General features: G+C 41.2%; 4 protein-coding genes and 4 long non-coding RNA genes across 13 annotated transcripts; 4 read left to right on the forward strand and 4 right to left on the reverse strand.

Moving 5' to 3' along the window:
- The first annotated feature begins 47,488 nt into the window (after nt 1–47,488).
- On the forward strand, nt 47,489–70,599 carry LOC144589424 (uncharacterized). 2 transcript variants are annotated; one of them, XR_013545516.1, is made up of 3 exons: nt 47,489–47,645; nt 48,074–48,148; nt 59,934–70,599. It is a non-coding gene; the product is annotated as an uncharacterized LOC144589424 (long non-coding RNA). The 2 variants fall into 2 exon arrangements; XR_013545515.1 differs by lacking the exon at nt 47,489–47,645 and having other exon boundaries at nt 48,036–48,148.
- Nucleotides 70,600–98,923: 28,324 nt separating this feature from the next.
- On the reverse strand, nt 98,924–191,969 carry LOC140707498 (uncharacterized). Its single transcript, XR_012087600.2, has 2 exons — nt 191,135–191,969; nt 98,924–102,286 (listed from the first exon to the last, which is right to left on the reverse strand). It is a non-coding gene; the product is annotated as an uncharacterized LOC140707498 (long non-coding RNA).
- DTHD1 (death domain containing 1) lies at nt 133,226–182,825 on the reverse strand. 3 transcript variants are annotated; one of them, XM_073001123.2, is made up of 11 exons: nt 182,677–182,825; nt 174,122–174,496; nt 167,647–168,418; nt 166,378–166,708; nt 164,060–164,239; nt 160,933–161,177; nt 159,258–159,422; nt 157,408–157,697; nt 156,198–156,442; nt 154,604–154,661; nt 133,226–134,742 (listed from the first exon to the last, which is right to left on the reverse strand). In XM_073001123.2, exons 1-11 carry the CDS (start codon nt 182,816–182,818, stop codon nt 134,726–134,728), a joined length of 2,820 nt encoding a protein of 939 aa, XP_072857224.2. In that variant the 5' UTR covers nt 182,819–182,825; the 3' UTR covers nt 133,226–134,725. The 3 variants fall into 3 exon arrangements, with proteins under 3 accessions (XP_072857224.2, XP_020641831.3, XP_072857225.2); XM_020786172.3 differs by lacking the exon at nt 133,226–134,742 and adding an exon at nt 147,666–153,804; XM_073001124.2 differs by lacking the exons at nt 133,226–134,742; nt 174,122–174,496 and adding an exon at nt 147,666–153,804.
- Nucleotides 187,598–377,301, forward strand: ARAP2 (ArfGAP with RhoGAP domain, ankyrin repeat and PH domain 2). 3 transcript variants are annotated; one of them, XM_073001120.2, is made up of 33 exons: nt 187,598–191,169; nt 197,951–198,926; nt 219,323–219,390; nt 226,038–226,114; nt 233,406–233,476; nt 238,554–238,913; nt 239,430–239,499; nt 245,346–245,466; nt 250,855–251,033; nt 265,590–265,705; nt 268,485–268,684; nt 270,518–270,603; nt 272,058–272,240; nt 273,966–274,140; nt 275,861–275,998; nt 291,351–291,495; nt 292,566–292,668; nt 297,454–297,652; nt 298,804–298,867; nt 303,978–304,141; nt 313,433–313,645; nt 316,370–316,475; nt 330,355–330,502; nt 333,658–333,726; nt 347,565–347,639; nt 350,102–350,219; nt 353,461–353,589; nt 357,467–357,606; nt 361,116–361,198; nt 364,399–364,434; nt 365,333–365,396; nt 368,116–368,250; nt 376,330–377,301. In XM_073001120.2, exons 2-33 carry the CDS (start codon nt 198,046–198,048, stop codon nt 376,657–376,659), a joined length of 5,046 nt encoding a protein of 1,681 aa, XP_072857221.2. In that variant the 5' UTR covers nt 187,598–191,169; nt 197,951–198,045; the 3' UTR covers nt 376,660–377,301. The 3 variants fall into 3 exon arrangements, 2 of the variants coding, with proteins under 2 accessions (XP_072857221.2, XP_072857223.2); XM_073001122.2 differs by having other exon boundaries at nt 376,339–377,301; XR_013545518.1 differs by lacking the exon at nt 361,116–361,198.
- On the forward strand, nt 276,106–286,690 carry LOC144589425 (uncharacterized). Its single transcript, XM_078394025.1, has 2 exons — nt 276,106–283,306; nt 285,926–286,690. The coding sequence occupies exons 1-2, from the start codon at nt 281,492–281,494 to the stop codon at nt 286,556–286,558; spliced, it is 2,448 nt and encodes an 815-aa protein (XP_078250151.1). The 5' UTR covers nt 276,106–281,491; the 3' UTR covers nt 286,559–286,690.
- Nucleotides 364,777–367,142, reverse strand: LOC144589426 (uncharacterized). Its single transcript, XR_013545519.1, has 3 exons — nt 367,046–367,142; nt 366,835–366,923; nt 364,777–364,926 (listed from the first exon to the last, which is right to left on the reverse strand). It is a non-coding gene; the product is annotated as an uncharacterized LOC144589426 (long non-coding RNA).
- Nucleotides 377,302–379,224: 1,923 nt separating the features above from the next.
- LOC144589427 (uncharacterized) lies at nt 379,225–390,991 on the reverse strand. Its single transcript, XR_013545520.1, has 2 exons — nt 390,906–390,991; nt 379,225–381,538 (listed from the first exon to the last, which is right to left on the reverse strand). It is a non-coding gene; the product is annotated as an uncharacterized LOC144589427 (long non-coding RNA).
- Nucleotides 390,992–460,760: 69,769 nt separating this feature from the next.
- On the forward strand, nt 460,761–472,410 carry LOC144589428 (uncharacterized). The gene is made up of 3 exons (XM_078394026.1): nt 460,761–462,344; nt 462,384–466,158; nt 466,194–472,410. The coding sequence occupies exon 2, from the start codon at nt 463,140–463,142 to the stop codon at nt 465,705–465,707; it is 2,568 nt and encodes an 855-aa protein (XP_078250152.1). The 5' UTR covers nt 460,761–462,344; nt 462,384–463,139; the 3' UTR covers nt 465,708–466,158; nt 466,194–472,410.
- The last annotated feature ends 104,306 nt before the right edge of the window (nt 472,411–576,716 follow it).

Here is a 576,716-nt window from a genome sequence, read left to right on the forward strand (position 1 = left end):
TTTGCCAGTGTCTGCATGGGGGTAGAGTTTTACTTAAAAAATAAATAAATCATAATTTGACAATTGGTTGTCCAAACATCCCCAAATTTGGCACAAAGCAAGACTACTTTATCTTTGCCAAAACTGGTGCTGATCGGAGGTCCAGTTTCAAAATTATAATTTTTTTGTTTGAGGTGCTCCAATTTTTTAATTGCCTTATGGAATGCTGATTTGCTGTGTTGCATAATATCTATGGCTTCACTTCTGTGCAGCAATAATGCAATATGAAGCCCTCCAGACAACCTAACATACTATACAATCATGAGTGCTATTGAGTACTGGTTTATTGTTGTTTTGTTTTTCCACTATTTTTAAATTTGTAAATGAATCCATCCCACTTTGTGTCACCTCACCTGCAGAATATTGAAACAAAGCTGAAATAAAGCCTGTAGTAGCTTGCACATATTCTTTTCATCAGAAGCCTTCTCATTTTTTAAAAAATACCTGTCCTTATATGAACGTCAAATGTAAGTATTTTTCTGTCACTCATCTTCCCCTCCCTTCCTGTCCTCTCCTTTTAGTAAATGCTACAAAAGAAAAGCCGGTCACTGCATTTTGCCTCAAACCTCTGTAACCCTCAAGGGCCAACTCTTGGATTGTCTCTCCCACTGATATTTAATTAGAAAATCTCTTATGACCACTGTTTGTATCTTGTGCAAAAATTAGCTTAAGTTCAAATTAGTTTTTCCTACACCACTTCAAACCCATTAGTTTAAACAATCGTGTAAGGTAGAATAAAGAGATCTTGGTGTATAGAGCCTATGAGAAGGGACAAACAGAATTTCTAGATTCCATTCAAAAAGGATTGGGAGAAAGTAGAATAAACTTATCTCATATTCGCCAAGCTCTGGAAATTTTGTCAAACACTGTGTATGGTCAAAGATATTTGAGATGAAGAAAGGACATGGCCATCATCACTACTCCCATGCAATTACAGTCTATCTGATTAGTCTTGCCACAGTGAGAAGGCACCTTTAGGCTCTGTCACACAATGTGTTCTGAAGCTTCTTCTAGGTGGAAATTGTGATATCACAGCCCATTGGAAATATTATTCAACTGCATTAGACCTCATATCCTTTTCTGTGGGATCTCCTGTGCACTAAATATGTGAAGAAATTCCTCATGGAATTCCTCATGGTGGAGGCTAGTGATTCTAATCTTCAGTCTTGCTGGTGAATGTATAGTAATCTCCAGTCTTCACTTTTGCAGCACAAGATGCTAAACCTATTTTGGGGATATGTTTCAGTACCTTGAATAGCTCCTCTAAGGTCTGGGCTAAAACTCTGAGTGAATTCATTGCTCCTATAAAATTTGAACCACTGGCTCCTGGTGCTTTTTTGTTGTGCTGATGGCTTCCAAACTTGGGAAGAACACAATCTGTGATCTGATGATGTTCTATCCTGTTACTCACATAATTCTGCAACAAGTCCAGGGAAGATTTTGGTTAACTGTGAAATTCTGTCCTTTCCTCTATTTGAACAAGAAGGAATAGACTCACTATCAAAGGACAATAGTGCTATTTTGATTTCTTTCCAATGACTGCTGTATGTGTAAGAGCTGTCAGCAATCAGAAACTAAGTATTTCAGAATAAATAATAATGCTTATGATATTATTCAAAACAAGGAGCTTTACTAATGTACAACAGACAGATTAAAATAATTTAATAGGGATTATTTGTTTGTTTGTTTGTTTCAAATATTTTACCTTGTCTTTCTCCTTAAAAATACCTAAGGTGGCTTACATTATTAAAAGACAATATTTAAAGCTAAAAACAGTAAGTATACACATACTAAAAAGGGTTTAAAAAACTATACTAGAAAACTATAAACAAATGCAACACCAAACCACATTCAAAGCAGTAAAGAACAACAATCCACTTATATCCCACTCAGGCAGATAAACTCTTCAGAGTTTATCTGAAGAGAAAGGTCTTTTTATTCTTGAAGGCTTTCATGGCTGGGATCTGATGGTTTTTATGGGTTTCCTGGGCTGTTTGGCTGTGTTCTTAAAGTTTTTCTTCCTAACGTTTCATCAGTCTCTGTGGCCGGCATCTTCAGAGGACAGGAGTCAGAACTCTCTCTGAGCATAGTAAATGTTTGGAAGAAAAACCTTAAGAACACGGCCAAACAGCCTGGAAAACCCACAACAACCATCAGATAGGTCTTTGCTTGTAGGACAACAAAGATGGGACCAGTCTGGTTTCCTGTGGGAGGGAGTTCCAAAGTCTGGGAGTAGTGACAGAGAAGGACCTCTCCTGTGTCCCCATCAGACATACCTGTGGAGATGGTGGGACCAAGAGAAAAGGCTCACCTGATGATCATAACACCTGAGCAGGCTCATAAAGGGAGATGTGGTTCTTGAAATAGCTTGAACCCAAGCTGTTTAGGGCTTTATACGTTAGAACCATCACTTTGAATTCTGCCTGGAAATGGATGGCAGCCAGTGGAGCTGCTGCAAATTTGAAATGTTCTCTAAAAATCAGTTTAAAAACCAGTCTTAAAAACCAAAGGCCTTTTTCAAAAGGTCAATCTTGATATATATTCTTCCCTTCCATTTTCCAGGAGTGATCGAACCCTACAAATTCCATAACTCACCAATAACGGGAAAGCCTGCTTGCAAAACATTGGGAACTTTGGGAAGCCCTTAACTTTCATAAGCTCCTGCATCAGACAGTTTTTGCAAGACCAGACCACCTCCTTCTTGTGTGCCTACCAGAATTTGAGATCCTTGACCGAGGTCATGTTGCATATCTTCACACTCCAAGAAAACAGCATTTCCTCTGCAGCAAGGCTTCCAACTACACAACTCCTTACCAAGGGAACCAAGGTTGATTCCATCCCTCTGGAGCTTCCAGGGAGAAACTAGGTTCTCTTGGATGAAAGTTTTAAGAATACACAGAAATCTTCATTGCAGAGTAAAGGCTTAGGAATAAGTTACATATAACTTGTTTGGACAAATAAATAGATAAATATAGCCCTTCCTGCAATTCAGGAGTCTAAACTAGAAATCCATAAAAAGTCATCTTACCCATGAGTCATGAGGCATAAATAAAACACACTTCACAGTGATTACTTTGGTAGGAACAGTTTAGAAGCAAGCTTTGCTGATAGCCATGGCAACTTTTCCCTTCTCTTCCCTATTTTAAAACTAGATGAAGTTTGTCAAATATGGGTTAGGAACAAGGATTAAGAAGGAGGGAGGCTGGCAAAGACCACAACAGCTCCTTCAGGACCGGAGGCAAAATTTGCAGAGGAGGTATTAGACTCGATCTGCAAGGGCTGTAGGATTCCCGAAGAGGAGTAGGTTGATTCCACTCTACCTTATTTCTCAAGCTCATCTCTCACTGCAGCCAACATTTTGAATGTCAAGGAATGCCTTTTTGTATTATATTTCAGATATATACTGAAATATAGTGGGGATGCTCTGGATTTTAGTCGAAACTTTACAGGTGCTAACCAAGGTGCTGAAACTTATCCCATAAGTCAGCTCAGATAACGTTCTTTAAAGTTTGGATTAAAACTCAGCCCTCATTTAGGCATCTGTAGGTTTGCTGTTTTGTTGTTTTTGTTGAATGCTGTATGCTGTTTTCTGATTTGGGCTCCTGCATGTTTAAATGCCTGATGTGAAACTGCAATTAGTTGTGTCCGATCTAAATTCTTCTCAAGTGTTGTAATGCCCACAGCAGTCATTTAAAGGATTGTTTTTCTGCAACACACTTCTTCAAAACAGCAGGGAACTTATTGATCTTGCCTACTGATGTTGGAAAACTAATGTTTTCTTCTGTTCACAAGACTACACCTCAAAATTAATAGGATATAAGTATTGCATTTCTCTGTTATACAAAATACCGATCTGGCATAGCGCTCAAGTCATCATCACTACAAACATATTGGATATATCCCACTTTAATTCTAATTACTTTTTTTTTAGAAAATTGTATGAACTTCAGCTTGCTGAGGTTGTTAACATTTGCTGAAGTAAACATTGCCAGTGAATGTATCTGAAACCTGGGGATATCTGAGGTCCCATTTTTAGCAACCATGGATAGCATCCATGTGTGTATTAAATATTTCCCAGAGGTCTTATGTGAACATTGCATAATCTTGTGTTTTATAAACTCCATAGATACATAATGCACTCAGTGGAATATCCTTTAAACTGAAGGTCTGTTTAGATGTTTAGCAATCTGCTTTATATGAACTAGATGGCACATTTGAATGGGACTCCAGATTGTTACTCTCCATGTACAGAGAATCTGAATAGAAGTGTCATTTTTATGTGTGGAGGCTCTCTGTATTATTATCTCCTTTTCAATACATGTGAAAAAAGTCATGAGGGAGGGGACAGGCCTAAGGTGCTTTTTCTCCTTATTTGTTTTCTTCAAGTAGATTATGAAATTTTTGCAGCCCCCTAGGCAACCCATTGACCCTCCTTTAAAAAATTGATGTTTTTGTCTAAAAATCTGTTTGTTTATTTATTTGTTTATTTTTGCATCAGTTACCTTGGGAGGTTTCTTAACATGCCCCAAACCCCCACCTTGAATCCTGGAATTGCTCTGTTTGCATTTTTAAAAAATGATCATTCTTGACATTTAGTTGTCCCTTCGCTCCTTGTTACTACACTCCTCACTTTCCCTCACAGGTCTGTCTGTGCCTCACCTGGCAATGTCGTGGATTTTTATGCTGTTCTAGGTGATGGAAGCCGGCTGGAGAGCTCAGTGGTGTAGGTATCTGGCTGCAGAACTAGAGGCTGGGCATTCAGTTCCCTCTTGAGAGAAGTGCTGTGTAGCCTTGAAGAAGATGAAGGTGCAGATGAAGGTACTAACCTTAGTAGTCCATTGCCTCCTGACCTTGCTGGTTAGTGAAGCTGCAGTAGTGAGATTCCTCTCTATTGGGGGAGGAATGTGTTTTCAAAAGAGGGAGCATGGTGGTAAAGGGGTATAGGGAGGGACCACTGTAACCACAGTAGGCAGGTAGAGATCTGAAGCAAAGAGACATGGGTGTAGTTACCAGGTAGGGGAAAGATATAATAAAGCTGGCTGCCCTCTTGTTGTCTCCCAGTTCAAATAGCCTGGATAGCCATGGTAACAGATCCCCAGGAGTTAAAAATGCTGTTGCTAAGCAGCAGGTTGTAAAGGCAAGAGAACATCCAACTTAATCCTGAAGCAATGTGTTAACTTGGCTTGTACTACAGAGACCTGGTTGGATGAAATGTATGTGTGCGTCTTGTGTATATATGTGTGTGTATATGTGTGTTTTTTTTCCAGTAGTGAAAACCACTTCTGGTTTTTCCTGTAGTGATGTATGGAAGTGAGAGCTGGACCATAAAGAAGGGTGACCACTGAAGAATTGATGCTTTTGAATTGGGGTGATGAAGGAGATGCTTGAGAGTCCCCTGGACTGCAAAGAGAACAAACCTATCCATTTTGAAGGAAATCAACCCTGAGTGCTCACTGGAAGGACAAATCCTGAAGCTGAGGCTCCAATACTTTGGCCATCTCATGAGAAGAGAAGACTCCCTGGAAAAGACCCTGATGTTGGGAAAGTGTGAAGGCAAGAGGAGAAGGGGACGACAGAGGACGGGATGGTTGGACAGTGTCACCAAAGCTACCAAGATGAATATGACCAAACCCCGGGAGGCAGTGGAAGACAGGAGGGCCTGGTGTGCTCTGATCCATGGGGTCATGAAGAGTCGGACATGACTTAATGACTAAACAACAACAAAAATGTGTGTGTGCATGCATATGTGTTGGTCTCTTCCACTTTTGCTCAGCTGGGTTCTCTGTGCAGCAACAAGCAATATATGGAGTGGGGAAGTGGAGCTGTGGTAGTCTGTAGAGATTCCATCACTTTCACCAGGAACCTTGTCCCACAATCTAAAGGGTTTAAGTGTATATACCCAAGAGTGAGTGGGTATATAGATTCTGCTGGTGTATCACCCACTACACTGAATGACAGTTATACTTCTTGAGCTAGCCATGTTGGTACTGTACTTGGGGTGATACCTTAGTCCCCTTGGCTTATTGTTCTGACAAAATTCAAAAGTCACATCAAGGCTGCCTTATCAGGAGTAGCTCAGGTCTTCATGTCCTCCATGGTGACCATGTCTGTCCCAAGTGGTACCTGGTCTCACTGATGCTGTAGGGCACACTCTGCATCTAGTTTTCCATGCTGAATAGGGTGATGATTTTCTGGGTTAGGAGGATCTTTCTGCAGTTTTGCTGTCATTGCTGCTGCCATTGCTGATGAGATTTAAACTCAGTGGGACTCTGTAGCAATGGTGGGGTCAATTACGATGGCCTGCTGAAAAAGGCATATGGAGTCTAATATCTTCCTGCTGGATTCTTAAAACTTTTCTGTAGGAATTATTACACTTTTATAATGTCTTTAAGAAGTTTTGACTGGGAGGGATTTTGGACTGGAGTGAATGTCAGTCAATCTAGTAGTAGCGAATTCTTTCCTCTTTGCCTCAGAATTTGAAGAGAGCCTTGCCTCTCTACTCAAGTCTTCTTTTCCTGCCTTTTTTTCTAGTCAAATAGTCTGTGGACTATTAGAATTAGTCATGTTGTTAGTCATGAAGCTAGTTAATCAGTTAAGCTCTGTTCATGTAAGCAGTTAATATTTTTCTACAGAATGCTGTTTTGTTTTGTTTTTTATCTATGAAGAACTGTGAAATGGAACTTTTTTTTCTCTTACCAGTGTCTCTGATGAATTACTGAGATAGTAAGTACCAGTTAAGGAAAACTATCAATAAGGGATGGTCTACTGCGGGGAGACATGAAGCTCAATCTGCTGTATAGGTCTCTGAATCTTTATCCACTGCTTAGTAAGAGGTTTGTAAGCCACTAAATTTCCACATTCTGGCAATATTTTCTGTACCACAGGCAATAATTCTGCTGAAGCCCAGGAAAATATCTAGAAAAGGGAAATTACCAGGCAGTGCACACAATCACTTATAAGTGGTTCCTCCCACTTACAAAATGGAGCTAAATTAGCTATTTGTTTTACAAGGGAGTTGGTAGTATTTAAATAGACAGGACAGTGGCTAGAGTAAAGATGGCAGAAAATGCAGCTAGTAAGAGCTAGAAGCAATTGGAAGGCATACTCTATTGTAGAGATAGGAGTAAAGAAGTCATTCTTCTCAGCTTTCACTGCTTCCAGACATAGCCATCCATCAAAGCTGTTTTGAATGGTCAAGGACTCACATGTTGCACACAAGAACAAGATGTAGACTACTCAATAGTTTACTGTGAAGAATATGCATATCACTTTGCAAACAGGGGCTCTCGGATGCACTATGATTTAGAAGCTATGGTTGACACAGATCTTGTGGTTTCAATTCTTCAAAAAGGGGTTCAGTTTGTGGGATATTTTGCTGGAAATTTCTCGGCAGTATTTTGCCTGCATTGCCAGCAGGAAAAAAAAAGATGCAAAACTTTACATAGCCCAGGACAGCTTAAACACTGATGACAGCAGTCAGTAGCCAAGATGGTATACAGAATGCCCTCTTGTGATCCCTATCATTAACAAAGAGACACCAAGCAGGGGGAAATCCCAGAACATGACTCCTTTTTTCATTAGTTAACTAGTCCTTACCCAAACATAAAGAAATTGTCAAGGCTGTGTTTTAAGTTCACTAGGTATCAATTGCCTGGAACCACAAAGTAAATGCCTTGAAAAAAATGCTCATTTCAGATTAACTGTGTGCATTCAAGTGCTTGTCTGTGCAGCTGGAAAGAACTGGATTGTTAATCCCCAAGGATTTTATAGGAATTTACAGTGTTTCTGCTTGATGCAAGCCAGCACACAATAAACTCAGCCATTTGTATTGGGAGTTACAGCCATGTTCCTTCATGGGCAATGTCCTTTGATGTTCATGAGTGGAACACAACACATCCAGATTTGAAATAAGGCAAAATAAAAGGTATAAATACTTGTTGCAAAATCTCATTTAAAATCTCATTTTTCCTCTGTTTTTACAATCATACAGAAAATCCCATTGCAAGCATGATTCTGATAAGCTGTTTGGCTAGGAAGGAGTTAAACATTAGCTAAGAGTCAGCTAATTGCATCCTGATCAACAGGGTCAAAAGTCCAGAGTGCTGCAGACACAGAACTGATTCCCCTTTTAAAACTTATGTGAAGAGATGGCTTGATCTCAGAAATCCTGAAAGAATGTTTACTGGAGATAGATGGCAAAATATTTCTCTTTCTGGAGGATTGTCATTCCATTATTTTCTCTAAAGCAAATCTGGTTGGTTGGTTTTTTTTTTTTTTTACTATTTCAGAAAACCTGTCTTTTCAGTTTGTTTCTGTGACCTTTCTCTCTAAATCTCTCTCCCCCCCCATTACAAATGTATATATTCTGTGAGGCTCCTTCTGGCTAGCCTGTACTATGCGTGCTCAGTCTTATAACAAAGCAGCTGTTTTTTCCCTTTTGAAAAGCTTTTTTTGAGGATTGATATTTCAGCCTCTACACCCTGGATTCTTTCCAAATTTAAAAAAGTGGATGGGGTCAGCCATTGTCTTTCAAGATAATCAAGACTGGTATTTTCAATTTATATGATCCATTTTAAATTTGGGGACATTTAGGGATGTGGTGGTGCTGTGGGCTAAACCGCAGAAGCCTGTGCTGCAGGGTCAGAAGACCAAGCAGTCGTAAGATCAAATCCACGCAATGGAGTGAGCTCCCGTTGCTTTGTCCCAGCTCCTGCCAACCTAGCAGTTCGAAAGCATGCAAATGCAAGTAGATAAATAGGGACTACTTCGGTGGGAAGGTAACAGCGTTCCGTGTCTAAGTTGCACTGGCCATGTGACCACGGAAGATTGCCTTCGGACAAAATGCTGGCTCTACGGCTTGGAAACGGGGATGAGCACCGCCCCCTAGAGTCGAACACAACTGGACAAAAATTGTCAAGGGGAACCTTTACCTTTACCTTTAGGGTCACATATTTCTAAATGAGGAAAAAGAGTTTTACTTTTTAAAAATCATAACTTGAAAACCATTTGCTCAAATTTCCCCAAATTTGGCACAGAGCAAGAACTACAAACTGTCTGCTATAACAGTGGCAATTTTGGTGCCGATATGAAGCCCCATTTCAAAGTTATAATTTTGTTTGGACTGCCCTCATTTTGTTAGAATTTCTCTATAGAATGTTGATTTGATTAGCCAACACAAACTAATGTAGCATTTCTCCTTCTTGCCTCCTGGGAAGATATAGATTTCAGCTTGCGCAGCCTGAAGACTTGGACAGGCTCTTTGGAGAGAGGAGAGCCATCATCTGAGTGCTAGACCCTTACTGGCTCACAAAAGCAACCAAAAGAGGACTAACTGTGTGGATGAAAGTAGCAAAGCAGGGTTCCAGCAAACCTAAGGGAGCCAGTAAAAAGGTTGCTCTTGAAAAAAAACTTACTTGACTGCCACTGATACCAAGGGTTGCCAGATGATAAGGATGATCTAGATCAGAGGTCTCCAAACTACATCCCACAGGCCACATCCGGCTTGCCTTGCCTTTTTATCTTGCCCAGTCTGGATTCTAGGACATTTCCCATCCAGCCCCCGCTCTGTCTCTCTGAGGAGAAGCTCCACCATGATATCCACTGCAGGTTGGGGAATCCCCCAGTGCAGACACCAGCCCCAGATCAAGACCGGCCTCACTGCCACTGCTCCCACCACCATTCATTTATTTCTCTAAACCCTAAAAACAGCCACCACAGGAAGAAGCATGGCTCATAAGGGAGAGAGAGATGTAGTGGAAATGTTTTTGCCTCCCCTCTCTCACCCAGAACTCACTGACAGCCAGCTCCAGGGAGGAATGACAACCCTGTCCAGTCGCACTGAGATATGATCTGGTTCCATTGAGGGGTGGGCACAGCAAAGAACTGGCAAGTGTTAGTTCACAGCATCACTTTCCGACCCTTCCACCCACTTCCCTTCTTTCATACAACCAGGCGCTTAGGGCTTCAGTGTCATAAAGGAGGGAGGCGAGGTGAGCAGCCAAAGTGGCTAATCATGTTAGTGATGCAAAGGAGAGGAAAATAGGTTTTCCACTGAGGAGCAAGACCGGGGCAGTCATGGGGGGTGAAGTGCTGTGACTTGACTCCAGAGAGCCATGTGTTTGTTTGTCCTTGAGAGGAGGTATATAAGAAGGGTCCTCTTTTGATCCATTGTGCCCATTACATAATTCTTCTGGAATAATAATGCTATGCGTGCTGGAAGTCCACTCAAGCAAATTCCACAGATGTAAGCCATACTGTCAGAAAGTGGGTTTTACTTCTCATTAACCATGCAGATCTGGCCTTAGAAATGCACCCCAATAAAAGGAAGAAAGCAAAATTTTGATCAGAGCAAGATTCTCTTGTGTGAGGCCCGAAGTGAGGCTATAGAAGCGCTCGCCGGAATGTCACCCTCCTTTAAGAGAGAAAAGGAGATCCAAATGGAATCTATGGCTACCTGTGTCGCGGTCAGGCACCAGGGTATAGACACCTGTGACTTGGAACAGGGTTTGATGAGATTGTCGGTGGGTAGAGGATCCCTGGACAGGGAGGTGCGAGAAAGTGAGTGCCTCGAGAGGAGGCTGATTACAGGCGTAGAAGGGGTTTTCCCTCTAAACCGTATTATTGGGGGGAATCCAAGGCCAGAGAGTGGCAGAGACGATTGAGGGAAGAAAAGGAAGTGGTTGAAAGAGAGGAGAGAGAGAGAAGAGCATGGCGTCTGGAGGAGGCTCACCGGAGGAGGTATTTACCGGACCCTGGGACCCCTATGCAGAGGGAAATGACCCCTATGACCAGGAGAAAGGAGATGAAGAGACACTACCCTTGATCGAGGTGGACATAGATACGAAGGACCAGGATGAGACTAACCCGTTCTCTAAAGGACCCTGGTATGACCCAAGTTATAATCCCTTTTTGCAAGATTTATGGACAACCTCGTTTGACCCGTTGGCGACGAGAGAAAAGAACAATGACAAGTTTAATGTTGACACTTCTTTATTTGATGTTCCAATAAACCCCAGTTCTGTTTTTCAAAAACTGAGCATCCTATATTTGTGTCCAACCAGCCTGAGGTTAATCTTGAACCTTCACATCTTAGTTTTGGAAGGAGCACAGTCCAAATCACAATGCAGATCGCATAAGACTCAGAGGGCTGGAGTATAACTGTTCAGCACATTTTGCACAACTATGGAATGCACATGTGCATGTTGTTACAGACTATCAAGTTATTTACAACTTAGGGTGACCCTGTCAATTAATGACTGTTACATACAGCACTGATGTTACCTGTCTGTCATGGGTTTGGAGGGAAAGTTCCATCCTATGGGGAGTGGAAGGCGGGACATCAGGAGGAGGGGCTGTACTGTATATATATGTGGAGTTTGTGTGGAGAAGTTAGAAGAAGCTGGAAAAAAGAGCTGAGAGAAGAAGCTTGAGTGGGAGTCTGTGTGTCAGACAGGGTACTACTGTGTGTCAGTCAGTACCAACCTGATAGGTTCAGGTGTCTGTATGGTTAGCCAGAACTGATAGGTTCAGGGTCTGTGCTTCAAGTTAAGTGTTCTGTGTGAACCAAACTGTGTGTATGTATGATTGAGACTAAGCCACGTTACTGTATCTTATTCACCTGATCATTTTATTTTCCCTGTGTGTTGTTTAAATAAACCTTATTCCTTTATTTGTTAAAAATCCATCCCTGGTCTGTGTGACTTCTTATAGGGAATGGTTGGTGGCAGCTTAGTGAAACTGTGGCATATCCCAGTAGGTCTGGGTTTGTCACATTGATTGGTGTCCAGCGTGTGGGATACGACTGGTCCAGTTGTCCAGTGGTACAGCAAAGCCTTGGCAAGTGTGCCCAGAGCAAGGGGGGTCTAGTCAGGGAAAATCTGAGAGCACGTAGGTAATCTTCTAGGTGTACCTCACGGGGGGGTGCGCTAGTAGAAGAACGTGTAACCTCAGATTGGGGACTAGATTAGGGAGCTCTGAGGCAACTTGTTTTGGCGGGAAAAAAAGCTGAGGCAAAACTGTGTAGTAGCAGTGATCTAGCCTGCCTGCTGAGAGGCCTAGCAGAGGGGGGTAGACTCTGGCTCGCAACTGTTGCAAGTTAGTGCTGAAGAACAGCAGCAATCTATAGAAAGCTGGTTCTGAGGCAAAAGAAAAAAAAAGTGGTCGCTTTATTTTGAGGCTTGACTTTTGAAAGCAGCCTGTTCTGGGGGGGGGGGGATTATGCCCTTGACTCGAAGCCAAATGGCAGAAATGGGTGAAGTGAGGGAACCCCAGGTGGACCAAGGTTCTGAGGATGAATTTGGCTCAGTGCAGGATGAGAGCACGGGAGAACAGAACCCAGAACTCAGGAAAATGCTCATAGCCCAACAGCATGAACTGAGGATGAGACGATTGGAAATGGAAAAGGAAGAGAAACAGGAAAGGGAAAGGGAGAGGCAAAGACAATTTGAATTGGAATTGCAGAGAGAGAAAATGGCGTTTGAGTTAAGAAAATTGGAACTGATGAATCAGAACAATAATAACAATAGGGATTCTGAGGGAGGCCAATTGTCTAAAGCTGACCTGAAGAAATTCCCTGTGTACCACAAGGGAGATTGTCCTGAAGTGTTCTTTTCCCTAGTGGAAAGAGCATTTGTGGACTTCTCAGTAAGGGAAACTGAGAAGATGACCATCATGCGATCTTTAATCAGTGGCAGCCTGGCAGAAGTCTATGCAGAGATGCCACAGGAACTGATGAAAGATTTTGCAGAGTTTAAAAAACTGGTGTTTGCCAGACATGGGATAAATGCGGAACAGCTGAGGCAAAGATTCAGGTCACTCACCAAGAAACCAGAGCAGACTTTTACCCAAGTGGGGGCCCAACTGGTGAGGCTGCTAGAGAAATGGCTATCTCAGGAGGGAACAGAGACCTTTCAGCAGCTCAAAGACTTGATAGCGCTGGAACAGTTCTATTCAGTCCTGCATGGGGAACTGAAATTCCAGGTGAGGGAAAGGAAACCGAAATCTGTGGCAGAAGCAGCCGAGATCGCAGATTTTATTTCCCAAATAAGAAAGCCCTTGGGTGAGGGGAAATCGATGGGAAAACCTAAAGAAACCTACAGCAAGTACTCTCAGGGACCAGGAAGAAACCAGCAAGGGGGAGGGACCCATGGTGAAGGGAAGCCCTCAGACATGAAACCAAGACCTCAGATTTTGGAGGGAAAACCAAAACAAGATGAGAAAGACTCAAAATATAGCAGAAGATGTTATTTCTGTCAGGGAAAGGGCCATCTAATCTCAGAGTGTGAGAAATTAAAGCAGCTAAAAGGAATTGTGCCTCAGGATTCGAGTGGAACCAAGCCAAAAGCTGTGTTCTGTGTCCAGAAAGAGCAAAGCTCCTTGTCACTGAGGGAGCCTGTTGCCATGGCTACTCAATCTGGAACAGTTACATCTGCTGATCAGGCTGAGGAAAATGGTCCTCTTGTGGAGGTCAAGCGCTGCTTGCTCGTGAGAACAGATTCCCAGTTGTTTGAAACCGCAGGGGTGGACGTAGGAATACTTGACCATCAGTATCGGGGGCTGAGGGACACTTGTTCCCAGGTGACCCTGTGCCATCCAGATATTATTCCTAGGGAATATATAATCCCAAATGAGAGCCTGAAGGTGGCAGGGATTGAGGGGCAGGTGATCTCACTGCCAGTAGCGGAGGTACCTGTGAACTTTCAAGGCTGGAGGGGAGTTTGGCGGCTAGCGATTTCATCGACTCTGCCAGCAGCCGTGCTCGTGGGAAATGACCTGGCTGAACATGTGAAACGGGTGCTAGTGATTACACGCTCACAAGCCACCACGGGGACAGTTCAGGGGGGTATTGAAGAGCCGAAGACGGAAGCAGAGGGGAGTTCCGAAGCTGTGGTGGAAACCTTAACCACAGACAGCAAATTTGGCCAAGAGCAAAAGGCAGACGCCACTCTCCAAAAGTGTTTTGAACAGGTGACAGACGCCCAGCTAACACCTGAAACCCCAGTGAGATTTCTAGAGAAAAAGGGGATTTTATATAGAGAGACCCTGAGGAATATCTCAAAAGGGGGAGATGGGATCCGAAGTCAGCTAGTGGTACCTGAAAAGTATCGCCCCATGATCTTACAAAGGGGGCACTCTGACATGTTTGCTGCGCACTTAGGGGTGAACAAAACACAGCAGAGAATCACACAGAATTTTTACTGGCCTGACATAGGGAAGCAGATCAGGGAGTTCTGTAAACAATGTGATGTGTGTCAAAGGCAGGGGAATAGCCGCGACAGGACCAAAGCAAAGTTGTGCCCTTTGCCTGTGATTGACACTCCGTTCAAATGCATAGGGGTGGATATTGTGGGACCTTTGCCCAAGGCCACAAAGAGGGGGAACAGGTTCATTCTCACCATTGTGGACCATGCCACGAGGTACCCTGAAGCCATACCCTTGACTAACATTGAAACTAACACAGTGGCAGATGCCTTGGTGGGGTATATGTCCAGGATGGGATTTGCCTCAGAAATAATCACAGATTTGGGAGCATCGTTCACATCGAAGCTCATGAAACGCTTATGGCAAATCTGTGGAATTAAGCACAAGGAAACCACTGCCTATCATCCTGAAAGTAATGGGTTAACTGAGAAGTTCAATGGGACTCTAATGCGCATGATTAGGGCTTACTTGGCAGAGAATCCAAACAATTGGGACCAGAAGCTGCAATCCCTTTTGTTTGCTTATCGATCAGTGCCACAAGCCAGTACCGGGTTCAGTCCGTTTGAACTTTTGTTTGAGAGAAGGGTGAAAGGGCCCCTTGATTTAATCAAACAAAATTGGGAGCAGATCACCCAGGATGACCCACAAGACGTTGTGACATATATAGACTCTTTAAGGAATGACCTAAAGAGAAACCTAGAGCTAGCAGCAGAGACCCTGCAAGCTCAAAAGGTCAGAAAGAAAGCTTGGGATGACCAGGAAGGCAGGGAGAGGCACTTTAACCCAGGGGAGGAAGTGCTTTGGCCTAGGCTCTGCAAACAGAACAAACTGCAGCTGGGTAGCCCAGAAATAAAAGACTTGGGTCACATAGTAGGGGGAGGAGTGATCAAACCCCTAGAGGCCAAAATAGAAACCGTTCATGATTGGCCTAGACCCAACACCAAGAAAAAAGTCAAATCATTTCTTGGGTTGGTGGGCTACTACAGAAAGTTCATCCCGAGGTTTAGTGAGATAGCGACTCCGCTGACCGATCTGACGAGGAAGAAGGCTGATGACCGCATCCCGTGGACCAGCGACTGTGAGGAGGCGTTCCAGAGGTTGAAGCAGGCGCTCATCAACTATCCAGTGCTGCGTGCTCCAGACTTCGACCGGGAGTTCATCATCTACACCGATGCATCTAACAGCGGGGTAGGAGCAGTTCTTTGCCAGGAGGATGAGAATGGTGACCAGCATCCAGTGTCCTACCTGAGTAGGAAACTCCAGAAAGGTGAGAGACATTTGGCAACCGTGGAGAAGGAGTGCCTGGCCATAGTCTACGCGATCCAGAAGGCCAAGCCTTACATCTGGGGAAGACATTTTATTCTGTGCACTGACCATTCACCACTGCAATGGTTAAAGACAATGAAAACCCACAATAGTAAACTTATGAGGTGGGCTTTAAACCTGCAAGACTATGACTTTGAAGTGAAGGTGGTCAGAGGGTCAGTGAACTGTGTTGCTGACGCCTTGTCAAGAAGACCCGAAGAATGAAGATGGCGAAGAAACATGGACTATGTATATATTCTGGTGACCAAAGGTTAAATGTACTTGTTTATTAAACATGTTGGTTTGTATGAATAAAGGTAACTTGATGTATTGTTAATGGTAAATGTTTAACTTAGAATGTAAGTATAAGTAAGTATATTGTCCTGAAGACTTGTCCTGAAGACTTGTCCTGAAGACTTGCTTGGGTCTTGCAAACCAAGGTCAGGCATTCAGGCTGTGATGAAGTCAGTCATTATGTCACCTATTTCTTTACACTTCAGAGCTTGCCAAAGGAGAACTTACATGCAAGATGGTTGAGAGTAGTCCATCAACATATAGTATTATAGATTATTCAAGTGTACTTGCTTGTTTACTCTGTTCCATCTGCATCTGTGTACTTAAAATTTATTCATTATAAAACTGCTTCCCCCCCCCCTTTGGCCCTCAAAAATGTGTAAAATATATGATGTGGCCCTCATACTGAAAAGTTTGGAGACCCCTAATCTAGATCATTGGTTCCCAACCTTTATTGAATCATGATGCCCTTTTATAATAGCTAAGTAACTTGCGACCCCCCTCCATATTTGCATAAAAGGCCTTTTAATTGGGTAAATTCATCCCTTCTCAGAAAATAGACGTTTCTTTCTCCCCAAAGAGTCTGTTTCTCATGCATACACATACACACTAACTTTAATATTCCACTCTGAAAGGTCAACAAAAAATATTTAACAAGGGCTACAACACATATAAAGCAATGTGCGATACCCCAGAAAATACTTTGCAGCCCCCTTGGGTGTCACAATCCCAAGTTGGAAAACATTGATTTCGATTAGAGAAGGTGATGAGCCTCAGTTCAGAGTTAGTATGGTTAGTATGCTCTGCACCACAGGTGCCACACTTTCTCTTTCCCAGCCAATGACCCACACACCAGTCGGAGTGCACTCCTCTTCTACTCCTCTTCAGCTGTTAAACCAGTCCCCCAGCAGGAGCATGGAATTGCCTATCCTGCCTCCTTGTCTGAATGGCCAACCAGCCAAGGAAGCAGGGCAGGGATGTCCATGCTCCTGCTAGAGACTTGTCAAAAAGCTGAAGAAGAGGGGGAGGAAGGGAGTGCATGCCGGCAGGTGAGTGGAGGATCCAGGCAGGGAGGTGGGGGAAGGAAGCATGTGGTATCATAAGTGCTGTGTGTTCGAATAAGCACAAACCTCTAAAATAAGGTTTGTGCCCATCTCCAGTCTCGATCCATTTCAATCAGAACTGGTCATGGAAAAGAGATGGCTATGGTCACATTTGTGAAGGACCAATTGCACAACCCCCTGCCCCTTTCAACAGGCAGTCTCTAATAACACTGGTTCACATGTTGGTAATTTCAAGGATTGACTACTGCAATGCTCTCCACATTGGGCTGCCCTTGAAGGTGGTTCAAAAGCTCTAGCAAGTACAAAATGTGGCAGCCAGTTTGGTTACTGACACATCAAAATGTGACCATATTTCACCCATCCTGTCTGCCTGTCCTGGCTGCCAGTATGCTTCTGGGCCAAATTTAAGGTCCTGATGTTAACTTATAAAGCCCTTTATGGTTTAGGACAGTGATGGTGAACCTTCACACACAACCCAGTGTGCAGCAGTGATAGTGGAGGTGGAAGGGAGAATCCCGGGCACGGAGGTGCCTCCAGACCCCACTCCAGATCCACCTCCAGTTGTGCCCAACCCCGCCACCGCCTATAGCTCAGCTGGCCTGCTGCTGCCATTGCCAGGTGCTCCGGATCCTGGCCCACTGCCTGTCATCCTCCTCCTCAGGTTTGGCTGCCAGGGGTAGCGATCCAGTGACTTATGGCTCATGTGCCCACAAAGAGAGCTCTGCGTGCCAACTGTGGTATGCATGCCATAGGTTCGCCATCACTGGTTTAGGCTCTCACTACCTATCAGAGCACCTCTCCCTTAGGTAATCTTCATATCTCGCCTGCACTTCCCAATCCTTGATACTGCAGGTGGCCACTTTGAGAGAGGCCCAGAAGTCATCAACCAGAGGCCGGGCCTTCTCAGTAGTGGCCACTCCACTCTGGAACTCCCTCCCTGTGGAGGTGCAATTGACCCCCACCCTCTTGAGCTTCCAAAAGTAAGTTAAAACCTGGCTTTTTACCTAGGTTCTTTCTAATATTATTTTTGTGGTGAGTTTATGCCAGCCCATGGTTCACTAATTTTGTTTTTATATGTTCATTTTTAAAATTTCTGTATATTTTTATTATTTCCTGGAAGTCATCCAAAGTAGTGGCTTGTCCACTAAATGGGTGGGGTAAAAGTTTAAAAATAACAAATGGACAGGGAGATTGTGGCCAGCTACTGAAGACAGCCGAAGGAAGATGTCCATCTTCTTTCTTCTTGACTTCTGTGGAGTTGGGAATGTTTCTTGCTCTGTGGTTTAGTATTGTGATGACCCCTAGTTTGTGTTGCAATAGGTGATGAGAGTCAAACCACAGCTGAAGACAGCCCTTAAGGCCCGTGGATATCCAAAATGGGCCCTTAACAAGGCAATGTCCCAACCTAGCAGGACAGTGAAACAGCCTGAGACCCAGAGCCGATGGAAGAATCTAGTCATTCCTTACATGGTGGGTGTGTCTGAAAAGTTCAAAATGATTTTTGGTAAACAACACATATCCATGCACTTCAAACCCACAAACACACTAAGGCAAAGACTTGTCCACCCAAAATACCAGACACCAAAACGCAACAGGAGAAATATACTGTAGTATATTCGGTCCAATGCAAAGAGGAGTGTTTGGAGCTCTACATTGGAGAAACCAAACAGCCACTAAACAGGAGAATGGCCCAGCACAAGAGGCAGTGTTCCTTCATTTGAAGGACCAAGGACACTCATTTGATGACCAAGATGTACTACTCATTTTGGACCGAGAACACAGGTGGTTTGAGAGAGGGGTCAGGGAGGCCATACACATGCAGATAGAAAATCCATCACCCACAGGGGTGGAGGCCCTCAGATACAATCTGTCTCCTATTTATCACACTCCCCTTCCACCCATCCTCAGAAAAATCAGGACCACATCCACCAGAAAGACACACTGTTAACGACCCATGACAATGGGTGGAGAAGAACTGCAGAAGTGGGATTTTCACTCACCCCTCCCCCATCCTCTGTCCATCTAAGGAGCCTATTCAGACCAGGGGGAAGTGAAACCAATGTGATCTATCAGGGATCTCCTACCAGCGCTCCTCAGACTGAAGAAACTACTTGGATGAGTAGCGAAATGTTTCAACCTAATAAGAAAGAAGTCCAGTTGTCATGACTCAACTTCCAGATACAGTGGACCCTCGACTTACAGACGGCTCGACTTACAGACTTTTCGAGTTAAAGACTTCTCTGGCTGCAAAATTTAGATTTGACTTGCAGCCAGAGAATCAACCTACAGACCAGAAAAAAACCAAAATGGAACAAAAATAGAATAAAAACTGCCAGTTGTGGGATTAATCAGTTTTCAATGCATTGTAGGTCAATGGAGATTCGACTTACAGACTTTTCGACTTGCAACCACCATTCCAATACGGATTAATTCCTTAAGTAGAGGGTCCACTGTAACCTCACATGGATAACTGAGACTCTTCACAGATATCCATGGAAGCTTCTTCAGTTCTAGACTAATGTCTGGTGTCAGTAATGGACTGGGTGAGCAAAAACAAATTGAGGCATAATCCAGACAAAACAGAGATGCTCCTGGTTAGTCAAAGACAGATCAGAAAGTTCAGCCTGTATTGGATGGTGTTACATGCCTCCTGAAAAATGTAAATGTCATATGGGCATGCTCTCAGCCATAGCTTGAATATCCAGGTTTCAACAGTGGCCAGAAGTGCATTTGCCAGTTAAAGCTGGTGTGCCAGCTGTACTTGTTCTTTAGGATGTCTTATCTGGCTATAGTGACACATGCCTTTATTAAATACGTGGCCCTTTAAAGACTGTTATATTTCAATTTAAGCTTTCGTAGACATGCTCACTTTGTCAGACATATGGAAAGAGAATGAAATGTTAAATGAAATATCAGTTCCACACTGAATATTGGTTGGCTCTAGAGGCCATCTGTCTGACAACTAAAGTGTGGCCGAAATTGGGTCATGCAACAGGACAATGATCCCAAGCACACCAGCAAATATACAATAGTATGACTGAAAAATAAAAGAATCACAAAGTCTAAACCTCAACCCAATTGAAATGTGTGGTAGAATCTTTAGAGAGCTGCGCATAAACAATTGCCCACAAACCTCAATGAACTGAAGCAACATTGTAAAGGACTGGACCAAAATTCCTCCACCATGATGTGAGTGACTGATAAAGTCATACAGAAAAAAATTACTTCACGTCATTGCTGCCAAAGGTGGTTCTACAAACTATTGAATCATAAGGTGTATCTAGTCTTTTTACACATGCCTTTTTCATTTTGGCTTTATTTTTGTTAAATTAATCATGACAGTGTAATATGTCAAGTGCTGCTCATCTGAGGTTGTAATTTTCAAACTTGCTAAGGACCAGAAGATTTTTTATTATGTTCTGATATGTAAAACCATAGAATACAAAGAGGATGTACTTTCTTTTTCACATGACCATATACTAGTATATACAGTATTTCAGGTGAAGTCACAGAGCCCAACTACACATGACAGATACCCTATGAATGATAGAATTTCCTATGTGCTGATTACATGTGATTATCACAATAGGAGCTTTTTTCACTTCCTATAACTTGCAGATTTTCTTGCTGAGTTTCATGATCTCTCTTCAGACCAAACACACTTCTGTCCTATGTAAATCTGATTTTTCAGACATGAAATACTGTCTCAATAATGCACCTCATAGACCAATGTGATTTCAGTTCTCATGGCAAAGAAGTTATATGTAGCAGGCAGCAATATTCCTTTCTGTGGCCAGTGCTGAAGTTGCTGCTAGATACTGAGATACTGCTAGATACTGAGAAACACAAGAAGTTACTTGGTGCTACCAGAGAAAGCATCAACTGCTGCAAACTGGCAGAAACCAGCTTCATTTGCCTGGGTGACCAGAGGTCACTTGAGAACTGTACAAATTGTTTACCTCAGATGTTTTCAGAAGTTTGAAAGCGATAAGAAGTACCCAAGCTAGACAGTTCTAGCAGGCGCTTATGTTTGATGTCTGATTTTGCTGTTCTTTGATGTCTGATTTTGTTATCATTTTGCTCGTTAATTAGATGCTCTACTATCATTGTACCAATTAGTGAAATGTAAACATCCAAGAAGATGGCTGCACTGATATGTGCTTAATGAACAGCTGTGTGCTGTAGAAAGGGATATAAGGGCCGTAGCTGATCTTCGGTGTAGACTTAAATCTCAGGAGGTCCTGTGCAGTAACTGCTTCCATGGGTCACCTGCCACCATACCTCAGGAGCTCCTGGAAAGCAGAAAGGTTAAAGTGCCTGTATACTTTATTATTTTATTGCTTATGCTTTCTGCTTTACTGTCTTTTTAATACAGTTTGGTACCTTTTTCTCTATTGATGTGTCCTTTGTGACCAAATCCAAAAAGCACTCATCAGCCTTGATAAAACAATGGGTTATCTCTCTACCATACAGTTTGGTCCATTTACTGTAATTGCTCATTGCTGTCCAAGGTGCTGATCATTTTAACTTTCTTCAGACAGAATTCTGAGAAATAGTCAGTTTTATTGCAGATTCTCTCATTTTATACTGCCATTTCAAACTTCACTGCAAATACAGGGAAGAAAGACTTTCTGGTGCTCCAAAAAGTTTTGTTATGGTTCACTCTTGGTTCATAATGTCTGAGTAGTTCTATCCATTCTCATTATCAGGAAGATTGTAGCCATAAATACTTTGTGTTAAGCCTTGCCTGACTTCTGAGTAACCTCTGGACCAGTCCTGTGTGATTGTAACAAGAAAAGAATCTGTGAAATAGATCAAGTCACTGATATTAAATGATGACCTATACAGTTCCACAGACTTCAAGTATGTTAGTAAGAAGCTGCTAGTGACTGACAGAATTCCAAGTCATCAAAACCATACACAGAGATAGGGTGGTGGAAAGAAAGAAAGAAAGAAAGAAAGAAAGAAAGAAAAAGAAAGAAAGAAAGAAAGAAAGAAAGAAAGAAAGAAAGAAAGAAAGAAAGAAAGAAAGAAAGAAAGAAAGAAAAAGAAAGCTCACAGCTAGGAAGAGGAAGTTTGGGCTGATTTCGGCCTAGCTAAGCCTCAAAGCCTTTTAATTTAGGCTTTTCTCCGGAGTGAGGTGTTTGTAAAACGTCTGCAATGTAGATAGAACTCACAGGACAATTATGTTATTTTTAGTTTTAAAAATCCAAAACATAATCCCTCAGGATTATTGACACGAACTAATCCCAGCAACCTGTAGGACAGAGCCATGACAGTTAAGGTGGTAATTGTATATTATACTAATTTTGTATACTAATTGTATATTATACAGAGCCATGACAGTTAAGGTGGCATTGAATTAGTGTAATTGTATATTGCTAATGCATTTACAGTGAATGTCTGCATTTCAGACTATTTGTACACTTCCTCAGTTATCTTGTGCTAATTATATGCCCCTACCTCACAGAGTGGTTATGTGGGCAAATTGGGTTGGTCCTATGTAACCTGCCTTGAGGCCCTAGGAAGAAGGGCATGATGCCAAAGTTATATGAATCAAGAAAACTAAAAACACTGCAGTCCTTTGGAATAGTCTCACACCTCAAGACCTGTCTGCTACAAATTTAACTCATGGCCTTCATAATTATTTGGAGGCTAAGTTACATTAGACAGTAGGGTCACGGTATGCTCCTTAATAGCACTGGGAATAACAGTCAAGTTATCTAACTGATCCAAGGCCTCCTCCCCTCCATACAGCCACTATTTAGGTACCTATCAGGATGTGTATAATTGGGCCTGGCTTTTCTTTATTTTCAAACTGGTGTGACCTCTAATTATGACAGTAGTTTGCCGCAAGAAGCATCTGCTTGTGAGCATTACCCTGTCATCAACCAGTCAGTGGTCCTGAATTGTCCTGTGGCTACCACCAGCAGCTATTGTGAAGTCACCCTAACTTGCAATGGGTAGCTGAAGCAAACTGTCCTCTAAAATTAAGTTTGTGTTCTACCCTGCAATGTTTTACTGGCTGTGTCATTCTGATGGTAAAATCTATTTTTTTCATTAGCTCTGCAGTAAAGTGTCTTTTGTCAAGGGCTGATAAGGTGTGAGAAATTACCTTTCAAATTACAGCAGCAGTGCTTCTGAATGCTGTTAACACTTCATCAGGCTTTAAAAAAAACTCTTCAGTAAAGGAAATGACACCAACCAATTCCACATTTTGGTTTCCTAGATGAGTTCTGCAAAACTTGGAATTTCAATTAATATTGGTCAATGACCTTTTAAAAAAAGAACTCGCATTTTGGATCCAAGATAAAACATTTTGGGCACAGTATATATCTTGTTTGCTCTGTGGGCATCTTAATAACTTCAGATGACTCTGCTGGAGATGCTGGATTAATTTATTTCAATATTATTTGCATTTATGCTGCTATCAGTAATGTACATTGCTTTAGGTTGCTACATTATGTTAATATTAGTTATATTAAAAACCTATGGCTAAAATCCACTCGTAAATTACAACCAAAGAAGGCCCACTGAATCTCAGTGGGAATTCGATTAGTGAGTTCTTCTATAAGTTCCACTAATTCAATGGTCCTACTTTAGTTGTCAGTTACTATTGTGTTTCAGCTTCTATCTCTTTTATATTTGTTCTGTAAATTATCCCAGATAATCCTGGGAACTATAGTTTGTTTACAATGACTAATTCTTTTTGTAATCTTTATAACCTGACATGGAACTTAAAAGCTGTGGCTGGAGAATCAGTATAAACACACAATTTAAATACCATTTCTGAGATTATTATTCCCAAATATTAGGGTCATGTGGTGCTGATTTGAAGTATTCTTTAAATATATGTAAAATTTGAAAGTATTCTGGGTGCTAAAGGTGCTAATCTAAAGAAGCAGCTAGAAATTGCTTTTGTCCTTTCACCACGCCTGGATTAGCACCTTAAAATAGACATAAATTCATAAAAGAAGTATGCAACTCCATATTTGTTCATTCTGACAATAGAAGGCTGTGAGTTGGACTTCAAACTGATTTTAAATGGCTGCTGTTTTTAATGTTTGTAATTGATATGTTTCATTGGTATTTGTTTGAAAAACATTTTAGTCAGCAGCTTGTTGAAGTGACACAGCCTAACACTCCACCCATGGAGCTTGCTGCATTCATTCATTCATTCATTCATTCATTCATTCATTCATTCATTCATTCATTCATTCATTCATTCATTCATTTCTATCCTGACTGTCACCCTAAAAGTACCCAAGGCAGCTTGCTGTTGCACAAGCTGGAGATTGCCGTTTTGAAAGAAACAGGGCTTATGCATGTGCAAGGAGGCCCTGGATACCTCATTGCACATGTACCAAAAGAGCCCAACTGATTATACAGCAGCTCATTGTATGGGTGAGGGGGATGAAGAGATTCTTGCCTTTCCTGTAGTTTTGATTAACTTTAGTGACGTACCTTAGAGGGGCTTTGTCCAGACAGGCAGCAAAGTCTTTAAACAGATGACCCAAACAGTCCAAGACTTTTCTCTGTTGCTCCCTCGCAGTTTAAAACTTCAATGCTTTTCAGAGTTATGTAGACCAGTGGTTCTCGAAATGGTGTTCCACTAATTGGTCCTGGTATAAAGGCTATCATTTGCCAGCCCATAGTGAATTGCAGGAAACAAAGAAGCATGCTAGCAGAAGCCTAACTTTGATATGCCATGGAGCCACAGTTCATGCATTCCAGTGCTCAGGCGACGTCATGCCATACAGGGTGAGGAAAGTATCTTATTTGCTCACATTTTTAAAATCAGGCTTACAAAACATAATATATATAGTAATGTTAGGTACTTTTGTAATTTTACTAAAATGCATTTAAAAAGTTTTAAAATATTCTAAAAACAATGCAATAAATAAGGCTTCCCCCCCTCCCCAAACATGTAGAATGTAGAAATTGTGAAGCAAGGCTTAATAGACAAGTTTCTGAAGAGGAGACATTTGGATGCGAAGTATAAAAGGTGTTTCGAATCTTCAGAGTCATCATCCATCTGCACTGATAATCATACACTTGTTCCTGCCACAACGGTTGGGAAAAAATCCCAGTCTGCTACAGTCTGAGGTTCTATTCTAGTGGTTTAGGGGTCTGACTGCAAAGCCAGAGGTTGGGAGTTCAGTTCCCCACTGTGCCTCCTTGACAGAGGCTGGACTCCTTGATCCATAAGGTCCCTTCCAATCCTGCAGTCCTATTTGGCCTGGATATTTTCAAAATCCAGCTGAGAGAGTGGAGTCATCCAAACAGCTTCTTGTTCCTCAAGGCAGAGCCTCTTGCCACCTAAAACACACCCTTGGCCTGACCAAGGTCAGAAAGAGAATTTCTGAGTCACAAATTGCATTATCTCCACTAGATTGCAGTAGCAATTGCCTTACAGCCCTGACATCAATAAGCATTACACAAACACACACACATACACACATTAAAATGGCCATGAGAAGAATAGCTGATGGAAGTTCTTTGGTGTGAGCCCTTTAAATTGAACCAGCCAGTACCTTAAACAGAGGGTGAAATGCTCTGCTTTGATACTTGAGCAAATTAAGAGACAAACAAGCCCTACATTTTTCTTGAATGGAATACACAAAAATGCCTCTGGGGTGTAATCATGAATCACGGTACCCTAGCCTTAAGTCACCAGCTCTGAGGATAATAAAAATCGGCAAGGAAAACCTGAACACACTGAGTAACATAAGAAGAAAGCCCTCCATGACATGATTACAAGTGACAGTTTCGTTCATGCTATCCACAAGCTGCAATTTCAACCTGTAGTGGTGCCACATCTCATTATGCAAAAGGAATATTAGAAAAAGTAAAAAATAGCATTCTAATAACACTGAGGAGAGCTGACTGAAACAGAAATGGATCACTATAGTTCAAGAGCTCATAGCAATATTATCCATAAATAGAACATTAAATCTAATTTGTTTAAAGGCTAACTCCATCTACACAAGCAGACAAACAACAATATAAACTTTCAGACCACTGAGGTAAGCAAGGAAGTGCTAGTTTCAAACATATCTTGGATATGGCCTCCTTTGGAATGTTTCAGTGTGGTGACAGATCCAAAACTTTTACAGAACTTCAGAAATATCTCATCATTCACCCCTTCTAATATTGAAATAATTCTCAAGGGCCTATCATTTTCAGAAACAAAACAAGGCCTATTAAATATGTGAGCAAATGGTGCAGAAAAACAATGAATATGCAAGATGTTCCTTCAGGGACATTATCTGGCATTAAACTCATTTGTTCGATCATTTGGGGAATAGGTTTCCTAGAATCACAGAGCAGTAGAGTTGTTGGAAGAGGCCCAAAAGATTATATCCTGCTAAAGTGTGGGAGTGCCCTCCCCAAGGTTGCTAAGCCACATTGTTGTTGTAGTGAGGGCATACCCTCCTAGCAAGATGCGGCTGCTTCTGAGAGGCATGGCTATCCATTCTTCCTCTTTCTCATAGTGATAGAGAGCTTACTTCAAACCCTTTCTTTGGGCCAATCCTAATAGCATTTTCATTGTCTTATATGAACACTGTCAACTATCAGTATACTGTCAATTATCTGTGAGCTTGTAAGGTTAATAAAACACAGTCCTCCTGGGGCAAGGCAGTCTTATTCGAGGTTTTCTTCTACTAGCCGCCCACCAGGAGCACTGCCGGCAGGCATCCCTGTGTGTGTGGCTGACTTCTTTAACTTCTCTCTCTAAGACTATTTGCTATCCTAATTATCTGGTGATCACCATAAACTTTCCTAACGATCTGCAAGAAATAGACGATGTGCGCAAGACAGCTCTCATTGACATGGAACTGAGTATACTGCAGATGGACACTGTTGCCCTGGAAGAGACAAGACTGCCAGACTCGGGATCTGTCAAAGAAAAAAACTTCTCATTCTTCTGGCAGGGAAAACCATCGAATGAGACCAGGGAGTATGGTGTTGGCTTTGCAGTCAGAAACACCCTTCTGAGATGCATTGTTCCACCCACTGTGGCGAGTGAAAGAATCCTGTCTCTGCAGCTCCACTCATCAGCAGGACCAGTAACCCTCATTAGTGCATATGCACCAACACTGTCATCCACTACAGAAGTGAAAGACAAATTCTACGACGGTCTGGCAGCTACTATCAAAAAAGTCCCTGAAAGAGAGTCACTGTTCATTCTTGGAGACTTTAATGCTAGAGTTGGTGCTGATCACAATTCTTGGCCCACTTGTCTAGGCCGTTTTGGCATTGGAAAGATGAACGAAAATGGCCAACGCTTACTGGAGTTTTGCTGTTATTATGGTCTCTGTGTCAGCAACACATTCTTTAATACGAAGCTGCAACACAGAGTTTCCTGGAGACATCCAAGATCCAAGCATTGGCATCAGCTCGATTTGATCCTCACTAGACGTTCTAGGCTTCCTAGTGTTACGATCACACGCAGCTACCAGAGACTTGATTGCGATATTTATTTTTATTTATTTATTTATTTTATTTATATCCCGCCTATCTAGTTGATAGACCACTCTAGGCGGCTTACAACATGGGATACCACAATAAAAACAACAGAATTACATAAAAGAAAACTTTCAACAATTGGGTTAAAACATTAGGAAAGAAAAGAGGAGGGGATCAGGAATTAACTAGGAGGGAAGGCCTGCCGAAACATCAATGTTTTTAATTGCTTTTTGAAAATACCCAGCGAGGGGGCCGCACGAATATCAGGGGGAAGGTTGTTCCAGAGGCGAGGAGCCACCGCCGAGAAGGCCCGATTTCTTGTCTTTTCCTTCCGGGCCTCCCTTGGCGTTAGGCTCCTCAGCCTCACCTCCTGGCTCGCGCGAGTGACACGGGTAGATCTTGGTGGTAGAAGGTGTTCCGCCAAGTATCGAGGCCCTAAACCGTTTAGGGCTTTGTACGTAAGCATCAACACTTTGAAGTCGATGCGGAATCTGATGGGCAGCCAATGCAATGCGGCCAGAGTGGGTGAAATATGTTGGAATTTTTTCACCCCACTGAGGAGTCTGGCCGCCACATTCTGCACCACCTGAAGTTTCCGCAACAGCCTCAAAGGCAGCCCCACGTAGAGCGCATTACAGTAGTCTAATCTTGAGATTACGAGCGCATGCACCAAAGTGGTGAGTGCCCCAACATCGAGATAGGGGCGCAGCTGGGCTACCCGCCTAAGATGGTAGAAGGTACTGATAAGATACTGATCACTCCCTGGTGTGTAGTAGAGTAAAACTGTGAACAAAGAAATTGTATCACACGAAAAAGGAAGAAAGACCACGTATTGACATCAACAAGACTCGCGATCAAAGAAAAGTGAAGGAATTTGCCCAAGCACTCGAGGAAACCCTTCCAGGTCCAGCTAATGTAAATGCACTTGAACGATGGGAACACTTCAAGAACACTGTCTACAACACCGCCTTGTCCACCTTTGGCAAAAAGACCAGAAAGATGGCTGACTGGTTCGAAGCCGATTCGGAGGAGTTAATGCCAGCCATTGAGGATAAGAGAAGAGCTCTAACAGCATACAAAACCTGTCCTAGCGAGTACAACCTGCAAGCTCTTCGAGCCACTCGTAGCCAAGTCCAACAGGCTGCCAGGAGATGCTCCAATGACTATTGGCTTCAGCTCTGCTCTCAGATACAGATAGCAGCGGACACAGGTAACATCAAAGGAATGTATGATGGTATCAAGCAGGCCTTAGGTCCATTACAGAAGAAATCTGCTCCCTTGAGGTCTGCTACAGGTGTGATCATCCAGGACCGAGCACAGCAGATGGAACGCTGGGTGCAGCACTACTCCAAGCTATATTCCAGAGAGAATGTAGTAACCGAAGAAGCATTAAATAACATTGAGTGCCTGCCTGTCTTGGAAGAGCTGGACAGTGAACCAACCCTAGCAGAAATAAATGCGGCCTTGGATGCCCTCACCTCCGGAAAGGCACCTGAAAGGGACAACATCCCTGTTGAAGTGCTGAAATGCGGTAAGGAGATCATCATCACCGAACTGTATGAAATCTTTTGTCTCTGCTGGAGGGAAGGTGGAGTACCACAGGACATGAAGGATGCAAACATTGTCACATTGTACAAGAACAAAGGTGACAGGGGTGACTGCAATAACTACCGTGGTATCTCTCTTCTTAGCGTTGTAGGGAAGCTGCTTGCCCGTGTTGTGCTGAAGAGGCTCCAGGTGCTTGCAGACAGAGTCTATCCAGAATCACAGTGTGGATTTCGAGCTAATAGATCCACCACTGACATGGTATTCTCCCTCCGACAGTTGCAGGAGAAATGCAGGGAACAACAACAGCCACTCTTAGTGGCCTTCATAGACCTTACAAAAGCATTTGACTTGGTTAGCAGGGATGGCCTTTTCAAAATACTTCCCAAGATTGGATGTCCACCTCGTCTCCTTAACATCATCAGGTCCTTCCACGATGGAATGAAAGGCACTGTAGTTTTTGACGGCTCAACATCAGATCCCTTTGACATCCGAAGCGGAGTGAAACAGGGCTGTATCCTCGCACCAACACTTTTTGGGATCTTTTTTGCTGTCATGCTGAAGCATGCCTTTGGAACTGCAACAGAAGGTGTCTATCTCCGGACTAGATCAGATGGAAAGCTCTTTAATCTCTCTAGATTGAGAGCGAAGACCAAAGTCCAACTGAAATGCATGCGGGACTTCCTCTTTGCAGACGATGCAGCCATTGTTGCCCACTCTGCTGAAGACCTCCAACAACTCATGAATCGTTTCAGCAAGGCCTGCCAAGACTTTGGACTAACAATCAGCCTGAAGAAAACACAAGTCATGGGCCAGGGTGTGGACTCACCTCCCTCTATTACCATCTCCACACAAGAATTGGAGGTTGTTCATGACTTTGTGTACCTTGGCTCAACCATCTCTGACACCCTCTCTCTAGATGTCGAGCTGGATAAACGCATTGGGAAAGCAGCTACCATGTTCTCAAGACTCACAAAGAGAGTATGGCTCAATAAGAAACTGACAACACATACTAAGATCCAGGTCTATAGAGCCTGTGTCCTGAGCACACTCCTGTACTGCAGTGAGTCCTGGACACTTTGTGCCCATCAGGAGAGGAAGCTGAACACCTTCCATATGCGTTGCCTCCGACGGATTTTTGGTATCACCTGGCAGGACAGAGTTCCAAATAGAGTAGTCCTAGAACGAGCTGGAATTTTCAGCATGCATACATTACTGAAACAGCGACGTCTACACTGGCTTGGGCACGTTGTGAGAATGGCTGATGGTCGGATTCCAAAGGATCTCCTATATGGAGAATTAGTGCAGGGAAATCGCCCCAGAGGGAGACCACAGCTGCGATACAAGGATATCTGCAAGCGGGATCTGAAGGCCTTAGGAATAGACCTCAACAGATGGGAAACTCTGACATCTGATCGTTCAGCCTGGAGGCAGGCGGTACATCACGGCCTCTCCCGATTTGAAGAGACCCTTGTCCAGCAGGCCGAGGCAAAGAGGAAGTCACAAAGGAAGCAAAACCAGGGAGCTGGACAGGGGACAGATTGGATTTGGCTTCAGTGTGGAAGAGATTGTAACTCTCGAATTGGCCTCCTCAGCCACACTAGACGCTGTTCCAAGTCCTCCATACAGAGCACACTACCATAGTCTTTCGAGACTGAAGGATGCCTACTACCATAAACTATCAGCCTTCTCATTTTGTGACCCTACACTAAAGTGTCCCTGACAAGCTTTCAAAATTTCAGCAAAGAACAATCCACCAGTGTCCGGGATAGCCTGCTCCAATGTCAATCAGCTCTTTCTGTAAAGGGCACTGTTGCCAAAGTTAGACAACATCTCCTTTCTTATAGTTTGAATCCATGGGTCTAGGTTCTACCCTTGGCGGCAGCAGAAAACAAAGTTGCTCCATCTTCCATGAATCCCTTCAGATGAGGGCTACCATGGAACTTTTAAATCATTTCCTCTCCTGGGGTTTCTAGATATCATAATTCTTTACATTACAATTATGCATATTGCATGTAATGTTGCCAGGAATCCCTTAAACCCAGTGCACCTACCAGTTCTGTGGGTCCTCACTAATGAAACAGAATGCTTGCTCTTCAGTGACTCAGGAGATACACAGCCCAATGCTGTGCATATTTACCATGAAGTGAACTAAGTATGTGGCTAGAACACTTATCTTGGTATGATCTTTCATGCCGATTATGAAATTGCTATGGATTGCCTTGGGCTAGTCACTATTTCTCAGCATGCAAAGTGGGAAGAATGTTGAATATCTTTGCTGCAAAGATGGATGAGCTAATGGTTGCAAAGCAGTGTATGCAGCTAAATGCTGCACAAATAATTCAAACCCAAATCACTCTAGAACTCTTAGGAGATATAAGAGTGGTTTTTAAGAAAGTGAATTTTGAATTATAAAGTGTGCGATTCCAGTGTTTACTGGGAATTTCAAGCTGGGGGAAGCAGTAAGTAGTGGATGAAGTTTGATTTGTTGTTCAGTCGCCATCATTCTACCGGCTCCAGTTCATCTGCTTTTAGCTGCAGCTTGGTACAGTAGCATTAGCACCGGTGTTCAGGATTTAAGCATGGGATCCCTCTGATTCCTCTGATTTTGCAAACATGGAATTCAGTCATATTTCTAAAGCACTGATATCTGCAGAAGAACTATATAACTATAATTTTGTCAGTGAAAAAAAATGAAATTATTAAAAAATTTATATTTTTTTTTAGTCACCAATAAAAATGGAGATTGCAGCCAAGAAATTAGAAGAAGACTGATACTCAGAAGAACAGCTATGAAGGAACTAGAAAAGTCCATCAAATGTAAGGATGTAAAATTGGAGACAAAGGCCAAGATCATTTGCACTGTTTTATTCTTGATTACTAGGGGGAGGATTTCTATGACATGTTATTTTTCCCCCCTGCAACATATGTTTGAGTTTACAGGTGGGTTTGAACATGTTTATGAGCAATCTGGTGGGAAAGGCTAGATTATTCATAAACATGTTGGAACTTGTTTATGGGTTCAAATGTAGGTTGCAGAGAAAATATGAAATGTCACAGAAATCTTCCCCTGTTTATTACTACAGAAGTATGTGAAAGTGGAACAGTGAAGACAGTTGACAAGAAAAAGATCAATTAATTCGAAATGTGATGCTGGAGGAGGTATTTGTGGGTACCATGGACCACCAGAAATGCAAACCAGTGGGTCCTAGATCAAATCAAATCTGAGCTCTCTCTAGAAGCAAAAATGACAAAATTGAAACTGATGCACTTTAGGCACATAATGAAAAGACAAGACTCAGTGGAAAAGATAATAATGCTAAGAAAAGTTGAATACAGCAGGAAAAGAGGAAAACCAAATATTAGTTGGGTTGACTCCCAGCTGAACCTTCTAAAGGTAGCATGTGATGTTTGCAAAAACTCCAATACTTTCACCAGTAATTACAGGCTACCTCTTAATGTTGTGAGCTACAGGAGAGTCAGACATGAGGCAGTGTAGTTTCCAAACTTAGATATCCAGTTTTTTCAAATTATAAGTTCCATCATCCCTGCCCACTGGCCATGGGGATCCAAGCTTGGGAACCACTCTGATAGAAAATTTCAGAATAAGTGTGGCTCTAGGAGAAAATAATATAGCCAAAGGAGAAGGAACTAAACAGGGCTCTAGCCTCAGTCCAGGAGCTAAATGGATGGATGGTACTTTGAAGGAAACCTCTTAGGTAAGGTTTCCAGCTTGCCCCAAACAATGATTGCAATATGTTTTAAGGGGAGGTTTGCAGTTTGGACCCAGAAACAGGGAAAAGGCTTTCCCCTTCTCCCACATCAGCAGACTAAGGAAACTTAGCAAAATAACAGCTATGAAGGACTGTTTAGTCATAAGGGAGAAGACAAAAATATTTTGCTCTATCCATGTTTCTGCCTTTAACTTCATCCCATTCTTAATATGGAATATTTTCACATATTACAGAAACAATGATAACCCTTTTCTTTTTCCTTCCCCAGACAGACTTACTATCTAATTGGTTCTATTGGAACCTTTTGTGTCTTTTCAAAATGGCAGTGATGCCACAGGACAGACTTGTACTGTTGGTGCAGCACTGGATCTTTCCATGTGGCAGTAATGGTAGGGATGAAGCCAGAGGTGGGATTCAGCCTATTCGCACCGGTTCTATAGAACCTATTCCCAAATCTACTATTGGTTCGTAGATCCGGTTGCTGGCCTGAGATGAATGAAGGAGGAGGGGCCAGGTGACCAGCAACAAGTGGGGGGGGCGCAATTAGCTGCCTCCAGTGAACCCTATAGAAACCGGTGGGGTGAAATGAAGCTTGGAAAGGCTCTGAAAGAGTTAAGTTCATAGAGGTGGAGGGGTTCCATGAGTGCCAGAGAGGAGCCAACTTTTTGGTGGGGCAGAGATCATGCCGCGGGTCTCGCTTCCTTCCCTGCTTAATGGTTGCAAAATCTAGAATAGCAGCAACCATTGCGCCGGGATGAGTGATTTGTTTGTTTGTTTGGTTTTTGCATGGCTGTGATGAAAAAAGCAGAGGTGAGAGTTGTTGTGGGGGATGTTTAAAATTCATAAAACTGTAAATATAATATCAAACAGGAGAGGCAGAAAACAGGTGGGAGGGAAAGGAAGGCAGGAAGCAAGAAAGAATGGAGCATGTTAGAAAGGTTTTAAAGAATTTTTTAAAGTGCATGCAATCTTCCTTCTTTTTTTCCAAATTTAATCACAACCAATTTAAGTGCTAGACCCTTTGAACCCTCTTTCTAGAAGGCAGATCTTAGAAGCATTTCACTCTCCCAGCCATTATCTTTTCTGCAAAAGGTTCCTCTTTTCCTTTTTCTAATTCCAGGAAACAAATATGTTTTTAAAAAACATGCGGCAAGCAGAAAGAAGAAAACAGATAAGATATATAGGTTGGGCGTGTTAAATTTCCTTTTATTGAGCTCTTGTGTACATGCACAGTAGGTGTTCTGTTAGAAAGTCACCCAACTTCTTGTGTCGACCTAAGACACCTTGCTGCCTGAAGCAAAAAATTAAATGGCTCCCCCTCCTGCTTCAGATGTAGAAGCATACAGGAGTGGCTGCTAGATCTTGTCAGATTGCACATGATTGGGGGGGAGGCGGTTTAAATAAACAATTGATTTTTTAAAGTTTTTTTTAATTAGACCAACTCTCTAAATTTCTCAGCTAGGGAAATTACAGCCCAAAAAAGTAACTTTTCCATGCTATGGTGTGATGGACTAGTGTCGTAGTTTAGGATGGCCGAGAATGTTTTATAATCTAAAAATGTTCTGTTCTATAACAGAGGGAAAGGAATGAGGTGGTCAAGAGATGCAATGGCCAAATATTTACAGCTACCCACCCCCCAAAATCTGCTACATGAGCCATTGTTGCCTTATTTATTTATTTCCATTTCTATACTGCACCGTTAGTGTTGCCACTGTCCAAATGGCTCAATTAAACCATGATGTACTCGTGTTTGTCGTCGTTTAGTCGTGTCCGACTCTTCGTGGCCCCATGGACCAGAGCACATCAGGCCATTCTATCTTCCACTGCCTCCCCGAATTGTGTCAGATTCATGTTGGTTGCTTCAATGACACTGTCCAACCATCTCATCCTCTGCACAAAATGTTCCTTTAATATCTCCAATTTTCCAGAACAGATTTCTGTTTTTTCCTTTTCTATTATTTTCCTCCATTTCTTTGCACTGTTCGTTTAAGAAGGCCCTCTTGTCTCTCTTTGCTATTCTTTGGAAGTCTGCATTCCATTTTCAGTAACTTTCCCTGTCTCCCTTGCATTTTGTTTCCCTTCTCTTCTCTGCTATTTCTAAGGCCTCGTTGGACAGTCACTTTTCTTTCTTGCATTTCGGTTTCTTTGGGATGGTTTTTGTTGCTGCCTCCTGTACAATGTTACGAGCCTCCATCCAAAGTTCTTCAGGCACTCTGTCCACCAAATCTAGTTCCTTAAATCTGTTCTTCACTTCCACTGTGTATTCGTAAGGGATTTGGTTTAGATTATACCTGAGTAGTCCAGTGGTTTTTCCTACTCTATTCAGTTTAAGCTTGAATTTTGCTATAAGAAGCTGATGATCAGAGCCACAATCAGCTCCAGGTCTTGTTTTTGCTGACTATATAGAGCTTCTCCATCTTTGGCTGCAGAGAACATAATCAATCTGATTTCAGCATTGCCCATCTGGTGATGTCCATGCGTAGAGTCACCATTGTGTTGTTGGAAAAGTGTGTTTGTGATGACCAGCTTGTTCTCTTGAAAAAATTCTACTAGCCTTTGCCCTGATTCGTTTTGAACTCCAAGGCCAAACTTTCCTGTTGTTCCTTTTATCTCTTGATTCCCTACTTTAGCATTCCAGTCCCCTAGAATGAGAATAACATCTTTCTTTCATGTCAGTTCTAGAAGGTGTTGTAAGTCTTCATAGAATTACCAAGGTTCATAGATCTTACATTCCAGGTTCCTATGCAGTATTTTTCTTTGCAGCATTGGGCTTTCCTTTCGGACGCGTCTGCAGCTGAATATCCTTTCGGCTTTGGCTGAATTTTGCTATAAATTCAGTACTTGTCCTCCGCTCTTCCTCAGTAGCATGTTGGATGCCTTCCAACCTGAGGGGCTCATCTTCCAGCGTCATATCTTTTAGCCTTTTGTTTCTGTCCATGGGGTATTCTTGGCAAAGATACTGGAGTGGCTTGCCAGTTCCTGCTCCAGGTGTGTCACGTTTAGTCGGAACTCCCCACTATGACCTGTCCGTCTTGGGTGTCTCTGCATGGCATAGCCCATAGCTTCTCTGAGTTACTCTAGCCCCTTTGCCACAACAAGACAGCAATCCATGAAGGGGGTACTCGTGTTAGGACCAATCTATGAATTCAACAGGCACGGTTTGCCCAAAACAAATCCCATTTTCAGTTTCTTGAATTTCTGTGAATCCTACTCCTACAGTGCAAAGATGGTTAAGGGTAAATCACACAGTTGATGATGCTCAGCGAAAAGCAAAGAAAATTGCAAGTTAGGACGCCAGTCAAACAGCAATATGGAAATATCTTCAGTAACTGTTTGTCAGGTATTTAATATTAAAAATCTTCCTTTAAATGTAATCTAGTTGTCTGTATCTCTTTTACTGTTCTTATTGCAGTATTTAATGCGTGAATTACCTTTCGGTATATCTTTTGGTATAGTTAAAATGGTCATTAGGACATAGAACCTGTTGTTAATTTATTTGAATCCCACCGCTGGATGAAGCCCCTGAGAAGTAGCTATTGTGTGACAGCTGGAAGAGCTAGAAACCACATGGATAAAGTATATTCTTGTTAGGGTTTTGGCAACAGTAGAAATACTGTTGCCAAAACTTTACTTTACCAGTTCTTCTTGTGTTGCAAGACAGTTGTATTTACACGTATTTACAGTTATATACAGGCAGTTATCTTAACAGCACAGCAGGAACTCTTTATACAAACGGACAGCATGCGTGGCAGCAAGTGATAGTGGAGGAAGAGAAAGAAGCAAACACACAGTCCACTTATATACATGTACATGGCATATTTTGTCCAATCAGAAAACAGATGACTTCATGCTTTGCACCTGGTCTTCTCCTGGTTTCAAGTCATTACATCATGTCCAGAGTGATTCAGCACTCTCACATCTGTGCACAATGGCAGCTCGTTAATGAAACACATATACAGGTTCAGGCTTATAAAATTTCTATACTCTGACAATTCTGGCTTTCCTACCTGCCCCATTAACCCTCTGAGCATGTTACTATACTTCTTATTTGATGGCAGAAATGAATATTTGGTGGCAAATACAGGATTTCTAACCCCATGTTTGCTTCAGTCATTAAAACGAGGGATTTTTCTGCCTACCAGTTTCTGTCTAGAGCTCCTCTCCTCCCCCACCTATATCTGTGAAGATTCTCAGTCATCCAGGCAATGATATCTGGAAGTTGAGTCATGGCAACTCGGCTTCTTTCCTAATCTTTCTGGGGACTGATGAGCAAATAATAAAATTCATCCCTCCGCAGAAAGATTAGGATCACACACACCAGAAAGACCACTGTTAATGACTGTTAATGACCTATGACAATTTATTATTTATTTATTTAATTAGATTTATACCCCACCCATCTAGACCAGTGGTCTACTCTGGGCGGCATTACAACATTTAAAAACAATAGAAGCAATAAACGTGCAAAAATACAAGATGTAAAAATGTAAATATTAAGATACAGCAGGAGGGAAAGCCTGCCTGAATAACCATGTCTTAAGTTTATTTCTAAAGACACCCAGAGAGGGAGCCAGGCAGATCTCTAGGGGCAAGTTGTTCAAGAGGTGGGGGGCCACTGCCGAGAAGGCCTGGTTCCTCGTTCTTCCCTTCCGGGCCTCCCTTGGTGTTAGGCCCCTCAGTTGCCTGGCCTGGCTAGAATGAGTGTCTCTGGCAGAACTGGCTGGGAGAAGGCACAGATATTGAGGTCCTAAACCATTTAGAGCTTTATAAGTACAGTAATCGTAAGAACTTTGAAATCAACATGGAAATGAATGGGCAACCAATGCAAGGTGGCCAGCGTGGGGGAAATATATTGGTGCCTCTTCACCCCAGTTAGAAGTCTGGCTGCTGCATTTTGTACCATCTGAAGTTTCTGTGTCAGTCTCAAAGGCAGCCCCACGTAGACCACATTACAGTAGTCTAATCTTGAGACTATGAGCGCATGGACCAAAGTGGTGAGCGCCCCCACATTAAGATAGGGATGAAGCTGGGCAATCCACTGAAGGTGGAAGTGTGCGGAACGGACCACTGACGACACTTGGGACACCTTGGTCTCCATGGTGAACGCCGGGTCCAGATCTACACCCAAGCTGCAAACCTCACTCTTGGTGGTAAGAATCACCCCCCCCAAAAAAGAGAAGGAGTTTCCCAGACCACTGAAGTCTGGAGCACCCACCCGAAGGACTTCCATCTTGCCCGGATTCAGCCTTAGTCCATTCTCCAGCATCTATTGCTGAACAGCCCCCAGGAAGTGCTCATCGTGAGCCTTCCCAGGAGAATACTGTTGCTGAAGGTATCAAAGGTGGCTGAGATATCGAGAAGGACCAGCAGAGACATTTTGCCCCTGTCAGCCTTCCTTAGCAGGTCATCAAACAGGGCAACCAATGCTGTTTCCATGCCATGACATGGTCTGAAGCCCGACATCCAGAAGAGCCTGTAGCTGATCGACCACCACCCTCTCAACTACCTTAATTATCTATCTATCTATCTATCTATCTATCTATCTATCTATCTATCTATCTATCTATCTATCTATCTATCTATCTATCTATCTATCTATCTATCTATCTATCTATCTATCTATCTATCTATCTATCTATCTATCTATCTATCTGTCTGTCTGTCTGTCTGTCTGTCTGTCTGTCTGTCTGTCTGTCTGTCTAAAAATATTTTAAACAAATGAATTCTGAATGGTGAAATCAGTCTGAAGTGGGAGAAGGGCCTGCAATCATGCCCAGCTTGGCCTATAATTGTATCATTCATCTCTACCATGAAAATCCAAGGCCAAATAAAATGACCTGAATCGAGTTGGCTTTCCCACTTTGAGTAGACCTACTGAATCAGTCATTTTTATATAAACATTGCCTCACTGTTCAAGGGGCCTACTCCAGTTGGAGCTAGCAAGTAGATTTTGATCAGGTTGTGTAGTATCATGTTTGTTACTGACACCTGGTTCAGTTTTAGGTTTTCTCAAATAATACATATAATACTGATTTTAAAGCATACATTTCATTTACAATACTTAGTATATAATTACTGAATAATTATCAGAACAGTGTTTTTCTCATTTGGAGAAAATATACCTGAGCTCTATACAGTTTTTGGGGCAAGTCTATCTCCACAACAATGGAGGACATATCTTTGTGCTGTTCATACTGATTATAATAAATTACCACATGTAATGCAAAATCCATTTTTAATAAAATGTATGATTGATGTTTGCAACAAGAGTATCTGATTAAAGGAGATCATGTTTAAAGTATTCATGTAAAAATCACTGCATTTTTATTGGAGACAGATTTTGCTCTACGATTGACAGAAATTTAATTTAATTTATAAATGGTTGTTGTAGTTTTTTGGGCTGTTTGGCCATGTTCTGAAGGTTGTTCTTCCTAATGTTTTGCCAGTCTCTGTGGTGAAACACAGAGACTGGCAAAACGTTAGGAAGAACAACCGTCAGAACACGGCCAAACAGCCCAAACAAACTACAACAATTGGATCCTGTCCGTGAATGCCTTTGATAATACATTAATTTATAAAGATTAATCCTTTTTTTAAGTTGGTCGCTTTTTGCTGGTGACTATGACCTTCTCTGTGAGTGGTAGACCTATGTTCAGACTGTACAACTTTACACTGCATATTTGAATATTTCTTAATGAGAAAAAGATAAAGAACTAGAATATTGAGAAAGCAACATTACCTCTCCTTAGCATTTACCATATTTTTCCGTGTGGAAGACTATACTTTAGACTAAAAATTGAGGGTCGTCTTATACATGGAAGTAAGGTGAGGAGAGAACAAAAACAAGTGGAAGGGAAAGCAGGGATCAAAGTGATCCTGCAGCGCTTTGATCCCTTTCCCCCTACACTTGCTAAGCCCCACTTAGATTTCTTAATTTTGGATTAGAAAAGTGGGGGTGTCTTATCCATGGAGTCGTCTTATACATGGAAAAATACGGTAGGTTTTTTTTAATGCATTGTTACATATCTGAAGAGGCATTCAATCATGTGAGCCTTTACCTTGACTCTAATGTGGTTCAGTCCAAACACAAGGTCATTAGCTTGGTGAGAACTAAGCCACCATTGATTATTTATCTTGTTAAAGCTGTTTTTATGCTATTTATTGAATTGTATTGTATCCCACTATGTATCTCACTGTATTTTATGGTACAGTATTTTGTTTGCACTTTTTAATTTATTGATATTTGTTACATTTCGTTATTCTAATGTTCTTCTTTAGTTGTTGTAAACTGCCCAGAGTGGCCTTGGCAGCCAGATGGGTGGTATATAAATCAAATTAACAACAACAACAACAACAACAACAACAACAACAACAACAACAACAACAACAACAACAACAACAACAACAACAACAACAACAACAACAACAACAACAACATCAACAAAGCTAATATTTTGGAACAGAGCTTCTGAAATATAAAGTTCAGTAGGTAAGTTCAATAAACAGAATGAGCAGTGCTAAGTCAGTCCTTTTGCTGCTTGATGGGGAAGACAAGATGGGAGCTCCCTTTTGTTTCATCCACAAACAGAAAACACAAATGGACCGGCGGCTGAATCTTTTGTCAACACTGTTGATGAGGTGACATTCTTCACTATTTCTGATAGTGGCAGGTTAGCTTAGAGAATGCAGCATAAGCTGTTTAACACACAGTTTCCTCCAGTACCTTGCTGCCTCCTCCTAGCATCTGCCACATGAAACATCGACATCACTATACAGTATTTAATGGTAGACTAAACCTGGTAGTAAAGTCTATGGGCAGCCTGATCCTACTGTTCACTGTGTTGATTGCTACTACAGCAGAGCTGGTGTCCATATTGAAGTCATATGCTTCCTCAGCAGCAAGGTCAACAGTATAGCAATTGCAACAGAAATGAAAGCTAACGCATTAATACTGGAAACTACTGTCAGTTCACCCCTGGCATCTCTGTCACCATTCATTAATTTGAATATTGTTCTCAGATAAATGTCACTACATTTTATCAAAGGTGTCAATGAACAAAGAGAACATGTTATAAGACCCACTTTAAATCCTCTCCTCTCCACCCAGCGCAAGTGGGCGAAAGGCCAAATTACATGTAACATGTAAAAGATAATCAGAAAGTGAAACCATGTTAATGTTCCATATCTGTGATTTTGGCACACTTTTATGTGCAGACATTCAGACTTGCAAATGAAGCCTGTACTCATCTTCCAATGACCAACTACAAAACCGAGCAAATCAATTTCCAAACTGCAGGAAGAGTGAAAAGATCCTCCTAACAGCTAAATACTTTCAGTAGAATTCCTTCTTTTAATTATGTGCTTTCTGTAATGTTTAGTGTTACCTAGATAATAAGAAAGGACAGCTGGAGTGGGGGACCTGTCTGGTCCATGGGTCCTATTCAACCACAACTTCTTTTGTTCAATTATCAGAGATACAAAGCAAAGTAAGTTGTTTAATAAGTCATTTTAAGCCTGGGAAGTGAGCATTCTGAATGTTAAGCTGTTGGTAAATTATTTGGTAAGAGATGGTTAAATGTCACCACTTTAATGAATGTTAAGAATCAGTGCCCATCAAAGCATGTGATCAATCTTACCTCTGCATCTTTGCTTCCTTTTAATCTCTGGGGCTGTGAGGTCCTCCTGGACTCCACCATGAAAAGTGTGAGGGTCTGCCCAAGCAGAGTGCCCTCCTTGGCCTCATCACAGTGGATTACAGTATGTCTGTTAACTTTGTAATACCACAGAATAACAAATAAATAGTGAGATCTATGTTATCCCAATGAAAATGGGAACAATCCATACACATAGAAAATTAACATGTAAAATGAAGGTTTAAGCTGGAATCCGTGCTTCTCCACATCAGATTCCTCCCTCACCATATGGGAAATATTATATGGAGGTGAATCAAGCAGTACCTTACCTACAGTCTGAGAGGCTGATCCAATAATAGTTTTATCATGTGATCACCTGACTGAAACAGTAAGATCGCTTCTCTTCTGAAGTATCCTGGAAGAAATGGTAGAAGAGGTTAATTGTATTATGGTAATAATTCTCAGGGTATGTGCTATATTTTCTCTGCTATTCATTAGTGGAAGCTCAAGTAATTAATTCCACGGTGTTGGGTTCAAAGCTTTTAGAGGCACTTGTCTGATGGGAGCAATCAGGGCTAGAAGTAATAATGAGCCCCTTTCACCCCTCCCTCCAATTCAGGACTCATTCTGTTGCTCTGTTTCACATGTGTCAAATATGTGACTCGACCTGATGAGTCTATTTCCCAATAGGAGATGAAAGAAGAATGAAGCATCTTTGGAGATATTATATCCAAATGAACTAAATCTGTATGAAAACGCAGAAATATGTAACTTGGGCAAAGGAAAATGTGCCCCTTCAAGAATGAGAAGAAAATAGAAATTAAAAGCTTGAAGGCTGATTCAAGTTGCAGCGGGGTGAGATGACTCTTATTTGAGTGGCACCTTTCTGTCACATCACATTAATTCAAGAGAGCAGCAGCAGTGAACATTGGATTCAGGTCAACCTGACATTTTCTTATAGCTAATGAAAGAAATGTAGCCAAGCACCTTTTCACATCATCTCTTGCTTTGAAGATTGGTTGATACATACCTCAGACATGTACCATCTCTCAGGGATAGGAGGACCATTCATCCTGTATGGGTGATAACAGCCTACAGGTGTTCCTTATCTGGCTTGCAGCTTCTACCAGTCAGTGATCAGTGACAAGAGGCTACTTTAAACCCAGGCAGTGAGCACTGCTTTGCAACCTTGGAACACGGAGCAGAATTCTGGTTTGGAGACTACAAAGCTGTTACACTGGGGCTTATTTCTCAGCAGTATTATCTTCTCTGGGCATGGGAGGAAAGTGCTTGCCTATCCTTTCTCACCACATATACAACTTGCAAAGAGAAGCCCGGGTTCTGTTTGCCAAGACCAACAATTGTCTGTTTCTATGGTTTTTGTACTTTGCATTAATTTTGGATATGTAGCACTTTTTTTCTCTTAAGATATAATAAAGTTTAGTTCTTTCTTAGAAATAATCCAGCCTGTCTATTGCCTTCTGCTTGATTCACACACCAGTTAAAGAAGAGGGGGGAAAGTCACTAGGCTTTGAATTCTTTCTGAAGTTTATTTTGTCTCCCAGATCCAGGGAAGGGGACAGACTTGACAACAGAATCCCCGTTGGAAAGGACAAGCTTGAATGAGTGAAAGAGGGTATGGTGGTGGCAGATATTCATTTCAGGTGAGACACCAGTAAGCTCCCCATTTGGCTTTTCACAGAGACTAGCCAGAAATAAGTTTTATGAGTAAATCCTGAAGTTCCCATTTTAGAGCTTTCTCTAAACAAGGAATCAGACTGCACATCTGACTAATGTTTTTTCTGTGCTGATCCAGTTCTTAATGCCCAGCTTGACCAAGAGATATGAAAAGTCAAAAACTATTCTCTCTGTATCAGATTTTAGTGGACTGATAAAGGTATCACCAACCCTGGTCTTCAGACTGCCTTTTGTGATTCCCAGCACAAGAATATGTATGTTCTTTGCAGGGAAGGCGCCCTCTCTTCTCTTAGTACGAGGAAACTGTCATTTGCTTTCCTCTGCATCCTAAATCCACTCTCCCTGTTTTCCTGTGATGTCTCAACCAGGCAGCAGGAAAGCCACAATAGATATGGGCTTTCTCAGGGTACCCTTCAAATACCGTATTTTTCGCTCCATAAGACGCACCTTTCCATAAGACGCACCAATTTTTTAGGAGAAGAAAACAGGAAAATATAATCTGTTTTCTTCGCTCCATAAGACGCACAGACTTTCCACCCCCTGTTTTGTGGGAAAAAAGTGCGTCTTATGGTGCGAAAAATACGGTATATGGCCTGAGCAGCTGTCCAGACTTTCCAAGTATTAGCACTCTCTACAATACATCCTTTATATCCGCAGTAATTGAGTGGCTTGTACAGGCGAGGCCTTAGTCTCACAAGCATTTGCCCCAGTCCTCATTAAATCTGGTGTTTCTGGTGAGTCAGGGCAAGGGACAAAAAAGAATGTTATTGGATTTGACACTTGACAAAGCAGTCTTTTCACAGCTCCTGAGGCTCACTGTGTGATGAAACATGACTTGCCTCAAGGACCTGCACATTTGCGGCTGGGCCATTTCAGAGACATGAAAAGTGCACTGAACGATATAACCATTTAAAAATGCAAATGACTAAAATGTTAATATCTAAGATACTCAACCATATTTATTTTGTGGAGCTGATACAAAACAAGAATGGGAGGAAAATGAAGGTGGGAGTCACACAAACAGGGTGAAGCCAAGAATGGGGGAATTTCACATTCCTAGATAGGATGCATAGGTATTCTCAAAGGCATAAGCTTAGGACTCATGCCTACACACAGAGGACACCTGTGAAAGGGCCCTTAATTGATAAATAGCGGTATATTGAACCTGGAAAAGCAAGACTGGCCCAAGCCATTTTGCTCCCTGAGGCAAAGCAGCTGAATACTTTCCCTTCACAGTGGCAAAGTAAATATAACCTTAGTCCACTTAAGCTAGTTTGGTTTCTGAGGCAAAAACTCCTACAAATGCTTCTCCTATCAAACAAAAATAGCATCACAGTATTTATTGAATATTTATTTATTTATTGAAATATTTATTTATTAAAAAAAATAAAAATGTATAACCAAAACTGTGCTGCTTGCAGCCATGGAATTCAAGGGAGAAGGATAACTAGTAATTTGCCATCCTTTTATAACACCTGACCCCTGCAGTCCAAGGTTGCTATTTCATTCTCTCCGATGGTAGGGCAAACACTGCATGCAATCCAAGTTCATTTCTTAACTCCCTATGTCCAGAATCCTTTTGGGGTACATGTAATGTTCCTGTGGTTAACTGATAAAGTGCTGAGGCACATCTCAGTCATGTCTCTGGTTGTGCAACCAATTATGCAATCTAGATCAGGGGTCTCAAACTCAATTTACCTGGGGGCCGCTGGAGGTAGAGTCTGGATGAGGCTGGGCTGCATCAGATTTTCCGCCAAGCAGAGCAAGAGCCTGAGGAAGCTGCCCAGTAGGCTGGGGCTCCGAGGAGGAGGAGGAGGGGCGCGCAAGCCCTCGTCACCAGCCATGACCCTCTCTGGCTCTTTTTTCACTACCACCAGCAGCAGCAGCAGGACGAAGAAGCGGAGAAGGGAGGGAGCGCCGGTGACCGCGTAGCGGGGGGAGGAGGGCATGGCATTATTTTTTAAAAAAAACCCTCACAGAATTGCCTTGCCAAAGAAGAAAAGCCCCCATTGGTACCTGTGAAATTAAACAGAATGGGGTGGGGCCCCCACAGATGTGCACACGCACACAAACACACTCTCTCACACACGGAGGTCTGGCAACCTTCTTCTGAAGGCCCCCCTCAAAAAAGGCGCACTCAGCAGCAGCAGCTACCCCCACCACGACAGGGGAGCAAACTTTGCAAGGCGAGTCCAGACAGCCTCCAGAGCTGAGGCGGCTGAAGCAGGATGAGGAGGAGGAGGAGGAAGCACCACTGGGCACTGAGGTGGCCAGCCACTGGCCGGGCTGGTGCTGGGGTTGCTGAGAGAGAAAGAGAGCCAGAGGGCTGCTTCCCTGGAATAGGTGGTGGCAGCAGCAGCTGCTGGCGGAGCTGTTGGAGACGCTCTTCGAGGACAGGCTGGGAGCGAGCTCCGCTCTCAGGCATCACTCGGTGGCAGCTCAGGCGCTCAGGGGAAAAGGGCCGGCAGCACGTCTTGCTCGCCGGCTCTCCCCCAAGACAGCACCTCTTGCACCCTCCATCCAGAACTGCAGCCTGCCAGCTGGCTGACAGACGGGCTGGCTGCCAGGCTGCAGTTCCGGATGGAGGGTGTAAGAGGCGCTTTCTTGGGAGAGTGCTGGTGAGCGAGACAAGGCTTTTTTTTGACTCTTGACAGTAGAGGACATGTGGGCGCTTCAGGGGCAGGCAAGGCAGGGGCCACAAACTATCATCCGGCGGGCTGCAAATGGTTCCCGGGCCACATGTTTGAGACCCCTGGTCTAGATGTTCCCCAGAGCCTCATCAATTAGCTGCAGAAAGTTAGGCAGACCTTACACAAACACCATGAGGACTCTGGACTATACGGAGAGAACCCATTGTTTGGCAAAATATATTTTGGAAATTAATGGAAATTGGTCTTAGTTGACTCACTTGGACAAACTAATAATATGATGCAAAATATATGGGAATGAGTCTTTAAGCTCCAATTCTAACTGTCCTTTCCTTGGAGTAGGCAATATATAATGTGACCTGTGTTCAGATAAATAGCAGCCCTATTAATCCATTGATTAGGGGAAGCAGGATCATTGGCACTCCTACTAGGTAAAGCATGGAAGTTGTCCCAGGCACCAGATTGGGGGGGGGGCAGCCTCCTGACTGCTGCTTCTGAACTCCCTAGCTGTTTCCTTTTGGTGGAGGTCATAGCCAAGATATACCATACCAGTTGTCTATATCCCCCTAAACAGGTCTGGTGTGTCAGTTGCTGTGGAGGACTTCCCCAATGGCCGGTAGCAGGCCATTTAGCTTTTGTACACTGACTGGGAAAAGGGGACATCTTATACTACACTTTGTGCAACAAAATGTTTTGAGCCAACCACAGCTGCGACTGGAATTAATACCAGGGGACTGGCCATTCTCTTTTGCCCTGCAGGGCAGTAGAACCTCCTACCCACCTCTTGCCTAAAGGGGCCTAGGTTGCATAATGCATGAGCTTGTTTTCTAGCAAGATGGCTACAGCCCCATGCTATTCCTAGATGCTGTGGATTCATATCAAACTGTTGAGTATTCAGACCTGAAAGCAAAGATTTAAAGGCTATACTCTTAAATTCTGTACAGATCTGGGGACCTAGCATATGTTCATGCATATCTGCTAGCAAGGCCCAGCTTTCCACAGCTTAAGATAAAACAACCAAGGGTGTAGGCAATCTACAATTAGACACCCTTTTGTGTTCTCTTATTAATTTTTTTCCCACTCTGGGCATATAGCAAAATCATAAAGATTTCTAGTAGGGAGCTGGTGATTCAGGACTAGCTTCCTAAGGCAGCAGCGAGGAACCTATAGCCCTTCAGATGAGTTTTTTTAACCAATTCGCATCAGTTGTCCTAAGGAGAACAGCTGATGGTCAGGCATGACAGGAATCACAAGTTCAACAACTTGTGACAGGTTGCAACTTTCCTGTTTCCTTATCTATAGTTTTGTTCCTCGTCACTATTTGCAGAAGAGCAGAACCTGGATGCCTGGTCGCTGAAGCTCTGCAATGCACGAAGATAGACAGATCAGCCTTGTAACTCTTGACCAACGCCAAGCCCTGCGGCTAGAGCTGCACTTGGGTTTGCCTTGTTCAAGGCACTTGCTGGTCCAGCTGCTGAACAAGGACTGGCCATCACAGTAAAAGAAGCAAGCAAACAAGTAAAACTGAGAAGCATCGAAATATAAATATTTCCGCACGCACCCCTTCATACGAAAATCTTCGCCGACTCGCATTTGGAACCAGCAGAAAGGATTTGATTCATTTTCTTAACAGGCAGAAAAGAACAAGATTAAAGTGCAACATGAAACAAATGCTCTTTTCCCCTTTGCTACCTGTTAATAGAACAAGAACATCAAGTTCTAAAACCAGAACAAAAAAAAGCAGTGCAACAACAAAGCCCTTCTGTCATCAACTAGCACGTTTAAAATACCATATGGCTCTTTTTCTGGCTGCAGTTCAGTCGAAACTGGCATACCTTAGAGGTGGGGGAAGGGGGAGATAGTGGTGTTTCTCGGAAAGCTGTGCAGGAGAGTGCCTAGCAAGTAGCATTTGTGGCAGAGAATTAGAACCAGCTATCATATATTTTCAGATGCTGAAATCAAACTGAAGGCCACTTGACAGGACCGCAAGAGAGTTGTGCTGGAAAATGTCTAAAGGTTTCTTTGCCAAAATTTGCCCGGGATCTGGGCAGAACAAATTTATCTAGATGCCAAAATTCAGTACAGCTGCATGCACCAGTCTGCTAGGATAGCAAAATGCTTTCATAACCAAAAGGAAGCTACTTGTTCCATTTTATCGAATTTGCTGTGGGCTGACCTGTACCCTTTCCAAACATGATGCTGGGAGGGGGGCGGGACAGCAGAATATGGGTGCTTCCCTCTTCAGTGTTTTTAAAACATACATACATGTACCATCTTAAATCTAGAGCTTGCATGATTTCAGCAATGCTCAAAATAATCTCAGTAATTTGGGGGACTTTTTAGAGCCAAAAAGCAAAACAGAAATGTCTGTGAATAAAATGAAAAGTTAATTACTCCTGGCAAGAATATTCATGTATATTGCCCTCATTTGATCTCTCTCGCAGGTGTCCTCATTTGACTTCTCATAGCCAAATTCGATCAGCTGTACAGAGTGGATGTCTTCGTATTCATTTTATTAGGTGAGTGAAATCCCATGTGTGACTTTCCTTTCTTCTGCAAAATGGAACATTCATGATTCTTATACAGGTGGTACCAAAGACATTGTGCTGCTTAAGGCAAATTGCATGATGCTCTCCCCACTACCCACATTCACTAAATATGCAAGTCACCTAGGTTGCTTGATACATTACTTCAGCCTTGATGAGAAGATAGAGTCTTCCACCATATCTGAGGATAGCAGTCTATTTTTGGGACCATGAAGTAAGCCATATGGCAAATAAAACATCTGTGCTGAAAGCAGCTATACAACTACCCTTTAGCATCTGTCATCCAAAGGGGTGACCACATAGACAAGTAATCTGGGAATGGAATGATCTGATTTGTATTATTTTCCAAACTAAAAGGTCAGTGTGAATCACCCTGGAGTTTTTTGCCCCTAATCCTCACTTTTTTCTCCACCGCTGGAGCTTATACTTCTTTTTTTCTTCCAAAATGAATGAATTGACATTGATTCAGGCAATTTGATTGTGTGATCAATACCTGAATCAAGCTGAATGGCAACCAGAAGCTGGTTCTCCCAGCTTCCTAGTTCAAGTTAGGCAGAAAAGAAACAAAAGGGCACTGGCAAGGTTGTCAGTTCCCGCCAGCCAAGCATCACTCGTCTGAAACCATTTTTAGAAAAGGGTTTAGTGCATGTGTTTGTGTGCTAGGGCAGCTGTAGACTGAAAGAAAAAAAATATGAGTGAAGCATCAGCAGAGGGTGGGGAAGAAATTGCTAATAGGCAGCTTGCTAAGGATGTTCTTTGCACCTTGTTAAGGTAGCTCTGATGGAGCCATACCTGATAGATAGATAGATAGATAGATAGATAGATAGATAGATAGATAGATAGATAGATAGATAGATAGATAGATAGATAGATAGATAGATAGATAGATAGATAGATAGATAGATAGATAGATAGATAGATAGATAGATAGATAGATAGATAGATAGATAGATAGATAGATAGATAGATAGATAGATAGATCGATGGATCGATCGATCGATCGATGGATCGATCGATCGATGGATGGATGGATGGATGGATGGATGGATGGATGGATGGATGGATGGATGGATAGACAGACAGACAGACAGATAGATACAGACAGACAGACAGACAGACAGATAGACAGACAGATAGATAGATAGATAGATAGATAGATAGATAGATAGATAGATAGATAGATAGATAGATAGATAGATAGATAGATAGATAGATAGATAGATAGATAGATAGATAGATAGATAGATAGATAGATAGAACTTTATTACAGTCAAAGACCAGCCACCATACCTCTTAGAAATCTGGATAGCCATTGCAGATTTACCTTAACAAGCTGCAAACATGGCAGACTGCCAATTTCCTCCCCTCTCTGCTGACTCATGCGTGGTTGGCTAAAGCAAATTCAATAGTGCAGATCAATTCACATTTTTCCTACTGTCTAGTTCCATCCTCAGGTGGACAGCTAACTATGATGATTGAGATGTCCATGTTTCCCTATATTTGAACCGCAAACATTAATCTCTCAGGAATGTAAATGTCAAATCTGAAAATGTGAAGTCCAGATTTCTTTCATCCATAATTCCTTAGATGTTCCCAGTGTAACTGCAGACTTCGGAGGTAGCTGTTTATGCATTTTCAGGAGGAAATAATGAAAGTGTGGATATTTATATGCACCTTTAAACCTGGATGCTCACATCTGAAGCTATAAAATTAGAATACTGCAGGGATCCCAAGAATGGGTTCATGGTTTTTATACACACATAGGAATGTCATCATCACTTTTCTTTGAGATGAGCAATCTTATTTTGTCTATGGGCCACTGGCAACAACAGATTTTTGGGTACCCATCTCACATACATCTATAGTCAAATAGGCAAACAACTACATCCACATGTGAACCTTCTGTAATTATCCTCTCAATTCCACAAACACACTCATGCATACATGTTTATATGCATAGGGAGGGCTATGCTTGGTCATGATTGCTAGCTGGAGCTTAATACTATCTGATCCACAGATTCTCATTAAGATCACTGTTTCCCACAATGCACTAGTCCCTCTCCTCTTCAGATTTTACTTTCAGTTCTGTTTTTAAGATAAAGTGAGGAGGCTCTGAGCCACAAACACTATCTTCCCTCTCTGGGGAAAGAGGGAGTATAAATATAATGAACAATAAATAAACAGCAGTAAATAAACACCCATCCAAATCATCAGTGGGTTTTTTCCTTTCATTCTGGTAAGGTGGTTTGTGCAATAATATCACATTCATTTAAACACCAGTAGAAAAGTAACATAACTGCATTTCAAATATCTGCATTTTAAAGTAAGGGTAGATCAAATTATATTATTTAGCTTAGTGATTAGCTTAGCTCTTTTCCACTAGCTTTCTCATTTCTGACAAAGTCCACTTTTTTCTTTTTCTTTTTGACTTTTTAAAATTAATAACTTGGGATAAGGTAAGGGGTACAGAAGGTAAAGGGGGATATGGGGGGAAGGAGGGGGAGGGGAAACACAAAATGTACTGGCATACAATCTATTCATGTTGCAATATCAAATCGACTTTCCACTTTTTTACAATTTGATTGCCCTTCAGGTTTTAACTTACATTTACATCCTAGTTTAAATCTATGTTATTCAAGCACTATCTGGTGACTAAGGCCATTTATATAATAAACCCCATAGTTCAGTTGCCTTTTTAATTGGACAGTCTTTCAACACTTCATTGGTGTTTCTGGCGTCATATTCTGTTTGAAAAAGAAATCCATGTCTTATTTTATTTGCTTAATAAATTCCTCATTTTTTAAATGTGAAGTATTGAGCTTCCAATGAAATTCTCTTGATTTGCTACCCAGTTGTAATGAAATTGGACTGTAGTCTGCAAATGTGTTAGGTAAAATGTCTATTTGCTCCAGTTCTTTCATTAGGCTTGTTGAGATCCAACATGCGTCAATTCTTGACCACGATTTATGTCTGTTGGAATAAAAAGTATAGTCTTTGGGTTACACGTCCTCCAAGCATCTATGATATTTACTTCTTCTGCCAGTTATAGAAATTTTCTTGGGATTATTCCTCTCTCTCTTTTTGGTTATTTTATCTGATTTTGTGTCTAGTTCTTTGTCAAAAACAGCATTAAAATTTCCTATCACACAACAGTAGTCATAATCTTTATTTCCTAGTTCTAGTTGTAGTTGTTTACATTTTTTTTCTTGATTTCCATTTGGTGTGTAAATAATAATTAGCATTTTCTTTAATTCTCTTTGGATTTCCACCATTAATAGCCTTCCACTGTCTGAGGAAACAATTAGTTTTGGTTTCAGTTCTTTCTATATATCCACAGCCACACCTTTCATCTTTTTACTTGTGTCTGAAGCTACAAACAATTTTCCTAGCTTTGAACATTCCAGCAGTTCCTGGTTTGCTCTTTTCATATGGGTTTCTTGAATGCAAATTACATCAGATTTCTGTTTCTGCAATTGTAGAAAGATCTTTTTCTGTTTCTGAGGTGAATTCAGGCCATTTATATTGACTGAAAAGATATTCATTTGTCTTCTAGTCATCTAGAAGGCCAACAATGAGAGAGTGAGAGAGAAAAAAAATCTGATCCTGGAAAAAAATCCCACGGTGAAATAAATAACAATGGACGGGACCTAAAACTTTTATGAGTACAAAAAACAGACTGAAAAAAAACACTGTGCTACTAGACTTCTCAACAGTATAGACAGAGCGCTACCCAAACTTGGGAACTATATAATATCCCTGGGATGGGGAAGCCTTGAGAGACCCCCCCCCCAAGAGGCTACGGCTGTAAAGGGCTATATTATAAACTGTAAGAAGATAACTGGGAGAGATAATGTCGTTGAGGGTGGACTGTGGAACTGGGAAAACCAGGACTGGATTATAAGGACACCTACTGGAGGAAAGCTAAGTGACAGTCTCAACACACCTGCTATATTATATCTGATTTGTTATGTGGGAAGCCTTTTGGGACTTTGGAACATCGCACTGAGACTGGAACTGTACAAATATTGAAGTAGGAAAGCCAGAGATTTTTCCTAGCTTCATTTTGATATGTGGAATGCTGTTTGGGATTCTGGAACATCGCATTGAGGCTGGAACTGTACAAATATTGAGGTTTGAAAGCTTGGGCTTTCTTCGTTGGATTGCCTGGGACTCTGGTAGTAGAGGTCATAACAACACTGCTAGGATTCTTGAGAAGAAGGAACATTTTTGCCACGGTTGTATTTTAAACTGCTGGGCTAAAAGCTGATTTACATACTATAATACCTGTGTAAAGATTGGAGGAAGATCCTAGGGGAGGTTTTTGGTTGTGGATTTTGTTTGTTGGTTAAATAGTGGAAATTTCTGAAAGAGCAAGTGGTGTATTTGAGGTTTGGACATTTTGGTGAAGGGTATGGTATAATTCACACAAACTCTATTCATAGATAGTAGGTGAAAATTGAGATATTGTTACTGAAAAGATTGAAATGGCTTCCAAAAAAGCAAAGGCCCAAATGCCTGGAACCTCTCCTGCTCAGTCTCAAAGGCTGGGAAAACTAGTGGCACAAAAAACCAGACAAAGAATGGCATATCATGCAAAATATACTAACAGCAGGATTTTAACAAGAAAATGAATGTCTCAGCCAAATAGTGGATCAGATGAAAGAGATGACAACAGAGATATCAGAAGCCAAACAATAGATAACTGAAGTGAAAACAAAAACACAAGATCTTGAGGAAAAAGTGAGAGGAATAGATGCTAGAGTGAACCAAATGAAGAAACACTAGAGGCAGTACAGAAGACTCAAAAACAAAAAAATGACAGATTAATAATGCTAGAGATAGAGAGACCATCGAAGATGCTTAGATTTCAAAATGTGCCAGAAAAGGAAGGGGAGGACCTAGAGATACTAATGAGTAAAGCCTTGGCTGCAGAAATAGGGATGGAAGCAGCTGACTTCTATCATTTTTTTGGAAGCAACTTTCAGGGTGAACACAGCAAACACAAGAAGAAGCAAGCTACCCAAAGAAATTCACGTGAGATTTATGAAGAAATCAATTTGAGACAAGGTTTTAAGAGCCTCACAAGATAAACAATTGATAATAGAAGACAAGAAAATTGATGTTCTGAAACAAATTCCCTGGCAAATGTGGCAGAAAAGGAAAGCAATATTCCTCCCTTGCATCGTTACTTCAACAAAATGGAATTTCATATAGATGGCTGACACCAGAAGGTTTATTTTTTCAAATTGACAGACAGAGATGTAACATAACATCACCAATGAAAGCACAACATTTTATGGGGGAAAATGAGAAGAATCTGAAAATACAGGGAGAAAGAAAAAGGAGGGGAAATCAAAAGAAAGACCTCAAGAGAAATCAAATCACCCATCACAATCAGAATCAGACACAGAACTAGGAGAACAGGAAGTACCTGAGCCAAGACATACCAGAGGCATGACCAGGAAAAAACAGAAAGGTAGTAACCAAAAAGTCCACTTTTTTCTATATTGCTGGCAGTGAATCAGAACAGTGATTTCTTTCCTACTGGTCATCATTCAGCTGAATGGGTAGGGTTTCCCAGTCCCCATGGCTAGGGTTGCCAGATACATGGGTACCAAAAGGAGGACACAGAAATACAAAAAGAGGGCAGAGGAGGACATATTGAATGTTTCATTTGAATTATTCTGGATTAAACCTGCAATCAGTACAATTTTATTACAATTTTGTTGTTGTTTAGTCATTAAGTCATGTCTGACTCTTCGCGACCCCATAGACCAGAGCACGCCAGGCCCTCCTGTCTTCCACTGCCTCCCAGAGTTGGGTCAGATTCATGTTGGTAGCTTCAATGACACTGTCCATCCATCTCATCCTCTGTCGTCCCCTTCTCCTCTTGCCTCCACACTTTCCCAACATCAGGGTCTTTTCCAGGGAGTCTTCTCATGAGATGGCTGAACCCACCCTGGCCCAACTGCGAGATCCCCCGGCCGCTTGCACTCCACACAGGCTCAGAGGCAACCTTGCTAATGTGGACACTCAAACAAGGCTCCAGTGCAGGCAGGGGGAAAGTGGTGCCAGGCAAAGCCAAACAAGGCAGCCAACCCTCCCCTGAGGGTCATAAGTTCAAGGGTGGGGAGTGCGGGAGCTGGAGTCCCCGAAAGGGACTTTGAACACACACAGTCAGGGCGCTCGCCTTCCCATTGATGTTCTCAGGTGCTGCTTGCTCCTACCTGGCTCGGTGGGCGGGGTTCCGCTTGCGCTGCCTTTCTGGGCTCCATGTGGGCTAGGCAGGCATGGTGTATCACCAAGCAGCCACTGCCACCGCAGAAGGTGGTGAGGGCTGCACTCCAGCTCTGGCGGCAGGTAATGGGGCAGGTGAGGGAAGACATGGGGAGGGGGGATCCTTCCATCTCTCCCCCTCCCATCCAAAATTATAACATAAAATATACTAAAGCCTGACATTTTTCTCCGCCTGCCTGATGGAGGACATTAGGCTAAAAAGGAGGACATGCCCTCCTTTTGCCTGACATCTGGCAACCCTACCCATGGCCTACAGTGCACCATAAGTAGGGCAATGATTGTCCACCAGTAGTTAATTTGCTTACTATGCAGTGTGAACTAAACAATAGGTTTACAACCTAACCTACTAGTCTTCTGTATTTCAGATTATGTTCTGACAACATAATTATTTAGAGTTAAGCTCTTTAGAGAATTCCTGAACCTTCTGTCTATTCTTTCCTGTGCAACAGAAAAGTTGTTGTAAATGAAGACACATCTAATGGATTCTTGTTAATAACCTTAAAAATACCCAAGTTCCAAGTCTAGGGAGAATGTATCTGACAACCCTACCAATATAAAGCAAGATCAAATAACTTCATTCAAAGTTCTTTTGATACCCCAGAACAGCAAGTGTGCGTTCTATGTGCCGTTATTATAATCAAGGAAATATAATTGCTCAGAATAAATTGCAACCCAATTTGTTTTCCTGCTCTGCAGGAATTCTTACCAGATTCATTAGCTGCTAGTTACAGAGCCCTCCAGAATTTGCTGAATATGTTTCTTTAATTACTCAGTAGCTAGCCCAAACAGGTTGATGTCTGATAAAATATGTTAGAAAAGGGGGAAAGTATTGATTTTTTTGGAAGCACAACTTATCACAACAGCATTCATTATCAGCATATAGAAACATTTGATGAAAGTACTATAATCAAACTATAATAAGAAAAGGCACTCAATAGGAACCTTATTGACTCCTAATGGATGTCAGTTTCATGACCAGTTTTGCCCTTCACAGCAAAAGGAATCTCTTTTTCAGCAATATTTTCACAGCTCAAAAATATACTTTTTGTTGGAATTACACCTTTGTATGCTGCCTTTAAGAGGTTTTGGATGGGAGGGAGCTACAGTGAATGTTAATCAAACCAGCAGCAACCAATTGTACTCTACCTCACATTTTGAAGAGAGCCATGCCTCTCTACTCATTTTTCCTTTCCTGCTCCTTTTTAGTCAATCAGTCAGTGGATAGTTAGAGCTATGTAGTTAGAGAGCTAGTTAGTTAGTTAGTTAGTTATGAAGCTAGTTGACCAATTAAGCTCAGTTCATGTAACCAGTTACTATTTTTCTACAGAATGCTGTTTGTTTTGCTCTATGAAGAACTGTGAGTAAAATGGAAACCTTTTAATTCTTTCTCATAGTAATGTCTCTGAGTGAATTATTGAGACTGAAAGTGCTGGCTGAAGAGAACTAAGCAATAAGAGGTGGTCTTCTGTGGGAGATCTGAAGCTAATTCTGAACTTTATTCTCTGCATAGCCAAAAAAATATCCAAGCTCTACCAATTCCTTTTTCGACTACAACTTCCAAAGTTCCCAGCATCATCATGACTGAGGATTATGAGAGCTGTAGTCCACAGGGGAAAATTTCCCAGCTCTTTATCACCTAGCTGCAAAAAGATATGAAAGTTTTTGCAAGTTCTCTCTCTCTCTCTCTCTCTCTCTCTCTCTCTCTCTCTCACACACACACACACACACACACACACACTACACTACACTACACTACACTACACTACACTACACTACACTACACTACACTACACACACAAATACTTCCATGCTCCTAATGCAACCAGGCTAATACTCTTAGCTCAATTCAGTCATGGTTAGTTGACTAGCTGGGGAAGACTGTGGGTAGGTCAGCCGATTCAAATATACTCAGAAATGGTTTATCATGCCCTTTTTCTGGGGGCACCATGAGATGTGCAGCTTACCTGTGGTCACAGGCTGGCTGTACTTGCAGAAGACACAGTGGGGAAGTGAACTCCCAGCCTTTGGCTCCACAACCAAATACCTAAACCACTGAACTATTAAACTGTGATAGAGTTAGAGCTCTTAAATTATATGATGAAATAAAACCCCTGTATGCCGTATCAATTTCTCCACTCTGGCAAATGGAGTCCAAAATCCTCATCTATTCCCATCTGCAATCTTGCTGCTAGTAGAAAACATTACTTTCCAGTGTGAGATAAACCTTTCCATCTCAGATGGAGCCCTCTTTGTGTGTTAGTCATGTGAATGGTGTTCTACATGGTTAGCTGGGAGTGGGGATGTACTGTTGGTCCCACCTACGCTGACTGTCATGTCACCTTTTGGATGTGCTGACCCTTATAGTCAGTTGCAATAAGTGCTGCCCTTCTTTGTTTCATTCTTAAAAAGCACAAATGCATATACAAATATAAGCAAACTGCATGTGCAAAGTAGAGAAATAGACTATGGGCTCTTCCAGATGGGGTGTTTGGTCCTCTAATTGCTGGTATTTTCTGCTTCCTCTGTTGCCATTAATTACAGGGATTTGCATCCTGACAAGGGTGATTAGCACTAAGCTTCTCTGCTTCAGCACTCCTGGAAACTAGGGGCATTTTTAGATACTTTTAAAAAGAAACTTAAAAGAGATTTTTAAACAGTCAGCCTGCAATTCATTTACTCTTATCTCCTTACTCTTGTGGATGCTTGTCAGCTTCCAAACCTTCCTGCTACCTGCATTGCCACTATAGCCCTCTGTTCTTAGTGTCAACTTTTTCAGGCTGCTTCCTTTTCTATTTAGCTTATGTCCATTCCCTGATGCATCCACATTACACATTCCTGATCTCCTGTCTCCCTAGATCTGTTCTAGACCACTTCTTTTTTATCTGGGAGGAGAGATAGTCCTTGCATCACTGCTTCCTCTGACACCTCTCCTCCATCCCAGGTTGCTCTCATCATTGACAATTTAAATGTTTAGCTTTTTAAAAGAAATGTCTTGTCCAGATTGAGGAAGGGCCATAATGTAAAATCACCCCACAGGTGATTTTGTAGGATGTAGGATGCAGATGGCGGGATTGTTTTTTATATAAAGGAGAAAAAAAGGAAAACAGTTTGGGGCTAGGAAGAGAAGATTTTTAAAAAAGTCAAGCAGGAAACATCAAGGGGGTGGAGAGAATCAAAATGCTCTGAGAAATCAATTTTAAATGACTCTACTAATTCTTGTATACATAGAGATAAGGGACAACATCTTTTGGTTAGAAACAAAAAAGTCCAGAAACATTAGGGAGTGATCAGGTACATTTTGGGGATTGAATTACTTGTCTAGAAGAGCCCTATGATGAAAGAAGAGCAACAGGGATGGCAGGGATAGCATATTACTCTGCAATATTGGTGTACTGTAAAGTGTAAGTGCCATAGCTGAACATTAATTTGGGCTGAAAATATGAACTTTTTAAGTACTGTAGCTGAGCCACAGGGAGAAATTTTGGGTAAGGGGCAATATTTCTCATTGACCTTTGACTAACCTTATAGATAGATTTAGAGGGGCAAACAGAAGAGTAAGGGAAACTCTTTTTTCAGTATTTGTCAGAGCTTGCAAATAGTTCATTATTACCCTTATTTGTTAAAATTTCCAGCAACAAATTCTCAATATATCATTTTACAGGTTAAAATTCCAAATGCCACTGTTCATTCTGTTGACTCATTATGGACATTTTAAGGCTGAGCTATTAAATGATGCAATTACTAAATCAAACCTCTTAACATTTAAAGATTAACAAATTGGCTTCCATGAAGGCTTTAACATTTACAAATTAGCATCACCACCACCAAGTATAGACGTTATCACTTTAGTCAGTGGTTCTTAACCTTTGTTACTCGGATGTTTTTGAACTGCAACTCCCAGAAACCCCAGCCAGCACAGTTGGTGGTGAAGGCTTCTGGGAGTTGCAGTCCAAAACTCCTGAGTAACCCAGGGTTAAGAACCAGTGACCTTAGTAGTCTCCATACCTTCTTCCAAAGATTTCAGGGTGATGACAATCCAGGTGTGATTGAGTTTGGCAAACAGTTTGAGCAGTTCCTCGTCTTCAGCAGGAATAAACAACGGAGTCTCTTCAAGTGTGTTTAACTTTTTATTAAGTTGAACATTGGGAGAGTCCACAATAAAATCAATAGAATCAACTGTGTCAACATTTAAAGGAGACGCAGTCCAAGATAACATTAACTCTTTGTTTGACTTCTCTTCACTTGCCAGGGGGGTGGTCCAAACCATTCCTGGTCAGTAGGCTTCCTCATAGGAGCACTCCAGACTGCACAAATTGTCCCGCAACATGGGTGACAGGCCCAGTTGCCTTCTGGCTTAGAATTTACATGCGAAGGTCCTGGACATACCACCTTCTTCCAGGGACCGTGGCCACGTGGCAAGACCACCACTGTCCATTCTAACGGGTCTGGCAACGACCCCTCAGTCTTTTTATTAGGTGGATCCAGTAACAGTCCCCCCACTTTGAAGTTGCGAAAGTCAGTCAACAATTCCCTAGTCTTTATATATGATTCTTCTCTCTCTTTCTCTGCTCCAGTACCAATTCCTTTCTCTATTTCCCGTTTTACCGGTATTCTATAGACTCGGGATCCTTCCCCATCTCCTTCATCTTCCTCTTCCCAAACTGACAACTGTTCCACCTTCTCTGTGCCATTTTAATCTTTGAGTAGAAAAACCTCTACTCTATTTTTCTCTCCTTTTAACCCCACCACCCTTTTTTCTTTGACAATTAGACCCTTCACCCCTTCTGTCATGCCCTTGGCTGTCTCCTCTTTCTCCTCAGTCTCTGCCGTATGAGGGGATGGCTCACTTACTCCTCTTTTGTCTACCTCTATCACTCCTTCACACGAGGTTTATTTCATTTTCTCCTCACAGCAACCATATAATATAGTAACTCTGTAAAGGCAGGGGATATTAACTGGCCCAAGTGAGCTTCATAGATGAATGAGGACACAGACGCAATCTCCCCAACCCATGCCAAAAGTCCTATTCACTACTGTGAAGGAAAGCAGGAGGCAAGTGAGCCGTCCTCACCGATAGAAACACCCAAAGAGGAAAAAGGAGCCTGCGGGGGTGAGACAGGAGAGATGACAGAAACCTTAGTAGAGGAGAAAAAAGGGATAGAGTGTCTGGTGGAGGAAGGAGAAGGAAGAAAGGGGTAGGAGCTGAAGCTCTCTATGTGGGAGGATGATATAAAAGAAGGGGGGGGAAAGGAGGTTCAGGAGCAGATTAAAGAAGGAGAGAAAGGAGAGCAATGCCAAGGCAGAGAAAGAAAAAAGCAAATTAGAATACGAGAAAGTGCAGGATCTTCTTAAAGATTTTCCTAATCTAAGAGTCGGAGGCTTACTACCAGAACTGTACACAAAAGGAGAAGGAACGACTGTCTTGGAAATGCAGGAATGGACAGCGATTGTCTTTTCTCAGGAGCAAGGATGTGGGAGGAAAGTGCTACATCCAGACCCAATCTACAACACCCCACCAAAGGAGGGCGACTGGGCGCGTCACCCATGCTGTGGAATGGTTTGCGCGATGTGGAGTGCTCCCCTTTGCAAGATTATGGATGATGAATGCTTTGGTCCAGCCCTGCAGTAAATCACCTTTGTTTACAAGAACAATCCATGTTGTCAAGTTATGGACAGTTACCTGATCTGTGATGTTTTGATCCTGTCGGTGTCACAGTTGAGACACCACCAATTAATAAAGTTGAACTTGAGAAAGATTTAAAAAGGTCTCTGTCCTTTCTTTCTGCCAAAACAGAGGAACTGCCATAAATTTCCAAAGAACCCAATCACAACTACATCACAGTAGATGCCAGGGATGGAGGTTTTGCACTACTAATTTAATCATTCTCACTTCTGGATGTTTTATCTGACTGACAGGCACTTCAATGTGACTCACCTGGGAGAAATACATCAACTGGAAGACTTAGGCTTTAAGGCCTACCTCTGCCCAAAATTCCTGTTCCAGCCCCATTGCTATCTCAAAGCTTTCTTCATGTATAGGAAACTAGGCAGAGCTAGGCCTAGCCAAGTCTGAAAGTCTTCTAGTCAAGGCCTTTCTCCAGGTGAGCCTCATTTAGATGTCTGTAAGGTATCAGTCAATGACACAAATCTTAGAAATAATATTAGAACTGCAGAGTTGGAAGAGATCAATGAGTTTGGCCCCTGCCAAGGAGGCACGGGCGGGGGGGGGGGGAACGGGACTGAACTCCCATCCTCTGGCTCTGCAGCCAGATACCTAAACCTCTGAGCTGCCAAGCAGTTGTACTAATAATCTTAGAACTGAAGAGCTGCAAGATTCTTGAGTCCAGTTCCTCTCAGGGAGGCACAATAGGCAACTGAACTCCCCAGAATTGAGAGTTATGGGATTTGTAGCCAAAAACAAACAAACAAACAAACAAAATAAGCCATCCCTAGTGGGTACAATTATTTCATCCTGAATATACCCTATTGAGTCTCAGTTCAGAAGCTAAGTAGATAATTGAAAACCACCAGAAAACATAAAGGGTTTTTAGGTAGTCTAGGAAGAATTCTAATTAAAAACCTGAAGAGCCTCTACAGTCAGAATAATACTGGGCTAGGTAGAACAATGGCTTGACTCAGGAGACCGATTCCCATCTTCCTATAATCTCATACAGAAACAAACTGTATACTTTTATCACTTTTCTGGGTCTTAGATATGTTGGAGTGGCTATGTTCTAGGTCTCCGCACTGAATGTCCTAAAATTTTGAAGTACCTAGACAGATTTTCCTTTGTGGTTACATGTCAGCTCTGCAATAAGCTGCCAGGGACTCCTCCTCAGTCTGAATATGGAGACTCAGAATACACAATGATGGGTTGTTGCACCATTCTTTCTCCTCATGGTGACAGAGTTTTAAAGGAATGGTGGTTGAGGTTGGGAACATAGCCAACTTGTACTCACCCTTCCATTTGTCTATTTAAAACAGACAGAAAAAAACATTGTTCACATTCCTCATTCTCATTGATTGTGCAGCTTGTACAATTTAGTTTGAACCAAAGGGGCCTTTTTGTGCAAAAAGTGTCATTCCTTAGGTGCATTTATATTTATTTCTTTATTTCATTTGTGTACAGTCCTATTCGTGCAAAAGCACGGTTGTGGATGGTGTTTAATTAAAAAATAACAACTGTGGAAATTTTATAAACAAGCCACTATGCAGCTTCCTGTACCAGGCAAATTCTGTTCTGTTTGAAGAAAATACAGATATGGTAGAAAAGGTAAGAAAATTTTCACCACAAAACTAATATTTACCACCCCCAGTTAAAGTTATACACAATATATTTCTCTTGCTGTCAGTGTGAGAATACACATACCAGAATATTCTTTGCCATCCACTCTGCTAAGAATAATAATTCTATAGTACCTTGTTCTTACCTGAGAGGATGAAATAAATGAGGGTTTATATCTCTCAGTTAAAAGGCTTCCCCGCTGCTTTGCTTCCCACCTTTGTTACCCTTTCCCTGATGGATAGAGAAGCAACATGAAGATGTGAGGATTTTGAACAGACAGTGAGGAAGGGGAAAGGATTCTTTTATGTGACTATGAACGTTATTATGCAGTGCACAAAGTGGGTTACTTTTGCTAAACCAGGATATAACTATATTGATATAGAAGTCACAATATATATAAAAAAGTTACGCAGCCTTTCCCTCTGATGATTCAGTCTCCCAGAACTGCTTTTCCTCAAGTAATGAAAATCTGCCACCATGCAAAATACAAATTCCAAAAAACCATGTTGGGAGGAAGACTAGCTAAACTGATAATTGCTTGCTATTCACTACAGGTTTTAGGGAAACCCCCTGGGGGGGGGAAATGTTCTTACTGTACCCCACTGCCTGCATGGTATTCTCTCATCTTCCCTAGTGTCACTGCTGCACATACACTGATAGCCTCATAGCTCTGGTTGAAGGGAGAAGGTGAGATGAGCAGAAACATGGGCTTCTGTTCCTCTCTGCAGTTCAAGTGAACAACCTATAACAGTGTGAATGTCAAGCAACAGGATCAGGTGGTGGACAAAAGTGAGTCTGCTGCTGGGGCAGGAGTTTCCACAGCCACCCTACCATGCTGAACCATGACACCAGCCCTGTTATCCCACAGATACTTTGGCTCTAACATATGGTGTGGAAACTTTGCTTGTGAAAGCAGTTTTGGCATCAGCAGGTAAGCCTCCTGGTTGCTTTCAGGTCCTTTCCCTCTTTTTATTGTTCTGTTGAGTCAGATTAATTTGAACAGATACTGTATGTTAGATGGAAAGGTAACAGATCACCGTTGGCAAGTGAACATATGAAAGAAATAAAAGCAGCCACTCCTGGCTCAGTGCTTGTGTATGTATCTGTGTGTGCCCATTTGGAGTGCCGTTTGGGAAAGGGATATTTCTGCTTCCACTGCTTCAGTGCTTATTGAAAGGCGTGGGGTGTGTAGCTGAGTTTATCACACTGGACTCCAATAGGAAAGCAGATGTGCAGCCACCCAAGAAATTACCATTTACAATAAGAGACAGAACAGCAAATGGATTTTCATGCATGGCAAAATAATGTAATAAACTGAGCAAGGCCTCTGACTTGATAAATTATGTGGTCAGAGGGAGGGAAAAAACAATTTGTTTAAATTCTTAAACCTTCAATAGAGCTATAAAACAAGGTTGTTGTATTCTCCAAGTACTTTTTGTGGCATCGTTTTTTAAAATTCCCCCTTCCACATTACATAATTCCTCTTGGTATACTTAGCTTGGGCTACAGTCTTATGCCTGCCTGCAGGGATCTGTCTCATTGAATTCAAGGTGGAGAGAGAGATACACTCAGTGAGTGGGCACACACAACTAGACAGTGGGAGAAAGGGAAACTGGCAATAAAATCCACAAGAGGTTTTTTTTGTGAGTAATGGAATGCCTTTTGTTTTGTTACCACAAGGCCTGTTGGAACCAATGGATCTGAATTGGTGTCAATGAGTTAGCACAGAACAAAAAGGACAGAAACTCTCATTGGAGAGAGACAAAGAATGAGGTTAAATATTCAGGACAAGAAGCTGAGTAAATTATGACTAAGGAGGGTGGGACTTCATTTCATATCATTTTTGATACAAATTTACTAACATTCCCACAGTTCTTCATATTTAGGATGAAAAGAGCTTGGGATTTTGAAAAATCAGATGTGGAACAAACCAAACCTGACAGATTCATCAGCACAATCTATGAATTTTGAGGTCTTCACTCTTGAAAACTCTGGGTACGAATCTCTGTGTATTCATACATGTTATAGGATTCAAATTAGAGTTGCCATCTCCCCCCCCAAAAAAAAAATTGTGTAGGAGGAAGATAACCATGGTCCTCTCCATATGATTAATTGCTCTACTTGTTGCATTTGGCCTCTGTCAATGGCAGAGAATCCTGTTTTAATTTGCATTCACATATTTACCCAGATTCACACATTTCCTTATGGTTATGGCAGAAATAACTTGAGATTATAATGAAAACATGGAGGAATTCAGATATTTTAAAATAACCAGTGAGATTACAGTCTTGCAATAAAATTCAAAATAGGGGTGGCCTGGAGCAGCTGTCCTTATGATGAAAATCCAGCGAAAAGTTAAAATTGACTTAGAAAAATGTATGGTATTATATATACTCATTTCCACTGAATGGCATGGAATTGTGGACTCTAGAACAGGCTCTTCTTGAAAAGACGGGTGCATTTGAATTGCTGATTTATTGCAAGATGCTGAGGAGTTCTTGGACTGAAAGGAGGAACCAGTTGAACAATACTAAAGCTATACTGTAGAACATAGGGTGTGAAATCATAACCACATAAAATGAAAAGAGTTGGAATAGTCCAGTCTGAATGAGAAATGAAGAGATTGCTGCAGTAGATCATTTTGAGTAAAATAAATAAACAATGTGCAGGAGGAAGGACATATGGACTAAAGTACTCTGGAGTGTCTGGTCTGGATGTAGCACAGCATCTCTGTTTAGACCTACTACATCAGAAATCAAACCCATCATTATGACATTCAGTCTCTAGTATGACAAAAACAAAAACAACAACAACAACAACAGGAAGGATGAGGACACATGCTTAAAATTGTGAGAATTACCATATTTTTCCATGTATAAGACTATACTTTCGTCTAAAATCTTTACACTAAAAATTGATGGTCATTTTATTCACGGAAGTAAGCTGAAGAGAGAGAAAAATAAGTGGAGGGGAAAGCAGGGATCAAAGTGATCCTGCAGGGCTTTGATCCCTTTCCCCCTACACTTACTAAGCCCCACTTAGATTTCTTAATTTTGGGTTAGAAAAGTGGGTGGTGTCTTATACATGGGGGCCTCTTATACATGAAAAAATATGATATATAAGACCTAATGGAAAGAAAATTGGAAGGAAGAAGGGTAAGATGGAAAGGCCTAAATACAATTGCAATAGAGAAAACTGTATTAACAAGAGAGAGGTATGCTGACCTTAAAATAATTTGTTATAGACAAAAACAAAGTTCAAAACATATTCAGTTGCCTTTGATGTCATAGTAGACTACTGTATTTGTAAGGGGTTTATTGTAATATTAATAACGGCAGCTTTGGATGTTACAGTGATGATACAGTGAGAAAGGAAGTTAAGTATAAGAAACGTTAATGTCTAACAGCCATTGGTAGAGCTTCTTCAGCTATACTTTAGTCTAACCCCTGTTTTACTCTAAGGCTACCTAGTGCTAAGTCCCATATCCTGTTGTGGTGAGTACCATAAGGTTGTAGTACTTCCTTATGTGTTACACTTCATTTTGCCCCTTCTAATTAATTTCATGGCATGACCTCAAGTTCCACCATTTTGAGAGCAGGAACATATTTGTCTGTTCTCATAAAATCATAGAATAATGGAGTTGGAAGGGGCCTATAAGGCCATCAACTCCAACCCCTTGCTCAATGCAGGAATCCAAATTCAGATCTCACAGATGTTTGTCCAATTTTCTCTTGAATCCTCCAGCATTGCCACGCTCTCCACATCCTGAGTTAATATTTTCTTCATAGCCTTCATAATTTGAGAAACATTTCTTCTTTCAATGTATTTTCATTTTGTCCTCCTGAATTAAAGAGTGGTGAGGGGAATGCATGATACACAATCCTGATGTACATTAATTAATCTGTCACACTAGTCTAATCTCGTATAGACATGATCTTGGATGCTTTCAGCCTTGAACAGCTGGGAAAAATTTCATCTTTTACCTGCTTTGAACTTGCTAACGACTAGCTTGTAAGAGATTCCACAACTCCAAACAAACAAACATCTGTTAAATTCAGATAAGTATAGTAACAAATTAAGAGCAGCCACATACACAGTTTAAAATAGTGGCGACGAAACCATCAAAAACAAGGCTATTTTTTTTTAAAAAAAACATAGCCAGGAGATGGAAATGCATTTAACACATTTAAGATTAACCTGGAAAACTAAAATTCAGAAATAGTCCATTAAAGGTACATATCACCTATTCCTGCATCTGGAAAACCAAATGTGTCACAGGTCAACAGGTCTTTTTATGAAGAATCCAGTTTGTTTTGCTTCATTCTACATTTGCTTCTCAGACACATCTAAATTACCAGAGTTTTGAAAAAAGAAAAATGAAGGTGTAGGAAAAAAGCTTTGTGATATATAGGAGTTTTAGCCTGAAGGGACTCAGGGTGACATGGTTTGAAGAGGTTGATCACTCTGCCATGCACTCTTGTTTGGAAGCTATCTATGGAAATTTAAATCAAGGGCAGGAAGACTGCAGTCCCATACTTATCTGCTCTGAAGTAAGCCACCGTGATAAATGGCACTTAAGTAAAGCTTGGGAAAAGATTTGGGCTACAACTCCCAGAATCCCTCAGTCAGCAATCCAAAAATATATCAAAAAGAACGTTTTCAAATTCTGTCCAGGTATGAGTGTATGGGATTGTGGCATAAAAGTATGGAAGGAAGGTCTGTTAACAGCCTTATACTCCTGTCCGTAGCAGCAAGGATAGTAAGTCTTACAGTATAACTGTGGTGAGGATGTAGATGGACAGGAGCTGAGTGCAAAACTATATGTTATAATGTGTCAATAGAATTAACGTCATATTTAGGATATGTGATTGAGCCAGCTTTGTGTATCTGAAAAATGAGACTTCTAAAGAAAGAACATGCTATGGCCTAGAAACTGATCACAAAATAAAAAAGCTAATTTGTTCCTTAAAAAGTGTTTATCATCTGTAATTATACCATGTTGGTGTTGATATGGAGGTCTTTTTTTAAAAGTATATCCACCAGAAATTCTTATAAGGTTTTACCCTATTTTGAAACAATTTAACTTTAAAAGTAGGTGAAAATAGCTTTTTCAAGAATTCGATCTGCAACATGTAACTTGCTCGGTTCCTCCTTATAGAAATGTGTGTAAAGCAGAGTCTCCATATTCAGATGCTTTGGCTAAATACAACATTTTAGTTACTTTTAAATGACAAAAGTGAAGGGTTAATTTTAGTTTTCAAATTACATTAACCAAAAATACTTTGGGGAGCCTTGGATCTGTAACTAACTCCTTTAAAAAAAAACTGATAAAGTTCTATTGATTGTTAATGTGTTTCCTTAATTCTTAATAGCAGCCATGCTCAGAATGGGTTACAACAGTCAACTTGTTGTTATTGTTGTTTAGTTAAGTCCTGTCCGACTCTTTGTGATCCTATGGACCAGAGCACGCCAGGCCCTCCTGTCTTCCACTGCCTCCCAGGATCAAATTCATGTTGGTAGCTTCAGTGATACTGTCCAACCATCTCGTCCTCTGTCATCCCCTTCTCCTCTTGCTTTTACTCTTTCCCAACATCAGGGTCTTTTCCAGGGAGTCTTTTCTTCTCATGAGATGGCCAAAGCCTCAGCTTCAAGATCTGTCCTTCCACTGAGAATTTCAGGGTTGATTTCCTTCAGAATGGATAGGTTTGATCTCAGGTAAATTGAGTTTGAGACCCCTGATTTAAAGGTAGGAACAATGAGACACCTTAGATTCTTAAAAGACAATATTAAACCCAAAAAAGAGAGAAGTATACAAATATTTAAAAGCAACAAAAATACCACTCTTTGAAATGGAAAACAGAAGTAGTAATAAAAACCCAGTTAAAGCAGTATTGCATAACAATCTATCTAAAACTGGGCATCTGGTTTCGGATGAATCCAGAGATGAATCCAGGAGTACCCCCAAGCTGTGCATGTGTGTTTTCAGGGAGAGTGTAACCCCATCCTGTACTGGTTGCATTTCTGTTCCTTGATCTGCCTTTCAACTGTCCACAAGCATCACTGTCTTGTCAGATGGGCAGCTCTGTCTGACACACTTGGAATTTATATGCCAATTATTGTATTACTAAGACATTTAGAAAAATGAATATTAGGCTGAAGTATCCATTTGATTATGGTATGCAATTTAAGTGCCAAAGCAATAATGGTAATGAAAGCTCAGACAAAGCCCTTAAAAAGTGTGTTTTGCTTACGTTAACTTCATGTAAGATGGGGACTGGGGACTGCAATGCCCTCATTTATGTTGTGCACTACATAAATGAAATGCAATGGAAAACCTTTTGAAAAGGCAACTGAAACATGGTCTGCCAACAGTAGGCAGATTTTGCAGTGGAAAGGGGGGGGGGGGAGAAGTGATTGAGAGCCATATGAGTCTAAGCATCACAGAGTGAAAAGAGGAGGTGGGGATAATCCATCAATGCAAGACTGAGTAGAAGTCAAGGCTGACACTGCCACCAAACTGAGAGGAAGCAGTTGCTTCAAGGGAAACAATGGTGTCAGAGGAGAGAGCTTGGTTCTCACCGGGTTTCCCAGAATCCCCTAATCTAGCTAGCCTGGTGTTATGCGGTGTGATGGAAGAAAGTGCCCCCATTAGCACTGTTGAAGAAAGATTCAAATGCCCATACAGTTGGCTTTTCTATGTGGAAGTGTAGGGGATGCCAGCCTGTTCATTGTTTCAGGTAGCAAAATGTTTTGGATTGTTTTCCTCCTGTATACAAGGCTTTGTGGCATGCCCTCTCAAGTTAGAAGCATGACTCTTAAACAAGAGTGTGCAGTCTTATTTCCTTTCTAAAGATAATTTCCTCATAATTTGCTTGTCTTTTCATTTCCTTAAAAGAATATTTAATTTCTCCATCTGTTGATAGTTTATTCTTAGTTCCCTCATTCATTTTATGCCTGCTGTGCTGTACTCAGAATCTTTATACTATTCTAGTATAATCTCTACTTCCTGCTGTGATAAAGATGCATGAATAATTTGCTTAGGTTGGTTAATATTTTTAAGGATTTATGAATCAGAATGATCATAATTAACAATTTGGGTTGAGAGGGTTTGTTTGTTTTTCTTTCTTTCACTCTTTCTGTCAATTTAATCGAGCTAATTCCTCCATAGGTGGAAAAGTTATTTGATTGTCATATTAGGATGTTTGCTTGTGGAGAGTCACATGTACTAGGAGTCCTGTAAAATAAAATGATGAGGAATGCGTGAAATAACTGAACAATTGTCAGACACCATATACCAGTGCTGGTGCTTTTTGGCTATGTAAAGTAGAGCTTAAATCTGCTGCTTGAGTGAAGTAGCCCCTCAGGCAGCAGTCTTGTGTATCTGGGAAGTATAGCAAATTGTTCCTTATTTTGTTATTGTTGTTTTGTTTGTTTTCTTGCTTGCTTTACTGTTATGGATCAAGAAAGATGAGTGGGATTTTACTGCATCATCTGCCAAAGCAACTTGGCTAGTTTTGAGGACTTTGCACCTTGACGTGTCATTATATGAAAATGTGTAAGTATAGAATGTTGAAATAATTAAGGAGGATGTGGAAAAATTAGCCCTGAAAATGAAAGTGCTTTTAAAATTGAGGCTTGATCAATAGTTTATAAAGTCATTGCAAAACAATTAGCTAGCCCCAGCTAAGCAAGGTCACTCTACTGTAATGTTCTCAACAATTGAACATATTTATATTGCAATGTGTAAATATAGAGGTCGTGCATATAATTTGTACTCTTTGTAGTTCCAGTATCCTGGTGTTATAATACTATGGTGTGACAGAGCCTTAGTCCTCCAAGCTTTGCAAAATTTTAATCAAAATGATGATTTTATTGTCATAATGGCAGCCTGCCAGATTCTGAGTTACAGACCATTGGCATTACAGTAGGTGCAACATCAAGAACCTTTCCGATTAATTTTTTTTCACTGGTGCTCCAGGTCCAGATGCCTGGAGAAAAGATTCTTTATAATTGGAAATGAAAGGAAAACAATGGGAAGAACACACGCACTGGATATCAACAATAATCATGTAGCAGCATAACAACAAATTTCATTTCTAAAAGCCAGCAACTAAAATCAACATGGATATTCCTCCATAGATTCAAACTGGTTTGGCTGGCTGAGCACTGAGAATAATCTTCATGTGTGTTTAAATATGCTAAGAGGCTGATTAATATTTCACTTTCATGGATTTTGAATTTTAACAGGCTTAGTATTTTAAGAGCTGTATTCTCTGTTTTTCAATGTGTATTATAGGCTATAAGCACTTGCATTTTTAGAATGTGAGTAAAACATTCTTTTCAGTATTTTTATTGCCTTTTTATGCCTTTGTATTTTGAACTGAATTCTGACTTATGTATTTCCCTGCAACTTAAGTTATTTATTTTATATATATAGGCTTTTGTACACGTAAGCTTATTTATATACAGTATAAGCTTTTGAGGTTACAGTTTTTTCCATAGTTGTTAGACTTTTTGGTATTTTAAATATGTGGGATTTTATTTTTGTGCTAATGGAATGTAGAAGTCATGTAGGTAAATAAAGCTTGTAGAACTAGACAAACTGCTGTTGCCTGGAATTATTGCAATAATTAAAAGACATATACCTTGATATCCAGATGATACCCTCCTTGAATTGTGCCTGAACAGGAAACCCTTCCTGTCTCGACGCCACCTGTTAAGCTGAGGTGGGTGAGAGAGGATGGGATGAGCGATGGAGCCATGCTTCTCATTCTTCCAGCCTAGAAAACCTGTTTTTGTGGCCTGCAATGTCTATAGTCCCTCAGCATGGGGAACTCATGTATTCCAATTCTAGGAAAAGGTAAAGGTAAAGGTTCCCCTTGACAATTTTTGTCCAGTTGTGTTCGACTCTAGGGGGCGGTGCTCATCCAATTCTAGGAACTGTAGTCCAAAAAAGAACATTTCTGAACTCTGGTCACTCTGGTTTTCCCTCACCACAGAATTACTTGCCAGGCTACCTCCAAAATGAGGAAGGTAAGCAGAGCTGTTCAGGCAAGTGCTTCAGGGATATTACGTTGGCAGTAAATATTATTATTATTATTATTATTTGTTATTCATTGTGCTTTTATGCTGTCTTTCTCCCAGTGAAGGGACACAGAATCATGAAAATGAATGAAAAATTAAAACAAGATGCCTGAATCATTAAAAAGCTATTAAACACTGAACTGTTAAAATAATAATCTGAAAACAGATTGAAAAGTGTAGCAGCATTTCAAAACTACATTAAAAAGGATATCGTGTCAGAAAGTGTAAGGCATCTAACTATGGTAAAATTAAATATTAAAAGCCTGTCTGGACAAAAATGTTTTCAATTATCAGAGCTTTATGGGGGAAGGCATAACCTGAGGACCGCCTCTCTCAGATCCTTGGCAAATTTCACTGTAAAGGTGACAGAAATGAGAGGAGGGCCTCCCTGGAAGATCTTAAGACCTGAAGTGGTGTGATATAAGGGTGAGATAGGGTCTGTCTGGCTTAGCCCGGACCTAAGCCGTATAGAGCTTTATAGGCCATGACCAACACTTGGAGAAACATTGTATCGGAAGGAATGGAGAAGGACCACATGCTTTATGTTCATGGAGTGAGATGGAGAATGGAACATATGTCATGTGGAGGTCTGAGAGCAGCAAGAGATAACAATGCTGCCCACAAAAATGATGCTACACCAGCTTATGGATATAACATAGCCATATGTTCTAACTGGCTAAGGCTTGGTAAGAATTTTTTTTTTTCTGTGTGTTAACATCATGCTTAGAGCTAAATAATACTTCTCATTCTGTATTTTCTTTTAATAAGCACTCTGATGTTCCTTCATGCACTTTTAAGAAAGCTTTTAAAGCTTTTGGAGTTACAGTGGGAATCCATATCCACTGGGGATTAGTTCCAAGCCCCCCTGTGGATACTAAAACCCATGGATACTGGCATGTGTGTGTATATACACACATGTATACTGTAAACCATGGATACTGTAATAGCGAACACATGTATATGTGTATTATATATACAGTATATTATATATATCATGGTAAAAGGGGAAAAACATTTTTTCACATGCATTATCAGAACGAGCCACTAGAGGGCATCAGAAACCATGCTATGTATTCTTCACAAACAAGTACTGTATTCATAGCATGGTCTCTGGTTCCCTCTAGTGGCCGGTTCTGGTGATACATGTGAAAATAGTTTCTTCTGGATTTTTTTCTTTGAATATTTTTAATATTTTCAGACTGTGGGTAAGTGAATCAGTGGATACTAGTCTTGTGGATAAGAGGGTCCTACTGTATATTGCTTTTTAAAATTTTAAATTAAATTTTATAGAGATGAATTTTCTGCCTTTATAAGCTAGAAGATCCTGTGTTTTAATGTTTTTGTATTTTTGATTCAAATATGGCTCAAACTTTGCCTATAACCTATGTTTCAATGCCTCCATCTTTTTGCTAGTTGTAAGGGTATATTTTAAGTAACTCTACAGTTTTTACATAACTGTATGACATTTGGATTTAAACATATGACCCTACATTTTTCCCCTCACAACTGTAAGATTGTCTTTGATATTTTTTGGGTTGTATGCATTTCATTTGGAACCTAGAAATGATGTAAATAAATAGAATTTGTACAGAATTAACAAGTTCTGGAATTGTCTGGAATTATTGCAATGATGAAAAGATGGGTTATCCAGGTAAGTTTGGAAAAGCTTGCTGCTAATTGATTTCCTTCTGGGATTAACCCTTTATTGGATGAATGTCAGCCATGATGAATCACAGAATCTGTTTTTTGCCAGGGAGGAGTCTACATTTCTGTAGGACCATTGGGAGAGACAAGTGTCCCATAGAAATATAATTATTAATGGTGCTGAAGGCCTCTGAGAAGTCCAGCAGAACCAATAAAGACACACTCCTTGGTCTAATTCCCAGCATTACCACCAAGGTGAGCAAAGCCATCTTCATCCCCTAACCAGGAGTTGAGACACCAATATGGTTGCAGCTGGTTTAGTAAAATTGTGCACCTGATTGTCAGTGCAGAATTAACAATTTCTCTCTGCTCCACCCGTGAAAAGTTGCTGCCATCTTTATCTAGAGGATGTTTGGGGAGTCTCATGGATGTGGGGCCTTTGAGGTTCAGGAATGACTTCTCTGGCTTCGAAAACAGATTCTTTCCACATAAGGGCAACCAAATGTGGAATTAATAGCAAGTAAGGGTTCTTCCAAAAATCTGCTAACTGTAGAGATTCATACTAAGCATCTTTCTTTAAACTAGACAGGTGACTCATTTTAAGGGGATTTCACCATTAAAATGAAAAGGTTTTGCAAGGGGGCCCTTGACATGGCCAGGCACGAATTAAGACCAGTCTCCTGAACTTTCAGCACTTGTGTAGAAGCCATTTCTACAGCTGTATTATTTTTAACAGGTGTGAAATCATTTGACAATTCTTAGAGTTCTGTACCTCATTAGATTTTCATCAATTTTTACCTGAAACATAACTTGCATAACTTGAATACAATGGTGTGTGTGTGTGTGTGTGTGTGTGTGTGTGTGTGTGTGTGTGTGTGTGTCCCTCATGCTTTGAAACATCTGGCACATTTAACAGGGAGCTGAAAGAACCAAAAGATTAATAACATTTCTCAGGAGGGTTCTGTAGCTCCTGAAAATTGTGCTAAATAAGCCCAGTGCCTCATTAGTGTCATACCACAGATATATTGAAACATATAACTCATCTATATTTGTGCAGGTAGCTTTGTAGAATCACCTAAAAAGGTCATAAAACTGATATGTGTGTTATTGCAACAGTTTCCCACACAATAATTGCAGGCGTTTTTTTCCATATCAAAAATAATGACAGAAGGCCACTGAGACAGCATAGCTTCAAGTCATGCAGTTTATTTCTTCTACATTCTCTCCTAAATAAAGATTTCCTGCTTTATGTTATTTAGCAACTGAATGAAGTTGGAAGATAAGGCATGAGACCTGCCGATAATCTATTACAGGAGACAGTAGCATGGTAGACATGGCTTTTAAGATAATCCAAATTGGTATGAATGTTTCCCCCCACCAAAAGCAGTGGTAAGGGTCCAGGTAAAATCTTCCTTCTGTTTCTAGATCCTTTTGGGTCAGCTGTTGTTAACTTAAAGCATGACAAGAGGTAACTTTTAGACAACAGAAAATTTCGTTAGGAATTTCTATATATATATCCTCTTCCTTCCTTCCTTCCTTCCTTCCTTCCTTCCTTCCTTCCTTCCTTCCTTCCTCTCTCTCTTAGAGAGAGTTATAATATATAATATATAGAAATATATATAACTTGCTTGTTACATTTGTATCCCAGCTTTTGAGGAAATATTTTTAGCTTGAAAATAGTTTAGTAAGCAGGATCATTAGATAGGAGATTGTAGCTACTTCAGAATCAGATCTGGGATGTCATAAAAAGATAGCAAGTAGCTAATAATTTGTATATCTTTATTCAGTAATTTATGTGACTACATTTTTATTGCCAGAGGTGGAAAAGAAGAATAATTGTGGAATTTTCCACACTTGGTTTTAGATACTATGCACCTTAAGTGGGATTACTTGGAAACACCATTTGTTTCTCTGTCACATGCAGCAAAGTATCTGGCCCCTGCCTTGCCTGTAAATCCAGTAACAGTATGAAATAAACACCCTTGATACCTGAAGGAAGTCATGTGAACAGGAACTTCTCCCCTTGAGATTCATCATTGTTCATTTGAGCAAAGTGATGGTGAAGGGGGTGGAGCCAACATTGGCTTCTCTCCATTTCCCAGTTTTCCAGTTATAAGATTGGTTGGTGTCACACTTTGAGATGTAAAGTTTGCATGAAAATTCATAAGGATTTGTGTGCATTTCTCCTAACATTTTATATGTGATTCTGCCTAGTATACACAATTTGTAAGCTATTTTTTTCCTTTTATCTTGGAATACTATTTTGTTTCACTAACTTATGCACTTCTATGTACTCCTTTTAGTAGCACACATTTTTGTATTCCCCCCCCCTTTAAAAAAACAACCACAGACAACTCCTTTGGAAATTTTGAAGGACAACGTCATTACAGTTCATATATTAATTTGAAAGTGCAGAATTGAGTATATGTGTGTGATGTTCCACCCAGTGTTCCCTGTTTGTTTTCCCCAAAATCAAGGTTCATTCTCTGGATACGCTTCGTCTTTCTTCCACTGCCACAGCGATGAATATCTCTCACCCACATTGCACCATATATACATCCAACACATGCTGCCAATATGACTTGTTTATTTCTCTTTTGGTATTTAAATCAAAGATGTTCATTTATCATTGTGTAGGATCACTCATTAAAACTTATTGTATTTGATTACACATTTGTTTATTCAGGTGTTGTAGTTACTTATTCACATTAACCAACTCATTAATAATCTCTGACTATCTCTTTGTCTTGACTATTCAATTTATCTCTTTCACAACTCTCCTTCTCATTCCCTCTCCACTCTCCAACTCTTCTATTCTCCTCTCTAACTCTCCATCAACTCCCTCTTATTTTTCTCTCTCTGCCTGTCTAATTGACTTCGCCCCTCCTGTCTTCTCATAGGCTCCTGCACTTGAGCTTCAGCTATGATAGACAGGAGTGATGTGGGCATTCCGCCACAATGTGTATCAAATTCAGGACAAAGACCATTTCTGCCTCCACATCATTATTCCCAAGGAAGTATATTTTGGAACTGCTGTCTTAAAAGATAACAAAATTTAATTGACACATTGTAGAAGTCACACTGTCAGTAGTGAATAGTGAGGTAATGGAATGTGTGTGCATAGGAAAGGAAAAAAAATTCTTGAAAGCTCTGTTCAAGAAGGCCACACTGATTTGGTCATATAGCTAACCAACCCACATCGCTAGATCTCCTAAAGAAACAGGCCAGCAGAATGTGCCTTGTGGAAACAGCTATCTTCTTATCTATCAGTGAAAGGTTACAGTATCAGTCTAAGAGTGAAGAGATATGGTTTAAAATTCTTGTTCAGCCACAGAACTCATGGAGGGCATGAGCACATAGAGGTTTGTTTGGACTGATGCAAACTTCTCTGTACCACACTCTGGTACAGTGGTGCCCTGCATAGCGATGATAATCCGTTCTGGAAAAATTGTCGCTATCCGGATTCGTCGCTATGCGAAATAAAAAAGCCCATAGGAATGCATTAAAACGTGTTTAATGCGTTCCTATGGGCTTAAAAACTCACCTTATGCGAAAATCCTCCATAGGGGCAGCCATTTTCGGTGCCTCTAAAGTGAGGCAACACAGCAGGTGGCCATTTGGAACAGCCGATCAGCTGTGCAAAAATGGGGCCTTTGGGAGGCCCCCACCAGCATTTTCGCCCAGCTGATCGGTGGGCTTCGGGATGATGGGGGAAAGCCCTTCCCCCCATCATCCCGAAGCCCCACCGATCAGCTGGGCGAAAATGCCGGCTGTGGCTTTGCGAGGACCGCGGGGAAGGGCTCTCCCGTGGTCCTCCCAAAGCCCCTGCCGGTATTTTTGTCCAGCTAATCGGCGGGGCTTCGGTCTGATGGGGAAAAGCGCTCTCCCCATCATCCCGAAGCCTGCATTTTCACCCAGCTGATCGGCGGGGCTTCAGGTTGATGGGGGGAAGCGCTTCCCCCCCATCATCCCAAAGCTCCGCCGATCAGCTGCGCGAAAATGGGGCGTATAGGGAACATCACGATGTGATCGCAAAAGCGATTGCAAAATCTTCATCGCTATGCAGATTCGTCGTTAAACGCGGCGCCCATTAAGCGAGGCACCACTGTATTTAAATTGGTGCTGCCCTTCACCCAGAAATGTTTATTTATCCAATGTAGATGTATTTCAAGTGTCCACACATAACTTTGCCCTCCTTCCCCCTTTTACTCACCCCTTTCATTGGCCTTTGAATCCTTTCTCTTGTGAAATAGTGTTGAATTGACAAGACAATGTAAGCATTTGAATTAATAGAACTATAAGACTAATTTTTAGCACCAAGCTAGGAGAAAAAAAAATACAATTTCAAATTGTAATCCTTAACAGTGGAAGCAGAAGACAGGCAAAATAAATATAGAAAGGAAGAATGAGAAACTCAGCAGAAACAGGAGGACAAATAGCTGGTTCCTTGTTCAGTGGCCTTGAGTCAGTTGTACAGTTTCATCCTAAGCTATCTTCTAAGAGTGTTGTAAGAAGGAAAGGAGGGTATAAGAATATCAACCATCCTGTTTTCCTTAGAGAAATGAAAAGATACCGAATTGTCAATTTAATTTTTTTTTAAAAAGAAAGAAAGTACAGTGGTGCCTCGCATAGCGAGGTTAATCCGCTCCGGATTAACCCTCGCTATGTGAAAACATTGCTAAACAGAATGTAAAAACCCATTGGAACGCATTAAACATCGTTTAATGCGTTCCAATGGGCCCTAAACTTACCGTTCAGCGAAGTTTCCTCCATAGCGGCAGCCATTTTCGCGCCCTCAGTAAGCAAGGGGAGGGCGCAAAAACTCTGCGCGCTGCCATTTCAGGCATCTGGCGGCCATTTTAGAACCGCCGAACAGCTGATCCGTGGCATTGCAAAGCAAGGATCGGTAAGCGAAACGTTTACCGATCGTCGCTATGCGAGTTTTGCCCATTGGAACGATCGGTATGCCTCCACATTAGCGATCCCGAAAAAGGGATCACTATGCAGATTCGTCATTATACGGTGCGCTCATTAAGCGAGGCACCACTGTATTTGAAAGATGCCCAACTTTTTGCATCTTGAAACATTCACCATTGCCTCTCCAACATCACAACTTTGAACCCTAGTTACTCTGTGGAACATTGTATAAATGAAGGTTTTACTAATTCCTGACATTCTGTCTGGCATAATCTGAAACTCTATTAAGATGGCATGCTTTTTATTCATTCCATTTCACAGTCCGCTGCCAATATGTCAATTGCAATCATTGTAGGGAGGAGACAAGAAGCAAATGATTCTGTTCTTTATGCTATTCTAATTATATAATTTCCCTCAAGGCAGCTCATTGCTAACAATAGAGTGCTTGAAAGGATCACATCATAACACACACAAAAAGAAAAGGAAAAAGATACTACTGCTCTAACTTCCTGGTTTGTGATTTTGCCTCTAGGTTGAGATAAAGTTGTGGCACCTAAAACAATTTATCAGGAAGTCTTTTTATGCTGCTGTCAATTATGGGGGGAAATTACACTTTCACATTTTTTGCACCTAAAATCACTGATCCAACATGGATACTTCCAGTATAGCAGAATCTATCCAGTGCTCCAATTTCAAAAAGAGATGTCAGGACTCAAATCTGCAAACTTCCATGGTTGCAAAGCCCCTTTTTGAAAATCTCTGAATTGAAAAGTGTCTGTAGTTCTTCAGTGGTAAGGGAAACTCCATATGTGCTCTGAGATGTTCCATGGTACAGTTTCGTCATTTGAGTCTCTGGCTGTAGTGATAGGAGGGCAAGGATCGTTTAAAAGTAATGGACAAAATCCTTTTGCACAGGTGTGCAAGAAGTGTAACATTTAGAGGTGAAGTTCCATAAGTTTAAAGGATGTCCATAGGCATTATCTGCTACATATTGGGTTGTATGACCCAGCAGGAACAGGTAATGCCTACAGAAATTTCTTAACTTATAGCAATTTTCTGCTGACAGATAGACCTTTTGTATAACTGCAATAGGGTCTCAGCCAAGGTGTATTACTGTATTTCTCTCTTGCTGTGCTGAGGGGTCCTCCTGCTTGATCTGCTGAGTAATACCCCAGACATTTGTCTCAAAGTCCCAGCATGGGTGCTCCACCAGAGGCACTTTAACTGATTTGCACTCATATGATAAAAACCTGACCTGTTAAAAACAGATGCCCATTCTTTTTACCAGCACTCTGTATTCCGTGATATTTCTTTTTGTTCAGGCCTGCACAACTTGTGATCCATCCCATACAGCTCCTCAGAGATGTGTTTTGGTCCTCCCAAGGTTTGTTAAGCCAGTGTCAACTTTATTTTAAAAAATAACAACAACTGGAAGTGAACTTCAGGCTTTGTGGAAGGGATTGAGGTGGTCAGTGAAGGGGTCAGGGGGCTGGAAAATGTCCTCCAAGTCATGTTTACCAAATAACTATGTATCATAAAAGCACAGGTAGAAGGAGTTATCCCCCACCCCCATTCCCTAGCCTAGAGCCATGTTTTCTTAAAAGCATGATGCTGGTTTATTTGAATCACCTCAGGTATTTTTTAAACAGTGGTAATAATACATTCCAGACTAGTTCCAGTTCATGATATTTCTTGTGTACACTTCCTTCTAAAAATCCTTACTGTATATTGAATATGCCTGAATGGATTGAACAACCAGTTTTTAAATGAATTTTAAATCAGACTTTTTTCTAAACCAAAGATACTTTGACAAAGGGGACCACAATGCATTTTAACACTTCTTTCATGCAACAGTCTGTTCCTAATTGGCACAAATTGATTTAATAAATCTTACAGCTGTATCTGAATAACGTTCCCAATGGCAATACGGCTTTTGTGACAAGTATGGCTTAATTCAGAGAATGCAACCAAAGGAGGATGGCATGGTCATTAAACAACAACATTGAACTAGGTATGCATATCAAAATCCTGTGTTTGGATCCATATGGTCCTTTTGTTAGTTGATGGGGACTCTGAATGTCCTAGGATGCCCTGCAGCATATTAATAAAGAATAACTGTGGGCAATTAAAAGATTAACTCGGCTTTCTGAAATTATCTAGTAATGGGTGAAGCTCTTTAGTCCGATAACTTTGTAGCAACATGTACTGCTTCCAATGAAGCACAGGGAAGGTGAAACTGGAAGTTGAGTCATGGCAACTGGACTTCTTTCATATTAGGTTGAAACGTTTCACTACTCATCCAAGGAACTTCTTTGGTCTGATGAGAGTTGGTAGGAGATCCCTGATATATCCTCCATGTTGGTTTCACTTCCCCCTGGTCTGAATAGGCTCCTTAGATGGACAAAGGATGGAAGGGTGAGTGAAATTCACATGATGGTCATGCAGCAAGGTAATTTTATCAGAAACTCAAAACTCTGCAATAGTTAGAGCACCAGGTTTCTTTTCTAGCTGTATGTGGAGATCCATGGTATTTCTTAATGGTCTCTCAGCCAAGTATTAACCAGGCCCAACACTGCTTAGCTTCTGAAATCAGACAGTGTTGGGTATGACCAGGAACAGGTGTGTTCAGCAAAAATAGTCTGGTAACGGAAAGCAGCAGAATAATTAAGGCCCTCATAAAATAATAGAAATGTAGAGCTGAAAGGGATCTCAAGGGTCATTGAGTCCAGCCCCCTGCCAAAGCAGGAAGCTCAGAGCTAAAGTTTCCCTAACAACTGGCCATCCAACCTCTGTCTCCAATGAAGGACAGTCGCTTCCCCTCCATGTCAATCCATTTCACCATGAAACAGTCAAGAAGTTCCTCCCAATGTTTAATTGAAATCTTGCTATTTGAATCCATTGCTTGGGATCCCAGCATCTGGAGCTGTAGAAAACAAGCTTTCTTTACCTTCCTCATGACACTGTCCACCAAAAACTTACAGGTGACTTTCAGATCATCACTCAGCCTTCTCTTTTCCAAGTTAGGCATACTCCATTCCCTCAAACATTCTTCATAAAGCTTCATTTCCACACTTTGTATCATTTTGGTATTTGTCCTATACAATATATACATTCTGGGTTGATTATATCCTTTGTAAATTGTGGTCACCCAGGACAAAGTATCCTAGATGTGATCTGACCAAAACAGAACAGAATGGTATTATTGCTTTCTTTTATCTGGACACTATAGTCCTGTTGATACAACACACAATTGCATCTATTTTTTTTAACTGCTGCTTCACACAGTTGACTCATATTTAGCTTGTGGTCTGCTAAGACGCCTAGATCTTTGTCACATGTACTGCTGTCAAGCCAGCTGTCACCCATCCTATATTTGTGTATCTGATTTTTCCATCCTAAATGTAAATGTTTACATTTTCCCATTCTGAAACTCATTTTGTTTGCTTTGACCCAGTTCTCCAATCTGTTTAGGTCATCTTGAAACCTGATTCTGTCTTGTGAAGTAGTTGCCTCATGATTAAATTATTATAACATGCTCCACGTAGGGCTGCCTTTGTGGAACACCTGAATGGGGAGGAAGGAGAAAGAGGGGAAGAGAGAGAACAGAACACCACAAAGACAGTAAGAGAAAACAGTCAGAAAAAGAGGAAGAAAAGGAGTTGGCTTACCTCATTTGGACTCTGGTCCTGTCCTCTAATTACTGGCTTCTGACTCACCACTACTAGAATGTGGTCCTCAACATAAAAAAATTAACTCACCCATGTACTCTAAGCAGGACATGTCTTACTGTAGTACTAGCACAGGAAAAACCCAATAATGTGGACAAAATTGAAATAAAGCAAAAAAATAATAATCTTGTATCCTACTTACTTTAGCTTCATTGATCAAGCATATACTTAGCTTTCCCATAGACTCTTGCTTCAAAATGCCTAACTTGACTGAATCACTCTGTTATTATATTTGAGATGTAAACTGGCAGCCTATTTAAAACAATAACTCAGCTGAAAAAATAGAGTCAAACATAGTTGTCTGACAACATCTCCAGATATATTTTTATTCCCTTCCAGGAAACTGAGTAATTCCAAATGCTCACAGAGATTTATGTTCCATTAATAAATAAAGATTAACAGCCATGAAGGAATGACATTGTTTTCAGGTAAGAACAGTACTGATAATACAGAAAGAGAATTCAATCCACTGGAAGAAAGAAATTAATCAGCTTTCATCCTACCACAAAGTCAATTGTGCTTACAATTTCTGTGGTGTTGTTGTTTTCCGGAAATGGATTACATCCTCCAACATTCTAGATTAATCTCACTAAGGACCTTTTGAAAGCCAACTGATAATCTTTGGGAATTTATAAGGCTTTCTAGGACAACTTCAAATTTAAAAGCTTCCATAATTAATTTGGTATATCATCCCACTGTACATCATTTCCTTTTACATGAGAATTAGCCCTAGACTGAAATATTTGGCCTAGAATTTTCTCTGATTGGTGATGGAGCAAAAAGGTCCTCTGAAGGCTGGGGTTGCTTGGGTCAAATTGGATTACAGTTTGCATGGCTGATAAATATTAAGAATTTTAACTTCTTACTTTCAAATAAAAGGTGATTTGAGTTTTGCTACCCCACCTCCCACTCCTTTTCTTTTTCTAACAAACAAAGCAAAACTGAACTAAAAACAAAAGCAAGCCTTACCACCCTTTCAAGCAGTATCATGGCTGCCCGTGTTTGCCCCATGCTCCTGGGATAAAATGCTGCTATGGGAAAAAGCTTCCTCCGTTGGCCAAAGACTTTATTATTATTATTACTGAATAGCCCTCATCCCCCATGATCTCACTAAAGTGGAGAACATATTCAGCCAGTCTTGGATCAGAATTTTCTGAAAGTTTTTATGGGCAATTCTTGTCTGGCCACATGATTGCTCATAGTACCCAAGTAACTTTGGCTGTAGCCCATAATAGTGTGTCGAGCCTTCACAATATAAAAAATAGTATGCTAATAGTTCACAATATAAAAAATAGTATGCTAATAGTTCATTGTTGCTAGGAAGTTCGCAAGTAGAGTAAGTTGCAGCCATTCTATGTTAATATCTAGAAACTATTTGAACTGAAAACTATGGGAATTGGGACCCAATCTAGTAGATAGTATGCTTACACCAATTGACTTAATGCTTACATCTGACAAAGACTAGATTGGCAAGGTTTATTGATAAACAGAACAATATCATTCTGTAAGTATCAGATGCTCATAATTTTGCCTTTGCTTGGTGCATTCATATTATGGATCTGGAAGGTCTAGATTCAGATAGCTGGCCAGTCCTCCATTAGGCAAACTGAGGGCACCAACCCAGGAAGCAGATACTGTGGGTCAATTCTCACTGCTGTTCTCTGTCTGCTCCTTTCTGATGGAGGACAGAGCAACCTATATACCAACCTTTCCTCAAACCCCTAAACTAAACTGGTGCTGCATCAAGTGAAAGATGCAGTCCTATTGTAAATATTGAAGTAAAATTCAACTTTCTGTCTAGAGTTTAGTTCATGGACAAAGCAGGAGACACCATCTTGTCCTTTGGCTCCCACAGCAATATGTCTTGGGATGGCCCTCTTCAGATATGTTTCCTGTGGGGGCACAATTAAGCTCAATGTCCACTCATTTCTTTTCTCCTGGACTCATAGGATAGAGCTCTACTTTGTCATCTACTCTGCCATCCAAGGTATTCATCCTCCAGGGCAGGATTTTTTGCAACTCCAGTTAGGTTTGCACTATCACTCAGTGGTCAGTTCCTTCTGCCTTAAGTACAGAGTTCCTCCCCTCAGACTGCAACATTTTCCTGAGAAAGGTCAGAAAACTGTTCTGCCTGGGGTCTCTGGGTGTTCCATAATCTGGTCTTTTTGAGGTGTCCTCTTTTCTTCCACCACCATTCCCTTTATGCTCCCACATCAGATAGCCATGGAACTATTTTAGATGTATTCTTGTTTCTGTCCACTCTATCCCTAAAGCAAGTAAGAACAATATAAAAAAATCCCCACTCTTGTCTCTGACATTGATCAGTGCTAACAAAACAGATACTATTAAATACATCTTGGACTGATTATTGTTTTTAAAGAACAACTGTCTGTTCTAACAAAGACCTTCTTTGTAAAGTTTCACATGGTGACTTCAGCTGTTCCAGAATTTTTGCCAACACAGTTATTTATTTGGTTCTTAACAATCTTGGTAAGTAAATAAAATTATTCTCATAGGGAAAATTAAATGGAAGAAGAGGGTTTTATGTTTTTGTTTCTAGTTTGTAGAACTAAGAGCTTTAGGTCCCTTGTTGGGAGAAATGCAGTGCATAAATACAGCAACAACAACAACGACAACTACTACTACTACTACTACTACTACTACTACTACTACTACTACTAATACTGTAATAAGAACAACAACAACAACAACAACAACAACAATAACACGACAACGAAATGACAATAATAATAATAATAATAATAATAATAATAATAATAATAATAATAATAATAATAATAATAATAATAATAATAATAATAATAATAATAATAATAATAATAATAATAATAATAATAATAATAATAATAATAGAGGGACGTGGTGGCGCTGCAGGCTAAACCGCAGAAGTCTGTGCTGCAGGGTCAGAAGACCAAGCAGTCGTAAGATCGAATCCACGCGATGGAGTGAGCGCCCGTCGCTTGTCCCAGCTCCCGCCAACCTAGCGGTTCGAAAGCATGCAAATGCAAGTAGATAAATAGGGACCACCTCAGTGGGAAGGTAACAGCGTTCCGTGTCTAAGTCACATTGGCCATGTGACCACGGAAGATTGTCTTCAGACAAACGCTGGCTCTATGGCTTGGAAACGGGGATGAGCACCGCCCCCTAGAGTCAAACACGACTGGACAAAAATTGTCAAGGGGAACCTTTACCTTTTTTAATAATAATAATAATAATAATAATAATAATAATAATAATAATAATAATAATAATAATAATAATAATAATAATAATAATAATAATAATAATAATAATAATAATAATAATAATAATAATAAAAACCCAAATAAACCAGTCTGAATAAATCTACCCACACTTGGAAGATGGATGGAGAAAGTTTAGCTTTAGCAATAGGATCAAGGGTGGTCATATCAAGCATGAAAATGAATGTCAGTTTTGACAAAAGTAGCATTTTTTAACTCCTGAGATTCGCTGCAAGAAGAAACACCACACATTGAGAACATGTACATTTGTAAGGCTGTTTTATCCTACTGCTTGGTCCACCCTGGGGGAGGGCTAGTTCACTCCTTTTGACAAAGGAGCCTTGAGACAAAAGGCTAGTTCACTCCTTGAGACAAAACAGCCTTAAAAATGTACATGTTCTCAATGTGTGATGTTATAGGCATTTTGGGGAAACAAAAATGAGAATGTGAACCATTAAAAGATATATATAATCAAAATGTATTCACAAACATGTTTTAGGGTTTGTCTAGATGGACAAATTGGACTCAGCTGGATCAGGCTAAATAAGGTCAGTTGAGGTCAGTTAAGGTAGCATAGAGGTGTGTGGTGCCATCATTGCATTCACATGCAAGGATCAGGTAGTTTTGGGTCAGGAAACCAGACTGCACCTTAGACCAGTGGTCCCCAACCTTGGGCCTCCAGATGCTCTTCAGCTCCCAGAAATCCTGGCCAGCAGAGGTGGTGGTGCAGGCTTCTGGGAGTTGTGGTCCAAGAACATCTGGAGGCCCAAGGTCAGGGACCACTGCCTTAAACAACCCTGGTTAGCACTATCAATATCTTCTTTCCCTTTAAAAGGAAAGATTGTTTCCCTTTAAAGTGAGAGATTTCTCAAGATCTCATTGGCTGCCCCCTTGGCAAAGAGAGTTAACAATAATAAGAAATGGTAATCTTTCACTCAGGAAGGGAAGAAGAGAAGCGCTGCATTTCTTTTTAAATGCTGCTGGCATATCATCAATGCTTTGAATGTTTTTCTAACAAATTCTTGTCAACGGATCTCTGGTGCACTGTATCAGCAACCATTAAAAATGCAAAATGTCCTCACCCTTGCCATCTAAAGCTGAGCTACAAGGAAGATTCAGTGGGAAAGGGTCTCATTTCTCAAGATTTTAAACAGGTTTGCCAAAGGGACGGCCAGGTAGCTGCTTAAGAACAAATCATTTATTGTAAAGAGAAACAATCTTTCTTTTTAAAAGGATCTCAGCAATCACATACACTCAAATTGATCCAAAACAGAGCAATCCTGCTTGCACCTTAAAAACAGCAGCCCCTGACAATAAACAAGAAGGTGCAGGTAGGAACACTTGGAGGCCAAGCTGATTCTTGCTGGCAGTTATGATGTTTCAGCACTGGCAAAAGGAGTGTACTAACCCACCCCCAGGGTGGACCAAACAGTAGGACAAATACTGTGTAGTCACTCCCTTGGTCAATGGGGTAAAATTGCATAAATAAGGAAAATGTGCAAATAAACCAGCACATTAGGGGAATGGTGCACAGATTTCAGACATCCCCCCCCCAATTCAACCCAACCCAATACAGAACAAACAGAGGAAGGATCTGCAGGTGGAATTTGGACAAAGGAAAAGCAACAAAACTGAAACTCATTTTCACATCTCCCAAGCTTACATGTATATTCTGCTTCTGTTTTCTGGCTTTTCCAGCTTTTCCCCCCCGAGCATTTACCCAGCCCATCTAGATTCAATGAAGTTTTCAGTTTCAGAGTGCATGCAACTCCTGCGCAATGGGTCATGTGCAGGAAGTCATGTGCATCCTAAAACTGAAAAAGGAACTCAGACTATATATAAAATATTTGTTATGGTTTACCAAGGTAATGGGGCCAATCTGACATCCTGTCATATCCAAAAACTTTTCTGATAAGGCAAAGCAGGAACTGAAGGAGACTAGTGTAGTGTTTGCCCCTAGTTACCCTGGTTATCTTCCAACCACTGAGCACATGAAGGCAAACCAAACTCCTCTTCACATGCTGCTACCAGTTGATCACTAAATCAACTTACTTTTCTAAAGAAAGATGAAGGTCCATTCATCACTGACTTTTTAAATAAAACAGGTTTTTTGATTACAGATGTTTTGATAATCATACATATTTTCTTCAGGTTTGTCAATCATCAATAACAATCTTCTATTTGATCTTACGGTTATTATACACTCTTCTGACTAGTCACACCTCAGATCTCCCAAATATCACTCTGTCTCTCACTCCACTCTGATCTGTCTCTCTGACTCTGCTCAGACTGATTCTCTCAGGCGCTGCGTTTTTTTTTTTTTTTTTACCTCTCTCTTGGCTCTGCCTCTCAACATTAGCCTACAACATGAATAATGCATGACTATTTAACATAATAAGGGTGAACACCACATCTAGCAAAGGGCCAGTCCCTATAAGTCTCATTCATAGAAGCCAAGGCATTATTAAAATGAAAGTATCTGAAACGGTCCTGTCTCCCCTGCTCAACACTCACCAAGTTCACATCCAGGACTTCCAAGATGGTGGCAGTGCATCTGGTTAGCAGTCCAGAGCTAGAAGTCCAGTGTTCATTTGAACCCCACCTTTTAGCCCTATTCATAGAGAGAACAAATGTTCTAGATTGGATCCTGAAAGAGAACCTGGGAAGGGCTGGAACAAGTAGCTTAGTTAGAGCCAAGGCCTTGTTAAAGCAACATCTCTGTTTAAGTCAGCCTCTTCCAAACAGCTGCCCTGTCAACAGTTACCCATAACCCACAGGAATGTTTCTGTTAAGGCAGGAGTTAAGCCTGGTGACAGGAATGGGACATGTATTAGGAAGAAATTTTTTTGATTTGGATGATGCCATAGGAAAATAAAATCTGTCCTGTGTCTTCACCACTCTAATCCTGTTTGGTGATAGGACATGTAACAGGATCCTTGAAGATCAGGCATTGTGGGTAAGGTTAATATGAGGAGAAATGGTCTTTCATCCATCCTGGTCATGGATCCTTTTGATGGGTATTGGAAACATCACAATTCACAGTTTCCATGAAAAATATGTTTTGGATAGGAGAGAAAGTAGAGCTTAAGAATGAAAAACAATGGCCCCCAAGCACTCTGTGGCCCTAATTATTCCCACTAGCGTGTTGTGTAGAACAATTGCAAAATAAAATAAATACAATTTAACCATTGCAAAACCCCTTGATTTCACTGCTATAAATGTAAAAAAAGAGTCTTGCCCATACTATGAAAAATATCACAAAGATCAGAAATATGTGTGAGATTAGTTTTATTGGAACAGCTAAAGGAATATTAAAAAACCTTCTGCGTTTTAAAATCCATCTTCAGCCCTGCAAAACTGTCAGAAAATTAGCACTCCGAAGTTCCACCACTGAGATGTAAAGTTCTGTTAACCTGAAGCACTCCTGTCTTATCTACATTAAACTTCAATTCGTTCATCCACATCCAGCACATCTGATTTCAGACTCCAGTTCTGAACCTCTATGACTTCCTCAGATTGATAAGGGAAAAGAGAGATAACAGGTATCACTGGGAGACTGATGGTGTTGAACTTCAAATCATTCTTCGCAGAATTTTTCCCAGGTGTTTCAAGTAGATCTGGCATTGGTGATTATAATGGTTTTTTTTGGGGGGGAATTCTTAGCCCCAGAGCCCACCATGAGCTCCATCCAGCCTCAAAATGGCCAGAAATTGCTTGATAATGCCATTGAAAAAGCCAAACAAAACAGAAAAACAACCTAATGTTTATTCCTTGGCTTTTACGATGTAGGGCATCTTGGAGAGTGCCTGAATTCCCCTAAGGAAACAGCTACCACATCTGGAGACAGGTATAGGGCTCTTTGGGCAAACATATACATGGCTGAAATCCTGTTGCAAGGCATTACACCATGCAACAAGGATGATCTTAACTGCCTTGGTCAGGCTGTCATTCTGGGGCAATAAAAAGCTTTCTACACTCCTTTCCCACTTTTAAAGATCATTAGAGATCTCTTTCATTCTGGGGCAGCCTTTGAGAGCTGTGGAATGGACAGGGAAGGATTTAATGGCAGAAAATCACTGTTATCAATTCTGAGTGACTGAGATTGATTTCCTAGCTTTAACTTGTTCCCCATCCCATTCCACAGTTCACAAAGGCTGCCCCAGGATGAAGGAAATATCTAGTGAACCTTGAGATTTGGGGTGTGTGGGTGTCTAGATAGGTTTTTATTGTCTCTAAACAGCCACAGCATGGCTGTGGTTGATGACATCAGCCTTGTTTTGAAGTGCAGCTTTTTCAACAGGATTTCAGCTTATATATCTGCTGCTTGTTTTTTTTTTTTCCAGTGGGGAGCTCTGAAGTGGCTTTAAGGGAAGTGAAATGCCTCTAGGGTCTGTATAGTGTTACAGGTTGTCTATTGTTCACTCCTGCTGTAGATGTTCAACAGCTCCATCACCACCTTCTGATAGCAACACTCTATGAGAGCCTGGGACTCTTTTGAATGGTTCCCCAAAGTCTGACCCAGCTGAGAGCTCAGCTAACCAACAGGAGCACACACCCTCTGCCTTTGTTATTAGATCTTCATACTTGGTGATCAAGGCTGTTTCTGTGCCCAAATTCAGCCTGAGGCTCAGAAGAAATGGATCTAGACCACTGACTTCATCCAATAGTTCTGGAGTTGGATGGCCCCCATCTGCATACAGATATTGCCTATGAAGTGTATAAAACTAGCATAAAATGGCTAAGATCTTCCTGCTCTAGGATGGATTCCTGACGAGGTGATCTTTCTCTCCTGTCTTTCAAATTGCTCAGGGACACTCCTGTAATTCCTGTAAGAATGTAATTCATTTTTACAATGAATCTGTTCCCCGTCTGCCTGTTTTAATCAAGTGGCTGCTCCCTTCATGCCATGCCAGTTTTAATAAGTGACGAAGGGCAAATATCTAAGATGGCTTGGGATCTCAGTAGCTGGAGTTGTGGATCTCCCTATTTACATCTGATCTGGAACAGCTTTACAAGATGGATCTGTAGAAATGTGATAGCAACAGGGACATAAGTTTTATTTGGCAGCACCACTGTTATGGAGAAGGAGCAAACTGTTTTATTTCTGTCTACTCAGAAATAAGTTCAGCTATGCACAATGGCACTTTACTGTCACATGTGAATATATAGAATGTCAGCTTAACACATCTCAATTGCACAACTGCTTATAAGGTTTTCTAATGGTAGGACACTGGAAAAACAAGTTGGTTTATAATGCAAAAAAAAAAGTAAAGCATTTCATACAAGCTAATTAAAACTGTAGTCTTATAGCCCTTGATTTTTGTGTGTGTGTGTGTGTGTGAGTGAAGACAAGCACTGGACAGATTTGAAACCTATAGCAGTAGCAGCAGCAGCAACAACAACAACAACTACAACTACAACAAAATAAAATCTAATAAATATAAGCAGAACACAGTATAACAATTTAGGAAGATGTGCCTAGCAGTGAAACTGGCCAAACAGTGTGTAGCATTTCTAATATTTTCTTCTCATTAGATTATCCAATTCTTTAAATAAACCTCTGGTTTATGATTGTAGGATATTTTGCTTCTGTACCTAAGATTCAAAAAGCCAGGAACCTGCCCAATATTGCTGCATAATATTTTGCTTGCACTGCCAGCAAGAAAAAGGATGCTAAGCTTTACATAGCAAAGAGTAGCCTGAATGCTGACAACACCAATGACAGAAGTCAACATGGTCTACAGGATACTCTCTTCTGCTCACTACCATTCACAAACTGACACCAGACAAAGGAAAATCCCAGAAGTTGATTCCTTTTCTTCATCAGTTAACCACTTCTCACCCAAACCCAAAGCAATTGTCAAGGCTGTTTTTCAACATTCTCTAGGTATCTATTGCTTGGAAAATATGGGTGATCATTAATTGCCATGATGAAATCTCTGCTGTGGGGGACTGGGCAACTTACATGGGCTTATATATCCAAATGATCAGTCACACTCCTGAGTGAACTGGTCCTTGAACTAACTGCAGATGTGTATAGAGAGAGTGACTGTGATTTCACATTTCAGATCTTGGATTTTTTTTCCCTGCTGTTCTTTTATTTGAATCTGGATACTGCCAATGTTTCAAACACAAGCTGATGATTTTTAAAGTCTGGCATTAAGGAGGAGCTTGAGAGAATAATTTACAATATTTGCTGCTTCATTCATCTTGATGTAGGGCAGCGAATCAGGAAACACAGAAAGCTGCTAGTGGTGTTAAACATATTTCTTCTAGGCATTTTGATTACTTTGTGGCTTCAAGCAATAAATACCTAGGGACTGAAAAACAACCCTGACCTTTGTGGTTGGGGTGTTGTTTAATTGTTAAATCATATCCGACTCTTCATGACCCCATGGACCAGAGCACGCCAGGCCCTCCTGTCTTCCACTGCCTCTCAGAGTTTGGTCAAATTCATATTGGCAGCTTCAATAACACTGTCCAACCATCTCATCCTCTGATGTCCCCTTCTCCTCTTGCCTTCACACTTTCCCAGTATCAGGGGCTTTTCCAGGGAGTCTTCTCTTCTCATGAAATGGCCAAAGTATTGGAACCTCAGCTTCAGAATCTGCCCTTCCAGTGAGCACTCAGGGTTGATTTCATTCAAAATGGATATGTTTGTTTTCTTTGCAGTCCAGGGGACTCTCAAGAGTCTCCTCCAGCACCATAATTCAAAAGCATCAATTCTTCAGCGGTCAGCCTTCTTTCTGGTCCAGCTCTCACTTCCATACATCACTACTGGAAAAACCATAGCTTTGACTTTGCGGACCTTTGTCAGCAAGGTGATGTCTCTGCTTTTTAAGATGCTGTCGAGGTTTGTCATAGCTTTCCTCCCAAGAAGCAGGCGTCTTTTAATTTCATGGCTGCTGTCACCATCTGCAGTGATCATGGAGCCCAAGATGGTAAAATCTGTCACTGCCTCCATATCTTCCCCTTCTATTTGCCAGGAGGTGATGGGACCACTAGCCATGATCTTAGTTTTTTTATGTTGAGCTTCAGACCATTTTTTGTGCTCTCCTCTTTCACCCTCATTAAGAGCTCCTTTAATTCCTCCTCACTTTCTGCCATCAGAGTGGTATCATCTGCATATCTGAGGTTGTTTCTTCTGGCAATCTTAATCCTGGTTTGGGATTCCTCCAGTCCTGCCTTTTGCATGATGTATTCTGCATGTAAGTTAAATAAGCCGGGGGACAATATACAGCCTTGTTGTACTCCTTTCCCAATTTTGATCCAATCAGTTGTTCCATATCCAGTTCTAACTGTTGCTTCCTATCCCACATATAGATTTCTCAGGAGATAGATAAGGTGGTCAGGCACTCCCATTTCTTTAAGAACTTGCCATAGTTTGCTGTGGTCCACACAGTCAAAGGCTTTTGCAATGAAGCAGTAGAAGATGTGTGTTTGGGTAAGAAGTGGTTAACTGATAAAAAACAGACTTAACTTCTGGGATTTCCCTTGCTTAGCTTCTCTTTGTGAATGGTAGTGAGGACAACACAGTACTTTGTCAATCATCTTGACTGCTGACATCAGTGTCATCAACGTTCAGGCTGCCATTTGCTGTGTTAAGTTTGTCATCTTTTTTCCTGCTGCCAATGTGGGTGTGATATTGTGCAGCAATATCGGGCTGTTTCCTGGCTTTTTGAATAGTGGGTATAGAAGGACAATATCCCATATCTATAAGCCAGAGGTTTTTTTAAAAGAATTGAATATATGCACACATATTAACTAATAATCATACAGGCCATGAATTGGAGAATCCATCTGTGAATTCACAATCCAATTTTGATTGTGAATTCCCTTTTCCCATAACTGTCCTGCTGCCTTTAGATGCAGTGGCCAGTATTCTTCCTTGTCAGCTGCTCGTACAGTTGTCTTCTGTATAAAGAATTAAGGAGAGGAGGATCTTGTCTTTTGCTTCAGGCAACAAGGACAATGGGGAGACATATTAGTAGTCAATTGTGTCCAGTGTATTAGTGACACCCATTTACTTCTTGTTTTATCTAAGGGCTCATTCTTGAAGTTCACCCCAATTAAAATGAATGTCACATTAAAAGTTCAGGAGCAAATTAATTACACCCTTCCACACTAATTGGAAATGTGATTTGTTGTAATGATCAAGGTGAAGTAATTTTGTCCACAGGTAACTCTATGATACAAATTAGCAAGAGAATTCAGTTAGAAGTTGTGTTCTGCAAAAGGTGCCTTTTCCAATTAACAATGCAATCGTAAGTATATTTATTCAGAAGTAAGTACTTGGAATTCAGTGAAAACTACTGCCTAGTAAATGAGTTTAGAAATGTACCCACAGAGATACTCATTTCAGCAATTCTCCACTCATCTTTGTACCCTTTGTTCTTTTTTGCATTGCTACTCTTGTTGCCCTGTTGGCCCCATACACAGGACCCTACAAGCCAAAGATTTGCACAAAGATTTTCCTTAGTGCTGGTCTCAATGGTTAGTTTCAGCTGCCAGACTCTAATAGTGTCGAGCTGCAATATTCTACTGTGAGCTACTATCTTTATGTGACTATAGAGATATGCTCAAGGAAGTGGGGGTGGTAGACCTCATTTACTCAATGTTGATTGAATCTTGGCAGACAGAGTTCTAAAAGCAAGTGTTGCAAATAGACAGAAGATACAAAAATAAATGAGAATGTGTCCTTTCAGGTGGGTTGGGCTCAGGAGACTGTCCCAGAAAACTAACAAGGAGAGGTTTACCAGAGAGACAGGTGCATTGGGTGAAGAACATCCAAAGCCAGAGTTGAAGCGAGTCCAATCGTCACCAAAACAAACAGGGAAAGTCAGCAGCAGGCGGGCAATTCAAGTGGGGACTTTATGCAGATGTTTATGGATTTGTGCCTTTCTCACAGTATTCTCAAGAACTGGGTCATGGACATGACTGTACAGGAGTGCAGGATTGCCATAGATGTATACCTCCCAAAATGAATAGAACAGTGATTTAATCTTGAATGCACATGATTATGCTAATGCGGATGGGATATGACGTGTGATTCTCTGATGAACTTACAGCTCCTTTGAATTAGATCTAATAAATGTGTTTTGTGGTTTTCTGAATTTTGAAAGTTGTGCTCTAAATAATATTAACAAGAGCACAATAGGATTTCCCCAAAGGTCATCACTCTGTGATGTTCCAACAGGCTCCCTGAACCCTGAAACCTGTCATGATATTCCATTTCCTTTCCTAAAGGAGCAATACAAAGAAATCTCATTAAATTTCTCATTTGTTAACATCCATGAGGGTTGATTTTCTGTCAAGATTTTGAAATTTGTACAAAGTGTCCCTGTGTGGAATTTTTTTTCTTTCTGAAGCGCGCGCGCACACACACACACACACACACACACACACACACACACACACACACACACACACACACACAGAGAGAGAGAGAGAGAGAGAGAGAGAGAGAGAGAGAGAGAGAGAGAGAGAGACCATAAAGACTGACTGACTAATAAAAAGCATACAGATACCCTATCTGATATTTCTACTTTTTAAACAGTCTACACAACATAGTAGCAATTGCACAATTTGTACAAAAATCACTTTTAACAATGCATAAACTCTTGCTTATATAAAAAGTAACTATCTCCCCATCTTGCTGCAGAGGAGTGTTTCACTGTTGATGGTGGTTTCACTATTTTTCATTCTTGGGCAGAAAAATGGAACAAGTGAGGACTCACGTCTCTCCTCTAAACTTATCTGGCAGCAGTGTGTCTCTCATTATCCCCATCCCTCCCTAATCACAAGCACCAATTTCATATGTTCCCAGGAGACTGTTGTTCTAATCTCTGGAGGGAAGGTTGAAACTAAAAAAAAAGAGGGAAAGAACGTACTCCTCTCTGTCCGACCATCTGGTAAGTCTTGAGAAACAGAAATATATGGGGAAAGGGAGAGGTTCTCCAGGGGAGATAACAAACTCCATGTCTGTAATGTCTTCCTTGGACTGAAAGTGAGCTGAGCATTATGAGATTCTGGAATGTGTGTTCCAGATTTTCAGGCAATGGATTTTGCCATCATCAGTGCTCTGAAGTGATGGGGACTTTGCCCACCCAATCACCCTTGTGGGTTCCCACGCCTTTCTTGACCAGGGTTGTGTCAAATGGGCCAATCAGGATGAATGCAGGGATACCGAATATAGGTTTTCAGGTCTGGACAGGTGTGGAGGTAGAAACCCTCTTTCTCCTGGTATGTTTCTGCTTGCCCCTTCTGAGCCCCTGACCCTCTAGTCCCCCAAGGTTTATCCCCCTAGGTGGTTCAAGTCACCTGCATGGAGGAAATCTGAGCTGCAGTCACAAACCATTCCTATATGTGAAATGCAACCAAACACCACTGTCTCTTAGTGAATATTTTACCATATAGTCTCTGCATTTCAACTCATATATCTGAGGAAGTGGGCCATATTCCACGGAAGATTACATTAAAATATAGCAGTTAGAATTTAAAGTGTGATCTCTGATTTTGCTCTTGTTTTGTTTTGTGTTTCTTGTTGAAATGCCAACACGTTTCTGCTACCCTTCAGCACAACCTCCCTGAAGCAACCATTTCACTTTAACTAATGGAAGGGCTAACCCTAATGCAAGTATATAGTAAAAAGAATAAAAAAGTGGGTATATGTCTGGGCTAAAAGTGAGATATCAATCTGATGTTAGAGATTATGTGGGAGGGAATACAAATATCTTCTTCCTCAATTGTCACTCACTCATCCTAAAAATTAAATAGAAGACTGAAAAAAACCACCTCTTTGAAATTTTAATTTACTCTCAGAGTGGCCTAAGATACTATGAACTTTAGAAGTTCTGGCCTTATTGCTCTCTTCCTCTAGATTGCCAGCTCTAATTAAAAGCAAGTTCAATCTTAGTTGGTACTCCATGAGCTTGCATACAGTCAGTCACATTAGCATCATCCTGTCAAAACGAATATTCAAACCTGCCTAATGACTGAATGAAGCAGTATATTCTCACCCTTTGTTCCAGTCACTTTTGTCTCCTAAATTAATTATTTGGGCTCTTTTTTAGTGTAGCTGGGAGTCTGGCAGGTAATATATTTTCTCTTTAATGAGTCTTTTCCCAAGTTGGATGTGTCATGTCCCCACTTTTCAAAGGTATGCTGTGCTTCCTGATTGGTTCATCTAATCTCTGGCTCAAAACATGATGGCATTAAAATATCATTGCACATAATCTATCGACTATTTGCAAATGCAAATTTAATGTAATATCTCCTGTAAATTCTATGAAATAATTCATATATCCTATAACTTCTGTAAAATTTTTGCAAGCCATGCCATCCTCCAAACATGAATGTGCATGGGGGCAGAAATTGTAAATTATTGGATGAAATCCTATTTCAGTTTGCATACGTTTTGTGTAACCTGCCACAGTTAATTATGGCTGGTTAGTGAGGTACTGAGGTGCATCTCAGTTGTATAATCAGATGCAATCAGTTACATAGCTGAGATGCATCCAAGCTCCTCACTCAGTTTGCTGTGGCAAGTTACTCAAGCCTTAGGCAAGCATCAGTAAGACTGTGGCAATTTTAACATACACAGAAAGACACACCATATTGTGGTGGCATGTACGAGCTGTGTGAGTTATGCTAACACACAAAATGAAGCAAATTTGTTTCCTCTTTGCAGATGCCCTTACATGGAAGATAATATAAAGTAGTAAAGATATCAGCAGAGCTTGGGGCAAAAAGTATATTTTTCAGCTATAGATCCTCTCATTCAGCATGATCAATGGTCAGAGTGGCTGGGGGTTACTAGAAGTAGTAGTAGTAAAAAAAAGAAAGTTTTCCAAACTATGGCTGTTAGCTTTGCAGAAACATTAGAAATGAAACTCTAAACAGAAGCTATTTTTTCCTTAAGATATTGTCTGTCTATTTGAAGCCCCAGATTTCTAATGCTGCATGGTACAAGATTCTGCTTCATCTCTGCTCTGTCACAACTAGTCTGGAGGGGGCCTGCGTTGGTTCAGGGTTGACCACATCTGATGTACTTTTCTATTAGATATTAAAATATTTTATGCCTATTAATGTTTTCCTAATTATTTCCTAATTGTGAAGCAAATGAGACTTGAAGACTGGTCGGCTTTGAAACTATAACCTATGAAATGCCATTATATGTAATCAAGTACCATAAATACTGTATACCATTTTATGCCAGTATCCCTGGATGCTGAATATAGGCATCAAATCATCAGAGAGTATGAATCACTGTTTTGACCATTCAGAGACATCTGGTGAATATTCAACCTCAGAATTTGTAGAGAACAATTCTAGAAATGAAATTAGTTTTCAACCTTATTAGGAGACAATGGGGATTGGTGGGTGGGATTAAAACGGCAAGTGTAGCCTACAGAAAATGCCCATATTGAGTATATACTTCAACAGCATAATATTTATGTTACTGACAAAATCTTAAAATGAAATTACTGCCTTATTAAATTGAAAACTTGGCAAGCATTGGCATAATTATATTTGTGAAATACAACAGTGCTTGTCTTCAACAGCACAAGACTCAAACAGATCACATTTATCTGTTCTCTCTCATTTTGTCTATGTCTTTCTTGTCACTGCAAGCCGATTCTTTTTTCCATTGAATGTTCTTCTCACTTCGTTGCCTGACTTTTCAAAGGTAGACACACACATAAAAGGCCATATCTAATACTTCCTCAGTTCCTTTCATGGAGCTTTTAGTTCATCATTTCCCCTGTTCCTAGAGGAGAACCAGTTCCATATTGATCTTAGAGAGAAAGGCTGCCCATTTGCCTTTCAGAACCAGCAAGTCCTGCTGCTCCATGTTTCCCTTCATGTCCATAATCTGGGGCCACTTACACTATTATCTAGCATTTTAACTAATCTGATTTACAAGAGTGGTATGAAATGATCCGAGCTATATGGAAGCAGAATGAGATACAAATATATGGAAATTGTGTCCTTGCAAAATGTAGTATTTGTGAATTCTCATAGAACTGACCTGATCTACACTGCTCAAAATGATGTGAAGTTTGGAACTTAATTATCCATGTCAATTCATATTTCCTAGAATTTTTGCAGTGCTTCACTTCAAATACCTATATATATTGAAGCAAAATAATTTAGAAATGTGTATCCTCAAGAACACATCTTCAAAAATATGCGTTTAGATATTAAGCATGATTTTTTCATAGTTTTGTTTAGAATGTAGATTAATAATGAAGTAAAATAATGACATTAATAAAATAATTTATCTTAAACAGACATGAACCAAAAGTATGCTGATCTATCCATACATGAAAGCACTAGCCAAACTCTAGATAGTTATACCTACAAGTATAACACTAACCGCTTATATTTGGCAGCAAATTGCTGCAAGTTAAGAAGTTGCTGTAAGGAATATGTGTTGTGCACTGAGTCACGTGATTCAGTGCACAAGGTGCCTATGTTGATGTCTCAAGTTGTGGCTGTTTGGTACCAAAGGTTACACTGTTCATATTATGCTAGCATAAAATGACAATAGCATTTGGGTTAACCAATGTTAAAAGAAGATGAATTGTAAACGAGATGGAGGGGAAAGAGAGAAAATGAGGAACGTTGAGGTGTGCATAATTGGGCATCAGAGCAGATCCAGAAAGTTTAAATTCTTTGATTCAAGTCAAACAGAGGTGTTTTAACACATAAAACATTTCCTGAACACATAGTTTATACAACCTAACAGAGAAAGCTGTCTCTGTTGTAGTTGCTGTTCAGTAGTTGTTTTTATTTATGCATTCCTGCACATGTTGAGTTGTTACTTTGGAACTTTCCATTTAGAGTTGTAAAAGAGTAAACTGTTTTATTACAGTGGTGCCTCAACTTACGAATGCCCCTACCTACAAACATTTTGACTTATGAAGCAAAATTTTGCTTCGACTTGCAACCAGAGATTCCACTTAGAAACACAAAAAGGCAGGGGGAAAGGGTGGGAAATTCAAATAGCTAACTGTAGGTGGCGATGAGGCTGCTTCTTTGTAGCTCTTTCACCCCGGCAGTTAGAAAGTGCAATCCGAGGAGGCTGTCTGCTAAGGTAAGGTGCTGCTTTATACTTTTTAAAAACTGTTCTGGGTATTTTTGGAGCATGGTTTTTAGCTGGGGGGATTATGTTTCTGTGCTGTGATGGGTCTTGGGGTGTTTGTTTGTTGGTTGGTTTCCCCCCATTTCTGATGGGGGTTGGTTGCTTTTTGGGGGTTCCCCCCATTTTTGATGTGTCTTGCATGCTTCCCGTGCTTTTTGCTTTGTTCTCTTTCCATTTCTGATCTGCTCCATTTGTTTTCTGTGCTTTTGAAATGGCTCCTGCATTCTTCTCTTGCTTTTTCCTTTGATTTCTGTGCATTTCTGACCTTGTCCCTTTGTTCTCTGTGCATTTCTGATCTACTCTGTTTGTTTTCTGTGCTTTTGCAATGGTTCCTGCATGCTTCCCTTGCTTTTTTGTTTTGTTCTCCATGCATTTCTGATTCTGTTTGTTTTCTGTACAGGGTTTTTGCAGATTGGGTTTGGGATTGTTTCTATGCGCTGATGCGTCTTACAGACCCTTTCTACAAGGGTCTGTGTTGGCTGATGGGCTCTAAAATGGAATTTAGTCTTTTGGTTTTAAAATCAGAAATGTTTTTGCAAAGCGCTGTGCTGGCTGGTGGGCTCTAAAATGGAGCTTAGTCTTTTGGTTTTAAAATCAGAAATGTTTTTGCAAAGGTCTGTGCTGGCTGGTGGGCCCTAAAATGTTGCTTGGTTTGGTTTAAAATGTGTTGCCATAAAATGTGTTGGTGTAAAATGTGTGGGTTTAGCATATGTGGGTTTAAAGTGTGTTTTAGACTCCAAACTCCCCCCCCTTGTCTTCTCTCTCTCTCTCTCTGTCTTCTCTCTTTTTGTGCTTAAAATCACAAACCTTTGTCTGAGGGGTCTGTGTGCCCGAGTGATGACCTTCTTTCTTTCTTCTTTTCCCCATTGTTCCCTCCCTTCCTCCTTTCCTGCCCTTTTTTTTAAAGTCATCTTAGGTTTTTTAAAAAAGAAATTCTCCCCCTATGGTAGAGGATGGATTAACTGGCTTTGCATTAGTTCCTATGGGAACTAATGCTTCAACTTACAGCTGGTGCCTCTACATACAAACAAAAAACAGCCAGAACGGATTAATCGGATTTCAGTGCATTTCACCAGGAAATGCTGATTCGACTTACAAACATCTTCTGGGATGGATTAAGTTCATAAGTCGAGGCACCACTGTATTTGGTGACACTATAGTCATACTGTGTGTGTGTGTGTGTGTCAGTGATTTTATGGCTTTCAAAAGCAATAAAGTTTATTGTATTTGTGAAGGCTTTCACGGCCGGGATCTAATGGTTATTGTGGGTTTTTCGGGCTCTTTGGCTGTGTTCTAAAGGTTGTTCTTCCTAAAGTTTTGCCAGTCTCTGCGGCCGGCATCTTCAGAGGACAGGAGTAGCACCCACAACAACCAATAAAGTTTACTGTTAGTACTATAACAGATTCGCTCTGTGGTCTGTTTTGTGTCCCCCAGCCAGAGAACAGGGACAAGTCTTCCCCCATCAAAATGAAGGAAGAGCAAAGCAACAGGACAGTATCAGATTGTGGTATAACTGACCATTTAGTTTATGCTTAATTTGTTGCTTATTTTATTTGCTTATGTATTGGCCTGCTTCCAATTCTACTAAAGTAGACCCACTGAATCAGTTACGGAACAGTGAGTAAATACTTATATAAATCACATTGATTTAACAAGATACTTTTAGGCTGCCTTTCAGGACTGGTTGCTTTTTATTTAATGCATTTCAAAATAAAACAACCACAATTTTAAACAAAACAAATAATCATTTGCCATATTGAAAAACAGCAATAGGAGCCAGTAACAAATACAATAAAAGTATAATAGCAATAAATAACAATAATCAATTCTGCCAAGTATGATTTTTTTAATAAATATAGTATTTTAGCACCAAATGAAATAGCAAGACAATGAAATACTTACAAGAGTGGAAAAAAACTTAAAACAAGTAGATATTTGATGTCCATATGCAGGCTTGCAATGTTCACGTCATTTGCATCTTGGTAGAAGCTGAGCCTTACAAACACGTGGTGACCGTAAAGAATGCCTATTCCTTTGTACCAGCATGCTAATTACTGGTGGGCATACAAGCAGTGTCTCTGAAGATAATTTCAATGTGTGAGTTAGTTCTCATAGGTCAATGTGGTCCTAAAAGTAACCTAGTGCAAAACTATTTACAACAAAGACAACCATAACAATAAAAAGTGGCAGGCCCAGAAATGTAGGAATAGACCATGAAGTTGGTATAATATTGGGATCATATACTTTGCTTGTCCTACCAACAACCTCTGGCTTGTATTTTCTGAACCACCTACAGAGACATGCCAATGTGGAGAATGTGCTCTAGTCTAACCTGGATATTAATGGCATGTTAAAAACCGGAGCCAGGTTTTTCAGCCTTTCCCAGACTGCATATGGCGAATCAGCATGACCCGAGATAAGCCCCTCGTGGTTACTGTGTCATGCATGGGGAAACCAGGTTTCTTCAATGGGTGTCCACATTTGTACTGAATAGGAAACATGGGAACATCCAGACATAATCTGCACTCTCTTCCCACCTTTATGAAAAACATTGGAAGTTTGACAACCCCTTCCTCCTTTTTTCTTTCTGTTTTTGTTCTCTCTCTCTCCCTTTCTTTTATTTTTCTTCTTTCTTTTTTGCAACCACAGGCTTCTCTGTTGTTGCTGCAATCAAATTGGTAACACTCATGCCTGGAAAAGTGTGGTTTCTTACCTTGCTGTTGTTTCCTTTAGTGTTGGGAGAGGAAATTGTGCCATGTTGCCCTGTCTTCTCCCAGGGTCAGAATTTGGCAGTTAATTTTTGCACTACAACTCCCAGGATCCCCCTACCTATACTGGGGGATACTGTACCATTATGCTACAGTAGGATGGTATTCTTCTGGCCAAAGAGCTGCCACAGTTTCCACCAGATTTCAGCAAAAACTGCAACAGTAACAATGATGGTGTCTTCAGGGAAAGGGTGGGCTGCCAAGGACCTGTAGGAAGTCAATGCAGCCCTCCAACACCACACAGTTGTCCACCCCTGTTCTAGGATCACAGAATCATAGAATAATTGAGTGTGAAGGGGCTTATACAGCCATTGAGTCCAAACCCCTGCTCAGTGCAGGAATCCAAATCAAAGCAGATCTGACAGATGGTTGTTCAATTTTGTCTTGAATGTCTCTGGCATTGGAGTGCTCACCATCACCTGATCTCCATTGTTGTACTGCTCTGTTAGGTTTTTCCTGATATACAGCCTAAATCCGATTTCCTGTAACTTGAACCCATTATTACCTGTCCTGCATTCTGGGATGATCAAGAACAGATATAATATAGTACTTGTTTAATGAATTTTTAAATATTTGTATACTTACTGGTTTAGCTTTTAAATACTGTTTTAGTGATTTAAGCCACCTTGGGTCCATTTGGAGACAAAGATGGCATAGCAATATTTAAAATAAATAAATAAATAAACAGATCCTGCCCCTCCTCTGTATGATTATCTTTCAAGTAGATATTTATGGAGTGGCTTCATCAGTTCCACTCCCCCAGTGAGTTCCATGGCCATTTGGGGATTCAAACTCTGTTCTCCAGAGTTACAGCCCATCAATCTATCCACTATATCACATTGGGTATCATGTCTAGTAGAATATCCTGTAATTACTATTTTCAAGAATACCAAACAGGATTTAGAAAGAAAGAAAGAAAGAAAGAAAGAAAGAAAGAAAGAAAGAAAGAAAGAAAGAAAGAAAGAAAGAAAGAAAGAACCTTTTATTAAAACAAACACAAATGAATAAGGTTCATTATTACAAGCCATTAAACTACCAAACAGCTAGAATCTCATTTACTTTACTGCTGTCTTTCTTAAAAAAAAAAAAAAAAACCAAAGCATGTTGCTTATATACTGCCCCATAGCACTAAAAGCAGTGGTCCCCAACCTTGGGCCTCCAAATATTCTTGGATTTCAACTCTCAGAAATCCTGGCTAGCAGAGGTGGTGGTGAAGGCTTCTGGGAGTTGCAGATCAAGAACATCTGGAGGCCAGGAGAGGTGGAGCTTCATCACGGTGCTGTCAGCAGCTCCTGGGAATAGCTCCCAGGAAAAGCTGGAACCACCCGGTCTGGGGTCCCTCTAGAAATGGAGGATCGAAGGGGAGACCAAGAGAGATCTCTCTGTAGCAGTTGGTGAGCAACAGAAGGAAGAAGATTGGGCAACAACCTGATATTTCTTCCCTCTGAAAATTCACCCGAGCACAGATCGGATGCATGAGCCATTTTGGCATGGAGCTGTGAGTAACTCCACCCCCACCCCCCAAGGAGAGGAGAACAAAAAATACGGTTGAAAATATACAATAACAAAGTAAGTCGAAGCCTTTGATTTATGAACAATCCCATTAAGATGAAAAAGAAATTTGAGTGAAAATACTTGGCCAAAAGAAGATAAGGAGCGGCGAGTCTTGCTTACCAGCCTGCTTCTTCAAAAACGAAACTGATTCTTAAACAGCAGGCTGGTTCAAGGCAGAAAGAGAGACAATAAGACGGAAAAATCTTGTGTTTCTGGAAAGAATCTGGAAAGATGGAAATGGCATCCGAAAAATTAAAATATCAAATGTTGGGGACTTTGTCAGATAAAGAATGGCAGGTCACCATGCAAATGATAATAACAGGATTTCAGCAGGTAAATGAGTGTCTCGGCCAGATGGAAGATTTGATGAAAGAGAAGTTATCAGATGTTAAATAACAGTTACATGAAACTGTACTAACTCCAGAACTGCTTTTATTGAGTGCAATGCCAGGTAACATAGATGGGATAAAGAGTTACCCAATGAGCTATTTAGCTACAACAGTCAGAAAATGTGATGTTAAAAATTGGATTACTGTCCTGGATTCATCCTTCTCTTCCAAAAACTGGAAGAAAACAGAGTCACGGAAACAAGAGAAGCATACTGAGAAAATATGGGAAATTACAGAAATGGATACTGTTTCAGGTGTGATGAATGTATGTCCAAGACAGAAGGAAATTGAAAGAGGGGAGGTATTTTACAAATAGTCTCAGTTTCCTGATAGTGTTGGAGTAACTTAGATTTAAACTAAAACATAAATGTAAATTGATAGCTAGAGGGTAATCAAATAGTTTAAAAAAGTAGAAAGTTGATTTTTTATTGAAAAATGAATAGATTGGATGCTTGTATACTTAATATGAATAGATTGGATGATTGTATACTCTGTGTTCTCCTATCCTTAAAATCTTTTGCCCCTTCCTTCCATTTCCTTTTACCTTTTGTATTCCCTACCCTATTCCCAGTAGTTTAAAATATATATATATAAAAAAGAACATCTGGAAGCCCAAGGTTGGGGACACTGACTTAAAGCACTCTCTGGGTGGTTTACAATTTAATTACGCAGGCTACACAATGCCCCCTTTCCCTCAGCAAGCTGGATACTCAATTTACTGACCTCAGAAAGATGGAAGGCTGAGTGAACTTCAAGCCAGGTACCTGTGATTGAATCTGGGTCACAAGCAGGAATTGGCTGTGATACTGCAATTTAACCCCTTCCCTGCAAGTTTAAACATACAAAGTCCTTTATATTTTTATATATGGATGCTTGCTTTTACACAACTACCAATGAGAACATACTACATTTCCACAACTTCTTTAAAAACTATCAGACCAGTCTTAACTTCTTTGTTTGTGTCAGAAGCAATCCAGTAGTGCTTCTGGAATGGAAAGATCAGCTGACAGGGTAATGTTGTTGTCCAGGGGATGCCCAAATATATTCACAGTTCTCATATTCTTTGGGAGGTTCCTTCTGTGTCACTCAATTCTTAATTAACATCCGACAGCTCTTCTAACTCTCTGGTTTAACAACCACTTCCGTAAATTTAAACCTTACTTAACTGCCTTGAAACCTGAGCTCTCATCTGCTTGACAGCTCTTTCTGCCTCAAATTCAGACTAAAACTCAGCTAAAACTTAATTGCTCTTAACTAACTCTCTACACTTTCTCCTCCTTAAACAAAAAAACTAAACTGTTCATTCTCTCACACAAAACCTTTATCTATAGCCAGGCAGCATATCAACTAATGAATTCACAGTTCCATTCAAACACCCTCTGTCCTCCCTCCCAACTGTTCTAACAGACTCTCCTGCCACAGACCCAACTTGCAAAACGCTTGTCAGTTGCTACGCATACCAATCTACACCTACTGTATGTGCAGATACATACATGATGTGGAATCACCATGTGCCTGTAGCTCATATTTTTGAAGTTCTGATCATATATGCATGGAACCGATGAAGAATGAAACTGTCTGAGCACAGAAAACTAATAAGATACATTGTCTTCAGGAATGGTCATCTTGAGCAGCCACTCAAATTCTATGGTACTTTAATTTGACTTATGTCATCCTTTCAAAAGCCTACAAATGTCATTTAGTCTAATTATGTTCTATTTCCTCTGTTGCAGTTTAATTGATGGAAGCTATTTCTTTCCATAAAATACTTGATTAATGTCCCTTCTTCAGAGCCTCAGTTTTCAGAGCTCTGGGGAAAGGCAGAGAGAAGTTGTGTCAAAGATGCGCTGGTAGCCTATTGTGCAACTGCAGTTCTAATTAGTTTGCCACTTCAGTCCTTTAAGTTGTTGTTTTTACTCTATAGAGACACTGATAAATGTGATGGTTAAGATTAGACAATTAAATTAGGAATAGTGACTTGGCAACAAAATGTTCTGCATCAATAGAAAATCAATGAGTCATAGTTTTTGACACTTCCTTTTTAAAAACCAGACAAAACCTAAGCCTGTCTGACAGATGGATCTATGCTGGTTGGCTTGTTTACATTGCAAATTGTATTTGTATTATTGGTGCATACTAAAAAAAAATACTGAGACACAGTATAGAGGCTCAAATGCTGATACTCTGACTAGGATTCAGCCGTAGATAAGAAAGCATGTTTATGACTTGCTTCTGGATGTATAAAACTGATTGTACTTACTTCTTATATAATCATCATCATTGGATTGCCAGTCATGACAGAGTACCCTACCAAGAGAAGGTCTGGTAAGAAAGTAAAGTTGTTTCATTCAACAGAGGAGTTTCAACTGTGTCTATGCATTTTTCTTGTTGCTACCAAACTGCCAAATTTCATCACCACAGCATCTCGCCCCCCCCCATATATTTGAAGGCCCGGAGCACTCATTCCACTGTCAGGGGTTTCCCCATCTCTGCTATTGCTTGACCTGAATTTATCCTACAGAGCAGGAGCATCAGGATTATTTCCTTGTATTTCAGCTGCACAGTTGGAGGCTCTTTTAATCCAGGTGGTTAAAAGATTTTAGAAATGATCACAGAAACATCCCTAGGGCATTTTGAAAATTGCAAGGTAGAATTTTCCCCACCCCGCCCCCTTTAGACTGAACTTTCCTTTACCTTTATCAAAGGCAGTTTGGTTGGATTTGTATTGCATGTTGTCAGTACTTATTGTAAAGTGGAACAAAACTTAGAATGGGTGAAACATCAGATAAAACCATCCCTAGGTGCTCTGTTGTTTCCCACTGCAGCAAGAATGGGGGAGCAATGTCATCTACATGGAAGTAATCCTTAAAATAATGATGCACACAGAATGTCAGTAACCCAGTTCATTTAGATTTTAGATTAAGCTTCATTTAGATTTTAGATTAAGCATCATTCAGTCTCGAGACTGTTAAGGATTACTTCCATGTAGATGACATTGCTCCCCCATTCTTGCTGGATCTTGGTATATGCCAGCAGCTTCTTATTGAGCCATACTCTGTTTGTGAGCCTAGAGATAATGGTAGCTGCTTTGCCAATGCATGCATTTCAGTTGGACTCAATCTAGAGAGATTAGAGAGATTTCCATCTGATCTAGTCCAGAGATAGACACCTTCTGTTACAGTTCCAAAGGTATGCTTCATCATGACAGCAAAAAAAGATCCCAAACAGGGTCAGTGAGAGGACATAGCCCTGTTTCACTCCACTTCAGATGTCAAAGGCATCTAATGTTGAGCCAACAAAAAATACAGTGCCCTTCATTAACTCATGAAAGTACCTGATGATGTTAAGGAGTCAAGGTGGACATCCAATCTTGGGAAGTATTTTTAAAAGGCCATCCCTGCTAACCAAATCAAAGGCCTTTGTGAGATCCATGAAGGCCACAAAGAGTGGCTGTCGTTGTTACCTACATTTCTCTTGCAACTATCTGAGGGAGAATACTATGTCAGTGGTGGATCCATTAGCTTGAAATCCACACTGTGATTCTGGATAGACTCTGTCTGCAAGCACCTGGAACACAACACGGGCAAGCAGCTTCCCTACAATACTGATAAGAGAGATGCCACGGTACTTATTGCAGTTGCCCCTGTTTCCTTTGTTCTTATACAATGTGACGATGTTTGCATCCTTCATGTCCTGTGGTACTCCGCCTTCCCTCCAGCAAAGATGAAAGACTTCATACAGTTTGGTCATGATGATCTCTTTACAGCACTTCAGCACTTCAACAGGGATGTTATCCTTCTCAGGTGCCTTGCCAGAGGTAAGGGAATCCAAGGCCGCTTTTATTTCTGCTAAAGTTGGTTCGCTGTCCAACTCTTCCAAGACAGGCAGGCACTCAATGTTGTTTAATGCTTCTTTGGTTACTACATTCTCTCTGGAATATAGTTCAGAGTAGTGCTGCACCCAGTGGTCCATCTGCTGTGCTCGGTCCTGGATGATCGCACCTGTAGCAGACTTCAAGGGAGTAGATTTCTTCTGCTTTGGACCTAAATACCATCATACATTCCTTTGATGTTACCTGTGTCCGCTGCTATCATTGGAACATCTCCTGGCAGCCTGTTGGACTTTGCTACAGGCAGCTCAAAGAGCCTGCAAGTTGTACTCACTAAGGCAGGTTTTGTATGATGCTAGAGTTCTCCTCTTATCCTCGATGGCTGGCATCAACTCCTCTGAATGGGCATTGAACCAGTCTGTCATCTTTTTGGTCTTCTTGCCAAATGTGGACAAGGTGGTATTATACACAGTGTTCTTGAAATGTTCCCATCGTTCAGGTACATTTGCATCATCTGGGCCTGGAAGGGTTTCCTCAAGTGTGTGGGCAAATTCCTCCACTTTTCTTTGATTGCGAGTCTTGCTGATGTCAATACGTGGTCTTCCTTCATTTTTCGTGAGATACAATCTCTTTGTTCACAGTTTTACTCTACTACACACCAGGGAGTGACCAGTATCACAATCAGCACTCTGGTAACTGTGTGTGATTGTGATACTAGGAAGGCTAGAACATCTAGTGGGGATCAAATTGATCTGATGTCAATGCTTGGATCTTGGATGTCTCCAGGAAACTCTGTGTTGAAGCTTCGTATTAAAGAACATGTTGCTGACACAAAGACCCTAAGAACAGCAAAACCCGAGCAAGCGTTGGCCATTTTTGTTCATCTTCCCAATGCCAAAACGGCCAAGACAAGTGGGTCAAGAATTGTGATCAGCACCAACTCTAGTGTTAAAGTCTCTGAGAATGAACAGTGGCTCTCTCTCAGGGACTTTTTTGATACTAACTGCCTGATTGTTGTAGAATTTGTCTTTCAGTTCTGTTGTGGATGACAGTGTGGGTGCATATGCACTAGTGAGGGTGACTGGTCCCGCTGATGAGTGGAGCTGCAGAGACAGGATTCTTTCATTCCCCTCAGTAGGTGGAACAATGGATCTCAGCAGAGTATTTCTGACTGCAAAGCCAACACCATATTCCCTGATCTTTTTCAATGGTTTTCCCTGCCAGAAGAATGAGAAGTTTTTTTTCTTTGACAGATCCCGAGTCTGTCAATCTCATCTCTTGCAGGGCAACAATGTCGATCTGCAGTCTACTCAGTGCCACGTCGATGACAGCTGTCTTGCACACATCATCTATTTCCTGCAGGTCATCAGAAAAGCCGTTGTCAGAAAAGCCAGGGGTCATTGTCTGAACATTCCAGGTGCTCAACTTTAGGGCAGAAGTTTACTTACTTCCTATTCCCCTCTGCCAGATTCTGGGGAATCCATAGAGATTTCCTTCATCCTAGGAAGCATTTGAGAGTGAGAGAATAGGGTGGGAAATGATTTAATACCAGAAAATCTCTACCATTGGTTTTGATCCTGTATACTGTAGTGGTGATTTTCTGGCTTTAAATCATTCCTTACATGTTCTGCAGGTCCCAAAGGCTTCCTAGGATGAAGGGGATCCCTAGGAGTCCCCAGAATCTGGTAAGGGAGGGAATAGGAAGTTCTGAATTTGCCAAAAATGGCTGTAGCATTACTCCGGTTGATAGGATCATCAAAGCACTAACACAGCATAGTTGCACCAACTTGATGCTGGCCAATGATTACAGGCATTTATGGAAACATATTTCCTTGTATCTATGGGTGTTCTCAGATTTACTGGTCTCAATGGTAAGCAGCATTAGAGTATATGAAGCCAAAAAGTCTAAGACAGCTGCCTCTGGCTGAGTCCCTCCTCCAAAACAGTTCTGGAAAAGCTGGATTTTGGGTGTGACATTTTTCTCTCCTTGACATCCAGTATGGTGTATTGGGCGGGGTGCCAAACTGGGACTCAGGAAATATAGGTTCAAACCACTGCTCAATCATAGAAACATACTGGGGGAGTCTGTGGTAAATCACTCTTTGAACATTTCATGCACCTTGAGAACCCTATTACAATCAAGTTAGAAGTGATTTGACAGCACATAACAACCACTACCGTGTTTCTCGGAAAATAAGACCCTAAGACGGGGTTTTATATTAATTTTTGCTCCAAAAACACATTAGGGCTTATTTTCAGGGGATGTTTTATTTTTTTTTCATGTACAACAATCTACATTTATTCAAATACAGTCATGCCATATTCTGGTTGCGGCGCAGTGGTGGAGGGCGGGGTATGACTTAACTGGGGTTTATTTTGGGGTAGGGCTTATATTACAAGCATCCTGAAAAATCATACGAGGGCTTATTTTCAGGTCAGGTCTTATTTTTCGGGAAACAGGATAGTGTCTTTAGTAATGGCCACATAGACCTTTCTTGGTGCCCTTCTAGCTAGGTTCTGTTGAAGAAAGGCAGCCATTTCCTGTCTTCCTTCCTTCCTTCTTGCACATACAAGAAGGACTGTAGTAGCAATGTTTCCATGCTTCACTAAGCAGAAAAATCTTGTGAAGCACTTGATAAACAATATCAATTGCAACAACAGAAGAAAAAGAGAAGAAAGGAAATTTCACGTGGTCATCACATCTGGATGGAATGCATCTGCTTTGGCAGCTTACAGGAGATTAAAGAGTGATTCAGGAAGCATTAACTAATTAGCTAGGAGAACAGCTGGCAAGAGGCAGTGAGAAGGGCAATGATTTGGATATGAGCTTATATTAAGCATGCCTGCAATCTACATGACTAGCACACAGATAAGGAAGTGAATGATGGAGTCATTAACAATTTTCTCATCTGAAAAGCAGAGCATCTGTATTTGCCACATCATTCACTTCTAAAGTGTGGCTTTACATTGAGGTCAAGTGGATATGTATACCATTACAAATGGTCCATATAAGTGATTACAGTATAGCTCCTGTATATTCTCAAAATGTTAACACAAGCAATTCTAACCATTAGGGCTATTAACAAAGAAATTGTGGGTGTTTGCATTGTTCTCAATGCAAAAGTCATTTTAAAAAAGGATGTAATTTGGCTCAGTTGCATGGCAGGAAATTCATCTTCTAGGAAGAAGATTAGAAGCAAGAGCAATTAACTGTCTCTTGGTACTATTGGTGCTCATAGGACTTCTAGGCCAAAACATCTGGAGGGCCAAAGGACTATATACACTATGGAACCTCTTAGGTATCTTCCCTCTCTACATTGCTGCTTTTCCATTATGAATGTATTTTTACATCAAACTGAAACTGCATAGCTGGAAGAAAGTAAACGTTTCATTAGCACTTATTCATTCCAATGATATTTATTTCTAAGCCACAACACTCCAGTTAGAAGGTGCTGTGGGAAGACTCATTCTCAATGCAAGTCTTCTTAAGGTGAACTTGATATTTGGCACTTGAGGAAATTACTGATATGGCCTCCATGTCAGACTCTTACGTAGTGCAGAAATGCGTACAGCCATTATGAAAAAGTACCTCAAAAATGGGATAGATCCTTTGGGAGGAAATGTCTATGTTGATAAAAAGTTGAAACAGATAAATACACACAAATAGGTTTTGACAGGGTGATTGATAACTCAGTGTTGGGCAGACTCAAAGGCTCATCCTTGCTTGTGCACCAAAAATTCTACCATGTTTTCTCCCTATGGAGTAATGGCTTCATTTGGCTTCAAATCCCAAAGCAGGAAGCTGAGGGGTGCTACTTACAGGAAGTGTATACTGAGAAATACCTTCCTTGATGCATGATCATTTTGTTTGGGAAACATAAATAAAACATAGCAGTAACTGCCCTTTGTATTCAACGTAGATATGCACTAATGGTGGAAAGTATATTAGAGAATTAAAATCCCAAGCAGTCCCTGGGCCCCTTTATCTCTCTTGGGTCAGAACATCCCTCAAAAACAAAACTCAATTCCTCAAGAGAGGCAGAATTTTAAAGGTCAGGGATCTGTTGTATCATTGCCTCTCAACTAATCCTTACTTTGTCTGTTGCCTGTTTTGGCCAACAGTGCATGATGGGGCCCAGTTCCTCAGTGGAATCTGTCTGAGAGAATCCCACTTCAGCAGTTCCTGGATCAAGGAGTTCTTGACACATTAGTTCCCCATGCTCAGCTCCCACAGCACATCAGAAATATCTGGAAATCTCATGGCTGCATGGAAGATATTTGTTCTGGCTGGAAGATATTAGTTCAGACACTATATTGGTGGCCCAAATGACTATCGGACACCATCTTGAAAATAAGCTGCATGATTTGATGTACAGTATGCAGATAATGGAATGTTCCTATATTTGTCAGTGCAATGTGGGGGCAGCCCCAAGTAGGTGACTTAACAAACACAACCAAACTATCCTGGTTAAATATGGAAGCTATCCTTCCCACCTGTCACCCAGTGGCCAAGCTATAAGGCTGAGGAAACTTGTACCTTAAGAACCTCTGCTTGGGAGTTTCCTTAAGAACCTCTGCTTGGGTGTTTTTATCTTCTTTCTTCACATACCCTTTTCCTTTTACAGTGTGTCTTTTTAGAGTGCAAGCCTCAGGGCAGAAGCTGTCCAAGCTTTTCTTTTGACAGATAAGCTGCTTTCAGAGCTTTTCCAGTTTGTGGTAAATATTGGAAATGAAGAAAGGAGCAATAGCATTTTTTTTCCTTTTTGAGGTGGCTCATCTATTAGTGCACATGGGAGGACTGCCACACTTGAGGTTCAAGCTATCTCCAGCCTACCCATCTCTGCCTCATTAACACCGATAGAAAGTCTGGACCCAACATCTGTTCACAGCCTCTTGTGCACATATGTGAATGCTTGTGTACCTGCCTGTTGCATGAATTTTTCTCTCTCTCTCTCTCCCTCTCCCCCTCCCCCCCTCTCTCTCTTTCTCCCTCTCTCTCTCTCTCTCCCTCTCCCCCTCCCCCCTCTCTCTCTTTCTCCCTCTCTCTCTCTCTGTGTAAACATTCAGTGTAAACATTCTGTGTGTAAACATTCAGTTTTGCCCTTGGTTGTTGGGTCCCACCCATCTATGTCATGCTTTCTACTCCACCAACCAGAATGTCCATCAACTGCCAGTGTGCAGCTTAAACAACCATCACACATCCAGGCATACCGTATGTTAAATTCTAATAGTGCTTCAAACTAACCCTTACTCCTAGTACCATGCCTGCTACACTAGCAAAAGATGTGACAAAGGTACCTGAGAATCTACGCCTTAGGTCCCAGATGTTTATATGGAGCTCATGCCAATAACCTATAATGGAGAATAACCCAGCAACCTCAGTAAGGAACTAGTTGCCCACACTCAGGTGGAGGTTAAACAGATTTAAGAATCGGATAGTGGTGTACAGCTAGGTTTCGGAAATAATTTTGTTCTGTTCAATGTTTGATTAAATTGTAAGCATTTTTTCATATAAGAAACTAGACAAATTCACAGATTTCTTATCCTGAAGTGGGTTATAACTAGAGATGGGCACAAATTGCCAGGTTGGCAGTTCATGCCAGTTTTTTTTTTTCAAACAGGTGTTTAGCACTTCCCAGCCCTTCCTCCTTGAGTGGCGTTCACTCAGAAGCAGTGCCAGATGGGACGCTACTTCTGAGTGGGCACTCACTGGAGGAGGCAGGGCTGGTTCATGCCCATCTCTCGTTATAATTTTACATTTCAGGAAAAAAAAATGGTTTTGATGTCTAGTTCACAATTACATATTGCAATGTGCATTAAATTGTGCAGTATGGACAGTTCCAGAAATTTAGATTCTCCTGAGTAGTGAAAGTAGATTGCGAAGTCTGACCTAACCCTTTGTTTTTAGTGCTACCTGCAAAAACATATTTAGAATATTCCTATTCTAAATAAGAAAATCTAATAGGAGTCTTGATGTCCACTTCCTGTAACAAAAAGTGATTGTGACTAGTAGAACTTATATTTTTGGATTACTCTAGATTGCAAAAATGCACTCCCCCCCCTTGACTTTGCATGCCTTAAAATGCATGGGAAATTGTGCGGTATATCACATATAGCATTTTTAAACATCAGCAAAATGTTCTCCTTTCAGAGTCTCCTTTCAAATTCTGTCCAATTCTGGGCAAAATGCCACATTATTTTACAATAAGTACTATTCTAGAATATTAATACATGCCAGCCTCAAACTATTAATTTCTGTTTTTTTTAAGTGTCAGATTGTTTGTGATGCTTTCTGTCAGGCTAAGTCTCCTGATAAGAGGATTTAAATAATGCATATTTAAGTATTCCTAAATGCCAAAAAGGGCAAATATAGATCATATTTGCAAAATAAGTACAATTACATTTTACAAAAAGCTTTTGAAGATGACTCTTAAAAAGCACTGATAAGTGTAGTAGCTACAGGGCTTAACTGGGAAATGGATTCAAGCATTATGCTAACAATGTTTAGACTGCAAGTTATCCTACTTAGATTTCAGGTCAAGTTGTTTGGGTGTTTTGATTGATTTTCAACTCCATTTTATAGACTCTGATCAGCTTATGGAAATATTTTAAAAATTTCACGCTAAAAAAGAAGGGGGGAGACCAAAGAATTGATGTTCTCTCTCTCCCTCCCTCTGTGTGTGTGTGGTGTGTGTGTGTGTGTGTGTGTGTGTGCGCACACATGTGCATAAAAGAGAAAGAGAGAGAGATTCAGAGATACGGGGGCGGGGATGGGGAGATCCTAGTAGACCACTTTCTCCTAGCAAGTTCTAGTACCAAGCACCAGGTTAGCTCAAAACAGTTTGCTGACTGAGGCAGAGTAATAAGCCACATGGTACTTTAGATCAGGTAAATTATGTGGGCAGCAGAGGTATTGAAATGTGAACAGGAAGTATGGGAAGTTGCTCGTAATTTTGGCTCAGTAACTTTGTCAGACCTTGGCTAACCATAGGTAAAGGTAAAGGTAAAGGTTCCCCTTGACAATTCTAAGGGGCGGTGCTCATCCCCGTTTCCAAGCCATTGAGCCAGCGTTTGTCTGAAGACAATCTTCCGTGATCACATGGCCAGTGTGACTTAGACACAGAACGCTGTTACCTTCCCACCGAAGTGGTCCCTATTTATCTACTTGCATTTGCATGCTTTCGAACCGCTAGGTTGGCGGGAGCTGGGACAAGCGACGGGCGCTCACTCCGTCGCGTGGATTCGATCTTATGACTGCTTGGTCTTCTGACCCTGCAGCACAGGCTTCTGCAGTTTAGCCCACAGCGCCACCACGTCCCATACAGAATTATTTTCAGGATAAGGTGGGGATAAAGTGTATGCTACCTTGAACTGATTAAGCTCTATTCTATTCTGTTCTGTTCTGTTGAAGAATTTGCTTCCTGCCCTTTTGCCAGAAAGGTTCCTTGGGCAATTTGCCTACAAGCAGCAGATGGTAGTCTGTACCCTGAATGTTAGAAAGGCACAGGGCAAAATCAAAACATGATAGGAAAATTCAAAAGGACAAATAACCTTTCAGCAAGGCTAGTAGAACTGATCTATCTCTCACTTCACCTCCCTCAAAAAGGGGGGGCTGCTGGTAGAGATAGCAATCGCAATAGTGATTTCCTATGGACTTTGGGTCATGTTTTGCAATGAAAACAAAACATTCATAAGACAAAATACAATATCAAATGGTAGGAAGATTTCCTCATATTGAATGACAAAGGGGCAGCTTTTTTTAGTTTTTTAGTTTTTAGTTTACTTTTTTTTGGGGGGGGAGCACATAGCTATGAGTACCAAATCATTCTGGCTAAAATGTCTCATCATTATGGGGCTACTACTCATATGTACTCCCCATGGATGACTTTGGCTCAAACTCCGTACACAGACGATATATGAAAGACATTGCTCTCAGTTGATCCCAGTGATAAAAAAAGGAAGATGGTGGACACTTGAAATATTGCACCCTTTATTTATTTATTCTCTTAATGTTACATTTAATACATATTTTATATTGTCTTTGTGAAGTCTTACACAATAATGCTGTACTCAAAATAATCCTTTTGTTGTAAATTATTCCATGGACATCCAGTAATGGCCATGTCATGGTCATTTTTGGAGGAGTTAAACACTTCTCATTCCTGACCCCCCCCCCCCCCGGTTCTCATGGTCCCTAGGGAAACCCTTCATTCCAGGAAGTCTTTGGAACTCATGATGGAGAATGATTTGAAGCTGGAAAATTGCCATCACTTGTTCTGGTCTTATTGTTGGGGCTGGCAATGGCAATGGAAAGCTTTAAATTATCCCAAAATGGCTGCAGTATGGCCATGGCTGATAACCTCACCAGAGTTCTGCAGCATAACTTATACCAACAGGATTCTGGACACTATTTTACAATAGTTACATAAGGGTTTGCGCCTGTGACAGCACAACGATTCACCCACTAGTCTTAGCTTTGGGCTCTAAAATCTCAAGGAATGAGAAGTTGCTTTTACTTGGCAACCCAAGTCACACATATTTAATTTTCCCTTCAAAGTAAGAGTGGGGTTGTGCTGCTTTTACTTGTGGTGGGTGTTGGCTAATGAGAGAGGGAAAGTCAGTGAGATAGCAGACAGGGAATCTGTCTGATTTTTGGTATTACATTTTGAAACGCAACTTCACAACAGGAACAGTCCTTCCAAAAGGAGCTAATGAGCATGACCATAAACCAGTCCTCTGATCAAATGTTGAGAAAGTAAGCAAACCTTATCTAGGGGAAACATGATGCATATATTCCTTACAACAACCAAAAGTAAAATAATATTCACCTCTTCCCCCTTCTCGCTCGCTCTCTATCACTCTCTCCCTCCCCCCACTCTGAAATAATACTGAAGTCACACATGTCATTCCACTTTTTTGGCAAGGCTTATCATTTGCTTGCAGCTTCGGTAAAAAAAATTCATTGGCAGCAAGAAAAAGATTAGATTATACTGCAATCTGCCTAAGGTTTTCTGAAATTGACTAACTGCTGTGGGTGATGCCTTTTAGTTTAATTTCCTGCACTGTGGCTAAGGCCCAACTTCTATAGAACAATATTAAGAGAACCCTATTTGGGGTACAACCCCATGTAATTAAAATTCTGGGAAGAAATCAGGGTTAAGATCATTGATCCACCCTTGCCATCATGTTTTTGCTGTTGTCTCCTTTATCTATATTTTTGGAGAAGATATATTTGTCTCATAATGATTCGGGGTGATTTTCAGTCACATATGTTTTTTCAAGACAGATCTAAATTATTAATGTTAATGTGCCACAAATTTCTATGTACAGTATTCAGTATATATGTTATATATGTATATGTGTATGTGTGTGTACATGTTTCTGGTCTCTCCCATTGATCATAATATCTGAACAGAACCTCCATATGCAGGGGTGGTATACTTTTGAAATGATTGCAAAGCACCAGTGGGGAAGAGCATTATTTCCATATCCTGCCTGTGAGCTTCCAAAGGCATCCATGTGACCCATGTTCAAAATAGAATCCTATATTGAACGTCTTTTGCTCTGATCCTACCATGGCCACTGTGACACCATGAACTGGATAGCCTCGAGAAAGCCTTAGTGACAAATGTTAATACTGGCTTTATTGATTGATTGATTGATTTTATTGCTTGCTGATTTGTATATGTACATTGTTTTATATGGATAATAATGATAAGAATCTTAGAACTGCAGAGCTGGAAGGGATGTTATAGACCAAGTCCAGTCCTGTCAAGGAGCCACAGTGGGGAATCAAACTCCCAAACTTTGTCTCTGTAGCCTCATACCTAAACTACTGAGCAATTGAGCACTTCTTATTCTTTCTTTTGTTGTATACTTTGCTGTAAACTGTCCAGAGAGCACATAGCACTATGGGACACTAAACAGGTTGAATGAATGAATGAATGAATGAATGAATGAATGAATGAATGAATGAAAATTAATCATAGGCTTTCCTCTTAGCATCTACTTTGATATATCAGGCAAAAACAAAATAAAACAGAAAAAATTAAAGAGGCAAAAGCATGTGACATCTTAAAGACTAATTGCTATATTTTAATGTGACTCTAGAATCTATCAGATTCTAAGGAATTTACTGTTTTTCTGAAATGGAATCCACAATAGGCTTATTTTGACCTATCTTGTCTTGTGCACTTCGATAATGCCTTTTATTTTAAAATCATTTAATAAGACATTTTTTGGATAATTAATATTTTAATGACTAGTTGTTATCTTTTTATATTGGTTTTATCTGCTCCGGTTAAGCTGTTTAATGGTATCACATTATTTTGTTTTTTAAAATGACAGCAGTCACGTTGGTGCTTGGGTGATAGAAGAGTAAGATCTTTGTTGCTTCTAAATTAATCAACCTATAAATAAATAAGTGTTATCTCCTGTGAGATTTGTGAACTTATGAAACTTAAAATTGTTTGATAATTTGTAAATAATGTTGTGTGACATCCGTAAGACTGTTAGGATTTTAAGGAAAATTGCATTGCCAAAACAAAACAAAACAAAACCCCACATCCTTGGACAATGCTTGAAAACAAAAGGCTCTGGATTGTTTGTGCATTGGCTAATCACATTTGTATGTTATTTCCAAGTTGATCAAGGCTTCTATAGTTCTAATATGGAATTTCCACCAAATGGCTGGGTTGCCTTATAGGATTATGCAGCATACTAGCAATGTCCCATAAACACATGACTGCATGAGGTGCAATGACATAGCCCACCATAGCTGTTCAGATGGAGGTTGTATGCGTTAACAGATGCAACTTGGATGCAACTATGGTTTTAGAAACCTAACAGCTAAGGCTTAGCCCTCAAGTAGGAAATCTAGTTTTTACAAGCTGAAAAGGAGAATTCTGTACAGACAGCATGAAAAATACCATTTATTTTCATGTGTGCATATTGCATTACAAGGCTTGATTTAATTTGTTCAGCTATATGTGTTAAAGTATATGAAAGGTATATTGATCTTATATGAGCTAACCACCAAATTGGTCAAAGAGAAGAAACTGTGTTTTCTGGAATGCAGCTGTTCACATTTTCCCCAGAACTCACAGCTTTCGTTCTCCTCTCTCCATCCCCATCCCAATCCCAAAGGGATGCTGAAAAGGCAACACCTGCTGTCGTTCCAGTGAAATGGCAAAAAAAGGGAAAGAGAATCATTCTAATTAGAACTCTTTCTAAAATATATTCTTTAGAACAGGAAGATGCTCTTGCGGGGAAATAGCTCCAAAAATTAGTGCTTTTTTTGGAATCCAATGATATGTTTGCAGATTTCAAAAATAAATGTTAACTGGCAAAATACGGCTTATAGTGCTATAAATAAAGCTGCATCTGTTAGAAGAAACCCCCCCACATCTGTTCATAAATCCATGAGCCACCTGATCAGTGGAAAATTTGACAGCCACCAGAGTTTGCTGCAGCAGTGGTGTGCAAAGCAAGAGGAGCAGGGCAAGGAACTGAGCTTTCCAAAAGCAAGATCAATGTTTATTGTCAAGTCAGTAGACTTATCAGAGCACTTGCGTCAAGAATACGTATCTTTAGATGTGCCAACCATGCAAAAGGATACAGAAAATACAAACATCTCTTCCTCTCCATCTTACACAAGGATATGCACTCTTTCCTTCAGCGACAGCAGCTTCTTGTGGGTGGCAACATGGCCTCTTCTAGGGAGGACAGTCCTCCATTTGAAAGGCTGCTAGAGAACAATACTTCTTTAGAAGGTGCCCTCCGTGGGCTATCCATTTAAAAGTCTGATTTAAACATAAAGAGCTGTGCAGAGAAGAATCAGGGACCTGGATGTTGTTGATTCATAGTGAGAACCTGAACAGCAACCTCATCAGGTACATATTGTATATGAGTTGGTTGCAATATTCCCCACTTGAGTGAGATGCATTATGATCATATTTACTACGCACAAAAACACACACACTTCTGATTTTGCATCTGTATATATAAATAAGCATATACAACTTCATAGAAATCAGTATTATCTTTTGTCCTTCTTGTTGATGACATGTGAGTAGCCACCCTAGTTCCCACTGAGAAATAATCATAAAGTTTCAACATTATATAGATTCAGTGTCGCTGTGATGTGAAAATCTGGTGCAAAAATACCAGGGTCCTTTGCAGGAATTGAGTAAATTGTAATTCTGAACAAAGGGCAGCACAAATGGAACTAGGCACAATGTAGAGGCAGATGTATTTTCTGCACACTCTTCAAATCTGGGGTAAATTGCCATTATTTGTAAACTGTCTTACAAATGTCCAATTATGACTTATGGTGACCCTTTTCAGGTTTTCCAGATAGAGAATACTTGGCAGTGGTTTACCATTCCCTTCTTCCAGGGGTGCTCTGAGACTGTGGATATCGCCGAAAAGCACACAGGCTGGCTCTACTTGCAGGAGACACCGTGGGGAATCAAAGACCCAAACTCTGGATCTACAGCCAGATACCTAAACTGAGCTATCCAACCAGCACAAATGTCCAAAACAGTATGTAGAATATTTATGTGTATCAATAACGAAGTATCATACAACACATTGCAAATATGTTCATCTTATTAGCCATCACTGGAATAATAAGAAATAATTTATTTTGTCCGTGCCATTTGCTAAATGCCACCTCATTCACATCCCTACCAATGCTGGATTGCATCCAGCTGTTTAAAATGAGGGGATTTGGCCTGATGGCTTCCATCAATTCAGAATTCCTCCAGTGAAGATCACTTCATTTAACACACAAGGGCAGCTCTGAATCTTTGCAAGTTTAGAAATAAAGAAATCACAGTATGTGCTTTTGCAAGTTCAAAAGCACTCCAACTGTTTAAGTAGAGAAGGCTCTCGTTGCACCACTGACATTTACCCAATTAAGGGCTGCTAGATAAAATATCACCCAAACTTCTTAGAATTCATGACATTCTGAATCTGTAGGGACATTGTGGCTCATAGCACTGACAACAGCACAGCAGAAGGCAAGCTAGTTATAGCTGGTCATAGATGGAGAATGTGTGCCCCTTTGGACAGTTTCAGATTGCAGATTTAAGATTTAAGATTTTGCTGTTGGCTATGCTGGCTGTGGGTGATGGGATGTGCAATCCAGAGTCAGAAGATGACAGGCGTCCGCTATCATTAGTATTTATATAGAATAGGGAATTTCACCAGTTCAGGCTGTCAAAGGCAAACCTAAATTGTCAGATAAATTATATATTAATTATACCTGCTCATATTCTTTATTTTCCAAAGTGATGAAAAGTGCTCTGTCCTCTTTTGTCTCTGACCACCTTGTGCTGAAGCTGTTGTTGGTCCTCACTATTGTGAACCTGAAATTTTCCATATTCCTTTCCTTTATCTTCACCTTGCCTATCCTTATACTGCCCCATATCCCTATTTCATTCATTCATTCATTCATTCATTCATTCATTCATTCATTCATTCATTCATTCATTCGTTCATTCATTCATTTTATTTAGTATATACCACCCAGTTAGTGAATTCAGGCTATTCTGGGCAGTATACAAATAAACAAAGTCCAAAACCCGCACCCACTTCATTCCCATAAAAACATAATCAAAGTGATGATATAACTGATTTGAGTGTGGTAATCTACAGAAATCTGAGGTTCAAACATTAAAATTGGCATCATTTGAAGACACGGTGTCTTTAAAACCTGCCTTATATAACTCTGTCTTCAATAATTTCTTGAATATTGGGAGGAACAGAGTCTGGCACAGCTAAACTGGCAGTTTATTCCACAAAGTGGAAGCTATTGCTGAGAGAGTAATTGTTGTTCTCCTTGTTTTTACCTTAGTGGCTTCCCTTGGCATTGCCACCTTTAGCATTATGGATTGAGAGCAGTGTGTGACACAGAAAGCTGATTTTGGGGAGATATGTTCCAACAAGTATTGAGGTCCTAAACCTTTTAGAACTTTAAATGTCATAACCAGAATCTTGAATTGAATGGAAATTAACAGGGAGCCAATGTAGGTGGGCCAAGACTAAGGATATACTGTATTATCAATTTTGCCATTTTATTTTTATTTTAACTACACCTGTTATCTGTGAAGATTCTCAGTCATCTAGGCGAGGTTATTTGGAACTTGAGTCATGGCAACTGGACTCCTTTCTTCTTAGGCAGAAACATTTCACTACTCATCTGAGTAGCTTCTTCAGTATGAGGAAGTAGCTTCCTTTCTTGCCATGACTCAACGTCCAGATAACTACACCTGATGTTTTGCTTTCTCCCACACGTCCAGTTTTTAAAAATCAGATTCTTTCCATCCTAATTAAGAAGTTTGCAAAGTTTGCTAAACTCTGATCAAAAACAGACTGGGGAAAAAATTGCCATCTGTTGCTAATTGGAGCTAAAGTATTTCCAACATGTTTATGGATCTGAAGGGAAGGTGACTTCTCCAGACTTCACAGTGTTAGATTAGTCATTGGATTGACAAAATAAGACTTAATGGAAGTCACAGTGCAGATGCACCAAAGTTGAAAACAAATTATTCATTGTAAACAAGCATGACAACTTTACTTGTTCTTCTTCCTCTAATGAGAGTATGCTCTAGGGAAGGAAGACGTAAATTATCTTTTCTTTTTCAACTGAGGCCAATAGGTATTTAATTTGCTCTTGTCTGTTCAGGTGATATCTTATTAACTGCAGTATAGGATGGATCTGATGTAAAAACTACCTGGCCAGAGATTCAATATATTCTACACATACTGTGTAAGAAAAACAGAAACTTTCTATACAGTAGAAAGTTACCTGTGATTTTGGGTTTTGGTGCCAGAGGACAGGATTAAAATTCAAATTGACCTTGACATATTAGAGTCCTGAATTTCAACAGGGAGAAATGTAAAGTCCTACACCTAGGCAGAAAAAATGATACTAAGACAAGGAGCAATGATTTCAAACTACATGAAAAGAAATTCCACCTGAATCTCAGGAAGAACTTACTGACATTCAGAGCTGGTCAGCGGTAGAATATGCTGCCTCTGAGTGTGGTGGAGTCTCCTTCTTTGGAGATTTTTAAGCAGAGGCTGGATGGCCATCTGTCGGGAGTGCTTTGATGCAGCTTCTGCATTGCAGGGGGTTGGACTCGATGGCCCCTGTAGTCTCTTCCAACTCTGTGATTCTATGATTCTAAGAAGTGCTACAGAATAAATAGATATGAGGCATCCAGGAGGGTCGTACATGAAATCCAACTTACATGCAATGCTGTTTGGTTCAGCCATCTAGCTAGTCAGGTGACTTTCAGAAGCTAGGAAAGACTACTGATGGCATTCAAATATGGAAGTAGATAAATTACTTAAGTTGTTTAATTACTTACACATTACTCTCTTTTCATTTCCATCCATTTCCTATTACTTAATATCTGGACACAGATTTTGCTTACAGAAGTTCTGAGTTTGAATTAGAGCAAACAAGACCAGTCTTACATAAGAGAACAGTTCAGCCCCACAGTTGTTAAACTGAAGCTTTCAGTCAGGGTAAAAGGAAATATAACTAGATTTCCATTCTGTGGCTCTTTGCTGCACAATTGAAAAATAAGAGCTTGAAAGTTTTAGGTGAAAAGAACCCTTGAGCAACCACCGCAATACAAATGAAATTCTGGAATAGGAAATCAATAATAGAACTGGACAGGGAATGTAAGAGGCATTTGAGTGTTGCAACCCTATCATACTGATAGATGAATATCTTTCAGTGTCATTAGAATGGGTGCATTATATTTATGAACTTTTCGAGACAGCATTTATAAAGGGTGAAGCTGTTGTCTAAGAGCTCACCCCAGTCCATTATGTTTATTTTAGTTATCTATTCCTTAAAAATTTGTCTCTCAAACTGCCAACACACAGTACTCTCTAAGAAGTAGAATGCAATAAAAAGAATCCCACACACCACAGTCAAATTATAATAGACTAGGTAAAGATAAAGGTTCCAGTTCAAATTTAGTCCAGTTGTATCCGACTCTAGGGCACAGTGTTCATCCCCATCTCCAAGCCATAGACCCAGCGTTTGTCTGTAAACAGTTTCCGTGGTCATATGGCCAGCGTGACCAGACACGGAACACTGTTACTTTCCCACTGAGGTGGTACCTATTTATCTTCTCACATTTACATGCTTTCGAACTGCTAGGTTGGCAGGAGCTGGGACAAGCGACGGGAGCTCACTCCGTCGCGTGGATTCGATCTTGCGATTGCTGGTCTTCTGACCTTGCAGCACAGAGCCTTCTGCGGTTTCGCTCGCAGCACCACCACATCCCAGTAATAGATTAGTTTTATACTAAACCTAGTTACTGCTTAAGTATGCTAACTGAGGACTTAAATAAGCTTGGAGACATTACCTGAGTATTGATGCAATTGCATTTAAAAATAAAATGGTAGAAGTCTTTCTTTTTAAAAGGGAACCCATGGTCATCCTTGGACACAGTGCAATTTAGCACCACTCTTATGTGGCCTTCTACATATCTACAAATATTCACAAGATACTGAGGCCAGATAAACAGGCATCAAAATTTCAGGGTGTTTCCCCCCCCCCTCCTGTATTTTTAAAGCTTCTGTCCAGCAAATGTCCTCAACACTGCTAAATGCTCCCTTTCACATGAGACAAATTGCCCTACATTATTACCCACAAGACCAATGGTGAGGGACCTTGGGACACACAGTCCAAGAAAGCCTAGAGGGATGTGAGCTGCCAAATTCCTGGCAGCTGGAGGGACTTCAGAGGATCTGTTCTTTGAGTCCAATGATGGTAGAATGACCACATCATCCAGCTGAGAAGGCACACTAAAAGTTACTGGGAGCTTCCCTCTGAGAGAAGTGGCCTGAATTAATATCCATATGAACCTGCCTCAACCAAGAGAGACCCCAGGGTCAGGGACCATGGTCAGAACTTGGAAAAGTTAGTTTGTAGACTAAACCTCTCACAATATCCTAGCCAGGCTGCCAGGGAGATTTTAAGAGAGTGGTTTTTTTATTTTAAATTAAAATTTATTTTTTAGCTATCTGTCTTTTGGAACTCATTTCAGATTGGCTGCTTTGTCAGATACATGGTTTTTCAAGCTTTGGATGGGATGTGCTGAAACATTGCCTGAAAATTCAGTCACCTCACTCTTGCATACAAATGCATTTCAGAATTGTGGATGGTTTTGACTCTGAATGGACAGAGAAGAACGATTTGACTAGGAACAAACAAGTGGATTAACGGTCTGAAACAGCAAAATCAGATACTTCAATCTGAACAGAGGAGCCAATGAGTGCTTTTATTGTGAGAAGGGAGACAGGTCCGATGGTGTCCCTGTCCAAATGCTGTGCCATTCCCAGTCCTGAGAGAGCTAAGATTGTCAGAAAGGTGACAACATCTTCTGGGGAACAGGTAGAAAAAGAGGAGTTGGAAAAGGCAGGAAACTCCTTGGAGGAGGTGACTGGTCTGTTAGAAAAGATGATAGTTAAGGAAAAGGAGAAAGTATATGAAGTATATAAGGAGAAGAAGGAAAAGAGAGGGATGGTGGATGCTGGAGGGGTGGATACAAAGGTGAAGCAAAAGATCCTTCCCCAGGGATGAGGATGGGTGTAATTAGAGAACTCCTGGAGAAATAAGTGGGAACAACTCATGGTCCCCCCAAGAGGAGGCAGAAAAAAGGTGAAGGGAAGTGGTACCAGTGAAACCTTCTTACGGGGGGGGGGGGCAGGCAGCCAGCAAAAGGGCAGGAAGATTAGAGAGGACAGAGCCAAGTTCACTCTTGGGATCAATGGTTGAGAGCCTCTGGGATGGAGAGATGCAGGAGCCTGAGCCATGGGACCTCTATGAGTTGGGGTTCATCTCAACTGGTCAACTGCACACTGTGGACATGAGGTGCCCATGGTGTCTATTTCATCAGACCCGCTGATGATAGACCTTTTTTCCTGTGGAGGATCATAAACCATTGGACATTATGGTTACATACCCATTTGTGGAGCAAGAGTCTAAGCCCTTCCTCATGCCGTTGCGTGAGGAGAAGTTGGTTACTGTTATAGACATTAACAGCTTTCTTGATTTACCAAAAATAAATGTTAAGAGTTTAAACCCAGACAAAGTGTCCTGTTTACTCGATCTCAAGGAACGGTCCATGAGGAATCCACAAGAGTTAGGCAGCAGACCCTAATATTTATCATGAAGCCTTCATGTGAAAAATCTTACCTGCACGAACATACAAATCACCCAGTTTTCTAGTTCATCTTGCCATTTCATGGCAGTCAATGAACCTTTTAATAAGAGTTCCATGAAAAATAAGAGACTATCATTAAATAAATCTTGTCCATACATCTATATAGTAAATTGGTCAGCCTAACCGTAGATGATCACCTGCCTCATTAGGCTTCATGGTAGGGTCAGCTCTGCTTTTCATTACACAGTCAATTAATGGTGTATTTACAAGGCAAAGATCAAAAAGCTGAGTGACCTGAGGAGGCATCACAGAATACTTTATAAAACTAAGTGGACTGGATTGCATCAAATGAGGAAGAGTTCTTTGACAAAGTAGCCTATCAGGAATGAGTTTCGAAACACAGAAGTGTAAAACGTGAAGAGCAAATTATAGTTGGACACCTGTATCGGGGGGGGGTATAGTTTTCAAGTCCCCTGTGGATGCTGAAAGTCCAGCTGAAATGCATGCAGGACTTCCTCTTCACCAATGATGCAGCTGTTGTTGCCCACTCTGCTGAAGACCACCAACAACACATGAATTGTTTTAGCAAGGGCTGCCAAGACTTTGGATTGACAATCAGCCTGAAGAAAACACAAGTCATGGGCCAGGGCGTGGACTCACCTACCTCAATTACCATCTTCACACAAGAATTGTTCATGGTTTTGTGTACCTTGGCTCAACCATCTCTGACACTCTCTCCCTAGATGTTCCATATACGTTGTCTCTGACACATTTTTGGTATCATCTGGCAGGACAAAGTTCCAAATAGAGTAATCCTCGAATGAGCTGGAATTTTTAGCATGTATATATTACTTAAACAGTGACATCTACATTGGCTTGGGCATGTTGTGAGAATGGCTGATGGTCACATTCCAAAAGATCTCCTATATGGAGAATTTGTGCAGAGAAATTGCCCCAGAAGGAGACCACAGCTGTGATACAAGTATATCTGCAAGTGGGATCTGAAGGCCTTAGGAATGGACCTCAACAGATGACATCTGAGTGTTCAGCCTGGAGGCAGGCGGTGCATCATGGCCTCTCCCAATTAGAATATACCTTTGTCCAGCAGGCCGAGGCAAAGAGGCAGTCCCGAGAGCAGCAAAATCAGGGAGCTGGACAGGGGACAGATGGTATTTGTCTTCAGTGTGGAAGGGATTGTCACTCATGAATCGGCCTCCTCAGTCACACTAGACGCTGTTCCAAGTCCTCCATATAGAGCACGTTACCATAGTCTCTCGAGACTGAAAGATGCCTGTACTATACATAGCATGGTCTCTCACTCCCTGTAGTGGCCAGTTCTGGTAACTTCATTGTTGCAAATATACTGTATTTAGGGATGGGTGGGTTTCTTTTAATGTTCTTAATGTTTTCAGACTGTAGAAAAGTGAATCAATGGATATTGATCCCATGGATAACGGGGTCCTACTGTAATAAATAGACAATACAATACAATACAATATTTATTTTGTAATCTCTGACCCATTAAAATACATAAATGTAATATTTAAAATAAGTGGAAGCAGTTAAAACATTTCAAGACCGTTAAAACAGTATAAAGTGATAAGATAGATTACCCAGATGTTGTTTTCTTATATTAATATTATATACTATCAATCAATCTTTATTTTGCGGTCTCCGACCCATTAAAATACATACATGTAATATTAAAAATAAATGCAAATGATTAAAACATTTCAAAACAGCTAAAACAGTATAAATTGGTGAAATAGATTACCCATACAAAGGTTTTTTTTTAATGACAGGGTTATGTAGAGGTCAATATTCTTTGGGCAGAGAGAAGGAATTTGGCCACTGATTCAGTGGTTATCTTGTTTGTGTCACTTAATAAATATTTTGTATGCCAAGTCAGAGGCCTACCTGGGAAGACATTCATTATGGCCTTAAGGAATGTAATACACTCATTTCTGTAAAAATTGCACTAAAAATGACATACTTCATAGTTTCTCTATCCTTACAAGGGCACAATTTTTTTTCATAAGGGGTGCCATCTAAGATTGCGGCTTGGAGATAGTTAAATCGGGCTCTTGAGAAAACGTGCCTGTATTTTGGGATAGTCAATTTCTCTAAATATCTAGCACTTTGGGAGAAATTGTAGTTCAAGCCAAGGTGCAAGATGGAGCATGTTTTGCGAGCCATTGAAATAGAATACTGGAAGTCAATGTCACTGATCTGCCTTTCTAAGATAGAGTTGTCTGCCTTGGGTTCGTGGACATAAAGAAAGTCCAAAGAGAGCCTTAATAGATGTAGTTTGGCTGGAAAAGCTTTAAGCCATGAGCTTTTATGGACATCTTTCTGTAGAAGGTTAAGACATCCCATGGAGGGATCGGCATGTATTACCTTGTTCCAATATCTAAAAGCAAAGAGCCAAGTGCTGCATTCTAGTGATGTTAGACCAGTCTCTAATCATAAGGCAGCTGCAGGGATGCATCTTGGCATTCCCAAAATGGATCTTAGAAAAACTGAAAGAACACTCTCTATACTTGTGTGAAATCCTGGGATCCACATTGGTATACCATATAACAATTGGGGCAGAATCTTGAGCTTAAAAACATGGATAACAGCTGGTTTAAATGCCCCCCTTAGTAAAGAAAAAATGCAAGATAGCTTTCTGCATGTTCTGGGCTGCTCGGATTATGGACCGTCTATGGGCAGCCCAGGAAAGTTTATGGTGGAATGTAATACCCAGATACTTTAGCTGTTTTACTTGCTCAGTGCAAGAACCATTAATTGTCCAATTTCTAGGTGTTACAGATTGAGCAAAAAACATAATTTGGGATTTAACAAAGTTTATAACCAATTGGTTGTTCTTACAATAGTCCATAAATAGCCCAATAGTCCATAAATCAGCCGTTTAAGTCCTATTTTCAATAGGGACAGAAGAACCGCATCATCTGCATAAAGCAGTAGGGGGCATTTGGTCTCTGCCAATTTAGGAGGATGGAAGTCTGTTCCAAGACACCACCCAAGCAGATCATTTAAAAATAACGTGGGGACTAATATACAGCCCTGTCAAAACCCTTTATTAGCCTGAATAGGTTTTGTCAGGTTTCCTTCTGTACCACATCTAACACAGAGTGTGGTGCCTTGATAGAATTTAATAAGATATAGGAGTCTCTTATCTATGGAGGTTTTGTATAATTTTGACCATAGAATATCTCTTGGGACAGAATCAAAGGCTGATTTTAAGTGTCATTTAAATTTATAGTCAGAGAGAAATTTGTTGAGATTTCTTTAATGTCCCCGAATAGAGTAGAGAAGTGCTCTTCCCAGATGTCTGCTGAAATGTTACAGCTGAGCTGGTTTGAGGACGAGCTCACGGCATCAGTGACAAGAGACCAGAAGAGTTTAGATTTTTTTAATTTAAAGTCCATTCTATTAATGCATTCATTCCATCCCTTTTGAATTTCTTGTCTCTTTTTATATGCTATTTATATTTCTTTTTTATATCATAATATTCTGCGGGTAATACATTTAGGTTTTCCTTTCTATAGTTGTTATATACCTCTCTCATTTGTTTTTTAACTACATAACATTCCCTGTCAAACCACTTAGGGCCGCTTATCTTTAATGAGGCTTGTGGAAGCAGTTGTTTGGAGGTTAGGGCCGTATTCAATGCCTTGATTAGGATTGAGTAGTTATTTATGGCAGTAGTGGCATTTGTGGCTCCTATGATTGAAATTTTTAGGGACCCCCCCTCAGCGGAGCCAAAGAAGCCTTCTAGCTTATTGTGGGTTTCCTCAGTCCAGTGTATTCTCTTTTGTTTGAAGCTTAGAAATTTCTCTTGGAGATGAGGTTTTGCACTCAGATGGACAGAATGTGAGAAAAGGAGGGTAGTATTAAGGGGGAGGTGGTCACTATCCAGCCTTAGACCTACAGAAAAATCCAGTGCCTCTCTAGATAAAGAGTGGGAAATGGGCACAAAGTCCACAGCACTGCTTCCATATCCTGATACATAGGTGAATTCAGGGAATTTGTCATGGTGGGGGTTCCCATTTAATATTATAAGCCCAAGGCGGGACACCATTTGGATCATACAGATGCCACCATAATTCACCTTAGCATCTTTGGACATTACATCATAGCTAGGGGCAAATATCTCATTGTCAACTGCCGCCCAAAGACTAGAAGAAAAGTGTGCGCTGTTATTTGAGACTAATCTTGTATTAAAGTCCCCCATTATAAGTAACTGGGTTCTAAGGAGTTTGCATTCTAGTCCTATTATATAGTTTTCCAGGTTTTCCCAAGCTTGTTTTGTGCTTTTCTGAGATGAGAAAGATGGGATATAAACACTGATCAGAAGAAGGGTCTTAGGCCCAAAGACTATATGCCCGGACATTGCTATTTTCCTACAAATGGAGAGCGAGTTGACAGATGCCTGGAGAGCAGTAGATATCATTATTGCTAAGCCTGCTTTAAGTCTACCTTTCTTTTTGGTGGTCTCAGTAGGCATATCATATACAGCATATCTATTTAGCTTGATTTGTTTGGTGAACCATGTTTCCTGAAGAAAAATTATATCGTGATCCCTCAGATGTTCCAGAAAGTTGGGATCATTTTGCTTCGAGGTCCACCCTGCTATGTTCCATGACATAACTTTGAGTTGATCATGTGATGTATTCAAGATCTCCCCTTTATCCTGTGAATAACTATCAGGTTGTGTGGGACAGATTCTAGCTATGGTATCATTATGCTGTAGGGTTTGTCAATTTATCTTAGTAATATCAGGAAAGTTTCTCATCTAGGGGCGCCTCGACTATCAAACACAGCTCAGGGTGGTTTGCAGGCACTGTCAAGTTAGAATTGAGTGTCCTTTTGTTTATTGTTATCATGGGCTTCAGAGGGGGTTTAACTCTATCCTTAGTTTGTGTGGCAATTGATGGTTGACTGGGTCTTCATTGGTATTTGGGGCTCAGACTTTCCAGTTGGTGTGCTATAGACATCTGCTCACAAATTGGCAGTCTGCTAAAGGAGGCGATAGGATGAGTCTCCGCCTCCTCTTCTGGCCAAGCAAGACCTGGGATGATCTTTTTTGTTGTATGGCTGACATTCTTGCATTTTTCTGTAGGATAACCATAATCATTTTGCCCATCAATTGAATGGTCTTCTAAAATTTGAATAAGATCTTCCTCAGTGTGCTTCTCCTGGACATAGATGGATTTTCCCTTTCCGTCTCCTTTGCATACTCACTTGGCAGGGGTAGTGGGTGTGTTAAGTTTTGGAAGTACCTAACGACTGTTATAAAGGACGTGGTGGTGCTGTGGGCTAAACCGCAGAAGCCTGTGCTGCAGGGTCAGAAGACCAGCAGTCGTAAGATCGAATCCACACGACGGAGTGAGCTCCCATCACTTCATCCCAGCTCCTCGCCAACCTAGCAGTTCGAAAGCATGTAAATGTGAGTAGATAAATAGGTACCATCTCGGTGGGAAGGTAAAACGGTGTTCCCTAGTCACGATGACCACGTGACAACGGAAACTGTCTTCGGACAGGCGCTGGCTCTATGGCTTGAAAAGCTGGATGAGCGCCGCCCCCTAAAGTTGGACACGACTGGACTGAAAATGTCAAGGGGAACCTTTACCTTTAACGACTGTTTTACTTCTCGTGGCGAGTTCATTTCTTCTGCCATAAATCCTATTGGTTATTATACTATCCTTAAATTTTACAATTGCCATGGATATAATTGGGGAACAAATATTCCACATTTAGAATTTGTGATGTGGAGAATTATGGGTTCTAAGATATTTACCAGATTACATTTGTGCTCATTCTGTGTAAGTAACCCCTTTGGTTTTGGGCATCCACAGAAAGCTAAAGTGTGAATCATTAGTCTCAGCTTCCATGTTGCATTGTTCTCAGGCTTTGTCGGCTGGATTATTGATTGAGTGTTCTTCTCTGTATTGCTCTTTAGCACATCACTCCAGGGGTCATTTCCCACTTCATCTATACCATCCTTACTAATACCCTGTATGGTAGAGTTGATTGCTGATTGATGTGCATTTGGCAAAGCTTCACCAGTACCTAACTTTTCAAAGTTTCTTTTAAGTCTGGAAGATTTTACCTCTTTATTTGAGTTCATCTCAAGATGTTTAAATAAGTTGTGGTATTCATTCTTTGGGATGGTTTTCCTGTTTATTTATTTGTGTTCTTAATATTCTTCGGCTTTTTAATTAATGATGATGTGGTCTTATTTTTTGCTAATTTTATTCTTTTTTTACTTGTGCGTCCATACAGAGATCTTTCTTGTGCCCTATTCTTGGTTTCCTGTTTGGAATTTTTAGCCTCTTTGGCAGAACTGCCCTGTAACAATGCATTGTCTTGGTCAGTTTGCTTGTTGTTGTGGTTAGGTACCTTTTTTTTACTCAGTTAGTTTGGTTAGAGTAGTTAATGGCTCATAAGATTCATAGAGGAATATTTTAATTAACTTCATCTCCTCTAGAATGTCTTTTACCCACTGGAACAGTGTATTAATGTCAGACTCTCCTCTTGCCTTAACTGGCTTTGGAAAGGGCTCTTTTTCTGTTTGGATGCATCCTAGTGCCAATTCATCTATTTGTTTTAACATAAGTTCATCTACTTCCTTTTCCCCCTTCTTTTCCACCCTGCTGGAGTCCAGAATGTTTTCTGCAACTGCTAACTCTGTCGCCAGGTCAGGAGCATAATCATCCTTATTTGTTTCTATTATTGAACATCAATACTCAACTGACCAGTCTAGATTTAGTGGTGGTGATGATATTCTTGTAATTTTGTTGGTATTTTTAGTGCCGCCCTCTTTGGGAGAGAAGAAATTTGTAATTTTCGTTTGTCTCCCTTTCCTCTCTGCTACTAAGTTTCCATGTATTGGAGAAACCCCATGTTCTTTATAACCCCGTCTAGTAAAAAACATTGTCCAACAAGAGCAGGTTATTCCTGTACTAGACCATAAGATATATACATATAGTAAAAATGTGTATTACTAGGAGTAAGCATATAGATAAACCCTACCAGTAATAATAATAATAATAATAATAATAATAATAATAATAATAATAATAATAATAATAATAATAATAATAATAATAATAATAATAATAATAATAATAATAATAATAATAATAATAATAATTTATTTTAAAAGGTCTTTAAAATTAGTTTGACTTAACAGGACTAGCAGTTCTTGGAGCAGAAAAATTCAAATACATATAATGGCAAGCATATATTGTAGAATGTACTAATATCGTGTGTCCTCTGGTAAGATAGTCCAGTCAGAAGGTCTGGCTTCTTAAGTCTTCTAGCAACTTTCTGGAGCAGGTTTAAAAGTTGGAGAAAGGGTTTTCCTCTCAGGAACAGATCTTTTGGTTTGATTATCCTGTTGCTGCTTGACTTAAATCCAAAGGTACGTGCGCAGATACAAGTGTAGAACTGGCGGGCCCTCAATTACTTTGGAGTGCTTAAAGATTCCACAATCAAGTGTCTGCTTTAGGCCCCATTCATCCCCTTTTGTCCAAGAATAAAAGCAATCTGTCTTAGTTTTAGTCTGCTTTAGACTTTTCAGCAATACTTTTAAAAAGTTGGGGGAAGGCAGAGCAGAAAATTGTTTACCGCGCCTGATGTTCTTGCACAGTGGAGTCGCTGCTTGATTGTAAGTATTTGCTTAGCAATGAGACCGTGAGGATATATGGCCTTCACCTAAAGTTGTAAGGTTGTAAAGGCAAATACACGTCTACTAGCTTATAAGGGCTTGGGAGATCACCAGAATGCAAGCTGTAAATCTCTGTCCACTTGCTCTAGTAAAAATGAGGAACCAGCATCTCCACCTCGCTTCCCTTACTGGTGGGCTTTTATCTCAAGGGAGAAGGTGATGGCCCCGACACAACCTCTGCCTGAATATAAATTCTTCAGAGCCATAAAGTTAAAGCAGCCATTCTCAATGAGAGCGATCCGGGGGGGAGGGGGCTTGGGACATCTGAAGGGGACCACAAGTTCATCTGTTTGTGTTGTATCCTTGTCTGCATACAGCCAAAGACTCTCCTTGTTTGACAGGAGGCCTGAGAAGAGCTCAAAAAAAAAAAACCCAAAAAAAAAAAAAGAAAAAAAGAAAGAAAAGAAAAGAGGTTGAGAATGGCTGGTTTAAAGATAAAACTGGAGCACCGGTATGATTCCTAGGGAGGGTTATATTTTGATCCAGGGCATGGAAAAGTTACCATTTGAAAACAGATCCCAGACCTCCCAAGCCAGCACAGCAACAGGGAGATTCTGGACATCATAGTTCAACCATTTGTTTTCCAAGCTCTGAATCAGTGAAGGGTTGTTAACTTGAATCCTTGAGAAAGTGGATTCCTCAAATGACTGAAGATAATCTACTGTGCTCAAGTCTTTTAGATATGTTCATCCTGTTTCATTTCAATAACACAGTTTGGACAATTTTGCTCATCAATTTGCTTCATTTATTTCAATTATAGATAAATGTATATTATTTTAGCACAAAGAAAAATCTCTGTGTACAGAGATACTGTGATTGATATAAGATACGTACAATCTCCTCCAATGTTCATGGTGAGTTTTAATTAGAAAACTGAATTTTGTACATTTCTTTTTCAAAGTGAAATTGGATTTTATACTTGATTTGTAAAATCTGCTTTACTCAGGCTGTAGACTAATTTTCCATGGCTTGAATAAAACATGGAAATTAAATTAAATTGAATGTTAACTGTTTCCTGACTTTCCCCCCATTTCTGTTATTTGAACAAAGGAAGGTTAATGCCCTTCTTTAATCAGCTCATTATTTTATTATTCCAACCTTCTCATTTTGATTCACTCCTAGGGTGGCTGCCTATATACCAGAAGATGAGACCTGACTCAGCTATGAAGGTTAAAAGAAATTACAAAATATGATGGCTATGTGAATTCCCTGGAAAAAGTACAAAAACTGATGAAATAAAGAATCTGTATTAGCTAAAATGTTACAACTGAAGAACTGCCATATGGAGGCAGACAAAAAGGACTCAGCTAGACATTTGGAAACATGGAACATAGCACCTTGACATGATACTACACTAAAGCATAGCAGTGTGGTGACCTGTGTAATAATGATCAGTTATTTACAAAGACTTATTCTGTCCTCTACCATCTCTTTTACTTTAGCTGTGCAAACTGGAGTGGAATGATCAGAATGCTGAATAGGAGGAGGGGCTGACTGTGAAACAAATATATTTTCATTCTCCCAGTTTAGTAGACTTCTTGTTGGTATACTGCAGCAAGGCCTGAACTGCTTAAATTTCTCCGTGTTCTTGCTCCTCTTCTAGTTGTGGCTGCACACTTTCAAGTTGTTAAGCAACATGGTGCCCATGTGGCTTTCTGATGCCAGTGGCAGGCAGGAATCTGGCTGCTTCCTTCAGTGGGGTAGTTGGTGAGCTGTCTCAACACTGTCTCAACACTGCAACAGAGAGATATGAAAGAAATATATGGAGTATCTTCTCCTTTCCCTGTTCTTCTCATTATGCTAGAATCTTGGGTTATCTATTGAAGCTGAATGATAGGAAATTCAGGACAGATTAAAGGACACATCTCCCCCATCCATTAAATTAAACAATGGAATTTTCTGCTTGAAGATGTTGTGACTTTTTAAAAGAGATTGGATAAAGTAGTGGCAGATGTGGCTACTGATGAGTGCTGGTCATGGTGTCTGTATACAGTGGACCCTCGACCTATGGAATTAATCCATATTAATCCGTATTATAAAACAAACAAACAAACAGTGTCCGTAGGTCAAAAAGTCCATAGGTCGAAAATGCATTTCCCAAAGGAATGCATTGAAAACCCTGTAATCTGTAACCCGCACAAGAACTCCCCCACAAAATTAATTTTTTAAAAATTAAACCTTACCTTTTCGAAGCCTTCCAGGGGTCCCCCGGTGCAGCCATCGCCGCTGCTGTAGGACTCTGAGGGCTTCAGTGCCACTGCCGGAGGCCTCTCGGAGGTCCCCTGCCCCCGCCAATGCAGGTTTTCCCAGGGTGGACTGGGCCTACCAGGGGAAGGCTTCCCCCGGTAGGCCTGGTCTACTCCCCAAGCTTTCTCAGGGAATAGACCGGGCCTACCGGGGGAAGCCCTCCCCTGGTAGGCCCGGTCCACCCTGGGAAAGCCTGCCTCAGGGGGAGCTCCGGAGGCCTTCCTCACCACCATCTGAAGCCTCTTGGAGGTCCCCTACTGCCACCAATAGTGCCTCCGAAGCACTATCGGCAGTGGGGGGTGACTTCTGAAAGGCCTCAGATGGTGGCAGGAAAGGCCTTCGGAGGTCCCCCGCCACCGCTGCCACTGCTGGGAGCTGAGCCACGCTGGGCAATCCTGGCCATGCTCAGACTCCTGGACTTCCCCCACTGCTGCCTCCGCTGCTGGAGGCTGAGCAATGGCGGCGGGGGGAAGTCCAGGAGTCCAAGCATGGCTGGGATCGCCCAGCGCGGTGCGGCTCCCAGCAGCAGTGGTGGCAGCAGGGGACCTCCGGTTGCCTTCCAGGGCTTCTCCACCACCATGGGAGGCCTCTCAGAGGTCCCCCCCCACCATCGATCGTGCTTCAGAGGCATGATCGGTGGCGGGGGGGACCTCCAAGATGCCTCCCATGGTGGCAGAGAAGCCCTGGAAAGCATCCGGAGGCAGATCGGCAGCCTACGGACTGGAAGGGGGAGGCGGGGAAAGCGGCAAATTTGAATTTGACACTTTCCCCGCCTCCCTCTTCTGGTCTGTAGGTTGATTTTCCAGTCAAAGTGAAACTTTGTGGCCTGAGAAGTACGGAGGTCGAAAAGTACGTAAGTGGAGCCTTATATAAGTCGAGACTCCACTGTATCGCTTCCAGGATGAGAAGCAGAGTGCTTTGAGGAACAGTTCCTGGAGAACACGAAAGAGAAGAGTGCAATCTGCTTGTTGTTCTGCTTGTGGGCTTCCTATGGGTCATCATATTGTGCACTGTAAGAAGCAATGTTGGATAAGCGAGGCATTTGATTTGACCTAGAAGGTTCTTCTTGTGTTCTTCAGGTTTAGTTTTGCCCAAAGCGACGTGAGAAACTGTTATAAAAGCTTCACATTCATACACAGTTTATTGTTTGATCAGAATGCAGAGAAATACATGCACTGTCATTTTTATCTGAATTATCATTTAAGCAACACACTGAGGAAAAGGGGTTGCATTGTCTTGATTTTATTCAGAGGGTTAGGAAGAGCCAGGCTTCTCACAAAACCTCTGTATCTGGTCTTTATGAAACCAGTGATGAAAGTAACGTTGTGCCTTGAAAGAGAGAATCAGCGATGAAGTCAGCAAAGCGAGGACAAATGCTTTGCTCCTCGCCGAACATATATAGAAGGCCAGATGGGTTGGATGCACATTCTTGTCATTTTCCACAAAGCTTTTTCTGCAAAGACAATGAATCACATATTTCCTTAACTCTCTGCTGATTTTTCAGGGCAAACAGGAAACTCTTGATGCTCACAAGGCTCGTGATGTGCACTGACAGAAGAGTTCAAAATAATGAAGCTATTCAATAAAGCAGAACGCAAAGGAGATTCGCATTTGATTCCAAGTGCATGAAGAGTGAACAAGAGATTCTGACAGTGGCTGATCCATGAAGGCTGAAATAAATGAATCCCTAAGTAGGAACACAATTATTCCATTGTTCATTGTGTTAGCTCTCCAGCTTTCTTTCAAGGTGCTCTGAGCAGCATGTTGGATATAGGAGGCCAAGATTCAAATGCCTATTCTCATGCGAAACCTACTGAAAAGCCTTGAGCAGTATACCAGATTCTGCTGTGAGTCTAGAATGAAACAACTGTCTTTGAAACAAAGGGCAGGATTTGCCCAAGATTCTTATGTCCCAGATCCTAAGCATTCTCACATTGTGGTTGTACATAAAGGAGGCTTTAACAGATGGGCATCATTGCCAACTGTGAACCACTATCTCCTTGCTAATCTAGACACCCAAAGAAGGCTCCGGCGCAAGCATGGTAGAAAGTGGCACCGGTCAAAACCGAATGAGGCAGCCTCCCCTCCCCTGAAAATCATAAGTTCAAAGCTATGGGAGTGTAGGAGTTGGAGTCCCTGAAAGGGACTTTGAACAGACACAATCTGGGCACTCACCTTCCCATCAATGTGCTCAGGCGCGGCTTGTTCCTGCCTGACTCGACGGGTGGCGCTCTGCTTGCGCTGCCTTTCTGTGCTCCACGTGGGCTGGGCAGGCATGGCGGATCACTGAGCAGCTGCGGTGGCAGCGGGAGGGGATAAGGGCTATGCTCTAGCACTGGCGGCAGGTAACGGGGGTGGGAGGTAGGTGGGGGTGGGGAAAGACAGGGGGAGGGGGTCCTTCCACCTCTCCCCTTCCCATCCAATATTATAAAATATACAAAAGCCTGACATTTTAAAGATTTTTATCTTTGCCTGCCTGACGGACGACACTAGGCTAAAAAGGAGGACATGTCCTCCTTTTGCCTAACCTCTGGCAACCCTATCCGAATGGGCTTCAAACCAGTCTGCTGTCTTTTTGGTCTTTTTGCCAAATGTGGACAAAGCTGTGTTATAAACAGTGTTCTTGAAATGTTCCCATCATTCAGAAGCATTTGCATCAGCTGGGCCTGGGAGGTTTCCTCAAGTGCTTGGGCAAATTCCTCCACTTTTCTTTGATTGCGCATCTTGCTGATGTCGATACCTGGTCTTCCTTCCTTTTTTGTGTGATACAATCTCTTTGTTCACTGTTTTACTCTACTACACACCATGGAGTGATCAGTATCGCAATTAGCACATGTGCTTGTAATACTAGGAAGGCTAGAACATCTGTTGAGGATTAAATCGAGCTGATGTCAATGTTTGGATCTTGGATGTCTCCAGGAGACTGTGTGTTGAAGCTTCATATTAAAGTTGCTGGCACAAAGACCATAATAACAGCAAAACTCCAGCAAGCATTGGACATTTTTGTTCTCTTCCCAATACCAAAATGGCCTAGACAAATGGGCCAAGAATTGTGATCAGTACCAACTCTAGCGTTAAAGTCTGTCAGAATGAACAATGGCTCTCTCTTGGGAAGTTTTTTGATAGTAGCTGCCAGATTGCACAGAATTTATCTTTGACTTCTATTGTGGACGACAGTGTTGGTGCATAGGCACTGATGAGGGTGACCAGTCCCGCTGATGAGTGAAGTTGCACGGACAGGATTCTTTCTCTCCCCATAGAAGGTGGAACAATGGATCTCAGAAGAGTATTTCTGACCACAAAACCAACACCATGTTTCCTGGTCTCATTCAATGGTTTTCCCTGTCAGAAGAATGAGAAAAATTTTTTCTTTGACAGATCCCAAGTCTGGCAATCTTGTCTCTTGCAGGACAACAATGTCAATTTGCAGCCTACTCAGTTCCATGTTGATGACAGCTGTCTTGCGCACGTCCTCTATTTCCTGCAGGTTGTCAGAAAAGCCATGGGTCATTATCCAAACATTCCAGGTGTCCAACTTTAGGGCAGAAGTTTTCTTATGATTGTTGCATGGTGCAGGGTTATCAATCTGCATGTCGGCTTTCACCCTAAACCTCACGCACCCCATGAGATTAACAGACCGTGGTGAGGTAGCACCTTATTGGCTGGTTTAAGATGGGAAGTAGCTACCTAGTGAGGTGCAATGACCTCTCCCACTATTGGAAGTAGCCCCTGGTGTCATGCTCGACCAAAGAGTTATAACCTGTAACTGCTACTTTCTGTGTTGTTTTGACGCTGTATGTGAAGCTGGAGTGTCCTCTCCAGAGCACGAATCCTGGGTAGAATAATATGGAGGACAGGCTGTTACCCAAGCAGCAAATCCCCCCTCTCCATGCTGGAGAAATAGTCCAATGGAAAGGCAAGAGCCAATACAATTGGTTCTAGCGATGCTACAGAAGTTGCCCAGAACGACACAAACTGCCTCCAGGACTCTAGCTCCGGATTTTGCCTCTAGGTTAACTCCTGAAGCCTTTTCCATCAGTGGATATAGCCACAAGACAGTGGAGGTTTGAAATCAGAGTTTTCCTTCTCCTAGATGGGCTGCCTTCCAAGACTGACAAGCCCCACCTACCCAGCTTGCTCCCTAATAGCACACAGATTAGAACACAGGCCTTCAGCTGCTGGACCTTGTCTTCCAAGAGGACCACCAACTAACACTTAGAGCATTTCTACCCAGGCACCTCATTGCCAAGAAAAAAAATGTCACAGTTATTACAAGTGCAACAGATCCTGCACCCTCCATCTTGACTGATTGATTAGTGAATTAAAAAAGAGAATTAAAAGTCTGATCTAAAACCTTTCTGCCCCCCAGGTGTATGCAATGCTATTCGGCTTTCCTATTTACCAGATTAGAGTCAAAAATAGAATCAGAGAATTTCTGCTCACACTCATTTAAAGCAAAAAAACCCCACTCCCCTGGGACCCTGTGGTCAGGGAGAACAAAGATCAGCCTAGAAGAAAATACCTCGCCAAATAAAATGTCCTCCCAAACACAGCTCACCTCCTGCCTCAGCTTCCTCTTCAGGAAAAGGCCATACTCTACAATAGTATGGGAAAACTACAGTTTTCCAGTTCTTGTTCCCATTAGCTCCCGGCTTTTTGGCTAATAGTAAAGTATGATAAGATTACGTAGTTGTTCATTAACATCCAAGCACCATTGCTCTGCAATACAAATGCCTTGTTAGCATATATGGATGAAGATAAAGAATCTAGAATGATGGACAAGCTAATTGAGCTAATTAATCAGGAATGTGGATCAAAGTGCAACAGTAAAGGCACAATTCATGGACCATCTCTGCCTGTCCTTTGACAATGATATTTGTGCAACATTACAATTCATTATATTTCCCCACCATTGCAAAGATGTGGATACAAAGGAACAGTATTGCTGAGGCCATCCCTTTTACATTCAACTGTCACTCTCTCATCTGGGCAATGCTGAAATAGATGGGGGACATGACTTTTGTCCCTCCCCCATGATTTCTTTGGTTTTTGCAGCAGTGTATTCCAGCTAGAGCTTGGAAATTTTACTTTCTTAGATTGATTCCCAGAATCCATCAGCCAGCATATTAGTGGCCATGTGATCTGGTAGATTATGGGAGCTATAGTGCTGGAGGAGACTCTTGAGAGTCCCCTGGACTGCAAGAACAAACCTATCCATTCTGAAGGAAATCAACCCTGAGATCCTGAAACTGAGGCTTCAATACTTTGGCCATCTCATGAAAAGAAAAATATCCCTGAAAAATACCCTGATATTGGGAAAGAGTGAAGGCAAGAGGAGAAGGGGATGACAGAGGATGAGATGGTTGGACAGTGTCATCAAAGCTACCAACATGAATTTGACCAAACCCCCAGAGACAGTGGAAGACAGGAGGGCCTGGCGTGCTCTGGTCCATGGGATCACAAAGAGTTGCACATGACTTAACGACTAAATAACAATAATAAATAGTTTAAAAAGACTACTTCTTGGAGTCCTGATTGGCCCACTGTGCTATATCACTGCAAATCTGAAGATTGTGGTATATCCATATCCACTTCTTTAACTGCCTTGGAAATGACGCTGCTGTCTCAGAGGGTTGTAGTTCTGTAATCTTCATTAAATAACTTGAGTTACCCTGCATTCCCCAACTTCATGCATAAAATTAATATGACAAGACTGCTTCAAAACATACACCCTGCTTAGTTTCTGGAGCATTCAACTAAAGACATATTTTCAGCTAGTCTCCACTTTAAATCCTGTGGTGTATCAGTTTAAAACATTGAGAATAGTTGTGTCTCAGAGAGAGATTTCGAGTGTATAACAGTTATTATTTGATTACATAATAAATATTTATGTTTTAATAAACCTAGTAATTAAAAAGTCCTCTAAACCAAGCATAATTTTTGTGAAAGTGCCACCACTGAGGTACCTCCATTGCATAACATTACATTCTGGATTATAATGAACTAAAACAATATGTCCCCTTCACGGACTGCTGCCTTGTTGTGATGAAGGGGCTTGATTAATTCAGAGAAGCTATGGGCTATGCCATGCAGGGACACCCAAGATGGACAGGTCATGGTGGAGACTTCTGACTAAACGCAATCCACCTGGAGTAGGAACTGGCAATGCCACTCCAGTATCTTTGCCAAGAAAACTTCATGAACAGAAACAAAAGGCTAAAATATATGATGCTGGAAGATGGGCCTCTCAGGTCGGAAGGCGTCCAACATGCTACTGAGGAAGAGCGAAGGACAAGTAGCTAATGAAGTGGTTGGGCTAAAGCCGAAAGGACGCTCAACTGTGGACATGCCTGGAAGTGAAAGGAAAGTCCAATGCTGCAAAGAAAAATACTGCATAAGGACCAGGAATGTAAGATCTATGAACCCTGATAACCTGGATGTGGTCAAACAGGAGATGGCAAGAATAAACATTGACATCCTGGGCATCAGTGAACTAAAATGGACAGGAATGGGTGAATTCAATTCAGATGATTTTCATATCTACTATTGTGGGCAAGAATCCAGTAGAAGAAATGGAGTAGCCCTCATAGTCAACAAAAGAGTGGCAAAAACTTTACTGGGATACAATCTCAAAAATGATAGAATGATTTCAATACCAATCCAAGGCAGAGCTTTCAACATCACAGTAATACATGTTTATGCACCAACTACCAATGCTGAAGAGGCTAAAATTGACCAATTCTATGAAGAATTATAACGCCTTTTAGAACCAACACCAGAGAAAGATGTTCTTCTCATTCTAGGGGATTGGAATGCTAAAGTAGGGAGTCAAGAGATAAAAGGAACAACAGAGAAGTTTGGCCTTGGAGTTCAAAGCGAAGCAGGAAAAAGGCTAATAGAGTTTTGTCAAGAGAACAAGCTGGTCATCATAAACACTCTTTTCCAACAAAACAAGAGGCAACTCTATACATGGAATTCACCAGATGGGCAATATTGAAATCAGATTGATTATATTCTCTGCAGCCAAAGATGGAGAAGCTCAATACAGTCAGCAAAAACATGACTTGGAGCTGATTGTGGCTGTGATCATCAGCTTCTCATAGCAAAATTCAAGCTTAAACTGGAGAGTAGGAAAAACCATTGGGTTACTCAGGTATAATCTAAACCAAATCCCTTATGAATACGCAGTGGAAGTGAAGAACAGATTTAAGGAACTAGAGTTGGTGGACAGAGTGCCTGAAGAACTTTGGATAGAGGCTCGTAACATTGCACAGGAGGCAGCAAGAAAAACCATCCCAAAGAAAAGGAAATGCAAAAAAGCAAAGTGGCTGTCCAAAGAGGCCTTAGAAATAGCAGAGAAGAGAAGGGAAACAAAATGTAAGAGAGATAGGGAAAGTTACAGAAAATTGAATGCAAAGAATAGCAAGGAGAGACAGGAGGGGCTTCTTAAATGAACAATGCAAAGAAAGAGAGGAAAATAATAGAAAAGGAAAAACCAGAAATCTGTTCAGGAAAATTGGAGACATTAGAGGAACATGTTGTGCAAAGATGGACATGATAAAGGACAAAAATGGGAGGGACCTAACAGAAGCAGAAGACATCAAGAATACACAGAGGAATTATACCAGAAAGATTTGGATATCCCAGACAACCCCAGACAACCCAGATAATGTAGTTGCTGACCTTGAGCCAGACATCCTGGAGAGTGAAGTCAAGTGGGCCTTAGAAAGCTTGGCTAACAACAAGGCCAGTGGAGGTGATGGCATTCCAGTAGAACTATTTGAAATCTTAAAAGATGATGCTGTTAAGGTGCTACATTCAATATGCTACCAAGTTTGGAAAACAGTGGCCAGAGGATTGGAAAAGATCAGTCTACATCCCAATCCCAAATAAGGTCAGTGCCAAAGAATGCTCCAACTACCGCACAATTGCACTCATTTCACACGCTAGCAAGGTTATGCTCAAAATCCTCCAAGGAAGGCTTCAGCAGTATGTGGACCGAGAACTCCCAGAAGTACAAGCTGGATTTCGAAGGGGCAGAGGAACTAGAGACCAAATTGCTAACATGCGCTGGATTATGGAGAAAGCCAGAGAGTTCCAGAAAAACATCTACTTCTGCTTCATTGACTATGCAGTAGCCTTTGACTGTGTGGACCACAGCAAACTATGGAAAGTAATTAAAGAAATGGGAGTGCCTGACCACCTTATCTATCTCCCGAGAAATTGTACGTGGGACAGGAAGCAATATTTAGAACTGGATATGGAAAAACTGATTGGTTCAAAATTGGGAAAGGAGTATGACAAGGCTGTATATTGTCCCCTTGCTTGTATAACTTATATGCAGAATACATTATGTGAAAGGCTGGACTGGAGGAATCCCAAGCCGGAATTAAGATTGCCGGAAGAAATATCAACAACCTCAGATATGCAGATGATACCACTTTGATGGCAGAAAGTGAGGAGGAATTAAAGGAGCTCTTAATGAGGGTGAAAGAGGAGACACAAAAAATGGTGTGAAGCTCAACATCAAAAAAACTAAGATCATGGCTAGTGGTCCCATCACCTCCTGGCAAATCGAAAGGGAGGACATGGAGGCAGTGACAGATTTTACTTTCTTGGGCTCCATGATCACTGCAGATGGTGATAGCAGCCACGAAATTAAAAGACACGTGCTTCTTGGGAGGAAAGCGATGACAAATCTCGACAGCATCTATAAAAGTAGAGACATCATCTTGGTGACAAAAGTCCGAACAGTCGAAGCTATGGTTTTTTCCAGTCGTGATGTATGGAAGCGAGAGCTGGACCATAAAGAAGGCTGACTGCCGAAGAATTGATGATTTGGAATTGTGGTGCTCGAGGAGGCTCTTGAGAGTCCCCTGGCCTGCGAGGAGAACAAACCTATCAATTCTAAAGGAAATCAACCCTGAGTTCTCACTGGAAGGACAGATCCTGAAGCCATCTCATGAGAAGAGAAGACTCCCTTGAAAAGCCCCTGATGTTGGGAAAGTGTGAGGACAAGAGGAGAAGGGGACAACAGAGGATGAGATGGTTGGACAGTGTCATCAAAGCGACCAACATGAATTTGACCCAACTCCAGGAGTCAGTGGAAGACAGGAGGGCCTGGCGTGCTCTGGTCCATGGGGTCATGAAGAGTGAGACACAACTAAACGACTAAATGTGAGGCCCCCAAAGTGGAGGCCCTAGTGGGAGTGCCATCGCTCTCAAAGAGAACCCTTCACACGCAGACATCCCCACATCTGTCCCCAACACGTCAGGAAGAGAAAGGCATGGAGACCCCAGACTGGGAACAAGAGGTCGCCGAACCCCTTACCTTGAATAAGGGGGTAGACACGCGAGATTTGGAGGTGACGGTGAAAGGGTTAACCCTTATCCTGGGACCCGGGGAATCTTTGGAGGGAAGAAGGAGGGAGGAGATTGAACCAGCGGCGGGAGATATAAGGGGGAAGACGGCAGAGATACTGGGGGGATGGGAGTGGATCTGGATGGAGGATCCCTGGACCCACAAGTGGGAACAGGTCCGAGTCCCCCATGAGGAGGCGGAGAAACGCCGCCAACTTGGGCTAAAACCTCGCCCTTCGTATTGGGATGAGACCGAGGCCAAAGAGTGGAGAAGAAAGCTCTGGGAAGAAAGGGAAGCCGTGGCCTGAGAACTGGAATGTAAGAAACAATGGCATATAGCCGAAATGAGGAAGCTGGGGGGTTACCCGGTCCCTGGGGGGGTCGAAGGAGGAGACGGGTCGTCCTGGGGTGAGTGGAGCGGAGACAAAGAGACTCTACCGTTAATATCCCTGGACGAAGAACTGGACCCTTGGCAGGGGACTGTGCCATTATTAACAGGACCTTGGAACCCAGAGACAACAAACCCCTTTATAAATGGTTTATGGACCCCGTTGAAACCTAGTAATATGTTGCAAGAATCTTTGAACCCCTTTTGGGGGGCGAACCCTGTTGGAGTTGATGTTGCAATAAATACTGAACCTTTTGATTTATCTCAACCGACTCATCCTTTATTTGAAGAACCGACAGCCCCAAAAACTGAACCCTCACACTAAACAACAATAAAGAACAACAAAACAATATGTACATTTTATAAAGTAAATACCATGAAGAGTATTATGGCACATTGTTATAGACATACAATGTTGTTACAGCATAGATATGCGGCATCCATCTAGAGAGAGATGTATTATCTCCAGAGATGATAGTCGAGTTAGATCAGGGTGGGAATTATGCAGGCTGTGGATTGCATATACCCCCCTGGTGCCTGTTCTTGTGAGCAGCTGCCAGGGCCTCTACCATTCTCACTGCCAGGATTGCTGCCTGTGAATAACCACTTTTTGACTTATCTATGGGTCATACAGCCCACATGTGCCCTTTTTGCACATAAATAGAGCTGCAAGGTGCCAACTGAAATCTCAGGGAATTGCTATGCATCTTCTCTTCTCTTATCTCTGGGTGAATGGCACAAGAGGAGGAACAGTTTTCATGTTTGCTTTTAAGGTGGCTCTGAAGCTTGCATGCCTGTCTCTACTGATCAACAGCTGGCACCAGAACTCACTAGCTTGACACAAAGGCGTTTTTATATGAATTGTGCTAGTGCATGATCCATTCACTAAAAAGCTAGGAGCAATGGGAGGACACTGAGGAGAAAGCTGGGATTGTGTCCCATTGTGTCATTTTTAGCAAGGTTGCTGCACACCTTTTGCCACTTGTCCAGAACCCAAAACATTTTTCTGTTACAGCTCTGGGTCAATTTACAAGCATCACAGCTCATAAGCCTTCTTGTTCCTCAGACCCTGGCATTCATAGCCTAAGCCCTAGGAAAAAATCCTCATGGGCTTGTAATGAAAGTCACAAGTCCCAGCAACAGTGCAGAGCCTAGATAAACTCTCCACATGTCATGTAGTATAAATAACACCATAGCAAAAATGATGGCACCTTTGTTAGTCACTGTGCATATTTTGTCACCTGTCTATTTTTTAAAAAGTCTTACTCAGGTGTTGTATTCAGATTCTGGGCACATTACTCTGGATTTTTCTCATGTCCATTTCCACAACTAGTTCTGGACCTCCTCTTGCTCTTTGTCCATCCCATCTTCATGATGTTTCAAGAGCCTGCCCCTTTGTTAGCACAGTGTCTCATCCACCATCTCAGAGCTCAAGGTTTGGCCCTGAATTTTGGAAGAGGGGGATGCTACTGAACTGGCAAACCTACAATGCGGGGATCTGTGACATCACAAGCAGCAATCCTTGCATTAGGTTCTACCTTTGAAATCTGAGAAAATGGGATGCTGCTGACTTGCAATGCTAGAAACAGGAGTGCAAAATGAAGCTGTACTTACCAGTCATCCAGCCTTATCGGTTGGAAAATGTAAATCAAATTAATAGTGTATTTTCACATACAAATTAACTCTGCTTTGTCCCAGTACAGTCTAGATAATGTGAGCTATGGAACCAGTGAGGAAACCATTGAGTATTTTGCTACTGCTACTTGCACAGTGGCAACTGGTATGGCATGCAGCTCCAGTGGGTTTGAGGAGGCAAAGTTTCAAGTCACCCGTCTGTAATTTAATGCACTGAACTGTTCCTGTGTTAGTACGTGTGTGTGTGTGTGTGTGTGTGTGTGTGTGTGTGTGTGTGTGTGTGTGTGTGTGTGTGTGTGTGTGTGTGTGTGTGTGTGTGTGTGTGTGTGTGTGTGTTTAGAAAGCTAGAAATAGTAAACACTGAAATCAAAAGGAACTGAAATGTGGAAAGTACAAACAACAAAAAAGTTTACTTTTTGTTGCCGTGATTTGGGCAAATTAATTATCTTGTTCAACCATGTATAACCTGTTCTAAGTGGAAGTGCCCACAGCTAATTTTTAGCCTTATCTTGCCAGGTTCGAGTTTCCATGTCAATGCTTTTAACAACTGCGGATCTCTTAGAACTAGATACAGTAAACAAGTTTTGTGATGTCCTTTGATGCTGTGAGATAAAAATTAGTAACCCATTTGCTGCAAAATGAAGCTGTGTTTACCAGTCATCCAGCCTTATCGGTTGGAAAGCATAAATCAAATTAATCAGTATATTTTCAGGTACAAATTAACTCTGCTTTTTTAAGACAATATGAGCTGCATGAGTTGAGAGAACTAGTGAGATTTGACTGTTAGAACTATGTTCATTTTTTCTTTCACAATTGTTTCAAGCCTGTGCTCTCAGTTTTTATATTACTGTTATGTAAATATAATTAACTGCATAAATAAACAATGGTTTAGCCCCCGTCTGTGTTATTAAAGGTACAAATCTTCATTTGCACTACAAAGATCAATAATGTTCAGAGGTACAACTGTATTCTTCAGATACGTAAGTATCATTATACAGATGGGATTTGTATCCAGCAATGGCAGTCTAAATCATTGTCTAATATAGAGGTATGGTGTATTTTAAATTTCTTTTCATGAAGAATAATTTTAGCCATGCTGGCTTCTGGGTAAAAGGTAAAATTGCAATTCATATATCTCACTGCTCGCTTATTAATTGACAGGGAAGAATACTAAAAAGCAAGACCCCTAATAGGTTCCAATTAGACTGGATAAATCATTATGGAGTCTGGACCAGGTTGTAATTGGATCCCTCCATGTCCAACAGTCCCACTAAACTGCATGCTATAAGTCTTCCTTCTACCTTCCTCCTATTCCCCCCCCCAAACAGTTGAGATCTTTTTTACTAGGGAGAAATCAAATCCAGCAAATCTCAGACTCCATCTCACTGCTGAGAGAATCTCTGCTTCAGATTGTACTGTCTTTAATTGACTGTAGTATCCTACTGACATTCCCCACTCCTACTACTATTTGCCCGAGAAAAACAAGGGAACTTTTTAATTTTGAAAAGAAGGTTGGGCACGGTCAGAGTTTTTCTCTCGGGCTGACATAGACACATAGTTATTACTGCCAAGTAATAATAAAAGACAATGTGTGGAAATTCTAAGATTGCTATCGTACCACTATGTTTTAATGTTTTAGTGCCATAGTGAAACTGTTGTCACTATGAATTGAGCTGCATTATATAAGTAGCTTGCCAAGTGAGGAGGCTGTTTTTCAAAGGCACCCTTTATTTTGCACGTAATTGGAAACAAGACAGACAGCTACAAAGACGCTAGGGACCAAGGTTACAACTGCAGCCTGTCTGGAATTCTCCGCTCAGACCTCCCCAGTATCTACTCCTCATGTTCCCATGCAACCTTTCCCCTTCTATATATATATATATAGCTTTCTTTCACTGGCAGTTATAAATTTCATCTTCTTTCTTCAGAATCCTTCCCGGTCTTTCTCTCTCTTTTTTGCTGTGGACAGTTCTCTTTTCCTTTCCTGGATAATTTACTTCTCAGTGTTTGCTACTTCCTCTTTTCCAAGGCCACTGCTTCCTAGGTCCACCCTTCTTTAAATCCACCTCCATTGGGGTTCTTTTCCTTCCATCTTTTAACCCTTCCTCTCTTCCCCCACCGTACTTATCACTTGCCTTATTCTCTTCCCTTGAAATCCCACCCCAACCTTGGGAACAACCTTTGCTGCTCAGTCTCCCTGAGTGCCATTGACACTGTTCATCCAGTCTTAGTCATGAGATGGCATTTTTGTTTTGTCTGGAATGAAATATAAAAATTCCATGACAAAGTGAGGCTAGTTTCAATTGGGCACTAATTTAATGGGGAATGCTAGGAAGGGGTTCTCATAATGACAACTGGCACCTCTTTATTGACATATGCTGCAGCCGCTGACGAGCCATGGCTTCGGGCAGCGCGGCTGGCTCTTTGCCTTCCACCCCTGGATATATGTGAGACTGAGAAGCCTCACAAGAGCTCTAAAGGATGAGGGGGGAAATGCCAGGTTATTTTAAGAGGCGTTTCTCCCTTGAACCACCTTCTTCTTTTGTGGGCACCCAACTGCCCACCCTAACTCTAGTGTGCATTTTTCTGGTTGCCTTTGGGGCTGGATAGGAATTTTTGACATTCATCCTGATTGACTGTTGGATGGGGGGATTTTTTGTTTGTTTGTTTTTTGCCTATCCCACACTGGAACAGGGCATTGGCACTTTTGGTGGAAATTCTTATCACACTGGCGGGTAGTGTGGAAAAAAACAGGTATTTTCCAGTGAGTCCCACTGTAAGATCAGGTACAGCGCATCGGACCTCCCAGCACTGTGGATCGTGCGATTGCAGTGATTGGGGGGGAAGAAATGCGTTGGGACACTTCTGAACCAACAGTCATCAACTAAAGATGGCTTGAGGTCTGGGGGTGTTTATTAGCGGCCAGCCAGGTTCCTGCTGTCTTTAAGACTGCTAGAACCTGGGGCCGGGGACTCACCCATCTGTTAATTAAGAGATATTTTGGATACCTCTGCCATTTATCTGTTTCCGCAGTACAGCAGCCCTCCCCCCTTTGCCATAGGATGGCAAATTTGAATTTTCAATCAATAAAGTGTGGCCCGTGTTTTAACTCATATTATTTGTCTCATGTCTTTATTCCGGTGTTGGCAGGGCAATGAGAAGATATATGACTCCCTGAGTATCACCTTCAAAACCAAAGTTTACACAATACAGTGTTGGGTGTGATGATAACATTGAAGATCTGTTTAACCCAGCATCTCATTTTCAGAAATGCCAGTCATATGCCTCAACAGGGCATGAAGACAGGGGATATCACCCAGCATTGGGACAGAATTCTAATATTTAGTGCCACTTAGAATAGATCAATGGGGTCTATATAAGAGTTGACCTCTTAAATCCTACTGATTCAGTGGACATGCTCTATGGACCTAATATTTGAATTTAGGCTCTGAAATGAAGAGATACACTACCTTTGAATGTGACATCAAGAGATATATTATTCTTCTAATTATGTTTTTCAGCACTACTACCAGCTGGCTGATCTATCCTTTACGTATTTTTTTGCCTTTGTCTCAAATAGAACAATGAGGAAAAAAACTTAATTAGGGAAGGAGACCTATTAATAAGGAAAGAGTTCAATTGCTCTGGTGAGTCCCACTGTAAGATCAGTTAACCTAACAGCACATCGGATTGTGCTTGACGATCTCCCATCCACCAGCTACTTATATTCCCCAATGTCAGGGCTGGCTGACATGGCAAAGTGAGGTAAGTGCCTCAGGCTGAGGCACTGGTAACTCCCCCAAACAGTCCACCTGAGAAGAAGACAAATATTTTCTGTTTGTCATACAGTTCGTCCTACTAATTTGGCTTTCTGCCCCCAGAAGCAACAAAAGACAGTATCCCAGCTCCAGTGGTGAAGTAGGATGCAGCTGTCAGTCTGCTTTGATTGTGTGTGTAGAATTTTGGGAGGGTACTGCTGGCTCAGGCAGCAAAATATCTTGGACAATTCCTTTGCATGTTAAAGTTATGAGATAAAATGCAGTGTTCCCAACCTATGTTTTTCCTGTAAATCTAGTTTTCCCCCCCCAGTCTCATCTACTTAAAAAACAGAACAAAACAAACCAAGCCCTTATGTTTGTTTCGTTATATCTCATCTTTCTCCTATGATGGAACTTGTGAGTGACTGACAGAATGCTCTCAATTAGTTATCCTTTCAGTTGCTCACTGGACTTTCCCTCAGGTTCACTTAGCTTTGAGCAAGGTTACCACATGCTGTGCTTTCAGATCAAGTCTGTTAGGTTAATTGCATCTGGTTGTGACATTAATTAGACACTTAGGCCCGTTATACATGCTGAGATGACAGGAAGGAGTATTGAGGGAAAATATCTTGAAAATCGCAGTGGTACAGGGTCATCTTTCTAATAATATAAATTCTCTTTTGATTTTGTGAAAAGCAACGCCTTTGTTTCATGTGGGAGAAACAGTTTGATATTAAGTTGTGGAGAACATGTTTGGCAAATAAACCTATCTGAGCTTAGGCAGCAAGAGAAGCCAACTCAAAGGTGATTTTTCTGAGAGGAAGGGCAGTCCTTTGAGTCATCAATTCCCCCCCCCCGGCCCCCTGCACCACAAGAACAGGATTTCACTGAATTTCTAACAGTATTTCGCAGCAAAGCTGGAATGCTGGATGAATTATCTGTCTGATGTGCTTGTGTGGAAACTTTCCCCGCAAGCAGCTGTGAATGATGTTGTGCCATTCTAAATTTGCATCAGAGCCCTGAAGAGAGCTTTGGGCAGAGTCTGTGATAGGGTAGAAGAGACAGGACACTCTCCTAGGCTCAGCCACAAGCCTGTGATGGATTCTTTCCTTTCCTGACTCCAGGCTTGCCATGTCCTTTCTGAGGAGCTGGCAGCAAGCATTAACCACTGGGTGCTTCAGCCCTTGCTGTCTCTGAGGTTTGACTAGCAATGGAGGGAGAAGTCTGCAATATTTATATTACTATATTTGGCCTTAAAGCTTTATAATCTGAGAGACAAAAAGAAATCCTTGTAGTAACTAGGTCTTTCTTTCTTTATTCATATCAGAGTGTTGCGCAATATATTGGTTGTTTCTAAATGGTAATGCTGCTGACAAAAAATCAGTGTGGAACATGCCCTGACAGATTTTGAATTGTAGGGGGAAGTGAAGGTATTCTTTATTTCCTCTAACCTGAAACAAAAGTACTGTAAATAGCATTTTTATTTGAAAAGCACACACTGAGGCCATCTTGTGGTTAAACGCAAGTACTTCTAAATCAACGTAAAAGCTGAAATATATTTTGTACTGAAGGTTTCATCTGAGATCATGTCCAGATGGGTATATAAGTTCTCAATTTGAATCACTTTTGGTGCTGTTCGGTTCAAATCAAATTATAGTGTCCACATGTGTTTTGTCTACATGGAATCAAAATGAATTTTGCAGGCTTGTAAAAATATGGCCCAACAAAACACTTCACTACAGTGTTATAGATATATTTTTGGACTACAGCTCCCATTATTCATGACCATAGTCCACACTGGCTTTGGCTGACAGGAGTTGGAATCCAAAAACCTCTGAGGTTCCCTAGTCTTGCTATAATAATGAAGTAAGGAGAAATGTAAAATATTTCATAGACAAGAGATCCGTTTTTGAGATCAGATTCATGACAAAAAGCCATCTTTCTTTTCCATGCTGATACAACCCATCATAAAAAACATGTAGTCTTTCTCTATACTGGGGATATATGGTAGAGATTGATCAGTGGCATGGGGAAAGCTCAATATGCCCTAGGAGGCAGCTAGTTCCTTTCGACCTGTCCAGAACATGGTTCCCCAGGTTGGGCAACTCTGGGTCTAGAGTTTATGAATATTGTTTTCTTACATCAGGGACAGGCAATATGTTGCTATCTAAATGTTTTGAACAAAACCCTAGTTATTATTCTTGTCTACTGGACATACAGACAAATTATATGGGATCCTTATTATGGGAAGGATATGGGATCTAGCTCCTCAGCAGTGTTCAAATATTTCCTCAGAATATGCAACTTTTTTTTCAGGTAAAATCCTTTATCTTTCTAAATCTGAGCACTTAATTTTTTTTTAATTTTTCTCCCCTCAATGAGGTAAGAAATAGGAACTATATGCCATCTTCAGGTGTTCTGGTCAATTAGTGAAGAGTCACTATGACGATTAACATTTTTACAATCACTTGGTTCTCCTTTAAAATATATGTGTCAAATGAGCTTAATTTAACATATATATGTCAAATGAGCTTAATTTAACATACATATGTCAAATGAGCTTTATTACAAATTATTTTGTAATAATTTTAAGGCTGCAGTTCTGTGTCCATTTATTTCAGAGTAAGCTCCATTGGAAAGTACTTCTGAGTAGATACTGCATGTTAGCACTGAAATAATTCAAATATGTTCAGAATAATTGCATCTGCAGGGTTTTGCTCTCACACTGTACCTTGTAATGGTTCACCCTGGGGTCTTTTGACTGTCATCTCCTTAACCTGATATATAATAATTATGGTCACAATCCTGGCAAAAAGAGATGCATTCATGGAGAACTGGGGAATTCTGATCTCAGTCAGTATGGTCAGGGGTAAGGATTTATGGGAACTATATCACAAACATCTGGTTATCCGAAAGCTCCCTTCTCCTGTACTGTTTGGCAAATGAAGAAAATTCAAATATTTTAAAATACACATTTTAAAAACAGTATTTAAGTCTGACAAAGAATGTCATTAAGGAAGTTTTTTTTTAAAGTTATTAAGCAGATGCTCCCCCCCCCCAGTAAAGAAATCAGTGTACATTATCAGGCCCCAATGAAGCATGTCTATCAACAGGTTCTCCTCTCAAATATTTTGTTTTCCCACTGGAATCGTAGTTCTTCTACGAGATCCCCTCTGCCTGTCTTGGAGAGATAGCGAGAGAGGAGTTGGAGCTTGTCAGCAGATCTTGGAAGATTTCGTTTCCAGAAGCACAGGAGCTCATAGATCTGTGCACTGAGATTATCAGGGCACTTCAGTTTAATAAGCTGGAGAGTACTTCGGTGGAGAGGCAGACAGAGAGCGAGGCATGAGGCTTCATCTTCTGACAGCTCTTGCGACAGCCAGGACAGTAAGTTGTCCCACAGGGCCTCTGTTAGTCAAAACATTATCTTATAAAGACATTTTTTTAAAAAAATAAATTTAACTATACTTTAAAGAATTCTAAAAATGATCCCTGCAAAGATGGGAAGGAAAATTTCTTTTATTCCTAAAATAAAGAACAGTCACTGTGCAGACACAAAATGGATATGATGATTCTCATGGAACTGGCTGTTACACAGATTGCTGTTTTTCACATAAATATCACCCAAGGGGAAGGTTTGAGCTCTCTCTCTCCTGTTGTGATCCTGTTCCAGACTCCCAGCCCATTTTTCAGTTATTCCATTTAACTCAACAAAACCAACCACATAGGGATATGGAGTGAATCATGAAAGGACAGGGAACATTTAGTTATTTACTTCATTATTATTGGACTTTGTCAATGTTGGGGAAGAGGTACTTGTGGAATTGTATGTCTCATTTACCAGAATAACTTGGCCTGTGTTGGGCTGTATATGCACCTTGACCAAGGTGGGTGCAGTGCCACTGTCTGCTCAGGCAGCGTAACATCTTAGGAAGGTCCTGGCAGATGACACCACATAGTCCACTAGCAGAGTGGAACTCGTGAGATTGCAGAGAAAGCACCACTTTCCTGTCTGCCATTTTTCCACTGAAAAAAACATACCCTTTGCAAAACATGTAGAGAAGCAACAACTGAGATTTGCAAACCTCAGTAAGGCTGCATAATAGCCTGGCTACTGGCACACCGCTTTCACTCACTTCCATTAACTCAGTAGGACTTTTGCGTAAACATGCGAGGATAACACTGTTTGCTGTGGGAGAAGCCTTACCTGAGAAATCAGCCGAGATTCTTTTTGTGCTTTGTGGGCGCTTAATAAGCTTCTCCTTCTATATGATAGAACATATTGAGACAGGGAAAACTGATTACTGGGAGAATCAGAGAACTGAAAAATGAAGTGAACAAAACCCGAGCTTTTTTCTGTTATAAACAATCAGTGCAGCAATGCCAAGTACCAAATTAAGCAACTATTTTCTTACATTTTAATCTTACCCTTTTCCCAGAATAGTTCTATGCAGTGTAACTCAGTCATTTGACATCTGTGTACATTTCATATTATCTTCACAGAAACTCTATGAGGTAAGTTAGCCAAAAGGATTGTGACTGGCACATGGTCACATAGTGTGAGTTCCTGATGGACCTAGGATTGGATCTCAGATTTCCCAATACTACAACTAGAGGAGGTTGTAGTAATGGAGGCCCTTAAGGGACAATTATATATCTATATTCACTTTTCCTATAGTTGTGGTCTGCAAATTTATGTTTTCATTACTTTGAGACAGGAAGGACCTCTGAGCTTCTCCAGCTTCAAATGATGCTGTGTGGCTCACTTCCTGTGAGGGAATCATGAGACATATAGTCCATGATTCCCAAAATGGAGACGAGACCAACCTGTGTGTCATCTCCTGCTTGCTAAATGCCCCTCTCACGGCTTCTGGCCTTTTCCTGATGCTTGATATATTCTCCCAGCATTCCCAAGGTACGTTGTTTGGGGAGAGGTATAATGCTTTAGGAAAGGGATAGCAGGGAGTGGTCACTGTATTTTCTCCTGCTGCCAGCTATTCTCAGCCCCTTCATTTCTAGTGAATCAAGTGGCAAGGGGAAATCAGTTCCTCTACCCAAGGGCTCAGTTCTTCTCTGCAAAGGACTGTCTGCAACTTCTAGCAACTCCTTCAGGTTCTAATCCAATCCAGGAAGAAACTGAACATTGTGTGTAAAGAGCATGCAGGCTTGTAAGAAGAGCAAAATGTGCTTTGCTTCATTCAGGTGGCAACATTTCTGATAGAGACCGGGTTCTTTATGAATGAAGTAGTATGATTCGTGACGGGTTCTTTATGCTGATATTTGGCATATTTTAATTATATAAATGTAATTACTTGCTGTGCATGTCTGTGTCTAGATATATCTTTGATCAATTTATTCTTCATCAGCATATACAAATTTACTCGTCTCCATAATAGAGTAAACCTAGATTTAGTCAGTCATCAATAAAAAGACTTAACTTACAAATCTCCCTACCTTTTTTTCCTGGAAAACAAAGGGTTGGATAGGTCTGGCTCTTCTATTAGGTCGAGAAAGACAACAACCTCAGGTAGTAGATACTACAAGATCAGTGACAGCCTCTCTTCCTCCATTCCTCCTCCTTTATTAGAAAACAGCTTGTCCTGCACCCTCTAAATTAGCCTTCTGACTTAGGTGTTGTCAGTGTTACAGTAAGGTTCAGCTGACAGTCCAGTTGGCTTTTCTATTGGGTGGGAATTGCATCTTGGTTTTTGCTTCATACAGCAAATACTCTAGAATAGGCCTTGGGCTAGCATACTTTGTTATATACCACAAGGTTAAAACTGGGTGACTAAACAACCAACCTTTGGTAAAGTGAGAACCAGCTTGCAGAGAGGGGGCTGATGCTGGAAGTCATCTAGGGAAAGAGGTTGTTCCAAGTTCTTGGCTATGGTTTCTTTGTTAACTATGTAACATAAGACAGTTCCTTTGTAATGAGGCGAACTGTAGTTGCCAAATTCATCTATCTCCTTGATTTTGAGGACCAGCCTTGGCTTTCTCTGAGCATGAAAAGTAAGCTTGTAGGTTTTTCCAAAATCAGTTCCATCATCTGCACAAGTGCAATGCAAAATAGAGAAGATGGCCCACATTAATACTACAGATCAATATTTCTTTGAAAAACTCTTAATCAAATAGATAGGCGGGATATAAATAGAATAAATAAATAAATAAATAAATTTAATATGCTATTTATTCATTCAAGTATTTTAAATACTATTATGACAACATCAAGGTGAAATCTGCATATCCATTTCCACTGCACTTTTTACTAAGCAGCTGGAATGATCTAATATATCCAATTATTCAGTCGTTTCCTGGTTGCTGTTTTGAGTCTCTTAGGATTATTGTGCTTCAGGGCTCAAACCAGTCATTGTGCAAGTGACAAAGTTCATACTGTAGATCAATGAATTGCACGTTATTGTTTTCATTTTTAATGAAAACTCAATGTTTAATGCTTTCATATACTTGTATTTTAGTCTATTAATGCCTGTTTTAAAAAATCATATGATGAATTTAACATTTATTAAACAAACATTGATATACTAAATAAATAAAGTTTATGTGAATAAAAATTATGATGATAGAAAATTAGGACTATCTATTACATAATTTGTTAAAAATCAAGGAAGAAAGGTGTGACATGCTGCACTTGTCCACACAGTGGTTCTTACACACACACACACACACACACACAGAGAGAGAGAGAGAGAGAGAGAGAGAGAGAGAGAGAGAGAGAGAGAGAGAGAGAGATACACACACACTATTCACCACTTGATTTTGCTTGTGTTACCAATTAATCTATGAATGGGACCTGAGTGCTGTGAGTTGTCAGAAAAGCTGTGGATATTACCAGAGGTGAGGAAAGAAATCTGATACACAACAAAGGGAAATGCATATTGTAGAAGGAATGAGAAGATGTAAAGCTCACATGAAAGGGGAAAATCAGCATTATCTGTACATTTTACAGAGGCACCAAGGTACAGAATGTATTTACACAACAGAAAATCAGTTTACCTGAAGCAAAAATATTTCCACTAAATCTAAAATGAACTTGCTCTCCCTCTCTCATTTTGAATGGTTGAGAGGGCTCGGGAGGGCCACAGTATCCCTCTTCATGCAGACTCTGAAGCTCCAAGTTCAGTTCTTTGGAGAGAAAGATTTCAATGAGTATTGTGTAGGGATCTTCTTTTTTATGATACAATACTACTTTCACCATAGCGTTATAGATGACCTCCTCCAGATTCTGAATAAATTCAACCAGATGTCTGTTGTCCATAGCAGAGGATAGGCGCAATATAATAAACCTGCAAGCCAAAAAAAAAAGGGGGGTATATTTCTTTAAAGCAACTGAAGAGCTCTGTATCCTCAAAAGCTACTGTCAAGCATTAAGGCCTATATATAATTGTTACTCCCAACTAGAATAGACCCATTGAATTAATAAAACTTGGCAAGTTAACAGTTATGTAGGTACTTTTGATTAATGGGTCTGTTGTAGTTGAGACTAACAGTTTGATTTGGGTCCAAGCAGTTATATATGGAAATTTGTGAGTGACAAAACAGGATACGATATAAAATTCTTTAACTGAATAATGTGACTTTCTTGGGGTGTGACTAAACAGTGAGAAAGATGTGAATTGAAGTTGCACCTGGGAAATTCAGTTTCTCTGCATAAATTGGAGTTAACTGGACATGTAGGGAGAGAGGAATTAAAGAGCAGGCTGGGTAGGTGGGGCTCGTCAGCCATGGAAGGCAGCCCATCTAGGAGAAGGAAAACTCTGATTTCAAACCTCCACTGCCTTGTGGCTATATCCACCCATGGAAAAGGCTTCAGGAGTTAACCTCGAGGCAAAATCTGGAGCTGGAGTCCCGAAGGCAGCATGTGTCGTTCTGCCAACTCCTGCGACATTGCTGAAACCAGTTGTATTGGCTCTTGCCTTTCCATTGGACCATTTCAGCAATGTGGAGAGGGGGATCTGCTGCTTGGGTAACAGCCTATCCTCCATATTACCTTACCCGGGCTTCATGCTCTGGAGAGGACACTCCTCAATTCAGAGCATGTTACCATAGTCTCTCGAGACTGAAGGATGCCTATGCTCCAGGGAGAGAGGAGGAAATTGACAAACACTCTTGTTTGCAGCTTGTTAACACAGCTCTCCTGTAGCTCTGCTGGAATATTCCTCTGGCATTACCTTTATGAACAGCACTGAGTTGTAACCCTTATATTTGCTCTTCACCAATACAGTATATCAATATTTGGTAGTGATACATAATGGCTAGAGATAAACTGATAGATAGATGATAGACAAATACCAACAATTAATTTTGATTCATTCCACATTATCTGGAAAATAATTTCTCAACGTTCAGCTACTTCATTACCGAAATATCCATATTCATCAATATATATATACAGTATTGCCTTTCTCCCTATCTGAGGGATGTGAACAGTGTACACCTTGAATTTAAGGAATCGTTCCTTATGATGAGCTTTTAATTATTCTTACTAAGAACCTCTGAAAAACTGCAGGTTAAGTAACATACCAACCAATACAAATTCAGAGATAATGCTTTCCAGACAGGGCCTTTCTGTCCGAATCATCATTAAACAATATGGCATTGCAACAAAAAGGGTTAAAAAAGGAGCAAAAGCCAGAGCAAAGCAGAGGAGATGACTGTGCTTCTTCTTTTCCCAGTCTTACTGAAATATCTGAAGTGGAATTAATTGATCTTATTTGGCCTGCAGTTGAAATATTTTGCAACTCACAAGTTCCTCTCTAGCCATTACAAATAATTACTGGACATTTTTTGCATTGCATAGTGACACAGTAATTTCACATTCTATTAACTACTTGATTTCATCTTACTTATCTAAGGGCTCATCCAGTTCAAAGGACACAAGGCCATTCTGTGCATTTCGCACTGTGATGTTATCCAATGAGGACCATTCCTCTTCTTTATTTCGGTAGCCCAATAATGTCAAGGATTCATTGAGATTCTCTCCATGTTTCCTTGGGGAGGCACTCATCACGCTGGAGAACCAAAACACAATCAAGATTTGCAATCTAAAAATAATAACAGCAATAACTTTTGGAAAATTAAACATTCAGCACTGAGCTAAATGTTAGCACTGAGCTAAACATTGAGCACTGAGAAATACATTCTGTCAGAAGTAATGAAGGACTGTCCTTTACAAAAGGCAACAGAAAGATGGGACTTATTTTAAAAGTGGACTAAATCAACAGGCAACATATGAATAGCATATATTGAAATGTAAACTTAAACCTAGAAGGCAGAAATAAGTAAATAGAGCAACTTGGAATTTTGATATAGCAATAGGTATAGAATGGATGTTAGCAGGTGATTGTTTCTCTTTTTCCCCTTTAACCTGAACTCCCCTTTTCCTTTCTGTCACCCCTCTTGTTAAAAAATAAAAAAAATAAAAAAAGAAATACATTCTGTTAAATGTTTTAAATTGTTCTAGACTGTGATAATTATGTTGAACTAGATGAAAAGATAACATCTTCTTTGCAGATTCTCAGATCTCTTACTAAATGCATCCTTAATTGACACTAAGGGCCTGTCCCAGGGATTGGCAGTACAGTGCCCTCCAAATGTTTTGGACTACAAATCCCATCACCCTTGCCTATTGACCAAGCAGTCTTTTAGCTGATGGAGTTCTGCCACTGAAAATATGAAGAGAACCACATTGTTTAAACCCTGGTCTGTCCACTGAGTACTGTATGTACCTAACCATCCCCCTGCCTATTCTAGAATATGCCTGTTGCCACATCTATTTGCTGAAAAGTTTTTTTTAATTGATTAGAGAGGAAGATAACAATCTGAAGTTGAAGACAAATTTACTGAAAGATTTTTTTTTTACTGACTTTCAGGCATTATGAACTAATGCTTCATAAGGGTTAGCAGTACCTAACTATTTCTACTTGTTTTTGCACCCGTTCAAATAAGCAAACTGAAAACAGTATTTACAAACACAATGTGTCTTTAACTATAAGAAGTGTAAATATGAACAACATGGTTTCACTGCCTTAACTGTGGAAATAGTTATTTGTACTTCAGGATGCAGTTAACATAAAGCTATAAAAGCAATGAATCTAAGAATTACAGAGTGGAAGGACAGAGTTCAAATGGAGACCAAGGGTGGGCAATTTCCAAGGTACGGGGGGAAACCAAACAAGCATGCCCACCACTTGCAATCTGTTGCTGCCGCCAATATTGCTATGACAACAAACAAAGAAACAAACAAACCAAGCAATTATGCTGGAATACACAGTATTCAGGGACTATAGATGTTACTTTTCAGCAAAAATTGTGATGGAACTTATGGTGGTAGGAAGTGAGGTGGCAGCAAAAATATGCCAGGGGGTGAGGTTCAAAGGTTGCCTGCTGGCAGCTTGCAGATGTAGATGCTGTATCAGGCATAAAAGGTAACCTGTCCTTCAGAGTGAGTGTCTGCAAAAAATGACTGGGAATTGAACATATACTTAATTTTCTAGTAGACAGTAATTAATTATTTCTCACCGAAAATGATGCATAGCTGTAACTCTGTGTAAAGAAGCACTGCTCACTCTCCCATGATCTGCCTCATCACCCTCTGTCTTCTTTTCTTGATTTGGAGGACAAGGGAGAATAACTGTGACAGATTTGTTGAAAGGCTTGGATGAAGGATGCTGCAGATGCACCAGAGGGCTTGTCGACACTACTGAATGATACATCTCATTCTTTGTTTTTAACAGAGAAATTGCAGATGGCTCAACAGGTTGCACCTGTGTGTAATTATTATTGTTATTGTCACTGTTGTCATTATCACTATTTATTATTCAGTCCAGCCAATCAGACCTGGTGTCAGGGGGTGGTTAATGTCGAGCAGTTGTCAATGACTCAAGCCTTCAAGGGGCTACGTATTATTCAAACTCCTGGCTACTGACAGCTGGACCTAGCATTTCTCTTGGTGAGGGAATTCAGATGGCTATGTTTGATACTCTACATTGAAATTTCCACACAGTGGAATTATTATTATTTTTTTTGGAAAAATTGATGTTGCTCTGCCTGCTATCACAATCAAGGAAAGAAGAGGGCAGTACTGTGGAACCCACTTTGGGGGAGAGGGATGAAGGTCTAGCCAAACATGGCAATCAGTGAACATAGGTACCGCAAAGCAAGACATTCATCATTATCATCATCTTGGAACTGCAGAGTTGGAAGGGACCCTATGGATCATCAAATCCAGCTCCTGTCAAGGAAGTACAGTGGGGAATGTGGCTCTGCCATCCAAATTCTTGTTATCTGAAGCCTATGACCAGATGTTTCCAAAGGACCACTTTCAGAAGAAAAAAGAAATAGCTAGAGCAGCAGCATCTCACTCTATAAATAGCTTTCTTCCAAATTCTTTCATTCCAATCATGTGTTCCCTGCTTTGGTCTTTTACATGGAACTGAGGTCAAACGAAACCAGAGAGAGAGAGAGAGAGAGAGAGAGAGATTTTATCAAGGATCATCACCCAGTAAACTATTATATTATATTTACTGTGGTCAGAACGTGGAAGAATTACTTTTTGGACCACAACTCCCAGACCTCTCCAGCCACCAGGGTCAGAACCTATGTTGGCTGGTGTGTGTGTATTTGTACAAATTATATGCCAAAAACTACTTTCAAGCTCTGATTTTGTATATACTGCTTTGATAAAAAAATGGGAGCCCATTAAGTTCTTACAGTTTTAACAAATTTGGTCTTTGCTGTGATATGAGACAGCAATCTTCTCAAAATAATTCATGCTGCATGAATTATGCATGATGAACCTCATTAGAAAAGAAGCTATTTGTGATCATTGACCATGTTGACCCACTGCTCTGAAGCTCAGGCAGGGGCTTCCCTTTTCTATAAGGAAGGAAATGCTCCATATGTGTACAAAAGGGAATCTCCCAGCTGAGCACAGAGCAGTTCCCTGCATCTTTATGGCAGATGGGACTAAGTTCCTGGGGGGATCTGCAGAACAGAATGAACAACAGCTTCTGCTCCCTGTCCACGGGTGACTGTAAAAGAAATTGTAAAACAGGCACAAAACCCTGAATACGCAACTCAGTTTATTTGAATAGAATGGTCTGTTACTGTTTTACAAATGAAATGCCCACCAAGAGGTGGGAATATTTACATAACAGCTGCATTAGCTATTGCTTACTGTTATACAGTGGTATTAAAAGTGCATGAGAAGTATTCATAGGTGTGAGATAAAATTGAGAAATGGGGTGCAATCAATGTAATACAGGGATAGAACTTCCAGAGACAAATTTGATCCTCTGCCTCAACCTGCTGCTAGTAAGCAGGAAGCATCAATTTTCAAAGTTTTTACCAATTTGCTCCCAAGTTTCAAAAGTGTGCCATAGAAAGCTGTATAAAATAAGCATTTTTTTAAACTTCACTTTTAAAAAAATTTGATGCCATGCTTTACTGCCCATTCCTTCTAAAATATACATTGAATAAGCATTAATGTTCCTGATTATTTTGCAAGGAATGTGTTGCTAACATTTTGTTTAAAATATATTTTAAAGTCTAAATAAATCAGACAAAAGGGGTAAAAAATTGTGACAACTTTTAGCCAATACAATGAACTTGTAAAAAATGGCCATCCCATCACCAAATTATATTCTCTCTCTCTCTCTCTCTCTCTCTCTCTCTCTCTCTCTCTCTCTCTCTCTCACACACACACACACACACACACACACACACACCGAAGTTTTAGAATCAAATAACAAATATTATATACATGAATACAGGAAGAAAGAATATATAAAGCCAATGGTAATGTGTTACACAGGACACCTTTCCTTGTTTTCCATTACTTCCACTCATTTATCCAGATACAGTTTATGAGAGTTGTCTTCCTCTCTGTTTTCTTCTGGTACCTTTCTCAAAGAAATGATTGAGACATACAGACAAACAGATCTATGAAACTGTTTCCACAGAAAACAGCAGCATTAATAAAGAATATATCTAGTTTTTTCTTCCTGGATAAATGCAATCACGCTAGAACTGGTCTGTGATTATCAGGCTTCTAAATATTCTTTCCTGGGCTTTTGCTGCCACCCAGAGACAAGATGACTGAGCACCTCTCTTTCTTAATATCAGGAATTCTTTAAAAAGGAGCCAGCAGTTTAGAATTTATGGACATTGTATTGTTACCACAGAGGGGGGAAAGTGTTTGTTGCATCAGGTGCCAAAATAATTTGTTTGATTTGGGTACCACGGAGCTGCTTAGTACACAAATTTGCTCAGATGCCTTGGGCAATGCTGACCGTGATGTTGTGGCGAGGGCCGTAACTTGTTGCTTCATCACAGACAGTAAAATATCTTTAGCTGGCCAGAAATAAGTTTCTGAATTTGATATATGAAAACAATGTTGGCTTGGGTTATACAAAAGCCATGTCTGTAGTGTCTGCTCTGGGATGGCCATTTCACACATGCAAGTCCTTACCTTGTATGGCAGTCACCAAATGGCTATCATATATATGAAAACCTGTCCTGAGTAAAATAATAATTCAGATGTCTGTTTCTCAGCAGATTAGTACACGAAACATCAAAGCAGCATGCATGTGATTTTTTTTCAATGAAGAATTTCCTACAATTTTCAATAATTACCTTTCAAACATACCTTTAGGTGCATGGTAACTCGAGAGTTGAACGTTGATGGGGGACAGGAAAACGAAATTCTGGGATCCATACTTAATTTCCGCAAAATACCTTTCTTTGGAATGGTGAATGTTTCCTTCTTTAAACATGAAACCACAGAAAAAATGCCAAGCTGGCAAGTTTTGACTTCAGCAAATGTCCCCTGCATGAAAGACAATAATGCAAGTTCTTACACTTAAGAACAGATTATAAATTCTAACCTGGAAAGTGACCCTAGATATGAGCAGAAATTAGTAGGAACATTACAACCAGTGAGACAGTCTGTTTTGCCTATTGGGGTTTAGGGGAGTTTTATCTGATAGCCACTCCACAGTTTACCACAAAGGCATGTACTGCTTTCTTGTGGAATCACTGGCAATATATCAGTGAAGATACTTACACCTGACAGGAGAAAAGGAGAAGAAAGCTACTCTCACTTCATGGGTTGTAAACAACTTATTCTGTCAAAAAATGTTACTTCTCACACAGTGCTATTTTCTCAAGGTTCATGATGACTCTGGTATGTTTTTAAAAGCTTCTGTGTTTTTGAAATGGTACTTCACCTGTCTGTTGAGGAAAAGGTCTTTCTGGCCTGGTGTGGAGGCCAGCAGCAGCTCTCATAGTTTATTAATAAGCCAACAGAACTGATGCAAGCAAGCAGCCTTGGAAGGGTGTCATCTCTTGCTACTTACTTTATCTGAAGTGGTCCCTGCATTGACCCCTCTGCATCACAGCTGGGTCTGCAGTCTTCCATTTTGATTTGCCAGTAATTAGAGTGACCCTTCATCAGGCACTGTAGGGCACTATAAGAAGTTACAGTGGCTGTCCTCATTCAGTCTTTCAATGTTACTGAAACCACTGTGAGAAAACCTGAGGAGAGCTGTTAAAGGAAAAAAAAGGCTCCAGCTGATTTTTCTCAGGAATCTCCCAAGACTGGAGTGATATTTGGTCTGTAAGATGGCCAAAAAGAAAGAAAGAACATAATTGAACTTGCCCATGTTCTTTTATCACTTCATGTCATTATGGGGTGAGAAGAAGCAATAGCAAACTGAACTCTTCTTTTTCCAGATGTTTTGGTAGACGTATGTAAGAAAAAGGTCTGTGTCATTCTGTAGAATGCATTGTCCTTTTTTTCTTTTTAAGTAGTGATCTAATATATGAATTAGAAAACAGGTGGAATTTGAAGCTTTATGTGCTTGTTTCTACCACTAATGAAAGGAAGTCTGCTGTGAGAATTAGTGTGTGTGTGGTGGGTGGGTGCAGTCTCAAAACAGGACATTTGTTGATTGACTGAAGATTAGAGGCCATTCTACACATTATATTACCCCGTTTCCCCGAAAATAAGACCTAACCTGAAAATAAAATCTAGTATGATTTTTCAGGATGCTCGTAATATAAGCCCTACCCCAAGAATAAGCCCTAGTTAAGTGAAACCCCGCCCTCCACCATTGTGCAGCAATCAGAAGATAACATGACTGTATTTAAATAAATGTAGATTGCTGTACATGAAAAAAATAAAACATCCTCTGAAAATAAGCCCTAATGCGTTTTTGGGAGCAAAAATTAATATCACTTGACCCGGAAAATATCATAGACATATAGCTACAGTGGTGCCTCACATTGCGATGTTAATTCGTTCAGCAAAAATTGCTGTTGAACGAAAACATCGCTATGCGATATTAAAAAGCCCATAGAAACGCATTAAAACCTGATTAATGCATTCCTAGGGGCTTAAAACTCACAGTTCAGTGAAGATCCTCCATAGCGCAGCCATTTTCGGTGCCTTTTAAGCGAGGAATCCATCCCAGAAAACAGCAGGTGGCCATTTTGTTTACCCGGTGGCCATTTTGAAACCACCGATCAGCTATGCGAAAATGGTCGCTTTGCGATGATCGGGAACTGATCATTGCAAAGTGAAATTCCCCCTTAGGGAACATCACAAAGCGATCGCTTTTGTGATTGCAAAAAGTTCGTCACAAAGCGATTTCGTCGATAAACGGAGCGCTCGCTAAGTGAGGCACCACTGTATTTGTTAGGCTGATTATGGGAGAGAGGTTTACCATTCTTGCAAAGTTCATCTGAAAAACTACATTTTTCAATCATCTCTTGATTTCCAGTTTTAATTGATAGAGGCATAAAGACTGAAATATCAGGATCAAAGTAGCAAATTGGGCCTAAGCATAATCAGGCAACCTCCAAATGGATTGAGTAAAAAAAAGGTTATTTTCTGAGTTCCAAATCAAAGTCTGAATCAAATTTCATGGTTGGTTCAAACTCTTAGCACCCACTTAGTACACTGACCTTGAAGTTTCCTTGGTGTCCTTCCAAAGATATGGGAGCTAAATAGCATGATTGAAAGTTTGTGTCAGTCACCTTCACCATAATATCTCTGTACATTCCTCTATAACGTGAAGTAAATGGGATTGCAATGATGATTGGAGAAACAATTGGTTGGCCATCTTGTGGAGGTTCAGCACTGACAACGTTGCTAACTAGCTCTTCAGAATCATCCACAACCAATGAACTTAAATCATTGACAATCTTGATTATTAGATTTTCTAGGACACTGCAAGGGGCTGTAACAGAACAGGCCACTTCAGGTTCACTCTCACCATTTACTTCCACAAGAAATCTGCAGGCAAAATACAACATTGTCCACATTTATGGTAAACAGCAGTGGAGAGACCAATGTGCAGCAGCTGGTTAAACATAAGGGCTGATCTGTAAATCACAAAGCCCCTGAATCTCACTGTTCCATGATCTTACTGGGTAAGCTGTTCTCTTGACCTCAGCTCTGCTCCCCACCCCTCATTTGAATATTATCTATATGCAGGATAAAAATATTGATTGGTCTGACAAGGTTGTAGGAGAGATAACTGTTATTCTAACACAAGCTTGTATCAAGCTGCATTTGGCAAATTAGCCTGCTTTTGTTTTGAAATAAGTCATTGACAGATTAACACAGTTTTGTATTAATATCTAATTTTTGGAGTAGGTAGCTATGAAAGATATGTGTGCCTTGACAGATAATGTCATAAAAGGGAAACAGACACACACCATGACATGAAATATGACCTTCAGTTACTGGACTTCTCTCTTCCATGACACGTCTAGCTTCACATATAATAATGGTTTGCTAGAGCCGTGGGCCTGAACTTTGGCGATTACTGCATCCCCTAAGAAGGAACTGACAGACCTACCTGCGCTTTTGGGCTTGGCAGAAATTCTTCTACTGTGCACTGACTCTAAAATTTCAAACACAGATATGGCTGTGCTTATCAATTTAATTGCATCTTGTCGTATATTTGGAGAAGCTAAATGTATAGTCAGACCATAGTCTGACAGGGAACTCATACTAACACTGGTGGGATGAGCCACCAATTCTTTGACCCATCACTTGCTAATTAGAACACAGTTCCATAAACCATTCATTCCATAAACCTGGATATAGGGAGTAATGCTACTCTTCCTGGAATGGAAGGAGAGAAAAAAGATCTTATGTAAAATCAAAACCAGTCTTTGTACCCTAATGCTGCAAAGAGGCTTTAAAGAAAGACCATATACTCTTACTCTTTGTATATCCAGTCATTTCCATGGTCTTCTTCCTTCAGGTTACTAGTGGGTAGATCAGTGGAAGTAGCTTGAGGTACATCTTTTAACATAGTGGAACATTCCTGGTCACATTGTGTGATTCCACTACTTTTATCCTGACTCAGATTACTGCACTTCTCTGGTTTTTCTATTAGCCAGTGATTGTCATTTTCTCCCTGCTCCTGAATTTCTTTTATCTTTGTCTGCTGTTCTTGATGAGGAAGTATCTGTAGACAGTTTATCCTGTGGGCTTCCAGCTGCCTAGATACAACTACATTGTTCCCATTATTTCCTGGAATATCTTCCAAACCAATATATTCTGAAGATTTTATTGAATTATCACTTTTTTCATTGTCCTTATTTGGTCCTCTACCCGCTTTATCTGGTGTATTTTTATTCCCATTTTTCACAAGCACTGAAGATCTCTGTTCTTCGCTAGATATTTCTTCATGTAAAGATATAATAGTTTCACTCTCTACCACTTCGTCTTCCATCAGCTGGGGCTGGCTTCCTTCCTTCATGGATAAAGGTTTGTAGAATGGCTGATTTACAGGTACATTTAACTGCATACTTCCTTTTACTTTTTCTTTGCTGGCATCAGATTTCCCAAATATACATGGGGCCTTCTCAACTGTATCTGCTTTTGTACAGCTCATTTCAAGCAACCCTTTCTGTGACTCTCCAAGGTATCCAACAGAATCTAGTATGTGCTTGCTTAATCCCAGAAGCCAGTCTGCAAGGCTGCCCTCCTCTGAAGAAGCAAACAAAGACATGTGTCATGTATAACAATTTTTAAAATTTAGATATAATACATGAGAGAGCAACATCTGAAGGCCCAAATATTACCTACTCTGATACCAGAGCTCAGCTTGCAAGGAATCACTCATACAACTCCCTTTAAAAAAATCTTTATGTATTTTATAGAAGGCTAGAGAAGAAATGTCTGTAAGAAATGTCTTTTTATGAATCCCTGCATCATTCCTTTCCAATCAACACAGCAGTTCTATAATTTTTAGGCATTGTACTCCTTTTTTTTAAGCCCTTCATCCTTCTTCTCCATTACTAACACCCAACCACTGCTTTTTGCTTAAAAATCGCTTTGTAAACTTTTGGCTCACTGATTGTTCAGTTTTCTTACTGATTGAAGCAGTATCTCATACATTGAAAAACATTTCATGATATAAAATTTGAATATGCTCTCTCTTTCTCTCTCTCCTGAAGAGGACACACACCCTTTTTAGTAGTCAATAAATTAAGAGAAAATAGTCAGACATGACTGTTCTGATCTGAGTAAACCTACCTGGACAGCCCAAAGACTTCTACTCAATTTTACCTGCATGCATTTTTCAGTTGTTTTTTTCCATTAAAGTAGGCATGGGAGTAGTTGGTCTTTCAATTGTTCTTGGAATACAATCTCCTTGAGTCTTAATGTTTGGAATCTTCTCTGTTGTTACTTGCCTATTTCCAAAGCTGACCAATGTCTATGTCACTGACTTGTCAAATTGCTTTTGCAGACTGTACTGGTGATATACGTTTTAATCCACCTAAAGATCCTCACTTAACATTCATTCAGCAAGTACCCTTTCGCTTCTCCTTTCTTTTCTCTGCTACTCCTCTCCTTGATGCACCGTTTTTTACCAGTGGTGCGCCTACCAGAGACGTGGCTACCTTTCAGCAACCTCCTGGAACTTGGAAACCCCTTTTTACTTCTATTCAGAGGTCTGCTCAGTGTTCAGAACTGGCTGCTGTCATCCTTGCCTTTCAAATGTTTCAAGATCAACCTTTACATCTCATTGTAGACACTCAATATGTATTTAACCTTCTCACTCATCTGTCACATGCCTATCTTTCTCCTGCTCTTGACTTTTCCTTATTTTCTGTTTTTGACTTCAAAAAACCTCCTTGCTGCCAGATCACAACATTTTTGCAGATCACACTCAATCTCATACTGGATTTCAAAATGCTATCTCAGAAGGAAATCATCATGCAGACTCTGCTCTTCATTCCTTGTGTCCCCTCTTTTCCAACCCTATTGACAGCCATTCCTTTTTTCACCAGAGTACTAAACAACTCCATAAGCAATTTTCTATTCCGCTTTTTCAAGCTTGAAACATTGTCTCCTCCTGCTCTTCCTGTTCCATGTCTCCCATTACCTTTCCTTTTGATGCTGTTAAGCCATGAGGAATGGATGTCAATCAGCTTTGGCAAATTAATGTCACTCATGTTCCTACCCTTGCTCCTCTTTCTTATGTTCATCTAACTATTGATACTTATTCAGGATACATCTGGGCTACCCTTCTTCGTGGCAAGACCTCTCGTCATGCCATACATTTGCAATTATGAGCCGGCCTCAAGCCTTAAAAACAGACAATGGCCCTGCCTATACCTCTCATGCCTTTACCACTTTCTGCAATGAATGTGACATTCGACTTTCCCACGGTATTCCTTATAAGTGCACAGGACAGGCTACTGTAGAACGAGCACACCGCACTTTTAAATTTATCCTTTCAAAACAAACAAAAAACAGAGGGATTAAGCCCCAAGGTGTTCCAGATGTAGTATCAATAGCATTGTTCACATTAAATCATTTAACTGTATCTGCAAGTCAGCATGAGTTTTTGCCAGTAGAGAAACACTTTCATAAAGAAATCCCCATGGAATGGCAGCTGGTGACTTTTAAGCAACCTCCTGACCCTCAGTGGGAGGGTCCAGCCCCTCTACTAAAATGGGGTTGTGGCTATGCTTCTGTGCTTACTCCCACAGGCCCTTTGTGGATCCCGGCTCAGTGTGTGAGGCCATATCGTGGGAAGAATGTGTTGGCATCACAACCTGCAGAACCTGATTCCAGAATTTACAGTAACCCTGCGATGGCTCTGGAGCGGGACCAGATTATTGCACATCGCCAGAAGCGCCTGGCCCGACCTGAAGGCACTCAGCCCAAAGTTATTTGGGGGATGATAAAGACACTGAGGGATGATGCAAAAAGAACTCTAAATAAGCAGCAGATCCTGGAAACTCCTGAAACTCTTCTAGCAGCCATTATCTCACAGCTGAATGAGAACTCCATGACGCTGTTGTGTTGTGTTCTCATTCTTGGAATTATGCTCCTCATACTCCTTATAAGTTTCTGTTGTTTTATTCAATGTATACCAGCCTTCTTTTCCATAACAACTACCAGTCTCAAAGCTTCACCCTCAGGCCTTCACAAAAAATATTTATATGTATTTTGCAAATATATAAAAGAATATATGCCTTTGCTTTAAAAAGCAAGAAAAAGGGGGAATGTGGGAAACATCTGCTTAAAGGTTGTAGCTGCATTCTGTTCTAGGGACGTGCATACACTCCTGGCAGGAAGCGGCACTGCCAGCAGGCAGGGTAACCCCTTATTCTGCCCTTTCGCTTAGAGGTAGAGCATAAGATCAAAGGGTTATTTCAGCCAACCCCGGTTAAAATTAGGTAACCAGTATCATCTGAATTTTAACAACACACTAGGTAATCATGCTAAGTAAATAAAAGAGCTTTCAGGGTATTGCCTGTAGGCTCTGCTGGCTCGGACATCCATTGTCGATTCCTTTGTTCTTTTTCTAAGGCAATTAGCTTTCCTTTGTTCCGTGATCACCCACACCCATCATAGGTAAGATATCATAAAAGTTAGACTAATAATGGAATTCAATCAACATTTGAAACTTTGTCTAACCACCTGATTTTAAAAATAAATGCTTATTTGGAATTGTGCCTTAAATAGCTACAGTATATTGTACTTCATCCTTGTACCTAAGTGCATGTACATTCTTGTATCTTACTGCACAGCAACTTCATGGAGACATCTGTCTGAGGCCTGTGCAGTCAGACCCTGGTTTGTAATTTTTAGATCCTCTCTAGCAAGACAGTATTAAAAACATTCAAGATATCATTACAGACTATAGAAAGCAAAACACTTTATTTCCCTCAGAATCCTATGGTATCATTTTTGTGGCCTTTTTTTGCTTGGACCTGCTGACTTTGATAGCCCAGTATTTAAATACAGTGGTAGACTATGTTCCCATCTCTTATCTCACTTTCTCTTGACAAATGTTTTAGATAAAGAGATGCAGAGAGAGAAGGAATCTGCTGAGAAACATCTTGGAAAAGGAAACTGAATACTAGTAATAACCCTAAAAGGAAATAATGCAAGATCAAACATGGACAATGAGATGGAGAAAATCCATTAATTTCTTACAGGAAAGCCTTTTTCATTAATCACAACAATTAAACAGGGCTGCAGTTATGGGAGTTAGTGTAAGTTTGCAAGAGCTGGCCGGCATTTTGTACTCCTGTTATGTCTTTGGAGCCATCTGCTGGCCTTTTGGAGAATGTCATATATGATCTGAGCCACCATAGTCCTTAGGGAAAGTGAGAGAAAATGAATAAAGGCCTAAAGCTGTAAGAGGATATTTTGGCTGACCAGATTCTTCATGCTGACTCATAACACTCTGTTACCTAAGCAGAGTACCAAATGCTCCTATTTCTTCTCACTCCCATCAAAATGCACAGTACCAAAAGCTTGCCAAGTCATTTGGGAAATAAGGGGGAAAAGTGGGATAATATACAGTACAGTGCAATGCAATCCTATAGGCACTTCTCCCCATCCTTGGCTGTACAATTATCAACCATACACGTATGAAACCCAAATTCTGCTGACTGAGAGAGGGCTACTTCATTCTGTCTAATAGTAATTCTGACCCACCAGACAATATCACTGGAGTTCAAAATACCCTAATTTATAAGCCACTGTAGAGCCAACAATATGTATAAAAGAAAAAAAAATTCTATATAATTCATTCTGTCCTTCATGGTCTTCTATGATTCAGATTCTGTAGATCTTTAAATGGGCAAACAGTGTATACGATAAGGCTCAAAACACTTTTTATAACAAGTACTGTAGTTCACAAGTTTTGTTTCTTAACAAACTCCTGTGAAAACAGGACCATAGCTGCAAGGGGAAGTTCCTTATAAATATGTAAAATTCTGGAAATATGCCTGCTTCATGGTTATCAGACACTGAGTTAATGTTTCTAGGGGACTATCCACCACAACCTTGAGATATATTTTCACACCAGTCACTACCATTTCACCCCCCTAGAAGTGTTTATGTGAAGCTGGGATTCTTTCCCTTTAACTGTACACTTGTTTCCCATTAATTAATTTGGTGTTCCACTACTCAGTTTTGTTGTTGTTACAGTCCACATTTTGTAATCCTGAATAATTTTCATCAAGTGGCAATGTCACTACTAATCTCTAATTCCTGTCCCTTTACAAAAAATATAAATAACACCAATCCCAATAAAGTTTGTTGGCTGAGCTCAATGCTTACTTTCTTCTGTTCAGAACACTATTCATAGGGATAAATCTAATTGTTCCTATGAACTAGAGTAGACATATTGAATCCATATAATTTGATAAGTCCATGTTTATATAAGTTTCACTGATTCAGTAGGTCTCTTCAAGCTAGGATTAATAGTTGGAATTTGGCCATTTAGCCTTTTCCTCTCCTTACTGATCTTCAAGCACAGAAGCCATCCATAAAACATCTCTCCTTTCATCCCAGCTGTTCACTTTTTAATCTTTGGTTAGGACTTCTTTTCCCAATAAATAATGCTTATCATATTAACCCGGATCAAAGTTACTTATGTGCTTGCTGATGATCAAAAATAATTCCAAAATAATAGAAGCAGGTAAAGATCTCATATCTGAATTTGCTTCCCCTAAAAACAGCTGTTGGCATTTGCATGCATGATATAAAGGGAAATCATTAATGGCAGTATTTTACTTGAATGGATCCCAGCTCAGTTCACAAGACTAGTGATCAGCATAGTACTGGGTGACTGGCAAAACAAGTTCTGTTAAGAATTGTCAGATGATCAGAGGGAGAAATCCTCTTATCCATTCCTTTTTGCTGATTGATAGGTATGGAATGATTTTCTTAAAGCCTGGAAGATATTAGTTGCCATGTCTGTAGAATGAATAGATCATAAAGGCAGGAGGGCAGGATCTGCATTCAAAACTGACAAGTCTAATTGGCCTTGTTATCAAATTTTTGAAATATTAACATATCCCTTAACTTGAATTCAGGTTTTTGCTGTTCCACATTTACTTACGAAACCATCTCCCTCTGTACATTTTAGTCCAACACACCCTACAAAATTTCTGGTTACAGGCATTGGTCCATCTGGACCTACAGTTTGCTTTGAATGGTGTGAGTTCACTGTCTTTTTTGAAACACTTTTCAAATAAATATGGGATCTTGAATGATTAAAATCTATGAAAGACTTGAGAAACAAATCATACCTACTTTACAAATACAAACATACACAGAGGCACTGAGAGATGGAATTTCCGTGTATTTGAAGGAGAAAATTGACTCCTAGGTATGGAGAATGTAGCCCTATTTTACAAATCTATCATTATTACTTGCCTGGACTTGAAACTTGCTTGCAGCCTTTACCATGAAGTGTAGTAAGTAGATGGCTGGTATTTTGAAGAATATTAGCTGTCTGTTCTAGTTGATATCTGAGGGTTTTCACAAGGTGCAAAAGGGGAGGAATCAGTTTTGGAATATATTCTGCGATGTTCTTATTCCCTTCACTGTTGAGAAAAGCATTTTCTAAACTTAAGTTATGCTGCCAGATCTGTTCCAAGATTTCTGCTGGGTGAACGATAGCCTCCGCAGCTTCCATTTCAGACCGATGTTCTTTCTTTTCAGATGAAGAACAATTTTTAAAATAGGTTTTCCCCCCGCTTCGGCTACTTATTGCAAAGGCTGAGAAACACTGCTTGAGGAATATTGGTCCTGTTGAAAAATAAGCACTTCACAATGAAACAGAGTTGCTGTTGACACTGAAAAGTTACTAGGTGACAAACAGGTGTGGCCTTCCCAGAATCAGTAGCGCTGAAGTACAAACAATACTTGAACTACAATAAGATAAATGATGATGATATAAAATTCTTTTGATCATTTAAACCTTAATTGCTTTCTGTAAACCACTTGATTCCATGTCCTGACAATTAAAGCAGCATGTACTGAAGTCTTGAATGCTTCTTGAAAAGCTTATTAAAAATTACTTTTGTGGATGACAACTTGCAGAATCCCCAGCCAAACAAGACACTGGTCATCCTGACAGGGTGGTCCTGGGAGTTACAGTCCAAAAAGGCCCCATTAGAAAGAAACCTAATTTGGCGGCAGACGAAAATGGGAATTATAGGCCCGTCACCAATATTTCTGTCATAAGTAAAGTGGTCGAGAGGGCGTGGCCAATCAGCTCCACGCCCTCCTGGAGGAAACTGATGTCCTCAATCCATTACAGTTGGGCTTCAGGCCGCAGCATGGTACAGAAACAGTACTGTTCACCCTGCAGGATGACCTCCTGAGGGAGGCCGACAGAGGCAATATGTTGGTCCTCCTTGATATCTCAGCAGCCTTTGATACCGTTGACCATGGTCTCCTCCTGGGGCAGCTCTTTGAGTTGGGAATCAGTGGTCTTGCTTTGGCATGATTCAGTTCCTTCTTAGAGGACTGTCCCCAGAGAGTGCAGCTTGGTGAGATTACTTCCACCCCATGGATCCTCAATTGTGGGGTCCCGCAGGGGTCGATCATCTTGCCAATAGTATTTAATATCTATATGAGGCCACTGGGTGAGGCTATCCAGAGTTCTGGGGACCAGTGTCATCAGTACACTGATGACACCCAGCTCTGCCTCTCATTTTTTCCTAGTGCAGTGGATGCTGTTCTGACCCTTGAATGCTGCATGGGGACCATTCTGGATTGGATGAAGGCAAATGGACTGAGGGTGAATCCAGACAAGATGGAAATCTTGCACATGGCTGGCCCTGGCATCAATGGGTTGGGAAACTCCCTCTCCTTTGGGGGAGTGACTTTTCCCATGAAGAATGAGGTTTGCAGCTTGGGCATCTGCCTGGACTCAGATCACACCATGGAAACCCAGGTGGCATCTGTGGTCCGGGCAGCCCATTTCCATCTTTGGAGGATTGCCCAGCTGCATCCCTATCTGGATGCAAGGGCACTCACAATGCTGATTCATGCCCTCGTAATCTCAAGAATAGACTACTGCAGTGTTGTCTATGTGGGGCTACCCTTGAGGCTGATGCGGAGACTTCAACTGGTCCAGTATTCGGTGGCCAGATTAATATCTGGGGTGAAGAAATTCCAGCACATCTCCCCCACTCTGGCCGTCCTTCATTGGTTACCGGTTCATTTCCACATCGACCTCAAGGTTATGATGATAACATTCAAAGCCCTAAACAGTTTAGTACTTAGGTACCTATCAGAATGCCTGCTCCCAGCTGGATCTGTCCATAATACCAGTTCTTCACAGGCAAGGCGGTTGAGGGCCTTGACCCCCGAAGGAGGCCCAGAGGGAAAGAACAACGGTGGTTGCCTCCCGCCTATGGAACCTGCCTATTGAGATCTGCCTGGCACCTTCGCTGGATGGGTTCAAAAGAGTACTGAATACCTGGCCCTTCCGCCAGGCTTTCCTGGAGCACTAAGATCTCACCCTCCCTATTTACCATACTTTTTGCCATCCTCTCCATCACCCTTTTTACCACCTTTATTGCCATTTGTTTTAATTTAATTTACCCTATTTGGTTATGTATTATTTTTATCATGTTTTAATATTGTTCCTGATACTGTTGTTAGCTGCCCAGGATGGCCTGGTTGCCAGATGGTGCGGTATATAAATTTAATAAATAAATAAATAAAAATGAACTTTTCCAAGTTCTACTTCTTGTTGAGCTTACTTCTTCTTTGGGCATGGTGCTCTAGCTTATTCATCTAATTCATGAGCAGCCAACTTGTGACCCTCACGGCACTTCTAGACTATAATTTTCATCATCCCTCACTATGAGCTTTGCTTCATAGTACTTTAGGGTGGCATGTTGCCACCCCAGTCAACCTAACCACTAAAGTGGAATGCAGCCATAAGCACATCAGATGAAGACAATAAAACAGAGCCTCATTTTAGCTTGCCTGACTCCCTAACAGCCAACAGTATCCTGGAGGGCATGTCTGGCTCACTGGAACCTCAGCCTATTAGCAGGTGAGGACACACAGCAACATTTTGTCAGTTCTACTTCTGTGATGAATAACAATCTTAACACACAGTGACACAATGTATTTTCAGAGAGAGAGCCTTAATAAGTCTTTTGCAGAAAAAAGCAACAAAGAGTCTTTATGGCAGCTTAAGACTAAAGCAGTTTATTTGATATAAGCTTTTGTGGACTGCATCCGAAGAAATAGATTACAACTCAAAAAAGCTTATGCCAAATAAAATTTGTTAGTCATTACGGTAGTTGTTAGTCTTTCAGCTGTATTTGACTAACAGCTTTTGGATAGTAAAACACGGGAAGCTGCCTTAATACAAAATCAGACCATTGGGCTGTCTAGCAGCTAGGTTCTAGTCAAATACCATATACACCGACATAGCTGGCTGGGTGGGAATTATAGGTGTTATAGTCTGGCACACCTGGGATACATCACATAGGAGAAGATAGATCTGCACTGATTAGGAGAGCCTTTCCCAATTTTCTAAACAGGAGTCTTTCTCTAACCCATGATAGAATCTAGATCTTGTGAATGCAAAGTATGTGCTATACCATGGATCTGTGGATAGCCATAACTTAACATCATATGCACACTTCAGAGGATGCTTTATTTACATTTAAATTGCCAATATGTAGGACTGATGTGCAAATGCAAACTACTGTGGGTGAAGCAGATGAAACCTGGATATTTGTAGACTGCTAACATAATTGTGCTCGAATTGTTTCATTTTTTCTGGCATGTAAAATTTGCAAATTGACAAAATGTTGAAGAAACTGCTCTGCAAAGGCATTTCAAGTGCCATTTCAAATCAATTTTTAAATGGGCAATTGTACTTCCCCGTGTTTTAAAAGAAAAGGAAATATTTTTTCAATGATGTTAACATAGAAACAGAGGGGGAAAAACAATATCATATAATAAAATCTATGGTGAGTTCAGAGCTGTCAGCTGATATTTGCAAGTTGAGAGCAGTCTGGGAAGATTGTTAGGTCTTAGAAGAATGTTTTCTTCTCCCACTTGCAATATCAGAATTACATCAGGTTCATGGAATGCAATTTCCTTTTTGATTTTTGTAAGATTCTTTTTGGCTCAGCCTGGCTGCAGTGTGAGTGAATTTACAGCTTTCATTCAGTTACAGTGAGGAAGGATGTCTTACGGAATCTGATAAACTGTGTTTTCTCATTTTTGTAAAATGGGGAAGAAAACATATGAACGTTTGTGAAGGGAGCCAAACCTTCCTCACTTTCTCTACAATATGTTAGGTTCAAAATATGTAACAGAAAATATGTGTTGTGGGAGCACAGGAAGTTGTTTCTTGAGTTGATGTCAGATTTAAAGGGAAGGAAACCTGTACAGAAGTCATTCAGATACACGGGTAGAAGGCACAACCGAAGCCTGCAACATTGCTAAAATAAATAAATAAATATGAGATACACTACTGTTTCTTCACGGATTGCTGCCTTGTCATGGCGAAGGGGCTTGAGTAATTCAGGGAAGCTATGGGCTATGCCGTGCAGGGCCACTCAAGACAGAGAGTTCTGACTAAACGCAATCTACCTGGAGTAGGAACTGGCAATGCCACTCCAGTATCTTTGCCAAGAAAACCCCATGAACAGAAACAAAAGGCTAAAAGATATGATGCTGGAAGATGGGTCCCTCAGGTCAGAAGGCGTCCAACATGCTACTGAGGAAGAGCGAAGGACAAGTAGCTCCAGAGCTAATGAAGTGGTTGGGCTAAAGCCGAAAGGATGCTCAATTGTGGACATGCCTGGAAGTGAAAGGAAAGTCCAATGCTGCAAAGAAAAATACTGCGTAAGAACCTGGAATGTAAGATCTATGAACGTTGGGAAGCTGGATGTGGTCAAACAGGAGATGGCAAGAATAAACATTGACATGCTGGGCATAAGTGAATTAAAATGGACAGGAATGGGCGAATTCAATTCAGATGATTATTGTATCTACTATTGTGGGCAAGAATCCCGTAGAAGGAATGGAGTAGCCCTCATAATCAAGAAAAGAGTGGGAAAAGCTGTAATGGGATATAATCTCAAAAATGATAGAATGATGTCAATACGAATCCAAGGCAGACCTTTCAACATCACAATAATCCATGCTTATGCACCAACCACCAATGCTGAGGATACTGAAACTGACCAGTTTTATGAAGATTTACAACACCTTTTAGAAATGACACCAGAGAAAGATGTTCTTCTCATTCTAGGGGATTGGAATGCTAAAGTAGGGAGTCAAGATATAAAAGGAACAAGAGGAAAGTTTGGCCTTGGAGTTCGAAATGAAGCAGGGTAACAGCTAATAGAGTTTTGTCAAGAGAACAAGCTAGACATCACAAACACTCTTTTCCAACAACACAAGAGGTGACTCTATACATGGACATAACCAGATGGGCAATACCGAAATCAGATTGATTATATTCTCTGCAGCCAAAGATGGAGAAGCTCTATACAGTCAGCAAAAACAAGACCTGGAGCTGATTGTGGCTCTGATTATCAGCTTCTCAAAGCAAAATTCAAGCTTAAACTGAAGAGAGTAGGTGCTGTCTTTTCACCTTCTTTGGTTTTACTATTTGAACTTGTACTTTGGCTTTGAACTAAAACATATTGTGAAGGACTGTTGACTTGATTTAATTTTCAGGTTCTTCTGATGTAATGGTCCTTGTGCATGAGACTCCACAGCTCTACAGTAATTCTCATACTACTTAGTTCAAAGGTTTTGTAGCAAGCACACTTTACAATAACCTTTGCATTTGTCTGCAGCAACTGGTGGTAGCCATGGAAGGAAGCCAGGATGAAGTTTGAAATCCAGCCACTGTATAGTGCTGTCCTCTTAGAAGCCATCTTCAAAATGTGGTTTCAGATACAGCCATACATAAAACCATCTGCCTGACACCAAGATGTTAGCAGATTTGTTTTCTGGCAAGTACTGTAGGAACTTTCCAAAGCTGGGAAAGTTTCACTTTCGGTTTCTGTTTCCAGAAATGCAATGAGCAGATCAGCAGCAAGAAAGGAGGCAGTGTTTAAATGCTTGCAGATCATTTCTGCAATGTAGAGAAACGGACAATACTGATTTTCAACATTTATTTATTTATTTATTTATTTATTTATTTATTTGTTTGTTTGTTTGTTTGTTTGTTTGTTTGTTTGTTTGTTTGTTTGTTTGTTTGTTTGTTTTATACATGGGAGAAGTCAGGAAAGAGGGTGAGAGAGCTGGTACTCTGTCAACTCCAGCAGGAACAAGCAACCACATTTGAAAAATTTACTTTGCATGGTGCAGAGTAGAAAGTGCTGGTTGATTGTGAAATCCAACAGCAGCAAAACTCATTTGCAGCTCTGTGCTGGGTTTAGCAGAAGACAAAATGTCCATTCTGTACATAAGCAAAACCCCAAAACATGGTTGCTGGGAGTGGAGCTGAGAAACAAGTGGAGCTGGAAAAGGGCATCATTAAGTTTTACTTGTATTCTGCTATTTCTCTATTCCAGTTGCCACAGGAACAGATCATGCTCTTGCAGCAGCAGGTCAAAAATCCACTGCTTGAATATATTTTAACCACCATTTCCCAGACTTCAGACCAATTTCCATGATTTTCCATGACCAATTTCCACTTTCCTGACTTTCCAGAAAGAGGGAACCGTGTAATTAAAGCTTCTTTCTGACAGAAATGGGGACATAGTTTGTGGGCCCAGTTTGAGCATGCTTCCTATTTCCTAGATTGTGCTTTATTGCTCTAATTAAATACATTCCCATGGCCAACCTTTGAACTGCCTCCTGCAGTTGTGACTGTAAAGGTAACTTGATTACAGCCATTAGTTGGTGGTAACTGCTTATCTCAAGGCTCTTGACATTACGTGACAATTTCTACAGATTAAACTATTGTTAGAAACACAATAGCGAACCAGCCATGGGGCTTTTCCCCCCTGACTGTTGGCAAACTTCTTTTCTTTAAGAAATGCTATATGTATGCTTTTGTTTTGGGTATATAAAGTTAAGCTGCTTGTGATTTATCTACAGAATATCAAAGTGAGCAAAGACAATAATAATATTCTTTCTTCATATCCAATGACAAATAAGTTGGTTTTTTATGGCCCTATATGTATGTCTTCTAGCTCTATCTTACTAAAGTACTGTATAAATAGAAGTTCCAATCAATTTAAGGGGAACATATCCATTGAAGTAAATATATATGAGATTCCACTGCAAGCTACACAGTATAATCTTGGATAAAGTTATAAGTGATTGGAAATTTCCATGTTATCTCCTCCATAGACATTAATGATGGGGCTTTTTTTGGGGTGGGGAAACTCATCAAATATATTAAGAATTTACTAATGTGATCTGTAGGTTCCATGTGACTTGTACAAGGGTAGAATCATAAAATCATGCAGTTGGAAGGGGGCTTAAAAGGTCATCCGGTCCAACCTTCTGATCAAATGTTGGAATCCCAATCAAAGTATTTTGACAGATGGTTGTCTAATTGTCTCTTGAGTGCCTCCAGCGTTCCAACATTCACTACCTCCCAACTAATTGGTTTAACTGTCCTACAATGTGTTCTTGTTTTTGGTTTTTTTTGCGGGGGGAGGGAAGATGAAATGTAGTACGTTCTTCATCTTTAGGAATATAGCTCCAATTGCATTGGATATTAAGGTCTGCTGGAAGATGGTTTCTTCCAATTCTAATGGCTTATGTACTAACGTTTCTAAATTTGGCAAGAAATAATTCTTTTTAAAACAAAAAACAGGCAGCAAACTCAAACTGGCCTGTCCTTGGAAAGTAAATCTGGATTTTGGCACATCTTGCATTTGTTGCTGCGGATTTTATCATTATCTGGAGTGAAAGCCTAAGAAATTTTGTTGCCTGGTGTTAAACAGGAAATGACTCTTCGACTCCATGTTAAAATGAACTGTATCCTATCTTAGCAATGATGTTAAGATGCACTGTATCCTATCTTAGCAATGATGTATGTACTATGGAAAATCCCATATGCACCTCAAATGAGGGGGAAAAAGGGGGAAAGATGATAATAGAAATTATTGGCAACACACTGCCCTTAAAATACACTTCTCATCTGCTGTCTGAAGCAGCCACCTCATTCTGCCAAATAGCCAGGCTGGCTCTGATGTACATCAGCAAAAACTGTCCAATTCCCAATTGTTTGACAATGACATGAAGAAGTGGGCCGCATTCCACAAGGGTTTATGCCAAATAAAACTTGTCAGTCTTTGTTGTTTTGCTGCTTTTAAAATGCTTGGGGTGTCCAGGACTAGTTGTGGGTGGGGAGGTAACCCCAGGGTCCATTCTGTTCTAGATTTCGAAACAACTTCCTGGATTATACATTATTTAATTCTAAATGCTCCTCTTTTGCATTTACCTTCCCTTGGTGGATCTCTGGGATTCTAGTTAAAGTTGCTTTGCGGATGGAGGGAAGTTCACAGAGAGATAGGGAGACAAGTGGGAATGGTCCTCTTGGCATCTCTTTTGAGTTTTGTTTACATGACAGGAAAAGTTACATGTTTCGACTACAACTTCCCTGCTAGCAGTCCAACCACTGGCCATGCTGGCAGGGATAGTTGAGAGTTTAGTTTTTAAAAGGAGTGAATGTCTGTAGTAAAGCCTGAATTCTGTCCACTTTTAGCATACAGGATTAAAGACGAATAAAATTAGCCCTTAATGCCTGCACAGAAAGAGGCACCACAACAGTCGAAAAGCCGGCCCCTTCATCTTCTTTTCTAGCAAGAGTGCCTAGTTAGAATTGTAGTATTTTTTTTTTTTTTAAAAAAACAAACTCAAGAGAAAAACAAAAGCCTTTGTCAGGGGACGCTCAACCTGCTGAATAGCAACCTGGCGGGCTGCTTTTAAGGGCACAGGAGCCGAGCGAACAACAAAATGAGGAGTCCTACCTGGGAAGAGACGAACACCTTGCCCTTGTCTAACTTGCAAAAGTCCCTCCCGCGCTTTCCCTGAGGGGACTTTCTCGGCCGTACCCTTTGCCCCCCCCCCCCAAGAGGCGTCCTGAGACGGCCTTCCCACCCTCCGCTCCATTTACGCGGCCGAGCGAGCGAGCGAGCACGCCCCATGGAGGAGCAGCCACCGCCTCTCCCAACCCACGCTCGGGCAGGAAGGCAGGGAGACGGCGCAGCCATCTCTCCGGCTCCGGCCGGGCTGTTCCAGGTGCCCCTTCCGCCCTTCTTCGGCGCAGCCTTGTTTGTCTGTCAGTCGCTCAAGCCCTTCCTGGAGCGAGTGTGAGTCGGACGGGAGTAAACGAGAGCGAAGGTGTGAAAGCGGGAACGAGGGAGGAACAAAACCAACTAAATAAAAGGGCGAGAACGAAGTTATCAGTTACTTCCTGCCTGTGAGACCGGCGGTTTTTTTTTTTTTTTTTTTTAAGTCTGGAGGTAAGTTTACAAAAGGGAGCGGGGAGGTTCACTTTCCGCAGAATCTCTCAAAAGTTCTTCTCAGCGCTGTCCCCTTGTTGACTCTTGGTGCCTGTTTGGGGATTTTCAGGAACTCAGACGCTCATCCCCTCCCTTCCACCCGGAAAGGTTCAGGCAATTTCACGAGGAAGAGGATCACGTTGTAGAGTAGAGCTTGCCCTCGCCCTCTCCTCTATAAAGTCTTTAACTTGTTTTTTTTAAAAAGGGTGTCTTCTGAGAAGTAACTCGGAGAGTAACGGCTAATGAGAACCAGGCAGTTAATTCACAGCCGGTTGCAGCGATTGGACAAGCCATAGAGCAAAACTGAACACCCGTGCATCTTAAGCTTTTTCATCAGATCTGGACGGCTTTCTTCCTAAGTATTCTACCAAAACAAAGTGTGGTATTAACGCTTAAAAGGTGGCCCACGATTCAGAGTGTTCTGCGTGTGCCTTTTGTGGGCAGTTATTTCCACCACCCTGTAAAAGGAGGTTTTGGGTTTTTTGCCTGAGCAGAATCTGAGATAGTAACGCCATCCTTGGGGGTGTCACTTGGAGAATTTGTTGCTGAGCCAAGGGATCAGAGGTGGTACAAGGACCAAATTGCCCACTTGGCTCAGCAACAATATACATTTAAGTGGCCAATATATATATTTGCATAAATAAGTTTTAAGGCAATCAGAAGGTCTCTGGTCAGATAATTCTATGGTTGTTAAGAGTTCTGTATTGCAAGTTATCGAATAGAGTTAGAGGAGCAGAAGGGCTCTCTGGGTTAGTAATCTCTGCTGTAGGTATTCGTTATTTAGCTGAGTTGGGAAAACAGAGAAGTGCAGGTTTGGGCCTGTCTGCTCAACCTTTCTGGCTGGTTGTTGTAACCATGACTAGATATGAAAGCTGAGAACAGGTCTTCTCTTACTGGTTAATGAAGGGTTATTGGCAGGATTTAATTTATCCATCCATGGTTTCCCTAAGGTGTAGTCTTGAATCTGCTTACATTGCAAGAACTCAGCCTTGAAACATGAAAGAATATATGGAGATGGATCCAGTCATTATGCTAGCAACCTTGCTTGTTGGGACTTACTGGGAGTTGTAGTTAAAAGCACACACAACCTTTTTCTATTTGCTGAATAACTAAGGCGTCCCCAAGCAGGTACACAGTGTATTTTGTCTGAGTCCTGGCAGAAAGGTGTTAAGCTGTGTTTTCAGGAAGTAGTGGTGGCTCTGTGTGATCTTGACACTGATACAGTTGCAGTGAACAGGTCCATACATGTGGAATTTTGGTCCTGGAGAGTTCAGGGTGTGAATTGGTGTAGACAGTGGACCTGTGGCAGCAGTTCAGCTGTTGTTTCATAGCCTTTACTTCATTTGTGGGAGGAGTTGTTGCTTAATCATAATGAGCAATTTCATTCACTGGCTATTTGTTCCTCTTTCTAGGATAGTTTCAGTGGTTTTTCCTTCCAACAGATAACCCAGTTTAAAGGCCACAGAATGTCACTCACCCGAGATGTTTCTTGAAAGTGAGAGGGAATCCTAAAATATGTGAGGGGTAGAAATGGTTGGATTCTCAGCATGTTGTTAGTTGATGGAATACCATCCATCTTGCAGCTGTCTTGCTAAATTATTTTTGAGTCTTTTTCAATTATTTGCCATGGGAACATGCCTTTCTTTGCCAAACTCCTTTTAACTTTGCATACCCAGTTTTGTGTAGTAGATAGTGATAGATTACACAACTCAGGAGACCTGGGTTTGAATCTCCACTTGGCCATGGGAACTCATGGAGGTGCTGGTGGTAGAACTGGTAAAATCACTCCTTAATTGTCTCACTTACCATTAAAGCAATATTGTATAATTCAATTACGACCTGATGGCACATAACAGGTGAGTTTTAGCTGAAGCAGGATGGGATTAAGATCTGGTCTCCATAGAACATTGGACAACCCATCATTTACTTTTCCTTTGTAGTAAGTGTTGTTTATCATATGTGGGACAGAGCAGCTGGCTCTGTTTTCATTTGCTATATATGGTTGTACTTACCGTTTCCTAGAAGTTTATATCTATCAGTCCTCAGCCCATGTGTCCCCCCAAATAATGCACAAGATAAAAACACTATTTAGAAAGTGAGAAAATGCAATTTAAAAAATGGAATTTTAAAAGTCAGTGTTCTTTAAAAACAGATTAAGAACACTCTAAAACATAGCTTTAAAGTCAGTCTGAAACACAAAAACAATGTAAACATATAAAATGACACAGTCTTCCATGCTGTGTTGAATTTAAGGGTTAAGCAGGGTAGTCAGTAACCTTGTGGTCCTCTCCCAGGATGCATATACAAGTTAGGTATTTTGTATGTGCAAAGGAATCCCCACTGCTATATCTGATTGACTGCAGATGGCAGGGGCTCCTCTTGAATTTAGGTGGCAGGGTGAGAATCTCTAGAGAGGGGCTCCATAGGGAGGTTGTGTTGTGTACAGACCGGAAGAGGACCATCTTCATTGATCAGGAGTAGTGCTAGTGTAGCCTTAGGGATTTTAGTCTCTGTGCAGCCCTTGGAATCATTCTCTGTATTGGAATAATTTCACAGCAGGAGACAGTAAAACATGAACTAAAATCTTAGTGGTTCCTGTTGTTGCTGATTTTATAAAGATCTGTTTTCTGATGGCCATGTTTTCCTCATATGTCAGAGTTCCTTTAGCAGTTGAGTTTTAGCACTTTAGAGCAAGCCTCAGCTTGCCGGTGTGAATAGATTTGGAAAGACGTGTTGTGGCTACTTCAGGTTTTCTGACTGTTGTTAAATCCAGCTTTCATCTGTGTTGGGGAAAAAATTCATTGTATAGCACTTTTACACTTCCTTTATTTTAATATGGCAGTTAGTGGCTGTTGTTGTGAGGTGATCTGTATGTTACAACATTAGTGAAATATCTGTGATTATGATGGGTGGAGTCCCTGTGCTGTGGAAGTTCATATATTGCAACATGCCCATCTCAGGAAACCTTGAGGCAGTGGTCTTGTGATCCCCCAGATCTAGTTGAACTGCAGCCCCCAAAAGCTCTGTTTGGAAGGCTGCATGTTACAAATTGTTTTGTCCACCTAATTTTCCTTTGAAACATTACATAATATATGACTGATCAGAAAATTGTCAACTGGTACTATGCATCTGGGCAACTTTGACTTCTATTTGACTTGATTATCAACAATATTCTTTTATGACTCTCTAAAATCTACTATAGAAAGTAATGGATAAAACGGCAGATACCGGTCTGTCAGGTTTGGAAATTGACATGTGAAATTAGCTTAGTACTCAGCTGCCTTGGGAGGGGCTGAAATGAAAAGGTGTAGGGAGGGGTTGAGATGAAATGGTTCCTGCTCAAATAGCTGATTATCCGAGCTGACACGTCCAATTAGCTTTAGGCAAATACAGTCTGTTAGCAATGTCCTAAACATTGTCCAGTGAATAAAAGACTATTCAGTTACATGTGTGTGCTTGTGTGAAATTGAATTTTGTCAGTTAGGCTGATAATGTCATTCTATGATTGCAGCACTGCTAGACATTTTAAAGGGGTGCATGAAAGAGATGGGTGAAAGAACAGTTTTATTAAGTTGCCTTAGAAATCTCCCCCCTCTGGAGACCTTTGCTCCTGATCTGTTTTGCAGCGAGTATACTTTTTGACCCAAGAAATGCAAGGCAGTGTACATGGCAGTCTCATCTCCATCTTACCCTTGGAACACTTCCGCAAGGTAGGCTAAGCTTGACAAATATTGCCCAAGAAGTGCCATGGCTCAGTGAAGATAGATTTGGATTCAGGTTTCTTCAATCCTAGTCCAACATACTGCTATATACTACTCTAGTTTAGAAGACAGCTAGGTGAAACCAAGGAAGTAGTCACTATGTCTGAGTAGAATTCTGGTTTGGACAAAATGGACTATACAGTGAGGTCTTGACTTGAGAACTTAATCCATATTGGAAGGCGGTTCTCAAGTCAAAAAGTCTGTAAGTCAAGTCTCCATTGACCTACAGTGCACTGAAAACCGATTAATCCCGTAGCAGGCCATTTTTGTTCCATTTTGGTTTTTTTCTGGTCTGTAAGTCAATTCTCAGGCTGCAAGTCAAACCTAAATTTTGCGGCCAGAGAAGTCTGTAACTCAAAAAGTCTGTAAGTCAAGCCGTCTGTAAGTCAAGGGTCCACTGTAGTAGTTAATTAGAAACCTTCCAATTTAATTGTGACTTCATATATGAACAAGGAGCTTGCTCATATCTTGGTTTATTAAGTCAAGGTTTGATTGTAGCCACTAAATTTGAAGTGTGGATAAGAACAGCAGAATAAAAGTAAACAGAAAAGCTAAGCCTTGTAGCACCTCTGAGAGATCTATTGCAACGATAGCTTTCCTGAATTACAATTGAAATCTTCATTTTATTTATTTATTTATTTATTTATTTATTTATTTATTTATTTATTTATTTATTTATTTATTTATTTATTTATTCATCCATCCATCCATCCATCCATCCATCCATCCATCCATCCATCCATCCATCCATACATACATACATACATACATACCCCGCCCATCTGGCCTATAAGGCCCTCTAGGCAACTTCCAATATACTATATTATAGTATATTGGAAATCTTCAGATACACAGAATACACTATATAGATTGTAGGTTTATATACCAGTGTACATGATTGTGAAAACCAAGTGAAATGGGATACAAAAGATGACTATAGCAATAATGATGTTTCCAGGTATTGATTATATAACCACCTTTAACACTCTCCACAGATAATTAGGACAATAACAAGTGTGTGTAATCATCCAAACAGACATCTTAGAAAAAGTGATCATTTTGATTCTAGCAAGCTGGCATTTAGATTATTTGCTAGAAAGATTAATGGGATATTTAGGATGAAACCTGAAAAATCACTGTTGTGAGGAGACTAGTTCTACATCACCGCAAGTGTCTTAGGAACTCTGACTATTCAATTAATGAGACAGGGGCCTATATAAATATAGAGACTTCCTTGTTGTGGTCTTTATTTTAAATATGTGTCAGGTGATTAAGTTAGTCAGGGGAGGCAGTGGAGGGGTGAGTTAACTCATTCCCACACACATTTCTAATCTCATGAAAGGAGTACAGGCCAGCGGCATCCTAGTTTGACCTCTGCTCATACATTTTTGTTGGCTCTGGCAGCCTTCCAATTTATGGAGCTCTCAAGACTGGCTCAAGGCATTTTGCTCTCTGAGGAATTATAGAATAATGGAGATGGAAGGTGCTTATACACCCATTCAGCCCAACCCTGTGCTAAGTGCAGGAACCCAAATCAAAGTATATATGACAGATGGTTGTCTAATTTTCTCTTGAATGCCTTCAGCATTGGAACACTCACCACTTTCCAAGGTACAGTGGTGCCTCGCTAGACGATGATAATCTGTTTCACTGAAATCGCTGTTTAGCAAAATCATTGTCTAGCGAAAAGCATTTCCCTATTGGAATGCATTGAAACCTGTTTAATGCGTTCCAATGTTGAACAGTCGTCATTGTCTAGCGAAGATCGGCCATAGGAAAGCCGCTTTGCGAACCGCCGATCAGCTGTTTAAATAGCTGTCTTGCGAAGCTTAGGTCCCAAAAACACCCATTTTGCGAGCGCAGAGGGAGCTGTCAAAATAATTGTCTAGCGAAAATTGGTTTGCAAAGCAGGGACCAAACATTGTCCAGTGAAATTCCCCCATAGGAATTGCATTTCGTTTCTTTTTCTTAGATCTTATTCCTTATTTCCTTGGACTTATTCCTGTTCAATGTCATTCTTTGTTTTCAGCCCAATGCTCTAGCCTATCAAGATCTTTTTGTATTTTGTTTCTGTCTTCCAGGGTAGCTATTCCACCCAATTGTGTGCCATTCAAACATTTGATAAGCATTTCCTGCACCACCTCATCCAAGTCATTAAAAATGTTGAAGAGCTTTGGGACCAACACTGAGCCTTGTGTTACTCCACTTATTACTTCCTCCTAGTTTGAGAAGGAGCTGTTGATAAGCACTCTCTGAGTATGATTTGTAACAAACTGTGTATCCACCTTACAGTTGTTCTATCCAGCTCTTACCTAGTTAGTTTACTAATCAGTATTCTGATTACTCAAATTAAAAGCACAGAATATAATACTGTATCAGCTTTTCTAATATGCTTACTATGCTTATTTTGTTATGTCAGTATCCATAAGTGTAATCAAAAATTTACAAAATATTACACATTTTGGATTTAAACTGAATTTGATATAATCTTTGACTCTTCATTTCTATCTAGTAGTAAAGAAGGACAAGGAAAACGAAAACAAAACAGAACAGCAACAGCAAGGAAAAGGTTAAAAATATACTAAATATTCACCCCAACCATTGTAACTTATGAAATTAGATTTTTAGTTCTCCATGTATTATGTTGTATTGGGCATCTTAATTACTGTATTTCCAAGGTGTAGACAATAGGCTTGCCTTTTTTTGCTGATATTCTTTGATGGTCTTTCATTTAGTTTGTTAACATCTTTTCCTGGATTGGGTGGTCATTAGTAACCTTCCACTACCACATTCTTTGGATTGTTTTACCGCAATTATATTATTAATCCAGATGCTCACAGTGGGACAATGAAGCTCATTCTTCTGTATTCCCATGCAGGAATATGTGTTTGTGACATATTGTAGATTGCTTCTGTACCTCACTTCCTATTCATTCTGTTCTTTTTGAACACTTTATATCATTCAAGGATATTTCCATCAAAATGCTTGTTTTAAAGCCAGTTAAGTTATTTGGGTAGATAAGGCAGAAAATTTCAGCCAGAGTCCAGTATGAGAATTCTCTGTATAAGCCTAATCACATGTAAGCCAAATCCATGTGTGAGATTCAGTCTTTATAAAGGATAGGTAGAAAGATGTGCTAGGTGAGCTGATATCGGATGTGGAACTGCTATCAAGTGTTTATAAGCGTGGTTGGTGCATTGGACATAACAGAGTGGTCGAAATGACTAGATAGGCGGGGTATAAATAAATAAATAAATAAATAAATAAATAAATAAATAAACTATACATTGATGGAAAAGTTGGTGCATTGGACATAACAACTATAGTTGCATTGGACATAACAACTATACATTTAATTTTGATGACCAAACCTGAGGCTGCATCTTATGCATATTGAAGACTACAGTGTTTGCCTTGGCTAGTACTGCTCCCATTAGATAGCTGCTTTATACTATGATTCCTGATTTCTGCTTCTGTGTGTTCCTTCTTGCCAGTGCTATCTGTATGTGGAGGCAAGCCACTTATTCTCAGTCTCCTTCCACCCCACCTCTGGTCCCCAGTCTGGGAAATACTGTACCTGGCTTTATTGGTTTGTTGTGTTCTGAGCATGACATTTGTACAATGCATACCGGCACTGTACAGATCTTTAATAAATGCTCTCTGCAACAGTTTGAACTCATTTTTAGTTGCCTCTCAGCCTTCTTCCTACTACCTTTCCCTAGATGGAAGGGAAAAGAAAAAGCCTTCCAGAACTTTTCCATCAACTCCTCCCTCCCTTTTTCCTCTGAAGGTTGGAGAACAAAAGAGCAGTTATTTTGTTGATCAAGGCAATTGCTTGCAGAGAAGAGGAGATAGCAGGCGGGGAAAAAAAATAAACAAAAAAGCAACAGTCTTGTGGAACGCTAAAGGCAAACACATTTATTACAGCCTAAACTTTACAAATGCAGGAGCAGGGATGCCTTCAATTGACCATTAAGAATATTTTGAAAGAAAGAAAGAAAGAGAGAGAGAAAGAAAGAAAGAGAAAGAAAGAGAAAGAAAGAAAGAAAGAAAGAAAGAAAGAAAGAAAGAAAGAAAGAAAGAAAGAAAGAAAGAAAGAAAGAAAGAAAGAAAGAAAGAAAGAAAGAAAGAAAGAAAGAGAACGAACGAATGAACGAACGAACATAGCAAGCTTTCAGTGATAAATCATCTTCTTCAGGTTTGAGCATCAAGTTCTAGTGGGCAGTTCCAAGTCTATGTGCTGTTTTTAATGTCACAAATTCACATGGCTGAGGGTGTAGAGAGGCCAGTTAAGCTTCTTAGATGGAAGCAGCAGCATGCATGCATATGGGTTTCAAGCTCTTCTTCAGCTAGCAATTTGGAATTTATGACCCATCTTTTAAAACAGAGAGTAGTCACAGGCAATGGGGGGGGGGCTCCTTCTCCCTTTCTGCCTTTGTGAAGCTCAAAGACTTTATCTTTAGCAGGGGTGGGGGTGGGGGTGGGGGTGGGGGTGGGAAGGAAGGCTGCCCAGTTAACATGGCCTGTCTGCGTCTAACAGAGTTGGGGTTAGGAATTCAGTTAAACCGCAACGAACAGTCAATTTAACCTTAATTAAAGTCAAATAAATAGTTTTACCTGGTGGATGCTCTCTTTAGCATGCAATACTGCTTGTTTGATGCCAAGAGTCTGTGAGAACTCACGCTGGTCTTCAGTTGCTGATCTCCCATTCGGTGCTATCTTACAATGATACCCATGCAGCCTTATCCCAACTCTGTTAGAGGCAGGCCTAGAGGTTGACACAAGTGGAGCCCTTTGTATAATTACTATGAAATAGGAATAGGGGAGGGGACAGGACCATTTTACGTTTTGTAGGTAAGAGTCTTAGGGAGAAATAATACCCTCTCTTCTTTAAGATCTTTGTCTTGGTTCTTTGGTTCTTTGGGGTCAGAGCGGTCAACAAAGTCCAGTGGAAAGGGAAAGACACTCTGTATATGCTCAGAGGCATTATAGGAGATTCCTAATTGGTAGGGAAAATGGTCAAGCACCAGTCCTGGCCACCATTTGTTTATCTTTGCTAAATTTCACTGAATAGCATGAATCACTTATAATGATATTATTTATTTATTTATTTATTTATTTATTTATTTATTTATTTATTTATTTATTTATTTATTTATTTATTTATTTATTTATTTATTTATTTACAATATTTTTCAGCCGCACCATTGCCAGTGGCTTCTGGGCGGCGTACAAAATCAAAACCTAAAAACATTAAAAACATTTTAAGAAACAGTATAAAATACCATATATTAAAATATTTCTTAAAACAATTAAAACATTAAAAGTAATTAATTAAAATGCTGGGTGAACAGAAAGGTCTTTGCCTGGCGCCGAAAGGCCAAGAGTGTCGGAGCCAGGCGGATCTCTCTAGGGAGGGTGTTCCAAAGTTGGGGGGCAACAACCGAGAAGGCCCTATTCCGACATGCCATCCCCTTCACCTCTTTCAGGGATGGCACCTTCAGAAGGGCCTCCTGGCCTGATCTTAGAGGACGGGCAGGCACATATGGAAGAAGGCGGTCCTTTAGGTAACCAGGTCCTAAGCCGTTTAGGGCTTTATATGTCAAAGTAAGCACTTTGAATTGGGCCCGAGCAGCAACCGGCAGCCAGTGTAAATTTTTCAGAACCGGCGTGATATGAGTCCGTGCGGCGGCACCACTTACCAGCCGCGCAGCCCGGTTCTGTGCCAGTTGCAGTCGTCGGACCGTCTTCAAAGGCTGCCCCACGTATAGCGCATTGCAGTAATCCAGTCTGGTTGTTACCAGTGCATGAGTGACTGCTGCCAGGCTCCGCTCATCCAGTTAAGGGCGAAGTTGATATATTCTCCGCAGCTGTAAGAAGGCACCCCTGGACACCGAGTCCACCTGGGCTTCCAAGGTCAGACTGGGGTCAAGGAGCACCCCCAAGCTGCGGACCCTATCCTTTAGGGGGAGTGTGATCCCGTCTAAGGTAGGGAGATGGCCCTTTAACCTATCTGGCGGGGCACCTACCAGCAGCACTTCAGACTTGTCTGGATTGAGCCTCAGTTTATTGACCCTCATCCAGACCATTATCGAGTCCAGGCACGAGTTCAGAACGGTGACTGCCACACCTGGATTGGTAGAAAATGAGAGGTAGAGCTGGGTGTCGTCAGCATATTGCTGATTCCTCAGCCCAAACCTCCTAACGACCTCCCCCAGCGGTTTCATGTAGATATTGAACAGCATGGGGGACAGTATAGAGCCCTGAGGAACCCCATGACGCAACCGCCATGGGTCAGAGCTACTGTCCCCCAGCACCACCTTCTGGACTCGATCAGCCAGGTAGGAACGGAACCACTGTAAAACAGTGCCTCCAATTCCCATCCCAGCCAGTCTGTCCAGAAGGACACCATGGTCGATGGTGTCGAAAGCCGCTGAGAGGTCCAGGAGAATCAACAGGGATGCATTGCCCCTGTCTTTCTCCCGGCAAAGGTCGTCATACAGGGCGACCAAGGCAGTTTCCGTCCCATAACCCGGCCTGAAACCCGATTGAAATGGATCTAGATAATCCGTTTCATCCAGGAGAGCCTGGAGCTGCTCAGCCACCACACGTTCCAACACCTTGCCCAGAAAAGGGAGGTTTGCTATTGGACGAAAGTTGTTCACTAGACCTGGATCCAGATTAGGTTTTTTTAGGAGCGGGCAAATCACTGCCTCCTTTAATGGGGCAGGAACCACTCCCTCTCTTAACGAGGAGTTGATGACCTCCAGGATCCAGGTGCAAACTCCCCTGGCAGATTTCTTTATTAGCCATGATGGGCAAGGGTCGAGTTGTGTAGTGGTGGCACGAACCGATTCAAGCACCCTGTCCACATCCTCAGGTCGCAACAACTGAAACTCATCCAATAAATTATGACATAAGTCCGGAGCACTGGACACAACCATGGGCTCTGCATCAACAGTGGAGTCCAAATCTTTGCGAATCTGAGCAATTTTTCCCTCAAAGTGCGTAACAAATTCGTTACAGCGAGCCACTGAGGAGTCCAGGACCTCCACCGAACCATTAGGTTGAAGAAGGTCCCGGACCACTCGAAATAGCTCTGCTGGACGACACACCGAGGAAGCGATACGGCTGGAGAAATACTGGCGTTTCGCCAGCCGTATTGCCACAGAGTAGGCCCGATAATGGGCTCTAAGCTGTGTTTGGTCATAGTCGCAGCGATATTTCCTCCATCTGCGTTCAAGCCGTCTCCCCAACCGTTTCATGGCCAAAAGCTCCTCTGTGTACCATGGAGCCTTATAGGCTCTGCGGGCAGGGAGAGGGCGCCTAGGTGCGATCATGTCAACCGCCCGGGCCATCTCCTTGTACCACAAGGCGACCTGGGCTTCGACAGGAGCGCCGACCATATCAGCTGGAAACTCCCCTAGAGCATTCAGGAATCCTTCAGGATCCATAAGTCTCCGGGGGCGGATCATTTTAATTGATCCCCCACCCCTGCAGAGGGTAGTAGTGGCTGAGAGTCTAAATTTTACCAGGAAATGGTCCGACCATGACAATGGAGTCAAAGATAAATCCACCACATCCGGACCAGCATCCCCCTGTCCCGCAGAGAATACTAGGTCAAGTGTATGGCCTTTCTCATGAGTCGGGCCGATGACATGTTGAGACAGCCCCATGGTTGTCATGGCAGCCATGAAGTCCTGAGCTGCCCCTGATAAAGTGGCCTCAGCGTGGAGATTGAGGTCCCCCAGTACCAAAAGTCTGGGGGTCCTCAACACCAGATCCGAGATCACCTCCGTCAGCTCAGGTAGGGAGACTGCTGGTAAGCAGCAGGGTGGGCGGTACACCAGCAGAATCCCTAGTCTGTCTCGCAAGCCCAACACACAATACAGGCCCTCTAGACCATTTCCCAAGGGGACAGGGAGCCCGGAAAAATGGAAGGAATCCTTGTAGACTATTGCCACACCTCCTCCCCGCCCCTCCGGGCGACCCTGGTGTTGGACCAAGTACCCAGGGGGACATAACTGAGATAGAGGAACTCCTCCTTCTTCTCCCACCCAGGTCTCAGTAATGCATGCCAGGTCGGCCCCCTCATCCAAAATTAAGTCATGGATGAGGGCAGTCTTGTTTTTTGCCGACCTGGCATTTACCAACAATACCATGTGGCCCGGGGGGTGGCTGATGTGGTCACCTGGTACCATTTGGCTAGGAGTAGAGCTAGAAAGGGGGATAGGTGTAAGGTATCTAACCTCCTTTCTCCTACTCGGGCATGCTCTACTCCCACCGCCATATCTTCCCCTGCCGTATATTGTCTCTATTGGTTGCCCCAGAGACCCCTCAGACCCCCCTGTTTCCCAGCTTGTTCCCCAACCGGTTCCTTCAGGGAATCTGGCAGCCAGCGAGAGCCCAGCCATAGTCCCACCGTCTCTCACTCGGTGAGCTGCGGAAGGCAGATGAAATTCGGCTCCCCCGAGTGCAGGAATGCTGGTCTGAAAGGGCCCCAGAAGCAGCTCCGGCTTAAAAGCCTTCTTTTCCCCTTGAGCCAGGTGGCTGATGTAGGGAAGGGGAGGAGGCAGCCAAGAAGCAACAGGGCTCAATTCTGCAGAGCAAGGGTGATTTAGCCAGTTCCCTCCGCAAAAGGCTGGCAGCCGGCCAACCACAAACCCACCGTCTCTCACTCGGTGAGCTGCGGAAGGCAGATGAAATTCGGCTCCCCCGAGTGCAGGAATGCTGGTCTGAAAGGGCCCCAGAAGCAGCTCCGGCTTAAAAGCCTTCTTTTCCCCTTGAGCCAGGTGGCTGATGTAGGGAGGGGAGGAGGCAGCCAAGAAGCAACAGGGCTCAATCCTGCAGAGCAAGGGTGACTTAGCCAGTTCCCTCCGCAAAAGGCTGGCAGCCGGCCAACCACAAACCCACCGTCTCTCACTCGGTGAGCTGCGGAAGGCAGATGAAATTCGGCTCCCCCGAGTGCAGGAATGCTGGTCTACCTGGATTTTTAAATTTTGCTTATGGACCAACTCTGTATTTCTTAAGTGTTAAACAATATATATTTTTAGAATTTTTTAAATAAAAAAAGATATGTAGGCAACTACTTGAGAAAGGAAATGATGATGATACTTTTGTTTTGCAATATGATCAAAGGCAATCCACTTTATATTTTAGTTGCCACATTTGTTATAGGGAAGCGGTATTGCAAGGGAGAGAGTTTGTGAGGATTCAAATTTACAGTATTTCAAACACTGAAATCATACCAGCTGAGCTCTGCTTAATCTAAGTCACAACAAGAACAATTGCCTTATCTACAGTCCCCAAGGTCTGCAGTGCTGGGCCTCAATTATTACCTTGCTTTTCTCTCTGTTACAACATTCACTCTCATGTACAATAAACTAATGGAAAAAGAATAAAAGTCCAAAGAAAGTATTTTAAAAACAGCTAATCAGATGTTTTGAACAACTCCCTTCAACATCAGCCTGAAGGATCAATAGCTGGGGATGATGGGAATTATAGCTCAAAAAGATAGTTACCTTAAGGCTGCTTTTAAACAAGCCAGAACAGTTTGAAAATCTATGTAGCCCCCAGTGAAATACTGTAGTTTTTCTTGCACATTTGAACCTTGGATGGAGAAACCCTCAGTCAGAGTGTTACTATAGAGAAAGATTTGTCTCATGCACCTATGTATCTGGACTTCCTTGATAGATACCGTGTTTCCCCAAAAATAAGATTGGGTTCTTATATTAATTTTTGCTCCAAAAATCACATTAGGGCTTATTTTCAGTGGATGGTATATTTTACAGTCATGCCATCTTCTGGTTGCTGCACAATGCTGCACAATGGTGAAGGCCAGGCTTTCACTTAACTAGGGCTTATTTTGGGGGTAGGGCTTATATTACAAGCATCTTGAAAAATCATACTAGGGCTTATTTTCAGGTTAGGTCTTATTTTGGGGGAAACAGGGTATCTGACAACTGCATATGTGATGAAGATTGCAGATTCTGTGGCCTTCTACAGAATGAGACAGACACACTGGCCTGAAATTGTTTAGAGTAGAGGAGGCCAATTTGTAACCATTCAGATATTGTCAGACTGCAACTTCTGCCAAAACCAGACCTAGGGCAACAGGATGAGAGTTACTGTCCAACAACAGCTGGAAAACCACAGGGTGCCCAGCCGAACCTAGTACCTTGCTAGTTATTATAGACAGTTGCCACTAGTCCTTTGCTATATGTCTTCTGCCATGAGTTGGCTTGAAACTGTGGTTAAGGTCTTCTGTCACTTGTCTGGGCTAGGGAGAATTTAAGACACAGTAGAAATCTCCACTGTTGCTCAAGTGGCCCTTGTTCCTTTCTTACTTAGAAACAGCAGGAAATGAGCATATTTTATTTTTATTGCCCTGAGTAACCATAAAGGTCCTTGCAGATTAACTGTTGTAGAGGAGAAATAATGCATATCAGACATCCACTTTGAAAATCTTCACAGGTAAAAGGCCAGATGCTTATGTTGCTTTAAGATGATACTTATCTTGGTAATGGAAGCTTCTAGAGATTCTCTCTTTGTGTCAGTGAAGATGCTGGTTTTGAAATATACAGTACTACCGTGTTTCCCCAAAAATAATACAGGGTCTTATATTAATTTTTGCTCCAAAAATGCATTACTGTAGGACTTATTTTCAGGGGATGTTTTATTTTTTTCATGTACAGCAATCTACATTTATTCAAATACAGTCATGTCATCTTCCGGTTGCTGCACAATGGTGGGGGGCAGGGTTTCACTTAACTTGGGCTTATTTTTGATGTAGGGCTTATATTATGAGCATCCTGAAAACTCATACTATGGCTTATTTTCAGGTTAGGTCTTATTTTCGGGGAAACAGGGTATTTCTATCATGTATTCAGTTTCCCCCCTTCTGTAATACACGATTTGAAGATGTATTGAATTTGTATGTACTGCTACCACTTATGGAAGGCATTTCATTCTACCCGCAGGGTGTAAAGAGTCTTCTCTGGATATTGAATAGCAGTATATAGCATTATGCTGCTTTGGAGCTCTGGAAGAAAAAGTGAAGAATGAAGGTGCCAGTATGTCATTCAGAGACATAAATATAAAAGAATTCTTAGGCAGCATAAATTTGAAGCAATACTTTCCAAACTTCCAAGACTTTGGTTATAACACTTTGCAAGATTGTGCTGGGATAAATGACCATTCACTTCAACAAATCGGAGTATCTCCTACTGGACACCGAAGAAGAATCCTCAAACAATTGGGGGCTGTGCTTGCAAAAATGCCAGCAGAATCTGCATTTGTTGAAAGCCAGAAAACAGAACATGTGGAAGATCAAGAAAATGGTTGTTCTCAGCCATTTTCCCACCGTTCCAATGCACATATTCTAAATCTGGAGGAAAGTGTCACACCTAGTTGCACATACAATGAATTGACAAATGCTGCTTCTGGCAAGCATAGCATCTATGAAGAAAATCAGGGGCTTGCTGACCATGAGTCATTGGGAGCAAAAAGCATCATGAAATCAGATCAGGACTGCTCCAACTCCTGTCCAAACTTGTGTTGCTCAGCAAATGCTTCCGATGTTCTAGGAAATGCACTCAGTAATATGATGTCTGAAGGGTTGCCTCCTATGGATTATCTCCTTGACAAGGGACAGCTAGAGACAAGTAACATTGGCCCCAAAGAAACAGTATCTCCTCCCTCCACTTTCTCTTCTTCTCAAATGAAATCTAGTGATGATGAATTTCCCATGCTTTCAGTACTGGAAAATTTGGCAGTTACTTGCCCACCAGACTGCCCATTTTTTGAATTTCAAGGTGAAATGGTAGAAAATGATCTGTATAACACTTCAAATCATAATCCTACAAAATTAGTTCCAAGACCTACACGGTCGTTCATGCTTAGGCATCGTCCTGTTCCAGAAATACCTGGTTCTTCCAAAGTTTCACCTTCAGTAAGGTAAATTTTAAATCCAAATGTATGCTAAGTATTACATAATGCTTTTAAAATGTTCAGAATGTGTAATGTGTTACTTTTTCACTAATCCTTATAGTCTTGTGTTATTATCAGTAGTATGAATAGTCAGTCAGTTTTACAGTCAGTAATATTACTTTTATGATAACGTTTTATTATAACAGGGTGTGTTAGTGGCTTGCCATATGGTGAATTCATCATACATTTAAGATTTGAAGCAGGAGCTTTGTGGTTCATGGCACTATGTCTTTTAGCCACTATGTCCACTAATTCTTAAGTAAAAGTAGCTTTCCAGCACCCATCCTTCCCAACCAGAATAATGAATATTAAAGCTTACTACATCTGGAAGACATATTGAGTTATCTGAGATATTTAAGGAATGGTTTACCATAGCCAGCTGGCTGCATAGTTCAGTGGTTTAGTTATTTGGCTACAGAACTAGAGATTAGGAGTTGGATTCCACAATGTGCCTCCTGAGAAGTAGAGCCAGTCTATGTGGCCTTGGGCAAGATGCACAGTCACAGGGCTCCCACAGAAGAAGTACATGGTAAACCACTTCTGAGTGTTTTCCACCTGGAAAACCTTGAAAAGTGTTGCCATAAGTCAGAATTTACATGATGGCAGTGGCTGCTGCTTAAAAATGCCAGGCACAGTCAAATCAAAATTATAAAAACATTGGCTTGTGTTACATAACAGATACAAGGGTTAACCCGAATCCTGATATAAAATATCGAGGTAGTATATATGCTGTTCCTAATACTGCCATTGTTTTGGTAGTTCTGATGATGATATTTCTGGAATCTGCAACTGCTTATAATGCTGTGTGAAATTTTTTGATATTGTTTCCAAAGCCCCAGTGACGATGGGGACCACTGAAGTATGTTTCATCCACGAGTGAGATATTTCAGTTGCCAGGTCTCTGAATTTTGTTAGTTTTTTTCCAGTTGTTTATCTTCAATTCTGACATCCCTTGGAATTCATTTTCTCAGATGAGTGCAAAGTGGTGTACATGGTTCTCTTCCCTCTCTGTTTCATCCTCATCTTGTAAGATATGTCAGGCTAAGAGAGCCTGAGTGGTTAAGGTCACCTATTGGGTTTCATGGCTCAGAGGGGTTAAAATCTGGATCTCTGTAGTCCTAGCAAATACTTTAATCATTCTACATCTTTGGCACCAGTTCTTGCAGAAGAGCGATGAATTCCAGCAGCCGTGTGTTGCCTGCCTGCCTACTGTAAACAATGATTTATGTAATGCATATCTAAGAAGGAGTAGAAATGATCAGCAGTAGGTTGCTGCTCAGTGTAACATATTTTGCTCTTGAATTTATCCAAATTGTATTTTATTTCCTGTTCAGTATGATTTGTATTCCATCACTCTCACAAAACCAGGATTCCAGCCATCTTTCAACAAGATTAAAAGATAAGTGCAGTAGTAAAACACCATTAAATGAAAGCATTTTAAAAAAATATATCATTAAGAACCTGTTCAACCCCCCTTCTTCAGCAGCTAAACTGGTGCTTAAACAGAAAAGCCTTTGCTAGGAGGGGTCCCATCTTTCAAATTGAATTCTTCAGCCTGGGAGCAGCCATTTTGTACCATTTGTTAAATGGTGAATTGAAGAAAATAGCTTGTGTTGAGTGTTAAAAGACAATAATGCTAGAAAAAGGTTGACAGCAGAAGAAAAAGCTGAAGACAATATGTGAAACAGATTCATAAAGGAAGCTACAGCAAGAGTTGAGCAGGACTGCTAAGGATGGACCTTTTGGAGGTAATTCATTCATAGGGCCACCATAAGATGGAGGCAGCTTGATGGAGGCAGCTTGATGGTATGTTATAGCAACAACACTAGCCCATTTAGTACCACATATTTCAGTACATCTTTATGGTTTGATATCAGTTCTTAGGTGTTTTCCTGGTCCTTCCGGCAATGACCAGTGGTATGGTGTAAGGGGCTGGAAAATGCACATGACACTAACTTTTGGTAGCTTTGTTATAACTAAAACAATTAATAAATAAATGTAGGATAGACAGAACCAGACATTCTGAAGGGGAAGCATTGAACTGGATTCAGGATGGCTCTATTTTGGCAATGTGTGAATCATACAGCTATGCTCACCCTTTCTCAATTCTTGTATCAAATGTAGTGTTGTTGAAGCCAAGGTCATTGTTGCTAACATTGTTGCTTGTCCATCAGTGCTTGGATATTTAAATCTTTCTTGAATAGCATTGTACCCTTATGTGATCCACTTATCCAGAATGGCTTCATGTATAGTTTTTAAAAGGTAGCTACATTTTGTGGCAAGTGCACCAAGTGACATTTTCTTTTGAAACCATTCTCTGACTTTTAAAATATGTTCTTACAAATGCAAAGAATTTTTGTGGATGTGGAAAAGCAGAAGGGTGTTACCAGCATGACTGAAAATTCTGTAGAGAGCTCAAATGATGGCACATTCTGTTTAAAGTGTATATGTGCACCTTCTGTTTAAAGTCTTCCATTGTTGAGGGATGTCAAAAAGTCACACATGCCCTAACTTTATATATGAAGGTGAAAAGCAACACAAGTAATTTTTATTGCAACCACAATTAGAACATAACTTCATTGGTCAGCTCTGTCCTCCTATCTCTTGGTAGCAATTTATAATACTGTGGGTGCACACAACACTGTGGCTGACAGCATGTGTCCCTACCTCCTAAGCAGGAGGATTTCTCATGGCTCAGACTTCAGCTTCCTACTTACAGAGGAACTGCAGTTGCCTCTGATGCTGCCCCCCTCCCGTGTTAGAGTTGAGTACTCGGGGGTAGCAGTGATTGCTTCTTGTGGTGGCATTGGGCCAGGATGTTTCTGGGCCAGTTGATGACCATTGCCTACAGGGCTTCAATTCAGTTCTCCTTTTCTTCATCGGCCTCAGCCTTCTGGATTTGGTAACAATCATGTTGTCTGCTTGTCCTCCTCCCCTGCTGTGACTGCTGCCCCTTTTATACTCTCTTGTCCTTCTCGTCTTACCCTGTTCACTGTCCTTCCTTACCGTGTGCACTCCCAGAGATGCATCACCTGAACCTGCTCTATCCAAATTCTTTGGCTTAGTTTCACAGTCTAGAACATTCATTTTCCTGATGGCCTCCTGACAGTCCTCTCAGGGGTTAGAGCTGCCTGATTCTATGGGGAGTGCCTAGGGGCATGCCTAGTTCACACATCACAAGGCCATCCACACCGTGGATAGGATGGTCCAGGTGAATGACCCCAGCGTCTTCTGACCCCTGCCACAGTGTGTTACAGTTTTATTATCATTATCATTATTATTTTCTCTTTAAGAAAACAGCATTGTTGTAATAAAATGTACTAAATCACACAAAACAGCCACACTGAACTGATAACTCTTTCCCCCCGCAATACCTCACCTTCTGATCAGCTTTCCTCAATCATATACCCTGCAGATTTTGGATTATGCTTCCCATCATTCCCCCGTCAGCTCACATTGGGCTTAAATTTGCTCGTCACCAATTTCTGTTGGCTTACAGCAAAATTAGAGAATGAGGCCTTAGACCAAAAAAAGTGTCTACCATTAAAAAATGACAGTTTTTCTGCCTCCGTTGGGGGTAGATGTAAAGTATTTTAATGTCTTCAGTTTCTTCAGTCACTGCAACTGAGGGCTATTAAAATGGAGCAGTGTGTCCAGTCACTGTTTAGTGAGGATGTAGCTGGTATTGAACAGCCTCAGGTGTTTTCGGACTGATAGGAGGAGGTGACCCCAAGCTCCTGTTTTCTGTGATGATCCTATATTTGTCCCAAGCTAGTTCCAAGCCCAACTGAGTTCAACAAGGTGTAGTTTACCATGGCACAGAATGATTATAGATTTAATTTGTGAGTTCATCTGAGAAACGTTGTTAGTTCTGAGAAATGTAAGGGTATAAATGATCCAACACGAGTGAATCTTTTGTTGATATTCTTGATTTTATGAAAGCATTCATTCTTATTTTTGCATCAACTTGTTTCTTGGTTTTGAATGAAAAGGCTGTCGGGAACTCTGAGTATTTTGAAAGAACAAATTGAGAGTAAGTTCTGACTACATTTCAAAATGTTATCAAGTTGTGTTAAATTACACAACAGATCATGAATAGTTTGATGCTATCTCTGTGGCGCTTTGTTTCCTAACAAGATTGAATGAAAAATGCTTTATTTTGAAATTGGAGTAATAACAATGAGGCACAGTTCATTCTTATGAGAAAATGTAAATGACTTTAAAAGGTTGACAATTTTTGTCCAGTCGTGTCCGACTCTAGGGGGCGGCGCTCATCCCGCTCTTCAAGCCATAGAGCCAGCGTTTTGCCCGAAGACAATCTTTCCGTGGTCACATGGCCAGTACGACTTAGGCAACATCAAAATGACATTTTACCTACATGAAAATATAAATTAATGTTGCAATGTTTGGAGCAGGATATTTCTTGGAGTTTTGAAATAGGCTTAGATTTAAAGCTGATATCCTTCTACACCGGAACAAACAGACTGTGTGAAAGTGTGGTTCTGCAGGTACCAGAAAGTATATTTCTGTGGTCACTACCAGGTTCCTTAGTTATTTCAGGTCTCAAGATTTGTTGTTGTTGTTTTAATTAAAGAAAAACAATAATGACAATACTAACATGAAAAGTATGTATAGTACGTATATACTGTACAAAAATTTCCCCCCTGTGCCACCATCGCCCTTGGGACCAGATAACAAAATATATTCTTTTAATCTCTTTTCACCCCATTCCACTTCAAAAATACATTGATTCTTCTGGTGGCTTATGACCTCTCCCTTTTACAAAAACGTAATTCTAATATGTATTTCATAACTCTTTAAAATCATTGTATTTTGTCACTCCCCTTCTTTTATTTCACATGTTGGCTTATAATTTATTACTAAACTCCACATTTCTTTATACCAATCTGCAACATTAATTTGTCGTTTTCTAATTTTTTTTTTACAAATATTAGTCTTGCTACTGTGACCATTATAACAATTAGTTCTTTCTGTTCTTTTTTGAGACGGCAATCCTTGATTATATTTAAAAGGGCAAAAGTTGGTGATATTTGAATATTATATCCAACAATTTCTCTAATTTCTTTGAAAACCAATGCCCATTGTTTGTTTCTTATTTTGCAAGTCCACCACATATGTAAATAACTTCCTTTTTCCTTTTTACATCTCCAGCATTGAGATGATACTTTTTTATTTATAATGTTTAATCTTGCTGGGGTAACGTACCATCTCCATGTGACCTTATAACAAATTTCTTTTGCCCTTATAGACATATTCTTCATTATTCTTTGTAACCATATTTTGTTCCAATCCTCACTGTTAACCTCTATCTCTAAATCCTCTTGCCATTGGTTGTTCTTCATAGCTTTTTCATATCCAACATTTATTAGAATCTTATAAATCACACTTACTGTGGCCTTTCTTTCTCTTGAACTTGTCTTTGCTCTACGATCTCCTCAAATATAGTCAGTTTGCTGATTTCTCCTACTTTTCTAGTCCGCTCCCTTGTCCAACTTTCCATTTGGAGTATATTCCACCGAAATAGCCCCTCTTCCTCTCCCAAGATTTCCTTTATATTATTTTTTATCTTTCATCTTTTTTATCCAAGCCCTTATTGTATTTAACTATTTCTCTACTAATACTTCTTTAAGTCTAGTTTTAAGGATTTGGGGGAAGCTGTGACCCTCCACTACTTCTTGTAGTGGTGAGATATGTGGACTCAATATATATCTGAATTATTTCCAACATTCTAACATATTCTTCAGAAAGGGATTAGTTATTCTTTTTACTTCTTTTGCAGTTTTTTCTTTAAAGTGGGTATTATCCAATCTTAAAATGTTCTGACAATTCCAGTTCCATCCATATTAAATTTCTATTATGTGCAATAGCATCTGGAATATGTCTAAGTTGGTTTGCAATATAATGTGCTTTACTTTTATTTAAAGACTGTAATTTTTTGATCAATCTTAGGAACTAGAGATGTTTCTGATTTAGACAACTTTCCAGTCTAGCTTGGCAGTGGTACACAGTATTGATAAGCTCCAAATTACTGGCTCTATGTAACTTATCCTTGGAGGTGTAAATAATGTTTAATCAAATGACAAGGTGGAGCAGGAATATTTCTGTAAGTAAAGTGAAACCCAGTTCCCTCTTGAGCAGTCATGTAACAAAAGGTTGTTTTGTAGTGTGGAGTGTTCCTGCTCAAGATATTAGCCCTGCCTTTTCCTAGGATACTTGATTCTGTTGCCATGTTTTCAATTTTTGTTTCTTGCAATAGCATACAAATGTCTACTTTCGTATCTATTTTTTTAACTAGGAGCAAACCCTTAAAAGCTGAGAAATGACACCAACAGGGCAAGATGCACTCTGTCCTCCTGCTCCTGAGTGATCCTCCCAGTTCCTCCATGTCTCCCTCCCTTTCTTTCATCTTTAAGTTTCATAAGCAATTCAGAAATGCTTTGGAGCGAAGCTGAAGTTGTGTCTGACATTTTGATTGCTTAAGTGCTTGTGGGTCAATATGGGAGAACCAAGAGGCCCTCATGCAAACTGAACATGCTGGACATGACTTAGCTGTGTGTCAGCTCCCTTTTTCATCTTGTCCTCCTTTTGGAGACTGGACACCATTGTGGCTACTTTGACTTCTGATGAACCAACTCTAAATTATGATCCATTGCTGCATGCAAGCCAGTGTGACACCTGTTCCCCGGGTCGCGAAGTGATGTTAGGAGTGCCGTCTCGCCCTAGAGCCTCCGTGGGCACCCAGACCGCACCCAAGCCTTTTCCACCACGGATGCTGCACCAGGCAGTGGATACCTTTGATCTAGATAAGGGCATGAAAGGGTTAAGCATAGCGACCCAGACTCCTCTAGTCTGGGCAGGGAGGGGAACGAAGGATCCAGAAGAGGGAGCCGTTGGGGAAGTCAGTCAGAGACAGGCAGGGAAAGAAGGCGAATGGGAATGGGTCTCAATCCAGGATCCCTGGTCGGGCAAGTGGGAACAGGTGTGTATGACCAAACAAGAAGCTGAGGAGAGAAGGAGGAATGAGGCTCGGGTCCGTCCCTCTTACTGGGGAGAAAGAGAGACCCGTGAGTGGAGGCGAAAGCTAGCTGAAGAAAAGAAGCAGGTAGAGAGGGAAAGAGAGGAAAAGACCCGATGGCATCTGGAGGAGCTGAGGAGGCTGGGGTATCATCCGGACCCTGGGAAACCCTCGGGTCAACAACAGCTTCACCCTGGGGATATGCAGGGCTCGAGGAGACGACCCCATTATTGACGATGGAGCGAGATGACTTCGATCCCGAAGAACCCTCCCAGGTTCAGGCCGGTCCATGGGCATCAAAGTCCAGTAACCCTTTTGACGAAGATTGGGTGCCCCTGTATGAACCGTTACTTCAACAGGAGAAGTTTATCCCCAACCTAATTGACGTTTCTATCCCGTTACCCCAGTTAAATAAAGAAGACAAGTTATTTGGTTTAAATGCGTCTGAAGCTTTATTTGGGAAGGGGGAGGCGAAGAATAACGGACCCTCACATACTGGCGCCCAGCACGTGGGGCCTCCCCCGCAACCCACAGACGCAGAAAAATGGATGCAACGTATAACAGAAGGGCAGGAGGTCTTGTTGAAACAACTAGCAGATCAGCAGCGGATGATAATCGAACAGTTAAAATCACCTCAGGGAAATCAGCCTTCAGAGAGCATAGGACTGAAACAACCCATAGCAACACGGCCCCCGGTTAAGTTACAGAAAATGGGCCCCCAGGATGACCCGGCAGCGTTCTTACACACGTTTGAGAGGATTGCCATCTCCGCGCAGTGGCCAAAGGATCAGTGGGCACTCATACTGACCCCATACCTCACTGGGTTACCTCAAGAAATAGTAGATACCCTAGACCCAGAAGACGCGGGAGATTACGACGTGGTAAGGACGGCCATTTTGAATACCCTCAACTTAAATGAGGAGGCCTACCGGAGGAAATTTCGGGGACTAAAGTTGAAGCCCGGGTTACACCCCAGGACACTAGCGCAAAAGTTGAGGGTAAACGCCACGAGATGGATACAACCAAAGGGGAAGACAGCAGAGCAGGTCTTAGAAATCGTGATTATGGAACAGTTAATATCAACGCTCAACAGCGGAGCTAGGAACTGGGTCATCAAGAACAAACCTTCCAGCCTAGAGGGCGCTGTGACGCTGCTGGAAGACTACTTAGAAGCAGAGGACACGTGGCAAACTAGAAGTACGCCACAAGGAGAAGGAGCCAAACTGAGAGAGAAAATGGCGGACGCTAACAAACAGGCGGATTTTCGCGGAGCAGCGCAGACGGGGACCAAAAAGAATAGACCCGACCGCATTGAATACGCAAACCCAGTCGGAACGAGGGTACCAAGGCCAACGGTGACAAACGACCCGGCAGCCTCCAAACAAGCGGCGACCTGGAACCTAGGGAAGGAGAAGATGACCGCTTGCTTCGGCTGCGGCCAGTTCGGACATATCCGGAAGTATTGCCCAATGACTGAGTGTGCGTGGGCAGAGGCTTGCACCGGGATGACCAAGGTGGGTGAGGAGAATCACCCGGGTTGGGTAGTAGAAGCGAGAGTAAATGGACATCCTAAGAAGGCCTTAGTGGACACAGGATGCAGCAAAACGCTGGTAAAAGAGCTAGAGGGAGAACTTTTACCTGAGATTACTGTAATCCGGTGTATCCATGGGGATGTGAAGGAATATGCGACTACCATGGCAGAGGTCGAGGTAGATGGCCTAAAAAGGGACATGGAAGTGGGAATAGTACCCGGTATGACCCGGGAAATGCTACTAGGGAGAGACTGGCCTGGACTGAGCAATTTGGCTAAGGAGCCCGGGGAAATAGGCTGGGCTCAGGAAGAAACAGAGGCCAGGGAGTTAGAAGTGATGAATTTGTCTAGAGACCAGATACGATGCCTCCAACAAGATGATGCGGGACTTAACAGCTGTTTACAGCAAGCGATGACTGAAGGGACTACCCCAGAAGGGGGGCAAGGCTTTGAATTGAGGGGAGGTTTGCTGTATCGCGTAACCAAGGCTGGCAACGAAGAAGAATCCCAACTGGTAACCCCAGAGGGCCTGCAGTTCTGGGTAATGCATTGGGCTCATGACTTACCGGTAGCAGGACACCTGGCCACCCAAAAGACTCTGGATAGAGTAAAACAGCGGTTCTGGTGGCCCAGGATGGCTCACGACGTAGAAGAGTTCTGTAGATCCTGTGCCAAGTGCCAGATAACTCAACCCAAGTCGGGACCAGGGGCAGAGCTCATACCTATGCCTCTGGTAGATAGGCCCTTTGACAGAATCGCTTTGGATATTGTAGGTCCGCTAACCAAATCAGCGGGGGGGCATCAGTACATCCTGGTTGTCATTGATTATGCCACTCGGTACCCGGAGGCAGTGGCCCTGAGATCCACTACAGCTAAGGTCTTAGCCAAAGAACTGTTAGAAATGTTCTCCCGGGTGGGTTTTCCAAAAGAGGTCTTAACAGATCAGGGTTCTAATTTTATGAGCCTGACCTTCAAGCAGATGTGGGATCTATTGGGGGTTAAGCCTTTACGAACCTCGGTGTATCATCCTCAAGCCAATGGGCTAGTCGAAAGATTTAACCGAACTTTGAAGGGCATGCTTAGGAAATTATCAATAGAAAAACCCAAGATGTGGCATACATTCCTCGCCCCGTTAATGTTTGCAGTTAGGGAGGCCCCCCAAGCTTCCACGGGTTTCTCCCCCTTTGAGATGTTATATGGTCGAAGACCCAGGGGGATAATAGATTTAATACGAGAGAAATGGGAAGAAGGGGAAGATCATTCCCAGGGGGCCCTCCAACAGATAGTTGAGATGAGGAATAGCTTACAATTGGCGTGGGAGATGGCTAAAGAGAACCTGGGGCAAACGCAGATTAAACAAAGGGGTTACTATAATAAAAAGATTCGTCCTAGGAAATTTGAACCTCAACAAAAGGTACTAGTGCTCTTACCCACAGAGGCTTCCAAGTTCTTGGCTAAGTGGCACGGGCCTTACAAAGTACTAAGAAAATTGAATGAAGTGGACTATGAAATAGAGACCCCTGATAGGAAAAAGAAAACCCAAGTGTTCCACGTAAATTTGTTGAAAGAGTGGATAGACAGAGAAGTGTTGTTTGGGACCGAGGTCGATGACGAGTTAGGCCCCGAAAGGGAAGATTTGACCTCCGGAGGAGATATAGTGGTAGGAGACCTCTTGTCCGAGGAACAAAAACTACAAGCAGGGCAGTTGAAGGAAGACTTTCCCCAAGTATTCTCCCCAGTACCCGGATGCACCCAGTTGGTGGAACACAGTATAGAAACACCCCCTGGCAATGTGGTAAGGGTGAGTGGTAGGTCTTGGCCCAGACACATAACTGGGGTAATTAACCAGGAAGTTGATGAGATGCTTAAACTGGGGGTCATAGAACCATCCAATGGGCCTTGGAGAAGCTTCCCTGTAATGGTTCCAAAGCCGGATGGGTCGCTTAGGTTCTGTATTGACTTTAGAAAGGTTAATGCCATATCCAGGTTCGATGCTTACCCCATGCCCAAAGTAGGGGACTTGTTAGATAAGCTGGGAGGGGCCAAATTTCTCAGTTCGATCGATTTAACAAAGGGATATTGGCAGATCCCCTTGAGACCCCAAGATAAGGAGAAAACGGCTTTCTGTACCCCTAAGGGTTTATTCCAGTTCAAGAAGATGCCGTTTGGGCTCCATGGGGCAGCTGCTACGTTCCAACGATTAATGGACCGGGTGTTAGAGCCCTTACAAGATTGTGCGGCCGCCTATATTGACGACATTATAATTTTTAGCAGTTCCTGGGAAGAACACCTAGCCCACCTTAGGAGGGTGCTAGAAAGGCTGCACGAAGCAGGTTTGACGGTTAATCCCAAGAAGTGCAAAATTGGGCTACCCAAAGTAGATTACCTGGGTTACAAAGTCGGACAAGGAGAAATCCAACCCCAGGAGGAAAAAGTAACTAAAATATCCAAGTGGTACCAACCCAGGACAAAGAAGGAAGTCCAGCAATTTTTAGGTTTAGTAGGTTATTACCGCCAGTTTGTGCCTAACTTTGCTTCTATAGCTGCGCCACTAACTGATTTAACAAGGAAAAAAGCCCCGGTAAAAGTAATATGGGGTCCTTCACAAAAGGAAGCATTCAAGAAGTTAAAAGAAATCATTTGTGAGTTACCGGTTAGGTTTGCACCCGATTTTGATATACCCTTCACCCTTTTTACTGATGCATCAGATCGGGGTATAGGGGCTGTCTTATCACAGGTCAAAGACTGGGTAGAATACCCGGTGTTGTATTTGAGTCGTAAGCTGTCACCCCGAGAACAAAGATATGCTGTCATCGAGAGAGAAGCTTTAGCTATCAAGTGGGCCACACATAGTCTTAAATACTATTTGCTAGGAGCTCCCTTTGACCTGGTCACCGATCATGCCCCTCTACAATGGTTGGAACGAATGAAAGAGACCAACCCACGCTTAACTCGGTGGTATTTAGCTCTGCAACCGTTCTCTTTTCAAGTAAGATATAGAAGGGGCAAAGAGCATACTAATGTCGACTATTTTTCTCGGCAGGGTCCGTGGGCGCGCAGCGAGGAAGAGCGGACGGCACTCTTGGAGGGGGGGATGTGTGACACCCGTTCCCCGGGTCGCGAAGTGATGTTAGGAGTGCCGTCTCGCCCTAGAGCCTCCGTGGGCACCCAGACCGCACCCAAGCCTTTTCCACCACGGATGCTGCACCAGGCAGTGGATACCTTTGATCTAGATAAGGGCATGAAAGGGTTAAGCATAGCGACCCAGACTCCTCTAGTCTGGGCAGGGAGGGGAACGAAGGATCCAGAAGAGGGAGCCGTTGGGGAAGTCAGTCAGAGACAGGCAGGGAAAGAAGGCGAATGGGAATGGGTCTCAATCCAGGATCCCTGGTCGGGCAAGTGGGAACAGGTGTGTATGACCAAACAAGAAGCTGAGGAGAGAAGGAGGAATGAGGCTCGGGTCCGTCCCTCTTACTGGGGAGAAAGAGAGACCCGTGAGTGGAGGCGAAAGCTAGCTGAAGAAAAGAAGCAGGTAGAGAGGGAAAGAGAGGAAAAGACCCGATGGCATCTGGAGGAGCTGAGGAGGCTGGGGTATCATCCGGACCCTGGGAAACCCTCGGGTCAACAACAGCTTCACCCTGGGGATATGCAGGGCTCGAGGAGACGACCCCATTATTGACGATGGAGCGAGATGACTTCGATCCCGAAGAACCCTCCCAGGTTCAGGCCGGTCCATGGGCATCGAAGTCCAGTAACCCTTTTGACGAAGATTGGGTGCCCCTGTATGAACCGTTACTTCAACAGGAGAAGTTTATCCCCAACCTAATTGACGTTTCTATCCCGTTACCCCAGTTAAATAAAGAAGACAAGTTATTTGGTTTAAATGCGTCTGAAGCTTTATTTGGGAAGGGGGAGGCGAAGAATAACGGACCCTCACAGCCAGCCTCAAAATTTCTTTCAGCTGATAATTTTCTCTTCTGCACTTCTTCTCCCATTCATTTTTTGTTTAATAACCAGGTGTAACAAACTGCTTTTAATTTGTCATTATGGCATAGGCTCCCAGATCTGCATCCATCAGTTTGTTCCTGGTGGTGCCACTGAAATTGATTATGACTGGTTGTTAGGTTCAGAAGCTTTTAATTACCGAAAATGGATGCTTTCTTTAAATAAATACCTTAAGTTTTCCTGTTCCTTTTATGCAACAGTTACAGTAACCGAAAGAGACCTGAGCAAACAACTTTTTCTCCTCCTCCTCCTCCTCCTCTTATTTTCTCTCCTACTGAAGGTTGAACAGTATTACATCTTTTCTGGCTTTGCATTTGGCAGCTCTGAAAATTATGTGCGGAATTGCTCCAACATGATAAGGTTGATAACGATCCTGATTGCAAGCAGGGGATACTTTGAATTGAAGAGGTGAATGTGTCACACAGATTGAATCTGGAACACTGCTAGTTCTATGGTGGCTTGTGAACAGCTGCTATTGTTCTAAAAACAAACAAGACAAAAGAAAAACAGACTTTCCTATTCTACAAGCACCCCTTTATTCTTCAGTCTGATTTGCTGAATCAGGTTCTGAACCAAAATTGTGACTATTCCTGCTCTGAAGTGTTTCCTGATTGAGATCTGCTTTTTACCTTTTGATAGCATCTGGTCTGCACTACTAGCAGACATTCTCCAGAAGTCAAAGAGGGAATTTTTCTGAAGATTCAGAGACTTGAATCTGGAACTGCTTCATGTCAAGCTTTCACTCTGTTACCGACTCTCAGGATGTTAAGATTACATTTATTGATTGCACTTTAAAAACTGCCCAGTGTGCTTTGGCCTAAGCAAACTGTGCAGAGGGGCAGTATACAGATTATCATCATTTTACATTCAGAAGACTGCTAAACAGTACATGATATAATTATATGAAACCACCTACATTATTGTTTTCATTATTGACAAAGAGAGCATTCAGATGACATTTTCTGAGCACATTTCCATAATATATGTAGCCATCATATTTAATACATACCAGTAATTTCTTACCATGTAGTGAAGGTCTCTTTTAGTCTCCTTCTCAGCTCCATTAAGAGCCTCGTGGCGCAGTGGTTAAAACGCTGTACTGCAGCTAAAACTGTGCTCACGACCTGGGGTTCAAATCCCAGGTAGCCGGCTCAAGGTTGACTCAGCCTTCCATCCTTCCGAGGTCGGTAAAATGAGTACCCAGCTTGCTGGGGGGGCAATGTGTAGCCTTTATAATTAAAATTGTAAACCGCCCGGAGAGTGCTTGTAGCACAATGGGGCGGTATATAAGTCCAATAAATAAATAAATAAATATTAAAATAGAATTAGATGGGAGGAAGGTCCAGTATTTATAATTGATACTGTATTGTAAGTGTTTTTCAGGATCATGGTGACTAGGCCAAAAGATGATTGCCTGAAGGATATAGGGAGAGTGTGTGCAAATGATTACATTGCTCGAGAAGAGGAACAACTTTTCATCCAGACCTGAAGGAGCCAGTGTCCCTCATCTCAGTATCCAGTCCATTTCTCTTTCCAGCAGAGCCATATCATCTATGTAGACAACATCTATTGTTGGAAAAATATAGATCTTTCAAAGAATGATTATGCTGCATAAAATGAATGAGGGGAGGAATTCTTGATCTTTTATATCTGATATTGCCCAGATGCTCATCTATACACACATTAAGGACCCTGGATGTTTTTTCGTATATAGAGCTTATTGCATGGGAATCTGATGGCATATATCACCCAACTAGTACTGAAGGTGGTAAATCTTCTCAAAGTATACTATTTGATATTGTGATCTGCAAACGTAGTCTTTGTACTGTATATGTATGTTGGCAGTAAATGGAATATCTACAAGGATGGTGGCCAACCAAGAATGTTGCTCTTGCTGTGTCAAAATGTATCGGTTTCCCTTCCCTTAAACTCATTCCTGTGTGTGTGTGTGTGTGTGTGTGTGTGTGTGTGTGTGTGTGTGTGTGTGTGTGTGTGTGTGTGTATGTATGTATGTATGTATGTATGTATGTATGTATGTATGTATGTATGTAACTTATATGCCACCCACTGTACCCAAAGGTCTCTGGGCGGCTTAACAACAATTAAAATACAATTAAAAAAGATAAAACAATTAAAATAGGTGATCCATAGTCTGGGGGCAGCTGCCGAAAAGGCCCTTTGTCTGCAAGCCGTTCCTCTTACCTCCTTGAGGGACGGCTCTTTCAAAAGGGCTCCCTGACTAGATCTTAACTGTTGGGTAGGTTCATTTGGAAGGAGGCGGTCCTTCAGGTATCCAGGGTCCATGCCGTTTAGGGCTTTATATGTCAAAACAAGCACTTTGAATTGGGCCCGGGCAGCAACTGGTAGCCAATATAATTTAAACAGAATCGGCTTGATGTGTTCCCTGGTGGCCCCACCACTCACCAGCCGCGCAGCTCAATTCTGGACCAGTTGCAATTCTGGACCAGAGAGGCAGCCCCACGTAGAGCTCATTGCAGTAATCTATACGAGATGTTACCAGTGCATGTGTAACTGTCATGAGACTCTGCTTGTCCAGGTAGAGCCATAGCTAGTATAATTTCTGCAGCTGAAGGAAGGTGCCCCTGGCCACCAAGTCCACCTGGGCTTCCAGTGTTAGACTGGGGTCCAGGAGCACCCCCTGTCCCTTAGGGGGAGTGTAACCCCATTCAGGGCAGGGAAATGGCCCTCCAATGTTTTGGCATCTATCTGTGCTTCTCAAAATATGCCTTGTAACCTTTTGGTTATAGGATCAAAAATGAAGCTGGCTCAGTTTTCAGGTTTTCTGTCATGTCTTTTAAAGAGTTCATTATGTGGAGAATGAGTAGCCTTGGCAAATCTGTTCTGTGTAAAGTATCTTGTGCAGACCTTATCTCTCAATTGGCTCCTTAGTAACCTTGATTCTTGTAAGGAATTCTCCTCTCTGTTGCTGATTCTCTTAATGGTTAAAAATGGACTGTATGGTGAATTACACCTCAGTGAATGATGAGAGGTATCAAATCTTAAGGTATATGTTACAATCTGGTGGTTTCTGTGAAGGGTCCTGTATAATTTTCAGCTATTTTTAAAAACAATTAAAGTGTAAAAATATTTCATTTTGGTGGTAATGTATATGAAACTGGATCTTGGTATTTATAGAGTATATTCACCTTAAAAATGTGGATCCTTTGCACTGTCGATCCATATTACACATTATCTATAAAGAATCACAATTCTCTCAAAGGACTTCATATAAAAATTTCCTGGTTTTTTTTTTTTTTTTTTTTTTGGCGCCATACCAAATCCCATGGTCACTTCCCTTTATCTCCCTTAATCTTAATCACTTTCTTAAATCTGTTGTCAAATTTAAATAATTCTTCTGCAGTGTGGGTTATGCTAATGAAAAATGTGCGTAGATATTAATCTATTTTCTTATGTAAAATATACTTTGTTATTAGTAGAGCCTCATCCTGTGATATGTTGATATATAAAGATGTAACTCCAGTTTTGTGTTCCTTCACCACAACAAATTCCAATTTATTTATGAAGCCTCTGGAATCCTGCATGTAAGATGGAATTTTTGGTATAAAAGAATTCAGAAAATAATGAACAAATTTTGATTAGGGTTCCAAACCCAACTTTGACTTGAGACAAAAGCTTCCCAACAATAGAGCTTGTCCCTTTATGAATTTTGGGTAAAGTATTTTGCAGTGGCCACATGGGTCCCCCTTTTATTTCAATGGAGCTATAAGGATGCCAAGAAAGAGCCCACCCCCCATGTGTCAACAAGAAGGCACATGGGCTCTCAACATAATCAGAGCAGAACTGCAACCACCAGGTAATATTCTTTTTATTTTAATCTGACCTCAGTTGTCTAGACCTAGTGGGTTTGCTAAATTATACCCTAATTCTCAGATGGAGGACATGGTCTTTCTGCATCACCCTTGCTTCTCTGGCCAAGCAGAAACATGCCTGTTTTGAAGAAGAGCTGAATGGCGAGCAGGTGTGTGTACGCATGCATGGCCTGTGGCCTTTTCTTTGAAGAACTGGAGTGTGAAATCCTACCCACAGCTGCCTCCGCCGCAACTTTAAAACAACCACCTTCCTGCTTCCTAACTCATCTAAGACATATGTACATTGTCAGGAATTTTGGGGTGTGGAAATGGATCCGAGACAAGGCAGTATTCCAGGTCAACAGTAAAGAGACTCTCAGACTAGATAGGCGGGATATAAATTAAATAAATAAATAAATAAATAAATAAATAAATAAATAAATAAATAAATAAATAAAGAGATTCCTTTCAGTCATGAATTTACAAAATATGTACAATGGAGTTATGTACAGCAGATTGAACATACACTTACCAGTAAAATAAATGGACAGCACTTTGTGCAGCAACTCTCCATACAAAGCTCCGTCTTCGACTATAGCGTACAGCACTTATATAGTGTGAACAACCAATCAGTGGCACATCGCATGTTGTCCTCTCCTAGACACTACATCATACCCAATACACATTTTGAGTATTTCATCAGCTACATGTGCTGACCTTGTAGCTGCACACCTGTTATAAAACATATTCTAATAGAGCACTCTGGTTCATGTACAAAGAGTACATTCTACATTATGAGCCACAATATCCTGAAAATGTGCCTGGTGAAATTCATGTTGCCAAGTAATTTACATCTAAGAGTAACCTCTTGGCAAACCCCATCTTGCCACAAATGTTTGGACTTTTAGTACTTACTTTGAAGAAGTGGGATTTATCCATGAAAACTTGCATATTGTATGATTTTTTATTATTTGTGGCCTATAAAGGTATCACCTATTCTTGCATTTGTATAAAAGACAGTTGGGGTTGGTATTCAGTAGATATTTGTATTCTTAATTGTTAATGCAATCCAGATTTAAGCCTCCTTCTCTGCTGCTGAATTATATATCTTCCTTCAAGTGTTGTGGTTGCTGTTTCCATGGCTTTGTTATAAAATGTTATAGATGAAGCTGGTTTGGAGGGTAGTAAAGTCAGCTGTGACTATTTCTCATTCTGTACTGGCTGCATTAAAGGTGAGAATAAAGAGGAAAACGAATAACCTAGGACAAATTGTGGCACTTAAAAGAGAAACAAATTTGTTTCTGTGTGAGCTTGAGTCGATCAAGATCCACTTTGGAAGTGTGCCTGAAGAAATGGATTTTGATCCATGAAGCTCACAATGAAACAAATTGGTAAACTTTAAAGTGCCACAATATTCTGTTTTTCTCCTTTCATTTTGACTCCTTCCATATTGCAGGGGTCCCCAACTCCCAGTCTGTGGCCCAGTGCCAGTCCATGGCCTTGGCAGGACTGGGCCGTGGAGACAGATCTCCTGCACACGTGCATATGCGTGCTCGCATGCCTCACTGATCCGCGCATGCGCACGAACGTGCCCTGCCCACCTGTGAGCCCACCCTGCACGTGCATGAGCGTGCACCCCAACCATCTGCAAGTGTGCCCTGCCCATCTGTGCATTTGTACAAGCATGCCCCGCCCATGCGCTGAGCATGCCCCACCCACCCACAAGTGTGGGGGGTGTCCTGCCCCCCAACTGGTATGCAGTTCGGAAAAGGTTAGGGACCACTGATCTAAGGTACACATTGTGAGGAGTTGGAGTTGGGAAATTAGTCCGCCTACTTCAGCCCCATTTTCATTGCCATCTCCACTTAAAGCCAAGGTGGTAGGATTGCAGCTCTTCCACAGGGAATTCATTGCTTCTGAAGATGGCTCAGATGACAATGTGGCTTGTGCTGTCTTGAGGGTGTAAACTCACCCATGCATACTATTTGAGAGAGTATGGCTTAATAAGAAGCATATACCAAGATCCAGGTCTATAGAGCCTATGTCCTAGGCACACTGTTGTACTGCAGTGAGTCCTGGACCCTTTGTGCATGGCAGGAGAAGAAGCTGAACACGTTCCATATGCGTTGCCTCCAACACATTTTTGGTATCACCTGACAGGACAAAGTTCCAAATAGAGTAGTCCTAGAACTAACTGGAATTTTTAGCATGTATACATTACTGAAACAGCCACATCTATGTTGACTTGGGCATGTCATGAGAATAGCTGACGGTCAGATTCCAAAAGATCTCCTGTATGGAGAATTAGTGCAGGGAAATCACCCCAGAGGGAGACCACAGCTGTGATACAAGGATATCTGCAAGTGGAATCTGAAGGCCTTAGGAATGGACCTCATCAGATGGGAAACCCTGACATCTGAGCGTTCATCCTGGAGGCAGGTGGTGCATCACGGCCTCTCCCAATTTGAAGAGGCAATTGTTCAGCAGGCCGAGGCAAAAAGGCAGTTCCGAAAGCAGCAAAATCAGGGAGCTGGACAGGGGACAGATTGTATTTGTCTTCAGTTTGGAAGGGATTGTCACTCTCAAATTGGCCTTCTCAGCCATGCTAGACACTGTTCCAAGTCCTTCATTCAGAGCACATTACCATAGTGTCTCGAGACTGAAGGATGCCTAATCTAAATTAAGGAATTGAGAAGAACGTACCTATACCTTCCTCTCCTTGCCTTTCTTTTTCTGAAGGATATGCTTTGGAGAATCAGCTATTTGGTGAAAGAAATATTTTGGTATGTGTCTGCATGCTAGTACAGATATTTTCCTCATTTTTAACACATTATTGCTCTGTCTGTGTAAACTCTGCCATTACCTTACAAAATACATGTGTCTAACTGAAAATTGGCATAACTTGCTAGGGGCATTTATCTGAAAAACAAAGTGAAAAATTACAATGTGGAAAAATCCTACATTTGTAAATATTTTTTTCTTCTTCAGATAAATGCCCTAAGTATGGTATGCCTTTTTTCATGTAGGATTTTTCCAAATTGTTGTTTTGTATCTGAACATAAGTATGCACTGTTTCCATTCAAAAAGTTCTGATCAGTTTACTATTGCTAAGCTGATGCTTAGAAATGTTGATGTTAAAATGTTGATTATCTTCCTATCTACAGTTGTAGCCTGTTTCCCAAAACATGACTCTTGTGTGTTGTATCCTGCTCTTTGTTTTGACATAAATTAGCAGCATATAGCACCCCTTTTCAGGCTCTGTGATATGTGTTTGGATATTTATTGTTTTGATCAGTACACTTTTCAATAGCTTTCCTATGGTGGTGGAGATTTTTCATTCTAGGTAGTTTTCCTCATTTTATTGTGCTGAGACTCCACATTGAGACTTTCCATTAGATCTCTGAGATTTCCCTGCTTCCTGGAAAAATGAGATGCTGATCTTATTCCTCCCACCTCACACTCATTTTGTGTAGGAAACTGCCAGATTCTGAATGTTTCATGCTCTTTCCTGCACAGGAATTGTAACAATACTTTGCAACTTGGTGCTTCTTACAGCATTTCCATATGAATCCTGCATAGGAAAGATATAATTCTGTGCAGGATTTATAATAATCCTGAGCAATTTAGCGTATATTCCAGAAGAAAAAGACCACTAAACATCTGACAAATCCCATCAGATTTTTTAGGAAAAAATATTATGCTGTAAGGAGGTCTGCAAAATTTACATCTGTACTTTGGTTTAGCTGGTGTAATAGTTAAAATGTTACTTATTAATATTGGTGGAACTTTAATTGTGATGGGAGCTGGAAAGTAGGACATGGTGTTACCACGAAGCTTTTGTGAAAGAATGCCACAGTTCCAAAAATGGTTTTTAACCTATACAATTTAACTCTGCATCTAAAAGAATAGGTAAATGCATGTTCTGCTTAATATTTATCTCTTTCTTTTGGTGTCTTTCCAGCTTCGTCCAGGAAAGAAGAAACGTGAATGATTTAAGTATCCATTGTTCAGACAATCGTATTACACAAAGTGAGTCAAATTTTGTAACCAGTTATAGATTATATTGAATTATCAGGCAGTGTTAAAAAAAACTGATAATGAATGTCTTACTTGGGAAATATAAAATGATAAGAAGAACGTTGAGAAAGTAGCATTAATAAACATATTATTGCTGATGAAAAACTTGCATATTTTTTAAGTTACAATGGGCTCATTTCAGCAAAGTACGTTAATGTTTTCACCTGACAATATTAAGATATTTAAATGATGAAGGAGAAACAGTTCTTGAGGATACTGTGAGTATCTTGTAGGGAGGCAGATCTTTTCTCAAGAAGAATGTACATAACTTACTGTTGTGATTATTGATACATTTCCTTGTGAAGATGGGCAACTTTTTTGCAACCTGTGGAAAAAGGACATGAGTCACTTGTACATTCACAGCTATTATTTTCACATCTGAGCCTCACAAAACCACTTACATTGTTACATTTCTTTCATTAATATTTAATCAGTAGCCTTTAATCACAGGTGTCTTTGAGTAATAATTTGTAACAAGTGCACACACACTGTAAGTCTCTATATACGATGGCAACTGGGCCATTGTTCAGGAGATGTGTGCCCCCAACAGAGATACAAAGTGGCATGAAATGATGGCAGTGGGAGGCAGTTTCATATATACATCCTGTGAGTTGGTTACCTGTGCTACATTTTCCTTCCTTGAGTTCCGATTGCTTTTCTTTTTTACCCTGGAGTTAGTTTCAGGACAAAATATATAGGGTGGAGTAAGAATTCAACACCTACCATTTTCTATTCCCCACTTTTTCAGCTGAAATCACCTCCCTCTTCATGCTCGTGCTGCATGACTGACCTTCTAGTGTGTGGTCATAGTTCTGTCATGTCTAATTAGGCTTTAAGCAAAGTTAAAATACAGGCTGGATAGCCTGAGGACATTTAAAAATCAAGTTGGTGCTTAAGAAAAGAAAAGAAAATAGTATGCACTTAAACTGATGTCTGTGTGAGTTTGAAGGAGGAAACTTGGGGCAAGAAAAAGAGAAAACACACTATTCCTAGATTTATTTCGTATGACAGAAAGGTACCTTAAATTTCTTCTAGTTCAATTCCTGGTGATCTAAGAAAGCCCTGCTGATAATTCACGGTTTATAGTCTCATATACCCCTCAATCCATCTATTTCTCAATTGATTGTATGCTGTCTCTTTATAGTATTTATCCTTTGCTTCTTCACAAAGTGTTCAATGCTCTGGGTGATCTTTAGGCAGTCATTCTGGTCTTCCTCACAGAACTGTGGTTAGGGTAACAACAGGGAGGCATTTATAACTGGAATAAATGTAGGATATAAGTCATAAATAAATGTCATGAAACCAAATTGAAATACTATCAGCAGTGATAGTGCTTTAATCTTGGGTCCTTTTGGAGAGAAAGGCGTCAAAAAAACAAACAAACAAAATCTGTAATCAAAATACCAATCACACTAGCTGGTAGAACCCATTTTGAGAAAAATATTTTCTTACCCAGTACATAGTGAGTGATGGACATGAATGGATCTCTTACATAACAGAGTTCTACCTTGTTAGATAATTTATTTGCATGTACATTATTCGCATATCCTTCAACTTAAACAGCAGCTTCCCTTTTCCTCATACCATGTGATGGACTTTTTACCAGACTCTGCTTGGATTCAGAACTGTTTTGCCATGGAACTTAGGGCAGAAAATACATTATCTGCCTGAATGTACATCACTAATCATATGATTCTTTGGATCCTGCTGGTGGTTATTAATACATACTGACTTAAATCCTGTTTCATAGTCCATTGAGTAATGTTAGAGTAGGCCCATTTGAATCAGTAGGCAGTTATTGAATCAATGCCTCTGTAAAGTTCCATGGAGTGAAACAGGCCTGCTCTAGTTGCAACTTAAAAGTTACAACTAGAGTAGACCCATATGAATCCATGGAACATATGAAGGAGTTGACTCATCATATCCCCACTTATTCAGTGGGCCTACTCTACAGCAATTTAGAATGCAGCCACATTGGCAAAGATGTAGGAAGTGCTGTGGGATTGGGATGACCTGACTCACATTTTTCCAGTGATCACATGATATAAAAGCAAATGTAAATAGTCTGGATTCTATTCCTCCCAACCAACATTCCCTCTAGGGCATGCAGGTGCATTGGGCACGCACAGCCAAGCAGGTGTGTTTTCACCCATTTGCTTTTGGTTGCAGCTGGAATCTTGCCTGCAGGGGGTGGAGCTTCCATGCAGTGCTCTGGAAAATTAGAGGGAACATTGCTTCCTACCCATAGTTTTTGCCTACACCGTTGAGGCTTCTACTTGTTTTACATTGGATCTCTTTGCATTGGTTTAGGCATTGTGTTTATTTGAACAGAGGCAGGATGTTCTTTCTTTGCCATTCCTAAAATAGTTTGATTTGTAGATTTGAAAAAGAAAGATTTCTTTACCCTGCAGTTTCCCACCATCCTTCCTTAAAAGACATCAGCCACTCCTTCTTAAAACTGGACACAGTTTTTCTCAGTTGTACTAAAAGAGAATTATTGAAATGTCCCCAAGGTTCCTTCAGTTTTTCTTTAAACTGAGCACAGGGCTCTGCTCAATCTGTGAAAGGAGGAAAGAAGAGGAGGAATTTGCCACTCTACCCTTGTTTACAGCTTATGACTTAGTTCTCCTGTACCTGTGTCTCCTGCAGGAGAGCTACATTAAGGACCTGTGAACAAGGCTGTTCAGCCAATTTCCTCCTTTCCCTCTGCAACCAATTAACCAGAACAGACACAGGGAAACCTTAATTCCCTAGTGTGACTTCAAAGTGACTAAATTAATGTTTCTTTTGACCACATTCTTACTAAGCTAAAGCAAAAGAACTTCACCCATAATATACATGAGGAAAAAGAATTTAAGGAGAGTGTTCTGCCCTTTTTTGCAAAGTTGCTTAACTACCTGAACATTTCCTTGCTTCAGTTTAAGACATACCTGCATACATATCTGGGCTCATTTTTTGCTCTACAATTGTCCTGCTGTCACCTTGAGGCATTTTAAAAATCATGAAACAGTGCTTTCCCCTACCCCTCTCCTTCTTTTGCACCTTGGAAACCACGAGAGTACTTTGAAGGCTGTGATTTTTTATTTTTGGTTCCCCTTTTGGTTTCTTTAGTGTTTAGATTTCAAAAGCTTTTTTTGTCTCAAAAAAGAATCACTACAAATTTCCACTATTCTTCAATGAATAATGAGTTTCAATTCTCATGATATGAAGATTGGACAGAAAAGATAAAACGTTGTAATGAAACTATTGATTAAAATAATCACAGCCACTGCTCATTTAAGTATGGTTATCGTTGGAACCACAAGTCAAAAGATGAAACTGAGGTGTCATTGAAAAGCCATTGCCGTGTTCCTGGTTCAGTGAGCCACTCACAGAGTGATACCTGAGAAGTATGGGTTAGAATTTATAAGCTCATTAAAAAGTCTCCTGTATTGTGGCTTTCATGAAGCCCTGTGTCCTTGGCTGCTTTCACAGTATGGTTCTGTGGATCATTCTACCATGCCTGCAAGATGTTGTGCATGTGAACTGTGAATGAAATGCCTTAATTTGCTGAATTAAATTAATAGCTTCAGAAGAAGGCTATGTTTGGTGAATGCCACAGAAAGAACCTAGAAGTTAACAGAGAAAATAGATCTGGAAAAAAAATATATATCTGCTGCTAGTTTTACTCTATGTGCACATAAATATGTACTATAAAAGTTGTCTCTGGTTTCCATTAAATTTCCAATGTGGTTTTCCTGCCATTCTTATGGGGGGGGCAGAGGGGGCTTGAGCAGAAATGAAGCCCGGTGCATTGTATTATTTGGAACGGAAGGGAATTGCTCACAAACCAGAGACCTCACTCTCCTTCTGTTCTCTTCCTGGCCCTCTTCAGTGTTTTGTTTTAAATTATCAGTGGCCATTTTGTAGTTCTAAGGTTTATGGCACCATTTAAAAAGAGAAATGCGTTTCTCTTAAAATGCTAAATTACAAAGTGTAAGAGACCTTTACTTTCCTCCTGATTTTATTGTATTTTAATTGTTTTAGTTTGAGCATTATTGAGAATCCTTCTCTGGGGGACCAAAAAACAGCATGACGTTAAAAAATAACAATGAAAATGATATTAATAAAGATCCTTGCAGAAGATGTTGCTAGAATGGAGATGATCATGGGGAAAAAGAAGCTCCATATGCAGGTTCCGGTGTTATTTGTTCACATATACACCATGCTAGCCCCACCCCCTCGGTCTCCAGTTTTGTCAACCTCTTACGTGTGGAGGGCAATGAATCTGAACAGGGGATGCTTCACTCTCTATGGGAACTCAGTACATGAGCCAGTTAACCTGATTTGTCAAAGTTCTGAGTCATTCTAGGGTAGCAGAGCTGTTCTGCCTTAGGCTGGTTGCCTTCCATGTGTAGAAGGGTGATGGAAGTGACAGTGGGGGAGGGGCTAGAGCACTCAGCTTTGTGTGTGATACGTGTACATCAGCAGATACTGCCTGAATGGACCTTGGCCTTTTATGTCAGTCTCTAGTTTTGCAAAGCCTGCTCTGATATGAAGTTTGATTGTCATTGGTCCTTGCTATCCAGTACATTTTTTTTTTGCGTATTAGTTGAGAGATAATTCCCATTTGGTTTGAAATGATTTTTTCCTCAGGTCTAACCACTGACAACTCCAAAGTCAGTAGTAGGAAAAGGTTATGCCTGTGAATCTCTAAATGTCAACTTTGTTCTCTTTCATTAGAACATGCGTGTGAAATGTGCATGCTGTGATGCTGAATTCTTCTGTATAATGGTCCACTCAGACAGTACACACAGAAATATTTCTGTCCTCGCTGAATTTACCAGTTTTCCCCTTCATCATTGTTTTGACCATTGAAACATGGTGTTCTCACTAGGATTTTTGGGAAGATTCCATTGCTAAAGCTTTCTTCTATTTTTTTAACTTCTTTTTTGTGTACATTTTTCAACAATGAGGTTTCTGCAAGCCTACAGATGCTTCCCTGTTTCTGCTGATGTTGTTGTTGTTATGTGCTGTCAAGTTGCCTGTGGTGACCCTATGAATGAGTGACCTCCTAAGTGTCCTGCCCTCAGCAGCCCTGCATATTCAAGGCTGTGGCTTCCTTACAAGCAACAATGTTAGCAATCAGGACCTTGGCTTCAACACCATCAGTTTGCCTCTGTTGAAAACATAAGCACTGCATTTGATGGAAGAATTGAGAAAGGGTGAACATAGCTGTGTGATTCACGCATTACAATGACCACAAACTTCTGACAGCCTATTTTCGGACAGAACCACAGTTATAAATGCACAGGCTTATTCCATCTTGTGTCTTTAACAAAGACCATCAGTGTGTCTTTTTCAAAATGTCTGGCTCAGTCTATCCTACATCCACAGGTTACTGCCATGTACATTTTCTAGCCCCTTACACCATATGACTGATAGTTGCTGGAAGGATCAGGAAAACATATAGGAACTGATATCAAACCATGAAGGTGTATTGAAATACATGGTACTAAATGGGCTAGCGGTGTTGCTGTTACATGCCATCAAGTCACCTCTGATTTACGGTGGCCCTATGAATGGGTTACCTCCAAAGGCCCTGTCCTCAGCTAGCTTGCTTTGCTCTTCCAAACTCAAGGCTATGGCTTCCCTAATAAAGCAAAAAACAAAGTGTGCTCCTTATATACCACCCCATAGTGCTTCAAGCACTCTCTGGGTTAATTATGCAGGCTATACATTGCCCCCCCCCCCCAGTGAGCTGGGTACTCATTTTTACCAACCTCGGGAGGACAGAAGGCTGAGTCAACCTTGAGCTGGCTACCTGCGATTGAACCCCCCGGGGTTGTGAGCACAGTTTTAGCTGTAGTACAGAGTTATTCCATCTCCTATTTGGTCGTCTTGTTTTTCTGCTGCCTTCAAACATACATACTTCTTATCCAGAAAACCATATTTGTAGATTCTGCTGATAGCGCTTCTCTCATCTGTATCAGCAGTGGCACCTGCAGTCCAAAAGCATAGGAAGGGTGTCCCTTTTCACGAGTTTGAGATGTTCTTTTTTGTAGTAGTGTCGAACTAGTGCATGCTTCACTACAGTGTAATAGAAAATGCAGTAAAAAGCAAAAATGGCTCTAGTTCCATGAAGATTGTGACACTGAGTATGAATATAAGCCACTGGGGTGGGGGGTAACTAGGCTATGTCATGAGGCTTAGGCATTTCTGTAAAATGGGAGTTAAATAAATAGAATTAGCATTGGATGTTCATCATTTCTGAAAGCATGAACTGGAATGAGGCTATATAAAAGGAGAAGAAGATTACAGGCTTCATTTTTGGTTTGGTTTAAAATTGGCTACTAGCTTTGCAATGCTGGTAACACTGGTACATTTGCTACTTGTTTAGTCAGCTGCAGCTGAGTGACAAAGCTGATAACTGAAAAAAATAGGAAGTCTGAATAGTTTTGTACGCTAATCCCAACCTTTTCCATGGGCTGCATGTTTTGCACATTCATCATTTATTATTACAGTCTACAGTGAGATTTTCATTGTAAAACTAAGCAGCAATATAAACAAACTGAATGATAAGTGTGCATATCTGAAACATCCCTTGTTTTCCTTTGCAGGAGATCCTGCTGAAGAAGAGCCACCTCCTATATCTCCATATGGGGAGACTTTCCTTATTAAGTGCTCAGACAGAGTGGTGAGTTATTTAATAGGAGAATTTCAGTCAGTACGATGTGTGTGTGTGTGTGTGTATGTGAGAAAGAGATTGAGAGAGAGAGAGGGAGAGAGAATTCTGTTCACTGAGATTTATTGTATATCTTGTAGACTCTCAGTTTGTGTGAACAGGACTACCCAGTGTCAGTATGGAGAACAGGTTCCATTTCATTCTGGTTTCTGGCATGGTTATGAGATGAAAACTGTTTTGGTCGCTTTAGTGGATGGCCTATACCAGGAACTGGAAAGAAAGAATGTGGCCCTGTTGGTTCTACTGGACCTTTCAGCAGCTTTTGATATCATTGACCACAGTATCTGTCTCTCTGGAATTGGACTTGAGGGTGCTATTCTAGGCCTTGGTCCTGCTTGGAGGGGAGAACTCAGAAGGTATTATTGCTGGGTGAGTCTTGTAGCATGTCCTAACTATTGGCCTGTGAAATCCTTCCAGGTTCTGTTTTGATCCCCATGCTATTTAACATCTGCATGAAATTGCTGGGAGAGTTTGTGCATAGTTTTGGGGTTCAGTGTCAACAGTATGCAAATGACACCAAATCTCCTTTCCATCTAACTCTGAGGAAGCCATTTTGGTTTTAAATTGTGGTTGATGTTATTAATGGACTGAATGAGGGTGAAGAAACTGATACTTAATCCAGACGAGGCAGAGGAACTCCTGGTAAGTCAAAAAAGGCAGATCAACGAATAAGGATTTAGCCTGTGTTGGATGGGGTTACACTCACCCTCATAACAAATGTGTGTAGCTTGGATGTGCTCCTCGATTCATCCCTAAGCCTGGATGCCCAGGTTTCAGGAGCGACCAGGAGTGCATTTACACCATTAAAGCTAGTGCTCTAGCTGTGCCTCTTCCTGGGGATGCCTGATCTGGCCCATGGTGGCACATGCCTGAGTTACAGCCTGCTTGGATTACTGCTTGGGACGTGGTGGCACTGCAGGCTAAACCTCAGAAGCCTCTGTGCTGCTGGGTCAGAAGACCAGCAGTCGTAAGATCGAATCCATGTGATGGAATGAGCTCCTGTTGCTTGTCCCAGCTCCTGCCAACCTAGAGGTTCGAAAGCATGCAAATGCAAGTAGATAAATAGGGACCACCTCGGTGGGAAGGTAACAGCGTTCCATGTCTAAGTCGCACTGGCCATGTGACCACGGAAGATTGTCTTTGGACAAAACGCTGGCTCTATGGCTTGGAAACGGGGATGAGCACCGCCTCCCAGATTCAAACACGACTGGACAAAAATTGTCAAGGGGAACCTTTACCTTTACCTGGATTACTGTAACATACTCTACATGGGGATACCTTTGAAAATAGTTCAAAAAGTTCATCAGGTTCAAAATGCAGCAGCAGCATTGTAAACTGGAGGTGGTTACGGGGCCATGTAACAGAAGAATTGCATCAGCTCAACTACTTTCTGGTCTATTTCTAGGCTGAGTTCAAAGTATTGGTTTTAGCTTATAAAGCTGAAAATGACTTGGATCCAAGTCATATATAAGACTGCATTTCTCTACATGAGCTTGCCTAGTCAGGCCTTTTTCTTCCACTACCCTCATAGGTACATTTGGTGAGGAAATGAGGGAGCGCCTGCTCTCTCACTGCTCCCAGATTCTGAGAACTCCCTCCCACCAGCTGCCAGGCTGGCTCCCTCTTTGCTGGTCTTTGGTGCAGGCAAAGACCTTTCTCTTCAGGCAGGCTTCTTCTCAGTAATTGGCTAAGAGATTTTTTTTTTAAAAGGGGGTTGTGAGTTTTGTATTTTATAAAATGTGTTTTTAAAACTGATTTAAATTATTTTCGGCTGCTAGCTTAATAGCATCCTTGTTTGATTATTTTTAGTACTGCAGTAGTTTATTGTTTTAAACGTTTAATGCCATTACAGTGGTGCCTCGACCTACAAACTTAATTGGTTCCGGAACTCCGGTTGTAACTCAAAATGGTTGTAAGTTGAAGCACCATTTCCTATAGGAATGCACTGAAATGCAATTAATCCATTCTGGCCTTCTTTTATCTATACTTTCCCATCCATATTTCGGATCCAGTCATAAAACTGTTTCCATTTTTGAGTCCTTTCTGAGATTATCTTTCATTTAATGCTTTTGTTAGTACATCCATCTCTGCCACTTCCAGTATCTTTTCTATCAGTTCCTCGAATTTCCTTCTTTCTTCCAATATTTTCCATATAATATCCTCACTGCCATAATTACATGTATTATCAAATATCTCATTTCTTTATCTGTAATTTCTGTCATAATATTACAGTGGGGTCTCTACTTAAGAACTTAATCTGTATTGGAAGGTGGTTCTCAAGTTGAAAAGTTCTTATGTTGAATCTGCATTTCCCATAGGAATGCATTGAAAACCATTTAATCCATATCTGCTCTTTTCCGTCCATAGAAACTACAGTGGAACCTCTACTTAAGAACTTAATCCATTTTGGAATGGTGTTCTTAAGTTGAAACGTTCTTACATTGAAGCAAAATTTCCCATAGGAATGGACTGAAAACCAATTAATCCGTTCTGGCTGTTTTTTTTGTTATGTAGAGGTGCGTTCGTACATTGAAGCATTAGTTCCCATAGGAACTAATGCAAAGCTGGTTAATACGTACTATACCATAGGAACTAATGCAAAGCTGGTTAATACGTACTCTACCACTAGGGGGAGAATTTTTTTTTAACCTAAGATGACCTAAGGTTAAAAAAAGAGCAGGAAAGGTTTTTTTATTCCCTGTTCTTATCTTGGATTTCTGTTCACAAGTAGAAGCAAAATTTAGCAAATGGAGCTGTTCTTAAGTTGGATTGTTCTTAAGTAGAGACGTTCTTAAGTAGAGGCCCCACTGTAAATAGAAACAATTTTGGTTTAAATGGTATCACATATTTTTTGTAACATTTCATGTTAAAGGTAAAGGTTCCCCTTGACATTTAGTCCGGTTGTGTCGGACTTTAGGGCGCGGTGCTCATCCCTGTTTCCAAGCCATAGAGCCAGCCTTTGTCCGAAGACAGTTTCCATGGTCACATGGCCAGCGCAACTAGACATGGAATGCCGTTACCTTCCCACCAAGGTGGTACCTATTTACTTACATTTTTACATGCTTTCGAACTTCTAGGTTGGCAGGAGCTGGGACAAGCGACGGGAGCTCACTCTGTCGCGTGCATGCAATCTTATGACTGCTGGTTTTCTGACCTTGCAGCACAAAGGTTTCTGTGATTTAACCGTCAGTGCCACCATGTCCCTTAACATTTCATGTATTGATCTCCAATAATTTTTTGCTTCCCTGCATGTCCACCAGATATGGTAAAAATGCATTTCACATTTCCAACATTTGTTGGAGGTATTTTTGTACATTTTAGACAATTTGGTTATAGTCACATGCCATCTATAAAACATCTTATATTTACTTTAAAGTTTACTGATTTTGTAAGTTTGATATTATTCTGCCAAATTTGTGCCCACTGTTCTAAGTCAATATTATGACTAAAATTCTGTGCCCATTTTATCATGGTCTTTCACCACTTCATCTTCCATTTCCATATTTAAAAGATATCCATGCATTCTTTTAATTATCATTTGCCTCTAACAGCAGTTTATCAAATGTCATTTGTTCTTCACAGAAACCTATTATTTTATCTTTTGCAAATCTAGAGTTTAATTGTAATCTCTTCCACCAAATAAAAAAAATTCTGCTCCTCTAAACCTTCTCTTGTCTTTAATGCCCCCTCTTTCTTAAGCAAGTCTCTCTACCTCACCAGTCTTACTGAGTCCATTAAAGTAGGCTGTGTAAATGCTTCTAATGGTGACACCTAGCCTGGAATTTTATTATATATTTGTTTTTGTATCTTATTCTAAGTCCATAACAAATACTTTCTTATCATATGACTTTATACTCTTTACCTTTTTGATACCATATAAAAGCATGCCATACTAGGTTAAGACTATGTCCCTCCAATTTAAGCAGTCTCTCATTATCCAGAGTAATCCATACCAGTACACAATCTGGAAGACCAAAGCCCACCCTTTGTTTAGAGTCTTGTAATGCCTTCATTTTGATCCTCAGTTTTTTCCCTTGCCAAACAAATTTCATTATTTTCCTATTGAACTGTAGAAGTGTTTGCTTTAACAGCATTGGTATTGTCTGAAAGAGAAAGATCAGCTTAGGTAACACATTCATTTTAATTACCGTTATTTTCCCCATCAATTAAAGTTGTAACTTATCCCACTTTTCCAAGCCTCTAAAAATCTCCTTTAATAGTTTCATATAATTATCATTTATCAGTGTACTTGTCTTATTTGTTATTTTAATTCCCAAATATTTGATTCTTTTTTCCTCTTGGAAGCCTGTTGTGACTGTCAATTTGTGAACCTCCTCTGTTTGGATATTCTTGCCTAAAATATTTGTTTTCTGTCAATTCACTTTTATTCCTGCCATTTCCCCAAAATGTATTAGTGTTTCCATCAGCTCATCAGCTGGGTTCTTTCAAAATAAAAACTAATTCATCAGCAAATGCCTGTAATTTATATTCTTTCCCCCTTATTTTTAGCCCTCTTAAAGAGCCTTGTGGTGCAGTGGTTAAACTGTACTGCAGCCAAAATTGTGCTCATGACCTGGGGTTCAATCCCAGGTAGCCGGCTCAAGGTTGACTCAGCATTCTATCCTTCCGAGGTCAGTAAAATGAGTACCCAGCTCGCTTGGGGGAGGGGCAACGTGTAGCCTGCATAATTAACTTGTAAACTGCCCAGAGAGTGCTTGAAGTACTATGGGGCGGTATATAAGTATAAATAATAATGGGGATAATGGGCAGCCCTGTCCTGTACCTTTCTGTATTTGAATATCTTTTGTAAAGTCTCCATTATTTTTAATTTTAGCTTTTTTTTAAAGTAAAGTCTTCATTATTTTAACTTTAGCTTTGTTTTTAGTATATATGGTCTTTATTTGACCTAATAAATATTTTCCCCCATTTCCATAACTTCTAGTTGCTGTATCATAAAATTCCAATTCAGGTTGTCAAACACCTTTTCCACATCCAGAAAGATCATGGCTATTTATTTCTCTGGATGTACTTCGTAGTGTTCCAGTATGTTTAAAATCCTTTTAAGATTATTTCTCTTTTGTTTTTTCAGAAGGAAGCCGGATTGATCCTCATGAATTACTTGTGAAACAACCTTTTTCGGTCTAGTTGCTAATATTGTAGCATAGATTTTATAATCCACATTTAGGAGTGACATTGATCTGTATTTTTTAATTTCCAGATGATCAGTTTCTTCTTTATGAATAGTAGTAATGCTTCTGTCCATGTTGGCATCATTCAGCCTTCTTCATCTATAACTTCTATTAGTTTCTTATATGGTTTAAGTAATATATCCAAAGTTTTATAATATTCTGCTGGGATCCCATCTCCTCCTGGGGATTTTCCATTCTTTTGCTTCCTAAATGCTTCTACTATTTCATTAAATGAAAATGGTTCATTCAAAATCTGTTTCCATCTGCTTGTTAACTTTATATTGTTGTATTTCCCAAGATACGTATTCTCTCTATTTCTCTTTGGAAATATCTTTTTCCTGATACAGATTTTGATAGAATCTCTCCACAATTTTCTTTATTTCATCTTGTCTATATTTTATCATTACTTCCTCATCTTTCAGGTTTGTGGATTATGGATTTTTCTCTTTCTTTTTGCAATTTATATGCCAGCCACCTTCCTGGTTTGTTTGCATTAAAAAAAGTGTTGCAAATTTTATCCTTTTTGCCATTTGTTCTGTCATCGAGACATTCAGTTGATGTTGTGTTAATTTTATCTTCATCCTCAATTTTGTCATATTTGGGTTTTGCTTTAACTTTTTTTCACATGAAGACAATATTTTTCCAGTTCTTTATATTTTGCCATTCTCTCTCTCTCTCTTATGTCTTGCTGCAATTCTTATTATTAAGCCTCAAAAAAAGACTTTACTTGTTTTCCATACTGTTACCATTGATGTTTCTGGGAGCATACGAAGTTTGAAGAATATATCCATGTCTTTTCTTGCTTGTTTTGTAAAAGTATCATTTGTAAAAGGGTTGTATTTAGTTTCCAGTATGACACTTTAGGTCCCATTTCCATTTGTACTAAGATGGGACTATGATCTGCAGATGTGTTAGGCAAAATGTCTATTTCCTTCATCCAGCCTAGAGATATCCAGAATGCATCAATTTTTGACTAGCTTTTATGTCTATCTGAGTAAAATGTAAAACTTCTATGAAGGGAGTGGAGTGGCTAGTGGGGTTATGCCTCGGTGTTGTTTAGGATGAAAGATAAAGAACAAAAGGGTGTTCTGTGTGCCTGTGTTGTCAATGAACTGAAGTGAAGCTAGCACTCTTGTGTAGGTTTACTTTAACAACTTTCTCCAATGCCTAAATTGGCCTTCAGCGAAATAAATAAATAAATGAAATGGTTAATTACTGTGGTGTTCTGTGAGCTAAGGCCAGCTGGAGAATAGTCCATTTTCTGTATTTTCTCTTTTGATTGACAAAGTATACACATTTTTATAGAGCTGGGTTTATAGATATTGGAGTTTTGTTTGCAACCTCACATGCTATCTGTAGTTTGTGACTGCAGGGGCGAGGGACTTTTCTGAGCTGAGGTGATTGTATATCTGTTCAGCACTAACTGATCATTCCTACCAGTCCTTGAATTCAACGAGAGCCCCACTTCTTTGCTGAGTGTTAGTTTCCCTCTCTTGTTTCTTTACTACAGTATTGATCTGTTCAATTGGTTGCTAAGTATGTTTGCATTACAGAAAGCAACATACCACATCTGTAATTTCAAGTAACTGTAAAGAAATATTTCTTTTTCTTTCTTCTACAAATGTCTCTGAGTGAGTTACTGAGACTTTCAGTTAACGAGAAAGGGACTCTGAGGAACTTGTAGCTGTTCCCCTCTGTGGATCTCTGTACTCCTATTATGTAACAAAACAAGAATTTTAGTAGAAATTCAAATGTGCAACTCTTGATTTCACCTGGGATACTGGGATAAATATTTCAGTCCTACCAGTGAATGCCTTGCTTTAATGTCTGCTGTTATCAGGTGTGACTTGAAGAGCAGAAACCTCTTTGTGATTATTTTGGTTGAGCCTGGGTCTCAAAATGTACTTCAGTGCTGCTTTGTAAATTTAAGATATAAAAATAAATAAAGCAATAATCTGAATAGATGCAACTTCGGGATTTTGATTTTTATGCATACTAACTCTTCTGAAATTAACCATTGTAATTATTTATTTTTTGGAATCTCTCTCTTCCAGGAAATCTGTGGTAAAGAACTTTCAGGCATCCAAGAAGAGAACAGATACACCAAATGCAATAGCAAAATATGGTACTGGATTTAAGCTCGTAATTGCATGGTGATAATGATTGATATTCAACAAGTGTTTTGATTTGAATATTGTGGACTAGAACATGTGTTTCAGAATAAAGATTTCATTTTTTTCCCATTGGCAAATTATCTTGTTTGCAAACTCTCCAACTTTAGTGTTATAGTGAATAACAGAATTAGTACAGATGGCTGCAGGAACCAATCTGTAGATCTAGAATGATGTGATAGTTACATACCTCTGTATTAGTCACTTCTTTTTGGGGGATTTTTCCCTATTATTTTTCTTAAAAACATATACCTGATTTTGAATGAGCAGCTTGCCATAGTTAAAGCACTTACCTGTATAGATCTACGTACTAATGTCAACTGATTTCACTCATACGTATGCTACTTCTTCTTCGTGGCCTCTGTTGTGTCGTTCTGCACCTGCGCTGAACCTCTTGGAAGTTTCTAGAGCTTAAAGATGCATGATTAGTGGGACGTTCCCCCATGGAGCGCATGCTCCGCCCATCACTGATCCCCTCAGTTCCTTTTTTCTGCTGTGTTGGCTATAGACCTGTTTCGGAGATAGCGCGATCTATTGAATTAATACTTCCTATTGAATCAGATGCTCTCTGGCCTTTTACAATGACAGGACCAAATTATTCAGAAAATGAGACTTTTCTTATGTTTTCACGGCCCTCATAAAGGAGCTAGATGGATTGTCCAAACTATCTCATTGGCATATGAGTTAACGGGCAAAACACCTCCTGAACATTTAAAGGCCCATTCTACCAGAGCATTGTCAGCATCTACTGCCTTCCAGTGTGGGATTGAACTCCCTCACATCTGCCGTGCAGAGACATTGTCTACTCCATCGACCTTTGTCAGACATTACCATCTTGATGTCAGGGTACGGAACGGTGCTGGTTTTCGCAGAGCTGTTTTGGCTTCCTTTCTCCCGTGACATCCCACCATCCAGTAAGTGAGCTTGCTAATCACTGAATTGTGTGCATTCACAGAGGCCATGAAGAGGAAAGAGAGATTACCTACCTGTAACCATGGTTCTTCTAGTGGTCCTCTGTGAATCCACACATCCCGCCCATCCTCCCCTCTGTCCGTCACGTTGTACTTTGAAATAGCTCTTTGACAACAGCAGATTTTTACATGAACTGAGGGGATCAGTGATGGATGGAGCATGTGCTCCATGGGGGAACGTCCCACTAATAATGTATCTTTAAGCTCTAGAAACTTCCGGGAGGCTTAGCACAGGCACAGAACAACCCAATTGTGTGGATTCACAGAGGACCACTCGAAGAACCATGGTTATAGGTAGGTAACCTCTCTTTTTCCATGCCAGGAAAATAGGCAGCAGGAGCATCTATCCCTGCTATGCTATGGGTGGACACTTTGGACTCAGAAGAGTTTTCATCCTAGCTCTAGTAAATCTTTATGGGTGCAGAAGTCACCATAGCTGTTGTCTTATTCAGATGAGGCCTGTCTGTGTAGATGTGAGAAGGTGTGTTTTGACAGAATATAAAGCTAATGCTAAGTAGGTTAGTTGTTTTACTGTGGAAAGTTAGTGCCACTACATCTCTCTGTCTGCCTGGTTTGCACGCACCATTAACATGAGCCATGCCCTTGGCAATATGAGACCATAACTCCATGTTAGGGTATATGCTTTGCTTAGAGAAGATTCTAGTTTCAGTCCTTGAAATCTCCAGTTAAAAGGGAGACAGGTCTTGGATAATCTGTATTTGATATTTTAAAGCAGGGGAGATAAACCAGTTTCCTCACAGATATTGATGAACTACTCTCCCATCTTCCCTCTTCATTAGCCAAGCTGATGGGAACTGGAGTCTAAGAAGAGGTAGAGGGTTGCAGGTTCTCCCAGGGACATGTTGGTGATTAAAGGAGATGAAACTGAGATACATAGATAAATGACCTGACTGAATTACAGATATCTTCATATGGTCAGGCAAGGATTAAGGTTGGCTTCAGTATTACTTTTGCTCTTTGCATCTTTTAGGTTGTGTCCAGTGGAACAGGAATAAAGTGATTCAAGATGCATATAATTAATAATGGGAATGCTTGAAAGAAATTGTGCAGGAAAAAAGACTGGCTCTGATGAACTTTGCTTGTTACTTGTTTCAGATGAATATATCCCCATTGCAATAAATATGGTCCTTGACTGCCCTCCCCCTTGCTTCCCGGTAAAATTTTCAGCCCTCTTGAACACACTTACAAAAAAGTTATTTTTACTGAGCACAGTGAGACTCACTGTTAGTGTAAATATGCATAATACCACAATGTTTACAAGATGAGTAGTGAGTAAAAGTAACATTTCATTTGGTCTTGGCTGTCACTTAAAATAATGCAGCACTTCTGGGTTGGAAACAAATTAGATCCATCCTTTCCCTAGTGTTCTAAAAAGTTCAAGAAGAGCTGCATGGCCTGTACAACATACAGTGCTGGATAGATGATACTTTTATTAGATCACCAAAAACGGCATACCATCTGCTAGCTTTTGTGGATGAGATGTCCACTTTGTCAGGCATGTACCATGTCTTTGAGTCTAAAAATTCTTGTCAGTAGGATCCTCTAGGCCTTCTTAGGCCTTCTTAGATGCAAGTTAGAGAGGGTACGGGCTCTATTGGAGTTGTGGTTTTAAAAGCTCTTTTTCCCTGTTCCAATATATTTTTTTCCTTGCTGGTCTTTCTCTCCCCCCCCCCTTCTGTCTTCACACTGTTCAGTCAGCTCAGTGCTCATGTTCACTTCTGGATTAAAAACCCATGATGGCTGTCTTCCCTTGCACTCCCTAACTCTTTCCACACCAGTCTATCTTCTCCCTGGTACCTTCAGCCTCTACAACTGGAACTGAAGAGTTGTGCAAATGCTGATGATTGGACACTAGTAAAAGCTGATTATCAGTAGACCCAGGAGATTCAACTAACACAGCTATTCAGCTTGGGAAATTTGTAGTACCTGTTTGTTTTCTAAGATCTCTGAGTACAAATAAAAGTGGTGTTGGGGGAACTGTTTCTGAGTTGCAACCAACGCAATTATGTTATTTATTTAAGTTAGGAAATCAGTAGTATCCATTCCAAATCATAAGTTTCCAGATCTTGTATTTAGAAGATCTTTCAGGATGAATAAACAGTCCAAAGCAGCACTGGCAAAGCTACTTCAGGACATAACAAATCCAGTTATTTTAATTAGTAAGTCATTTCTATCAATGTTAACTTTCATATTTTTAGCTGTTATTGGTTTGGTGCTCTTTCAGGACCAACAGATGGGGTTTGGGGAATTTCTTCCTTCTTTTTATTTTTATTTTTTTTATTATTATTTTTTTTTTGAGAGCCAAGATACTCAGTTGCTTAGGTTGGGACTTCCATAGTGTTTGCAAAAATACTATGTTTTGTAGCTCGCATATTTTGGAGAGCTTTCGGGGGGGGGAACCCCCTTTCAGATATACTGTATTTTAAAAATGTGTATGTACATATTTAAAAACAGATCATTATAGTTTTTAACATTTATAATCAGAAATACTTCAGTTCATTATCAGAATAGTGGGATAGGGAATTATGGTCTTCCAGAGGATTTTGGACTGTCACTGCTATAATCTTTATAATCTTATAATCACTAGACTGTACTAGCCAGTGACAATTGTATGAGAACTGCAGGCCACCGACGTCTGAAGAGTCGCTTTCTGGAAGTTGAGTTATGAGTTCCAGATAACCTCCCCTGATTGACTAAGAATCTTCACAGATATACTGAAGAGACACTATTCACCATTCTTGTCTTAATACTGTAAAACCAGTCAAAATGATGTTGTGTTTGTGTTTTTGGGAAACTACAGAGAGAGAGGCTAAGTGTATTCAGTGAATTCATGTCTGTGAAACCTGGAAAATCCTGTTGCTTATATCTATATTTACATATAAATCTGAAAAAATGTTATATTGAACACAGCTCTGCTTCTGTCTTGTATTAGTATGAACTCTGCCAGCTCTCTGAGGATTGGGGATGACCCCTCCTCCATTCTCTCATCAATGGAGTCAACGCCAGAGTCTGTAACAACACTAGAGTTAATTGAATCCAGGGAAAAGGGATCAACATTGAACAATCAACAAACACTTCACTTTTTGAGCTAGTAGACTCCACTAACTCCTGGTCAATGTCTCTGCCTTGGCTCCCCCCAAGTGAACACCACTGAGTGGGGATTACAGTCTAAGGTTAATGTTGGGTGCCAGGTAATTCTGAAACTTTAGGCCCAGAGCAGCGAGGGCGTGCATGCCCATAATGAAGGCAAAGCATACTGCAGAATTTTTGATTTTTGGTTAAATTTCTCTGGCTGCACAGCAGAAATGCAGGGACTTTTCCTTCTAACTTGTCCCCCACTTCATCCAACATGTTTCTTATATCTCCCAGTTCCCAACCCTCTCTGCTCCCTTCTTCTTCCTGTAGATTACATTCTCTTGGGATCGAGACCGCTGCAATCCCCAGAGTATGAGCGGGAAAGACAGTTTCTGTTGGCCCATCATGGAGTGTTAGGGTAGAGCTTTTTGCATTCTCCAGGGTTTTGGAGGGAGGATCATCTGTTAGAGTTGCACCAACCTTTGGGACATGCACGAACTTAATGGACTTCTCCTTTGCCTCTTGTGGGTCAGCCTCTAAAAGTAAACCCTTGGGGCCCTGAGCTGGAGCTACATAGATCGCCCGTGGAAGGCAGCTCCGCCAACTTCCTCACAATTAGTAAGGAAAAAAAATATAAATTATAACAAAGCTTCCAAGTTTTTATGTGAAACTTGGCACATAAAATGTATGTATCACACATCAGAAAAAGTAGGCTTTGTCCACAAAAGCTTATGCCAGATAAAACTTTTTAGTCTTAAATGTGCCACACGACTTCTTGTATATAAAAATGGGTGATGTCTTCCTTTTGGCAGGATAGATTGTTACTTTTTATGGTACTGTACTGCTAGAGGATATTTTGCTCTTTTATATGCCAGTTGTTTACAATTATATTTTAATATCCTCTAGCAAAATCATTTGGTTGATGAATTGAAGTAGCTTTACTTTGTATGCCTTTCCCTTTCAGTGCTCTTAATAATAATCAAACCCCAAAAACATCTGACAATGCAGTGAACAATGAATCGCTGCCCCAAGAAGGTAACCCTGCCTCACCGAACAGATTTATTGGTGGATTTGAATATTCTTCAGTGAAAGGATGCGCTCGATATGGACCAAAAGGAAAATATAAAACTTCAAAAGCCCCCAGAGAGTTCAAAACTGGGCATCTGGACCTTGGTGGTGAAGAGCAGATATTTTTCCCTCAGTCTAGTCCCATCGAAGAATCAGTGAGTGGCTCTGGAGATTCAATAACACCCTATGCTTGCTTTTATGGACCAGCAATGAAGAAGAGCAAAGAAGGCTGGCTGGATAAGTTATCTCCTCAGGGGTAGGTTATAGAAGAGTGTAATATTACTTAATAGGACTTTGTTATGTGGAAGTCAGGCATGAAAAAATCTTTGAACCTTCAGCTGTTGGGGTTCTGGCCCCATCTGACATGGCTAATGGTAAAAGATAATGGGAGTTACAGATTGAAACATCTGGAGAGACAGCAGTTTCTCTGCCCTGAGGTAAATTTTCAGTAGTTGTTTCTTCCTTTTTCTCATAAAAGAGTGATAGGCTGGAGACTTGAGGGACAGTAGATGTAGCAGACAGGCAGAGTAATCCTAAGCATGTTTGCTTTGAATTAAGCTCCCTGTGTTAAACAGGGCCTACTTGTTTAAAAAGATGCATAGGATTACTGCCAAATTGTCTACATGTTTTTATGCTTCTGAACTCTGGTTGGTGAGGAACATTAATGGGAGGGTGCTGTTGTATTCGTGCTCTGCATGGTCCAGTCTAGCAGTGAATTTCTGTATTATCTTCATTTTGAACAAACATAACTTTTTCCCCCCTTTGCATGCAGAAAACACGTGTTTCAGAAGCGCTGGGTAAAATTTGATGGTGACAGCATGTCCTATTACAATAATGACAAGGTAAGCTTGTACTATTCAAACGATAAGTGTTCAGCTCAGCTGTTAGTGGTTTGTTATCGTTTACTTAACTGCTGATTACTGGGTTTGAATACATTTCTGGGATAGGAACGTTGAGCATAATCTGTCCTGCTTTATTTCTACCAAAGGTCTAATAGCATAGGTTTTAGAAAACCCTTATATTGAACTTTGTTTGCTTTAAAATACGTATATCCATCAGATGGTTTATAATGTTAGCCTAGAATCACTAAATGAGGAACACATACAAAAGGAAAAGTAAACAGCACAGTCTCAGTTATAGTGCCTTTATGCTGAGTAGTGCTCCCAGCTGTGTGCTTTGTTCTGTTGGTATTCTGTAGAAGCTGGAACCTGACTTGCCTTTAAGATCAGCCCCAAGTAGAGTACATGGCAGTTGTCTTGGTTGATAGGAATGAGCTGAATCTCCAGCATGACTCAGCCATCATATTAGATTTCCACATATTTCCAAGAACATCTTCCTGAAAGTAAGGGCAAGAAACATTCATTTTTAAGAAGCAGAATTTTCTGTCTACACCACATTCTGAATAATTAATTTGAAATTGTATCCAACACACACTTTCAGTATTCCTTCAGGTGTTTAAAATGTGTATTAAAGGAAGAAGAAAGAAAATAACTTGTTTCTGTCATTGGTGAATATTACTCAGCATCATATCCAAATTAGTCATTTTGCCTAGAGGTCAGAAAAGCTACTTTTTGTCAGAACTGACAAACGTTATCTTTTAGCTGAGCAGCTGATTGGAAATAAAGGAAAATCTTATATGTGGAATAGAGATAGGCACAAATTGGGAGAAAAAGGCAATTTGTCATGATTTGTAAGTCATCAAGGTCGATGAATCACAAATTTATGACTTTCCCCCTACAAATCAATGAATTATTTGATTTGTCAGATTGTCTTGACTTTAACACCCTGTAAAATGGCTACTCAGGAGCTTAGAGTCACCAAATTTGCAAAGCCGTTTCCTCTGCTTCTCCTCTACAAGCCCTGCACGTTTGCTGATGTATGGGTTTCGGATGTCTGAGTTATACACTCACAAAGAGGCTCCCCCAGGAAGGTTACCCCAAGTACTTAGAGACACCAGAATAGCAGAGATGCTTCTTCTGACTCTCCTCTACAAGCCCTGCAAGTTTGGTGAAGATTGGGCTTTGGACATCCAAGTTATATACCCACAAAAATTGGTCCCCCCCAGGAAAGTTCCCTTCAGCAACTGGCTTGCAGCAGTGCTAGAATTTCCAAAGCCCAAACTCCACCAAAGTTCAGGGCTTGCAGAGGAGTGCCAGGGGAAGCTCCTCTGCATGTTTGGTGTTTCTAGGTGCAGGAAGTGGTGTGCATTTAATAGCCTGACAAATCAAAAATCACTAAAAACTCATTGGTTTTTATTTGTTCCAGAGAGTTTCATAGCTCTCTGGAATAGATTTGGAGGGCATATGGATGAGAGTGGGTTGCTTTTGGAAGCAGTTTTCTTGCTAGAATCTGTTTCATAAGCAAAACGACCACATTGGGTCTGAGAGTGTGACTACATGGTCAAACACCATGATAAAACTGTTGTTTTCAAAGTATTTTTTACTGTTCACATGACACAAATGCTGATTTGAATTGGTTGGGCTTTTTTTGCTCCCAAAATAGTTTTTTTTCCTCTGCTGCTGGCGGGGGGGGGGGGGGGCTTCTACTTTTCAATTTGGAACAATTCAAACATGCTGCTAGTTGTGATACATTCATGTAAAGATGGGGGGCATGTTTGTAGATGGTGTTTTGGTTATGTAGGCAGTAGGGGCATTTTGTTAATGCTCAGAGAGACATGCCCCTTTCTTCTCCTCTGATTGTCCTCTGGATTTTTTAAAAAATTCTCTCATATGTGAAATTAGTACTAGATTGCCTATCGTCTTTCCTCGGGGTTCTCATTATTATTATTTTCCGCATTATGCTACATAAAGAATTGGCGAAGGAAGGGAATGGAAAGGAAGGGAGGAAGGAAATGGGATGGAGTGTGAATCACATCACATCCAGTATGAATAGCGAACTCCTGAATCAATCTATAGCCCTTGTGTGAGCATTGACTGATTTAAAGATAATGCAGGCTGAAATTTCAATTGCTGTAAAGCTGAATCACTCCAGTTTGGCTTTCCAATGAGACAACATCTGCATGCATATCTTTGTGTTCAAACATGGTCTTTGCAACTGTAGGGCACTCCAGTTCATGCTTTCAGCCAGCACTAGTCTACCCTAAACCTAATCGACCAGGGACTTGGGGACTTATTTATGAGCAATGATGAGGCTTCTGGAATCCCACGGTCCCTGTCATCTATAGCAGAGGCTGTAGCTGGGAAACCTGATGCTTCCATTTTGCTTCTCTTGGGATGATGTCACTGCACATCAGTTTCCAAGTGGTGAGACAGGCATCCAAAATAATGGCTCATTTTTTCACAGCATTTCTTTTCCTTGCCTGTGACACATCAGTGTGCTCTAACATGCTTTGGGAATGACTGGAATAAAACAGTGTTGATCCATAATGGAAAGCAACTGTGTGTCCCCTGTCGGTATGGTAGATGCAATATGATGTAGCAGTTAAGAATGGTGTAGTTGGATTGAGAAGGCCCAGTTCAGATTCCAAGTTAACTGTCAAATTTATTGGGTTGATCTGAGCCATTCCATCTCTTCCTCTTATTGTGAGGGTAAAAGAGGAAAAGAACTTCATGATACCATGTGCTGCTTGAAAAAGGGAGGAGAATATAAAAGGTATAATAATAAATAATGATGATCCCTGATGGCCTTTACATTGAGATGGATTACAGTACACCATGAGCAGATTATTAAATCATAAGGACCTGGCAGTTCATTATAGAATTTTTATGTTTTTGTTATTGTTGCTATTGTTAACATTTCTATTCTGCCTTTCCAGGTTTTTTTTTTAAAAAATAGTACTGGAAGCTTGTGCCGTAATTAAAATGAGTGAAAATGATCTAAAAATATCAAAGACAAAAATAAAGCTATAAACTTCATCATAATAATTTAAACAATTAAATCCAACATTTCAGAGCAGCACATAAAAAATTCATCCATATGTTGTGTTTGTGGAAAATTTTCCTTACTGCTAACTTTAGACTTTTGGGACACATTTCTTCAAACTCTTTGTCCCTTTCTTTGAAAAGAGACTGTTAACATTTTCATTGATCTGGAACTGAATATGAAATCTTGTATCTTCTTTGCTTTAAAAAGTTTGAAAGCACTATACCTATTATCATCAAGATGCTGAAGTTATTGTTTTTTAAAATGCTATATGTTTCTTATTTTTGGTTAGTTGCATGTCTAAATTCAGAGGATTGAACAATGCAAAATTCTTTTTTCTGACCATCGTGCAGCTGCAGTACCAGATTTAGTCAGTAGATGCCTGTAGATGCCAGCACAACATTTATCGGAAAGCTCCCAGGAATTTTGTATCTCACTAGACCAATGTAATATAATATAGAAGAATTATGCTTCATGTATGGTAACCACAAAAAGAGGCGTAAGAATGTGTTTGAATGTATGTGCACATGCAACACAGAAAAAGATACACTCTTGCTGTATTTGCTAATATGAATTAGTGATTTTAAGCTGCTAAAGGCAAGGTTGTTTGTGCAACTTTGCAGACACCTTCACTGAAAGGAAATAAAGTATTTCACTCTGAATTTTTTCTAGTAGTCTTTTAGCTCACTTTGCTGTACAGACACTTTAATACAGATAGGATGAACCTATATTGAGGGGAAGAGAAAATGGAGAGTGTGAATTGGTGACAATTCTTCTTGTAACCAGGGCATGGCTGCTAAATTTGCATTATATGGAACCCAGTGCAGTTGTTTTGAAAGTGTGTTTCATTAACACATGATGAGAAGGAAGTGCTACCCTTGACACTTCTGTTGTTGCTTTTCTTACATGAAGGTGGTGGTAGGGAACTGTTCTGTCTCTATAGACTCTCCACATGAGCCAAAATTGTGTTCTGGCTCATGCGGGGAGCCTGGCCAGATAGAATAGCCAAGCTGATGATGGAGGGTACAGGGTTAGCACAATCCTCTCTTTGTACGTGCTTCAAGAACAAATGAATAAGGCCTTGGATGAACTAAAAAGTAGTCCCCCTATAGTGGAGAAATGAGGGCAGTTATTTCTGTGCCATTTTGGAGGTTATGATTTGAGCTTCACAGAGACTTGCCAATGGAATGCATGGGACTACTCCCTAGGGGTGTGCTCTTTCTTGTTGTTGGACTGAAAGTCTCAGAAGCACCCCCAAAGAAGCTCATAAACCCAAGTCAGCAGATTTGTAGGTTTTGCCCTTTCAGAGAAAGGCTTTGCATTGTTGTTGTTGTTGTTTTAATTCTGGCATCATCTGATCTCCTAGCCCTTACTTCCTGTCCTTTTTTTTTTAAGCTGCCCTAGTTGTTTCTAGTGGTCATAATTCTGAGAGCCTAAATGGGAGCCAAATTTCAACTTCCAGGAAGCACTAGAGCAAGCATCCATCCATCCATCCATCCATCCATCCATCCATCCATCCATCCATCCATCCATCCATCTTTCTTTCTTTCTTTCTTTCTTTCTTTCTTTCTTTCTTTCTTTCTTTCTTTCTTTCTTTCTTTCTTTCTTTCTTTCTTTCTTTCTTTCTTTCTTTCTTTCTTTCTTTCTTTCTTTCACCAACAGGAAGTAAAGGTGGTGAATGCTAATGGTTCAGGTAAATAATCCTGAAGCTCTTCTCCAGAATGGTGAAACTTACAGTTGTGCTGATTTGGGTTTATGGCCTGTAATTCTTGGAATTCTTGGAGAATTCTGGGATTTACAGTCCAAAACCATGAAAGAGTACACCTTTAAATCTTCCCTCTTTTCTGTTGTGAAACCATGGCTTCTTGTAAAAATGCTTTTTTAAAGAATTTGGATTCTTCAGGAGCAGCAAGAGCAATGGAGCTCTATTTGCTTCTGTCTTTTAAAATGTATTTTAAACCCATTCTTTCTATCAAAGCCCTAGTTCCTTTTTTTCTCTTGATTGCATTTCAGCCCCTTAACTTAAGTGAATAATCTACGAAATAAGATAGCAGTTCTCATACAGATAGGTAGAAAAGAATTACACAACCAACATTTTACTGCTAAAAGTGGAACGCAAAATGCCTCCTATCTCCACTCAGATACAACCATCAACATGAACATATACAAGACACTTAATCCTAGCCAAGTTATTTTGGACCATGAAACAGAAAATCCTGTTAGAGCTGAGAAGGGGGGGGGTCCCTGGCTGTCAACATTATAGCAATAATTATTACAGAACAGTGCTAAATACTGTGCTGTCCTTTCATGACACCCAAAATCTGCAGCTGCTTTACTTTGCTTAATAACAGGGCCACCTTTGGGCTGGGCCTGTTCATGTGACTGAGGGCCCTCCTTTTTGCCATATTGAATATTCTTTCACAAGCATGGTATGTCATTAACTTGGAGATGTATAGTTGCCTGAAGTGAATGGCATCTCGCCTAGATGCCTTTAAAAGAGGATTGGACAGATTTCTGGAGGAAAAGTCCATATAGATTACAAGCCATGACAGAGATGTATAATCTCCAGGCTTAAAAGGAAGGTGCCATATGCAGGGAACTGGTATCAGGAAACAGGTATCTAGTTGTCTCATGTGCTCCCAGGGGCATCTGGTGGGGCCACTGAGAGATACAGGAAGCTCTACTAGATGGGCCCTTGGCCTGATCCAGCAGGGCTCTTCTTATGTTCTTATGTTATGTTCTTATGAATACTTTGAATAAGACAATATGAGACTTCATAATCTCTTTTTGTTGTATTTGGCCACAGGAAGTGTACTCCAAGGGAATAATCTTCCTCTCTGCTATGTCTGCAGTAAGAGGGCATGGGGATAACAAATTCGAAGTCGTTACAGCCCATAGGATATTTGTCTTCCGGGCCGAAAAAGAAGGTAAGATGCATGTTTTATAGGCTTTGACTAGCTGCCATTGTTCAGTTACTTTTCAGTTTGAGGATATCAGGCAATGGTTTCCACGAGTCTTATTAAGGTGTCTCTCAATTAGTTCTAGATGTTGTGGGTTTTATTTTGTATGTAGCTTTTCTTCCAACTGAGAAAATCCCACTTGCTGATTTCAAAGCCATTGGTGAATAGTAATTCAGCAGTTGTGTAAGCACCACTGATTCGTGTGCTATACTTTAGATGGGACCGTCAATTGGATTTAGGTCACTGTGACAAAGGTTAGATTGAGAAACAGGGATTGGTACAAGGACACCCAGTCACATTCACAGCTGAGAAAGGATTTGAACCTGGGGTTGTCTAGTCCAAAATTAATGCTTGAGACACTGTATTATGCTGCTTCTTAAAAAAATAAATTCTTGTTGCCGAAGAGCTTGGAACTTCCGATCAAAACCCAGTCACTCACCCTGGTCACAAATGCATACCTATATGTAAGATATGTACAATGTGGAATCACCACAGCTATCTCCTTAGAATGGGACTTTTTTCCTTATTTTGCAATGGCTCTGCTCCTTTCTGGAGGGGTTTGCTCAGAACGTCAAAACCCTGGCTAAGAGAGGTTGTCTGGAGTTTGTAGCTTTGCAGTTCGGATTTCTGAATTCAGCCCTGCACCATGAATCCCCAGAATTCGTGGTAACTAAGACTGTGATTTCCCATTAAATCTAGTGTGCCAGTTATATTCATTCCTAGTGATGTCTTATGTGGCTATAGTGACATGAACCTTAGTTATATCCCTCCTAGAGTACTATAACTCTACACAAGACTTCTTCTGAAAGTGTTCAGAATCTTTAGTTGGCCCCAAATGCTGCAGATGGTCTGCTGACTGGAACTGGTTCAAGGGAGTATATAATTCCCCTTTAACTGGTCTATTTTACTGGTCTGGCTGCTGGTCTGTTTGGGGGCACAATTAAAAGTTCTGATTCTGACCTATGAAGTCCTAAATGACTTGGATCTAAGTTATTTCAAGGACTGTGTTTCTCTTTATGAGCTTCCTCAGGTGTAAAGATAATCAGGATCAGGCTTTCTTTCAGTCCCGCCATTTTCACAGGTGAGTTTGTTGGGTATATGGAAGAGGGCCTTCTCTGTTGTTGCTCTGAGACTTTGGGACGCCCTCCCACAGGGGGCCAGGCTCACCCCATTTTTGTTTCCTTCCTCAAGCAGGCGAAGATCTTTCTCTTCAGGCCAGCTTTTGCTTATGACTGGCTGCCTGAATGAGGTTTTTTTAATGGATAGATGTGCCATTTTGCTTTGAATGCGGTTTTGGTGTTGCTTTTGTTTACCATTTTTAGTATGGTATTTGTTTGATCCTTTTTAGTATATGTATACTTACTGTTTTTAGGTTTAAATATTGCCTTCTAATGAATAAGCTGCCTTTGATCCTTTTTAAGGAGAAAAGTGGGGTAAAATATTTTAAACAATTAAAGTTAAATAAATTTGGAGTCCTGGCCATGACCAATAAAGTCATGTATGACTTTGGTCCAATTTATCTTAAAAGCTGCATCTCCCCAACCGAGCCTCTCTAGCTATTAAGATCTTTAGAGAAGGCTCTGAGTCAAAACCCTGGCTAAGAGAGGTTGTCTGCTTTTGTGGACAGGGTTGTTGAGGATGGAAGAGAGATAATTTCTGTGGCTGCTTCCAGCTTTCACCCCACCTTGGTGTTATCAACCAGGAAGCAAAGATCTTCTTAGGAAGGCTCTTGATAGGTTTTATGGAGGAACATTGTATGTTCTCATTACTTACCTGCATGTATGTTTGTATCTAATTGTTTTTAAGTATTTTTAAACTACATAAATTGGAATCTGTTCTTTGCTTATACTTGTTATTTTATCATTTGTGAGTTGCCTTGGGTGCCTGACTAAAGGTGATATATAAATAAAAGAAATGTGTCATGTGGTGTGTCTGTGCTGCGAGCCAATCAAGCAGAGAAGCAATCATGCAGTAAATACTCAAATATATGAGTCTTTTTTGAAAAATTATTTGCCAGGTGGCTAGCAAAGCCTAAAGAGCTCATCCATAACTAAAAGCTAATCTGAACAGGATGTCAAAACCAACAATTTAAAGGGCACAATTGGTGAAGAAGTCAATAGTTGTCAATGGCCAAATTCATAAGCAGGATCAAAAAGCCTAATGATATTACCGTATTTTTCTGTTTATAAGACAACCCAATGTATAAGACGACCCCTCCCTTTTCTAACCCCCAAATTTGAAAATTTGCACAATCGCACCCCTTTGGTCCTGAAGCCTTTTCATGGCTGCTTCAGGATCAAAGGGGTGCGATCCTGCTGCCCTTTCACGGCTCCTGTACCCTGTGGCTTCACAAAAGGCAGGGAAAGTGACTGCCTGCTGTGTATAAAATGACCCTCAATTTTTTGTCTAAGTAAAAAGCGTCATTTTATACACAGAAAAATATGGTAATTAAGACTGAGAAAACTAATGGCAGTGAGGAAAAGCATGAGAGAACATAAGAATTTGTAAAACTTGTGAGGTACCATCATGAAACAAAGGAAAAAAAACATGGAACATTCTTCAGAATTTTAATGAAATGATAGAAAACATAGTTCCTTTGGACCTTTCTTAGCACTTCTTAGCTTTTTTGCCAGGTGTTGTAGTATTATTTTACATTCTAAAGACAGGTCTTAAACTCAGCAAAAGAGAGCATGGTGATTTTATTTCTGTTTATTAACCTTTTAGACTGTGGGGAACTGAATCAATGCAGAAGATGACTATACAACTTAAATTATTTATGGATGGGATAGGGTGGAGAAGAGAAACCAGACAGTCTGGGATTATTAGCAAGGGAAATAAGGTATGAAACACTTCAATTCACCTGTTAGGTGAAACAAGCTACTGACTCCTGTTAAGTTTATTGGCGGAGGTAAAGTTCACAGGACTATAGGGGAGCCATTTGCCCAAGAATCATTTGCAAGAAAATATATTCAGGGAAATTGCACACGAGGTCAGCTTGTCATAGAGCCATAATGGAGAAAGCCTTTTGTAGAATACTTCCCGTTGACTTGTTAGGTCAGGCTTGTATTTGATAAGTCAATAGATACTCACCCATTGCACAGATGCTGAATTTAGATTTAGATACTGTTTAAAAGGTAATGTCATTGAATTGAGAGGGCTTCCATTGTTTCATTTTAAGCAGTCAAGCCTAGTTGATTTGAGTATCATCAGCACATACCTTACTGCTGAAATATGGAATTTTGGCCCACTCTTTTTTACAATGTTGCTTCAGTTTATTGAGGTTTGTGGGCATTTATTTATCCACAGTTCTCTTAAGGTCCTGCTACAGAATTTCAGTCAGGATGAGGTGTGGACTTTGACTGAGCCATTGCAACACCTTGATTTTATGATGATGATGATGATGATGATGATGATGATGATGATGATGATGATGATGATGATGATGATGATGATGCAGCCATTCTGTTGTAGGTTTGCTGGTGTGCATGATATCATTGTCCTGTTGCATGACCCAATTTTGGCCAAGTTTTAGCTGTCAGACAGACTCTAGAATACTTTGATATACAGAGGAGTTCATCGTCAACTCAATGCCCAGGCCCTGGGGCTGCAAGAAGAAGCCAAAACTATCATCTCTCCACCACTGTGTTTGACAGTTGGTATGAGGTGTTTGTGCTGATATACTGTGTTTAGTTTTCACCAAACGTGATGGTATGCATTATGGCCAGACATCTCCACTTCGGTCTCATCGGTCCAAAGGATATTGTTCCAGAAGTCTTGTGGTTTGTTCAGATGCAACTTTGTGAAGTCGTGCTGCCATGTTGTTTTTAGACAGAAGAGACTTTCTCCTGTTCAGTCTTTTTCTAATGAATGTTAACATTTCACATGCTAACTGAGGCCCATAGAGTCCAAGATGTAGGTCTTGGTTTTTGTTTGTTTGTTTGTTTGTTTTTTGCAATTTCGTCTCACCTTGGGTTAAATTTTCTTGGACATCCACTCCAGGGAAGATTGGCAACTGTCTTGAATGCTTTCCACTTGTGAATAATTTTTCTCACTACAGAATGATGGAATTTAAATGGTTTGGAAATGGCCTTATAACCTTTCCCACATTGATAGCAAAGGTAAAGGTTCCCCTTGACAATTTTTGTTGAGTCGTGTTCGACTCTAAGGGGCGGTGCTCATAACCGTTTCCAAGCTATAGAGCCAGCGTTTTGTCTAAAGACAATCTTCCGTGGTCACATGGCCAGTGCGACTTAGACACGGAACGCTGTTACCTTCCCACCAAGGTGGTACCTATTTATCTACTTGCATTTCCATGCTTTCATACCGCTAGGTTGGTGGGAGCTGGGATAAGCGACGGGCATTCACTCCATCTCGTGGATTCGATCTTACGACTGCTTGGTCTTCTGACCCTGCAGCACAGGCTTCTGCGGTTTAGCCCACAGAGCCACCACGTCCCTTCTCACATTGATAGGCAGCAGCAATTGCTTGTCTACACTGCTGATGAGTTTCCTTCTTGGGATTATATTAACACATACCTGAATTCTCCAGACCAGCAAACTGCTAAAACTTTGGCTTTTACTGAGATAGTCATACTTGCTTGTGTTCAGTTACTCAAGGGCATTTGGTTAGCAGCAGCTGGCTTCTGTTGAGCCTCTAAATTCCTATGGAAGCAGTAAGGGTGTACACATGGCTTTTCCATTTTGGCTTTATGTTTGTAAATTAAATAATGACACAGTGTAATACCCTGCCTTCCCAAAAATAAGACCTAACCTGAAAATAAGCCCTAGTATGATTTTTCAGGATGCTCTTAATATAAACCCTACCCCCAAAATAAGCCCCGGTTCAGTGAAACCCTGCCCTCCACCATTGTGCAGCATTGTGCAGCAACCAGAAGATGACAGGATTGTAAAACATCCCTTGAAAATAAGCCCTAATGCGTTTTTGGAGCAAAAAAAATTAATATAAGACACTGTCTTATTTTCGGGAAAACACGGTATGTCATGTGTTGTTCTTCATCTGAGGTTGTGTTTACCTAATTTTCAGACCTTCTGAGGACCATAAGATTTTTCTTATGTCCTGATACATAAAACCATAGAATTCAAAGAGGGTATGCTTTCTTTTCACGTGACTGTACATATGTAATAGCTTCAAATGTCTCAAATTATTTGGTCTTGTTTATTTGCATGATTTTGAAATATATCATCCTGCCTTTTAGCTGAGTATCCAGGGCTTAAAATGATAAATGGAAAGGCATGAGCAGAACCATTGAGAATCCAACATTAAAATTACATTAAAATATTATGTGTCTATTGCTATAATTCCTTGTTTTGTGACACTTTGTTTTCTTATCTAAAGATGAAAGAGATGACTGGATCAGTACAATTCGTGGTGTTTTGCAGTTGCAGCCTAAAGTCTCTCGAGTGCAAACTACTGCTTTGCCTGAAAAAAGTGGATATCTGGAATTGAAAGGATATAAAGCCAAAATCTTTACCTTGCTGCAAGGAAACAATGTCTGGATTTGCAAAAGTGATCAGGTAAATGCTTAACCTTTTCTTGCTTACATTTTGCATGCGGAATTTTGTAGTTGTATTTGTTCTCCAAATGAAGGTGACATTACATATTTAGGAGTTGTACACTGCAGAGCACGTATGAAATGGATATAGTTATTTGGTTTTGAAGGCAAGACTTGTCTTAAAATCCAGGGTCGGTTGTGGGTTCTAATTTGAAGAAGCCTCACATAACTCCCCACCACCTTAGCTAAGGGACCTGCAAATACATTGTAGCTGGATGAAGTACATAAGAATTCATAAACAGTTGGCACATTAGGCATGGCTTGTATGTAGACCTTAATGTGTAGCTAGGGCCAGTTTTGTTTATAGAAGGTCCAGACTAGCATACACAGTAGGATAATTTTATGTGAGCTTTCCTAATTTGCACATCTGAAGCCAATACACAAACCAAAAATACAGCTATCCTTGGGCTTTCACATTTTTTGTGAAGCAGTTCTCCAGTGTTTTTTTTTTTAGTATACAAAAATGCATACCTTAGGGAACTTTAATGTAAATGCAGCATCACCATAACAATTCCCCCACTTCCTGATTCCCTGCAGCCCTTGATGCTGCCTGAAAATCTTTTCCAGTAGGCTTCTCACCTCTTTAGAACAATTTTAGGGCACATGAATGATGGCAATAGGAAGTGGGACATGTTCCCTCCCTTCTGTTAAAGGAAAAAGCTCTGCCAGTGGAATGTCACCACTGAATTCTACCCATTAAGTACAAAAATACATGTATTTATGAAAATACACAGGAATGCATTGTCTTAAATTGTCTGCAAAAAAAGAGCAGATATTAGGAGAAAAATGCAGGCCAATTTTTATGCTGACCTTTTATTCAAAAAATCAAAGTGGTGCAGAATCTAGAACAAACTTGTTCATCTCAAATTACTAATCTCTAGTTTGAAAATATATTGTACAGAAATACTGGGACAGACCTGTGTCTGAGACCCTGGAAAAATTACCGTCAGATAGCTTACAGAATAGTGGCTGAGGTAATCTAACAGTCTAATATAGGGTCGTCATTGTTTAGTCGTTTAGTTGTGTCCGACTCTTCGTGACCCCATGGACCAGAGCATGCCAGGCCCTCCTATCTTCCACTGCCTCCCGTAGTAGTGTCAAATTCATGTTGGTTGCTTTGATGACACTGTCCAACCATCTCATCCTCTGTCGTCCCCTTCTCCTCTTGCTGTCACACTTTCCTAACATCAAAGTCTTTTCCAAGGAATCTTCTCTTCTCATGAGATGGCCAAAGTATTGGAGCCTCAGCTTCAGGATCTGTCCTTCCAGTGAGCACTCAGGTTTGATTTCCTTTAGAATTGATAGGCTTGTTCTTTTTTGTAGTCCAGGGGACTCTCAAGAGCCTCCTCCAACACCACAATTCAAAAGCATCAATTCTTCAGCGGTCAGCTTTCTTTATGGTCCAGCTCTCACTTCCATACATCACTACAGGAAAAACCATAGCTTTGACTATGCGGACTTTTGTTGGCAAGGTGATGTCTCTGCTTTTTAGGGTAGTGTCCTGTGTAAAGTCTGGAGGCATATGGTAGCTTTAGATTTATGTAGTAATAGCATACAACTACGTTATGAAGTATGGATCTTCTTAAATGTTATTTCTGTGATATAGTGGTATCCCGGACCGCAACAATATTCTGTTCCCTTGAAATCGCTGTTAAGCAAAAACATCGTCCAGCGAAAAACAGTTCCCCTTTGGAATGCATTGAAACCCATTTAATGTGTTCCAATGGGGAAATTACCTCGTCGTTCAGTGAAGATTGCCCATAGGGGAAGACGTTTTCCGAAAAGTCATCATCATGCAATTCTGTCGTTCTGTGGGGTTGTCGTCATGCGGGGCACCACTGTATAAGTGAATACTTTCCTGTATGGAAAGCAAAATCCTAACTTTTACTGAGAGTTCTATTAGCTTGTTTTCTGTACTATGTTTGAAAGGGCTAAATTCAAAAGTAATTAATGATGAAGAAAGATGGCAATAGCCTTCTCTAGCTGGCTACATTTTTTAAAAAAAATGACAACCGTTCTTCATTTTAATTGGGGCTATGTGTATTCCATGTTGGATTTTTAAAAAAGTGAAATAGGTGGGTTTTCTCCCACAATTGACCAGATAGGCGGGGTATAAATGAAATAAACAAACAAACAAACAAGGAAACCGATATTCTGTGATAGGACTGTCTGGAGTCTGCAATCTGAATTACAGTCTTAAGTAAATTCATGTGGTCTTGCCATGTTATTTTGTCTGATGATGAAAGGATAGAACTCACCTGGCCTCCTTTTATTTTGAGATTTCTATTATTTAGATAAGTTTATTCAGAGTAGTCTCCTGCTTTGCCCGTAACTCAAAATAGTCAAGGACCAACCCTCTTCTTTTTGAGACTTCACTTATACTCGTATCTGCATGCTTCTTTGGCTGGACTTTCCCCCCTCCCCCATCTTCTCAGAATTGGCTGGACTTCTCCCCCACTTATAGAGTGGAAACACTCTATAAGCAAAGTTCTGCTATCCCACTGGATCATATACACATAGAATGGTGATAATCTCCTTTTTCAATAGTTTAACTATCTCCCCTTTGCCTTATATTTCTGATATTTTGTAATCGGAAAATTATTGATAGACTTGAAATATGTGCCTGATCAGATAGCATTTTAAAAAAATATGTGTACTTAAAAACTCCAGGTGGCAATGCCGTCTCAAAAAAGAGACCTCTGCAATGAGGAGATGCATAGTACTGGGTGTGGTACAGTATTTTGGTGTGGTTCACATGGAAATGTGTTTTTCCTTTATTCATATGCCAACTGAAACAATAGATGAATTGACTGTTCAGTCCTGTACATATTGACTTAGAAATATGACCCACTGAATACAAATGGGATATTCTGCTAATGACGTGTGTGTAGGACTGCAGAAAATCAGTTGCTCACATTATTTGACTTTTATCTGTTTGCTAGAACTGGGTCCAATTAAACTCAGTGAAACATATCTCTGAAGAGGTATGTATTAGATTGGAATGTAGAGTAACTGGTTCATAGTCATATGTTTGCTGTTTTGGATGTAGCTTAAATGCCAGTAGTGTGCTGTAGCATTTTGGCTTTATTTTCCTTCCAGAAAGGAGTAATATGTAGTGATGATTGATGACTGGGTAATATACTGAGCATCTTGAGAGTCAGAAATCCTTGTCTGTCCTGGAAAAATTCCCTTGGTGCCTTCTAGAGGTTTGCATTAAGACATCTATCTGATCTAATCACAGTGTTGAAGACAGAGCAGATCAAGAAGATATACTGATAACTATTAAATTTGATAGGTAGAAGTCCAATAATATATTACAGCATTTTTCAAAAAGTATAAATGTGATCCTGCATCCATCCTGAAGTTTTTTGATAGTGGAACTTCATGCTTGAAAATAATCTCAAGATTTGAAGTGTTTGATAAAGTAAGACCTTCTGGCAAAACTGAGTCCTAATCTGTGGATATTATTTATATTAGCAGCTTTTCAGCTTAAAACCCATCTCAAAGCAATTTACCCAGAGGGAAAAAAACACATTGAACATTGCTAAGAAAATAAATCAAAGCAAAATACTCTGTTAAAAGCAATGCAACAGCTGTTAAAATAAACATATTGTGGCTAAAGTAAACATGAGTTTTGTCAGAAGAAAGGCAGTCAGATCATGTGACACCCAAAATACAGTGGTTACCACTTAGAGTCTGTGCCTACTTTAAAGTGCTAGTTTTTAATTTTATACAGGGGTGGAGAATGTGCAGTCTTCCAGATGTAGTTCAACTGTATCTCCCTGTGATCTCTTACCATTGACTGTGCTGGCAAGGACTGATTTTGGAGTTTCAGTCCAACAGCCAGGAGAACCACAGATTCTGCATTCCTCCATTCTAGCCTTAATGGCTTAGGACAGTGTTACTTGAAGGACTGCCTACAGGCATATCAGCCTATATGCAGTTGTAAGATTAGCAGTAGCCTTTCTCACCTGGCCACATTGGTGAGCAGTTACGTTGACGTATGCAGGCTGAGGGGACATTTTCTGCAGGGGTTCAATTCCAAAGTCAGAATGGGATTCTCTGTATCTTTGGATTTCTAATCTACAAGTTCCCCTGTAGTTGTCTGCTGATTTTTATGTGAAAAATGCAAAGGTAAAGATTGGGACCTATGAGAACAGTGATGTTGGGGGACAGAGTCAGATGTATGCCTCACATTCCATATCCACATCAAGTCACATGTGTGCTAGCTCAGATGAAATAGCCAGGTGTGGTTTGCTGTATGCTGAGGTTGTAAATTTCTTATCTCAGTGTGAAAGGGGAAGAAATAAAATAAAGAAAGCTTATGCTCACTTAGTTTCCTTTCAGTACTAAGATATGGATTAGTGTTGCATCTGAATAGACCCTACAAATATTTTAGTATTATTAAAATTGTGCTTAGTATTTATATGGCATTTTAAAATGCCTAGTGTGCTTCACAACCATCATTTCAGTTGATCCATACAGTAGCCCAACAGAATGAGCCATTAAAATTGTCACATTAAAAACAAACACCTAAATGTAAGCTGTGCTCTAATTGTTGAGCATTCTGAAGCCTTCTTGGAAGACACGTAACCCGGAGCCACTGGCTGCTTTCCAGCTTTGCTTCTGAGGCAATTTTCCCACTGACTTTTGCTTTCCAGTATTGTTTCTGTGCCAGTCCCAGAACTTCATGGGTATTAGTCTTTTCATATTGGTAAAGGAAACAAGGACATTTAGCTGCTGAGAGACACCAGAAGAATGAAAAGAGAACTGTGGCCAGCAGCTGTATGACCCTGTTGACCCTGTTCTGCCTGCATCAACTTGAGAATTCTCAACAGTTAAAGCCTTGACCATGGGTACTTTTCACATGAAGGATCATATTATAATAGTTTTCAACTATGTTTGGGTATGTTTATGCCTTCCCTATGAGTTAGGATCATATGAAACTAAAGCCCCTGGAATATTGCAAACAAACCAGTATCTAGCATTCTTGGAACTAGTGTTTCTCTTCCGAGTTATATAGCACTTTCAGGGAAGTGGTGGTGTGAACCATATTCTGGTAAGACTCCCATGAATGAAAATGTTCTGAAGAACAGGGACAATCCTTGGGAAGCTCCCTTCCATCACATTTCAGGGCATCCCCTTTAGACATTCTCAATCAGAATAACTTGCTGCTGATAATATGCTTTGCTTGCACCCTCACCGTATGTTTATGCCCCCACGATTCTTAATCCTATCTATCAGTGAACTTTGTCTACATTGTAAAATGCCGTGATCCATACCAGCCTAATTAATAATTAGCATAATGATTTAAAGTGTAAATTCCATTAGCATTCATAATATTCTGCCTTTAAAGGCATATGGGGTAGCCATGCTAGTCTGTTTCTGAAAGGCAATAGAGTCTTGTGGCACGAAGAATTACATCCTTATTTCAGCACAAGTTTCTGTGACTCACAGTCCACTAATGTTACATAGTGTTGGCTTCTGTCTGTGGTACGGAGGCATTTGTCTCAAAGTTAGTTTCAGGTGTATTTACAGGAATGTTGGGGAAATTGCATGGTGATATGCAGCAGTGTGTGTCATTGCAACACAGTATGTCTCTATGTTAAAACAACAAACACATTTATTATATTCCCACAAAGACAAATGAGTATGTGTCAGATTTCCAAACTCTCTGTGAGCTAAGTTGTGTTGGCAGGTATGGTAACCATCTCTCTGACCTCAGTGGGTTTCCAGCAGAAGGGCTGTATTTCCCCCCCTACCTGATGCTGTAGCTGGGGATTTGGCTTTGCTTTTCCTACTTTCATGAGTAGAAGAAAACTTATGGAAATAGTTTTTCTATCTCTTCCTTTTCCTCCTCCCCCCAGGGAAGAAAGAAATGGAGTGGAGCCACAAAGTGGTCTCTCTGATCAGAGCTGGTGGGGGTTCCCTTCAAAGTTTCCTCCAGGGGCACAGATTGCCTCTAGACACCTACAGTCTGAAAGGGGGAATTTCTTAGGCCAGATTAGGAAAACCAGCCTGAGGCTCCCTCTTCTGTCTTAAAAGCAAGGGGAAGGAGAGATAGAAATAAGTACCATAATGAGATGACCTCTTACCCTGCTCCGCCCCCCTTGAGTTTCCATGGCCAAGCAGGCATTCAAACCCAGGTCTCCTAAGTCCCAGTCCATTACTCTATACACTATTTTTAAAATCACTGCTGTTATCAATGGACATTCCAGGAAGCTTCAAATAGCATATTTTCTTTTTTTTTCCCACCACATGGGGCTTACAAGAAATCATGTTAATGCCAGTAGTGGTTCAATTTTTAAACAACCAGCAAAATACCCAGGGCAGTGAATGTCTTGGGTTTTGTCAGAGTGACAACGCTGGATGGAATGACTCTTTCCATGGGCCATTGATTCTGTTATCTTTTCATTATTGCTAGCTTGTTAAGCAAATGTCAGTCACTGACATTGGCTCTTTAGACCTCTGAATATAAAGGAATGAGGTAGGGGCATGATGTGATCACAATTGCTGGAATCTATTAGTCATCAGAGTATGAAATTCCAAATAGGCACAATTTAATTATCCGGGTGTTTGGCTCCTGTACTAGAGAAGTTCAGTTGGGAGGAAATTGCATTTTCATTGTGCAAAAGTGGGTTGTTTGTTGTTGTGCAAGTGCATTGTCTATTGATGTGTGATGTCTCGTTCTGGTACTGTTACCCTCCAGGATCTCTCTAGTGCAGATTTCACCTTACTTGTTGCAACATGCCCTTGCGAGTACCATAACTGGAGATCAATCTAAAATAGTTGCTGTTAAAGAAACTGTAACTAGGTGTATGAATCTCAAATTAAATCTGTAAGTATGCAGATTAAAAAAACTGTACAGGCAGACAAATGTTGGCTTTTCAAATCTATCATCTGTCTTCACATTCTCCAAATGCTAGCAGTGATTCAGTATGTGACCTGAAGGATAGTAAATAATAGTGAGACCAAGATAAAGCTCACTGGTCACAGCAAAATGTTTAGTTTTGGAATGTGCCTCTGGGTTCAAATTTTGTGGCATGCCATGGTTCGGTACCATAGATTGTCCTATCACCAGGAGAAGTAATTCTGTAACAACAACCACCACAAAAATTGACCAATGACTCTCATCGGGCTTAGCCAGCCTTACCAATGGTGAAGAATAATGGAAGTTGCAGGGCAGCAGGATCTGGGGGCGGGGGTACCATTTTGTTGATTGAGCATTTTTACCTTAGCACTTACTAAATTCTCATATCTGTTTTCTTGTTCTTTAAAAATAGACTGTATAAATTCTTTTTTTCTTTTTTAGAAGTTGTGTCATTTTGACTGCTGAGGTCCTACTGAGTTTTTTTCTTCTGAACATCATCCTAACTCTGAGATAAGGGGCAGCTGTGTGTCAATGCTGCTGTCTTCCAGGGTTGTTTTTAACCCCTCACAACTACTCATGCTATGTAGCAAAGTAGGCATGCAGCTGTAAGCACATGTGCTTAGTTGTAGCATTGCATACATACATGGACATTTACAGTTAGGTGTGGGGAAGCTTAGGTCCTCCAGATGTTTGGGTCCATGGCTCTCACTATCCTTATCATTGGCCATGCAGAGCTGAACTGATGGGGAATGTATCTGAAAACATTTGGTGGGCAGAAAGTCCCCACTTAGGGTTGCCATACTTGAGTTCTCAAAACTTGGGCGGTCTAAGATATAGTGTATAGAGTAATGGACTGGGACTTGGGTTTGAATGCCTGCTTGGCCATGGAAACTCAAGGGGGGGCGGGGCGGGGTAAGACTGGCACAACAACTCCTTAAATGTCTCACTTGCCTTGAAAACCCTGTTAGGGTCATTGTACGTCAATTCCAATTCACCAATACAAAACGCAGACCTAACTGCATAATATGCAAATTGAGGCACACAAACTGATGCAGTGTTTTTTAACCTCTGTTCAGAATCACTTCAGTGTAATTGTTACTGTGTTCAACTTGGAAGGAGAACCGTTCAAATTTCAACTTCGTCAAAAAGAATACTTGGTCTATGTATGTGCTCTTTTGCTTCGGAGTGTTTCCAGCCTCCCGGTCTGTATGACTGTTTCCTCCACATTGAGGCATTCAGAGTTCTGACTCCTGTCCTGTGAAGATGCCAGCCACAGACACTGGCGAAGCGTTAGGAAGAAAAACCTTAAGAACACAGCCAAACAGCCCAGAAAACCCACATCAACCAATATTTGGTCTCCGTGGGCCAGTCCATATCTTTCTGCCAAATGTACTTTACAGAGTGCTTTTCAGGATAAAAGAAGGAAAGGGGAAGCTTGTAAAACAGCCATATACATTGTTAGTGCATATATAGAAATAACTGACATTTTGCCATACACATATGCTTCTGGTGGTATTCTTTTGAGATGGCCATCATTTTTTTTGTCATCCATTTTTGTTGATGGAAAAAAAAATTATAGCTCCATGAGAATGGCACAGAAGTGACACACTGCCATTTGCAGGATAAAATATAGGGAAAGTGATGGCAATTGCAGAAATCAGGGGGGAAATATGATTTGCTTCAGTTATATAGATGTAATACCTTGTTTTTACCAAAAAAATATTCCAGCTTAAATTTCCTTGCCATTTTCAATTTTGTCATTATATGAGCATACATATAATGCTGGTATACACAATTTTGTCCTTATATGTTCATATAATGTTGATATGTACATATGTGTGTTCATATAGACAGACAGACAGATATCAAAGCAAGTACCAATTCAATGTGGTAGCTCCCATACTTCTACTTGTCCTCATCATAATTCTTCCTAAACCACCCTCACCCCTAACTGCTCTTTTATTTTCATTCCTGTTGTCTGATTTAGTATGAAATTGCTAGATTCATAGCAGAGCTTATAAAGCTTACTTCTTCGACTACACCATCTAGAATCCCTTAGCAACAGTCATCACTGGCCATGTTAGCTGGGGATACTGAGAGTTAACATAATTTTGGCAATCTCTGCTCAGTCTAAATCTCAGTCTAAAGAGAAATATATCAACTTGCTATACTTTGTAGCACATGCTGTTCAGCTGAGTGTATAGTTAAGGCAGCCATGCCACGCTCCAATACAAATACACATACAGTATAATTAGTCCTTTAGGACAGCGTTCCCCAACCTTTTCCGGACCACAGACTGGTTTGGGGGGGGGCTCCCTGCGTGGACCGGTTGGGGGGGTGGGGGCACCCCTGTGCTCATGGGTGCCATGGCGAAGCTGCCTCCCCTCCTCTCAAGGCCAGGCTTGCTCAAGAGGTGGGTGTGTCATGCACGAGCATGAGGGGAGTGTCACGCTTGCACACATGCACACAAGCTCAACACGCCCCCAGCAAGCGTGACATGCCCCCCCATGTGGGCGGGGGGCGGTGATCCCTGCCCACGGCCCAGTTCAAGGAAGCCCACGGACTGGCACCGGGCTGCAGACCAGGGGTTGCTTTAGGAAGAACATAATTGTTTCCTGATCATTGTTTAAACTACTTTTCAAATGTTTGAGATTCATAGCATGTGTAATTTCAAGAATCTTAATCAAAACAATATTAACAATAGCAACAATACCAATAATAATAAGCAGAAGCTACAGATAGTTCATGCCCTCTCTTCTCAGGAATTGCAACAATAAGCACGTACTTCTAATAATTTCTTCTCCTCCACTTCCTCCTCTCCCACCTCAAGTCATTTTTCCTAACTTTTTTTTCCCTTTCTAAGCACTGTTTGCAACAACCCTGCATCAGATTTCATTTCTCTGCAAACCTGAACCTAATACTTGCTTTGTTTCGGTCTGGGAGAAGATGCCATCCCATTGCAACTGCTATATAACAGGCTTGGCCAATCTGGAAGCCTCAAATTACACGTTAAGCATAGGTTGGACTTTGCTCGTTTATTTACAGTATTTAGTTACATATTGATAATAACTTCTTGTGTCCCCAAAGAATATTTAGCAACTTGAGTACAAAGTAGCCTGAGAAAACTAAGTACATCAGTTCTCAGCAGAAGACCGTAAGATTCCAAATTCAAGTTCTTGATCTCTCATTAATTATTTTAGTGTACAGATACAGAACATTTCTACTTCATTTTTGCCTGAATTCATTTTTCTGGATTATTAATTCTTCTGCTTCCCTGTCTGGGCCAGTAGTCCTCACCCACATTTATGGTTCTAATAATTCTCTTATGTTGCCTTCAGACATGTCATATTTTTCTTCAGTTAATGGATTTCTTTCTGATATATCTGCTTTGCTTCAACACAGCAGTTTCTCTGGAGATGTCACAGTGACTTATTAATGCACCTCTATCATTGGGTGGGCGGGGAGTGGGCCCTGTAATCATCTTGTCAGCTAGGGCTTGGGAGCACATTATACACCAATGAAGTACATGTTAGGAGGCAGAGTAAATAGAAGTAATGCATATACCTAGTGAAACTATAAAGTATGAAGAAAGTTGTCAAGATAACCTGACTACATTTTAGGCCACTGGTTTGTGTGAGAAAGCTTCCAGTCCTCAAAGAAATGGAATCCTCACATGTGGGCTTGGGTACATCATGATTCATATTATCTGCTTTAGGCACCTTATAGTATGAATGATCATAGGGCTTTCTCCCTTTGGCCAGTATCTTGCTTAATATTTATGTGTACACAAAGCTCCAACTGGAGAAGCAGGCACAACAGTCTGATGAGGTGCCAATCACATGTGATGATGAGGTGCACTTCTGAGCCCATGTCAGATCATCAGAGCAACTTTTGCAGTTGGGGTTAATGCATAAATGTTGAACAGGATATTGGCCTGCATGTTTTATGACCAGAGCAGCCCCTACCATAAGGTAGATGTCAAAGGGCAGCAACAGCTGTCCTCTGGCTATTCTTCTTGAGCCCATTCTTGGAAAATAAAGCTAAGTGTATCAGATGGCCTGTTCTCGCCTCATAAACAGGCTAGTTCTTCAAGTGCTGTCTTAGCACCACTTCTGATTTAAATTTCAACAGGCCCTTCATTGTGGAATGAGGAACATGGTGCCATCTTGCCCTTCATTTTTGGGCGAATATCTTGGGCCGATCCTTTTTATGCCCTAAAGCAAAGTAAAAAAAGTCCCCAAACTGCAAAAGAATTCCAGAATGGCTCCAAAACCCGATGCAAAAACTGGTCCAACACCTCCATACTCAATGCCACATACTACCCACAGGCTCCAGCATGCATGAGAGTGGCACTATAAACCTCCCAGGTGCAATGTGTCCTGGAGAAACTTGCTTCATATTGCATTTTTTTTTTGTAAACAGGCATTTTTTTCAATGGATTGTCATTCGTAAACTGAAAATTACGTTATTTTCAGTAATTTTATCTGATCACCACATCAAATCTGAATTAAGTCTTGTAATCGAAGTCTGTCTACAATTGCTCCAGTTTGGAAAAGACCATCAACTGCCACATCAGTAGAAAGATGAACCATAGAAAGTTCAGCTAACTTAGCAGAAGTGGGGACCCAACACTACAGTATGGATAGCTCCAAGTGAGGATAGCTCCAAGTGATCTTCTTAATTAAAATAACATGAAATAAAAATTGAGCCTAGCTGTTGCCCTTATGTCTCTTGGCACTTACTTCTCCCAGGCTTCATCCTTTCTCTCAACATGTGATGCTTTAAAGGGAGAGGCTTTTGGTATGAAGCCTAGCACATCTCTGTCTCAATGTGAGCTTATCCTGGGGAATATTGCTAGCATTGGTGCCTTGGCTGCAGAGTACATGTTGGAGGAGGGTGTGCTGTACCAGTGTTTCAGCCGGGGATGGGTTTGCCAGTGTTGGTGTGGGTCTCGGGCATCTTAATTTCCCCAGTGGTGAATGTGTTTGATTTCTTCAGACGCCACCACTGGTTCTTCTACTTCTGAGTCGTGCAGTCCCCATGCTAAACTCCTGGATCAATAGGCTGGTTTAAGGGACCACTTTCTTCCTCCTCACTAGAGCATGGGTGGGGAAGTGTTGGCCCTCCATATGTTGTTGAACTATTACTCCCACCCTAGCCTGCAAAGCTAATTGGGAGGGGTGCTGGAAATCCAGGAGAACTTAGAGGGTTGCACATTGCTCATCTTTATCACAGATATGTCAACAGAAGTGAGTTATGCTGTTTCCTAGGACAGTTTGGTCACATAACAAAGGGTGGGTCTCTCCTTTAGTCAGCCTGCCAATCACTAGCTAAGGGGAAAATATACCACTTTCCCTTGTCTGGTGGCTAACAACATTGCACATTTCTAAGGTACACCTTTGATATGGTGTTTATAGCAGAATCCCTTTGCTTACCCCACAGCTGATTGAGCTCCTTCTACCTGTTAGTCATCCCCCCTTACATACAGAAAATAAACATTATTTTGATTTTACCATATCAGAGGTAGGGTCCAAATGTTGTTAAACTGTGACTTCCATGATCTTTAGTCGACATGGACAATGGCTAGGGATAGTATTTACCTCCCAGATTAAAAACATGTAAGTTGTGGCATTGTGTGAACTAAGGGAACTAAGTGTTCCACTGCAAAGAATTTTTTAAGAAAGGAGATAATACTGCAGTCAGCCCACTTTACTAGATTGATGCCTGTGTGGTCTTTTCCATATATGCCATCTTTTCACTTCCATTTGGAGCCAGTTGATGGGATACTTAAATTCTGATATTTTTAGTAGGGAATGAATGGCCAGTTCTTATTTTACCTTGGCAGTATGGTTGAGTTTTATGCATGGCTGCTTTTCCTGATGCGTCAGTAAGATGTGTGATGGGATATCATATTGGAAGGTAATTTCTCCCCGCCCACGCACACACACACAAGCGCACACATACACACACACCAGTTCTGTCTTTATTGCAAATGTGAGATTTGGAAATTAACTTTAATAAATGTGACTGTGAAAACCTATGGGTCAGAATAAATGTAACTCATTGCCTTATTCATTACAAAAAAGTTTAATTCTTTGCTGTTATTGGAAGGAAATTTAGTAACTGGTTGTTTTGCTTGTTGTGTTCCTTGTTTCATTACTTGTTAACTTGCCAGTTAAATGCCAGAGTCTAAAGTAACTTGTGGATGAGTTAGAGAGCCTCAAGCCACAATTTTTATTGCAGTGTCTACTGGGAACCTCAGGTCTCTCTCTCTCTCTCTCTCTCTCTCTCTCTCTCTCTCTCTCTCTCACACACACACACACACACACACACACACACACACACACACACACACACACACACACACACACACACACACACACACACACACACACACACACACACACACACACACACACACACACACACACACACACACACACACAAATACAGGCAAAAAGGAGAATAATTTGTCCTCCATCTCTTTTTCCTCTTCAGAGTCATTTATCTCCTCTTTCATCTCATAGAATATTGTCTAACATACGTAGGATAGAATGGGGAAAATATAAAGGTTTATTGGGAGAATGGCATAACATTTGAAAAATCCAGCTCGCATTGTCTCTTCTAAAAGTAGCAAAGAAACAATTGCTAAAATCTTATTTCTCAAAGCAGTAAATGATATTAGAGTAAGTCCATTGAATCAATGGGGATTTCATCAGCTGCTCCCTAAATTCTGTTGGTTCAAATGGGCCTACTTTAACTGACTTGCTTTAGGATGAGTCACTTTTAGGGTGGGCCATTTGAATCCATGGAGCTTATGGAGGAGTTGACTCACTAAATCAAAGTTGCTTCAGTGGGCTACTGAAGTGCAGTTTACTGCACTAAGCAACAGGTTTTGGCCAATATTTGTTACACTTACAATAATAATGTTAACACTCATCCTGTTAATGTTTGAAAAGTAACTACATTGTGCCTTTGTTACCGTAAAAAGTAGGCATTATAGAATCGTGGTTCTTAACCTTTGTTACTTGGGTGTTTTTGAACTGCAACTCCCAGAAACCCCAGCCAGCATAGCTGATGGTGAAGGCTTCTGGGAGTTGCAGTCCAAAAACATCTGAGTAACAAAGGTTAAGAACCAGTGTTATAGATGATGTCATTAATTGTAAAAACTTTTTAATTCCAAGCTCTGGTCAGTACTGTATTTGCTTATCCATAATAGTTAAAAGAGTAAGGGTGTGAACTCAGGGTTTCAAATCTCCAGTCCATCATGAACTTGCTGTGCCTATTCCTTAATCAAACTAGTGGTTCTGTTAACTTCTTTCCAATCCTCTGTGTCTGTAAAAATTATATAACAAGCCTATGTTGTAAGGTAAGAATTGCCTATGTAGTATAACGAAATACTTTAGGCTTTTGGGGAAAATGCATTGAATTAAAACTTTGTTCACTGATCTTCTAGGAAATGAACACCAATGTTTTGTAATCTATAATTTTAATTATTCTTTAATGCAGACATTAATATCATTTTTCCAGGCATGTCACCATCAGTAGATAAACAATGCTTGTAAATCACTATTTTTAAAAAGTCTTTATGTAAATGTTTTTCTTTAAATAATGATGCTGACGTGTTCTTTCCTCCCCCTCCTCTAGGATTTTAAGACGGGATACGGCATCACTATAATCCCCATGAATGTGGCTAATGTGAGACAGGTAGACCGGACAGCCAAACAATCATTTGAAATAATTACACCTTACAGAAGCTTTAGGCAAGTTACTTGAATCTTTGTTTTCAAAATGGAGAGATAAATAATTGTAGTGCCTATTTTGGAGATACAGTGGTGCCTCACTTAACGATGTTAATTGGTTCAAAAAACCCACATCGCTATGGGAAAACATCGCTAAGCGAAACACCATTTCCCATAGGAATCCCATAGGAATCCAATGGGAACAGATTACCGTCCCTAAGCGAAAATCGCCATAGGAAACATTGCTAAGCGAAACGCGGTTCCCCCATTGGAATGCATTGAATACGTTTCAGTGCATTTCAGTGGTTCTGACAGGTCCATTTTCGCTATTTTTAAAGTGTCAGCTATTTTTAGCTGTCAAACCTATAGTTCAATGCATTCCAATGGGGGGGGGGGAGAAATTCACCAAAAATTAATGAAGACTCAGAACAAAGCCAAATTAAGTTTGCAAAGGTTTTACACGGTGCACTAATGATTCCAAGCATTTTAAACAGTTTTTGAACGTTTTAAGACACACTTAAAATAGCGAAAACGGACATCGCTAAGCGAAACAGGGGGGACTAAACTGTCATTGCTAAGCGAAGCAAGGTCCCGAACATCGCTATGTGAAATTTCCCCATTGGAAACATCGCTAAACAGAGCGCAAGATTGCTCCAAAAACCATCGCTAAGTGAATACATCGTTAAACGAGGCAATCGCTAAGTGAGGCACCACTGTACCTTGAAACCACCTACACTATATAAATGCTTTTTCTGTGTAACAGAAATGCCTTTCCACTGAAGCTGACTGTGGCACCTCACTATCTTACCAAATGGATCTTCCCAAGCCTGTGTTTGCTGAGATAATATGTGTGCTGGGTGCAGGGGGGATGAGAGGGGGCACAAATACTTAACCTTGCTTTTCCAAGTCTTTCTTATATATTCCCCAGAGCATTTTTACACCAGACTAGATGAGGAGATGTCCACTCACTGATGTGCTAATGCTGCGGGGTCTGTGCTCCTATCCCTGCTCTGGAGATTGTGATTGCTGAGCCACTCCTGGCACGAGACAGGATGACAAGCCTCTCTGCCAGGTCGAAGAATGGCTTGGTGCGGACCCTGCGACATTAGTGCATTGGTGAGTGGATGATCCGGCCCCATGGGGACAGACCCTCATTATCTCCACCTGTGCAGGGGTATTTGTATGTGAATACAAATGCCCTCATCTCTACCCCAGACCCTTCGAGCAAAACTAGGGCTCCTTGGGAATCTTCTGAGCCCCTTTCCATTTTTCAAGTTACATTAAAATGAATTCTCTTTAATTTTGCAGAGTCATAAAGAAAATCATGCATGCCACATTCTGTGTAGCTGCTCACTGAGTAGTAAATTTACTCTCTTTATAATGAATGCAAAAGCACTGGCTTAATCAACAAATACTGGACTCTTATAATTAAATAAAATTCATAATAATTGGATCTATTTAAATATAAGACTGTCTGTTTTCATGGCCTGGCTGTTCTTCTTTGATTGCTTCCCCCTTAATTCACAAAGCCGTCCAAGCTCTTGTCTGCGACATCCAAATTGAAAACTAACTGTCAGACAATTTTCAAGAGAGATTTGGCAAAAATGAGAAGGAGTGAATTTTCAAATGCTAGTTTTTAGTATTACACCCAACTATCAATAGGTCAGTATTAGGGATGAATACCCAAATTTCCCTCAAATTTTGTCCAAATACATAGGTCTGATTTTTTCGGCTTCATCTTTTAAAGATTGGTGTATGCAGGCCTGGGGGGAAACAAACAGGGAATACTGGGTGGAACGTCACAACTACCAACTTTGTAAAAAGTTGAAGTGGGTGTCCACATTAAAACACACACACATATCTAGACTGAATAGACTAAACAGGGACAGTGGGGATGGATCTGTGCTACAGTGGTGCCCCGCATGACGACGATAATTCGTTCCGTGAAAATCGCTGTTTAGCGAAGTCATCATCATGCGAAATGCGATTCCCCATTGGAATGCATTGAAACCCGTTTAATGCGTTCCAATGGGGACAATACCTCATTGTCCAGTGAAGATCGCCCATAGGGAAGCCATTTTGCAAGCGCCGATCAGCTGTAAAAATGGCTGTCCTGCGAAACATGGGTCCAGAAAACACAGGGCAGCCATTTTGTGAAGCCGACGATCAGCTGTAGAAATTGTTGTCTTGCGAACAAATGGTCCACGAAGCACGGACCAAATCAACGTCCAGCGAAAATTGCCCATTGAAATCACTGTTTTGCGAATCACTATAGCAATCGCAAAACGTCATCGTTATGTGGATTCATCATTTAGCGGGGTCGTCTAGCGAGGTACCACTGTATTCTTATAAGTCTCAGTAAATAATGGGATTTTTGAGCTAATGTGCATAACTGTGCGATTCAGAACATGTGGCCCTTCAGATGCTTTTGGACTGCAACTCCCATCCTCATTCATATTTGGCTACGCTGATTAAGGTCCAATGCGAATTGTGAGCATGGAGGGCCTTGTTCTTCCATCCCTCATGTAACTGGATTGTCTGAGAAAGGAAACTAGGTGTGTATTTATTTATTTGATTGATTGACAAAGTAACAAATTTGGTGTTAGTTTCACTTTCTAGATTTCTGTGCACTTGGGCTTATCTTCGTTTTCTGGATTTCATCATCCAGTTTATCCAAATGTAGTTTGAAAAAGAATAATAATAAAATAATAATAAAATAAACCATTGACAATCAAACAAACTCCATGTTCTTTGTATTTAAAATTCATATGTTTTATTTGGGTATATCAATGATGTTCAGCTTTACAGCTGAGACGGAGAAAGAAAAACAGGAATGGATTGAAGCACTGCAGCAGTCCATAGCAGAGACTCTTTCTGACTATGAAGTGGCAGAGAAGATCTGGTACAATGAATCAAACAAGATATGTGCTGATTGCAAAGCCCTTGATCCTGACTGGGCATCCATCAATCTCTGTGTCGTCATTTGTAAGAAGTGTGCAGGTAATTATGAATGACCTCTGAGGGTTCTGTCAAACAGTCTTAATGTTTTAAAGAGCATTGCATCACTTATTTCTAATTTACTCTTTTTTAAAGAAAGTCCCATAACAAAGCCTATAAAATATGTGAACCTCTTCTTTCTGATCTGTGCCATTGTATACACAAATGTATATAATGTATTGTTGTATGTGAGGCAATTCATTTCTGTTATGTTTCTGTTGTCCCACCATTGTAAATATGTGTATGTGTGTTCGTGTGCACACATACACATGCATATCTTTGCTTTGGAGGGGTTCATTAAACTGCATCTAATATCAGTTAAATAACAGTTGAAGTACATGGAGGAGGGATTAAATGCTGCAGTAGCAGGGACAAAAATCCCACAGCTTTTCCAGTAAACAAGGCACATCCAAATCCTTGTAAACACACAAAAGTGTGTTGTATCAAAGTCTGAAGGAGGAGAGTATGCTAATATTGCCCCCTTTCATCCCTGGTTTTGTTGCCTTCTTTTCCTACATATGGAAGACAACAGTCTAAAATAGCCTCTGCTATTGGTAATTGTTCTCCATATGATTAGAAAATATGATATTCCATGTTCCCAACCCATGTGGAGAGCTCCCATGGGTACCAGAGGCTCTCCAGTTCAATCTGCTGCACTTCACATGGAGGGGAGTGATGGAAGTTATGATAGATAACTGGGGGTGGCTTCAGAGCTCAGCAAATCGGTTACCTGCTGCACATCCAGTGGTCAGGAGCTTGATTCCTCACTATGTCTCCTGAGAGATGAGCCAGCCTGTGTTGCCTTGGGCAAGCTGTACAGTCTCTAAGCAGCTCCAGAAGGAAGCACTGATAAATCACTTTGGAGTATTTCATGCCTAACACCTTTAGAAAGGTCACCATTAGGCTTAACAGCACATAATTATTAGCATGTATATTCTTTAAACATTTGAATGTTAACTTTCCCTTTTGGGAGGCTTCCAACAACACAATTCTACTTTCAGTCAAGGCTCCTGAGAAATGTGCATGGCTTGTTCTGAAAAGAAACTAGTGGTGGTTTTGTTTTGCTTAGATTAGATTTGATTTTGCTGCTGCTTCTGCTGTCACAATGAATTAGTCTTTAGTGGGGCAGTGAGAAGGATAGTAGAGACCCTTGGGGATGGCATACAGCTTGCAAGCCATGTGTTGCTCTCCCACTCTCAATAGATCCTAGCATGGTGAAAGCTTCTGTGAACAATGCAATATTTATCGAGTATTGATGCAACTTGGGAACTATGCCATCAATTGCTCAATCAACTCATGTAGTCTTTCTTGCCTGGGTTTCATGTCTGGCAAAGTTACATCTGCACCTAACTTTATATTATGTGGTGGCATACAGAATTGCCAGCTATTACCTTCTTTTGTATTGATCTGGTGTCTCTGTGACTAAGTGCTCTATTGCCAGTCAGTTTTCTTTGGCCCCTCAGTCCATATAACAAGGGTACCGTTGCAGAAAATAATAAAATACTGGAAACTCTATTGTCTCAGTATCTAGCCCTTTTTGGACATCACATAAATCCAGAGGAAGGAGAGCATGCCCATAGGGGCATCCTCATGGGGTATCTTCATGGGGTATGAAGAAACAGACACAGGTACATGTAGAGGGTTCTTTCAGATCTTCTAAAGAAAGCATGGAGGTAGGTCATCCATAAGCCTTGGTTCCCAGCAGCCCACACACCTTCATTAGCATCTAAAAGAGTGGAATGTAAATGTTTTCCTTTCACATTTATATACTAAGAGATGCTGCTTCATTTATTGTCAGTCCTAAAGATGTATATTTATCTTGCTGTTTTGATGCAGGACAGCACAGATCATTAGGTCCCAGAGATTCAAAGGTCCGAAGCCTCAAAATGGATGCTAGCATTTGGAGCAATGAACTCATTGAGGTAGGAAATAATGGAATGGAAGAAGAAAAGGCCTTATCACAAGGAAAAAAAAGTTTGAAAACATGCTTTTGTTTATTTTTGCCTTGCTTTACGGAATTCTAGCCAATGAGGCCAGAGAAGTAACCTTTCCCAACCTAAACAAGTGAGCAATGAGTATTTTGTGATGGCATGTTTGCGGAACTTGACATTAGTTTGAAGTTTTTAAAGGATTTGTAATTTTCAAAAGGTTTCTGTTTTTTGTTGAATGATACTTATGTCATGTTAGGTCATTCTGAGATTTCTTGAGATGAGATGTTTGAGGGGGAAAACAAAACATATGAGGACTTTTTTATGCAAGGAGAGTCTTTTGTCCTGTTTACAAGGCTGAGCTATCACTACACATTAATTAAAACATTTTGTACAATTTTCACAGTTGAAGTGAATCAAGTCGTTTCAGAGCTAAACACTTCATGGGAAGCTTTGAGGCCTTGTAGCTATGCTTGTGCATAATATGTTGAAAGATAACTTCATTTTTGTGCTTATGTATTTTAAGAGTGGTCACAAGACCAGATAGGCAGGATATAAATAGAATAAATAAATAAATAAAATTGTGTGTGTGTGTGTTTAGTCGTTTAGTCGTGTCCGACTCTTCGTGACCCCATGGACCAGAGCACGCCGGGCCCTCCTGTCTTCTACTGCCTCCCGGAGTTGTGTCAGGTTCATGTTGGTTGCTTCGCAGACACTGTCCAGCCATCTCATCCTCGGTCGTCCCTTTCTCCTCTTGCCTGGAGTAGGAAATGGCAAGCCACTCCAGTATCTTTGCCAAGAACGCCCCATGATCAGAAACAAAAGGCTAAAAAATAAAATTAATTAAGTTCAAAACTTTTGTGATTTTGTCTGAGTATGTAAGGAACATTCATATAGATAACTGATTTTATATGTATTTTATCACGTCTCCTATTTTTAAAAGTAACTTTCTAGCCCATAGGTTATGGAGATGTGCCTGATGGGGTATGGAACAGGGACATGATCATCATTAAGGCTCTTTGTAGCTCCTTTCCCATGATTGGATAGGGAAAAATATTTTTCATCTTATTGCTCTTTCCCATCTCTATGAGAAGGGAAAATAGAATAAACTGAGGTAGGAAATAACAGGGTAAATGAGGAGGTAAGTAAAAGTTGTATGAATCACCTATGAAGCAGACATGCAAATTCACTTCATATATATTACACAGTAGCTCATTGTTCCCGATTTTGAGTTTTGAGCATTGGATTTTACACACAAGCTATTCCTGTCAATATGCATTGCTTTTCCATCTCCCAGTTTTACTGTAAGCTTGCCTATCTCCTTCTAGTTTATTCCCTTTTTAGTCCTGTGTTACCAACATTGTTTATGTTGCTTATATAGCTTTTGCTTTTTAGCATTACCTATTTTTAGGAGATTAAAAGTAAAATCTGTTTTCCATCTCCTTCAGCTTTTTATTGTGATAGGTAACAAGAAGGCAAATGGTTTTTGGGAAGGAAATATTAAGCCAGAAGAGGAGTTGCCTGTGGATGCCCCAACAGACAAGAGGCTAATGTTCATCACCCAAAAATATAAAGAGGGAAGATTCAGAAAAACTACTCTTCTTTATAAAACTAAAGAAGAGTTAAATAAGGTAAAACCTAAAGAAATCGGGTGTGGGAATCTTTCTTTTTCATTACTGAAATTATGTTGTTTTGCATAGTAAGTGACAACTGGAGTTGGCTCACTGAATTAGCGGGGATCCGGTGAGTCGTCTCCTTCATACAGTCGGTTAACTCGGTGAACCTACTCTAGTTGCGCTAAGCAGTAGGCTCTCAGCTGTTTTCTCTATGTTGCCAAAATATTATGAATTCTGAGTGTAGTTGGCCAAAATTATTGTGTGTGATTTATGTTGACATAAGAGAGATGGCATCATCATGCATAGGGAGATTGCTGATAATTAAAGAGTTCCTGCCTCCATCCTGGGATTCACATGGCTCTTGTACAATGAGCCTGATCGTGTATGAGTCATGCGAATCCCTGGATCAAAGCAGGGACTCACATGACTTTAATTACCAGCAGTCCCTCCTTGCCAGTGACATCATCCTCGTATACTGATGTAATTTGCACTATAGGATTTTGGCCATTAGTTCTGTTCAGTAGACTAATTTAAATTAGTGGGCTGTAGGTTAGATGTGGCTAACTGGTCCCATTCCTTTCAGTAGCTCAACTCTGTATAACATTAATGGTTTAGCCTGATATACCCACCTCCTCTGCATTGTCGAAGTAGGGCTAGGATGTTAGTGTGCTAATTTTATAAGAACATAGGGAACTTATACTGAGTTAGGTCACTGCAACTTGTATCATAGTACTTTCACATCTGATCAGCAGTGGCTCCCCATGTTTTAGGGCAGTGGTCCCCAACCTTGGGCCTCCAGATGTTCTTGGACTTCACCTCCCAGAAATCCTGGCCAGCAGTGGTGGTGGTGAAGGCTTCTGGGAGCTGTAGTCCAAGAACATCTGGAGGCCCAAGGTTGGAGACCACTGTTTTAGGGACAATTCTTTTTAAGCCTGACTGTGATGTTCACCTCTATGAAGCACCAACTTTTTGTGCCCTCACAAAGGTTCCAGTCTTGGTTTCCCTCACTGCCACCAGTGGATTACCTCTATCCACACTATAAAAGACGTTTGTCCAAACACTTGTCTGGTAAATGCAAACAGAACTTATTTAATGAAGTGTAGCAAAATGATTAATAATCACAGATGTTCTTCAGATGTACAACATACTATTTTCTTGCCATATAATTATCACCTTCTCTATCTAATTATCTTAACCAGTCTCTAACTCAATCTCTATCTCTTCTGACTCTAACTCACTCCTGACTGACTCTTCTGACTGAATCCTCCTCTCAGGCTCCGCCTTTTAATCTCTTTCTCAGCTCCGCCTTTCCACCACATTTACCTAGTACATGAATAATACATGACTTATTTTGCATAACAAGGGGTGAGCACTACACTTACCTTGGGACATGTGGTATTATCTGATGGTCTCTCACCCAAATACTAACCTGGCCTAATGGTGCCTGGGTTCTGAAATCAGATAAGACTGTAGTGCTTAGAATTGGGTGGTTGTGTGACAACTTCAGTCATGTTGTCTGCTGTCTTGAATAATCACTATTGGTTTAGACCTGCCAGTTTTCCAGTATTGTTAATGCCTCATGACTGAATAAATTTATGGTTGTGGTTAGTGTACTCAGACTTTCCTGTATGAATTTCCCTTGATCAGCTACTAGTATAGTTGGCCATTAAATTAAGAGTCACTCATCATATCCTGTTTGGTATTCCACTTGAATTTCATTCTTTTCATGTTTGTGATCAGGCCCTGTGTGCTGCAGTAGTTAAGCAAGATGTACTGGAAACAATGATGTTGTTATTTAGTGGAGCAGATGTGATGTGTGCTACAGGAGATCCTATCTACAGTACCCCATACTTGTTAGCAAAGAAATCAGGACAAAGGCTTCAGATGGAATTCCTCCACCACAACAAGTTTTCAGGTAGAGAACTGCGCCAATGCTTTGGATTTTATAACTTCATATGAGATCAACGCAATCTATGTAGCTGACATCTATATAGATGTCAGAAGGTCAAATGCTCCTGTGATTTTTATTTTGCAAATATTTAAAATAATGAACTAAGTACAAGTGATTGGAGTCCTTCAACTTCCTTGGTTTTGGCATTTCAGAGCCTTATAGTGTGCGGGAGAGACAAAAATAGAGAGGGTAAATGGAAGAAGAGACGGTGATATACTACTGGCTCATCAAAATAATTATGATGAATCATGGCCAGATTCCCTCCCCACATAAATCATGGGTGGACTCTTTGTGGCTAACAGAGCACCCCAGAAGAAGGGAATGGCAAACCACTTTTGAGTACTCTGTATCTAGAAAAGTTTGGAAGGAGTTGCTGTAAGTCAGAATTGACTTGATGGCATGTAATTACTGTATGTTTGAAACAGTCACCATCACACCAGTTATTTATTTATTTGAAATATTTATATACTTTATCTAGCAGTAACAGAATAGCTTTTATAATAAAAAGTTTTTAACAACTTAGCTCAGCCACCAACGACTTAAGTCCTAATTGGACTGCTCTCTCATTGAATGCTCCTTTGATTTCTTAGGTACACAAAGCATTGGGAATGTTGGCCTTCCAGATGTTAGACTGTAACTTTCTTTCAACCTAGTCAACATAGCCAGTAGTTAGGGTCATAGTAACTGCAATACAATAGCATATGGAAAGCCATATGTTGCCCGTTCCTGAGACACCATCTTAAAATATAATGGCTGAAATCTGTTGACTGCGATTGTTCAGAAACAATGTTTCTGATTCCTGCTACCCTGGAGGTTCTGGTGTTCCAGTGAGGACCTTTTCCTCATAGGGAAGCAGTTTAAGAATGGAAGGCGGGGGAAGTTTTTAATTTCCCAAAATCACCACACAGATGAAGTGGCATCTATATCCTGGATTGTGTCATACCATATACTGTATGTGAAATTTGTTATGTAGCTTGGTGTGACAATTTACTGTTTTCTTTACATCAGTAATTTTGTGTAGCTTTTCAGTGCTGCAAATCCCTCTCAAAATCACTCCCAAGATATGATAAAAAGAATTTTAAATATAAACAGTGGGAAAATGTTATAACCAAAATAATAACATAACACTGAAACGTAGCAGAAAAGTCCTCAGAAAATTTCATAAAAAATAAAAACATTCACCCAATATCATGTGGATTAGAAGAAAAAGGTATGGACCAGTTAGAAACAATTAAAGGAAGTGGGTGCAAAAATACATCCCATGAAAGAGAATTTTATAAAATAGGAGACACCACTGAAAAGTTCTGTTTCTTATATACTGTATACTAGTCTGATTCACCTGTTCGGAAGGTCTTAGTAGCTATTCTTAGTTCTGGGAAGGCTGATAAGAGCTCACAGGATCCTTTAAATAACCTGACACCAAAGCTCTAAAACTGATACTTTAAAACAGGCATAGAAGTACACCAGCCATCCTAGTGGCTTGTATGTAATACAGGCCACACTCCTCATTTTCTTTGTCTCCAGAAGTAGTTGAGTACTTGTGTTCTTTCCTGGCTGAAGTTTCTAAGCCATATTTAAAGGAAACTGCACCTAGAATGCCTAATAATAATCTGATCTGGATGTAATTGTAGTTGATGGATCATGAGATGGGGCACTTGTTAACATTTTTTCCTTTCTTTCGCAGATTTTCCTAACTGTGATGCTTTTTCGGACAATGTTGCATGTCAAGATTCTTCTTTTTCCTCCATCTTCCTGTGTGATTATTTATACAAGCTTTCCTCCAGTGCTACAAAGCTGTTAACTGAGAGAAAACTAAAAGAAGGTACTTCTGGTCATCACCCCCACCCCTTGACCTTTTCTTTCTACAGTGCTGGTGAGATTCCTGACCTTTACCATTTTATTTTAGAGCTTTACAGGTAAGATTCTCTGATCACAAGTTGGTAAGAAAAAACAAAGAGATGATTTAGTACTCATTCCTTTAAAATGCTGCTTACCCTAACAAATTCTATATGGGCATTTTAATGTACCTGTTGGATGGAGTAGAGCTGTCAAGTAAAGTAATGCTCAAAAGGAGATTAAATCAATGAAAAGAATTTTAAGGTATACTTGCCAAAATGTTGACAAATGATTTTTCATGATCTTTAGCTTTTATATTCAAGCTTGCTCTCTGGTAGTTGATAGTGATGCGAATAGATCTTAGAATTAGAGGTACACTTTTTTTTGAGAAATAAAGTGTACATCTCTAAGAATTTAATAGTTCCAGGAACTGTATTTACTCATTGTATGGTTGCTGGAAAAGAGAAACAGAGCTGTACACTTTGTATAGGTACATTTTGTGAAAGACTGATGGCCTTAAATGGGGCACATTTTTGTTCAAATCAAAGTAGCATTAGGGTGCACATGAAATCCCATTCCTTTTTACAGCCTGAATTTAAAGTGTTGTTTAGTGCATACACAAATAAACTTTTATTTCTGGGACAGGAGTTCTTTGTGCTATGTGGTAGATTTAATTTTTTACAACAAAGAGAAGCATTGAAAACTGTCGCATCACACTGAGGCCTTGTTTTCCAGAGAAGAAGTTTAAAAACAATGTTACTACACAATGACTGAAATCCTGTTACTTAGCTTAGCAAATTGCACTAGAATATGCCTATTGAATCAATGGGGATTTGGCGAGTCATCTCCCTCTCTAAGTTCTATTGATTCAAATTGGGCCTACTATAATTGTGACTTATTTTATGATAAGGGGAATTTATGAAAGAACTGAGTCACTGATTCCCCATTGATTCAATGGACCCACTCTAGTTCAATTTACTGTGATAAGCGACAGAGTTTTGACCATTAGGGGAAATGCCATTTCTACATTACAATACAGTGGTGCCTCGCTTAACGAGCGCCCTGTTTAATGACAAATCTGGATAGCGATTAGGTTTTTGCGATCACAAAAGCGATCGCATAACGATGTTTTGCGATGATCGGTAAGTTGTTTCGCTTACCAATTTTCGCATAGCGATTTTTTCCAATAGCTGATTGGCGGTTCCAAAATGGCCACCGGAAAAAAGTGGCTGCCCGCTCTTTTTTGGGACGGATTCCTCACTTACCGGGCAGCGAAAATGGCTGCCGTATGGAGGATTTTCGCTTAAAGTTAAGTTTTTCCCCCATTGGAACACATTGAAGGGGTTTCAGTGGGTTTTTTAAAATCGCATAGCGATGTTTTCGGTTAGCGGCAATTTTTGCCGCACTGATTAACATTGCTATGCGAGGCACCACTGTATTAGAATTGGCTCTTGATACTTCAGGATAATGAGGATGCAAATTAAAATTTGTGATCACAGCAGAGCTGTGTAAATAGCAGGAGGGATCTACTGATAGAACTCTTTCTAGCAATGGAACTTGGAGAGTATGTTCCCCCACCCTCCCTTCAGCCCTTAATGTCTCTGCACAGTATTCGCTGAAGGGCTGGGAAAGCCTCTGGAACATTTTTTAGGGAGTGCTGAGGACTTTGTGTGTGGTGGGGAAGGTCTGTTCTGCTTGCAGACCTATATTGACATGGGGCAAGCAAATTCCTAGGGCTTTGGGACAATTTTGCCCTCTCCTAGATTTTGAAAGGTTGCACATACCTGCAGTACCCCAATTTTTGACCTCACAAATGCAAACAGCTCATGAACATTCAGTTTCACCCTCTCTAGAGCTTGCTTTTGGCCTTTAAAAGCATTTAAAAAAACCAGAAAGTGACCAACCAATCATTTCCAATTCTGACAGAAATCTTTAGATCTTTTAGGATCTAAAACTGCCAGGAAGGAGACATACATGCACTGGAGAAATTTAACCTCTATGAAAACTTCAGGAGGGTGCAGTTTGAATTATTGGGCAAAATATTTTGGAGATGGTTTGGTGGATTAGTTTCAGTTTGAGGATGCTTTGAAGACTGCATACAGCACACCTTGCCCACTTCTGTGCTAACACAGTATTAGATGGAAACTTGTATGTACTTTGTGTGTTTTAATCTTTCCATTGTGACTAGTGAACGTTTATTAATTTTGCACTGTCAGAGGCTTGGGCAGTTTGTTCCTAGGGTTGCAAAAAGGAAGGGCAAAGTTGGTTCAGAGGATGAGCAGAAGACTTGTAGTGTTTTGAAGAAATAAAAAGGAAAGATCTATAATTCTCTGCTTCTTGTAATATCTTTTCCTTCTGCTTAAGGTGACAGGGAATGTAACAGTTGTAAGTGATTATGGTGATGATGGTAATGGGTAAATGGTTTAGACAAGCCAATTTCAATGGCTGTTTCGTAGAATACAGTATTGGTCTACTATAAAATGATATCATATTTCATATATTCTTCTTGAATTTTTTACATTCTTGTTATCTATATACCTTACGGGAAAGACTTGATGTTTACATTTTTCTCAAAAATGGTTTTATTCCTGTGAAAGCAATGAGTAGTTTCCCTTAGTTCTGAAACATTGAAAGGGCTTTTGAGCACCACTTCCATCAGCATAAATGGGATTGAATCTGCCTTGGCCTCCATTTCTAGTATTTGTAGACAAAAAGCAATGCTTTTTAGTTATTATGTGCTATGATTCAACTGTTCCTTTTGCCATCAACTTTTATCAAGCTACATTTTTTCCTTGCAGCTTCCATTTTTTCTAAGATCAGAGTGTTTTTGGTTTTCTCCTTAGGTGTGTATATTTCATCCCTTTTTCACTTGAGTCTTTATGATTTCAATAAATTTGAATTTTTTAATTTCAATATTATGCTTTTGAAGGATCCCTTTAAAACCAAAAATAGCCCAATGAAATTGTGTGAGGTATTGAAAGGAAGCTATTTGAAGGAATATATTTTCTTCTACTTATTGATCCTTTATTTCTGATCTAATGAGCAAGCTCTATAAAACATTAATTTGTTTATCTGAAGTCTCATGTGAAGTAGACATTAGTCAGCTATTTTAGTGAGTCTGAAGATATTGTGTGTGTGTGTGTGTGTGTGTGAGAGAGAGAGAGAATTAGTTGTCAATCTGTAAATTTCTGATGGAGGTGGAAGATAGAAGCCATCTCTGCCTGTAGATAAGGTCCATAATTTTCCTGTCATTTTTGGCTATGTGAAAGCTGGCTGGGATAGCTCAATGGTTTAGGTATCTGGCTGCACAGCCAGAGGTTGGGAGTGTGATTCCTCACTGTGCCTTCTGTGAGTAGAGCCACTCCTCCATTGAATGTTATAATTCCCACTCCTACTTGAAATACAGGTCTTCTCAAGGAAAGTTGGACTTGCCAGTGTAGAGCAATAGAAACACATAGTTAACAGGGCCTCAGTGCATCCTGCTTAGAGTAATTTGACTGTGCCTCAACGGTGACTGTCCATTCTGAGATTGCCTTTGTTTTGTTCTCCCATGTTTTTCCTCGGATTCTTCCCATTCTGTTTGCTCTTGTACCCTTCCCTTTGTCTGCTTGCTCTTATGTCTTAATTTTTCTAGATGATCCTGGCTTGTCCCAGCCATGAGCAGTTTACCACTGGAGCAGAAGGTGCACCTGAAATTTCAGGGTGAGGTGCACCTTTGCTCAGTCCACAGGTCACCTCATTCCAGACCACAGCAGTATGCATTAATTTCTGCATCCATTTTCTTCACTGTGGGAGAAAACCACAGAACAGGCTCCATGCTAGATTTCTGAACTTTTGACCATTAAAGCACTTTTTTAAAAAAAAAATTACATCTGTTTATTATTTATCCAGAGTTTTTCCACAATATCATATAAGTCTGTTTTCCTCCGTGTGCCCACAGAAGATGCCTTTTGTGCTCACAGTCTGCTGAGTGCAGATGTGTTGCGTCTAGGCGATGCAGTGGTCATGGTTTCACTGACATTCTATAAGTACTGGTTGTATTTATGAGCTTGTCTTGAATGTCAGTAGGTGAATCTACCTGGGTTGGATGAGTTTTGTGGCAGTTTGAGAGACTGCAGCTTCTTAGAGCAACTTCTTGGTACAAACATTAATTCACATGAATTCTTAAAAATTGCAATTTTGCTACTTTAGTAATTGTTAAGAAATAATGTACATCAGAAAATGCTACCCAGTGAACTACAGGATTAGCTGACAGCTTTCTGTGCCAAAGAGAAAGAAGATCTTTCTGTGTAGTCACTAGGTTTATAAAAATAATACTGTATTAAGGGCTGAAATATATCTACCAATCAAGTTTGTACTCCTAGGTCTACTGAAATTATGATAGGGGGCATGTTATAGGGAAAAAATACATAATACAGCCCTTTGTGGAAATCAATGTAAAGTTATATTTGATAGGTTGGAGCTAGGCTGTTAGTTACATTTAGATACCACTAAAATCAATGTGAAGAATTAGCAGCGATTTAAGTTAAGCCCCGTTGATTTGAATGTGAATTAAATGCAATTAATTTTTTTAAATTTTTTTGCCACTGATTAAAGTGTATTTTATTTATTTATTTATTTGATTTGTATCCCGTCCATGTGGTCTATGCGACCACTCTAGGTGACTTCCAATATAGCGTAAACAACTAATAAAATAACACAAAAGTATTACATAAATCTTCCAATAACAATTTACAAAACAGAAAAATAGAGTAAAGAGTAAATAAAGAAAGAATAAAAAGAAAGAATCAAGTATTGACTGGAGGTAAGGCCTGAATAAACATCCATGTTTTTAATTGGCTTTTAAAGATACCCAGTGTGGGGGCTGCGCAAATCTCTGGAGGGAGATTGTTCCAGAGGCGAGGAGCCACTGCCGAGAAGGCCCGATTTCGTGTCTTTTCCTTCCGGGCCTCTCTCGGCGTCAACCTCCTCAGCCTCACCTCCTGGCTCGCACGGGTGATCCAGGTAGATCTTGGTGGGAGCAGGCGTTCCGCCAAATATCGAGGTCCTAAACTGTTTAGGGCCTTATAAGTAAGCATTACAACTTTGAAGTTTGTGAGCGAAGGAAGGAAAGTGAGCCGTCCTCACAGGCGTCAAAAGAAGAAGGAGGCGGAGAATGTGCTGTGGGAGAATTAATAAAGCTAGATGATGAAGAAGGGGGCGCTAATAAAGCTATAGAGGTGTTCCTAGCGGAAAGGACGAGAGACTGGGGGGAGGAGTCGGGAGATTGGAGATGGGATGAGGTTATAAAGGAGGAGAGAGGAGAGAGGGGGGTAGATGGAGAAAAAGAGGAGAAAGGCACTCAAACGAGAGAGACAGGAGCAGAGAGAGAAAGAATTGCGACTCTGGTTAAGAACTTCCCAAACCTGATGAGAGAAGACGGCTTGCTACCTCTGCCTAAAGAGTTGAGCCAAATGGGAGTTCGTGAGTCCAAAGAGGGATGGAAACCGGGAGGGGGTATGGCTTCTCGCCCTACGATGGACAAGGCAACCCCTGGTGGTGTCAGCCCTTTCCTCCCCAGATTGGAGGGGTCGACCGTGGTCCATCCCTGTTGCAGGACTACCTGCTCAGTTCTGACTGCGTCGGTTGCGAGCCCGAACGCAATCACTCGTTTTGGGGTGAGGAAACAGTGAAAAGCAAAGATGTTATGCCTGGGACAAAGCCCAAGAAGTACAACTTGTTAACTGATGAAGAGTTGCCGGACCCATTCGGTCCAGAGTTATCTGATGTTAAAGTTAATAAAACCAATCCGTTTTTGACTGTTACATCGACTCCTGCCATTATTCCCGCTGAATCCCTTGGTCCGCCCTCTACAGGAAAAGAACCCAATCACAGTGGCGCCCAACGTGGGGCGGACCAATGGGGAGGCAGAGAAGAGATGACGAGGATGCTGAAGACCATAGAGAGGCAGGAGAAGATGATCGAAAATTTGACGGAACAGCAAATGTTGGTTACCAGACACATGATGAGGCTGGGAATGGACGATGAAAAAATCCCAAAGAATAATGTCTTTATAAAGAATGGTCTAGTGGCCGGCCCTGCCCCCATCAGAATACAAAAGATGAGCGCTAGTGATGACCCGGAGGCGTATCTCCATACATTTGAGCGAGTAGCGGTAGCTGCAGGGTGGCCTAAAGAACAATGGACTCTAATATTGGTACCTTGCTTGACAGGACTACTACAAGAGGTGGTAGACACCCTGAGCCCCCAAGAAGCCGCGCAATACGAATCCGTAAAAACAGCGATTCTGAGGACTCTTAATTTGACGGAGGAAGCGTATAGGAAAAGATTCAGGGAAGTTAAGTGGAAACCTGGGGTACATCCGCGAACCTTGGTGCAGAGAATGAAAGCTAACATGACTAGATGGATTAAACCAGAGGACAAATCTAAAGAACAAGTCATGGAGGCGTTTGTGTTAGAGCATCTGGTGACGACTTTGAGCGGGAATCTGAAAGGGTGGGTGCAGAAGAATAACCCAAAGCAGTTGGAAGAAGCCATCAAGCTGATCGAAGACTATTGCTCATCAGAAGAAGCAATCAAAGAAGGTCCCGCCTTCTCAGGGGAATGCGGGAGACCCCGTGAGAAGGCGGGGACGCAGACACAAGGCGGTGGAGTAAAGAGAGGGATGGACGTGCCAGGAGGAGCTCGCCCTCGCGGACGCCCCTTCGAACCTATGGGGCCGAAGCCAGTGCGCCCGGTTACAGTGGATGACCGCGTGTTTGGGGGGCTTGTGTGTTTCGGCTGCGGGACCCCAGGCCACGTGCGTCGGGATTGCCCTGGGACAGACTGCTCTTGGGTAGGAGGATCGAATAATACCCAAGAGAAACCGGGGAAACAAGCAGGTTGGGAGGTGGTTGCATGGGTGAATGGGGAGAAGAAACAGGCGTTAATTGATACAGGATGTGGCAGAACCTTAGTGCGGGACATAAAATTAGAAGGGGTGGAAGAAGGGTTTACAGTGAAATGCATACATGGAGACTCTAAGACCTATAAGACGGCGTGGGCCGAAGTTAAAGTTGGAGATGAGAAACGGAAAATGAAAGTGGGGATTGTTCCAGGACTTTCGAGAGAAATGTTATTGGGAAGAGACTGGGTGGGAGATAGAACGTTAGCAGAATGTAAAGAAGTGATGCAAGGAGACTGCGTCAAAATTGAAGTGGGAGATGATTTCTTACAGGAGACAACACGCGACCACATGCGTATGTTACAACAAGATGACGCCACGCTGCAAGAACACCTGCGAGCCGCGCGTGAGGTGGGCGAAGTAGCATGGGGAGAAAAGGGGATGATTTTGGACAATGGGCTGTTGTATAATGTGACAGAGAAGGGAGAAAGGCGGTTGGTTGTTCCCCAGAAATGGCGTATGGCGATTTTACATTTGGCCCATGATATCCCTATGGCAGGACATTTAGCATATGATAAGATGAAACCCAGGATTGAACAACGGTTTTGGTGGCCAGGAATGGAGAAAGAAATAGAAAGCTATTGTCAGACGTGCCCAGAGTGTCAAAAAACTCAAGCCAAGCCCAGACCAGGAGCTCCCTTAATACCCATGCCCCTAGTGGATCAGCCCTTCCAGAGGATAGGGGTGGACATCGTGGGGCCCCTCCTCAAATCGGCGGGGGGCCACACCCACATTTTGGTTATTATAGATTATGCTACCAGGTACCCGGAAGCGGTGCCCTTGCGGTCCACGACATCTAAAGTGTTAGCTCGGGAGTTGTTACAAGTATTTACCCGGCTAGGTTTTCCGAAAGAAATCTTGACCGATCAAGGCACCAACTTCATGGGACAAACATTGAAGGAAATGTGGGGGTTATTAGGGGTAAAACCCCTCCATACAGCAGTCTATCATCCTCAGACTAACGGGTTAGTAGAGAGATTTAATAAAACCCTTAAAGGGATGCTAAGGAAATTAGTGATGGAAAAACCGAAAAGGTGGCACCTGCTAGTAGCGCCATTGATGTTTGCGGTGAGGGAGGTTCCACAGGCTTCCACAGGATTTACACCTTTTGAGATGATGTATGGCTGGAACCCCAGAGGTATACTAGATCTGGTCAAAGAAAAGTGGGAGAGTGGGAGAGATGAGGTGCAAACGAACGTTAAACATGTCATAGAAATGAGGGAACATTTAAAGTTAGTGGCCTCTTTGGCCAGAGAGAATTTAGTGAAGACCCAAGAAGGACAGAAACGGAGGTACGACGCCAAAGTTAAGACAAGGCAATTCGAACCTGGGCAGAAAGTTTTGTTATTGATGCCAGCGGCTTCATCAAAATTATTCGCCACTTGGCAAGGTCCCTACAAGGTGTTGAGGAAGATAGGAGAAGTAGATTATGAGATTTGGATGCCTGACAAAGTCAAGAAGAAAGGCATCTTTCATGTAAATTTGTTAAAGGAGTGGAGAGAGAGAGAAGCATTGTGGGGAGAAGTAAAAGATGAAGAATTTGGACCGGAAACAAAGGACTTTTTGCATCAAGGAGTAGAATTAGATTTGGGAGAGGAGTTAACCACAGAGCAAGAGAGGCAGATGAGAGAGATAGAACACCGATACAAGGAGGTTTTCTCAGGAAAACCTGGTAACACCACGCTGGTCGAACATGCAATTAACACGCAACCACAAGTCATAGTCAGATCTGGAAGTAGGAGTTGGCCTAGACACCTGAGAGAGACTATTAATAAAGAGATAGAAGAAATGCTTCAACTGGGCGTAATTGAGCCATCTTATAGCCCCTGGAGGAGTTATCCGGTAGTGGTGCCAAAACCAGATGGGAGTGTTAGGCTATGCATCGATTATCGCAGATTAAATGAGGTGTCCAAGTTCGATGCTTATCCGATGCCAAGAATTGATGACCTGCTAGAGCGATTGGGAGGGGCGGAGTACCTCACATTATTAGACCTGACCAAGGGATATTGGCAAATACCCTTGAGGTTAGAAGATAAAGAAAAGACAGCATTCGTGACCCCTAAGGGTCTTTACCAATTCTCGCGTATGCCCTTTGGGTTACATGGGGCAGCGGCGACGTTTCAACGACTAATGGATAAAGTGTTAGCCCCAGTTAAAGATTTTGCCGGAGCTTATATTGATGACATACTTATATATAGTAAAAGCTGGGAGGAGCATTTAGTGCACCTAGAGAAGGTGCTGCAGGTGTTGCAAGAAGCTCAACTGAAAGTCAATCCAACCAAGTGCAAAGTGGCACGTAAGGGGGTGAAATTCTTGGGGTTTCAAGTGAAACAAGGTAGAATACAGCCCGTATCAGACAAGATCGACCAAGTGACCGCATGGCCCGTACCCCGGACAAAAAAGGAAGTACAGAGATTTCTAGGGTTAGCAGGTTATTACAGGCAATTCGTTCCCAATTTTGCCCATATTGCGGCCCCCCTAAGTGATTTGACTAGAAAGAAGAAAGCAAAAATGGTTTGTTGGGGGGAAGAAGAGACCAAAGCTTTTGAGGAGCTGAAACAGATACTATCTGAGTTACCCAGTAGATATGCCCCAGATTTTTCCAGGCCTTTCATAGTCCAAACTGATGCCTCAGACCGGGGAGTGGGGGCCGTGTTATCACAAGAGAAGGATGATATAGAATTTCCGGTAATGTATTTAAGCAAGAAACTAACCCCTAGGGAGCAGAAGTATTCAACTATAGAAAAAGAGGCTTTTGCAGTTAAATGGGCTATACAAGCTTTAAGGTATTACCTGTTAGGGGCACCCTTTACGCTCATCACAGATCATGCCCCACTACAGTGGCTGAACAGGATGAAGGATGTGAATCCTAGGTTGACCAGGTGGTACCTGAGTTTGCAGCCATTTACCTTCACAGTGAAATATCGCAAGGGAAGTGCCCATGCTAATGCGGATTACTTTTCCCGACAGGGAGAGATGCTACCGCAAACCGAAGAGAGGACGGCCCACTCCTCAGGGGGGGCGTGTGAGCGAAGGAAGGAAAGTGAGCCGTCCTCACAGGCGTCAAAAGAAGAAGGAGGCGGAGAATGTGCTGTGGGAGAATTAATAAAGCTAGATGATGAAGAAGGGGGCGCTAATAAAGCTATAGAGGTGTTCCTAGCGGAAAGGACGAGAGACTGGGGGGAGGAGTCGGGAGATTGGAGATGGGATGAGGTTATAAAGGAGGAGAGAGGAGAGAGGGGGGTAGATGGAGAAAAAGAGGAGAAAGGCACTCAAACGAGAGAGACAGGAGCAGAGAGAGAAAGAATTGCGACTCTGGTTAAGAACTTCCCAAACCTGATGAGAGAAGACGGCTTGCTACCTCTGCCTAAAGAGTTGAGCCAAACGGGAGTTCGTGAGTCCAAAGAGGGATGGAAACCGGGAGGGGGTATGGCTTCTCGCCCTACGATGGACAAGGCAACCCCTGGTGGTGTCAGCCCTTTCCTCCCCAGATTGGAGGGGTCGACCGTGGTCCATCCCTGTTGCAGGACTACCTGCTCAGTTCTGACTGCGTCGGTCGCGAGCCCGAACGCAATCACTCGTTTTGGGGTGAGGAAACAGTGAAAAGCAAAGATGTTATGCCTGGGACAAAGCCCAAGAAGTACAACTTGTTAACTGATGAAGAGTTGCCGGACCCATTCGGTCCAGAGTTATCTGATGTTAAAGTTAATAAAACCAATCCGTTTTTGACTGTTACATCGACTCCTGCCATTATTCCCACCGAATCCCTTGGTCCGCCCTCTACAGGAAAAGAACCCAATCACAAAGTTGATGCGGAACCGAATGGGCAGCCAATGCAGTGCGGCTGGAATAGGAGAAATATGTTGGTATTTTCTCGCTCCACTAAGGATTCTGGCCAGTGCATTCTGCACCACCTGGAGTTTCCGCATCAGCCTCAAAGGCAGCCCCACGTAGAGTGTGTTACAGTGGTCTAATCTTGAGATTATGAGCGTATGCACCAAGGTAGTGAGCGCCCCGTGTCGAGATAGGGTCGCAGCCGGGTTATCCACCAGAGATGGGAAAAAGTGGTGCGGACTACTGACGCCACCTGCATTTCCATGGTGAGCATCAGGTCCAGATGTATCCCCAAGCTGTGAACCGCACTCTTTGTGGCAAGGGTCACGCCCCCGAACAAGAGTCAACCAAGCCACCAACCACGGGGGCCCCCACCCTCAGAACGTCTGTCTTGTCATTACAGTAGTTACATCAAAAACCACCATGTGTGTTACTCATATTCTTGTTTCCAAAAGAGTGCATAGTTGATTATGGAATTTGGCCTACTTGGATCATCACCTTACCCTGCATTTACCTTTTTTTCAATCAGGATAATTATCTGCATGTGGACAGGACAGATTTAAGACCTGTTTTTTTAAGCCTTCTACAAATTATGATAAGATCAGGGTGGAACCATCTGAAGTAATTACGCATGGGTCTTGTGGTCATATATCTGACCAGAGTATAAATCTCATATTTGAAATTGCTGAAAGAAGTGGCAGAAAAAGTGGACAATATTTTATTTTGAGCACTATATTGTGCTCTTTACCTATAATTGGAATGGGTTAGTAAAATCCTAAGTTGACTGAATGGGTAACACCATGGTAGACTAGTACCTAGGTAATGATCCTGGATATAAGATAAGGCTAGGCTGTCAATCGATTTGCTGTTCCTGATACCTGCCATGGCAATGCCAAGAAGAAGAAGAAGACAACACAACTACAAACAATGCCAACAAGGAAAAAAGGTTGTAGCTCAGAGAGGACCAGAAAATAAAAAAGGATACATATAGGAAGTCACAGGAGAGCCAGGCCGCAAAGGACAGGTAACAAAGAACAGGTGGCAAAGAATAGCAGAAATAGCATTAGGAAGCCAGAACCTGAGAATGAGCTGAGGTTAACAAGATATTCTGAAAGCAACAAAAATGTATTATTCCAGTTCATGTGTATCAAAAGACAGAGAAAAAGGATAGTAAGTCTGCTACTCAGAGGAAATGAAAAAATGATAGATGACAAAGAGAAGGCAGAAATGCTCATTTCTTACTTTAGCTCACTAATTCCTGAAAAGACAGTGTATGACACTCCAGACAAATGTGAAGTACAAGTGGAGGAGCAAAGATTGCAGCTTGAGATTGATACACAATAATCAAGGAATGCCCTATTACTTTGAATGACTTCAGATCTCTAGGGTCTGACTAACTGAACCCAGGAAGATTAAAGGAAATGGGCTGAACCACACTCTATTATTTTCTTGAAGTTGTGAAGGATAGGTGAAGTGTCAGGTGATTGGAGGAAAGCTAATATTGCCTCCGGCTTCAAAAAGGGCAAGTAAAAGGGAGGGGGAATCTGGGAACTATAGACCATTCAGTCTGACATCAGTCCCAGGCAAAATCTGGAGCATATTACAAGCACTTGAAAACAATACAGTTATAATCAGAAGCCAACATGGAATTTGTAAAGAACAAAGCGTGCCAGATTAATATTATCTCTTTTTGGGTGTGTGTGGGTATCTCCTGGTAGATGGTGGGAATGCTGTAGATGAAATATATCTTTACTTTAGCAAAGGGTTTGCAAAGTGCCCCATGATATCCTGATTAGCAAGCTAACTAGGTGCGGGCTAGATAGAACAACCGTCTGGTGAATACACCGTTGGTTACAGAATCTGAAAGACAGAAACATTACTAAAAACATAATACATTTTATTTTATTTTATTTTATTTATTGGATTTATACCCCGCCCCTCTAGACCATGTCTACTACAGAGTCAAGTGCAAAGTTCTACACTTAGGAAAAAGAAACCAAATGCAGAGTTACAAGAAGAACTCAGTAATACCACATGCAAGAACGGCCAGATAGGTGGGATATAAATAGAATAAATAAATAAATAAATACATACATAAGAAGAATATTGGATTTATTTTGGACTACAAGCTGAATATTAGCCAACAGTGCAATGCAGCTGCAAAAAAAAAAAAAAGCAGATGCTATTTTAGGCTATAATAGAAGAAGTGTAATCTCCAAATCCTGTGAAGTACTAGTTCCTCTCTATTTGGCATTGGTTAGGCCTCATCTTGAGTATTGTGTCTGGTTCTGGACATTGCACTGCAAGAAGGATGCTGACAAACTGGAACACATTCAGAGGAGGGCCACAAGGATGATCAGGGGACTGGAAACCAAGTCCTGTGAGGAAAGATAGAAAGAACTGGGCATTAATAGCCTTCAGAAAAAACTGAGGGGAAACATGAAAGGACTTTTCAAACACTTGAAAGATTGTCATACAGAGGAGAGGCATGATATGTTCTCTATCATCCCAAAGTGTAAGACTTGTAATAATGAATGAATGAATTTGTTTATTACGGTCAGGTGACCAGTTCATAAAACATATTTATGGCTAAAATATACAGAATGCAATTTAAAAATGTACAACCAGTTCATCAAACATATTATATAGTTAAAATATACAGAATGCATTTTAAAAAGTGTACAACAGATAATTAATTGTGTACTGGTTGTAAAATATACGGAGAATCAAATAAAGTGTTGCCTCGCTTAACGAGGATAATCTGTTTCAGCAAAATCGCTGTAGAACGAAATCCTTGTCAAGTGAAATGAAAAAGCCCATTGAAATGCATTGAAAACCTGTTCAATGCATTCCAATGGGCGAAATACCTCAGCATCCAGCGAAGATCCTCCATAGGGCGGCCATTTTCCGGTGCCTGTCTTGCGAGAAAGCCTTCCTAAACACAGCGGGGAGCCATTTTAAACAGCAGGCAGCCATTTTGAAACTCGGCGATCAGCTGTTTTCTGATCGTCATAAAGCGAAAAATTGGTTCCCGAAGCAGGGAACCGATCATCGTAAAGCGAATTTTCCCTATATAAACATCATTTTGCGATCGCAAAAGCGATCGCAAAAAACACGTTGTTAAGCAATTTCCTCATGTAACAAGGTAATCGTCAAGCGGGGCACCACTGTACAGCATTTTTCTAGCTGTCCTTTGAACCATTGGATCATGTAGGTCAGCGGTCCCCAAATTTTTTAGCCCTGCAGACTGGCTGGGGAAGGCGGGGCACCCCCTGCGCTCATGCGCATGTGCGGAGTGTGCGTGCTCATGCATATGTGCAAAGGAGCAGGGGGCACTCATGCAGGCGCACACGTGCACCAAGAGCAGTGCAGCGCTACTGTGGATGCTCTTGTGCTCATGCGCAAAGGGTGGCACGGCACTCAGGGGACACTCATGCACATGTGTGAAGTGTTGGGGTAGCACTCATGTGGGTGCAGATACACACACACATGTGCAAAAGGGCTGTGTGGGGGGAGTGCGGGCGAGGTTGGATGGGGAGGTCTGTCTCTGCGGCCTGGTCAGGCTCAGGCCATGGACCAGGGGGGTTGGGGACCTCTGGTCTAGCGCAAACTGGTTTGGACAGGATCTTTGGGTTATAGGGAGTACTTCCTACATACTTGTAAAGATTTGACATTTTCTCCTTTTGGTTGGGACCACAACATTTATCTGCGCTCGACAATAAACCATCGTCATGCTAAAACCAGTCAGCATGTGAACTCAGGAGACTATAAGGAAGGACTGTGCCATTGCTGCTGCAACAAAATTTTGCTGCAGAGCAACTTGTAATAATGGGCTCAAGTTACAGGAAGCCAGATTTTGGTTTAATATCAGGAGTAACTGTTGGAGCAATATGACAATGGAATCAAATACCTTGGGAGGTAGTGAGTGGTCCAATGTTGGAAGCATTTAAGAGGAACAGAGAGAGCCATCTGTCACATATACAGGATTCCCTCATTGAGAAAGAGGTTAGACTTGATTGCTGTATAAACCCCTTCCAACTCCATTATCCTATGATTCTGTGAAAAGGAGAGCAATCTCTATACATGGAGAATCTTCACATGAATATAATCCCTGATCTTTCAGAGATTTTAAACCTGTGCAGAGCCCAAGCTCATTTTTGCCCATATTTTTTCTAATTAACATTTATTCAGTGCATTAGCCGCCCCACAGTTAGACTAAAGTATTAAAAGTAAACTGTTTTCCAAATATAAATTTTAACCTGAAAATCAGTAGATGGGTTCTAGTCTTGTCAAATTCCTGTTGTGCTACTTGCATAAGACTTTTTATGAAGATCATTTAATGGAACTACAAAATCTCTTGGCAAAGAAAAATGGGAGATTTACATTTATTTATATTTTGCAAGACACTTTTGTATTCTGTTGATCTTGTGTGTTTCACTAGGTTAGGGGTTGGTTTTGTTATGTATTTTATTTGTTTTTTTTTGCGGATCACTGTGAGCTTTTGTTTTTTGTTTTTGGTCTATAAACTCATGCATCTTTCTTTCCATGAATCTAAATGCAGATTCTAATAAGAAATGGTGTACTCTGGAAAGTGGCTTTTTGAGCTACTATGAAAATGAGAAGACAGTTTCTCCACATGGGATGCTTGACCTCAATGAAGTCGTCTGTCTTGCCATTCATAAGGCTGATTCTTTCTTACACGTGGGGTAAGTTTTGGCTCATTCCAAATTTAAAGCATGTGGGATAGTTGTTTTAGAAAAGTAGCAATGTTGCTGGTCATGAAGAAACGAGAAATTGATAACTCTATGCCTATAGCCATTTTGAGAGTAGTAGGTTGGTTTTTTTAAAAAGTACAGTGGTGCCTCGCTAGACGATGTTAATCCGTTCCATTGAAATTGCTTTCCTGTGAAAACATTGTCTAGCGAAAAGCGTTTCCCCATTGGAATGCATTGAAACCCGTTCAATGCATTCCAATGGGGAAAATAGTCGTCGTCCAACGAAAATCGGCCATAGGGAAGCCATTTTGCAAAGCGCCGATCAGCTTTTAAATCTCTATCTCGCGAAGCATCGGTCCCGAAAACATCTGTTCCACAAAGATCGCCCATAGGGAAGCCATTTTGTGGAACGGCCGATCAGCTGTAAAAATCATCGTCTTGCAAAAAAAGGGTCTGCGAAGCACGGATCAAATCATCATCCAGCGAAATCCTTCATAGGAAAAACCATTTTGCAAATCGCTATAGCGATTGCAAAAAGTCAACATCTAGTGAAAAAGACGTTTTGCGGGGTAATCGTCTTGCGAGGTACCACTGTACCATCCAGGCTATGGAATTTCCCTGTGTGATGTTCACATATCTTTTTCAGCTATAATTTTGACCTTCGACCATTAGTGGAAGTTGTCAATAAATATTTTTAATATTGTAGATCTCTCCCTTCTTCTCTTCTTGCTTGGAACTATTAACCCTCACCTTGTATAGCTATGCCTTTTTCTTTCTTTTAGCTTACATCTCCTCCTATGATTCATCTCTCCTGCATTCCCTGCTCATTTGACTGTCAAATGCATAGTTACTTTCATATTGTTTTAAAAGCAATATAATGTAAGCAAACCATTTTGGTAGGCATAACTTTTACATTGTTTTTGTTTGGTTTCAAAGACTGGTCAAAATAGAAATGAATGCAGAGAATTTGAGGGAGAGGGAATTGAAATGCCTGTTGTGTGTGTGGATTTTTAAATGAAGCTTATACCAAATTGAATTGGTTCTTGTCCTTGGTGTTTTAGAGCTATGTTTACCTTTGAAATCTACTTACTGTCAGAACGTGTATTTCTCTTTGGTGCCGAAACTGCATATATTCAGAGAAAATGGACTCAGGCAATTGCCAAGGTAAATGCTGATAATTACTAGTTCAAGTTAAGCCAAGAGCCTTTGCATTAAATTTAATGTGGCAATGCTGTCTTATGATCTTCAGTCAAAGAGGGTTTTTTAATGACAGTGATGCAACAGTATGTTGCAGTTGCAGTGCGTTTTTGCTTCTTAAGGGAAAATGACTGTTGTTACAATTGTTTCTGAAGTGGGCATGCAGTGGAATATAAATAAAAATGCAAAGCTTTTTTATTTTAAAAGAATATTTTGTATTCTTCACTTTAAGAATATAATTTTCTATTCCAAAGTACTAGTAAAACACATGAGAGGAATTAGAGTTTTTTCTATAGCTAGAATCAATGCCTTAGCTTTCTCTTACATCAGTATTTCTTATCTGAAGAATAAAGCTGTTGTAAAACTACTGAGGTTTTTGAGCACAGAAGCATATGTGTCCCAGGCTTCCTGTCTCCCTTCCTGTGTCCCACAGGCCTCCTCCACATAGGACAGTAGTTTCCCTTGTGGAGACCTAATATTCTTACACAGTCTTGCCTTTCTCTGCTTGGGTCTCTGAAGACCATGAGATTAACAGTGTTTTGTACTACTACACTCCCATTTTAAAAAAGTTAAGTCGTTTACTCCATTGGTCAAACCAAAAGGATCCTGCTTATATACCACTCTATAACACTTAAAGCACTCTCTGGGTATTCAACAATTTAATTATGCAGGCTACACATTGTCCCCCTCCCTCCCCCAAGAAACTGGGTACTTAATTTACTGACCTTGGAATGATGGAAGGTTGAGTGAACCTCAAGCTGGCTACCTGGGATTGAAGAGTTTCAACTACTGCACCACAAGGCTCCTTGACTGCTCCATGAGGCTTCTAAATTCATTTCTGACTTTCCTTTATAACAGTCCTCTGTATATCATTGAACTTCATTCCCCATCAGCCTGAGCCAGCATAGCCTATGATAGGCAACAATGTGAGTTGCGGTCCAGGTCTATATAATGAATCATGAGATACCCATTTTTGGCTAATGACTCTTCCCCCTTCTTGCTTCCCTCTGCTTTTGGGTGATGGGAGATGTTGTGGACCAGAATGGAATATTGGACAAAGAGTTTTGATAAGTAAACCAGAATTTGTGTGTAAAAAATGTGTGTGCTGATATAAGCGAGCAAATGTACATTATATTGAAAGTAAAGCTAATATTAAAAGTAACCCAGAATCATAATTAATTCAAGTTATATTGCTTAATAGTGGCAGTTATCAAAACAGATATTTCTGGACACTTGTACTGATTTCATTAGATTTCCAAATAGGGAATTGGGAGTTGCGTTATCCTGGAGGACCATGTACACCAAAAGCTGAAAAAATGAAGTGTATTCCTACTGGCTCTGTTGAATTTCTGTTGGACAGTGTTGTTTTGTTGTTTAGTTGTTAAGTCATGTCTGACTCTTCGTGACCTCATGGACCAGAGTATGCCAGGCCCTCCTGTCTTCCACTGCCTCCCGGAGTTGGGTCAAATTCATGTTGGTAGCTTTGGTGACACTGTCCAGCTATCTCATCCTCTATCATCTCCTTCTGCCCTTACCTTCACACTTTCCCAACATCAGGGTCTATTCCAGGGAGTCTTCTCTTCTCATGAAATGGCCAAAGTACTGGAGCCTTAGCTTCAGGATCTGTCCTTCCAGTGAGCACTCAGGTTTGATTTCCTTCAGAATGGATAAGTTTGTTCTCCTTGCAGTCCAGGGGACTCTCAAGAGTCTTCTCCAGCACCACAATTCAAAAGCATCAATTCTTCGGTGGTCAGCTTTCTTTATGGTCCAGCTCTCACTTCCATATATCACTACTGGAAAAACCATAGGTTTGACTATGCGGACCTTTGTCAGCAAGGTGATGTCTCTGAATTTTAACATGCTGTCTAGGTTTCTCATAGCTTTTCTCCTAAGAAGCAGGCTTCTTTTAATTTTGTGGCTGCTTTCACCATCTGCAGTGATCATGGAGCCCAAAAAGATAAAATCTATTACTGCCTCCATATCTTCCCCTTCTATTTGCCAGGAGGTGATGGTACCAGTGGTCACGATCTTAGTTTTTCTGATGTTGAGCTTCAGATCATTTTTTGCACTTTCCTCTTTCACCGTCATTAAGAGGCTCCTTAATTCCTCTTCACTTTCTGCCATCAGAGTGGAAACTTCTGGATATCTGAGGTTGTTGATATTTCTTAATTCCGGCTTGGGATTCATCCAGTCCTGCCTTTGGCATGATGTATTCTGCATATAAGTTAAGTAACCCGGGTACAATATACAGCCTTGTTGTACTCCTTTCCCAATTTTGAACCAATCAGATGTTGCATGTCCAGTTCTATCTGTAGCTTCCTGTTCCACATACAGATTTCTCAGGAGATAGATAAGGTGGTCAGGCACTCCCATTTCTTTAAGAACTTGCCATAGTTTGTTGTGGTCGACACAGTCAAAGGCTTTCGCGTAGTCAATGAAGCAGAAGTAGATGTTTTTCTGGAACTCTCTGGCTTTCTCCATAATCCAGCGCATGTTAGCAATTTGGTCTCTAGTTCCTCTGCCTCTTTGAAATCCAGCTTGTACTTCTAGGAGTTCTTGGTCCACATACTGCTGAACCCTACCTTGTAGGATTTTGAGCATAATCTTGCTAGCGTATGAAATGAGTGCAATTGTACGGTAGTTGGAGCATTCTTTACCACTGCCCTTCTTTGGGATTGAGATGTAAACTGATCTTTTCCAGTCCTCTGGCCACTACTGAGTTTTCCAAACTTGCTGGCATATTGAGAGTCGGACCTTAACAGCATCATCTTTTAAGATTTTAAATAGTTTAACTGGAATGCCATCACCTCCTCTGGCCTTGTTGTTAGCCATGCTTTGTAAGGCCCTCTTGACATCACGCTCCAGGATTTCTGGCTCAAGGTCAGCAACCACACTATCTGGGTTGTCCGGGACATCCAGAACTTTCTGGTATAATTCGTCTGTGTATTCTTGCCACCTCTTCTTGATGTCTTTTGCTTCTGTTAGGTCCCTCCCATTTTTGTCCTTTATCGTGCCCATCTTTGCACACAATGTTCCTTTAATATCTCCAATTTTCTTGAACAGATCTCTGGTTTTTCCCTTTCTATTATTTTCCTCTATTTCTTTGCGCTGTTTGTTTAAGAAAGCCTTCTTGTCTCTTCTTGCTATTCTTTGGAATTCTGCATTCAGTTTTCTGTAATTTTCCCTATCTCCCTTGCATTTTGTTTCCCTTCTCTTCTCTGCTATTTCTAAGGCCTCGTTGGACAGCCATTTTGCTTTCTTGTCTTTCCTTTTCTTTGGGATGGTTTTTGTAGCTGCCTCCTGTACAATGTTACGGGCCTCCATCCATAGTTCTTCAGGCAGTCTCTCCACCAAGTCTAGTTCCTTAAATCTGTTCTTCACTTCCAGTGTGTATTCATAAAGGATTTGGTTTATACCTGACTAGCCCAGTGGGTTTAAGTTTGAGTTTTGCTATGAGAAGCTGATGATCAGAGCCACAGTCAGCTCCAGGTCTTGTTTTTGCAGACTATATAGAACTTCTTCATCTTTGGCTGCAGAAAACATAATCAATCTGATTTCGGTATTGCCCATCTGGTGATGTCCATGTGTAGAGTCGCCTCTTGTGTTGTTAGAAAAGAGCATTTGTGATGACCAGCTTGTTCTCTTGACAAAACTCTATTAGCCTTTGCCCTGCTTCGTTTTGAACTCCCAAGGCCAAACTTACCTGTTCTTCATTTTATCTGACTCCCTACTTTAGCATTCCAATCCCCTATAATGAGAAGAACATCTTTCTTTGGTGTCAGATCTAGAAGATGTTGTAAGTCTTCATAGAATTGGTCAATTTCCGCCTCTACAGCATGTTGGACACTTTCCGACCTGAGGGGCTCCTCCTATCAGCATCGTATCTTTTAGCCTTTTGTTTCTGTTCATGGAGTGTTCTTGGCAAAGATACTGGAGTGGCTTGCCAGTTCCTGCTCCAGTTTAGTCAGAACTCTCCACTATGACCTGTCCGTCTTGGGTATCCCTGCATGGCACAGCCCATAACTTCTCTGAATTACTCAAGCCCCTTTGCCATGACAAGGCAGCAACCCATGAAGGGGCAACAATCCATGAAGGGATTGGACAGTAGTATCAACCATATTCGTCTTTTGGAGCACCGTGATGGCATTATATGAGGGGCAATCAACTTTTGAAGGATCCAGTTCTTTCTATAGATTCCAGAATTTAAATGTTGGGCAGTGTTTTTCTATTGGATTAGATTGTCTCACAGAATTTCATCTCATTTCCCATGCTATTTAATGTGTACAAGAATCTATGGAGTGAAGTCACCCAGAAATTTGGGGTGTAGTATTGGTAAATATGGTCCAGTAAATTATTTTTCTCCATCTGTTTTTTTTACAATGCTTATTTAACTCCTTTATTTGTTCAGTTTTGCTGACCATGTTCAACCATGGAAAATCATGTAGATGTGATGGAAATACAACATATGGATACTTTAAATCAGTAATTTTCAATCTTTAGTCTTCCACATGTTTTGAACCTCCAGCTCCCAGGATCCCTGACTATTGGCTAACCTTAGTTGGGCTTCTGGAACTTGAAAACTGCTAGGGAGCCAAAGGTTGACAACCACTGTGTAAAATAGATAAGCCCCTTTTGAGAAAGAAGAAAAGTAATGTTGAATTTACTTAAAACTTTAAAAGTTACGTGGCATTTATTTTCAGATTGACTGATTGATTTCAAAATTCTTGTTTTCCTTGTTTCTGTTTGGAATAGCACTTTGTACCTGCAGCAGCCAAATTTGTTCTGGAGAGGGACTATGAGGCGATTGGTCAGCTGTACTACAAAGACTGCCATGATCTTGATACCTGGAAAAAGGGCTGGTTTTCTATTGAAAAGTCAAACCTGTATTTTTGCCTAGAATTGGAAAATTGTCATGAGGATTCAGTGCATTTAAGGAGGCTCCAGGAGTTAAGTAAGATTTTTAAACCACTGTGTGTTAGTGCTATTTCTTAAAGTTTATGGGTTTTTTTTTTTTGCACCTAAGACCAGTAATATACAAATAAAAATGTGGGCAAGGCCAATGACATGGTCTTTTGCCTCAAGTAGTATTGCCTCAGAAACTGTCACATGGGAAAGAAGTGCATACTATACCAGTTATACACACCACTTGATTGCCATGAGTCGCACACAAATGTTGCAAAGGATGAACTCATCCAAAAGCAGTCATTTGCAAGTATACCATCTGAGACAACTTCTGTTGTTGCCTCATGAATAGAGAAGGACATGAAGTTAAAAACAAATCAGAAAATTTGTCTTTCATATCTCTGTTCACCTTTTTTTTTCTCTCTCTCTCTGCTTTTCTCTTTCTCTCTCCCTTGGATATACTGAAAACTCCCCTTCTCTTCTGATCTTTTATATCCTCCTCCCACATTGGTAGAGTTAACTCCTCCTTCTCCTTCCCTTTTCATTCCTCCACTAAACAGACTTCTATTTGAGGGGACGGCTCATTCTCATCTTTCTCTCTCTTTCCAATTTCTCTTTCACAAGCTGTAATTTCCTGTCATTAGTACAAGTCTTATTTTAATATTATGATTTCAGTATCAGCAAAGTAGAAGATGTGTGGAGAATCTATTATTTATTTCTGTTTTTCAAACAAGTTTTGTAAAATAACATCGTTCATGTCCCAATTTGTCATTGTCTAGTGATATGCTGATCTGGGGTGGAATTGTGTCTGTGCATTAATGGACAGTTTTACTTTGAGAGTGTGTGTGTGTCACATACCACTCCTCTACTTTACCATCTCTGGTGCATTCCAAAATATCAAATGCTTGGCCTTTATATCTGAGCAAACTTTCAAATAGAAAGTAAAGAGAGCATAGCCAATTTAAGGCAGATTTATGTATAACTTAAGAGCTAAATTCTTCTGGTGACTTCACTGGAACTTCTGTAATGAAAAACATCCATTGTCTTATCTTGGTTACTTTTTTAAAAGAGGGTGACCTGTTCCATCTTTAAGTAGATTTCCATGTTGCCCTATAATTTTCAGTACAGTTGTTTTGTTTTGTAAAAGCCATGTGTCTATTACACATCACTTGGTAGACTGATGTTTTGTTCATCTTTCAGCTCTCAGCAGCATAGTCCAAAATGGAGAAAAATTAGATGTTCTCCTTCTGGTTGAGAAAGGAAGGTAAGGGATAATTTTGCGTAGATGATGTCTATTATTTTTTTTTGTTTTTGTTTTTGTTTTTCTAATCAAGTTGTTTGGAGGTACATTTTCAGCATCCAACCTACCTAGAATACCAATTTCTAAATTTATTTTGACTTCACAGCACTTCTAGGCTGCTTTCCTTTTTTAAAAAATCTGAAAGCAGTTTGAAATAAAACAAATACAGTGAATCCAATAGCTAAATAATAAAACAATGAAAGAATCAATACCATCCATAAAAACAATATGTTAACTACTGGGCTGACTTCTACTGTTAACAGGAAAATGATCAGAAATTTGTCTAGGTAAACAGGTAAAATGTCAGTCAAATTGAAACAAGTAAAATGTATAGACATTCCACATCTTCTGGATTGGTAGTCTTTTGAGATGCATCTTCACTTCCTAATATGTTACAAAATTAGGGAGGGATAGTTAAGTTGTCTTTAAAATTTAAATGTGAGACAGCATTTGATTGTAAAATGCTCTCATATGTGAGTCTCATCCGGTCAACTCTTAAGCCCTCTTCTAAGGTGGATTTGATTTATATTTTTTTTAAAAAATAAGGTTTTTGGTTTTTAAAATTTAAATAACAAATCTATTTTTAAATTTTAATTTGTAATTTAAAACAATTTCATTTAAAAATCATTGATTTTTATCCACCCTGCCCTTTTCACATAAATACATGAACAATAATCACCAGGAAGGGATAAGGATAAGAAATAGGGGAAATGTGTGCATGCATGTGAGGCTTGGAAAGTGTCACAGCCATGCTTTTTGGGGAATTTTGGAAAATGTAATTTAACAGAGTAATTGTCCTAAGCTTTCCATATGGGAGCACTCTGTTCAGTAGGTATTCCTACTCAAACAATGATCCTGACATTTGTGTATGTGCAATTGTAGCTGTTTGTTTACTCCTTTTTGCATACTATGCATAACAAGACAGTGTTGTATGGGACTCATGCAACACAATCTAGTTCTGTCTCTCCATCACACTTTTTGTTTACGTACTGCATGTATGTCTGAGTATAAACTGTATTCGTTGAACTTTATTCAGTGCCATTCAAAATTATAGTGATTATGACTCCACACTATTCACTTTGACAGGAAAGCTCCTATATGTTGTATACATTAAACTTTTTCTTGCAGGAGGTGCAGTTGAGTGCATCAACAGAACTAGAGTAATGTGGTTGTTCCCCCATTAAATAAATATGTGGGAAGTCTGCTTGAGCAGTCTCAGTTGCATGAGTGATTGACTGAATGGAACTCTGCTTCTTTACTTTCTTATTTTTTAACTTTCTAATATATTATTTATATAGAATTATCTGTGTGCCTGCACATCCTTGCCCAAGGACTTTGCAAGCTGTATTTTAACAACAAATGGAAGGCAGGGAAGCAGCAGAGGTTGAGTGAGGGAGTTTTTGCTTATGATGGTTGTTGATCAGGCTGTTTGCATTAACCAGCTGTATAAATGTGATAGAGCATAAAGAAGGAAAAATGCTTAGCAAATACTAAGCATGACTGGAAAAGACAATTGAGCAAAATAAATATTGCAGAATGTGGAATGTTCTCTTTCTTATACTTAGTTAAGCCATTGATCTAGCAACATGTTCTAGTCTAACTGAATCAGTGGCAGCACAGTTTAATATTTTGAGTCCTGTCTTAGTAGGCAAAAAAGGATGTTCTTTTCCAGTCCTTGAGGTCATTTTTACCAGGAGTGCTAAGGCACCTGTTGCATATCAAGCAGGTAATCTGCCAGTGAGCTTAGCTGTTTCCCTTTAAAGCAGGGACAAATAATTCCATATATATATGTATATATATATATATTGTAATGACAAGGGCACCATGTCCTCAGATGAAATCTCTTCAGGGTCCAGCTGTCAGGAGTGATGGGAGTTAATGGCAAAAACAGGGCAGGGCCAATGCTGGAGGTGGATCAGGCCTTTGTTTTCTCAGCATTCCCCTTGCTATATCCCCTGCTCCATCCCCTCCTTTTTCTCTCCCCTCTTTCTCTGCTACCCTTTTATTTTTTTTCTCCTTTCCTTTGGCATGGAAAAGAAGGCTCCACTTACCATAAGGAAGTACAGCATACAGGGTCAAAAGGGGTTGTTAGATAATATCCTGTTGCTTCATGTAAGGAAATTTGTAATTTTCAATCAGTTTCTGAATGGCAAGTAAACAGCCTTTACTGTGCTTCACCAAGCCTGCATGTGTGTGTGCCCTTGTGTATTTTCAGTGGGGACCCTTTTATGGAATGAGCCAAAAGTAACAAAAAGCATTTCAGCCTTTTTGTTAGTTAGGTTTGAGAATAACATATCTCCATGAATGAGACCTTTTTCTTGATCACATTTACTTTGATGGGTAAGGGACTCAGAGCCAAAGTAGGGAGGGAGTTAACCAGATGGAGAGGCAACAGGAACTGGTGATTGCCAACACTTGCTTTGAAGGTGAACTTTTCAGTTGTACTTTCTATTCTGCTGGCAGTGTAATAGCGATGTAATATTTATTTATTAGAGTTTTACCACGCCCCTCTAGACAATGTCTACTTGGGGTGGCTTACAAATAAAACACAGTAATATAACATATGTAAAATCATAAAAAAATTACAATTATAATTACAATTATAGCACTTGATTACAAATCAAGACATTGTCAAGATGGCATACCAGGAGAAGAAAGAAAAGAAAGAGCTAGGAGTGGAAATCACTTAATTGACTGGAGGGAAGGCCTGTTTAAATAGCCAAGTTTTTAGCTGGCTTTTGAAAACACCCAGCGAGGGTGCCAGCTGAATTTTGGTTGGAAGAGTGTTCCACAGCCGAGGGGCCACCGCCGAGAAGGCCCAGTTTCTTGTTTTTTTCCTTCCGGGCCTCCCTTGGCGTCAGGCCCCTCAGCCGTCCCTGCTGGCTGTGACGGGTGATTTGGATAGATCTAGGTGGAAGAAGACAATCTGCCAAATACTGAGGTCCCAAACCGTTTAGGGCTTTATAAGTAATCATAAGCACTTTAAAGTCAATGTGGAAACAGATGGGCAACCAGTGCAAGGCAGCCAGAGTGGGGGAGATATGCTGATATTTTCTCACCCCACTTAGAAGCCTGGCTGCCGCATTCTGGACCCCCTGAAGTTTCCGCGTCAACTTTAAAGGCAGCCCCACATAGAGTGCATTACAATGGCCTAATCTCGAGATTACGAGCGCATGGACTAGAGTAGTGAGGGGGCCCCCATCAAGATATGGTTGCAGCTGAGCAATCTGCCATAGATGGAAATAGGCGGAATGGACCATGGACGCCACCTGGATTTCCATGGGAAGCGCCGGGTCCAGATGTATCCCTAACCTGCGGACCTCACTCTTTGCGGCAAGGATTGTCCCCCCAAAAGAGAGGGAGTCACCTATGCCGCTAATGGAAGGGTCACCCACCCTCAAGACCTCCGTCTTGTCTGGTAATAGTAGGAACAGTGGTATTATTAATAACTCCCTTTAGTGCAGAGGAAAGAGACATTCAGAAATACTGCTCTGAGGAAGTCTTTTAGTTAGGATGTGTTTAGAACCTGCATTTTAGGTATACTTTTTGCTGTACGCATTGTAATACCTCTTTTATATTTATTTTATTTTATTTCGCAGTTTCTGTTCAGCCTTTCCTTAGCGCATAAGATAAAATCCTTTTTTTTAAAGAATGTCTGGAGCAAACAAAATCTACACAGTGTGCATTTGGTTTTGAAGAAGGGAAAGCTACAGAAAGGTTCTGCTGACACTTCAGTAACATTCTGAGTTGGCTAAGAGGGAGTGTTTGCAAAAGAGATGTGTTCTCTGTCTTTAGCAGCTGCCTCAGAAGCCTTGAATGTATTGTGGCTACAAAGCTTTTCCTCTCCCAGTGCCTGGTGTATGGCCAGATAGCTTAATAGTTTCTTATTTACTACGAAGGTGCAACCCTCAGAGCTGTTATCTGTTCAGGATATGATGATTTGTTGCCTCTGGAGGTTCATGTGATAGCTTGGTCCATATCTTTGTACTTTTTATCAGAATAACAAGCCTTTAGAAATAAATGCAATGACATCTAGAACAGAGTTTCTCCTTTCTTTTTTAGGAAAGTGTTTCTGGCAGGTTATACAGAGAAAACCGTTCTGAATGGAGTGATCTGGGGGGGGGATCTTAAAGGAGATGCAATGAGGGATAGGTTTGGAGGTTATAGAGGGATGTGAAAATCTTTCAGATTTATTTTTAATGTATTTCTGCTGGTATTTTTAAGCAATCTAACTTCCATATTGGATGGTGAAACTTTTTTTCTTCCCATGTGGAAATTTGTTTTTCATAAACATGCATTTTTACAGAAGGGTGAAATACTCTAGCAATCTGCATGTAAGGTATTCCAACTGGGGGCGGGGGAGACAAATACAGGAATAATGAGCTCTCGGCCCAAAACCTGAAGTGTTTCTTCCTCTTTTATTCTTGGGGCAAACATAAAGCTATTTCAAAGGAGGGATGAGGGCATTTTAGTCTTGTGGGATCTATTATTTGTATTTGTGCCTCTGTGTGCAGAATTTCATGATCTGCCAGCTGAATCTTGCTGCAAAAGCAAATGCTTAGAATGCAAACATTCTCAGCTGTGGAGTATCAGGACCATATGAAGCTCATTGTTCTTCCCACAAAAATCCACTCCATGTTATTCTCCCATTTGCATCTTGATTTCAGTAGAATAATTTGAGGAAGGAGACTCATTTTGTTACTGCTATATTGGAGACAAATTTCCTTCTGATCACCCAAAACGATACTATTAGATCCAAATTCAAAGATTGCCCTGGGGGGGGGGGAGTAAGAGAGGTTGTTTCGTTATGACAGGGATTTTTGTGTACAGCCAGTTTCCGTTTCAGATTTCTGCATCCCTCTTCCCCACCTCTAACCCCAATCAACCCTGAAAATAAAAGAGTGCTGCAAAAATGTTGTATATCTGTTCCCTTGTAAGTTGTTGTGTGCTTTTGAATTGCTTGGCTTTAATACATTTGTCTGCCACCACTCCAGAAACTAAAAACAGAAATTGTCTCTCCCACCCCTTGCTCTGATTGCTGTTTTCAAAACATCCCCCCTGAACTCTTTCACAGAACACTCTATATCCATGGCCACACCAAGCTGGATTTCACAGTCTGGCATAGTGCAATTGAAAAAGCAGCAGGTACAGATGGCAACGTGTTGGAAGATCAGCAGCTCAGCAAAAATGACGTCCCGATTATAGTGAACAGCTGTATTGCATTTGTTACACAGTATGGTAAGCGGAGAAAAGGATTTCTTCAAGTTCATGAAAATTGGAGATGCATCCAGATAGAGTAGTTAAGAAGCATCTATATCAGATTACATTATGTGGGCTTGAGCTGTGAACTGTAAAAAAGCAATGTTTTTGTTGTTACATTAGGTTGTTTCTGTGGCTGTATATTTTTTTAATATCAGTGTTGAGTGAGAAAGTGAAATGTGTGTTGTTATGAGGAAAGCAGGGTTGGAAGATGAAACCTGGAGTTTCTTGGAACAAGGAGCTGGCTTAATTTTGTTTGGTATAAGATGTAGTTAATTGCACAACGAAGTCTTCTGTTGTGAAAATATGTTTAGCACCTGTTACATAACAGCACTGATGTTACCTGTCTGTCATGGGTTTGGAGGGAAAGTTCCATCCTATGGGGAGTGGAAGGCGGGACATCAGGAGGAGGGGCTGTACTGTATAAATATGTGATGCCTGTGTGGTGAAGGGAGATGCTGAGACAGACTGTGAGACACTGGGTTGGGACGAAGCAGCAGCTGGGGAAGAAGAAGCTGTTGTGGGAGTCTGGGTGTCTGACAGGGTACTACTGTGTGTCAGAGTACCAACCTGATAAGTTCAGGTGTCTGTGGGTTAGCCAGACCTGATGGGTTCAGGGTCTGTGCTTTAAGTTAAAGGTTCTAGGTGAACCAAACTGTATGCTTGTGTGTGTGAGAATAAGCCACGTTACTTTATTTTATTCACCTGATTGTTTTATTTACCCTGTTTGTATTTAAAATAAACCTTATTCTTTTGTTGTTTAAAAATCCATCCCTGGTCTGTGTGACTTATTATAGGGAATGGTTGGTGGCAGCTTAGTAACTGTGTGATAGATCCCAGTAGGTCTGGGTTTGTCACATTGATTGGTGTCCAGCGTGTGGGATACGACTGGTCCAGTTGTCCAGCGGTCCAGCAAAGCCTTGGCAAGGGTGCCCAGAGCAAGGGGGGTCTAGTCAGGGACAGTCTGAGGCGCGTAGGTAATCTTCTAGGTGTACCTCACGGGGAGGTGCGCTAGTAGAAGAACGTGCCAACTGGGGAGACTTAGATTAAGGTGCTCTGAGGCAGCCTGATTTTGGCGGGAAAACGCTGAGGAAAAACTGCGTAGCAACAGCGAGCTAGCTTGCCAGCTGAGAGGCCCAGCAGAGGGGGGTAGGCTCTGACTCGATACTGTTGCAAGTTTAGTGCTGAAGAACAGCAGCAATCTCTAGGGAGAGCTGGTTCTGAGGCAAAAAGAAAAAAAAGTGGTCGTTTTATTTTGAGGCTTGACTTTTTAAAGCAGCCTGTTCTGAGGGGGGGTATGCCCTTGACTCGAAGCCAAGTAGCAGACATGAGTGAAGTGAAAGACCCCCAGATTGACCAAGGCTCTGAGGATGAATTTGGCTCAGTGCAGGGTGACAGCACGGGAGAACAGACCTTAGAACTCAGAAAAATGCTCCTAGCCCAACAGCATGAATTTAGAATGAGACAATTGGATAGGGAGGCCAGAGAAAGAGCTGAAATCAGTCAGGCAGAGGCAGATGCCAAGAAAAGGGGAATGGCCATGAGGATAGAAGAGATGGAACTGGAACACAGAGTCAGAATGGCACAATTAAAATTAACATTCCTAAATAAGAAAAATAACAACTTATCAGTTGAAGAAATTGCGGAAAGAGAAAAGTATGAGGCTCAGGTCAGACAAAGTGAGCAAGATCTTGAAAAATATAATCAGCAAAAAGACATTAAATTAAAAGAAATCAGAGATGAGACTGAAGAAAAAGTAAAAGAGATAAAAGCTAGGGCTGAGGAAGAAATTTTACAGATCAGGGCTGAGTTTGAGGCTAAGCGAAAGGAGCTGGATTTGAGAATAAAAGGGAAGAAATTGCAGCAAGGGGGAGGGGCCCATGGTGAAGGGAAGCCCTCAGATATGAAACCAAGACCTCAGATTTTGGAGGGAAAACCAAAACAAGATGAGAGAGAATCAAAATATACCAGAAAATGCTATTTCTGTCAGGGAAAGGGTCATCTAATCTCAGAGTGTGAGAAATTAAAGCAGCTAAAAGGAATGGTGCCTCAGAATTCTAGTGGGACCAAGCCAAAAGCTGTGTTCTGTGTCCAGAAAGAGCAAAGCTCATTGTCACAGAGGGAGCCTGTTGCCATAGCTACTCAGTCTGGAACAGCTACCTCTGCTGATCAGGCTGAGGAAAATGGTCCTCTGGTGGAGGTAAAGCGCTGCTTGCTGATAAAAACAGATTCTCAGTTGTTTGAGACAGCCGGGGTGGACGTAGGAATACTTGACCGTCAGTATAGGGGGCTGCGGGACACTTGTTCCCAGGTAACCCTGTGCCATCCCGATATCATTCCCCGGGAGTTTATAATCCCAAATGAGAGCATAAAGGTAGCAGGTATTGAGGGGCAGGTAATCTCTCTGCCAGTAGCAGAGGTACCTGTCAACTTTCAAGGCTGGAGGGGAGATTGGCGGATAGCGATTTCATCTACTCTGCCAGCAGCCGTGCTCGTGGGAAATGACCTGGCTGAACATGTGAAAAGGGTGCTAGTGATTACACGCTCACAAGCCACCACGGGGACAGTTCAGGGGGGTAATGATGAGCCAGAGGCGGAAGCAGAGGGGAGTTCAGAAGCTGTGGTGGAAACCTTAACCACAGACAGCAGATTTGGACAGGAGCAAAAGGCAGACGCCACTCTCCAAAAGTGTTTTGAACAGGTGACTGACGCCCAGCTAACACCTGAAACCCCAGTGAGATTTCTGGAGAAAAAGGGGATTTTATATAGAGAAACCCTGAGGAACATCTCAAAAGGGGGAGATGGGATCAGAAGTCAACTGGTGGTACCTGAAAAGTATCGCCCCATGATCTTACAAAGGGGGCACTCTGACATGTTTGCTGCACACTTAGGGGTCAACAAAACACAGCAGAGAATCACACAGAATTTCTACTGGCCTGACATAGGGAAGCAGATCAGGGAGTTCTGTAAACAATGCGATGTGTGTCAAAGGCAGGGGAATAACCGCGACAGGACCAAAGCAAAGCTGTGCCCTTTGCCTGTGATTGACACTCCGTTCAAATGCATAGGGGTGGATATTGTGGGACCTTTGCCCAAGGCCACAAAGAGGGGGAACAGGTTCATCCTAACAATTGTGGACCATGCCACAAGGTATCCTGAAGCCATACCCTTGACAAACATCGAAACTAACACAGTGGCCGATGCTTTGGTGGGGTACATGTCCAGGATGGGATTTGCCTCAGAGATAATCACAGATTTGGGCACATCGTTCACGTCAAAGCTCATGAAACGCTTATGGCAAATCTGTGGAATTAAGCTCAGGGAAGCCACTGCCTATCATCCTGAAAGTGATGGGGTAACTGAGAAGTTCAATGGGACTCTAATGCGCATGATTAGGGCTTTCTTGGCAGAGAATCCAAACAATTGGGACCAGAAGCTGCAATCCCTTTTGGTTGCTTATCGATCAGTGCCACAAGCCAGTAGCGGGTTCAGTCCATTTGAACTTTTATTTGGGAAAGGGGTGAAGGGGCCCCTTGATTTGATCGAGCAGGGTTGGGGGCAGATCGCCCAGGGTGACCCACAAGACGTTGTGACTTACATAGACACCTTGATGAATGACCTAAGGAGAAACCTAGAGCTAGCAGCAGAGACCCTGCCAGCTCAAAAGGTCAGAAAGAAAGCTTGGGATGACCAGGAAGGCAGGGAGAGGCGCTTTAACCCAGGGGAGGAAGTGCTTTGGCCTAGGCTCTGCAGAGAGAGCAAACTGCAGCTGGGTATCCCAGAAAGAAAATACTTGGGTCACAAGGTAGGGGGAGGAGTGATAAAACCCCTGGAGGCCAAAATAGAAGCTGTTCGTGATTGGCCCAGACCCAACACCAAGAAAAAAGTCAAATCATTTCTTGGGTTGGTGGGCTACTACAGAAAGTTCATCCCGAGGTTTAGCGAGATTGCGGCTCCGCTGACCGATCTGACGAGGAAGAAGGCTGATGACCGCATCCCGTGGACCAGCGACTGTGAGGCGGCGTTCCAGAGGTTGAAGGAGGCGTTGATCAACTATCCTGTCCTGCGTGCTCCAGACTTCGACCGGGAGTTCATCATCTACACCGATGCGTCTAACAGCGGGGTAGGAGCAGTTCTGTGCCAGGAGGATGAGAATGGTGACCAGCATCCAGTGTCCTACCTGAGTAGGAAACTTCAAAAAGGTGAGAGACATTTGGCAACCGTGGAGAAGGAGTGTTTGGCCATAGTCTACGCGATCCAGAAGGCCAAGCCTTACATCTGGGGAAGACATTTTATTCTGTGTACTGACCATTCACCATTGCAATGGTTAAAGACGATGAAAACCCACAATAGCAAACTTATGAGGTGGGCTTTGAACTTACAGGACTATGACTTTGAAGTGAAGGTGGTCAGAGGGTCAGTGAACTGTGTTGCTGACGCCTTATCAAGAAGACCTGAAGACTGAAGACGGCGAAAGAACATGGACTATATGTATATAATGAAAACAAAAAGTTAAAATGTACCTGGTTTTGAATTTGGTTGGTATTAATAAAGGTAAATTGATGTACTGTATATGGTAAAATGTTTAAATGCATATTTGCTATGGTTAACTTGGAGTGTAAGTATATGTAAGTATTATATGGTATGTATAAATGTTGTTGTGTATTTTATGCAGGTTGTTTTTTTGGTGAAAAGCACTTTTAGCTTTCCCCCTACAAAACAACTTATAAAGAGGGGAGGTGTTACATAACAGCACTGATGTTACCTGTCTGTCATGGGTTTGGAGGGAAAGTTCCATCCTATGGGGAGTGGAAGGCGGGACATCAGGAGGAGGGGCTGTACTGTATAAATATGTGATGCCTGTGTGGTGAAGGGAGATGCTGAGACAGACTGTGAGACACTGGGTTGGGACGAAGCAGCAGCTGGGGAAGAAGAAGCTGTTGTGGGAGTCTGGGTGTCTGACAGGGTACTACTGTGTGTCAGAGTACCAACCTGATAAGTTCAGGTGTCTGTGGGTTAGCCAGACCTGATGGGTTCAGGGTCTGTGCTTTAAGTTAAAGGTTCTAGGTGAACCAAACTGTATGCTTGTGTGTGTGAGAATAAGGTTTATTTTAAATACAAACAGGGTAAATAAAACAATCAGGTGAATAAAATAAAGTAACGTGGCTTATTCTCACACACACAAGCATACAGTTTGGTTCACCTAGAACCTTTAACTTAGAGCACAGACCCTGAACCCATCAGTTCTGGCTAACCAACAGACCCCTGAACCTTTCAGGTTGGTACTCTGACACACAGTAGTACCCTGTCAGACACCCAGACTCCCACAACAGCTTCTTCTTCCCCAGCTGCTGCTTCGTCCCAACCCAGTGTCTCACAGTCTGTCTCAGCATCTACTCTTCACCACACAGGCATCACATATTTATACAGTACAGCCCCTCCTCCTGATGTCCCGCCTTCCACTCCCCATAGGATGGAACTTTCCCTCCAAACCCATGACAGACAGGTAACATCAGTGCTGTTATGTAACACCTCCCCTCTTTATAAGTTGTTTTGTAGGGGGAAAGCTAAGGTGCTTTTTCCCAAAAAAAACAACCTGTATAAAACACACAACACCAATTATACCTACCATATTATACTTACTTACATTCTAAGTTAAACATTTCAAATAGGCATTTAAACATTTACCATATACATTACATCAATTTACCTTTATTAATACAAACCAATTTAAAACCAGGTACATTTTAACTTTTTGTTTTCATTATATACATATAGTCCATGTTCTTTCGCCGTCTTCAGGTCTTCTTGATAAGGCGTCAGCAACACAGTTCACTGACCCTCTGACCACCTTCACTTCAAAGTCATAGTCCTGTAAGTTCAAAGCCCACCTCATAAGTTTGCTATTGTGGGTTTTCATTGTCTTTAACCATTGCAATGGTGAATGGTCAGTACACAGAATAAAATGTCTTCCCCAGATGTAAGGCTTGGCCTTCTGGATCGCGTAGACTATGGCCAAACACTCCTTCTCCACGGTTGCCAAATGTCTCTCACCTTTTTGAAGTTTCCTACTCAGGTAGGACACTGGATGCTGGTCACCATTTTCATCCTCCTGGCACAGAACTGCTCCTACCCCGCTGTTAGACGCATCGGTGTAGATGATGAACTCCCGGTCGAAGTCTGGAGCACGCAGGACAGGATAGTTGATTAACGCCTCCTTCAACCTCTGGAACGCCGCCTCACAGTCGCTGGTCCACGGGATGCGGTCATCAGTCTTCTTCCTCGTCAGATCGGTCAGCGGAGCCGCAATCTCGCTAAACCTCGGGATGAACTTTCTGTAGTAGCCCACCAACCCAAGAAATGATTTGACTTTTCTCTTGGTGGTGGGTCTAGGCCAATCTCGAACAGCTTCTATTTTGGCCTCCAGGGGTTTTATCATTCCTCCCCCTACCATGTGACCTAAGTATTTTATTTCTGGGCTACCCAGCTGGCACTTGCTGGCCTTTACTGTTAGCCCTGCTGCACTTAACCTCTGCAGCACTAACTCCAGGTGTATCAGGTGATCTTCCCAGGTATTACTGAAGATCCCTATGTCGTCAATGTAGGCCACTGTAAAGTCACTGAGCCCTGCCAAGGTCTGGTCCATCAGCCTTTGGAATGTGGCTGGTGCATTTCTGAGACCAAAGCTCAGGACTCGAAACTCATAGAGACCAAAAGGGCTGCAAAAGGCAGTCTTTTCTTGATCCCTGGGATCAATTCTTAATTGCCAATATCCCTTTACCAGGTCCAATGATGAGATGAACCGACAACCCCCTATGGTTTCAATCAGGTTGTCTAGCCTGGGCATTGGGTAGGCATCAGGAGTGGTTACACGGTTTAATTTCCTGTAATCAACACAAAACCTAATGCTCCCATCAGGCTTGTCCACAAGGACTATCGGAGAGGACCAAGGACTAGAAGATGGGACGATTATGTTCTCCCTCAGCATTTCGTCCAACTCCTTCCGCACCTTGTCCCTATAGGGTCCCGTTACTCGGTATGGGGATACTGCCTGCGGGGGTGCATCCCCTGTGTGGATCCGATGCATCACTCCCTTCACTATCCCCGGCTTGTTGGAAAACACCTGTTGATATTTATTAAGCAGCATTTTTAGTTCTTGCTGCTGATCTTGGGTGAGTGCAGGACTGATCTTTACCTCCTCTGGGTTGTATTTTACTTCCCCTCTACCCTCCCAGAAGGGTAATTCCGCTTCCTCACTCTCAGCTGCTTTTATCGCGAATAAAACCCTCTGTTCCCCTCTGTAGTAGGGTTTTAGGGCATTCACATGAACCACCCTCCTTGCTTGGTTCTCCTCCTGCTCTATTAGGTAGTTCAGGTCTGACATCTTGGAAATGACCCTATATGGTCCTGCCCATTTGAGCTGCAGTTTATTCTCTCTGCAGGGCCTAAGCCAAAGCACTTCCTCCCCTGGGTCAAAGTGCCTCTCTCTAGCTTTGTGGTCATACCATGTTTTCTGTCTGACCTTCTGAGCTTGCAGGTTTTCTGCTGCCAGCTCTAGATTTCTCCTTAGGTCATTCATCAAGGTGTCTATGTAAGTCACAACGTCTTGTGGGTCATCCTGGGTGATCTGCTCCCAATTTTGTTTGATCAAATCAAGGGGCCCTTTCACCCGTCTCCCAAATAGAAGTTCAAATGGACTGAACCCGGTACTGGCTTGTGGCACTGATCGATAAGCAAACAAAAGGGATTGCAGCTTCTGGTCCCAATTGTTTGGATTCTCTGCCAAGTAAGCCCTAATCATGCGCATTAGAGTCCCATTGAACTTCTCAGTTAACCCATTACTTTCCGGATGATAGGCAGTGGTTTCCTTGTGCTTAATTCCACAGATTTGCCATAAGCGTTTCATGAGCTTTGATGTGAACGATGCTCCCAAATCTGTGATTATCTCTGAGGCAAATCCCATCCTGGACATATACCCCACCAAAGCATCGGCCACTGTGTTAGTTTCAATGTGATGTGTGTCAAAGGCAGGGGAATAACCGCGACAGGACCAAAGCAAAGTTGTGCCCTTTGCCTGTGATTGACACTCCGTTCAAATGCATAGGGGTGGATATAGTGGGACCTTTGCCCAAGGCCACAAAGAGGGGGAACAGGTTCATCCTAACAATTGTGGACCATGCCTATAAGGTTATGACTTTCAAAATGGGTTCCAAGGACTCTTGGATTCCACAGAATCCATGATTCATTTTTCAGATGAATATTCAAGAGGTTGGAAACTTACTTTTTAAAGGGAAATAGAGGTAAGCCCCCAGCAGTTAGTTACATCTACAGTTACATTTTTAAAGGCAACTCTATTGTTTTTCAAAAGAAATTCAATAGTCACTTTCAATAAGTATTTTCAAAGCTATAAAAAACCTGCAGGTCATTAACCTATGGTTCAAAGCATACCTGTTTCCCTTTTGTTACTATCTCTAGAATAGCAGCATGAGGCATACTATGAGCTGGTACTTGAACTAGACGACATTTTCCCTCTACTGCCTAGTAAGGCCACATCCCTGTGATGACAAAAGCAGTGCTGTAAAGTTACAGTGGCAGAAGAAAAATAGTTTAGTTATCCATCATTAGGTTATAATCAAAATAACGCAGTAATGCTTTTTTGTTGTTATTGTTATGGAAAGGAATAAATTACAAGTAACAGATTTTTTAAAATACCAACTTCTTCTAAAGCTCCGTGATAAGCAGTAGAAGACAGCTTTCCATCTTTTACTATCTTCCTTTGAAGTTTTCTGCTACAAGAGGAATAGCTGAAAATGGGGAGGACTGTCAGACCAGGGTTGGCATGACACATATGATTGCTTGAGGCAAAGGACCAGATGACACCCCTTATCCCCATTTAATGTACAGGAACTGATTGGACTGACAATTGAATGTTATTTCGGCATGAATCAGTAGAAATAGTCTGTTTCTCTGACCCTTTGGACGGTAGGGTAGTGTAGGGGATTGAGGCCAAGTCATGAGATCTGGAATGTTCTGTTTAGTTGCATGTGCATTAAAACAAGCTTCTGCAACCTGGAACTTCCAGAGGTTTGGGACTACAGCTTTAATACATCAGCCAGTATGTTGAATCATAGTGCTGCACAACTACTGGATGTGTTTGTGCTGGTTCAAACCACAATTAATTGGTGTGAGGATGGTGCCCCCTTCCCAACATTATATTATCTTATAATTGAAAATTTGGCAAGTATGTAATTTTGTGTTCCTTTGTTTAAGGTTTGGGTAGCAAACATATCTACCAGAAAGGTGGGGATCCATCTCGTATGAGGGAACTTCTTGAGAACTTCAAAAAAGATGCCAGAAGTGTTAAGTTGAGGGCTGGAACAAATCAACTTGAAGACGTTACTGATACGTTGAAGTGTTTTCTGTCTGAGATTGATGATGCACTTCTTACCAAAGAACTTTATCCATTTTGGATCTCTGCACTAGGTAATGAATGGTGTTATTGTTGTTAAGCCCTGAAGGCACAGCTTATATGATTGTTTATCCAGGTATAGAAAAGTTGGCTGCATATCTTTGTAGATGATGATGTGCGACTGTACAGTTCCCAGTCTGATTCTGACCACCAACAGAAGCACACTGTTCTACTTCATTATACGTGAAGGAGTAGCTGCAATGAGGTATGCAAAGAATATTTTTATTTAATCAGATCCATCTTCCACTGATACATACTGCCCATCATAGTACAAGTGGTTTGTTAGCTGTTGATAAACTGTAGTTGTAAAATCATAGGAAATCTAGAGCTAGATGGTACATCAGGGGTAATCTTCATTCCTTTTCCAGGGATGGAAATCCACAGCCAGAGCATTCCTGACAGATAGCAATCCAGCCTCTATGTAAAAATGTCAACCAAGCAGAATCCAGAATACTCCAAGACAGTTCTGCTGTCAAACATATTTTACCATCTGGAAATTCTTCCTCCTGTCTAATCAAAATGTCTTAAGTTTTGTTTGTTTGTTTGAATGAATGTATTGGTCTGGGACCTGCCCTCTGGAGCAACAGGAAGCAAGCTTACTCCATCCTCCATGCAATAACCATTATTCAGTTACCTAAAAGTTGCTATCCTATCATCATTCAGTCTGTTCTTTTAGGTAAGCATCCCCAAATTCCTCAACCCTTCCTCATAGTGCTTGAATTTAGACCCTCTGAACATGTTATTTATGTTCAGAGAGTCTAAATGTAAGCACTATGAGGAAGGATTGAGAAAATTGGATATTTTTACCTAAACATATCTTATCAATATCCTCTGGATATGTTTCAGCTTATCAATATTATTCTTGAACCATGGTGCTCTGAATTGTACAAACAGTGAAGGGACACTTTATATTTGGAGCATGTCATCTGTGAATTATTCCGATGAGCACCTAGTATGCCACTTCTCCTCATTCCAAGTGATCAGTCATGGAGTATCTGGCAAAAGAGACATTTTTTCTCTTTTCCTCCCAAGCATTTTTTCTCCTTCTGTTAAGTGAGTAATCTTAAACTGCTGACAGTTATCACAAGCTATGCATTATCATTGATTGGGCTTACAGCAGTACAGAATAGAAGCAAACACATTTCAATAGTAATGGTTCCTTCCACCATCAAGAAAAATTACTTTCTTCCCCCTTCCCTCAATTCATTCCTCACTTTAGAAGAAAAGCAAGCAGGTCATACCCATGTTGTGAGATATCCAAGATGCTGTGGGCTCTTTTCCTTTACTGATATTGTACCCAGGGCTTTATAGCTATATTGTAGGCAATCAAAGCACAGGAGGTACTCTGCTTCATTCCAGATTCTTCCATAGGCAAGAAAAGGGCTAAATATAATTCTGTGTAGGTGTGTTCTGTGCTTATATATATATAAGCAACAGCAAAACACATTCAGTAAGGTACAACAATCCATTTAAAAGAAATCACTCTGGGGAAGCTTGCCTGAGGAGAAAGGTCTTCACCTGCTTGCAGAAGGACAGCAGACCTTCCCAGAAATGCACCCACGAAGGTGGCGAGACTGAGAGAAAGGCCTCTCCTGATGATCTTAACACTCAAGCAGTGTCATAAAGGGAGATACATTCATTGAAAAAGAAAATTTCATGCGAAAAAGAAAGTACACCCTCTTTGAATTCTGTGGTTTTATGTATCAGGACATAATAAAAATCATCTGGTCCTTAGCAGGTCTGAAGATTAGGTAAATACAACCTCAAATGAACAACGACACATGACATATTGCACTGTGTCATGATTTATTTTATAAAAATAAAGTCAAAATATAGAAGCTGTGTATGAAAAACTGACTACACCTTATGATTCAGTAGCTTGTAGAACCACTTTTAGCAGCCATAACCTGAAGTAATCATTTTCTGTATGACTTTATTAGTCTCTCACATCATTGTGGAGGAATTTTTCCCCACTCTTCTTTACAATATTGCTTCAGTTCATTGAGGTTTGTAGGCATTTGTTTATGCACAGCTCTCTGAAGGTCCTGACACAACATTTCAACTGGGTTGAGGTCTGGACTTTGAGTGGGCCATTGCGACACCTTGACTCTTTTCTTTTTCAGCCATTCTGTTGTAGATTTGCTCTTCTCCTTCAGAGTACCCCTTAGACCAATGGGTTTTTGAAGGAAGTCCAAGAACCAAAAGAAAATATTATGCAGCGTATGAGAGAAGGGGAAAACAACTTCTTAAATTGTGAGAGAGTGCACTCCATTTTTAATGCAGTAGTTTAAGAGAGACATCTTCCAAAAATCAATACAGTGACCTCTCAGTAACCTGCTTTGAGCAATGAGAACTTCAGTTTTCCATTTCACCTATTTGTCTGTCTTGTTCATTTGTATTTTAATCAGCTCTGCTCATTAAGTGCATCCATGAGTGAACAGAGGAATCTGGCTTGTGCTTTATGGATAGTTACCTTGGGAGTCATTGCAACCAGCACATGAATATAGAAGTTGCATATCTTCTTTGTGCCTAAGAATCCCCTGAAACCCCTTCTAATGCAGGATCTAATAATCTGCATCAAAAGAGAATTATCCATATTGTGTCTGTGAAGGGAAGGTTGATTATTTGAATAGTCATGTGAAATGGCAAGATGCTGCTGAGATGGCTGGTCGATATCCTTCTCCTTTGGACTGCAATCTACTTAATATTGGGTAATTTAATTTCACTCCCTCCCTCAGATACCCTGGATGAGAAGGAGAGAGTGAGGAAATACAGCACTTTCATTCAAACGCTTCCACCAGTCAATAGAGCAACTTTGGCAGCCTTAATGGAGCACCTTTACAGGTGAGTATGCCAACAAATCTACAAAAATAATTTCAGGGGAATCCTCTGTATGTTCCATGGGCATAGATGGGTATTATTCCTATAGCTCAAATCTAGTAAGTTTGTTTTATATAGGATTGAATTCTCATCAAATGTTTCTCGTGCAGTAACTGAGATGTTCCCAAAATGTTATTTAGTCATTTCCTTCAGGATGAAATCAGATAGTGATGAAGTCATTCTTCTGGCTCCAAGGGCACTCCAGAGCATACCAGAGCATCCAGATGAAACTGAAAATGACCATTAAAAAAGAAGAAGAAGAAATTATTTCTTTCTAAAACAATGCGCAGAGAGGAGCACATTTTGTTTTAGAGAGAAATAATACCTCTTTGAGGTGTTATTTCCCAATATCTTTGAAAAATGGTCACTCTTAAATATATATTTTCAAATGGGGTTTATTTTACCCACTGCATGAGCCTGGAGAAGGATGTAAATCCTTGCTCATCTTGCCTTTGCAGGTGAGGGGAAGGAATTGCAAACTTCTTCTCATTGCCTGCAAGGAATTTCCTGGCACTCACAACAGTCTTTATGTTAGTGGAAACATTGTGTGTGTGTGTGCAAAATATCACCCATTTTTACATAGATTTGCCTTTTTTGTAAAGAACAGTGCACTTCAATCTCTTCTGTGAATTCTCAAAAATAGAACAATGGTGCTTCATTTCATGATTTCTAGTACTGAATGGGTTGTGTGCATCTTTCTTAACAATCAGCTGATCCTTCTGTATTTGCTTTTGTGTACTTTGCCTCGCAAAGGGAAAGGATATGGGACATTTTGCATAAACCACTGAACCCTGAGTGGGGGAAATAGCTCTTAGGTGGCCATCAGGAATTTGGGGGAGCTAAAATTTATCACAAAGGTGTCTTGTCTTGTGAAAATAACCTAAATTGGTGAGAATAAGGAATTTAGCTAGTATACTTTCTGTTGGTAGATCTAAAGCCATGAAGTGGCCTGGGAGAACATATGGTGCATGAGCCACACATTTTGCATTGTCTCTTAAAAGTGGCATTAAAACCCATGGGGGAAAAAACCACAGTAAACAGTATCAAAATCTACAGGTTGTCAGAGTCCTTCTCACAGGGCAGTTAGTGCTTGTCATTTAATAATATAGCCATCCCTGTAGTAATAGTGTACAGTGGCATTTCATAAAAGAGTGGCATAGCTAAAGGCATCTGTAGAATTAATGAGCAGGATTTGAACTGGTGAATTGCTGGTTCACTGTGGTACGCCATCATTAATTGTGCAATCTGAAGCATGAACAGAAATGATTTCTTGATGCTGATGCATTTAAGTGTATGGTGGATATTGACACAGAGTTGTGCTTAAAAATGACAGTATGTGCGAAGAAAAATCCAAATTTAATGACAAGAAGAGCAGGATCCTGGGATCAAATGTTCATTCACCTATGCTCTGTGATGAGCATCTTAGTTACTGAGTCGTAGAATAATGACCTTTAGTTGGTGGTGATGAGAAGGGCCCTCTCCATTGTGGCAAACCTCCCCCCCCCCCGCATACATATGTGAAAATATCTCCCTATTGAGATCAAGTGGGTTCCCACTATAGGGTGTTTCCACTGCCAGTTGAAGCCTTAATTTTCATCAGATGCTTTTCTGAACACCAGTGTGAGATGTTTGTGATCATAATGAAATGCTTTGTTGTTTCATCTCATTGCTACTTGATTTTATTGTTATTTGATTTTTGTTGTATTTTAATACTGTAATATTGTAAACTGTTTTCCAATTTTTGGAGTGAAAACGGATAGAGAAATATCTTAATCAATATTTGCTGAGGTTACATAATCCTGGGGCTTCCTGATGATCATAGGAAGGAGAAGGGGAAACTGTCTGACTGAAGTCTTATCTTACAATAACTTAAAATCCTCCCGAGCTCCACCTTGTCTTGCTCATCTGTTGAAGCGTATCTCGCAGTCAGATGGACTGGAAACTTGCTCTTCTTTAAAAAGCAGAAATAGAAAAACTGAGTTCTATTGCAAGTACTACATTGTATACATTCATGAGATCATGATTTTTTTTAGTTGCTATCATTCCCTGCTCATTTTATTTCATTCTTCATATACCTGTCCTTCAAACATATTACTGCAGGCCTCACACTGACTTCTAGGCAGAACCATTTGAACTACAGTTTATCAGAATAGTTGAGCAAGAGGACTCTCCTACATAGTTCCAACTAAGCTACAGGAGGGTGCTGGGTATACCATGGTGCTACCTTGGGCAAATGTAAGGGTGCCCAGTCCATCCATAGGTAAACGGACATTGAATAGACCAGTAAGAGTGCTTGTCATCGTAAGGAAAGTTACAATTAAAAAACCCTTTGTTGTTGTTGTTACATGCCGTCAAGTTGCCTCCAACTTACAGCAATCCTATGAATGAGAGATCTCCAGAATGTCCTATCTTTGACAGTCCTACTCAGCTCATATAAACTCAATCTTGTGGCTTCCCTTAAGGTGTCAATTCATCTTGCATTTGGTCTTCTTTTTCTGCTGCCTTCAATCTTTCTCAGAAACTTGCTTTCTCATGATGTGCCCAAAGGAGGACAGCATCAGTTTCATCATTTTTGTCTCGTTTATTTCAGAATTATTTATAAGGGTGTCACTGGAACCATGGACACTTCTCTCAACCTTTCTCCATCTTATAATCTTTGTCATTGCCAACCAGTTCTACATCATAGTGATGCTAAAACTCAAGTGCAAACAGAAAGAGAAATAGCTCACAGTATGTTCTTTCCTTCTTTCACATTTTTTGGTCTCTGACATCTCCACGTTTTAGGTTGGGTTGAGGTCAATGTATCCTTTATACCTGGGGTCTTGCTGAGTACTGCTGGCAAAACCTCCTGTGACTCCACTGTGGGCTCCTAAGCAAGCTTCAGACACCAAATCACTCAAGAACCAAAATCACTCAGAACCAAATCACTCAAGCATTGCTGCCTTAGGGAAGGTTCGATTCAGATATGGAAGGCTTCCTTGTGAAAGAGAGTCTGTCAAAAAAGGGCGTAGACTGGTAGAATGTTGGCCCCACTTGCCCACTCAGCCCATTCCTCGGCTTCACTATTCTATTCTTCAGTAGAACTCTCCATTGCTACCTCATTCCATCTCACCCCCCTCTTTATCCAGTTCATTCTCTGTCTTACTCGTAGGCTTCCCCTCCCCTCTATTGTAGTGTCTGCTGGGTGGGAAACTATGCACGAGTTTCTCTGTCCTTTTCATTTTGCACCTGTCTAGTACACTTCATCACCATGGCTGCAGCCATTGACACCCTCCTGGAGAGTGGCATGGGGAGGGAAGCTGTTCATAGCCTTCCATCAACTTTTGGCTGGGACCTTGGAATAATAGAGAAGATGCCATAGTTGACCCCAGCTGTGGGCTAGTGCTCAAGTTCTTCTTCGTGGCCTCTGTGAATCACACCCTGGGTGATCCGCACCTGCGCAGAGCCTCGTCAGAAGAGCTTCGGTGGTAGCAAAAATCACATTAGAATAGACCTCTTCCCCTCCGTGTAAGTACCTTGGCGCCAAGACTCTCCCTTCAGTTTCTTTCAACCGCTGCATTGAAGAGCCTCGTACTTCTAGCTTCTGTGGGTGTAAAAGTGAAAGAGAGTTTTTACTCCTGATTCTCCAATTATTTCTTCTGTTTATACAATAATATCCAGTATACGAACTGTTCCCTTTTTTCTTTCCTGTGCCTCGGTCTTCAGCCGTCACACACCTCGCTTTTATTTTTTTACTAATCAAATTTTTATTTCTCTTAACAATTGTTCGTGGCACCTTTGGGCCCATTTAAGCACTGCATTGTTTGTGATAACAAATTCCCTCTGTCTGACAGCCACACAAGTGCCTTTTTTGTCTGGGGAAGGCCCATCAAACCTCTTTGTGCCCTCATTGTAAAAATTTCAAGTGAGGAGTACTTAGTTCTCGTCTCTCCATATTTAAGCTCCATCTCTCGGAGCAATCTCTGCAGCCTGTGAAACTCATGGCTCACCCCCCATGCATGACTTCTTCGCAAGGTAGACCCATGGAGAAAGCGATTGCAGAATCCTCTAAGCAACACCATTCGGCCACACCATCCCACTCGGATGCCACTTCATCAAAACCTTCAAAGGAACACAAACCAAAACACTCAACTTTGAAAACTTCAACATTGAAGTCCTCCAAAAAATGGAAACTGCCCTCCAATTCCTCTTTGTTTCTGGACCCTCTTCCACCCAAGAGATCTAAACAAACTAAAACAAAGCTTCCATGACAATTCCACAACAGCGTCCTGAATCTTGTGATCTGATTTCGGTCGGTTATCCTTCTGACAATAAAGGGATCCCGTCTCACCAACCAGCTTTTCAGTCACCGGAATGGGATGAGCGAATAGAACACATTTCTTCCTGGCCTCCTATTCAACAATGTGTCTCTCCCAGCAACCCATCCATGGCCGCATCACCGGAGAGAGTGGAATTGGAGCCTTATCCAGATACTGTGCCCTATTCTGTACCATCGGGCATGCCACCATGGCCACCGGCATGCTATCATGGGCATCAAACCTATGAGGCAATTCTGCCAGTGCGTGCAAGTCACAGCCATGCTTAGCACCCTCATCGGGTAGCCATTTGCCCCAGTCAGTGCTCCATCGACCAATCTGTCAAACCCGTTCAACTGGCCATTTTGTCGGGTCCTATGGCGAGATTACATCACCATCTTGACAACCCTCAGTGTCTAAGTGTACGTCCCATCCAGGTCCAAATATTCATCAGACAGCTATCTACCAGCCACCTCAAAAGCTTAAGGCAGTCGAGAAACATGCCTCCAGTCGTGATGCATTTGCAGCTCCTGTTAGCCAATACTTTCCAGCTCCTCAGAACTATGGAGACCGTTCCTCCATATCAGCCTCCCTGGCCTTGATTTATTTTTTATTTATTTATTTATTTATTTATTTATTGCATTTATACCCCGCCTTTCTGGTCAAATGACCACTCTAGGCAGCTATCTACTCAACGAGCCTACCGACATACCCACCGAATAGGCAGCAGCCTCCTTTTCGACACCACAGAGATACCGACTCTGATATTGATGATTCTTGGCCACAAACGTCATCTGTACTTATTACTTCACCAGATTCTGACTTGGTGGATGTGAATCCTCCATCTCTGGCAGAGGATTTCCAGACACATGCCCAACTCATGGTCCACATGGCTAAATCTTTAGATCTGCAGATCCATCGCCCAACAACAGATCGTCTCTATGATCCCATTTAAAAAGCTACCACTACCCCAGTCCAGATTTCCATGTTCCCATCCCTACTCAGCACCACCCAAATGTCTTGAACTAAACAGGCCTCTTCGCATTCAGTATTGAAATGGATCGACAATCTCTACCAAATTCATGATTGCAGAGCATTATTTCTTCAAAAACAACCAGCTCCAACCTTGATATTCGTTGAGGCCTCCCAAATCTCAATCTCGACATCATCAAACTTTCATTCCACCCAATAAGGACAGCAGGAGAATCAATTCTATGGGGAGATGGCTCTACTTCTCAATGGCTTTCATAATGAGAGTAGCAAACTACCAAGGAGCTATGGGAGGTTAACAATGCTTCCTTTGGGACAATATGGCCACCTTCATTGACTCCTTACCAGAGGACAAGAAGGTACTTGCACAAACTTTTCAACAAGAACATCTTTCTGTTGCCATACAACAAATGTTTTCCGCCAAACACACTGTTGATGCCACAGCAAAATTGATGGCTACATTTCTTTTATTTCTTTTATTAGATTTATACTCCGTCCATATAGACAGATAGTTTACTCTGGGTGGCATTACAGAATTTAAAAATAATGAAACCAATGAACATGTAAAAATCTAAATATTAAAATACAGCAGGAGGGAAAGCCTGCCTAAATAGCCATGTTTTAAGTTTACTTCTAAAGACACCCAGAGGGCGCCAGGCAAGTTGTTCCAGAGGCGAGGGGCCACTGCCTAGAAGGCCCGGTTCCTTGTTATTTCCTTCTGGGCCTCCCTCGGCATTAGGCCCCTCAATCGCCTGGCTTGGCTAGAATGAGTGTCTCCGGTAGAACTGGGTGGGAGAAGGCGCTCTGTCAGATATCGAGGTTCTAAACCACTTAGGACTTTATAAGTAATCATAAGAACTTTGAAATCGATGTGGAAATGAATGGGCAACCACTGCAAGGCGGCCAGCATGGGGGAAATATGTTGGTGCCTCTTCACCCCAGTTAGAAGTCTGGCCGCAGCATTTTGTACCATCTGACGTTTCTGCATCAATCTCAAAGGCAGTCCCATGTAGAGCTCATTACAGTAGTCTAATCTTGAGACTATGAGCGCATGGACCAAAGTGGTGAGCACCCCCACATCAAGATAGGGATGCAGCTGGGCAATCCACCAAAGGTGGAAATGTGCGGAACGGACCACTGATGACACCTGGGTCTCCATGGTGAGTGCCGTGTCCACATGTACACCCAAGCTGCGAACCTCACTCTTGGTGGTAAGAGTCACCCCCCCCCCCCAAAAGAGAGGAAGTTTTCCAGACCACTGATGTCTGGGGCGCCCACACGAAGGTCCTCCGTCTTGCCTGGATTCAGCCTCAGTCCGTTCTCCTGCATCCATTGCTGAACAGCCCCTAGGCAGCACTCAAGGGATAAGACAACATCCACTGTTGTTGGAAAAAAGGAGATGTGGAGCTGAGTATCATCAGCGTACTGATGAGATGAAGGCCCACATCCCCTGATGACCCCTCCCAGCAGCCTCATATAGATGTTAAACAGCATTGGAGAGATAATTGAGCTCTGCGGGACCCCACAATCGAGGCTCCACGGGGCCAAGAAACTCTCTCCAATCTTCACTCTCTGGGGATGGTTCTCCAAGAAGGAACAGAGCCAGGCCACCAATTCCCAACTCAGAGAGCCTCCCCAGGAGGATACCATGGTCAACAGTATCAAAGGTGGCTGAGATTTTGAGAAGGACCAGCAGAGACATTTTGCCCCTCTCGGCCTCCCTCAGCAGGTCATCAAACAGGGTGACCAATGCTGTTTCATGCCATGTCACGGCCTGAAGCCTGACTGGAATCGATCCATCTTAATGCCACATCTGTAGAAGACAGGAATGCTTCTGTGGCATTAAGACGCTTTTCTTGGTTTCACATGGCTGGTGTTGCAGAAGATGCTCAGGCACGCATCAAAGACCTTCCTTTTAATGGCACTGGCCTTTTCAATGCTGAAACGGATGACATCTTAGAGAACATTCAAAAGAAGCATTTGGTGGCCAAATGTTGGGGCGTCTACCTGGCATATCAACAACGCCCTCAACGTAACCAATGGAAACATCCCTATAATTCTTACTAAAGGTTCCAACATGAGCCCCAGCGCCAAACACCTTACACGCCTTACTACAAATAACAACAGTACAAATCTAAATCTCATCAACAACTTATCCAAAGGTGTAATGACCACAAACCCAAACATCAGATCCTGAAGCTGAGGCTCCAATACTTTGGCCATCTCATGAGAAGAGAAGACTCCCTGGAACAGACCCTGATGTTGGGAAAGTGTGAAGGCAAGAGGAGAAGGGGACGACAGAGGACAAGATGGTTGGACAGTGACATAGAAGCTACCAACATGAATTTGACCCAACTCCAGGAGGCAGTGGAAGACAGGAGGGCCTGGCATGCTCTGGTCCATGGGGTCATGAAGAGTTGGATACAACTTAACAACTAAACAACAAGACCAAGATTGCAACTCACCATTCCCCATCTTTTCTGTGGAAGCACTTACCTCCCTGGGAGTCCGTCACCTGGGTTCTGTCCATTATCCGAAATGGATACCTCATCCATTTCCATCGGTGCCCTCCGCCACATTACATTGTTACACCACCGTCTCAAGCTCTGCAAGAAGAAATAAAAAATTTACTTCTCAAAGGCACCATAGAACTGACACAACAACACAGCACCGTTTTTCTCTCTCACTATTTTACCATCCCCCAAAAGGGTGGTGGTCTTTGTCCAATCCTAGACCTCAGAGAGCTCAATCATTACATTATCACCACCAAGTTTTGCATCGTAACCCTTGAGTCCATTCTACCCCTCCTCAGGAAAAAAGATTGTTTCACAGTCATAGATCTAAGAGATGCATACTTCCACATAGCCATCCATCTATCCCACAGGCAGTATCTTTGATTCCAACTAGGTTCTCGAGACTATCAATTCAAAAGACTTCCCTTCAGGCTTGCAACAGCTCCAAGAGTCTTCACAAAGTGTATGGCTCCAGTAGCCACTTACCTCCATCTACAAAACATCATCGTTTTCCCATACATAGACGACTGGCTCTTGGTAACCCACTCCCGTCGCAAAGCTTGCCGAGACACTTGTTTCACCTTATCCCTCCTCCATGATCTCGGTCTCATGGTCAACATGCAAAAATCCAAAATGAGCCCTATAAAGGTCATTCAATACATTGGAGTGTGCATAGACTCTATCCGAGCCCATGCATTACTTCCCCTTGACAAACAGCAGAGCCTCATCTCTTTGCTGCACAACTTCACCCACAGTGCTCTGGTATTGGCCTTGCTGGTGCAATGTGTCCTAGGCACCATGGCCTCTATGGCCTTGGTCGTACAACATGTATGTCTAAAAATGAGGTCCCCACAATCGTGGTTTCTCGCCCTCTGCGACCCACTAAGAGACTCTCCTCTCACTTTACAGAGAGTCACCTCCAAACTCGCCTCCCAGCTCCAATGGTGACATTTCATTTCAAACCTTTCAGTAGGACATCCATTCCAACAACCACATCCTCAAATACAAGTCACAACCAATGCCAGCCTCACAAGCTGGGGAGCACATTGAGGCTCTCTTAAAATCCATGCCAACTGGGCCCGCAGAGAATGTTCCCTCCACATAAACGAGCTGGAACTCCTGGCAGTCATAAAGGCATGCAAAGCATTCAGGAACATCTTCACTGGAAAATGGTACAAATTGCCACCGACAACACTACAGCCATGTACTACATCCTCAAACAAGGTAGCACCCATTCTCCAAGCTTTCTCTATTTGGCAATAGACCTCTGGAAATGGTGTCTCTCGCATCACATCTGCCTGACAGCTCTACATATTGCAGGCCAAGACAACAATCTGACCGCCTGCCTCAGTTGTATGAGCTCCCAACCTCACGAATTGGAATTATACCAAACAATCTTTCTCTGCAAAAAGTGGGGCACACCAATTCTCAACCTCTTCACCTCATGAAAGTGCAGACGGTATTTCTCCCGTGCCGGAATCAGCAAACACTCCCAGGGAGATGCATTCATTGGCCATTGGCCCAGGAGTCTCGCATAGCTCTTGCCACCGTTTCCACTCCTCCACAAAGTAGTCATCTATCTACTACAAGACAAACCCATCACCATTGTTATAGCCCTGTGGTGGCTGAGGCAACCCTGGTTCCTTGTCCTCCACAATCTATCATCAGAAAATTATCACCTTCCCCGTCTGCTGAACCTCCTAACAGAGAACAACTCCCAGATACCTCATCTACCTGCTCTCCACCTGGCAGCATGGAGAATTCTGCCTCCCTGATGGATATCCTCCATCAAGTGCAAAAACCTTCAACCAGGAAAGCATATCTATATAAATGTAAGAGATTTCAATCCTTTACTGCAGCAGCCTCCCTACCTCCCATCAACCCATCCCTTTTCACAGTTCTCCAATTTCTTTTACATCTGAAATCCACAGGCCTTTTCCTTTCTTCTCTGAAAGTTTACCTCTTGGCAATTGTCTCCTACCAATCACCAACCTCTCCAGTGGCTCATTTTTTTAGGCACTGCATGCTCAAGCACTTTCTCGAGGGTTTAATCACATGCTTACCTGGATGTTCATCCACCTTCTCCGCAATGATCTTTAACCCTTGTATTCTGTCAGCTAACTAGACCTCCTTTTGAGCCATTAGCTTCAATGGACCTCCACCTGCTTACCTTCAAAACAGTCTTCCTCATAACAATCACATTCACTCGAAGAGCAAGTGATTTGGCAGCTTTACGGCATGACTACCCTTATATTCAGTTTTTTCCCCAATAAAGTAAAACTATTTATCAATATTTCATTTCTCTCTAGTGTTGTATCTCAGTTTCATCTCTCTCAACCTTTGGTACTCTCCTCCTTCTTTCCATCACCATCCTCCACTCAAGACCATCTCCTTCATACTTTGGATGTCAAATGAGCCCTTGCTTTCTGCCTGGCTTGTATTCAACCCTTTCGGCTTTCACTACACCTGCTTGTCAGCCACCAACCTCCCAAGAGGGGCTTGCAAGTGACTTCACAAACTATTTCTAGATGGGTTGCTTCTACAATTCACCTTGCATTCCAGCTTGCATGTCAGCCAGTCCCTTGGGTGATTCGCCCTCATTCCACCAGGGCGCTTGCAACCTCTACTGCATTCCTCCAGGAGTACAACTTCCCGATGTCTGCGCTTCAGCTACGTGGGCACAACCGTCCACGTTTATCCGGCATTACAGACTCGATGTTCGACAGAAATCTGATGCAGCATTTGGACGTGCTGTTCTGGCTTCCACCTTGGCGTGACACCCTGCCTGTAAGACAGCTTGTTAGTCACCCAAGGTGTGATTCACAGAGGCTATGAAGAAGAATGACAGGTTACTCACCTGTAATTGTAGTTATTCGAGTGGACCTCTGTGATTCACACATCGCACCTAACCTCCCCACTGTCACGCCACGCGGATTCTCTTTCTTGTGGTGGTTGATGTAACTGAAGGGAGAGTCTTGGAGCCAAGGTACTTATACGGAGGGGGAGGGGTGTATTCTAATGTGGTTTTTTGCTACTACAGAAGCTCTATAATTTTCCGATGAGGCTCCGCGCAGGCATGGATCACCTAAGGTGTGAATCACAGAGGTCCACTTGAAGAACTACAGTTACCAGGTGAGTAACCCGTCGTTCTCACAGCAACTCTGCCTTTATGCAGCTGAGAATGATCATGAATAGCATGGACATAATCTCAAGAAAAATCCTCTTGTCAAGCCCTAGAGCGAGTTGTACCAGACTGAGGCAGCTACTTCAAGCTACAGATTGAGTGTGTCAAGGAAAGGACAGCAAAATGTTAGTTTCCTATCTTCTTATTGTCAAAAGCTTGGGAGAGAAGACTGGTTGGTATGGGATATCATAGCACAGCAGAAATGACAAGGACGTGAGCCATGTTCTCCTAACACTGCTTTCTGAAATTAGTCACTTATGTAAAAATGGTGGCTGCAGTTCCCAATACAGTCAGCCAGTCCAGAAGGGTATCATGGCTGAATATATCAGAAGCTACTGAGAAATATCAGCATCGTTGTACTCATCTTGTCTTCTGGTTTATGCCATCTTCTGTAACAGAACCAAGCCTCAAGCTTGACTGCGGCAGGTTCAGATAATCCACCTCGTCCAAGACAGCTTGGAGCTGTAGAGGGTAATCACATAAACTTTGATGTGGGTGTTAGCTATAGTTATGTAAACTTTCCAGCTAAAATGAGCATCTTCGGGAGGGGTAATCACTCCAGCTCTGTTGAGAGAGAAGGGATCACTCCTTGATCCAGCCAGTCGTCTCCCATGAAGAATATCAGTCCAGCATATGGGTGGTACTATGCACTCCTCCAACTGTTTTGTCAACATTCTTAGGCCTCCACAAATGAAATTCATCCACAGAGAGAGGCCCCTCCAGGTGGACTGTATAGAGTCACAGTGGGTACAAGCAAATGCGATGTGCCTTTAGAAGTTATTTTATGCTTCTAAATAGGCCAGATTGGAACAGGCCATAGTAAAAACAAACAACTCTGTGGGATGCTGCTACTAATATCAATAGTGGGAGAGGAGGGTTGCTCTCGCTCATCAGTCACTGGCTCTGAGTATAATGAGCTCCCACTGGGTTTGGTCAGAATGAGTTTTCTGTCACTGGTGAATTTCCTGGGGATTTTCACCATGCTTTCTTGGTAGACTGAATTTTGCACTAGACCAGCAATCAGAAAAAGGCACCCTCCTCTATTTTTTTTTAAGTCAAAGGAGGTAGAATACTGTTCCTGGAAGCCTCTGGCAGTGGCAATTTACCTTTTAACTTGTTTACAGGGGTCATTTTTTCAAGATGGCAAATGGGCTTCTCTCCATTTTTGAATTTCAGTTCATGCATTTTTGACAGTCTGTGCAGCTTCCAGAGGGTTCGTCCTTTGACCTATCAAAATAAACTACTCCTGAGCTACAATAGCATCAGTATTAATATTCTGATAGCCAGAGTTGTGCATGTGCATCTCTGTGTGTAGCAATACATGGGGATATTAGAAATCAGATAAATGGAGCTACAAAGTCCAGCTTACAAAAGTCCTTCGGTTGTGTGCATGTATTTAAATGACATTTCTATCACTTATGGTTGTGAATATGTACTTGAAAATGTGTATGCAGTTGTCAAGGAGAGCTCTTCTCCCTGATCCAACCCAGGATTGGACTAAGACAGACCTCCCCAAAGATAATTTACTTTTGCCTTATCAGTGGTCACCACCAAACCAGCATCCATACCTGGCAAAATTGTGGGGTGGGGCAGCAATTGGTCCTCCATCAGAGGTGAAACCTGAGTGATTATTGGATGTCATTGAGGTTCTCTGGGTACTTAATGCTTGAAATAAAGAAAAAAACAGTTACTGGGTGTCATTGAGACTGTCTGGGGGCTTAAAGCTTGAAGTCCCAAGTAAGCACTAGAATAATGTTTAGCTCAACCAAGTGGCAAAGATAGAGTTCCTCAAGATCACAAAAACACAATAATCTGTAGAAAATATTTTATTTTATTTTTTATTAAGAGAATAGGGAAAAATGAAACATTGGAACGGTCAGATTGTGCCAAATAATTTGCCATTGTTACATGCCATCAGTTCATTTTCTGACTTAAGGTGATACACCAGGTTTTTTGAGGTATGTGGTATGTTTAAAAAGTGGCTGATCATTGCTGTCCCCCCACCCCCAAATAAAAGCATGGCCAAATGCTGATTTGAAAACAGTTCTTAGTTCTAGTCCAGCATTCTGTCCAGTACATCTCTGACTCTGCTGAATTACATAAAGCCTATTAGAGAATAGAATTTTGGAAGTACAACAGGAAAAAATAAAAATACTATATATTGTCTGCGTATTCCACTCAGTTGCTTCTAACATATGCCAACCCTAAGAATGAATGACTTTCAAAAGACCCTGTCATTAATAGCCTTGCTCAGGTCTTACAAACCAAAAAAGTAAGACTTCCATTCATCAGAATGTGAAGATTCATGTCCTTTAAAAAAACCCCACTGTGTTTACTTGTGGAATGCCCTTGTGATTTTGCAAGGGCATTCCACAAGCCATGGCTTGGAACAATCCTATCTCAAGACCTTGGCAGACCCTTAATCTATTTCTTATTCTGAGAGAATTAGAAAAAATTGTCTGTGTAAAAGCAGGCTGCTTGAGTAACCGCAGTTAATGAGCTAAGAAACAGTGAGACATGTAATACCACTTTAAAGAAAATGACAAAGAATTCCAGACTAATAAGTTTTATCTGGCATAAGTGTTTGTGGATTGTAGCCCACTTCTTCAGAGAAAGGCACAGAAGTGGGCTGCAATCCATAAAATTTTCTGCCAAATAAAACTTATTAGGTTTGAAGTGCAACCACCTTCTTTGCTGCTTTTACTCAAACATGGTTGTACTCGAGGAAGTTTCATTTTAATGGAATCCATCTTCTGCATCAAGAGGTCTGTTCGAAATATATGCTGTGGCCTAGGAATCAGCATTTGAACAAACGGGTGCCTGCTGAAGCATTCTAAATAGATTTCTTAACTTTTAAACAGGGTACAAAAGTGTTCCGAAATCAATCACATGGATCCTCACAATCTAGCAATGGCGTTTTCGTCATGCTTATTTCAAACGAAAGGGCAAACCAGTGAAGAAGTCGATGTTATTGAAGACCTGATTATAAATTATGTACATCTCTTTGATGTAAGTAACCAGCATGTTTATCAGATGTCCACAGTAATATAATTTGGCAAAGGGATGAAAATGAAAATGTGATTGCAGGCAACATTTTAGCATTATTTAGTGATGGTTTCATTTTGTACTCTTCTCTAATACTTCTGCCTTTTTTACATTAGAAGCTGGAGCAATTAGGACAAGGTCACGCTGTGCTTTTGTTTTGCTATGAATATTTTCTATGCACCCAATGGCCTTTTCTTAAGAAAAAATCAATGGAGATTGTCCGAGTACGTAGTTACCTCTATTCAGACATCTATCGCAAGGCTGACATAGCTGTTGTACGTGGCTCTTAATCAATTATTATGAAGAAATAGGGTAGGGCCCTGCCAACAAGGAGTTTCCAGACTAATGAACATACAGGAGAAATAGTGGAGAGAAAGGATACGCAAATGGTTACAGTGGAGGCTGCCATGAAAGAAGGAAGATTAGTGGTTTGGGTTCTAAAAACCTTGCCTTTAGAACAAGGAGAGTAACTTGCAGCCCTGTTGGACTTCAGCTTTCCTCATCCCTAACTATTGGATGTGCTGCCTATGGTTGAAAGGAACTGCCATCCCCAAAACATCTGGAGGGCCACAAGCTGCTCATCCCTCTTTTAGTTCATGTGTAATCTTTATCCCCCTATACATTTTGTTAATGAAAATTATTATTGTTTATAAAATGTGTTAATCCCTTTCCTGCCTGCACAGCATTCAAAGTGATATACAATTCATAGAAGCCATAAACAACAATTAACATATTAGCAGCAGCCATCCACTGCATAAAAAACGTACAGCCCAAATGCCTTTATGTAGTTTGGAGAATAACTACCTTAGACTCGACTCCAAAATTCCATCAGTGAGATGTCCTGGTAGGCCATATTAATTTTTTTTAAAATTAAGCATTAGTTTGCACGAGGATAATAAAAGAGCAGCAACAGACATCAAATGCATAACACAAAGGTACTCAGAACTCACCATGAGGTTGGTGCCGTCGTCTTCCAGAGTTCCCATTTATTTTGGTGGGGTTTGTTTAGGAGAATATAAACAAAGGGATCTAACTCGGCCTACTCCTTTTGCACTTGTCTGTCTGCACTTTTTGGAGATTGACATGGAACCTTTTGCTTAGAAAATCCCCTAAGGGACATGGAGAGACAATTTCACCATGTTTTCAATCCTACTTCAGTATGATGGATGGCTGGCTGGCTGGATGGCTGGATGGATGGATTTTGGAGCTCAGTAGGTACATTAGTTCAGAGTCCAGGAATAGGCATGTGTGATCCCTGAATGTCTAGTACTTCTTACAAGAGTAAGAGGTTTTGTTTGCCTGTTTTTTGCTTTTTTAAATAAAAGCTCCACTCTACCATTTGTGGCAGATAAACACAGTCATAGAGAAGGAAGGACATAATAAAGCAGAGAGAGGATGCTCATTTCCTTTTGTTGAATAGGTTCCCACTTCATTCCAGCAGTTAGGTAGTAATGACTCATTGCAAAATGATTTTCATTTCCAAATTAAAATTAAAGGTTGATTTACAGCAGGCTTGAGTTCAGTGTGTAGAACAGTGTTTCCCAGCCTCCGGTAACCCTGGTGTTTCTGGACTGCAACTCTCAGAAACCTTTAATTTAATGGAACTTAGTTAGAAATAACTGCATAGAATTGCAATCGTGCCCCCCAAAAGTACCATAATTATGAATTTTTATTAGTGGTTTGTTTGTTTGGTATGTCATGATTTATGATGAAATGTTTAACCACGGGTTTTAGCTGCAGACGTGGTGGCTCTGCGGGTTAAACCGCAGAAGCTTTTGTGCTGCAAGGTCAGAAGACCTGCAGTCGTAAGATCGAATCCACGTGCCGGAGTGAGCCCACGTCGCTTGTCCCAGCTCCTGCCAACCTAGCGGTTCTAAAGCATGCAAAATGCGAGCAGATGAATAGGTACCACCACGGTGGGAAGGTAACGGCGTTTTGTCTAGTCGTCCTGGCTACATGACCACGGAAGATTGTCTTTGGACAAACGCTAGCTCCATGGGTTGGAAACGGCGATGAGCACCACCCCCTAGAGTCGGACATGACTGGACAAATTGTCAAGGGGAACCTTTACTTTTACCTTTAGCTGCAGACTCTTAACTTAAGAATGGAACAGTGCAAAAAGACCCAAGTTCAGGCTCCAAAAAGTGGCAGATGGAGTAGGCTGAGCTAGATCCATTCTTGTCATTGCCTTACTTTCAAAAAAACACTCAAAAATGCTACCAGGAGGGATAGAACAGCTCATATAGACTTGCTGCTATCTTCTACCCATCACTAACTAGAAAGTATAGTCCAGCAAAGAAAAGAAGTGCAGACTTTCCTCAAAATTATTTTGCAGCAGAGTTAAGAGACTAAACACTGCAGTTGGTTGTCCCTACAGCTAGTTGTGAAAAATAGTCTGTTTCAGAGCTTGTTTGTTACAGTGGTGCCTCGCTTAGCAATTGCTTCGTTTAACGATGAAGTGGCTTAGCGATGACTTTTTCGGAGCAATCTTGCGCTCCGTTTAACGATGGTTCCTATGGGCGATTTTCACAAAGCGATGTTTGGGACCATGCTTCGCATAGCGATGACAGTTTGGGTTCCCCTGTTTCGTTTAACAATGGTTTTGACAGCCTCATGTTGGCTGTTTTTTAAATGTTTAAAAATGTTTAGAATGCTTGAAATCATAAGTGCACTTAATAAACTCTTTGTTAAACTAATTTGACTTTGTCCTGACTCTTTTTAAGTTTGTTGTAATTTTTTTCCCCCATTGAGATGCATTGAATAGGTTTCAATGCATTTCAATTGGGGAACCGTGTTTCGCTTAGTGATGTTTCCTATGGTGATTTTCACTTAAGGACGGTAATCCGTTCCCATTGGAATGGATTATCTGGTTTTCAATGCATTTCTATGGGAAACCGTGTTTCACTTAGCAATGAAATCGCTTAGCAGTGATTTTTTTGGAACCAATTATCATCATTAAGCGAGGCACCACTGTATTTTTTCCCCATGTGTCTTACTCATTTGAAGTATTGGTGTGTCTTGCAGTGACCCAGCCACTGCTGCTTTTTTGTGAATGGTGCAAGTATTTAGAAATATGTTTGGGTACCTGTCTTAACAACATTGTTTGTTTTTGTGAGCAGGTGCATGAAGACCAAGTGAGACAAATGGATGTTGAGAATAGCTTTATTACCAAATGGAAGGATACTCAAGTGAGTAATGCAGATTCCTTCCTTCTATGAGAAGTAAATTTGGTAGATGTCCAGAGAGACTGCGGTGGGGAACTCCACTAAAAGTTTGTATATTTAGCTGGGGAAACAATGGTGTTAGACACAACCATAGGAACTGTGGATGTTGTGGTTTGAAGCTGCAACCCAGACCTGTGCATGCTTAAATGTCAGACATCTCCACAGATACAAAAGGATGCTTGGATATGTAAAATACTGACTCCTGTGATTAGAAAGGTAGTTCAGGTCTCTTATTAGCAAATTCTCCCCTTGCCTGCCTGCCTCAAGCAGTACCTGCTCTTTGCTTTTTAAGCTCATCTTGAACACTTGGGTTACTGAACACACACTTGTCCTCTAGATTTGATGTGATGTTTTAGCTACTAAAGTTGAGTTTGGCTTAGCCTTGTGATTGCTGCTCTTAACTTGCATTTCTCCTTTACTCATCACAACCTTTGTTAAATAAGCACAGTGTGGCTTAATATGTTTACATGAAAGAGCTTCAAATGTAATTCAGCTATCCATTATATTTCTCCAGATTGCAGGATGTTTTACACTAAGTAATACTATGCTAAATATTCAAATTCTTGGGGCAAATCTATCTTTTGATTCTTACACTCGTATAAAATATTTTCTGCACTCATCAATTTAGTGCAGAACTTCACTGTTCTTTGGAAATATCTTGCAGATGAGTCTAGGGACTGTTGTGTGAGCATGAGGGGTGTAGTTTGCCCTCTGGATTGCTGCAATCACTTCAAGTCTCATCATTCCTGGTTCACTTAGTGAATTGTGTGATATTTTCTGACCCCATTGAGAATTCCAGTGTATTGACAGTTAGCAGTGCAGATATATATCCCCCAACACAGTTCATAGCACAGGAAGGTGCCCAACCCAACCTGAGCTCTTTTGGTGGCACTCTAGCCTAATCCTTGTGTTGCCCTGGAACAGTACCTGTGTGTTTCCAGATTCCTGTGGGAAAAAAAAATATAGGAGCAAATGGGGAAAATGCAAAACAGTGTGACCTGAAATGTGGTTAGGAGAGGGGGCACTACACTGTGCCGTCAGTTTGAGGGGGTATGATAGACAGGATGATTTTACTTCTGCCCACAGGCACCCTTCCAGAAATTGCACAAAGGCCAGAAGGTAGTGGGATTTGCGTCACCACAGAAGGAAAAAAAAGGTGGAGAGAAGGACAGACAGACCCTAGTATACTAGTTCTGGTGTAAATATTCAGAGCTCATACGAGAGGAAGATAGAAATTCATCCATAGTCACACAAATTCAGTCCCCCTGCTTAATATACTAATCCAGCTAGATAAGAGAGAAAAAGATCTAGAATGTGGAAAAGATGTAAAATTGCTCTCTTATTTTCTCTGTTTTGCTTCTCTGTTTCATGGTTGACTGTAGAATGGAATGGGAAGTTTTTGTCTTAATACTTTATGTCTGCCGGGACAGAAAAGCACCCTAGTGACAAGAACCAATAGATTGGTTGGGATGTTTTATGTTTTCATTGCTTTGGTTCATTTGCTTTTGTTTGTTGCTCTTTTAAAAAAAATGCATGGTAGCTGGCTAAAATTCAGGGGCACTGTTTACAGCTCTTCAAGTGGTAATGCTGTAGAAACCCTACAATACAGAACTAGTGCTGTGACAAAAAGTAACTCTAAGGAGATTTAAATGTCTGATTTTGGAGCATGAGGGTTACAGAAGGTTTTTGCCTGTCCTTGCATCCTCTCGAAGCCAGAAGGCATGTTATTCACAGAAGACAGGCTGTTTCATAGATTGCATTTCTAACTGTAGCTGAGCTGTTGTCCAAGATACACTTACCTTCAAAAAGGAACGATTTTCTGTGCTTACAGCTCATCATTTTTTTTTTTTTTTAAAGATGGGAACTGCTTGTTATTTGCCATCAGGTCACCTCCAATTTATGGTAATCCTATGAATGAGAGAGCTTTGGGGGAATTCCTTTAGGGAATCCATACCTTATTCATCGTTCCTCAATCCTTACTTTATTCGGTGTTCCTCTTTTCCTGCTTTCTTTCACCTTTCCGAACATTAGTCTTTTCCCAGAGAATCTTACCTTCTCATGATGTGCCAAAAGCAAGACAGTCAGTTTCATCATGTTTGCCCCCGGAGATAATTCAGGCTGGCAGTCCAGGTTATTCACAAAGTTCTGCTCCTGCACCATATTTTAAATGAATAATTTTATTTCCTGTCAGATTTCTTTACTGTCCAGCTTTCACACCCATACATGGTGATTGGAAATACAATAGTATGGATGATCTTGATCTGAGTCTCCAGTGACGCATCCGTATAGTTGATAATCTTTTTTAATTTCTTCCTTGCTGCCCTTCTGAGTCTCAGTCTTCTGATTTTTTTGACTGCAGTCTCCATTTGGATTGCTGGTTTAACCAAGATAGACAAAATCTTTAACAATTTTAATTTCTTCATTGTCAATGTGAAAGTTGTGTAGTTCTGTATTCATGATTTTTGTTTTAAAGTTCAACTGCACTCCTGCTTTGGCACTTTCTTCTTTCCCTTTTGCTAAAAGTCACTGCCACTTTCTGCCAGTAAGACAATGTTATCTGCATATTTTAAATTAATTATGTTTCTTCCACCAATGTTCACTCCTCCTTCAACTGAATCTAGTCTGATTTACCATATAATATGTTTCTGTGAAGATTCTCAGTCATCCAGGTGAGGTTCTCCTTCGTGGCCTCTGTGAATACACACTAATGGGTTAATCTCTGTTCCAGCAGAGCATCTCGGAAGCTTCTATAGCTTTAAGCACCATAGGCCGAGGGACCTCCCACCTAGGTTATATCACCGCCCCTGCACTGAGTGCTCCAGTTCTGTAGAACTATCAGCTGATGTATAGTATACTTTTAAATAGTCGTGACGTACAGCGGGGCGGAGGGCGGGACGTATGAATTCACCACAGTTGCAAGCCTGACTGGTTGGGGTGCACATGTCCTGAATTTGACAGGCAATGGTCATTGGTCTCTAGAGGAAACTGCTCTTCACATCAGTGTCCTAGAGCTTCTAGCTGTCTTCAAGGCTCTTCAGGTGTTCGAGTGCCTCCTCACAGGGAAAGTAGTGCAGGTAGCATCCGACCACACCACAGCGGTGTACTATCTGAACAAGCAGGGAGGTACATGCTTTCAGCAACTTCTGTTTCTTAAAACCCAGATTTAGTAATGGTGCTACGATCACCACATCTTCCTCATTGCAGTGCATGTGGCTTCCACTGACAACCTCCTTGCAGATCATCTGAGCAGGTCCCAGAACTCTTCTCATGAGTGGGCTCTGGACAATGCAGTCTTCTACTCCCTCTGTGAGAGGTGGGGCACGCCATCCCTGGATGTGTTTGCCTCAGCCACAAACAGCAAATGCAGCAGGTACTGCTCCCAAGTGGGAGCCGTGATTCACTCAGAGGGGGATGCGTTCATGGTCCCTTGGACGGAAGGACTCCTGTACGCATTTCCTCCCATCCCCCTGATACAGAAAGCAGTCGTCATCACTCCCTGGTGGCCCCATCAGCCCTGGTTCGCTCTCCTACTGTAGATGGCTGTAGATCATTTTCAGCTCCCGAACCTTCCTCATCTACTCTCTCTCAACAATGGCAGGACACTTCATCTGGATCTAGATTCCCTGCACCTCACGGCCTGGAGGCTGGACCTTCTATAGAAGATGTCCTTAACAGGGTCCGTAGGCCCTCTACTTTGGCTATGTATGCACGAAAGTGGAAATCTTTCTGTGACTTTGCAGCAGAACATGACTTACCTGTGTGTCCCACATCATTGGACACCCTTCTGAGATTCCTTCTCCTCCTCTTTCACCATGGTTTGTCACACTCCACTCTGAAATTTTACAGCTCTGCGATAGTGGCATACCAGCCACCCCTTTCTGATGCAGCTAGGTTATTTCAGCATCCTGTGTTAAAGCAGTTCCTGAAGGGTCTCCACAGTATGCGCCCAGCCTACAAGCCACCCACTCCACAGTGGTCTCTTCAGCTTGTCTTGCGTAAGTTGATGTCCCCACTGTTTGAATCTTTGGCTTCCACATCTTTGCGGCTACTTACCTTCAAGACAGCTTTCCTTCTTGCTGTCACTTCAGTGAGGCGGCGAGTGAACTGACAGCGCTACGAGCAGACCCACCTTTTATACAATTTCATCCGGATAAGGTGACTCTCTTTCCAGATGTTTCTTTTCTTTCAAAGGTGGCCACCTCTTTCCACCTCAATCAGCCAGTGATCCTTCCTACTTTTTTCCAAACCCTACAACTAATGTGGAAAAAGCTTTGGCCTACTACATATCCAGAATGGCGCCTCTTCGTTCATCTCAGAGACTATTTGTTTCATTTTAAGAATACAGTGGTGCCTCGCACAACGGGTGCCTCACACAACGATGAATTCACACAGCGATGCCTTTTTCTGTTAAATTTGCCGCCTCACACAGCGATGTTTCCTATGGGGGATTTTCACACAACGATGTCTCTTTTTCGTTCCTGTAAAAGTGTCTTACAATGTTTGGAAGCCGTTTTAAATGCTTGCAATGGTTAGCCCACCTCCTGAAACCTATGCAAACTTAATTTGGTGTTGTTCTGACACTTTGTTAATTTATGGTAATTTTTTGTTTTCTCCATTGAAAACAATTGAATGGTCTGTCTAATGGTTTCCAATGGAGAAAACAAAAAATCATCATAAATTAACGAAGTGTCAGAACAACACCAAAATCAGTTTGCATAGGGTTCAGAAGGTGGGCTAACCATTGCAACCATTTAAAACAGCTTCCAAACATTGTAAGACACTTTTACAGGAGCGAAAAGGGAGATCGGGAAGAGCTTTAAAAGGCAAACGGAGATCAAAGAGCCCTTTCCCGATCTCCCTTTTCGCTCCTGTAAAAGTGTCTTCCAATGTTTGGAAACTGTTTTAAATGCTTGCAATGGTTAGCCCACCTCCTGAAATCTACACAAACTGATTTTGGTGTTGTTCTGACACTTCGTTAATTTATGGTAATTTTTTAAATTTTCTCCATTGGAAACCATTAGACAGACCATTCAATTGTTTTCAATGGAGAAAATTTAAACAATTACCATAAATTAACGAAGTGTCAGAACAACACCAAATTAAGTTTGCATAGGTTTCAGGAGGTGGGCTAACCATTGCAAGCATTTAAAACAGCTTCCAAACATTGTAAGACACTTTTACAGGAGCGAAAAAGGACTTCGCAAAGCCATTGAAATGTATTGAGTCGGCTTCAATACATTCCAATGGAGGAAACATTGTTTCACACAGCGATGTTTCCTATGGGGATTTTCACTCAGCGATGGCAATCCGTTCCAATTGGAATGGATTAACCGGTTTTCAATGCATTCCTATGGGAAATGGTGTTTCACAGAACGATATTTCACACAACGTTGAATTTTTTGGAACCAATTAACATCATTGTGTGAGGCACCACTGTACTCCAAAGGTTATCCGGTTTCATCTCAAACCTTTTCCAGATGGGTGGTTGCTACAATCAAACTTGCATATGAAATTTCTCACAAATCTCTGCCTGCCACCATTTGTGCCCACTCGACCAAAGCAATGGCTTCCTCCACAGCGTTCCTGCGTGGTGTCGACCTTACTGACATCTGCAAAGCTGCCTCGTGGTCTACACCCTTCACTTTTGCAGCCCACTATTGCCTCGATGTTTGGGCTAAGGTGGAGGCTGCTGTAGGTAGAGCTGTGCTGGCTTCTGTCCTGTCGTGACACCCACCTCCTGGTAAGTCAGCTTGCTAGTCACCCATTAGTGTGTATTCACAAGAGGCCACTCTGGTTCTTTGAGTGGTCCTCTGTAAATTCACACATCCCACCCTCCACCCCACTGTACGTCATGACTATTTAAAAGTATACTGTACATCAGCAGACAGTTCTACGGAACTGGAGCACTCAGTGGCGGGGCAGTGTTATGACCTAGGTGGGAGGTCCCTCGGCACATGGTGCTTAAAGCTTCCAAACTGCTCTGCTGGAATGCAGATTAATCCATTAGTGTGAATTCACAGAGGACCACTCGAAGAACCAGAGTTACAGGTAAGTAACCTCTTTTATCTGGAAGTTGAATCAAAGGACACTCATTTGATGATCAAGATGTACTCATTTTGGACCAAGGGAATAGGTGGTTTGAGAGAGGGGTCAGTGAAGCCATACATGTGCATACAGAAAATCCCTCACTCAGCAGGGGTGGAGGTCTTAGATACAACCTGTCTCCTATTTATCATGCTGCCCTTTCATCCATCCCCAGAAAGGTCAGGACCACACACACCAGAAAGACCACTGCTAACGACTGTTAACAACTCATGACAATAGGTGGAGAAGGACTACAGAAGTGGGATTTTCATTACCACCATCCCTGTCCTTTGTCCATCTAAGGAGTCTATTCAGACCAGGGGGAAGTGAAACCAATGTGATCTATCAGGCATTTCCTACCAACTCTCCTCAGACTGAAGAAGCTACTTGGATGAGTAGCAAAATATTTCAACCTAATAAGAAGTCCAGTTGCCATGACTCAGCTTCCACATATGATATGTTCTGCATACAGATTAAAAAAATAAGGTGATAAAATGCACCCCCTTTTTTTGCTGGTCAATGACCGTAATAAAGCATTTAGTTTAATTTAATGCACCCTTTTCAAATGATACCTTTGCCTACAGGAAACCATTCTGTCTCTCCATATAATGTCCTAATGGTAGCTTTTTATCCACAATACGTTACAGAACAGGCACATCCACTTCTTTCTGAACAACCCATAGTTTCTCACAATCCATATGCAGTCCAAGGCTTTGCTCTAGTATATAGAGCAAAGCACACAAGTGGCATATGAAAGCTGAAGAATTCCTTATGACCTGGTTGTTGCATGAGAGAATCTTTTCTCTAATAATGTTTCTGAAGACAAAAATTATATAACTTGTCCATTTTGCATAACGCCTACCTTTTCTAAACAGCAGTGAAAAGCAGTTGTTAACACAAAAATTAAACAAGCTGTTTAGTGAGGTAGAAGTTACGGAGCTGTCTTTTAAATTATTAAAAATAGAAAGATGATTCAAAATTAAAACTCACTCAGCCCAAATTTCTTTTGCAACTCAAAAGAAAAATCTCAGGCTTCTCATGTGCTTAGGATGACCTTGTTTTCCATTCGAGTTGGCACTCTGTTAACCATTCTTCATTTTCCCCCATCCATGAAACACTTTGCCAGCTGTTTTTGTTTGCTGCTGTAATTTGCAGCATACATTTCCCCCCTTCTCCAATGTGCAGTTGTTTACATACACCCAGTGGAAATCAAATGTCAACTCCATTCTTTCCTCCAATCTTTTTTCAATAATATCATCTAAACAGCAAATTTTACCGGGAAACAGGGTTTTTCTGAGTTGTTGCCAGTGTAATTAAGAAGCTTTCTTCAAAGTTGCTTTGTAATTTCCCCTCCAGTCACAAATGATTTCATTAGCTTCAATTCTCAAAGGCCACTGTGACCTTAAAGGCCTAATTTCTTCATTATGTGCTTCTTTTGAAACATAGTGGTATGGTGTGTTTTAGTTACAGAATATAGTGTATTTCTACAGAAAGTGACTTGGAATATTTCCCACATCTTTTTTACTCAGTATTGTTCTAAGTTATATTCCCAATAAATATGACTTCCCCAATATATATTGTATTTTGTATATAGCATGTAGTAAACTGGGGGAAAGTGAAACCACAGATACCAGTTCTGTGGATACGAGGGGCCTACTATATAACAAAATGATGAATGTGGCTGTTTAATATCAGGATTGTTATGGTGCCACATTGGTGGGGAGGGCAGATATATATATCAGCATAGAACCATATATATGGTACATATATCTGCGAATTTCAGGTGTCCATAGTAGATTGTGGAACAAATTTCCCACAGATATGGGGCTCCTACTGTATATATATCTTGTTGCTTTTTTTTGGGGGGGGGAGTATTTTTTAAGATGCTTTAGGTCTTTGGGGAATGCCAGGAAACACAAATGGGAAAACTGAAATGAATGAATCTGAAAGAAGCTTTTTTAATGTAAAAAAAGAAGGGGTGCACAAAAAATATGATAAAGAGGCACCTTCAAAAGAACCCAAACAAAAATAGGAAATTTGTTGCTGTGCATATTTGTACTGAAAATGTATAATGATTTTTTCCCTAGAACTAAAGCATAGCTACATTACCTTATGATTGCTGCTAAATGAGGGGCAACTTTCCATTTTTCAACCTTGGTTGGTAGTAGTAAGTTACAAATAGCAGTTACTTGTAATTAATTACTTTTTCCAAGGATAAAAACAATTAAATGACCAGATGGCTGTAACTGAACAGGGGATAATTTTGGTCATTTTCCAGTATGTTTTTAAGTTTTAGTTTTAGAGTTACAAAGGTAAATGTTAGTGGAGGAATGCCATGTGGTTCAATTGCTATGCCTTGACAGGCTGCTCCTCTAGTGGGTATTGAGCCAATGAGAAAGTGGAGAGTGTGTTTTGGATCTGATGTCAGCTTGTAACATTTTGATGGTGATGGCAAATCAGAGACTGATTTAGCTACCTTGGGATAATGGGAAATTAAGAAGTTACCAGTGATAAATTTAAGGGTGTCTAAAGGAGAGTCCCCAGGACTGCAAGGAGAACAAACATCCATTTTGCAGGAAATCAACCCTGAGTGCTCACTGGAAGGACAGATCCTGAAGCTGGGGCTCCAATACTTTGGCCATCTCATGGGAAGAGAAGACTCCCTAGAAAAGACCCTGATGTTGGGAAAGTGTGAAGACAAGAGGAGAAGGGGATAACAGAGGATGAGACGGTTGGACAATGTCACCGAAGCTACCTACATGAATTTGACCCAACTCCAGGAGGTGATGGGTCCAATGGCCATGATCTTAGTTTTTTTGATGTTGAGCTTCAGACCATTTCTGGTGCTCTCCTCTTTCACCCTCATTAAGAGGTTCTTTAATTCCTCCTCACTTTCTACCATCAGAGTGGTATCATCTGCGTATCTGAGGTTAATGATATTTCTTCCGGCAATCTTAATTCCAGCTTGGGATTCATCCAGTCCAGCCTTTCGCATGATGTATTCTGCATATAAGTTAAATAAGCAGGGAGACAATATACAGCTATATATTTGGCATTTCTGTCATTTATTTATTTATTATTTATTTATTTATTTATTCAATTTTTACCCCGCCCCCCTAGACAACGTCTACTTGGGGCGGCTTACAAAAATTAAAACACATTAAAACAATGTAGAGCAATAACTAACATAATGCAATTATTATAATTAATATTATCCAAGATGGCAACATTAAGAACCAGAAAAAAGGGGGAAAAGAACTTAGGTGACTGGGGGGGAAGGCCTGTCTGAATAACCATGTTTTTAGTTGGTTTTTGAACACACCCAGTGAGGGTGCCAGCCGGATTTCAGTGGGAAGTGTGTTCCACAGCTGAGGGGCAACTGCCGAGAAGGCCCAGTTTCTTGTTTTCTCCTTCCGGGCCTCCCTCGGCGTCAGTCCCCTCAGCCGTCCCTGCTGGCTATGTCGGGTGACTCGGGTAGATCTGGGTGGGAGGAGGCGATCTGCCAAATATTGAGGTCCCAAACCGTTTAGGGCTTTATATGTAATCATTAATACTTTGAAGTCAATGCGGAAACGAATAGGTAACCAGTGCAGCGCAGCCAGAGTGGGGGAGATGTGCTGATATTTTCTCACCCCACTAATAAGCCTGGCTGCCGCGTTCTGGACCATCTGGAGTTTCCGCATGAGCCTCAAAGGCAGCCCCACGTAGAGTGCATTACAATGGTCTAGTCTCGAGATTACGAGCGCGTGGACTAGAGTAGTGAGGGCCCCCCAATCAAGATATGGCCGCAGCTGGGCAATCCGCCATAGATGAAAATAGGCAGAACGGACCACGGACGCCACCTGGGTTTCCATGGTTAGCGCCGGGTCCAGATGTATCCCCAAGCTGCGGACCTGACTCTTTGTGGCAAGGGTCGTCCCTCCAAAAGAAAGGGAGTCACCTATGCCGCTGACGGGAGGGCCACCCACCCTCAAGACCTCCGTCTTGTCCGGGTTCAGCCTCAATCCATTTGACTGCATCCATTCCAGTACGGTGTCCAGGCAGCGCTGAAGGGACTGGACGGCATCCACTGAAGTTGGAGTAAAAGAGATGTAGAGCTGTGTGTCATCAGCGTACTGGTGACACGATGCCCCACACCCTCTGATGACCCCGCCCAGCGGCCTCATGAAGATGTTAAACAGCATTGGGGAGATGATCGACCCCTGTGGAACCCCACAATTGAGACTCCACGGGGCCGAGACATTCTCCCCAATCTGCACTCTCTGGGGGCGGTCCTCCAGGAAGGAGCGGAGCCAGGCAAGTGCCAGGCCGCCGACTCCCAGCTCGGAGAGCCTCCCCAGGAGGATACCGTGGTCGACGGTATCAAAGGCAGCTGAGATGTCGAGGAGGACCAACAAGGACACATTGCCCCTGTCGGCCTCCCTCAACAGGTCATCCAGCAGTGCGACCAGTGCCGTCTCTGTACCATAGCGTGGCCTGAAGCCCAACTGAAATGGGTCTAGAGCATTGGTTTCGTCTAAGAGCGCCTGAAGCTGGTCTGCCACCACCCTCTCAACCACTTTGCTGAGGAAGGACACACTGGCGACGGGCCTATAATTGCCAATTTCATCCGCCGCCAGATTAGGTTTCTTCCTGATGGGTCTAATGAGTGTCTCCTTGAGGGCAAGGGGTACCTTGCCCTCCTGGAGAGACCCATTAATTATTGCAGTGGCCCATTCAGTTGTTACCGGCCTGGCTGCTTTGATTAGCCAGGCCGGGCAAGGGTCGAGAGAAGAGGTGGTGGCCCGACAGTGATCAAGCGCCTTGTCTACCAGCTCTGATGTTACAGGCTGAAAAGAATCGAGAATTACCGGGCAGGACGGAGCGCTGGACATCTCTGCTCGATCCATTGTATTTAAAAAAGGCGAAAGGTCACGGCGGATGGCCTCCACTTTAGATTTAAAAAACGCTGCAAATTGGTCAGGTGAGATGATAGAAGGAGGCCCTTCACCCTGGCCAATTCCAGATAGATCGCGAACTATACGGAAAAGTTCCACCTGTCGGTTGGATGCTTCGCTTATCCGGTCAGCAACGTAAGCTCTTCTAGCAGCCTTTACCTTATCAAGGTAACGGTTAGTTGCGATCCTGACAGCAAGCTTATTGTAAACCGTCAGTTCCTTCCTCCAAATGCACTCTAGCCGTCTCCTTATTCGCTTCATCGCTCGCAGATCCTGGCTATACCAGGGTCCTGGCCGAGCTCTACTCCGGAGAGGGCGTTTGGGTGCGATCGTGTCAACAGCCCTAGTGGCGGCGGAGAACCAACCTTCAACCAGGACTTCAACAGGAGCGCCAGACAGTGCCGCTGGAATCCCTCTCATGGTATCCTGGAATCTCATGGGATCCAGTAACCTTCGAGGGCGGACCATCAAAATAGGTCCCTGCTCCCTGCGGGGGGGAAGCGCCATTGCGACGTTACATTTTATCAGGTAATGGTCTGACCATGACAAGGGGACTGACACAAGGTCAGTCACCATCAGACCACGCTCGCTACACTCGGTAGAAAAGACCAGATCAAGCATATGGCCACCCATGTGTGTGGGGCTGTTGACATGTTGGGACAAGTTCAAGAAAGCCATGGTTTCCAAGAACTCAAGAGCTGGCCCGGATACCTCCGCCTCTGCATGGATGTTGAAGTCACCCAGGACCAAAAGTCTCACGGACTCCAACAGTGCCGCGGAGACAAAGTCTGCCAGCTCCGGTAGGGAGGTGGCTGGGTTGCTGGGAGCGCGGTAACCCAGCAAGATCCCAATACCATCCCTGGCCCCAATCCACACATGGAGAGCCTCCAGACCCGGCCTCACAAGCGAGGAGCGCCTAGTAACCTCTAATGATTTTCTATAAACAATGGCAACTCCCCCCCCGCCCCTCCAGTATCACAGATCTTCCTCTGATGAAAGGAATTCTGGTGTATTACAGCTTGCCTTTAAAAATATCCATTATTAAGTAGTTTGTAGTTGTGAATAGAATTCTTGTAGCACAAAACGAAAATGTAAAAATGGTTCACCTTTGGTTAGCTTAGGTGTTCAAAGCAGCAAGATGTTTACAGTTGCATTAGAATGGATATTAATATTTCCATCTTAATTAGAAATAAATCATTTCTGTCTCTTCTCTATTCAGTAAATTTGCTACCTTTTCTTTCATATATTCAGCAATTGTTGCATTCACAGTTTTCCTCTGCAGCTCTCCTCCAGGATGACTGAAAGGAAGAGAGAGAAACTATTGCTTCTAATTTTACTTCTCTACAGTTTAGTTTTACATCTAAACTTTGTCTGATCACAGCTATAGGTAGGTCACATGTCTTCCAATATATTGGAAGATAATGTGATAGAAACTATTAATCGTACAAGATTCATAATTTATACATATCCACTCCACATGTAGAAAATGTTGGAAAGAGCTCTGTATACATATGGATCTGAGCACATAAATCAGCAGACAAATAGAGATTGCTGGCACCTCAGGATCCCTTCTCATGATAGACTTCTATGTGCATTTGATGTAGATGCCCTTAAGATGTATTCTCATGATGTGCTCACCTACTGTTGGGCATAGCAGTATGATATAAGACTAGGTTGTGTGGCCCTGCTAGCCTATTTACAGATTGTTTCATCACATGCGCAGATAAGCCAGTGTTAAAATGCACTGCCTTTTTGAGAGTGGGGTTTGAATGAATCTGTGTTTAACAAAAAGAAAGAAAAGGGGAAAAAAAGAGCTGAAGCTTCTAAGCATTGGTTTGCAGTGGTGCCAGAGGAGAACAGGAGTGAGTGCAATCTCTATGTTTTTTTTTCATTTCCTATAGATCATGGTTTATTGTGATGTCTGAACACAGCCAGTGTCAGCTGTTCCCATTCTTAACGAATCAGAGAACCTGCTACTAGATATATTACTGGGATTGGCCTTAATGTGTGTGTTTAGTCGTTTAGTCGTGTCCAACTCTTCGTGACCCCATGGACCAGAGTACGCCAGGCCCTCCTATCTTCCACTGCCTCCCAGAGTTGTGTCAAATTCATGTTGGTTGCTTCGCAGACACTGTCCAGCCATCTCATCCTCGGTCGTCCCCTTCTCTTGCCGGCACACCTTCCTAACATCAAGGTCTTTTCCAAGGACTCTTTTCTTCTCATAAGATGGCCAAAGTACTGGAGCCTCAGCTTCAGGATCTGTCCTTCCAGTGAGCACTCAGGGTTGATTTCCTTTAGAACTGATAGGTTTGTTCTCCTTGCAGTCCAGGGGCCTTAATTGTGTTACCCAAACAAGGCAGATTTTTCCTGTCTGAACCAAGCATGTGGCTTTTAGGGTTTGTTGTAGGCATCAGTTTTGATCTAAAAATTTCAAGTTTCATTGAATTTTGGAAATAAGCAAAAGTTAATATATGATTATATTCCAGCTGTTGTTAAACAAGATGTGATTATTTTGATGGCAGGAGAAAAGAGAAGTTATGAGCATATTTCAGTCTTTGCCTTGCCTGCTGCAAATCGTGTATGACATACAATGCATGCAAAACCATCAGATGTATCTGTAGATGAATGTACCTGATTGTGTGTTAACAGGTTCTTGTGCAGGTGGAGGTTTGTTTTGTGAGGATCACAAGCACAGAAGGCTTCAGTCAACAAAAGTAGGAAGTTACGGGGGAACAGACTTCTGTCCACTGTTTAATTTTTGTAATCTCTCTTTTACTGTAGGTTTCCCAAGCTGGAGACCTGTTAATTGAAGTGTATGTGGAAAGAAAAGAGCCAGACAGCAGCATTATAATAAGAGTTTGTATATCTTTTTACTGTATATTCACGTTTTTTTAAAAAAACAACTCTATTTTTTAAATCAGGTGTAATGTTTCGAGTTTAAAATGTATGTTTACTTAAGTGTGCTCTATCATACAAGCTTCTTTATACAAGATTCCCTCTGTATCCGTGGTGATATATTAAGACCTGCCACAGATGCCTGAAACTGCCACATATACATGCATGTGTACATGCACGCGCACGCACGCACGCACGCACGCACGCGCGCGCGCGCGCACGCACACACACACACACACACACACACACACACACACACACACACACACACACACACCATGCTAGAGTTATCAGGGGGGACAGGACAAAGGCATCCACATGATTCATAGCAGAAGCAAAAAGTCAGAGTAGCCAGTCTCCTGCCTAGCAGGCAAAGATCTTTCATGTGTGCTTAAGAAATGGCTCCCTTGGAAACTTTGTTCATTAAAACAGTGGCTTCCGACCTTGGGCCTCCAGATGTTCTTGGACTACACCTCCCAGAAGCCTTCACAACCACCTCTGCTGGCCAGGATTTCTGGGAGTTGAAGTCCTAGAACATCTGGAGGCCAAAGGTTGGGGACCACTGCATTAAAACACCATTGTTTCTCCTGGTTTTTTTCCTCACAGGTGTTAGTCATTTTTCATTTACATATATGTTGTTTAATTTCCATTTAATACTTGCAAATGATGGTAAACCACAGATAACTGAAACTCCTGAAACCCTTTCTGTGGACATGGGGGGGATTTCTACTGTATTTATTTAGGGGTGTGGGTGAGTGTTTTAAAACCATACTTATTCTCTCTTTCTCTTTCTCTCTTTCTCTCTCTCTCAACAGCATAATTACAGTTTGTAGATGATGATCCTAGTCCAGCCATAAAGTGCATGAGAGTAGACTTATATGTATATATGTATACAGTACTAAGAGGGACGTGGTGGCACTGCGGGCTAAACCGCAGAAGCCTGTGCTGCAGGGTCAGAAGACCAAGCAGTCGTAAGATCGAATCCATGCGACGGAGTGAGCTCCCGTTGCTTTGTCCCAGCTCCCGCCAACCTAGCGGTTCGAAAGCATGCAAATGCAAGTAGATAAATAGGGACCACCTCGGTGGGAAGGTAACGGCGTTCCGTGTCTAAGTCGCACTGGCCATGTGACCACGGAAGATTGTCTTCGGACAAAACGCTGGCTCTATGGCTTGGAAACGGGGATGAGCACCGCCCCCTAGAGTCGAACACGACTGGACAAAAATTGTCAAAGGGAACCTTTACCTTTTTATACAGTACTAAACAACAGACAAATATGCAGGGATGCAGGTTTCACTGCCAAGTTATGTTATTGTTTGGGGCAAATGAAAAGGGATAGAGCAAGTTAGACTGAATCCAGTCCTCTTCACTCTCTTTTTCCTCAGTAAGTGATGGGTGCAATTGCCAGTAATCTTGGTCTCTAGGTGATTTAGTAATTAATTATTTCTGTATTGCCCATAGCTTGAGCACTCTTAGGCAGCTTATAAAACAGAGCATTAGTGCAAGATCTAAGAAACAGTAACATAATACAGAGCCTCATCTACTACCAAGTGGGAACTCCATGCCCACTAGTCATTTCTTTGTAACTGTAGCAGCCGTGTGTTTCTGCTGAATTAAGCCATGTTGTTTTAAAATGACTTAAAATAAAAGTTGTGCCTTAATGATATTTTATGGAAGTATTGATTCTGAAAATGTAATTGCCTTTACTCTTACAATACACAGACATTAACAATTCCCTAGCAATTGCCGTGTCTACTTAATGATTCAAGGTCACAAAATGTCCTTGCTCCTGCCATTATTTGGAGCCAGCAGCGCTGTTGACTGTGGAAAAACCGAAATTCATTGCTCCTAATAATTGCAGTTTCCAGTGTTGGATGTAATGTGCAGTTTGGAAAGGTCTGGATTGACTGTGGAATCATTCTAGTTTTGATATGCAACAGTGGGTGGTGGAGGAGGAGAAAGAAAGTTAAAGCACCTACCTTAACAAAGTACAAAAGAACTTTGTAGTGCTCAGTTTTGTTATAATTTTAGACAGTGTGTAATCAGTCAGTAAAACCTGCCAAAAAAGAAAGAAAGAAAAAAGAAAAAGTCTGTCTCTTTTTGTGACATTATTTTTCTTTCAGACTTTCAGAAATATCAAATAAGCTTCTGGAAAAGAAGGCATGGGGCAAAATACTTTCAGTAGCATCCCTCTCTATTTTTCTAAAGTATTGTGAATCCTTTCCAGTCTCTTCTTGCAGTTAATGATGTCTTGGCAGTGAATGAGATAAAATAACGAATGGATTTCCAAAGTTGGCATTTTTGCAATTGCTCTTACAAAAGAAGTTGGGCAGTTTTCCTCCTATGATTGAGAGCATAAAACTCCAGCACAAATTAAAATCTTGCCACCTCTTTGAATGAATTCTTTTTGTGGTCTTTGAAACAGATATCGCCAGTGATGGAGGCAGAAGAATTGACTAATGATATACTGGGGTTAAAAAACATTACCCCCCACAAGGATGATGTATGGACTACATTTGAAGTGATTGAAAATGGAGAACTAGGTTAGTGACTATCCTCTTGGGGATGGAGAGGGAAGGGGAGTGTCTACATATTTAAGATTATCTGTTCCAGTGATGGGGAGCATTTGGCCTTCTGAATGTTTTTGCCTACAGTTCCTTTCAGCCCCATTCAGTGATTTTAAGATTTGAAGGATTTTTTTTGTGAAAAAGGTAATTTTGTGCAAGTTATTGAGAACATTAGGAGACTCCTTTCCATCTCGCAGGCAAGGCGAATAATATTTCAGTCCCCCATTGTGAGGATAAGGCAAGAGAGGATTTACATCCCTAGTGGGTTAACCACATTTAAACCCCTCCTTTTATTCTCAGATAGTATAACCTGGGTGAGCTGGTCTTCCAGATGAAATTAAGTTCATTATAGACATTATTGTCTGTTTTGCAGAAATAATTTAATTCTGAACAAACAAACACACAACTCTTGGCTCCAGCTGGAATTTGTTTAACTGGCTGAAACCACATTCTGAATGAGGACAAGTATATTAGCATCTTATGTTTTCAAGAATGCAATTTCCTTCTGATATTTATTGTGGGATTGGAACAAATAGCTCCCTCACTATTTACTGGCAAACACATAATGACCTTGGGAGCAGAATAATGGGATATGTAAGTCTGACAGCTAGATGTCTGAAATATTGAAACCAAATGATTTAAGATCAGCTAAATTATTTATATACAGAGCAGCAGAAATAATTGGCAAAATTATCTGCCCTTATACAGAGGGTTTGTAAAAAAATGAGATTTGTAAGTATATAATTTTTTTGTTGCAATTTCTATGTGATGGATAGTTTGCAAATGAGGTGTATTGCTAGTAAAATAACTAAAGTTTTTAAATAGAATGATTTATGTACTATAATTCATTATGACAGATGGTCTTCATCGTAACTATAAATAAAGCAGTAGGTGTTTGCTCTGGGAGCACTCACATTATTCCTAGATGTGCCTTGTTTTGCTCCCTTTTTCTCCAGAAGCTTTTGCTTTAAGGTGGAACTGAAGCTAGGGCATTAGCTTTCTTTGAAAAATAGAGTTCATTAAACTTCCCATACAACCATTGAAGGAAAACTGTGTTAATGTTTAAATAAAATTGTTTTAGCTGTCTCTCCATTTATTTAGAAAGGAACTTATCCTTGCCAGGTTAATACCTCCTTAAATGGAAATTATTCTGCTCCTGTTTTTAAAGCAGGCTTTCCCGATGTGTGGCTGGGTTGGGCTGGACTGGGTTATACTCCCAGTCAGTTCATGCTGTATGTACATGGAGTCAGGGGGGTGGTATTAAAAAGGGAGCCTGTTCTAATTGAATTTTCAAATATTCAAAAGACCTGTAGTAATGAGTGTGAGATATTGTGCTTCTCAACCCATGATTTTAAAAAGCCAGGAAATAGTCTGATATTGCTGAAAATATCATGACTGCATTGTCAGCAGCAGAAAGGAGGTCAAGTTTTAGATAGCAAAGGGCATCCTGAATGCTGACAACACCAATGGAAGCAATCAAGGTGGTCTACAGGATACCCTTTTGTGCTCAGTACCATTCATAAAGTGACGTCACTCAAGGGAAAATCCCTGAAGCTAACTTCTTTTTTTCATCTGTTAACCACTTCCCATCCAACTGCAAAGCGATTGCCAGGACTGTTTTTCCACAAGTGTGAATTGTGCTGATTTGTTGTCTTGCACAATATCTACTGCTACACGCCCATGCAGCAATAATTCTCCTAGGGGTTATAAAGCTCCGCTCAGAGTTATAAATCATGTAGAGAGCTTAAGCACATAAAGCAGGTATCTGTTCTCCAATGCTCTCCTCCAGCACTTAGCTGAAGATTGGGACATCTCTTTCAGTCCAAGATCCTAATTCAATTTTAAAGAAATTCCTTAGAGCCCCATCCAGAGGTACAGTAGGTGATAGAGGCGGAAAGGTAGAATCAGAACTACTAGAATATTCATTCATTCATTCATTCATTCATTCATTCATTCATTCATTCATTCATTCATTCATTCATTCATTTACCAACCACCCCATTACCTGATTGTTTTGATTACCAGTGATTAAGCTGTAGGATACACATTTATACTTTACAGCATTGGAGTGTGGCGGCACAAAACTGAAAAACGTTGATGATGTCATAGAAATGGGGCTTGGCGCCAGAGGAAGAAGAGCCCCAGAGGACTAGATTTGATAGCAGGGCCTGAGGGCCCATACACCTAACAAGGTCTCTATTCCAAACTGTGGTAGAGACATAATGTATGATGGGGTGAATATGGACTCACTCTGGCTCTCAAGGAACTGTAGTCATGCATAGGTTTGTCCGAAGACAGTTTCTGTGGTCATGTGGCCAGTGCAACTAGACACGGAATGCCGTTATCTTCCCACTGTGGTGGTAGCTATTTATCTACTCACATTTTCACATGCTTTTGAACTGCTAGGTTGGCAGGAGCTGGGACAAGCGACAGGAACTCGTTCCATCATGTGGATTCGATCTTACAACTGCTGGTCTTCTGACCTTGCAGCACAGAGGCTTCTGCGGTTTAACCCGCAACGCTACGACGTCCCTCAATAGTCATGCATACCATCTCACATAATGTTTATTTCTTTTCGGTTTCATATGATGGAGTCTAAATTCCTTTAAAAAATCAACCAAAGGAGATGCAAAATAAGCATTTTCAGTGGCCCCTTGTACACCTCAGTGTGCCCAAATCTAAGGAGCAAGCACCAGAGTATGGAGAAGTTACTTTTGTGGTGGTGGGGGGGGGGGAGTATCATTCTCAATATCATGATTGTCAAATACCTGGAAGTTATTATTCTGTTTGGTTCCATTGGCTCATGTGATTTGCTAAGTACACAATTGCTGCCTCATTGTTGTATATTAATTCAGTGTTGGCTACATGATACATTCTATCAGAAATGGTTGAAATAAATGCTATAAAGAGAGGAGTGATTTTTTCCTTTGTGCTGAATCATTTTTACACACTGCATTAATCTTCATGGTTTTGCACCCTACTGTAGATACTAATTATAAATAGAAAAGTTATCCATATGTTTCACGTATCAGCAGCAAACATAGTAATTGAGTTTAGAAATATCAAATAGTTATGATTTATATAGTTGTATTTGAGTGGAATGTGGAATTGAACATCCATGGATGTTTACAATGCACAACGTGGCTCATCAGAAATGAAAACGCTGTGTTAAGAAGTTCACAAATAGTTACCTTTTCTCCTGGTTTTCTTCCTCCAGAACGTCCTTTGCATTACACTGAGAATATTCTAGAACAAATTCTTCACTGGAGTTCTTTGTCTAATCCCAGCAGTGCATATCTTGTGATAAAGAAGTTTATGACAGCAGACGCAATGAGACAGTTCAGTGGTATGTAGAAAAACGGATTTTTATTTTTAAAGTATGCAATGCTCCATGTCATTATCAACAACAAAGACCTTCATTTGTTAATCTTGGTTGATAGTTCAGTTACCAAGATGTTCCAATGAGTTAAGTGGTGCATGTCACCAATGGAACCAAATTATCATTCTGCCCTTTGATCTCCCTAGACTTATAAATAACAGTGGAACACAACAAAAAATTGCTTAAAATACATTCTACCAGGCCATATAAAGACAAACCAGGATTTGCGGAGAACCCAGGCTTGTCATTCAGAAACACAATCCCAGTGCATACTGCCTAGTTGTTCTTCCTATAAAGCCAGAGCAGCTGAACAGACCAAAGTTCCATGTTCTATTTAGTGCACCAACTTAATGTGGCAGTAGTGAGCACTCCAGGTTTTTCCTTTCCTCCAGAGCTAAAGAAAGAACCCATTGTGTGTTTTGGAGTTCTTATATCTTATTAGAAGTAATGCAAATCAGAGGTTTGGCTCCTGCTCTATGGTTCATGTGACCTGTGGAAGTAGGTTTTCACTGGGTTATTTACAACATGTTAGGATGCTTTAGAATTGTGGTATCTTCTTATGTCCCTATGTATCCTGTATGTCTGTCTATCCCTGTCAATCAATCAAGTTTATTGTATTAGCTAAAAGCCATCACAATTGTTTAAAATACAAGTATGATCAAATAAAATCATGATAAAATCACAGACATATAAAATAATAAGAGACCCTTCATATCTGGGAGTCTCCCACACAATTGATTGTGATGGCTCTCAGGAAATTAGCACGAATGTTTCTGGCCACTTTTGCAAACAGTGCTGTTCTGTATATGATATATGGGTCATGATCCAAAAGTAACCTGACCATCTTTTGTCTGAGGGCTTTCCTCCTGTAGAGCAGCCAAAATGTTATCCAGGAATTTTTCTCTGGGGTTTTGATAGAAACCCATCAACCACAGTGACAGATAATCTCTTCTCCTTAGCACAACAATACACCCACAACAAGACACACTAAAAGCCTATCTCACAGCCATAAATATTGCACTCCCAAGCCAACTACAAAGAGCCTGAAAAACCCACAACAACCACTAGAGAGTTAGTTTCTGCTATTTTGTAGACAGTACTCAGCTAGGTAGGACAATAATAAAATAACTTCAAATGAACATGTGACCAAAACATGCTCAGCTTTGGTTAAATGCTATCTAATTCTAAGTAGATAGAAGGCAACTAGGTACCAAATGTGGTGAAGTGGATGGAGTGATGGACTAGGACTCTAGAGACCAGGACTCAAATCCCCACTTGGCCATGGAAAGTAGTTGGGGATCGGAACTGGTAAAACCACTCCTTAAATTTCTTAATTACCTTGAAAGTCCTACTAGAGTTGGTATAAATCAGTTCTAATTTAACCAGCACATAATTGACTAACTAACAAGGCAACTACATACATTCCTTGTGTGTAATACCTGGTATATTGTGAAATGGCAAGTCTATGAATTGGGGGATGGTGTCATACTTGTAAATGCTGGCCATAGCAGTTAAAATTTATTCAGAAATCTCAACAGGATTGGTTTGCTTTCCCCCCTATATCAGTATGTTGTAATGTGATGGCAGCTCTTTATATGTGTTAAGGGAAAGTACACAGAACAAAGTTAAATATAGAGAGGATGGGGGAGGAAAAGGCAAGGGTGACTGATACTTTCAGTAAACAAATTTTTTTTACAGATATAAGATAGCTTTCAACCCTGTGCAGGTCTTTATCAGGCTGTGTACCACAGAGCTGTGGATGATGCAAAAAAAAAAAAAGGTTCCAAAAATCATGGCCAGATGTGCTTATCAAGTTTCTTTGTTAAAAATAAGTTCCAAAATGTATCACTCACCCTTGCCTGTGGATTTTGTGCAAAAACCATACAGCTTTTTCTTCTTTTTTTCCCCTTTCTAATTGGGAAGAAAAAGATTCCTCAGGTCTGTGGTGTCCTTTCACCATAGCCAAACCAATTTGGGGCTGGAGAGGAATCCCAAAACATTTTGATGGTATGCAATGTCTTGTGACCATCTTTGATTACATATTTGGTGGCCACTCTTTAACATGAATATTAAATGTATGTGCATGCAAATGTGCATATTTCTATTATAGACTTATTATAAGCCTAACTGCAGTGGTCTTTTATATTATATTATCGCAGCATATGAGCACAATCTAGTCAAAGCTGAGAACATTCCAATGCAGTTAAAAGATGAAGGGATGAAAAGTTTTTGTTTGATTGATTGTTTGTTTTAAAGAAGCTTAAAAATGATGCATGTAATTAACTCTGTTTCACTGAAAGCTAAGGGAGTATTCTTTAGTGACACATTTCTTGATTTGCAGAAATATTGGAAAATTCCTTTTTTTTTTTTTTTTTTTTTGGACTGTAACTCCTAAAATAAGTAGCTTTCAACTCTATGCAGGGCTTTCAACCTTGTGCAGTTAGCATGCACATTGCTTAATCTGGGAATTGTAGTGCAAACAAGTAACTTTTCCTATCTCTCAATCTGAGACATATGTGTAGGTCTACTGCATCCCCTTGATTAAGCTGAGATTTGTCAAGTTACAATGTACCTGTCTTGTACAGGTACATTTGAATAGATTTGAAGGCACTTAGATATTCCATTCCCTTTGCCTATGTCTGAGCAAATCTTTTCTAAATCAATCACATTGACTCTCTGATTCCAGCATTATTGCTCAATCTATTACCACTGATACACCTCAAAACTTGGATCTAAAAGGGAAATAATGAAAGAAAATCAAATATGATTTCACTGACAGTTTATTGCAAGGAGAACTGCCATAATTTCAGAAGCTTTTAGCTGTTATTGACTGCTGAAAACACTGTTCAACTCTATGTGGGTATAGGTACGTAGAAGCAGATAAAGTGGCATGCAGATATGAATGTGTGGCCACTTGTTTATTTGTATCAGATGTCTGGACTGAAACTATAGCAAACTATAGTTAATGCTAATCACAGTTTGTCTGGGTTTAGACAGAATGACAAACTGTGGTTAGTTAAAAACTGAAGCAAATCTTTCCAATGTTTTCCTCAAGTCTGGGGAGGAAGAAGGGAGGGAAGGAAGAATGCATGAACCTTGAGGCTCATATGATTTAGCCAGAGTTTATAAAAGTGAGCTGCTTTTTTTTTTTTAAACTAACTCTAGAATCTCCCTCAGCCATCATGTAGTCTAGTAAAAAAGTGACTTCCCAAGCCTGGGGTTTAGCATTACTGTACATGTGAACATTGTAAATGCCATAGTTCAGATGGAATATTAGAGTATGCTTTTGTGTTAATGTGCTCAAACCTTAGGCTTACTAATCTGTTTCCCTCTAGTGCAGCCATGAGAAGGACATTGAAAGCTTCTCTTTTTCACATGATGTTTGGCTTATCATCATGTTTGAATCCTGAACTGTGATTTTTTTTCCTCATGGTTTAAGGAAACAAGCCAATTTTATACCACAGTTTGAAGCTGACTTATTACTGTAAATCATAGGTTGGACTCAGTGACCCTTGAAGTCCCTTCCAGCTGTACAGTTCTGATTTTGTGCTTCTCTAAGAGCTGTTAGGCATGGATAATTTATGTGATTTCATATTGTTGTTTCTGGCATAGACTTAACTGTGACTAAGGTATTTGATGGTGCAGTTAACTTAAAGAAACTGATTCATGCAGAATTATTGTGTTTACATAAGCCCATGAAGTTCAAAATAAATGACAGCAGTTAAAATCTTTTTTTTTTTCTGTTTGTGCAGATAAATGCACAGGCTGTATAAGTTCTGTACTAGTCTGTATGATTTTTTATAAAAATCCAGTGAACAAAGTGCTCTTTTTATCATCTTGACAGAGAAAAATACAAAAGGCACAGTAAAAGCCAGCTATCTGAAATACAAAGAAGAGCCATCTAAATTACTATCTGGAAATAAATTTCAAGAGCGTTATTTTGTTTTGCGGGAAGGAAATCTCCTCTTCTACAAAGATATGAAGGTATGGATGCCTATATCGAGCCCTTTTAAATCATGAACAGTTATGCTTAAGAACACTTTCCCTTTATGTTGGGTTTGGCATGTTGTTCTGCAAGCTTATTGTTCTGCTGGCCTGTGAGGAAAGTTGGGAAACAGCCTGATTTATGGCAGCAGGGTAAGTGAAAAAGTGACTGTTTGAAAAGGAGTTTATTCTGATTTGTGTTTGAATTTAATTCAAACACACTTGATGAGTGAATATAGAATGTATTGCCAACATTTTTAAGCAGGACCTTACTTATTTGTGGAGCTTGAAAAGCCTGTTTGCTTAAGTAGTTTGCTTTGCGGATGGCGAAGATCTATTTCTTTATTCCATATGTACTGCATATGTCACCATCAGTAAAGCTCTGGACTCAGAAAATTACAATGCTGAATCTAGACAATGGGAAAAGCAAAGGAGGGGGGAGAGTTTGGAAGGGGCAATACATCATGTATATGCAGTATATACTTAGGATAATCAAGAAGCAAGGAGCAGGAGGGGCAGTGCTTAAGACTCCCCAGTAACAGGCTTTAAGGTAGATTAGAAGTATCTACTTATTTAATACTATAATCGGAAATCAGCACATTTGTGAATATAAATTGGCACCTTTAAGACTTACACATCTGTAACTGAGAGCATTATTGAAGTCATAACACTTACTAAGTGTGCATTATAGGTTTTTAAGTTCATGATTTTTTACTTAAATGTTTTCATGATGATGTGTGTATGTACATAAGAGAAGACACTAGAAGGGTTTTTTTTTAAGTCATACAAGGTTTTTCAAAAAAGACAAACAAAAGATGTCCCACTTTCTAATATCTGACATTTAGTATTCACTACTATTTATGTCCTGATTCTTTATTTTAACAATACAGTGTTACAAAAACTTTGGCTTCCTTGCAGTAAGCTTCCCCTTCTTCTATATCTTTTGTGTTCGTGTACATGAGATGAGGAGCAAGAGTGCGAGAACAGTGCAGGAATGCTATGAAGCCCATGGAAATGAAAAGCTTTCCCATCTCTAGCTTATATTACACCATGCTTTGATATATTTCTGTTGCGAATTCCCAGGTCACACTCCGTATGAACTGGGTTTCCATGCATGTATTTGAAATGTCAAGATAACAAGCAGTCTGTTGCAAACTGGATGTTACAGGAGGACTAACTAAACTCTGTTTTGCTCACTTCCAATTTTTTTTAATGAGTGGGTCTGCTCCAAGAAGTGTTTATGAATTTGCATTTTTACATGTTCCTTGTATTAGCTTGCTCTTGTCCTATCCTGAAGGTTCGGAGTGGATTGCATTGTTTCCAGCCGTTACATATTATGAAATGCAAAGAAGCAAGGCTAAAAATCCCTTGCAGAAACCTTTTCTTTCTCCAAATATTGGTGTAAATTAATAGGGCAAACCATCCAAAACAGAAGACATCAGCAAAGATGTTTTGTTTCATTATGCAGAATATTACATTAATTGTTTGAAGATCCTGTATTATGCGTTTGAACTTACCATTCTAAAAAAATACTCATTTGTGCATTCCTAGATTAATTACATTTCTTTTGCATGAATGACCACTTTTATTACAATAATGGAGTTTGGTGAGGAACCTTATTTAAAAAATGTAAAACCAAGTAGAGACTGGCAGTAAGACAACTCTGAAGCAGTGAATGCTAGACACACATGCTGTCTTAAGCATGGGGATGTTATGGTGTCGTCTTTTAAAGGAGAGCAGGAGCTGCCATTAAATTGGAATCAGCTGTGTTGGGTTCACAGTTGATAAAATCCACTACCCTAAATGAAGCTGCATAATGATTGATGATGACAGTTTAACTTGTTCTTACTTTGTTATTATATTTTTCCATTATAGAGATTGGCCTTAGAGGAAACATTTGGCTCTTACAACATGTATCTAGAATGTGTAGAAATAGCAGTCACTGTAGATCCCCCGCCACTGCTTGCAAACCAGGCCTGTCTTTCTCCTCTCTTTGCCTTGAAAAAGACAGACAGAAACCTCATTCAGGTGTTCTTGCAGAAGTCTAGTAAAGCCATATGGGATTGGAAGGCTAGAACAGCAGCATACTTCTGCTGTCTACCACACATAGGGTCTACACAGAAAGAATATCTCAACAAAGCTATACATAACAGGCACATTTCAGTAACATACATAGTTTTTCAGATAATTCTAATGCTTAGTGATTTCAGATTTTTTCTTTCTTTCAATTTAGCATTTGTTCATTGATTAATTTTTAAAAAATGAAGAATGCATTATTATAAAACTATTCTGGGAATGTGAGGAGGAGGTTGGACCATTATATCATAGCGGTCAGTCAACCAGAGTTTTCCACAACTGGTTTTGTGGTAGAATTGGTATCTCATGAGCTCAACCATACAAGGAATTGATCATGTGTTACTAAAATGTAGTGACTACATACCCAGAGCACAACAGCTGCTTTTTCACTGTATGCTGTATATATCTTAAATGTTTTGCATGATTTTGAACACAGGTTGTGTGTTTGCTAGCTGTCCCTTACTTCTGGAAAGTCCTCTTAGTCTTTGCAAGTCTGTCTTCTATACAGCCCCTTCTGTTACTTTTCCTACTGTAACCACAACAATAATTCTGTTGTGCTCTGTGCCTGCAACTGCCCAGCCAGTTAGGAAGCATGCTAGACAAGGATGCAGTACTTCCGGGTGTCAAAAGGAAGGTCCACCAAGCCAGACCAGGGACAAACTAGGTGGCAGCAGGCAGTATTAAGGAACAGACCAAGAGAGAATCAGAAAACAAGCTGAGGCAAAGCCATGAATCAATCCTACCAAATTTCAGCCTGAACAGGGAGCATCCAGAAGATATAGTAAGTCAGCAGAGTATTAAACTCAGGTTGCCAAGTGGTAATAAGGTACAGACCAGGGTCATTCACAGAGAAGACAAGAGAGGAAAAGATTCAGGGGAAAAAAAGCTTGATTATTGGTGTTCCAGGTAATTGCAATGTTCCCAGTAGTTGCTTCAGTCTGCAGCTAAGCAGCTGAGTCAGCCTGTGCCCCACCCTAGACCCAGCTGCATGTTTCCCAGCATCAGATGTGCTCAGAAGGGCTTTCCTTGGGTGCTTTGCTTTGGCTTGAAGGAATTCTGCAATCCTGGGACATCAGAAGCTGCCAGGCTTTTGTTTGTTTGTTTGTTTGTTTGTTTGTTTGTTTGTTTGTTTTGCCATGTGGCTCAAGAGGTTCTTGGTCCTTGTCCACTTCTCCAGCAGAAGCATGACAAAGACTAATATAAGGCAACAATAGTAATTATGGCAGTCATAATAGTAGGTGTTAGCTACATAAGCCAGGACAAATTGTTGCCAATTGCACATTACAGTACCTGCAAAATAAATTATTTGGGATTAATTGCCTTGTAATGGTGAAGCAGGATGTTTAAAAGATAAGCAGATCTAGGTGATTTTATGCAACATTTCTGTTTCTACATATATATTCTATAAATTTAATCATTTCTGATCCCAACAGAGTAGTAAACCTGAGAAAGTACTGCCGGTCAATTCACTAAAACTTTATCTTGGAGTGAAGAGGAAACTGAAGCCACCAACAAAGTAAGAAAGAAGAAAAGTAAATAAAACTTGTGTTGGTTAAAACACTTTTTAACCAGAAGTATTGCTTTCCTGCTGACTGAGAGACATAAAACATTTCGCAGTCAATAAAACAGGAAAAGCAATCTGTATCCATTCTTTGTTGTTCTTTGGCCACATGTTGTCATTTGCTTTGCTTTAATGTTTCTGCATTAAGAAATTAACTGTATTGAATGGCCTTTTCTAATCTCATTGTGGTATCTCTTGTGGGCTGTCTTGATGTTCAAATTATCTCAGATAACTTAACCTGAATCCTAGTTCTAGGCAGATATTCAATGTGCGAGAAGGTCAGATGCACTTATTTGGTCAACCTCAGATCCAGGGATGAAAAAGATAGGGTTTGTCTGAGGCTCCTGTGCAGATATAATACTGCTTGCATGCTGAACCTGCAGCCTTGTGGACCCTACCCTTCTTGTGCAGAAATTTCTATCTTTAACTTGAAACTGCTAAAATTTTCTGTGCTTTGAAATGGATTTACAAAGTATAATCTGCTTTATTTTATTTGAATAGACATGGGTACATACACACATTACCAGAAAAACTTCAAATCCAAAATTTACAAATACAGAAGTAATATAACAAATCACTTAAAGAAGATTGAATAGATGCTAGCTTTATGTAGTTTCCTCTACCTCAAATGACTATTGATCTAAAACATATTCTGTTGCTACCCTAACATGTCCCCGCCTCCCTTCTTTTCATCTTACTGATATCTCAGCCCAAAGTAAAGCTTTTTCTGGAGCAGTTTTTCTCTGTTTTTAGTGTGGGTAGGCATGCTTCCTATTCTAGATGAAAGACACAAAAGGCCACAGCCTACCTTGAAATGCCAGAGGAGCAGTAGTATGTGGTCAGTTCCTAAAGTAGGGATGGAGGAACATGCGACCCCTCCAGATGTTGTTAGATTTCAGCTACCATCAGCCTAAGCTGAAATCCCAATCATGGGTTAGAGATGGATGGGAGTTCAGCAATAGCTGCAGGGCTATCTATTTCTCGTCCCTTCTCTAAAAACAATCCTGGTGATTCAGTTCTGTGCTGCTGTTGCTGCTGCAGTCTTAACTGATGAATGAAAATATAACTGAAACTGAAAGAGGGAGGAGTGGTTCAGAGGTATGTATTTAGGCCAGATGACAGTCCCTATTATAGTAGACCCATTGAATCAGTGGAAATAATGTGTCAGCAGCTGATTTCAATGGGTATACACTAGTTGAGACTAGCAGTTGAACTTAAGCCTATATTTATGTCCCACGCCCCCATCTTGCCTTAGGAAATTATTCCATATTTTAATTAATCCTTATCGCAACATTATACCCATAACAAAAAACATCCTGATCACCATAATCACCCAATCTCCTGAAAAGGACAAAAGCTGATTCCACAGCTACAAATACTCAACTATCCGACACACTACACCAGAACACAGACAGAGTTCTAGCTCCTGTCCTCTGAAGATGCCGGCCACAGAGACTGGCAAACCATTAGGAAGAAAAACTTCCAGAACGTGGCCAAACAGCCCGAAAAACCTACAACAACAATCTATATTTTATTACTCTGTTGCTACAGTTCCAGCTTTAGTTATATTACGTCTTCCTATTGTTTTCCCCAAAAAGCATGCAAATTGTGTGTTGGGTTAAAGCCAGACAAGGGTGGGCAACCCCCATGAACGTATGAGTTATGTCTCTCTCCATTATACCATAGCTCATTGGTTTAGGTATCTGGCTGCAGAGCCATAAGAACATAAGAAGAGCCCTGCTGGATCAGGCCAAGGGCCCATCTATTCCAGCGTCCTGTATCTCACAGTGGCCCCACCAGATGCCTCTGGGGGTATTGGGAAATAGGAGTACAACTCTGTATAGACAGGAGCACATGAGACAACTAGATACCTGTCTCCCGATGCCCCTTCCCTGCATCTGGCATTTTGAAGTACTTCCTTTTAAGCCTGGAGATTATACACGCCCATCATGGCTTGTAACCTGTGATGGACTTTGCCTCCAGGAATCTGTCCAATCCCCTTTTAAAGGCACCTAGGCCAGATGCCATCACCACATCCTGTGGCAAGAAGTTCCACAGACTAAGAACACGCTGGGTAAAGACATTTTTTCATTTGTCTCTTCTCAATCTCCCAACACTCAATTGGAGTAGATGTCCCCTGGTTCTAGTATTGCATGAGAGGGAAAAGAGCTTCCCTCTATCCCCTTTATTCATCCCCTGCATAATTTTATACATCTCAGCCATGTCCCCTCTCAGGTGCGTTTTCTCTAGACTAAAGAGCCCCAAACTCTGTAGCCTTTCCTCATAAGGGAGGTGTCCCAGTCATCATTTTAGTCCCTCTCTTCTGCACCTTTTCCAGTTCCACCATGTCTTTTTTGAGATATGGTGACCAGAACTGTATGCAATACTTCAGGTGCGACCTTGCCAGAGTTTTGTACAATGGCATTATAATGTTGGCTGTTTTATTTTCAGTCCTGTTTGGGGGTTCAGTTCCTCACTGTGCTTCTTTGACAGGGGCAGGACTTGATGATCCATAGTTTCCCTTCCAGCTCTGCAGTTCTCCTCCTCCTAAATATTATTAGTGTTCTTTGAAGGCACTTGGGAGCACTGATCAGCTTGTAAATAAAGGATGCACTCTCTGCATGCCTTGTGTTAAAGGTAGATTGTAGCTCCCCTCCTCATACCATGTAGTCGCAGCTCAGCAGCACAGAGATCCCCAAAGAAGTTGGTGTTTGTCTCTAAACAAAGGCACATGGGAGCAGGTACCTTTTCCCCAAAAGAATTAGTGCCTCCAGGAGGCTTCTGGAAATTGCAATCATCTTAAAAACAAAGTGCACACTCTCAACAGGCTTTGTTTTAATGTCAACTTTAATGCTTCTTTTGCAGTTGCTGCTGCTGATTGGAGACTGCATAACAAGTAGTTTTTAAGCACCCTGTATAACCCCTGGATTAGGCTCCCTATGTTATGAAAAGTAATAACACACCAATACAGAGCCTTACGTAACTTGACCATTTCTCATTATTCAATAGATTGGTCCAGAACAATTTAAGTAATGATTTGCCTTAGAGTTTTTAGCTAAACTCTTGAGTGTTGCTCTTGGTTTTGCTCCATGCATGTTTCTTGAGAACGTAATCATAGTCTTCACTGTTCAGTGTTCATTTTGTGTTTTTTGCAGTTGGGGTCTGACATTATCTTCTGAAAAGCACCACTGGTAAGTGATTAGAAATATCTCCTCTTGCTGCCAGCCCCTACAACTTTGTTATATTTAGACACTTGTGGCTATTTTTCATCTGCATATGATGATGTTAGCTAAATGAGGAACTGTCATATAATTATATTCTGTAATAGTTCCTCACTCTAAGATGGTATTGCAGGGCTTTGTATCAGTGACTGGACAGCGTGACTCATTATTCAGTCAAATCCACTGTTTTGTAAAAATAATTAGTTTGTTCTAATATAACCTGTGATTTACACACACACACACACACACACACACACACAGAGAGAGAGAGAGAGAGAGAGAGAGAGCTTTTGTGTGTTTAATTGAATAAAAAAATTCAAAAAATACAGCATACATATTGGTCTTCAATTTCAGCCTCTTAACAATCTAGCGACACAGGCAGCCTGTTCTCTAGGATGGTGTCTCATATGGAAGTGGTAGGAAGAGCACACACACATGCACTCACCCCAAGACTATGGGTGCCTGATGAGATAGAGTAAGTGAAAGACAGTGAATTTTCCAAAGAGAGTCAAAGATGAACAGATATCTCTAAACAGAAACTTACAATTCAGGTCTAAGAATTAACTGAAGTTTACTGGGCTTTTTTTTAAACTCCCCTCCTAAGAAATTCCAAAATTGAAAATTCATAGACTTTAACAGTACTAAGGTCTGTCTACTCAGCAGACTGAGTAGTGCATGGCCAGGTTAAATATGCATATATATCTACCCCACAGTGTTTGATTTTGCTTCTGTTTTTTTCCCTGCAAGTAAGAATGAGCTTGTGGTTGCTAAAAATTAGGATACCAGCAAACTAGTTGCAATCTGTTTGGCACTGCATGCGATATAATACATTGTCAGGACAAGATTTAAATTGCTATATGTTTTCTAGGCATTTATGTTGTGATGGACAGGATTCTCAGTTGGAATGGCTGAGCAGCATTTTCATTGCACAGGTATTACTTTTTTCTGTTATCATGACAAAATTGCTCTGGGCTATAAAAAATTAATTTAGATTTTAAAGTATGTGTAATATATGTTTACATGTTTCTCTGTCTGTTTGTGTGTAAATATCAGTTAGGCAAAAAATGTATCTGCCCATTCAAAATGCAGTATACACTACAATCTGCCCATTAAAAAATTCCTTCCTAAATAGGAGATAATATCTGATCCAACAAACCACGGTCAGCTGAGATATATTTCTTCATAACCTTGTTTTATGTAACACACTCCTTTTAATATGAGTCTTTTAATTTTTTTTTCCAAGTAGAATAGACTCCACTTCCATTTCCACAGATTGTGGATAAATACAGAATCTTGTGGGCATCTTAAAGATTTAACACATGTTTTCCTATTTGTTTTTTTCTGATCAAGCATTCTAACCCATGTGTTTGACCAATATTTATGTATTGTTGGAGCAACTGAAGCTCCTAGTTTTATAGCTAATGCAAAATGAATATAACACAACCTTGTTGTTTTAGGTTAGTAAAATTTTGGGAGTCATAATCAGTCTTAGTAACTTGGTGAACAAGAGAACTTGTGTGTGTCATATTTCAATCAAAAGCAGGTCTTCTCAGAACAATATCCTATGTGCTTCTTTAAACACAGCACCTGTTACAGTTTCTATGGAAACAGTCATCAAGTAAGATGGGGAAAAATCTCCAGATCTGCCACTACTTCGTTCCGAGTAGTGTAAGAATGAATAGGTTCACAAACTACGGGTAGTGGTAGTGCAAAAGTTGCTTAATGGCTCTGTTCAAGTACCATTGACACAAGAGAGAACCTGTTAAAACTCCAGAGGGAATTGTATGAAATGTAAGTCAGCTATCACACTAACAATCTGAAATATAGCTCTAGAATCTGTAAATTTTACATATTCCAAGAAGATGAAAAAGCATTTTTTCAAAGTATCCTTTTTCTTCTCATCTTGGTGCCACTTTAACTCTATCCTATGGAATCCTGGGATTTGTAGTTTGTTGTGGCATTGAGAAGTCTCTAAGAAGAGTGTAACACGCCTTTTAGCAGAGCATTCTAAGTACATTACCTATTTATAATTCTGTAATTTTATAAGATATACCCAGAAGTGTAAAGGGGGTATCAAACTGATATAACTGACTAGTGTAGATACATTCCTACATTTCCTAATTTGCAAATTAACAGTGCTGGCATCGTTTAAAACTCAGCTGTAACTTTCCTAATGTGCAAAATATCTTTTAGCTGAACTTCTACTGTGGTTTTTAATAACAGCTATATCATTCCTTTTTTATTCCTGTCCCCTATTTGTTTTGGGTTGTGAGTAGGAATGTGCCATTCATTTTTGTGGTGTTATGGACCCTATAATTCTCCATTCCCATTTGACAGACAGATACGTACAGACACCTAAATGTGACTCACCTGGGAGAAAGGCCTAAGCTGGAAAGCTTCATCACTAGAGATGGGGAGATGGGGTCTTGGTTTGTGAACCATGAACATCACCCTGTGAACTGACAAACCATGGATCAGTTCATTGGGGGTGGGGGTGGACAGCCAATGACTATCTAAGAAAATTGAAAAGCTGAGCCCTGATCCCTTTGCCGCCTTCTCACTGCCCCCGCCATCTCCTTACCTCAGCTGCCACTGCTGCCCACACTGTCACGGTCTCTGCGACCATGGCTGCAGCCACCGCCATCTTTGCAAACATGGCACTAAAACACATGCACATGTGTGCACACACACACACACACACACACACACACAGAGTCTAGTGAAAATTCCCAGTTTCCTCCATATCTCCCAAATCTATTTAGATAGATTAGGAACACTTTCACTCTTACCTCTTGGGAATGATTTATTCTGAACCAGATTCTCCTCAGCCCATCAACTACCTGCTCTGGTTAGTCATTTTGGGGAATATTTTGCCATGTTTTGAAGTTCTCTCCAGCACCTCTTAGACACCGTAGCTCCACTTTAAATATGTTGTAAATTTGTTAAGCTTCTCTGTAATTATTTTTCTATTAAGCATTGGTTGAAACGGGCCCTACATACATATGAATATACCAGATAGGAAGGGCACCCTCCGCTCAAAGGGGAATAGGAGCCAAATTAATTAGAGTTCCTGCCCTCATGAAGGAAACTCAGTGCATATGACTGATACCAGTCATACGTGGGAAGAGAGCATGGCAGATATCCACATCTTTATCTGGAGATGATGCCAATTGTCTTATACTCAATAACTGCTTCATGTGTGGCATTATCTGCTGCAGAATTTGCCCTTCCATAGAAGCTTGATTGGCACCAAAACTGGCTACCTTTTGGCAGTAAATTGAAAGTTGGCTCTTCATTACAGCTTTAGGGAACTAGTAACCATTAAAAGGTTTTGGTGTCTTTCTTAATGTAAGTGGTTTTAAAGCAGGTTAAGTTACTATGAATTAAATTAAATTAAACTTTTTACTGCTTAAATTGTTTCATTTTTTGTAACCCACTCAAAGCTATTTTGGTTTTGGGTGGGGGTATAAATATTTTAATAAATACAAATAAACTAAGTGATTCTTATTATCAAATGATGTATATTTCTGCCTGTTGTGTGTTTGAAAATTTAGCAATGCTCTAAAGTTGACTATTTTTAATTTCACATATGAAATTACTTGTGATTTGTAACAGTAATGTTTATGACATAAAACAAACCTTATTTTACAGCACAGTAATATCTGTCCGCCAGATGGAAAGATCAGAAAGCAATCTATTACAAAAAATCCCAAAATTGGTGGCTTGCCTTTAATACCAATTCAGCATGAAAGAAACATTCCAAAAGCTAAAGTCAACTCATCAGAGGTAGGCTGCTGACTAAATTTGGGTCCCAGCATTTATCAGGGCAATCCTGCCTGCTGCTATAGAAAGCACTGTTATTGAATCCTCCAAGATGTTGAAAGCCTTGCTGGTAGGAGCCCAGTGTAGCAACAGAGAGGTGTTGTTGTTTTTCATTTCTATGTTGATGTTTTGTTCTATTTCATTTTTGGTATAACAATGGAAGGGATTTTTTTTCTCATCCGCTTCTTCGGGAATGGCAGAATTTCCCATCCCATGTTTGGGCTCATTCGAAATACCAGGAGGGTTTTGGATCTTGTGGTTCTTTTTCGTGGCCTCTGTGAATCACACCCTGTGTGTTCTGCGCCTGCGCAGAGCCTTTTCAGAATATCCTAGAGCTTCTGCGGTAGCAAAAATACCTTGGCACCAAGACTCTCCCTTCAGTTTCTTTCAACCACTGCATTGAAGAGCCTCGTACTTCTAGCTTCTGTGAGTTAAAAGCGGAAGAGAGTTTTTTTACTCTTGATTTCTATTTTTTTTTCTTTTTATTACTGATACAAAAAATTAACATAATACAAACTGTTCTTCACCCCCCTCCCACCCTCTCCATTTTTACTTTTCCTTTCTTTAATTGTTCATGGCCCCTTTGGGCCCCTTCAAGCACTGCGTGGTTTGCAATAATAAAATATCACTGTCGGACAGCCACGCAAAGTGCCTTTTTTGTCTAGGCGGGGCACGTTAAACCTCCTCGTGTTCTCATTGTAAAAATTTCAAAGTCGAGAGTCCTCTGTTCTCACCTTTCCAGACTTAAACTCCTTCTTTGAGAACGGTCTTTACAACCTGTAAAACCCATGGCTCAGCCTCCCACAAGCTAAAACCATGGAAGAAGCCATTGCAGAATCATCTAAACTGTGCCCTTCAGCCACACCATCTCACTCTGATGCCCCTTCGACTTCGTCAAAGACTTCTAAGGGACACAGAACCAAGCATTTGACATCAAAAACTTTGACATCAAAGTCCTCTGGAAAGCTGTCTCCCAAGATCTCCTCGGTTCCAGATCCTCCTCAACCCAAGAGGTCTAAACAAACCAAAACTAAAGCCCCTGTGACCGCTCCGCAGCAGCTCCCTGAATCTGGCGATTTGATTTGTGTTGGCTCACCTCCTGATGACGAAGGAATCCCATCTCACCAGCTGACTTCTCAGTCGCCAGAATGGGATGAGCAAGCAGATCATCTTACTTCCTCGCCTGCTAGTCCCCAGCAGTCTATCTTTCCTAGTAACCCGTCCATGGATGCTTCACCGGTGAAAGTGGAATCGGAGCCTCAGCCGGACACGGTGCCCTATCCTGTACCTTCGGGCCTGCCATGATGGCCGCCAGCATGCTACCATGCACATCAAGCTTATGAGGCAATTCTGCCAGTGCACACAGGCCAAAGCCATGCTCAGCACTCTCATTGGGTAGCCATTTGCTCCAGTCAGTGCTTTACTAACCAATCTGCCAGAGGTGCTCAACCGGTTGTTTTTTCTGGTCCCACGGTAGTATTGCACCAGAAACCTCCATCTCGACAGCCTTCGGTGTCGAAGCGAGCTTACCAGCCAGATCCACATGGTCATCAGACAGCTTTCTACCAGCCACCTGAAAAGCTCAAGGCACTTGAGAGACATGCTTCCAGTTGTGAAGCATTTGCAGCCCCTGTCAGCCCGCTCCTCAAAATGATGGAGACCGTTCCTCCCACTCAGTGTCTCGGCCTTGATCTATTTGGCTATCCTGCCTACCAACAACGCCCCCAATGTAACCAGTGGAAGTGACCCTACAATTCTTACCAGAGGTTCTAACATGATCCCCAATGTCAGGCCCCCTACATGCCCAATTTCAAACAACAATACAAACCTAAACTCTGCCAACTACCTATCCAGAGGCGCAATGGTCGCAAACCCAAACATCATGTTTGACATCTTCCCGACCGAGATCACAAATCAGCACTCCTGCCCTTTTCTGTGGAAACACTTCTCTGGGAATCCATCACCATCAATGCCTGGGTTCTGTCCTTCATCCAAAATGGATACCACATTTGTTTCCATCAGCTCTTTCCGCCACATCACCTTGTTACACCGCCGTCTCAAACTCCTTACAAGAAGAAATAGAAAATTTACTTCTCAAAGATGCCATAGAACCGATATAGCAAAAAGGCTTTTTCTCACATTATTTCACTGTCCCCAAAAAGGATGACTGTTTTTGTCCTATCCTAGACCTCAGAGAGCTCAACCAATATGTCATAATCACCAAATTTCGTATGGTGACCCTCAAATCAGTTCTGACCCTCCTCAGAAAAAATGACTGGTTCACAGGCATAGATATACGAGACGCGTACTTCTACATCTCCATCCACTCCTTGCACAGACAGCTTCTTTGATTCCAACTCAGATCCTGGGCCTATCAAAAGACTTCCCTTTGAGCTTGCAACAGCTCCCAGAGTCTTCATCAAGTGTATGGCCCCGGTGGCTGCTTTCATCAGATTTCAAAACATCCTCATCTTCCCGTACATAGATGATTGGCTCCTGATGGCTCGTTCCTGTCACAGGGCTCACCAAGACACCCCATTTTACCTTATTCCTCCTTCACGATCTTGGTCTCACAGTCAACATGCAAAAATCCAAAGTGAGCCATACAAAGGTCGTTCATTATATCGGGGCTCACATAGACTCTATCCAACCCTGTGTATTCCTCCCCCCAGACAAGCAACAGAGCCTTATCTCTTTGCTGCACGACTTCACTCCCCATGCCCTGGTACCTTCCCTCCTGGTCCAATGCGTGTTGGTCACCACGGCTTCTGTGACCTCAGTTGTACAACATGTACATCTGAAGATGAGGTCCCTACAGTTGTGGTTTCTTGCCCTCTTAGATCCACTGATGGACCCTCCTTACACTGTTGAGAGTCACCCCGAACTTGCCTCCCAATTTCAATGGTGTTTCATCCCAAACCTTTCAGTAGGACCTACTTTCCGGCAACCACACCATCAAATATAGGTCACAACCGACACCAGCCTTATGGGCTGGGGAGCGCATTGTGGCTCTCTCAAAATCCATGCCAATCGGTCCTGCAGAGAATGTTCCCGACACATACATGAGTTGGAACTACTGGCAGTAATAAAGGCATGCAAAGCCTTCAGGAACATCCTGGCTGGCAAAATGGTGCATATGTGTACTACATCCTCAAACAAGGTGGCACCCACTCCCCAAGCCTCTTCTATTTAGCGGTCAACCTATGGTAATGGTGTCTTTCACATCACATCTGCCTGACAGCTCTACACATTGCAGGCCAAGACAATGACCTGGCAGACCTCCTTAGCCATACAAACTCCTAACCTCACGAGTGTGAATTGGACCAGGCAGTTTTCCTCCGCCTTTGCAAAAAATGGGGCAAACCAACACTGGACCTCTTTGCCTCATGAGACAATCGGAAGTGCAGGCACTATTGCTCCCATGCTGGAGTTGGCAGACACTCCCAGGGAGATGCATTCATTGGCTGCTGGCCCAGGACTCTTACGTACCTTTTCCCACTTTTTCCACTTCTTCACAAGACAGCCTTGGTTCCCAGTCCTACACAACCTATCATCAGACATTTGTCACCTCCCCCTTCCGCCACACCTCCTAACACAGAACAACTTTTGGATACTTCATCCAGACTTACCTACTCTGCATCTGGCAGTGTAGAGGATTCTACCTCCTTGAGGGATGTCCTCCGTCAAGCTAAGAAGCCCGCAACCAGAAAGGCCTACCTATATAAATGGAAAAAAAATTCAATCCTTCACTGCAGCAGCCTCCCTACCTGCTATCAACCCATCTCTCTCCACTGTCGTCCGATTCCTGTTACATCTTAAATCTACCGTCCTTTCTCTTTCCTCTCTTAGAGTTTACCTCTCATCAATTGTCTCTTGCCAACCACTGACTTCTCCGGTGGCTCATTTTTTCAGGCATGCCACACTCAAACATTTTCTCAAGGGTTTATCACATGCCTACCCAGATGTTCATCCACCTTCTCTCTGGTTTCTCTTCAGATCGTATAAATCTCCACAATGATCTTTGACCCTTGTCTTACGACAACTTACTAAACCTCTTTTTGAACCATTAGCTTGAACGTACCTTCACCTGCTTATCTTCAAAACAGTCTTCCTTGTAGCAGTCGCATCAGCTCGTCGAGCAAGTGATTTAGCGGCTTTGCACCATGACTATTCTTATATAAAGTTTTTTCTCAATAAAGTAAAACTATTTATCGATATTTCATTTCTCTCTAGTGTTGTATCTCAGTTTCATCTCTCTCAACCTTTGGTACTCTCCTCCTTCTTTCCATCACCATCCTCCACTCAAGACCGTCTCCTTCATACTTTGGATGTCAAATGAGCCCTTGCTTTCTGCCTGGCTTGTATTCAACCCTTTCGGCTTTCACTACACTTGCTTGTCATCCGCCAACCTCCCAAGAAGGACTTGCAAGTGACTTCACAAACTATTTCTAGATGGGTTGCTTCTACAATTCACCTTGCATTCCAGCTTGCACGTCAGCCAGTCCCTCGGGTGATTCGCCTTCATTCCACCAGGGCACTTGCAACCTCTACTGCGTTCCTCCAGGAGTACCCCTTCCCAATGTCTGCGCTTCAGCTACGTGGGCACAGCCATCCACGTGTATCTGGCATTACAGACTCGATGTTCGACAGAAATCTGATGCAGCATTTGGATGTGCTGTTCTGGCTTCCACCTTGGCGTGACACCCTGCCTGTAAGACAGCTCATTAGTCACCCAGGGTGTGATTCACAGAGGCCATGAAGAAAAACGACAGATTACTCACCTGCAATTGTAGTTCTTCGAGTGATCCTCTGTGATTCACACATCGCACCTAACCCCCCCACTGTCACGCCATGCGGATTTCTTTCCTGCAGCAGTTGATGTGAATGAAGGGAGAGTCTTGGTGCCAAGGTACTTATATGGTGGGGGATGTGAGTCACAGAGGTCCACTTGAAGAACTACAATTACAGGTGAGTAACCTATCGATCCCAACCTTATCCCTACTTATCCATGCTATGCCTGTGATTAGCCCCTTTTCTTCTTTTCAGAGCTCCAGGAGATAAGGACGGTGGCTATTTCTGCAGAGACTGGAAGGAGGGGTTCTAGGTCAGACCTCCCCTTCAAGGGTATTTCTCTCTGCCCATCTTCATGCAGGAAGAGCCTGTGAGCCCTGGGATTCCCTCTCAGTAATCATAGAATTGCAGACATTGCTGGGGTTTTTTCCTCATTGTAACAGATAAAAATATCTGATTTGTATACTGATCAATTCAGTATATAATATGCATGGAGCTATAGTGTATGATATCAGTTCATAAAATAATATATTGATTTAAGTTCATGAAATACAGTATGTTGCACAAGAAATAATAATTTATGCTGGGGATTTTTTGGTCACAATTTGATTTTTTATTAAATAAAAGCTTTATCTAGAGAAAATCATCCGTTAGAACTAAATAAAAATTATTGTACTTCAAAGATTGCAATAAATACAACAGAGAAAAGTTTTATTTTTCATATATATACTGGTGCTTTCCCAAAAAGCAGGATAGTTTTGAAATGTTTATCCTAAAATTATATGAAATAGTTGCAATGGTAAATTAAGCCTCATCTGGAACTTTGCCTGCTATACAGTACCATTATCATTTTGTTTGACTGGAAGGGGGAGTTTATTGCCACCATAGCAAAAAAGGCCTACTCGTATTCCCGCAGAACATTTAGATTTTAAAGGGAATTTTCTCTTCAATTTACATGATCTCTTAAGATTAATCATAAGCTCACACAAGGAGTAGGAGTTGTGTCTTTTGAGTGTATTTAATTCTGTTTCTGGGTGAGATAAGAAAAGATGATGTATATCTCTAACTTCACCATCTACTCAACTAGAAATCACTGAAAACATACGGAGACACAGCAGATGGTTTGTCTATGTAGATATGAGTCATTTTTGAGTTACCAGTTTGGACATATGGAAGAAGTTTTCATACATGATTATATAAACTTCTCTTGACTTTTAAATGTCTTTCTTTTGTTCTGGTTTCTTTGTCTGCTTTTCTTCTTTCTCCTCTAGTCCTTGACCTAAATTTAACTGCTGGATCAGTGGGACTTGCAAAGTGTTATTGTTCAGCAGTTGGTTCAGTGTGTTCATTCTAGTTGAGATTAGCCATTTAGTCCATAATGTATCCTTATTTATCCATTCATCCATCCATCCATCCATCCATTCATTCATTGCCCATCTGGCTCCCAAGGCCACTTTGAACGATTTATAAAAAAATAAAACAGCAATGTCAACATAAAATAATATGCACACAAGCATCACAATAATATAAAAATGAAAATAGACATATACTAACCGTTTAAACTTAAAAAGAAAGAAAAGAAAATGCATAGGCAGCAGGTAATTAAAAACATGCAAGATGGTGGAATTGATAGTTCAAGGACTGGAAAGAGCTCTTCATTCTATTGATGTAATATCTGGAAAAGCCTGCTTAAACAGCCAAGTTTTCAAAAGTCACTTAAAAGACCTCAGTGAAGGGACCAGACAAATATTGAGTGGGAGTTTGTTCCGGCCATGAAGTGTGTGACGGCCATGAAGGCCCAGTTTCTGGTTTTCTCTTTCTAAGCCTCTCTTGGAGTTAATGTCCTCAACCATCCAGCCTGGGACAAATGAGTAGGTTGGGCAGATCTCATTGGAAGACATTCTGCCAGGTCCCAAGGTCCCAAACCATTTAGGGCCTTGTGCATTAACGTCATCACCTTGAAGCTGGCATGGAAATGAACAGGTAGCCAATGCAAGGCAGACAGGATGAACCAGCCTGCTAGGAGAGATTATGGTATTTGTTTACTCTCCACAATAATTTGGCCACCATATTTTGGGCCTGCTGAAGTTTCTGTAGTGACCTCATACACGGCCCAATGATGCTTGCACATATCCCAAATTTATGTTTTCCTAACTGCAGCATTATTCCTTTTTGGTTCCTTGCATCAGTACCAATGTTCCCTCTAATTTTCTGTCAATGCTGGCCAGGGCCCTGTCCCATGTTCCCGAAGTTATAGCTGTGATTGGAACCAACAATGGCTATGGGTGCATGGCACCAATGCAGCGCTACACAGCCACATGCCCACACAGATTAGAGGGAATGTTGGTTGGTACCCTTCACTTCAGGGGTGATGAACTACAATTGGATTATCCTCCCAAACAATAGTAGCAGGAGCTCTCTGTGGGCCTGATGGCATCAGATGATGTAGCCTTGCCCCCCAGTGCCATTGTGTTGGAGCTCTTCTACCGGCACTTTCTCCAGGGACTAAGCAGAGGAGGAGGAGAAGGTACAGAGTTGCTTTGGCCAGTGTTTGCTCATGCCAGCTGACAGCATGTTTGGCTTCATTCCTCCTGCCACCTTGTTTTATGCAAAAAAGGGGAAAAGAAGCAAAGCCTGAAAAGGAATCAATGGTATCTCTATACAGTGATCTGAGAGCATAGGCTCCCTCTAGGTAGCCTCCAGATATGGGGCCTGTGGGGAAGAGGATTGCCTAAGGGCTTCTGTGGGCTGAATGAGGAACTTGCATGATTTGGTTAGGCCCTTGAACTGAGTTTTCCATGTTCTTCTAGCTCTTTCTTTTATAATGTCCTGAATAAATGTAATAGCTTTTCACTATGGCTCATTAAGGCTGATTTGCTTCTCTGTGTGCTCAGTCAGTCATTGTGGAAACCTGCTGGGAGAAGGGTCTGTGTTTTTCTATACATCATCTAGTTCCTGGTGGCACTTTGAAAATCTATACTATGGATAGTATAATGGTCTCATTCCTTGCTTCACATCAGAAGCATGGAATTAGGACTTGGGGGTAGGCGTACAGTGCTGCTCATCTTAGTATTGAAATTATTGAGGAAGAAAGTATTGCTTGTGACAGAGTCTGATCAATCTTAGATCTCATGTACAGCTAATGACCCCTATATCAATGGCTACTTTTGCTTTAAAACTAATGAGCAATAGACAATTCTTCTGGGTCAATTTATTATATGTGCAATTCTACTTGTGCTCCTTTTTCTTCAGAATTCAAAGCTTGAATCTGAAAGTGACCTAACTGAGGACAAGAGGACTTTAAAGGAAAGAGTATCACGGGTAGCTCAGTGCTTAGAACGGAAGGAGGAAAAAGCCCGAAGCCGTACAAGAAAGCACCGAAGCTTGATCTGCTTGGATGACATGGGTCAAGATGTTGTTGACTTGCACCAAAAACCCTACAAGGAATCAAAGGCACTGAAGAAAAGTGAGAACAAAACCAGTCAGACTCACCTGGAGTCTGAGAAGCAGCTTCCAGCAAATGTTATTCAAGAACTCCACACTGTCTTGCAGAGGCACAAAGCTTTTCATGAAATGACATAGAAATAATTTTTCAGGTTTATACATCAATTACCTGATTATTCTTGGAAGTGAAATTCATTGTCTATGTACAGGTCATCAAATGTATTTATATGTAAATGTTGGTCTTAAAGAAAAACAGGTGCTATATATTAATCTGAGAGTTTTTATAGTACTGTGTAAGTGTGGTGGCAATACTTGCAACATTTATATATTGCACCAGTCCCATCCTTTGTGTGTCCCAGAACAAAGTTTCCCAGTTTCATTAGCCCAGAAGGAGAGGTTGCTGAAGCAAAACTGCTCAGAGGTTGGGCATCATTGGCTATTAGCTTGAAGTTCAAGATAAGATGACATCAAGGTGAAAAAAGCAACAACTGTTTTCTAACCCTAAGAGGTGGCTATGCTTCCGCCTTCTATTCCTTGTGGCTCTTACATACCTTCTGAGGAGAAAACAAGACCAGAAGAAGCTGCATAGCCAACATGTCTTCCTTACATTTCTGATCCAGGTGGGACATTGAAATAGGATTATCTTTTGAAGGGCCACAGCTAGCTACCTTTTCTCTAGCATACATACAGTGATCTTGTCCAATTATGTATAGAACTAGGTGTGGAATATCTAATCTGAAAAATAAACTGGCTGCTGTTTAATAGGCTAAAATTCAACAACATTTACAGTGTTTCTGCTTCCATATTTAGGTTTCGTGTTGTTTCTTATTACAGGAGTGTGATTCACACCTCGCCTGTTATGGTCAGTGCTATACATTTTGTGGTAACAGAACTGGTGCATGTTTGCTGGAAAGAACACTAGTGTGGCAGCCATAGTCTTGTTTGGACTGATAAATACACCAGAGCTCTGCCATGTTCAGTGGTTAAGCTTGGCACGCTGTTGGTGTTAGGCTCAGGTGCCACTGATGCTGCACTAGCTCATGGATCTAAACACTGGCAGGGGCTCTGGAGTTTCAGATTCAGTGGTCTTCAATGTCCTAAGTGAGGGCGTGTCTCTCTACTTTCTAATGATGCTTGGGCCTGGCATTTCCTCTGCTAGCACCACCTTTTCCTCAGCCTTTAAATACAGGTGACTGACAGACTCCTGCATCTTGACAGGTTTCTTATATCTACCAACATGTACATGAATTTAAATCAGTATGGATGTACTCATTATTTTGAAGACAGGAAGGCCTTGCGTGCTGTGGTCCATGGGGGTCACGAAAAGTCGGACACGACTAAAGGACTAAACAAGAACAACTCATTACTTTAAAGATTTTTCTGTAGTTTACGATAAAGTTGGGATCAATGGGGCCAGATTAATTATTTGTATTTATTTACTTAAATATATGTATATATTTAATACATTTACACTGTAAAATCAAGTCCAGTTTATGGCGACCCTCCCAGGATTTTCAAGGCATTAAGTACTTAGTAGTGGTTTAGCAATGCCTCCTTCTGTGGCTCTCTAGGAGTCTGTAGCTTGCCCAAGGCAGCACAAGTGGGAACATCTGCAACTTGCCCAAAGCAGCAGGACAATAATCCCATCAGTTACATGTTCTCTCGATGGTCTCTGCTCGCCTCTCTCCTAGCAGGCCCAATGGGAATTGAAACCTCTGGTCCAGCAGCTAGCTGCTCCAATCTACTGAGGTATACTAGCTCATATATAGATACCACTTCCCACAGAAATCCCAGAACAGTTCCCAGCAACTCTATAAAACAACCCAGTAAAATAGAATTGGTTGGGAACAACAGGAAATGGTTGGGGAAGGAAGGGTTCATTGGCCAAGGAGAGAATTTTGAATGGTGAAAGCAGAAAGTTAGGTTTTCAACCACAATATAAATTGCATCAGGTTTGGAACATTCTGACATTCTACAGAGTAGAGATTCCACCTGGTAGGTCACATACTAGATGACAGCTTGCTCTCTGCCACTGTGAGGTATGGCAGTAATAGTGGCCTTCTCTGAAAATTATAATGGGTTAGTGTAAGTGATAAATTGAGAAAGGTGTTCTTTGGCTATGGAAAGACAGCTGCTGCAAAGAAGGGGTAGGGACTTTGGGATATTTCCACGCAAAGCCCTTGTTCTGAAAACCTGAATAAGTCTTAGCAATTGCACCAAGGGCCAATATACTAGAATCGTTAACAGATGGTGGATGAAATCTAAAGTGACACTACATGGTGGGACGTGGTGGCGCTGCAGGCTAAACCGCAGAAGCCTGTGCTGCAGGGTCAGAAGACCAAGCAGTCGTAAGATCGAATCCACGCAACGGAGTGAGCTCCCATTGCTTGTCCCAGCTCCCGCCAACCTAGCGGTTCGAAAGCATGCAAATGCAAGTAGATAAATAGGGACCACTTTGGTGGGAAGGTAACAGCGTTCCGTGTCTAAGTCACACTAGCCATGTGACCACGGAAGATTGTCTTAGGACAAACGCTGGCTCTATGGCTTGGAAACGGGGATGAGCACCGCCCCCTAGAGTCGGACACGACTGAACAAAAAAATTGTCAAGGGGAACCTTTACCTTTACCTTACATGTATCCAAGCATTGGGGCATTTTCAGTAGAATTGTCAGCCTTTGTTTTTTTTTTTTTAAAAAATGAAACATTTTATATGAAAAGTTTGAAGCCCCCTTGGAGGTGCATAACTTTGTCATGCACGGCTTTGGAGCCAAACCATTGTTGTTTCTCTTTAAAAAGGCAAACCTTTTTTAAACAAAAGAACTACTGTTCTTAATTATTGCAATTTGAATTCTGAACTGAGATTATTTTATTTTATGTTAATACCATATGTTTTTCCTTACAATTATGCCATGCTAACATAGCCAATAACCCTGTTTGTCTTTTGAATCTCAACATTAACTCACCCAGAACTGCGAACAATTTTACATCTAGCCATTATGAGTAAATTGAGGTTGGTTTGTTCCAGATATGAATAGGTTTAATAGCTTGTTTTCTTTCCAGAGTTGATTTCCAATATGTGCCAATTAAGAGCTAATCATGTTAGTGTTTGAATAGTTTTGCCATTCACATTTACATAGCTCCCTTATTATTGGGGGAAAAACATGTTCCAGAATTGTTAATTCAAGTCTGCCATTATTTTCCTTGACTTAATATTAGCAACAGTCTGTAATCCTAAACACACAATAACCCTCTTTACGTGTTAAGCTTCTTGGTTTGTTAAACATATACAAGGAGGAGAAGCGAACTATTTCTGTCCCCTAGTATTTTTTGACATCCTGTAAGCAGGAAATGTCCTCTTTAGAATGCTACCTTCCACATGTAGAGGATAATGGAGGAGGCAAGCTTAGAGCTCTCTTCATTTTCATTTGTTTAGTTACCACAGAATTGAACAGCTGGAAGTTTCATTAAGAAGTAAATCTTGCTAACTTCTGAGAATTCAAACAAATCTTGCAACATATGTACTACCCCTTCTCCCGGGGAGGGGGGAGGATTCTAAGTGAGCACAGCAGAGCCTTGTTCTCCGCTCATCCTCCCCCATATTATTGTCCCAAGCAATAGTGAGAAACCACTTTCAGGCTGTGGACCAAATTCCATCGGACCAACCTCCAACAGTGGGCAGTACCAAAAGCAAAAATACTGGCTGTTGTAGCTTAAAGCTCCTACTGCCAATAACCAAGTATGAGGAGAGAGAGGCATTTTATGCTGCTGATTTGCAACTACATAGAATGTGTGTTTTGTGGGGGGGACTGTACAAAAACTATGATACATTGGGGGGATTCCAGAGGGACACTTCTGGGTCCAGAGCCTGAGGTTATCCTCCTCTGCAATAGGCTATTGTAACAAGCAGAAAGCATCCTCTATATTCCCTGTGCCCTTCTTTCTCCACTTAGTCATAGCCCATGCCTTAATTGAGTCAGGAAGAAAAAAAGAGCAGACAGGAAAATGGAAAGTTGTACTTCTGTTTTTAATAATCACCTGGTGTAGTTTGGAATGGTGGGTGACTCTTTGCCCTGGGCTTTGTTTATTGAAGTTACCTGATGGAGGTCTCTATTTTTAATAGGGGGGAAAAGGTGATATTTCCAGTAGCAATGAAATAAAACCTTACTCCACGTTCAGTAGTGACACTGAATCTATCCCTTTTTTTAAAAAATCCCTGTGCCCATTAACTGGCAGTAGTGGAGGAAGAGGGCATCTCTACTACTTTTCTCAGTTTCCTAACACCTAGAATTCTGTAAGGGACATGGTTCCAGTGGAAAAAATCATGGGGACTGTTAACAAAAGAGTGTTGAGTTAAAGAAGAATATTGAGAAGTTGGAGTGTTTCCAGAGGAGTGTGAAAGGTTTTGCAAGCCAAGCCTTGAGAAAAACAGTTGAGGTAGCAGAGGTATGTTGAGTCTGGCAAAGAGAAGGCAGTGAGGCAATATGATAGCCTTCTTCAAATACTTGAAGGCCTGTCCAATGGAAGATGGAGTGGGCTTGCTTCGTGCAGCTCCAGAGGGTGGTTCTCAAATTTATGCATTTAAATTCCGGGATATTTAAACTCAACGTTAGGGAAAACTTCATACAATGAGAACTGTTCAACAATGAAATGGGCAGTCTGGTAGAGTGGTGGAGTCTCCAACACTGGAGTTGGTTAAACAGAGGCTGGATGACCACCTGTCAGGGATATATTAGTGGTATCAGGCTGGACTTGATGATCCTTGCAGTTTCTTTCAATCCTAATCTATGATTCTATGACCTGATTTAAGAATAGAAAGGTAAGTACAAAAAGGTTCTTCTTTGTGGCCTCGTTCTCTGGGTTATCCGCTCCTGCGCAGAGCTTCATCAGAAGATTCTAGAGTTTCTGCGGTAGCAATAAACATATTAGAATAAGCCCCTCCCCCATATAAGTACCTTGGAGCCAAGCCTTTCCTTTCAGTTTCTTTCAACCGCTGCGTTGAGAGCCTCATGTTCTTTCTGCTGTGAGTAAAAGAGAAAGAGTTTAATCTTGATTCCTTTTTATTTTATTTTTAATCATTTATCTTTGTTATAATAGATCAAATTCAATAGTACTATTAGTTTTCTTTCCCCCCTCGCTCGGCATTTCAGCCGCAGCATTCCTCCCCCACCCTTCTTTCTTTCTTAAATCGATTTTTCCCACTTTTCATGGCCCCTTTGGGCCCTTTTAAGTACTGTGTGGTCTGCAGTAACAAAATACCACTTTTGGACGGCCACGCTAAGTGCCTCTTTTGTTTGGGAGAAGCATACCAAACCTCCTCCTGCACCCATTGTAAGAACTTCAAGCGCGGAGTCCTCTGATCTCATCGGTCTAGGCTTAATCTCCACCTTTGGGAGCAATCCCTTCAACCAACTAAAATGGCCCAAACTCCATGTAAGGAATTTCTCAAACCAAAGCGATGGAAAAGGCTGTTTCCGAATCTTCAAAACAACATCCATCAGCCACACCATCTCACTCTGATGCTCCACCCACATCGTCAAAGACCTCTAAAATGCACAAGTCGAAACCCTCCATACCAAGATCCTCGGCATCACTAAGCGCCAGAGGTCTACCGAAGCCTCTTCAGCTCCGGAGCCTTCTCCACCTAAAAGAAGCAAACACCATAAACCCAAACCTACAGTCATACCTCAACAACCATCTGAGTCAGTTTCAGTTGGTTCTCCTTCTAATGATGATGGACTCCTGTCTCACCAACCTTGTTCTCAGTCACCGGAATGGGATGACAGAGTCTAACATCCTCTCCCCCCAGCCCGCAACACTCTATTCGAGCAACCTCTCTGTTGTTGCTTTGTCCAATGGAGTCCCTCCCGAACAACTCGACACCATCCCCTATTCAGTGCAATCAGATCGCCCACCGATCCTATGCAGAGACATTAACAACAATCTCACAAGCCACCTGCTACATCATGACTCCATCAGTACTACTTACCTCACCAGAGTCTGACACTGATGCCAACCCACTGTCACCGGCAGAGGATTTTCAGACTTATGCCCAACTTATTATCCGTATGGCTAAGTCCCTTGACCTCCAAATTCACCGTCCATTGACGGAACCAGCCAATCATCTCCATGATCCAATCTCTAAAGACGCATCTACTCCGGTACACATATCAATGTTACCATCCTTGCTCAGTACTGCACAGTGATCCTGGATGAAACCAGCCTCCTCATATACATCGACAATCTCTATAGAGTCAGGAGCCATTTCCCTCAAGAAACAACCAGCTCCAAACTATATTTGTCGAAGCCTCGCAATCGAGATATCTACACCAACAAACACATATACCACCAAATAAGGATAGTTGGAGAATAGATTCCATGGGCAGATAGATGGCTTTACTCCTCTGCAGCCTTCACTATGCGAGTTGATAATTATCAGGGAGCCATGGGAACTTAGCACTTTCTTTGGGACAAGATGTCCACCTTTGTTGAATCTCTACCATAGGATAAGAAAATACTTGCCCAAACCTTCCAACAGGAAGGCTTTTCCATTGCTAAACAACAGATGCTCTCTGCTCAACGCACAGTAGATGCCACAGCTAAGTCTATGGCCACTTCCAGTAGCCCTACGCCGCTACTCTTGGCTCAGAACAGCTGGCCTGGCTGAGGATGCCCGCGCATGCATCGTAGACCTTCCCTTCGATGGGGCAGGCCTCTTTAACGCTAAAACCGATGACATCTTAGAAAATGTACAAAAGAAAAAAAGATCAGCAGCTAGACGTTGGGGAGTTTACCCTTCCTACCAACAACGCCCTCAACAAAATCAATGAAGGCGACCTTATAACTCCTACCAAAATTTCCAACATGACCCTCCAAGACAAACATTTTACACACCTTATTTTTTTAAAAAAAAAAAAAATCAAAGAACCAAACCTCGGCAAAAGCCCATTACTAGGCAAAATGACTGCAAACCCAAACATCACATTTGATGCTCCTTTCACCGAGATCGCAACCCCGCCCATCCACCCTGCCCTCTGGAAACAATTACCTGCCTGGGAATCCTTTACTACGGATACCTAGGTACTATCCATTATCCAAAATGGCTACCACATCCATTTCTTCGAACTCCCTCCAACAAGTCACATCATCACTCCACCTTCACAAACTCTGCAAGAGAATTTACTTCTCAAAGACGCCATACAACCAGTCTCTCAACACAATGGTTTCTCTCTCGCGCTATTTCACCATCCCCCCAAAAGATGGAGAACTTCGCCCAATCTTAGATGTAAGAGAATTGAACAAATACATCATCACCACAAAATTCTGTATGGTTACTCTAGAATCAGTTCTTCCTGTACTTCCAAAAATTGACTGGTTTACGGTCATAGACCTCAGGGTCTATACTTCCATATTTCAATACATCCTGCACACAGAAAATTCCTTCGTTTTCAACTAGGATTACAAGTCTACCAGTTCAAAAGGCTCCACTTTGGCCTTACAACAGCTCCAAGAGTGTTCACCAAATGCATGGCACTGGTAGCCAGCTAACTCAGACTTCAAAACTTTCTCATCTTTCCATATATCGACGACTGGCTCCTCGTAGCACACTTCCGTTGCAAAGCTCAACTAGACCAATTTTGCCCTCACCCTCCTTTGCGATCTCGGTCTTGCAGGCAATGAACAAAAATCAAATTTAAAATTTGCAAAGATTGGCCATTATATAGACGCACTTACAGATTCCATATAGGCCCGCACCTTTTTCCCTACAGACAAGAGACAAAATCTGATCACCTTGCATCAAGGTTTCAGTCCTCATGCCATGATACCCACCTTAACAGTACAACGTGTTCTAGGCACCATGGCCTCTATGACGTCAGTTGTATAACATGCGTCTAAGAATGAGATCCCTCCAATCTTAGTTTCTTGTCCTTTTCGATCCATTGACAGACCCTCCTCACACTCTCTTAAGGGCCACTCCAGAACTTCCCACACAGCTTCAATGGTGGTGTTTTCCTCTCAACCTTTCTTTTGGATGGCCTTTCCAACTATGTCCACAAATAATGTGACAAACCCAGACCTACTGGGATCTATCACACAGTTACTAAGCTGCCACCAACCATTCCCTATAATAAGTCACACAGACCAGGGATGGATTTTTAAACAACAAAAAGAATAAAGTTTATTTTAAATACACACAGGGAAAAATAAGCAATCAGGTGAATAAAATAAAGTAACGTGGCTTATTTTCACACACACCAGCATACAGTTTGGTTCACCTAGAACCTTTAACTTAAAGCACAGACCCTGAACCCATCAGTTCTGGCTAACCAACAGACCCCTGAACCTTTCAGGTTGGTACTCTGACACACAGTAGTACCCTGTCAGACACACAGACTCCCACAACAGCTTCTTCTTCCCCAGCTGCTGCTTCGTCCCTCCCAGTGTCTCACAGTCTGTCTCAGCATCTACTCTTCACCACACAGGCATCACATATTTATACAGTACAGCCCCTCCTCCTGATGTCCCGCCTTCCACTCCCCATAGGATGGAACTTTCCCTCCAAACCCATGACAGACAGGTAACATCAGTGCTGTTATGTAACACCTCCCCTCTTTATAAGTTGTTTTGTAGGGGGAAAGCTAAGGTGCTTTTCACCAAAAAAACAACCTGTATAAAACATACAACAACAGTTATACATACCCTATAATACTTACATATACTTACACTCCAAGTTAAACATAGCAAATAGGCATTTCAAACATTTACCATATGCATTACATCAATTTTACCTTTATTAATACAAACCAATTTAAAACCAGGTACATTTTAACTTTTTGTCTTCATTATATACATATAGTCCATGTTCTTTCGCCGTCTTCAGTCTTCAGGTCTTCTTGATAAGGCGTCAGCAACACAGTTCACTGACCCTCTGACCACCTTCACCTCAAAGTCATAGTCCTGTAAGTTCAAAGCCCACCTCATAAGTTTGCTACTGTGGGTCTTCATCGTCTTTAACCATTGCAATGGTGAATGGTCAGTGCACAGAATAAAATGTCTTCCCCAGATGTAAGGCTTGGCCTTCTGGATCGCGTAGACTATGGCCAAACACTCCTTCTCCACGGTTGCCAAATGTCTCTCACCTTTTTGAAGTTTCCTACTCAGGTAGGACACCGGATGTTGGTCACCATTCTCATCCTCCTGGCACAGAACTGCTCCTACCCCGCTGTTAGACGCGTCGGTGTAGATGATAAACTCCCGGTCGAAGTCTGGAGCACGCAGGACAGGATAGTTGATTAACGCCTCCTTCAACCTCTGGAACGCCGCCTCACAGTCGCTGGTCCACGGGATGCGGTCATCAGCCTTCTTCCTCGTCAGATCGGTCAGCGGAGCCGCAATCTCGCTAAACCTCGGGATGAACTTTCTGTAGTAGCCCACCAACCCAAGAAATGATTTGACTTTTCTCTTGGTGGTGGGTCTAGGCCAATCTCGAACAGCTTCTATTTTGGCCTCCAGGGGTTTTATCATTCCTCCCCCTACCATGTGACCTAAGTATTTTATTTCTGGGCTACCCAGCTGACACTTGCTGGCCTTTACTGTTAGCCCTGCTGCACTTAACCTCTGCAGCACTAACTCCAGGTGTATCAGGTGATCTTCCCAGGTATTACTGAAGATCCCTATGTCGTCAATGTAGGCCACTGTAAAGTCACTGAGCCCTGCCAAGGTCTGGTCCATCAGCCTTTGGAATGTGGCTGGTGCATTTCTGAGACCAAAGCTCAGGACTCGAAACTCATAGAGACCAAAAGGGCTGCAAAAGGCAGTTTTTTCTTGATCCCTGGGATCAATTCTTAATTGCCAATATCCCTTTACCAGGTCCAATGATGAGATGAACCGACAACCCCCTATGGTTTCAATCAGGTTGTCTAGCCTGGGCATTGGGTAGGCATCAGGAGTGGTTACACGGTTTAATTTCCTGTAATCGACACAAAACCTAATGCTCCCATCAGGCTTGTCCACAAGGACTATCGGAGAGGACCAAGGACTAGAAGAGGGGACGATTATGTTCTCCCTCAGCATCTCGTCCAGCTCCTTCCGCACCTTGTCCCTATAGGGTCCCGTTACTCGGTATGGGGATACTGCCTGCGGGGGTGCATCCCCTGTATGGATCCGATGCATCACTCCCTTCACTATCCCCGGCTTGTTAGAAAACACCTGTTGATATTTTCTAAGCAGCATTTTTAGTTCTTGCTGCTGGTCTTGGGTGAGTGCAGGACTAATCTTTACCTCCTCTGGGTTGTATTTTACTTCCCCTCTACCCTCCCAGAAGGGTAATTCCGCTTCCTCACTCTCAGCTGCTTTTATCGCGAATAAAACCCTCTGTTCCCCTCTGTAGTAGGGTTTTAGGGCATTCACATGAACCACCCTCCTTGCTTGGTTCTCCTCCTGCTCTATTAGGTAGTTCAGGTCTGACATCTTGGAAATGACCCTATATGGTCCTGCCCATTTGAGCTGCAGTTTATTCTCTCTGCAGGGCCTAAGCCAAAGCACTTCCTCCCCTGGGTCAAAGTGCCTCTCTCTAGCTTTGTGGTCATACCATGTTTTCTGTCTGACCTTCTGAGCTTGCAGGTTTTCTGCTGCCAGCTCTAGATTTCTCCTTAGGTCATTCATCAAGGTGTCTATGTAAGTCACAACGTCTTGTGGGTCATCCTGGGTGATCTGCTCCCAATTTTGTTTGATCAAATCAAGGGGCCCTTTCACCCCTAAGTGTGCAGCAGACATGTCAGAGTGACCCCTTTGTAAGATCATGGGGCGATACTTTTCAGGTACCACCAGCTGACTTCTGATCCCATCTCCCCCTTTTGAGATATTCCTCAGGGTTTCTCTATATAAAATCCCCTTTTTCTCCAGCAATCTCACTGGGGTTTCAGGTGTTAGCTGGGCGTCAGTCACCTGTTCAAAACACTTTTGGAGAGTGGCGTCTGCCTTTTGCTCCTGTCCAAATCTGCTGTCTGTGGTTAAGGTTTCCACCACAGCTTCTGAACTCCCCTCTGCTTCCGCCTCTGGCTCATCATTACCCCCCTGAACTGTCCCCGTGGTGGCTTGTGAGCGTGTAATCACTAGCACCCTTTTCACATGTTCAGCCAGGTCATTTCCCACGAGCACGGCTGCTGGCAGAGTAGATGAAATCGCTATCCGCCAATCTCCCCTCCAGCCTTGAAAGTTGACAGGTACCTCTGCTACTGGCAGAGAGATTACCTGCCCCTCAATACCTGCTACCTTTATGCTCTCATTTGGGATTATAAACTCCCGGGGAATGATATCGGGATGGCACAGGGTTACCTGGGAACAAGTGTCCCGCAGCCCCCTATACTGACGGTCAAGTATTCCTACGTCCACCCCGGCTGTCTCAAACAACTGAGAATCTGTTTTTATCAGCAAGCAGCGCTTTACCTCCACAAGAGGACCATTTTCCTCAGCCTGCTCAGCATAGGTAGCTGTTCCAGACTGAGTGGCCATGGCAACAGGCTCCCTCTGTGACACTGAGCCTTGCTCTTGCTGGACACAGAACACAGCTTTTGGCTTGGTCCCACTAGAATTCTGAGGCACCATTCCTTTTAGCTGCTTCAATTTCTCACACTCTGAGATCAGATGACCCTTTCCCTGACAGAAATAGCATTTTCTGGTGTATTTTGATTCTCTCTCCTCTTGTTTGGGTTTTCCCTCCAAATTCTGAGGGCTTGGTTTCATGCCTGAGGGCTTCCCTTCACCATGGGCCCCTCCCCCTTGCTGGCTTTTCCCTGGTCCCTGAGAGTACTTGCTGTAGGTTTCTTTGGGTTTACCTACAGATTTCCCCTCACCCAAGGGCTTTCTTATTTGGGAGATAAAATCCGCGATTTCTGCGGCTGCTGCCACAGATTTCGGTTTCCTTTCCCTCACCTGGAATTTCAATTCCCCATGCAGAACTGAATAGAACTGTTCCAGGGCTATCAAGTCTTTAAGCTGTTCATAGGTCTCTGTTCCCTCCTGCGACAGCCATTTCTCAAGCAGCCTCACCAATTGGGCCCCCACTTGGGTAAAAGTCTGTTCTGGCTTCTTGGTGAGGGACCTGAACCTTTGTCTCAGCTGCTCTGCATTTATCCCATGTCTTGCAAACACCAGTTTTTTAAACTCTGCGAAATCTTTCATCCGTTCCTCAGGCATCTCGGCATAAACCTCAGCCAGGCTACCACTGATTAAAGACCGCATGATGGTCATCTTCTCAGTTTCCCTCACTGAGAAGTCCACAAACGCTCTTTCCACTAAGGAAAAGAACACCTCGGGACAATCTCCCTTGTGGTACACAGGGAATTTCTTCAGGTCAGCCTTAGACAGTTGGCCCCCCTCAGAATCCCTATTATTATTATTGTTCTGGTTCATCAGTTCCAATCTCTTTAATTCAAACGCCATTCTCTCTCTCTCTAATTCAAATTGCCGCTGTTTCTCTCTTTCCCTTTCCTCCATTTCCCTCACCCTCAGTTCATGCTGTTGGGCTATGAGTATTTTTCTGAGTTCTGGGTCTTGCTCTCCTGTGCTGTCACCTTGCACTGAGCCAAATTCATCCTCAGAACCTTGGTCAATCTGGGGGTCTTTCACTTCACTCATGTCTGCTATCTTGCTTCGAGTCAAGGGCATAATCCCCCCTCAGAACAGGCTGCTTTAAAAAGTCAAGCCTCAAAATAAAACGACCACTTTTTTCCTTTTCGCCTCAGAACCAGCTCTCCCTAGAGATTGCTGCTGTTCTTCAGCACTACTTGCAACAGTATCGAGTCAGAGCCTACCCCCCTCTGCTGGGCCTCTCAGCTGGCAAGCTAGCTCGCTGTTGCTACGCAGTTTTGCCTCAGCGTTTTCCCGCCAAAATCAGGCTGCCTCAGAGCACCTTAATCTAAGTCTCCCCAGTTGGCACGTTCTTCTACTAGCGCACCTCCCCGTGAGGTACACCTAGAAGATTACCTACGCGCCTCAGACTGTCCCTGACTAGACCCCCCTTGCTCTGGGCACACTTGCCAAGGCTTTGCTGGACCGCTGGACAACTGGACCAGTCGTATCCCACACGCTGGACACCAATCAATGTGACAAACCCAGACCTACTGGGATCTATCACACAGTTACTAAGCTGCCACCAACCATTCCCTATAATAAGTCACACAGACCAGGGATGGATTTTTAAACAACAAAAAGAATAAAGTTTATTTTAAATACACACAGGGAAAAATAAGCAATCAGGTGAATAAAATAAAGTAACGTGGCTTATTTTCACACACACCAGCATACAGTTTGGTTCACCTAGAACCTTTAACTTAAAGCACAGACCCTGAACCCATCAGTTCTGGCTAACCAACAGACCCCTGAACCTTTCAGGTTGGTACTCTGACACACAGTAGTACCCTGTCAGACACACAGACTCCCACAACAGCTTCTTCTTCCCCAGCTGCTGCTTCGTCCCTCCCAGTGTCTCACAGTCTGTCTCAGCATCTACTCTTCACCACACAGGCATCACATATTTATACAGTACAGCCCCTCCTCCTGATGTCCCGCCTTCCACTCCCCATAGGATGGAACTTTCCCTCCAAACCCATGACAGACAGGTAACATCAGTGCTGTTATGTAACAATAGTCACCACCGACGCCAGCCTCACTGGCTGGGGAGCACACTGCAGATCCTTCCAAAGTCATGTCAAAAGGTCTCACAGAGAGAAATTGCTCCATGTAAATAAATTTGAGCTACTGGCGGTTATAAAGGCCTGCAAAGCCTTCAGGAATCTTCTTGTTGGCAAAATGGTACAGATTGCCAACAACACCAATGTACTATATCTTCAAACAAGGCGGCACCCACTCTCCAAGTCTCCTCTACTTAGCGGTCTACTTATGGGAGTGGTCTGTCACATCACATCTGTCTCACAGCCCTACACATAGCTGGCCATGACAACGACCTCGCAGACTTGCTCAGCTGCACGAATTCCCAAGCTCACAAATGGAAACTAGACCAGTCAGTTTTTTGCCATCTTTGCAAGAAATGGGGCACACCAACTCTTTGCCTCCCATGCAGATTGGAAATGCAAATGATACTGCTCCAAGGCCAGTGAGCACTCCCAAGCGAGCACTCCTAAGGGGACACGTTTGTTGGCCATTAGCCAAAAACCCTCACTTACCTTTTTCCGCCATTCCCACTCCTCCACAAGGTTGTGGTTTGCCTTCAACAAAACAAAACCAATGCCATCATGATAGTTCCTTGGTGACCAAGACAGCCATGGTTCCCAGTCCTCCACAATCTATCATCAGACATCCACCATCTCCCCCACCTGCCACACCTCCTCACAAAGAACAACTCCCAAGTCCGCCACCTGGACTTACCTGTTCTGCAGCTGGCAGCATGGAGGATTCTCCCTAATGAATGTTCTCCAGCAAGCTAAAAAACCTTCCACCAGGAAAGCCTACCTATATAAATGGAAAAAATTTAAATCATTCACTGAATCGTCCTCATTACCTTCTTTCAATCCATCACTCGCCACTGTTCTCCGTTTCTTACTCCATCTCAAGTCCAATGGCTTTTCCATCTCATCCCTAAGAATGTACCTTTCTGCAATAGTTTCTTATTAACCTCCACATTCTAGAACAGCTAATTTCTTCAGACAGCCAACACTAAAACGTTTTCTTAAAGGTCTTTCTCATATGTACCCAGATACTCTACCACCTTCTCCACAATGGTCACTAACCCTGGTTCTGAAACAACTTACCAAAGCTCCTTTCAAGTCTTTAGCTACAACTGATCTACAACTCCTCATCTTTAAAACAGCTTTCCTTGTAGCTATCACTTCAGCTTGCCGAGCCAGCAACTTAGCAGCTCTGCATTCCAACTAACCTTACTTACAGTTTTCCCCCGATAAGTTCCTTCTTCCCAAAGTTGTCTCTCAATTTCATCTCTCCCAACTGATTGTTCTTCCTTCATTCTTCCCATCACCTTCTTCATATCAAGAAAGACTTCTATGTATGTTGGACATCAGACGACCCCTTGCCTTCTATCTCCAATGTAGACTATCACCTTATCTTTTCATAAGTCATCAGCTACCTACTAAAGGTTGTCAGGTACCTTCCTAGATGATATCTAGATGGGTCGCCTCAACCATTCACTTGGCATACCAACTTGCTCAACAACCAGTCCCTAGAGTGATTCGCCCTCACTCCACTAGGGCAGTGACAGCTTCTACAGCTTTTCTTCGTGGTGTACCACTTCCAGACACCTGCGCTTCTGCCACTAGGGCACAGCTATCCACTTTTATCCATCATTATAGATTTGACTTCTGGCAGAAGTCTGATGCGGCCTTTGGACATGCTGGTCTAGCCTCTACCTTGGTGTGGCATCCTGCCTCTGGCTAATTGTTATAAGCCACCCAGAGACTTTTGGGTAGAGTGGGCAGCATTTAAGTTAAATAAAATAAACAAACAAATCAATAAGTCAGCTTACTAGTCACCCAGGGTGTGATTCACAGAGGTCATGAAGAATAATGACAGGTTACCCACCTGTAATTGTAGTTCCTTGAGTGGACCTCTGTGATTCACACATCCTGCCCAACCTCCCCTCTGTCATGCCACTCTGCTTACTACTAAGCAGCGGTTGATACAACTGAAGGGAGAGGCTTGGCACCAAGATATTTATATGGGGGAGGGGCTTACTCTAATGTGTTTATTGCTACCGCGAAGTTCTAGAATCTTCTGATGAGGCTCCGCACAGGCGCAGATAAGCTAAGATGTGAATCACAGAGGTCTACTCGAAGAACTACAATAGCAGGTGGGTAACCTGTCATTCTTTAAAAATCCAGATAGGAGAGAACCTTGGGCATGTTCCAGTGACAACTTTATGTGTGCCAGGCAGCCACAGCAAGGGGCCAAAAATATGGTCAAGAAGGCACTTTTCTCCCAAAGAGCCTATGTGTCAGAGAAGGACAAGGATGGCATCAGCAGTTAGGCCGACAGTGTCAGCCTGGGGAGAAGCTGCTGCTTTTGTGGTTTGGAAAGATATTGATGAAGAACACCAGACATTGCCTTTCATATACATACCATGCAGCTCTGTCATATTCAAGCAAAGGTCTAACCCCAGCCCCTATTCCCAGAAAATCTCTCCTGCGCAAAGCAGCATGACAGTTGGTGGAAACATCCCTTCAAGTGTCTATCTGTCTTATAGGCCACCTTTCTCCTGATAAGGGAACTCAAGGCTCAGAGTATGAAAAAGAACAGAATTTAAAACATAATAAGTTATACATTTTAAAAAATCCATAAAACTGATTAAAATACATTTAATGTTTTCAAATATGTAAAACGTTAAAAATATCTTTTTACTCTCATGCACATCTGACATAAGTGAGGAAGAGACTGAGGAGACTCAGGTGGGTACTGTTTCAGAAGAATTTGACACTGAAATCATCCCTGCCCCTCCAGCTGCATTTTCCTAACACCAGAACTAGTGGTGATGACACATTATTAGTAGACTTGCTGAACCATGAATTGCCCCCCCCCGTGACCCGATGAACAACTAATCAATTCGTCATTGGTTGGGCCTTTTTAATTTTTCCAAAATTTTTGGTGTTTTTCTTCCTCTTGCTATGCTATGCTGCAGGATGGGTGTAGCAAAAAGAGGGAAAGCAGGGATCAAAGCGATCGTGCAGCCACAGCTATGGGTTTGCTTTGATCCCTTTCCCCTCCTCTTGCTATGCCCTGTGGAGCTTAGCAAGAGGAAGGAAAGCAGGGATCAAAGGGCTGCATGATCACTTTGATCCCTGCTTTCCTGCAGGGCTTAGCCAAAGGAGGGGGAAAAGGATAAAAACAATCAAGCAGCTTTGACAGTACAATTGCTTTGATCCCTGCTTTTTTCCCCTAAACCACAGGGCTTAGCAAGAAGAGGGAAAGCAGGAATCAAAGCTACCACACAGCTGCAACTTCTGGATTGCTTTGATCCCTTTTCCCCTCCTCTTGTTAAGACCCACAGGATTTAGCAAGATGAGGGAAGCAGGGATCAAAGCAATCCTACAGCACTTTGATCCCTTTCCCCCTCTTATTAAGCCCCCAAAGGGAAAACCCCTCTCTGCCTATGCCCCCGAAGAACAGCTGATCCACAGGGGCATAAGGAAATAGAGAACAAATGGACAAATATATTCATTGCTCTATATTCATTGGGGTCTCTGGACCGCAAAAATATGAAGCAATGGATATCTGGTGAATCAGGGATATTTAACGAATATCCTGATTAATTTTTATATTCATCCCTATGGCTAATTATTAGCAATCTGGTGGAGTGATGGATTCTCCAACATTGGAGACGTTTGAACAGAGATTAGCAATCTCTGTTAAGAACAGGAACAAGGATAGAGATTAGCAATTCATGTTAGGAACATACAGTCAGAAACTGGAGCTCCCAAGAAGTTAATAATCTGGAAGTATTTTCAACACTGTACAACAGATGCTGGCATGGCTGAGTGCATGCACTGCAAGAAGGTGCTCAAGTGTGAGTAGGTCCTGGGCCACCTGTTATGTCAGACCCACCTCTCAATAAGTTCCAGGCCACCCTGAAAATGCTTGAAGAGTGCAGGAAAAGGCCTTCTTGGAGAGAGGAGAGCCCTGACTGACCAGCCATTCTCTCTGGTGGACAACACTGGTTTCTATTGGTTTGTGGCACTGGCATCTCATTACCAATTGCCATCGCAAATGCCCGTTAGCTGCAGGATGCTGCCAAATTTATATTGAGAAGTCAGGTGACTGCTACAGCAGCAGTTGGCCAGTGCATAGGTGCTACATTTTACAAGTGATATTTAGAGTAGCCTAGATGCAAAACATACTTGTGTCATCTTGAGAGGACAATAGTATGAAGTGGGGGCATAAGGCATAAGACATTACCCAAGGCAGGATAGAGGTGGGGCCTGTTGAATGTGGCTGTGATGAAGAGCAGCCATACATCTCTGAGGGAAATGCTGCATATCTCATATAAATGAATGGGCCAGAAAAGTGGCAGGGCATTTTCCCCATGGTATCCGGGATTTGTGGGAGAACTGGTAATGTATTATTGCAACAGAGGCAAGAAAAATGGGCATAGCCATTGCACCACCTAATCCAGAATGTGGCAGTTTGATGGAATTCCAATTTCTACCTGCTTGAAAGTGTGGAGCAGCAAAGGGCACTGGAAACTTCCATTGCTGTAGCTGCTCCTCTGGGCAGAGAAGAATGGGACTATGACTGTGACATTATAAGTCAAGTGGCTTATGCCCTCCAACTTTGAGTGTGTAGCACAGTTCCTTAGGGAGGAGCCAGCCATCTTTGGCCAATGTTTCAGGGCTTGAAGGGCATAATGAGGGGGCAGTCTAGGTGGCGGGTGGGGAGGATTCCATAGAGGGAGAACACCTTTTTTTTGCTTAAAGTGGTGGCCGTGGCCTCAAGCTAAAGAACCTCCATGTGGCATTCATCCTTGTGCCCCTTGCCTGACCCTCCAAACACAGAGCACATGAAGGCAAACTACTACTGTACTCCTTTTTACCTCACTGCCACCAGTTGATCACTAAATCAACATTACTTCTGGAAGGATGAAGATGCAGGTCCAACCTTCACTGTCTTTTAAATAAAATGTTTTTATTGATTACAGATGTTATTATTAATCATAGGTAACTTCTATTATCATCAGTCACAACCTTCTATTTGTTATTACAGTTCTTATTCACTTTTCACCCTAATCAGACATCAGATATCCCAAAATACCACACCCTTATCTCTTTCTCCACTCTCTCATCTCTCCTCTCTGACTCTTACTGATGTCTTTCACTCTCTGACTCCGCCTCTTTATTACATATTTCTCGGCTCTGCCTCTCAGCAACATTAGCCTACAACATGAATATTCATAACTACTTAACATAATATGGGTGAACGCTACACTCCACTACAGGTTTGCCTCCTTGTGGAAGGAGGAGGAGTATGTTCAACAACCCTCTTGGACCAACCCCTGTCTCCTTGTAATGTGAAATTGTGAAACTCTCTTTTTGTTGCATTCCTGTGTTTGCCTAAGTACAAACAGTGACCTTGTTATTTGGGTGATATGAGCTTTCTTTCCCCCTCCTCCTCACCCATATCCTGAGGAGTATGTGTCGGTGTCGTATATGCACAATGAATGCTCATGTCTGCTATGTGGCTATGATGGCTTCTTTTGCATGGTGGCTCTTATATATGGTACTGAAAGGTACCAGAATTAATTTCTTGACATTAACCTGTCTTTGATATAATTTCAATTAACCAGGGACAAAGAGATCCAATATATTTTTGTTTTATTTTTAGTTGAAAAGAAGCAAAAGTAAATGGATGCAGCTCCGTCCGCCAGAATAAATGGAGGAGAGGCGTAAGGTGCCTATACAGATTTTATAAGTTCAGATGAAAAGGAGAGAGCAGAGGAGGGGTCACTGGTGCCTAGACTCTTGGCCGTAATTCTTCTCTGCACACTAGACGTGGGCTATTTGTATTAGTATCCCTGTGGATACGAATATGAATAGTGGCACCGCATGTACCACAGAGGCCCATTCACTCCCCTCAGAACTGTCTTGTTCACTCACTGTTCACAAAATGGGGCTCAGCTCTGTTCTTGTGCTAATCATGGAAGGAGCCCAGCCACCTCTTCCTCACCTCCCCATGCAGCTTGCACTCATCAGCTGAGAGGGGAGACTCTCTGTCCCACCTCCGCACTGCAGTGGTCAGCTGCATGGGGAGGTAGAGGAAGAGCCAATTGGGCTCCTTTTGCGACACGCAACAATGGAGCCAAGTGCTGCTCTGCGAATGGTGAGTGAATGTGTCATTTCTGGGGGATGGAATGGGCCTCCGTGGCACCTGTGGTACTGCTATTTGTATTTGTATCCCCAGGGATATGACTATGAATAACCCATGTCTACTGCACATTCCTGGCACATCTGTGTGGCTCAAAATCTCATATGTGCTGGTGCAATGAATTGACAAACTATGTCACTACAACTGAGGACACATACAGTCCTGTCAAGTTCACAGTGCCTTCGTCTGAGGACAAGAGTCACTCTCCTTTGTACTATGAAATTTATGGGGTCATTCTCATTTACCAAGGGGCAAATTTAAATCTGGGCTATGCAGTTACAGACTGCAGGTGAGAGCTCACATGACTGAATTGACACAGAAAATTTCCTCTACATAGAAAATAAGCATGTGAGAAAAAAGCACTGTAGCCAGCCTATGACCTGGCATATCAACCAAGACATGTGTGAAGGATTCTTTTTTGGGAGGAAACCTTCCTCCACATGAGCCCCTCCTCCAAATCTAAAATAGAACAGCCCAGGTACTGATTTCATTGTCTTACTAAGAACTATCTCTGCCCCTATAGGTAAAGGTTCCCCTTGACAATTTTTCCAGTTGTGTCCAATTCTAGGCGGTGGTGCTCATCTCCGTTTCCAACCCATTGAGCTAGCGTTTTGTCCACAGACAATCCTCCATGGTCTCGTGGCCAGTGTGACTAGACATGGAACGCTGTTTACCTTCCCACACAGGTGGTACCTATTTATCTACTTGCATTTTTTGCATTTTGCATGCTTCCGAACTGCTAGGTTGGCGGGAGCTGGTACAGGTAGATTAAACAGTGGGAAATGCAAAGGCAGATAAAGGGCTGAATGGATGAGACAGAAGAAAGAGATTTGGTTCCAGCTGTGTCTGCTTTTGTTCACAAGCAGGAAACAAGCAAGGTAATTTGGTTTGGTCTAGACTTATGTTCCAGCCCCTGAAGGTTATGATGTAGCACATCAAGCATGTTATAATTGAACTGTAGGGAAACAAATTAAAATTGTAATGAACTCTGTTCCTTTTGGAAGTAAAATTAGGTACATCATTACCAGCACTGGTAGAGTTCTTGATATTATGGTCTAATCAGCACTTAATAGCCCACTCTCTGCTGCTCTAATTTCATGTAATTAATGTGCATGAAAAATGAACCATGTAAGAGCTTTTCATTTCTATACTGTGTGTCGGATAAGGTAAGGACACTAATTCACATGATAGACTCTTCTCCCTTCTAGGTCCTTCACTCCAAGATATGGACATAGAATAACAAAAAAAAAATCCCATTTTAGACTAGGTTTGATTAAATTCATGCAACAATAGCTCTGCAGAGTGAACAGGAATTCAGTCATAATAACACATTCAGCTCCTGATTTTATCAATACAGTTTAATAAACCTATTACCAAATATTGTTTTGAATATTGACTTGCATTCCCTTCTTTCCCAAGTATTATTTACTTATTTCTTTGGGATCACTGATATAAATAGCAGCCTGCAGAGTTACAGATCCCAGCCAGTTTGAAATCACATAGCCAGCCTGGATGGCTGGCAGGAATTAAAATTGACCTCATTTACAATGGATACCTGGATGGCATCATCATCATCATCTTTAAAAAATAGTGGTGCTCCCTTCAGTGGTGAAAAAGTGATTTCTGTCACTTGTCTACCTTGTACTGAACATGATTTGTATTGTGATTGGTCAATGAAAGGTAAACACCATCTTAATTTACAATTCTGAATTCTAAGACATGTACCTTTGAGAAAATCACCTGTTGGGGGACAGAAAACAAAGATTAATTGTAGGGTATACACATTGCTTTTAATATCTAGTTTGCCCCAGATGTCTGTGTTTGTAACTCAGCTCACTCCTCATTTCAAGCACAGTCAATGCTTCCTGAACTTACTCTGTTTTGGCCTTACAAAATCACCATATTGGCTGTGTGATACTACAGGAAGATAGAGTGCTCTTTTATGATTAAAATTATTGTGAACATTTTCATCCTATATTCCATACTGGTTCAGCTTTTCTATGGCCTTAATTCAGAGAAAGTTAATTACACCTAAGTCTGATTAGCCTTGGGTGTATTTGATCAATGGTCCCTATTTAGCTCTGTCTGAATTTCTTATTTCCTAACGTTGCCCTCCTTTCTCTTTCTTCCCCCCGCCACACACAGCCTCTGATTCCCACTTCTATTATCTTCATTATATACAGTGGTGCCCCGTATAGCGAGGTTAATCCGTTCCGGATTAACCCTCGCTATACGGAATCATCGATACCTTTGTTACTTACTCGTTCACCGAGGATTCCAGGTGCCGGCAGCCATTTTCGCGCCTTCGCTAAGCGAGGGCAGGGCGCGAAAACGGCTGCCAGCAGCCATTTCCGGGCTTCCGGCGGCCATTTTGGAACCGCCGATCAGCTGTTTGGCGGCTCCAAAATGGCTGCCGCAATACCCGATCTTCGCAATGCGGGTTTTCCCCATTGCGAAGATCGGGTATGCTTCCGTATAGCGATCCCGAAAAAGGGATCGCTATACGGAAACATCGCTATACAGTGCACTCGTTAAGCGAGGCACCACTGTATACTGTATCCCTTTCTCCCCCTTGCTTCCACCTCCTCTCTCCTTCCAACAACCCTGCTTTGACAGATGACATCCAAGTGAGTGACCTGCAGCACCTCACAATCCCCCCACCCCCGTGGACGGATCCACTTCTATCATCAATAGAGCGAGGCAATGTAAATCATAGAATCATAGAAAAGTGAAGTTGGAAGGGGCCTACAAGGCCATCAAGGCCAACCCCCTGCTCAGTGCAGGAATACAATTAAAGCATATCTGCCAAGTTTTTCTCACCAACTCTTGAGGCAACTGGTTCCACTGTCGTACTGCTCTAACGATTAGGAAGTTTTTCCTGATATGAGGCATTTCATATTCAGCTAAAATCTGGCTTCCCTTAAATTGAGCCCATTGTTACATGTCCTGCACTTTGAGATGATCAAGAACAGATCTTGCCCCTCCTCTGTATGACAGCCTTTCAAGTATTTGAAAAGTGCTATCACATCACCTCTCAGTCGTCTTTTCTCAAGACTAAACATGCCCAAGTCTTTCAGCCTTTCCTCATAAGACTTGGTTTCCAGCCCCCTGATAATCCTTGTCACAATCCTCTGAATTCGTTCCAAATTGTTAGCATTCTTCTTGAAGCGTGGTGTCCAGAACTGGACACAATACTCAAGGTGAGGCCTAACCAGTGCTGAATAGAGGGGCTCATGGGATTTGGAAACTATACTTCTATTAATGCATCCTAAAATAGCATTAGCCTTTTGTGTAGCCACACCACACTGTTGGCTCATATTTAGCTTGTGATCTACGACAATTCCAAGATCCTTCTCGCTTGTAGTTTTGCTGAGCCTGGTATCCCCCATCTTGTAACATAGGCCAGAGGTTTGCAGTAGAAAGATATTTTAGTAACAAAAACTAACTATTTAAGTTAGTTCTTTTAAATACAAATGCTACTCTCTCTTTTCTTCAGAAACCTTTATTGGCATTACTACAAATGCTACTCTTTAAAATATAATGGCAATGGATTATTTATTTAAAATATTTTTATCCCACCTTTCCCTTTGAAAAGGCAGCTTACAACAATGAAAGACAATATTTGCAGTTGAAAACAACGAGTAGACAACATAAATTAATGCAATTAAGAGACAATATTTAAAATTATATAGCATAATTAATATTTTTCTCTTTTTTTGAATGTAGCCTGCAAGTCAGAAGTATCAAGGCTATGTTAATTTTCTTTATACATAGCATCCCACCCTCTTGGAAATAGTATTATGATGCTCCATTATTGGATTTTCTGCTTGGCGTGCTAACAAGGATGACTCATCAGTCATTCCACTCGAGATTTAGAAGCCAGCAGCATAGATAATTTTATAGTCAAATGGAGAATTAGTACATCTGAGCATTGGTCTTTTGGTGCACTTAACATTTCCGAGCACTCTAGGGGTTGTTAGGTGTTTTCTCTGGCAGAAATTAAAGAGGGGGGGGGGGAATGAAATTGTAGATGCCCACTTTTGACTGCTGTTAATGACAAGCAAGGAGAAGTACTGTAAGCAAGACTATTGACAAGCAGAGATAAGTGTCTCACCATATGGATTGTAATGTTTTAATTATATTCTTATCTTTCTTTTTCTGTGTAGCAACTTTTAATGGCAATAATTTTTCAACTAATTAAAGACCAGCTGCTACTTAGCAAGCTCAACAACCCAATTAGAGAGTCCAAAACCTGGTAAACAACCTTTACCGCCAGCCAGCTAGCTGAATCATCTCCTGTCACTGGCATGGAAGTCATATTTTTGTAACTGTTTTGTAAATTTGTGTTATTATTGTAACCGCCGCCGCTTTTCTGAGTTCTGGCAAATGCTTTGGAACCATTTAAAACAAGCTGACATAATCATACTGGCATCGTATGTTAAGTAATATTTCTAATGGTTTCTAGTGGCCTTCTCTTCTTTCAGGGCTTTGACCCAGTTCTCATATTGTGGCTGCCATATTATGGCAATGTTTGTGCCCAAGTCTTTGTTGGTCTCTGAACCAGAGGCATGGTGGTTGCTTAAGAACCCTTTGCTGTATGTTATTTGCTGATGGAAAGCTATGGTGTTTGAATGAGAGATCCACAGCTTTAAAGGTCCCCATGCACAATAAATTAGAATAATTACTGACTGTAATATGCCAGTGTGAAATTGAATGAAATGGCTTGTTGTATAGTCTCTCTCTCTCTCTCCTTAAAAAACAACACCTAAAATCATCCTGTCTGCATGGTAGCTTAATTAAAGTGGTAAGTGATCTGTGAAAGGCAGATGACAATAAGAAGGCACAACTGGAATCAATTTTGCAGAAGACTCTGAACCAGCATGGACCAGGGGGCAGGTAGCTCATGATATTCAGCAGTAATAAATAGCCTGTGATTCATACTGGCAAATAGTATCTGTCACTGAGCTTGAAAAGACACTTGCTATGATCAGCTTATTGCGGTTTATTGAAGTTTGTAAAAACTGGGAGATGAGAAAAACACAACAATGTGCACACTGCTAGTTTCTGAACCCAGAGCAGAGTTTGAGACAGTCATTGACGCAACTCCCAGAATAACCCAGCCAAAAGACCTTGGAATTGTACTGGCTGGGAGATTCTGGGAATTGTAGTCCAAAAAGGTAATTTTCCCAAGCTCTGACAAGGAATCTCTTAGGGCTTGTCTAGATCAGTGGTTCTTAACCTTTTTGAAAGAAACGCCCCCTTGAGCCATTGAGGAAGTTATCATCGCCCCCCTCTTATTTCTTATTATATCTTATTTGTTTGTTTGTTTGTTTGTTTGTTTGTTTGTTTGTTTAAGACACTTAAATCCAATGACCCCTGAAAACAAAATTCAATTCCAAGAAAATGAAATGCCCTCAAAAAGTAACATTTAATGATTTAGTTGCAAGCGAATTTTAAGACTCAAAAAGAAATATAAAAAGGGCATAAAATGCAGGAACTAAAAATTTCAAGACGAAAACATTGAAACTAAATTAAGATAGGAGGAAATATATATATTCATGCACATTGTAAAAAGGCTGCAGCCATCTTCACAGGTTTGGCTTGCTCCAGCGCCCCCTACCGCCCCCCTTCTGCTCCAGCGCCCCCACGCCGCCCCTTTTCGTTCTACCGCCCCCCTGAAAAATGAAATCGCCCCCTGGGGGGCATTATCGCCCAGGTTAAGAACCACTGGTCTAGATGGGTATATAGTTCATTATCTGGATTGCTTTTAATGCATCTTGGTTCAAATGCTTTTCCTGCAGAGGAAGCAGAGAAAGGGGAAGCAGAAGGTGAGCTGTGTCTGGGAGGACATTTTATTTGGTGTGGTTGTTTTTTTTTCACTAGGCTTGTGGATTTGTAGGCTTGCAAGGGTGTGCTTGCTCTGACCTTTGTTCTCCCTGACCACATGATCTGAGAGGGCGGGGTTTTAGCTTTGAATAAGGGCTACCAGAAATGCGCGCCTAACAGCACGTGAAATTTTCTGATTTAAATTTTTTAGACTCTAACTTGGTAAATAGAAAAGAAATTAGGAGTGCATACACCTGGGACAGCAGGAATGTTTTAGGGGGAGGATCAGACCTCCTCTCTTTTTAATTCACTGACTGATCAATTGAGATGGAGAGCACAGGATCTGTTGCACTTGTAACACCTGTGGCATGTTTGTTTTCTTGCCAAATAGGTGCCTGAGTACAAATGCTATAAATGAAAGTTGATGGTTCTCTTGGAAGACAACATCCAGCAGCTGGAGGTCTGTGTTTTTAATCTTCACACTATTAGGTAGCTGCCCAGGTAGGTGGGGCTCGTCAGCTTTGGAAGGCAGCCCATCTAGGAGAAGGAAAACTCTGATTTTTTTCAGTGGAGATCTTTACTTTTATCAGGGTATGTAAAAGTATGACACACACTGGATGGGATACAAAGACAAAAAGTAGAACGGAGGGCAGCTTCCTCCAGCTGGTATCCTCCAGATATTTTGGGGGTACAATTCCCACAGTTTTTAGCTGGACTGAACATTGAAATCCCTTGTTGCAACATTGACTGTCATATGTTACCTTTTTGAGATAACAAGGGCATAATCAGTCAGTTTTCATTTATTGCAAAATGGTGTACCAACAGGTAACTTTTCTTCTGTGTAATAAGTAATCCTTCTGTTTTTATACATGCTATTACTTTGGAGGGACACAACGGTTGGGGACCATGCTGAGAGACTTCCTGACTTTTTAAGACGAATTTTTAAATGCAAACTGAAAAGTAATGCAACAGACTATTGTTAGGAAAAGTATCTATTTGAAAAATACCTCGCTGGGATGTGCAGCATTTTGCAAAAAATTACATGCTGAATTAGCTTTAAGAGTCACTGTGCAAGGTTTGCCTGCAGGGCTGAAAGTTGAAGAATGGCTTTTCTCTGCTGTTATTATTATGTGTTGTTTATTACTGTATTTTACGATTACTTTTCAAATCTGTGTTGTCATCTCCTCTGACTATTTCGGAAGGGGCTGCAGAAGATATTTTGTTGCTGCTGTTCAAACTAACAAATTATTGCAACATTCCAGAGATCTTTCAAAAATACAAACTAGGGACAAGAAGAGACGAAAAACTTAAATGGGGGTTATCCACTACAAATCGGGAAACTGAATTACAGGGAAATTAATTCCTGATATACCGTTATTTTACGGCAACAGTTTTCTGCAGATGCCTTCTGATTAGTTTTAATGTAATGGCAGTAGTGGGTTTCCCTATATGCAGTCAGAGTCTAAAACCAGAAACAGATGCTCAAGATAGCCCAGGACTAGAAAAGGGAAGTTCTTAACACCCAGTCTTGAGTGTCACCAGAAGAGCTTCTCTCACCTCTGGAGGATCTCTCTCAATGTCTGTTTCTGGACTGATTCTGCATTTGTTGGATGTTGAAAACTGGTGGCCATGGATATAGAGTAAGCCTCTTTCCAATGGTCAAAAACAAAACAAAACAAAACAAAAAACACTTGGGCATTTCCCAGAACTCTTCACAGAAGAAAAAGAGATTTTTTTTCTCTCTACCACCATTAAGCTATTTCTGTTGATTGCCAACAAGTGTGTGGGAACGGGTATTGATTGCCTGCCCTTTTAAGAATAAAAAGGAAAAAAAGCAAAAACACAGCACAGCATATAATTTGACCAAATTAAACTGTGAATGTCTTTTATTTCCTGTGAAAGCTGTGTAAGTGGAATGGGTGAAACACACATAATTTGACAATCTGGATAAAGAGCAGTGCTCTTTACCAAAGATTTTGCTTTACCGGAGTTACACAACAGCATTTTCATAGGGATTAGGTATATTTATGCTCCATCTCTCTTTCCCTTTCTCAGAGACATTTTACCACCTGTTGCAGATTCATCTGTGTCGTTATGCAGCAACATATGTATAAATTCCCAGTGTTCACACTACAGGTTTTCAACATGTAAACCTGTAAATATTTGAAATGTTAATACCTTGAGAACGGAATCAGCTGATGCCTCACAGGAATCAGCCAGTTGGATTCATTGAGGGGAATTTTAATTACTAGCATAAGCTTCCTTCTCCTCCCGCTTCGGTGGGCCATTGTAGGAGAATGTGGGATGACAAGCAGCTAGATTGCTGTGAGTGGAAGCAAAACTGTAATGGGCTAGTTTGTATTAGGGATAGAGATGGGCATTGACCAGAAAACTAGCAGTTCATGGTGGTTCGTGATTAACCACAAACCACCATGAACCCCTGGCAAAATGAACCAGTTTGCAGTTCAGAGGCAGCAGGCCCAACGTACTTATACCAGGAGTGTATCAGCTGGGCAGCAAGTGCCTGGGCAGAGGCCTGCTGCCCCTGAGGATGGCACCCTTTGCAGCAGCGAAGGCAGGAGCAGGTGGGGGGAGGCCATGGGGGCAGTGGGAAAGGGGCAGGTGGGCATGTCCTTTTGACATTTTGTTTTGCAAAATGGGATCCCTGAATTACATTGTGAAATGAACCACAAACCAGCCCAGTTTGTTGAGGGTTTTGGTTTGTGGTTCATTTCATTCCCATCCCTAATCAGGGATTATGATTCTGCTTGGCTGAGCAAGTCATCCAGATATGCCTGCATGTGTTTTCCTGGTTTTTTGCTCCATTTTGTTAAGTTTTGTATCCAGATCCTCATCACTGTGTTTTTAATATCTTGACTAATTTTTTTGCTTTGAATACCTCCTAACTCTTTTCCTTAAGAGGTAAAAAGAAGTTCCTCCTTAGATATCCTCCATCCTCTCCATGGCCCATCTGCTTGGTTCACATATCAGAGGTTTTCTCAAGTACAGTGGTGCCTCGCTAGACAGTTACCCCACATGACAGTTTTTTCGCTAGCCATTGATTTTTTGCGATCACTATAGTGATTCACAAAACACTGATCCCTATGGGGGAATTTTGCTGGACAATGTTTGGTCCCTGCTTCACAAATCGATTTTCGCTAGACGACGATTTTGACAGCTCCCTCTGTGCTTGCAAAAAGGGTGTTTTCGGGACCTAAGCTTCGCAAAACAGCTATTTAAACAGCTGATCGGCGGTTCGCAAAGCGGCTTTCCTATGGCCAATCTTCGCTAGACAACGACGATTCTTCCCCATTGGAACGCATTTAACAGGTTTCAAAGCATTCCAATGGGGAAATGCTTTTCACTAGACAATGATTTTACTAAACAGCTATTTCAGTGGAATGGATTAACATCATCTAGTGAGGCACCACTGTAAAGAGAAAGCAAGCTCTGAGGCTTGGAGTTCTTTTTTCTTTTTGTTCTCCTTTGTTAATGTCAAAGTCGCATTAACTTCATATTAACTTGTTAGGTAAACTGGGTTTTCCTTCATTGTGAATAGGTTACCAGGGTGGCGGCAGTGGTGGCGGTGGCAGATACTAGATCAAGATAATATAAAAGTAAGCTCCCCTTTGGCTTTTCATAGAAGCTGGCTAGATAATAAGCTTTACAGTGTCTGTGAGTCCTCAGGCTCTCCATAGACACGGCAACATCTATAGCTTCCATTTCCCTTCCTAAAGGTTCTCCCACTTTCTCAGAGTTGCCTAGAGTCTGTGCAACCACTGAACTAATATCTGCTAGGGCCTCATAGTGTCTTGGGTAGTGCCCAGATGAGGGGTGTCAGACATATCCTTCTAGAAAGCTGGCATTGAAAGGGGTTGTTGATGGCACTGATGTTGCCTCAGGCTCTTTGGCCTGCCACTCACAGGCATCATTAAGACTAACAGGTAAGATGCTGTCTAAGGTGGCATTCAAAGCAACCTGTGTGGTTTTATCTTTAGGTAAAACACTGGAGACATTTTGAAGGAAACTGAATTTTTTTTTTTTTGTGATAAGCCTAGCAAACTCTCCTACAGTTTTCTCAAATCTTTAACAATATGAATCTCTGGCTGCAGTCCAAGACACACATCCCTGGGAGACACTTCCATTGAACTCAGCGGGGTTCACTTCTGAGCAGATGTGTACAGAATTGCACTAACAGTGCTTCAACCTTTGGGAATCTATATGTGAACCCAGGCCGTTGAAAATGGTTGTGCTTGCTAGGGATGAGAATTGATGTGAAATTTCTACTGCCAGTATTTGCCCGGCTATGTATTTCTCTATGTTGTCATCACCAGCAGAGAAACATGCAATATTTTAGATTGCTCCAGCTTTTTAAGAGCTTCAAGTACAGTTGCTATCTTCTACAACCAACTGCCTCGATTGGGGTTGGATGCTATGTGTCTTCTGTATTCATTGGATGCTGTGTGTCTTCTGCATTCAGTGATGTATATTGTGTATTTGTTCAGGTGCTGTATGTCTGTGCTATGTTCTGTAAAATCAGTTCTGATTTGTGGTCACCCTAGTTTGTAAAGTAAGTGAGTTATTTAAATTGTGGTTTTACCACTGCCAGCTACCAATGAGCCTCCATGGCTGAGAAGGGACTTGAACCCAGAAGAGTGGAGATAAAGCTAGTGCATAGGCCTTCCTCATGTTTTAAAAGCACATTTACAAGCCAGCTGAATAGGGTTTGGTTTTTACAAATGTATCGCATGAATGCTGTTGGGACCTAATGGCAACAGCATGACTCCACAGGGTCTGACCTTCTAGAACATAGGTACTCTTCTGTATGCAAATCTGTATCCAGTTGTTTTTTCTTTTTTTGCACTGGATTTTACAGATACTCTGCAGTTTCAGGCAGTACAGGACCACTCCTTCATTCATGCCAGTTGCCTGCCCACCCCTTCCCCATCTCCCCCATTCACCATCTCCTTGTGCATATCTGCTGAGGGAGCTAATTTTTGCTTTTAACATTACTTAAGAAGGATCTTTACTTAAAATAAATTAGAAGGAGGCCCTTGCGATTCAGGGGCAACCTGCAGAGCCTCCAGAGAGCTCAAGGTCTAAGACTGTGGATTCCTTTCTGCCTTCCCTTTCTCCATCTACATGTTCCCCACCCCTTGTTTTTTTCTAATCATTGTTATATCTTTATTGCTTTTCATCACCTATGTGGATGTGAAATTCCTTTTTTTTTTTGAACATATTAAATTGCACATCTGCATGTACACAGAAAAATAGTTTTACAAAACAGGAGGCAAGATAAGAGCAAAACATTCCATTCCCATCATGTGACCTCACATTCAGGCCCCAGCATGCCCAGAGCAATAATGGGTTAACACAAAGAAGAAAATGTTCTGTATCTTTGGTGTGTGTCCCAACTGGTCTGAGGCGTGCAGAGTGATTATTGGAAATGTATAGTTCTACCCATAGACATTCAGGGTGGAGATAATGTTCAGAAGAAAGTGCTTCCAAATTGAATTGGGACCCATTTAAACAACAACAAATACAAAACAGAAGAGAACAAAATGGTCTGTGGATCAGCCAGAAGAATTCCATTTGGCTAGCTCTGATTTATTTGTTGTACATGGTTGCCAATTGCTACATTTATGCATGCATGGGTTTGCATTTGCTCTTATATGCTTATTTTTCTTCCAGAATAGCACTTTCTGTCCTGAATTCCCATGAGCACTGCATCCCACCCTTCTAATACAGTGTTTTTGTTTTAAATACCACCTGTTTTTGATGGAATAATCCATCACCCTGCTAGGTTACTATTAAGTGGGTACACAAGTGAATACCACTGATCCATATTGCTTGCTTTTAAGAAACGTGAACTGTAAAACAGTTAAAGAATATAGTATGAAAAGTTATTGTCTTGAAAGCAAATGGAACAATTTCATAATAGAAATGCATTGTATGTAATGCTACGTGTTACAGGGAGATACCAAGTGTGCATGTTTGCGCATGCACATGTCTGTGTGTTTTAAAATCAAAATAGCATTCAAGTCATACCTATGTTTTGCAAGTGATCAAGCTGCAGTTTTCTAAACTAACAGTGTTAAAGGAATACAGAATATTTATGCATCAAGAATCTCTGCTGGTGTACTAGAGTTATATTCTCATACATCTTACAAATTCTGTTCTCTTGTGAGTTAAGGTAATAATAGAAGCAAATTTTCTTTCCGTTCACCTGCTGGAGATGCAGAAAAGATTTCAGGAAATGTAGGATTTCTTCTGCATTCAGAGGTTTTTAGAAAGAATTATCTATTTTTCATTCCTCCATCTATTTACTAAGTGTAAAATTGTCAGTACCTGAATTCTGCTTTTCCCCCAGTCATCAGAATGGCAAAGCATCCATCTCATTTCAAAGGTCAGAACCAAGAGCAACAGATGCAAATGATTTCCTCAGTTACTTGTCAAATCAGAAACCTTGTTGTTAGTACTGTGGACAGAATGTCTGCCTAAGGCTCAGAAGACCTCGCTAAAATTCCTACTTGCCCATGGAAACCAATGGGGGTGGGAAGAGGTGGCAGCTGGAATTTTGGGCAATGGACTTCACAGGAGACCTTTTAGGCACACAAAATTTGCTCTTCTCCTCCTGCCACTCCATGTTCTACAACTGATTCTACATTCAAGAAGGACTTTCAAGCTAAGTGAGATATTTAAGGAGTGGTTTTATCGGTCCCACTTCCCCAATGAGCTTCCATGGCTGAGCAGGGATTTGAACCAAAACCTCGTGAGTCCTGGTCTATCACTCTGTTTGCTACACCACACAGAGTTCCTCCCTATTAGGGACTTTGAATAAAAAAACACAGATAAAACACAAAACATACACATACCTCTTTTCCAGTTGCTGTCTAACATGTGGATGATATACCACAGGAAATGACTTGGCAAATCATGTTGAACACAATGTGAAACTCAGGGAAAATTAAAGGCCTAAAGTAATGAAGAGCCACAATAAGCATATTGATTCCCATTGAATGTTTCATCAGAGAAAAATGCACCACTGAAATAAAATTCCGGCCTTTTAATTACATTTCCAGGCACTCTGGTTTCATTTTCTTTTTTTAAAAGCAAAGTATAACTTGCTGTAGCATTTAAATTTGAATTTACATTACAATGAGAAGTGTTTTTAAAGCAACTGCCAGCAAGATGTATTTTTCCCCTAGAATTGAACAATACCCCTGAGTTCGCCACCCAAATAATATGAGTTTTACAAGCTCTTCCTGTGAGCAAAGTAAAAAAAAAAAGATGGCAGTTTTAAAAACAAAAAGTTAATTCTATTATGAAATATAACCCTAGCAGAAAAAACAGGATGCGAACATCCCACTTTGAGGACATCAGAAGTGAAGATACAGTTGGGTCTCTACATTTCAAGGTCTGAAAAATACATTTGGGGTATGAGTGGGCCATGCTTGACTTTAAAGATTATATACTCAGAATTTCACATGATGAAACAGAGGACTAAGCCTCAAGGATTCTTTATTGATATATGTAGTAATCTTTGCAGATATATGAAAAGAAAAGCCTGATTACTTGTGAATTGATTGAAGGGAAGAGGAGTACAAACCATCTATAATGGGGGTGGGAAGAATAGCCAGTCTTGTTAGGAGACCACTCCTACCAGCTTCCACAGAAATAGATGAACATTTCAGTCTACTGAAGGCTGAGGACTTCAGATTCATGGAGGTGATAAATTCATTCCAGGTTTTAATGTGAAATTTTGAGGAACTATCCAAGATGCTGAACCCATTGGGAGGATATTGCAAATTTCAGAGTAAAACTCAGAACTGATTTGCCACACTGATGAAACTGGAGTATAGATTGCAAGAGTGTTTTGCTGCATCGAAATCCGTATACTTAAAAAAAATTCTTGTAATTTATACATTTATTTATGCATGTTATTTAATTTATGCATTTTCCATGTTGACTGTACCATACTTGTACATATTTTCCCCACTCTATACATTTAGTCATTCTCTTTTTAAATGTTACATATTATTTTGTGTGTGCTTTATATCTTTGGAATTTCCTGTAAGCCTCAAAACAAAATAGAACACACACAGAGAGAATTCTTGAGGCCAAGTGGATTTCTTCTCTCAATGAATATCAACTAGCCCCCAGATTAATTTTCATCAGTAATTCAATGGGTTGCTCCCCAATACCTACATCTAGGCTTCTGGAAATGCAGACAAACATTTCCTACATAGATTTTATGGAACTGATGTTTTATTATGCACCGAACATTTTGTTGGGGAATTTTCAAAAACTTACTATATCTCAAATTTTTATTTTAGTATTATTCAAAAACACTGTAAGTGCATTTTTTTCCTTTTGGTTTTATCCCCCCCCCCCGCCAGATCTGAGAGACATTTCATTGCTAGAAAATAAACATAGTTTTTAATGTAGAATTTAAAATGCTAGTGGTGGCATTTAACAATGTTTCAGGGCCATTGTCTATTTTCTAGCACTTGACTCTGATAAATCAGTGTCTTTTTCACATAGATTTGGGGAATTTATATAGTGTACTTAGATTAGAGGTGAACTAATTTGTGAGTCTGAGGGCTGAATTCTCTGCCCCTAATTTACCAGGAGCCATACAAATTTCACCTAAAATTAACAACAGAATTTTCTGCAGCACAAAAAAAATCACCTTGTTTTCCATCCATACAGGACACATGTGGTGTATGCACCTTGTTTTCTAGTCTAAAAGTACTTCTGGAATTACTATTAACCTTGTAAACAATCATTCTGCACTACATACACAGAGGTACCTAAGCAAGTGTAATACTTTTATTTTTTTCATAATAAAAATATTAATAACTAAAAATGATTTGTGTGCAGAGGCAGCCCCGGCAGTCCTACTGTCAGCTAGGAAGAAAACGGCTGCCACTACTTCAGTTATTGCTACCTCTAAACAAATAACCATCCTGTATAAAGCAGGTTACACAGCTGCCCTAAACTCTGGGTTGGGCTATACTTGCGCAATTGCTGCAGCTCAAGCAAAATTGATGAATTAATTTTTTTTCAAGCATATTCAGCCCTAATGTTCAGCCACAAGAGGTTACCACAGGACAGACAAAGTTTGGTGACAGGAGAGTCCCCACTATTCTGGAATCTAAAGGAGATGTTAAAAATGTGAATGGAGTGGAGAGAGAAGAGGGAGAAAGCAAGCAGTGCCCCAAGTCCAGTTGTTTGTCCCAACTCCAGCTGGCCCACTGAATCTCCAGTAATTTGGCAAAGTAACACTTAGACTGAGCCTAGAATAGCTTGAACTAACAAGTGGACGTGGTGGCGATGCGGGCTAAACCGCAGAAGCCTATGCTGCAGGGTCAGAAGACCAGCAGTCGTAAGATCGAATCCACATGATGGAGTGAGTTCCCATCGCTTTGTCCCAGCTCCTCGCCAACCTAGAAGTTTGAAAGCATGAAAATGTGAGTAGATAAATAGGTACCACCTCAGTGGGAACGTAAAACGGCATTCCCTAGTTATCCAGCCACATGACAACAGAAACTGTCTTCGGACAAGCGCTGGCTCTACAACTTGAAAAATGGGATGAGCACCGCCCCCTAGAGTCGGACACGACTGGACTAAAAAAATGTCAAGGGGAACCTTTACCTTTACTAAAAGCACGGGAGTGTGGGATACTCCAAAATGGGCTAGTCCAAAATATTTTCCAGCTTCAAATGAAGGATGCAGAAAAATACGTTTCATTCTCCTAGCCCACATGTAGAAACCTACCAGAGCAATAAATGAATCTTATCCTGGTGTTATCAATGGGCAGACTTTCACCACACTTCAGGCTAGAAGCTGCTGATAGTGGGGAGGATGCAGGATATTCTAAAGAACACTATGGATCTGTTTTCTAACACCCCAGTAGTGCCCTATTTGTAGCTGCCAAATTCTGAGTAAAGTATTTCAATCTGCCTCCAGCTGATTTTGGCTAAAATGATTGGTAGGGAAATGTGGTGACATATTTGGTGATGCACATGAATAGACACATTGAAAGATATTAAGGTTCTTGGGGTAATATAAATAAAGCAGACTGAACATTTGGAACAAATCCTTGTTGCCCCCACAGTATCCAGTCTATGTTCTTTTTTTTTGAAGAAATTCAGGATGATGACTTGCCTTCCATTATTGCTTGTGACATGATTTTGGGGAAAATTAATTGAATCCTTATTCCAGTACTCAAGTGTGAGATGGGGCAACGGGGGTGCTCTTGTTTTTAAACTGCACCATAATCTTAAATACAAAAGAGCTGCACTCGCTCATAACATCAAAAGAATATAGCCTACAAGAGCAAGCCTTTTCCATTGCACTGAAGGGCAGTATGGCAAGGCATGTGAAATTAGTAATGGGCTTTCTGAAAATAATTCCTTTTTCTCTCTATTCAAAACATGTTAATTTAAATCCAAAGGAGTCTTAAAGAGGTAACTTCCCAGGTTTATCATGTGAAGATGTTGTTTTAGACTATGGACTAAGAGTAAAGGCTCCTTAAACTCAGAAAATTCTACAGAAGAGGCTGCTATATCATCAAAAGAAAGGACATGGTTGTGGTAATACTTGCTAATTTTTATCTATCGCTGCTAATTTAGAAAAAAAATTACTCTTGGTGAATTAGAGGTATAAAACATTTTATCATCACGAAAGATGATAAAGCGAACTGTTGCTGCTAACTGTTGTGTCATTGAGCAACTCCAAGGCCCCTGCTCTCCTGACTTAGCAGCTTTTTCATTTTCATTCTTTCAAAGGGAGTCCTCTGATGGCCCTTCAAACAGAGGACCTACAGTAGGCGAACCATGTGGCTCTGCTATCCAGAGAGGTGCCATCTCAGAGAAGTGGTGAATCGGGGCAAGGCTCAAATGCCCATTCTGGGATATATTCTAGGTCACAAGAGTATTTGTTGTGGCTATTTTTAAGCAGTAGAGGTATAGTCATAAATTTTGGAGTGCAGGAGCTCTATGAGAAGTAGCCATGCGTGCAAGGAGAGTAGAAAAAATACAGGCAGCTGAACTGACACACAGAGAGAGTGTGTGTGTGAAAGCATAATATGTAATTTATTAAAATAGAACAGCACATTGGCAAAAGGTAGTAAACGGTTAGCATGTTGGCCTTGGGCATCCATGCCTGACTATGCGTTTCTACAATACAATCACCAAAGATATGAATGTTTCTGAGAACTAACCACGTAAGATATGAAACCCATGGTTCATGATGCCCCTTTAGCTAATCATGCAGCCTTCATTTTGGCAGGCAGATTAGGTACTCTAATCTTGGGGAAAAAATTCTCATTTGGATTGCAAGTGGCCATACTGGCTGGTGGAAGGGATTGTCACTCTCGAATTGGCCTTCTCAGCCACACTAGACGCTGTTCCAAGTCCTCCATGCAGAGCACAGTCTCTCGAGACTGAAGGATGCCTATGATGATACTGGCTGGGAATTTGGGGCACTGTCACATTTCCAAGCTGCATGGGTACCCCATCATCTATGGAAAGAGTTCAAGGTATTGTTTTTGCACAAGCCTTGCAGAGGCTGGGAAAGGCACAGTTATGTTTTGCAAAACCTTTTGACTGTTTTCTAGGACAGTTGTTCCTAACCTTAGGCCCCCAGATGATCTTGGACTAAAACTCCCAGAAGCTTTGCCACTAGCTGTGCTGGCCAGGATTTCTGGGAGTAGTACGTCTGGGGACCCAAGGCAGGGAAGCACTGTTCTAGAGCCATCTGTTCTCTCTACGTATCCATGTATGTATCCATCTGTCCGTCTATCTGTGGGAAATATTTATACCTTATAGACAAGGGTCGTACACATTTCCTTCTCTGTTGCTTCATCTCTTCAAGTAGTTACATAGCTTTTTGGTCAGTGGAAGATCCCACAGGTCTACTTTAAGTATAGCTGACATTTCTCACAATTTTGGACCCTGGTGGGATTGGGAACTGTTTGTTACAAATATCTATGCTCATTAAACCCAGATAAAACCAAGACTATTATACATATTAATCAGATAATGTTTGTCCCTGCTCAAAATTCATTCCTTCAGAGTAGGCAGAATAGTGCCCGGGACATGCAGCTTGAGGTTTTGAAATTACTCTCCTTTTTTTGCCATCCAAAAATTTAATGTCCATGTATTTTATCAGGCTTTTGATTATTAAAAATTATGGAATTCAGCAATAATGTATTATGTTGATAATGATCACTTAACCTGTGGTTTCAAGCCCCTGTGGGTACTGAAAACCATGGATAATAGCAAACCAGAGAGAGAGAGAGAGAGAGAGCATGGTAAAAGGGGAAAAAAACAGAACAAAATTATTTTCACATGCATTACCAGAACTTACCGAAAAGGTCATACATGAAGGCACCAGAGACCATGTTATATATTTTTCATTAACAAGTATTAATAGTATGGTCCATCGTTCCCTCTAGTGGCCGGTTCTGGTAATACACATGAAAATAGTTCCTTCTGAATTTTTTCATTTTAATATTTTTTTATATTTTCAGACTGTGGATAAGTGAACCAGTGTATATTGAGCCTGTGGATAAGAAGGTTATACTTCTCACACATCTCATATTTTTAGATTTATACTTTTTTCTAAGAGTTCATTGTGTGTATGATTCCTTACAATCTGTGTTTTTTGTTTTTTGTTTTTTTTTACATTTTACTAATCCTAGCAGTCATAACTAGCAAATTCTTGTTTTAAACTTGATAGGGTTAGGGGAGGAGGTGGAGATGCTGTTCCATGTCTTTGTCAGTGTACAGTATGTTGAACTACACAGACGTGTCATTTCTTTAGTTCCTTCCAAATAGCAAATGTTTTGGAAGGTGTTTATATGTTTCTTATTTGAAGTTACTTCTAAAATATAGTAGTTACAAGCAGAGTCATTGTGATATTAGATGTTTATATACACACCCACATCCATGCCCATACCTACACCTATATTTTAAAAGGTAAATGTCATATGTGAAATGTTCATAGCTGTGTTAGAAGCTACATTAGCAGAGAGTATTGTCTAGAAAGTTAGTCCATCATATGAAAAGCAGAAAGAAGCCCTGAGCAATATGTGATACTTCAGTTGGCGTGGGGGAGACATTCATTTGGTTTCCATTTTAGTGTGAACTTAACAAATTTGCACTTCTGAAACCTACACATGAATTGGCAGGCAGTTAAACAGTGATATTTGTACATCTCTTAAAGCTGTCATGTAGTCTGTAAATTTAGAAAAGGCATTTAACTGAAAAAAGCATAAGAGAACCTGTTACATTAGTGGAAACTTCCTTCCCCAAAACTCCAGATTTGCTAATATGTGGTCTTGCTCGTCCTTGCTGGCTATAGGCCATATTACTCGCTGCCTTGCATTCACTTGGCAGGAGCTGGGCCTGACAGCTGTGAAGGTTCAGCAGGCCCAGAGGTCCTACTTTCGGCCAACGCTGAACTCATGATATCATTACAGCATGCAAAGAGCTGGAAGGCATATCAAGCTTGGAATAGCAAACGGATGTATGGGTTCCAGTAAGTCCAAAGTATTACCAAACTCTAATGGATACTGTTTTCCTATCCTCTTTTAAAATATCACATTTGTTAAAATCTGTTGCTGGCATCTGCTTGGTGCCTGGAACAGAACCCAATGGGAGAACAGACAGCCTGCAAACCTCAATTAAATGGATAATCCATCTGACAATGAGGTCTTAATTAGCATTTGTGGGTAACTCTGGAGCCATCCATAGTGATGTACAATAGGATAAAGAAAGGCTCTGTGCATAAGGTTGATGCCTTCAAGCTGCTTTACTCAGGTAAGCAAAGAAATGTCACCAAGCAAGTGATCCATATTTCACAGTAGTTCCTGGCCCGATTACTTTCTTCAGAAACAGTTGAGCTTTCAGAATATAAAGACTTCACATCTGGAAAGAAAAGACCCTCGGGATTAGTCTGAAGGTCTCATGTAAACCCCAAAATTACTTATCTCTGTTCTAAAGTTTAATAGAATTGCATGACAGTAAATAATGTCTTGCTTATGAAATCCTCCAGATATAGTGGCAGAGAATTTCATTACAGAATTTATCTGAAGACTCCGATTTCCAAGGGCTCCAGGATTATGATGGCTCCTGGCAAAGTACACTCTGGTGGATTCAGTCCTTGTTGTGTCCTAGAGGGCTATTCTGGCCATGATGACTGTACTGTGAACAGTGTTGAGCAGTTGAATCTATGAAACCTTTTCCTACATTTTTTTTTCTCAGCAACTTAATTCAGAGACTAAAATCATGGCTAGACACAGATATTTAATTTTTTTTTCTTTTAATGGCAAACCAGTGGGAGAAGGGTAGGCATAAAGTTTTGACAGAGCACTGGGATCTTGATAGTTGTCCCAAGATCCTAGAGACTGATGCCATCCTTGTGAGCCCTGGTTCATTCATCTGGCAGGGGTGATGCTAAATTAGTCTAATGGAAAAGTGGTAAGGATTGGTAATGCTAAACCGACAAATAGCCTTCAATCTGATATACCCATGTTTATCTGGTTTGCACCTTATTTTCAATCTAAGATTGAAGCCATCCAACAGGACCTTGACTCCCTTAGCAGTTCAAGTAGTGCAACCTGATATGTCCAAGGCATCATCTTCTCTGGGTTGACTGGATGAATTTCAGCTGGTAAGGCCTGAGGATGTAGACAAGGCACTTGCATGCTGTAAAGCCACTACCTCCCCAGCAGACCCTTGCCCATCTTGGCTATTGAAATCTACCAAGGACTTCACTATAGAATAGGCCACTCATGTGATTAATGCATCTTTCCAAGAGGTTTTTATGCCTTCCTGTTTGAAAGAAATCATAGTTCAGCCCATTCTAAAGAAAACAAATGTAACAATGGATGATGGTCTGGGGTTAACATTTCATTTATGGACTACTTAATTGAGAGTGTTGTGGCTGATCAGTTGCAGGTGTTCTTGGAAGATACCAATAGTACGGATCCACTTCAGTCAGGGTTTAGGTTGTGCCTTGGTTTCGAGATGCCACTGGTCACTTTGCATAATGACTTCCTAAGGGAGGCTGATGGGGAGGAGTATCACCCTGTTCTCCTTGCTCTCAGTGGCTTTTGAATCTGTCAACCACTGTTTCCTTTTGGATAGATTATCAGGTCTAGGGATCAGTGGCTTTGCTTTTAGCTGGTACGCAGAAACAAGCAACCCCAAACATTCCCAAATTTAAAACAAATAAAATAAATTGAAAATATGTATCTTGCTTATCATGAAAGAGAATGTTTGGCTCCACCTGCTTTTAATTTTTTTTTTTTTGAAAGAATGCAGGCTGCAAAGGCTGAAATACTGATCCTCAAAATGGCCTTTTAAAAGAGTAAAACTGTGACTTTGTTATAAACTGAGCATGTATGGAACAGACATACTAGCAATAGCATTCTGAAGTAGATATATAGTTATAGCTTTGTGGCCCAGAAAGGGAGATGTTTGGAGGGCAATAAAAGGTCACAGAAACAGTCAAAAGACAGTTTTTCTTTAAAGAAAGTAATGCAGTGACAGTCCTCCAGAAAGGGACATTTTGCCATGAATTGCCAGGGAATTAGCATACAGTTTTGTAAGGCATATTCAAAGTATTTCTATATTACAAAAGCACAGGACTATTGTATTTGTCCCTGTCCTATGTGCTTTTGTGAATATTCTCTTGGGATTTTTGAGACTAGGCTCCTGACACAATTCTTCAAAAGGGAAATCAACTCCAGGTCTGGGGCAAGATCATCTACAAGTTACCCTCTTGTGCTCACTACTATTCACATTTGTCAAAGAAAGCCCTGACAATTGGTTGTTGTAGGTTTTTAGGGCTTGTTGGCCATGGTTCTGGTGTAGTGTGTGGGATACTACACCAGAACACAGAGTTCTAACTCCTGTCCTAAGAAGATGTCAGCCACAGAGACTGGCGAAACGTTAGGAAGAAAAACCTCCAGAACATGGCCAAACAGCCTGAAAAACCGACAACAGCCATCAGGGCCCAGCTGTGAAAGCCTTTGAGAATACAGCTCTGACAATTGCTTTGTGTTAGAATGAATAGTGGTTAACTGATGAAAAAATGAGTCAGCTTCTGGGGATATTTGTTTACTTATTTGCCACCTTTTCCCTCATGTGGGAACCCAAAATGGCTCACAAACAGGTAAAATAAGAAATGTTAAAGCTCTATATAAATCTCACAATTTAAAAACGATTAAGCAAATATTACGATTAAAACAATCAAGTATAAAAACAATTCAGAACCAAGCATTCCTGAGATAACTGACTGCTTATTTTTCTTTGCTTTGTGTCACTTTGTGAATAATTGTGAGCTAAAGAAGGTATCATATAGACCATCTTGACTGCTGCCATTGGTATTTTCAACCTTCAGGCTGTCCTTTGCTACATAAAGCTTGGTATCCTTTTTCCTGCTGGCAATGCACACACAATAGTGTGCAGCAATGTCAGGCCATTTCCTGTCAGGCCAATTTGAATTGTGGAAACAGAAACACAATGTCCGACACTCATAAACCAGAGAGGGCTTTAAAAAAAAAAAAAAACTTGAATTAAATTGCATTGATGCTGATTTAAGGTTACTGCTTCTTCCCACACACCCCCAAAACTCATCATCTTTATCAGCTAAATTATAAGCAATGACATGGTTCTTTCTGGGTTGGGCATAGCTGATATAGTGATTGAGTCAGAAACTGGAAATCCACCAACAAAGGATAAAGGACAACAATGAAGCCGTTGGAAGGAAAGACTCATGGTTTCAAATATCTTTGGAAGAACATTGGATATAAACAAGAGAAACTTAAATCCTTAGCACAGAAAGGCAAATATGATTTAAGAGACAATACTGAATGGTAATGCATATTAAATGAGAGTTATGACTGGAATATACTGATTGAAGGATATAACGTATTCAAATAGGAGCAGACAAAACAGGAGGAGAGGAAGAATAGTTTAATTGGATGCCAATAAATGGGTGCCAGTCACTCATAAGCATAAGTGTAGTGCGAGATATGGGGCGTGATCCTGAACTGATCAGCTCCACTGGCCCTGTCACAGATGCCCATAAGAAAACATAAAATTAAAGTAGAGTTAGCCTCAGGCTGGGGTCTTAGTGTGGAGGACACTGATAATTCTGGTCCAACTCGACCCATCAAATCTGCAATATGCACTGTTGAACAGTAATCTACCACAAAATTGCTTGGTCCGTTTTTTACATGCTGTCTGCTTTGTCCCATATTTGTTACCTTTATATGGAGCTTTATATCAGTGGTTCTTAACCTTTGTTACTCGGATGTTTTTGAACTGCAACTCCCAGAAACCCCAGCCAGCACAGATGGTGGTGAAGGCTTCTGGGAGTTGCAGTCCAAAACTCCTGAGTAACCCAAGGTTAAGAACCAGTGCTTTATATGATGGTAATTGCATGAAGCCAGCAGTAGGAGTGCCAGCTGTGTGCAATTGTTCTCCTTTACAAATTGTGAAGAATAAATAACTGCCAGCTGACTTCCATTCAACCCAGTAGCAGCTCATGGACTAATCAGGGGAAAGGGAACCTGGCAATTGTAGAGGGGACCCCCTTGCTTGGGGCATGAGCTGACCGTCTGGGAGACAGTGGCTTCTTAGGCAGTACTTCATTTGTGAAAATGCTGAAATCTTTGCAAATAGTTTCCAAAGGTATAGCAGCAGGGACTTCCTATAAATATACCAACTCAAGCCCAGATTTTAGGAATCAAACAAAAATCAAACAACAACAACAAAAAAATAGGTGTCTTTCCCCAGAGGGTCAGTTTTCATTTCTCAAGTCATTGTTTTTGTTGTTGGATATAGTCACATTTATTTTGGAGGATGCCAGGAACACATCTTTAGTGAGCATTTAGCAAATGTATCCTAAGCATTTGTACATTTGCAATAGAGATTATGAGGCAATTTATTTGCTGTCATCAGTTTGACTTTGCAATAAGAGAACAGCAGAATGTTTTTACATTATTGTAGGCAACTGTTCAGAACCAATAAATAATATATTATTTCTTAATTATTTAATATTATTTATTAAACATTTCTGTACATGCTGGAATATTAATGTGCCATAAACAAATGCAAACAGCCCCATTTTAATTAAAATGCTTCAGCAAAAGTTGCAAGTGAAAGTTTTACTGCATACAGAGTAGTGACAAGCGGAAAAGCTATCTGTTAAGCTCATAATACATGCAAACAAAATACTGATATGGTAGAACATTAAACTTAGTATTATCTCCATGAATTTTAGAGTTCTTCCAATAACGGAGTGAAGAAACAAGGACAATTTTAATTCTATGTATTTTTAATAGTCAATGTTCATTTTTTTTGTCTGTTTGGAGACACTTCATTATTAAAAATGGAATCAAATTTCACACTCACTGCAACAGAATACTGATGAAATCATCTGGGAAATTTAGATTTCATTTTAAATTACAGTCCTGTATTCCAAAGGTAGGCAGCTCACATTAGGATTACCCATCAGAGTTGGTCTCCATTAATTCATGATGACACCTCCTGGTACACACAATTTGCTGCTTCTGACAAAACTGACAGACAGAACTAAAGTGCTTAATTTCATTTTAACCCAAGAAACGATATTACGTTAAGGCACTGATGGCATCAAATAACGCTGACTTATTGCTTAAAATTCTTGCAATATTCAATGAATTTCTTGCAGCAATACAATGTCTAACTGAACCCCTGTAAACTATTTGATTCAGCCTAGTGGGTGGGGAAATATTAGGAAGGAAATCTGCCTAAAAATATCAGTTTATAAGAGAGGGGGAGAAAGAGAGAGAGAGAGAGAGAGAGAACCCAAGATGGCAGCAGCATCTACGTCCCGAGAAGATTATATAGACCCTTATCACCTGGTTTAGGGCTTTAAAGACTGTACATCAAGAGCTGATTTATTTATATTGGTGATCTTCTGCCTTGGGCAATAAAGATATCTGGGACTTTGGTCTTGAGCCATTTGCTTGAAAGATACATTTCCATACTTCATTGTTTACCCTCATCCCACACTATCCTGAGGAAAACTTGTGACTGAGTTAGCAACTGCTGCGCTTCAGAAGTGGGTTGGTTGATCTGGGAAGGGAAGAGAAAACTGGAAATCAGATCCAGCTGTGCAAGAAGGTGGGGGTGAGCCAGAATAGTCAGCTGGGTGAAAGATGGAGACAGAAGGAGGAGCTGTTAGAGAGAAAGAAAGATAATCACTTGTGGTGGAGGAAGCAGAGGCCAATGACTTAGGGACCCAAAAAGGGATTTTGGGCGACATGCTGGATATGCTAGAGTCAGAGCTGAGTGTGGAGGAAGTTGTGAAGTATGCCTATATGGAGGAACACTCAATGAGTGTTCTTAATCAGATTTGGATACCTCATGAGATGGGTCATGGCAGGCAGGTCTTTGAACTGAAATTTTGCCATCCAATTCCATGCCCAACTGCCCACTGGAGATCCCAGTGACTTGGGGGTGGGCAACTGGGCCTCACTGCTACCCAGAGAAGATGTTGGAGATGCAAGGGACAAAAGGAGTTTTGTAGCACTTAGAGTGCTCATGCATCTTACTTTACAGATGATAGTCATCTACTTCATGCATGAGAAAATGTGATCCTTCAGATATTCTTGAATTTCAACTGTCTTACCTATAGGTGGCCTTTGACTGAGTTGGAGAGGGGGCACCAGAGACCAAGCCACCACTGGCTATTAACAGCCTAGTCAGACATGAAGAATATTGGGAGTTGTTTTCAGTAAATTTTGGGGAGCCATACTTCAGCCCTCCCCTATTTGGGCATCTGTTATTTCAATGTCTGCCAAATGCAAGATGTGTTTCAAGATGATCTCTCTCTCTCTCTCATAGTGTAGAGTCTTTTCACCTCAAAGTAAAGCTGGGTTTAGTTGTTTCATTTTTAGTTGTAAAATTAATGGCAGTAAAAACTGGAAATGGGAAAAGAAACATATTCTAATTTTTACTGGTGGAGGAAGTCCATTTTTGTAGTTAGCAGCCAACCAACCCTTAAATTGTTGAAAAAAAGTGTATGCCTTACTTAACCTAATTCCTTACAAACCGTACATTCAACCCCCCCCCAAAAAAACAGGCCCATGGAGAACATTATCTACTTTAACTTGCCATTTAAAAGCTATTTTGCCTCCCCCTTACCTGTTTCAGGTAAAAAGAGAACTTTTTCAAGAAACCAGAAAGAATCATCCAGTTACTTCTTGCTTCTAAAATATCTTCTTGAGCAATGATGTCTGGATGCAATACACAAAGATTGAAATGCAAATATCCACTGGGTTGTCTGGGGTTCAATATGCTGTTTGAGAGCATTGTTCTTCCCCCCTGGTTCAGGGGAGCGAATGATGCCACCAGACCCTCTAATGTTTTCCAACCTTGCTCTAGTGACTTGAGCAGATATGTTCTGAATTGAAAATGAAGTTTTCCAGCCAGTTAGTCTTGATTTCTACACATGGAAGAGCACATTAGCAAAGGGGTGAGGCATTTTTAAGTGGTCAAAAGTGCAGATAATCATAATCCCCAATATTAAATCTAAGGTAAATGGATCTACTCTGATATATAAATGACACAATTTAGAAAGTCAGAGATAATCATACTTTGCAAATATTATGTAAAGTCAAATGACATGTTGAAATGTGATTTCTGAGGTAAATATTTCTGAAAAATGCATTTGTGGGTGAGATGAATGGCTTAATCACAGCAAATGCATGCTAATAATGTCTAATTAATTATGTCTAATAATTTTGCCTTACACAAGGCAAAAAATGATAGGATGATTCTTATGAAAGATGCACACAACCTACTTAGTGCTCCAGTGCTTTTTTTAAAACACGATCATCTTAATTTGAGGTGCTTCATGGAAATTGTGCAGTTTTGTGCCTGAAATGGGCAGTGCAGTGCAAAACATCATCCTCACCCATGCAAGAACTCTACCAAGGAAGTTTTTTTTTAACCATCCATGCCAATGAGTTCAATGGCGTGACATTTTGTTAACCTCCTGTGCCAGGATGAGTCACATGAGGGTCTACATCCCTACGATTTAAAGATCTCATAGAAATTTCCTGCCTACTTGCTGTACAGATACACAAACAGATTTGACCCCCGTCCGTAGCATTGCAGTTTAATCTGCTCATGTTTAAAAGGGAGGCAAAGAATGTCTGAAGCTGCCCAGAGATGATAGCATTAGTTATTCTTCCTTGTATTCCTGCAGAAGATAAGCTAGTCCTTAACTGTTTAGATCATCAGGAAAGTGTGTTTGTGTTTGAACAGATAAAAGGTTGTCAATGACTGTTAAAAGATTAGGCACTCTGGCAGCAAAAAGACTCAAACATGTGCAGGAATCCTGACTTCACAGATGAAAAGACAAACTATTTGATATTGGTAGCCCTTGGGATATATTTTATGGGCAAAGTAGTCTCTCTGCTATCCTTGTGAGTGTATGCAGGAATATTCCTGAAGGTCACAGCTGAATTTAGCTCCTTTTTCACTTCAGCACATGAAAAACATTTGATTTTTCTCCCCCATTTTTGCCTTTGGGTTGCTGTTGAAGATAGAAAAAGATACGACTTTGACTTGAACTTGAAAGTTATCAAAATCACTCTTTAGATTTGTATTCCCTAAACAAGTAGTCATTTTGTAGCCTTTTAGAAAGAAGAATTGACAAGAGTCCTCCAATTTGCCCTTGATTTCGGGAATATTTTTCATGGGCTGAATATGTATGTATTTAATGAGATGAGCTGAAGTCAGAAAGTCTTGGCTGTTTTTCAGAAAGTTGGAGTGCTTTAAACACCATAGTCCCAATACAGTTAGATCCTATTGAAATGAATGGGATCAGTTAGTTCCAGCTAATTTAGGTCCATGAATTGTAAAAGGATATTGTAATTGACCTATTAGCTAAAATAGCATAAGATTACCTTTCACTGAAGTGGGACCTCTTCTGGTGAATACTCCAATACTCCTTGTACAGTTGCAGAAGCTATAACTCTGATGTCAACATCAAGTTCCTGTTGTTTTTTTTTAATGTGAAACTGGGGGAGCAGTTTTTGGGATCAGGGATTTGAACCCATGGTCGGCCACACCCTTACCATTGCCACCACGGCTGTCAAGGGGGCAGAAGAAGAACATATTTCCTAGAATTGTAAATGTATGTTAAGGCTTACATAGTCATACACAGCCCTGGCTATGCAGCAAGAGATTTTGAACGATCTCTGGGAGCACACCGACTTAAGGTCTGGCTGTTGGACTCAGATTATCACGCAAGAGAGCCTCACTGAGACACCAGGTAGCTGAGGTGAGTATCGCTTCTTCTGATCTTGCAATGCTGAAAAATTTTGATCTGAGTGCCTAAATTACACAAACACAGTCCACAGAAACAAAATCTTAGGACTGATGTGACTTTAATAAGAACAGGCCTTCTTGTAATAAACTGCAGATGGCCCTTCATTTTGTATACAGTGAACCCTCGACTTACAAACGGCTCTAGTTACAAACCTTTCGACTTACAAACCGCTCTGATAGAAAAATATTGACTCGACTTGCAAACTTAGATTCGAGTTACGAACTGAAAAAAACCATGTGGGAAAGGGAAAGCATTAAATTTGAACTTTCAGTTAACCAAGGTCTACTCGTATCACCTGCGTGAATCAGAAGGTGAGGCTGAGGAACCTGACACCAAGAGAGGCCCGGAAGGAAAGAACTAGAAACCGGGCCTTCTTGGCAGTGGCTCCTCGTCTCTGGAACAATCTCCCTCCGATGATTCATGCGGCCCCTTCGTTGGGTATCTTAAAAAACCAACTGAAAACATGGATGAACCGAAAAGGGGGGAAAAAGCGGGAGAGGCATTCTGGCTTGCAAAGCCTGGGTCAATCAGCACAACATGCTTTAAAACATGCTTTAAAATTGGCTTCATTGAAAAAAAAAAAGATTTCAAAAGTGCTTTTAAAGCTGTTCCCTGCCTCCCCACTCCTTTCCTGAACTTTTCTTGACCTAAGAAAAAAAGAAAAAATATTCCCCTCTAGTGGCAGAAGGTGGAATAGCAGCTTCCCATTAGTTTCTATGGACAGAAAAGAGCAGATACGGATTAAATGGTTTTCAATGCATTCCAATGGGAAATGCAGATTCGACCTACAAACTTTTCGACTTACAAACTGCCTTCCAATACGGATTAAGTTTGTAAGTTGAGACCCCACTGTATTTCTTCTTCCTGTAAGGAGAGAGTCCCTTTAAGAAGTGAGGGGAACCAGGGGAAGAACTGAGGTATCAGCTGTGAGTAGAAATGTGAAAAAAAATGCTAACTATGTTCTTAAGTGCTATGATTGTTTATCTGGTGTTTCCCACTTCGTTTTATAGTTTTGTTTCAATGCCCCCACATTACGTTCTACTGGAGTTCACGGCAACCTATTCTGTTCTGCATAACTGCTGTTGGATTCCAAGTTCTTATCTTCCCACTGTTTTATTTGCTTCCAGATGTCAGTGAACTGTGGTGCTAAAGATCAAAATACATGCATATAGGTGCAAAGAAAATGCAAAGATATATCACAGTAACACTATCCTCAGATAGTGCTACGTATTTTTACTGTGTCTATGCAGTGATTTCTCATCATGGATGAGCTCATGCTACTGCTGCTCCTCTTGCTGGATAAACAATTATCTCACTTGATGAGATCCCTTTCCTTCTTTCTTTTTTTTAAAACTTTGCTGACCTGATATGTATTTTTTTTCCTTTGGGAGGAGAAGGAAATGTCCCTCAAAGCAGAAACAAATTCCTCCCTAGTATATCTACTAATAAGAGCCAGCCAGGTTCTAGAGAACTGCATAGGGATCTCTCCCCATCACTGGTAAAAAATACAATTGAAATAAAGTTAGTGAAGTTAATATTTGGCAGTTTGCTGTGCTTTCATTATTGGATTCCTTTTAATTCTGTGCTACACTCCGATTTCCCTCCACAGGCAGTTGAATTATTCTGACTGTTGGATTGCGATGGAAAGACCTCTAAAACACACAACACATCATTACAAACCAAACAAAAAGAAGTTGAACTCAAAATACCTTCTTAATTATCAGTGGGATAGGGGGGCCTTTGCAAAAGGACTGAGAAGAACATTCATGAACTTACTTTTATAAAAAACTAGAAATTTTAGAGGATTATTCATTAATGTATTCGCAAAGGCTTTCACAGCCAGGATCTAATGGTTGTTGTGGGTTTTTCGGGCTCTTTGGCCATGTTCTGAATGTTGTTCTTTCTGACATTTCACCAGTCTCTGTGGCCGGCATCTTCAGAGGACAGCACTCTGTGCTCTGGTGTAGTTGGCTTGGGAGTGGAGTATTTATGGCTATGAGATAGGCTTTTGTCTTTTTCTGTAAATAGGTGATTAGTGTGTCTTGTGGGTGTATTGTTGTGATAAGGAGGAGAGATTATCTGTCACTGTGACTGATGGGTGTCATTAACTGGTTTTTGTGTGTGTAGTGATTCCCGGTCCTTGTGGCTGGGTAGAGTTCATTGACCTTTTGCACTCTGTATTTTTGAGAGCTGGGAGCCACGTTTTGTTGAGTTTCAAACTTTCCTCTTTTTTGTTGAAGTTCTGCTGGTGCTTGTGGATTTCAATGGCTTCCCTACGCAGTCTAATGTAATGATTGCTGGTGTTGCCCAGTATTTCAGCATTTTGAAATAGAATTTCATGTCCAGTTTGTTTTAGGGCATGTTCAAGCTACTGCAGATTTTTCTGGTTGTTTTAGTCTGCAGTGTCTCTCATGTTCTTTGATTCTGGTGAGGATGCTTCATTTTGTGGTTCCAATATATACTTGGCCACAACTGCAAGGTATCCGGTATACTTAGCCGCCCAGAGTGGTCGACCAGACCAGATGGGCGGGATATAAATCAAATAAATAAATAAATAAATAAATAAATAAATAAATAAATAAATAAATAAATACATACATACATACATACATACATACATACATACATACATACATACATACATACATACTCCTGCAGTGGTGAGGGGGTCCCTTCTGTCCTTTGCTGACCGTAACATTTGTTCTATTTTTGTGGTGGGCTTGAATACTGTTTGTAGGTTGTGTTTTTTCAAAAGCTTCCCCATGCGGTCCGTGACCCCTTTGATGTATGGCAGAAATACTTTATTTGTGGGTGGTTGTTTTTCTTCTTCAGTTCCGTGTTGTTTTCTTGGTTTGATGGCTCTTGTGATTTCATTTTTGGAGTAGTCATTTGCCTGTAGGGCCCAATTCAGATGGTTGAGTTCAGTGCTGAGAAACTGAGCTTCACAGTTCCGATTTGCATGGTCTACCAGTGTTTTGATTATGCCTCTTTTTTGCTGTGGGTGGTGGTTGGAGTTTTTGTGTAGGTACTGGTCTGTGTGGGTGGGTTTTCTGTAGACCCTGTGTCCTAGTTGGAGGTCAGTTTTGCGTAGGACCATGACATCTAGGAACGGGAGTAGGCCCTCTATTTCTTTTTCCATGGTGAATTGTATAATTGGGTGGATGCTGTTGAGATGGTTGAGAAACCATCTTCATTAGTCAAACAATATGAAAACCAAAACCATTTTGTTACATTTTGCTTTGAGATGAAGCATTATTTGTGGAAAGCACAAGTACAAGTTATTAACAACCACATTCTGGGAAGCTTAGAAAATGTTCAAAATATGGCAATTGAGCAGTCCCTGAGGTTATCAAAAGCACCCCAAGAAATTAAAGTGTTTCTTGGGACCCTTGCAGATAGAGTATTTGTTCTCCAAGATGCAACTGATCAGTCAATGACAATATCAGTATTTCCCCCATCATCTATTTGACATAAGACTTGCTTCAGATCAAACAAATCCATGATTTTCTTTGAGCATTTTTGTTCTTTCATGAAGGCATGGGGTGTTTGGTTGTTTTGGTTTGTTCTGGTCTGCTAATGGCTTGACACACAATGCATACTGACCTCTGGCATTTGGCAAAGGACTGGCTTAGATACCACAACTATGGCACTTGCTGACTAGCATACAACTCAGTGCAGGTACAAACGTAGCCCCCCCCCCACTCTCATGACCAACTAAAAACAGCTGTTGCAGGGGAAGTGTAACATCTAGAGCACCCATTGTTAGTAGACAATTCTATGTTTTGTACTTCTAAGAAATGTTTACTGCTAACCTTCATTCACATGAATAAAAAGTAATGTGCATAGAGTGAGGTTAGGGCTATTTTTGACCCAATGGAAATTTCAAGTCTAAGGATTAAAAACACGGTTAAGTATGGGACTGGCTTTGCATTTACATGTCTTGTATTTCCTGAAACCACTGACAACTGTAATTCCCCACTCTCCTCCCTACCAGACCAAACTACTTGTACATATCTTCTGCTTCTCAACATCATAGTACACAGAAATACAGCATGAGATGTTGCTGTTGTTCCAGTGCCATGTTATTGGAAAGGGACCTCAAAAGAACCAAAACCAAAATAGAATTGTGGGAACAATTTTTGACCCAAATATTTCTCATCTTAAAAAAAAAAAAGCCAAACACACACACACACACACACCCCCGAATGGCTGACACTTGGCCTGTTATTTACCAATTTTTGGGTTATGGTGTCATCAAATTCCTACCTTGTAGCTCTGGTTCTGTATGAATTGTTAAAAAAAACATAGCTCTGGAAACGAAAGTGCCCTCTCAAGTTAAATGAGGGTTAAAGAGTCTAAAGACCATTCATTGGGTAATACCTTGTTGTCATTATATCAGAAATTCATTTGGAGTACTCTTGGACTTCCCTCCCTCTATGGAGATGAAATCTGATGTGGCAAGAGTGCTTTTCCTCAGCTTTGGTTGAGTACCTCTTCCTGGATAAGAAAAGCCTAGCAACAATTATTCATGTGTTTGTAATCTGTAAAATAGAATACTGTAACACTCTCTACATCAGGCTGTCCTTGAAGTCTATGTGGAAACTAGAGCAAGTCCCACATGCAGCTGACAGATTGATCACTGGTACCAGCAGATATGAACACATATCCAGTCTCCATCGGCTCCCAGTTAGTTTTCATGCACCATACTAGGAGCTTGTCATGATCTCTAGTGATATAGGACCTCAATACTTGTCAGAATATCTCTCCCACGAAACAGCTACCCATCCCACCCACTCCTCACAGTCCCTGATGTCAAAAATGATGACACCTAATGAAGCCAAAAGAGCTAGCACCAAGAACTGCAATTTCTCGTTTGTAGCTCCTAATGGGGGCAGTATAGAAGATGAAATAATAAAAATGATAAACAAACAAACCAACAAACAGAAATTTGCTTAAATATTAGGATGATAAACCATGATTCTGTTCTGATGCCAAACCTTCAGATAGAGACCTATCTGGTCCCACTCATTTTTTCCTGTGCCCGGGACATTATCAGAATTGGGATTTCAGTAATTAGTGACAGATTGTCCCCTTAGCATTAATTTTGTAATGTTATATTAGGTCCTGAATTTGCCTGTATTATTTATATATCAGACTAGCTGTACATTTTCACTGTCATGTCTCGGTGAAATACCATGCTGCATTCCAAGTGTGAAATGTATGAAATGTTACATGCATTTCACTGTGCTTTGTGCTCTCTTGTGTAATTTCTGTGAGTGAAAGAGGTTGCAGTGTGCAATGATGATATAAGCAGATTTTATCATTTAGTCAAACATTTCTCTCACACTTCTTTCGGAATATGTTCTCCTTCTAATTAATTATGCTGTGACTTGATCTTGTACTAAAAGTGTCCTTAAAAAATAAAAGTTCCCCTTGACATTTAGTCCAGTCGTATCCAACTCTAGGGGGTGGTGCTCGTTCCCATTTCCAAGCCATAGAGCCAGCATTTGTCTGAAACAGTTTCCGTGGTCATGTGGCCAGTGCAACTAGACACGGAATGCCATTACCTTCCCACCATGGTGGTACCTATTTATCTACTTGCATTTACATGCTTTTGAACTGCTAGGTTGGCAGGAGCTGGGACAAGTGACGGGAGCTCACTCTGTTGCATGGATTCGATCTTATGACTGCTGGTCTTCCGACCTTGCAGCACAGAGGCTTCTGCAGTTTAACCTGCAGCGCCACCATGGCCCTAAAAGTGTTCTTAGATATCTGCAAAAAAAAAAAAAATCCTTTGTTTTTAGCCAGATTCTGGGGAAATAACACTAAAATGGCCCAGATATGCAGATGTCAGGTCTCAGGTTCATTGCAGGCCTTGAAATGATTCAGTTAGGGATTTAGTGTATGTGTCACCAGCCAGCTCTGGCCAAAGAAACAAATGTGGCTATCCATATCCACCACAAAAGGTCAGGTGATACACTTTGGTCCACATAAAGGTTTCTATTTCAGGCTTGTTTTCTGATTTGAATATTTGGAAGCCACCATCTGGCTCCACAGAGGCTGTCTTCACCTTCCTTTCTTTTCCCTTTTTTCCTCATACTTATCTCAGTCTCAACTGCTTTGGAAATGGGTGTGACAGTCCTGCTGTGCTAGCTAGCTTCCTGATGCTACTCTCACCTCTTGTACTGAATTCCGTTCCTTATCTCTATTAAAGGTGGAAGTCATTTTTTTTTCAGACATAAATGTTCTATACTGGTGATTTTTCTTAAAATAATTGAAGGAGTACACAGTTGCTTATCAGTAACATAATGTTTCTTTTCATAAGGACTTTTCTTGTGAGCTTCCCACAAAAATATTTTGAGAGCCACCATGGTGTAGGGGTTAGAGCCAGTTTTGACTGGAAGAGATCCGGGTTGAAATCTACAGTTGATCACAAAACATATCAAGTGATGATAAACCAGTTGCACTCTCACACTCCGAATACCCTACAAGGTTATTCAGAAGATAAAGCGGGGAGAAGAAGAACCATGTATGACACCTTCAGGAAAAGTGGGACTTAAATATAACAAATTATTTTTAAAAAATCCTGGTAGAAAGTCCCCGCTTAAGGGAGGTAACTTGTTATCTGACAGTTTGTATTGTCAAAAAAGAAGACTGAAAAGTGGCCTTTGGCCAGATGGGTAGTGTAGAAATGAAACAACCAAACAAATAAAGAGAAGATGATTTTGTGTAAAATGTATATAGGTAAAGGTAAAGGTTCCCCTTGACAATTTTTGTCCAGTTGTGTTCGACTCTAGGGGGCAGTGCTCATCCCTGTTTCCAAGCCGTAGAGTCAGCGTTTTGTCCGAAGACAATCTTCCGTGGTCACATGGCCAGTGTGACTTAGACATGGAACGCTGTTACCTTCCCACCGAAGTGGTCCCTATTTATCTACTTGCATTTGCATGCTTTCGAACTGCTTGGTTGGCGGGAGCTGGGACAAGCGACGGGCACTCAGTCCATCGCGTGGATTCGATCTTACAACTGCTTGGTCTTCTGACCTTGCAGCACAGGCTTCTGCAGTTTAGCTTGCAGCGCCACCATGTCCCTTAAAATGTATATATGCTGACATTAACTATGTGTTTTAAAGTCAATTCTAACTGATAGTAACCTTTGCCAGGATTTTCTAGGCATAGAGTACCCAGAAGTGATTTACTCTTCCCTTCTGTGAGAGTTCTGGGACTGTGCAGTTGGTCCAAGACCACACAAGCTGGCTGTTCTCCCAAGAGTCACAGGGGAGAATTAAATTCCTGATGTCTGGCTCGACATCCAGGTACCCAACTCACATAGCTGTCCGGCCAGCTATACTAACACTACTAGAAAAATAAAGAACTGAAACAGAAAGCCAACTCATCAGAGTGAGGAAGAGTGTGAAGAGATGACCTGCTGTCCGCTGGTCATATTCTATGGGTTGCTGGGCAACTTCAAGGCCTCACTTTCTTTTCTTGTGGTTCTTTATTGTTTAAAACAGGCTTGGATTGAATAGTCATTCAAATGTTTTCAAATAGAGGACAGACCACAGTAAGCAGGACACATGGCCACACAACTCGATGAAAACTACGACTTACATTCTCAGGAAGTAAAGAGCTGTTTTCTTTTTATCTTAAAAGCAGTATCTGAGCAGAGTCTCATGACAGTTACACACACACTGGTAACATCTCGTATAGATTATTGCAATGAGCTCTATGTGGAGCTGCCTTTGAAGACGGTCCGGCGACTGCAACTGGTCCAGAATTGAGGTGCACTGCTGGTGAGTGGTGGGGCCGCTAGGGGACACATCAAGCCGATTCTGTTCAAGTTACATTGGCTAACAGTTGCTGCCTGGGCCCAATTCAAAGTGCTTGTTTTGACATATAAAGCCCTAAACGGCTTGGGCCCTGGATACCTGAAGGACCGCCTCCTTCCATATGAGCCTACCTGGCAGTTAAGATCTAACCGGGGGCCCTTTTGAAAGAGCCATCCCTCAAGGAGGTAAGAGGGACGGCTTGTAGACAAAGGGCCTTTTCGGCAGCTGCCCCCAGACTATGGAACGCCCTTCCGACTGAAATTCGTCTGGCGCCGACTTTGATGACATTTTGGCACCAGGTCAAAACTTCCTGTTCCAGAAGGCTTTTAATTAAAATAACATCAACTGTGGGTCCTGATGGCAATTTTAATTGTATTTTAATTGAATTTTAATCATTTTATTTTTTATTGAATTTTAATTGAATTTTAATTGTTGCAAGCCGCCCAGAAACCTTTGGGTAGAGTGGGCAGCATATAAGTTAAATAAATAAATAAATAAATAAATAAATAAATAAATAAATAAATAAATAAATAAATAAATAAATAAATAAATAAATACTTAAGCTAGTTAAATGCAGTGGAGTGGGTGGGTGTGTTTTAGAACTTGCTATTCAAATTTAACTCCTAAAGTTACTAGTGTTTCCATTGTGTAATTAAGGGAATTATATCTATTCCTCTCTGCTGTTACTACAAAGTTCGTCACTCAGGAGAAAAGGAAGCCTAAGTAAAATAAGGTGCAGTTGAAGGGCTTCAGGAAAGTCTTGATATTGTTTAGACCAGGCATCCAGTCTGACTCAAATGTGTTGCAGGTTTTATGTCATATTATCATGTGACTAAGAGAGAAAAAAACCTTGTCTTTTTTACCATGTATATGTGCACTTCAGAAATACGTAAGTATTTCCCAACAACACACAAGGAGACTGTAGTGAAACCAATTAAAACATATCTATAAAGTTATGTTTGTTGTTTAAATTTGTCCCTCAGATTAACCACATTCTGTCAGTATGCCATGGTTAAGCAAATCTAGTTTCCAAAAACATTAAATGATATTTAATATTAGCTTTGAGATTTCTGCTGCCGCCATACATGGGAAGTAATTAAGCATGCCAAATGAGTGGTGACAAAGACAAGGGAAGTAGAAATTGAGAAATGGTTTATTGAGAGTTCAGCATAATAGCTGACACCCCTCAGAAGGTCAGCTTTTGCATATTGTAGACGGATGAGCTGTGGCGTGTGTCTCTTGTGCTATTGAGAGTGGGTTGTTTCGCATTTAATGGAAGCTGCCAAAGAATGAAAGATATAATTGTCTGGGGGATTTGACAGAAGCTGTGGTTATAGTTCAACCTCTCCAAGGGAAGAAGATGGGAAGCAGGCAAATAAATAGTGGCTGTGCCTTCTTCCTCTATGGGACTGAGGAAAACTTTGTAGCAACTATAACTGTGCCTAGGACGGTCATTGTAATAAACACATTTCTGCAAAAATTAGGCTTGGGCCTAGTTTTTGTGTGTGTGTGTGTGTGTGTGTGTGTGTGTTTATATTATTGGTGCATGGGAGTGCCCCAATGTAGTATGTGACAGCCAAATTCAGCATTCCACATACTTATTAAAAACAGTCCTGAAAATTGTGTTGTGCTTGGGTGAAAAGTGTTTAACTGATGGAAAAAAGGAGTCTGTTTCTGGGATTTTCCCTTGTGTGGTATCACTTTGAGAATTTTGCTTATCTCATGACTGCATTTGTTTTTACTTGTTTCATTATGGTACTGATGCTAACACTAGGGCTAGAACAGAGCTTGAAACTAATATATTACAAGTAATTTTGTTATCTATAATTAATTACTTTTTGGCAAATAAATGTTCAACTGTCACATTTCAAAAATAATGCAAGGTGAAGGAATAATGTTATTTCACTTGCCAAACAAGTAAGACTAGGATTTTTTTAAGTTAACCTGAATGGTGAAAATATGACAGAGGTTCTTACTTTCATTTTCAGAATATTTTGTTCCATACTGAAAGAGACCCTCTTAACCCACATGCTTTGTTTTAACAAAAGAGAGAGGCATGGAAGCTTGTGATTCTTTTATGTTTCCATCTTTTGTTTGCCATTTCCTTCACCTCTTATCTGTCACATTGCCTGGGGGAATGTTTAATGTTTAATCAAATAGCATAACTGCTGCCAGCAGCCAATCAGAACATCCAGGAGGGATAAATAGGGAATTCTGAGTTGTAGAAGGATCTGGATTGGCTGTGAAGAATGTTAATTTGCCTCAGCCTTCCTTATGGGCGGGATCTGTGTGCTGCTTAGCTCCATGGTGCCCTCTATCTTGTCCATGACAGCCAAAAAGGATTTTCTGACTTTCCTGAATAGAATTCTCTTCTCTCTCCCATCCCCAAATCTATTACTTTCTCTATGGCTTTACAAACATAAAATACAATCCAGAAGGTTTTTTTTGCGGAACATAAATAAGAGCAATTAGCTTTTAAAAACACTTAATGATTTGAATGTCTGTCACCATGACAGTATGATAACTTGTCCAATCTAACGAGGATAGCTAGTCAATTTTCAAAAGTTCAAAATGAGTATCCTGGAGTATGTTTACGAAAAGTGGCTTCTATAGACAGAATGGGACTTTCTAAGAGCTGGAAGTCACTAATGTCAAAAAAACAGTGCTCAGTATCAGCTGTCATGCTCTTTCCCTGAGGTATTGTGTACATGTACGTAGAACAGGAAAATCAACCCACCTATTGCTTTCACCAAGTATATGTTTTCTGATGGGAAAAAAACTTTGAAATCGACTGTAACTGAGGGTGCAGTTCCAGTGGCAATCTGAATTGATTCCTGTTCTGTCTTTTTTTAAAAATCTTTGGTTCAAGTCATGCAATATATAAATTGGTAGCTGCATTCAACTTTTGATTGAAATTACATTGATTTGTTTCTGGTAATTAAAACTGGTTTTGTGGGAGCTACACTGAAATTGACTAATTTTCTTTATGCTTTAGGAGCATGTTGTTCTTAAAGATTTTGATTTTATTATTTTTTTTTCCAAAAAAATAAGTGAAAATTCTCAGAATTGAGTGTGAATGAGGTGCCACCTGTTATCATAATGGTCATTTGAAACCAGAGGAGAAATGCTGGAGAGGTGACCCCAGCTGATTAATGATGAAAAAATGGGAATGAGGGGACAGGTCTTCCAGAAAGCTCAGCAGGAAGTGAGCTGACACTGAAACCTCAGCCCCTGCACCACTCTCTTGGATGCTGCTTCTTGGGGGGTGGGGAGGAATGGCCTGCAGGTCATGTTTGCGCCCCCACTAGCTCTGCCACTACTGGTGTTCTGCTGCTCCTTCATCAGCCAAATGGAATGAATGGGGCAGGTGGTTGTAACATTGAATGTACTGATGAAGTGATGCAATGATAAACATTTTAGGAAAGAATTTTTTTAAAAAAATTAAAGGAAAAATGAGACCCAAAATTCACATAGGCATAAATTAACATGGCAGCAGTCATTACATCCACAAAACTGATTGAATTGATATAGAAGCGAGGTACAGTATGTTAAAAAGTACCTATTGTTGAGTAGGGGGAAAAACACCCTCACTCTACAGCCCATATAAATCTATTTAACCCATGTGTTGTGTGTCTGGAACTTTATAAATTATAAATAATGCTTAAAGTGATTTAGCTGTGCTTCTTGTTGCCAGTGGAATCGTACCCTGGAATTTACATCATATTTTTAGAATTTCTTTGTATGGAATTGTTTCCAGACTGGAACTGGGATATAATAGAATTGATGTCCTGCATTCTCCACCCCTAGGAAATGTTACATTTAGATATGCAGTTTTCTCAAGACCAATATTTGAAAGGAAAGGGTTAAATTTTCTCTTCATGCCTGATTTGATCCCATTAATTGTCATCCCTCTCCCTTCCGCTCACCACCACACAGAGCCTGAAAAACCACTGATAAAGACATTCTGGGGCTCTAAATTATGTCATGTTTTAGAGTCCCCACAGCACTAACTCCATAATCTCACTTCAGAATCATTACTCTTCCAAAGTAGAATCATGTACAATTCAGTAATAAACTATTTTCTTTTTCAATTGAAAGGCCTCTAATCTGGAGAAGGATTCCTAGACAGCTTGTGTTTTAATCCAGCACGGGTGTAGAAAAATGCTGTGGCAGATTGGATTTCAAAACTGGGAAAAGGAAAAGTGGCGTTCTTCTAAGAATGTGGAAGTATCTGTCTTGACTTTGTTTTGTTTCCCTGTATTCCACCTATATTTCCTTTGAAACAATTTTTGATTTTGTTTTGGATTGTGGCAATTAGCATTTTCTTCCTGCATTGAAATTGGCACACATATTTTACAAATATTTTATAATGTGCACATTTGTTTAGACATTTCATCTAACATGAACATTTCCTCCTGCATTTTGGTTAATGAGGGCATTTTCTCCATTTGCTAAAATGTGTCTGTATGTGTTTTTTATTGTATGTGTTTTTAGCTGCATTTAAAACATGTGCACAGTTTTGTAAGCAATTTGTTTCTCTGAAATGCCCCATAATCCTTGCAGATGAATAAATTCTCAATGCCATGTGTGCTCCTTCTTCGAATGAGTCTGAGGAAGGAGGCAAAAATGTTACCAAACACATATTTTATGATAGCAGTTTTTTTAAGGTGTGCATAGCTAGATAAAATGCATTGACAAATTGGGGGGGGCATGCATTCAAATTATTATGTAGTTATAGATAATGTTTTATTTACTTTTTTAAAAAAAATTACATTAATGCAGAAACAGACTCATAAACACAAGTGAAATGAACATAGACCAAACATACACAGCTCTGCTTGTCCCTTGTTTTGTTTGGTCCCTTTTTGTTTCTTTCTGGGTCAAAAAAACAAGGTTTAAAAAAGGAAAAGAAAAATAAATATATTGGATTGAGATTCGACGGACATCTTGGGCTCATAGGCTCCTTGCTTTTCCAAGCAACAATTTCTTTCTCATATTTTTCTATTATTTGTGGAAAGCTAACCGTAATACTAAATGGCAGACTGGCTTTGAAGCTCTTCTTCATTTCAAAAGCACTTTGCTGTACTCATTTAAAAAAAAAAGGTTGGGGGCGGAGGAAAGCATAAAGGCCGATTGGGCTCATAGGACCAGTTTCATGGTCTTTGGGTCTTGTACAGCCATATCTGACAGACAGATGGTTGTCTAATTTTCTTTTGAATGCCTCGAGCATTGGAGTATCAATCCATCAATTAATTAAACCAATTAATTAAGCATTAATTTTTTCAAAAAATTCTTATGATCCGTTTGCAGGCAAGCTATGATTTAGAAGACAGTACAGAACAGTTTATTGCAGGGAAAATTAATAGTCTGTAAGCAGTGTCTTTACAATGTGGGAGCTCAAATGAGTAGTATCTTTTGTGAGAGAAATTGGGAGGCATTTGGGGGTTTTAAGATGTAGGAATGTTCCGATATATGCAAAATTTTGGCGCATATACATACATTGGATCTGGGACAGAACATCTGCTCAGCAATTTGTTACATTTTTTAGATAATTTTGCTGTTAAAAATAGTTGTTGCGCTAACATATAGCATCAAATCCTCTTCCAGTTTTATGACCTCCATTATTCAGGAGAACACACTCTCATAAAATGGCAATAGGGAGATGCTAATATTAAATGATTGAAGTAGACCAGAGAACTCTCCCTTTCAGGCCGCAAACATAACAGATAGGTGAAACATGAAGAAATGCAGCCCTACTAAATCTGTTTCTATGATAAATTGAGTCTCCACTGGATGCCACTGTTGGCTTACAAAGTCTTGCTGTGAGTACAGTTTCTTTGGCAGTAGAACCGTTTCTCCTGAAAAACAGTAGATATTTTCTTGACTCAAAATTCCTGCAGGGAAAATGTCTGATTGTGATAGAAAGCACTTCAAAAGGTGAACACTTATTCTTTTAACTAACCTCGCATACGAATCTCACTCACAAGGCAGCAATTTTTGTTTTACAAAAAAAGCTATGCTTAGTCTTAATATTTTTTAGATGGCAGAGAACACATCTTTCGGTAATCATAATTTTGTGTGCATGCTTGTGTTAATATGTTCATGTATTTAAAGGGAAATAATGTAAGAAAATGGAAAAGGTTTTGCACCATTCTTTGTTTCATAGAAATATTGTATTTCCATTAGACTCATGTATGTCAGTTTACATTTATATTCAATTATTTCTATTTATTTGTGTAGTTAGTTTTCTTAACTGTGAGATCCATGACTGCTGGTTTGATAGTCTGGAGAGTAAAGCAAGCTACTGCTTTTAAAAAAGCTTTTAAGTCAGATAATTGGGGGGAAAACCCACATTATATTAAATGAACAAGAATAGATTTTATGGCACCAGAGATTCTCAGTACCCTTAGATACAGATATGAGTGCATGAACCTCAGAGTATGGCTTAGAACCCAGATCCACCATCTGCACAGCACATTGCCTCCTGTGTATCTAGTCATCCCTCTCTTCCCCAGCCTCTTGTATATACATTAGCAACAATTAGTGCAAGATCAGTCTCAAGGGGCAACCATAGAAGGGAAGGGAAGGGGAGTGATGTGCGGAATCTTTTATATGTATGCAGTGGTGCTTGGGGTTTTTGTATAATGTGCATATTTGGTTTTTTTAAAGATATATTTCTGAAAAGCAATGTGATGCATTTATTTAAAACAGGAGAGTGTGTGTATACACTATGTAGCAGTATACAAACTGAAACAAGCAAATAACAAAGCTGTGTGGTCCTTATGTACAATTGAAACACAAGGATGAAACTCTCCTTTTTTCTTGGATATATCCATTCCAATTCAAAGACTAGCTCCTCTAAATGATCCTATGGTATCCACTCAGAAGACATACTCCTCTGCCAAGACTCAATGACCAGGAGGTATATTAATTCAGTTTTCAGCTTCAAAAAGAGATACTGTTTCTTGCTTACAGCGATTTGTAAGTTCAGAAACAGGTCAAACTGGTGTATGATTTAACTCCTTGAATATTTGTGCGACTGGCCCTATGATGAACCAGGGTAAAGACCTGATTCAGGCAGCCCAATGGGACGTAATTTATGATTTAGTGAATTCTGGGTAACTGCGCATTCTCATAAGCAGCAACATGAATATTAAGAATGAGTATTCCAGTTTTCAAGATAGTATATATAAGAAAGCAGGAAGTAGTTTTATACTGGTAATCAGAGCCTTGGTCTATCTAGACCACAGGTTCCCAACCTGGGGGTTAGGACCCTCAAGGGGGCTGCAAAGTATTTTCTGGGGGGGGGTCACCACAGTTACTTTTAGTTGCAATTATTTTTGTATTTATTATATTAAATATGGTATACACAATGCTGTTGTATTTTAATCTTGGCCCATAGATAGATAATTTAATCTGGACTGGAATTGCAGGCAATCTAGAGTTCTCAGTTCTTTCTGTATCCTTTTGGACAGATTTTCCTTTTATGCATGCATGCCACTCCTGCCCCCTCGGAGAGAACCACTCTCACTTGTTTCTCTTTGCTCCTCCATATCCACCTTTGGAGGATTGATGCCAGCCTTTTGAACCGGGGTGTTAGCTTGGCTTAAACAGGCATGAATGAGGTGAACCTGCGGTGCATGCTGAGAATACTGACATCAAAGATGGTGGCAGGATTGAAAGGTTGTTGCCATCGCAGCAGTGGTGCTTTTCATTCTCCTGGCCATTCTCTGATTCTTCCGGGTGTGGCGATGGCAGAGCAATGAAAGGAGAGGGGACCTGGCCAGAGAGATCCCTCTGGGCCCTGCTTGAGTCATGGAAGAGGAAAATAAGAGGGCAAAAAGGTGAGGGAGTAGAACCAGGGAGGGAATGGGACACAAGTTATGGGTCATGGGGCACAAGTCACCTTCCCCATAGGGAAGGTACTCATTTGGGCTTGAGGGAGAGAGGCTCTTCACTGGAAAGGGGACATGAAGGGAAAGTCATTTCCACACCGAAAAAAGTAAATTAAACTCAAAGTGCACTGACCCTTTTTAACTTCTCAAATTCTATCTGGTAGAGGCAGATTTACAGTCCCCCATAATTATGTATTAACACATTAATATTAATATATTAGGGTAGAATTATATTCTGCAACATCTATTTTTATGTGTTTTCTTTATTCCATTAAAATACCTTTTCATGCAAATGTGCTGGGGGTCACAGGTTGCTTGGCTATTATAAAAGGAGGTCATGACTCGAAAAAATTTGGGAAACAATGATCTAGATTCTTGATCTATCAGTCCTTTGGTTTTAAGTAGGATTCATCCCTGGTATAACCTGGGGGTTTCTGCTATTGCCTATCAATTCCTTGCTCCATTTCAGCAGAAACCAGGGACAGCCTTACTTAGTTTCTGAGATCTGATGAAATCTTTACAGCACTACATCTGTGAAGGAGCTCATGTTGAGACAGAATGATTCAGTGAGTTTCATGGCGCACATTAGACTGAAATCTGATTTTCTCAAGTCCTAATTATTGGAAGCATACACGTGTAGATGGTGAAGATGAGCTATGAAAGAAATCAGCTATAACAAAATTTTCAACATACTACTTTTTAAATGGACCTGAGCATGTGAATCCTGATTTTCAAGGTTGTGTATGTGTGTGGAATCTGAAAAAGCTGATAAGAGGTGAGTTCAGCCCTGTTGGAGATCAATGTCATCTTGACCCCACTGTTGAGATATCTAGAATAAAGAGCCAGGCCTGCAACTCAGATTTCATGGAACCAGATGATGCACTGTTGGTTCTTTGTGTTATCTGGCAACTGCTGAGCTGGTAGCTACTTTCTGGCTAGGCACAGTGTTGGTGGTACCTAAGCACAGCAAAGAGGAGATCTATAGTCCCCTCTTCCAGTAATCTACTAGGATGACAGACAGATATACCTTCCTGGGATATGTTGCCAGAATCCCAAGGGCCTCACATAGCATCCCCTTGGCCGAGATAACATTTTTGGTAACCAAAACCATTGTGTTCTAGATCTTATAGATATCACTGTATGCTGGGAAAAAAAATCATTAATTACATCTGCTCAGTGAATCCTCTCTGTTGTAACAAAGTGCTGGAAAAAAATTCTTTGGCATAGTTAATATTTGCCTCTATTCCCTGAGCATTGTGTTCTTGAACAGTTTATTTACTTTTCCACTTACTGCTGTAAACAAAGATAGTAAAGACAATACTTGGCAATAAAGGGACACCTGGAGGGAGGGAGATTGCTTTTAATTTGCTTAGGGGTTTGGATCATCTCACTCAGATATTTCCATCACCATACTTTCTCTTCTAAACAAAATGGTTTTCATCCCCACTGCTCAGAGCTGAAAATCCAGAATTCCCTACACAGAAAGATAGTGTTACATCATTCAGCTGTATTTCCCTTTGAAGAAGTTCTCTCTCTCTCTCTCTCTCTCTCTCTCTCTCTCTGTCTGAGAATGGTGCTTTGTGCACCGGACAGCTTCATACAACCCCGGGCCAGCTGGGCCACTCACTGTTCTTTGCACATCACTGGGGTCTTTCTGCTCTGGTGGTGCACCAATCTGGGCAGGAGCTTGGGCTGCCTGTCCCTGTCTCCTCAGACAGCTGACCACTCATCAACTGCACAGGGAGAATCCCATCCCACCTCCTCGACAGAATGGTTGGCTGCCTGAGGAGATGGTGGGGGTGGGCAATCTGAGCAACTGCCCAGATTGGTGTGCTGCCAGAACATAAAGATCCCTGTGATATGTGAAGAACAGTGAGTGACCAAGCCAGCCCAAGGGGTGCAGAAAAGGTCCACGCGGCAGCAGTGATGCCATGCTGACAGCTTCATACGAAGCTGTCAGGCACATGAAGCTTGCATATATTCTTCTGATTCCATATATATGCAATTTTCATGTGCCTGACAGCTCTAAATGAATTCCATATATATGGAATCAGAAGCAGATACTCTAACTAGGTCTACTTTAGCAGACATTGAACATTCCAGTTATTGGAGGTGGGAAGACTATCCTAGACATCTTTGTTAAGAGACAGAAAGATGCTGTGAAATGTGAATAATAATTATAGTTACGTCTTGATTCTATAAGCCCAGGGAAAAATGAAATCTATTAATTTCAGTCTCTTTAATTTTCTTGTTTTTTCAGCTGTAACTCTGTTCCACATAGTTTCCACATCAATTCACATATTTAAAAAAAAAAACCATAATCTCATGCAGTAATTCATACTCATTTATGTTTTCTTCTTATATCCAGACATTTGTTGGTATTTTGTCCCGGTATTGATTTTTTCCCCCAGTTTCCCTAACATAATACATTTTCATATGCTATTGTCACAAAACATATTCATTCTTTGAAAACCCCCCCCCCCGGTTTATGAATGTGAGATATTGTGCTTCTGTACCCACAATTCAAAAAGCCAGACATTGCCCAAATATTACTGCACAGTATCTTCCCTGGGTTGCCAGCAGGAAAAAGGATGCCAAGCATTACATAGCAAAGGACAGCCTGAATGTTAACAACACCAATGTCAGCACTTAAAATGATCTAGAGATTACCCTCTTTTGCTCACTACCATTCACAAGGCAACACTGTGCAAAGGGAAATCCCAGAAGCTGACTCATTTTTCCATCAGCTAACTACTTCTCGCCCAAACACCAAGTAATTCTCAAGGCTCTTTTGCAACAAAAATTCCTTCAAGATTCCTTCAAGAAAAAGTGAGGCTGGGACTAAGCATTGTCTTTCAAGGTAAGTATGTTTGGTCTTTTCAGTGTATTTGACAAGTTTTAAATCTGCAGACAGAAAAGAAAGCGGGTGTCTGCACTGTGGGATGGTAAAACAGTTTTACTTTTAAAAACTCAACTGCCCAAATGTCCCTAAATTTGACACAGACCAAGAGCAGACTGTCTGCTAAATTTGTGCCAAATTTGAGGCTGGCATGATGTGTGTAGCCATATGCTTACAGAAGGTCCAACACATGCAGTCTCTCTCGCTCTCTCTCTCTTCCCTCAGGTAGACATACAACAATGCACTTCAGAATACAAAAAATACAAACAGCTGAAATCTAGCAGTTCAGTTCCTTCAGTCTTAATGGCCTCACACAGAACGGTGAAGCTTGCATACAGTATCACCAAAGCAAACTCTGAGAAGGACTGTGCATGACAGAAGTTGGGTAGACGCTATAACAGAGCAGCCACTGCATTGCTCTTATAATGTAGGAATCTTTCCTGGGGATTTTGAGTGCACACATCACTCTGTCAGTTCTCCTTGTTAAAACGGGATGCCTAAGATCAGAGCTTAAAAGTGCTTATGTTCAGTTGCTAATCTCCAACTGGCTAGTATGTAGATCCAAACCTGTATTTGCCTATTAAGGTTATCATGGATGTATAACATGTATAATTCAGCCTGATACAATAAAAACTCCTTTTTAATAGCAAGTAGTAGTATTGTTGGAATTTCACTTGTCATTATGGATTTAAGGAATATTGTTCTTCCAAAGCAAGTATTGTATAAATAGAAGAATATGAGATGGTTATATATGGACACGTTAAATGGGTCTTTTCACGTGTCTTCTGATTTTTTAAGCCTATTAGCTAGACAATGTTGGTCCTACTTGTAGACTGCTGGCTTGCTCAAATACACCCACACCCACATACAAGTCCTTTTAATCCACCCAAAATTTCAAGCCACATCATAAATATTGTGAATGTAGACAATGTAGTTGCTGAGATTATGAGCTGGGTGTACTGAAAATTAGTTTTAATTCCCTTATTCCATGAGGAAGGCTCAGTTACTCTACTGCCTGTCTTTTTCTAGAAAAAAGAAAATACAACCACCACCATGTCAGTGTTCCCCTCCCCCATGCAAAATTTAAAGCTTATTTTCATGAAAAGCATCAAGGATCTTCCTGAGTGACAAGAAAAACTCTGCTTGCCTCCATAAACCTGTCTTTAAATTGCTAATTCAGATTATCATCCTATATCATACATAATGTGGGTTTAATTCCCAACTCTCTTGACTGCCATGCATGGTTTTCCAAATGCCACCTCCTATGAACTGCTGAACAGCTCAGTGATTTAGGTATCTGGTTGCAAAGCCAGAGGTTAGGAGTTCAATTCCCTACTGTGCTTCCTTGACAGGGGCTGGACTTGATGACCTGTATGGCCCCCTTCAAGCTCTACAGTTCTAAGATGATAATGATGATGACTGGCCAGTATCCCAAATGCAACACCAGTTGTGGAAGCAGCTGTGGACGTCCAACAAGGCGCTTATCATGCATGACTAGAATCCTAATTGATCACTGAAGTAGCTTCTGAAGTTGGAGCACCGTGCAAATGTAAATATTGAACAGGATACCTTTAATTTGCTTCTTTGTCTCTTAAGGTCCTCTTTATGGTCAGTGAAGGAAGACTCCTTGCTTCACCAAGGGAAGGACTAACCAGCCTCCATTATGCAACCAAAATTGTCTGCTTCTTTCCCTTGAAGGCTCGTAATATTACTACATAGTCTTTCTTTAACATTTTACTATTTAAAACTCTGTGCGGCTTTGTGGCACTGTACTCTGTGAAAAGTGGTACTGAAATCTGAAAATAATTTAAAATGTGCTAAGGTTCTTTGCCTCCTTGCAAGATACATATTTACATATACAATATACTTAAAAGTGAAATCCTTTATCATTACTCAGGGGTAAGCCCTATTAAAGCAAGTGTGTGATTTACTTCTGAGGAGAGATGATTCATAGTAATCAATAAAAAGCAAGCAGCCCAAGAAATGCAGTTAACAATCCAAAATGAAAGTGTGGAGCATGTTGACAAATATATGTACCCTGGATTTTAATTAAATGAACAGTGGGATTATAACAATGTAATAAAAGTCAGAACGGAGATATCCCAGAGCAGCTTCCTTAAGATAAAGAATATAACATACAACAGACACTTAAAATTGGATCTGAGAATGCCACTGGTAGGTATTCTCGGCTCTACTGTATTGACTGAAAACAGAGACTACAGTAAATATACTTTACTCTGAAAAACAGGACTTTGAACTGTGGATTTATGAGAGGATGGCTCAGAAGTTATTTGATCAAGACAGTGACTGCTTTTGATTTGACTGTGAAAGTGGAGTAACATGGCAAAATGAAATATTGCAATGAAATAGTTTCTCTCTCTCTCTGTTTGTGTGTGTGTGGTATCTTGATCCTCGATAAAGCTTCTACAATTGTTTTCTTCCAAAGTCAAGTTTGAAATGGGGTGGCTAATCTCATTTCCCCTCTTCCTAAATATTTAATTCAAAATTATGGAATTCAGCCCTGCTTTCTCAGAGCAAAAAGCATGCTTTTGGGCAGTTCACAAGTTAATTATGTAGGTGACACATTGCCCCCCCCCCCCAGCTAGCTGGGTACTCATTGTACCGACCTCGGAAGGATAGAAGGCCGAGTCAGCCTTGAGCCAGCTACCTGGGACTGAACCCTGGGCCACAAGCACAATTTTGGTTGCCGTACAGCACTTTAACCACTGCGCCATAAGGCTCCTTCTCAGTGATTCAACGTTTCTTCTCTGGAGAATAACAAATAATACCATTTGCCCTTTGAGTACAAAGGGAAGTTTAGAGGTCCAGAAACATCTTGAAATAAAACATTTTGTCATGAGTTACTGCAGCAGTTTGTTTAAAATTTAATGATTTTTTTAATGTAAGGGTTATATTTTTTGCCATTGCAGCAAAGGTATACATAATTTATATCTTGTTTATGCACCCAACAAATGTGTTTTCCTGAGATAAGGGGGTCTCTTTCTAATACCTGTTATTATTCACATAGCAGAAATTGCTTAAAAATGGTTTATGAACATTACTTATTATGACTGATTTGCTAATGTTTTAATGCTCTTTCTTTACCTGGAGGCCAAGACCTTGCATTGCATGCCAAATCCAAATGCTTACACAGTTCATTTGATGATCAGCAAAGATCAGCGTGGCTTCAGATAACACACAACCCCAGTAGGGAATGCAACATATTAGCATTGGGTTATAGATTTAAACTCCATTAAGCAAGAGCGTCCATTTCTTGTTTATGGATGTTCAGGCACTGTGGGAAGTCAAGCATGGAGATTTCTGGATACAAGTCTAATCTGCCTCATTGTCAGCTTCCTTCTTATATATTTAGGGCATAGTCTGATGTAGAAAGAAAAATAAACTTACTGCTTCAACCGAGCACTCTACTGGTTCCAACTAACACAGCACTTCTGAAAATAATGTAATGCTCTGGCCTGAAAGCTAATCAACAGGGTGCTGGTTGTCTGGGTTTCCATATGGGGAGAGAAATCTCAGAGTGAGAAGAGACAGTTTTGTATGGGTGGTGATTTCAAATCCTGCACATTCATCTCTACTCATTCCCAGATGGTTCTCACTTTGAATGCATATTGTGCTTGTAGGAAGACTGGTCCACGTTCCAGCTCTTCTACCGGTTACCAGGTACAAGGTAACCTGCTCAGCCAGCCCTCCATTCTGGCCCCATATCTGCCATAAATCCTAATGTATCCAGGATTCAATCCTGGATGAAGGCGCAGATTTGGCCTGCATTACTGAAAATTGGGTGGGCGCTGAGGGCAGTGTGGCCCTTTTGCTTATCTGCCCACCCGGTTATTCCATCTAACCTCAAGGTAGGGATGGGGGAAAGGGTGAAAAGAGAGATAGAGTTGGGTGTCATCAATGGACTGCTTACACAAAACTCCAGAACTCCTGCACCCCAAACTCCAAAATCACCAATCTTCTAATTTCCCTATCTCCTCCTCCTGCAGAGACTCCCATATCTCCTGACTCCGCCTCTCCAGCACTCTCATTGGTACATGCAGATGGCACACTAATATTCATGACCTGGGCGGATGCCACAGATGGTATCCCACACATTGCATCTTGGAAGCCTATTGGATCCAATGTCATGCAGGTGTGGATCATCTTAATGGATTCCATCTCCCCATAGGAAGGAAGCACCACTGAGAGGTTGCATTTGATCAAGTGGTGGTCCGACCATGACAGAAGGACTGACACAAGGTCAGTCACTCTCAGACTATTTTCTCTCTGTCCCGTTGAAAAAAAAAGACAGGTCCAGCATATGTGGGTGGGGCCATTGACAAATTGGGACTTGTCCAAGGAAGCTGTGGTTTCCAGGAACTCAAGAGCTGACCCAGTGACCTCAGCCTCGACGTAGATGATGAAGTTGCCCAGAACAAGTAGTCTGGGGAACTTCAACAGCGCCACCAAGATTAAGCCCACCAGCTCTGGAAAGGAAAGTCTTGGGTCGTGAGGAGCACAGTAAACCAGCACAATCTTAAATTCAACCCTAGTCCCCAATGACCTGTGGAGGGCCTTCGGACCTGGGATCACCAGGACAGAGGGCCTGACAGGCTGCTGTCCCATTTCTTGAGTGCTGCCTGGGGGCCTACTGCAGTGGGTGAGAGACAATAGACTGGGCCAATCCAGACAAGATGGAGGTCCTGTGGGTGGATGTCCCTGGTGTTTGTGGTTTGGGTGCCTTCTTTTCTTTGGGGGGGGGGCTATTCTTTCTGCTAAGGATGAGGTTCACAGTCTGGGCATACTGCTGGGCTCAGTGCTATCAATGGACACTCGGACAACATCTGTGTTCCGCTCCACCGACTTCCATTTCAGGCAGATCACCCAACTTACTCCCAACTAGTTCTACCCGTGTCACCCATGCGAGCCAAGAGGTGAGGCTGAGGAGCCTGACGCCAAGGAAGGCCCGGAAAGAAAGAACTAGAAACCGGGCTTTCTCGGCGGTGGCTCCTCGTCTCTGGAATAACCTACCTCCGGAGATTCGCGCTGCACCCTCGCTGGGTACTTTTAAGAACCAACTAAAAACATGGATGTTTAGGCAGGCCTTCCCTTCCAGTTAATTCCTGTCCTCTTTCCTTTTTTTCTCTCTCTTTATTTGATTTATTTTTATTTTTCCCATCTTATAGAATCATCTAATTAATTAATTGTTATAAATTTTTGAGAACTTGTTATCATTTGTTGTAAGCCGCCTAGAGTGGTCGAAATGACTAGATAGGCGGGGTATAAACAAACAAACAAACAAACAAACAAACAAACAAACAAACAAACAAACAAACAAACAAACAAACTGCATTCATACCTTGACGCTGGGATATGGGGCTGCCAATAAGGCTGATATGGAAACTCCCACAGGTCCAGAATATGGAGACCAGATTACTGAGTGGAGTAAATAGATACTAACATATCTCTCCCACTCTGGCCACATAACACTGGTTACCTGTGTATTTCCATATCAGTTTCAAAGTGATGATGTTAACATACAAAGCCCTAAATGGTATGAGACCTTGACATCTAGCAGAGTCTCTTCTTCCAATGGGATCTGCCCACCAATTTGTTCATCCCAGGCTGGGTGGCTGAGGACATTAATCCTGAGAGAGGCCCAGAAGGAGAAAACTAGTAACTGGGCCTTCTTGGCAGTTGCCTCTGGAACCAAGTCACCCAATATTCGCTTGGTCCCTTCACTGCAGAACTTTAAGGAACTTTTAAAAACCCGGTTATTTAGACAATCCTTCCAGATTATTCCACCAGCAGAATTCATGGAATTTACCAGCCTTTAAGATATCTGATCCCCACCATCTTGAATGCTTTTATTAAATGTTTACTGTTTTGTATTTTAAGTTAAAAAAAATTTTGTATATATCTATTTCTTTGTATTATTTGATGTTCACATTGATTTAACAATGTTGTTTATTTACAACACTTGATTGTTGTTTTATTTTGTTGTAAACCACCTGGAGTGGCCTTCAAAGCCAGATGGGGAGTATATGAATAAAATAAAATAAATTGCACAATGATGGTGCTGCACAAAGATTCAAGTGAAGGGGAGTTGCAGCAAGAGCCAATGGGTGCATGTTATTGGGCCCATAATGCCATCTGGTGAAAGGTAAGAGGCAGAATGCCGGTGAACTGAGGCTCGGGAACTCTTGTTTTATGAGGGCTTAGGAAAATTGCTCACATTGCCCCTCTCCAGGGCAGTTCTGCAGCTTTGTAGTATTAAAAAAAGTTGAATGACTTGCAAAACAGCATTGTAACAGATCCTGGATTTTCCCCAGCAAGAAAGGGCCAAGAACAAGGTACCACTTATTTGGTGCTTTGAGTGTACTCTGGTTTATTTATTTATTTAACTTATATGCCGCCCACTCTACCCAAAGGTCTCTGGGCGGCTTACAACAATTCCAGTTCTAGGATCCTAAAGACGTCATAGTCATGTGGAACATGGTGGCTCTCAAAAGATGCTTATCCATGGGGAACAACATCACCCAGATCTTGATTGGTCAGGCATTGTGCTACAGTTGTTTTTGTTTTGTTGTAGCATCTATCTTTCCATAGCGTACCAGAGACAATTCATTGACAAACAGCGGGTGAACTTAGTTTGCACCTTCCCCAGCTCATATTGGGATTCCTTTGGCTCAACACCCTGGGCAGCTGTCCAACTCCCAAGACCTGCCCTGGATTCAGAGTAAGAAGCAGCATGCTTTTGAATGGCAATAGCCAAAGTTCAAGGGTGCAAGTGGTCTACTGAGTTCCCCTCCTGCTTGTCAGCTTCTAGTAAGCCTCTGGCTTGCCACTGTGAGAAACAGGATACCAAGCTAAATGGGCCTTCATAAAGGGATCTTCTTGAGTTCTTAAGTAGATGCATTATCTAATTAAAAAACATTGGTTTTCTATCTTCCATCAGCCTGAGTAGTTTCACACTTTGGAATATCCTCAGGCTCTTCTTTGCCATCAGAGGCACTGCTCTGCAGCATGTATTCTTCAACATGATTATGCCTAAAATGTTTTTCTGCAGAATGACAGAAAATCTCCATTTATTTTGCCAAATGACAGTCTTCCACTTCATTAATTCTTTCATCCTGCCATGGACTTCTCCTTTTTTCCAAAGTACTTAACCCTTTCCAGGCTCCATCCTACCATCATCCCAAAGTTTCTGCAAGCTATGAATTAGTTGTCACTCACTATTTAGGCTTTATTTTGTAAAAGAAGATTTCCCTTATGCTAGGATTTGAGAAACTACCATCCCTGGGCTCACAAATTATAAGACTGACAGCAGATTTCCATTTTTTCTTTAAAAAATTGACTTCCAAAGGAGTCCAGATTTTTCTGTGCTCATATAATTGCTCTGCTGCTTATACAGTCTTCAGTAATGGGGAGTGGTGGAATTGCAGATCTCTCAAATATAAATTAATAACATTTACTGAACACACAAAGTGCTCTAAACATGTCTGGGAAATGTGGCAGTGTTGAGAAAGACATTATTTTTGTTAAATGTCATATATTTGGAAGGTTTGTTTGTTGGTGCGGAAACTTACGAAGTGCATTCCTAATAGAATATTAAGATAATTCAGAAATATTGTCCATCTTTGTAGCTTCATCAAGACGTATGACACAGAGATGAAAAAGCTACAGCAGTGGACATGAGTTGGGCAAGTCACAGGGAGTGACTTGTCCACATTCCCCAGCTTCTACTTGCCTATTACTGTTCTGTCTCTCTACAAAAAAAGAGGAAGCTATGAGATTGAGTAAATAGTGAATAACCCTTGAAGAAGGCTGAAAAGGCCAAGCAGAAACACATTGGGCTTTTTATTTGGAATAAAGTGCACACTATAGTTTTTAGATCCTGGGACTAAAGTCTCATTTAGCATAACAGCTTTGGTGGATGTACCAGTTCCTTTTTGCTTTGAATGGAAACTGTAGTCCAGCAACATCTAGAGAGCCGTATCACAGAATCATAGAAAAGTGAAGGTGGAAGGGGGCTACAAAGTCATCAAGTATAACCCCCCTCCCATGTCTCTCCTCTGTTTGATCAGAATCAAATGAAAGCCACAATGTGAAGCATGGACGTTCACCAGAACTTTCCTTCAAGTGTGATGTCAGGACTCTGAGGAAAAGAAACAAATCCCTGGGCTATGGAAACCCCTGTCTATAGGTTGTAAGAAACACAGCCCAATCCCATACACAGATGTAAAACTCCTTGGCCAAAATCTTATTGAAGAATCCTGCACGTATATGGGCCATTGCACTAGCAGTTCCACCCACTCTCCTTTCACTGTCCATTGTGCAGTGGGGTTCATGATTGCTTTCCCAAATGAAAAGTGTGGGAGACTATGACATACACCCAGCTGTAGAGGTAGAAGTGCCTGTGCATTTGTCTATTTAGGATGCACAGATCCTGGTCCCTGCATTCGCAAGGCTTAATCTCAGGGAAATATATGTAGCACAGCAGAACCACCCTATCCATGGGGATTGGTTCCAAGGCCCCATGCAGACGCTGAAAAACATGGATTAGGAAACATTTTAATAGTGAATACTATTAAATATCTATTATTTATATATTTTGCATAATATATAATGTCTGCAGCAGCCCTTTTGGGTTATATATATCTGCCTTTTGGTGATGTGTAAGTGGCCTTCCTAAAGCAGACAAGTGGATGTGAAAGTACTTCCTGAAAGTAGAGTGTTTAAACACCACTATCTAGAATAATCCACAGTACTTTTAAGCCAAAGTGCTAAGACGTGAGTGGTAATAGTCTTATTGATTTCACTGCTGAACACCACATGCCAGCAATTACATTTTCCATTTGCAATAAGATGCAAAGCTTCATTATATTTGTCTTGCTTTGCTCTTTGTGAATGAAAACAACACTCCTCTTAAAAGAGGAGGACCAGGATAATATCAGAGTTCAATAACAAGGACAATTGTTTTGTTTTTTATTTCTGTAGGATCAAACACAATAATAACAGAGGGCAGAAAATCCCTTTCCGTGTCATGTGCCCATTTTTCTGCACTCTGTTAAGTTACTGTGCATGGGTAAGAAGTGTGAGAATGTAAGAAGATTAGAAATAGCAAAAGAATCTTTTGTCTGGGGTCCTCCACTCTTCTCCAGCTTTAATGTTCATGCATGCACATAATGTAACTCACCCAACGTCCTTTAAACCAGGAAAAAGAGCCCTATGACCTGCTGGATATTGGTAGAATGCAACTTCCATCATGCCTAGTCCTTGACAAGGCGGGTGAAGCAGGTGAAAGTTGTGGACAAACAACTTCTGGAGGACCGTATATTCCCTGCTCCTATGGACAGCTGTGCATGACAACCCACCCTTCTGAGTAGCCAGCCCACCACTGAGTCTGGCTGAAGGTCACCGTAAAAAGACAAATTTCTCATTGTTATCCAGGGATGTTCTCCAGTACAGAGAGAGCTAGTAAGCAAAGTAAATCCAGTTGCTAGTGCTGAGTGGAGTAGACTGAATCAATGGGGTGTAACAGTGGCCCTTTTTACAAGTCTCACTCACCCGGTGAGTCTCCCTGAGCTGAGACTAATGCTATAGCCCAATGTTTAATGGGGGGGGGGGAGTGAAAAGCCATTTTGCAGCTATTATAAAAAATATGGAACGGAAGCTAAATCCAGCAACCATGTGTTGAGTTCTGTCTTCCCCCTTTGTAATGTCTACTTGTGGGGAAATTATTAAACTGTGGAGCTCCTGGACATGTGTTCAGTTTAACTAGAAGTTATGGAATGAAAAAAGGGGGCACAATATGAAGTTGTTGGTTTTGCTCTTTATTCTCCCCCTTTCCTCTTTTTTGTAATGTCTAGTTCTGTTAAAATCAATACATTCAGAGTTTTGGAAAATGTACAGCACTTCATATCCTTTGGTTACACAAATGACGTCTGGGGGGCTGGGAAGCTGAGCTTATGCTGTGGCTGCATTGTTCATTGCTTCTCAAACAGGCCCGATTTTCAATTAAGTCTAAAGCTTTCAGTCAACAACTATGATGCGTGCACCTGGGGAATGCCACCAGGCCTCAATAATCAATATTCAAGTTATGATGGACTGACAGCTTCATGGCTCAGTGCATGTCCCTTGATTTTTACTTCTCTTCTTGCTGCTGAACAAGGAAGAGAATCTATAGCATGAAGAAACAAACTTAATTAAGCTGAGAGATAGGGCTGAGGAATACAACCAAGCGCAAAGAGGCATGCAATACTTATACTTTATAAGACTCCCCAAACTGAGTAACTTTTCCACACACACACAATAATAATAATAACCAGAGCAGAATTTTAAAATACGATAATATATGATGTTGCTATAGATTTATGGGAGCAGACGTAGTTTGGGACAGATGTGGTTTTATTTTTATTGTACTTTTCTTTGAGGGTTGCAATTATTCCTGACAGATTTAAACCATATTTATCATCACATCCTCTTCACTTGTAATCCTGGGAACCATAGCTTTCGCTAGGGATCAGCAGCACCCAGAACGAACTGCAGCTGCTTAAATTCATAGAATGGAAGAATAGCCAGAATCAGAATTGCTCCTGCTTTGTTGGGGAAGGTTCCTTCTGGGGATGCACATCCATAACAACAGGGCCTCATCTAGTGGGTTTCAGATGGTCTCGTCGTTTAATCTGTGTGGACAAAGAGGTCAGTAAGAAATCTCTCCCCCCAATTCCTCAAGCCTTTCTGCACCTTTCATCTAGGACCCACTTGCTCATTTTCCTGACAGCCCAGGGTATCTGCAAAATGCTTCTCCAGCTATTTATTTTTTTGATTTCTATACTGCCCAACTTAGTGAAAACCACTACCCTGGGAGGTTTACACAAGAACAGTAAATACAGAAGAATAGTAGTTCCACCAACCCACCAGCTCCTACCCTGAACAAACAGAATAAAAAACATAACCAAATCCCAATCAACAAACTGTATGGCAACATATAACGCACAAATGGTGGATCATGAATTCATCTCAGGGGAGTATATTGTTAAAAGACTCTCTATACAGCTCTGCCTTCACTAGTTTTCTGGGAATTTGGAGGGAGTGGGCCTGGTGTACTTCCAGTAGAAGTCCATTCCACAGGGATGGGACCCCTACCAAAAAGTGCCCTCTTCCTAGTAGACATTCTTCTCACCTCTCTCGATTTGGCTACCCTCAGTAGTGAGGCCTTGGAGGACTGGATGAAATGGGTAGGTGTTCTTTGAGGGGTATGGTCTGACAGGGATCAAGGTCCAAAACTATTAAGGACTTTGTATGTCAAAACCAACACTGAAATAAAGGGGAACCATGTGGTCAATCCAAAAAAGAAACAAACAACTAAATGCACACTCGTATAGCCTGATGAAGTGGTCTTTAATCCACAAAAGCTCGCATATTGTATGATGATTTTTAAAGTGGTCTATAAAGGTATCACCTATTTTCCCAAAACCAACACTTTGAATCTGGCATGGAAGGTAATAAGGAGCCAGTGCAAGTGAGTCAGGATTGAGGAGATATGGTCACCTGGCTGCAAGAGATTAGCCTGGCTGCTGCATTTTTTCCCCTGTCAGCTTTCTTTACTGTTCAGCTTTCACAACTATACAGGGTTATAAGGAATACAAGAGTGAGAATGAACTTGGTCTCATTCTCTAGTGGCACACCCTTGCATGTGGCAATCTTTTCTAATCCCTTCATTGCTACCCTTCCTAGTCTCAGTTTTCTTCTGATTTCTTAGCTGCTGTCTATATTTAGATTGCTGATTGAACCAAAGTATACAAAATGCCACTGCTACCCAGTAGCTGCTTTGGAAAGGGTGGATGCATCTTAGTCTTGTGTCTCTTGTGATGATTCTGGTTTGGGGGACCTACAAGGGTCCAGGGAACCTGGTCTTCAGAGGGCATTGCTCACAGCTTCACTGTCACTCTCAAAGCCTTTCACTATGTTAAGGTGAGCTTCCATGAAAAAGCAGATATCATTAGCAGTACCCATGGCAGTATATCAAAAGCTGTGCTGTTCTTCTCATATTATTCTCATATAGTTGACTCATACAGTGCTTGATTGTAGAATGCCCAAAGATTCTTCACTTTGAATTCAAGGCCCTCCCAGAACTTGGAAAAGTTAATTTTGGGGGATTGGCGGACTTCATTACCAATTCCCAAAAGTGACTTTTCCAAATTCCGGGAAAGTGTTGAATTCAAAGTGAGGAGTCTCAAACCCAAAGTGGGTTTTCTGCAGTCAAGTGCTGTGTAAGGAAAGCATATGGGGACAGCATGAGAACAACACCGCTTTTGATAAATTGCCATGGAAGCAACAGATTTGTGCTTGTTACCAGTTCATGGACACATGAGACAGATTTTCTTGTGCTTTTTTGGTGGCTGAATGATCAGTGATAGCTTTCTTGCACAAGTCATCAGAAAGCTGCACTCTGGACACTTGTCTTTAATTGCATTTGGTTGCCACCAACTTCTGTCAACTGTTCTCTTTGCTACAGCCAAAGGAGTATGGTTGGTTGGAGACACCTCCATCCATAAATATACATGCTAAAGAACAGGAAAAGAGGTCCAACCCACCCCCACGCTCCAGTGACTTTTAGACAACATTCAACTGGTTTTTTTGTGCCTTCCAGTCTGTCTTTTTATTATGCATATCAAATAACCTCTTGGTTTTTGATGACATTTGTTAATTCTTTTCCAGCAGATAAAAAATGCTGCACTGATTGACTTTAGTATTTCTGACCCCAATGGAACGTTGATGTATTGTTGAGTATGAACATGCTGTGTGTCCACAGGAGTATTTGCAGATGCAGAAGGAACAAACATTGGGAATGCCAAACAGCCAAACAAAGCCAAAAGTATATGTTCATATGTTTTGGAATATACAACAAGCTAGCCGTGGGGTTCTTCACAGAAGCATTTTCCCCCATTTTCATTTGCTGCTTATTTGAGTGAGTCTATGCATTAAGTACTTTTATCAGATGACAGCATCTCCTTGATCTACTGTCACTGACATCCCACTTGATTTTTAGGTTATATTTTCTTGCAATGTTCTCAGTGTGTTTGTTCTGTCTTTATAGAGTAGGCCTTTGTGCACAAATGATGGTCAAAACCATAATGCATAAAAGCAGCAAATATAGTCATAAACTTTAAGCAGATGACAACAAAAACTATTATTATTATTATTATTATTATTATTATTATTATTATTATTATTATTATTATTATTATTATTATTATTATTATTATTATTATTATTATTATTATTATTATTATTATCCCACCCATCTGGTATAATTATACCACTCTGAGCGGCTGACAACAGAACTTCTTTCTATCTCTCTGTCTGTCTCTCTGTCTCTGTCTCTCTGTCTGTCTGTCTGTCCGTCTGTCAAAAATAAACTCAGAAGGGACTAAAATGTCCCCAGTTACATAGAAAGGGACAATTTTAGAGGAAACTTTAGAAGAATCTAAAATACACCCCTACCAATAAGACAGTTTTAAAGAAAGTTATAGTGCTTTGATTTTCATGCATATCTATAAAAGAGACCAAAAAATCAAGGATTTTATTTTCCCAAAGAAAATCAGTGAGAGATGCGAAGATTTGGATCTCTGGGGTTTGAAGCAAATTCAGGTCCAAATGTGATCAAATCTATGTGAACCACATCAGGCTTGAATTTGCATTTCAGAATCAAATCTCAATTGCATCAGAGAATCCTTGTACAGCCCTGTTACAAACATACGCTTACTGTTGATGGAGAACCATGGATTAATTCTTCAGGTAATTCTGACTCTTTGAGAAACTCCTAACGATCTCGCTAGAAGTAATGGGTGGCATATTTTCACTTTCTCAAACAGAACACTTCACGACTTTAGTAGACAGCAAGCTATGTAGGCGGTAGGGTTTCAGATTGCAATGGTCTTCCACTTACCCTTTGTTTGGCAGTGAGACAAGTTGGGTTTCATCTCAGGACTCGTAGCAACTTCTCTGCATTATATTTCCATGATAAAACATTATAAGATATTTTCTATCCTTGTATATTATGTTGCATAGGACAAAATGGTACTCCAATAAGAAAAATATAAATTTAATGAGATAATTTTGTCCCATTGTTTTTTGTCAATAAAATAAATTTGTACATGGCAGGCAGCTGATGTCATCATTCAAAACTCTTCCAATGACAATGTCATAAAATAATTACTTGGACTGGTTCTTCAAAAACAAACAAACAAAAACATGAAATTTGGGGCTCTAAAATGTCCTATCTATCTGAGTGAGAATTAATGTGTATCGTATATGGCATTCCAATTTTCTATGGCCTATATTTTACTTCTTAAGATGAACATAACGGGTTTCATGTATTCAAAACATATGTGGACATACCTAAAAAACACTATATAAATGTCACTTTTAATGGAGTTAGCTCAGAAGTGAAGTGCCCTTAGGGAAACACATATACTTGTCATCTATTGTGAAATTCCATCAAACTTGAAATTCCATTTAGAAAAAAAAATCACAGTTGGTTTAATCATCTCAAAGAGATCTTAATAAAAAAAATAACAAAAGCATTTTTATTTTTTTATTTTCTTGAAAGAACATTCACTTAACAGTCTGGGAGAAATGTGTCACTGAGAATTAAGCATTTAGTTCAGTCATTTCCGACTCTAGGGCATGGTGCTCATCCCTGTTTCCAAGCCATAGAGCCAGTGTTTGTCCAAAGACAGTGTCCATGATCACAACCAGCGCGACTAGACACAGAACGCCGTTACCTTCTCACCGAGGTGGTACCTATTTATCTACTTGTATTTTTACATACTTTTGAACTGCTAGGTTGACAGGAGCTGGGACAAGCGATGGGAGCTTACTCCGTTGCATGGATTCGATCTTACGACAATTGGTCTTCTGACCTTGCAGCACAGAGGCTTCTGCAGTTTAATCCGCAGCACCACCATGTCCCTAAAGATTTTAGGAACACATAATCGAGAACATTTTGGATGTCCTTCAGCTTAATAAGTGCAAAATGTACTTTAAGCTTTTAACATATTCCCAAAGCACAATTATTTTACCTTTTCAGTAGCAATGTTAGACAGATGTAAGCCAGACTAAGATCTAATACTCTGTAGGGATGAAATTTTGCTATTTTAATCTGTTATATTTTAAGAACAGAATAGGCTTCCTTGTGTATTTTAATAGCAGGTTTTTGAGATCCCAAATGTGTAGAGGATTTCATTATATTGTTTGGTCCTTCGATGACACCCAACTTGATTATATATGGTGGGAGACTGGAGTTTCCTCTGCACCTGACATTGGCAGGAATGCTATTAGTGGTCTCTCTCTCTCTTTCTCTCTCTCTCTCTCTCTCTTTTTTTTTTTTTGCAATATATCCTGGTTGCAGAATCAAGACCATCACTAGATATGTTGCTGAGAACTCCTCACTGCCCCAGTACCTCCTCAGTGAGCCTCAACTGGCTGGAGCAAGTTACATAAACCTTAAACAACAATGGGATTCTGTCCATGTATTATTGTTGGTTTTCAGGATAATGATTACTGTTGTCCTCCCACCTCCCCCATATTGTTTCTCTGAGTCTTGTATTTGAGGCTTTTGTTCATTTTTACATTTTAAAGTGTATCTTTTTTAAAATAAAAAATAAAAAAGTAAAACACATTTGCAACATGTTATATGTTTATGAATGTGGGATATTATGTGGTCCCCAATTCAATATGTCTTTCTTCACTGTCTGTCTTTTACGTAAAATGGCTAATTTGACCTTGGCTGAGCACAAGGTCTGCACAACCTTTCTGTTGTGGTATCTCTAAGGCTCTCTTACAACACCACATTTCAAATGAGTTGATTCCCCCGCCCCCAAATTTTCTTTACTGTCTTTCATATAGTATGGAAGATTTTGACGGTTTCCAGCGACAATCTTTGCTAACTCCAAGCCCCTGCTCCTCCCTTTCTTCCTCAGTTTGCCTACTCCAAGGAAAGGGTTTGGCTCACATCTTTGCTTCATGATTTCATCAAGTCCAAATCCACCCTTCAAAATATTTTCTCACAGAAAAACTGCAACCATATTCTAGTTATTCTTGGTTCTACCACCTTATAGCAAACTTAGATCATATGACTACCTTCTGTGATCTTCTTGAACTCATCCAAACAAAAAGCAATTAGGAGGGGTGTTTTTCAACCAGTTCTCTACCAAGATGTTGGCTGCGTTTTTCTCCAAAGGATTTCCACTCATCTTTTGAAATAGAAAAGGGAACCTGGGAGTTAGCAAAGATTGCCGTATGAAAAATGAGTAAATTGGAGCTATTCTCCCTTGCACATATAATGAGAATGCAGAACTGATTGAAAAAGACAAAATTGTTAGAGAAAGTGATGTAGGGGGAGGGGGAAAAGAGAAAGACCTATCATGAGGTGGATTGACTCAAGAAATGAATCCACTGTTGTTAGTCTGCAAAACCTGAGCAGAACTTATTGGACAAGACAATACAGTACTGCTAAGAAGAGGGAGGTGGTAGAAAGATAAAACACAACAGGATATGTTATTGATTTTTAAGATCTGAGCAGAGCCATTAGTGATAGGACATTCTGGAGGTTATTAATTTATGGAGTCACCACATGTCAGAAATGACTTGAGGGCACAGAACATCTTTGGAGATTTTTTTTATATTGCCAATTGATTGTATAGTGACAAGAGGGGTGAAATGAAGAGTGTGACAGGATATTGGCACCAAAGGTCCACTAACAGGAAGTAAGACTATCCTCAGCCACAAAGCAAAAATGGTAATTTCACAGCCTAAACAAGTTAGGTTCTGAATATTTGTTCTATACTCTTTTTATAATAATTTTTAAAATATATTTTAAATATCTGATAGTAATAATTCTTGAACTGCAGAGCTGGAAGGGACCCTACAGGTCACTGAGGCCAGGTGCTTGTCAAGGAGGCACAGTGGGGAATTGAACTGCCAACCTCGGGCTCCAATACCTGAACCACTGAGCTATCCAGAAGTTCTGTATTTTAATTATTTTTAATATTATTTTTGTGTTTCAATTTTTACAACTAGACAGAGAATCCCTTTGCAAGCATGATATTGATAAGCTTGTTTGCCCAGGAAGGAGTTAAAAGATAAAACATTTGTTCTAAGAGTCAGATAATTAGGTCCTGATTGAAAGGGTCAAAAGTTCACATTGCTCCAGATGTGTAGCTGATTTCCCCTTTGAAAACTTGTGTGAGGAGACTCTTTGATTTCAAAATTTCTCACATTATATTTACTAAAGATACATGGCAAAATATCCCTATTTCTGGAAGACTGTTACTCCATTACTTTCTTTGAAGCAAACCTGTTTTCCCTCTTTAAAGAAAACCTAATTTTTCAATCTGTTTCAGCGACCTTCCCTCCAGATATCTCCCTCCCTGCCTATCAATTAATACAATGCTTCATTCTGCAAAGCTCCCCTTAGCTAGCTTGTACCATGCTCAGTCTTATGACAAAATGCCTGTTTTTCCCTTTTAAAAGGCCTTTTTGAGGATCAATCTTTCAGCCCCTGCAGTTTGGATTCTTTCCAAATAAAAAAACAGATGCATTCAACCATTCTCTTTCAAGATAAGAAAGATTTGTCTTTTCAGTTTATGTGATTTGTTTTAAATGTGGGGTCATTTGGGTCTGCCTCTGGGGGAGACAAAACAGTTTTATTTTTTGGAAAATTATAAATCATTGTTCAAACCCCCCAAAATTTGGCACAGAGCAAGAGCGGATTGTCTGCTACAATTTTGCCAAATTTGGTGCTGATCTGAAACCCAGTTTCAAAGTTATAATTTTTATTTTGTTCTGCCTCAATTTTTATAACTGCCTTGTGGAATGTTGATCTTCTCTGCTGCCCAATAACATAGTGTTACATACAGCACTGATGGTACCTGTCTGTCATGGGTTTGGAGGGAAAGTTCCATCCTATGGGGAGTGGAAGGCAGGACATCAGGGGGAGGAGCTGTACCGTATATATATTTGGAGCTTGTGTGGAGAGTGAGGAGTGGGAGTCTGTGTGTCAGACTGAGTACAACTGTGTGTCAGTTAGTACATACCTGATAGGTTCAGGTTTCTTTATAGGTAGCCAGAACTGATAGGTTCAGGGTCTGTGCTTTACTTTAAAGGGTTCTGTGGGAACCAAACTGTTATATGTATATGTTTGGGACTTTGCCACATTACAGTATCTTATTTACTTGATCTTTTTATTTACCCTGTTTGTTATTTAAATAAACCTTGTTCTTTTGTTTGTTAAAAATCCATTCCTGGTCTGTGTGACTTCTTATAGGGAATAGTTGGTGGCAGCATAATTAAAGGGTGATATACTCCAGTAGGTCTGGGGTTGTCACATTGATTGGTGTCCAGCGTGTGGGATACGACTAGTCCGGTTGTCCAGTGGTCCAGCAAAGCCTTGGCAAGTGTGCCCAGAGCAAGGGGGGTCTAGTCAGGGAAAATCTGAGAGCGCGTAGGTAATCTTCTAGGCTTACCTCACGGGGAGGTAGGCTAGTGGAAGAACGTGCACACTCAGATTGGGGACTAGATTAGGGAGCTCTGAGGCAACCCGTTTTGGCGGGAAAGAGCTGAGGCAAAGCTGTGTGAAGTAACAGTGATCTAGCCTGTCTGCTGAGAGGCCTAGCAGAGGGGGTGGATTCTGCCTGGCAACAGTTGCAAGTTAGTGCTGAAGGAACAGCAGCAATCTATAGAAGGCTGTTTCTGAGGCAAAAGGGAAAAAGTCGTCGCTTTATTTTGAGGCTTGACTTTTGAAGGCAGCCTGTTCTGGGGGTGGGGATTATGCCCTTGACTCGAAGCCAAATGGCAGAAATGGGTGAAGTGAGAGAACCACAGGTAGACCAAGGTTCTGAGGAGGAATTTGGCTCAGTGCAGGATGAGAGCACGGGAGAACAGAACCCAGAACTCAGAAAAATGCTCCTAGCCCAACAGCATGAACTGAGGGTGAGGGAAATGGAGGAAAGATTAGAGAGAGAAAGAATGGCGTTTGAAAGGGAAAAGGAAGAGAAACAGGAAAGGGAAAGAGAGAAACAAAGGCAATTTGAAATGAAGGAAAGGGAAAGAGAGAAACAAAGACAATTTGAATTAGAGAGAGAGAGAATGGAAAGAGAAGAAAGATTGGAGAGAGAGAGAATGGCGTTTGAGTTAAGAAAATTGGAAATGATGAATCAGAATAATAATAACAATAGAGATTCTGAGGTGGGCCAATTGTCTAAAACTGACCTGAAGAAATTCCCTGTGTACAACAAGGGAGATTGCCCTGAGGTGTTCTTTTCCCTCGTGGAAAGAGCGTTTGTGGACTTCTCAGTAAGGGAAACTGAGAAGATGACCATTATGCGATCTTTGATCAGTGGCAGCCTGGCAGAAGTCTATGCAGGGATGCCAGTGGAACTGCTGAAAGATTTCGCTGAGTTTAAAAAACTGGTGTTTGCCAGACATGGGATAACTGCTGAACAGCTGAGGCAAAAATTCAGGTCACTCACAAAGAAACCAGAGCAGACTTTTACCCAAGTGGGGGCCCAACTGGTGAGGTTGCTAGAGAAATGGCTGTCTCAGGAGGGGACAGAGACCTTCCAGCAGCTCAAAGACCTGATAGCGCTGGAACAGTTTTATTCAGTCCTGCATGAGGAACTGAAGTTCCAGGTGAGGGAGAGGAAACCGAAATCTGTGACAGAGGCGGCAGAGATCGCAGATTTTATTTACCAAATAAGAAAGCCCTTAGGTGCTGAGGGGAAATCTGTAGGTAAACCCAAAGAAACCTACAGCAAGTACTCTCAGGGACCAGGGAAAAACCAGCAAGGGGGGGGCATGTTGAAGGGAAGCCCTCAGACATGAAACCACCAAGACCTCAGATTTTGGAGGGAAAACCAAAACCAGATGAGAAAGACTCAAAATGCAGCAGAAAATGTTATTTCTGTCAAGGAAAGGGCCATCTAATCTCAGAGTGTGAGAAATTAAAGCAGCTAAAGGGAAATTTGCCTCATGATTTGAGAGGAACCAAGCCAAAAGCTGTGTTCTTTGTCCAGACAGAGCAAAGCTCCTTGCCATTGAGGGAGCCTGTTACCATGGCTACTCAATCTGGAACAGTTACATCTGCTGATCAGGCTGGGGAAAATGGTCCTCTTGTGGAGGTCAAGCGCTGCTTACTAGTGAGAACAGATTCACAATTGTTTGAGACCGCAGGGGTGGACGTAGGAATACTTGACCATCAGTATAGGGGGCTGAGGGATACTTGGTCCCAGGTGACCCTGTGCCATCCAGACATTATTCCTAGGGAGTATATAATCCCAAATAAGAGCCTAAAGGTGGCAGGGATTGAGGGACAGGTGATCTCACTGCCAGTAGCTGATGTACCTGTGAGCTTTCAAGGCTGGAGGGGAGTTTGGCGGCTAGCGATTTCATCGACTCTGCCAGTAGCCGTGCTCGTGGGAAATGACCTGGCTGAACATGTGAAACGGGTGCTAGTGATTACACGTTCACAAGCTACCACGGGGACAGTTCAGGGGGGTACTGGAGAGCCCGAGACGGAAGCAGGTGAGGGTAGCTCCGAAGCTGTGGTGGAAACCTTAACCACAGACAGCAAATTTGGCCAAGAGCAAAAGGCAGACGCCACTCTCCAAAAGTGTTTTGAACAGGTGACAGACGCCCAGCTAACACCTGAAACCCCAGCGAGATTTCGTGAGAAAAAGGGAATTTTATATAGAGAGACCCTAATGAATATCTCAAAAGGGGGAGATGGGATCAGAAGTCAGCTAGTGGTACCTAAAAAGTATCGCCCCATGATCTTACAAAGGGGGCACTCTGACATGTTTGCTGCGCACTTAGGAGTGAACAAAACACAGCAGAGAATCACACAAAATTTTTACTGGCCTGAAATAGGGAAGCAGATCAAGGAGTTCTGTAAACAACGTGATGTGTGTCAGAGGCAGGGGAAAAACCGTGACAGGACCAAAGCGAAGTTGTGCCCTTTGCCTGTGATTGACACCCCGTTCAAATGTATAGGAGTGGATATTGTGGGACCTTTGCCCAAGGCCACAAAGAGGGGGAACCGGTTCATCCTCACCATTGTGGACCATGCCACGAGGTACCCCGAAGCCATTCCCTTGACTAACATTGAAACTAACACAGTGGCAGATGCCTTGGTGGGGTATATGTCCAGGATGGGATTTGCCTCAGAAATAATCACAGATTTGGGCACATCGTTTACATCGAAGCTCATGAAACGGTTATGGCAAATCTGTGGAATTAAACACAAGGAAACCACTGCCTATCACCCCGAAAGTAATGGGTTAACGGAGAAGTTCAATGGGACTCTGATGCGCATGATTAGGGCTTACTTGGCAGAGAATCCAAACAATTGGGACCAGAAGCTGCAATCCCTTTTGTTTGCTTGTCGATCAGTGCCCCAAGCCAGTACCGGGTTCAGTCCGTTTGAACTTTTGTTTGGGAGAAGGGTGAAAGGTCCACTTGATTTAATCAAGCAGAATTGGGAGCAGATCACCCAGGATGACCCACAAGACATTGTGACATATATAGACTCTTTAATGAATGACCTAAAGAGAAACCTAGAGCTAGCAGCAGAAAACCTGCAAGCTCAGAAGGTCAGACAGAAAACCTGGTATGACCAGAAAGCCAGGGAGAGGCACTTTAACCCAGGGGAGGAAGTGCTTTGGCCTAGGCCCTGCAAAGAGAACAAACTGCAGCTGGGTAGCCCAGAAATAAAATACTTGGGTCACATAGTAGGGGGAGGAGTGATCAAACCCCTAGAGGCCAAGATAGAAGCCGTTCGTGATTGGCTCAGACCCAACACCAAGAAAAAAGTCAAATCATTTCTTGGGTTGGTGGGCTACTACAGAAAGTTCATCCCGAGGTTTAGCGAGATAGCGACTCCGCTGACCGATCTGACGCGGAAGAAGACTGATGACTGCATCCCGTGGACCAGCGACTGTGAGGAAGCGTTCTGGAGGTTGAAGGAGGCGCTCATCAATTATCCAGTGCTGCGTGCTCCAGACTTCGACCGGGAGTTCATCATCTACACCGATGCGTCTAACAGCGGGGTAGGAGCAGTTCTTTGCCAGGAGGATGAAAATGGTGACCAGCATCCAGTGTCCTACCTGAGTAGGAAACTCCAGAAAGGTGAGAGACATTTGGCAACCGTGGAAAAGGAGTGCCTGGCCATAGTATACGCGATTCAGAAGGCCAAACTTTACATCTGGGGAAGACATTTTGTTCTGTGCACTGACCACTCACCACTGCAGTGGTTAAAGACAATGAAAACCCACAATAGTAAACTTATGAGGTGGGCTTTAAACCTGCAAGATTATGACTTTGAAGTGAAGGTGGTCAGAGGGTCAATGAACTGTGTTGCTGACGCATTGCCAAGAAGAACCGAAGAATGAAGACGGCGAAGAAACCATGGACTATGTATATTTTGGTGACCAAAAGTTAAATGTACCTGTTTTTTTTTTTGAACATGCTTGGTTTGTATTAATAAAGGTGACTTAATGTATTGTAAATGTTAATGTTTAAATGCCTAATTGATATGTTTAACCTAGAGTGTAAGTATGGGATTGTATGTTATTGTATAACTGTTTTTGTGTGTTTTGATCCTGGTTGTTTTTTTGTAGAAAAGCACTTTAGCTTTCCCCCCGCAAAACAACTTATAAAGAGGGGAGGTGTTACATACAGCACTGATGGTACCTGTCTGTCATGGGTTTGGAGGGAAAGTTCCATCCTATGGGGAGTGGAAGGCGGGACATCAGGGGGAGGAGCTGTACTGTATATATATTTGGAGCTTGTGTGGAGAGTGAGGAGTGGGAGTCTGTGTGTCAGTTAGTACATACCTGATAGGTTCAGGTTTCTTTATAGGTAGCCAGAACTGATAGGTTCAGGTTTCTTTATAGGTAGCCAGAACTGATAGGTTCAGGGTCTGTGCTTTATTTTAAAGGGTTCTGTGGGAACCAAACTGTTATATGTATATGTTTGGGACTTTGCCACATTACAGTATCTTATTTACTTGATCTTTTTATTTACCCTGTTTGTTATTTAAATAAACCTTGTTCTTTTGTTTGTTAAAAATCCATTCCTGGTCTGTGTGACTTCTTATAGGGAATGGTTGGTGGCAGCATAATTAAAGGGTGATATACTCCAGTAGGTCTGGGGTTGTCACACATAGCTACAGTCTTGCGCAGCTATAATATAACTCCAATGTATAAATTTTATGGGAAAATGAAAAGTGACTTTGACGCAGTACTTGCTCACCTGTTGGGCTTCTCCTCCTCCATTAGCTGAACTTTCTCAGGAAACTCTCCCAATTTTGGGGCATTCCTTTGCTCTTCCCTTGAGACTATTAGATAGAGCCAGATAAAGAATTTTCACTTCTGAAGTAATTTCTGTCATTGGCATCCTTATGATTCTTCACATTTGTAACATGTAGTGGTTTAGTGGGATAAATGAGGCAATTTAGAAATCTGAAAGAATCCTGGAGTGAAAGTTGATTGCCTTTTCTTACCTCATTTTATTCCACTGAGACAGCAACTGTACGGTATCTGACTATGCTATAGATTCTTGCCTCCTTGAATTTGCCTTGTATCATGATGCTTTTGCAAACACCAAAAATGAGTGTGACACCCCCCTGCAAGTGCAGGGGTACCTCCGTCCCCTCGCACATGGAGCCCGCACCCCCCAACCGGTCTGCAGTCCAAAACAGTTGGGGACCGCTCAGCAGTGTTTAAAGGGCACACCCATGCTTTAGGGCCACTTTTCCCAACTGGTACTTTCTAGATGTATTAGATTGCAAATCTACCATCTCCAGCCAACAGTGGGATTGTGGGATTGGTACACATATGGAATAGGACAGGTCAGGGAAGTTTTAGGAGAGACAGCCATGTTAGTCTATGCTAGCAAGTCAGGCAAAAACAAAACAAAAATAAATAATAAAGAAGACAAAAATGTTGTGGCACCTTAAAGATTACCTACTATATTTTAATGTGAGTTTTTGTGGGCAAGTCTGAAGAACACAGTTTTGTTTTGTTTTTGCCTGACAGGTTAGGGAAGTCTACTTAAACTCTACAAGGACCTTTTGAAGTGGCTTGCAACAAAATATATCAATGGTATCAACCATTCCCTATCAATCTTATGTTTCTAAGCTCAGAACAGAACAGAACAAGCTTTATTGTTTAAAGCCATAGGTCACCACAATATCAACAGCAACACAAAACTGCACTGACACAATATATCTATACTGAAATACAAGATGATACTTGGTACCTGTGGTACCTGTGAGGACAATGAATTTGTTAGCTTTTTCAAATAGGTTTGTTTTCTTTCTTTCTTTTCTTTTTCTTTTTTCTTTTTTGGTTTTGCATCCAGATTAGATTTTTGGCCATATTAATGGTTAACATAATATGTTAAGGCTCTTTTGTTTTCAAGCTAATATTGTAATCTCTGGATGAAAGGTAAGAAATGAAAAATCAGTTTCGTGAGTCTCACAAAAGCAATGTTAGAGCCAAACTAGATTACCAGCCAAATATTCTGACACATCTATTTCCAGACTTACTTTAAGGACTGTAGTTACGGGAACCAAATGGCAAAAGCCAAATCAAATAATGCTGTTTTGTTTGCCTTTTAGTTGGAAAGGTACCTATGCTTGTTTTGACCAGAAGTGTCCATCAGTGTAAGCAACCACATCCATCAGCAAAGAACAACTACAAACCCTTAAACATGATTATAGAAATGTTTGTATTGGCTACTTTGGTTGGCTCCCCTCCCAATGAAATTTGCAGCAGGAAACTTATCGGAGGAATACATTTTTATTGGGTAGTTTTGCTCAGTAACCTTGGTGGCACCATGGTCATGAATGAAGAAATGCTCCAGTGGTGACAGGAGCTATTACAATGAACTTGCACTTGAAAAGATTCTGTTAGACAGCAGTTGAGCATTAGTGCCTTGATCTCGTGCTGTGGTAACTAGCAAAGTTGGTTGTTTAGAGTTTTGAAATTCAACCAAGCATAGAAAAGGAGAAAACTACAGAAGCAGAAAGTACATCACAGCTGAGACTTCTAGTGAAATGAAAAGAACTCTTGGAGTGTTATGAAGCTTAGACAGGAAGAACGCAGATCTTTAGTAAAGCTATAGCTTTGACATGAACTCATCAGTAGCAGGCATTTTCAGTTTCTCTGCAGAGTGGTCCTATGGATTTAATATCAAGAAGCTAGCAAGCCTATTTTTGTGCTGCTCAATTTTCTTCACTGTTCTAGTTGGCTTTTTGCACAATATTGGAAGTGTCTCTCTCCTAGTTATTTCTGCTGAATTCTAGAAAAGGTTAAGGAAATTAATTTCACTCTAGGCCAAGGCACTAGACAGGTTTGCCCTCTTTCTCCAGTTCTGTTTTGTTTGATTATTGAAATGCTTGCAAATGCAATAAGGAATGATGATTTGATTGAAGGTATGGGTGAAAAACCACTGCGTTAGTCAGGTATGATCTAAACAAAATGCCTTATGAATACACAGTGGAAGTGAAGAACAGACTTAAGGAACTAGATTTAGTGGACAGAGTGCCTGAAGAACTATGGATGGAGGCTCGTAACATTGTACAGGAGACAGCAGCAAAAACCATCCCAAAGAAAAGGAAATGCAAGAAAGCAAAGTGGCTGTCCAATGAGGCCTTACAAATTGCAGAGAAGAGAAGGGAAACAAAATGCAAGGGAGATAGGGAAAGTTACAGAAAATTAAATGCTGACTTCCAAAGAACAGCAAGGAGAGACAAGAGGGCCTCCTTAAATGAACAGTACAAAGAAATAGAGAAAAATAATAGAAAGGAAAAAAACAGAGATCTGTTCAAGAAAATTGGAGATATTAAAGGAGCAATGTATTCTCGATGACTTTCACGGCTGGGATCTGATGGTTGTTGTGGATTTTTTGGGCTCTTTGGCCGTGTTCTGAAGGTTATTCAGAACAACATTCAGAACATGGTCAAAGAGCCTGAAAAACCTACAACAACAATTAAAAGAACATTTTGTGCAAAGATGGACATGATAAAGAACAAAAATGGCAGGGACCTGACAGAAGCAGAAGACATCAAAAAGAGGTGGGAAGAATACAAAGAGGAACTATACCAGAAAGATCTGGATGTCCCGGACAACCCAGATAGTGTGAGAGTGAAATCAAGTGGGCCTTAGAAAGCATGGCTAACAACAAGGCCAGTGGAGGTGATGGCATTCCAGTAGAACTATTTAAAATCTTAAAAGATGATGCTGTTGAAGTGCTACATTCAATATGCCAGCAAGTTTGGAAAACTCAGCGGTGGCCAGTGGATTGGAAAAGATCAGTCTACATCCCAGTCCCAAAGAAGGGCAGTGCCAAAGAATGCTCCAACTACCATACAATTGCACTCATTTCACACACTAGCAAGGTTGTGGTCAAAATCCTACAAGGTAGGCTTCAGCGGTATGTGGACTGAGAACTCCCAGAATTACAAGCTGGATTTCAAAGGGGCAGAAGAACTCGAGACCAAATTACTAACATGCGCTGGATTATGGAGAAAGCCAGAAAGTTTCAGAAAAACATCTACTTCTTCTTCATTGACTATGCAAAAGTCTTTGACTGTGTGGACCACAGCAAACTATGGTGAATTTTTAAAGAAATGGGAGTGCCTGACCACCTTATCTATATGTAGGACAGGAAGCAACAGTTGGAACTGGATATGGAACAACTGATTGGTTCAAAATTGGGAAAGGATCACGACAAGACTGTATATTGTCTCTCTGTTTATTTAACTTGTATGCAGAATACATCATGCGAAAGGCAGAACTGGATGAATCCCAAGCCAGAATTAAGATAGCTGGAAGAAATATCAACAACCTCCGATATGCAGAAGATACCACTCTGATGGCAGGAAGTGAGGAGGAATTAAAGGAGCTCTTAATGAGGGTGAAAGAGGAGAGCACCAAAAATGGTCTGAAGCTCTGTGGTGCCAAGAACAAAACAAAACAGATCAATCCAGCCTGCAATAAAAAAAACAGTAGCTCCTCCCAGGCGTGGGTATGTATGGATGAGGGATGGGCTGATTCTTGATTTCATATATGTCATGGAGGTGCTGGATAGAGAAGTGAACCATCTCATTCTCAAAGTGGACTAAATAGCAGAACAAAGCTCCACCTGATCATACCTTGAAACCAGGTAGCTGAAGAAAGGCTTTTACAAGATTTTGCATTGTGGATTGCTTTTTCATCTGTCTTTTAAAAGTGTTTTTAAACTGTCCTTAAATCATGTGTCTTCTAAAGAGGAATCTGCCCAGGAGAAAAGTGGTGCAGAAATGAAAGAAATAAAATGAATGCAGAGCAGATACTACCTATCCCTCTTACATTCTTTATTGAAAAGCATTCTGGGGTCTAAGCATGTAGAATTGATCATATGATTAAAAAGAGAAAGGCGGATGCTTCAGGAAGCAGGTTTAAGGTGTTACGAATGGACAGCCACTTGTTAGTTGATGAATTTGTCACCCTAATCAAAAACAATAGCAACCATGAGAGCAGGAATTAATTAATTATTAATTATAATGGCAGAGAAGGTGAAGAGACACTTGTGAGAAGTTTTCCCTTGTGAGCCAAAATAGCATGACTGGATTGACCACTACATATAGTGAGGGAGTGAGGACATTTGCTCCTTGGTTAATTTTTGCCTGGCCACCCCAGTAGACCTCAGACCAGACGTATTTCTGAAACCTTTGCAAAGGCAGTTTGTTTCTGGAATCTGGGGATTTTAGTCTGGTGGCATTTTTTTGCTGTCTCAACTCTGCATTTTCTGTTATTGAAACTCGAGTTGAGGGAAACATGATTCAATATGTTTCACTGGACTTCTTCCCTGATCAGTGGACCTCAGAGGAAGCATTGGAAGGTTCAAAACTCTGAAAGAAGTAAATGCAATTTTTGCAAGATACAATGGTGATAATAAAAAGTAACTGCATACAAGGCAAGTTGTATTGAAATAGATGAGAAGCAAAACTTCAAGCTTTTTAAAAATCAATAAACTGAAGCTTATCTACTAGAAACCATGACTTTCTATTTTTGACTAGGAGGGGAAAAACAAACTTTTAAATGCCCAGCAAGACAAGCCTCTACACAGAACTGAGGAAATAAAAGTTTCCACAAGAAGAAACAAGTTCTGCTTCTTGGAAGTCAAAACGCAATTGGGGGCATTGCAGCAGAGAAGTAGGAAAGAGTTCATAATAATTTGGGGGACAAATTGCTTTGAGATTCTGAAATCTCTCAGGGAAACCAGAAGAAATGCTTGTTCCTCCAAAATTGATGTGGAGAGTTAAACTCCAGGAAAAAAAATCAGAGCCGCTTAAAAATAGATCAAGGGCAGAGCTTAGAATCGAGTTAAACTGGAGGATAATGATTTTCAAATGGCTTTTGGGGAAAAAAGGGAAATGAATTGTAGCAGATCCATGGTGTATGCTACCAAAAAAAGAGAGTCATAAACAATGAAAATGCTTTCTCTGTGGACATGGATTTTGGCCATATATTTGAAGAACTTTTTTTTTTCTCTTAAGGCTGTTAAATATAGTGTAAGAACTTTGGGAATCATTACAACAAACAGCAATATAATAGATTTTGGCATGTTAGGGGATTGGATGGGTGATCTATTGAACTCCACATCCTGCAGCAACTTCCCGTGGTAGAAATGTGCACAATTTATCTGAAGCTTTCTTTTCTATAAATACAACTGTGCAGGTGAGGATATTCTAGCTACAGTCATTTAGAATGTGGTACATGGTACCTTAAGAGCTCCATCGCCGGTTGCTTGTAGTAAAGTACAATCTTGTAAAGTAAGGTAGGATTTATTCCATTGATTTTCACTGCAAAAAAAGAGCGTGTTGTGACAGGATATTTCATGAAGGCCTGGTTCTCACAAACTACAGATACAATAGTAAATCTGTCTGCAAATTCTACAACTTCAGCTGCAGACTTATGTGAACTGAATATATATGTGCATTAGTGATGTTCAGCAGCCCCCTACCTGAATAAAGGCCCACAGATATGTGCTGGCACTGCCTTGTGCCCTTTTGCTGACACTCTGACCAGATCCTTGTCTGCACCCATGATGGGATTTATGCATTTCTTGATTTTTATGAGAAAACCATTTCTCATGAAATGGCTGATGACCTGAGGGTGATGCAGCATCATCAGTTTCAGGTGCCAGGCTGACAGGAAGATTTTACTTCTGCCCATCGTCACTTGTCTAGCAAGTGTACAAAAGCCTATCAGGCAGTGTGATTTGCACCATCAAAAAGAAGAAAAAAAGACAGGGATGGTGAGAGGAAGGAGAGGCACCAACACACTCAAAGCTCATACAAGAGGAAGATAGGAGGTGCTCATCAGTATGCTGATGATGCACAAGTCTATCTCTTCTTTACCACCTCTGCAGTGGAGGCCTTCAAGACATTTCAGCAATGCCTGGCTTTGATACTCGAATGGACCAGGGCGAACAGGCTCAAACTGAATCCAGACAAGATGGAGATTCTGTTCTGGGGGAGGGGGCTCTGCAAGGTTGTGGGGGGAATTATCCCTACACTGGATGGCACTGCTCTGCCATTTAGAGATCAAGTTCATAATGTGGGTGTTCTTCTTAACCCAGTTCTTTCTTGGGATTCCCAGATTGCAGTGGTTTCCAGATTAGCTTTTAATCAGCTCAGGCTTATGCCCAACTCTGCACCTATCTAGATGAGGGCTCATTCAGGGTGTGGGTGCAGGCACTGGCCATCTCCTGGATTGACTACTGTAACACTCTCTTCCCTTGAGACTGCCCAAGAGACTACAGTGGGTCTAGAATGTGGCGGCCAGACTGGTGGCTGGTGTGAGCAAATTTGATCACATCACCCCAGTGCTTCTCAGTCTTCACTAGTTGTCTGTTGTGTCTTGGATCAGGTTCAAGGTTCTGACACTCACGTTTGGGGGTTTGGGGCCACTCACATTCATGGTTTGGGACCACATTACCTGTTGGAGTGTCTTTCCCCAATGACATCTGCCTGACCCACCAGATCCTCTCAGGTCAATCTCCTCTGTATAGTCACTCTGAGAGAGGCCTGAAAGTTATCTACTAGAGGTAGGGCCTTCTCATGGCAGCACTCACATTATGGAATCAACTCCCAGAGGAACTCTGCCTGGACATCTCCCTGTATTCATTTAGGAGGCAGTTAAAAACACTACTATTCAGGGAGGCCTTCATTCATTCATTCATTCATTCATTCATTCATTCATTCAGTTTATACCCTGCCCATCTAGACCAAAGTATATTCTGGGCTGCTAACAATAAAACATAAAAATAAAAACAATATAATAAAATAGAGGCAAGATTAATAATATAAATCAAGATGGCAAAGTAATTAAGTGATGGCAGGAGGGAAAGCCTGCCTAAACAGTCAGGTCTTAAGTTTGCTCTTAAAAACACCCGGAGAGGAAGCCAGGCAAATCTCTATGGGCAGATTGTTCCAAAAGCAGGGAGCCACTGCCAAGAAAGCCCGGTTTCTTCTTCTTTCTCTCCAGGCCTCCCTCAGCGTTAGGCCCCTCAGCCATCCATCCTGGCTAGAACGAGTGATTCAGGTAGATCTAGGTGGGAGGAGGCATTTAGCTAGACATTGAGGTCCTAAACCATTTAGGGTTTTATATGTCATCATTAACACTTTGAAATCAATGCAGAAGTGAACGGGCAGGCAATAAAGGGCAGCTAAAGTGGGAAAAATATGTTGATATTTTCTCTCCCTGGTGAGAAGTCTGGCTGTCGCATTCTGCACCATCTGAAGCTTCCACATCAATCTCAAAGGTAGCCCCATGTAGAGAGCGTTACAGTAGTCTAATCTCAAGACTACAAGTGCATGGACCAGGGCAATCAGCCTAAGATGGAATAGGTGGAACAGACCACTGATGCCACCTGGGTTTCCATGGTAAGCACCAGATCCAGATGGACCCCCAAGCTGTGAACCTCACTCTTCGTGGTGAGAGTCACTCCCCCAAAAGAGAGGGAGTTTCTCAAACCACTGATGGCGGGGCCACCCACTCTCAGGACCTCAGTCTTATCTGGGTTCAGCCTCAGTCCATTCTCTTGCATCCATTGCAGAACAGACTCCAGGCATTGGACCTGGTTGAATGTCTCACCTCCAATCTTGCCTTTCTTCAAAAATTGGTTGCACCATTAAGTTTTTAGACCAAGTTTTTGTTATTTATGTTATATTAATTTTTATAGGTTTTTAACCGTATGTAAACCACCCAGAATACTGTTTTGGCACTAATAGGGTGGTATACAAATCAAAGGAATGAATGAATGAATGAATGAATGAATGAATGAATGAATGAATGAATGAATGAATGAATGAGTGAGTGAGTGACTTGTTCTAAGCCTCCTCCACACTGCAGCTCCCTAGCTGAGTAGGACAGTAAGCTGTCTGGGGCCTACTTCCTGGGAAGCTTAGGGTATTGTTGGAAGTGTAGTTTTGCTACCCATTGGGCTATCTATAGGAAACCAACAAAGAATTGCACTTCCCACAGTACCCTAAGCCTCCCAAGAAGCACTGGGGCAGGATGTAGACTCCATACAGCCTACTGACCTATTCAGCTGCATGGTATAGCGGGGGGGGGGGGAGGAAGAGGGCTGTAGCAAGTAAGGTAGGTGCTGGCACCCATGAAGGGGAATCACAGGGTGGGGAAGCCATGAAGGGGAACTTTCTGCATAGCTGAGCTTTACAGAAAGCCTCCCTCATTTAGAGATAGACCCAAACTGAACAAAGCAAAAATTGTTCGTTTTTAAAAAAAACCTTTGGCATGATTTATCATTTCTGGATTGTGGACACAGAGGAACCAGGAACCACCATTGTGTCCATTTGTGCCCATCTCTAATCAAGAGTGTAAAAAGTGTCCAGTGGCAGCTTCTCCTGGGATGTCCATCCACCTGAGATGTCTACCCAGTCCTCTTCCTCCATTTCCTTGTCTGCTGCATCATTTGGTTCTCCCTGGTGGTTGTGGCAACCATGGTGGCTACATTATTGGCTGCTCCCCTATTTATCCCCTGGGCCTTGCACTTGCATGCACCCAGGTGCTTTTACTTACTGGTTGATACACATCTGTGGGTCATGGATGGAGCAGGGCCCTCCCCAGGAAACAGTCAAACCCTTCTCTCCAGCCAGCAACCAAATATCAATAACTGGGTGGTAGGACTCATTAATGGGGCACTGTGGAAGGTGTGTGGGGCACCCAGCACTGTGTCCTCCTTGGCTCTGTCCTTTTTGTTTCAGAGGATCATGAAAGCTGGACAATTGTGTGCCAGCTGTCATGTTGATTCAGCAAACACATTTTTGATATGCTTGTATTAAAATACAAATACAGTGGTGCCTCGCTAGACAGTTACCCCACATGACAGGGTTTTTTTTGTATACATTGATTTTTTGCGATCGCTATAGTGATTTGCAAAACAGTGATTCCTATGGGGGAATTTCACTGGACAATGTTTGGTCCCTGCTTCGCAGGCTGATTTTTGCTAGACGACGGTTTTGACAGCTCCCTCCGCGCTTGCAAAACAGGTGTTTTCAGGAGCTAAATTTCGCAAGACAGTGATCTAAACAGTTGATCGATGGTTTGCAAGGCAGTTTTCCTATGGCCAATCTTCGCTAGACAATGATGATTCTTCCCCATTGGAATGCATTAAACAGGTTACAATGCATTCCAGTGGGGAAATGCTTTTTGCTAGACAATGATTTTGCTAAACAGCGATTTCAGTGGAATGGATTATTGTTGTCTAGCGAGGCACCACTGTAAAATGAAATTGTCTTCCATGCCTACTAGTATAATCTTTCCCCTGACATGCTGGCAGAGTGTATGTGACCATCCTACACTGTGGCCATCCAGTGATGTTGGTACATGTGGGTGAAAAACCAGCCCTGAGCAAACTGAACAATATTTAAAAATGTTTTTTGGTCATAAATGATGAATGAAAAATATGGCAATTCTACTATTAGTTTTGTGATGTGAGTCTTCTGTTAAATTCATTTTGTGACATCTCTCCCTGCTGAAGTGCTGCAATGTGCTCAAATCATCTTACTATGAGGGTGAGAAGTTGTCTCCTGTGATAGTAATAAATAACATTGTTCAATGCTGGTGGAGACCAGATGGCTTCCTTGGTATTTCGAGTGACAGTACTGATGTCGTGAACAGAAACTGTAATGCAAACAAAATGCAAAAGTGAGGGCTTCCTTGGAACTGATTGAAATGTCAAACAACCGGATATTAAATATGAAATTTAATGCACCTTGATGAAACTAGTTGGGCATGTGAGCAGAATGCCTGTGTAGTTGCCGAATGGTGAAAACAAAAAAAAAAGATTGGAAACTTTGGTTTCAAAGTACCAGAGGGATGTGGTTCGTGGCTTATGGGAGTTTTCTTTATTATCTTTATAAAAAGCCCTCTTGATTCCCAGTGTGGTATAGTGGATAGAGTGACAGACTAGGACTCTGGAGAATAGAGTTCAAATCCCCACATGGAAACTGACTGGGAGAGGGGAAATGGTAAAAGCACTTCTTAAGTATCTCACCTTGAAAGGGCTGTTAGCATTGCTGTTAAGTCTATTCGGACCTGGAGGCACAGAACCCCCACAAAAACCCCACAAATACCAGCAATCTCATCCCATGTAGTATTAATACACAGATTTGGGGGGAAAAAAGTTCAATTGTCCTTCCAAGAAGAGGGCACAGAGGAAACTGCAACTCACAAGGCCCCGTTCACACAGTTCTTTGGCTCCTGGGGTTAATCTTTATTTTGTGTGTGCATGTGAATATTTTCTTTACTATATATAAAATTTGCAATGCATCTCTCTCTCTCTCTCACACACACACACACACACACACACACACAGAGAGAGAGAGAGAGAGAGAGAGAGAGAGAGAGAGGGAGGGAGGGAGGGAGATGTATAAATCATCTATAAATCATCTATAAATCATCTTAGAATTGCAGACCTGGAAGGAAACCTATGGATCATCATTTCCTACTGTGCCCCGTCAAAGAGGCACAGTAGGGAATTGAACTCCCAACCTCTGGTTCCACAGCCAAATGCCTAAACCACTGAGATATCCAGCAGAGGTGTGTGTGTGTGTGTGTGTGTGTGTGTGTGTGTGTGTGTGTGTGTGTGTGTGTGTGTGTGTGTGTGTGTGTGTGTGAGAGAGAGAGAGAGAGAGAGAGAGAGAGAGAGAGAGAGAAAAAGCGTAAGTGTGTGTGATGTATCACAAATTTGAACTTTGGAAGTTCATTGCTTTAATTGTTTTGTGGGTGATATAAGCTGCCTCAAGCAGGCACACAGCTGTGTTTGGCTCCAAGCCAGAAGCTGAGGGAACTCACTATCAGATGTTCCCACTCTATCATGTTGCATGGTGACTGAAAGTACAGGTGCTCCTGGGATGAGGAACAAAAATATTTCTGTACTAGAAGACACTCCATAGGTCTTGTTGAACAGCTGTGCCTCCTGTGGTACTGTTTTAGAACACATTTGGCTGCTTACTTGTGATTTAGCTTCCTTTAGTTAGCATATGCATCTTTTTTCGTATTCAACTATGCATTTCATCGATCACTGTAGGAAGAATGGCATGCTGTTCCACTTGTTTGTGTTGGTGAAGAGTCCCTAAGATGGAGGATTGTGTTCTCAATGAAGTTCTCCATTGGGGGCTCCATATACTGGCTATCTGTGGGGACCCTTCAAAGAACTGAGAAACTGCTTAAGTTCCTAATCTTCTATTCTTGGCTCTCCTGCTCTTTAACGTTCAGCATTTCAGCTTTGAATGTTGAAAAGAAGTCTTGTGAAGGGAAGGAGACAGACGGTGTATGGGGAGAGAAGTGGAACACTCAAGTAGACAGAGAATTTAACAGCAGGAAACTTCATGACACACACCAGCGACTCAGGACACCAGGAAACAAAATGAGCTTGGAAATTGTCTTGGTGTTTTATAAATTGCAAGTGTGTTTGGCATTTGGCATTATATTTTATTAACATCTGCAAAATCTGATCATTTGTTGTCATATACAGCAAGGAAAAACAGAGGGCAGATGGGATGAGGTGATGCTGAGGTGATCTTCAGTAGAGCAGCAAGTGTTTATCATTTTCAGTTATTCAACACTTCCATCAACACAAAGACTCCTGCTACACAAACCTTAAACCTGAAATTAGGTTGCGAAAATGAGACAAGCTGGGAGACAGTGGAGTGAGGAGTAAATACATGTGTGTGCAAAAAAAGGACTCTGTGTTTCTCTCCCCAACTTCCACCTTGGCTAATTTGTATATCAAGTTGATGCATCTTGGTGTTCTAGTAACCCTCGTCCAAGGAAGCTTCCCAATCCCTGAAGTCTTCCTATCACTAGGATATAGTTCATGATATCCACAGATTCAGCCTTTCTTTTGTTAATCTACAGGTAATTTGATGGTTGTGAGACCTGCTGCCCCTCTCCCTGGTGGAACCCGTGGCCTTGGGGTCTCCCACCAATAACTCCGTTGGCTCCAGGTTGCTGATATGAGTGGGATGATTGATTGATTGATAAGGCAGGCTTTCTTTTACCAGCAGTTACTTGTTACTGCCTTCCTGCACCCCAGGAGGCTGTGTTTCCTGCACTAGTCCCCTGGAAGTACAGTGGTGCCTCGTTTAACAATTTTAATTGATTCCAAAAAATTCATTGCTATGGGAAAACATCGCTAAGCGAAACACGTTTCCCCATAGAGATGCATTGAAAACTGGATAATCCGTTCCAATGGGAACGGATTGCCATCCTTAAGTGAAAATCGCCATAGGAAACATCGCAAAGCGAAATGCGGTTCCCCCATTGGAATGCATTGAAACCTTTTCAATGCATTTCAATGGGGGAGGAAAAAAAACGACCAAAAATTCAAAAAGAGTCAGAACGAAGCCAAATTTGGTTAACAAATGGTTTATTAAGTGTACTAACAATTTCAAGCACTCTAAACCCTTTTAAAACAATTTAACACCTTTTAAAAATAGCGAAAACGGAGCTGTCAAAAACATCGCTAAGCGAAACAGGGGACCTAAACTGTCATTGCTAAGCGAAGCAAGGTCCCGAACATCACTATGTGAAATTCCCCCATTGGAAACATCGCTAAACAGAGCGCAAGATCGCTCCAAAAACCTCATCGCTAAGAGAATACATCATTAAACGAGGCAATCGCTAAGCAAGGCACCACTGTAGTCAGTTCAGTGCTGGTCTCAGTTCCCATCACTCAAGGCCTGTGAAGTCCTAATAATAAATAAACCCAGTCTGGGCTGGGCTTGAAGTCCTTCAGTGAGGGTTGATGGGTGACTGGTGAGCATTGGCTGTCCTCCTGTTCCTCAAAGGGCCTCCTCCTCCTCTTCTCATGCTTCTGTTTGTGCTGCCAGCACCTTCACTGCTTGGGTATGGGTGCTGCAGGACTCGTCATGCATCTTGACCACAACAAAGTTATTGGGGCTGGAGCCTTCTTTGGCGCTGGGGTGGTAGAAGTCCCCGGCACCAAAGTCGTGCAGAGGACAGGCTCCATCTACCCTGCCACAGCCTCCCAGGTCTCTTTTATCCTTGGTCAATCCCTTGCTGGGTGTTCCAGGCCTAAAGAGAATCCCAAGCCTTTCTTCGACACCCTCCTTTAACCTTCTTGATGGAACTGCCTCCCAATCTGTCAGCTGTTCCTTATCTGCTGGCTCACTGGAGATACCTGGGCTTCCTTTCTCTCAGCCTTTCTGAGAGGCACGAGTAGCTACTCCATTCAGGCTCCCAGTGTGTTTGTAGGGGATTGAGGGCAGATGGCTTGCTGGGGGCAGTCTCCTCACAATGGTGCAAATAAATTTCAGTTATTCTTGTTGCTGTCAGCAGAATCGTTAATAGCAGTAATGGTAACAGTACTATCAAAAGAAGAAGAAGAAGAGGCAGTGGTAACAATAGTAATAAATAGCATTAGGTAATAAGAGGCATACCATCTTTAAATGAGGAGATTCCATATAACTGTTATGGCTAATGTCCAAAGAAAGTGAGTGATTAAGACTGAGCTGTAGCACATTGATGGAGCTGCTGGTAACTAAGTAGTCCAACATGTGCCTGGCAGATATGGAACCAATGGGGGCAGACAAGCTGTTGAGATATTTCATCCTTGCTTTCTTATTTTGCTCTTTCTTTGTGTATCCTTGATTCATTTTATTTTGAATTGTTTAGCCCCTTTTTTGATGGTATTTTTGCCAGACATTTCAGTCTTGAGTGAGAGCTTCCCTATTGACATACTGTAGTCAAAATTAAATTTCTTCAGTATTGTCTTCCATGTATTCGCAAACAATTTCTTTTGTTCGCCACACAATTGAGTATCTACAACAAGCTCTTTATAGAAAATAAGTTTTGGGAGACAGTCATCTGACATCCTGATGACATGGCCAGCCTAGTTGAAGTTGTCATTTACAAGACTGTAAACATACTTATCATCTGCGCTTGCTCCAAGATTTTGGTATCTGGGACTTCATCCTGCCATTTGATATTGAGAATTCTCTGAAAGCAGGTAAGATAAAAATGATTGAGCTTTCTTGCATGGCAATAATAGATAGTCCACGTCTGTGCTACATAAAGTAAAGAGGATAGAAGAACAGCTTTGTACATCTTCAGCTTAACAGAAAGATTGATTCCATATCAATTCCACACAGATGATCAAAGTCTTCCAAAGGCAGTTGCTGGCTTTGGAGATTTATGAAGTTACTTCATCATCAATGAGAAGGCAGCAGGAGACAGTGCTGCCAAGATACCTATGTGAATTATCCATTGCTGAAAGAGGGTGTCTGTATACTTTCAGAAATGGTTCCTCCTAAAGTACATCCAGAGCAGTTTCATACATCATCACTATCTTATCAGTATTGCTTTTCAGACCAAAATTGTTACCAAATTCTTACAAGACTTTTTCATATAACTAGACATGTGGTTACATTAAGAGTACAATCATCAACAAATAAAAGTTCATGCATTGGGCATAATGAGACTTTAGTTACATCCTGCAGACAATTGAGACTGAACAGTTTCCTGTCAGTGTGATATTGAAGATCAGCACCTGAGTTCTCTTCTCTCTAAGTGTCCCAAAGTGTTGCAGAAAACATAAGACTGAAAAGAGTGGGAACCCATTCTATTTTCTCCATATTCTGTCCTAACAGCAGCTTTGAAACAAAATCCAGTGACAGCCTGACAGCTCAATGCAGGGAAGCCCATTGTGAAATCACCTTTTTTTGAACGGGGAAGCATCTTTTATTGTTCAGCTAGGAATGGTGGTTTAAAGTTGTTCAGATCAGCTTGACTTCGCTCTTGCCCATTTTCTCTCCAGTGTGACTACCTGATCAAGTGTAAAAGAGTCAGTTCCCCTCAAATGAGCACTCCTATTCTCCAAATAATTGTTTTTTTTTTTTTTAAAAATGGTTTAAACTCAGCCCTGGAACACAGTGTTGCCCTGGCACTTATGCAAACTCAATAAACAAAAAGAGAGCTGGAAATTGCCATGTAGTGTCTTGTTAGCACTTTATGGCAGCTTCTGCTGTTGGAGCCCCATCCAAACCGAGCTCTCTATGTCTGCCATGCTGACTCTTGCAAATTGTCATCTGAATGGCTATAACAGTTTCACCTGGAGAAGCCTAATTTGAGAACTTGTGAATACACAGTGGATCAAACTTGCATTTTCTCTCCTATGTAATTGTACTCTTAATGGGGCTTTATCTTAGGACCAATGGGGTTGAGCCTTCAAGTCAGCAGAAGTCTCTGTAGGGCTTTTGTATGCTTTTGAACAAAGTTTTGATGAGCTCCTGAACCTGCCGCCTCAAGAGCTAGTCTCATCGGCATTGAGAGGACTTATTTATATTAATTATTTACAGTGTGCCACCAATTCACATTGGTTATTCATGAGCAGGCAGAATAAGGATTATACCCTTTATACCTTGTTCTACTTTTAAAAAAAATCTTGAGGAGTTAATTAAAAATGCCTCACATCTCCAGTCAAGAGGCAAGGATATTGAATAATATTTACGGTGAATGACAGAAAGTGCATTAAAGAAGCACTAAGCCAAAGCTAGACAAAATCCACTTTTAAAGTTGTGTCCGTAACTCATACAGCTAGGTCAGCTGTAGGTGACCTGGAACCATTTTAAAAAAATATATCTGCGCAGAACCATTTCCGTGCGCAAGTCACATCCAAATCTCTCTTGAATTAAAGGGTCAGTGGTGGAGCTGACATCTCTTCAATTAGGAAGGAGAACACGTCTGGCTTAAGCAGCACATCCCGCCCTCCGCTTTAACAAAAGATCCTTCTGCTGCTTCAAATCACGGTCAAAATCCATGTCCTCTGTGAGGCGTTGTGTGCAATTATAAATGGAACTCCTCCTTCCTCCAAAAAAAGCTACTGCTGGCAGTGTGGGCACAATATTGTGCAGCAAAATTGGGCGGTTTCCTGGCCTTTTGAATCATGGATAGAGAAGCACAGTATCCCATTTTCAAAAACCAGTTTTTTTGTTTTTTGTTTTTGGAAGAATAACCTCTATGATCCCATCTAACTCTAAAGTTCTATGTTTGTGTAAATTAGAGGGTGGAAAACTGAAATGTGTCAGTGACAGCCTCTCACAATAATGGAATTGGTAAGGGGGAGGGAACAAATTCCTCATTTCCTTCAAAAGCAACCATAAAGACACTAACAATATACTAGTGACTGCCTCTGGTAAACTGGGATAATATCAGAGCACAGAAAAAGTAGATCAGAATATCCAGAAAGCAGTTGATGTCATCTTTGTAACTTTTTATTAGAGAATTATTTTATTAGGTAAAAAGCCAGATGCTTATGTTGCTTTAAGATGATACTTATCTTGGTAATGGAAGCACTAGAAGGGCTTCTACAGATTTGCTCTTTCTGTCAGTGAAAATGCTGGTTTTGAAATATACAGTACGACTGTGTTTCCCCAAATATAATACAGGGTCTTATATTAATTTTTGCTCCAAAAATACATTATGGCTTATTTTCAGGGGATGTTTTATTTTACAGTCACGTCATCTTCTGGTTGTTGCACAATGCTGCACAATGGTGGAGGGCGGGGTTTCACTTAACTAGGGCTTATTTGGGGGGTAGGTCTTATTTTCGGGGAAACAGGGTCTAACCAGGAAGAGATTAAACAATCTCTGATAATTGCATTCATAATTTCTAAAATATTTAATAATGTTGCATCCAATGCTTAATATCAATTTACTCCTTTCTTTTAGCTTTCCTGTTTATTAATGGAACTAATATGGTAATTTTGGACTGGGGATAATATTAAAATAGAAGCAAAGCTCAGTCACCACCCCCAGCAACAAACTGTTATTATTTTCTATGAATCAATGAACTACAAATAGTCCTGTCATTAACAGTCCTGTGGTATCCTTTGCAAACTGAAGACTTCATTTATTGAGTCAATCAATCTCATATTAGGCTTCCTCTTTCCATCCTGTCTTTCATTTTTACTAGCATTATTGTCCTTTCCAGTGAATGTTGTATTTGCATGATATATGAAAAGTACAGCTGCTCCAGTTTAGTCATTTTAGTGAGAATTCAGGCATGATTTGATCTAGAATGCAATTATATATATAGTGGTCCTTGGTACTATAAACCACTCCTTCAACACCAGAGTTCAAGTAAGTCTGTTGCTTTCTTGTCAGCATTCTTCATTATCCCACTTTCATATCCATCTGTCGCAGCTGTGGATACCATTATATGGATGATGTTGGCCTTGATCTCCAGGGACACAAAATACACCCAGAGATTTCTTCTAGTTCCTTCATAGCTGCCCTTCCAAATCTTGGCCTTATTTTGGCTTTTAGCAAGACTAGTTAAATGAATGAATGGATGGATGGATGGATGGATGGATGGATGGATGGATGGATGGATGGATGGATGGATGGATGGATGGATGGATGGATGGATGGATCGATCGATCGATCGATCAATCAATCAATCAATCAATCAATCAATCAATCAATCAATCAATCAATCCTCATCCCATCCTTAGTATCTATTTGGACTGAAGAATTTCAAGAATTTTCGTTCCTTCATTGTCAACAGTGAAGTTATACGGTATAATTCTACTATAGTCATGATTTTCTGTTTTTGAAAAGTTCAAATGCAGTCCTGGATTTGCACTCTTATTTCACCTTCATCATAGTCATTTCCAGTTAACGCTATCTTCTGCCACTAATGTGCTGTTGTCTAAGTATAATTGGTCTTGGTATTTCTTCTACCAATTATTTTATCATATATTATTTTTATTAATTTTCCATAATATAACATGGAATACAACTAAGATGGCCACCTGCAAATGATAAAAAATTTATTATCTTCTGCCAATTTTTACTTCTACTTCATTGGAAATTAATCTGACTTTATGATGTGTTCTGCATATAGATTGAGGAAGTAGGGAGATAAAATGCACCCTTTTCTGACACTTTTGCTATTGATAAACCAGTCAGTTTCTCCATATTATGTTCTAATAGCCTCTTGTTCAGGTCATAGATTACACGTTATGGAAATCAAATATTGTGACAATCTGTCTCTTTTAGAACATTCCACACTTTTCTCTGATGTACACAGTTGGAGGCCTTGCTGTAAGGAACAGACTTATTTTTCTCTGTAATTCTTCAATACATTTCTGAAACTGTTGTGCATTTGGAACTGGCTCTCCAGTGCTCCACTTTCTGAATCTGACATTTCTTACCCCATATTGTGTGAAAGTCTTTGTTATAAAATCTTCAGTATCTATTTGCTTGTATGGGAGATTATTATGATGGTCCAGTGGTTACTGTACTATTTGGTATTTGTTTTCTTTTGGATTGGAATGCATATTGAACATTTCAAATCTGAGGACCATTTTATTTTCTATAGCTGGTTTTTATTTACAATCCTTCCTATTTGCCATCAGTTGAGTGTAGTAATGCAAATCTGTTCTTTATATGGTTCTTAAATCCACTAGGAATGCTATTTAAATTATATTTTAGTATTCTCCTTCAGCTTTACTCTCATTTTTGCCCATTATATTTCATAGTGGGCAAAATCTGGTTGTACAACTTTGTGCCTTTTGCAGCTTGGATTGGAATCTGGAAACATTGAATTTATACCAATTAAAAACTTCCTATTCCTTGTTTTAGTTTCCAAAGAGCTTTTGGGAATGTTTTTAAGAGCTCTAGTGTGGGAAGAAAGCTCTTAAAACTGAAAAATCTCCTCCAGATTAGCAGTGCACACTGGTGGTGATTTTTATTTTTTTATAAAAGACTCCCATAGTCTTCCACAGAGCAAAAGGGAGCCCTTGGGAGCATCAGAACATAATATGGGGTGGTGGTGGTGGTGGTTGAAGATTTTAATTGACATAAATTAAATTGACATAAATTAAATGTCAATCTGAGTTGCGCCAGGTACAAAGTTTTTCAATAGGATTTTGGCCAGTCTCCACCACATTCCACTATCTGACATGTCTTTGCAGGGAGAATAGAACTTCTCAATCATCTTCTTCCAATTCTACAGTCTATTGGGTATCTGTATTTGCCATCCAGTGATGGCCAATTGTCTGATTACTTGTAGCAGGTATGTGCAATGAACAAATTGCTGGCTACACAGCACTATAAGAGTTGCTCTTCCTCTTTGTTTCTAACTCCCAGACCTACTAATTATGTTTCCTTTTGCTTTGCTTCTTATTTTTGTGGTCCAGTGACCTTAGATCACCTTAACATCTTGTTTTGGTGTGTGATCAGTTTCCCCTGGGCACATCTATAGTGGATCCCTTCCCTCCTTTCCTTCTTCTAGCATGTGAAAACATATCACTTTAGAGAGACTTTTAGAGAGCTAGGAGGCAACTGAGACAGGGTAGTCTTTTAAATGTTATAGTTTTTTTAAAAAATTAGTGTTTTAAATATGTATACAGATTATCATTTTTAATCTTAATTAATTGTGTTAAATTGTTAAATAAGACCAGTATTGTGAAGTATGGGACATTGCATTAAATGATAAATTGACTATGGAACTTAAAATAAAAAGAGGGGAAATAAGTTGTAACAATTTCTATGATATTTGGGGTAAATTTGTGGAATTTGTGTTAGTGAAAGGAAGGGGGAAAGCCTCTAAAGAATACTCAATACAATTTTGGAGAGGTAATCTGTAAAAAAAAATTATTATAGTAATAGAGTCCCGTGGGTATGGGGTGCACGTCAGAATTTAGTTCATAATAAGCACTATTACTTGTTTTTTTTTGTATTTTTGTTGTTATGTATGTGTTTTTTTGTGTATTTTTTGTATAAAATAAAATTTAAAAAAAAGAGTAATGTACAAACTACAAAGCAATTATTTTAAAAAAAACCCACAACAATTAAAAGAGCAGAGTGAGGATTAATCTACGACTTGTTCAAACCTGACTTGTTTTATGTGGAGATTTGTCAGTTATTTGAAGAGGGTGCCTCATTGGCTAAAAAATCTGGTTCACTGAATAGGTAAATATGTCCTCCTTTTAATGCTCTGTGTGAACCATACGGGCATTTGGTCTCCTGACATGCATTGTATAATTGTTGTATTTTTAAACTAAAGGAGGTTTCTACACAATTGTAGGCTAATACTGCTGGCAGTTAGATGGCATTCTTCAAACAGGTGGTTAATCTGATTCACTGTCTGTTCCTTTGATTCATCTTCATAGCATTACCTTCCACTCTGAGACCTAACTCACCTTTGGAGGTTGAGGCTTCACCTTTTGCTTGCTCCACCAATGATTGGAATAACACCAACCGTTCCTGACCCCTACTCTAAATGTCTCCATTCTGCCTGTCACATGGACCACCTTGCAGAATGGTGGTCCCCCTTTGCCAGGCCCCTAAAGTCCTTCAGACTCCCCTCCTCATTTCTCCGCTGTCCATCCCTTAACTGATTAATCTCAACTTCCAGTCTCTGGGTGAGATCAGATGTTTGCTTTGTCTCACTGTTTGATCCATTTTGGGAACAGGCTAGTTTTTTCCAGTGACCACATAACATACAAGTAATCATGAACTGCCCCAACCCTTACCCTTACCTAGCTGTGTCTTTTGGATCTGTGTGAGGGACTACTGTTTTTCTTTCTTTCTTTCTTTCTTTCTTTCTTTCTTTCTTTCTTTCTTTCTTTCTTTCTTTCTTTCTTTCTTTCTTTCTTTCTTTCTTTCTTTCTTTCTTTCTTTCTTTCTTTCTTTCTTTCTTTTGTTCATTATTGTTTTAGTTTGGGCAGCATTGCACTGTTTTTGGTTTGGTTCCAGCATGTATGATCACCAGAATCAAACCAAAGTAGATGAATGGCTGTTACTTTGCTTAAGCTTCTTCAAGAACTAACCAGTTACAGTAGAACCCCTGTATCTTCTGGATCAACAACTGCTGATTCATTTATCTGCTAACTGGAAAGGCATACTAATATATTAAATGAAATTATTGTACTGTACCTACAAATACAAATGCAAGGTGTAATTATCAGACTGGCCACTAGGGTGAACCACCATCATTTCTCCAGAGCAGTGTCATAGTTCTCAAACTCAGAGTTGGACTGGTTGGTGAGGTGGGAGGAGGACTGCAAGCCTTAAAACAATTTGCCTCCTGGGAGAAATTTCTCACCATCTGCCCCTTCTTGCCTTCCAGCTAGTGCTTTCCTCAAGATTCCTAAGCAAACTAGGAAATGGATCCTTAATTGTATTTGAACAAAACCCACAGAGCCATTGAGACTGCGTATGTGTCAGAGAGAGAACAGTCCTTTTCAGTCTTTAGCACAGGAAGGAGAGAAGATTTCAACTTGGCTCTTACTCATAGCGGTCCCATTGAGATAAACTTACAGGGGAATTCTGGGTCAAACAGACTGTGTTAGCTATAATCCACACTTTTCACCATCTGTGATGGGGGCAAGGATTTGGAACTGATCCCCTGATTATATGGGGTGCGTGTGTGTCCTACTGTATTAAGAAATGTAAAGCTTCGGAACAGAAAAGGATGCAACTGTTTTTAAAAAAATCTCTTGCAATCCAGCAATGATTTGGTTGTTTGGCAAGCCAATTCAGTGCCATGCCACTTAGAAGTATGTATTTTTAAAAAATGACAGCTTCCCCCTGTTCCCCCTTTTCCTTTAGAGGGAGGAACATGCTAGGCTTGCTTGAGGTGCGCTGTGGTTTCCTGCCCTGAAACCACCCAATCCTTGTGTGTGGATGGCAAGGATTGTTCCAAGCGACATACTGCACCCCAAAACCACCCTGTTTAGCCCCATCCAGCCTGATCCAAGTCTTCCAGATTCTCAGTCTTCTCTTATGTTGTCATTATACAAAAAGTTTCCTGATATTACTCTGAACCTATCTATACATTCTCCCCATTGACTGACCCTGTACTATTCCAGTCAGAATCAATAGGCTATTAATCTAAGCCTCCACTATTAATCACAAATCCTTCATCCTCCACCAAATAATAAAACAAACTCCATCTGCAAACAGGATGTGTTTCATTAGAAGCAAAAGACCTTTGCCACAGACCTTTGCCAGCTTATATTAGAGAGTTGTATTTTATTCCAAATAAAAAAATAAACCCAAACCATCCAGAAATTAGAATGGAAAAAGAACTGATAGCCAACTCAGACAATGCTGGAATGCAATCGGCTGGCAGGATTGCTTGTAACACATGAATCATGAAAGATAAAACAAGAAATTGAAGTTCTAAAGAGAGGCCGGGGGGGGGGGGGGAAGCCATGCCAGCCAACACTGGCTATTCAAAACTTGCTACCTGTGTTTTTTTAAAAAATCTATTTGTGCCAGTAAATAATTCTTTTTGTTTATAACTATATTTAGGTAACAGGGTTAGGCACAGTAGAGAACAAGAAGGAAGGAAGAGAATCTGAGCCTAATCACACCTGCCAAAAGAACCTCATACAGATTCTTTCCATATCTCTGTTGTACCGATACATCTATTTTCGCAGTCATGTGGCATATATAACCACAGGAGCGTACCCATTGGTTTTGATTCATGGTTTCCGATTTGAAATGCTACTGCCAGTTACACTGATTTTTCTCTGATCTTTCCTGGGGCAGTGCTGCCCCTACTTTTATTGTATTTTATTCTTCAAAATCCTAACTGATACATCGATATGGCAGAAAGGGATTCCTGTTTGGGAATGTTTGATCTGTGGTGCTTGTGACTCTGGAAGCATTGCCCACCATGGTTCTCCCCCCCCCACCCATACTGCTTGGCAGACAGTAGGCTGAAGCATCAAGCAGTAAACAAGACAAGAGGTCAATCCACACTGAGATTGTCTCTGTAAAGCTGTAGACTTCAGTTTATCAATATATCAATATAGTGGCTACCAAATGAATGAATGAATGAATGAATGAATGAATGAATGAATGAATGAATGAAGCAGGGCAGCTGAGCAGCAATCATGGCAGTCACCTTCCCCAGGGACCAAGGATGGGAAAAATTGATAGGAACATAACACATACTATACCAAAAAGGAATGAATCGCTACATCATCAGCACAATTTAAAACCATCCTCTCACTGAGGGGAAAATAAACCAGAAATAAAATACTAGCCGAGAAAATGAGTGGATCTTGGCCATGCATTGTGTGCTCAGAAATTTATGAAACGATCTAAAACACAGCCATATTGGTATAACTGGGTTTCTTTTGCCAGGTGTGATCAGGCCCCAAATGGCTCTACTTCTATAGTTCCATTTTCCCAGCATTATGTCAGGAGCATGGAAATGCAATCCGGTAGCTTTAAAGACAATACAAAACATTTCTCGCTAGGAAGAATTGGTTATTTATGGTGTTCTAAATTGTTCTGACTAGAGATGGGGGCGGACCACCAAAATGGTTCACAAACTCATGAACCAAATCAATTTGTCGGTTCATTGGGGCTTTTTTTTTAAAGACAACCTGTGGAGCTATCTAGAAGAAGAAGCTGAGCTTCTAGAGATGTATGTAAGAACAAGAGCTATAGGCTAGACCAGTGGTCCCCAACCTTGGGCCTCCAGATGTTCGTGGACTTCAACTCCCAGAAATCCTGGCCAATAGAGGTGGTGGTGAAGGTTTCTGGGAGTTGTAGTCCAAGAACATCTGGGGGCCCAAGGTTGGGGACCACTGGGCTAGACAACATAGCCCTAGAGGGTTAGGCTTGTCTCTGAATTTTGATAAAATGGATAGAAGTCATAGTGGATTTTTTTTTTTAAAAAAAAAACTGGAATAACAATGGAAAAAATGCTTCCAAGTATGCATACCTTTCAGTGAGCAATGAGTGAGAAAGTAGTAACTGACATATGGCTATTTAATCAAACCCATCCTCTTGTCCTGTCACTGAGATTTCAATCATAATTTAAGCTCAGTTTCATTTTCTCCATCATTTGTATAATGTGGTGGCAAAAGGCCATGTCATAGTATTATACTTGACAATGTATCTTGCAGTGTATCTATAATTTCTCTTTCCTTCTCTCTCTCTATCTCTCTCTCTCACACACACACATACACACACATACTGATCTCAGTTAATCAGAAACAACTAAAGGTGTTGATGAGGTCAAATTATGCATGCAGATTACCTTGGTGAGTTTGAACTATATAAGTGAAAATATGGCATTTATCTGCAGTTCATAATTACAGTAATTAAGCTTCTCCCTGCAGTTGAAAACTGATTTAGAAACCTGATAATCCTCTGATATTAAAGGCTTACAAATATTCAAGCAAATTTGCATCATTTCTTTTTTAATGTTCATATTGTAGACAGAGTTATTTATAGCAAATACAACAGACAACACTCATCACCATGCAGATTTCCATTTGCATTAGGTTATATCTACCTTAACTCAAAATATTTATACTCTGCATATCATTTTGTTATCTTAGTACCTTTGGGATAATCTTTTCATTTCCAGAGCATAAGTGGGTTGCAATTTTGCAAAGGTAAATCCCTTCAGGATTCAGTCCCTGTGGCACAGTCTCTTCTCTTGAATCAATAGATTTATTTTACTAACTCCATACCCTGTGGCCCCTCTGGCAGAAGTCCTCCATATTGGATTCACTTTCCTTCATTCTAAATTATGTGAACTAGTTTGTGGATTGAAGGGCTTTCCAGATACTTGTAGAAAGCTTTTTGTATTACCAATAGAAAAACGATGGAGAACTCTTCTGCCTTTTTCTGCTCAATAGGTTTTTAATAGAGATGGGGATATTCATATACAGATACGAATATCCCTGCACAGCTGAACCTAATGAGAATCTGGCCTCTGGGGCCGAACCATCCAGTCACACATCCTGCTGCAGTGCCGGTCCCACTTGTCCTGCCAATGGTGCCCGGAGCTCCACTTTCTTCCCACTCAGCTGGCCACTCAGCAGCTGTGTGGGGAGACTTATCTTCCTGCCCCCTGCCTGGAGTGACCAGCCAAGCAGGAAGAGAGTAGTGCTCCAGGTGAGTAGAACTGGCACTGCAGCAGGATGTGTGAGTGGTCGATCCGGTCCCAGGGGCCAGACCCTCATTCAGTCCAGCTGCATGGGGATATGAATATCTCCATCTTAATTTTTTAATACAGAAAAATAATGGGACAAACACTGGGAGGCAAGGGAAGATGAGAGTATCTGGAACCTCATAAATGAGGCAAAGTGACTACATAACAGAAGACTTGCCTGTATTTAATGAGGGAAGAATCTTCTTCAAAGCCAAGAATTGTACAGTAGTTAAATTTCACAGTTTTAGGGAACAAAATCGAACACTAGGATGTCCCACCAATAATTGCTATGATATAATCAGATTCTTAGAGTTTTGGAATAAACCCAGTAGTTGCTCTTTAATGTTTATTTATTTATTATGTATTTATTATATTTCTATACTGCATCATCTAGCGCCATGCTACTACTCCAGGTGGTTTCCAATAAAAGGATAAACATAAACATAACAAAAACTACCGTTTCCCTCACAATAATATTAAAAAGTGATGCATAGAAAGCACAGTATGGTGGCTATTGGTGAAACAATAAGCAGAAAAAAAAAAAATAAGTCATAAAAATAACAATTACAAAGGAAGGATGTCCTGGAAGAAAATCTGGTGGTAGTTGCCCCAAATGCTCCTGACGTTACCCATTATTTAGTGTTAATTATTTGACATACTTATGTAAGCTTTACAACAGATTGCATCCTATTAATTGTATAGTGGTGCTTCTTACCCAAAGAAAGAAAGAGATCTCATCTGCCTTGCCATTATTGATGGGATTTGGAGTGTGATTCTTTACTTTTGGTCCAGAGAGCTCAGTCTCACCCCCTTGCCAGGTTCCTTTGTTGAAAGCAAGTTTCAAAATGGGTACTGCAGATACAAGTCTGAGGAGTAAGTTTCAGAGTTCCCCTCTGATGGTGTGGATTGGAATGTTTCTCTCAAACCTGTTGGACAAAGTATTGCCAGTTGTTCTGCAACCTCCCTCTGTCACCTGATGAAGACTTGTAGGGAGTTGAAAGCTAGTTTATGTTTGTAATTTTACAGTGATTAAATAAAGATACAGGAAGCTAGGTTTTGGCTGAATATCAGGAAAGACTTCCTGTTAGAGTAGTATGGCAATGGAATCAATTACCTCGAGAGGTGGCGAGTACTCCAACACTGGAGGCATTCAAGAAAAATTTAGACAACCACCTGGTAGATATCCTTTCATTTGTATTCTTGCACTGAGCAGGGGGTTGGACTTGATGGCCTTATAGGCCCCATTCCAATATCATTATTCTATGATTCTATGAAATATATTATTCATCAATGCCTTTGGGCTGTTTACAAGGATCATGCAGCATTTTTCTTTTTTGTTTGTACACTTGTAAGGATGCTCTGAAAATTGCTGTAGTGTATGCCTATGTGGAGAACAGTGATCTCTAAAAGATATTGGATGTTTCATGAGAAGCCATGGCTATTGGTATAAAACTGATATGCTTACAATTTAGACATTGTGTCTTCTTTTGTTCAGAGGATAGCAGGTTACAAATGCTATATAATGTTGTTCCATACCTTCTGTCCATAATGGAGCCTCATTGAATTCAATATAAGTATCTTTCTGTACATTCATTTCCTAGGACAGTGTTGTTGAAATCCTCTTTGTCTTTGCATAACATAATGTTATGCCTTTGTAAACCTGTTGGCAGTCAGCAGTCAAAATAGATTGCACAATTGACCATGCAATTCCCTTTTAGCCTGCTGCATGGCATGCATGTGGAAGTGCTTTCTGAATATCACTTCTTCCCTGCTGCAATGTTCAGCAGGGAATCTTTGCCATATTTTCACATTATGCATACAGAAGTGTGCAACAGGATTTCAGCCAGTTGGTTCTAAACAAATGAATACTATTTATTTTGCTGTATTATTTATGTCTCTTGTGTCTTAAATTTTAAGCCCTATTCAAGTGTTATTACAGAAAGCAGGTAAAGGTAAAAGTTCCCCTTGACAATTTGTCCGGTTGTGTCTGACTCTAGGGCTCAAAGCAAGTAGGGCTCAAATTTTATGCGGATGGGGTGGACTCGGATAAGCCTGTTCTTCATGTTCCCCTTTGCCTGTCAAAGCTAGGAAGAACTAAGTGTGTTCAGCATAAAGGCCTACATAGATGTTATAGATAAAATCCTGTTGCAAAACTTTACATCACACAATGATGATGATGTCATCAGCCACAGCCATATTGTAGCTGCTTTAGGGCACTACAAAATTTCCTACAGCCCGCCAGGTTTCAGGGACCCCCCCCCCCCTTCATGGGAATGAGAAGGAAAACAATTTAAGGCTGGAAGCTAGCCACCACTGGTATCAGCAGCAAGGTTGGGAAGCAACGGCAGCAATTTTCCCTCTCCTGTTCTGCAGCTCCCAAAGGTTGCCTTAGGACAGGGGTGGCAATTAATTTCTATAGGGGGCCACATGAAAAATCTGAACTGTGTTCAGAGGCCAAACCAACTTTACTTAAAAATAAAAGATAAGCAACTGATCAACTTTAGACAAAAAGCTATAAATGGTTTTGATGTTCAACTTGTTCAGTGAGAGAAATCCAGTCTGTCTTGGGCTTGAACAAGTGCTTGAACACGGATTGGAGCGACGACTGGTGGGCCGGACAGGAGCGGCTCACGGGCTGTATGTGGCCCTCGGGCCGCACTTTGCCCAGGTCTGCCCTAGAATGAGATTACTAGGGATTCCCAGAACTGGGTGGGGTGGGGGGCTCTAAGAAGCTTTCCATTGCCCTCAAACAGTCATGGCTATGGCTGATGATGTCCTTCTCTCTGGACAGACTAAAGTTGTAGGATATTAGCCAGTAAGGCCGTTCAGCTGTATAAGCTTATAGTGTTTCCATGATTGATGCTGGAATGAATGTGCTTACAGTTTCTATAGAGACCGCCATAATGCATACACAAGGGTCCATGTGACTTCCTGGTGTGGCAGGAGCATTGGAGTAGGCTTATTTGTATCCTCCAACTCATGGTTTGAACTTCACCTTCTTTCAGATGTAACACCTGAATTTGTACCAGTTTAGTCATGGACCGCATAGCTCTTTCAGAGAGGGTACTTAGAGAGCTAAACCTCCTTAATATAGGAGTGTAAGGGGCAATTTATTCATTTATTTATTTGATTTCTATCCTGCCTTCTAATCAGGAAGGCTTCCTGAGGTAAGCTTATCTAAAATAATACATAAGGTGACATTAGTGATAGATTGCGCTTGCACACTTCCCTCAGCCTAAATTTATTACTGTTCAGCATGTTTTGAGCATATTTATGTGGTAATATAAATGTAAATGCTGTAAGTGCTGTTTTTGAAACAAATTAATGGTTTTGTGCTTTTCCATAATGCTGTTTGCGAAAGCAAACATTTTGAATATTGCTAGAAATAATAATAATACTCATACAGCATTTATACATTGCTTTTTAGATAAGCATCTGTGAAGGCATTTCCAGAGTGCCTTGCATTTTTGTTCATCATCAAAGATTTAAGACAACATATTGTTGGCCTTCACAATTTTTTTCTGTTAACTTCGTATGGTGTGTGTGTTTTGACAGGAATAGAGTGTTGCCCAAGAATAGCGTTTGTTTCTTTTGGGAAAAAAAAAATTATTTAGACAGATGATAATAACTAACTTTCCCCATCTAAAGGAGTTTATCAGCACTTGCTAACAATGTAAAAGGAATAAACTCTCTCTCTTTTTTAAATTAAACTATGGGCAGACCTTTCTGGGGCACATAAGCTTGTCTCAAAATTCAATCAACTATTGCAAGCTGGGTTATTTTACTGAGCTTTTGAAATTTCTTGCCGAAAATAACTAGACCACTGAATGGTCTAAAATCTGTTTTACCATGACAAAGCTAGTGGGCTGTTATTGCTGGATTTTAAAAATGTACCTTTTTCTTCTCATATTTCTATAAAGGAAGTAAAGGAAATAGAAATGAAAGCTATTATTTTAAACAGCTAAAGGCAAAGTATTACTTCTATGTTACTTTTTTTCAAAAGACGTCTAAATACTCAAGCTGCATTCAGACAAACTCTCCTCCCACACAGCTCATCTTCAACTCAGCACCAAAAACTGAGCAGCAGAAAGTACAGAATGAGCCAGCAACTGATGTTGCTGATAGTTTTCATTCACCATGCAGTAAAATCTTGTCACCATAGGTAGATGACTAACTAAATATTACAATTACAAACAGATTGACATTATCTCTTAACCTACAATCGTAACACAATTCAGTTATACCCATAAATACTAATGTTGAAACTAGTTATTTCAGAATTTTCTTAAATGCCCCCACCATCACTGATGTTTCTACTTACAGGTGTGAAGGAGAAACTGTTAGAATCTTGGAATTCCTGAGGTCACTAGAGAGTGAGGTCTTTAGTATTTCATAGAATCATATAGTGTACCACCAATGGTTCTCAACCTTGGCTTCCCAGATGTTCTTGAACTAATACTTCCAGAAGCCTTTGCTGCTAGCTGTACTGGCCAGAATTTCTGGGAGCTGTAGTCCAAGAACACCTGGGGACCCTAAGTTGAGAAGCACTTGATCTATACCACATGGTTACAGCTGTTTGATTCCATCCTAACTGCCATGGTTCCATCCTAGGGAATCCTGGGATCTATTGTTTGCTGAAGTATGGATTATTTTGTGCCAGAGTGGTTTCACATCCTCTAGCAGAGAAGCTACAGCAGAGATGTTTAAATAATTTATCAAAGTACAGTCTAAGGTACAGCCATGGCAGTCAAAGCAGAATCAACTTGCTATAACGATATGTTGTTAATAAACCCAAAGAAGGGAACTTTCCAGGTGATCTAGTTCAACTTCTTGCTAAATGAAAAAAATCTGTTGACTTTAAGTGAAAACCAATGAGGCGGGGTGTAGATAGACGGCCAGAATAGAGGCAAAATTCAGCTAACCAGATCAGGTGGCAGAGCTGGGGGTGGTGGTACCCAAAATACAATGATTTGATAGTTAGCCAGGGGGAAAAATGTCTACTAGGAGTTGGCCTTGTTGATAGCATGCAAGAGATATGTAATGTTTTTCTGGGTCTTATGCTGCTGCTCTGGCTTGTAGACACCTCACCACCAGCCTAGAGGAAGCATCTAGAAATGGCTGCGCACATACAAAAATCAAACTCCCTCTTTCTTTTCATTCACCCTGAGATTGATCTCACCACCTGGAAACCTGGAAAAAACGTGATTTGCTGAGACTCCAGCTAGCCCTGAGACATGGCAACTGTACCCAGGTCCCCTCAAAGTAATTTCTTCCATTGATAAATTGCTCTTACTATCAGGATGCTCCCCCAACATACAACAAAATCTACAATCCACTAACTTCAGCAGATTAACTTCTGAAAAGAGGAACCTTTCAGATAATCATCAAAAGCAAAGCAAAATATGTTGCTTATATACTGGATTGAACCCCAGATATGACCAGTTTTGGCTGCAGAACTGCAGTTTAATCACTGTGCCATGATGATGGTGGTGGTAGTGGTGGTGATGACAATTATCATCATCACATCAGCATCTTAGAACTGAAGAGCTGGAAGGGACTCTATGGATCATCAAGCCCAGCCCCTGTTAAGAAAGCATAGTAAGGAGTTGAACTCTTAACCTCTGACTCCATAGCCAGATAACCAAACCACTATCAAGCACTTCTTCCAAAGGAGGAGTATGTTAGAAATATGATTATTTCAGTAAGATGATCCAGTAATAAATATGAGGCTAGAATACATAGCAAAACAACAAGGCTCCTTTCGCAGTCACTTTTGCGTCTGTGGGAGCTTTTTGACCACCTGCTTGGGCAAGGCAGGCACAGGAGAGTGTGCAGAGTGGCACGATGGGGCAGGGGCTAAGGTGAGCCTTTAAGGGGCTGCTTGCCCCTGCCATCTTACCTTTCACCAGAAGTCATTGGCGAAGGCTGTGACATGGCCTTGGGTGACAAGGTGAAGAGGAGCTCTTTTTTGGGGGGGTGTAACACAGTGGCCGCTCCTCCCAATGGTTTGAAGTCTTGGATGGTGGAAGACTGAGAAATCACCCCCATGTGTTTTTGTTTGTTTGTTTTTTAAAGGCACAGGGAAAGATTATAGACTTGGTCATTCAGCAGTGCACAGAGATGCCTTTTAAGATAGTTGTGCACCTAGGTGGGAACAATTTGGCTATGTGAAAGGCAAGTCCCTTATATTGCGGGTGATCATGGATCTGCTGGCCTTAGCGGCCTAGTTCCCTGCACTGCATATTGTGTGGTCAGCAATGCTACGATGGCGAGTATGGAGGTTGTGACCTGAGGCGCATTGACAGAGTGTGGTGTGGTGTCAACTGTGAGGTTGCTAGAGTGGTCACTGGTCACAGCTGGCCTCGGGTTCATGGTGGTACACCTGGACATTTGTATGCAGTGCCTTGAGTTATATCAGACTGATAGTATCCATTTATCCGACATGGGCCTGGAATTATTTGTGTAATATTCAAAGGGGCTTTAGGTCCAAAATTTCAATGATGGTGGGGGCACGGGACATACTGTGTAGCCCCTATGCAGTGGTGGGTAGTGGCAGAAGTCATGAGTTTGAAGATGAGTTCCCACCTCACAGCGTTGAATGCCTACTGGTTTCAGCCCTGGGACAGGGAAGAGGTGGGGTCCCCTGGAGCATGGATTATCTTGAGTCCCAAGGCTCACTTGGGCTGTGTCTTTGGGGGGCTTCAATATTTTACCAAAACTTAGCAGTTAAAGCCTATGTCTGGGGCAAAGCCCCCTTTTGAAAGAGGAATTTTGTCTTGATGTGTTAATATTCAATAAAGTGTGGCCCATGTTTAATTCATCTTCTGTGTCAAGCCTCACCACTCTGGACTGGGCGGGCAAAGATAAATTGAGAGGCAGGACCTGATAAAGTGATTTTAGAGACTCACAGACATACATTTTATTGGAATGAGGTGACCAAGGAGAACATGAGATGGCCCATACTTTAAAAAGAAACAATATTTCTCTCTGTGTTGTTCTCCACCCCTCTTCCCCTCACCTAAGGAAGAGGAAACCACAGGTTTTCCTAAACATAAATCAGCAGTCTTCTTTTTTCAGACTTTCATTCTGTTCTGGCCAAGAGTGCTGGGCTTCAGCATACTTCCCTCTTCTTATCACTGAGGACTGCAGACCTTTTTCTTGGTAGCCAAAGGAGTAGGGGGCTTTACGAAAGTAACACTCAACATGAACTATCTGTGTTTAGTTCCTCCAAAGCAGTTGATCCAAAATGCTTTTCCAATTTTATCCAAAGCCAAATAAAAGTTATTTCTCTCCCTGTGTCCCAAATATATCTAAGTCTACTGTTTAAACGTTCCAATAAATATGAAGAATTGGACTGCTTTCTCCCAAAAGATCAACAGACAGCGAAACCCTCTTAGACCAAGGAATGTGTGTCTCAAAGAGATTGCCAGGAAAGATTAAGTGAGGCAGGTAGTGCAGCTGCAATTTTGATCTTTTTATATCTTGTACTCATTCTGCTTCCACATGGAATTGGCCCGCTTGTCATGGCAAGTGGCAGGCAGCACAGCTGCTGATTCAAAGGAGTCTCTTCTTTTTATATTGCCTGTGTATTGTTTCTACACAACAGTGGCCCAGTTGTTTTGGAGAGCCCCAAGGAATCCATTTTACAAAATAGCTGCCTAACCTTTTCAAGAAATTAAATATGGCCTCTTTCTTTCTTTCATCTTTTATGGTCAAAAATAACAAATAAGGAGTCTTCCTTAAATGCACCGTTTACAGTAGCTTCTTTGCTAAGAGAGAAGGGGTTTAAGAAACTGGGATTAGAAAATTTGTAAATATATATTTGAAAAATCTTTTATGTTTCTTTATTGCTTTGGAGAACTTCAAATTATTTGCTTGGCTTGCATGCCCATTGCACTATTTCTCTTGCAGTGAATGTTCAAGATAAACAGTATTATAGCTTCTTGAAAGTACAACTACGTTATTGTGCAGCAAAGCAACCCAACATTCTACAAGGTAATTGTAAAAATGGGAGCAGCCCAAACAAAAAATTATAACCTTGAAACTGGGTTTTAGATCAGCACCAAATGTGGCACATGTGTAGCATACAGTCCTCCAGAAAGGGATATTTTAGCATGTAACTTTGGGGGCTTAGCACTCAGTTTTGTAAGGCATATCCAAAGTATTGTTGCTGCTGTTGTTTTGACCTATATCTGTTGTTTTGACCTATATACTACCCATTGTACTAGAATACTCACTTTGCAATTTACAACATAATTATGCAAGGAACACTTTACTCCCACTTCCCCCCCCCCGCCATGAGCAGAGGCTTGACAGCAATACTACAGTTTAAACACTGTGCCACAGGGCTCACTGAGAGTGCAGTATTGCTGCATGAGAGTGAAATAATGATATTGTACTGGCAGAGCAAATCAACATTCTAAAACAAAAATTTGTAATTTTATAATTGGACTTTTGATCAGCACAGGAGTAGCAAATTGTCTGCTCTTGCTCAATGACAAATTTAGGGACGTTTGGACAAACAGTTTTTGAGTTATGATTTTTAGAAAGTTAAACTATGGGCGATCTTCACTGGACAACGAGGTATTTTCCCCATTGGAATGCATTAAACGGGTTTCAGTGCATTCCAGTGGGGAAACTGATTTCGCATGAATTAAATTTCACTAAACAGTGATTTTCCCGGAATGGATTATCGTCGTCATGTGGGGCACCACTGTACATTACTTCCAACCTCTCCTTAAACATGTGCTTAAATCTCGCTCTCACAGGTTTCAAATAAGAGAACAGATTATCAGTAGATGACATCTATTCAAAAGTCATACCATCAAGTTTAGTAGGCCTTCCTCCTATGGAAGTTCAAAATCCAAAATCATGGGATGCTTTTATTCGATGAAGCAAAGGTATTTGTAAAGGTAAGCTTTGCAATAAGGAAATAATAGCACAGACAAAATTATTCAAATTTGTTTCAGATGCTTTTAATTGAGACAGTTCTTTATCAGAATCTACAACAGATATATGAGTAACGGGAGTTAGAAAGAATATGGAAAGATACTACACAAATATGTTCAATTTTAGAATTTTTCTTATTGCCACCATGGCTATTACTACTGTTCCCTTGCAGCCAAAGTGTGTCACTTTGACGAGACTGTGCCCTATATAGTCTTGACTTCTAAGTTTTTTCTATATTGAAGTATCCACTGTGAAGTCCTATAAAGTATACTAGTAATCTATTAATAAGTATGTTAATTCAATTAGGGCCTCTATGATTACACTTCTCATGAACTCACATTGTGTTCAATTATGCAGAAAAACAACAGCAGTAAAAGAAAACGAAGTAAATTTATGCTTGAACAAAGTGTGAAATGATGGCATGATTTTGACTCAAATAGGTTCAAAAGAGAAACTAAGAGAGAACCCAGAATTTAAACAAATCTTTGTAATCCAGGTCCAGAAATGAGAGAACTTCATTCCATTTTTAAGAAAAAAAATGGTGGTGCATCTTTTAAAAATGAACAGTATTACTAATGGTAAGTGAACAGAACTTTCATAGTAAGAAATACTGAGAATGCTGACTGAATCATCTCAATACCATAGCATGGTAGAGGAAATGTGGGAAAAGAGCACAGACGCTTCAAACAGAACTCATTTCCCAATGTATTTTAACTACTATCTTTGCCAAACAAACCAATTTTTTATTTATTTTTTAACTTCCTCCAATGTGTTCCACATTTTTTTAAAAAAACAAACGGCTGGCATTAGTAAATGTCAGTGCATTGTCTTCAAGTCACATCAGAATGGAACTTGTCTGGAGATAAATGTCAGCAGTGCAGAGAGAAACCTGTGGAGTCTGTAACAACCCAAATGAACTGAGCAGTTAGTTGTATAGCGGATCTCTTTTGCCACTCAGTAGGTTTTTACTGTAAGTAAAATTAAAAAAGAAGGTACACAGTCTGTGTACTGAAATCAAAATGAAGGTGATAGAGGGGAAAATTCACTTCCTGTAGCTAAATACAATTTGCTAGGGATGAACTTTTGGTTTTTGATTTTATTCAGAAAACAAAGCAGTGGGGGTATTTGTCTATTTCTGAACCAATCCAAAGTGAAGCAACAAAAGCCCCAAATGATTTCTGAAGCACCGAATTTTGCTTCAGCACTTCAAAGGTTAAAAATGCTGAAGTGAATATTTGAAAACAAAGCTGACACCAAGAAGTTTCACTGGGAAAAGCAAAGTAATACTGTAACAGAGGAAGGAAGCCCAAAGGAGAAAAAAATTGACAGCTCAAGCACCAATGAAAAACTGAAGGGCCCCGGATGACCAAATCATAAAGGACTAGAGAAGTCCAGATCAACACCCCTGCCTGGGGGATTCTATGAGCTGGAGGTTGGATATGTGTGATTCCAATCCATTGTAAGAGACCTTGAAGATCTTGAAGTCAGAAGGTGGATTATAAATAAATAATAAACAAACCAAAGGAGCCATCCCATTGTTTGTTGTATTTTGACACCGGGCAAAATCCTGTTGTTGTGACTTTGTGCCACATAACCTAGATCAGACACTGGAAGCTTTTCACTTAAGAGACTTAAAAGCTTCCTATCAACCTCCTTTTACGTTCTGGGCCTTGCTAGGGTTCCCTTTTGCCCTGCTGAAGCTTTGGGGAGCCTAGGGATTCGGAGAGGGGAAAGAGCCTTTATTAGTTAAAAAAAAAAAGTCACCAGATCACTGCCACTGGGATCGGGACCCAATGTAGACATTTTGGAACTAAAAGGGGGGGAAAACAACGTATTGTTTCTGAATATCTTCTCCCAGTGGAGATTCACAATACCAATCCACCACTGATTCCATGCTAAATTGGTGGGAAGGGCTAACATCCATTCCAGTTATTTGTAGTTCACATAGTACGTTGGCGTAAACCATCTTTGCATTTGATCCATCATACTATTTTTTTTTTTAAAAAATTCTTTCAGACTCTTCAGTGGTAGTGGTAGTCTAACTAAACATGAAACCTGTGGTGTAACATTGCATGAGATTAAACAATTAAATATTAATGTTAAATAATAATGTGCTTTGCACCCGAAAAAAAAATCTTAATCAACTACTGTATCTATGGCTGCCCTCATACAAGAGTCCCTTGTGGGCAGGTTGAGCAAAACAGGGACAATTTGACAGGGTGGTTAGTAGAGGAGTTGCAGAGGAGTTTGAGAGAGAGGCCAGGAATGCTGTGCCACCATCTGAATAGGATGTGGACACATGGATGATGAGAGAGCTGCTTCAGTGACCAGAAAGATCTGCACCTTGTTCAACTTCCTGTCTGTGAATGTGGTAATCTAAATGCAAGCATATGGCCCAGCCTAGTAGCTTGAGGTCTGTCTATTCACGTGCCCTTCATCAGCAAGATAGATTGAGTAGAGCAGACTGTCACGCTTCCACATGGCTCCTGATTGTTTCACCAAACTAAGAGCTCACGCTACGTGAGCTCCTTCAGCTCCCACCAGTTGATTACATCAACTGTTTAATATTAATATTAATATTAATTAATATTAATTAATATTAATTAATATTAATTAATTAATTAATTAATATTGTTTAATATTAATAATAGAGGTCCAGGCAATGTGTCATTTTTAAAAGAACCAAATAGAAATTGGTTATAGTTACAGATGTTAAGAGGACAAGCAATGTTATTAACTCTTAAACAAACATCCTCCTTCATCCCCTCTCCACCACCACTCTTGAGCCCAAACTCTCAATCCTGCTAAAACTCTTGATCTCCCTCATTAACCCTTTTAGAACTCCCTATCTAAAACTCCCCCTACTCCTGCTAGAGTCTCTTATATCTTGTGATTCCACCCCTCCAGCACTCCCATTGGTCTATTGCAGATACCACATTGATATTCATGACCTGGGCGGATGCCACACAGACTATGCTGGAAGAGAAACAGACAGGAAGATTGGTCCGTACAGGAAGAAGAATACCAAGTGCAGAAATCAAGAACTTGGGAGGAGGTGACATGGAGAAACAGAGCAATCAGAATGCATGCTGTGCCCTTGGGACTACAAATCATGATCAGGCTTTCTCTGCTGATATAGATTCTGACCTGCTAGAACAGGGCAGTAGTTGCAGATCTTACTCATGGACAGGGATTTTGAGCCTCTGAGAGAGACTGTAGAGAATATGAAGGTGTTTTTGTGACTGGAAAGATTCTTGCCACTCCCTGAAAGAAGATAAGTCTGGTGGTAATAGGTAACTCCCTTCCAAGGGAAACAGAGGCAGCGGCTTGCAGACCTGATTGGTATGTCTCCTGAGGAGCATGGTCTTCTTGGTAGGAAGATCCATAACATGACAGACAGTTTGCCCAAAGTCATTAAGTCCACTGACCATTATTCCTTCTTTCTGATCCATATGAGAACACATGATACTGCTAGGTATGGCTTTCAACATATTGAAGGTGACTATGAAAATCTGTGCAGAAAGCTGAAGGACCTTGAGGCACAGGTTGTTTTTAATCACTTCTTCCATTTGGAAGGCATGGCCCAGGAAGAAAGACAAGAATAATGGGAATGAAAAACTGGTGGCATAGATGGTACCAATGGAAAAGTTTTGGTTTCCTGGATCACGCTGTATGCTTTTCTGAAGAAGAGGTCTTGGAAAGATATGGCTTACACCTCACAAGAGGAATCTGGCAAATCCAGTCAGGGGAGCTGTAAGTGAAGGTGAAAGTCATATGCAGGGCCAAACTACTCAGAAGGTATGATCAGAGCAGAAATACTTTGTTTAGAACCTCCTGTCCCTATCTCCAGTATGCACATGGATACCACCTCTGGAGAAGGATTTTCATATTTTATTTTGGGGTGGTGGTGTTGAGAGAAAAACAGAAAAGAGAAAGCTGAATTAAATAAATGGAACACAAAGCCAATTCAGAGACACAACAAAATGGGCAAGCTTCCAAAGTTACATTTGTTTAAGCATTTTCCTCATAAAGCAGAATGGTCAGGACCTAGAGAAAAATATCTAGCATTGTAATAAGATACCATAAAGAAAGTGAGGAAATTAAAGACATTGTCTTTATACTAATGCACAGAGTTTTTATATACTTGGCCTCTAGTGACAGAAGCTGGCTCGATGACTAGGTATGGTTGGAAGTTTAATTCCCCAGTGTGCCTCCTGTGAGTAGAGCCAGCCTGTGTGGCCTAGGGCCAGCTGCACAGTCCCAGGGCATCTCTAGAGGTAGGGAATGATAAACCACTTCTGAGTATTCTCTCCTTCAAAAACCCTGAAAAGGGGGTTGCTGTAAGTCAGAATTGATTTGATGGCAAACAATTATTATAGTGACAGAGCTGGATTTCAGCAGCCTATCAGAACTCACAAAACCTTTCCAACAATGTATCAGAACTCACAAAAGCCAACTGCTGCATTTTTCATAATTAACAGCCCTTGCCGGATGACAAAGCCACAAAAATATGTAAGTAGATGTGATCACTTGAGAACTTATATCCTAAACTGTTATGAAGATTCAGCTAAGACATACAGTTTAGGCCTATTGACAAAGCTTAGCTTCTTCACAACAAGAAACTAAGACCATTGTACTGAAACCTCCCAATGTATGGGAAAAGACAGGGAAGCAGGCAGAGGAAATGAATCTCATTGGTTTCAGATGTCTTTATACCAGTGCACAGAGCACGAGGCCCCAAAGAGATGAGCTTGAACCCTTAGTACAGAAAGGCAAGCATGATTTCATAAGCAGCACTGAAACCTCATGGGATCAGTAGAAAGTGGTAATTGAAAAGTATAATTTTAGAAGAGGGAACATGCAAAATATGAAAGAAGAGGAAGTGGCATTATTGTTTAAAAAATGTGTGTACCTGCAAAGAGAACTATGACTTGGAACATGAAGTTCTGGTTGAGAATGTCTGTGCACAGAACAAACAAATAAACAAACAAACAAAAAAGGAAGCAAAAGTGATGTCACTGTGGAATCTGCTATTGACCTCCAAGGCAAACTAAACCAGCCTCTTCAATCAGATTATCCAATATTCAAATATGCAGTAGGAATGAGAAAGACAAGTTACCCTCATACCTTTTGGAAGTCCAAATTTACCAACAATGTAACATCAAACAAATTCTTCACTTCTCTTGCTGACCACTTCCTCTTCCAGAAGATGGAAGAAGTTACAAGTGGATGAGCTACCATGGACATGGTCATCACCAACAAATATGAAATGGTGAATGAAGTGGAAATGGAGGGAATCATGAGTGCTAGTGACCACATCCTCTAGAAATTTGTTATACTGAGGAAGGGGGAAGCTGAAAGGGGTGGGGTGCTGTGGCAATTGGCCCTGTCACTCCTGACACTCACACTCAAGAGCTTATTTGCATGAGCCTATGAAAGAGCTGGAGAGGCTGAGTGAATTGATATATGAGGCTTTGCTGAAGGAGGAGCAATCAGATAGGGATGGGATAGGGATGAGTTAGGGACTGGTTAGACTGATGAGGAGATAAAAAGAACTGGCTAGAAAGAGATAGGTTGGTAATGTGTTTATGAAACTGTAAACAAAGAGAAAAAAGGAATGAGGGAACTGATACACTAAGGCCAATGAACTTTGATTACCCGAAAGATTCCTAATACTGTATTCTCAAAGGCTTTCACGGCCGGGGTCTGATAGTTGTTCCAAACTCAACCCTACAGGCTAATGGCTATTCCAAGAATGAAATCAAAAGAGCCATCAAACCAAGAAAACAACACCAAACTGAAGAGGAAAAAAAACCACCTACAAATAATATATTTCTGCCATACATCAAAAGGGTCATGGACCACATGGGAAACTTTTGAAAAAACACAACCTACAAAGATTATTTAGACCCACCACAAAAGTACAACAAATGTTACGGTCAGCAAAAGACAAAAGGGACCCCCTCACCACTGCAGGAGTACACCAGATACCTTGCAGTTGTGGCCAGGTATATATTGGAACCACAAAATGCAGCATTCACACCAGAATCAAAGAACACGAGAGACACCGCAAACTAAAACAACCGGGGAAATCAGCAGTATCGGAACATGCTGTAAAACAAGCTGGACATGAAATTATATTTCAAAATACTGAAGTACTAGACAACTCCAACAATCGCTATGTTAGACTGCACAGGGAAGCCATTGAAATCCATAAACATGAACAGAACTTCAACAAAAAAGAAGATGGCCTAAAACTAAACACGGCCTGGCTCACAATACTGAAAAATACAGCCTGCAAAAGGTCAACAAACTCTACCCAGCCACAAGGATCATTGCAGAAAAAAAGACCAGCTAATGATACCCATCAATCACATTAACAGATAATCTCTCCCCCTTATCACAACAAAAACACGCTGCTCACCCTATCTCCTGAAAAAGACAGAAGTTGTTCCCACAGCTATAAATACTCAACAAACAGCAGCAGAGCATGGACAGAGTTCCTACTCCAGTCCTCTGAAGATGCCGGCCATAGACTGGCGAAATGTCAGGAAGAACAACCTTCAGAACATGGCCAAAGAGCCCGAAAAACCCACAACAGCCATTCCTAATGCTGTTTGAAACACAGTTTCACTTCAATAAATACATTTTGTTTGTTCACAAGACAAGTGTCCAGTCATACGTTAATGGTATTGTGGATTCAGATAATCCACTGGTGGCAGCATAAAGGGAACGCGCCTGTGGGCCTTTGTGAGGGAATAATAAACAAGGGACATGAGGTTCACTATAGGTACACACTGTGAACAAGAAAAGTGATTTACAGTAAGTAAGCTTAAAGAAACACTGCATGAGATTCTGATGCAGAGTTTTTGAGTTTCTGACTAAATTTTTCTAACTGTGCAGCAGAGGTGCAGAGATTCACAGAGAAGAATAGCTTCAGGTTCCCCAGATTAGGACACCCTTTGTTTCTCATCAGCTGGTATTTACAATCGCAACTCACCCTGGGGCATTAGTAGAATATTATTACTTACAACAGAATAGTTCAAACAGCAAGCTGACAAATGTGACTGCTTTGAAAAATAAACTTTGACAGACACACTGCTTCCAACAGACAAAGGAGAGGGAAAAACCCACAAAGCAGAGAGGCGGGACTCTTTTTGAATTCAAAGACAGGAAAAGAACAATTGGTTAGTGCTGGATAGATTGACAGTCACTCTAGCCCAGGAAGATCCCTCCCAGCCAAATCTGCTAAAGGCAGCATGCAAGGTTGCAAAAAGTCCAACAGATTCCAGGGTCAAAAAGACTCAGAGATGGGGGATCATGGTTGATGGTAGGTTCTTAAAAATGATATATTGAAGGAACATTTTTAAACAATTCCTATGAAAAAGAAAATTTGACTTGACATTAAAAATAAAATAAAATAAGGTAGCTCTATAGAGAACTTCCAGGCAACCTGAAATGTAAAAGGTGCATATATAATAAATAAAAAGGAGCTATCGGCACAAGAATAGTGTCCAGATCAACATAAGCAAATGATCAAGCTTGCTTTCTGTGGCTCTGGAGGGTCAGGCCTAAACTAATTGACTCAATTACAACCAAAGGAATGTTGACTAAACATCAGAGAAAATGTTAAAAGGAGTGCTTTAGCTATGGTTTTCCTGTATCAGCAGTGAGTTTCTGAAACTTGTAGAGGGGCATCTATATCTGGAGGTCTGTTATTAGAACCTGATTCCCTTTAGGCTAGTGTCAATTTTGACACACACCAAGGCAAGCCCAGGAGAAGAGCTAGTCACTGCAGCCTTCAACAATGTGCATAGTCCCAGAAGAAGTCAATGGTAAAGCACTTCTGTGTATTTTATACCTAGAAAACACTGGAAGGGGTTACCATAAGTATGAGTCAATAGTATGTAGTTACTATTTTTGTTTAAGCCTACAACTAGAGATGGGGATGAATATAAAAACACATCACTGTTTTCAACAAATATAGTTGATTTGCCATAAATTCGCTATATGGCAAATATATGTCTATATTCATTACCTTTTTTGGGGCCTCTCTATGCCATCTCTGAGCTTGCTGGATGGTGCCAATCAGAAGCTCTGGCCAATCAGGAGATCCTGGATTAGCATGTCAGGCAGCCAATAGCGCTGCTGAAAAGGCTGTGGAGGTGTAACTTTAACAGAGGCTTTATAAGCTTTTCCCTTGCAGCCATTTCCCACTTCTGTTCTGATTCTCTCCAGAGTCCTCCTGAAAAAAAAAAGACCTACCTACTTGCCTGCTGGCCTGTAAACCTGCCCCTCAGCCAGCTGCCATTTCCAGTAGCCTCATCAAGCCAATTTCTGAAGAAGTCCTGGCTGCTGTTGATTCCAGTTGCCTCCTTGGGCCAAGTCCTGCCTGCTGAGTCCATTCGCCTCATCGAGCCATGTTCTGACCAAGTCCTGCCTGCTGCCAAGGAGGTCCATGGCCACACTAGACAACTCTGGCCATATGACCAGTTTCGTAGTCCAGTAGCCCCTTCCATCCTCTTCAGGCTATATTTTAAAGTTCTGGCTGCTGATTCCAGCCTGCTCGGGCCACATTCTGTACCAGTGACAGAGATGTACCCTGAATGCCAACATGGCAGGTCGCTACTCAACCTGGGAACCCAAAAGATGCCTCATTGGTAGGGGTCTACTCGATGGGCTGCCTACAACAAGTCCTGCCTGCTGCTGATTCCAGCCTCCTCTGGCTGTGTTCTCAAGTCCTGCAGCCGCTTCCAGCTTCCTAGGGCTACATTCCAAAGGCCTGCCTGCTGATTTCAGCTTCCTCGGGCTTGATTCTCAAATGCTGCTTGCTGAAACCAGCATCCTACCCTCCCTGGGTGCCCCTATGCAAACGTGGCAGGTGTAACCCTTCCCTACCCTCAGGGCATCACCGATGCCAACGTGGCGGGGTGACCCTAGCCCTTCCTGGCAGACGAAAACAGCACGTTTTAGGGTTGTTGTTTTTTTTTGGAGGCTTGTATTTGTGGCACTATCCTCTGAAGCCCCTATTCCCCCAGGCCTTCACGAGGTTCTTGCTCTTCTTCCTTCTTCACTGCCACCAGGTATTGCTGTCTCAATACCATTCACTCAAGGAGACATGTGTACTTTTGAAACTTAACTTATTTATTTGATTAGGGAGGTTAACATCTGATTAATATACTGTAGGTAAATCACAGGTTGCTAATCACTTGAAACTGAATCAGTACTACTTTAACTTTAAAGCTCTATCCACTCTCGGTACCATTCAGCGTTCTCACAGATCTCTCGAACACCCTTAGTTCACTCTTAAGTTTCACACAGTCTGTCACTACCAGAATCTCACTCACTCACTCACTGAAACTCTCTCACTCACTGAATCTCTCTCATACTCCATACACCAACCTTTATATCCAAACCCCTCCCCCCCTTGGCACCGCCTTCCGTCCACTCATTGGCTCCTTCTCCACTGCTCAGCTGTGATGGACAGGTGAGGGCAGGGCTGTTCACTACAGTATTTATCCCACATTGATGGCAAAACACCTCCCTCTTGCTCATCCATGTGGCAGATTTCTGCCACTACACCACCAGTGCCTTCCCCAATGCCACCCTATCCACTAAGAATCATGTTGGTACCTGGAATGTCCAAATCCCAGATCCGTGATCCTGCATAGGAAGAGAGTGCCTGATGGGGCCACACAGTCTGCTTTGCTGCCATGTCTGCACCTCAGTGCCTGATGGGCCAATAGTCTACTTTGCTGCCAGCTACCTCAATGCCTGATGGGACCACAGTCTACTTCATGTTTGTTGATTCATTAACCTTGATGAGTCATGAATCACAGCGAATCACCATTTTTTCATTCATCCCTAGCTCTACCTACAACATTCACAGCTGCGTGTAGATCTTCAATAAAGATTATTGGATCAGGTTCATGTTTGACAGACTGATTCCACACAGTACGATTTTGCATAGTATTGAATTTGAATAATGTTGGAAAAATGCTTTTGAAGTTCTAATTTATGTTTCAGAAAGCCATTTTGTTGTGGCTTGTAGTGAATTTGGTCGTTATTTTTTAAAATACCTACCACAGTCTGAAAAGGAAATGATTCCTGCTATGTGCTTTTAAAATAATTTGAACTTGATCCATCCTGTCATTTTGAAAACACAGAACCTTAAAGATACTTATTGAACTACCGTATTTTTTGCTCCATAAGACGCACTTTTCCCCCTCCAAAAGGGGGGTAAAGTCTGTGCGTCTTATGGAGTGAAGGTGGTGACTTCATCCCCACTGGCCCCATTTGGGGGGAGTGTCGCAAGGGTCCGAGGGAGCCTTCCAGGACCCTTGCGATGCTCCCCCACCCCCACGGGGCCAGCGCAGGTGAAATCGCCAGCTCCCAGGACCTTTTGAGAGGCTTGAAAACCTCTCAAAAGGTCCTGGAAGGTCGCTATTTCGCCCGCGCTCGCCCCGTGGGGGGTGGTGGTAGTGTGGCAAGGGTCTGGAAGGCCCCCTCGGACCCTTGCCATGCTACCCCCACCCCCCACGGGGCCAGCCCAGGTGAAATTGCCAGCTCCCAGGACCTTTTGAGAGGCTTGAAAACCTCCCAAAAGGTCCTGGAAGGTCGCTATTTCGCCTGCGCTCGCCCTGTGGGGGGTGGGGGTAGCGTGGCAAGGGTCTAGAAAGCTCCTTTGGACCCTTGCCACGCTACCCCCACCCCCACGGGGCCAGCGTGGGTGAAATCACCACCTTCTGGGGCTTTTTTGAAGCTTCCCAAGCCTTAAAAGAGCCCCAGAAGGTGGCGATTTTGCCCCCTCTGACCCCTGGGGGGCAGGGTGAGTCTCTAAAGGGTCCTGGAACACACTCTAGGACCCTTTGGAGGCTCACCCTGCCCCCCCACCGGGCTAGAAGGGGTGAAATTGCAACCTTCTGGGGCTCTTCTGAAGCTTTCCAAGCCTCAAAAGAGCCCCAGAAGGTGGTGATTTTGCCCCCTCTGGCCTTAGGGGAGGCTGGGTGAGCCTCCAAAGGGTCCTAGGATGCGTTCCATAAGACGGATCTCTCCATAAGGCTCACCAATTTTTAGGAAAAGAAAACAGATTTGTTCCTGTTTTCTTCTCCTAAAAATTTGGTGTGTCTTATGGAGAGGTGCGTCTTATGGAGCGAAAAATATGGTATCCTACAGCCCCTGCCCAAATGAATCTCATTGAGATGAATTAGACTTACTTCTGGGCATGTTGGTAGTCCAAGATGCCACAGTCCTAAGTACCATTGAACACACACTAAAGCAGTGGGGGGAGGGGGGAGGAAAGAGGGAGAGGACCCGTGGACAGAGAGAAAACAGAATCATGTACAGGGAGTAGAGCATGAAAAATAAATGGAGAGAGATTGGATAGAGAGGAAGAGGAAGAGAGAGAGAGAGAGATTGAAAGAGAGAAGAGCTATGGGGAGAGTGAGAAGGCATGTGTACACACACATATGCACATGCGCACATATGCACACAGAGACATTTGGATTGCTTTGTATCACAAGCAGTAAATAACTAGATAATTTGTTGAACAACAGGCATGAGAAACTAAAATTTTTTTTTTGAATGGGGTAAGAAGTTAATGGATTAAAAAAAAGAGTCTGTTTCTGGGATTTTCCCTTGCTTGGTGTCCTTTGTGAATGGCAGTGAGCACAAGAGAGGATCCTGTAAATAATACTGACTGCTCATATTAGTTAGGCATCCTTCAGTCTTGAGAGACTATGGTAATGTGCTTTGTATAGAGGACTTGGAACAGCATTTAGTGTGGCTGAGAAGGCCAATTATTAACCATAATTAATAAGAATTAATTAATTAATGCTGTCAACATTTAGGCTGGCCTTTTCTGAATAAGGGCTGACATTCTTTTTCCTGCTGGCAACACAGACATGATGTTGCAAGGCAATATTGGACTGTTTTCCAGCATTTTGAATCATGGGCATGAAAGTAATAACCCACATTCATAAACCAGACTTATTTTTTTTTTAAAGGAATGAATCTTTGTAGTAGCTTACTGAAAATGCATGAGACTTGACTTTGGTTCTGGGACATAGTGATTAGTGGGAAGCTACTCTGCAGTCAAACTGCGAATGCTGTTATTACCTTGTAGATCGTCAGCAGATTAATTATGCATAACAAAGAGAAAGTGCACCTTATAAATAAAATATTGATAAACAAAATACTGCAGTACTTTATTGATAGAAACAACTAGGGAAATTTCATCATTTAGGTTCTAGCAGTAATCAAGCCCATCAAAGATTAACTGTATTGTATTGAATTAAAATATTAAAAGGCTGATAAATATAAATGTGTTTTGCTCCTGAAAGAATGATGTCTTGACTTTCCTTGAAATATAACAGACGTTATAGAACATAAACCTGCTTAGACATTTGTCTTTTTAGAATGGAGATGGATAATGAATCTCAAATTATGGTTTGAAAGGGGAAACGATTTCAGGTTTCTTTTCAGACAAAAACCTTATGAGGTTGGCACCACTTGAAAGCCAGAAGCATAGAACAATTCTATGCATCTACTCAGAAAGAAGTTCCATGTAGTTTACTAAGCTTTACTGCCATGTAGATGTATAAGGAATGCAACCCTAGGACAACTGTAATAGACCCAGATGAAATAAATGACCTTCAGAAAGAAGCAAGGGCAAGGTGAAGAAGAACGTGAAAGAGAGCATTGGAAAGAGACAGGGGGTGCAGAAGACAGAGGGAGCAAGCTAGAGGCAGTCTAGTGGCAAGAGCAATGAAATATATGGTTGGAGAAATAAGACGATAAATATAAGAGGTAAGAATGAAGAGTTCCAGATGAGCTCTGAAGGGGGAATGAGGGCAGCTGAGGAGTCAATGGGAAGAAGAAGGGAAGAAATCACTGGGGATGCAGAGAGTGAGGACATCTATCAGCCCTATGTAGAACTTTTTTAACAAGCAACTGACAGATAATCGGTTGCCTGTAAACAGTCAGACTTTGGTTGAGTTTCCTTGGCCAGATTAACCCAATACAGCCAACAGCTCCTAGTATTTTCTAGAGTCATCCTAAATGAGAAATGGCAGCAGAGATAACATGTTCCATTGGGTAAAGATACTTCCATATGACGTTTCCTCTAATTTTCATTCCTGCTGCATGGGAGCCTCACCCCATGTGTAATTGACAGGCATAGTTTCCTTTGTGGCCTTTTTTTTATACTTCCCATTTGTTTGAATGAGTGATTTATAGCTTGGAAAAACAAGCAACTGAGAAGAGCTACACACTCACCCATCCGAAGCCTTTGGAATCATACTACTTACTGCAGCTTCTGCAATGAACACAAGCACAAAAACATTCAGAGCCTTGAAGCTGTGGTTTTCATTGCCCTCCCAGCCTGGAAATAACGAGGCGAGACACCGGTTGTTGGATTAAAACTTGGGACACAACTTTATTAACTATTTAAATTGTATCCCACAAAATACAAGGGGGCCTACCACAGTGCAAGTTCCTTTTATGTCCGGATAATCCTAGTTCTCTGGACGCTTCCTAGAGCAAGGTGAGCTCCTATTACTGAATTGTGCTGTCTACTGTGCTGTCTATGAAATAGTACCCCCCAACCGGCTCCTCCCATCAAGCCTTGTGACACTAAATGGGCAGCTGGCAGGGAGGTCCTTCCATATAAGACACCTCTCACCTGCTAGTCAATAGGCTCAAACTGCCAGCGAGATGTCCTAATTTTTGGCAATCCCGTGCCAACATGAACTCACCCCGACTTTTTCCATCGCACTACCCGCCATGGCTAGAAGCTATTTATATGCCCCAAGCCCACCACCCAAGCTGAAAATTTTGGCTTTAAGGCCCTCTTGTAGGTCCTTAAGAAAGAGGTCCATACCCAATTTTGATAAGTGCACACCATCGCTCCTATACAATTCAGGCCGGCGACTCACAATCTCAGGATGTGAGATCACAGACCCCCAACTCTGCTCTCATTGCAGGGCAAACTTCTTGATTCACAGCACACCGTGCCCTGTCTATCCTACCAGGCTTGCAGTCAGCTCGCAAAGCCCTCTGTGGGATCATAGAGGACCAAATCAGGTTCATTGAAGGAAACGTATCCTTCAATACCTGGAGGTCCTGGATGACTTGCAAAATCAAAGACTTGCCTGTTCATTTCATCAGATTGTTACTGCCCAAATGAACAACAAAAATATTGGGTGTGCAACCCTGAAGCTTGGCATTGAAAGCTCCAAGAGCTCATGCCACAGCATACCCCTTTTGCCCTTTCATTCGAGAACAGCTGAAGCCCCCAAACCTAAATTATGCCCCCATCCAGACTGCACGGCATGTTTCACTGCACAGTGAATATAGATGTGACCATAAACAACCACTCGCAGCCACAAAGAAGCAGCCCTGGGTTCTGAAAAAGAAAAAACAGCATCACTTCTATTGAGGGAGGGAACAAACATACATCTTAAACCTATAAGATGACCACCTCCCCAATTTCTTTACTTAAATACCATAACCCAAAACCGTTGCCGTGGAAGCTGCATCTATACAAAAGGAATGTGTGCCAAATTTCCATCCTAAAATGCCTGCTTTCTTAAGCCCTTGGGAAGTTAAAGTACGAAATTGGTATTGTGTAAGAAGTAAACTGTCCTTGTGGCAAAATAAGTCTCCTCCAACACCCCCTCTCAACTGAGCAAAATCAGATAGGGCTTTTACTGGGCAGAGTTCCTTTATAGAACAAGGCCCTAAGCTTATAACCTATCCCCTCCCAAACTGATCCATTTTATAACTGCAGAGATGAAACAAAACTCTTGTTTTCGGAGACAAAAATGTCGTCCATCTGCAACGCTGTCCAAGAATCATCACTTTTGGATGCTCTCACCAGTTCAATAATATGGAAAGCCCTGAAAAAAGCATATAGTGTTGTTGTTGTTTAGTCATTATGTCTGACTCTACGTGACCCCATGGACCAGAGCATGCCAGGCCCTCCAGTCTTCCACTGCCTCCCAGAGTTTGGTCAAATTCATGTTGGTAGCTTCGATGACACTGTCCAACCATCTCGTCCTCTGTCGTCCCCTCCTCCTCTTGCCTTCACACTTTCCCAACATCAGGGTCTTTTCCAGGGAGTCTTCTCTTCTCATGAGATGGCCAAAGTATTTCAAACTGCAGAGATAAAACAAACCCTAGTGCACATAGTGTAGCTGCCCTAAATAACTTACCTCATACTGATCAATACAGACAGTTTCCCAAACTTGACTCAACCGAGCTAGAAACCTGGGGGCTATAGGGGTATGCATATCTAATTGCTTACCCCTTTCTTTGCTCCAACCCTTGATAATTTATTTGACTCAGAAGTCGCTGGCCAGATCCGGGCATCTGTGGGCCTTAGCAAAGAATGCCAACATTGACAATCTACCTTGAATGCTGCGGGGGCCCAAACGTTTAAAATGAAGGTAAACTGCAACTTGCTGCAAATGGTCCACCGTTATAAGCCATGGCTTACCCATGCCTTTGCATTTGCAGAATGCAAAAAAAAATTCTTCGCATGCCACTGCATAGTTGCACCTGCTTCTAGGAGCAAGTGTCAAACTTATCACTCTGTTGGCTTCAATCTTCCAAGCCTCCTGAGGCAATATGTCTGAATGAACTAGAGCTTCAGGGGCCAACTCCCTTAACCTGTTAATCTGTTGGCAGGACAGGGCGGCAGCCAGCTCATTCTTTATACCAGGAATATGACAAGCCTGGAACACAGGCTAGAGTGAAGGCTCTTATGAGTCTCATAACCTACATAAATTTAGATGTGAGGTTATTCACTACATGGACCACAGCCATGTTGTCACACCCAAAGATCACCGCTGAGTTGGTACAATTGTCTGCCCACAGCCATAATGTCCCAAGGATGAGGAAAAATTCCAAAAACGTGAGATCTTGGGTGACTTCAGAGTCACACCAAGCTGCCCGCCATCGACCAGCACACCAACGGCCTATGAAATAAATACCCTATCCAGATGACCCTGCTGCACCAGAGTGCACCTGAAACTCACCTTCGAGATGCTGCTCAACTCTCCAAAATGAAATACCATTGAATCCATCCAGGAATTGCAGGTATGCAAATCATCTTTCATGTCTGCTGACATTTTTCTCCGATATTGTGGCTTCTTTAAACCACTCATGGCTCTGCAAAGCCTTCTCAGAAAAGCTCTGCCTGGGGCAATGACTTTACATGCAAAATTGAGGTGACCCACCACCTCCTGGAGCTCTATTAATATAATGTGTTGCCACTGCAACAGGTTCTGGATTCAGATCTGCAGATCAGAAAGCTTGCTATCCGATAACCTACTGGATTGCTGAATGTTATCCAGTTCAATCCCCAGAAAAATGAGAGATATGGATGGGCCTTCGGATTTTTCTTCCACCAAAGGAACACCTAGGTCCCTCGTGAGGGTTTGGAATGTTCTAATGATGAACTGACACTGTCCAGATCCGGGTTTCCCGCAAAATAAAAAATCATTCAAATAATGGACAACATGGGAAAGCCCCGCCCTGCGCTTTAGTGCCCACTCCAAAAATGCGCTAAAGTGCTCAAAGGCCACACAGGACACTGAGAACCCCATGGGCATTACCTTGTCCATACAGAAACAGCCTTCAAATTGAAAACCCAACAGTTCAAAATCATTTGGTTGAACTGGCAGCAAATGGAAAGTTGACAATGTCAGCCTTCGCCAGCTCAGCCCCAGTGCCGCAGGAACTTACCATCTGTATTGCGGCATCAAAAGATGTGTACTTAACTGTACACAGCTCTTGGGGAATCATGTCCTTTACAGATTCACCAGCAGGGTAAGATAGATGGTGTATAAGCCAAAATTCCCCTGGTGACATTTTGAGGACCACTCCCAAAGGAGAAATGTGCAAAGTTGGCACAGGAGGTTCTGTAAAAGGTCCAGCTATTCTTCCTTCAGCTACTTCCTTCTGAATCCTAACTACCTCTTCCATACCCTTGACAGATTTTAAATTGGATGTCATGAGCTGCAGCTACAACATGGGATGATGAACATCCCATCACATCTGGGGGTTTATTGCTGCCCTCATACGGAACCCCTGGTCATAAAATAACCATGAGCGTCCCGGAAAGTCGACATAGGCCCTATAAATGAGATCAATGTATTGCAATAACGCAAGGGCCCTTGACGGGTAAGCCTTTACCACTGTACCCGTATAAATCAAAACACCTGGTAACTAATTTGTCCAACACCTCTTGGCCTTCTTCTCCCGAAATTTATTCTTCCCCTTCTCTTCTTCCATGCTGCTCTTCTTTTCCTCAATTTTCCTGTTTAGCAGGTCAAAAACGTCCCTCCTATTGGGACACAAGGGCTACAGAAAAACCCTCCCACACAGACCGGTATCTACACAAAAACTCCAACCACCATCCACGACAAAAAAAGAGACATAATCAAAACACTGGTAGGCCGTGCAAATCGGAACTGTGTTCAATTTCTCAGCACCAAACTCAACCATCTGAATTGGGCCCTACAGGCAAATGGCTATTCCAAGAATGAAATCAGAAGAGCCATCAAACCAAGAAAACAACACCAAACTGAAGAAGAAAAAACAGCCACCAACAAATAAAATATTTCTGCCATACATCTAAGGGGTCACAGACCGCATGGGGAAACTTTTGAAAAAAACATCACCTACAAACAGTATTCAGGTCCACCACAAAAATACAACAAATGTTTCAGTCAGCAAAGGACAAAAGGGACCCCCCTCACCACTGCAGGAGTATACCAGATACCTTGCAGTTGTGGCCAGGTACATATTGGAACCACAAAATGCAGCATTCACACCAGAATCAAAGAACATGGGAGACACTGCAGACTAAAACAACCAGAAAAATCGGTAGTAGCTGAACATACCATAAAACAAGCTGGACATGAAATTTGATTTCAAAATACTGAACAACACCAACAATCATTATGTTAGACTGCAAGGGAAGCCGTTGAAATCCACAAGCATCAACAGAGATTCAACAAAAAAGATGCAAGTTTAAAACTCAACAAAGCCTGGCTCCCAGCACTGAAACATACAGCCTACAAAAGATCAACGAACTCTACACAGCCACAAGGAACAGTGATGACTGCACACAAAAGTCTAGCTAATGACACCCATCAATCACATTGACCGATCATCTCACCATAATCATCCAATCTCCTGAAAAGAACAAAAGCTGATCCCACAGCTATAAATACTCAACTATCCCACAAACTGCAACAGAACACACACCGAGTTCTGACTCCTGTCCTCTGAAGATGCCAGCTACAGAGACTGGTGAAACATTAGGAATAAAAACCTTCAGAAGACAGCCAAACAGCCCAGAAAACCTACAACTGTCCGTATATTTGCCTCACCATTTTTTTTTATTGTGGGCGACAGCAGGTGGTCCCCTAATGGTAACGATGGATCATCCCATGGTAGTTCACTGCTAAAAACCAAATTGTAACCTGTGTTCAGAATTGCGGGATAACCCCTCGTCTGCCAGCTCTCAGCAAGACTGGGGATCTGACACATAGGAGACCACTGTGGGTACAGTGCTGTCCATGGCTTTGAAGCTGAAGGAGGGCCACCCAAAGTGGAAGGACTGGGACCTGGACTAATAGGCAACAAACTAGGATCAATTGGGAAACAACCCGGGGGATTGACCTCACCCCAAAGCCAAACCCCTCCCTCTCCTCTCTCTTTTTTTAAAAATTGTAATACCCCTGAAATGACCACCACATGGTGCTGGCATTCAATTAAAATAATTAATGGCCCTCAGAGGCAATGAAAAGGGAAGGAAACAATAAATTCAAAAAATGCACCAGCCCAATTTAAAATTTATAGGGGAGAGTAAAGGGGCTGGGATTCGATGGGGCGGGGGGTGCAGAGTTAACACACCAACCACAGCCCATGAAACCATGATTAATCAATTCTCAATATGGAAATCACTCCCCACCACATTTCTTAAATCACCCTTTAAAAAACTATGTATAACTTAAATTTATAAACCTGCAACAAACCCAAAGAAAACACAGAAAAAACCACAATACAAGGAATTAAAAGCCTGTGGGCCCAAGCGTCTGAACCGTGCCAAACTGCACTAAGTAGCCATATCTAATAACAATATAATAACTGTGTGCCGTCAAGTCAACTCTGACTTATAGCCCCCCTCGCCTTTTTCAGGAGTGCTATACCATTCCCCTTCTTCTAGGAATATCCTGGGACTGTCAGGCTTGTCCAAGGCCACACAAGCTGCCTCTTCTGGAATGCACAACATTGAACTGAACTCCTAATCTCTAGCGAAACTCACTGAGCTATCTCACCAGTTCATCAAAGACTAAACCCCACTGAATTCAATAGGGATTACTTTTGAGTAGACTAGTAAAGTGCTCTCCACTTTCTTTGAGTAGCATTTTTTAATAAACATAATGAACAAATAAAAACTGCATCTCTGTTCATGGCTAATACAAAAGATCTTTTCATTAGAGAAGAATAAACACAGAGATGGAAAGACGTTATGAAGACAGAACACATATTAAGGCAACAATAGCTTCATCTTTGATGTCTCGGTAACTATTGAAATACAAGCCATCATGAATTGGATTTTTCAGAATGATTCACTTAATGCCTTATTTTCATATTATCACAAATATAGTAGCCAAATCTACTGTGGAGTGTCTTAAATATTCATTTTTGTGTTGTGTTTTGTTCCAGCACATTAAAAAAGTAATTTATTTTCTCAGTTAGAAAAATGAAACAAAATCATTTTTAATCTCCCTTTGTTTTAATGATTTACCGAGATCTTCATTGCTAATAACCAGATGGGTTTTAAGTTCAATATTTAAATACCTCCATTTAAATTTTTTAAAGCCAGAACCCTCAGGGATGCTTAGATCTATTACCACAGCATGCTGATATTGTACATTTGGCTAACTTGATTATTATTAATTGGTCTGCTACTATGGTTTTGTATAACCTGGCACCAGGTAGTAGGCAGAGAGTTTAAAGGATGTTAAGGGATGGATATTTCCCCTATGGAGTGGTATGGTGTATAACTAAGGAGCGGGATAAGTAGAAAAGAAAATGTTGCAGTCTATATCAGAGCAGTGTTCAGAGAGATAGCTGTGTTAGTCCACTTTAGCAAAAAACAAACAAACAAAAAAACCCCAAACCAAACAAAAACAAAATAATAATAACAATATAGCATTTTTACTTCTACTATTTTTAATGTAATTTTTTGTAGGTTACCATTACTTTCATCAGACATATGAAGCACTGGAGCAGACAGAGAAGAGAATCAGACTGAGAGACAGGAATGCAGTTGGTGCTAGCTAAGCTGAGATACAGCCAGCAGGTAGGGAGGCTGTTAAGTTACACACTGCTACATTTTAATGATCAAATGAAGGATTAGCAGTTTTGCTGCTTTTCCAATTTAAGTGTTTGCTTGATTCTGACATCCTTTGTTTGTATTTTTGTAGATAAACAATTGTGACAAAGTCATCATATATTTATAATGTGTTCTCCCGTTTGTAGCGAGAAAATGCTGTACTGTAAAAGGTGAACCTTGCATCCTACAACCATTTGAGCAGTGAGCTGAGCCATTTGTAACAATATATATATATATATATACTAGACTCAACGTGAGGCTGCATTAGAGAGCTGAACTGGGATGATACAGTTTTCCTGCTATTTTATTCACAGCTTGTATTACATCTGAAACCACAAACAGTGCCCACACAGGAGCTGTGGATTGATTCAGAAATCCCCATCCATGCAGGTTGTGATGCAAGTTGCATTCCAGCCCCTCCTTCTGTTCCTTTCTTCTTTCTTGGTCCCGTCTCTGCTGATCATTTAATGATTTGAAGCCCAGAGGAGTCCTGTACCCCAGAGGAAGGGTGAAAGGAGGGAGGAGGAGGTGCAGCTGACAGCCTGCAGAGCAGTAAGACTTTCCCCAAGGATCGGGGTGAAGTAGCTAAAACCTAAACTGAACTGTTTCAGAAATCTGTAGGATTCTTGTATGGGCAGCCAGGAAAAAGCCATGGGGGTGGTGATTGGTGGATGTGTTGGCTGGAGTTGGGGGGAAAGCGTTGCCAGTGTCCTCTGATATGGTTGAGGAAGAGCCAGAGAAGGGGTATGTGGTAGCACAAATGTACCAGGCATTGTTTGCAAACAGGTCAGGTAGAACTTCCCTGGCTTTCAGCTAAGTATCCTCTTTGGGGACCCTCCCAAATCAAACTTCATGCTACTACATTTCTGAAAAACACTTTTATAGTAATAGAAAAATAATGTGGATTAAATAAGATTCATAGTCTCAGAATATAGAACATCAAAAGTGTGAACAGTAATTTTGCAAAATACATCATGATTCACAAATCAAAATGATTCCATTAGAGATCACCTCCTTCCCACCACTCATCAGTTACTGTCTTCCCATACTTTCAAGTAATGTATGCAGGAATTACTGATCTCTGGTGGCATAAACTAATTTACTAGCTTAAAATTATGTCATGTTTATCTTGAAAAATAAAAAAAATATGTTGACCATACTTGCTTTTTCATTTGGAGACAATTCATGCTGTAGGGGCTGAAAGACTGATCCTCTAAAAAGGCCTTTCAAAAGGGAAAAGCAGCAACTTTGTTATGAGACTGAGCATGCAAGCCTATATTGTATCATAGTCCCCTTGTCCATTTCATCCATCAAAAAACAGCCCTAGAAATTGCTTTGTGTTTGAGTGAGACATGATTAACTAATAAAAAAGGAGTCAGCTTCAGGGATTTTCTCTTGCTTGGTGTCACTTTGTGAATGGCGGTGAGCACAAGAGGGTGTCCTGTATAACATTTTGACTTCTGCCCTTGGTGTTGTCAACATTCAGGTTGTCCTTTGCTAGGTGAACTTTGGTATCCTTTTTCCTGCTGGCATTGAGTCCTTTTGGTCCTAGGAGAGGGATGTAGAAATTCTAAACCATGATGCCACGAGGCTTGAGACCACAACCTCAGAGGGCTGACACCAAAAAGGTATCACCCAATGTTACATCTGTGCAATTTTGGGATCACATAGCCTTCTACTTGTTCTTTCTATTTTTTGAATGTAAGGTGTTTTTATCAAAACAAACAGGCCTTAGATTAGAATAGAATCATGTTTTCCAGAAGTTTCATAGATCAAAAATGCTCTCTAACATTGGAGGGAAAGGGGGGAGGGCTTGCAGCCATGCTGCTCAAATTCAAACGTGTGTGCATGGAGGAGTGAGGGTGTCAGTGCTAGTGAGAAACAAGAGTTTCCACAGCCCCTCCCAAAAAGTCACTCTGCGTATTTTGTTCATCTCAAAACAAACAACATTGCATTTTTCCAAACTGTATATAGGTAATTTTTGATTTAGATTATTATTTTTATTAAAGTTATTATTTTTCTTAAATATAATATAAAACAAGAAGTACAGCCATGATCTGAGGCAACCTCTGCCAGCAGATATATCTGCCACATTCTGCCTCACAGAATATGGTTCTGGCCAATAAGGAGAACTAGACATTTTTCCCAACCACATTGATAAGGCTCTCTGGTAGTTTCAGTCTGTGTCTTGTAATGTCTAGAATGAATGGAAAGGGCCCCTTGGTGCCCCTCAGAGCCCCTCTTTATTTCCAATTTCTAGCAGCTTCTAAACTGAAGACAGACCCATAGTACAGGGTTGTTTGCCAGTTGACTTTTACTTTCTGCGTGATGGGGAAAGGAACACACTTCATGCTTGGGTGCCTGGGAACCCCAAAGGGTGAATAGGCTGGTAGCCGATCTAGCATCCTTTACAGAGGAGATGAACTTTCTTTGTACCTCTGTTAGCCCCCAGTCCTTAGCTAACCTTCCAACAGCCCCTCAGATTTTGCCACCCCCCATGAAAATAGAAACCACCAGATCTCCATGAAAATAGAAACAATCCTCCTTCCTGTGCAGCTCCTGCCACTCTTCCAATGGCCCCTTCTGTCCTTTCTTCTCCCCCTCCTCCCCCTCCTCCTTCGGCAGTGCGGCAGATGTTATCTGATGTTATGGCCCAAAGAAGCCCAGAGGATGTTGCTGTCACCCTCCCCCTTATGTCTGTTTGTCCTCTGGTTCATAACAATCAGGGACACCATGTTCATGAAAGTCTTCCTGTTGCCATGTTTAAAGAGGTGGGGGGGGGAAAGTGTAGTTGAAAATGGTCTCCATAGCAGTTTCACCCTTGGGTTGATTGCTGGGTTATGAGGAAATGGAAACCTCTTTCCAGCTGATTGGAAAGTCTTGGTTAAAACAATGTTCTCTCCTGCACAATTCATACTATACATGCAGGAATGGAAAGACGCTGCTGCCATTTTGGCAATGGATAATTTACAAAACAATATTGCTGTCTCTGAAGATATGCTAAATGCAGATGGACTCTTTGTCACCAGGGCAAAGCAGATTACCATCCCTAGCAGGGGATTGGCACAAGTGGCTGACAAAATCCCAGACAAAGGTACCCCCTTTGGCAAAGGTCTTTTGCCAATTTGCGTCAGGGTCCTACAGAGGACTATATGTCTTTCATTAACAAATTGCAGAGAGTGATTGAATGGCAGGTGGAGAATACTGAGGCTGCTGATATTTTGATGAAACAGCTGGTGTTTGAAAATGCTAACATGGATTGTAAAATGGCCCTTCAGGCTATTTACAATAAACCAGAGACTGACATTGCTGCCATGTGAAAATTATGTCAGAATATTGGGACAGAAACTCATAAGACACAGCTTTTGGCCACAGCCATGGCTACCTCCTTGAACCCTGCCCGAGATCGTAAATGTTTTTCTTGTGGCAAAGAAGGGCAGTTCAGACGGGAATGTAGATCAACCCCCCAAAATAATAAATGACCTTCTTAAAAATGCCCCCGGTGCCAGAAAAGTTATCACTGGGCCAATCAATGCCCGTCTGTTCCAATGCCAGGAAACTTCAAGTTGGGTGATCCTCCAGCCCTGGGTCAAGTGAGGGGAACTCAGTGAATACTACCCCAGTTCTAGAAATCCAACCTGCTACTATTAATGTTGGTCATGATTTGATCACAGCCAAAGAGGTCAACTATCAATTCCCTCTAGCTGTCTACAAAGTCAAAATAGCACATCATGGACCAATACCCAAAGTCACTGTGGGTCTCATTGTCCCCTGCTCTAGCATTTCTGCACAGAGTTTATTTGTTGTACCAGGCGTAATTGATGGGGATTATGAAGGAGCCCTAAATATTCAAACCTGGTCTAATATACCACAAGTCTTTCCTGCAGGTGAATCTATAGTTCAATTGTTGTTGCTTCCATTAACACAGATGGGTCCTTCTACCAACCCTCGTAGTGGGGGGTTTGGTTCTACTCGAGTTGCTACCTTAACTACCATCAAGCACTCACAACCCCGACTCCCTCTTAAAATGGGATTGCTTGGCCTTAATGGCCGGATTGATATGGGAGCTGACGTTAGTGTCATTGCAAAGGAAGACTGGCCAGAAAGGTATCGCACCCAGTTGGTGCATGACATTTGGGGAGTTGGAGCCTATGAGCAAGCCCAGAAAAGCCTTCAGCCCATTTTTCTGGAAAGTCTAGGTGACTCTCCTAGACAAATCACAATCACTCCTTACATTTTGCCTATTCCCTTTTCCATCTGGGGTTGGGATCTCTTGAAAAAAGTCAATGCAAAATTACAGACAAATTTATAATACAGGCATCTACACAATCTGACACAGCCTTGCCATTAACGTGGCTCCCTGGACCACCTGTCTGGGTTGATAAGTGGCCATTGTCTAAAGAAAAGCTCCATGCAGTGGAGGCCTTAGTTAGGGCGCAATTAGATCAAGGATATATAGAGTATTCCACTAGTCGGTGGAATGCCCCCATTTTCATCATCAAAAAGAAATCTGGGAAGTGGCGTTTGCTACACGACCTTCTGGAAGTTAACAAGCGCATTCAACCTATGGGCCCTTTACAATGCGGCTTACCTAATCCAAATTTGATACTCCAACACTATCAGTTAATGATAGTGGATCTCAAGGAGTGTTTTTTTCACCATTCCTTTGGCACCACAAGACAGGGGAAATTTAGATATCAGTGGAAAGTCTTCCTCGGGGAATGTTGAATTCCCCGACTTTATGTCAACATTTTGTGAATCTAGCCCTACAGCAATTTTGCTTGGAGCATCCTGAATTGCTTGTATATCATTACATGGATCACATATTGTTGGCTGGGCAATCCCTCCCCACTACTGTCTATGATTCTCTAGCTCATTGGTTCTTAACCTTGGGTTACTCAGGTGTTTTTCGACTGCAACTTCCAGAAACCTTCACCACCAGCTGTACTGGCTGGGGTTTCTCGGAGTTGCAGTTCAAAAACACCTGAGTAACCAAGGTTAAGAACCACTGCTCTAGCTAACTGCTTAGAGAAAAAAGGCCTCCACATAGCTCCAGAAAAGATACAAACCACACCTCTGTTTCTTTATCTAGGGCACAAACTGTTGCAAGCTACATCTTCTCCATTCTTACCAGAACTAAAAACTCCATCTCAGTTTCCATTAGTGCAGTTTCAACAGTTCCTCGGGCACTTAAATTGGGCTCGTCCATTTTTGTGCCTTCCTACTCATGAATTGCAGCCTTTGTTTAATGCACTCCGGGGACATCAGTCTCCTGCTGACTCCATACCCATCACCAAGGCTATGAAACATGCCATACATCAAATTAATGCAGCCTTACAACATACCATGGTCGATTGCATTCCTTCTTTTGGTCCCTTGCAGCTGGTTATCTTGAACACTCCCCAACTGCCTATTGGGTTGTTGTGTAGCCCAAAGTCTGACAAGGCCACTTGTGTAGCAGAATGGCTTTATTTATTTAACACTCCTCCCCAAAATGTTTACTCTACTTTAAATGTGATTACAGACCTTGTAATCAAAGGACACCATTGTGCCAAACAACTCACAGGTTGGGATCTTCTGTGTTGTTACTTACCTATTTCCAAAGCTGATCATGATCATTTAATGTCTACATCACTAACTTGTCAAATTGCTTTTTCAGACTATATTGGCGACATACGTTTTAATCCACCTAAAGACCCTCACTTAACATTCATTCAGCAAATACCTTTTCGCTTTTCCTCTCTTTCCTTTGCTACTCCTCTCCCTGATGCACCAACTGTTTTTACCAATGGTGCGCCTACCAGAAACGTGGTTACCTTTCAGCAACCTCCCAGAACCTCGAAAACAGTTTTTACTTCTATTCAAACCACTTCTCAGCATTCAGAATTGGCAGGTATCATCCTTGCCTTTCAAATGTTTCAAGATCAACCTTTAAATCTCATTATAGAAACTCAATATGTATTTAACCCCCTCACTCATCTGTCACATGCCTATCTTTCTCCTGCTCTTGACTTTTCTTTACTTTCCCTGTTTTTGGCTTTAAAAAACCTCCTTGCTGCCAGATCACAACCTTTTTTTTTTTTTTTTTTTTGCAGCTCACATCTGATCTCATACTAGATTTCAAGATGCTATCTCGGAGGGAAATCATCATGCAGACTCTCCTCTTCGTTCTTTGTGTTCCCTCTTTTCCAATCCTATTGACAGCTATTCCTTTTTTCATCAGAGTGCTAAACAACTCCATAAGCAATTTTCTATTCCACTTTCTCAAGCGTGAGACACTGTCTCCTCCTGCTCTTCCTGTTCCATGTCTCTCATTTCCTTTCCTTTTGATGGTGTTAACCCATGAGGAACGGATGTCAATCAGCTTTGGCAAATTAATGTCACTCATGTTCCTACCCTTACTCCTCTTTCTTATGTTCATCTAACTATTGATACTTATTCAGGATACATCTGGGCTACCCCTCTTGGTGGCAAGACCTCTCACCATGTCATGCATTTGCAATTGTGGGCTGGCCTCAAGCCTTAAAAACAGACAATGGCCCTGCCTATACTTCACACACCTTTACCACTTTCTGCAATGAATGGGACATTTGACTTTCCCATGGTATTATAAATGCACAGGATAGGCTATAGTAGAATGAGTAAATTTTAAATTTCTCCTTTCAAAATAAACAAAAAACAGAGGGATCAACCCCCAAGATGTTCCAGATGTAGTATCAATAGCATTGTTCACATTAAATCATTTAACTGGATCTGCAGGTCAGTATAAGTTGTCACCAGTAAAGAAACACTTTCATAAAGAAATCCCCATGGAACGGCCGCTGGTGACTTATAGGCAACCTCCTGACGCTCAGTGGGAGAGTCCAGCCCCTCTATTAACATGGGATCACAGCTATGCTGCTGCGCTTACTCCCACAGGTCCTTTGTGGATCCTGGCTCGGTGTGTGAGGCCATATTGTGGGAAGAATGAGCTGGCATCGCAACCTGCAGAACCCAATTCTGGAATTCAACCTAGTGATGGCTCTGGAGTGGGACCAGATGACTGCAGGTCACCGGAAGTGCCTGGCCCAACCTGAAGGCACTCAGCCCAAAATTACTTGGGGGATGATAAAGACGCTGAGGGCTGATGCGAAAAGAACTCTAAAGCAGCAGCAGATCTTGGAAACTCATGAAAATTTTCTAGGAGCCATTATCTTGCAGCTGAATGCCAAGTCCGTGACGGTGTTGTGTTGTGTTCTCATTCATGAAATTATGCTCCTTATACTCCTTATAAGTTGCTGCTGTGTTATTCAATGTATAGGAACCTTCTTTTCCATAATATCTACCTGTTTCAAAGCTTTGCCCTCAGGCCTTTGCCGAAAAGATTTATATGTAGTTGGCAAATATATGAAAGAATATATGCCTTTCCTCAAAAAAAGAGAAAAAGATGGAATGTGGGAAACTTCTGCTTAAAGTTGTAGCTGCATTCTGTTCCAGTGATGTGCATAATCTCCTGGCAGGAAGCAGCAGCTGCCAGTAGGCGGGGTAACCCCTTATTCTGCCCCTTCACTTAGAGGTAGAGCATAAGATCAAAGAGTTATTTCAGCCAATCCTAGTTGCAATTAGGTAACTAATATCCTATCTGAATTCTAACAACATACTATATAACTCATGCTAAGTCAATAAAAAGAGCTCTCAGGGCATTGCCTGTAGGCTCCGCTGGCTCAGACATCTGCTGTCGACTTTTTTGTTCTTTCTCTAAGGCAATTAGCCTTCCTTTGTTCTGTGATCACCCACAGCCCTGAATCATTAACTGGTTTATAGACAGTAAGAAGGGAGAGGCAGCCTAAGAGTTCGGCTTTTCCAGTCCCTATTGCATGCTGTTACATTTTGTTCTTCAAGCAAGTGAATGTTTACATGCTACAAACTGTCTTTTTGTAAGAACTCTCAGCAGATGGCATATGTAAATGTGTACCTTTACAGTATACTCTGCTGATATAATTTTGTGTTCTTGTTGTTTTTAACCCATTCATAGTGTGCATCAGTTACCATGGCTGTGGAAAGAGAATTTTGGCAGCAATGTTACAGATGTTATAGTGAAACTGTAGATTCAATTCACTCTTTGAAGTCTGTTTAATAGACTCTTATTTTTACATCATTCACATTCCAATATATGGGTCTTGTGTTCCAAAATACAAGCATATATGATATTTAGGTTACCTTCCTTTGATCTCCAGTGTCTAGGCTCCTTCTGTTGGTCACTCCTCATATTTTTATTTATTTTTAAAAATGTTTTTATCACATTTTCATTCACATTGGCCTCACTAATGTCTTATTTCTGGTCTAGCTCTAGTCACCTTATTTCTGGTCAAGCACATCAGCCCCCACTGGAGCTTCTGCCTCCAGCATAAGCAGAGGACAAGAATAATTTTTTGGTCTTCATTTTGCAAAAAGTGCAGTAGTGCAAAATCACATACAGTATTCTAAACACATAAAAAAGTCAAAGCTACTATGTTTTCTAGTTCATATTAGAAAATAGTAATGACCCCTTTTTATATACAAAATTATATATTTTGTATATAAAATTATTTATATACAAAAATGTATATTACAAAAATTACAACTGTAGAAAATTGCTATGAAATGGACATCAGTAATTTTTGTCTTGTGGCAAGGAGAATATTTCTTTCAGGGGCTTTGTTGTTTACCATATGAGGATGAACCAGATCAGGATCCCTATCATAAGCAAGACTGGCTTCAATAGCATTATTTGCTAACTAACCTGCTTTCTTTGGATTTATTACTATCAAAGCTATTATTTTCATTTCTGAACAGCAAGGATACTGGTAGACAAAGTCTAATCTTCTTTGTCACTGCTTTCAGTATGACAGGAAATAGTTATGAAGAGGAGGACATAGTTGACTCTGTCATGAGAATCACTTTTGCTCTTATGTACTTTCAAGATGTCTGCATCTTGACCATTGACTCTCTGAGATGTTAAGTGAGACTTTAAATGTCCCGAATCCTTGCTGAATGATGGGCCAGGAATATTTCAGCTGCAACCAATAAAGTTATGACTTAAAATTTTTTTCCAATTAGCCTCTTTTATTCCTCATAGAATGCCCTAGTCCTCCTAACACAAAAATAAGCTTGAACCAAAGTCATTTTTATTTTTTATTTTATTTTATTTATTTGATTTGTATCCCGCCCATCTGTTAACTCGGTACCACTCTGAGCGGCTAACATAAAAATATACATTTATAATAACATAAATCCAAAATATCAAAATATCAATTAACAAAACATAATAAGTCATAAATAATAAATAGAAAAAGAAGAAAAAAGTAATTTAAATTAAATTAAATGCTGGCAGGAGGGAAGGCCTTGACATAAAGCCATGTTTTTAATTGAGTTTTGAATGTACCCAGCGAAGGGGCCGCGCGAATCTCAGGAGGGAGATTGTTCCAAAGGCGAGGGGCCACCGCCGAGAAGGCCCGGTTTCTTGTCTTCTCTCTCCGGGCCTCCCTCGGCGTCAGGCCCCTCAGCCTCACCTCCTGGCTCGCGCGGGTGGTTTGGGTAGAACTTGGTGGGTGAAGGCGTTCCGCCAAGTATCGAGGTCCCAAACCGTTTAGGGCCTTATAAGTGAGCATTAAGACTTTGAAGTCGATACGGAAACAAATGGGCAGCCAGTGCAGTCTAGCCAGGGTGGGAGAGATGTGATGATATTTCCTCCCTCCGGTGAGGAGTCTGGCTGCTGCGTTCTGCACCATCTGAAGTTTCCGTATCAGCCTCAAAGGTAGCCCCACGTAGAGCGCGTTGCAGTGATCTAATCTTGAGATTACGAGTGCATGTACTAAGGTAGTGAGGGCCCCCGTGTCGAGATAGGGCCGCAGCCGGGCAATCCGCCAGAGGTGGAAATAGGCGGAGCGGACGACCGACGTCACCTGTGTTTCCATGGTGAGCGTCGGGTCCAAGTGTATGCCCAAGCTGCGGACCCCGCTCACTGGGGCCAAGGTCGCCCCCCCAAAGGAGAGAGGGCGAACCAGGCCACCAACTATGGGGGGCCCCACCCTCAGGACTTCCGTCTTGTCCAGGTTCAGCCGGAGGCCATTTTCCTGCATCCATTCCAGTATAGTCTTCAGGCAGCGCTGGAGGGTCAGGACGGCATCACCTGCAGTTGGCAAAAAGGAGATGTAGAGCTGAGTGTCATCAGCGTACTGGTGACACATCGCTCCACACCTCCTGATGACGCCCGCTAGCGGCCTCATATAGATATTAAATAGCATTGGGGAGATAATCGATCCCTGTGGAACCCCACAATTGGAGCTCCACGGGGCCGAGACATTCTCCCCAAGCTGAACTCTCTGGGGGCGGTCCTCCAAGAAGGAGCGGAGCCAGGCTAACGCCAGGCCACCGATTCCCAACTCGGAGAGCCTCCCCAGGAGGATACCGTGGTCGACGGTATCAAAGGCCGCCGAAATATCGAGGAGGACCAACAGAGACATTTTGCCCCTGTCGGCCTCCCTCAGCAGGTCATCATACAGGGCGACCAATGCCGTCTCTGTCCCGTGGCGCGGCCTGAAGCCCGACTGGAACGGATCCAGTGCATCTGTTTCATCCAAGAGTGCCTGAAGCTGGTCTGCCACCACCCTCTCCACCACTTTGCTCATGAAAGAAATATTGGCGACGGGCCTGTAATTGCCAATTTCGTCCGCCGCCAAACTAGGTTTCTTTCGTATGGGCCTAATGAGTGTCTCCTTGAGGGCAGATGGGAATCTGCCCTCAAGGAAAGACCCATTTATTATAGCTGTGGCCCATTCAGTTGTTTTCGGCCTGGCTGCTTTGATTAGCCAGGCCGGGCAAGGGTCCAAGGAGGAGGTGGTGGCCCGACAGCGATCAAGCACTCTGGTCACAGAATCAGGGGTAACTGGCTGAAAAGAATCAAAATTAACCGGGCAAGACGGAGCGCTGGACATCTCAGCTCGATTCACTGTATTCAAAAAGGGAGAGAGCTCCCGGCGGATGGCCTCCACTTTAGATTTTAAAAATGCCGCAAATTGGTCCGGTGAAAAACTAGGGGGAGGCCGATCTCCCGGGCCAACTCTGGATAGGTCGCGCACTATACGGAAAAGTTCCGCCTGCTGGTTGGATGCTTCGCTTATCCGGTTAGCGAAGAATGATCTACTGGCAGCCTTCACCTTATTCAGGTAAAGGTTAGTTGCGACCTTAACGGCTATCCAGTTATTGTCCGTCGGATTCTTCCTCCATCTACGCTCTAGCCTTCTCCTTATTCGCTTCATCATCCGGAGCTCCTGGGAGAACCAGGGCGCCGGACGAGTTCTGCGTCGGAGAGGGCGTTTGGGCGCGATCGTGTCCACTGCCCGGGTGGCAGCGGTGGACCAGCTATCCACCAGGACGTCGACAGGAGCGCTAGCCAGGTCAGCGGTAATCCCTCTCATGGCATCTTGGAAACCAATCGGATCCAGTAGTCTTCGAGGGCGGGCCATAACAATAGGCCCCTGCTCCCTGCGTGGGGGGAGAGCCACTGTGAGGTTACATTTAATCAGGTGGTGATCTGACCATGACAAGGGGACTGACACCAGGTCCGCCACCATCAGACCACTCTCACCCCAATTGGAGGAAAAGACCAGGTCCAGTGTGTGACCACCCACGTGGGTGGGGCCGTTGACATGTTGGGACATGTTCAAGGAAGCCATGGTTTCCAAGAACTCAGAAGCTGGCCCAGTAACCTCTGCCTCCGCATGCACGTTGAAATCACCCAAAACCAAAAGCCTCGGGGATCCCAACAATGCCGCGGAGACAAAGTCAGCCAGCTCCGGAAGGGAAGTGGCTGGGCCGCAGGGAGCACGGTAGCCCAGCAAAATCCCAATTCCATCCCTGGCCCCAATCGTCACGTGAAGGGCCTCTAGACCCGGCCTTACCGCTGAGGAGCGCCTGGTAACCTCCAAGGTGGATTTATATACAATGGCTACTCCCCCCCGCCCTTCCAGTCTACCCTGGTGCTGGACATCATAACCGGGCGGGCAGATGAAAGCCAGAGGAGGTCCACCCTCCCCATTAAGCCACGTCTCGGTTATGCATGCCAGGTCTGCATCCTCCTCCAGAATAAGATCTTGAATTAGCTGGGGCTTGTTGGATACAGACCTGGCATTCAACAGCAGCAGGGTTAGAGTGGAAGGCTGGCTGAACTGGTTACCTCGATTCTGGGGGTTGGTCACAGCCTCAGAACAGTGAACAGCCTTCAGACATCTGTTCAGCGTTCTACTAACACGAGTGGGGGCTGCGCCAACGCCATATCGCCCTCTACCCATAACCACCGGAATGTTGAAAGGCCCCTCGCTGGTCAGGCAAGCCTCCCATTCCATACCAGACAGAGTAAGAAAAGAAAAGAAAAGAAGAGAAAAAGAGAGGGAGGAAAAAAAAAACACTTAGCTAGTAACACAAACGTTCTAATACAGATTTATAAACAAATACAAAGTAAATTAATTTAAATTAAATATATATAATGATGTATAAACATAATAAAATAAAAGAGGTGTTACCCCCCCACCCCCCAACTAGATCTAGTCCATCCTTTACTGGCTCGCAGCCTTACCCTTTGAGCTTTACTGATCTTAATGATGTTGTTGATGGTAGTAGATTTTTCCAAGGCTGTTTGGGGTAATGTTAAGTCCAGAGAAAGTGCCGAAGTGAAGATGTTACTCACTGAGTTGTTCAATTTAAAAGCAACAGGCAGCATCGGGGTCAGCAGAAGCCAAATGCAATGATGAATAGTCACTGTTTTCCCCTTTACCCTTCCTTGAAAGAATAGCAAGATGTTTCTGCAGGTAGTCCAGGGAAGGCAGGGAAAGCAGTCTGAGGTTAGAAGCGAAGCAAGAGCTGCCCACAGGGAGCCCAACATGGCGGCTGTCCAGCAAGCTGGGATCAGTCGGTGAGGGTCCTCCTTCCACCGCCCTGCCCCAGGAACCTCGCCTTCTTGCTCCAGCAGCAGGGACCCCAGATCACAAAAACAACGCGAGCCCCCACCGCTCGCCCCGGAAGATCTCCAATCAAGGCTCCAGGCTCCAGACTCCGAGCTCAAAAATGTTCGGGGGGGGGTAAGCGTTCAGCCACCAGCCACCAGCGGTCGATTTTCCACCTCAGGAAGGCTCCCGTCACGGGCCTGGCCGGCAAACCCGTTCTCTGGCAGGCGACCCCCAGGCGATCCCAGAGCGATCCCAGAATCTGGGTCTCGGATGGTGCAGGAACGCCTCAAACGCCAAGCACCACAAACAGCAAATGGCCGCCTTCTTCGGACCGCAAGGCACCCGAGCGTCCGAGCTCCACTGAAGCCGGGAAGCCCAGATCGGAACTCAGCCACGGCTCCGCGGTTATGCTCCGGCTCCAGCCCGCGGTCCCGCACTCAATCCGGCAGCGAGCGCTTGCAAAAAAAGTGAGGATAGGGTCCAGCAAGTCGGGGGGAGGGGAGGGGAGGGAAAGAAAAAAAAAATGAAAGCGAAGAAAGAAAGGGGGGAAAAAAGGTGATAAAGATCGCAAGAGGCAAGCCGGCGCGGCGGAGGAGAACGCTAGCCGCCCGCTACCGGCGCCATCTTGCAAAATCATGTTCTACGCATGTATATTAGGACTGGTTAACTTTGGCAGGTGTAGGGGGCTAGTTCACCCCCCAAAAGTCTTCAAATATGCAACACAATGCAATGCAACAAAACACAATACAAACGGCTCCAGAAGTGACTAGAAGGCCACGTTCCATTTTGAAAATGGGCATTTAGGGGTGATAAATGGTACAGGGGTGTGACACAACATTTAATATTCTCCTTCCAGAAGATGTAATTTATGTTTTTTGTGAGGAAAAATGAAGGGCTTAGGAGATACTAATTTTTTTTTAAAAAAAGAATTAAATATATATATTTTAAAATTAGCCAGGGTAGCACTTTGTCCATTCCTGACTTCCATAATTTCATGCTGCCATTTTGATATAGGAAATACATTCCTAGGAACAATGTATTCACTTGATGTATGCAAAAAGCTACACAAATCACTAGCCTGAACCAAATAATTGTGGTCCTTGGCAATTTGACTAGTCATGGCTAGTGGACGGTATTCAGTTTGGCATTCAGAGATCTGAATCCTGAATTTTGATATTGTCTTAAATTACTTCTCACAGGCAGAAGCCTAGACAATTTCTGAGCTTCAGTCTTATCCTAGCAGAAGGCAACTTCAGAAGTCGGTCCTGAGAAAAACCTTTGTGCAGAAGCTCCATTAACTTCAATGGGGGTAGTGCTATTAGAATCCTTTAGTCAGCTGTAGCTAGCATTTGCATGGAATATTAGGAGTGTGATGTTTGTTATGAAAACCTTTGCAATCTCTTTCAACAAGGTTCCAGCGTGCATCTGCATGCATCAATATGCATGAGCAAGAATCATTTCACTCTTTGTAAATGTGATGAATATTTGCACGGTTATTAGAAAATGAGTTTCAGGCCATTCACTGAAACAATTACCATTTGACAAAAGCAGGCTTCTGATTCTTTCTTGACTCTTATTTTAGGAAATCCCACAGTTCAAGATCCTACATGGTCTCATGTTTAATAGAGGCCGGGAGGTTCACATCTGATGATCTTAAGTTCTATTCATTCCTGTCTCTCTCACAGACATTGAGACAGCTTTGCTGCTTAGGATGGGAAACAGGAGCTAGGTTGAAACCCTAATAAACAAAAGATAGGATACTACTCAGAAGATCTGAGTGGGGCCATACATATATAGAACTGGAAAATTCAAAAAACAAAAACAAAATTCTTTATTCATTTATACTTACCATTCATCTGTGAAATTGATTGTATATTTAAAATATTTTTACCCACCTCTTCATTTTTGCATATACTAGGGCTATTCAAATAAGTATAGGTTTGCTACAATGTGTATAAAATGGAACTGTCATTTCTGGCTATAGGGCTGAAATCCATGGACATATAAGACACAAAGAATATTTGCTAAATTCCTTGATCTGGTCGATATAGGCTTTCTTGTCCTAATAATAGACCACAATATTTTTCTCCAAGTCCTGTGGTACTCCTTTGTATCCAGGCAAGAGGAAGACAGGGTATTATTTCTTCTCATCATAATCCCTGTAAATTGTGAAATTGATTCTGCACAAAACCAGTACATTCCCTGTGAAAAGTATACACACATACACACACACACACACACACACACACACACACACACACACAAAGAGAGAGAGAGAGAGAGAGAGAGAGAAAGTACAGAATGACCAGCAATGTGACAATGTTTTTCAAAAGGTGCTCCCAAATATATTCTTTGAAAAACAAAAAAGGATTTACAAAAACAGTACATGAAGTAATAGTAAAAGGTCATTTAAAATAATAATGATTACCTTCTTCCCACGTAATACTACTAATAAAACTAAATATGTTTTGTAAGTATGCTGCTATGAGTTCAAGCTAATCTGGGATTGTGAAATTATTAAAGTTTGAAGATGTGAAATTATTTTTTCTCTCTCTCAAATTATAATATGTGAGATCAAACTCTTTTCTGGGGCTATGTCACTGTTGGCTTATGCTACAAAATTCTCAGTAATTTACCTTGTGAAGGCACTGACCTTGACAAAATGACTAGAAACAACTTGTCAAAAAGGTTGTCCCTCCATTGAAGAGTTTAACTCATGTGAATCCAAGCATGCTTGCATAAAAGGCATCTGACATCCATGCCTTCTTGATCTCACCCTAGGGAACAATGAAAGTCCTCCTATCCACATTGGAGTCCTCATCTCTGCAGCTGTAGCGCTGTAGCTCAGAATCTGATTGTACCTTGTGTGTATGTCATAGCTTCTGAATTGTTTTGTCTGAACAACTCTAGAACCAGGGTTTTCACTGCTGGGTTGCAATGAAAATCCCTCAGAGGAGGAGGAGGAGGAGAAAGGAATAGAAGTCCTGTTAAGAAAAAGGAAGTGGTTCAACTTCAGAGAAGAGGATTTCCCCCCCTTCCATTAACATTATCAGTGGAGAGAGATTTCTTGTACCAGATCTGTGTTGAGTGTAAATTGTGCCTGTTGTAGGGGTATGGTTGTCTACTGAGAGAGGACAGCATACAGAGTAAGGATATACCTTTCCCTACGCTGTGTATGTGCTATCTGTGGCTCCACCTTGTTTCAGCCATTCTGCTGGTGTCTCTTTGTTGCTGGAATATGTTTGCCGGTGGAAAGCTCTTCTGATGCATTGACGTTTTCTATCAGTGTTTTTTTCATGGCAGTCAATTATGTGTCTTCTAGCAGCATAGAAGGGCTCCCATCAGATCCATCAATGAGGCATCCCACCTTCTCTCAACATACGGACTTCCATCAAATGTAAAGACTCTTAGACAAGAAGCTTGAGTACAGGATTGCTATCTTAACTTCCAACCCCTTGACTACTGTTAAATTACAACAACAATGAAGAGTGCTAGTCCAGGGATTCTCCACAAGTGATATATTAAAGGAAAACACTATGTGCCTTAATTAAGTGAAATTTATTGTTGTTTCAATTGTTATGGTCATATCTACTCATTACCCTGACCAGTATGTAATGTTTATATGAATGTTCCTTTTATTTTAAGCCTACCAATAGCAACATGGTTGCAATGTTATACAGGCCATATTCCCCTCCTGTCTTCCGCCCTCAGTACAGACAGGAAACTTGTTCTGAACGGTTTCTCAGCCTTACAGAATATTTCCCACCCTGCTGTAGAAATGGCTGCAGTAAGCAAGAAGATTGTGTCCTTCCCTCTCCTACTGCTGGAAGCGTTTGAATGAACAGGATCCTCACTGGATCCTGGCCTTAGAGACCTCTGAACATTTGAACCAGGTCATAAATAGTTTCCCATTTCTTTGAATCTGTGGGTTTCATGGTGTGCTGCATACATAGCACACATAAGTACATCATGGTTTTATATACAGTGAACAGCTAAATGGCTTTATGTTTCATTTTTACAATAAAGTTGGATCCTAGACTGTGGATACACTATACTTTTTATCAAGAATCTGTAAATACTGATCTCCCCCAAAGAATGCCAAGACTCTGAGAATACTATTCTATCCCTAGGGCAAACTATATGAATTTTATTGCACCCCATTTACTTCTGTAAAATATTTATAGTCAACCAGACAGCTATAAAAAGGAAATTCAGAAGACTTCTGTTTAAATAATTGTAAAAAAAATTGTCTAAAACTAGTAAAACTGAGGGTTGAGAAACTATTACATATTTAAATGCCATTATACTGTCTTCTTTTTATCGTCTTTCAGTGAATGTAAATAATAAGGTGAGTGGAAACGTTACATTTCAAGTGGATTTTATATGACCAGCTTTGGTCCTTAGGACTGTTTTATTATTTTTAATTAATACAAGCAGTACTTTTATGGTTCATATTAGACAGAAATGAATGGATGCTACTCAGAAAAAAAAATGAAGATAGCATTTTCAAAAAAAGTGTGCCACAAGTATATCTTTATTAAAGTAAGTTCCAGTCCATGAGGGCATGGAATGGGTCCTCATTGCCCCCTTCAGAGGTACCACCAGGCACAGAAGGTAGGTGTGGATAGTCTAATCTGTGCAATGCAGCCCGCAGCTTTTGCAAGAGCCATGAATACTCCCATACATGTGTAGAATGTCCAGAGCTGCCTTTGGCATTAGAACTACAGTCCTTACAGTGAACAGAATGAAGTACATAAGGAGTGGAATACTCAAGGCCTCTGCAAAGATGCTAGCTTTCACAACCTTGATGTGAAAGCCAGGAGTGCCTTTACAGAGGGTGGCCCTCTCTTTGAAGGAGTGCTTTTTAAAGCTATCGACATTTGAGGGATTTTGTGGTCCAAGATCAATCATTAGCAGTCCATGTCTGGTTTAAAAATGAAGAACCATAAGGAGGGAAATAGAGACTTTGCCATATTTGGCATGCAAAACAACTGCCTCAGCAGACACACATGTTACTTGCTCAGTCTTTCCAGATCAAATGAAATATATTGTAATTCTATACAAATTATTTTTAAAAAATAATGTCTAATTTTGCATCTGTACATAAACATTAACACAGACATGTTTATGCAAACTGATATCCCCTTTTCTCTCCTTATTTTGATGTAGGTCTTTCAGGTGGTCCTGTTGATGATGAGCAAGTGGCCATGCTAAAGCAGCGACTGTGCACTGTTCAGTAGAAGTCTCTCGGTGCTCAGTTGTGATGAGGATGACATCATCAGCTTTCAGGAATTATTGTCCAGACTGTTTCAAAAACATGGAGTATGATATTCAGGACACAGGTTTACATATATGTTACAAATGGATGTGGGAGGGATCAGGTTAAATTAGGGCAATGTCCATATTCAGATGATACTGCAGACCATATCCTGGACAGACATCACCCAATGGTTTCTTGAAGCCTTTGGATGAATTGTATCCTAGGTGAGGAGTGCCTTTGACATTTCCCATGGTCAGCTCTATAGTACTATCCCAGAGGTTTTATGAGGCCTGGGGCAAGTGTAATGTTCAGAGACTTGTCCATTCAAAGATCCATTTGCATGTTTACAAAACTGGACAACAAGCAAGTATCTTTGCTTACTCTTTTCCTTGCCCTGATAAAAAGCAGAATGAAAGACGTGCTACATTTTTCTTACATGAGGATAAAAGGGCTAGAGATTGGCTTGTGTTTCTGTTGAAGAATTCCTACAAATTCCAAATCATTTCTGCCACAACTTTTTTCTCTTTCCTGTAGTTTGTTCCCACAGCTCCTCTCTTTGGGGCCTGCTAATGGCCTTCTCTACTATTTCATTTGCCAGAGAAAATTGTTGTCCCATGATACCTCATATTAAAAAATCAGATTGCATTCCTTCTTTGTCAAAGATAATTTCCAGGCCTGAGCAGAACAAGGTGTGTTGATGAGCAGCCACTATGAACAGGTGTGTAATAATGCTGAGTCATGATGACTCATGAATGCTGACTCATGCATGATGCAATATCCAATGTGATTGGCCACAGGCAGATGTATATATGTATATATGTGTGAAACTGTACAGTAGATGTATCTTCCTGCTCTGTGATGAATGCTATCCTGTTATGCTGCCAGACTGCACTTCTGTATATATCCTGTAAATACACGATTGTTGTTGGGAGAAGCTGCCTGCGTATGTGTGATTTATTTGGACCGCCTGGACTGGACATTGCTGATTCTACTGATTTCCACAATTTTGTGCTAACATTCTTTTTAGGTAAAGGTAAAGGTTCCCCTTGACAATTTTTGTCCAGTTGTGTTCAACTCTAGGGGGCGGTGCTCATCCCCGTTTCCAAGCCATAGAGCCAGCGTTTGTCCAAAGACAATCTTCCGTGGTCACATGGCCAGTGCGACTTAGACACGGAATGCTGTTACCTTCCCACCGAGGTGGTCCCTATTGATCTACTTGCATTTGCATGCTTTTGAACTGCTAGGTTGGCAGGAGCTGGGATAAACGACAGGAGCTCACTCCGTCGTGTGGATTCGATCTTACGACTGCTTGGTCTTCTGACCTTGCAGGACAGGTTTCTGCGGTTTAGCCCACAGCGCCACCATGTCGGCAACATTCTTTTTACCCACCCATTAATTGAAAACTGTTTGAATGGGTCAGCCTGTTTCTGCGGCGACAACAGGCTATTTCCACAGAAGTCTTTCTTTGAACATTCCCTGTTTTTTCTCTCCTTAAACCAAAATCTGTAACTGAAGCTATTTGGACCAATCATAAGTCTGCTGACCCATGTTGCCTCTGTTGCTGCCCAAATATAAAGGAAACTGTTACCTTATTATGATTAGTTTAGATTTCCTAAATATTGGGCTCCAGCTTGTAGGTACCACCATGGTGGGAAGGTAAAGGGCATTCCGTGTCTAGTAGCATTGGTCATGTGGCCATGGAAGACTGTTTTTGGACAAACGCTAGCTCTATGGGTTGGAAACGGAGATGAGCACTGTCCCCTAGAGTCGGACACAACTGGACAAATTGTCAAAGGGAACCTTTACCTTTACCTTACCTTCCTTCCAGTCCTCTAAGAATACATTTTAATATACATTTTGCTTAAGTTGAAGCAAAGGAGCAAACATGGCTCATTTGACTTGTTCTTTACCAGGCTGAATGCACAACAGTTCTTTAAACAACCACTTAAGCTTTGAATTAGCATGTATTTGTTTTGCATCTAACAGTGTAAAACACTTATTTCATTATGGTGTGTGAGATCACAAAGACCTATTATTCTCCTGAAAAACACAACAATGGAATGAAACTTGGCATTCCCAGTCTTTCCTGAAAATGTTATTTTATTATTACTTATGCAGTGCTTATAAATAATAAGCTGGACAGTGAAGAAATATGACAGAAAAAATATTGATTTGTTTGAAATGTGGTGGTGGATGAGAATTCTGTGAATACCAGAGCAATGAGTAAATAGGTCCTAGACTGAATAAAGCTTGAACTTTCTTCGGAAGCAAAAAAGACAAAGCTGAGGCTTTCATATTTGGGGCATGTCATGACAAGACTTGCTTGAAAAGATAATAATGCTAGGAAAACTTGAAGGCATCAGGAAATGAGGAAGACCAAATAAAAATGGACTGACTCCTTAAAGGAAATCACAAGAGTATACAGTGGTGCCTTGCAAGATGAATTTAATTCGTTCTGCAGTTAATGTTATCTTGCGAAATATTCATCTTGCGAAACGCGTTTTCCCATAGGAATGCATTGAAATCTAATTAAAGCATTCCTATGGGCAAAAAAAGTCAGAACAAAGTCAAATTTGGTTTACAAAGGGTTTATTAAGTGCTCTTTAAAGCAATACACATTGTGCAGATGATTTTTAAAAATTCAATAAAAAAACTTTAACATTTTAAACATCATAGAAAAAACATTTAAAAAATCAGCAAACATGAGGCAGGAACAAAAAACGGAAAACATTCTTCTTGCAAAACACAGCCATATAGGAACATTCGTCTTGCGAGTTTTTTGACCTGCGAGGCATTTGTCTTGCGAGGCACCACTGTATTTACATAAGCTGAGCAGGGCTGTTGAGGACAGAATATTTCGGAGATCTCATTCATAGGGTTGCCATAAATTGGAGGCGATTTGATGGCACACACCAGCATCAACAACACAGTGCTTTTACTGTTCAGAGTATTTGGAGTACACATTCAGTAACATTGTCTGAGAGTGCAGTTGTGTTTCACTGATTTCTGTGAATGATAGCAAACAGGAAATGGAAAAGCTAATTGAAGAAAGAATTTTTGTTGATGTTAGTTCCCAAGTAATTTGTACAACCTTTGGGGGAATATGTTGCAGACATTTGCTTTTTTCAACACCTTAGCTTACTGCAAACAGTACATTCAAAAGCACAGCCACTGAACTCATTTTGAGCCACTGAGCTCAGTCCAGTTATGCTGATGGTGCTCCCCACTGCATGCATCACTGAGGCCATTCCTAGTTTCCTGCACATAGCAAACAGCACAAGAAATATGATGGTGCCTTTTGGTTCCCCACAAACCAAAGGCCACAGGGTGGAACAAGAGTTCCCTAGCTCTGTCTTCCAGCACCTACCCTCCAGAAAATCCCTTTTCACTGGGTCACCATTATAAGGAAGTGAGCCCATGCAGAGTAAATGAAGCTTCTGGGTAAAACCTACCACTTAACTGCCAATTTCTTATATACCTTTTGGAAGAAAAGTAACACAAGAGTAAAGTTCAATCTCTTTCTAGCACAAATCTCAGTAGCTAAATGGCAAGCCTGAGTAGCTAAATTGCAATCATTTGCAATAACTATCTGGTACTTCCTCTGTGTTCTAAAAGACATTCTGCCTTTTACACTTTTGCTCAAGCGCTGCTTTCTACAGACACACTATAACAAGGTAATGAAGCTGTGGTAACCTGTGGCATCAATAATTTAAGATCATGACTGTAAACCCAGCAGGTGTCTATTATTTTGCAATATTTAGATGAACACACTTTGCTGTGGCTCAGAATTGCCGACCTTGCTTCGATTATTTTTCTCCCAAGAGGTCATGGCCTCATTATTTTTTTTCAGGTACAGCTAATAAAATTAGTGCTGTACCACTTTGATGGAAGACCAACCAATTCCCAGTCAATCAGCACATTACAAGTTAATTTTGTCTATGCAAAGTCTTGAGAGGAAAAGCTATTTCCATCATTATATCTCCCTCCTTCTGCATTTTTTCACTTCTGATGACTCTAAAGGTGACATGTGTTTTATGCATGATGGATGAAAAGAGACAGTAAAAGGCAAGGCAAGCTAATATCTCTATAGTTTGTACTGAATCAGAAACAGATTGGGATATGGCAAGAAATCGAGAGGCGTGCTTCAAACATTAGGGCTTGTCATGAGTAAGATTTGTTGGCTGATGTGCTGTCAGAGTTCTGAAAGCAAAAAAGATTTTAGAACAAACAATGGGATTTTGCAGGGAGGAAAAAGAGGTTAGGGCTGTAGTGCCTTGCTATAAAGTGAGGGAGAACAATGAAGTTTGCATCAAAGGAAGTGAAAAAGTCGATCAAGCCTTTTGAAAAGACATGACATTCAGAGAGGCACAGATCCATTTCCCTTTCAAATACAGTGGAAGTTCAGTTACACTGACTGGTTGGTATATTTTTCTGTTACAGTGATTTGCCAACTTCTCTTTTATTGCTTTTGGCAAAGGTGCAATGTGGCGAATCCAAAATATAGCATAATAGTTTTTCTGGGGTACACTAAAGCATACATGCAGCCTCTAGTACTCTTTTTGTCTAGCCTTCGCCAGCCAAGTTCTCGCTGTAGCCATGGTGGTTGGTGATAGTGGGAGTTGTAGTCAGCACCGCTGAAGGGCACAGGATTAGCTGTTCTAATCTATCACTATGGGAAGTAAATGGAATGTATATGAAGCTGCTTTTTGCAGAGTTGCATTGTACACTGATGGAAAGTCAGGCAGCATAGACTACAGTCTATTTAATATACAAGGTAGACACCAAGGTGGTGTTCTAAGAAGGAGCCTAGAATTCTGAGTTTGCCCCTCCAGGAAGATTTGGAACTACTAAAACGTATTGCCTCCAAGTCCCATCCTAGTGAGGTGACCTAGAATGACATCATGGTCGATGGTGATACCGTTAATCGACCAGTAAGAATACTGTATAAAAGAAAACAAAAACAAAAAATAGTGAGCTTTCAATGGTAAATCTTCTTCAAGGCCATGCATCAAGTTATTGTGGGCAGCTCCAAAATTAGGTGCTGTTTTTAATGTCACAAATTCACATGGCTGAGGGTGTAGAGGCCAGGTAAGCTTCTTAGATGGAAGCAGCAGCAGCATGCATATGGATTTCAAGCTCTTCTTTAGCTAGCAATTTGGAAGTTATGACCCACCTCTTAAAACTGAGGACAATCACAGGCAATCTGCCCCTCCTCCTTTTCCCTTTCTATCTTTTTGAAACTTGAAGAGTTTCTCTTTACCTGGAGGAGGGAAGATTCTGGGATGAGGAATTTAGTGAACCCACCAGCAACAGTCAATTTAAGACAAATTAAAGCCAAATAAATTGTTTTATGTGGTGGATCCTCTCTTTAGCATGCAATACTGCTTTTCTGATGTCAAGAATCTATGATATCCAACAACTCATGTTGGCCTTGAGTTGATGCCCTGATCGGACATTCTATGGCATCTTACAGTTCAGGAAAAATCAGGAAAAGACCACATGGTCATGGAAACAATACAGATGCAGGAGCAGGTGATACCTTTCACCCACAAAACAAAACAAATAGTTTTCAATGATAAATCTTCTTCTTCAAAGCTATGCATCAAGTTCTTGTGCGCAGTTCCAAACCTATGTGCTGTTTGTTTCTTATGTTCTTTCAAGTCACATGACTCATGGCAGATGTAGGATTTTCAAGGAACGTGAATTTTCAAGGAATGTGGGATTTCAAGTTGAATCTGACTCCTGGTAAGGAGTACTTTTACCAGAATCCCTCCCACTGAGTTTCTACAGCTGAGTGGGGTTTGAATCACGTCTCCTGAGTCCTAGTCCATTGCTCTGTCCACTTCATCCCACTGACAGCCAATCAGCTGATATACTCATATGTAATGATCTAGGTGCATGTACACCAGGGTTCATCTCAGAGATGTTGCTGCCTGAAATAAGATCAGAAGATATCATATCCCACATTTTTGTGTATAAATGCCATCCAGGCTGCCAACTGAATCTAAATCTTTCTTTGCCATTCATGATAGAATCCCATTATTCACAATACCCGATGGCAGTGGGACTGGCTCAGGTGATGTAAAGTAGTCTATATGACACTAATAGCTGCATCTACAGCCTAAGTCAGACACCCGAGTCTCTCTAATGGGATAGCCAAACCGCTCCCACATAAAAGTGCTTGAAAGGTTAGGTAAAAGGTAAAGGTTCCCCTTGGCATTTAGTTCAGTTGTGTCCGAATCTAGGGCGTGGTGTTCATCCCTATTTCCAAGCCATAGAGCCAGCATTTGTCCGAAGACAGTTTCCATGGTCATGTGGCCAGCGCGACTAGACACGGAATGCTGTTACCTTCCCACTGAGGTTCCGTGTCTACTCACTTGAAAGGTTAGCTAGTTACAAATAGATGGTTTAGCATGAAATTGATTTCTTTCTCCAATACTAGAGGTACAGCAAAATTAAATTCAGATTGTAATTTAATAAAAGTAACTTCAATCGTTTTGTGGTGTTTCTGTAACTATGTTACCTTTACATTTGTATAGGTCCAACCTCACGAACCAGTAGAGGAGGAGTATCATATGGTTCAAGGGTTCCTCATACTGCTGATCTGTTAGGGGTATTGAAATGGGAGTAACATAGGTTAGGGGAGGGTGTGTTGTACACCATGAGCTATATATATTTATAGCATTCAGAGTTTTTAAAAAATAAAGTAAATAAAAATAACTCCTGCAGTTATTTTGAGAAAATGGAATGCACTAATGTCTAAGAAATGCAATTCTAAAAGTAATTAACTTTTTTGAGCCTTGGAGAGAACTTTTTAAACTAACTTTCTAGTCAGTGACACAGCTTTTGGTCAACATTCCTGAAAGATTCCTCAGAACTTGTACAAGTTTAAGTACAGAAGGTGTCTCTTTAGGTTCAGAAGGCTCATGAAGTGCAAATGATCTGGGCATGTAGATTCACGCAATAAAACTCTATGGTAATCCTTCTGTGCAGAGTTCCTTGATTATTCTCTTTGATTCTTAATCTCATATTCTCTTTTCTCACTAACAGAGGCCAAACAACTGATTTACCTGAATAATGGTCTCTTTTCACCATCTTCAATAGATCCTAGTCTCCACCATCAGAGCTTCAATCAATTGGTTTATACCCTGCAGTTTGTGATCAATTCAATTGATGTATTTGGGCTTCCCATTTCCAGCAGTGAGGAACTCTATCTCTCACATCTTTGATATCTTCTGAAACTTTAAGAAACACCCTGGGGAAAAAGGGAATGGATATGCATGGAACTTCTAAAGCTAAGTGCGAGTTCCTTAATCCCTTTGGTATAATGCAATGTGGAGGCATACATACTACTAAATCTTAAACATGCTAGAACAGGAAACATCAAACTGTGTGTACCATAGCATGCAAAACAAAGTTAATTAAAAGCTACTGTGAACCCAAATAATATTAATCTGCCTACATGATTCACTGTTCCTACCCTGGTCTCCTGCCTCAGATTCTGATAATGTGTGTTTGTGTGTGTGTGTGTGTGCATTCGTGCATGTATGTGTGGGTGTGTCAGTGAGTGGAGGGCAATCTGGACTGAGCAAGGAACCAGAAGCCATGGATGTTGACTGAAATCTGAATGAAAGAACAAGAGACTGAAGAATAAACCAGAACTCAGAACTGAGAAGTCAGTAAAAGAGAAAGAACATGGCAACAACTACATTTTCAGGAAGGGCTTCACGGCGGCCTTGTTTTCGTATGATCCAAGCCCTGGTGTGGTTTTAAAAAGTGCACACTGTTGCCACTTTTAAACTGCACCAGGGCTTCTGATCCAGCTGGCCACTGCTGGGAGGCTTCCCAGCTGCTGACAGCACAGGTTTGAGGCTTGACATGTGGCAAAACCAGAGTTACTGGAGCTGCTCCTCAAGCAAAAACTATGTAACTGAGAGGTTTCCCAGCCACCCCAGCACCGGCTGGCAGGCCACATTGTTTTTGCTTGGTGGTGGTGGGGAGCTCCTTTTTCCCTGCACGACAAGCAGGAAAGGTTGCCCTGATGCTGGCATTGTCACTAGCAGTGGGAAGGCTCCCAATACTGGCCAACCTGTGGCCAGAGACTGTTCCACATCTCATTCATCCCCACATTAAAGCAGAACATGTGAAACAGATCTTTTCAATAAACTGTGAATTATCAGAAATATGTATTTCCTACTCATGTTGGTTAAGCAAAGCTCAGGTGGAACCAGAATCCCTTTTATGTAATTTTATCTAATGATAGAGTTGATTGAAGTTCCAAAGATACATCAATGAGAAGAGCCCATGTACAGCTTAATGCCACCACATGGGGGAGTGGAATGCATATCAAACAGCTGATGGTGGGAGGTCATTTTTTTGCGTCTTGGCACTATCATTGGATCACTCAGTTACTTCTCGTGCAAAGATACAGCACTGTCATTTCCCCTCAAATGGCATTGCATATTATTTATTTATTTATTTACTTACTTATTTATTTATTTATTTATTTATTTATTTATTTATTTATTTATTTATTTATTTATTTAATTTATATCCTGCCTATCTAGTCGCGGTGGACTACTCTAGGCGGCCAACAACAGAGATAAAATTCAATAACATAAAACAGCATAATTACAACAACAATTAAAAGTAGGGAAACAATAAAGGAAAGAAGAAAATCAAAAGTAATCTGGAGAGAAGGCCTGCCGAAACATCCAAGTCTTTAATAGGTTCTTAAAGGTGCCCAGCGAGGGAGCTCCGCGAATACCAGGAGGTAAGTTATTCCAAAGGCGAGGAGCCACCGCCGAGAAGGCCCTATTTCTTGTTTTCTCTTTTCGGGCCTCCCTTGGCGTTAAGCTCCTCAGCCTCACCTCCTGGCTCGCCCGTGTGACCCGGGTAGAACTTGGTGGGAGTAGGCGTTCCGCCAGGTATCGAGGCACTAAACCGTTTAGGGCTTTATACGTAAGCGTTAACACTTTGAAGTCGATGCGGAACCTGATGGGCAGCCAATGCAATGCGGCCAGAGTGGGCGAAATATGTTGGAATTTTTTCACTCCACTGAGTAATCTGGCCGCCGCATTCTGCACCACCTGTAATTTCCGCAGCAACCTCAAAGGAAGCCCCACGTAGAGCGCATTACAGTGGTCTAATCTTGAGATTACGAACGCATGTACCAAGATGGTAAGCGCCCCCACATCCAGGTAGGGCCGCAGCTGGGCTATCCGCCTGAGGTGAAAAAAGGCGGTGCGGACCACCGACGCCACCTGTGACTCCATGGAGAGCACCGGGCCCAGATGGATCCCCAAGCTGCGTACACCATCCTTTGCAGGGAGAGTCACCCCCCCCAAAAGAGAGGGAGTTTCCCAAATCCCCAACTGTGGGAGGGCCCACTTTCAGTACTTCCGTCTTGTCCGGGTTCAGCCTAAGCCCGTTCTCCTGCATCCATTCCAGTATAGTCCCCAGGCAGCGCTGAAGGCACAGGACGGCTTCTCCTGCGGTTGGCAAAAAGGAGATGTAGAGCTGCGTGTCGTCCGCATACTGGTGACACGAAGCACTACACCCCCTGATGACCCCATATAGCGGCCTCATATAGATGTTAAATAGCGTTGGGGAGATAATCGACCCCTGTGGAACCCCACAATTGAGGCTCCACGGGGCTGAGACTCTCTCCCCAAGCTGAACTCTCTGGGGGCGGTCCTCCAAGAAGGAACGGAGCCAGGACAGTGCCAGGCCACCTATTCCCAACTCGGAGAGCCTCCCCAGGAGGATACCGTGGTCAATGGTATCAAAGGCCGCTGAGATGTCGAGGAGGATCAACAGGGACACTTTGCCCCTATCAGCCTCCCTCACTAGGTCATCACACAGGGTGACCCAAGCCGTTTCTGTGCCGTGGCGCGGCCTGAAGCCCGACTGGAATGGATCCAGGGCATCTGTTTCATCCAGGAGCGCTTGAAGCTGGTCCGCCACCACCCTCTCGACTACCTTGCTAAGGAAAGAAACATTGGCGACGGGCCTGTAGTTGCCAATTTCGTCCGCCGCCAAACTAGGTTTCTTCCTGATGGGCCTAATGAGTGTGTCCTTCAGGGCAGATGGAAATCTGCCCTCAAGGAGAGACCCATTTATTATAGCCGTGGCCCACTCTGTTGTTAGCGGCCTGGCTGCTTTGATTAGCCAGGCCGGGCAAGGGTCCAAAGAGGAGGTGGTGGCACGACAGCGGTCAAGCACCCTGGAGACAGTGTCAGGAATAACAGGCTGAAAGGTGTCCAGGATCACCGGGCAAGACGGAGCGCTGGACATCTCAGCTTGACTCACTGTGCTCAAAAAAGGAGAGAGGTCCCGGCGGATGGCCTCCACTTTTGATTTAAAAAATGCTGCAAATTGGTCCGGCGAAAAACTAGGGGGAGGCCCATCGCCCGGACCAATTCCGGAAAGGTCGCGTACTATACGGAATAACTCCGCCTGCTGGTTGGACGCCTCACTTATCCGGTTAGCTAGGTATGATCTACTAGTAGCCTTTACCTTAGCAAGATAAAGGTTAGTAGCGACCCTGACAGCTATCCTATTGAAATCCGTCGGGACCTTTCTCCATTTGCGCTCTAGCCGTCTCTTGACCCGCTTCCTCGCCCGGAGGTCCCGATTAAACCAGGGTGCCGGGCGGTCTCTGCAGCGGAGAGGGCGTTTAGGTGCGATCATGTCAACAGCCCTAGTCGCGGCAGCAAACCAGCCATCCACCAGAGCCTCGACAGGAGCGCCAGCCAGGTCAGCCGTAACACCTCTCATGGCATCCTGGAATCCAACCGGATCCAGTAGCCTTCGAGGGTGGACCATAACAATAGATCCCTGCTCCCTGTAGGGGGGGAGAGCCATTTTAATGGTACACTTTATTAGGTGGTGATCCGACCATGACAAGGGTACCGACTCAAGGTCAGTCACCATCGGACCACTCTCACTCCCATTGGTAGAAAAAACCAGGTCAAGTGTATAACCCCCCACATGAGTGGGGCCGTTGACATGTTGGGACATGTTCAAGAAGGCCATGGTCTCCAAGAACTCAAGAGCTGGACCAGAGGTCTCCGCCCCCGCGTGCACGTTGGAATCCCCCAGAACCAGTAGGTTCGGGGAACCCAACAGTGCCGCGGAGACGAAGTCCACCAGCTCCGGTAGGGAGGTGGCTGGGTCACGGGGAGCACGGTAGCCCAGCAAGATCCCAATACCATCCCTGGCCCCGATAGACACGTGGAGGGCCTCAAGACCCGGCTATTATATGTCTCTTTTTAGAATACAGTATGTAGGAAAGTCCATCAGTCAGATTTATGTGGAAACATCGGAGCAGTGATGTCTTACAGAATAAGATTTATTCCTATTTGTAGTTAGGTGTTCTCATGTTGCCTATAACATATGGGGACGCTATGAACAAGATATCTCAAAAATATCCTGTCCTCAACCTCCATTCAACTTATGTAAACTGAAGCCTATGGCTTCCTTTAGGGATTCAATCCATTTCATATTTGGTCTTCCTCTTTTCCTGCTGCCTTCAACTTTCCCCAGCATTGTCTTTTCCTTCTCATAATGTGCCCAAAGACAGACAGACTCAATTTCATAATTTTGTTCCTCAGGTGATAGTTCAAGCTTGATTTGTTCTAGGACCAACTTGTTCATCTTTATGACACTCCAGGATATCCACAAACCTCTACTCCAGCATTATATTTCAAATAATTTTTTCCTATCAGCTTTCCTTATTGTCCAGTTTTCACATTGATACAAGGTAATCGGGAATACAGCAGTGTAGATTATCTTGGTCTTGGTTCTGGTGGCACATCCTTTCAAACCTTTCACTATTTCAATTTTTTTGGTCAATATTAAAGTTGTGTAGTTCTTCTACTTATGATAGTAATGGGATTAGAATGTATATTGAACATTTCCAATCTGTGGGCCATTTTTGTTGGCATGTTCTACTTATGATTTTTAACAGATTCATTCACTGTGGCTTGCAATAGTTCTATTGATTTCCTGGTTACCCCTGGTGATTTATTTCTTCCCAGTGTTTTCACAGCCGCTTTCATTTCACTTTTTAGAACTGCAGGTTCTTCACCATAGGATTCTTCTTCAAAGGATTCTGCCATCCTTACAACTCTTCTGTATAGATATTCAGTATACAGTCCCCACCTTCTTATTTTTTTTCCTGGTCAGTTAGTATGCTTCCATTTTGGTCTTTCAGCATTCCTAATCTAGGCTTATTTATAAAGGAAACTCTCACTGGAGCTAAACATTCATTTAGCAAAGGTTTCTCCTGGCTACAAATGAGTCAGGAAGGAGATGCATGGGAGCAGAGCATACTCATACTCAGCCATACTCATTCAAGGATCTTGCCCATATCCTCAAGTCTCAAATATTAAAAAGTCTCCATAGGCAGCCCCAAGGAGCTTAGAGTCAAAGCTAAGAGGGAGAGCCTGACTTTGGCTAAAAGCAGATCCAGGGGCCCTTTTATTTCTGTTGAGAGATGCCATAAAATTCAATTCTTTACACCACCCAGGGCACCTGAGCTGACATCTCCTGCTGACTTCTTATGGTCTAATCTATCCCTGCTGGCCTTTAACTTCTTTCAATAGAGAACATTTTGTCTCCAGTCCCCACAATTTTATGTTCTGAGAAATAAGAAGAGATCCACTTGTTAAGGATAAACTTAACCTCACTGGTGAGACTGAAATACAATTATTGATCATTCTCTCATTTAAATTCCAGACTTCAGTCATTGCTGCCGATCACTGGTTTAAGTTCTTTAAACTGAGTTATGTTGGTTGCTAAGCAATGACAAATGTCATGATTCAAAAACATTTAGCCATCAGGACTTTACTGTCTAGACTACAAATCACAATTATATGCCAAGAAGAAAATAGGATTCATTTGGAACGAGAAATGTATGATATTTTAAATAGCACAGATTGTTTTTTTTTAAAGTCAGAAATAATTTGATGAAAACAATTGTGGTAGTTGGAGGAAAATCCAAAAAAACCCAAAAAAACCCTTATGCCTAGCGTTTGCTCTTCATGCTGGGGCATGGGGGAGCAGGACTGAAGCTCAAGGGAAGTATCAGTCAGGGCTGGCCACCTTTCCATGTTCTGCACCCAGTACTCCAATGGATCTGTTTTGTTGGGATCAATGGCAGCATCCAAATATATCTATTGATTAGTACTGTGCTATCATAGAAATAACTTTCCAGTGGCTGCAATCGCTACTAGATTCTTTATTTTTAGCCATCTGTATGCTCTGGACTTTATCCATGAACTTTGAATGAGGAGAGGCAGCTGGTTGTTGGAAATGGAGAAAAATGTTTATTTTTTTATCTGAGCATAATATCAAGGTTCTACTAACTCCACAGCTTCCTGCTCACTATTGTCACCACAACCCAGTCTGTTTCCTTGGATCAGATCTTCCCACTACTCAGAAGGAAAGCAGATGTTGAGAGGACACTGCTTCTCCCTATTTTTTCTATTGGTGCATGCACATAATTAGGGAGTGCAGACAGACAACTGGTTATGTTAGGTGAGAGAGAAGACAGTGGGCCCATGGCTGTTGTATGTGGGCTTTTGCAAGTACCCCAAAAATAGCACCTCCTGATGCCAACTTTGCTTACCCTCTGTCTTCAGCCCCCCTCCCTTGAAAACAAAGAAATACATGATCTTGCTTTGCTTCATTTTGTTTTGTTTTTAATTCTTTGTAACCATAAACAATAAATAGTATACTGATGTACTGCACTGATGTTAGACTAATGGGTAATGATGACAGCAACTGTAGCAGCATCTCTATTCCTTCATGAGGTCCAGAGTGCAGAGATACCATAGCTAAAGGGAGATGTCAGTTCTGCTTCCTCAGGAGGGAGGAGTACAAATTTGTGGCTTCATATGTAGTAGCAGTTGTTTAATAGAGCCCTTGTAACTCTGTAGGAGACAAGTGGATTTGCCTGAAAGATGGCCCTTAGCAATTCCATTGAAAAGGTGCTCCATTGGTAAAGCTTGGACTGTAGAATACAGGCTGTCTCTTCTAGATGTTTTGGATTAAAATTCCATCAGCCATAGTCACATGGTGAATGCTCAGGGATAATGGGAGAAGTAGTCAAAAAAGATAGAGGGCACCATGGAGGGAAAGGCTAGAGTGGGCTCTGCCTTGATTGACCACTAATCAGATTCTATAAAGCATATTCATCTGCATTCTAATTATATATGCAAATATTGCTGTCTTTGCAAGGTTTGTAGTACATACAAAAGTTAAACTACAGAGGAAAATAAATAATTTTAATTCATACCCTTTCATTGCAGTTCTAATTATTTCAGTCTTACCTAATTTGAAAACTATTTTCTTGTGAGGAACAGAAAGGTATTCAATGGATGTGCTGTTTTTAATATGTGATAGAGGAAAAGATTAGCAAATTGGATTACGGGATGAAAACAGAGATGATAACAAAATTCTGTACAGGCACTGCTGCTTATTTCATTTTGAACTACCACATTGCACCTGAAAGAAGATCAGGAGGTGTAGATCTTCTTAGAGTCAAGACAAAATAAAACACAGTGGTTCATCTGTGCTCTGAAGCTGAATAGACAAAAGTAAAGCCGGAAGAAGAAATAGAGGTACCAGCTGAAAAACATTTCTTCAGTTAAATGATGAAAGGAAAAATAAAGCAAGTTCCCACTGAGCTGATTTCTGATGTTCAACATTTTAATTATTTTATTTACTTAAAATCCATTGGTGCAGAATCTGTGGCTCTGGAACTGAGGAATTAATAACATCCAGCTCTTCAGTTGTTTAGACGCTGAACATTGGCTACACCAGATACTCGCAGGGAGAGTTGTGAAAACCTCAGCCTCACTGGGGTTTAATTTCTTTGACTCCCATGTGTATTTTCTTTCTATCTTTTTTTGCATTGTTTAGTTTCTTCTGACTTTAGTACTTTTTTCCCCACCTGAAAAATTATGTATGTTTTGATGCACACTTTTGCTAATGCATGTACAGTACTTTGAATGCATTTTAATGTAATGTAAAGTTATGCACATTTCTTTGGAGATAAAATAATTAGAAGAAGAAAAAGAATGTCTAACTTACCATTTCTTACCAACTATTCAAAATCAAAAGATATGAGTGTGTTTTTGTTAATATTCTTGACAAACCATCTCTCTCTCTCTCTCTCTCTCTCTCTGTGTGTGTGTGTGTGTGTGTGAAAGGAAAGCAGATCTATTTTTCATGCCTAATCACAAGTTATTCACATACAGCAGCCTTTTATTCCTTTTTGATTGATCTCACATTTATGCACTCTTTCATTACATTGCTTGGATCTTCAGGTAAGTTACATTGAGGCAAATTTGTGGGAGGAAAGTTTCCTATTATGTCATCTTCTTTGCAATGATGCTCACATTAACAACCCAAATGATCAGGAGACTTCCTGAACAATGCTGAATGGGGCATTGTAGAGCTGCTGGAGAGAAAGGAGGGGAGGGGAATATAACACTGTAGAAACCAAACCGATTTCTCCTTCTGTCTGGGCTTTTTATAACACACACACTCTAGCTGAAACCTTGCATTTCTCAAGTATAGAGGCTGCTGTTTCCCATGAGCTAGATTCTAGCACCCTCTGCCTATTTTTGACCACTTTCTTCCTCCTACAGCAATTGTCTGAGCTATATCCCAGGCCATTCTCTATGGATCTTCAGACCTTTCAGATTGGAGGAGGAGGAGAAGGAAGCAAAACATATTACCCAGAATGACCAGTCATGCAAGTTGACTGCTGCCCAAGCAGTTCTCGATTTTTTTTATATTACTGCAATACCACTGAACCCAATGTTCTCCATTACTGTTTGGAACAGTTGTGTTCAAACCATAGACTTAAGCATAACTTGCCATTTGCAGGTTTTATGTCAATAGAAAAAGAAATACCAAATGTTTATAAGCAAATATTCATAACATTGGCCCTGTCATTACTCAAGAGAATCCTCACTAGCCATCCCATTTGAACCCCCTTCATTAATTCCGTTCTTTCGAAATGTGAGCTGTGTAAACCATGAGCCCCTAGGTTTGCTTGCCATAGCCAAATGTAGTAGAGGATGCTATTCTACCATTGGTATCAAAGTTAGACACAACAATTTTAGTTTTTTTTTTAAAAAAAAAAAATGTAATATGTTTTGTTAACCATTACTGACTTCAAAAGTAGAATCCATTTATGTTAAAGTTAAGGGTGGGAGTTGAACCCACTGAGTTGCTATTATGCTAATTTTTTTACATTCATTTCTGATACCATGTAACTGATAGAGGAAATTGTATAGAATATTTTGGTTGGCACCAGGAATGTTCATTAAACTGTTCACTCTTGCCGGTGTCAGCTCCTTTGACTCAATGAGGTCCTTAAATAAAGCATTTACAGCCCCTACCAGCTTCACAAGTGAGTGAGTCAAGGAGTATTTTGCTGTTGTTGCTGCCAAGGTCTCTGTAATTTCTGCAAACTGTATGTATCAAACCATACAGAAGCAATGTATACATACACAGCAAGTACCAAATGACTGGATGATGGTTTTTAAAACCTGCAGCCTCTCCAATGCTTCTGATCTTTAAAAATCCAAGAGACAAGGTAGAACCATTGTGAGTGTGTGCAGTTTGCATTGTTTATGTAGTTTATTGCACCACTGTGTTATAGCAATTAACTCATTGGTGGAGAAATGGAATTTACAGTTTCACAAAATTGTCCAGATGTTCAGATGTAAAGCATAGCAGGCCAGAAAAAAAGGGCACTGAATTGTGAAAATGTCCTGACATTTACGATGTGGACGAGTTATAACTGCCTACTATCAAATCAACACAAGGCAGAAGACTGCTTGTGACAAAAGGCAAGATGTTTATTTTGCTCCCCCCAGGTGCAAAGTTCTAACTCTTCTCCTTCTGTCTGAAGGAGAGAATAGAGAGAATAATGCTGTGGTTCCTCAATCTTGCTTGCTCAGACAAGAAAAGTGAAGCTTCACCTACCTGTTTGACAATGTCTTTATTCTAGCTAACAAGTGCCAACAGCAGAGTCTCCCATGTTTGGCTCAAAATGCCACATGGATAACAGGGAGAAGATGAAGAGAAGCTGAATACAGGGTCCAGGAAGCAGATCCAAAGTGACGTCACGGAGAGACTAGAAAAATGGACATTCGTTCTACTGTTTCTGCTGTGTTCCTCATTGTTCTTACTGATACTTTCCCCACACTCTACACAGTTTTAGTGCTAATTGTGAGTAGATCTGATCTTTTGGCATGCAAATGCGGTATATTTTGTACAGCCAGTAGAGCTATGTTTTCAGTCACATTATTTCATCTCACTTTTGGTTTATGTGATTCCTGAATTGGTCCTTTGGGGAGTTTCTGGATATGTTGAGATGACATCATTGATAATGCACTGGGTGGGGCATAAGGTGGGAATAAATCTTACTCCTTCTACCTGCCTTCTGCTCACACTGGTGCAGATTATAACTACAGCACAATTTGTAATTTATATTTTTTAAAATTTATTTTCATAGTCTAGGTCTATAGCATTAACCAACAGATATAGCATTAAAGTAATACAGCACTAATTCAACTGCTTACCATGTCTTGTCAGTTCAGTGTTATTTCACTTCATAAGTTTTTTAAAGGATTTGACTGCTGTTGAAAAGAGTGGGTAAGAGGGTGGGTGATAATGGCAGAGATGGGTGAGGGAAAATTGGGCAGTGTGATGTTTGGATACTTGAAACACACACTCCTAGGATAATGTGTTTGTGAATGGTGGACAGTGATTTAAATGCTGGGGTGCAACACATAAAAGTTCATATCAACCTGGGACAAACCTTTGTGTAGTCGCACCCTTTCTAATGGATTCAGGAAACAAAGCAGAAAGTTGGGCAGTGGAGAGCAACAAAAAGAGCTGTAGCCATAACAGATAAAGCCTGCCAGGCTTGTCAAATGAAGTAGGGGAAAACCAGAGTCAATCTAGCTTCATCCCATCCAGGGATGGCCAAAGGTAACAGGTAGGGATGGGCGTGAACCTCTGGTTCAGCAGGTCATCCTTCAGAGAAACAAGTGTTCAGCGCTTGCCAGCCCTGCCTCTTTCAGCAGGCACCCACTCAGAGGCAGCATCTTAGCTTTCCTGCCCTTCATCCTTGGGATGCTGGTCTGAGTGGGCACCCTCCAGAGGAGGCAGGGCTGGGAAGCATCAAATACCTGTTTGCCCAAAGGACAAACCAGCATAATCACTGAACTGGTGGTTTGTGCCCTTCTTTAGGAAATGCCAGGAGTTCAAGCGCTAAGAAAACTGACACGACACTGTTGGAAGCACCTGCTGCTGCAAACCGCACTCTTATGCAGAATGCTGCCAGATCTCCAACCATACCACAGCCATCGTAGACCCAAAGACTGCTAGTAGAAGTCCACTACATGAGGAGCCCTTACTCTCAAGTAATTCTCTTTGTGAAATTCCCTGCTACACTTTTGCACTCCTCCGAGGCAGGGCAATTCTTCCCTTACTCTTGTCACACTCTAGGGATCGAGGGAAGCAGATTTGTCTCAAACTCATCCACAGAGCTTTGTTTCTTCAGAAAGTGGGGACCAAACTTCCTAAAATCCTAGGTTCTGGCAAAAGGGCTCTTGAAGAAAGCAAATTTGCCTCCCCCAACACTGCACATTCTAGATGCATGGAAATCTCTCGATTTGGTTACTGTGTAGAGATGGTGCATTTCTAGTTCGACATACCTGGGAAGTGCCAGGTTGAGGAAGTATGTAACACAGTGCCTGGAATCCTGTAACTTGGCACCATAAGTCAGACTAGAGTAGGACTATTGAATCAGAATTTGGTGAGTCAACTCTTCTCTTGATTCAAATGGGCCTACTGCAGTTATGCAAAAGTCACAGATGGAATCAATAGAACCTATGAAGAACTAGACTCACCAGTGGGGCCGGTGAGAAATACTGGATCAGAAGTAGATTGATCCAGTGGGGCTCATCTAACTGTTACTTAGTTACTAAGGAACAGGACTTAAGCCAGTATGTTACAACTTTCTCCTAAAGCAGCCTTTCTCAACAGGGGTCATATGGCCCCTTGTGGGGCTCCTGGCACATTGAGGTGAGACACAGATTGGAAACAAACCTTATACGGTATGTTATGCAACTTATATGAACCTGATTCTGCCTATATTTCTTTCACATTGTGTTTATGGCTGTAGACAAAAATAAGGGTAGAGAATGACTGCCCTAAAGGATCCAAGGTGGCTTTAACTGACCAGGACCTTAATTAGTGTGAATGTGAATAAAAACTCCAAGTGAAGAACATCCATGACTGAACTGGAAATCATCAGAACTATCTCAGACTATGAACAAAAGCTTACTTGCATCCTAAAGGTGGCACTCAAGGACATACTTATAGGTATGGTGTTCAACATTTCAAGGCAGGTCAGGCTTAGGGAGAGATGATAGGTAGGGCACATAATGGTGCCAGATATGGGCAGGTGATGATGGCACCTGTCAGGAAGAAGGTGTGAAGAAGGAGAGTAGATTTTGATGCACCCTCCACCCCTGGGGGAGCTGAGTGGGGAGATCAAAACTCTGCCACTGGCAGCCAGGATGGCAATGCCAGGGTCCAGCTCCCCCTCGCTGATCCTACTTCAGAGGCAGACTCACCAGTGGGGCTGGTGAGACGTACTGGATTAGAAGTAGACTGATCCAGTGGGGCTCCTCTAGTTGTTACTTAGTTACTAAGAAACAGAACTTAAGCCAGTGTGTTACATACTTAAGTCATAGTCTACATGTGCAATTCAATTGATTAGCTGCATCTCTTCTCCTTTTAGCACCTCACCCGCCTGTAACAATATCAGTTCAATCTCCCTTCAAATATTGTTTATGACAAAGAGTGATAAGACTTGACGAATTCCCTCAAAAAGGCCTCTACGGTGTCTAAAAATACAGTTTTAAATTAGCATGAAAATGAGCTAGAATATGTTACTCTGCATACTGAAACAGCTAATGACATGATCATTTGTTGCTTTACTTTTGAAAGTTAACACTGATATGTCTTTTTATAGAAAACCAACTTGTTATGGATAACTGTGCTGATCTCATTCATTACTCCCTAACTCTAGCTGAAGAAAGATTGAACTGCTGGTCTAGTTCAGCTTTTCAATGTGAAGTCAGTGGCGGCATCTTTTCTTTTGTCTCAAGAAGCCTTTTGTCATGGGATGATCTGCTAATAGGCAAACACAATTGGCCCACATTATGAAAGCCAAGACATTTTCAAAATTCAATGTGCTGATTTTCTGCCCCACCATGTCTTACATCACAGTATCTGGACAATTAGACCAACCTGCAAATTACATTTTCCCCATGAGCTAATTGCTATAAAAATGTACTGTAATGCAATAATATTCAACCAACAGTGCAAAAGAGCTGTGGCTGGGAAAAGCAAACTGTAAACATGCTGATTAGCATGTAAAATTTTAATGAGACTCTGTTTTGATAGCGAAACCTTCAGAATGAGAGGGCTATGTAGCAACTTCCAGCAAATATTTTGCTTAATTAATGAATTTGAATAATTGATAGTATTATCTAACACTTAAGCCCCATTACTGAAACCACTTCTATTTTCTTCTTTTTTTAATGAGGCTGCAGTGAAGAAAGTGTGGACTTGTTTAAAGGAAGTGTTTTTTAAAGAAACAAAAAATCCTTTAAAGAATTTGATACAATAAACCACAGCAGCAAATTTGAAGCAACAATTATCTTAAAGCTCAAATGTGTGTGTGTGTGTGTGTGTGTGTGTGTGTGTGTGTGTGTGTGTGTGTGTGTGTGTGTGTGTGTGTGTGTGTGTGTGTGTGTGTTGGCATCTTTAAGATTTTACATTAAGTTCTTGGACCGATATGCTGTGCAATGAACAAATCTCTGCTAGTGATACTGAATACAGTACACATTCCTTCACTTTTCTTCAGGGGTGGTTCAATGTTTGAATGACAGCTGGGCACTGAGCCATCCATCTACCCTTTAGACCTAGTTTTCTGGATGTCCATGAGGAGACTAGGAAGGCCCTTGCCCTTAATCCTAAATTTTTAATTCAGCATACACATATAGATACACTGTTCTGTAGTTGAATACACCTTGTATGCAACTCCACTCCCAGTTCCTAATGACACTCCTGTCCAATTTAACAACACTTTCTTGCCAAGGAATCTGGGAACTGTTGTTCTCTGAGCAGCAAAAGCTGAGGGGCCACTTCAACAGAGAGTGCTCAGAATTTTCATATAGGGGCATGGAGTACTTTTGGTCTGAATTTTGTTACTTTTCTCTGAATTTCACCTGTGTTTCAGTGTCCTTTGTTCATATCAGATGCAAGACTGTGAAACTTTGAATGTTTGTATCTAGGAGATGCATAACAGCAAGAATCTCAGAGCCAGAAAGAAAGATGGATGCACTAGTTTCATTTAGAAATAGTGCAGTCATCATGTTGTGTCTTGCCTGATCAGGAGAGTACATTTTGTTCAACTGTTCCAAGACACCTATGGGAAGGTGCAGTACAATAGATGTCTTTCATATACACGTGAAGAGGTTATAACACTATATAACATGTTGTCAGTGAAGTGAAGGGCTTGTCATGTCTGATCATTTGATATGATACCTTTTTGCTCATGAGCGATTGTCTCCAGCTGTAGTGAGCCTGTGTCAGTGGTCCAAAAGTGACATGGTGTGGCATGATGCAGTTCAGATTGAACATTAACGCTGAGGTGAAGTGCAGGGATGATTTCACAAAGGTTCTGATCTTTGAGTTCTTTTAGAATTTGGGATCTGTATTCTTCTGGTTTACTGCCTTTAGAAGCAGCAGCAGCAGTAACAACAAAACAACAACAGTGTAATTAACATGCTGTCATTCTGAAGCTTACTGCTGCACATTAAGGTACAAGGTGATCTGAATTAAAATACTGTTTTTATTGATTGGCTGATTGATGGATACATTTCTTTGTATTATTCTTTTCCATAAAATATGCCCAAGGTAAATGCAACAATAAATCTGCTGCTGTGTGCTGATATAATTCTTGTTTTCAGAATAAATAAGGAGAGACAGGCCACCCTTGTGAGCACTTTCAAATGCTCCTGAAAAAAAAAAAAGAACCAGTGATGGGTGGCAGGTCATGGAGCACATCTGAAAGAGTGCACAAATGCTCATGAATCTGTGTGAATTTCATATGTAGGTAATCTATTGCCATCCACCTCACTCACTTGTAAAGTTTTGCTCATAGCATGATTGCCTCCCTTCTCATATTGAAAAGTTTTGCTTATGGCACCATTGGCATTTAGGCTATGCTGTTCTGCCTCAGTGCATTCATGGGAGTATTTCCAGACTTTGATGATGAAGATGAAGATGATTGTATTCTCAAAGGCTTTCACAGCCGGTATCTGATGGTTATTGTGGGTTTTTCGAGCTCTTTGGCTGTGTTGTGAAGGTTGTTCTTCCTGATGTCTCGCCTATCTCTGTGGCCGGCATCTTCAGAGGACAACAGAGCATGGACAGAGTTCCTACTCCAGTCCTCTGAAGATGCCGGCCACAGAGACTGGTGAAACATCAAGAGGAACAACCTTAAGAACACAGCCAAAGAGCCCGAAAAACCCAGAACAACCATTATTATTATTATTATTATTATTATTATTATTATTATTATTATTATTATTATTATTATTATTATTATTATTATTATTATTATTATTATTATTATTATTATTATTATTATTATTATTATTATTATTATTATTATTATTATTATTATTATTATTATTATTATTAAGGTTTGCTAATTAGGTCAAAGAACAATCTGAACCAATGGTCAACATTATGTAATGGAAGAGACTCTATAAATATGACCCACAACTTCAAATGAATATTTTAAAAACCGAATACATATTTTTAGAAAATTGTTAAAACTCTCTTCCTAAGACTGTAACAGGAAGGTAAATCTTTACTTGTTTCCTTCTGCTGTGCAAGAATGAAAAATCCCATTTTTCCCCCTTCTTCACAAATATTTTCTGCAAGTTTGAACAGGGGTTCTCATATTTGTATGAGTGACTTTTGCACAAATTATGCAATTATATCTGCTGATTTTTTGCATGAACTTAAAAAATCAGATGTGTCAGATGGCTTTGTTGCATTTTTTTAAAAAATCAGACAGCCAGTCTTGTGCTTGTTGTGTCTGTCTCTTCTTTGCTATGGAAAGAAGAATGGAAATGTGGAAATGGAAAAGACACCTGTTTATTTAGAGACATTTTGTGACAATTGCAGAAAAAAACACTCCTTGTCTTGCTGTTGCACTGGATATAAGAAATCTTATAGGGGTTGAATAAATTATCAATAAGCTGTCTCAGTGTAATGAGATAGACTGTCATGACTCAAAAGAGAAATTTGGTGAGATTCTCCAACCTTCTTAAGCAATAACAGCAAAAGCCTCTTGTCTCAAAGACTGCATCAAATTACATTTAAAGAAATTATAACTTGACATTATGGCACAGTGATTTGTATTTAATAAGATGCTATGATTGATTCTAATATTATATTTGATTCTTCTCCAAAACAACACAGTTTTGCCAGTCCTAAAGTATCTTATATGAACATAGTTTTTTGGGAAAACGTATGTGTATTTCTACATCTAGAGCTGCTTGTGTGTCTCTGGGTCCAGGGAGTCCAAAATGGCACCATATCTGATAAGTTTGCCCATCCCAACTTCAGTAAGGAAGGATTCCCATCACATATGTTATATGGAGTGCTGAGCTCCTGTAATGCCGCCTTGCACTTTGTATCACTTAAAACACACTAGTTAAATGCCATAATGAACGTGAGAAAGTGTTTACCATGGGTTGGCTACTGCTCTATTTATACTATGACCTCCATATGCTGACGAATGCAGGACCTCCTGCATTACTATTGAACAATGTCCTCAGTGTTATTGGGCCTGAAATGAATCTTATACAGCTGGTATCTTCAAATTCCAATAACATTTGACATATCAATTAGATAATATTTTCCAGCTTTAATTTCTGTGAAGCAGTAATTAAAGATTTCATTAAGAGAAAAATGACATGGCATTGGATAACTTTTACAATTTAAACCGGACATGAGCTTATCAGTTTGGGAAAGATGTACTGCTGCTGGAGAAGAGAGGACAAACCCGTGATGGGCTCGTGAACTTCTATTCCCTTTTGTGCACTGTGCCCTTGCTTATATTTTTGAGATATAAATCTTATTTCATTCTTGTCGATGAAAATGGGAACCTTTTCTCTGCTGCAAAAGATTGAAAGACTGTTTTTTTGTTGTTGTTGTTGGTCGTTTTAGCATTCTAGTGAACATTTTTTGAAATGTTTTCGCACAAATTCCTTCTGTTTTACACATGAACTCTTGTATTTTAGACAGTAAAGCTTTACTTTGAGCTCTTCACACAAACTTCACAAAATACAAGTGTTTTGCACTAACAGCACACTTCTTTTCCCCCAGCAGAGTTGCTGATGGGAAAAAGTGCCAGTATTTTTTCTGTCATGCAGGAGGAAAAATCTGACAGTGTGTTTCATTTCATTTTGATTCATTTTCTTGGACAGGGTGTCTTTTTGGGACACAATCTTTAACTGAGTTAAAATGATGCGGAAATTCCAAGTAGTGCAGAATGCGGCAGCCAGACTCCTCAGTGGAGCGAAAAGATACCATCACGTTTCTCCTATTCTGGCCGCATTGCACTGGCTGCCCATTCGGTTCCACATTGACTTCAAAGTTTTAATGCTCATTTATAAGGCCCTAAACGCCTACTCCCACCAAGGTCTACCTGTATCATTACCTGCGAGTAAGGAGGTGAGGCTGAGGAGCTTGATGCTGAGGGAGGCCCAGAAGGAAAAAACAAGAAACCGGGCCTTCTTGGCGGTAGCTCCTCGCCTCTGGAACAGTCTTCCTCCAGAGATTCGTGCGGCCCCCTACACTGGGTATCTTTAAAAACCAATTAAAAACATAGATGTTTATGCAGGCCTTCCCTCCAGTCAATACTTGATCTTTTTTCTATATTTATTTTTTCTATTTATTTTTATTTTTCTCCCATCTTGTAAAAGTTGTCATGTAATGTATAATATTTCTGTTATATTTATTTGTTGTTTTTATGTATATATTTGGCAGCCGCCCAGAATGGTTGCAATGACCAGATAGGTGGGATACTAAATAAATAAATAAATAAATAAATAAATAAATAAATAAATAAATAAATAAATAAATAAATAAATAAATAAATAAATAAATAAGAGTATGAGAAAACTTGTAAACATTCTTTGCACTCTTGGTCTTTTATAACAATAAAAGAAGACGTGTCTGTCAGAGCCATACCTTCAGAATCATGAAACCTAGCTTCCCAAACTTGGTTTGCATGCTAAGGAGATTTCAGGAGTGTAAAGGCTGTATGTTTTCTAGTTTTAAACATATCAAACTATAGCAGGACTCATAGTGGTTTTGTTGTAGAAAGGAGCAGATTGTGGTGACACCAAACAGCTCTCAGAGAGCCTGAAATTTCATCCAGAGTACCTTTATTTGTTTATAACAATTGGATGATTGGTTCTGAAGGTGTAGTTACAGCTGATGGTTTATTTCCTCTAGTATTCAATTAACACAGCTTAAGGATGATACAGAAAGGCAATGTCCCCTGATGACATATATGCTTCAATCTCCATACCTCAACCACTCTTCTGAGATTGCCAATAAGGAACTCGTTATTGCAAAATGGACTGCTCTGCTTGGTAATGTTGACAGCTGTTAATCAATCACAAAGCTTACATTGCTGGTTTCACACAGCTGCCCTGAGGATTGCAAATCCAGTTATGTTTTTCCTGCCATCAAATTTTAGGATATTACAAGCAGAGTGCTGAGCGCTTTCCATCTTTTCACTTCTGCAAAATGATTTCCTACTGTAGCTTTAAACAAAGGGCAACAGGAGTTTTAAACAAAAGAAGAAGAACAATGGCAAAAGCAACTTCCTTTTCTCCTGGGTAACATCTTACACTACACTACAATAATACGTCAACGTACAGAAAGTGCTCATGAGTACCTATCCAGAAAACAGGCAAGATATTTGTCTCAGAGTTTCACAATGGTCAAGTGCAACAATGGCTGCAGTCTTATACCTTGCTTTCCTGGGAATAAGAGTGGCTAAGCTCGGTGGACTCACTTTTGAATAGTAGGCATGTATAGAATTAATCTATCAGAAGCACAAAAACTTTGGAGAATATGCTCAGCACTTGGAATGTACCCATTTAATAATCATGTCTGGCCTTTCAAGCAGCACAAAGAGAGGCATTTCGAATGAAGCGTTCTTCCTGGATGTTTTCCTATATATATAGGAATGTTTTCCTATATAGAGAGGATGTGTTCCTATATATATATATATAGGAAAACATCCAGGAAGAACGCTTCATTAGAAATGCCTCTCTCTGTGCTGCTTGAAAGGCCACACATGATTATTAAATGGGCACATTTCAAGTGCTGAGCATATTCTCCAAAGTCTTTCTACATATATACATATATATATATATATGTATCCACCTAGGGAAAAGTTAATGATAGAAATGACATTCTGTGGCACCAAATCCCAAGACTAGTTAAAAAAATCCCAAGACTAGTGTAGTTAAAAAAAAAGGGGGGGAGAGAATGAATAAAACGGTGGCTTGTTCCGAAGTGTTATCGAGGGTAGCTCTTTCTATTCTTCCGTGACTTGTTTTGGCTTCAAACAAACAAACAAACAAACAAAAAACATTTCACCATGCCTCTGTAGCAGTGGTTCCGAACTTTGCCCCACCCTAATACTCTTGGACTAAAATTCCAAGAAGCCTTCACCACTAGCTATGCTAGCCAGGATCTGGGAGTTATAGTCCAAGAACATCTGGGGTTCTCAATGCCTCTATAGCTTCTAACACACTAAGCAAAATTTAGCCCACCAAACTATATCCTGCAAGTTGCCAAGCACAGTAGGGCCGGCTCTTCTATTATGCAGATCGGGACTGCTGTCCTAGGAAGAAGGTGCTTGGATGTGACACCAAGGTGCTAGAGGCTGTGGGTTTTCTGTTGACCAAGATGTGGTAAATATATAAAAGCCTCTCTTGTGCAACTTTAACATATGTTATCTGTCTTAGCTCTGCAACACTGTATTCAACAAAATCAGCATAGTTAAGAGAAAGCAATTAAATACAGTGTTCCACCAGCACCACTTCAGGGTTGGTTTCCAAGATTAGTGGGAATAATATAATAATTAACTTTAGCATGCAGAAAAGTCATAGAAAGTTAATGGACTTTAAAACTGATACATTGCTCTGGAGTCGAGAAAAAGTCATTAGCACAGTCCTTGGCTTCACAGCAAAAATAACTAAAGAGAGTTGCACTGAATTAATTAATTTGAAGAAGCAATTCCAGTACAAAAGCATACATATGTAAGGGACTGCAATGCTAAAAATATCTCCTAATTAAAGAAAACTCTTAACAGCCAGAAGAAGATTCATGTGGGTCTTTATTTAGATAAATCTGAAACAACATTGGCCCTGCTTCAGTGACAGCTGTGAGTGACTCTTCACCTATAAGAAATAAATTATGGTCCTAGATGAAGATGTACTTTCCAGTCACAGATGAATCCTGACAGTTCATGGAACTTGGGCTGAGCATCACAATGCAGATCGGGAGGTGCCTTCTGATGCACATCTAGGTCAGCACTGTGCAGAAAAGCTTGTTCACTTATTGCTCACTAATGGGCATGGAATCTCAGGACAGTTGCATGGTCAAGCTGAATAGACTTGTGCACAAGTTACATTTCCATGGACACAGCTAAAAGGAAGCCAAGCATCCTTTATAGATTTGGCTCTTTATGTTTTAATTCTACTGGCAATTCTATAGCAATTGATCTACGTGATCTGAGATTCTGAGTGAAATGTTCTTAAATGTACAAATGCCAGTTGCTCAGAAAATTGGACTAAGATTCCCAACTATGGTGTGGTGGAGCCAGAGCTCACAGGACTGAACCCTATTCTTTTTTTATCAGTAGGCATCTGTCAGACCTTTCAAACTTCCCTCTATGCTTGGCTGCAATCCTGACAGTCACCTCCCCCAGTCTGCCTGCCTGCCTACCAATGGTGCAGTAGAACCAGAGCTTAAAGAGTTGGTGCACGAGCACTATTTGATTATCAGAGACAATGGTGTCATTTGGTGCTCCCTTCAGGCTTTTCTTCTCTCTCTGAGCTGAGGTGCAACCTTCACAATCTTCATAACAACTAAGAGTATTAACACACTGTTGTATGCTGTCTCTGTTTCAATGTGAAGTTTTGTGAGATGCTTGCTTTTGCTTTTTTTTATGGTTTCACAAAGCAAAGAGGGGATCTGCGAAGTGGATGAGAAATTAGGAGCCATTTGCTTTACAAAAGCCAGCTCCTGCAGCAGATGAAAACTGTTAAGAGTTAATAGGCTGATGTGAATTGGTGTACAGTGGTGCCTCGCTAGACAGTTACCCCGCATGACAGTTTTTTTGCTAGACATTGGCTTTTTGCGATCGCTATAGCAATTCGCAAAACAGTGATTCCTATGGGGGAATTTCACTGGACAATGTTTGGCCCCTGCTTTGCAAACCAGTTTTTGCTAGACGACGATTTTGCCAGCTCCTTCTGCACTTGCAAACAGGTGTTTTCAGGACCTAAGCTTCGCAAGACAGCAATTTAAACAGCTGATCGGCGGTTTGCAAAACAGCTTTCCTATGGCTGATCTTCGCTAGACAATGATGATTCATCCCCATTGGAACACATTAAACTGGTTTCAATGCATTCCAATGGGGAAATGCTTTTCACTAGACAATGATTCCGCTAAACAGCGATTTCAGTGGAACGGATTATCATCGTCTAGCGAGGCACCACTGTAGTTGGCTATATGATTGGATTCTCTTGACACTCCTGATGACTGCCTGCACTTTAACCTTTCCAGCTAAATTACTGTTTCTCAGATATTGGAATGGCATAGGACTGCACCAACAATCCTTCAAAAATCACTTTGTTTGAAGAAATACTGTTGAGCTATTGGATAAGTACCCACACTGAAGCATCTATACCTAGTACTGGTATTTGTGAATGTTTTCCAAGTTAATCTGCTTGCATTTTGCAGGGCTTTTTTTTTTTTTTTAAAAAAGATTATCTCAGTTTCCAAAGTACAGCACTAAATATCAGAGGCCTGCCCATACACATTTATAATACTAATTGGCATATTTGTTGCCTAACCAATGAAGCTAGATTATGCTGTGGAGCTTGGTTTCCCAGCCCTGGCACCCCTGAGATGTATTGCATTGTACTAATCAATATGGTTTGTTTATAATTGCTAGAGCCTAACCATACCAGACATTAAATTCACTCATTATTTTTAAAGCAGTAATTCCACTCCAACCCCTGGAATGACTTCTATAAATAGGCCAGTTATGAGTAAAAGCTAGAGCTTTTCCTACAGTGAGCAGGAGACTGGGGATGGGGGCAGGTGAGCAGGTAAATCAGCAAGTCTTTTTCAAAGATTTTTTTTCTTACATTAGCAGTTTTGTTGCAACAGAGGAGACCAGACATGGAAACCTTGGTGGTGGTAGGTTCTTAATCTAACCCATTGACTCACAATAAAACTAATTTTTGCAAATTGGGGCATCATTTAGTGTGTATATATCTCATGAGATAGTCTGAGTGACAGAGTCAATCAGATGGGTCTATCAAAGGAATATTTTGGAACATTACAATATCAATTCAGAGATAATACCTTATTATAAATTACGCAGCATTGACAATCACATGGGCAATATCAACAGAAGTTACGATTTTGTTCTTTTTTAAAAGGCATTTTAATAACACCAGACAACTATATAATATTTTTCTTAAAAGCCAAACAAACACATAAAAACATACATTGCAGATCCCCTCTCTGCTTTATGAAACTGTAACAAAGGCAACAGTAAATTGAGCTATATATTTTAAATATACATATTTTGGCACATAAATATGCGCTATTAATCTTTTAGTTTTCTCAAGGGAAATTATTCCAGAGAATATTGAAAATATATATTTTTTTAAAATCATGTATTGCCCTAGTATGTTGAATTGTATCTTGAATTGATCTGAATTTGGGGAGAGGGGAAGGAAGAGAAATCCTTTCTAATCTCTGCAATGGATAAAGCAACCCAAGAACCATCACTTACTGTCTGAGAGCCATCACTTAGAGAGAAAAGATGCTTCTCTCAAACAGCCATCACTTACGAAGACCCATTTTATTTTCTAGCAGTGCTGAAATGATCTAAAGTGCTGATTAAAAGTCTAGCTAAGCTGTAATGAAATACCTGTGTAGTTCTGCTGAAAGGTACAGCATCAGTCACACAGTGAAACTGTTCTTACATTGTACCACTTGAGGTTATAGATGCAGGAGGATCATAAAGTTAGAACGTTCCCTTGTATACCAAAGACTTTGCTATCACACGACCCTGGACAGACCCACCAGTAGCTGCTTTCAGAAGCTAAATAGGGTCAGACTTGATCAATACTTCAATGGGAGGGCTTGTGTCCACATCTGTTTTGGAGTGGGTTAGATCAGTGGAAATACGGTCACTAGGAGGTCTAGTCTGCCATTTGGTGAGATCCTCATGTCTAAATGTCATAGGAACCTCAAGCAACCCTATTGGTCTGCACCACCCTGCCTTCAGAAGCAGGAGGATGCAGGAGGAAGTAACAAGAGAGACAAACACACACAAACATGCAGAGAGGAGTACACATATGTATGGGAAGATTTAGCTTTCTAAAGGCAGCTTTAATTGCATTCTAAAAGGAGGAGCTTATAGCCTAAAAAGGCACAATAAAAAAGGAGACAATGTATCTCTAAAATATATCATTAAAAGTTAAAAAAATATTAATGGTCTGAGCAATCTTTAACCATTTAGCATATTACTGGACGCACATGAAATATAGTCCAAGTGTTCACCTAACCAAACCACTCTGAATTTATGGAGGAAAATCCATGTTGTCATCATCTGTTCTGCTTCTGTGCTGCTGCTGCTACCTCTATGTGATATCTGCTGCTTGGTATCAATATTGTTGGTATCTGGTGTGTGGTTTATCAGAGTGTCTGCCTATGTCTCTTTCCTCCTTACATTTATATTTCTCTCAGATATTTACATTTCCTTTCAGCTGTAAGCAACTGAACTTTTTTGGTGTAGTGAATTTCTGATTTCTATAAACGATCTGTATGTGTGTGTATGTGTGTGTGTTAGCTTTAGAAAAGCTTACTAATTTGTTGACATGAACCAATCTAGCTGTCTGCACTTCTGGACATTAATGACGGGAGGGGGAGAGGGTGTTTAGGTTAGCTATGAGGACTGTCATCATGATCATCTGCATTTCCAATTTACAACTAAACCACTGGTGGCAGAGAAGTCATGATGCTGGCCAGGAGCCCTGTAGGAACAAGGATTTATCTTCTTCCTCCCCTCAGAATTCAAAGTGATTGTTCTAACCTATAAAGCCTTAAACAGCTTGGGCCCAAGCTATCTCAAGGACTGCATATTCCTTTATGAGCCTGCTTGAGTGTTAAGATCATCAGGAGAGGCCTTCTTCTCAGTTCTGCTACCTTCACAGGTGCATTTGGTGGTGACACAGGAGAGGTCCTTCTTTGTTGCTGCTCCCAGACTCTGAAACTCCCTCCCACAGGAGACTAGATTAGCCCCATCTTTGTTCTCCCACTGCAAACATTTCTCTTCAGGCCAGTTTTCTCTCAGTGACTATTTGCTGAATGAAATTTTTTAAATGGATTGTTGTATCAAATTGCATTTTAAAGTGTTTTGGTGTAGTGTGTTTTTTGGTACTCTATTCATTGATCCCTTCAGTATTTTATAATCATTCTTACTAACTTGAATATGCCTTTTAATTGTTGTAAGTTATTGTAGCATTCTCTATTTAGTTGATCTATGGTTCTTGTTGTATAGTGTAATGATTTTTGAATATTCGTGTTGCTGAAAGTTGGAGCCGAGACAGATACTATAAGAGGCGGAGCCTGAGTCAAATTTTCAGTCAGAGTGTGAGATGAAGTGAGTTTAAGTCAGATTGAGTCACTGAGAGTAGAGTCAGGGTGTGAAAGAGAATGTGTAGTTTGGGGAATTTAGATGTGATTAACTACTGAAGATATTTATGAATCTATGTAATCAATAAACCAAAGTTTTATTTAAAAGAACTTAAAGTGTGGACCTGAGTCTTTCTGAAGTAAATGGTGATTTAGAGATCACCTGGTGGCAGGTGCTCAGAGGCTTGAAGGTCAAGCAAAGGGGCACGAGGGTGGACACCACAGTTATCTTTGATCCTTTTTAAGGAGAAAGTGGGGTTAAAATATTTTTAACAACAACAACTCTGGGACAGTCAGGACTGCTGCTTCTGTGCTGCTAATTTGAGTAGAAAAGCAACAATCCTGGTATTTGCTGCTGGTGGTGAGTAAGGACATAAAAAAATGTTAAAACTCCTCAATTTTCAAAGTCAATGGATGTTTATCCTAGGTTCTCTCAGGATATAATCTTATCATCTCCTCCTCTTCCATATTCACAATCATGCTATATGTCTGCAGCTTGGGGATACATCTGGACCCGGCGCTAACCATGGAAACCCAGGTGGCGTCCGTGGTCCATTCTGCCTATTTTCATCTATGGCGGATTGCCCAGCTGCGGCCATATCTTGATCGGGGGGCCCTCACTACTCTAGTCCATGCGCTCGTAATCTCGAGATTAGACCATTGTAACGCACTCTACGTGGGGCTGCCTTTGAGGCTCATGCGGAAACTCCAGATGGTCCAGAATGCAGCAGCCAGGCTTATTAGTGGGGTGAGAAAATATCAGCACATCTCCCCCACTCTGGCTGCGCTGCACTGGTTACCTATTCGTTTCCGCATTGACTTCAAAGTATTAATGATTACATATAAAGCCCTAAATGGTTTGAGACCTAAATATTTGGCAGATCGCCTCCTCCCACCCAGATCTACCCGAGTCACCCGACATAGCCAGCAGGGACGGCTGAGGGGACTGATGCCGAGGGAGGCCTAGAAGGAGAAAACAAGAAACCGGGCCTTCTCGATGGTTGCCCCTAGTTATTTTCTACATTGTTTTAATTTTTGTAAGCCACCCCGAGTAGACGTTGTCTAGAGGGGCGGGGTAAAAATTTAATAAATAAATAAATAAATAAATAAATAAATAAATAAATAAATAAATAAATAAATAAATAAATAAATAAATAAATATTTATTCTGGTTTTTTTTTTTACAGAGATTGCCCAATAAAGGGCAATTGTTTTCTGCAAATATCAAATTCTGTGATATTCCTACACATACAGACTCTTAGACACATACACAGTCTAGTTATAGGGAATCACATTTCAGCCTCTACTGGGTAAAGGGATAATGATATGACTCAGAGACTGAGGAGGAGGAGGGACTGGCCTGAAGTGAAATATAATCAAGCAGCCTTCAGTTATTTTTCCCTTCTGCGGTTTTAAACACATGCTACTGCCCATTCCTTTTTAATGGAGGAATAAAATTAGTGCCCTTCAAAGCCTAACTTGCTTTTCTTTGGAATCAGGTGCAGTAAACCATTTGCCCTTCACTGTTTAATGGATATAAATGGAGAGCCAAATGTCAGCAGGAGGAGATTCCAGAAGGGAGGGAGGTGAGTTCTCCTTCAGCCTGTTCTTGACCATTTTTTTACACAGAAGAGAATTCTGTAGCCCTTAATAAGGGGGGAAAAAGAATAAGAATTCTGTTGCCCTCTAGTAAGAGTACTTAACACTGATCCCTACATTTGAGAGAGTTTGTTCTCCCCTTCACTCAGTGACTAAAAGAGCACCTTCCCCAACTCCAGTGATTGTGTATGTGTGTATGTACTTGTGTGCATGTGAGTCCTGCCCTCCTAGCTCACTTCAGCAGTACAGTACTAGATGTAGCTTTATCTTCCTAAGTGGTAAAATTGGACACCCTTATGCTGAGCCCCGGAGGGAATGATGACATTCAGGCTTTTAATCTTCGGTATTAAAAGAGTAAAAAAGGCAATAGACTTGCAACTATAAATGATTTAGAGTCAACAGCATGCCTGCTTAACAGCTACACCATAAAACACCACAGCATTTTTATAGGACCTGAGGTGATGTTTGTCTTAATTACTGCTCACAAAAGGAATTTTTAAACAATGTTTTGCTGCCTTTTAACTGAAAGTGGAAAATGAGAAAGATGCATGGAATCCACAGCAAAAGATTTAATTAGTTTATTTAAGTTAATGGGCAATTTGAACCAATATATTAGATGGTGGAAGACCACTGGTGGAGAGAACATGCACAAAATTGATTACTGTAGAGAAGTAAGGTGATGATGCCCAGTAGTTTAAATGCTTTTGTAAAAGAATTAAGAAACATTCATAAAAGATAAGCCTTCCAGTGTTCAGGAATGCTAGCTAAATAAAAGCTCCTTGTTAGAAGCAAAATACCTCACAGTACCAGATGCTGGGATAAAACAAAGAAAGTTGACCATCATTATTTTTTTCAGTGTGGTGCTCTTACTGTCATTGGAATAGAGGGTTGGAACTTGAGAAAATTTTGACTGTAACTCCAGAACCTGCAGCCATCACTACCACTGGCCATATTGGCTGAGGATTCTGGGAAGTGTAGTCTAAAATCTGTCCACATTTGGGGCTAGACCAACCAGGTAGCTGACTAATATGTTGCCAGGTTTTTATTTCAGGCCAGAACTCATTTTCAGCAGCAACCCTAAGAATAAATAACCCTAAAACCTTACTGTTAGTATTCTACAAATATGCTGTTTTGGCAACCAAAACCTTTATGAATTAGCTCACACTCAATGCTGACTTTCATTTTCAAACACATTGCTTTCACAAAGGGATGACAGGAATGGCAGAGCTCGCAGCTCCCATTCTTTTGTCTTCAGTACTGTGACAATTGTCCCGCATCACTCCTGTTGCTCATAGTCAGGATCTCATTTCCATGAGCCTATGAGAGGAGTGAAGGGGTGAAGTCAGCAGATATAAGAAGGCTTTGGCAGAGGAAATCCACTGGTGGCAGTGAGGAAAAGAGAGTGACAGATAACATAGCATGAGCGCTTTGTTTGGGGAAACAAGCAGGGGTCATGTGGTAAACGTCACAAGTGGTGTCCAGCAGCGGGATGAGAAAAGATTCCAGTAAAGCCAAAGTTTAAAGTGCATTTTTCTGAGTCAAGAGTGCCTTTTAGTCAGAGGTCTGTAGTGAAGAAGTGGGTGACTCGCTAGAGCTTTTCTGGAAAAGCTTAGTGGTGGGGCTTCTGAATGCAGATCTTGGGGGGGACTAAAGATAGGGAACAACTCTAGGACAAAAATTCTGTTTGAGATTACCTCAGGATTTGAATAGACCCAGCGGGCTAGCTTAGAATCCAAGGCTCTGAGAGTTAAGAGAGCGCTTGTGGAGAAAGAATGGAAGCCGGGGTCAAAACAAGTCTGAGGTGATAGGAACAAGCAGAGGCTTGGAAAAAATCAGAATTTGTTTGTGTCTGAAGGCAAGAAGATTGTCTAAAACCAAGGAACCTCATGGCTGGTGTGGTGCCAGAAAAAGTGTAGCCATCCTTAATTGCTGAAGGAGAGCTACATAGTATCACAGAAAGAAAAAGTGTTTTAAAAAGAGGCCTGACTATCTCTGCAATATAAACCAGCTCTTATCCAAAGAAATACACATATGTATGCCACCTAAAAGAAGTAAAAAGCTAGTAATGGAGGTAATTGATACTCAAGAGGCACAAGGTTTACCACAGGAAGTGGAGGGAAATGGAGTTCCTTTATCTGTGGAACAGGAAGAGACTCATGAAGGAGTCTCGAGGAGAGAAAGTGATCCAATCTCCCAAGAGTTTGAAAAATGGAAATTGGAACAGGAATTCAAGCTAAGACTAAAGGAATTAGAAATCAGAGAAAGGGAGAAAGCTGAGGCCAGACAAATAGAATTAAGAGAAAGAGAGAAATCACATTGGAGCAAAAAAAATTACAAATGGAGTTTCAAATACAGATGAAACAATTGGAATTGGCTTCTCAAAACAACAACAGCACTAGTGAGGGAAATCTCTCAAAGACTGATCTAAAGAAATTTCCCCAATATAGAAAAGATGAGTGCCCAGAATCTTTCCTCATTTCCTTTGAACGTGCATGCTGGGACTTTAATGTGAAAGAGGAAGAAAGGATGATAGTGCTGAGATCCCAAATAAGTGGAGATTTAGCAGAGCTGTATTCACAGATGCCTCTAGAGCAGGCCAGATACTTTGAGGCTTATAGAAAAATGGTTTATTCTAGATATGGCATCAATGCAGAACACCTGAGGTGAAAATTTTGTGCCCTGACCAAAAAGCCCGAGGAATCTTATTCCCAATTGGGGGCTAAATTAGTTCAATGTCTGGAGAAATGGATGGAGAGTGAGAATGTAACTTCTTTAGAACAAATGAAAAATGTGATTGGATTGTAGCAATTTTATTCTATTTTACCGAGGGAATTGTGTTATATAGTAAGAGACAAAAATCCTAAAAATATACTGGAAGCAAGTGAGAAGGTGGATTCCATAAGTGAGATAAGACAACCCAGGTTCTCTGAGGTAAAAATTGGCAGGAAAGTGTGGGACAACAGGAGGAGAGGGACCCCACCCAGTAGAGATTACCTCAGAAGTACCCAAGCTACTGGAAGCCATTTTAAAGGCAGGCTCTCCTCCCCAGAGCTCAGTCTCCAGAAACAAAATAGCCCTGAAGGAAAGGTTGGCAAGGCCCCGTATTTTGAACCCAGAACCAGTAAACAATGTTATGCATGTGGAGAGAAAGGACACTTTTGGGCTCAGTGCCAGACCCAAAAGACTAGGGATGTTAACCAGTAAAAAGGGGAAAATTCCAGTCAGCCAAATAAGGTATTTTGTGTACAGCATAATGGAGCTACTAAGGAAGCAGTTGAATCTGTTGTCATAGCAACCCAAGTAACAGAGAGGCCAGAGAGCCAAGAGCTTCCTGTGGCTAGGGTTGTCCAATGCTTTTTGATAGAATGTAACCAGAATCTTCTATGTAACTAAGGCAATGTTATTTATGTTGATAATAATAAGTATCTTGCACTAAAAGATTCTTGCTCACAAGTTACAGTGTGTCACTCAGATATAGTCCCTGAGGAAAATATGTTAGAACAAGAAAATATTTCTATTAAAGGTATTGGTTCTGAAATAGAAGTGTTGCCCAT

The sequence above is a fragment of the Pogona vitticeps genome, chromosome 5 (assembly GCF_051106095.1).
Source record: "Pogona vitticeps strain Pit_001003342236 chromosome 5, PviZW2.1, whole genome shotgun sequence".
NCBI lineage: Eukaryota > Metazoa > Chordata > Lepidosauria > Squamata > Agamidae > Pogona > Pogona vitticeps.

Excerpts from the sequence above, each read along its gene's own strand:
- ARAP2 (XM_073001120.2), top strand. The coding sequence starts at position 198,046 with ATGTCATTCAGAGACATAAATATAAAAGAATTCTTAGGCAGCATAAAT. Across the intron at positions 298,868-303,977 it reads CTTCTGGTTGAGAAAGGAAG|AACACTCTATATCCATGGCC; the intron begins GTAAGGGATAAT and ends ACTCTTTCACAG. Across the intron at positions 330,503-333,657 it reads ATTATGTACATCTCTTTGAT|GTGCATGAAGACCAAGTGAG; the intron begins GTAAGTAACCAG and ends TTTTGTGAGCAG.
- LOC144589428 (XM_078394026.1), top strand. The coding sequence starts at position 463,140 with ATGAAACCACCAAGACCTCAGATTTTGGAGGGAAAACCAAAACCAGAT.
- DTHD1 (XM_020786172.3), bottom strand. The coding sequence starts at position 182,818 with ATGGAGCGGAGGGTGGGAAGGCCGTCTCAGGACGCCTCTTGGGGGGGG. Across the intron at positions 168,419-174,121 it reads CAAGCAAGTTTCAAGTCCAG|AGGAGGGCAGCCTTGCAGAC; the intron begins GCAAGTAATAAT and ends TTGCTTCTTCAG. Across the intron at positions 156,443-157,407 it reads TGGAAATATTTTTGCTTCAG|ATGATGGAACTGATTTTGGA; the intron begins GTAAACTGATTT and ends GCACTTGTGCAG.
- LOC144589425 (XM_078394025.1), top strand. The coding sequence starts at position 281,492 with ATGGAAACCGGGAGGGGGTATGGCTTCTCGCCCTACGATGGACAAGGC. Across the intron at positions 283,307-285,925 it reads ACCTGCGAGCCGCGCGTGAG|GGAGAGATGCTACCGCAAAC; the intron begins GTGGGCGAAGTA and ends TTTTCCCGACAG.